Genomic DNA, 576,716 nt, shown 5'->3' on the forward strand with positions numbered 1-576,716 from the left:
AGACTAAACAAATTTAAACTAGCCATATAAAAAACTAAAAAACCTTAGACCATGCTTTAATAACGAACCCTTTGTCAATTTAAATTAGTCATAAATCGTAAGGGTGAGGAAAAGAAAAAGGACGTACTACCTTATTACCCCGGTCCGAGTAGTTCAGTAAAATCCCTTCAAGGTACAGGTAACACTGGGTGAGGGGCAGATCGTCTGTCCGAAAACAAGGAGTGGTCTGAAGCAAAATATCTTGGGGCACCCTACCACTCTGTTATGTTTGATTCAGACAACCAGTCACTTATTCAGCCCAGAAAAACTTTCCCTATGTTAGGATAGGAGTCACAGCATCAAAATGTTGACTCAAAAAGAAAGTCTCAGACCATGCAGAAATTTAAATATTAAAACTTACTTTATTTTGGTTAAGCCAGTGAGAGTTCAATAGTCTTTTTTCCAGAGTATCAATCAAGATATTCCTGGATGGACTAATGAGATATCTGATTTCTAGCAAAAAGGCAGTGTATTTTATAGTCCTTATGTGTGTAACAATTTCGTATGCTTCAGTTCCCACACAATGTAATGTTTCTATCTCTAGTTAAGTTCTCATAATTAAAATTAGATGATTTACACGGGTTATACTTGTAAGACAAATTATTGTTGCAAGATGGAGACTTAAAATGGAGGCTTTTAACTGTTGATTCCCAAAACTTTATCAGGATGACCCAGTGTATTTTATACTGAGTCGAGAGTGTGGTGCTGGAAAAGCACAGCAGGTCAGCCAGCCTCAGAGGAACAGGAGAATTGATGTTTTGGGCAAAAGCCTTTTATCAGGAAGGGCTGATGAAGGGTTTTGCCCAAAATGTCAATTCGCCTGCTCCCGGGATGCTGCCTGACCTGCTATGATTTTCCAGCACCACATTCTCGACTCTAATCTTCAGCATCTACAGTCCCAATTTTTGCCTATATTTTATACTGAGGCATGTAATCAGGCATGTAGGCATAAAATTTATAACAATATCTGAACTCAAGCCATTCCAGCAAAGCACTAGACTTAAAAGACAATGAATGACCAACTTCACTCTGAAACAGTTGCTGTTATTTCACAGTCAAAAGCTTTAAACAAAATACTGTCAAAGGAACAATATTTTTACAGTATGGCAATAAATGGAATTAACTTGTCCTCATTATTTAGGTCCAGCTGTGGAGTCTGAAGTTTGCTAATCTGACAAAAGTCCACTACTTCAGCCACCACATTTGGATGAATCAAGCATTTAGCCAATTGTGGTATGTTGACATTACCAACTGTATTTAAGCATTCTTCAATTATGTGAAGAATATCCACATAGAAATCGAAAAACATGCCAATACTATCAATTAACTTCAAACTAACCTGCAAACCTAAGCACCATGATCTTCACTCTGCGTGGATGATGCATCAAAATTGCCCTATTTACCCCCAAAAATTATAGCAACCATTGTGGTGCTCTGACATAATCAACAAACCTTTTATCAAATAACGCAAAAATTTTAGTGTTTAATTTTTGAAATATAAATGTTCCATATTGCATCATGCATAAGGTAGACTATTCATAAAATTCCAAGACAACAGAATTAACAAATATATATCATATTTTCAGTTAGCAGAAGTAAGTTCCAGAACTTAATATTTATAGTGCATATTCCCTTGGATTGTGGGAAAAGATTGCACAAAGATGTGCATGTGGTTCAAGAATATATTCTCAGTGCAATTACATGGTAAGTTAAACTTTACATTATTTGATGTTTTAAAAAATGTTACATTCCATTTTGATCTATAAACTGATTTCATAATATCTTCTAATCTTCAGTTTTCACCTAAATCATAACAATGCTATTAATTCATCATTCGTATAATTTAGCAAATCTCAACAGGCAACCTCATGCAGTTATAGTTAAATGCAGGATTCAGAGTGACCGAAGCATATTTCATTTTTTCTCAGTGTAACATCAATATGAATCAGAGAATTCTGAACTTCTGGCATTACATTATTATATTTGCCTATAATTCTATGCTTGAAAAGGTAAACATATAGGTCACTTTCTAAAAATCCATTTCACTAATCTGAAGAATTAACTGCTGAAGCAATTCCATGCAGTAAATGTAACATTCAAAACAAAAAAGCAAAATTATGAGCTATTCAAGACTGAGCACATTACAAGCAAAGCTAATGTACACTATATTTTCTTTCTGTGTTACTGTATTGATGACAATATCATAAATAATTGAAAAAACAGGCAAGTAAATGAAAAATGTTTTCATTGAAAGAAAAGCAATTTCTGCTACTTGTCATCTTTTTGGTAATTGTATTACAGCACAATCTAATATATTCAAAATGTGAAACTGTTTCTGAATATGTACAGATTATTCATTCTTGCATACTCACTCAAATAGCCAAATTTCATCCACACTTTTGTTTTTTGATAGTATACAATCCAAAAGGCTGAAACATTAATATAATTGCACAGTACATTATGGTAACTGATTCTTAAATTTCAACAGGAATTTTAATTTTTCCACCTCAAAGCTAATTAGTGCATTATGTATTTTTAAAAACAAATAGAAAGCAAGGAGGAAATTAAAGAAAAAACTGTCTTTGGAAAAGTTTGATTTGTTTAATATCTTGTAAAACAACTCCAGATATTCAAACATATACTTTGCTGTTCTGTGAAGCAGTTTGTGATATTGAATTTGCTCACTAGTAGCAGATATCCTTCCTGCTCCACCCTACGGCGCATGCCACAAAGGCTAACTTAATGGTTTTCTGCAGATACACAATACAATTTTGCCTCATAAATGAGACTGATGTCAATTTTTATCAGGCAAGTCTCTGAATAGATGAATTGCACTGCTATTTTTGTCTTATTATGCTTCCATGAAGTGCCTTGGGACTTTTTTTCTATGTTAAAAGCACAATATAAATGCAAGTTGTTTTCATAGGCACAGGAGTATGAACAGTGGGCAAAGGGCTTTATTCATGAATAAACTATGAGAAATTATTACACTGGAAGGCAAAGTGGAAACTGCAGAAAGGTGGCAAGTTAAATGCATAATCTACAGTGCTCAGAATATCCTCTGCCCACTAACTGAAATGTAGCATAATCAGCGGGCTTTAGTTGTCCCCACAGCCAGTAAATCATAGGGTTTACAACAAAAATAGGTATCTTTCATTATTGTACTATGTCAGTGCTAACAACTGAAGCTGCTTATTCTACCTGGATATAGTAAATTTTAATTGTATCTTCTTCGTAGAACATCAGCCCTACCAATCAAAACAGTACTTTATTTGTATTTTCTGTTGTTCTACAGCTGGATGATTACATTCCCTTTAGCAGTATGTTCTGTAATATTTGTAATTTGAAGTTTTTTGATGAGGTAATAAAGACGGTTGATTTGACTAATGCTGTTTACATGATGTACATGAACTTCCAAAAGGCACTTGATAAAATGCCACACAACAGAACAAAATTAGAGTGCACAGAATAAAATGAACAGTAGCAACATGATTAAAAAATTGACTGAGTGACAGTCAAACAAATTGACACTTAATGGATATTCTTTGGATTGGTAAGTTTGGAGTTCCCAGTGGTTGGTGTTAGGACCCCAATACTTCCACATATATGTATAACTAACTTAGATCTTGTTTTATAGGGCATAGTGATAGAGTTCAAGGAGGATATAAGCAAGTGGAATGGGTGGACAAATGGCAGAGGAAATTGAATGCAAAGAAATATTAAGTGATTCATCTTGGTAGAAAGAATAGCAAGACAATATGAGAGTACAGGGGCACTTGAACTTGGGTGTATTTGTGAATAAATAATTGGAAGATAGGGCAGGTTAAGAGAATATCTAATAAATTATCATGAGCAAGGAAGTTATATTAAACTTATATAAAACACTGGTTTAGCCTTAAATGGAATATTGCTTCCAGTTCAGGTGCACTTTAGGGAGAATGTGAAAACATTAAAAAAAACATTGCAGAGAAGATTCACAAGCATGGATCCAGGGATGGGGAATTTCAGTTGCATTGAAAGATCAGAGTAATCAGGATTTTTATCCTTGAAGGTAAGGATGAGAGGAGATTTGATAGAGGTATTCAAAATCTGGAGGGATCTGGACAGAGTGAAAGGGAGAAAATTCCCATCGCTGGAAGAGTTGAGAATTGAGGATACAGATTTAAGGAATTGGCTTAAAAAATAATGGCAACACAAAGGAAAAGCTTTTTCACACAGCCATTGGTCATGACCTAGAATGAACTGCCTAAGAGTGTGGTGGAGGCAGAATCAGTAGAGGCTTTCAAAAAGTAACTGGATCATTATCTAAAAAGGAAAAGGCACATGGGAGTGGTACAAGGTAAATTGCTCTCCTTCAGAGAGTGAGCACAGACATGACAGAATGTCTTCCCCAACCCCTGTCGTGTAACCAGTGTGATTCTGAAGCCGCTTAAAGATCATTTTTCTTTTTGTCTATTTCAGAGATACATAGGAAGAGCATCAGGGATTTAGCTCCTCACACCTGTTCTGTTATTTAATGAGGTCATGGATGATTAGCATCCACCACATCCCCTATTACTTTGCATTAACAAAATTTTAAATCTCAGGTTTACAGATTTAACAATTAAAATCAACTACATTTTGCAGAATACTAAATTTCAATCACCTTTTTCATGAAGTGTTTCCTAGTTTCAATCCTGAAGGATTTACCTCCAACTTACACTCTCCAAAACCAGCATGTTTTCAATCTCGTCTATTTGTTTCCCTTAAAATCTTTGATAATATTGTAAAAGTTTCACAAAACACAAGTTTGTGCAGTCTCTCCATGTAGTTTAACCCTTAACAGTCCAGGTATCATTCTGGTGATATCTACACTGCACTCCTTTGAAAGTCAATACACATTCCTAAGGTACCATGCCCAGAACTTCGATCAGTACTCCAGCCTTGTCTATGCCTTGTGTAGCTGCACCAAACAGTAACCCATCCAGGCCCATTCTCCTACCTTATATTTACCCCGACTAATGCACCTAATCTACACAGTGGGCAATTTAACATGGCCAAATCACCTAACCCGCACATCTTTGGATTGTTGGAGGAAACCCACACAGAGACAAGGAGAATGTGCAAACTTCACACAGGTAGTTGCCCGAGGCTGGGATCGAACCGGGTCCCTCACACTATGAGGCAACAGTGCTAACCACTGTGACGCCCTATTAGCCATTTTAATCATTTTTATATTTTAACTATGTACGATATTTTAACTATGTACCTGAATCACCAAGTCTCTTTGAACCTCCACTACTTTTCATACTTTAGCATTCAGTTGTGTGTTCCATTGCATTCATTTAATGCATCTTCTATTAATTGCTTTTACATACAAAAGTACGTAAAACCTCAAAGTGGGAGTTCAGTGCTTTGTTTCACAAAGAGAGTTTAGCATTGTACCTCAAATATGAACAATTAGTAATACCAAGAGCATTTACAATCCATTAGTTGTGACATCACCAAAAACATTGAGTGTATTAGCTATGAAACAGGTTTATGGATGAGCTGATACATCCTGGGTGGCATTGGTCTGGAATCTGTTGGCAACAGTATGAAAGCTACTTATGCAGCAGCTTTTAAACATATGGGAAATCACCCAAAGACTGCAGTATCTAACCATCTGGCAAAATCAATAAAAATACCAGGAAACATAGTTTGGATGTCTGCATGTGATCTCATGTATAAGTAGCTGCAATTATTAAGTTAGCACAGATTTTCATTGTTAAAAATTACACAACACCAGGTTATAGTCCAACTGGTTTAATTGGAAGCGACGCTCCGAAAGCTCGTGTGCTTCCAATTAAACCAATTGGACTATAACCTGGTGTTGTGTGATTTTTAACTTTGTACACCCCAGTCCAACACCAGCATCTTCGAATCAGATTTTCATTATCACCATTCTTACCTTTTAATTCACTTCTGCCTTCTTTCTATTCTTTTCTCCATTACAGAGACTTTAGAAAAAATACAGCACATACCAAGATTAAGTACCTGAGCTCAGTTCTCAATATGGACGTTAAACAATTCACTAAAGTATTGGAGCTTCTTGCTTCTATTCTTCTCGTCCAATTCTCCCCATCTGCAATTAAGTGTGGGGATTCATTCAAGTCCTCTTCTGCCCTCTTATTTCACAATCTTAGCTTATGATATTTTCCTACTTTGAGTTTTCATAATACAAAAGACTGGAAGGAGTAAATAGTCAAGAAGTGTGACACTGAAAAACCACAGCCTGTCAGGCAGCATCCGAGGAGCAGGAGAGTCGATGTTTCAAGCATAAGCTCTTCAACAAAAACATTCCTGATGAAGAGCTAATGCTCAAAACATCAACTCTCCAGTTCCTCGGAAGCTACCTGACCGGCTGTGGTTTTCCAGAGTCACACATTTTGACTCTGATTTCCAGCATTTGTAGTTTTCACTTTCTCCTGGAAGAAGTAAATACTCAACTTTATAATGTTACATAGCATTTACAGCAAATAAAGAGGGTGTTCAGTCCAGGTGATCCATGCTGCCATTTATGCATGGTTCTTTTCTTCCTGCCCCACTGACATCTCACTCTATTGACATATTCCTTTCTTCCTCATACATGTATCTTCCCCTAAAAGCATCTGAAATATTTGCTCAATCATTCCATGTTTAGTGGGTTTCATATTCCCACCATCTTCTAGGTGATGAATTACCTACTTGGTTTTTCAGAGATATATTTATAGCTCATAGGTTTGGATTCCCCAAAATTAAAGTTATAATGGGCTTCAACAGGCACAGAGAAGGTATTTTAAAAGAGCTCTACTCAGCCTTGTCTTCCCTAAAGAAAGAAACCCAGCCTTTTTTATTAGCCCTGAAAGGTTGAATCTCTCAGTTTTAGTACCATTCTGCTAAATATTTCTTGCATTTTTTACCAGTGTCTTCAGAGCCTTTTTAATAATAAGGATACCAGAACAACACACAGTACTCCCATGTTGACTAACCAAAGTTCAATTGGTTTAAATTATGCAAGTGATTCTGGAGCTGTAGAATGCCACACAATTTTAGGAAGTCATTTATAAACAACCTTCTAGTTTTCTGGTTCTTCTGGGAGGTCAGACTTTCTAACTACAGAGCTAAATACAAGTGATTGTTCTGTTGCTCCTTTCTAGAGACCTAGTGTCAGGTTTTATTGGTATCTACTTATTAGTCAAAATTATTGAACCAGACCACACATGACCCTAGATCTATTCTGGGAACTCACAACCTTGAGGAAGGCTAATCAATTTCAGGTTCAGTCTGTCCAGCTGAGTACGCAGGAATGAGACTTTTAAAGCCACTTAAAATTACATGATGATTCACAAATAGCCAGTTTTTGAAGAGTTGCAATCAGCTTTGAGAATGAAAAAATGCATACACCTCACTAAACAAAGCCAAATTTAGCATTTGATTCAGAATAATTCCACTGGGTAATGGTTGCTCCAGTTTCATTTTCTGGATTGTGTAAACTCTCTTTCCATTTGCTTCAAAATCTCTAGAGATCTATGCTTTTACAATGTACAGATTTTACTGTTTCATTTCAAACTGATCATCTGCGATTCAAAGTCAAGAGATCACTCGTGCCTCTGGTCTCACACTGGGTGAGAAGTCACAGTCCTCTGTTCTTCCTGCAAGTTATGGTCTCCATTCTGAGAATGTGAAGCATCATCTGTGTTTGTTGCATCTTTCTGATGGCTGGAAGTCGTGACATCCAGAGATGACCAGGCATCAGAGGTGCCCTGCAAAAAAACAAGAATAGAGATAATAATTTTCCACAAAGTATAGAAGCATACAGTGCAAAGAAGAGCAGTAGTTCCTTCAAAGAGCCATTGAATTAATCCCGATCTCCAAGCTTTCCCCATTTGGGCGACATGGTGGCTCAGTAGTTAGCACTACTGCTTTACAGCAGCAGGGACCCAGGTTTGATTCCAGCCTTGGGTGACTGCTTGTGTGGAGTTTGCACGCTCTCCCCGTGTCAGCACGGGTTTCCTCCGGATGCTTCGGTTTCCTCCCACTCTCCAAAGATGTGCAGGTCAGGTGGATTGGCAAGCTAAGTTGTGTTCAGAGATGTGTAGGTTAGAGGCGTTAGTCAGAAGTGCAACAGGGTAGGGTAATGAGTTTGGGTGGGATACCCTTCAAAGAGTCAGTGTGGACTTGTTGGGCCGAATTGCCTGTTTCCACACTGTAGGGATTCTATAACCTGCAGATATTTTTCCAAGTCTATCCTCCCATTCCATCTTCTCAAAAAAGCACAACGTGGCAGATCTTTGTTGCAAATAAAACTGCTATACACACAAATATACTGTATAGTTAAATGAGTGATAGTATAGAATTTAAATGTTACTAAAAGACTAGGAATTGAAAGTCCTTGCACCTTTTAGAACTAGGATACAAGGACCATTTGAAAAAAGATATGCCGTTTTATACAACATGAGAAGAGGGTGCTAATTGGTTGGGTCATTAACGACATGGGAATGCAGAAAGAACATTTAATGAATAAAACAAATCAATTTAAAAGTAATTATTGAATATGCTTCTACCACTGTTTCAGATAGTTCTTGTATTCTGGAGTGCACTAAGAAAACATTTATCCCCATCTCAAGAACACACCCTTCCTTCAATACCCCCCCCACCCCCCTTCTTTTGCCAATGATCTTAAAACTGTCTTCTCTGGTTCCCAGTTCTACTATGAGTGGAAATAGTTCACCCCATTCTCTTTATCAAAGTCCCTCTATTTCAAACATCTCCTTTAAATCTCTCTTTGACGTTCCTCTAAAAAGAACAATCCCAGATTATCTGCTCTCTCCACATAATTGATGACTCTCATCCACAAACATTTACACCTATTTCTCTTCTGCACATTCTCAAAGGTCTTAACATCCTTTTTAAGTATCTTCATCTTTAATAGCCAAGCTGGGGGAGACTTTTCATAGCTAGGAAGAAGTTCCATCTGAAACACAAATTTAGCTTGCATTTACCATAAAACACCATGTCCATAAGAATATTAAGAGGTTGATCATCACTTAGACTGCATGCTAGCATTCATTAGCAAGGCTGCACATCATTTAGTTACTGCAGCATTAAGCGAGATATTTTCAGATTATTACAGAGATATTATTTTCAATATATTACAGAGATATTATTAGATCCATGGAGCTAGTGTGACTTGAACCCAGGCCTCGTGGCTTAAAGATAAAGACACTACCACTGTACCACAACAGCCAAACAGGTAGAGTCATGGAGATGTTTTTTAAATGAAATGTATCTCATCCGCTGGAGCAGGTTGGACTTGAACCAAGCCTTCTGGCTCAGAGTAGGGCATTACCACTACCTAACATAGATATTTTCTAATCAACCTGTTCATATATTATTACACAACCTCTGGAGCAGGTCAGACTTGAACCCGGGCTTTCTGGCTCAGAGGTATGGACACTATTATTGCAGCACAAGAACCTGACAGCACTGAATTACTGTCATCTCCTAATAGTGGACATCTAATAAAAGATAATGTAGTTGTCAAAGAAGAATTAAGTGCTACTTAAAAGGTATGTGATCTTTCATTGTTCACTTGTTGCTGGTCAGCAAAAGAGGACTTTTGAAGAGAACATTAGGCTTTCTGCGAGACTTTTGTCAGATTTCACCTGCACTTGAATAATATTTATTTCAGAAATGTGCTCAAGACTTCACCAAGATAGAGTGCTGTACTATTTTGTCATATTGCACAATTTATACAAGTTACTGTGGAAGACAGTTCTTGATCATGGACGAGGGTCGGTGTGGACTTGTTGGGCCAAAGGGCCTGTTCCCATACTGTAGAGAATCTAATCTAATCTTGTTAGGGGATCCTTTGACCTGTAGGAGGAATCGGAAGACAACATGATGGCAGACAGAGTAGCATCATCTGCAGGAGAGAGGAGCAGAGAATAGAGGCAGACCCGCTATTCCCTTACGGATACAGATTCCTCCTCTGGTAGGTCCGCTGGTGTCACAGCTGAGAATCTGTGCACCATATCTTGGCCTCTTTGTCAACCTGCTGATAAAAATTGCATTTAATCAGCATTTGAAAGCTAATCCTGTAAGTGTTTATTTTTGTACAGATAAATTCAAATTATGCTAATTAGTTCTTGGAACCAAATTGCAGTCTGAAACCAATCTTTCAACAATTCTTATCATAGCTACATAGTATCCATTTAGAACTTATTTTCACCCTTTTCCCAAACTAACCCCAGTGACCTCCTTCAATGCTACTGCAGTTTTGGCCTTGTGTAGGAATCGGGAATAATGGAAAGAGGAGCAAACTCGAAGATAAATAGTCACATAGAATGGCAAACTATTTCCATACATAAACCATTTAATGTGGCAATCATGGACAGAATATAAATGCCACCACTCCCTGTATGAATTTTTCCTTTTCACTTTTTCTGGTAAGTTTCCTTTCATAATACCTTTTAGCAGCTTTTGTATGCTGGTTTTATGGCCTTTTGCTGGCCTTTATATCCTTCCCATTTAACAGCCTCTGTGCTGCTTTTTGCATTTTTGTAAGCCCTTTTTGGTATACTGTTCCTTATCTCTTTAGTTCATTGTGACTGTTTTTTTTGTGAAATGGAACATTTCCCTCTCAGGGGTATAAACTGGTTTTGTATTTTGTTAAATGCAGTCATAGATGTTTCTTCAAACATTCTCCATTGTTCTTCAGTTGTTTTACCCATTATCAGATTTTCCCAGTTCACTGCAGACAGTCGTTGTCTCATCTCATCAAAGGCGGCCTTATCTAAATCTAAAACACTAATAGCTCATTCATGCTTTTTGATTTCAAATGCTACATTGAAGTCAATCATGTTATGATCAATATTTGTTACATATTCACACAGAATTAGGATACTAATTAAATCCAGCTCATTAGTTAATACTAAATCCAATATTGCTTGTCCTGTTGTTGTGTCTGCAACATATTGTCCGCAGTAGGAAACTATACTGGACATACTCCAGAAATTCACTACCTTTTGGACAGATGCTTGTCTGCTTCTTCCAATCTGTATTAAAGTTGAAATCCCCCAGTAAAAATACTACACTGGCTTTGCTACAAACCCTGATTTTTGCATTTCTACAATCTAGCATTTCAGAGCTGCTACTGAACATAACAGCTATTACAGTTTTAGATCCTTTACTGTTACTCAGTTCCACCCGTACATTCTCTATTGAATGCTTTCCCCTCATTATATCCTCCCTCACCATTTCAGTAATTTTGTTTCTAATCAGTCAGGCTACTCCACTTCCTCTGCCAGTCTCCTTGTCCATCCTGTAAACTGAAAACCTGGTACATATAGTTACCATTCCCAGTCATCCTGCAGTCATATCTCAGTAATGGCTACTATATTATAATTTCCAATTTGAATTTGTGCCTACAGTTCAACTAATTCCTTTTACTCCACGTATTTGTAGACAGAACTCTTATTTTGACCATACACTGTAATTAATGCTTTATTCACCTGTTTATTATTTTTCACTTCCAGTTTAACCAGTACTTATTGTTTTGCCAGTACCTGCTGTAGGACTCCTGACTGTTTCACTACTCTCTAACTTGTTACTTCATTTCAACACTGTGTTGACTTCACCTTTGCCCTTCCTATTTACTACTTTAATGTCCTGGTTAATGAGCATGGGTTTCTGGATTACTGGTCCAAGAACATTATTACTCTGCCATCATCTTCACTGATGTTGCTTCTTTGTTGCTTACAGTCAATCAAACAACTGCTTGTTATGGCTTGATAACGCAGTCATCTGGGCTATCAAATGCTCTGGTGTTCCTCCGTGGTCAGCTGTAGTGTTCTCCCCCTGAAAGTTAGCAGCCTTCTATCACCATGCTACAGATCCAGGGGTGGTACTCAAACAGACTAAAGATAACCTGAAGACAGGCACTAAGATAATCCATAAGTATGTTAACATTTGAAATAAGTGTGCATGGTTTGATTTATAAACTTGGATTGTTTCATAGCAGACACTGAAATAGTCAGGAACAGAGGTAAGACTTTGGGTGAATGGGGAATTATTTACAGGTATCATTGTTGGGTGAGTCAATCACAAACAGTTTGGCCAGAAATGATCTGTGCTGGTTCACTCCTAGTTTCTGCCTTTTCCTCCCCTGCTAATTATCTGATGACTAGAGCCCGAGTCCTGATGAAAGTCAGTTTATGGTGTGTGCAGCAAATCATCATGAAACATGACACCCACACTGCTAAGGGTTGAAGGCTTCAGTCCAGCCAGTGAAAGCATTTTTTAAAAATCATTCTATTTTTGTGAGGCAGTATAATGCATGCACTACCAATCATGTGTGTCATGGAGCACCAGTCATATTGTCTAAAGATAGCATGTGTTACCCACTGTCTGGCGTGTCACAGTGATTCAAATACAGATGAAATAGAGGACTGCCACAGAATGAAGGCTATTATTACTATTTGAATACTGGTATTTGACCTGCATAATACAATGTATACAGCACACAACAACTGGATGTTGAAAGAATTGAATCCCTTTAGGCAGTTGTACATCTCAGAATGGGTCTTGCTAATCTATTAGTATGCAAATCAGTGGCACTATGGAGAAATGCATGACCTGAGTGAAGTCGCATGTTTGCTATCATTGTTTCTCCTTCACATAAGAGAATGAAATCTGGGACCACAAAGCTTCAGTGACCACCCTTATGTAACAGCTGATGGCAAGCTGGGGAAGATTGCGGAATTTATCTTTTCTAGCCTGGAATGAGCCTGACATATGGAAATTCAGGACCACAGTCACCATCACAACAACAGACAATGTCCTCAGCACACATACCACCAACACCTCTCCCACCCCACCCCCACCCCAACTGTCTCAGCCCAGCCAAGAGAATTGAGTTATTGATTTATTTATTGTCACATGTATTTTGCTGTATAGTGCCACCACTCTTCAATGCCATCTTAAAACACAGAAAAAGAAACCAAAAGAGAGAATATAAAGCAAAAAAATGAAGAAATAAAGAAAGAGAGTGTTCAACTTTACAGTCCTCTTGTTAAGTACTCTGACAATTGACCTGGTGGCCAGGCACAAATCCCCTTCACTGTGCTACCAATGGAACAAAGTCACCACTCTTTGCCACCATCTACTGTACCAGTTCAAACATGACTCTGCCACCACCGTGAGTCTGCTCTAGGGCCACCTGCAGCAGGTATTAGTGATGTCATCTGGAACAAAGTACTGAAGTCTGAGTATTTGCATCACTGAGGTAGGAAATGTGATCCCTGACAACAATGGGAAGTTATGGCCTCCAGCTGAGAAATCTTTCCCCTTCTTCCTCCCTATTGTTCTAGCAGCCTGTCATCTCTACTCATTCCCTTGCACTTTCCAAATACTATTGCAATCATGCCTGGGAGCTTCTGTCTTGTGCAGAATCTTTAAACTCAGTCCACTTTCCTTTAGAATATACCAGATGACTCCCTAAAGAGTTGTAGTCTCTGGTTTGTGTTGTAGTCTCTGGTTTGTGTTGTAGTCTCTGGTTTGTGTTGTAGTCTCTGGTTTAGTTGTAGTCTCTGGTTTGTTACCCGTGCCACGTGATAGAGAGTCGAGGAACAGGGAGAGAGAGCAGTTAAATGCGTGGCTACAGGGATGGTGCAGGAGGGAGGGATTCCGGTTTCTGGACAACTGGGGTCCTTTCTGGGGAAGGTGGGACCTCTATAAAAAGGATGGTCTACACTTGAACCTGAGGGGCACCAGTATCCTTGGGGGGAGGTTTGCTAGTGCTCTTTGGGAGGGTTTAAACTAACTCCGCGGGGGCATGGGAACCAGGACTGTAGCTTTAGGGTACAGGACCTTGAGTGTAGGGAGGTTAGGAATAATGCAGCGATCTCTAAGGAGGGTGCCTGTAACCAGAAAGGTGGATTGAAGTGTGTATACTTCAATGCCAGAAGTATAAGGAATAAGGTAGGTGAACTTGCAGCGTGGGTTGGTACCTGGGACTTCGATGTTGTGGCCATTACAGAGACGTGGGTAGAACAGGGACAAGAATGGCTGTTGCACGTTCCAGGGTTCAAATGTTTTAGTAGGATCAGACATGGGGGTAAAAAAGGGGGAGGCGTGGCATTACTTGTCAAAGACAGTATCACAGCAGTGGAATGGACGATTAGATTAGATTAGATTAGATTAGACTTACAGTGTGGAAACAGGCCCTTCGGCCCAACAAGTCCACACCGACCCGCCGAAGCGAAACCCACCCATACCCCTACATTACCCCTTACCTAACACTACGGGCAATTTAGCATGGCCAATTCACCTGACCCGCACATCTTTGGACTGTGGGAGGAAACCGGAGCACCCGGAGGAAACCCACGCAGACACGGGGAGAACGTGCAAACTCCACACAGTCAGTCGCCTGAGTCGGGAATTGAACCCGGGTCTTCAGGCGCTGTGAGGCAGCAGTGCTAACCACTGTGCCACCGTGCCGCCCCCTGCCACCGTGCCGTCTGCCATCTGAGGTAGTTTGGGCTGAGGTTAGAAATAGGAAAGGTGAGGTCACCCTGTTAGGTGTTTTCTACAGGCCCCCTAATAGTCCTAGAGAAGTAGAGGATAATATTGCGAGGATGATTCAGGAAAAGAGTGAAGGTAGCAGGGTGGTTGTTATGGGGGACTTTAACTTCCCAGATATTGACTGGGAGAGCTATAGCTCGAGTTCATTAGATGGGTCGGTGTTTGTACAATGTGTGCAGGAGGGTTTCCTGACACAATATGTCGACAGGCCAACAAGAGGGGAGGCTATATTGGATTTGGTTCTAGGTAATGAACCAGGCCAGGTGTTAGACTTGGAGGTAGGTGAGCACTTCGGGGACAGTGACCACAACTCGGTGACTTTTACTTTAGTGATGGAGAGGGATAATCGTGCGCCGCAGGGCAAGAGCTATAGCTGGGGGCAGGGAAATTATGATGCAGTGAGGCATGACTTAGGATGTGTGGATTGGAAAAACAGGCTTCAAGAGAAGAACAGTAATGAGATGTGGGGAGTGTTCAAGGAGCAGCTACTGCGTGTCCTCGATAGGTATGTACCAGTCAGGCATGGTGTAAAGGGCCTTGTGAGGCAGCCGTGGTTTAGTAAGGAATTGGAGTCCCTTGTGAAAGGGAAGAAGGCGGCATATGTAAAGATGAGGCGTGAAGGTTCAGTAGGGGCGATTGAGAGTTATAAGGTAGCCAGGAAGGAGCTAAAGAGGGAGCTAAGAGAAGCGAGAAGGGGACATGAAAAGTCTTTAGCTGGTAGGATTAGGGAAAACCCAAAGGCTTTCTATAGGTATGTCAAGAATAAAAGGATGACTAGGGTAGGTATCGGTCCAGTCAAGGATAGTAGTGGGAAGTTGTGTGTGGAGGCAGAGGAGATTGGAGAGACATTAAATCAGTACTTTTCATCAGTATTCACTCAGGAACAGGACACTGTTGCTGATGTGAATATGGAATCACAAATAATTAGAATGGATGCCCTGGAAATATGCAGGGAAGAGGTTTTGGGAATATTGGAAAGGATGAATATAGATAAGTCTCCTGGGCCTGATGGCATTTACCCCAGGATCCTATGGGAAGCTAGGGAGGAGATAGCAGAGCCATTGGCCTGGATTTTTATGTCGTCGTTGTCAACAGGAATAGTACCAGAGGACTGGAGGATAGCGAATGTGGTCCCATTGTTCAAGAAAGAGAGTAGGGATAGCCCTAGTAACTATAGGCCAGTGAGTCTGACTTCAGTGGTGGGCAAAGTCTTAGAGAGAATGGTAAGGGATAAGATTTATGAACATCTGGGTAGGAATAACGTGATCAGGGATAGCCAGCATGGTTTTGTGAAGGGCAGGTCGTGCCTCACAAACCTTATTGAGTTCTTTGAGAAGGTGACTAAGGAAGTGGATGAGGGTAAAGCTGTAGATGTTGTGTATATGGATTTTAGTAAGGCGTTCGATAAGGTTCCCCATGGTAGGCTAATGCTAAAACTTCGGAGGTATGGCATTGAGGATACATTAGAGGTTTGGATTAGGAATTGGCTGGCTGGAAGGAGACAGAGGGTAGTAGTTGATGGATTATGTTCATCTTGGAGCGCAGTTACTAGCGGTGTACCACAAGGATCTGTTTTGGGACCATTGCTTTTTGTTATCTTTATAAATGATCTAGAGGAAGGACTTGAAAGCTGGGTAAGCAAGTTTGCGGATGACACAAAAGTCGGTGGAGTTGTGGATAGTGAGGAAGGAAGTGGTAGGTTACAGCGGGATATAGATAAGTTGCAGAGCTGGGCGGAAATGTGGCAAATGGAATTCAATGTAGCTAAGTGCGAAGTCGTTCACTTTGGTAGGAATAACAAGATGATGGATTACTGGGCTAATGGTAGGCTACTTGGTAGTGTGGATGAGCAGAGGGATCTTGGTGTCTATGTACACAGATCTCTGAAAGTTGCCACCCAGGTAAATAGTGCTGTGAGGAAGGCATATGGTGTACTGGGCTTTATTGGCAGAGGAATTGAGTTCCGGAGTCCTGAGGTCATGTTGCAGTTGTATAAGACTCTGGTGAGGCCTCATCTGGAGTATTGTGTGCAGTTTTGGTCGCCATACTATAGGAAGGATGTGGAAGCTTTAGAACGAGTGCAGAGGAGGTTTACCAGGATGTTGCCTGGAATGGTAGGAAAATCTTATGAGGAAAGGCTGAGGCACTTGGGGCTGTTCTCATTGGAGAAGAGAAGGTTTAGGGGAGATCTGATAGAAGTGTATAAGATGATTAGGGGTTTAGATAGGGTAGATACTAAGAACCTTTTACCGCTAATGGAGTCAGGTGTTACTAGGGGACATAGCTTTAAATTAAGGGGTGGTAGGTATAGGACAGATGTTAGGGGTAGATTCTTCACACAGCGGGTTGTGAGTTCATGGAATGCCCTGCCCGTATCAGTGGTGAACTCTCCTTCTTTATGGTCATTTAAGCGGGCATTGGATAGGCATTTGGAAGTTATTGGGCTAGTATAGGTTAGGTAGGATTCGGTCGGCGCAACATCGAGGGCCGAAGGGCCTGTACTGCGCTGTATCCTTCTATGTTCTATGTAGACTTTAGCAACTTTAAATAATTTCAAAGAGAATTAATCCATTCCATAATCACAACAGCCAGTAGAAATCAATCAGGAAGTAACTTGTAAGTGTAAATTTTAGAGGTGTTAACTAGAGCCCTGAGCTCCAAAATGGCAAATCAATGACTGACAAAACAATCAGCCTTTCTCTGCAGACTTCTTGTGAACATTCTGCATCCATGTTTGTTAATTACCTAAACTTAGATTAAGAACATTCAGTAGAGAGCAATCATTAGGTAATTACTTGAGCATATTTTCAAGAAAGCAATTTTTGGGCTGAGAATGGTGGGAGAATCCCTCTCTGTGTGGGGACACCAAAGATTGGTTTTCTCTGTTCCACCTCTCCTTAAAGAAAGGAATATTATGGCTATGTTGTAGTGTCCCTATCACTGAAGGAAAAAGTATGTGCTGAAGTCCTACCTGCTACAAAGATGTCATAACAAGTTCGAACAGCCGATTAAATAATCACTACTTACCACCAGGATAGTGGTGGCCATGTCACTGGATAAATAGTACAAAGACTCAGGCTAATGTTTTATTGGGACTTGTGGTACATTGGTAGTGTCACTACATCTGGGCCTGAAGTTCTGATGCATCAGCTGCAGAGGTATGTCCTAATGTGTCTGAACAGGTTGATGTCTGGTTCCCTCTTCACCAACTTGCTGTCAGAAGTTTAACGGTGATAATGTCTTCTCCAAAATGGTGGCTACTGTACCCACACCGAAGTATGTTGCTCAACCTACCATTTGGAGGCCAAACTGAAATCCCAGCACTGAAAATGGAGGAGGTGCTAAGGAACTAAATTCCATGATCAACCCATTTTGAGACAAATTAAACAAAAATTCCAGGCTGCAATCTGGCTCAGATCCACTGTGGATTATTCTTGCAAATTAGAAAATGTCAGATTTTTGATAATTTTCAAGAGTATATTTTCAAAGTGATTTTAGTTTTAGTAATTTACTGATAAGATTAATATTTACCTTTACATCCATTTTTGTTATCAGGCTTACCCATGAAATATTAAAATATATTGCGTTTAGACACTGCAAAGCAATGAAATAAATGAGCAGTGTTCAAACCTTCAGGGCTGCCTGGTAAATTATAAAAAGTGCCAGAATCAGAATTAGCTCTCATCTTAATCAGAGTCTTTTGCTGCAGGCTGTCTGTTAAACACACATGATAGGAATATTGATCTTATTGAAGCACAATAAAAACTCCCCTAACTGCAAATCCCATAGGATTAACAAAATCATTTAGTAGACATCAGAAACAACAGCTGAAAGACTGACTAATCTCACAGAGATCCTCAATAATTAAATGTTGTTCAGCAAATACTGGGTTGATAAATTGTATTGATAATTACATTATGCTCACAAGATCTTAGCATCAGAGACGTGGTCCTGATGTTGAGAGAATTTAACTAGACTAATGTTGACGCCTCCAGTGGCTTCCTCTTCCAAAGCTGCAAGTCATAAGCTAAAATAGAAAGAGCTAGACATATAGCAGTCTGTCAGAGAAACTCAGTTTAGGTGTAAAACAAGCTGAAATGATCATAAATTATCAGAATGTAAAAGGAAGATAGCACTTGCATTTACAGAGCAGCTTTCATGACCTATTTTCAAAACACCTGACAGCCAAAGAAATGCTTTAAAAATATAGTCATTGTTGGAGTCTAGATAAGGCAGCAGCTGATTCTCCACAGCAAAGTCTCACAAACAATAATTCAGATAAATAATTAAATAATCTTCTTTCACTGTTGTTTGATAGATAAATGTTGTCCAGATACTGGAAAGAACTCCCTTTTCTTTGAAAAAATGCCACGGATTCTTTTACAACCATTTATTTGTACTTCTGGAGTGTAATCGTTGTTGCAATGCAGGAAGTAAGGCAGTCAATTTGAGAACAGCAAGGTCATTCAAACAGCAGGATGAAGATCAGACAATCTACATTAGTGATGGTGGCTGTAAGATCATTTTGACCTGGATATAACAAGAAGGAAGAGGACAAAGAAAAGATGGTTTTGGGGGGGGGAAGGGGGGAATGGTGGTGGTGGAGTGATATGGTGATGGTTAAAAAAAACTTTGTGCTTTACCCAAAACATTCTGTGTGATGGAAAAGGCACACATTAAGATGATATAATATAATCAGGAAATGGCTAAAGAGAAAAATGTCACTGGAGCATCCAGGAAACAGGAGCAGTATTGCCCACTCAGCCTTTCATGCCAATTCATTCAATATAGTTATAGCTGATCATCTACCTCAATTCCACTGCCTGAACTATCACCACATCCTTAATTCACTTTGTATTTAAAATCTATCAATCTCAAGTTCCAATATGATCAACTTCAGAACAATACCACAGAGCTCTAAGGTAGGGAATTCCAAAGATCCAGAATCCTCTAAATAACAAAATTGCTCTTCATTTCAGCCCTAAATCACTCACCTCAGTTCTAAATTCTCCAGCCAAAAAAACGTCTTCACAGTATTGGTTCTGTTCATTGCTATGAGCACTGTGCACTTAGAAACATACACCTAATGTATGGACTTATCCATTTTGCATCTCCCTGCTCATCAAAAAAAGGCAGGAAGGTTATCATGATTGCCAGTGGGCCTCTGTCAAGTCAAGGGGAAATAGCCTTCGCACAAGGAATCCTGACACAGTAAATCAAAAGCAGCCTCTGATACCAATCTATGGGTTTGAAAGCCACTTGAGGCATAGTCAGATGCTCTCCACTTACAGGGCGAGGAGCTACATGTCAGAAAGCCCACAATGCATCTAGACTCTTTCTGCCCTATGGGGGAGGAAAGAGGTGGGGAGGAGAGGGGAGAGCATTTTTGCTCTTGAAGTTAGAGAGATGTAGGTAATAAGAGACGAAAGTGGGTAACCTTGTTACTTTTGGTGCAGGTGTGAAGTTATCTTCAGTGTGTGATTAGGCAGTGCTGAGAGCATTTAGGGTTAGTGCTGCCAGGGTTTGGGTTGGGCGACAATGTGAAGATGTCGCCAGGCATTGATGAGAGTAGTAGAGCATGAGACCTAGTGGGAGGCGATTACAGTTGTAGAGATAGAGTGAGAGGTATCAGAGACAAGATGATGATACTTATGCTGGCACAGTGGAGAAGGTCATTGACTTTCTTCCTACATTGCTGGGCATTCCTCCAGACAACTCAGACTGGATGGCAGTCTGGATCAGGCTGGCATGGTCCAGGGTCATAGCTTTCAATGCTAATCCTTGGGGAAGAAGAAGTCCTGCCTGTACCAGCAGGAACACCACAAAGTCGGTGATGTTCCCTTGTCTGTCATATCCAGGCTAACTTTCAGGTGGTGTGCAGGTCAATTCTGGACAGTGTTTGTCCAGATGCATAACAGTCCTTTAAAAATACTTCAGGCAGTAGGGATGCCAGTGATATCTACTGAGTGGCAAGCTCTTTTGAGAATCACACACATGGTAAGATAGGCCAAGAACTGGACAAGAGAGACACCACTAGGATAGGGTAGGTAGTTATGAGGAGAGTTTGGTAAGTTGATACTGCAAGAAAACTCACCAGTCCTCCTGAAGAAAATCCTTCCAAACATTAACACAATTCAGACCTAGCCAAAACAAAGTTCAGCTTCATGTTCCAGGATCCCAGAATACCAATATCTATCCTTTCACAATTTACTGTCCAGAATCTATTGCCTATAGTCTACCCACAGAATCTATCTTCTAACCCTCAAATTCTAATGCCTCACAATTTGTCTACTCTCTCAGCAATGCACTGGAATGTTAGTCTAGGTTACATGTTACTTCTGAAATGAGCCTTGAATTCACAACTAAGACGTAATAGGGAATTTAGAACTTCCTACCACAACAAGTAATTGAGACGAAGAGCACAGATGCCTTAAAAGGTATGACAGACAAGCAAATAAGGAAATAGGGAAGTAAAGACATGTTAATGGATTTAGATGGTAGGGTAAGGGGAAGAATACCTGGATCAGGTGGTCTATTTATACCTTGTATATTCTTCTAAGTTCTTCCTATCATAATTTTCTTATGCATGAAAACCACACTAATAATATCTAGCAGGTGTCTGAATTTACACACAGCTGGTGAGCTGTAATGCATTGTAGATTGCCGTTTCTTCACGTTACAAATATGATTACATTTCAGAAACTACTTTATTGACTGTAAAATATTCAAATAGGGAAGCAAAGGGGAGTGTCTTAAGAGCAAAAAGAGAACCATAATTCCACCCTGCTTTAATTTGATTCACAGCAATTTGATGTGATTTATGTTTGCTCACAGATCTGTTATTATAGCTACAGGAATCTTATTATTATTGGCATTAAGCTCTATCTCAACTTATTTAATTTTGTTGTACTTTTCATTTCTCTCACTTTATTCACTCATCCCCATCCTCCTTCAGCTCAGAGGAGAAAGTTGAGCCACACTGAGGATCTGCCCACCATCCCTGTAAGTACTCAATGTGTCTGCCCAAGCTGTAATGCAGTTGTGAGCTGCAGAACAAATAAAATGATCCCAATCGCAAAAGAGTGACCTGAACTGATGGTAAAGCAAGCCACTTGATTGGCACCCCATCTTAAATATGGTGGGAAAGTGGTATTGCCACTGAACTCATACTCCAGAACTCCAGGCTATTCTGGGACATGGTATCTTATCATGGTAGATGGTGAAATCTGAATTCAATAAAATTCTGGAATAAAACGTTGGTTTAGTGGCAACAATGTGACTACTTTCGGTTGTCTTACAAAACCATTTTGTTTATTAATGCTGTTTAGCAAAGAAAATCTGCCATCCATATCTTATCTGGCATATATGTGACTCCAGACCCACAGTGATTCAGTTGACTCTTAAGTGCCCTCTAGGCAAATTAAGGGTGGACAATCAAAATTAGCAACACCAGTGTCACCCACATTCCATGATCAAGTAGCCTCAAAGAAAACTCACTCCCTTCTCCACAGCACTGTGGCTGCAAGATTAACAACAGCAACTCACCAAAGCTTCCTCAAAGTCCTTTCCAAACTCAGCGTGTACCATCTGGAAGGAAAAGGATAGCAGGGACAAGGGAATGCCACAATTTTCGAATTCTGTCACACACTATCTAGACTTGGAAATATAGACCATTCTTCATTTGCAGAGTCATAATCACAGAATTTCCTTCCTAACAGCACTCTAAACGTACCAATGCCAATAGATCAACACCACTACTTTTTCAAAGGGAAATTAGGAATAGGCAGTTGCCCTTACCAAGAACACTCACGTCGCAAAGATGAATAAAGGTAACTTGTGGGCATGAACGTTACAACAATCTTTTAGAGTGGAAGAGAAGAAATGTAGTGTTACCCTTGTCATCTGGCTCCCATGGCTGACTGATGGTCCAATTGCGATGTTGACACTGCTTGTTGACTGGGTGTCAGTAGTATTCCCTCCTTCTGCTGCTGAGAGCCCAGATATCACAAGTCCACTGGATAAACTTCTTTTCCCAAACAAGAGGCTAAGGGTAGAGCTCGTGGAGGAGGTGATGCTGCGCCTGTTCTGTGTGCCCAAATGGCCTTGGCTACTGAGCTGACTAGCAGTGGAGAGGTGAGGTACTTGAGATAACATAGAAGCAATTGAATTATTGAATGACAGCTGGCTGTTGGATAATCTTTGAACGAAACCTTGGACGGATGTTGATGCCTGTGAAGTTGGCTGCTCTGTTTCCAACAATGACCCTGACTGACTCATAGCAGCTGGTTGTTGGATCTCTGAATGAGACGAGCAAGCTTGCACTGAACAGCTCCTCTGTTCCCTCCGTCCTGCAAAGAAAAATAAAATGGATTGAACTGTAAGTCATTCATTGTAACCCCACATATACAATTAATATGCTTGGACACATGTTTAAACTAAATGTATTGGATCTTTTTGTATTGTTTGCACTGTCTAGATTTGGATGTTGCCTGCTAGATAAGTGCAAGTGTGCAATGGTTGACTATCAAATGAAGAAAATTTCACAAATATATCACTTAACTTTTCTCCCAAAACTGTGATCTCCACTAGCTAGAAGACAAGGACAGCAAATGAAAGTCAGACATCATCCTGTCCTGGAAACATACTCACTATTCCCTCATTTTCAGTGAGTCATCATGCTGAACTTCACTGTTCAATAGCACTGTGGGAGCACCTTCCTGTCCTGGAAACATACTCACTATTCCCTCATTTTCAGTGAATCATCATGCTGAAATTCTCTGTTCAATAGCAATGTGGGATGACCTTCATCCCAGTGGTTCAAGAAGGCCCACCATCACCTTCTTGAGGGGTACAAGGGAGGGACAGTAAGTGCCAACTTGCCAGTGACACCTATCTCCTGAGAAAGATATATTAACAAAAGATTATGGGCTTTCTTGATTATTTCAGTGATGTAAAAGCATTAGCATATCTGTGCAATTAATATTCTTGCAGATACTTAAAAAATCCAAACAAAGAATGTCTAAAGTGGGTATCACTCTGTAGATTAGAGTCCTGAATCTTCAAAATTATTCTTAGATAGGTTGGAAATGTGACTTCTAAAATAACTTACAGGATCACTGCCAGTATATCTGAAATATTTCGAAATTAGGTGAGAAAGGAGATCACATGTTTAGAAATGTAGATTTCTACCCGAGCAAACAAATGTAAAATATTTCCATACTTCTTGTTTTATAGCAGTTGCAATCTTAATGAACAAGAATATTTAATTCCTCTTGCTGAAACTGTTCACCAGATAAAAGTAAAATTTGTTAAAAACTTAAGTCTGTCAGCTTTGGCCAAGATAAATTTGTACAATTAGGTTGGATTATAAGTGAAACAATGTAATTCATAACAGATACACATAAATGAGGAGTGAAGATTTTATTAAGGTCTTTTCATGTTTCCAGCCTTTAGATTATGGGGCAATGTGTTTGAAGTGCTGAAGTTACAGATAGATAGGAGAAAACATTTCCAGTAGATGAGAAACATTGAATGAGTAGCCACATATACTTAAAATACATATTTTGAATTTAGAATGATATTTACAGGTTTAGAATAGAAACCAAATAAACATCTTTACACAGAGTTGTCAGGCTGCAGAATTCACTTCCAAGTTAGTAGCTGAAGAAGAAATTAGATCCACATTCAAGATTCAATTGAATGGATAGGTGGATATTGGAAATGTGTAGAACAAATATGGGAACAGCATATGTGAATAATATGATTCAGACTGGCTCAGTTGCAATGCCCAGCAATGAAGCCAATATTCCAGACGAAGTGTAACTGTATGGGTTAATCTCCAGGAAGTTCATGTTATGTTTCTATCAATCACTAGCTCATTAAATTAAAAGTCTCTGTTGCTTTTTACCCAATTACATACTCGCTAATAGAGCTAGATATTGTACAGGTTTCCAAACACTGATGTTGAACTGTATTAAGTTGATCTATAAAAAAAATTAAGTTAGTATTTGTTTGGATTTGTTTTCTGTTCTGAAAATTTGATTCAGTTAAGGTTGTTAATGTTAGTCCTCAGTGTAGAGCACTTGACTGTAGGTACTGTGACCAAGCTCCCACTGTGAAGCTTCCTGTCAATGTTATCATATTTCCTTAAAACATCTCCTGCCACACTGAATGACTGGGGTTGTTGTTTTCCTGAAGATGAATTGATTAAAATTTAAACTATGACAATCTATTAAATGGACACTGTCTTCTCTGATCAATAGTTAGTATTGGAATAATAAACACTATCAATCATCAATATCATTGGGACACCAAGTACACAGTTCCTTCATGTCCAGACCGTGATATATCCTCTATTACTTTAAACTTGTCTAATTATTAGGAAATAGAATACAAGAGAGAGCCACTTCAGTCTGCTCTACAATTCAACAATATCCTCACTAAACTCTGGCATCAATTTTACTTTGCAACCCTAATCCCAAAAACTTTAATTCCCAGTCTGTCCCAAATCTATATTCATTACAGTCTTAAATATACTCACAGACTAAAAATCCAAAACCCTCTAAAATCATAAATTCCAAAGATTCATAACTTTCCACAAGAAAAACTTCCTTTTCTTCTCAGTCATAAATGGTTAACATTTTACCCAAAGATTTTCTGACGACTCAATACTTGCTAAGGTCAAAATGTGCTCATAAAAACTAATGAGGAAGTGTAAATGATCTTATTAGCTCACAGATGGGAACACTATTTAAACTCAAGAGTAGGTAAAATATCCAAAAGGGACAGAGTGATTCAAGTCTGGAGTTTGAACCCATGATCATCTCCACTCATTGAACTTTGGGATTTACTGCCAGAGGTCATAGGTCATTGAATAAAACTTTATTTTAATATTAAACATTTTTTAAAAAAAGGCAGATCAGCGAGGACATTCTACTGAAATTAACTGTACACAGGTCTAAATAAATAGTGGAGGAGACTATGGGGCACTTTGTTTTATCACTCAATTCTGTTTTTAAAGCAATTGAGCTGAACATAAAACTAAGTCTGATCTACACTGGGTCCGCAATCCACTGCCAAATTAGTCTGAGTCGTTTCCTTAAAGGCTACCTAAAATATATACTTGATGTTGAAAATGAGGCTCTTGTGCTCATTTGCATTTTAAGGATATGTGTAAGCAAAATAGTGCCTTTATTATAATAAATCACTATGTTGCTTCATAGCATCATAAATCAGACATAATTCAATAATGGATCATGCAAGAAGATATTTGTATAGCTGGTAAAAGAGGTTGGTTTCAAGATGCATCTTTAAAGAGGGGAGTTAGAGAGCCATTGATGTTTATAGGGAGAAGGTTCCAGTACATTGTTTGAAAGTGCCTGAAAGCATAGCTGCCATGTGGGAGAAGCAGATAATTTCTGGATTCTACTCACACTGGAATTCTTAAAAAGGTAGCTACTATTTTTTTTGCAGGGATGTTGAATGAGTAGATGGGTATGGTCAATTTTGTATGGCACTTGCACTGTTAGATATCACGCAAGAGTCCATGACTCAATTTGCTTCGGCAATGTTTGTTGTTCTTATAAGTCACAGAATAAACAAGTAAATTGCACACGGTGCAGTGCTGAGCCTGATTCTCTTTTTGCTGTAAAACCAACGTTCCCATTAAAAGTATTTTGCATACTGGGTTATATATTGGGCAAAGATTGAGAATTGTTTGACAGATAGGAATGGAGAGCAGGAATAAATGGTCTCTTCCCAAGTGCAGCTACAGCAAGGATAAGTGCTTGGGCCCCCAACTATTCACGATATAAATAAATGACATTGATGAGAGAAACGAATGGAACATTTTCAAATTTGCTTACGCCACAAAATTGGCTGGAGAGGAGGATGTGAGAAGCCTTCAGGCTGATTTGGACAAGTTGAGTGAGTTGGTAAACACATGGGAGATACAGTACAATATGGCTAAATGTTAAATTATACAATCTGGTAAGAAAAACAGAAAGGAACAGTATTATTGAAAATGGTGATATGGTAGAAAGTGTGGATGTACAAAGGAATTTGGGAATTATTCTACACAATCAATGAAATTAGACAGAGAGGTACAGCCATCAGTTAGAGAAGCAAATGTGTATTGGCTGTCATTGCAAGAGGATTTGAGTTCAGAAGTAGGGATAACTCATTATACAGTACCTTGATGAAATTATACCTGAAGTTTAATGTGCAGTTTTGATCTCCCTACCTAAGTAAAGATCTACCTGCCATTGAAGGAGTGCAATGCAGCTTCACTAGGCTGATACTGGGGATGGCAGGACTGTCCCATGAAGGAAGATTGGTTTGCCTGGGCCTGTATTCACTAGAATTTCAAAGGATGAGAGAGAATATGATTGAAACATATAGACCTCTAACAAGGCTGGACAGTCTAGATGCAGGAAGGATGTTTTCCCTGATTGGGGAATCTAAAACCAGGAGACAGTTTCAGGGTATGGAGTAGACCCATTTAGGACTGAGATAAGGATAGTGAACCTATGGAATCCTCTACCATAGAAGGCTGAGGTGTTGATGTCATTGAATGTATTCAGGAAAAGAAATAGATAAACCTACAAATTTTAAAGGGGTGTGGGGAGAAAGCAGGAATATTGCATTAAGATACAGAATCAGTAAAAACCATAGTGATTGGTCAGGAGGCTCAAAAGGACTGAATGGATTGTTCCTGCTCCTAGTTTCTACGTTTTATATGTTTCCATGTAAACAATTGGTTATGGGCAGTTTAGCATTTCACATAATGAAGCGTAGCTGCTCTATCTGTCTAGTTTTATCATCTGCCCAGTCATGGAGAGCATTCAATAACCTTATAACATATGCAGTGCTTTACCCTCCTGCTACAAATTCCGTCACATGCTGAGAGACTAATGTACACAGACAGCAGCTCCCAAAAGACTGACAAGCTTTAAAACAACTTCTCCAGAAATACTCTGGTTCAAAAAATATCTGAGGAATTGTTTTTAAAATATTAATTGCCAGTTTGCTGCATATTTTCCTTTAGAATTTTTTTCAATGATATTTTGTTTCAGACTTCACAATTCCCACTTACACCTCCCTCCCCTTAACCCGTCTCCCCAGAATATCATCCCCCAACCCCTCTCCTCAGCATTCTTCCCCTTTCTATCTCTTTCCAGAATCCCCCTAATCTCCCAAGCTTTCAAACAGTTCAGTTGTTTAAAGTTTTGCTAATTTTCTCCCATTTGTTTGCCTCCCGTGTGTGCTCATTTCATTTTCTGAACAACTAGCACTGTGGTTTACCTTTGCAATCTGATAGGCACAGAATCATTACAACAAAGAAGGAAGCTATTTCACTAAGTGATTCCACATCAGCTCTCTGTATAGAGGAATCCAGACAATTCCATTCCTTTTCTTTGCCTCACAGTCCTGCAAGTTTATTTCCCTCAAGTGCTCAATTAACCAATTAATCTCCTTTCCAATTTTTAGCAACAGATTCCACTTCCAACCAGGGATAGGGACAGAAATCCCGGGACCAAGTGCTGCTTCCAAGCAGTCTTCCCAACCCAATCTCCAAGTGATGCCTCCAACCTGAGAACGGTGGCCCTAGAGTTCCAGGTTCGAGTTATTGGGCCCTGCATCTACCCACTTTGTGGGCAGGGAGTTCTGGCTCATTACCACCTGTGTGAAAATGTTTTCTCTCTCAGCTCCCTTGTACTTTTGCCTGGAATCATAAATCAGTGTCCTCCAGTCCTTGTCACATCAGCTAATGGGAACAGCTTTTCTTATTGAAGTCTGTCATGATCTTGTACATTAAATCTCCTTTTAAGCCTCCTTTACTCCAAAGTAAACAACCCAAGCTTTTCTAATTTAACCTTGCAGTTGAAATCTCTTATCCATGGAAACATTCTGATAAATCTCCTTTGCACAATCTCAAGGAGCCTCACATTCTTCCTAAAGCACGATGACCAGCACTGTTTCATTGAAAACTAATAAATGACAAAACTCGAACCGAGATCTAACATGTTGGCTAACAGCAATGGCTTGCACAAACGCAAACAAAAGAATTTCTCCTGCCTTTCAACAGGAAGCTTAACCCAACTTTTTTTTTGGAAATATATTTATTAACAATTTTTTTTAACTTTACAAACATGTAAAATAATTGAAAAATACAATCAATAACAAATATCAGTATGATAAAAAGAAAACAGAACACAGATTACAATACAACTACGATCTACTAACCTAGCTGAAAATGTGTTGCTGGAAAATCGCAGCAGGTCAGGCAGCATCCAAGGAACAGGAGAATCGACGTGCTGCGCTTTTCCAGCAACACATTTTCAGCTCTGATCTCCAGCATCTGCAGTCCTCACTTTCTCCTATCTATTAACCTACTCTGTAATACAAAACAAACCCTAACACTGTGCAAGGCAACACCAATAAATAAGTAAATAACAAATAGATCAAAAAAAAGAAAGAAAAGCAAAAAAAACCCACAGAATACAGAACAGCTATGCTTGGCGCGAAGCTCCCAAACAAAGGAACAGGAGCATTGTATATATACCTGTATTAACTCAGGAGACCCATCCAGGGCTTGACAAACCTAACCATCCTGATTAAACAAATGCCCTAGTTAAGATAGGTGACAAATCTATATCCAAATAACTCAAGTAGGGCTGCCATGTCTTATAAAAATGTTCTGTTGTGTGGTGCACTATGTTTGTAAAAAAAGTCCAAGGGAACGTGCTCCATAATTAATTTCTGCCATCCCAGCAAGCCCGGCGGGTTTTCAGACATTAACCCACCTTTTAAAAATTCTGAGAACTTAATTGCACTGTTCAGAATTTGATTTTTGGCTTCTAGTTCAATTAATTTTTTTTTCTGCCTGCCTTGCTTTCTTCTCCCAAGAGCAGCACAAGATTCCATACTTAGGGAGGGAGAATTAATGTAACAGTAATTATAACATAGCAACATCCTGGTGTTACCACCGACTGATATACCCCTGGCCTGGCGAGCAGTCAACGAAGCTACCGCGTGTGGCCTCCAGGCCCTTGTTTGCTTGGAGCTGATGCTTTGAGTTGTGTTCCCAGTGTAGTTGTTGCTGCTGGCTGAGGAAGCTCCTCCACAATCTGAATCATCAATGTTACCTCCAGTGCAGCCTTTGCGCAATCTGGAGGTGTGAAGACACGAATATCAGATGTCAAACCTGAACGTTTAGTTACATCTAGGCAACTGCAGCCACTCCTGAATGATTATCACAATTCATAAACTGATAGGCTTAGTTTTAAATACACTGCTGATCACAAATGTTGAAATTCATACTCAACTGAAGTATAATATGCAAGAAACAGATGCAAGTATAGACAGAAACAAAATAATGACAATAAGCTAAATATTAGCATGAGTAAAGTCAGAGTTGAAGCTATTTTAATGGTCAACAAAAGGTACTATCTAATGCAGCAACAAGTAAAACATTCAACACTTTCAGCTTCTATTATGAACTCAGGAGATTAAAGGACATTAGGTTAAGATAAACACTCAGATGAAATGTTTTCTTTTATGTAGCTCATGAAGTTTAAAAGTCTGACAGAATAACAATTATAGAATCACATAGCCCAGAAGGAGGTTTTATGACTCATTGTGCTTATGTCAGGTCTTTGAAAGAGCTATCCAATTAGTCTTGCTGCCCAGCTCTTACCAGCCCTGTGAATATTTCCCTTAAAGTATTTGTCCAATTCTCTTTTAAACAATTCTCCTGAATCTGCTTCCACCCCTCGTTAAGACAGTATATTCCAGATTGCATCATTCACAGTATAAAAATTGTATCACCATGTCACCTCTAGATTTATTGCCAGTCATTTTAAATGTGTCTTCTGATTACTGACTCTTCTGGTACTTGAAATTGTTTCTCTTTATTTACTCTATTACAGCTATTCAAGATTTTGGAGACTGCTATTTAATCTCCTCTTAATCTTCTTTGCTTCAAGGAGAATAATCTCAACGTTCACACCCTTTTCACATAACTGAAGTCTGTCATCCCTGGTATTATTTTAGCAAGTCTCTCTATATACCCTTTCTAAATCCTTGTTATCCTTCCTGAAGTGTAGTGGCAGAAGTGCCCACAATACCTCAGCGGATGTCTGACCAGTATTATTTTAAAGCTTAAAGCATAACTTTATCACCACTGTATTCTATTCCACTATTAATCAAGTCACGGAATCAGTAATGCTTTTTTGGACAGCCATTTCAACTGCCACCTCAAAGTTGTGTGCTTACACCTTCACATGTCCTGCACCTCCTTTAAAAGTATTCCACTTAGTTCGTATTGCCTCTCTCACATTTTGGAAGGAAGAGTATCACTTCACAATTCTCACTTTAAATTTCATCCAGCATGTGTTGGCTCATTTTACCAGACTATGTCACTAAGTCTGGTCTGTCCTCACTCTATACAATGTATCTGAGTTTTATATCATCTGAAAACTTTGACATTATGTACCATACCTGTCCAGGTCATTTACATACACCAAATGAAACAGGATCCAATTTGTGACTGATGAAAGAGGCCTAAATATATATCAACCACAAAAGCCTTTTCCATTCTTTCTATTACTTCATCAAAGAATTTGATCAAATTAGTTGAAAATCATATTCCTTTAACAAATTCAAACTAACTTTCACACACATACTTCTCCAAATGCCAGTTAATTTTGCGTGCGAGATTTCATCTCATAAAAACATATCTTCATCGATATTAAAATGAGTGGCCCATTGTTCATCTAACCTACTTTCCTATGATTCAGCTGTGCTTAGTAAACACCCCCCCCCCCCCCCCCCCCTCAAATCTACTAGAGGATTGGAAACTTTTCCCATAGCATCCACAATTTCCACTCTTACTATCTGGGTTACTAAAATCCAGACCTCTTACCCACTGAGGATTTTGAGCATTTTGAACCTTCTCTTCATCTATTTTTATCTGAGCCAATATCACTATTACCTCCTGTTTGTAGCTACATTTAGTTGCAACATTCTCCTCTCTACTGAAGATAGCTACAAAGTACCTATTTTGTACATAAACATTTTATTAAAAAGCTAATGTATGCACATACTTCCTTATCCCAAATATGCAACATCCTGTTGTGACAAATTCAGAGTAATGTCCTCCCAGTACCACCTCTGTTCCCCATTGCTGTTCATAGACTGTCTTGATCTCTATACAATAGGTGGCAGTATGGTGACTCTTCTAAGCAATTTGGTACTGGCATCGTTCTTGCCACAGCCCCTGCATCTCTACTTACAAACTCTCTGCACGTTCTAAACTTACACAATTATAAATCCTTAAGACTGTAGATATTTATTGAACCCAGTTGGTTGTGTTGTAAAAATAATCCACAAAATTTAGTTATAGAGATGTACAGCACAGAAACAGACCCTTTAGTCCAACTTATCCATGCTAAGCAGATATCCTAAATTAATCTTCCTATTCACATACCACCCAAACGCCTTTTAAATCGTATTTGTAAATGTAAAGTGATAAGTGTAATTGTATCAGCCTCCACTATTTCCTCTGGCAGTTCACTCCATACATTCAGCACTCTGTGAAAATGTTGCCCTCAGGTCCTTCTTAAATATTTCCTCTCTCACCTGAAACTTATGCCCTCCAGCTTTGGACTCCCCTACCCTGGCAGAAAGACCTTGACCATTCACCATATCCATGTCCCTCATGATTTTATAAACTTCTATAAGGTCACCCTTCAGCCTTCAACTCTTCAGAGAAAATAGCCCAGCCTATTCAGTCTCTCCCTGCAGTTCAAATCCTCCAACCCTGGTAACATTCATGTAAATCTTTTCTGAACCCTTTCAAGTTTCATAACATCCTTCCTATAGCAGGGAGACTAGAATTGAACATTCCAAAAGTGGCCTAACCAATGTCCAGTACAGCTGCAACATGACCTCCCAAATCCTATACTCAGTGCACTGACCAATAAAAGCAAGTATACTATTTGCTGCCTTTACTACCCTGTTGACCTAAGACTTTCAAGGAGCTATGAACCTGCACACCAAGTCTCTTTGTTCAGCAACAATCCCCAGGACTTTACCATTAAGTGTATAAGTCCTTCCCTGATTTGCCCTGCCAAAGTGTAACACCTCACATTTATCTACATTAAACTCTATCTGCCACTGTTTAGCCTCTTGGTCAAGGTCCTGTTGCCTCTGAGGTAACCACCTTCGCTATCCACTACACCTCCAATTTTGGTGTCATCTTCAAGCTTACGAACCATAACCTCCTATATTCACATTTAATGTAAAGTTCAAAAACTTTCCACCAACTTTTTAATTTCAAACCACCTCTAACTTCAATCCTTTAATTTTTTATGTTTAACTTTTCACTTTCACAGTAAGTCTCTGAATACTGAAGGTAAGGCACGGTATGTTGATTTTGGTTTTGAGATCGATATGTAGAACATGCATGCCATTCAAAAATCTGATGAGATTGTCTTAGGACTATTTTCCTTGGAGAGGGGGTTGGATAATGATATTCAAAATCATGAAGACTCTGCACAGAAGAGATTGGGAGAAACAGTTCTCATTTGTGAAAGGATCGAGAACAGCAGGATACACATTTAAAGTAATTAGTTAAAGAAGCAAAGGCAATATGAGGAACTTTTTTTTCAGTGTATTGGCTAAGGTCTGGAATGCACTGTCTGAGAGCATAATGGAAGTAGGTTCAATCTAAATGGAATTGTCTATAAAGAAAGAAAGTACAGGATTATGGGAGAAGGGAGGAAAATTACATAGGTTGTGTTACTTATTCAGAGAGCAGGTAGAGGAACAATGGGCCAAATGGGCTTTTTTTTTGCATTGTAACCACATTGCAATACTGAGGTTAACATGTTGATGGTCAAGAGTTTTGCTTTGGCAGTTAAGATTCCTGAAGAAAGGCTTATGCCCGAAATGTCGATTCTCCTGTTCCTTTGATGCTGCCTGACCTGCTGCGCTTTTCCAGCAACACATTTTTAAGCTCTGATCTCCAGCATCTGCAGTCCTCACTTTCTCCAAGGTTCCCTGTAATACCAGTAAACAATGCTCTAATGGGATTCCAAAAACTACTTTGATTACTGATCTTTTAATGTTCTCAGTCACTCCACAAAGAACTAGAAACACTAGTGAAGTGTTCCACAAAGATAGGAAGGTGGAGAAATAACAGACCTATTATGCCAGTGAAATAGTGAAGAAAATTGATATTAGCCCACACATTAATACACCTTCTCCTTTTACACCAATTGCTATTTGCCATTGGGAACTGCCTGGAAAATGGTGACTGGAGGGGTCTTGGGCCTACAAAACACCACCTCAGCTGTCACTCCACAGGCTGCAATGTTTCCTATGAGACCTAAGAACCAATTAGCATTTGCAGAGAAATCTGATTCCCACTATATGTCAAGAAATATGCGAACAAATGGTTAAATGAAAAAAACCCAAAAAAATTGTTTGAAGTCTGTAGCATGGATTCGCAGAAGATTACAGAGATAGGGATGGGCAAGACAAAGAGGAAACTGAACTTATAGATGAGAATCTTAAATTACTGGAGTCGAGAGACTGGGAAACAAGATAGACTAATAATTACTTCTGCCACCTAGAAGTGAACCACATGTTGAGATTCTCCAAACTGATTGGACCTCCCCAGATATTCTTGAGCTGCTTGTGTGATCCAGCGTAGGATGTTGTGAGAGGTGAGACATAAATCGGATAGCCAATTGGCTGATCACACGAGGAATTGATCATGTTTCTCAAGGCCTGCTTAGCATTTTGAATACTGCCTCGCTCCGGGTTGCGATTCTGGAGGAACACCAGCTCGTGTTGCTGTCCTGCCCACAGTCCTTTCACACATTCTTTATTTACCTATTGCCAGAGAAATGGAAAAACCTTCAATGTAAAATATTAGTATTGCTCTATGAATATTACAAACGCTTCAAGAAGTGTCCTCTCATCTTGGAAGCAAGATGACCCATAACTATAAAATAAAACAAGTAATAAATCCATTAGCAAGTTCAGAAGAAACTTCCTTACTGACAGAATGTGGAACTCTCACACAGACTAGTTAAGGCAAACACAGCAGATTTATTTCAGTAGAAATTAGATAATCATAGGGGAGAGAAAGAAATAGGAGTTCATCTTGAGAGGGTTAGATGAAGAAGGATGTTTCTCAACACATGAGGGGAAAAATTATTGTAAACTAGTTGGACCTTATTTATCACCCCTAGTTTTGTTTCCACTTGTGGTGAAGACGATATTCTCTACATCTGTCCTTCTTAATTTTGAAGATCTCTGAAAAAGATGCATTTTAAGAAGACAGCTCACCACTACCTTCTCATGGGTAACTAGGGATGGGCAATAAATGCTAGCAAGCCAGCAACGCCCACATGTCACAAATGAGTAAACAAAAAAAAATGCCCTCTTATCCAGATATCAATTAGTTCACTATCATTCTCCCTCTTTTCTTTAGAAATGAATCCTAGTCTTTATGGTATATTTGAATGAAAAGTATATGATAACAGTGACTACCTTCACCACTTTAAAGCTGATAAAACGTCGATGGAGCATAATTATCTTGTATTCATCAACTCCATCATCAACCACATGCCGCAGTGCAAGTAAAGCCTCTGCATTTGACAGGATGGATTGGCGCCATAGTGGGTCTCCTTCATGACAGATGACCATTGTCTGCTGATGGCTGCTGATGGCATTGTACAGAATCTCAGGATCCTCATACTCATCGGATGAAGTGAAGTGATCCTGGACACACAAAAAAAATCATCAAGGTTCCTCAGGTCAAGAGATTAAGAGTGGAACTAGCACCTACTCCTCTCAAGCAGCTGTTACACTCATTGGGTTTATTGCACTATATTTGATTTCCATCAGAAAAGACAGAGTGCATTTGCTTTACCTCAAGGCCTTCTCCCTTCATCAGCTCAATGTTTCCCTTCTGGGTCATCCCAGTATTTCTGTCTTTCTGATCTGTGACCTCAAGCTCTTTCAGTTTACGTGACTCCAGTTTCCTCTAAAACCATAGTTTCTCTACTCATGAGTCTGTAGTGTATTAGCCCTGCTAAGTGCGTAGTGAGTTGGACAAGGAATCTACCAGAACTAGCAACCGTATCCAGGTGACAATTGAAAGAATCCACGGAATCTTCATAGGACTTGCAAAATGTTATTCAATATAGAGTGAATCAGGGTGGATGGGTCTGGCAGCTGGTCCAATTTTAGTCTGAAGGGAGAATTGGGAGGTGGGAGGGATTGCAGCTGATGATGGCCAGATAATTGCACAGCCTTAATTCCATTTCTGACAACTGCCAGAATTGGGTTGAGGCTGCTCTCTGTTGAGCCTAAGAATTGTTTGGGACTTCCTCACAGGCTGCAGTGCTTCTGAGATGGAGGAAGTGTAGATGAGGAGAGTCATACCCAAGGATTAGTTCTCGCCAAAAGGTCATTCATTCCCAGACAAGGCACAAGCAGGAGTCAGTAGTTGACGCCTGGGCCTGGGGCAGCTGGGATAGTGTCAGGCTCTGCCACTTCCAACCTGGCTCAGACACCAATGGCAGCATCTAGGGGAGGAACAGTACAAGTAGGAGGTCATGTGATATTTCCCAGTGTATGTCTAGCCACAATTGGCAAGACTGTGTCAATTTTTAAAAATATTTCACTGTTATTAGATTTTTTTAAAAAAGGCATAAGGTGATCAAGAGCAATACAGTCTCTTGAAATTGATGATGACTACATTGTCAATGAAAATAAGTAAATGGTGGACATGTTGAAAATTAATTTGTTTTAGTCATGACATCAGAGGATGGGGTCAGCAAGCTGAAAATCACAAGAAAACTCAAATTATGGACAGGGTCTCATGAAAACTATAATAATCAAAACAACATAATGAAGAAAATAATGTCACTAAAGAGTAACAATTTTTCAGGGTCAAATGCAACTTATCCCAGAGGTTTAGTGGAGTAGGTGAGTACATTGAAAGACGATAGTTTGGACATCTGCAAAGTACATTTGGGTAGATTCTTTTAGATGGGGAAAGTAATCATGCCCCTTGGCTACATAAGAAACATGAGAAGAAATCTGGGAATTCTAGAGCAATCAGCCCATCTGTTGATGGGAAGCTACTACTGTGAAAAATCTTTCAGCTCATCAAGGAGAGCTAACACGGGTATATAAAAGGGTAGATCATGACTCACGAACAGGATGGCAAGAAGCTCGCAACAGTGGAGGTTCAAGAAGTCTTGAGTATCAATAGCTAAAACATTAAATTGTCTTAAACAAGAAAGATATATACTCAAAACGTCATTCGCAGGTTAGCCTATATACTTAGACCATACATTGTAGGAAGGAAAAAGTTGTGCAAAGCCCTGATTATATCACAACTGAAGTACAGTTAATATTTCTTGATACTTCACCTTAAGGACAATAAGAAATCCTTGGAGGAAGTGCAACTTGGTTTACCAGAATACCTGCATTTCAAGAGTTAAATTACAAGGAAAGGTTATACAATATAATGTTTTATTCCTTGAAATTTAGAAGAATGCAGTGTGAATTGATTTAATTTTCAAGATATTATGGGGAAGAGATAGGTAAATAAAGATAAACTATTTATCTTGGTTGGGGAATCCAAAACTGAGACACATAGACCTGAACCTTCCAAAAGCAGCAATCACTATTGGATCACCTATGCTCCTATCCTTTAACCATGTTCCAGGTTTCTAAGTCTGGAGGTTTCAGGTATGTGTGGTGTGGCTTCATTCACAGATCAATCCTTGCAGTGTCGGATCATTGGGGGAAACCATGCTGTACTCACTTTTTTCACAGCAGTAACTGTCATAACTGAAGAGTTTAGATGTTCTAAACCTCACTGAAATGCTACAAAGAGAAGGTTAATATATAGAATAACAAAAGATGTTCTGAAGAAGGGTCATTGGACCTAAACTGTTGACTATGCTTTCTCTCCACAGATGCTGCCATACCTGATGAGGTTCTCCACCACTTTTTTTTGTTAATGAGTAGGTTTTTTTTGTTGAAGGGCTAGGGTGTAAGGAATTGGGTAAAGGGGTAAGTATCCAGGGGTGAAAGGTCAGGATGGCAGGTGGGTGGGTAAGAAGTAGGTTTCTGGTGGGCAAGGAGTTATGGAGTGGCAGGTGGATGAGGGAATTAAGACAGAAGATCATTGGGTAAGGGGCTGAATGAGTAGGGTGCCAGGTAGTGGATGGGGGATAGGTGGCATGTAAGTGATTGAAGAGGTAGGTGACAGGTAAATGGATGAGGGGTAAAGTAAGTCAGTGGTAAGTTGAATGTTGAGGATGAGGTGTTGGGATGGATTGGATCAGGTCAGGTTAGGAGATGCTTTGGGCTGTTAGAGGGGAGATTCAGAGGGGGTCAGTTTTATCGTTAACTTTGAGCAGGTTTTAATCCCCTGACTTTTGCTGGATAAGTATCCAGGTAATTGATTTGGAACCCTCTGAGTTGTTGATCTTCAGAAGATTCCAGATAATGGGTGATTTGAAACCTCCCAGACTATTCAAGGGTATTTGGTGCATTGGGACTTTTGAAATGTCTGGTAGCGAATCTTTCAGGATACATTTTTGCAATGACTATCTTCCAATTCAAAGATCTAGGCCATAGCCTAAAAATTAAATCCAGACCCATCAGCAGTGCAATTGGCAAACACATGAAAATGAAAAAGTGTGTCAAAGCTCCAAACTTTGTACCTCTAAGGACAATTAATGCTTGATCAGCTGTTCATTTTAAATCAGAGATTGGTTTATTTTGTCCAAGGTATTGATGGATATGAGAAAAAGCTAAGGCTATGGATGTATATCACAGATCAGCTACTATCTCATTGAATGACAGAACAGAATTGAGGGGCTAAATGTTTTTGTTCCTGTGTGCGCCTTGTACAGTATGAGAGATTCACGTAGTACGCATTGCAGCAACAGATCATCCAATACCTTCCTGCTGCTTTGATTTGATAAATACTTTTCATAAGTGAATTACAGTCAGTTCTATAATGTGGTAGTTCCATTCTTGTGCAATCCTGTGTGATAAGAAAATCGAGTAATAGCAGCACCATTTAAACTAATGGGGCCAGAATTATAAAAACACACTTTGAAACTTTGTGCTTTAGAAACAGTGTCCCCATTTCCCAATCGTGTTTTAGTTAACAAAATATGCATTATAGCAGAACGACCTGGTAGGTGGCACAATGACCAACAACATGATTCTGATTCATGATAGGATGCTGAACTATGTTTGAATCTTAACAGTTACTTTGGGAAACATGGAACTTGTAGACGGGATCCTTTCTGCTGTAAAAGTCATAAATCTGTTGTAGGTAGTATAAATAACTTTAGAATGCAAACAGGAAATGCCTTCTTATTTCAATTAAATGTCATGCAGTGTCTGTAGCTGATGCCAGACCCAGAGTGAGTGAGTTTCCCAGCAAGAGGGAAGAAGTTGTACAAACAAATTGGGAAATTGCCAAATATCACCTTCACCTTAATCTTTAGAGTATGCTTTTATAATGTTTTATGTAATTGAACCAATTTAGAAAACGTGAGTTCCGTTTGACTATGGAAGTTTGATAGTTTGAACATAATTCTTTAAAAATCTGGCAGTAAAAAGCCTATCAATAAAAGTGACCATGAAGCTGTCCAATTGTCACAAAAACCATCATTCCACTCATGTCCCTTTGGGACAAAAATCTTATGTTCTTACCCAATCTGGTCTTTTTACGGCTTTGGTAGTTTACTAACTTGCCCGAGGAAGCAACCTAACAAACTAGGTGCTACTAGTAGTTCAAGATGATGTAGTGCCAACCTCTCAGGGAAACTAGGGATGAGCAATGGATGCCAACCTTGCCAGTAATGTGCACGATCTAAAAGTGAAATTCAATGAATATCAGAACAAAGTGACCTGGAGATCAAGGCTGATTTTTCACTCTTTGATCCCTTCCTGCAGAGTGTATTATGATGCCTCAGAAGAGGTTTCCAAGAATGATGGCAAGAATGAGAAACTTCAGTTATGAAGAAAGATTGGAGAAATTAGAGAGGAGAACACATAGGGTAAGCTTGATCAAAAATTGCAAAATAATGAGGAATCAGTATAGAGTAGGAGGTAGAACCTGTTCCCACTTGTAAAAAGACCGAGAGCCAGAAGGCACAATTTAAGTTTTGCAAAAGGAGTAAATGTGATACAAGTGAAATAGGTTTTTCACATATTTAGGAGTGACTGGCGACACTTTCTGTGCTCACTGACCTAGCAGGAAGTACAAACAGCATTGTCTGTACAACATAGGGCTCCAATTCTTTTGCAAGAAAGAAGACTGCAGGCTCAGGGATCACGTTGCTCTGGCCCCATACCCTCATAGTTGCCTTGGGATGGCTGAATGTGGTGTAGATGGTAAGTAATTTATCTTCATTTCCAGGTGTCAGTCCTGGGTATTTACTTCAAGGTGAGATTCATCCAGACTGTGCTGCAACAGATGGAGACTTCCTCAACAGTGATGAGTTAGAATGGCATCCTCCCTGTTATGGATTTGGGTCTGAAGTTCTGTCTCACTGAATGTGACCATTGAATGTAGCGTCTATGGGGCCTAGCGGGCAGGTCTATGAAATACCTTCACTAATGTTTCAAATACATTTTTCATGATCGTAGGAAAAGATCGGTGAGTGGAACTAACCAAACAGCGCTTGAAACAGAAGGGCATGATGAACGGAATGGCGTGTTTCTGTGTTATCAGCTTCTACGTTTATTGTCTAATAAGGCAGTTAGTGATGTTAAGCTTCACCCAACTCTTGTGAAGAGTTTATCATATTTCATTGCATCCCTGAAGCTTCTGATGTGCCTGATCAATATATCTCACCCTGATTCCAGAGCCTCTGAATGGTTAACGTACCTGGTGAAGCTTCAGGGACATTCGGATTCCTGGGACAACGGCCTTGTGAAGCAGGTCTATGTCTTCAAAGATCCATTCCTGTTTGGCGGTGATTCTAAAATCTCCTTTAAATAAGGCATGCAACCCATATAGAAATGATTCCAAGCTGTAAAGAATGTGCATAATTAAGTCCTGACTGCAGCAAGATTATTAATCCAAAGACAACAACATAATCATCTTCTCAACAATCTTTTCTCAAAAACTCCAGAAAAAATGTATCCAATAAATTGAATCAAATAAACAATGTAAAAAATGCAATCATTATTTATTATTACCAAGTATTAGAGTTAACTTAAAAATGAAGAGGAATAGATATTAGCCTCCCTATCGACAGGTTAAATTCAGAGCCAGGGCAAACACCAGTGAAATCAAGAAATGCTTACACATAAAATGTGGCGGACATCTGGAATTCCTGCATCTAAAAGGCTGTTAATGTTAGCAAAACAATTGAAAATTTCAAATTCAAGATTAATTGATTTTTGTTGAGTGAAGGTATTGAGAAACTGGAGCCGTGGCAGACAAACGATGCTGAGGTACAGAACAAAAATGGTCTAATTCGAAGCTAGAATAGGTTTCAGGGGCTAGATGGCTTCTCACAGTACCTCCAGTTCTAGAATCATCATTATAATTCTTCCTTTGCTATTAAAGCAGCACAAAACAGTTACCCATTCTGTCTTGAGCATTCACCTCCAATTCCTATAATTCAGGTATTTCATTTGTATTCATTCTTAAAAGTGTTCAGTGAAGACCCTCTCAGTCTAGCAACTTGTTCAAATGATGCACCACTGACACTGCAGCACTCCCGCTGTGAGACTGGGAGTGTCAGTCTGGATCATGGGATTCAGGTCACTGGACTCTGGACTTGAACCCATTGTATGTGCTGCCACAAATATTTTCCAGGTGTACGTTCCTCAAAGGGCCTCATGGTCTACTTTCCTGGTCATGCATCAGCATATAGTGTGCATTATTGCAGAGTTTATTGGGCGGCACTCAGAAATACTTGTGCTCTCTTCTGTTCCTCATGATATCTCAGAATGGATGATATGAATGTTATTCGGTCAAGTATAAATCCCTTCTGACTCTTTCATATGACACCTTACCCCGAGGCTTTCCTTTGTGTTACATTATTGTTAAATATTTAGTTATGTAGTTATATTTACCACTACTCTACCTCCCAAAAGTCTTTGACTTTACAAATTCAAACTATGTAGAGAGTTCACTTCTATCCCTGAACATGTCCTGTTTGCACTGGGAAGGATAGTAGTTTGTTGGGTAGATAATAATTGGCTTGAACCGACTTCCTGATGGTCTGAGGTCTGTCATTGCCTCTGAACTAGGGACCTCTTAAACTCTTGGATTTCTTTCATGGAGGGCATCATCCCTGCTAGAGCAGGGCAATTTTTATTCCTTCACTATATCCTGAAACCTGGGCCTTCGCTGGTTCCTTCTCAGTGGTGGCTCCCATGTGGTGCTGTATCACATCTTCATAGCAGTATCAGTGGATTTTTATTCTCAGTGCTGAAGTAGGTCAAGCTATAGTTCAACTTGTTGATTTGTTTGGACCTTCTCATTTGTATTTAGCATTTGGACTGTTGATAAAACAAACACATTCACATTCTCACTCAGACAGCTTCCATGGAGAGAGAGAAAGCTAATGTTTCAAATCTAGGTTACTTCCTCATTTCTTATTCCAAGTGAACTAATCTGATGCTATGAGTTTAAGGAAACTTGGTGTCCAGGTGTTCATAGACCTGTTGTAATTGAACCCTTTTCCCCTCCTGAATGACACTGAAGTTGATTCAGGATCAATAATTCCTGGTTGTGAAGTCGATTCAGGAGTAATAGTTCCTGGTTGTGAAGCATGTATAGGTTTTCAGTATTTGGTGTACCCTATGTTATAGAGTTGCTTGTAGCATACCTCAAACATTAAGTGCTATGCCCAGGACTATGTTGTGGCACTTCTATCTACTGTAGCCTGCATTTCTCAACCAAGGCTCATTATTTGATAATATTGTGACACTTGTTCCGTGTATAACTTGAAATTTGTGAGATTCCTACTGACATAAATATCAGCCACCAAAACATTGGTTTGGGTAATCTTTTCCTGTAGCAAATCTTTACGTTTATCTTCTACTAAAAATGCACCACCTCATTTATCACTTTGTGTGCATAGTTCTTTGGTCTGTTGCTTTTCTGTGGCGTGTCCTGCTTTGATATATTTTCTGCAAGTGATCTACTGATTTACAATAACAGTAGTTTTAATAACTGGACATTGTTCACACTTGAGGTTGCTTTGTTCCACTATGTTGGCTAGGGCTTTTAGTGTGTGATGCCTATCCTGTGGCTGCAGTGGCTTTTCAGTTCTTTTCATTGCTCTTATCTTAAGAATTAAATGGCTCTGATGATCTCCAGGTTTGATTTCTTAATGTTAACTTATTCACCATTTGAATGACATTCCCTAGAGTCAGACAGTCTTTAACTATAACAAATCTACAATAATTCAGTCGTCACAGTCACAGTTCCCCGTGAGTTTGGAGAGATCATGAATTAAATAACCGTAGACCCTGCTAGATGTTGAACCCTTTCATTGAACCTTGGTCTTGCAAGAACTGAATTAGTTCCGAGGTTGAAATAAGTATCAAAGCTTTCAGAACCTCTTCAAATGTATACGTTATTTCTTTTACCCCATGGCATGCTTTCACATCATCAGCTGAATTCCCAACTGTATACAGAGTATATTTACTTGTTCAGCTTCTGACAATATCACGTTTTGAAGCTATTCTATAAGTCGAGAACAAGTAATTTACTCCAGATGTCCACTTTTGTATTCTATTTGGCCCATCTCTAAAATTAAGCTTTTCTAGCAATACCCTAGCTTCCTAATATATTTTGATATTTTAAAGATATTTATTTTGCAGTAATGCTAGTTCTACTGTGATTGTTTTATTGATGTACTGGCATCATCACAGGGAATGATGCTTATGGCATTCAATTGGTATTAATCTTTTTATTTTAGGAACCTTCCAGCCCTATATACAACAGAACTCACAACCTTCAGACTCAGAGGCAAGAGCACTGCCTTCTTAGCCTTGGTTGATGCTGTACTTATTATCTTGGTTCAGCTCACTGCCTGTATTTGCCTTTCTCTTGACTCACTAAACTCATAAAAGAACTTGAGAAAGAGAAGTCTGGAACAAAAATAAACATCTATTAAATGGAAAGTCAAGAAAGAAAAAGAGCTAGGAAAGATTGTGCAATTGCAATGCATTATTTATCCTAGGAAATAAAAACAAATTGTCACAGGAATTTCAAGGAATTATTTCGTTTCATGCAGAAGACAGCAGTATGAACTGGATCTTTAAACTAAACAGCTGTCTTATTGTCATCTGGGAGCTACAGAAAATTACAAGGTCAACAAACAATCTGTCAGCATGCATACAGCTGCTGATGGACAACAGATTTTATGATAACTGGTCACATTCTCCAAAGAGGAAAAATAGCCAATTTGTTGATTGTTACTCTGATCAGTGGTCAGATTTGTTAACTCACAATATTATTTATCTTAACTCTTTCCTCCTGATGTTCAAATCCCTCCATACACACTCTTTGTAATCTCTTGCAACTCTACCCATGTCCTCCCCGCAATCCCTCATTTTTTCCTCTTCAGCAGCTCTGATTGTAATCACTTCCATCTCTGCTGGCTGTGCCTTCCAGCTGTCTGTGCACTAAATTCCACCTTAAACCTCTCCACCTCTCCTTCCTTTTTCAAAGATGTTCCTTAAAAAACATGCTTTTGTTTATATCTCCTGATGTGGTTCAGTGTTGAATATTGAGTGATCCTGATCCTGTGATGATTTCACCATGTTAAAGGCATGACATAAATATAAGATTTTGTTGCAATAAGTTTACTGCAGTTTTTGGATATGCCTCCATGGAAATTATCTTTTGGTTAAATAGTTTATTTGATCTGTCTGCTTGATATTGGTGCAGGGATCTCTTGCCCACATATATTCCTGACAACAAGCTGCACGTACTCAGTTAGACATGTGGAAGATCATTGTGTGTCTTGGGCTGGAAACTGAATGGTCAGACATGCTGGTCAGTGTTTAGTATCCCTGCAATGAGCTTAGCCACTGGCCCCAAGTATGGGGAAAGGGACATTTAATAGCATAGTATCTGATTGGAAGATGTCCTCATTTTACAGAAGAAAGCCACAAACTGAGGAGAATTTGACTTTGTTATATAATTATCATCTGTCTTGGATTGATGTGGATTAATTTTCCTGACACACTTGAAAAACAACTCTGGAGGAAATCATTGAGGCACTTTATCTTCCATCAGATAGCACTGTTGCAGTTCTAGGTGCAAAGTGACACCCATGTACTCAAACTGGTAAATTCCAGGTAATGGATGGATTATTCTGATACAAGGTCACAAACCTGAAACATTAATTTTGTTTCTCCCTCTGCAGATGCTGTCAGATCTATTGAGTATGTACAGATTTTACAGTTTGTATTTATGATAATAGGGCATTGCACAATGATGGAGCTGCCAATGTTGTATGAATATAGCCACAGCTGACACACCAGGCAACCAATAGAAGGAGGGAGGGGGCGGGTGAATCAGGGCAGAAGGTTGTGAGATGTAAACGCCCTGAATGCTGTTTAATTAGAAGTAAATTTAATCAGCTCAGAAACTAATGCATGCACAATGAAGTACTTTACCAGGATTCCACAGTCCCCAGTGCAGCTATCAAGGTGTTTTGAAGCAAGGCCTCTTTAAATTCTTTTGTTTTATTAGAAATTGGTGTGGCGTAACTGCTTGCTCTTGCAGGCCTGAACTCCGTCCTAAGAAACTAGGTTAAGCGTTTTACTTAAAATCCTTATGAACAAAACAGCTTTTCCTCCTACACTCAGATGGTTCTCATCTGAGAAACCCATCCTCCTAATCTTATAGGTTTGGGGTACTGGCAAGTCTCAAGCAGCAAGATGTGTTTATGATGGAAGAATGTTTGAGAAGCACTGGCCTGGACTTAACCATGTCTTGCTCAGCATTTTTCTACACTCAGTTGAGTTTTATGAACTTTATGCTGCACTAACCATTAGAATCATAGAATTCCTACGTGTGGAAGCAGGCTATTCAGCCCATCAAGTTCATACTGATCCTCCAAAGAGCAACCCAACCAGACCCATTCGCATTACCCTATCCCTAAACCTGGTATTTTCCTACGGCTAACCCACCTAGCTTGCATATTTCTGGACAGTATGGGCAATTTAGCATGGCCAATCCTCCTAATCCATATAGCTTTGGACTGTGGGAAGATACCAAAGGTTCAGATCATGCAGATACAGGGGGAATGTGCAAACTCAACACAGACAGATGGCTGAGGCTGGAATCAAAACCAGATCCCTGTCACTGTGAGACAGCAGTGCTAACTGCTGAGTCACTGCAGTATCCCTTATTGGAGTGAATAATCTATCATTATTATTAATGCCTCAAACTCAAAAAACCTGTATTACATGTGTTCTTAATCTTATTTTTTGGACAACCAACTTCAGCCTCTCTAAACAGCTTACAGCTAGAATGACTCTGCTCTGAACTTGAACAATAATCAGACATATATATGGTCTCATCCATGTTAAAATGGCCTGTTTCAACTAGGAACCAAACCTACTTTTGAGCACCATAATGGTTGATTCACTTCACTAATAGCTGATAAAATAAGTCAACACTCAGAACTCAACTGATTTCATATCCACTTCACGCACACACTCTGTGGTATATGTTTCATAGCTTCTGGAAATATATTTAAGGCAACTTTAATGTCCATCTGATATTCTTTTCACCACAATTTGTTCCAAATCTCTGATTGTTATCTTTGCACAAATAACTTTGTCTTGACAATCTTGGGTGTCATCAGCAAAGTTCATATTGTCGCAAGAACACCCCTTCATAATTTTTTAATTTGAGTACAAGCTACAGTATTTAAGTTCATACGGTGGGAACTATTTTGAGGTTGACACAGGGAAAAGAACAATTTAATTAGGCTGCTGTCTGATATGAGGAAATACACTTCAAAAAAAAACCTAAATTGCAGCTTCCTCCATTAGAACAATGTACAATAGAATATTGTAGAAGTATTTTAAATTAAGAAAGAATGGGAAAGGATAGATAGATAGAAAACCATTTCCTGCAAATCATGGGCCCAGAATAGAGAACAATGGAAACATCTTTACAAACAGAATTGAGGTTGTGGAATTAATTTCCAAGGTTAACAGTTCAGCAGAAACTTTTTGTCAACTTTCATGATTAGATTAAATGTGTAGTTAGACAAACTGACTACCATCCAAATAGTATATTTCAATTCCTGTCCTACTGTTACAAACCTAGCTGATGGTAATACTGGAAATGTTAGATCACATCATAGAGTCATTCAGCAAAGAAGCAGTCCATGCTGAACATAATCCCAAACTAAACTACTCTAACCTGTGTTTTCCTGATCCATATCCCTCCAAACCTTTCCTATTCATGTTCTTATCCAAATGTCTTTTAAAGATTGCAATTGTACTCACATCCACCACTTCCTCAGGAATTTCATTCCATACAAGAACCTCCCTCTGTGTAAAAGAAAAGCCCCTCATGTATTTTTATAATCTCTCTCCTCCCACTTTAAAAATGTGTTCCCTAGTCTTGAAATCCCCATTCCAGAGAAAAAGACAACGACCATTAACTCTATCTATACCCCTTGTTATTTAAAACTTCTGTCAGATCACAACAGGATCTTGACCAGATGGGCCAATGGGCTGAGAAGTGGGAGATGGAGTTTAATTAAGATAAATGTGAGATGCTGCATTTTGGGAAAGCAAATCTGAGGAGGACTTCTATACTTAATGGTAAGGTCCTAGGGAGTGTTGCTGAACAAGGAGACCTTGGACTGCAGGTTCATAGCTCCTTGAAAGTGGAGTCACAGGTAGATAGGATAGTGAAGAAGGCATTTGTTATGCTTTCCTTTATTGGTCAGAGTATTGAGTACAGGAGTTGGGAGGTCATGATGCGGTTGTACAGGACATTAGTTAGGCCACTGTTGGAATATTGTGTGCAATTCTGGTCTCCTTCCTATCGGAAAGATGTTGTGAAACTTGAAAGGGTTCAGAAAAGATTTACAAGGATGTTACTAGGGTTGGAGGATATGAGCTACAGGGTGAGGCTGAACAGGCTGGGGCTGTTTTCCCTGGAGCATTGGAGGCTGACGGGTGACATTATAGAGGTTTACAAAATTATGAAGGGCATGGATAGGATAAATAGGCAAAGTCTTTTCCCTGGGGTCAGGGAATCCAGAACTAGAGAACATAGGTTAAGGGTGAGAGGGGAAAGATATAAAAGAAACCTAAGGGGCAACTTTTTCACGCAGAGGGTGGTATGTGTATGGAATGAGCTGCCAGAGAATGTGATGGAGGCTGGTACAATTGCAAAATTTAAGAGGCATTTGGATGGGTATTTGAATAGGAAGGGTTTGGAGGGATATGGGCCGGGTGCTGGCAGGTGGGACTAGATTGGGTTGGATCGAACGGTCTGTTTCCATGCTGTACATCTCTATGACTCTCAATCTCCTATGCTCCAGTGAAAGAAGTCCCAGGCTATCCAGTCCTTCTTTCTAACTCAAACCTTTCACGCCTGGCAACATCCTGGAAAGTCTATTCTGAACCTTCTCCAAGCTTAATAATATCCTTCCTATAATTGGGCAACCAGAACTGGACGCAGTCATCCAGAAGAGGCCTCACCAATGTCCTTCCCAGGACTTCCCAAATCCTATACTCAAAGAACTGAGCAATGAAGGCAAGTGTGCTTAAAACCTTTTTCACCACCTTGTTGATTTGTGATGCAAACCTCAAAGAATTATGTACCTGCACCCCTAGGCACCTCTATTCTACAACACTACCCAAAGCCCTGTCCTTGTTTGTTGTACCAAAATGCAATCCCTCACCTTTATCCAGATTGAACACCATCTGCCATTTCTCAGCCCATTAACCCATTTGATCAAGATCCCTTTGTAAACTTAGAAAACTTTCTTCACTGCCCACTATGCCATCAATTTTGGTGTCATCCACAAACATACCAGCCATGCCTTCTATATTCTCATCCAAAGAGGACCCAGAACACTGCTGGTGACAGGCTGTGGAACACGGCTGGTGACAGGTCTCCAGTCTGAAAAGCAACCCTCCACCACCACTTTCTGCTTTTGCCATTAAGCCAATTATGGATCCAATTGACAAACTTGCCCTGAATTCCATGTGATCTAACTTTATTAATTAGTCTACCATACGGAACTTTGTCGAAGGCTTTACTAAAATCCAAGTAAACAATGTCTACTGCTTCCCTCATCAATCTTTTTGGTAACTTCCTCAAAAATAAATCAATCAAGCTAGTGAGACTCAAATTTCCTCTCACAAAACCATGCTGTCTATCCCTCATAAATGTTCAGAAATCCTATCTTTTATCATCACCTCCAACAATTTACCCACAACTGAAGTCAGACTCACAGGTTTACAGGTCCCCACTTAGTCAAACCTGTCTTAGAGTCATAGAGATGTTCAACAGCGAAACAGACCCTTCGGTCCAACTCGTCTATGCTGACCAGATATCCTAACCTAACCTAGTCCTTTGGCTACCACTTGGCCCATATCCCTCTAAACCCTTCCTATTCATATACCCATCCAGATGCCTTTTAAATTCTGTAATTGTATCAGCCTCCATCACTTCTTCAGGCTCATTCCTTACACATGCACTACCCTCTGCATGAAAAAGTTACTCCTTAGATCCCTTTTAAATCTTTCCCCTCTCGTCCTAAACCTATGCTCTCTAGTTCTGGACTCCCCCACCCCAGGGAAATGACCTTGTCTGTTTATCCTATCCATGCCCCCCAAGATTTTACAAACCTCTATAAGATCACTCCTAAACATCCAACGCTCCAGGGAAAACAGCCCCAGCCTATTCAGCCTCTCCCTTTAGCTCAAATCCTCCAACCCTAACAACATTCTTGAACTCTTTTCTGAACCTTTTCAAGACACTAGAATTGCACACAATATTCTAAAAGTGGCCTAATCAATGTCCTATACAGCCGCAACATGACCTCCCAACTCCTGTACTCAATACTCTGAGCAATAAAGGAAAGTATACCAAATGCTGTCTTCACTATCCTATCAACCTGCAACTCTACTTTCAAGGAACTATGAACCTGCACTCCAAAGTTTCTATGTTCAGCAACACCCCCTCGGACTTTACCATTAAGCGTATATGTCCTTCTCTGACTCGCATTTCCAAAATGCAGCACCTCACATTGATCTAAATTAAACTCCATCTGCCACACCTCAGCCCACTGACTCATCTGATCAAGATCCTGTTGTAATGTGAGGGTAACCTTCTTCGCTGTCCATTGCACCTCCAATTTGGTGTCATCTGCAAATTTACTAACTATACCTCCTACATTCACATCCAAATCATCTATATAAATGACGAATAGTGGACCCAACACCGATCCTTATGGCACACCACTGGTCACAGGCCTTCAGTCGGAAAAATAACGCTCTACTATCACCCTCTGTCTTCTACCTTCAAGCCAGTTCTGTATCCAAATGGCTCGTTCTCCCTGTATTCCATGAGATCTAACTTTGCGAACCAGTCTCCCATGAGGAACCTTGTCGAACGCCTTACTGAAGTCCATATAGATCACGTCCACCACTTTGCCCTCATCAATTCTCTTTGTTACTTCTTCAAAAAACTCAATCAAGTTTGTGAGACGTGGTTTCCCATGCACAAAGCCATGCTGACTATCCTTAATCCTTGCCTTTCCAAATACTTGTAAATCCTGTCCCTCAGGATTCCCTCCAACAACTTGCCCACCATCAATGTCAGGCTCACTGGTCTATAGTTCCCAGGCTTTTCCTTAGCACCATTTTTAAATAGTGGCACATGTTAGCCATTCTCTGCTCTTCTGGCACCTCACCTGTGACTATCAATGACACAAATATTTCAGCAAGAGGCCCAGCAATTACTCCCTTAGCTTACCACAGAGTTCTCAGGTACACCTGAGGTTTATCCACTTTTATCCATTTCAAGACATCCAGCACCATCTCCTTTGTAATATGAACATTTTTTTCACGATGTCACCATCTATTTTCCCACTTTCTATATCTTTCATGTCATTCTCCACAGTGAACACTGATGCAAAATACTTGTTGAGAATCTCCCCCATCTTCTGCAGTCCTACATATAGGCTGCCTTGCTGATCTTTGAGGGGCCCTATTCTCTCCCTAGTTAGCCTTTTGTCTTAATGTATTTATAAAAACCCTTGACAGACCTTGCGTTTTATTTTGCTATTTGTTTACCATGATGGTCACTCGCAGCACATATTCACAAGTGTCTGACTTTAAATATGAGAACAAAGGTTATTACACACAAATGGGAAAAAATTCTTATTTGCAATATATACAAAAATATTTGGAACGGTTTTATTACAAATAGCAGGAATAAAGATTCAACTCATAGTACCCTCGACAACAATCTTGCAGATACTTCAACCCAAGTGAAGGGTCAGTTTGATACCACTTTTAAAGTTTCTTCTTCAGCTGACATGGCCGTAATTGGTTTCTGAACCTTTCTTACCTACTTGTAAGTGCTTTCAGAGCAAACAAATAGGTTTGGGTTCTCCATATCTTCAATTTCTAGCAGTTTTCCTTTTTGGATCTTCTTAAAAACCACTCACAACACTTATCCTAGCTCTGACTTTTGGGAACTGCTGTATAATCATCTTTCAGTCTTGACTGAACTCCACACATTGCTTGATCTGTGGAAGGTTCAGCCTTCCAATCTCCTTGTGTCAAAGGACATATTGTTGCTAGGCAACAGCAACTGTTTTCCTCTTCCACAAGATACGTTAAAGTATAAACCACTTGCTCTAATGCAAAAATGTAAACACTGATTTTAAAAAAATCACAAAACTTCAGACACCCATGTACCACAAGAAGAAAGCTGAGTCTAATAGGGAGTGGATTTGAGGGAGATGGTTAAAATTCTGTTGGGTCAGGAGATAGCATCATGCATGTCATAGCTCACTGACCTGTGTTTATGAATAAGTCTGATGTGGACCGCCAGGAAATAGACTTCTTCCATTGTAATAACTACAATCAGGTTAACATTGCTACCTGGCACCATAGAACCTCACTGGTTGTAACACGTTCTTATCTGTGACGAAAATAAATTGCTCATTTGGACAGCTGGTATAAATACAATGTGCTGAATGGCTTACACTTGCTTTTAATAATTCTGTGATTTTGTGATTAAAGACTGTTTTAAAATTAAAGTCAGAGTCACAGAGATTTACAGCATGGAAACATATCCTTTGCTGCAACTCATCCATACCAACCAGATATCATAAAATCTAGTTCCATTTCCCAGCACTTGGCCCATATCCCTCTAAACTCTTCCTATTCATATGCCCATCCTGATGCCTCTTGAATATTGCCGTTGTACCAGCCTCCACCACTTCCTCTGGCAGTCCCACCCTCTGCATGAAAAAGCTGCACCCAAGGTCCCTTTTAAATCTTTCCCCTCTCAACCTAAACCTATGCCCTCTAGGTCCTGGACTCCCAGGGAAAAGACCTCGTCAATTTATCCTATTCATGCTCCTCATGATTTTATAAACCTCCATAAAGGTGACCCCACAGCCTCCAACGCTCTGGGGAAAACAGCCCCAGTCTATTCAGCCTCTTCCGTTAGCTCAAACCCTCTAACTCTAGCAGCATCCTTGTAAATCTTTTCTGAACCCTTTCAAGTTTCACAACATCCTTCCTTAAGGAGGAAGATCAGGACTGCACACAATATTCCAATAGCGGCCTAACCAATTTTTTGTACAACTGCAAAATGTCCTCCCAACTGCTATACTCAATGCTCTAACCAATAAAATAAATCATACCAAACACTGCCTTCATGATCCTATCTACATATGACTCCACTTTGAAGAAGCTATGAACCTGCACTCCAAGGTCTCTTTGTTTAGCAACACTCCCTCGGGCCTTACCATTAAGTGGAGAAGTCTGACTCTACATTGCCTTTCCAAAATGCAGCATCTCACATTTATTTAAATTAAACTCCATCTGCCACTCCTCAGCCCATAAGCCCATTTGATCAAGATCCTGTTGTACTCTGAGGTAACTGTCCACTACACCTCCAATTTTGGTGTCATCTGCAAACTTACTAACTATACCTCTTATGTTCACATCCACCTCATTTCCGTAAATGACGAAATGCAATGGACCTAGCACCAATCCTTGTGGCACACCACCGGTAACAGACCTCCAGTCTGAATAGCAATCCTCCACCTTCGAGCAAGTTCTGCATCTAAATGGTTAGTTCTCCCTGTATTCCATATGATCTAACCTTGCTAATCAGTCTACCATGAAGAACCTTGTCGAATGCATTACTGAAGTCCATATGGATCATGTCCACTGCTCTGCCCTCATCAATCCTCTTTGTTACTTCTTCAAAAAACTCAATCAGGTCCATGAGACATAATTTCCCAAGCACAAAGCCATGTTGACAATCACTAATCCTTGCCTATTTAAATACAGGTAAATCCTGACCGACAGGATTCCCTCCAACAACATGCCCATCACTGATGTCAGGCTCATCAGTTTATAGTTCCTTGAATTTTGCTTACCACCCTTCTTAAATAGTGGCACCATGTTAACCAACCTCCAGTCTTCCAGCACCTCACTTGTGACTATTGATGGTACAGATACAATTATCTCAGCAAGGGGGCCAGCAATCACTTCCCTAGCTTCCCACAGAGTTCTAGGAAATACCTGGTCAGGCCCCGGCGATATATTCACCTTTATGCATTTCAAGATATCCAGCACTACCTCCTCTGTAATATGGACATTTTTCAAGATGTCACCATCTATTTCCCTACATTCTGTATCTTCCATGACCTTCTCCACTGATGCAAAATACTTATTTAGTATCTTCCCACCACCCCCCATCAACCAATTCCCCCCACGGCCCCAACAGTTCCACACATTGGCTGCCTTGCTGATTTTTAAGGGTTCCTATTCTCTCCCCAGTTACCCTTTTGTCCTTAATGTACTTATAAAATCCCTTTGGATTCTCCTTAATCCTATTTTCCAAAGCTATCTCATGTCCCCATTTTGCCCTCCTGATTTCCCTCTTAAGTATATCCTACTGCCTTTATACTCTTCTAAGGATTCATTTGATCTCTGCTGTCTATACCTGACATACGCTTCTTCCTTCTTTTTCTTAATCAAAATCTCAATTTTTCTGGTCATCCAGGATTACCTACATCTACTAGCCTTGCCTTTCACCCGAACAGGAACATACTGTCTCTGTACTCTCATTATCTCATTTTTGAAGGCTTTCCATTTTCCAGCTGTCCTCCTACTTTGACATTTTCCCCCTCCCCCCCACCTCCCCCAATCAACTTTTCAAAGTTCTTGCTTAATAGTGTTAGAATTGGCCTTCCTTCCATTAAGAAGTTCAAAACTAATAGAATCATGGTCACTGGCCCCAAAGTGCTCCCCCACTGACACTGCAGTCACCTCCCCTGCTTTATTTCCCAAGAGTAGATCTAGGTTTGCACCTTCTCTAGTAGGTACATCCACATACTGAATCAGAAAATTTTCTTGTACACACTTAAATTCTTCTCCATCTAAACACTTAACACTATGCAGTCTCAGTCTATGTTTGGAAAGTTAAAATCCCCTACCAAAACCACTATTATTCTTACAGATAGTTAAGACTTCTTACAAATTTATTTCTGAATTTCCTGCTGACTACGGGGGCTCTATAGTACAATCCCAATAAAGTGATCATCCTGTTCTTATTTCTCAGTTCAACCCAAATCACGTCTTTGGATGTGTTCCCGGGAATATCCTCCCCAAGTACAGCTGTAATGCTATCCCTGATCAAAAATGCCACTCTCCTTCTCTCTTGTCCCCCCCCCCCCATTTTGTACCCTTCCTATAGCATTTCTCTCCTGGAACATTAAGCTGCCAGTTCTGTCCATCCCTGAGCCACATCTCTGTAATAGCTACGATATCCCAGTCCCATGTTCCTAACCATGTTCTGAGTTCATCTGTCTTAGTCCTCTTGCATTGAAATAAATGCATTTTAATTTACCAGTTGTACCTTGCTCTCTGTTCTGTTCCTGCTTGCCCAAATGTACCAGTCTCAGAATGATCTTTTTCCTCAATATTTCCCTGGGTCCCACTCCCCACCTTACTAGTTTAAATCCTCCCGAGCAGCTCAAGCAAATCTCCCTACCAGTATATTATTAGTCCCCTTCCAATTCAGGTGCAATCCATCCTTCCTGTACGGGTCACTTCTACCCCAGAAGAGATACCAATGATCCAAAAATGTGAACCTTTCTCCCTTGCACCAGTTCTTCAGCCATGCATTTATCTGCTCTGTCCTCCTCTTCCTATGCCCAACTAGCTCATAGCACCGTAATCCAGATATTACTACCCTTGAGGACCTCCTTTTTAAATTCCTGCCTCATTTTCTATATTCTCCCTTCAGAATCTCATCCTTTTTCTTTCCTATGTTGTTGTACCCAATGTGTACAATGACCTCCTCTGGTGTCATTTCCCTTTGAGAATATTCTGCACTGCCTCGAAGATAATTTTGATCCTGGCACCAGGGAAGCAACACACCATTCTGATTTCTCACTGTCAGGTGCAAAAAAAAATTTGCCTGTGCCTCTGATGAAAGAGTCCCCTATCACAATCAATCACTCAGAACCTGGCGTTCCCCTCATTACATTAGAGGCAGTTCGGTAACAGAAACTTGGCTGTTCATGCTTCATTCCCCCGAGAGTCGATCATATTTTTGAAAACTGCATACTTATTTGAGATGAGGATATCCACAGGAGACTCCTGCACTACCTGCCTCCCTCTCCTCCCTTTCTGGAGGTAACCCATTTCCCTGGCTGCACCTGCGGTTTTTCTCCCTTCCTCTAACTGCCACCCATCACACACCCTTGCTTCTGTAAATTCCTCATTGCCTCTAACTGCTGCTGCAACTGATCCATGCGATCTGATGGGATTCGCAACCAAACACACTTCCTTAATCATCAGCAACATGAAACTCTCCCTAATCACCCACATGGCCATATCTGCTCCATTACAATCTCCAGACCCAGAAAATAGCACAGTCATACTGCTCTAAAAAACACTGTTCCAGGCTGACCTATTACCTATGTTTTATATTTTTAAAGTTTCATCAAGAGACAGAACTCAGTAAGACATAACCGAAAAGAACTCACCCTACTCATTTCTGTAGATTTACAAACAGAAGATAGCAACATTAGCAAAGTTACACTTAAAAACTGTTCATTTATTTGCACCTGTGCTGTGATCTCCCCCACACAGGTTCCCCAAGGTCAGCTGTGATTTTCGCTGTTTGTTAATTTTTCTTTGGCACACTCCCATGTCCAGGAATACTTGCACTCAATAGCAAAGGTAGTGTTGTGCAGATCACTGCTGTCAGATAGTAGTGCAGGTTTTTTTTTCTCTCTCTCTTTCACTGATCATGTGGTCTCTGCCTTTGTGTTGCTTCCTCCTTTTTAAAGTGCCATTGTTTTGATTATTTTCCCCCAAAGTTCCAAAACAATGCAACAGTTTACAAAAATAATTACTGCTCCCAAAATTCAAGGAAACCAGCACCAACACCTAAAATACCTCAAAAAAGCAGTAGCTTTTACATCCAGAATTTTTTCCCGTCCTGGTGGATTACCTGATGGACATGTTGTGTGTTGCGGTTCCCAAAGCTCTTCTGCCAAAAATAGAAAGGCTGTAACAAAGGGTAACGAGTAGAGAATCTCCATCACTTCTCACAGGCTGTAACGCAACACAGAATGGGACAGCATTACTTGCAATTCATAACCTGTACATTTGACACCACAACTTAGACACATATGGTGCAGTCCTGCAGATACATTCCTCCATGAAAAAGCATAATCTTGCAGATTTTCCCTTTTTAAGCATATAAGTATCTTCTAAGTCGACAATAAGATTTACAATAACTGACAAAAGAACCAAGGTTTAGATGGGGGGAATCTTTTCCATACAATGAGTTGGTATTATCTAGAATGCATTGGCTTAAGGAAAACACGTGCAAGAAAATGTTTTGAAATGAAATTGGATATATACTTGAAAAAATGGAATTTGCAGGGTTGTAGGAAAAGTGTGAGGTAGTTAAACTAAATTGATAGCTTTTATAAAGGTAACATAATGCAGATGCTGGTAAATCTGAATCAAAACAGAAAATGCCAGAAACACTCAGGAAGTCTGACATTATCACAGAAAAGAAAGAGTTATCATTTCAAATCACAATGAAAACTTCCAATGAAATATCATAGAGATTTGAAACATTATCTCTACTTCTCTCTACAGATGCTTTCTGACCTGCTGAGTATTCCCAGCTTGTCTGCTATTCTGATCTGTATTTTTTTTTCCCATTTCTCTGCCTGAGTTCCCAACCTCTTGCTGCCCAAAAAATATCCATCAGCCTCCTTAGTGAAATTTTAGTCTATTTTTTCTGGGAAGTGGAATTCCAAAGTTCCCACTACGCGGAATGTGAAGTGCTTTTTGGCGTTATTCCAAATGGCCTAGATCTAATTTTAAGATTTCCCCAAGAGGGAATATAGTTCCCTTGCAATTTCCCTATCAAATCCCTGAATTATCTCCAGTATCTCAATTAGGTCATCTCCTAATTTTTTGCACTCTGGCGAATACACATCTAATCACTGCAATTATCATTAACCCTTTTAGCATTGCTATCATTAGAGTGACATTCAGGGTGTAGGTTTGCTCGCTGAGCTGTAGGTTTAATATCCAGACATTTCATTACAAACAGATAAATAGAAAGCAGGAGACAACAGCTTCGCTTCACTTGGAGGTCGCCACTGATGATATTACCTAGCCAGGTAAGGTAATGCCTAGATATCAAACCTACAGCTCACTAAGCAAACCTACACCCTAAACCTCAACCTGAGCTACAAACCTTCACAAACCTTGCAGAGTGACATTCAGCAAAGAGACCCTTCAGCCCATTGAGTTTGCACAAATCTATATAATAATAATCCCATCTTCTAACGCTGGCCCATGGCCATGAATGTGGGGAAAGAGAGAACTTTTATAATCAGATAGTAAATGTAACTCTCATAGGACCCCTACAGCACAAGACATTTTATTAATAACTATCAGGAAGCTCGGAAAAGCTGGGCTGTTGTGTCTAGAAGAGAGAAAGCTGAGGGTGACCTGGTAGGGGTCTTCAAAATTTTGACATGCAGACTTTGAAAAGATGTTTCCATTTGTGTGGGCATCCAAAACTTTAGGTCATAAATATATTCACAAATAAATTCAATCGGGATGAACATGTGGAACACACTAATGCTGAGGGAAAAATAAAGAGAAGAGCGAGATTGAGAAAGGTGAGAGGAAGCCACTGCACTGCCAAATACCATTTGAGCCATGTACATTCCATAGAAAACTATAGTGAAACAATGGGAAATGAACAGAATGACCAGGAATTAAATTGAGAAATATAATTTAACGTGTACCTTTGTCCTTTTACTGGTGCAGTGTTGAATCCACTCTAAATAAGTATTACAGAAGCTGGCTCTTGAGATTCCCTTGAGGCAATGATCATAGTCTTCATCAATGTTCACATTAAAAACCCCTGGGTCCCTATCAACATAATTCCATGTTGTGCACAGATGCAAGGCTTCCTGTATAGATTCATTGCGTAACCAGTCTTCCAGTTTTGGAGAACAAATCAAGTAATATATTATGCTCTGCCAAGAGAAATTCGTTAATACACAATCTCATCTCACTGTTGCAACAGATATGCACATTAATACCAACTGATTTCATTGATAATAATTCAAACAATACATTAAAAAATGACAAATGCCACATTTATTCATTGCTTAAAGCTGAAACATGAAATACGCTTCTTAAAAGATTTGTTTTAAGAAAGGAAATTACTTTAGTAAGGACCATTTGTCGAGAAATTTTAAAATAGAGCCACCCAAAAGTGCTTCACAGGGAAGGGAAAAAGGGAGTGCAAATCAAAAAAAAGGAGATGACAGAAAAGGAGAATGTAGGTTTTTAAGGGGAAGCATTATTGGAAATTTATTCAGGGTATGGGGCTTAGGTTCAAAAAGTGTGAAAGGTTCTCATTTATTTTTCTGTCTGATTTAATAACTGTTCAGGGCACAAATAACTCAAATGCAAAGTTGTCTATTCAAATGCATCACTTACATTATTTCATGACATAAAATTCAACTGCTCCCAAATCATTTTTAAAATCTGAGAGGCTCCTCTAGTTTATCTGATACTTCTGTCTTAATAATCAACCAGCTGTGCTTACTGTCATTGGTCACTTGCCTGTTATGCCCATAATTTGTTTTCTGTACCCGTTTCATTCTGATTATTGCCCTCCATGTAGCTTTTACCAAAATCACACCTTTCAGCTACAGTTTATCATTAACAAGATCTCATGTGACCCATGTTAATTAATCACTCCTACTCTGGGCATTAATGATGCTGAGCATGGCTACATGAATGGTTATATTGCACTCTGGGTCAAATAGTTATTGAGTTAAGCTCCATTCCAGACACCTGAGTGTAAAAGCTAAAGTGAAACTGGGGTACAGTATCGTGGGAGTTCTGTACTCTTGGAGGTGCCATTTTTCAGAAGAAATATCAGAAGGGGCTTTATCTGCCCTTTGGTCAGTATCATATTGCTGTTTATGGGATTTTTGAAGTGATTACACTTCAAAATAAAAGTATTCGTTGGAAGGCATTTTCGGTTGCCTAAGATTGTGCAAGGTTTTGTATATTTGCAAGTCTTTCTTTTTGCATTACTCACAATGCAAAATGCACTGACTGCATCACTATTTAGTATCAAGTACAAAAGCACCGCTTAAACTATATTGAAAGGACTTGATAATTTCAGGAGGTTCAGCAGGTTTTTGCATTTCCCTGAGAGTGTTTACTCTTTTGGGTCAGGCTATTTTGGATTTGGTGATGTGTAATTACGCAGGTTTAATAAATGACGTCTGAGTAAAAGATCCTCGAGGAAACAGTGACCATATGTGTCAAAGGAAGGATGTTGTTAAACTTGAGAGGAGGCAGAAAAGATTTTAAAAGATGTTGCCAGGATTGGAGTTAAAGGGACAGGCTAAATAGGCTGGGGTTTTTACCCTGAAGTGTCGTGAAGGACATGGATAAGGCGAATAGTCAAGACTTTTTCGATAGGGTAGAGAAGGCCAAACTGAAGGATGTAAGTTGAATGTGAGGGGAAAGATACAGAAGGGACCTAAGGGGTAACTTTTTAATGCAGAGGGTGGTGCATGTATGGACTGAGCTGCCAGAGTAAGTGGTAGAGGCTGGTACAATCACAACATTTAAAAGACATCTGGATTGGTACTTGAATAGGAAAACTTTAAAGGGATAAAGGGCAAATGCTGGCAAATAGGATTAGACTAATTTAAGATATCTGGTCAGCATGGACAAGTTGGACCAAAGGATGTTTCCATGCTGTATAACTCTACGCCTTTAAATGTAAAAAGGAGTTAAGCTAATGTTGGTTAACCAGGGAAGTTAAAGATAGCATCAAATTGAAAGATAAAACATACAATGTGGCAAAGATGAATAATAAGCTAGAGGATTGGAATAGTTTTAATACCCAACAAAAGAAAACCAAACAAGGGAGTAAATGAACTTTGAGGGTAAACTTGCAAGTAAAATCAAGGCAGACAGCTTCTTGAAGTATAATAAATAGGAAGAGAGATACCAAAGAGAACATAGATCCCTGAGTGAATGAGATTGGGGAAATGACAATGGAAACCAAAAGAGCTGAATAAATATTTTGGATCAATTTTCACAGTAGAAGACACTAATAGCATTCCAAAATTACTAAATAATCAAGGGCAAGAGGAGGAGAAGAAATAAATACAATAACTATCAAATACAAAAGCTAGAGTAAAAGTGCTCTGATAACTAATGGGTCAAATACCAATTAATCCCCTGAGCAGGATGGGATGCATCTTAGGACATTAAAGGAAGTAGTTATAGAAGTAATGGATGCACTGCTAGTAATCCTCCAAGAATACTTACAATATGGAAATGTCCCATGAGATTGGAAAACTCCTAATGTAACACTTTTATTTCAAAAAGGAAGGAGTCAAGAAAAATAGGTAACGACAAGCCAGTTAATTTAACATCTGTAATTGAGAAAATACTAGAGTCTATACAAAGGATGTAATAGCAGAGCATTTAGAAATGCAATATATGATAAGTAGAGTCGACATGGCTCATGAAGAGGATATCATGCTTGACAAATTTACTAGAATTTTTTAAGGAGATGACAGACATGACATTTAAGCAGAAGCTGTGGATGTCAGTTATTTGGATTTTCAGGAGGCATTTGTTAAGGTATAGCATATTAGATGACTTATTAAGAGCCAATAGTGTTGGAAGTAGCATTTCAGCATGGGTGGGGGTGGGTTTGTAGTGAATATCGGACACCAGCTTATCCCTAGAAACGATAACAGAGATGTCGAGGAAGGGAAAGGATGAGACAGAGATGGACCAGGTGAAGTAATAGACAGAGAGTTGGAATGAGGGGGCATATTCAAGATGGCAACCTCTAATTAGTGAAGCACCACAGGAATCATTGCTGGGATAAAAATTATAATGTATAAAATTACTTGAATCAGGAAAGTGAACATACATAGCCAAGTTTGCAGATGACACAAAATAAAGAGAAAGGTGAATGATGAGAATGACAGAGTCTGCAGAGGGACATAGCTAGTGGGCAAACAATCGGCAGATGGAATATCATATGGGAAAATCGGAGGTTACACATCTTGGTGAGAAGAATAGAAGAAATAAATTTTATTTAAATGGAGAAAGCTACAACAGTGAGTAATTTGGAAATTCTCGTGCATGAATCAAAAATAAAACTAACACACAAGTTCAGCAGGTAATAGGTAAGAAAAATGGACTGTTAGCCTCCATTTCAAAAGAAATAGTATATAAATGTAGGGAGATTTTGCTACACAGCTGAAATAACATGTCTCTTTGTAGGTTACGTGGAAAATTTCTTGTTTCAATCCCAGTTAGGTCTCTCCCCGCAGCTTCTCCTGATCCATCTCTATCTCATCCTTTCCCTTCCCTGACATCTTTGTTATCATTTCTAGGGATAAGCTGGTGTTTGATATCCACTACAAACCCACCGACACCCACACTTGTCCAAACTTCCTGTAAGGACTCAATTTCATTCTCCCAGTTTCTCAGTCTCTATCGCAACCATCTGGTGAAGCCGCCTTCTGCAGAGTTATATCAGAGGTGTCCACCTTTTTTCCTAAACTAAAGTTTCCCCTCTAAAATGGTTGTTAGTGCCTTCACGGTGTGCAGCCCAGTTTCAGCTCTCATTCCTTCTCCTCTTTGCTACATAACAATATGATCCTTTCCACCTATCGACCTCTGCACCAAAGGATCATAAACTGCCATTTCCGCTACTACCTGTGGGATGCCATGACCAGGCACATATTCCCCTCTCCTCCTTTGTTAGTATTTTGCCTGGACCGTTTCCTCCTGGACAACTCCTCCCCCATTCCCAACACTTCCCTACAACACCTTACTGTCCAACTGCAAAAGGTACAACACTTGCCCATTTGCTTCCTCCCTCTTCACTATCCAAGTGACAGTCACACTTTTTAGGTGAAGCAGCAATTTACCTGCACTTAATTCAATGCAGGAGAAAGTGAGGACTGCAGATGATGGAGATCAGAGCTGAAAATGTGTTGCTGGAAAAGCGCAGCAGGTCAGGCTGCATCCAAAGAGGAGGGGAATTGACGTTTCGGGCATGATTCCTGAAGAAGGGCTCATGCCCGAAACGTCGATTCTCCTTCATTCAATGCAGTGTACTGTATTAGCTGTTTGCAACGATCCCCTCGACATTGGGAAGACAAAACGAAGACATTGGGTGACTGCTTTGTGGAACACCTGCATTCTCTTTGTAAAAATGACTCTGAGCTTCCAGTTGTTTGTCACTTCAACACACCATCATTCTGACTGGCCAACATTTCGGTCTGAGGCCTGCTGTACTGTTCTAGTGAGTCTCAGTGCAAGCTGCAGGAATTGCATTACACTGCCTGCTTAGGTTCCTTATAACCTTCAGGACTCAATATCAAGTTCAATCACTTTAAAACCTGTACTTCTTTCCATGTCTTTTATCGATTCCCATACCCTAGGTTCTGTCAAAATATGGGGTGTTTCCAACTCATTTTCACCCATTCACAATCCCGATTATCACCTATCCAGCTTTTCCTCTTCCCTGGCTTGCTATCAAAAGTCTCTCTGTCTGTCTAACTTTTGTTTCTTTCTCTGTCTGGGCTCCATCTCCACCTATTCCCTCCTATTCCCAAATCTTCCCCAGCATGCTGCCAAACCTGGAGCAAGAGTAGGGCATCTGGCTAATTGAGCCTCCTCTGCCATTCAATAAGATCATGGTTGATCTTTTTGTGCACTCAGCTCCACTTACCCAACTGCTTACCATAGCCCTTAATTTCTTCATTGTTCAAATATCTGTCTAACTTTGCCTGAAAAACATTCAACAAGGTAGCCTCAACTGCTTCACTAGGCAGGGAATTCCACAGATGCACAATCTTTTGGGAGAAGTTGTTCCTCCTCAGCTCAATTCTAACTCTGCACCCTCTAATATTGGGGCTATGTTCCTAGTTCTAGTTTGACCCGCCAGTGGAAACAACCTCCGTGATTCTGTCTTATCTATTCCTATCATAATTTTATACACTCTTCACAAGTTACTTTCCTACCTTTCTTTGTGTCTTCATCAAATTTACTTACCATACCTTTGTTATAATTTATATAAACAACTTGAAGGATTAAAAGTTCAAGCTTTGCACTGATCCACTGGTCTCCCTCCCTTTTTGAATACACTTTTGGACATTAAACTTGCTGCTCACTAATGGCAATTGTGATAATGGTAAGTTGAAACTTTGTAATGAGAGATGGTAAAAGTAGAAGTCTTCAAGGACTGTAATCAGTGAGCAAATTTACTCACTGGCAGTGATGTCACAGACACTGTACTGCAAGGACTTTAAGTGCACCTTATGCAGTTGTGATAGCACCAAATGTAGCCTTTTAAATAAGGAATTATTTACACTATTTTCCAATCTAAATGAACCTTCCCTGAATCTAGGGGAGTTTGGAAAATTAACACACTAATTTCACTATCTCACTAGTCTTTTCTTTTAACATCCTAGGTTGAAATCTATCAAGACGCAGGGACGTGACAGCCTATAACGCTAACAATTTACCTAGTACCTTTTCTCTGGTCACTGTAATCTTCTTGCATTTCTCCCTCGCTTCCATTTCTGGATTTACAGCTGATTCCCGGATAATGTTTTGTAAATGCCTTTTCAATCCACCTGCTTTCTCGCCATTCCTCATTAATTCCTCAGACTCACTTTCCATAAAACCAAAACCCATTTTGTTGACTCTTCTCTTTTTTAAAACATTATCTAGAAACTCTAATCATGTTTCTACATTTCTAGTTTAGATTTCTCGATTACTTTGTTTTCCTTCTTATCAATCTGGTGGTCATCCTTTGCTTTTCTTCTGTCCAATGTTCTGACCTTGTGCAAGTGTATGTTTTTTCTTTCAGGTCGATACCCTCTTCAACTCATTTTAGTTAACCACAGATGGTTGGTCCTCCCTTCGGAATTTTTCTTTCTCAATGGAATGAAACTATGCCATGTACACTGAAATATCCTATTAAGTGTCTGCCACTATCACCATTTACCCTTAACCTGATTTGCCAGTTCACTTTAGCTGGCTCTGTTTCATGCCCTCATATTTGCCCTTAATTAAGTTTAAAATTCTTGTCTTGTACACACACTTCTCTCCCTCGGACTGATTGTAAAGTTCAATCAAATTATGCTCATTGCTACCTAGGGGCACCTTCATTATGAGTTCATTAATTAATCCTATCTCTTTGCAATAACATCAGGCCTAAATAGCCTGCTTTCTAGTTGGCTCCATAATGTGCTGTTGGAAGAAATTCTTCCACAAATAGTCTAACACCTAGGCTACGCACACTGGTTCTGAAGAAGAATCATTGGTTTCTCTCCACAGGTGCTGCCAGACCTGCTGAGACTTTCCAGGAGTCTCTGTTTGTTATTCAGTCTTAACATCTAGGCCACCTATGCCCATCTGTTTGTAGATTAAAATCTCCCATGATTATCACCCTGCTTCTGACAAGCTCCCATTATTTCTTTCTTCATTATCTATCTTATGATGTAGTAGCTGTTACGGGGATAAATTGAGTTCAAATGTCAACAGCTGTGTTGGTGACATTCGGATCCATGTCCCCAGAGCATAAACTTGGGCCTCTGGATTATTAATCTAACCACATTACCGTTATAAAACTGCCTCTCCAAACGTTCATTCTTTAGGTTCTCCTGCCATCCTCATACAATCCAGCAATGATTATCTAATACATCCATCCTCACAATATCCGTCTTCTAGTGATCAGTCAGAAAATTAACGGTCTTTTTATTACTCAATTGGATGCTTTTTAAGTGTCTAGTTGAACAGACTTCTTCTTCATTTCCAATATTTAATAACCATCAAACAAAAATGTTTGATTAGAATTATTTTTAAAAGCTCAGTTTTTAACATGGTGAAGTATCCTAATACCTTCACCTCTATATGGTGCAAGGAACAGAAAGAAAGCTGGGGACATTCTCATAGTACAACAAGCAGCCATGACACCCTCCTCTACTCATTCTGTGGACTTCCAATTTTAGCACAACCTTCCTGTCAAACCCCCGTGTAAAAATAAAGAGGCTGGCTTCCAGTGTAGGCTTCCATCCTGGTCCCAGAGGAGGCCTCTTCCCCCAACCCTGAGTACTGGCCTTTGTTACTTCTCGCACCAGGGAGCCAGTTTTCACCTCCCTGAACTCCTCGAGTACTGCCTATAATGTTACTGTGCACAGGATGCAATTAGCACAGGTACAAATGATTCTTGTGGCCTGTTGTGTCATAGTCTGTTGACATCATGGGCCAAACCTGTGCAAAGTGCATTAGCCAATCTCGTGTTATGTACTCAATTTTAACAATCCTATGAATTTATTCTTGGGCTTTGCTCATAGCTGTGTCCTGAAGGTTAATTCTAAATTCCTGAGACTTGGCAACACCATTGTCAGTATAGATACAGTTACCACAGGAATTTCTAGTCAGCTTTCAATGGGCTACCATTAAATATATATAAACCCAAATCCAACTTCATCCCACTTTCCCAGTCATTGTCCAAAAATTGGAGTCTGATTCTTGTTGCTTTATTAAAGCTGGCAGTTCTAACAGCCTGTAGGTGGAACACAGCTTAAGAAATGTAGGAGGTGGAGACAAATAGACCTATTTATGAAACAAAATAACATATTAGCAACTTACTGGCATACTACTACCTTTACGTAATAGGTGATAAGCATCTTTCTGAGGTCAAACATCTGCAACATACATGCTGCATTGTTGTCGCTGATACTGTAGCCTTCTAGTACGTATTTAGAGGATGTAACTTCCCAGGCCAGCCAACGCTGAATGAAAGCAGCGTTGAATGACAACATGTGAGGCAAATGTCCTGGTTCACAACAACAGCAGCAGCCCTCATCATCCTCAACACCCTCTGTTATTGCTTCAACTTCCCTCTGCTGGCAATATGTACCTGGAAGAAAATAGGTTTTGTTTTACACTCGGAAAGACAATTCACAAGAAATACCAATGTTGAAGAAAAACAACCATTTTATATGGCATGAGAACAAATGTTGGAAAATGAATTCTGATTGGTAGAGGCACTACCATAGTGATTACACCAATTAGTTGATGACTGACAGTGAACTGTCAAGAACAGAAGTCATTGAAAAAGCTCAACAGATCTGGCAGCATTTGTGAAGAGAAATCAGAGTTAACATTTTGGGTCCGGTGACCCTTCCTCAGAACCTCAGATACCTGAAACATTAACTCTGATTTCTCTTCACAGATGTTCCAAACCCGCTGAGCTTTTCCAGCAACTTTTGCTTTTGTTTCTGATTTACAGCATTCACTGTTCTTTTGGTTTTTAATTAACTGTCAAGCATCATTTAAATTTATATCAGGCATATTGAATAACAAATGAACCAGCGAATGGCCGTCACCTGTTTTGCTGAGCTGAAACAGGTGCAATGTGTTTTGTGTTCTTTCTGACTGCAGAGAACAAGACGATGTGTTTTAACATATGAAGTTTCCAGTAATCATACTGAAAATTAAATTGATAACCTTAAATTGGTTGTCAGCATAATTATTAGCACATTTAGAATTGTTCACAAAATGTCCAATCACAGAGTCACATCTACTGTGTTTTTATTTTTGCAAGGCTTGTTGTGAACATCCAGTCTTTATATATAGGCCTATATTTAAGCATCACATTGGCACTGAAATTCATTTACCACAAAATATATTTGTGTGATAGGCTGAATATCTTTTTGGCTGGAGATATCCTGTTAGCACTGATCATTACTTGTGTTGATACTGCATGCTGTGGAAGCTACATATACAAATGCACAGAAGATAGCATAAAATATATACCATTCCTTTATATTCTATGACTTGCACTATGAAATTTAAAAGAATGACTTAAGTTTGTTTTGCATTTTAATTTGTTTTGCATTTTAATGACCATTAGATATTCCAAACACTTTATAGTCAATTAAGTACTTTTAATCATTGTTGTAATTGTTACGACCCATCCCAGGCAAGGTTCCCCAATTTGTTATAGGTCCAAACAGGATACCTCAAAGCTTAAGCTCCCAAGTGAGGAGAGGTGGTTCCCCTTGGTTATTCATCCATCCAAGTTGTTGAAGAACAACATCTCATTTTCGACTTGGGGTTCTTGCAGCCTCCAGGAGTCAACATCAAATTCAATAACTTTAGAGTCTGATTTAATCTTTTCATGTTTTTCCCAATCCCAAACTCAGTCCTGTTATAACCTGGGTTACTTTTAGCACAGTTATCCATTCCCATGTATACCTAGGCCCATTATCATATTATATGGGTTGCATTCAGCACAACCAACCCATTTTCTCAGTCTCAACTCTTATTATCACTTGATAAAAGCAAATTACTGCGGATGCTGGAATCTGAAACCAAAAGACAAAATGCTGGAAATTCTCAGCAGGTTTGATAGCATCTGTAAGGAGAGAAAAGAGCTGAAGTTTCGAATCTAACTGACCCTTTGTCAAAGCTAAAAAAAAGGGAGAAATAGAGGGAGGTATTTATACAAGAAGGTGAGTCATGGCTCCAGAAGCTTGTGTACCATTCACTTATTCAGCTTTTCTTCTGTCCTGGCCTGATATCTATAATCTCATTGTTTACCCACCCACTTCAAATTTCTCTGTCTCTCTGGGCTCCTGTCTCCACCCACCCGATCATCTCTCTCTCTCTCCTCCAATGACCTGCCCCTAAATCTTTAGCTTCAGTATAAATACCACTTTTTTTAAGCTACTAAAAACAATTCTGATGAAGTCACCAGACTCAAAATGTTGATTCTACTTTCTTCCCAAGATGCTGCCAAATCTGCTGAGTTTGTCCAGCAATTTCTGTTTTTGTTCCAAAAACATTGAAGCTTAAAAATTACACACAGGTTTTTGAATTGCTTGTGAAGGCAATACGGTAAAATATTGCGATCGTTACAGTGAATGTTATCAGTTGCATTAACGTGTAGTTGAATAGTCGCTCTTGAGACCCTTGGATTTGTAGATTGATTGAAAAAATATTTGTCACAGAGTGAGTCAGTCTTTTCCCTTTTCTTTACTTCTGGTGCACAAGTATTAAAATGGGTGTTCTCAGAGTTGCGACCCTCACAACACATTAGTTCACACACCAGGATGTCAAACCACTAATGCACATTGAACAGGGTAGAAGCTCAACTTTAATCCCTGTATTCTATTTATTCTTGAAAGGGGGAAATTCAATTATATCTTTTGCCCAGAATGCTGTCTTTTTTTAAAACCATCATGTTTGAAGTCTAGGATATTCCATGGAGATCTCAAATTTAGTTGGAGTGCTTTGAAACTTCTTTGAAACCTTGTCAGGTGTAACATTCTAGATTCTCCCTCTCCAGGGAGCCACTGAATTTACATCTGTGGTCAAATTTTTACTGAACATTTTTTTAAAAATATTGCAATTAAAATTTAATATGTCCCTATGTAATAGATTTTTTGGTCAACGGTCTTTGGCAGTAATATACAAATATAAAGAATTGTAGAATGCCTACAGTGTGGAAAGAAGGCATTCAGTCCATCGAGTCTGCATCGGTCCTCCGAACAGCATCTCAGCCAAACCCAGTTCCTACCATAACTCTGAAGCTCCGCATTTTTATCATGGCTAATCCACCTACATATCCCATGACACTATGGACCATTTAGCATGGCCAATCCACATATCCTGCACATCTTTTGACTGTGGGAGCAGCACCCAGAGTAAACCCACGCAGACACAGGCTGACTGTCTATGTGGAGTTTGCACATTCACTCGAGGCTGAATTGAATCTAGGTCCCTAGCACGGTGAGGTAGCAGTGCTAACCACTTAGCCATTGTGTTGCCCATATTGTAAATTTGTTGGAAGTAAATTCAACAATATTTGTCAGAATATATGCACCACGTATTTTCAATTTGTTACTTATGTAATAATAATAATGTTAATAATAAAATATTTAATACCAGTGCACTAAGAAGACAGTGACAGGATTAGACAGAGTCAACATGGATTTGAAAAAGGGAAGTCATGCTTGACAAATTTACTGAAATTCTTCAAGGATGTAACTAGTAGTGTTGACAAAGGGAAATCAGTGGATGTGGCTTACTTGGACTTTTGGAAGGCATTCGATGAGGTCCCACTTAAGAGATTAGCAAATGAAATTAACTGCATGGAATCAGGGGTAGTGTACTGACATGCATAAGGTCTGGGTGGTGGACAGGAAACAAAACCCAGGAATAAACTGTTTATTTTCTAAGTGGCAGCCAGTGAGCACTAGGATACTACAAGAATCAGTGCTTGGATCACAGCCATTCACTGAGTGACTGGGCAAATACGTGGCAGATCAAGTATAATATGGATAAATATGACATTATCCACTTTGATAGCAAAATGACGAAGGCAGATTATTATCCAAATGATGACAGATTGAGAAAGGGAGAGGTGCATTGAGACTTGGGTTTACTTGTATACCAGTTGCTGAAAGGATGTGTACAGGCGCAGAAGACAAATGGTATGTCGGCCTTCATAACAAGAGAATTTGAGGACAAGAGCAGGGATGTCTGGCTGCAATCATACAGGCCTTGGTGAGACCACCACAGCTGGATTAGGGTGTGCAGTTTTGGCCTCTTTATCTCAGGAAAGATGCTCTAGCTATGCAGGGAGTATAACAAAGACTTACTAGACGGATTCCTGGGATAGTAGGACTGATATATAAAGAGATAATGGATCGAGTAAGACGATTTGCATTGGAGGTTAGAAAAAGAGGAGGGATCTCATAGAAGCCTATAAAATTCGAACAGGATTAGGTAGGGTAGAGGCAGGAAGGATTTTCCTGATGTGTGAGGAATCTAGAACCAGAGGTCACAGTCTTAAGGATGGACCATTTAGAACTGCGATGAGGAGAATTTTCTTCACCCAGAGCATGATGAGCCTGTGGAATTTTCTGCCACACAAAGCTATTGAGGGCAAAACATGGATTTTGTTTTTAAGAAAGTTACAGGTATGGTTCTCAGGGCTAAAGGGATCAAAGAGTAAGGGGGCAAAAGCTGGAACAAGGTACTGAGTAGGATGTTCAGCCATGATCATACTGAACGGCAGAATGGTCTAATCTTGTTCTTACTTTCTATGTTGGTATGTTACTTGTCACAGTGTAATTTGAAATTCTGGGTAATAGTGGAACACATTTCTTTGTAGAATCCCTACAATGTGGACACAGGCCATTTGGCCCAACAAGTCCACACCGCCCCTCCGAAGAGTCACCCATCCAGAACGTTCCCTACCCTATTATTCTATATTTACTCCTTACTATTGCACCTTACCTACACACCCCTGAATGCTATGGGCAATTTAGCATGGCCAATTCATTTAACCTGCACATCTTTGGATTATGGGAGGAAACCAGAGCACCCGGAGGAAACCCACGCAGACACAGGGAGAATGTGCAAACTCCACACAAACAGTTGCCTGATGCTGGAATTGAACCAGGGTCCCTGGCGCTATGGGGCAGCAATGTTAGCCGCAATTTCTTCTCCTAAAATTTATTGCAATCTAATATATAAAAATAACAATTAAATTGATATAGTACCTTATCGCCTTCTCAAAAAATCCAGAAGTGCTTACATTAATTAATTAATTGTGAGTCTCCAACCATTGGAATGCTGGTAAATACAATATCCACACAGCAAGATCCCACAAACTGCAAATGCGATGAATGACCATTAAGCTGAGTACACAAAATTCTCATGCCATGCCTTTGGTGTTTTATAATGGTCTCTTTAAATGTCACACATGATGCTTCTCAAACGATGACAACTCTATTTAGTGCAAATTACACATACAGGAGTAAGGCACTAATAATTTCTGTCAAGGTTTCCCAGATCCTCTCCCAAACAGTCGTCATTAAATTATTATCAATCCTATCACTTTCATTGCCCTAGGTTACTGCAAGTGTTTTTTGTAAATGCAATTTTTTTCTTTTATTTTTATATAATGGGTTTCTACAACAAAGACTGTTTGTCTGACTGAATCCAGATTGTTTTTTCAGTGTTTAAAAGCTTCTTGACCGATTAAACAGTTTTGATAGCTTACTCTTGTTTGCTCAATTTTGATGCTTCTATAGCTTTTGACATTGTCACTGTGAGCAATTTGAATACTATTGTGCCTGAATTCATATCCATATTCTTGTCTGTGTGTACAAATTTATGTTCATGCCAACTGCAACCAGTGAAAATTGAAATAACTACATTAATCAATCGCCACAAATTCAATTCACTTGTGGCGGTGCCTGTACATGTGTCATATCAAATACAGTTTTGGGGACATGATTCACTACCAATGCTTGCTAGAGCAGGTCAACCATCATCCCCCCAGTGAAGACTGGGGAGCATTCTCTCCCAGACAACCTAATCCCTATCACCAGCTATACATATGAGAGACGTGTTTAGATCGACTCCTAGTCTTTCCAACGCACATCATATTTTTTGCAGAAGGTAATGGTTCTGAAAGGGTTAGGGTTCATGGTATATCTGCTCCACCCATTCCATTGATGTCATACACACACTATGGATGGACACAAGGAGTTCTACTGTAGCTTTCAGAAGGAGCAGATGTATCTGTACCAGCTCCATAAGGTCCTAGTAGTTATGCCTGACCAAATGTAGTGGTACTAACTGCTGTTATGCAACAAAGCTTCTTGTTGTCTAAGAACAGTGACTCTTCTGTAGATAATCTGTAATGGTGTATTCTATATTACTAAATAGGTCCAAGGCAAAGTAAAGACAGGGGAATGGTTGCAGCGAACTACCTCAAACAACGTCATCTAGTACTACTTGCAGAAAGAGGTAGCATATACTTGTCTGAAGTGACTTGTCTGAAATTGCTAATTACAGATGCACTTAAATGCTAAAGAATTCACAAAACCACACATATCTGAATCAGAACCATTACATTATTATTTGTATCTTTGGATTAATTTTTATTCCTCATTTCCTGCCAAGTCATAAATAAATAAGATAACAAATATTCAACCTGCTAAAATCCAACATTAAGGACTATGTAATGTAGGTACCAAATTGGAACATTCAATCTAATTCTCTACTCATCTTATTGTTTACTAATCTGTATCACAAAAATATGATAAAAAATAATTAAATATGTAAACTCAGAATAAAATATGGCATAAAAATGTTTGGAAAGACATCCAATATTTACCTCTCAATTCAGCAGCAATGAAATCATGAAATTTACCATTAAAACACAATGTGATAATTAAACGGAAGGCAAGGCAGTCTCAGTGACAGCTTGAGGTTGGTAGCATGGGATTTTTTATGGCTACTAGTGCAGATGTCTGCAGAATATTAACATAATTCAAAATATAGACATCCATAAAAATAATTGAATGTTTATGTAAAGGCAATTAAAGAATTGCATTTAGATTGAGCCTGTCATAGCTTCAGGACATAGCAAAGTGCTTAATAATCAAGTCTAAATTCTAGTAAATTTTACTGTAATGTCACAATACTATAAACAATTTGTGCACAGCAAGGTGAAATACCAGATAGTGAATTATATCCGCAATATTCATGGCTGCTACAGATCCAGAAAATCCCTAACCAACAGGTTAAAACATGGTACCTCAAGAACACCCTAAAGACTTTAAAATGCATATTCTTTTATCTTCTCTTTGTATTGAATACTATCCTTTTTTAAGATTGTACTTGTATTTGCGTGTTTGATGTTATTATCTTATTATTTTTCTCAGGGTTAGCAAGTAATAAAATTGCTCCTTCTTTCGTGCAATCAAACTTCAAAATTATCTCCCGATTTGTTCTGGTGAGCTAATTAAATAAATTTTAATTTGAGTGATGCATAGCCTCATACTAAAATGAACATTTAATCTTTGCTGTGTCAGCCAAGAAGTTTGAAAAGTAGGGTACTAATTCATCCCTCCCCACCAGTTGTAAAAATCATATCAAAGCAACTGATCTCTAGTTAAATGTCTTTTCCTCCCAAATCTACTACATGTGTCAACAAGCCTCAATTTGCCTATACAATCCCACTCTGATTTTACGAAGACTGGAGCTTACCTCTGAACTCAAGTCCTCTGAGCTGAAAAGTTACAAGGCCGTTGCCAATTTCTACCAAATGAACAAGGGCATTGAGGTAATCTGAGGCCAAGATGAAGCAGTCACCCGTGCTGTAGCTTCCCCAGCGACCCAGGATCAAGTCACCACACAAGCTCTGCTGCAGCGACCTTGTTAAATGCTCGTAGAAGATGGAGTTTAAATTGTTATCATCAGCCCCTGGATGTGCAAACACCAAATGGAAGAATTAATTTTCAAGCCTGGGGTTGAAATAGAATAAATAATGTCACTGAACCATGTTGTAAACATATTGAACAATGCTTATTATTGGCTAATATTTGTGCACATACAACTTATCCGTTCAGTGCGTTGGCTGGCAACTGGACAGCAGGAATTCTGGAGGTGAATAGACTGTGTTATCTTTACCAACCTTTCACCTTAAAACCCACATAAGAAATTTACTTTATTTACTTAGGAACATACAGCTCAGAAATTAGACATTTAGCCCAACCTTTCCATGTTGGTGTTAATGTTATACATGAGCCTTCGTTCACCTAATTTCCTAAATTCTTATAATCATATCTTTTATTCTTCTCTCCCTCATATACTTTTCCCGCGTTCCATAAATATATTAATGCTTTTTACCTCAAAGACGTCAAAGCAAATTTCACATTTCTCTCATTCTCGTGGTAAAGGCATTTCTCATGAATCCCTATTGGATTTATTAGTGAGGACCTTATCACTATAGGCTCTAAGTTCAGTCTCCTGCAGAAGCAGAAACATTTTCTCTGTGTTTACCCTATCAGCTGGCTTCTCAACCTTCCTTTTTTGGGAGTAAATAGCTCGAATCTGTTCAGTCATTCCCGGTAGTATAACCTTTCAGTTCTGGAATCATTTTTGTAATTTTTTTTATCATATACTGTAGAGAAATACGATTATACATAATACTCTGAGATTAGAATATGGTCCCTCAACAACAGATTCATAGTACAAAACCTGCCTGCTGCTTACTCACTCTCCCTCACCTGTCTCCCCTTTCATAGGAAGCAATGGAAGCATTGTGCTCTGCACCCATTCTTGGGCCAACTGGGGTTCTTAAGTGGCAAATTAATCACAAGCTCATGGCCTCAATCTGCTACCATTGCAATTTTACCCATAGCAGGGGAGAATCCATGCCATGCGGGTAGCCCAGTTACTTCAGCTGAATAAGTTGTTGTTGAGCAAGAGAGTGGGGACCTCCTTTGTAGACAGTCATTTGTGTCCATCAGAGGGACCCCTCCAAAGTCACAGCCTCTAAAATCCAACTGCTCCAACCCCTCAGTCTTTCTTCTCATTGGTGTCTGCCAAGAGGCCTTGCCAATAGTTTGGATTTACTTTCAGTCCAGCCTCCACCAGCTCATTTCTTTGGGGACTCGCTGTAATCCCAGTAATGAATGAAGGTGGCAATGCTGGGACTATATATGTATTGATCAGATTGGTCAGCAAATTCCTAAAGCAGTACTTTGTCCCTAAATGGGGAAAAAGTGTCCCCTTTAGCAAATCAACATCCCATCTCTCAGAAGAATGGAAGTAATAGACACTGTCACTTTCACTAACAATCAGTCATGAAGCCCTGCTTCTGTCATGGCTACTGTATATAAAGTCTCACATTCTGAACTTATAGCTTTTCCATTTAACATGCTCGATTAAAAAAGAGGAAATCCCTATCTATATTTGTCATCCTATAATTAGAACCTGCAGCCAGCAGGACTGCAACTCCTCTAGTGGAGAGGAGTGACATTGTGACATTCTGGAAGTCTTTCTGGGAGAATGTGTATTAGGTATAAGCAGGTTGAAAAAGAGTAAGTTTTGAGTTTTGTGAAACAAGAGGTTCAGCTGAACATGGCTCAGATCAGATAAGAACTTGCATTTAACAATGGGGTGCTGGAGGCAAGGGTAACAGGTTATCAAAGTGGAAATGCATTCATTACGTAGAGCCATTTAACAATATTGGAAGCATTTAGTATGTAATGTCAGTTTAACAAGGTGAAAAGTATTCATATGTGAAGCCAGCTAAGGTTAAGAACATTCATTGTGTATTAGCAGATGGCTTAATCTTTACTATTGACACTGGCTGATTGATTGGGTGACCGTTACAATCTGTATTTGCCTTATCTGGATGCTCTTCCCTGTAAAATGACGATATAATTCATTAAGAAACTGCTGTTTGAGAGAGAAGACCAGGAACCCATGTCCTTGTGCACATGGGGGAATCCTTCTCCCTCCCTCCAGGGCTTGGAATAAAGATGAAGAAGGCAAAACTACTCTATCTCCGAGTGTTTTGCTTCAACTGAGGGGGGAATGAGGCAACATCCAAAGACCACAAGATAATTTGAGTGGGAAGTGAAACAGGTCACATTGGAAACATTCTTATAAAACACTGTTTGGCCTCAGTTGGACCTTTGTGTTCAATTTAAGCATCACACTTTTGAACGGATGGTAACGGTGATGGGGAGGGTGCAAAGGAGTTGTATAATGCCAGAACCAGGACTTCTAGGTGGCGTAGAGAAACTGGAGATGCTGGGCTTGCTTCCTTTACCTTGGAAAAAGGTTAAGAGGAGATTTAGTAGAGGTATTCAGAAATATTAAAGGTTTTGGTAGAATAGGTGGGAAGAAACTTTCCAACTGGCAGGAGGGTCATTAAGTAGCGGGTAGATATTAAAAGTAATTGGCAGGAAAATCCAACACAGCAGATTATCATGACCTGGAACTGATTGCTCGAAAGGGTAATAGAAGTAGATCCAACAGAATTTTCAATGGGGAATTTACTAAAAAAAAATCTTTTCAACAAATCTGCAAGGCTATGGACGAAGAGAGGTATGTAAACACAATTGGATAGCTCTCTCAAAGAATTAATATTTGCATAATGGCTGAATGGCCTCCTCAGAGCCACATCATTCTATGATGCAGAAAGTAGCCACTTTTGAATTAGGGCTGAGACTCATTATTGAAAGAGAACAGAAAGAGTTTTATCTGAAATTTATCTCAGAATGCGTTAAGATTGACACTTTCTGAAACAGCATCTCTCACCTCAAGGAGCACAGAATTCACAGGAACATTTCATTCTTGCTGTGATTATATTTTTAGGGGCTAGCCAAACCCATCATATCAAAGTCTGCACTACAATGCCAAGGGAAGCTAACTGCAGTTGTACTATCTTTTTCTACTTACCAGTACTTCTGTTTATCTGTGAATCCAGTCTCGTATTTGAATGATCCACCCGTTTGGTGCTGAAAAAAAGCCATAAACAATTGTATAAACTTTGAAAATTACCTGCTGACTGTACATTTTATTGACCACAGTGTGATAACTAAGTGTACAGACGAAGAGGGACAGCTCCAACAATAACTGGACCAATACAAAGAGACATAATTCAGGGATATTTTAAAACCATATATTTTGTCCTTTACACATTTTCATTTGTAATTCTGCTTTCATACCTATGATTGGAACTTCCTATCAAACCATTTAATGCTATAATTAGAACCTGCTGCACCGTCTCCATTGGCAGGAGAGTACAATTACAACATGACAGTTTGCATATGGAGTTCCCATTGTATACATGATCTCAGAAATGTATAAGCTAAAGTTTTAGAGAGGTGTTTGCAGATTATTAATAATTTATAGATGCATTGCTCACCACAAACTTTATTTCCAAGTTTTATTTGTCATTAAAACGCAGGCAAAGAGGGGATTATCAAACAATTTTAACTGACATTTCAAATTTGGTCGCTATCACACTGACAGTTTCCCCATACTTTTGTTTTCTCCTTCTCTCCTGCAGTTGTTGACTACTTGACGTGAGATGATTTCTATAGCCATTTCTGCAGTACGTCACATCCAGAACTCAATCTTCACGTTCAACAGCAAGAATTGGCATACTATTTATCACAGTCAAACCCAAACTTATTTTTTTCCTGAATTGTGTACATATGTGCATCTTCAATAATCACTGAAAAAAAAAGCATTTGGGAGCAGGAACCAATATTAATTTCCCACATCTAGCTTTAGTCACAAAGTCATTACCTAGTCCCACAGTCATTATCTAGGTTCAGGTTAGTCATCTCAATGTAAACTGAGAACGGAACCTGGGATTAATAGGTTTTACATGTTGTAATGCATTGGAGATATACAATGTAATATGTTAAATTTAAACAGATTTTCCTACTGTCTGCACAAGAGTGAAAGGGTTAAATCTTCCTTTAAAATTTCTAAAGTAATTGAGGAATTACAATGTCAACCATACCAAACATAATCACAACATATATTGTAATATTTTAGGAAAGTGAGAGTGTATGATAGAGCAAATAAAGATAAATTATTTTCCTTGGGTTGAAATCTAGAGAACATTTGATTTATTACTGTCACATGTATTAAGGAAGAGTGAAAAGTGTGGTCTTACATGCTTTACAGACAGCTCGTACTATACTCGTGCATCATGGTAACAGAGCAGACAGCTGCTGAGAAGGTGCAGAGAGAGATCAACATTAACATTAAAGTTGTCTATTCAAAAGTCTGATAACTGCAGGGAAGAAGCTGTTATTGAATCTATTTGTACATATATATAAACTTCTGCCCAACAGGAGAAGGTGGAAGAGAGTATGTGTGGGGTCTTCGATTATGTTGGCCACTTTTCTGATGCAGCAAAAAGTGTAGATGAAGTCAATGTACGGGAGGCTGGTTTATGTGATGGACTGGGCTGTGTGTGCAACTCTCTGTAGCTTATTTCAGTCTTGGGAAGAGCAGTTGCTATATCATGCTGTGACGCATCCAGATGGGAAGGTGAATCTATTAATTGGGCACATAGAAATTGGTCATTGGCAAAAGAACGAGAGGGAAGATGGGCAGAATTTCTTTGCACAGTGGGTTATGTTGATCTGTAATGTACTGCTTGAGTGTGTGGTAGAACCAAATGCAATAGTCACTATTAAAAGAAAATTTGATAATATTTAAACAAAAGGAAAGAGTAGGGGTATCTTATTTGGACAGTTTTTTCAAACAGGTGACATACATACAATGGACTAAGTGGCTTCCTTCAGTGCTGTAGGATTTTATGAAAGAATTCAGATGGTCTTAAACTAATTGTCCATTCGTAGTCTTCACTGCCAATCTCACTGCTCTTAATTCCAACTTTGCAGCCTGACCAGAGAAGTGGGTGAGGGGTGAAGTTGCCCAAATGATGACAAGGGGGAAGAGAGGAAGGACACTTTCTGCAACTGATCAAAGCAATCAAACAATCTTCAAAATGAAATCTTCTTACTTATAATTCCTCTCCCAGAACTTTACTGGTCTAGCGTAGGACATCATGAAAATGGCACTACCAAGGAATGGAGCAAGAGGAGTGGAAAAAAGTGACGATACAAGAGCTTGAATGAACAGCATAGCTGAATCTGAAGTCATGCAGTTAAGGAAATGATTTCATAGTTCCTGTGCAAGCGATGTAGATATTTAACTAAACGTGACACTGGTGATCTGACACATTGATTGATATACTAGTGACTGGCTACTAGTGAAACCTTAGACCCAAATTTAAAGTTTAAGGGCTTTTAAAGGTCAGCCGGCGGAGTGTTTTATTGTATAGATTTATATTATAAACTCTTACTTCCCTAATCAAAGTTATAGCTTCTACAACAAGTCAAGCCTGCCTCAGAATTAGAAGGCTATGTGCATAAGCTTCACTTCAGTTAATGGAGCACAGAATTCAGGGACACATCATTAATAATAGTACTGAAGAAGTGCTGCAATGATTGAGATGCTATCTTTTAAATAACACATTAAACCAAGGCCCCTCTCAGGTGAATGAACGATTTCGCATAGTACTATTTTGAAAAGCAATAGGGGAGTTCTCATATCTGGTCAATACTTGTTCTTATTGCTAAAACCGATTATCCAATCTTTATTACATTGCTGTTTGTGGAGCACTGCTTTGTGCAAATTAACCACTGTGTTTCCTACATTACAATAGTGATAATATTTCAAAAATAGCATGAGCTATTCCAAAGTTCTGAAAAGTGCTGTGTAAATGTTTCTTTCCTCCAGCAATTGATCTTTTATGTCTGTCACCATGAAGTTCTCCAAGGTTCTATCCTTAACCCTCTCCCTTTTTCACATTTACGTGTTGATCCTCGGTAATATAATTCAAAAAGGCATCAAATTCCTCTCCACCAACTCTCCTTGTCCCTCACTGTCTCTGATTTATCACACTGTCCAACATCCAGATTTGGAGAGTCACAATTTCCTCCCATTAAGCATTGGAAAATCATAGCCATTATTTTTGATCCCTTCTACAAACTATATCTCTTTGCTGTTGACTACATCTCTCTCCCTGGTCAGTGAATCAGGTTGAACAAGACTGTTCACAGCCTCAACATTCTATTTGATTCTGACCTGTACTTTAAAGTCGTAGGCAAATGCCAAAATTGTTCATTTCTATTTTTGTAACATTGCTTGCCTCCAAGCTGCCTCGAGTCACAAATTCCTCATCCATGTCTTTTGTAACTCTTGACCTGACTGTTCAATGATCTCCGGCTAAGGCCCCTTTTCTTCCACTCTCTATAAAGTATCACCCATCAAGTCTCTGCTGCCATAACCTATTTTAATTTGTAGAGTATTCTATACTTTATTGACCAGCAATATTAGCTGTCAGTACCTTGCAAAATGATTTGATTTATAATGGCAAAATTTTGCATTGAAATGTACAACATTGCATTCTTTAACAAAGTTGGGTTAGTGTTCCTTTAAGGTAGAAAATTCTAAATAGTCTATAAACAAAGCTTTGGTGTACTTAGAAATGCTGGTTGGAAAAAATACTCATGGCTCCTAGCTAAGAATCTCACAGCAGTTTAAGATTGACTTGCCTCTGTGATAATGTAGGACATCTGGAGTGTGATTGCACATTTATCACGGGACTGGGAATTGTGTCATCGTGTTAACAGATATCTCATCCCAATGTTAGCATAAGTTAGGTCAACTATAACCAAAAAAAAATGACTGAAGCTAATTAATATTTCTTTTTAGGAAAAAAGAATCCACATTTATGTTAAACCTAATTTGTGTTAGCCTAGTGTTTTAAAGTATACGATTGTGAAGGGCAATTACACAGCATGATCCAATGTAAAATGGTATGATGAATGATCAAATATACCATATTTTAATGTGTTGGATTGCAGCAGCAATTGTAGGAACTCCCTAATCATCTTCATATAGTGTAATGGAACAGCCAGGCAGGATCTCAATTTCACTTCTCTTTATAAAAATGGAATTTCTGAAAGAGTTTTTTCAGTACTGCCTCACAGACATTACAGTGCTATCGAAGTAGTGCCCCTCAGACACTAGTGCACACTCTCAGTACTCCACAGTGCACAGTGCAATGCTGTCTCAGTACTGCCATTTATGACATCAGAGCGCTCCCTCAGCATTGAGTCTCTGACACTGAAGTGCATGCTCAATACTAATCCTTCAGCATTGCAGTGCTTCATCAGTATTGCTGTGCTTCATTAGTATTGCTGCTCTAATAGTGATGGATGCATAGATACTGTTCCTCCGACAATGGGCATGGTAGTATTGAGAAAACATTATGCAGTGCAGCTGCCCTTCATTAGATTAGATTAGATTACTTACAGTGTGGAAACAGGCCCTTCGGCCCAACAAGTCCACACCGACCCGCCGAAGCGCAACCCACCCATACCCCTACATATACCCCTTACCTAACACTACGGGCAATTTAGCATGGCCAATTCACCTGACCCGCACATCTTTGGACTGTGGGAGGAAACCGGAGCACCCGGAGGAAACCCACGCAGACAAGGGGAGAACGTGCAAACTCCACACAGTCAGTCGCCTGAGGCGGGAATTGAACCCACGTCCCTGGCGCTGTGAGGGAGCAGTGCTAACCACTGTGCCACTGTGCCGCCCCACTGCAAGTTAGAGAAAGATCAGTGCTGCATTGGCAATCAAAACCCTTTGACTCAGAGGGCAGAATGCTATGTATGGAGCCAAACCGACAAGGATCAACTTTTATATATTTTTTGTTATAAAGGTGATTACAAAACTAATGCCCACAATGAATGGAATTGATCTACTGATGTGAATTAAGAAGGTAAAAGGTCTGTGGTGAAATCAATGCTTTACACACATGAACTCAGTCTCAGAAAGGCCATTCAGGCCTGAGATAAGGAGGAATTTCTTCAGGAGGTGGTTAATCCATGGAGTTTTCTCATGAATGATAAGTCATTCAGTATATTCAAGGCAAAGGTCAATAGATTTCTAGATATTAAATTAACCAAGGGAGATGGAGATTGTGCAAGAAAATTATGTTGAAGTAAAAGATTAACCATAGTATACTAGAATGGTAGATGAGGCGCAAGAGACAGAAGGGCCTATTCCTGCTCCTATTTCTGATCAACCTGGGTGTAGGTAATGAATGCAAAATTCCTCAAATACCTTCTGCTCTACGTAGGTTTCCTTGCCTTACCAAGTTGCCTTGTATTACCAAAGTAATTTGAATGCTAGCTTTTTACAATCCATGCTTAAGAAGCTCCAAACCCCTCTGTGCTGCAACCTTCTGCAATCTCTCTCCATTTAGTTAATTTTCAGGTACTTCTTTTTTTTAAATCAAAGTGCATAACCTCTCACTTTTGCCAAATTATATTCTATCTGCCAGAGTTTTGCCAAAATTCTTAACCTGTCTATATCCATCTGAAGGCTCCCTGTGTCATCTTAGCTGTTTGTCTTTCCACCGATTTTTGTGCATCTGCAAGTTGGTGATAGTACATGCATGTCCATCATTCCAGTCATTAACGTATATTTAAATAATTGTAGCTCCAGCACACAGCCATGTGGCACACCACTAGTTGCTGGATGAGAATGCACCTCCTTTATCCAAAGTTTGTATCTTTTATTGGTTAATAAATCCTCTATAAATATTAATAATCTACATCCAACACTTATCTTATTAAGTAGCCTTATGTAGGGTACCTTAGCAAACACCTTTTGGAAAACCAAAAATATTATATCTACTGGCTACATTTGATCTACCTTGCATCTTACTTTTTCGAAGAATTCTAAGAACATTATCAGTCATGATTTCCTCTCAAGCCAGTGCACAAAAGTTGTAATTTTTTAAATTAAAAAAACTTAGTTAGGCACAGAGTTCTAAACTCAGTGTTGCTGTCAGCATCCTACAACCCTACAATTCTTTGTCAGATGTAAAACTCATTTTTATGAAGAACTCCAGATTCATTTTAAATCCCTAGCACTGATAAGATTCCCAGCTCCATTACATCATCACCATTGGATATCATCCTGAAATGTAAGCTGTTTCTTTCTTACAGCACGGGATCATTTCTGTATACAAACCTGAACAGAAAATACTTTTGCAGAATTTCAGATAAAATGGTTTTGATTTCCTTCTTTTTGTTTCACGTGTGCACACATGCACGTGCCATTTAAAGCAGCAGTCTTGTCAGAACAGCATAATTAAGCACAGTAAATAAAGCATAGTTAGACAGCTATTTTTAGTGCTTTGTGTCAAATTCTGAAGATCATTAGCCTAGAATTTGCTGCAATTTGAATCTCATGACATCAGACATTTTCATGTACTCTTCATTCATGAGGTGTATTAAAATCAAATCAGATACAGAATTAAATATACAGAGGGAAAGGAAGATTGGATCGAGACCAAGAGAAAAGGCACAGAGACAGAAAAGGAAGAAAAAGCATTTACAATGTCCGATATCTAGAATCCTTTCTAAACAACAATTTAGCAGAAAAGTCATGACTTAATCTGTTCAATTCCATACAGGGAGGTCAAGTGACATTGCGGAAGTATAAATCTGCTCATTAAAAAGGTACTAGTGCTTTTAAATAGGAGGTAATTATTAGCAATTTCATGAAACTCAGGGTGAATTTGAGGGTGAACTTGCTTTTGTTTTGCAAAAGCTGCGAAAATCAACTTTCATCTCATGATGTAACCTCTTCTCATCACAGGTTTCTGGGTTTTCCCACACATTAACAAAAGCAAGCGCCATTGATGTCACCATCAATTCTCAGCTAAGTTTGAGTCACTGTTTGGTTTCTGACCAACTTTTTAAGATTGATTACTGTTGAAGTGTTACAGAGTTTAAAACCGCTACAAGCTACATTTTAACACCTTCCGGTAGTAGTAAAGTGGTAGCAATTTTTATCTGAATTGTTTTGCTTAATACTGATGTAAACAGCTCCTTTTCCGATATTCAGTTTTTTTGAGATAATCTTGCATCCATCCAGACACTTCAACTCAATTAAGCAGATTCAAAAGGATACGAGGTACAGAAAAGGGATGTGCAAAAGCATGGAAGGCTGAACCCCAAGCGATCTGCCAAGGGGCAATGTAGGTCATAATAAACTGAAGCTTGAGCAGCAAGTCCCACAGCTAGACATGAAAAGAAAGAATATTTATCAAGATTGCATCATAATCACTGACACAAGAAGGATTTCCATTTAAAATTCATTGCAGCACTCCATAAACTGCCTTGTGCTCCCTGTATCCACACTGAAATGTGATATTTAAAAATACAATAAGACAACATGGAGAATTTACATTTTTACCATTTTTTAAATAGTGAAGTATTTTGGCAATTAAAAGACAAGGGTTAAATAAGATAATTGATAGAATCAAATTAAAATATTGAGCACAATCGTAGAGAAATTGAGAAAATCTGGTACTTGTTCAATTTCAATGACAGAATATTCTGTAAGATTCACTTATCTATTGTGATTTCTTAGGTAATATCCAAACTGTTCAGTTTCTGCTTGGTTTGAATTTCATTATATGTTTCTTTTAGAAAGCTTACTCTCATTTTGTAACTTGTGTGGTTTTATTTTAAAAATAGTTAAGATTATAATTTTCTTGATAAGTACCTGTCAGACAGGGAGGAAGTTGTTGAGCGAGGGAGCCATGGTTTACTAAGGAAGTTGAAGCTTTTGTCAAGAGGAAGGAAGCTTATGTTAGAATGAGACGTGAAGGCTCAGTTAGAATGCTTGAGAGTTACAAGTTAGCCAGGAAACACCTAAAGAGAGAACTAAGACCCAGGATGGAACATGAAAACTCATTGGTGGATAGGATCAAGAAAACCCTAAGGCTTTCTATAGGTATGTCAGGAACAAAAGAATGACTAGAGTAAAATTAGGGCCGATCAAGGATCGCAGTGGGAAGTTGTGTGTGGAATCAGAGGAGATAGAGAAAATGCTAAATGAATATTTTTCATCAATATTCACACGAGAAAAAGACAATGTTGTCAAGGATAATACTAAGATACAGGCTACTAGACTAGATGAGATTGAGGTTCACAAGGAGGTGTTGTTAGCAATTCTGGAAAATATGAAAATAGATAATTCTGGATGGGATTTATCCTAGGATTCTCTGAGAAGCCAGGGACGAGATTGCAGAGCCTTTGGCTTTGATCTTTATGTCATCATTGTCTTCAGGAATACAGCCAGAAGACTGAAGGACAGCAAATGTTGTCCCCTTCTTCAAGAAGGAGAGTAGAGGCAGTGCTGGTAATTATAGACCAGTGAGCCTTACTTTGGTTATGGGTGAAGTGTTGCAAACGGTTATAAGAGATAGGATTTCTAATCATCTGGAAAGGAATAAGTTGATTAGGAATAGTCAACATGGTTTTGTGAAGAGTAGGTTGTGCCTCACAAACTTTATTGAGTGCTTTGAGAAGGTGACCAAACAGGTGGATGAGGGTAATGCAGTTGATGTGGTGTTTTTGGATTTCAGCAAGGCATTTGATAAGGTTCATCACGGTAGGCTATTGCAGAAAATACAGAGACCTGGGATTGAGAATCATTTAGCAGTTTGGATCAGAAATTGGCTAACTGAATGAGACAGAGGGTGATGGTTGATGGGAAATGTTCATTCTGGAGTTCAGTTACTAGTAGTGTACCGTAAGGATCTGTTTTGGGGCCACTGCTGTTTGTCATTTTTATAAATGACCTAGATGGGTTAGTAAATTTGCGGATGATGCCAAGGTTGGTAGAGTTGTGGATAGTGCCAATGTTGCAGGTTACAGAGGGACATAGATAATCTGCAGAGCTGGCCTAAAGGGTGGCAAATGGAGTTGAATATGAAAAAGTGTAAGGTGATTCATTTTGAAAGGAGTAACATGAATGCAGAGTCCTGGGCTAATGGTAAGATTCCTGGCAGTGTAGATGAATACAGAGATCTCTGTGTTCATGTCCATAGATTCCCTGAAAGTTACCACCCACGTTGATAGGGCTGTTAAGGCGGCATATGGTGTTAGCTTTTATTAGTAGATGGATTGAGTTTTGCAGTCATGAGGTCATGCTGCAGCTATACAAAATTCTGGTGCAGCCGCACTTGGAGTATTCCATACAGTTCTAGTCACTGCATTATAGGAGGGATGTGGAAGCTTTGGAAAGGGTTCAGTGACAACTTACTGGGATGTTGCCTTGTATGGAAGGAGGTCTTATGAGGAAAGGTTGAGGAACTTGAGGCTGTATTTGTGAGAGGGAAGAAGGTTGAGAGATGACTTAATTGAGACATATAAAATGATCACAGGGGTAGCTAAGGTGGACAGTGAGAGCCTTTTTCCTTTGATGGTGATGGCTAGAACAAGGGGGGTCCATAGCTTTAAATTGAGGGTGAAGATATAGGATAGTAGTGGGGGCATGGAATGGCCTGCCTGCAATAGTAGTAGACTCATCAATTTTAAAGGCATTTAAGTAGTCATTGGATAGACATATGGATGAAAAGGAATAGTGTAAGATGGATGGGCTTCAGATTGGTTTCGCAGGACAAAACAACACAGAGGGCTGAAGGGCCTGTACTGCGCTGTGATGTTCTAGTTCTAATTCTAATTCTACTTCACCCTATCAACTAACTGGAGGCATAGGAGCAATGTCCAACTTACTCTTTCTTAAAGGTTATTTGTTGTAGATCTTCTCAACTAATTTCCATAATATAACTAGTTCAGACAGTTAACTGAGTGTTGATTATTTGCAACTCATTCTGCAACATAATCAGAGCTTAATTTACGACAGGTTGCATACACTTGGTTTGTATTCCCTCGACTTTAGAAAACTGAAGGGTTAGCTAAATATACTCTTTAAAATGATTAAAAGACTCAATAAAGGTAAATAGGGACAAACTATTTCCTCTCGTGGAGGAAATCCAAAACATGGATGCATAATCTTAAAATTAGAACCAGAACACTTTGCTTTGAAATCAGGAAGCAGCACTTCTTCAAACAACTTCAGCACTTTTTCAAAAAGCTGTAGATGCTAGGGGTTAGTTTAAATTTTTAAGACGTACTTTAATAGATTTTTGTTACATAAGTATGCCAAGGGGATATAGAACAAAGATAAATTAAGCAGAGATATAAATCAACTGGGATCAAACTGAATGGCAAATCAGGTTGGAAGGGCTGAATGGCCTGCTCTTGTTCATATATTCCAGTATTTTTATTGGTTGCACACATTATTCTTTTCAATGTTGGGGTAAAAATTACTCAGAATTACGTGCAAAATACAAAACTGTACCGGGATGTTAATATGTTGGCTGTCCTAAATGCATTCTATCCTAATAGCTCCTGTCACCAGGAAACAATTATGCAGTTTTTGTCTAATTTTTGTCTACAGATATTTTTAGTTTCATTGCATAATCACAAACTAAATCTATGCTGTAGCCTTTTAAAATCTTAATCTCTGTATTGCATGTAAGGCAGATAAAGTAGTTGCTTAATCCCATTCTCTTGAAAAGTGACAGTTCTAATTTTCAAAGGCAGATCTTTTTTCTGTTCCTTTCATGAACATGTCACAGGTCAAAAATAAGGCTGTGTTTGTTGACATTGCAGCTGTAGAGGACTAACTCACTGCACATAGCATCATAGAAGGGCTTGATTACATATTTAGGGCAGGTTTGCTACACCTTAGTGTAAATGTCTAGGGTGAGCCCACTTTCGGGTGGCAGGCTCACTCTGCTTTAATTTTTCAATTAACTATTGTTTGATTATTATGAAGCAAAATTTACATCTTTCTTCAGGAGGATATAGAAGGCTCCAAAGGGATATAAATAGGTTAATGGATGGCTTTAGATCTGGCAAATGGCTTATGATGTGAGAAAATGCGCAATTGTCTATTTTGACAAGAACAATACGAAAGATGATATTATCTGAGATGCGGAAGGATCTGGATGTCCAAAAGGCTTGCACGCAGGTACAGCAAGTAGTTGAGAAAACTAATACAATGTAATAAATTATTGTGAGGGGAACTGCATACAGAAGTAGTGAGTTATGCTTTAGTTATGCAGGGCATTAGTGAGACATCTGAAGTACTGCATACAGTATTGGTCTCCTTATTTAATGAGGAGTGTAAATGTAATGGAAGCAGTTCAGAGACCAATGCCAAGTAATGGACAGGTTGTCTTATAAGGAAGGTTGGACAGGCTAGACATGTATCCATTGGAATGCATAAAAGTAAGAAGTGACTTGATTAAAACATACTATATTCTGAAAGGTCTTGAAAGTATGGGTGTGGAAAGGATGTTTCTTCCATAAGACAATCTAAATGAAGGGCCTCTCTTTAAAAACTAGTGGTCCCTATTTAAGGCAGAGATGGGATGAACTTTTTTTTCTCAGAAGGTCATGAGTCTTTGGAACACCCTTCCTCAAAAGGGTGGAAGCAAGTCCTTGAATATTTTAAAGGTAGAACTCAATATATTCTTAGCAAGCAAGCAGTTGAAAGGTTATCAGAGGTAGGTAGGAATGTGGAATTCAAATTACAATCTCAGCAGATGTTATTGAGTTATCAAGGAGACTCAAGAAGCCAGGTGGCCTTACCCCTGCTCTCACTCATATGTTTGTGTGTGGAAAATGAATTACTTAATGGATTTTCTCTAAATCTGTCTCTTATTTGTCCCATTACCATCAACATTTGCCTTATCTTACCACCCTTTTTATCGCTAACTCCCTTGTGCCTTCCATCCCATCACAGACCTTTCCTTTTAATTTTTACTTCCTCTCCCCTCTATTTGTACTTTCTTAAAAAATGTTACATCTTCAACATTTGCTTAATGATCTTCTCATGGAAAGTCATCAACCTAAGATGCTAACTATGTTTCCCTCTCCAAAAAATGATCTGCTGTGTATTTCCAGTATTTTCTGTTTCTATTTCAGACTGTATTAATTTTCTAAAACTTCAAAACCTGTCTCTACAAATTCACAAACAACCAGAAACTGCAACATATAGCACCTTCAAGATAGTGAAGCAGAACAAGATGCTTTGCATGAGTGGCAGGTTGTGAAGCTAGAGTATGGGAAAGGTTTGGGATGTGACTGGAGATGTAGCGAATAAGATACTTTGCAAGTGGGAGGGTGAAATAACAAGGTGAGGCAATTTTTTATAAAGGTTGTCATTCAATTGGCTTCTAGTAACCTCAGCTAGAGTAAATGGATAGGCATGGAAGTGAGTCTTGTTCCAGTTCCAAAGAAGAGTCGTTTGGACTTGAAATATTAACTGTCAGAATGGACTGTGCCTCTGGATACCCTGAAAGATAGTGCTCTTTTATTTTACACCATTTTTCATTTAAAATGGAAAATAACCCAGATTTATGGTCTTGGGTTATCTCAAAGATGTGTACAGGTAATCTTTTCACTGTTGCAATGTAGCAAAATGGGACAGGTAATGTACGCACAGGAGGATCCAATAATACTAATGTGATAATGACTCGGTAAACATGTTTTGATGTGGTTGATTGGGGAACAGATTTTGGCCAGCTCATGGTGAATCGCTCCCTTACTCTTTGAAATATTGGACCAGATCTCCCAGTGAAAATCTCATGCAGATTGCCACTCCAGCCCGTTCAGCCCATTGTGAGCCAAGAGAAGAGGTAGACCGTTCACTAAAATCTGGAATTAAGGGTCCAATGATGACGATGAAACTGTTGTCAATTGTCAGGGTAAAAAATACTTGGTCTGGCCTACATGTGACTCCATACCACAGCAATGTGGTTGACTCTTAACTTCCCTCTGGATAGTTAGGAATGGACAATAAATGCTGATCTAGACAGCAATGACCATATCTGAAAATGTGTTGCTGGAAAAGCGCAGCAGGTCAGGCAGCATCCAAAGAGCAGGAGAATCGACGTTTCGGGCATGAGCCCTTCTTCAGGAAAAAATCTTTGGATGCTGCCTGACCTGCTGCGCTTTTCCAGCAACACGTTTTCAGCTCTGATCTCCAGCATCTGCAGTCATCACTTTCTCTTCAGCAATGACCATATCCCATGAATTAATTGTAAAAAAAATCTGTTTAGCCATTCTTAAAAAATTAACCCCTTCAGCCCAGGAATCAGCTGAGTGAATCTTTTGAAAAGCGTCCAATGCCAGTTTATCCTTTTTTAAACAAATAGACCAAACCTGTACATAGTACTCCAAGTTACATCTTACCAACATCTTGTCCAATTGTGACAAGACCTTCCTGTTTTTAAACTCCAACCTTGTAGCAACAAAGGCCAAAATTGTATTTGTCTTCTTAATTACTTGCTACACCTCCATATTAACATTTTGTTTCATGCACATGAACACCAAATCCCTCTGCACTGCACATTTTTGGAGTCTCTCTCTAGCGTGCTTTTTGATTATTCCTAACAAAGTGATTCTTCCTCATACTTCCCTTAACTAAACTCTATCTGCCAAGTTTTTGCTACTCGTTTGTCTATAGCCCCTTGCAGATTCCTTAACATCCTCAACACAACATGCCCTTGCACCTATATTGTAGTGTCAGCTAATCTGGGAATATTACACTCCTCCTCCAAGGCATTAATACAGGATTATAAATAATTGAGGCCCTAGGACTGTTCCTTGTAGCACTCTGCTAGTTATAAATTTCCAACCTGAAAAACACTCATTTATCATATTCTCTGTATTTTAAGTGTTAACCATCTCTCAATCTACACTGATATATTATCCCAAATACTGTAAGCTCTTAACTTCTGCAAATACCTTTTAAGTGACACCTTATCAAATAAACAAGGAAGGATTAATTAATAACTGTCTTGTGTCGGGTTTGTTGGTGCAGGATGACAATATGATAATAGAACTGTTCAAATGACAGAGATGAAGAAGTTGAATCCAAAATTATGATCTCGAATCTAAATAAAAGGGAACTATGAGGGTATAAGACATGAATTGGCAATGATGGACTGGGGAATATAAACTAAAAGGGTTGGGAATAGATAGGCAATAGCTAATATTTTAAGAAACATATAGGTATGTAGTCGTAGGAGGAAATATTAGTTTCAATGGGCCTGTATTCATTAGGATTTGGAAGGATGAGAAGGGATCTGATTGAATTGCATCAAATCTAAACTGTGTCGGACAGAGTAGATGCATAGTACAAACAACTGATCCCACTGTTGGAGAGCCCAAAACCAGGGTCTCGTCTCAGATTATAGGCGAGGACTTTTAGGACTAAGACGATGACACATTTCTTCACTCAGAGGCTAGTCAATCTGTAGAAACTTAGCATCATAGCATCATACAGTTATACAGCACAAAATCAGATCCCTCATTCCAACTCATCAATGCTAACTAGACATCCTAAACTGATCTAGTCCCATTTGCCAGCATTTGGCCTATATCCCTGTAAACTCTTTCTATTCATGTACCCTTCTCGGTGTCTTTTTAGTGTTGTAAACATTTGACAGTAAGTCCATGCAACAAGCCATGGAGGGAGGGTGGGTTGGGTCATAAATTTCCAACTGCCTACCTCTCCTGTAGCTATGTTTGTGCCCCTTTGTCACTGGAGATGGAGCATTGAGGTTTATGAGAGACTTGGATTCCAGACGGGTTGGAATGCATTATTTTCTTTCTACCAACTCCATCTTTATTTAGTCTCAACCTCCTTTCCTATCCTTCCTTGACTTTTGTTATTGTTACTGCCCCAGTAGGCAGCACTTGTAATTTATGTTTAATTAGTTCATTGGGTGATTTAGTGGTGGGTGAACTGAGTTCTAAGAGTTCTTGTGGCACAGTGGTGATGTCCCTACCTCTGGGCCAGTGGGTCCAGGTTCAAATCCCATCTCCTCCAGAATTGTATCTTAATCTGCCTGATCAGGTTGATTAAAAATATTTACATTAAAAATTGTAAATAATACATTATTTTAAAAAGAGAGAGCAACGTTCTTTGGGTTCTTGTAGGCCAGTAGATCTGAGCTAAAGTCCCACCTGTTCCAGAAATGTATCATAACATATTTGAGCAAATTGATTTAAACCAAAAGAGGAGTTCTCCCCATTGGGATTTAGGTTTCTCAACATGGTAAGGGTTCAATCATGAAAGGTGATATTTAGGTTTGTAAATTTCAAAGTTTTCTTCAGCCTAATTCATCAAATAGATATTGATGTATAAAACAGGAAAAGGTTAGAGCAGAGCATTTACACAGGATGGACCAGTGTTAGTGGAAATGCTATAAATACTGCTGGAATCTACGTCTAACTCTAAATTTAGGCTAAGCTTATGACAGATAAGATATATAGCATCTGCAAACAGTTCTTCATGGGATGAACCACGTCTGCACGAACGGTTCAACATGGAATTTATTATGAGCAGGATTTGCTTGGTTAGATAAGTTCTGATTTGTATTGTACATAACGCAGTTGTATTGAGTAAACTGCAAATTATCTCAAACTAAACTGAGGATAATGAATCAATTCATAATAAATTCAGATCTACAAGCAATTGTTAGTTAACTTTGTGTTCAATACTTTGGAAATGTTGTGAACTGTGAAGGGGACAGTGTAGAACTTCAAAAGGACATTACAAATTTGTGAAGTTGGCAGAATATATTCAATGTGGAGAAGTTAAGTTGATACATTTTGGTAGAAAGCACATAAGGAGACTGTATGAAATAAAGAGTACGACCCTAAAGGAGGTACAGGAGCAGAGGGACTTGGGTGTATATACATACAAGTCATTAAAATGGACACAGGTGGACGGTGTTGGTAATAAAGCGTTCCAGGTTTTATTAATAGGGGCATAGAGTACAAGAGCTGGGAGGCTATGCTGATCTTGTATACATTACATGCTGCAGCATTGTGTCTAATTACGGGTGCCACAATTGTGTGAAAACAATGGAGACAGTACAGAAAAGGTTTGCAAGAATAATTCCAGGGAAGAGAAAAGTCATTTATGAAGATAGATTGGAGAATGTGGTACCATTATTCAAAAAGGGACAAGAAATAAACCAGGAAATTACAGGCCAGTCAGTCTATTCTACGTGGTAGACAAATTATTGGAGAGAGACAGAAATAACCTGCATTTGGAGAGACAAAGATTAATCAAAAACAGTCAGCATGATTTTATTAAAGGAAGGTCAGATCTGACCAACTTGATTGACCAGGTGTGTAGATGAGGACAATGCTTTTGATGTAGTCTCTTTAGATTTCAGCAAGGCTTTTGAGAAGGTCCCATATTAATAATAAGAGCCCATGGAATCCAAAAACAAATTGGTAAATTGGATCCACAATTGGCTGAATGCAAGAAGCAGGCTGTGAAAATTGAGGAGTGCTTTCCCTACTGGAAGTCTGTGTCTAGCAGGGTCCCACAGAGGTCAGTGTTGGACCTTGCTCTTTGTGGTTTATATTATGATTTAGACTTGAATATAGGAAAGTTGATCAGTACAGTTGCAGACAATACAAAAACTGGTGGAGTGGAAAGTAGTGTGGAAGATAGCCCCAGACTATAAGAGGATAGAGACAATCTAGTCAGTAGCAAATGGAATTTAATCCAGATAAATATGAAGTGATTCACTTGGGCAAGGCAAATAATGCAAAGGAATATGTGATGACTGGTAAGATCCTGGGAATCACTGAAGTTCAGAGAGACCTTGGTGTGCATACACTAGTCCCTTACGGCATCAGGACTTGTGGATGAAGTGGTTATGGTGGCATATGGTATACTTGCCTTTATTAGTTAAGGCAGAGAATTTTAAGAACGGGGATGTTATGCTGGAACTGTGTAAAACATTGGTTAGGCCATAACTATAGTATTGTGTACAGTTTTGGAATCCACATTGTATGAGGAATGTGAATGCACTGGAGAAGGTGGAGAGGTGATTTAACAGGATGTTACCTGGGGTGGAGAGTTTCAGTTATGACGAAAGATTCGACAGGCTGGATTTGATTTGCTAGATCGGAGGAGATTGAGATGTATAAAATGATGAGGGACATAGATATCATGGATAGGAAGAAACATTTCCCCTGATGGAGGGATCTATGACCAGGGTCATAGATTTATTATTAGGGGCATAAAGTTTAAAGGAATGTGAGGAAAAACCCAAAGGGTGGTGGGAATCTGGAACTCACTGCCCATCTGGGTGGTAAAGATAGAAACCTTCAAAACATTTAAGAAATATTTAGATGCGTACTTGGGAAACCAAGGCATACAAGGCCATGGGCCAAGTACATTAAAATGAGATTAGAATAGTTAGATGGTTGTTCTTCAATGATTTGGAGATGCCGGTGTTGGACTGGGGTGAACAAAGTTAAAAATCACATAACACCAAGTTACACTCCAACAGGTTTAATTGGAAGTGCTAGCTATCGGAGCACTGCTCCTTCATCAGGCGGTTGGTTCCATCTGATGAAGAAGCGATGCTCCGAAAGCTAGCACTTCCAATTAAACCTGTTGGGCTATAGTCTGGTGTTGTGTGATTCTTAACGTTTTTCAATAATGCAGATTCAATGGGACAAAGGGCCTATTTCTATTTTGTAGACCTCTATTACTCTCTAAGTCAGGATTATTTTTTTGAAAAAGGAGGTTATGAGGAAATCTGATAAAATGTTCTCAAAATCATGAGGGGACTGGACAGACCTGATAGGGAGAAATTGTTCCCTCTCATTAAAAGATAGAGAACCAGGGGCACAGATTTAAAGTGATTTGCAAAATAAATAAATGCAATGCGAGAAGAAGCATTTTCACACTCCAAGTGATTAAGGTTTGGGAATGTACTGCATGGAAGTATGGTGGAAGCAGGTTTAATTGAGCAGTTCAAAGGAGCAGTAGAAGATTACTTAAATAGAAACAATGTGCAGGGTTATAGCAAAGGATGGAAGAATGGTACGAAGTCATGATATTCATTTGCAGAGCTGGTGCAGACACAATGGGATGAACAACTTCCATCAATACCATAACAACTCTGTTTCTGATTTGGTGAATCACTGATTCCACACGTTTTGCAGTGTCACCAATTGATGATTTAAAGAGAATGTGTGCTTTGTGTAAGACGTGCAAATAGATACCAAATATTTTCTTTAAAATCACTCTCCAATATAATTCAGGTTTACATAAGCCCAAGCATTGAAACGTAATGGATTCCATTAATCAGTAGCTCTTATTTTGTCATTCATTTCTTGGTTTTGCTTTGTGATACCTCTCTTTTCACTATTTAAAAAAAGTTAAATATCACCCTTTCTTCTGCCAACTCCCACACCCATCGACAGTCACACGAGAACATTTGTGTACGCATGTTTCACTATCAATTGCTTGTCACGGCAACCAGATGTCGATGTTCACAGCTCCCTGCAGACCAGCTGAGGAATAAAAAATAAATTCCTTGGCAATTCAGTTACAGCAAAATGTATAAGGCTGGTCCTAATGCAGAATATTTCATTGTGATTTCTAACCTCCCATGAAAGCCTGGAATGGCCATTTCACGTTTATTGAGGATTTATTAAGTTGGAGGGGTGGAAAAATAAGTAACAAAAATATAAAGAATATATTGTCTTCCTCTTCCCACTTAATTCTTAGGAGTGGGAGTTCAAACAATGAGTTCTGTCACAGCATTAATCTTCAGAGCTATCATCTGCAAATTAACCTTTAATTAAGAGTTTTCAGAAGCCAGCACCATGTAGTTACCATAGCAACTGAAAGCGTTATCCCCCTCCCCACCCCAGTATGTCTCAGTAATTTAATAACTGCTAATTAGTTTCAGTAACACATGAATATGAGTCACTCCTGCCGCCAAAGAAATGTTTGTGAAAGTACCTTCACACACTGCTTAAACGAAAGCTTTTTACAGTAATGTACATGAGCAATTACCAAATCCAAACTTAAAAGCTCCACAAATTCTTCAAGCCTGATTTTTAGTTTTATTTTTAAAGTGGATGCAGATGTTTTAATTATGCCTTTATATGGTCAGGTTAATCTCTATAGCTTTATACTTGTGTATGACTGCAGATAGCAATTAGGCTAAAAATAAAATCCTTTAGAAATCTGGAACTGGTATGTATTGATCACTGTGCCAGATATCATGGAGAGACAGTATTTTGCTTTTTTGGGAGTCTGTCTTTCAGATATCATTAGGGACTTTAAAGGACATGGGAGTACATGATACCAACACACTGCCTGTATGTAGGAACCAAGAGGCCTTTTAGTCCCTCAAGCCTATTCTATTCTATTAGATGACAGCTGACAAATACCACAAATTTATTTATACACCTTTGTTCCACATGCCTTGATACCTTTACCCAACAAAAATCTATTGATCGGCCTTGAAATTTTCCATTCACCTCCAGCATCCACTGTAAGCACTGGGGCATAAAGTAAAGATACTGATTTGTGCTCATTACAAATCTGTCAATATTCATGTTGAATTCCAAAGTGGGTCATTTACAATTGCCAAATTCTCCCCATTAGGACAAGTGGAGACTCCTTGTTCAAGCAACTAAGTCTTTTTTGCTTATCCTTGGCAACTCTTGTCCTGTAGTGAGCTAATTGCCAGCTTTTCTTTATGTTAAACGTTCATATCAGGCCAAAAGGAACCTGGCTGAGGAGTAGATTAAGGTCTTAATATTTCATCATTGCTATTTGGCATTCAACTGTCTATGGTGTCTGTCCATCATATTCACCCAATGTCAACACTACAGAGACAAGGGAGCATTTGAGGATCTCCTCCCTGTACAGAGTTACTTACTGCTCATAGTTAGAAGTACAAAGTGGAATACACAAAATGTGCATCACGGAAACATGCTATTTGACCCAACTGCTCTGTGCTAGTGTTTATGCTCCACACAAACTTCCTCTCACTCTCTAGCAAATCAACACCTCTATTTTCTCACTCATTTCTTTTTTCTGGTTTCACCTTAAACAGATCTTGGCTATTGTCTCAGTTATTCCATGTTGAAACAAATTACATACTATAATAACTCTGAGTAAAGAAGTATCTGCCAAGTTCCTTATTGGACTTATTACATTTATGGCGCCCTAGTCCCGAACTCCCCACAGATACTGCCTTATCACACTGGTATTCTGTTTTTATTTCAGATTTCCAGCATCTGCAGTATTTTGCTTATGTGTTTATATTTCATTATTTTTGTTTTATTTTAATCAAATGTTAGACTTTCTGGAGATGTATGTTAATAGAAGTCTGAAACCATGTTGAATAACCAACTCTGTCACTTAACATCAAAGTACAGATCAGGACAGTGCCTGGTAATTAATTTAGAGCTGAGGACAATGTAGATACCAGAAGCTGTAGAATCAGTGTTGATAACAGATAGTGAAGGTGGGGACAGAGAAGTGGAACAAATGATTCTTTTGGTTTTTTCTTGTTTCATGCAGTCTGGTCCCCTGGGCATAAGGTTGGGTTCACTTTAAGTCATGTATCTCTTCATTAATTATCAAGTCGTCAACCTCCTTAACGTAGCTAATGAGTGTCCTCTACTGGATAATTCAGGAATACAAGAGTAAGAATTAATTTGAGAAAACGTGAAGGTTAGAGGCTTGTGTCCTTTCTGTCTGGACAGCTGAGATAACATTCTAATGGGGAGGACTGGACTGGTGTAAACAGTACTAATGGGTCATTTACAATTGCCAAATTCTCCCCATTAGGACAAGACCCAGGCCACGTTTGCTAGCCTGCTAAGAAGGATTTGAAAATACTACTGCTACTGCAAACAGATTAAACTCTTATTTTATAAAAAAAGCCTGCTTTTCTATAACTCCTTTCACAACTTCAAAATAATGCAGACTGAACATGTCCAAATGTCTGAAAATGGTCACCCCTGTCAAGTCCCAATTTCTCAACTCTCAAAGACTTAATGTCCCAGGGAGGATAAAGAAATAATTTCAAACACATTCTGGAGCTCTCTTATAAATGTGGTGGGATTGATCTGAATCTCAGGGGAGTTTGTGATGAATTGTTGAGAACAGTAGCAGCAGCTTATCCATTAAACTGATTCACACTTTGAGACACATGATGAGGCAGAGAAGGAAAGAAAAGGAAACAAATCCGCACTGATCCAGAACTAGAACACACGCTCTCTGTGTCCATCACATGTTCATCACAAAAGATCTGTGTCATGAATTGGCTCATTCACTTACATGAAGATACATGGCAAAAAATCATGACCTTGATGAGATATCATTCTAGAATTGAGGGACAGCCAAATAATAGCTTCTAAAATGTATTTCTTGCTTTAATATAGGAACCAAATTAGATAACTTAGGCACAGCAGAAATAATAACAACTTCAGTGAGATTCTGACCTTAAAACCTGTTATAATGATGTTCTGGGATAAATGATAATTCAAGACATTGGGAAGAACTCCCCTTTTCTTGCTGGAATAGTGTACAGGGTTCTAGCTTAATAAGTCCATTTATAAAAGGCAGTTCTTCCACCAGAGCAGCACTCCCTTGGTAATTTAGATTAGATTCCCTACAGTGTGGAAACAGGCCCTCCGGTCCAACAAGTTCACACTGATCCTCTGAAGAATAACCCACCCAGACTCATTTACCCTTGCACCTAACATTATGGGCAATTTAGCATGACCAGTTCACCGACCTGCACATCTTTTGGAATGTGGGAGCAAACTGGAAAACCCAGAGGAAACCCACGCAGTCACAGAGAGAATGTAGAAACTCCATACAGAAAATTACCTGAGGCCAGAATTGAACCCAGGTCCCTGGCCATGTGTGGCAGCAGTGCTAACTATTCAGCTACCTTGCCACCCATGGTACACTGGGTATGTTGGAGCTTAAATCCCATGTTCTAAGTCACAGGCTGACCAACAGGCAAGAGTGTTATCCCTTGAGCCGCATCTGAACTAACACAATTTTAGTGCTACAATGACATCAGCTAAGGACTGAAAATCAAAGCTGCTTCAGTTACCTCAAGCTAGGTCTTCTGGAATCCAGTGGCCTGAGATTATAGGTACTTGGAGGCTTTTCAATAAAATACTTTGAAACGAACAAACATAGAAAATGTCATTTGGCCTTTGAGCCTGCTCCACCATTTATTATGATCATGGCTGATCATCCAATCAATATCCTGTTCCTGCTTTCCCCCCATACTTTGATCCTTTCAGCTCGAAGTTTTGTATCCAACTTCTGATGATGATGTTCCTTTAACAAGGTTATGGTGTCCGTAGTTTTTTTTTCAGAGAGGTTGTAAAAGACACAGACTCTGAAAAGTCTGGGTTTGGACGGGTTTTAGAGGCAATTTAATTATAGCTAACAGATACTGCCTCAGACAAAGACTTTTAAGTTTTAGAAAAAACACTTGTACGATGAAAGGGGAGTGGCCAGGTCTTCCGGTTCAGCTTTTCTCTGGTTTGGATTGGTCTGGCTATTCACTGAAGTACCCTTGCACCGACACACTCATTTGTTTGGCCGAACTGGTCCTCACCCTTAACAATTTCTCCTTCAAATCCTCCCACTTCTTCCAGACCAAAGGGGTAGCCATGGGCACGAGCTATGCCTGTCTCTTTGTTGGCTACGTGGAACAGCCCATCTTCCGTATTTACACCGGCACCACTCTCCACCTCTTCCTCCGCTACATTGATGACTGCATTGGCGCCACCTCGTGCTCCCGCGAGGAGATTGAACAATTCATCAACTTCACCAATACAATCCACCCTGACCTTAAATTTACCTGGACCATCTCTGACACCTCCCTCCCCTTCCTGAACCTCTCCATCTCCATTAATAACGACTGACTTGACACTGACATTTTTTACAAAACCACTGACTCCCACAGCTAACTGGACTACACCCCTTCCCACTCTACCTCCTGCAAAAATGCCATCCCCTAGTCCCAATTCCTCCGCCGTATCTGCTCCCAGGAGGACCAGTTCCACGACAGAACACACCAGATGGCCTCCTTCTTTAGAGACCACAATTTTCCTTCCCACATGGTTAAAGATGCCCTCCAACGGATCTCGTCCACATCCCGCACCTCCGCCCTCAGACCCACCCCTCCAACCGTAACAAGGACAGAATGACCCTGGTGCTCACCTTCCACCCTACCAACCTTCACATAAACCAAATCATCCGCCGACATTTCTGTCACCTCCAAACGGACCCCACCACCAGGGATATATTTACCTCCCCACCCCTTTCCAACTTCCGCAAAGACCGTTCCCTTCACGACCACCTGGTCAGGTCCACAACCCACCCTCCCATCCTGGCACCTTCCCCTGCCACTGCAGGAATTGCAAAACCTGTGCCCACACTTCCTCCCTCACCTCCATCCAAGGCCCCAAAGGAGCCTTGCACATCCATCAATGTTTTACCTGCACATTCACCAATATCATTTATTGTATCCATTGCTCCTGATGCGGTCTCCTCTACACTGGGGAGACTTGACGCTTCCTAGCAGAGCGCTTTAGGGAACATCTTCGGGACACCTGCACCAATCAACCACACCGCTCTGTGGCCCAACATTTCAACTCCACCTTCCACTCAGCCGAGGACATGGAGGTCCTGGGCCTCCTTCACCACCGTTCCCTCAACACCCGACGCCTGGAGGAAAAATGCCTCATCTTCCGCCTCGGAACACTTCGACCCCAGGGCATCAATGTGGACTTCAACAGTTTCCTTATTTCCCCTTCCCCCACCTCACCCCAGCTCAGCACTGTCCCCATGACTTGTTTTACCTTTCCACCTATCCACTCCACCCTCCTCCCTGACCTATCACCTTCATCCCCTCTCCCACTCACCTACTGTACTCTATGCTACTTTCTCCCCAGCCCCACTCTCCTCTCATTTATCTTTCCACCCTTCAGGCACTCTGCCTGTATTCCTGATGAAGGGCTTTTGCCCAAAATGTCAATTTTACTGTTCCTCGGATGCTGCCTGAACTGCTGTGCTTTTCCAGCACTACTCTAATCTATTCACTGAAAGCAGTCAGGCAGTTGTTAAAGCTGCTGGACCCAAAGAAACAGGTCAAGGCTGATCCTCCTCTCTCTCTGACATCTCTCCTGTAAAACTCTGTGTTGGATTTTACTTTTCATGCCAAAGGTATTTTATGGGGATTGCTGCAAGTATTTGGAACAGCGTAATTAAGTTGGGATGATCTGTTGGGTTTTCGGATAGGTCAAGTTATGCAGTATTCTGTTCTTGTTTGTGTTTTATTTGGGGTAATCTAGTAAATAAATTGTGTTTTGTTTAAAACCAGGTCATTTGACCAACTGCATCCTTCCTGGAATATTCACATAACACCTACTTAAAACAACTAGCCAAATTAGGGTCTGGGCCACCTTTTTGAAATGTTTTGAAAAGGTCTGGCCTGATCCACAACAGATTGGGGGCTCACTGTGGAATTTGTTCTATAGTTCCAAATTGTGATTAGGGTTGGTAGACTCAAAAGCAGCGAGTGGTAGGTGTTAGTTTCTTTTGAGTATTGAATTCAGTTGGTTTAAACAGTGCTTGGGATAGTAATGGCTCTTTCAGTCACCAAGAATTTTCTGGGGGTGGAAGAAGTGACCTTTGGGGATTTGCAAAAGGTGTTTAAGGCCAAGCTGTAGGAATTAGCAGACAAGCTGGAGTTGGAGCTGCCTCCTTCCGTGAGGAAACGAGAGATAATTACAGCAATAGCTCAGCATTTACATTTGCTGGAAATGCCATCAGAATATTTAGAGCTGGATAACATTCAATTGAAAATGAAGCAGATTGAGTAAAGGCAAACGACAAGGAATTACGATTAAAAGCAGAGGAAAGAGAAAAAGGATGAATCGCTTTCGCAGAACAAAAAGAGAGAGAGAGAACAGCGAGAAAATGAGAGAGGAGAAAGCAAGAAAGAGAGGGAATTTGAACTTCAGAAATTGGCACTTAGACAGGAAGGTAAAAACAATGACTGCAGATGCTGGAAACCAGATTCTGGATTAGTGGTGCTGGAAGAGCACAGCAGTTCAGGCAGCATCCAACGAGCAGCGAAATCCAGGTCAGCTTAAAAGGATGGAGATGAAGGCTGAAGGTGAGCTTAGTGACTAAGAGAATGAGGATGAGCAAACCCATGGGAGCCAAAGGCCTGGTGAAAAACTGTTTAAATATATTCAAAGCCTAAATTTGATGACAAGGATGTGGAAGCCGTTTTCATATCATTTGAAAAGGTGGATAAACAAATGCAGTGACCAGTGACCATTGTGGATTTTGTTGATCCAAACAAAACATGTAGGGAGAGCTAGTGACGTATTTGCATCACTATCAGAGGAGGTATCTGGGGCAGATGAGGAGGTGAAAAAAGCCATCTGAAGTGCATACAAACTTGTGCCAGAAGCTTACAAACAACGTTTCAGGAATCTAAGGAGGGACCTTGATCAAACATACATTGAGTTTGAAAGGTTCAAACAAAGTAATTTTGATAGGTGGATAAGAGTATTAAAAATAGAGCAAACTTATGAGCCTCTTAGAGACAATTATTTTGGAGGGGTTCAACACTTCATTTCTTGAAGTAGTGAGAACTCATGTGAAAGAGCATTGACTTAAAATGGCAAGAGACTGACAGCTGAAATGGCTGATGATCATGAGTTGGTCCATAAATCAAAGTTTGGCTTCCAAAATCAGTTCCAATCTGTGAGGGATAGAAATTGTGGAATAGAAAAATCCTCATGTGGAAAGGGAAAGGTAGATCTTGGTGAAAATTATGAGGATAACTCAGAACAGGGTAAAAAGGAAACCCTTGAAAAGGAAAGAGAAGTTAAAAGGTTCTGGTGTTTTCACTGTAATAAAATAGGCCACATGAAATAAGTGTTGGTGGGTTAGGAAAAACACTGGGAAGCAAGATGTAGGAAAACAGGATAAGCCAGTGAGTTTTGGAGTGCTAATGGAAGGCATAGCGAGGCTAGAAACCTGCATCAGAATGTACAAGCTGGTCAGAGGCTGGTTAAAGAGGGTGCACCAGATCTTCTTAAACCATAGAGGTAAAGTTTACTCGGATAGGCCAGGAGCAGCAAATAAAGAGGTTACAATATTAAGAGATACAAGATCCTCTCAATCTCTGATGCTGAAAGAAGAAGAGGTATGTACTGAAGGACTATTGCCAAAAAAGGTGTTAGTAACAGGAATTCATGGTGAGACAAGAAACACTCAATTATGTAAAGTGAGGTTAGAGTGTCCAGTGAAGAGTGGAGAAGTCACAGTAGGAATACTGGACAAATTCTCAGCTCTAGGAATACAATTTGTCCTTGCTAATGATATAGCTGGTTCACAGGTAGGAGTGCTGCTTGCTGTGTTGAAAAGCCAGTGGAAACTCAGGCAGCTGAATTATAGCAGAGATTTTCCTGGGATTTTTCCTGACTATGTGGTAATGAGGTAACAAAGTCACCAGTTGAAACAGGAGACATCAAAAGAAAGAGAACAGATAGGAAGGTTGAAGTGGAATTAGCAGAGACCCTGTTTAAACAAATGGTTGAGACAAATCAGGAGCAGATAGATGACAAAGTAGACATCTTTCGCTCAGATAAATTAACAGAGTTACAGCAGAAAGATGAGAATTTAAAGCAACTGTATCAAAAGGCAGAAACAGAAAAATAATGCAAATTATCCCTGAATGTCATTATCTTAAAAATTATGTTTAATGAGGAAATAGAGACCATCGCATATTCAGGCAGATGAGAAATGGACAGATGTTCATCATGTTGTATTGCCAGTGGTTTATAGAAAGGTGGTGTTGCAGGTAGCACACAAGTTACCTCTAAGGGGTCAATTAGGAATGCGAAAACACAAGCTAAAATACAAAAATATTTTTACTGGTCTGGACTGTAGAAGGATGTAGTTGATGTTGATGTTGCCAGATGTGTCATACTTGTCAGGTAATTGGAAAACCACAGGCAGTAATAAAACCTACACCTTTAATACCTATTCCTGCATTTGAAGAACCTTTTACAAGAGTCTTAATTGATTGCGTAGGTCCCCTACCTAAAACAAAAAGTGGGAATCAGTATTTGTTAACAATTATGGATGTATTTACTAGATTTCCACAGGCCATTCCATTATGCAATTTCACAGCTAAAAGAATTGTAGAGGAATTACTCAAAGTTTTCACTAGATACAATCAGATCAAGAATCAAACTTCACATCAAAATTATTCAAGGACATTATGGACAGTTTAGGGATAAAACAATTCAAATCTATTGCGTACCATCCAGAGTTGCAGGGAGCACTAGAAAGGTGGCATCAGATATTAAAGACCATGTTGAGGGTCCAGATGATTGGGATATGGGAATTCCATTTGTACCTTTTGTGGTCAGAGATGCACCAAATGAATCAAACAAATTCAGTCCATTTGAATTAGTTTTTGGACATGAAGTGAGAAGACTACTAAAATTGATTAAGGAGAAATTGGTAAGCCAGAATTCAGGGACCATATATTTGAACTATGTGTCAAATTTTCAGGAATGATTAAATAGAGTGGAGGAGTTGGCTAAACGGCATTTAAAAGTATTACTGTGTACAATTTAACAGGAAGCAGACAAGAAATCAAAAATTCTCAATTTGCTATTGGAGATATTACTTTCAACGATAGGTGAAGCTTTAAAAGCAAAGTTTAGTGGATCTTATAAAGTCAAAAGGAAATTGAGTAAAGTGAGCTAATTGATAAGGACTCCAGATAGAAAGAAATCTCACAAGAGTGTGTCATTTTGACAGGAAAGGAAAGCAAGCGGAGACTGTATTAGTGGTTGCAACACAAGAGTGAAGAACCAAGTTCAGAGAATTCTGAATTGGACATTCCTCAAATTAAATTGGACAATGACAAAATTGTCAAAAATTTGGATAAACTTTTGAGTTACCTTCCAGAGGAAAATCAAAATGACCTGAAAGAGTTATTATTATCACATGGGGAAATATGTAGAAATAAGATGGGAAGTACTAACCTAATTATCAGAGATGCTATTCCAACTAAGCAACATCCTTTTAGGCACAACCCTCTAAAGTTGGCACAGGTTCAAAAGGAGACTGATCACATGCTCTAAGATGACATAATCAAAGTGAGGTACAGTGACTGGAGCTCACCTACAAGTAATGGTGCCAAAACCAGATGGTGCCCAACAGTTATGTGTGGACGATCACAAAGTCAATGCAGTGACAAAGACTGATGCATATCCAATTCCACGCTTGGAAAACTATGTTGAGAAGGTGTAACAAGCAACTTATATTTCTGAGTTGCACTTGCTCAGAGGATACCTTTGTTAGAAAGAGCGAAGACAATTTTGGCTTTTGTAATGCCTAATGAACTGTATCAGTTTAAAGGCATGCCATTTGGCATGAAAATGCCAATAAGGTCATTGCCAGATTACCCAATTGGGTCATACATACAGACGACTGGGTGATTTTTATCACACATAGAAGGAACATTTGCAATGTTTATCAGACCCATTCGATTGACTTTGGAATGCAGGCTTGGTGATATATCTGGCTAAAAAATCTTGCCAAAGCCCAAGTCACCTTCCTGGGCCATAGAACATAGAACATTACACTGCAGTACAGGCCCTTCGGCCCTCAATATTGCACTGACCTGTGGAACCATTCTGAAGCCTATCTATCCTACACTATTCCACTTTCATCCACATGTTTATCCAATAATCATTTAAATGCCCTTAAAGCTGGTGAGTCTACTACAGTTGCAGCCGGGCCCTTCCATGCTCCTATCACTCTCTGAGTAAAGGAACTACCTCTGACATCCATCCTATATCCATCAAGGATAAAGGGTCTCATTGTCAACCCTATCTAACCCTCTGATCATCTTATAGGTCTCAATTAAGTCACGTCTCAACTTGCTTCTCTCTAATGAAAACAACCTCAAGTCCCTCAGCCTTTCCTCATAAAACCTTCCCTCTATTCCAAACAACATCACCTCTGAACCCTTTCCGAAGCTTCCAAATCTTTCCTATAATGCGGTGACCAGAACTGTACGCAATACTCAAAGTGCGGCTGCACCAGAGTTTTGCACAGCTGCAACATGACCTCATGGCTCTGAAACTCAATCCCTCTACCAATAAAAACTAACACAATGTATACCTTCTTAACAATCCTATCAACAGGGATGGCAACTTTCAGGGATCTGTGTACATGGACACCGAGGTCTCTCTGCTCATCCACACTATCAAGAATCTTACCATTAGTCCAGTACTCTGCATTCCTGTTGTTCTTTCCAAAGTGAATGACCTCACACTTTTCCACATTAGACTCCATTTGCCACCGCTCAGCTCAGCTCTGCAGCTTATCTATGTCCCTCTGTAACCTGCAAAATCCTTCAAAACTCTACTGACTTCAATGTCATCCACAAATTTACTAACCCATCCTCTATACCCTCATCCTGGTCATTTAAAAAAATGACAAACAGCAGTGGACCCAAAACAGATTCTTGTGGTACACCACTAGTAACTGAATTCCAGGATGAATATTTCCCATCAACCACCACCCTCTGTCTTCTTTCTGTTAACCAATTTCTCATCCTAAATGTTAAATCACCCTCAATCCCATGCCTCTATATTTTTTTAAGATTAGATTACTTTACAGTGTGGAAACAGGCCCTTTGGCCCAACAAGTCCACACTGACCCACCGAAGCGCAATCCACCCATTCCCCGACATTTACCCCTTTACCTAACACTGCAGGCAATTTAGCATGGCCAATTCACCTGACCTGCACATTTTTGGATTGTGGGAGGAAACCGGAGCACCCGGAAGAAACCCACGCAGACACGGGGAGAATGTGCAAACTCCACACAGTCAGTCTCCTGAGTCGGGAATTGAACCCAGGTCTCTGGCGCTGTGAGGCAGCAGTGCTAACCACTGTGCCACCGTGCCACCCACCGTGCAGTAGCCTACCATGGGAAACCTTATCAAATGTCTTACTGAAATAGTGAATTTTGAGAAGATTTGCAGCTCAGGTTGAGGTTCTGGGTGTAGGTTTGCTCGCGAGCAAACCTACATCCAGAGCCTTTCCGAAATCCATATACATCACATCAACCGCTTTATCCTCATTCACCTGTTTGGTCACGTTCTCAAAGAACTCAATAAGGTTTATGAAGCATGACTTACCCTTCACAAAACCATGTTGACTATCCCTAATCAACGTATTCTTCTCTAAATGATTATAAATCCTATCTATTTCTTATAACCTTTTCCAACACTTTACTCACAACTGAAGTAAGGCTTACAAGTCTATAATTACCAGGGTTGTGGCTTCTCACCTCTTGAACAGGGGGACAACATTTGCTATTCTCCAGTCTTGTGGCACTATTCCTGTTGACAATGATAACATAAAGATCAAAGCCAAAGGCTCTACAATTTCCTCCCTGGTTTCCCAGAGAATCACGTGATTAGATTACTTACAGTGTGGAAACAGGCCCTTCGGCCCAACAAGTCCACACCGATCCGCCGAAGCGCAACCCACCCATACCCCTACATATACCCCTTACCTAACACTAGGGGCAATTTAGCATGGCCAATTCACCTGACCTGCACATCTTTGGACTGTGGGAGGAAACCGGAGCACCCGGAGGAAACCCACGCAGACACGGGGAGAACGTGCAAACTCCACACAGTCAGTCGCCTGAGGCGGGAATTGAACCCAGGTCTCTGGTGCTGTGAGGCAGCAGTGCTAACCACTGTGCCGCCCTAAATCCTCGGATGAATCCCATCTGGCCAAGGGACTAATCTATTTTCACACTTTTCAAAATTGCTAACACCTCCTTGTGAATCTCAATCCTATCTAGTCTAGTAGGCTGTATCTCAGTATTCTCCTCGACAGCGTTGTCTTTCACCAGTGTGAATACTGACAAAAAATATTCATTTAATTCTTCTCCTATCTCCTCTGACTCCACGCACAACTTCCCACTACTATCCTTGATTTACCCTAATCTTACTCTAGTCATTCTTTTATTCCTGACGTACCTATAGAAAGCTTTAGGGTTTTCCTTGATCCTATCTGCCAATGACTTCTCACGTCCCCCCCGACTCTTAGTTCTCTCTTTAGGTCTTTCCTGGCTAACTTATAACTCTCAAGCACCCTAGCTGAGCTTCACATCTCATCCTAACATAAGCCTTCTTCTTCCTCTTGACAAGAGATTCAACTTACTTAGTAAAACATGGCTCCCTCGCTCAACCATTTCGTCCCTGCCTGACAGGTATATATTTATCAAGGACATGCAGCAGCTACACCTTGAATAAGCTCCACATTTCAATTGTGCCCATCCCTGCAGTTTCCTTCCGCATCTTATGCATCCTAAATCTTGCCTAAATGTATCATAATTGCCTTTCCCCCAGTTATAACTCTTCTCCCCTGTATATACCTATCCTTTCCCATTGCTAAAGTTAGTATAATCGAACTGTGGTCACTATCACCAAAGTGCTCACTTACCTCCAAATTTAACACCTGGCTGGGTTTATTACCCAGTACCAAATCCGATGTGGCCTCGCCCCCTTGTTGGCCTGTCTGCATACTGTGGCAGGAAACCTTCCTGCACACATTGGACAAAAGCTGACCCATCTAAAGTACTTGAACTATAGTATTTCCAATCAATATTTGGAAAATTAAAGTGCCCATAACAACTACCCTGGGCCAGGTTATTAGACATGGACAAATGGCCCCATAGGATACAAAAACAGAGGTGATTGGGGAGTTTCCCATACCACTACCAAAAAGAGCAGTACTACGATTCCTGGGATTGAGTGGATTTATTGAAAATTCATACCAAATTTTAGCAGTGTGGCAGGTCTACTCACTGAACTGCTAAAGAAAGGCAAAAAGTTTCAGTGGACAGTGGACTGTCTGAAAGCATTTGACAGCCTGAAAGCTGTGTTAACCACTGCCCCAGTATTAGCCACACCTAATTATGCAAAACTATTCAAGGTGGTTATTAATGCAAGTGTTATGGGGGTGTCAGTGGTGTGCTCTTGCATGAAGACGATGAGAAGGTAGAAAGTTCTATCGGGCATTTCTCCAGGAAATGGAACATTCATCAGCAGAAATATTCGACAGTTGAGAAGACGACTTTGAGTTTGGTGCTGGTGTCACAACATTTCAACGTTTATGTTACCAGTAACGTATCTGAGACAATCATATACACTGATCATAACCCATTGAGGTTTGTGGCAAAATTTAAGGACAAAAATGCCAGGCTGTTTAAATGGAGCTTGTTGTTACAGTCATTCAATGTGAAAATTGTGCATGTGGCAGGATGAGAAAACGTGATTGCCGACACATTGTCGAGACTGGAACGAGAAATGGAGGCATTCGGTGGCAGGAGTAAAACAGACTGAAACAGAATGTAGTTGTGCATGCTTGTACGTTTATTGTCAATCTAGAGTATGTGTGGTGTAGAGTACTAATAGTTTAAGATTAAGGGGTTTAAAATGAAGCTATCTTTGGATATTGATGGTTCTGTTTTTCATGGGGGGAGGTGTAATGATGCTGCCTCTTTAACAAGGTTATGGTGTCCTTGGCTTTTTTTTAAGAGGGGTTGTAAAAGACTCACTCTGAAAAGTCTGGGCTTGCATGGGTTTGAGGGGCAATTTAATTATAGCTAACAGATACTGCCCCAGGCAAAAGGCTTTTAAGTTTTAGAAAAAAACACTTGTACAATGAAAAGGGAGTGGTCAGGTCTCCCACCCCAGCTTTTGTCTGGTTTGGTTTGGTCTGGCTATTCACTGAAAGTAGTCAGGCAATTGTAAAAACTACTGGACTCAAAGAAACAGGTCAAGGCTGATTCTCCTCTCTCTCTGACATTCTCTCCTGTAAAACTCTGTGTTGGATTTTACTTTTCATGCCAAGGGTATTTTATGGGGATTGTTGCAAGTAGTTGGAACAGCATAATTAAGTTGGGATGATCTGTTGGGTTTTTGGATAGATTAAATTTTTCAGTATTCTGTTGTCTTTTATTTGTATTTCATTCGGTAATCCTGTAAATAAATTGTTTGTTTAAAACTATGTGGTTTGACCAACTGCATTCCTCCATGTTACACTGCACCATCTGTGTTACACCAGCTTAAAACAACTAGCAAAGTTAGAGGCTGGGCCACTTTCTTGAAATGTTTTGAGGGGGTCTGGCCTGGTACATAACAAACTCCTTTTTGAAATAAAACAATGTTTAGCCTTGACTGCTTTCTGTGGCAGCAAAATTCTCCAGGCTCACTCATTGGGTGAAGGAATTTCTCATCATCTCAGTACTAGGTTTGACTTGTAGCCTTAGATTGTGACCCTTGGTTCTGGACTCCCACGTCACCATATCTTTCCTGCATCTGTCCCCTATCTAATCCTGTTAGAATTTTGTAGGTTTCTAGGATATCCCCCTCATTCTTCTGAACTCCAGTGAATACAATCCTAACTGATGCAACCTCACCTCAAATGTCAGTCTTGCAATCCCACCAATCAGTCTGGTAAACCTTTGCTGCATTCCCTCATAGTAAAAACATCCTTCCTCAGATAAGGAGCCCCAAACTGCACACACTAACCTAGGTGGGTCCTCACCAAGGCCAAAATATAATTACAATTTGAGGACATTCCTGCTTTTGTCCTCAAATCCTCTGACCATGAAGGCCAACCTACCATTTGCCTTCTTCACTGACTCATTGACTAGTGTACAAAGACGCCCAGGTCTCATTGCACATTCCCCTCTCTGACTTTATAGCCATTCACATAATATTCTATTTCCCTATTTTTGCTCCCAAGAATGGATAACAACACATTTATCCATATTATATTGCATCTATTATGCATTTGCCCCCTCATTCAGCTTGTCCAAATCACAATAAATCATCTCTGTATCCTCCTCATAGTTCACCCTCCCAGACAGCTTTGTGTCATTTGCAAATTTGGAGATGTTACTTTTGCTTCTTGCACTTATATCATTAATATGTATTGTGAATAGCTGGGGCTCTAGCATGTGCCCCACTAATCACTGCCTGCTATTTGGAAAAAGACTCATTTGTTCCCACTATTTGCTAACCAGCTTTCTAGACATCACAAATTGGGATGGCACGGTGGCTCAGTGATTAGCACTGCTGCCTCACAGCACCAGGGTCCCAGGTTCAATTCCAACCTTGGGCAACTGTCTGTGTGGAGTTTGCACATTCTCCCCGTGTCTGGGTGGGTTTCCTCCGAGTGCTCTGGTTTCTTCCCACAGTCCAAAGTGAATTGGCCAGGCTAAATTGTCCATACTGTTAGGTGCATTAGTCAGAGGGAAATAGGTCTGAGTGGGTTACTCTTTGGGGGGGTTGGTGTGGACTTGTTGGCCCAAAGGGCCTGTTTCCACACTGTAGGTAATCTAAAAATACATTACCCCAATCCCATGTGCTTCAATCATTCATGCTAATCTCTCATGTGGGACTTTACTGAAAGCCTTCTGGAAATCCAAGTAAACCACACCCATTAGCTCCCCCTCATCAACTCTTCAAGTTATATTCTTGAGGAATTCCAGTAAATTTGTCAAGCATTATTTCCCTTTCATAAATTCATGCTGACTGTTTGATTCGGTCACCGCTCAGCTATTAAATCTTCTTTCCTCATTCCTACATTTCTCAGTGTCCATGAGGGTTCAATTTCTGAGTGCCCCTTTAAAGATGAAATTCACAATGTTAAAAATAAATGATTAATATCAGTAAAAATATCATAGATATGCAACATTTTCATTGATGTTGATTTTTGTTGTTACTTTGTTTTAATAGATTGCAAATTCAGCTATTTGTGATTTTGTAGATACAGAAGATTTACTGTAATTTTCCCGAATACTGTCATCAGGCTGACGAGTCTATAATTCCTGGTTTTCTTTGTGCCTCCTCCTTAATAGAGGGGCTACATGAGCTACCCTCCAATTTGCAGAAACTGTACGAGAGTCTACAGAATCTTGGAAGATGACCACCAATGCTTTCACTATTTCACGGCCATTTACTCAGGGATTTTTTTAGATTAGATTAGATTAGATTTACAGTGTGGAAACAGGCCCTTCGGCCCAACAAGTCCACACCGACCCGCCGAAGCGAAACCCACCCATACCCCCACATTTACCCCTTACCTAACACTATGGGCAATTTAGCATGGCCAATTCACCTGACCCGCACATCTTTGGACTGTGGGAGGAAACCGGAGCACCCGGAGGAAACCCACGCTGACACGGGGAGAACGTGCAAACTCCACACAGTCAGTCGCCTGAGTCGGGAATTGAACCCAGGTCTTCAGGCGCTGTGAGGCAGCAGTGCTAACCACTGTGCCACCGTGCCGCCCACGGATATAGGTCATGAGACCCTGGAGATTTATCTGCCTTTAATCACATCAATTTACCCAACACCATATCCCTGCTGATACTGATTTCCTTCAGTTCCTCCCTCTCTGTAAACCCTGCGTCCCCAACATTTCTCATATGTTATTTGTGACCTCCTTTGTGAACATGGAACCAGTGTGCTTTTAGTTAATCAGGCATTTCTTCAAGTTACAACTTCCCCTGTTTCTGATTGAGAGACACCTACATTTGTCTTCACCAATCTGTTTCTCTTCACATTCCTACAGAAACTTTTGCTGTCGATTTTTATGTTCCCTGCAAGCTTACTCTAGTACTCTAATTTTCCGTTCTTCATCAATCACTTTGATCTCGTTTGCTGAATTCTAAACTGCTCCCAATTCTCAAGTCTATTGTTTTTTTTCTGGCCAACTTGTATATGCCTCTTCCTTGTCTCTAATTTCCCTTGTAAGCCATTAGATTAGATTAGATTTACAGTGTGGAAACAGGCCCTTCGGCCCAACAAGTCCACACCGACCCGCCGAAGCGAAACCCACCCATGCCCCTACATTTACCCCTTCACCTAACACTACGGGCAATTTAGCATGGCCAATTCACCTGACCCGCACATCTTTGGACTGTGGGAGGAAACCGGAGCACCCGGAGGAAACCCACGCTGACACGGGGAGAACGTGCAAACTCCACACAGTCAGTCGCCTGAGGCGGGAATTGAACCCGGGTCTTCAGGCGCTGTGAGGCAGCAGTGCTAACCACTGTGCCACCGTGCCGCCCATTGTTTGACCACCTCTCCAGTTTTACTCTTGTACCTGACAAGACTGAACAATTGTTACCTCGTACTCTTTTTGAATGTTTTCCATTGTCTTTCCACCATCATCCATTTAAGTAACATCTTCCAGTCTCTCATAGCCAACTCATGCCGTCATAATTTCCTCTATTTGGATTCAGGACCAGAATCAACTAGTCACAGAATCAAGTATGTCACTCTCCATCTTAACAAGGAATTCTATCACATTACGGTCATTCATCCCAAGCAGCCTTCCAAGAGTAGCTGTTTAATTATTCCTTTCTCATCACACAATACCCAGCCTGTTCTCTAGTTGGTTCCTCAATGTATTGCTCCAGAAAACCATCCAGTAAACACTCCAGGAATTTCCTCTCTACAATACCGTTACTAATTTGAATTGATCAATGTATAATCAGATTAAAGTTACCCATAATTAGAGATATTCCTTTATTGGGTATGTCTCTTATTTCCTGTTTAATGCCATTCTCAACATCACCCCTACAGTCTGTTAGGTCTACATACAAGTCCCACTAAAGTATTCCTGCTCCTTGGTGTTTCTCAACTCTACCCATACAGATTCTAGGAGAAAGTGAGGACTGCAGGTGCTGGCAATCAGTGTCAAGAGTGTGCTGCTGGAAAAGCACAGCAGGTCAGGCAGCATCCGAGGAGGAGAACTGACATTTCAGGCTTAAGCCCTTCATCAGGAATTCAACAGATGGATATAGATTCTACATTGGAGCTACTTTCTTTCCTCACTATTGTGCTAATTTCCTCTTTAACCATCGTTGCAACTCAACTGTCTTTGCCTTTTTGTCTGTCCTTCCTAAGTACTTACACCCCTGGGTATTCCAGGGAGAGCCTTTTTCCAAGTATGGTGATGATGAGCACGAGGGGGCATAGCTTTAAATTGAGGGGTGACAGATATAGGACAGATGTCAGAGGTAGTTTCTTTACTCAGAGTAGTAACGGTACAGAATGTTTTGCCTGCAACGGCAGTAGATTCGCCAACTTTAAGTACATTTAAGTCGTCATTGGTCAAGCATATGGACGTACATGGAATAGTGTAGGTTAGATGGGCTTCAGATGGGTATGACAGGTCAGCGCAACATCGAGGGCTGAAGGGCCTGTACTGCGCTGCAATGTTCTATGATATTCAGTTCCCATCCTTTTTCACCCTGCAGTGAAGGCTCCATAATCCTGATTACAAACACATGTTTGTAATCTATCTGCACAATTAACTTATGTACTTTATTGCAAATGCTCCACACACTAAGGCACAACATTCTAAAGCTTACCTTTTTAGCATTACATATTCTGTTCCCATTATGTTTCACAATGGTCCTGTTTAATCATGGCTCTTGATTTCTCTGTTTATCATTTTTCTTATTCCTCTTTCTGTTTCAACTGGATGTATCTGAGGCTTAACGTGAGGCTTTTCATTAGAAAAACACAGGGAGACTTGAAACTGTTTGAAAACTATTTAGTGTGTTTATGATTAAAGATCGCTTGTGTGCTTAACTGTTTCTAGCTATCCCACCTGACTTTCACCTGGTCAGGTGTGACTGATGGATGTTAAATGGTACAATGCTAAAAGGCACTGAACAATATTGGAATCGAACAGTTCAATTTGTCTGCTAATTGCTATTAATTTGTAAATATTACTGCTTTTCACAATCAACAACTCTGACCAACTAGAGTGTAGCTTTTGTGAAACAGCTGATTGAGGAGGGATTGTTTGTATTAAATAATTATGCATTTCAGTCTTTGTATAGTTGTCTGCATGCGAACTGTGCAAGGTGTGAAGTACAACAGGAACTGACAAACAACAATTCAATGTAATTAGAAGATTGGTGTCAAATGCCAACATTTGACTCCAGAACAATTGATACTGGCACAGGGTACAATTAAAATTAGTCTACTTCCCAGTTTATCTCTCTTTAGAAAAAAACACTCATCTCCTGCACAGAATATTCATCATCATATGCCAGAATGCAAATGATTCACCATGATATCAAGCAAGCACTATTCACCATCAAATCCCACACAGAAACAACAACTTGCATTACTTTAATGCTGTAACAAAATGACTGAAGATCCTTCGTGAAATGTTATATTTAAAAAATGGCTATGAACATTTAGCCAGATGACCAAAAACTTGGTCAGAGAAAGAAAACAACAAGCCTGCATTTAATTAGCATCCTTTTTCAACCACAGATTATCCAATGACAGCCAACGAAATGGTTTTGGAGCACTGTTACTACTAGAGTGTGATAAACACAGCCACCAATTTGTATAACAAGTTCCCACAACCAAAACCTTTTGTTAAACTAGTACTTAACTAGGATTTAAACTAGTAAGGAGGGGGTGGTGGGTGGGGCCCAGGGAGATAGTAAGGAAAGAGATCAATCTGAGATTGGTACAGTTGAAAACATAAGTGAGTCAAACAGTCAGGGCAGGCAGGGAAAAAGTAGGACTAATAAATTAAACTGCATTTATTTCAATGCAAGGGGCCTAACAGGGAAGCAAATGAATTCAGGGTATGATTAGGAACATGGGACTGGGATATCATAGCAATTACAGAAACATGGCTCAGGGATGGGCAGAACTGGCAGCTTAATGTTCCAGGATACAAATGCTACAGGAAGGATAGAAATGGAGGCAAGAGAGGAGGGGGAGTGACATTTTTGATAAGGGATAGCATTATTTGGGGGAACTGAGGAAAAGAAAGGGATGATCACCTTATTGGGATTATATTATAGACCCCCTAATAGTCAGATGAAAATTGAGAAAACAAACTTGTAAGGAGATCTCAGCTATTTGTAAAAATAATAGGGTAGTTATGGTAGGGGATTTTAACTTTCCAAACATCGACTGGGACTGCCATAGTGTTAAAGGCTTAGATGGAGAGGAATTTCTTAAGTGCACACAAGACAATTTTCTGATTCAGTATGTGGATGTACCTACTAGAGAAGGTAAAAAAACTTGACCTACTCTTGGGAACTAAGGCAGGGCAGGTGACTGAGGTGTCAATGGGAGAGCACTTTGGGGCCAGCGACCATAATTCTATTTGTTTTAAAATAGTGATGGAAAAGGTAGACCAGATCTAAAAGTTGAAGTTCTAAATTGGAGAAAGGCCAATTTTGACGGTATTAGGCAAGAGCTTTCAAAAGTTGAAAGGAGGCAGACGTTTGCAGGTAAAGGGATGGCTGGAAAATGGGAAGCCTTCAGAAATGAGATAACAAGAATCCAGAGAAAGTATATTCCTGTCAGGGTGAAAGGGAAGGCTGGTAGGTATAGGGAATGCTGGATGACTAAAGAAATTGAGGGCTTGGTTCAGAAAAAGAAGGAAGCATATGTCAGGTATAGACAGGATAGATCGAATGAATCCTTAGAAGAGTATAAAGGAAGTAGGAGTACACTTTAGAGGGAAGAAAGCATCCAAGGAACAGGAAATTCGACGTTTCGGGCCAGAGCCCTTCATCAGGAATGAGGAGAGTGTGCCAGGCAGGCTAAGATAAAAGGTAGGGAGGAGGGACTTGGGGGAGGGGCGATGGAGATGTGATAGGTGGAAGGAAGTCAAGGTGAGGGTGATAGGCTGGAGTGGGGTGGGGGCGGAGAGGTCAGGAAGGAGATTGCAGGTTAGGAGGGCAGTGCTGAGTTCGAGGGAATCGACTGAGACAAGGTGGGGGGAGGGGAAATGAGGAAACTGGAGAAATCTGAGTTCATCCCTTGTGGTTGGAGGGTTCCCAGGCGGAAGATGAGGCGCTCTTCCTCCAACCGTCGTGTTGTTATGTTCTGCCGATGGAGGAGTCCAAGGATCTGCATGTCCTCGGTGGAGTGGGAGGGAGAGTTAAAGTGTTGAGCCACGGGGTGGTTGGGTTGGTTGGTCCGGGTGTCCCAGAGGTGTTCCCTGAAGCGTTCTGCAAGTAGGCGACCCGTCTCCCCAATATAGAGGAGGCCACATCGGGTGCAGCGGATGCAATAGATGATGTGTGTGGAGGTGCAGGTGAATTTGTGGCGGATATGGAAGGATCCCTTGGGGCCTTGGAGAGAAGTAAGGAAGGAGGTGTGGGCGCAAGTTTTACGTTTCCTGCGGTTGCAGGGGAAGGTGCCGGGAGTGGAGGTTGGGTTGGTGGGGGGGTGTGAACCTGACAAGGGAGTGGTCTTTGCGGAACACTGATAGGGGAGGGGTGGGAAATATATCCTTGGTGGTGGGGTCCGTTTGGAGGTGGCGGAAATGACGACAGATGATACGCTGTATATGGAGGTTGGAGGGGTGATAGGTGAGAACCAGTGGGGTTCTGTCTTGGTGGCGGTTGGAGGGGTGAGAACCAGTGGGGTTCTGTCTTGGTGGTGAGAACCAGTGGGGTTCTGTCTTGGTTGGTGAGAACCAGTGGGGTTCTGTCTTGGTGGTGAGAACCATTTCCCTCCCCTCCCCTATCAGCGACCAGGGATATATTTCCCTCCCCTCCCCTATCTGCGTTCCGCAAAGACCGCTCCCTTCATGACTCCCTCGTCAGGTCCACACCCCCCCACCAACCCAACCTCCACTCCCGGCACCTTCCCCTGCAACCGCAGGAAACGTAAAACTTGCGCCCACACCTCCTTCCTTACTTCTCTCCAAGGCCCCAAGGGATCCTTCCATATCCGCCACAAATTCACCTGCACACACATCATCTATTGCGTCCACTGCACCCGATGTGGCCTCCTCTATATTGGGTAGACGGGCCGCCTACTTGCGGAACGCTTCAGGAAACACCTCTGGGACGCCCGGACCAACCAACCCAACCACCCCGTGGCTCAACACTTTAACTCTCCCTCCCACTCCACCGAGGACATGCAGGTCCTTGGACTCCTCCATCGGCAGAACATAACAACACAACGGTTGGAGGAAGAGCGCCTCATCTTCCGCCTGGGAACCCTCCAACCACAAGGGATGAACTCAGATTTCTCCAGTTTCCTCATTTCCCCTCTCCCCACCTTGTCTCAGTCGATTCCCTCGAACTCAGCACCGCCCTCCTAACCTGCAACTCCTTCCTGACCTCTCCGCCCCCACCCCACTCCAGCCTATCACCCTCACCTTGACCTCCTTCCACCTATCACATCTCCATCGCCCCTCCCCCAAGTCCCTCCTCTATACCTTTTATCTTAGCCTGTCTGGCACACTCTCCTCATTCCTGATGAAGAGCTCTGGTCTGAAACATCGAATTTCCTGTTCCTTGGATGCTGCCTGACCTGCTGTGCTTTAACCAGCAACACATTTTCAGCTCTGATCTCCAGCATCTGCAGACCTCACTTTTTACTCGAATACTTTAGAGGGAAATCAGGAGGGCAAAAAGGGGACATGAGAAAGCTTTGGCAAATAGAATTAAGGAGAATCCAAAGGGTTTTTACAAATATATTAAGGACAAAAGGGTAACTAGGGAGAAAATAGGGCCCCTCAAAGATCAGCAAGGTGGCCTTTGTGTGGAGCCACAGAAAATGGGGGGAGATACTAAATGAATATTTTGCATCAGTATTTATTGTGGAAAAGGATATGGAAGATATAGACTATAGGGAAATAGATGGTGATATCTTGCAAAATGTCCAGATTACAGAGGAGGAAGTGCTGGATGTTTTGAAATGGTTAAAGGTGGATAAATCCCCAGGACCTGATCAGGTGTACCTGAGAACTCTATGGGAAACTAGAGAAGTGATTGCTGAGCCTCTTGCTGAGATATTCGTATCATCGATAGTCACAGGTGAGGTGGAGGTTGGCAAACGTGGTGCCAATGTTTAAGAAGGGCGGTAAAGACAAGCCAGGGAACCATAGACCGGTGAGCCTGACATCAGTGGTGGGCAAGTTGTTGGAGGGAATCCTGAGGGACAGGATGTACATGTATTTGGAAAGGCAAGGACTGATTCGGGATAGTCAACATGGCTGTGTGCTTGGGAAATCATGTCTCACAAACTTGATTGAGTTTTTTGAAGAAATAACAAAGAAGATTGATGAGGGCAGAGTGGTAGATGTGATCTGTATGGACTTCAGTAAGGCATTCAACAAGGTTTCACATGGGAGACTGATTAGCAAGGTTGGATCTCATGGAATACAAGGAGAATTAGCCATTTGGATACAGAACTAGCTCAAAGGCAGAAGACAGAGGGTGGTGTTGGAGGGTTGTTTTTCAGACTGGAGGCCTGGGACCGCTGGAGTGCCACAAGGATCAGTACTGGATCCTCTACTTTTTTGTCATTTATATAAATGATTTGGATGCGAGCATAAGAGGTACAGTTAGTAAGTTTGCAGATGACACCAAAATTGGAGGTGTAGTGGACAGCAAAGAGGGTTACCTCAGATTACAACAGGATCTGGACCAGATGGGCCAATGGGCTGAGAAGTGGCAGATGAAGTTTAATTCAGACAAATGCAAGGTGCTGCATTTTGGGAAAGCAAATCTTAGCAGGACTTTTACACTTAATGGTAAGGTCCTAGGGAGTGTTGCTGAACAAAGAGACCTTGGAGTGCAGGTTCATAGCTCCTTGAAAGTGGAGTCGCGGATAGGTAGGATAGTGAAGAAGGTGTTTGGTATGCTTTCCTTTATTGGTCAGAGTATTGAGTACAGGAGTTGGGAGATCATGTTGCGGCTGTACAGGACATTGATTAGGCCACTGTTGGAATATTGCATGCAATTCTGGCCTCCTTCCTATCGGAAAGATGTTGTGAAACCTGAAAGGGTTCAGAAAAGATTTACAAGGATGTTGCCATGGTTGGAAGATTTGAGCTTTAGGGAGAGGCTGTACAGGCTGGGGCTGTTTTCCCTGGAGTGTCGGAGGCTGAAGGGTGACCTTATAGAGGTTTACAAAATTATGAGGGATATAGATAGGATAAATAGACAAGGTCTTTTCCCTGGGGTCAGGGAGTCCAGAACTAGAGGGCACCGGTTTAGGATGAGAGGGGAAAGGCATAAAAGGGGCATAAAAAGGCATAAAAGTTGCCTAAGGGGCAACTTTTTCATGCAGAGGGTGTTACGTGTATGGAATGAGCTGCCAGAGGATGTGGTGGAGGCTGGTACAATAGCAACATTTAAGAGGCATTTGGATGTGTATATGAATAGGAAGGGTTTGGAGGGAAATGGGCCTGGTGCTGGCAGGTGGGACTAGATTCGGTTGGGATATCTGGTCGGCATGGACAGGTTGGACTGAAGGTCTGTTTCCATGCTATACATCTCTCTAACTCTATGACTAAATGGTTCCAACAGAGGGTCACTCTTTGCTCGGCTGCCGAAGTAACTGAAACAGGAAATGAATTTGCTGGAGAAACTCAGCAGGTCTGGTTGGATATGGAGAAAGAAACAGAATCAATGTTTGCAGGTGTGGAGTGATATTGGTAGTGGAGGAGTGGACTAGGGTGTCCCCAATGGAAATGGTCCCTGCAGAATGCTGGCAAGGAAGTTGAGTGAAATGTATGCTTATCCAAGGCCCAGATCAAGAGAACATTTTATCCTGCAGCATCACTGATAATTGTTATCCTTCTTCATAACTGATAGCATCTAGGAAAATGTGGCATTTATCTTGATGTCAGGGGTGGGGTGGGGTGGAATGGGAGGGAGTTAAGGAGTGAGCAGATAGGTGGAGATGGAGCCCAGAGAAAGAGAGAGAGAGAGGAAAAGTTAGGCATACAAGGAATTTGATAGTAAATATGGGAAGAAGAAATGCCGGACAGGTGGTGATAGGAACTGAAAATATAAAAACACAGGTGAAAATATAGAAACACAGAGACATAGAAGCAAGAGTAGGCCATTTAAATCTTTAAGGCTGCTCCATCATTCAATATGATCATAGCTGATCATCAAGCTCAATACCCTAAACCCCTCCTCCATATTCCTATGATCACAATTTCTATACATCTACCTTCTTCCTGAGAACATAATAGTTATGAAGATGTGAGTGTACTGTACCTTTAAGAGAGTTAAAGGCTAGCAGAGCTACCTGACAGCACCAAGAGTTCTGAATAAGATACAATATAACATGTGATCCAGCTACTGGGATAGCTAGGCTAGCTCATTGCCTGGAGACAAAAACAGATTCAAATTAGGCCAATCAGTTTAAATTATGTCCCGAAAAATATCAAACTCCAATCAAGTTTGAATTGAGTACATTGACGATCTTAAAAGCCAATGGCACAATCCGATGCAGTGGAGATACAATGCGATTGAACATTTGGGAGGAGAACTGCCATTCCACCAGCATGTAGAGACTGCCAGAAAAATAACTCTCTTAAAGATACCTTTATCGATCCATGATCTGTAAAGCATAATCCCTAAGAATAAGAAAAGATGACATAGGAAGATCGAAATAGAAGATCTGACAGCTAGCAGGTCTTGAAAACTTGAACTTCTGGTAAATTTTAATCAGGGAGTTTTATTGGACTAGTATTATACAAGGGAAGATAACAGACAGGTTAGAGGAAGGAGTTGTAAATATTTGTTAGTTAATTATTCTCTGTTATACTTCAAGAAATAAAGTTGTTAATTTTTACTTTAAATGGTATTAGCCTCTCGAATTTTCAGAGATCACTGCACAGGATGAACCTTTTCTGTGTTGCTGGTTTAAATTAAGCAGGGGGGTTTACCCCCATTTCGTAACATAATGTTTTGACCTCAACTACTTTCTGTGGAAGTGAGTTCCACAGGCTCACCACTCTCTGGGTGAAGATATTTTTCTTCTAATTCCTAAAGGTTTACTCCTTATTACCCCCGGGTCTAGACTCTCTCACCATTGGGAACACTCTTTTTGCATCTTGCCAGTTACGTCCTGTTAGAATTTCATATGATTCTTCTGAACTGCAATGAGATAATCCTAACCTCATACATCACTGGGTTTGCTGTGCTGAAAGCAGCACATCTAATAATAGGATGAGAGATTAGGGGAGGGCTAAAGACAAGAAACAAGGTGTTCTGGCCCCAAAATTATTGAACTCAATATTGCGTCCTGAAGATTGCAAGTGGAAAATTAGATGCTACTCCTTCAGTTTGTGCTAAGTCTCACTGCAACATGACAGCAGGCTTGTGACAGAAATGTTGGCATTAGAACACAGTGGTGTGTTGAAGTAGAAGGCAACTGGAACTCGGGTTCATTTTTACAGACGGAGCATAGGTGTTCCGCAAAGCAGTCACCCAGTCGGCATTGTGTCTCTCCAATGTAGAGGAGGCCAAAATGTGAGCGCAAATTGGAGCAGCGTGGTGGTTCAGTGGTTAGCACTGCTGCCTCGCAGCAGCAGGGACCCAGGTACGATTCCAGCCTTGGGCGACTGTGCGGAGTTCGCATGTTCTCTCCATGCCTGTGTGGATTTCCTCCAAGTGCTTCAGTTTCCTCCCACAATCCAAAAATGTGCAAGTCAGGGATAAAATGTAATCGTTTGGGTGGGATATTCTTTGGAGGGTTGGTGTGGACTTGTCGGGCTGAAAGGCCTTTTTCCACTCTGTAGGGCTTCTACATTTAAAGAAATACAGCAGGCTAGATTGAGTGAAGTGCAGGTGGATCGCTGCTTCACCTGAAAAGTGTATTGGGGCTTTGAATAGCGAGGAGGGAGAAGATAAACAGGCAAGTGTTGCATCTTCTGCAATTACATGGGAAGGTACCTTTTGGGTGTAGGGATGCATTGAGAGTGGAGGTGGTGTCTCATAGGAAACAACACCTGCAGAATGCTCACAAGAGACTGGAGGGGATAATTGTTTGTCCAAGGCCCAGATCAAGAGATCAAGTTTTATCCTGCAGCATCACTGATGTCAGCAAGCAGATGCACAACCATTCTCAAAATACTTACAGAGCAAACCAGTGTGTTTGGCAGCAATTGTGAATTAGTATGCAGCTGAAAACCCAACTACACATTATTTTTTCAAATCTTCTTCAGCAGACACTGAATGCATTGAAGGAGAATTCTCATCATTTTAATTAATTTCTTATTGCAGAGGTGTGTATGGGTGTCTCAACAGAGCATGCTTTGGAGAAACAGAATTCCCATTACTCTGTACATGTGGTGTGCAGACATTCCTCTCAGGCTTCAGTGGAGAAAAACAAACAGTTTTACCATCATTACCATGATAGAGTCTAGCTCTGGTTTCCTCCCACAATCCAAGGATGTGCAGGTCAGGTGAGCTGGTCATGCTAAATTGTCCATTGTGTTGGGTGCGTTAGTCAGGGGTAAATATAGGGTGGGTGTGTGGGTGTGGGTGGGTTGCTCTTCGGAGGGTCAGTGTGGACTTGTTGGGCCGAAGAGCCTGTTTCCATTCTGTAGGGAATCTAATCTAATCAAAATAGCCACATGGATTATTCATAAGCATACCATACTCCACAGTCATATCATCACCATCCCACCATATGTTCAAATCATCATCCTCCTCTCAGACTATTCACCATCATTTCTTGCCACATAGACTATTTTCCAATATAGCCACCAATACATGCATGCAGAAGTAGCACTTGCCTTGCTGAATAGAACTGACATCAGGAAGAAATCCAACAAAAATGTCTCAGAGATACCACTGCAGTCAAACCGGAAGAAGAGAACGGTGAAACTCAAAGTTATGTATTGGTACGTTGGATTACAGAAGGATGAGCGCAGTAGCTTCATACTGGCCATGGTCATCATTAAAACATCACAGCTGCAACACAAAATAAGACAATAATTAATAAATGCAATCCATATTGGTTGCCCTCTCATGGACTGTAGTTCCTGCAGCTCCTGACTAAAAAAATCAGAGGGAGTCTATCATTGTGCTGGTGGTGGTCCTCAGCAACTTATTACTGGGAGCTGAGTTAATTGGTTTCAGACAGCTGCCAGTAATCTCAGGAGAAAGTCTCAGCTGTCTGCTAGGAATTATGGTCACTACTAATTTTACAGGCAATCCCACCACACTAAGGTAGGTCTGGGATTGGGATCTCTAGGAAGTGGGGTGGGCAGTCCTAAAGGGGGACATGCCCTTTTTGGGGTGGAGTTGCTCCTAAAGAACCAGACGGTCCACAAAGGAAGTTCCCTTGTCTAACACCAAATCATAAAGTTAAGGCTTCTAGGCCTCCCACATGGAATGTGCCCACCCCCACCATGTTTAAAACACAGTGGTGCCTGGATGAGGGCCTTAACTTGCAACTTAAAGATCTCAATTAGCGCAAGGGCAGGCAGGCAACCTAATGCCTACCAAACCCCATTAAATTTCAGATAGATTGAGGGCAAGTGGGAAGGCAGCAGGAAGGCTACCCACTTGATTTTAAAAGACAGTTCTGAAGAAGGGTCACTAGACAAGAAACATTAACCCTATTTTCTCTCTACAGATGCTGAGTTTCTGTAGCAAATTCTGCTTTTGTTTCAGATTTCCAGCATTTGTAGTCCTTTGCTTTATCATGTTACACTGCAGACATGTGATAGTATCTTTGTTACGTTATAAGCTATTCCCTAATAGAATGGTTGAGTAAAACTCCCTGTCTCTACTACTCTGTTTTACTGCTGAAGTGAACGAACACAACCAACACACCAACATTTTGGTAGTTATTGGTTAAGAGTTTGCTATAATAGCCTGCAATATAGTTCACCATTTCTATAAACTACAACACACAGACAGAACAGTTGACACAATCAATGTGCAGTGATGTTTATCCTCAAACCAAACAGCATTTTATTCCCAGACATACATACCCTCTTACCATATCTCATCATCCTTCATACATTTATCTCACCAATTTCAAAATACCTCTATTTTGAACACAAAACCCCAGTGGTACATTTCAAAGTCTCACAAGTCATGATGTATTTCAAGTTTTTCAATGTTTTTCAAGAGCTCCTCCTGTGAAACACTTTCCCAGAGGCAAGCGGGCCTTACTAATTATGCCTTATTAATTGAGTAAACATTTAAAAATGGTTTACAAATGTCCTCATTGAAAGTGATTAACCATTGCTATCAACAAAGACATATCTGACAATCTGCAAAGGCAGTCAATAAGTTTTCTAAAAATTAGAAATATAAATATGCAGCAGCTTACTGTATACCAAGCTTCTTCTGACTACTGAGAGAGAAAGCATCGTTGGTAAGTGCGTTGAGCACCACAGCTGGGTAGATAATGTACTTCTCTAAACAAAGAAGCCAAACGTACAATTGCTCAAACCACATGAGTTGGGCTGCATCTGGAACACAAAACAAATAATTATGGAGAAAATAGAGAGGAAACCGACATGTTGTAGTTGGTTATGGAACCAAGGCAAGTGGATGGAGTTAAGTTACAGAACAATCAGCATCTAACTCACAGATTGAAGGGCCTCTTCTTTTTCTGACAATTTCTTCAAGGGCTCAAATAATACCAGAAATGGGAGGCACTGTTAAAAATATCATTTAGGACAGTCAGCTGTGATCTTTTAGTTCTCTCCTAACTGCAGCATTTGTTGTACAGCTTTTAAGAGCTTGCATGTCATTTTGTTTCAGGTTATGGGCACTTGGAAGCTGAGGAAGTGAGAAATCAATATCCAACTCTGCACTATGATTTTTGACTTTATAATGTGGATTGCATTTGGCATCACATTTACCATCCACAAACCCCCAACTTTAACTGCAACACATTGGTGCAAACCCAACATAAACCAAAAGCCTTACATCTAAACCCTTTCAGTTAGCTCTAAAGACCCCATGTAGATTACCTTAATCTATTTCCTTATTAGATGATGGCCTCTGCAGTTATAGGTGCCATTGTTCAGATGAAATGTTGAACTGAAGCCCTCTCAATGCGAGGCTTTCTTTCTTAACATCAGTGAGTGGCAGCAACACTGACAAATGACCCTGATTGGTTACAACATTTCTGCTGAATCCCTTAATGTTCTGAACCATAAGGATACAGAGGATTTAGTTTCTAATGAACACTGACACTTAAAGGATTTTAAATATGTTTTTGTTGTGGATGCAAATCCAAATCAACAATTTAATTTACGGTCTGCTTCACAGCCTTTTTAGCATATTTTCTTAGATCTAAAGAACTCAGTTTAATTACAATCATGTTTTAGCTCCAGGTGATGTATTACTTTAATTTAACCTCCATTTCATATTCAGTGCAGTCACAAGGCATGAAGATTTTAATTCCCTACAATTGTCTCGATGCTCAAGCAAATTAGGTTCCACTCTAAATGATCCCTATGTAACCATATATGGTTATAACTGCAACAAATCAGAGGCCCTTGTCAAATCATTTTCACACATCATTTTCAGTGATCATTATCACTTGCAACAAGCAAATATGTGCATTAAATGTAGACACATTATAATAACCAAAAGAAAAGTTTGAAATAAAATTACCGTTTCTGCCAAGATGCTGCTTCATACAATGTATAAAATTGTGCAGTGGTACAAAATTGTGAAAAATAAATTCTCAGAACAGCATCTTTGAAACAACAAAAAGGTTGTGCAGTACTTGAATTTGCATCTCTATAACATAGCAAAATGTCACAGGGTATATTTTTAGAAATTTTAACACTGAATTTCAAAAGGAGATATTTAGGACAGACAGAAACTCAGGAAATAGGAGCAGGAGAAGGCAATTCAGCCCATTAGGCCTGCTTAGCCTGAGTAAATCAGGTCTGATCTTCTACCTCAATGCTATTTTTTGTCAGAACTTTTGATTTCTTTAACATACTTCCTGAACATACTAAATGTCTGAGTCCCAAAGTTCACTGGAGTAGAGAATTCCAAAGATTCACCACCTTCTGAGTAAAGAAACTCTTTTACATCTAAGTCCTAAATAAACTGCCTCTTATCCTGAGACTGTGTCCCCCGGTTTCAGACCAGTCAGCCAGGGAAACATCCTTCCTGTATCTCATCTGTTTTCAGCTTGGTAAGAATTTGCTTTGTTTCAATGTTTGTGGTTGACTCATTCAAAAGTTTTGTCAGAGGTAGGTTTTAAGGAATATCTTAAAGGAGGAAAGAGGGAGCAAAGGGTACAGAGGATTTCCCTAGAGCTCTGGATCTAGAGGTTAGGTACACAGCTGACAATGGCGGGGCATATGAAACTGGGGATATGTAAGATGCCAGAATTGAAGGACAGCAGATTTCAGAGTGCGATCAGGCTGAAGAAATTTACAGAGATAAGGAAGGATGAGGTTATGGAGAATTTGACAAAGGATAGAAAAATTTTAAAGATTAACACCAATAATCCCTCAGTATTTACAAATAATTGACAAGACCAAGTCTGATTATAATAGCTATGAATTGATCCAATTGCTAAATTGAATTGCAGCAAAATTACACACAAGGGATCAAACACATTTGGCGGGAAGTCTATAAATGAAACAACGAGCTGTATCAAATAACAAATTAAAAGAAAAATCATCCATTTATGAATTATTAATAGTATGTGTTTCCATGATGACATTAGTAAATTCTAATGGATGTACAGTACTCACAATGACCAACTTTCCTACAGAAATCTGAGATGATTAGTCACATACTGATTCAGCAATTTGGTCTCCCACCTCATTTGGGGGCAGCACAGTGGCTCAGTGGTTAGTACTGCTGTCTCTCAGCGTTAGGGACCCGGATTCAATTCCAGCCTTGGGCGACTGTCTGTGTGGAGTTTGCACATTCCCCCCCGTGTCTGCGTGGATTTCCTCCAGGTGCTCTAGTTTCCTCCCACAATCCAAAAATATGCAGGTGAGGTGGATTGGCTGTGCTAAATTGCCCATAGTGTTAGGGATGTGTAGCTTCGGTGCATTAATCAAGGTAAATATAGAGTAATAGGGTAGGGGAATGGGTTTGGGTGGGATACTCTTCGGAGGGCCAGTGTGGACTTGCTGGGCCGAAGGGCCTGTTTCCATTCTGTAGGGATTCTATGTCCCTGTTCATGCCTACAAATTCCCTCAGAGTAAATTAAAAGAAAACTGAAAAAAAATGGAAGGGGGAGGGAAATAATCAGCTTCCAAAGCAACATGGTCAGCTTTCTACCGCAGTGAGTGTTTAACCAGGATTCTTAAAAATCTGTCCAAGAGAATATGAAATTCCATCACCATTTTTTTTGTTCATTCATGGAATGTGAAGGGAGGGGAGAGTGGGTGACAATGCCAGGGCACAGCAATGAGTCTGCAGGCCAACATTTAGGGATGTGTGTTACATGGCTACCAATTAAGGCAAATTGTACACTTACCCTATTTTTGACATAAATTAGATTTCTTTAATAAACAAAAAGTTATTGATTTATTGTGAAACAAAACTTAATCAGATGAGTTGTAAACTGATTAACACATTTAGCATATAATGCAAGAATATAATTGTTTATCCTTCTAAATAACCCATAGCATGCATACATATTATAATGATGCCAAATATTGACATAGATACGTGTAGACATACACACTTTGAGGAAGATTTCTCTCTGCACAGGATCACTTTGGGTAAAAAATACTTTTGGCTAGTACGTCTTAGTTCTTGAAGGTAAAAAGGGGAAGGTGCGGAACGTTCAGATGGTTGTCAGTTTGGGGTTCTAGCATGTGTAGATGGTTGTCACCACACAAAGGCAGTTGTCTTTGAGATCTTTAAAAACATACCCAGGATACAGTATCAAGGATTCTTCTGGTCACTCTTTGATATGACAATCAGATTTCATATTGAATTCACAATAAGGAATTTTCTTGAAACAGGAGAGCTGAGATTGGAAGCTTCTCGCTAACTGAAAATTCTAACATTGCTTAAAGGAAACAATGTCATAGCTTTTTTTCTTGCATGCATGAGAAATAGGATAAATGAAACAGACTTGAAAAGAGGAGACACATTTTTGCAGCATGAGATCAGAGTGCTGATTGGTTGAGCTATGGGAACAGTTAACTGCCAATCTTAGTTCTCAGACCAAGTAGGTGAATGCTGATTAGTCAAGGTGTTGCTATGGCAATGCAGCAGAGATTGACAGATTCCATGAATACTGTGCTTTCTAATGAAAAAGGTGCAATATGTTAACAAACTATTTTGACTACGTAAAACAGGAGCCTGTAAGTAGCTGCTAGCACTCACAAATGCATTAGATTGAGCACCTGACTGATTATCTTAAACTGCTTTCTAGTGTATTTATTAGTACAGTCTGAATTATCTAATTAATGTTATCCAATGGCAGAATCACATTTAATGGTGGCCATAATGTTTTAACACTTGCAAACATGGGCTGCTTTGTTGCACAATTAAGGATGCCACTAAACTCAGTTTCTCTAAAAATGTGTTTTTTCTCAGTCATGGTTTCAACTTTGGTTATATACTCAACCCACATTAAACAGGAAGAGGTCATTACTGAGTTCAAACGTTTCTCAGCATATAACGGTATCGAACAAGAATGCTGAGGCTCTGAAAGAACAGCTAGCAGACATTTAGATGTTTGGATATTACACCTCATGACTTAACAGATTTTCAACTGACATCTGAATGGCTGCTGGCACTGCATAAGAACATCTAGAAGTAGTGTACCTTTCACAGGAAGCTGCTCAATGTATCCCTCTCAGAAAGCTGCTATCTGTACAGTACCTCTCACAGAAAGCTGCTCTGTCAACAGCTGAAATTGGCGTATACACAGGGCGGCACAAAAACCGGCGCTGACAGCATGGAGACTTCGGCACAGATATCGGTGCAGGTGTAGAAGACAATGCGTGAAATGATCATTGCTGGAATTGTGCTATTGTGAACAGAGGTAAACATTCTTGAAAATATTGTTCCTTAATTCCTCTGCGACATTATAATCAAATCGTGCTTCCAGAACACGCATTATCCGAGACCTACTTGTATTGTCAATCAGTGCGTTCTAGTTCTAACCAGAGCTGTATGAAACAAGCTTTTCCTCGTGTTGCTGTTGCTTTGCTCGACAATTACCTTAAATCTTTTGTTTTCTTTAGTTCATATTAATCCATCAATTTGAACAGTTTCTCATTACCTATTCTGTTCAGACCCCTCATAATTTGAATGTTTCTATTATATCTCCTCTCAATCTTTTCTTCTCCAAGAAAATAGTCCCAACTTCTTGCATCTTTCAACACAACTGAAGTTCATTGTCCCTGGAACCATTCCTTTGAATCTTTTCTGCAGTATCTTTAATGTTGTCACAATCTTGCTAAAGTAGAGCATCAAAACTAGAAGTAATACTCCACCAAAACTGAAATACTGTTTTACATAAATTCCACACAGCTACCTTGCTTTTGTGCTCTGTGTCCCTATTAATAAATCATAGGATGTAGACTGTTTTATTAACTCATCTCAACCTGCCCTGCCAAATTCAATGTTTCTTGTAAATATTGAATACACAGATGTTCCTCTGCCTTTGCACTGCCTTTAGAAACATACTCTTTGCTTTATATTTAATTGCTTTGTACTAAAATAAATCATTTCTAACATCTTTGCATTCAATTTCACCTGCAGTTGTCCACCCGTTCCATTTGTAGTGGGAACTCCAGTTTTAACAATCAGTTTAAAAAACCATTAATCGTTGTTCTTTAAAGTTCCTCATGCCTTAATAAACTTCCAACAGTGTGGTTAACCAAATTCACTAACTGATCTACGAAGATTTGACATAACTTTTGGCAAAGAAAAAAAATTTCAGATACATTGCAGGCATGAAAACATTTAAACGATAATGAACACTTTTAAAGTGATCTAATTTTGCAGGTCTAAGGTCAAGCAGTTTCAATGGAGTAATTATTTTGTTCACTCTATTGCCTTTTCAACAATCTGATGAGAGGTAGCAGATATTAAATAAAATTAATAGTGAGGAGATAATAAACAAATCTGATTATTTCATAGATTTAAAATGAAATACTATTATGTTATGTTGTGCAGCAGTTTGTCTGTTACTAACCTCGGACTTCAAACTGTCGATATTCCTTTGTTTTAAGTAAAGGGTGCGCAAAGCAAAACCATGGAACTTGTGTTCGCAGCCGGGGGAGCAGATAATGTGCCAAGAATCCGACTGTCGCAGCTAAAACACACAATACAATACCAAGGAAGGGCTGGAATCAAGAAAATTGATTAATTAGAAGTTGTTATTCATTGTTAAAATAATTCAAAAGCAATTCAGAGTCTGCAGCCTAACTCAAATGCCCTGTCAGCTTTAATGAACACGAGCTGTGGCTTTTGTTTTACATTTCTTTGACTATTTGGAGTGATTCCTAATGATGATTATGGAAGAGGGCAGCAGACCTAAAACAGAAGGACAAAAAAACAAAATGCACCCATGACCTACAATAGCTTTCAGTTCAGTAAAGTATCTATCCTCTTGGTCTGTTGCATCTCCCATCCCATGGTAGAGGATATCATCAAGCATGTGCAGGATATTCTAGAAGAGGAAAGTTAATAGCCAGAATTGTAGTCTGTTTTGGCTAAAATGGTATAGGTGGTTAAAGAATTCATGCCCATCTGGCAGATATTCTGGAAGTAGGCAAAAGACAAGAAAGGACCTCAAAGATAGTAATATCAAGGCTACTCCCACATGCTAGTGAGTACAAAACAGGTGGCTGATGCAGCTGAATGTATAGCTGGAGTAGTGATGCAGGAGTAGGTTTCAGATTCTTGAAGAACTGGAACCAGTTCTGAGGGAGATGGATAGATTGCACATGAACAAAGATGGGAGTAATGTTCTCACTGTGGGGTTTACCAGTGTTGATGTGGCGGGTTAAATCTAATTTGTTAAAGGTGAAATGGAAAATAATAGGGAGGATTGCATATGAAAATGAGGAACAGGAATAAGCCATTCAGCTCCTCCATCCTGGCTCAGCCATTCTACTATATTGTAATTGATCTGATTGTAACCTCAAATCCACATTCCCACCTAGCCCCGTTAACCTTTCACCCCATAGCTTGAGAAGAATCAATCCACCTCTGCCTCAAAAAAAGTCAAAGGACTCTGATTGAAGTCTTCAGGAAGACAGCTCCAAAGACACATGACCCTCGGGGAGAAAACACTTAATCAAATCTGTTTAAAATGGACAACCCCTGATTTTTAAATACAGTGATGCCAAATTCTAGATTCTCACATAAGAGGAAATATCCTCTCCACATCTACTCTGTCATCACCCCTTAGGATTTTATATGCTCCAATTAGGTCATCTCTTACTCTTCTCAACTCCAGCAGATACAAGCCTAATCTCTCATAAAACAATCTGCCCATTCCATATATTAGTTTAGTAAACATTCTCTGAATGGCCTCAAATATATTTATATCATTCCTTAAATAAGGTGAAGAGTGATCCCTGCACCAGAACACTCAAATATCCTGTATCTCAGAGCTCTACAACCTCTCACCATTTAGACTATAAGCTTTGCTTTTGTTCTTTCTGCCAAAATAGACACTTTCACACATTGTATTCCATTTGCCTACTCCATTTCCGACTCACTTAACCTATTTATATCCCTTTGCAGACTCCTTATGTCCTCTCCACAATTCATTTTCCCACCTATCTTTGTGTCATCAGCAAATGTAGCTGCTGTACTATTGACCCCTTCATCCAAATCTTTGACATAAACTGTAAAGAGTTGCGGCCTAAGCATTGACCCCTGTTGCACACCACTCATGACATCCTGCCAGCCTTCTCTCTGCTTCCTGCTAGACAGCCTACCTTCTGTCCATGCAAATATGCCAACACCACAAACTTTTATTTTTAGCAATAACCTTTGATGGGGCACCTTATCAAAAAACTTCGAGAAACCTAAATATAATACATCCACTGGTTCCCATATATCCAAAGTACAAGTTTCTTCTTCAAACAACTCCAATAAATGAGCTCAACATGATTTCCCTTTGACAAAACCATGTTGACTTTGCCTGATTACTCTGAACTTATCCAAGTGCCTTGTTATAACATCTTTAATAAAATATTTTCCTTCTGACAGATATTAAACTAATTAGCCTGTAGTTTCCTGTTTTCTGCCTTGCTCCCTTCTTGAATAAGCCTTACCTGAATCTAAGGAGTTTTGGAAAATTAAAACTAATGCATTGATTATCTCACTAACCACTCTTTTAAGATCCTGGGATAAAATCAATCATCACCTACTCTCTGCTTCATGTTAGCCAACCAATCACTATCGATGTGCTATTGACTACATCGGGGGTTTTTAAGTTTCCACAATAATCTTTGATGTGGTGGCTATTAAATGCCTTCTGGCCAGACATCCACTGGCTCCACTTTGTCCTCAAAGCACTGCAATAACTTTCCCTTTCACAAAGTCACGTTGACTCTGCCAGATTCAGAAACTTATCCAAGTGTCCTGCTACAACCTCCTTGATAATCACTTAGTCATAGAGTCATAGAAATGGAAAGCATGGAAACAGACTCTTTGGCTCAACCCTTTCATACCGACCAGATATCACAACCCAATCTCGTCCCACCTGCCAGCACCTGGCCCATATCCCTCCAAACCCTTCCTATTTATATACCCATCCAAATGTCTTTTAAATATTGCAATTGTACCAGTCTCCACCACTTCCTTTGGCATCCCATTCCACAAAAACACCACCCTCTGTGTGAAAAGGTTGCCACTTAGGTCTCTTTTATATCTTTCCCCTCTCACCCTAAACCTATGCCCTCTAGTTCTGGACTCCCCCACACCAGGGAAAATACCTTGTCTATTTATCCTATCCATGCCCCTCATGATTTTATAAACCTCGCTAAGGTCACTCCTCAGCCTCTGATGCTTCAGGGAAAACAGCCCTAGCCTATTCAACCTCTCCCAATAATTCAAATCCTCCAACCCAGGCAACATCCTTGCAAATCTTTTGTGAACCCTTTCAAGATTCACAACATCCTTCCAATAGGAAGGAGGCCAGAATTGCACTCAATATTCCAACAGTGGCCTAATCAATGTCCTGTACAGCCGTAATATGACCTCCCAACTCCTGTACTCAATACTCTGACCAATAAAGTAAAGCATACCAAAAGCCTTCTTCACTATCCTATCTACCTTCGACTCTACTTTCAAGGAATTTTGAACCTGCACTCCAAGGTATCTTTGTTCAGCAACACTCCTTAGGACCTTACCATTAAATGTATACATCCTGCTAAGATTTACTTTCCCAAAATGCAGCACCTCGCATTTATCTAAAGTAAACGTCATCTGCCACTCCTCAGCCCATTGGTTCATCTGATCAAGATCCCGCTGTAATCTGTGGTAACCTTCTTCGCTGTCCACTATACCTCCAATTTTGGTGTCATCTGCAAACTTACTACTATACTTCTTAAGCTTACATCCAAATCATTTATGTAAATGATAAAAAGTAGTGAACCCAGCACCAATCCTTGTGGCACTCCACTGGTCACGGGCCTCCCCTCTGAAAAACAACCTTCCACCACCACCCTCTGTCTTCTACCTTTGAGCCAGTTCTGTATCCAAATGGCTAGTTCTCCCTGTATTCAATGAGACCTAACCATGTAAACAAGTCTCCCATGGGGAACCTTGTTGAATGCCTTATTGAAGTCCATATAGATCACATCTAACGCTCTGCCCTCATCAATCCTCTTCGTTACTTCTTTAAAAAACTCAATCAAGTTTGTGAGACATGATTTCCCACACACACAGCCATGTCGACTCTCCCTGATTAGTCCTTGCCTTTCCAAATACATGTAGATCCTGTTCCTCAGGATTCCCTCCAACAATTTGCCCACCACCGTCAGACTCACTGGTCTATAGTTCCCTGGCTTGTCCTTATCACCCTTCTTAAACACTGGGACCATGTTAGCCAACCTCCGGTCTTCCAGCACCTCACCTGTGACTATTGATAATACAAATATCTTAGCAAGAGGCCCATCAATCACTTCCCTAGCTTCCCGCAGAGTTTTAGGGTACACCTGATCAGGTCCACTTTTATGCGTTTCAAGACATCCAGCACTTCCTCCTCTGTAATATGGACATTTTTCAAGATGTCACCATCTATTTCCCCACATTCTATATCTTCCATGTCCTTTTCCATAGTAAACACTGATGCAAAATACACATTTAGAATCTCCCCCACCTCCTGCAGCTCCACACAGAGGCCGTCTTGTTTTGTTCTTTGTTGTTCTTCTATTCTCTCCCTAGTTACCTTTTTGTCCTTAAAGTTTTTGTAAAAACCCTTTGGCAAATAGTGATAAGGACAATTCAAAGTTATTTCATGTCCCCTTTTTGCCCTCCTGATTTCCCTCTTAAGAATACTCCTACTGCCTTTATACTGTTCTAAGGATTCACTCGACCTATCCTGTCTATACCTGACATATGCTTCCTTCTTTTTCCTAACCAACCCTCAATTTCTTTAGTCATCTAGCATTCCCTTTATCTATCAGCCTTTCCTTTCACCTTAACAGGAACACACTGTCACTGGACTCTCGTTATCTCGTTTCTGAAGGTTTCCCACTTTACCTGCAAACACCTGCTCCCAATTAGCTTCTGAAAGTTCTTGCCTAATACCATTAAAATTGGCCTTTCTCTAATTTAGAACATCAACTTTTAGATCTGGTCTATCTTTTCAATCACAATTTTAAAACTATCAAAATTATGGTCGCTGGCCCCAAAGTGCTCCCCCACTGACACCTCAGTCACCTACCCTGCCTTATTTCCCAAGAGTAGGTCAGGTTTTGCACCTTCTCCAGTAGGTGCATCCACATACTGAATCAGAAAAAAATATTGTACATACTTAACAAATTCCTCTCCATCTAAACCCTAAACACTACAGCAGTCCCAATCTATGATTGGAAAGTTAAAATCCTTTACCAATACCACCGTATTATTTTTACAGAAAACTGAGTTCTCCTTGCAAATTTGTTTCTCAATTTCCCTCTGACTATGAGGCAGTCTATAATGCAATCCCAATAAGGTGATCACCCCTTTCTTATTTCTCAGTTCCACTCAAATAACCTCCCTGGGTGTATTTCCAGGAATATCCTCCCTCAGTACAGCTGTAATGCTATCCCTTATCAAAAATGCCACTCCCCTTCCTCTCTTGTCTCCATTTCTATCCTTCCTGTAGCATTTGTACCCTGGAACATTAAGCTGCCAGTCTTGTCCTGAGCCATGTTTTTGTAATTGCTATGATATCGCAGTCCCATGTTCCTAACATGCCGAGTTCATCTGACTTCCATGTTAGGCCTCTTGCATTGAAATAAATGCAGTTTAATTCATCAGTCCTACCTTGTTCTCTGCTTTGTCCCTGCTTGCCCTGACTGTTTGACTTGCTTCTTTTCTCAATTGCACCAGTCTCAGATTGATCTATTTCCTCACTAGCTTTCTGGGTCCCACCTCCACCCGACTCCTCACTTTACTAGTTTAAATCTTCCCTAGCAGCTCTAGCAAATCTCCCTGCCAGTATATTAGTCCCCTTCCAATTTAGATGCAATCCAACTTCTATGATATAGGAGATATAACCTGCAGGAAAATTAGAAAAGCCACAAAAAATTGGAGGAACCAGATTGAGGAAAACAGCAAAAATGATAAAGGGAGTCTGGAATTTTATGTACATCAATGTCTTTAATATAGCCGTTAATATTTGTGATCTTGTAAACAAAATTGTTGAATCCATTTGGCTTGAATTCAGGAACAGAAAAGGAGATACACGAAAAACCCCTACAGTGTGGAAACAGGCCCTTTGGCCCAACAAGTTCACACGGACACTCTGAAGAGTAACCCATGCAGACCCATTCCCCTCCTCTATTATCCTATATTTATCCCTGACTAATTCACCTAACCTACACATCCATGAAAACTCTGGGAAATTTAGCATGGCCAATTCGCTAAACTTGCACATCTCTGAACTGTGGGAGGAAACCGGAGCACCTGAAGGAAACCCACGCAGACACGGGGAGTATGTGCAAACTCCACACAGACAGTCACCTGAGGTGAGAAGCAAACCACTGAGCCAATGTGACCACAGGGGCAAGACATGCGTGCTTCAAAAATGTACGCTAATACACACACTGAACATATTAATCTTGTAAGGATCATACACCTCAAAGTTACTTTACCTGATAGCCATCCGATTCGATCACTGGGGTGTTGCCATGATAGTGTGACATGCAGACAAATCAATGGGAAAATATAGAAAACTGGCTAAACATCTAAGATGAGGGACAAGAAGTGAGAGCCTTGGATTAGCAGCAGAGGGTATGAGAGTGGAGAACTAGAAAATTCAGTTCCAGTACTGATTCAATAGAAGCATTTAGGAGGAAAAGGCCACATATATTAGGTAGGCTTTCTTGCAGACATCCCGATAGGAAAAAAGGCTGCAGCTAGACAAGGTGACCAGGTATCATTAGTAATGGAGAGCCTTTTTGGATAACAGATGAAAGTGGAAGTTCCGGGTTCAGGAGGTGTTTGTGGCAACTAATAGAATAGAAGAAAGGTTGATGAAAGAGGCTAAACCAAGAGGTGCAAAACTGGAAAGAATTCCGAATATATTCATATGTGCACGATAGAGGTCAATCTGCTTAGTAACGCAGGCGAATCTGAATTGAAAAGATCCTACTAGATAGGACATATGAGACCAAGGCTAAGTTGATAGCTGGAGGCTTTGAGGAATTTTTGAGGTTAAGAGCAAATAGGGAAGAATCTCCACGGACTGGGAAGGTAATATTGAAAATTGTTTTGATCATTTTAACAAACTTGTCTTGGAAACTTTGCTTCACAAATATTAAAATGGCATTCCTTCAGGGTGAAAAACAAAAGAACTGCAGATGGTAATTCAGAAACAAAGTTAGAAAGTGCTGGAAAAGCTCAGCAGGTCTGGCAACATCTGTGGAGAGAGATCAGAACTAACATTTCAGGTTGAGTGACCCTTCCTCAAAATCTGATTTCTCTCCGCAGAAGCTGCCAAACTTGCTGAGCTTTTCCAGCACTTTCTGTTTTTATTCCTGCAGGGTGTACTGTTTGAGATGGAAGTATTCTTACAATCCTCAAAGGAACCATCAAGAATTGAGGGGAAACCCTATAAATTACATGAATGCCATTTTAGGTTAAATGACACTTCTCAGGTGGGTTTTTTTTATTAAGATAATGCTAGGGTGTTCACAACTAAAGGCAGGACATGGCTTTGTCCCATGGTAACATAATGGAAAGCTTCTGGCCAGCTTCATGATGCATATTGGTGGTTTATTTATGAGTGGAGGACCAATAACCTTGAACAAAAGATCATTAATTGAATTTGGAAGGAATTCAAAATTATCAGTCAAACATTGGGAGCTTTCAAATATGTGGGTTCGAAAATTAACCCATATTGTTCAAATGTAATTGTACACTAAGAATGTTTCTTGGAAAATGTTATTTCAATTATAATTGGTTTCACCAAATCTGGATAGAAATATGAGGCTGCTACTGAAGGTGAGATGGAAACAGTTGAGGAGTCTTTTTGGATAGGCTCAACTGGTTAGACAGTGACCAAATCAGATGTAAGTTTGATGTGCTGCAACTTAGCCGAGCCAAAACAAAAAGCGACATGGAGGACAATTTGAGAGTGAATAGAACTTTTAAAAAATTGAAAATAGAGAAGTGTAAGTTGAAGTTATCAGTTTTGGGACATTCCATTAATTTGATAATCGTCATTTAGTAATACCTTGCATGCAAATCTTGCCGATGGATTTTCCAATGCAGGAGGATTTGCAATACCTTTTGTGGAAAAAAAACTGGGGAAGGTTGCAACTTGGTTTAAGATGCAAAGAAATTAAAAAGAGGTGAACAGCACATTAGCCACCCAGCTCTGACTCTTGTTAATGTTGTGACATGGCGTTCTATTGTCTAAAACTTGGGGGAAGTTCTTTATATGAAAGGGACTGAAAGGACAAGAACTAACAGAATATTACATCAATAATCAATTTGTAAGATAACATACATTCTATAAGAGACATTGGTTTGGTCACTTATGGAATACTGCATGCAATTCTGGTCTCCCTTCTATAGGAAGGATGTTGTGAAACTTGAAAGGGTTCAGAGAAGATTTACAAACATGTTGAGGGGTTGAAGGGTGTGAGCTATAGGAAGAGATTGAATAGGCTGGGGCAGTTTCCCTGGAACATCAGAGACTGAAGGGTGACCTAATAGAGGTTTATAAAATCAAGAGGGGAATGGATAGGTGAATAGACAAGGATGGAGGAGTCTAAAATCAGAGAGCATATTTTTAAGGTGAGAAGGGAAAGTTTTAAAAGTGACCTAAGGAACAACATTTTCACACAGAGGGTGGTGCATGTTTGGATTGTGCTGTCAGAGAAAGTGGTGCAGGTGGGTACAACTGCAGCATTTAAAAGGCATCTGGATGGTTATGTGAATAGGAAGGGTTTAGACGATTATGGTCCAAATGCTGGCAAAAGGGACCAGATTAACTTAGGATATCTAGTTGGCATGGATAAGTTGGAATGAAGCGTCTGTTTCCATGGTGTACAGTTCTATGACTCTAGTATTAACTGAGAAAAGGCTTAGGATAGACATCGCCAATTTACAGCAGATGCTAAAGGGGAAAGAAATCTCTAAGCTTAGGGGGTTAGATATTAGTCATTAACTGTCAGATTGATTTTATTCCTGTTGTGAAACAAAGAAAAATTATTGGAGGTTCTAGAAGAGGGATATCTCACTATTTAACATTGTGAACTCTGAAACTGTCATTTTTAAAATCTAAACATGCCTGTATGAACACTTTTTTTTTATTTTGAAGGAGACCTGTCAGCATGAGAAGGGTAAAGTAGGATAGCACCAGAGTCATAAAGATGTACACCACAGAAATAGACTCTTTGATCCAACTCTTCCATGCTGACCAGATACTCGAACCTAATCTAATCCCATTTGTTAGCACTTATCTCATACCCCTCTAAACCCTTCCTATTCAAACACCCATCCAGATGCCTTTTAAATGCTGCAACTGTACCAGCCTCCACAACTTCCTCTGGCAGCTCATTCCATACATGCACCACCCTCTGCATGAAAAAGCTGCCCCTAAGGTCCCTTTTATATCATTCCCTTCTTGCCCTAAATCTATACCGTCTAGTTCTGGACTCCCCACCCCAGGGAAAAGACTTTGTCCATTTATCCTATTCATGCCCTGCATGATTTTATAAACCTCGGTAAGGTCGCCCCTCAACACCCTAGGGAAAACAACTCCAGCCTATTCAGCCTCTCCCTATAGCTCAAATCCTCCAACCCCAGCAACATCCTTGTAAATCTTTTCTGAACCCTTTCAAGTTTCACAACATCTTTCCAAGAGGTTGTTTGAGAGCATGTGATGTTCATTGGACTTTGTATTTAAAAGTTGGGTTCTAGGGCTTTTGTGGTGCAGTGATAATGTTCCTTACCGCTGGACCAGGAGATCTGGTTCAAATCACACTGCTCTAGAGGTGGGTCATAACATCTCTGAACAAGTTCACTGAAAGCTTCTAGAGTTCTTGTGGTATGGTGGTACTGGTTTGACCTGTGAGCCAGGAGGCCCAGATTCAAGTTCCACCACCTCAAGAGATGTGTCATAACATCTGCAAACAGTTTGATTAATTTAAAAAAAACTGGTTCTTACAGATGGAAAAAATACTGCAGGTGATTTGGTCATGGATTCGAAATCTTTGGAAGCTACCTATAGGGGAAATAGGAGGAATACCTTTAGAGTTGTCAGGATACGAAACTCTGCCTGAAGCTGATTCCAAAAATAATTTTAAATAGGAATTGGAAGGATATTTGGAATGAGGAAATTACAAGGTTATAGATAAAAGGCAGGCTTAATAGGAAAGTGTCACTACAAATGCAAAATGGACTTGTAACAGAAGGTGGTGATGGCTACTTTCCAAATTTGGTGACGACTAGCAGTGATATTCCACAAGGGTCAGGTTTTAGTCTGTTATAGTTAGCAATTCATATAAATGACTTAATGATCAACTACAGTCACATTGTGTCACATGGCCTTGTTTCATCGTTTAAGTTTCTTACTCAAATCCCTTCATGTATCAACCCCACTTGAACCCTCTGTTCTCCGTTCAGATCCCTGTATTATACTTCAGCCTTACACTTCTATGATTCCACAATCTTTAACGATGTTGCCATTCCTACAACATTGGTCCCTTGTACAACCTGTATTTTCATCAGTCTACCACAGGTAGCCATGCTTTCTGTGTGATAGGCCCTAAACTCTGTAATTATTTTTCTAAATGTCTTTACCTCATTGTACTTCTACCCACATGTAAGGGTTCCTTTGAAAAAAATCATAACTGAACATTTAGTCAGCTATCCTAACATTTCATTATGTGGCTTGGTTTCAAAATTATTCAATAGTGCAACTGTGATGTCTGTATGGACATTTAACTACATTAAATATGTCATATAAATGTAAGTTATTGTTTTTCCACTGCACTGTCCAATACAATAGCCATTAATTAATGAATATAATTGGTGCTAGTTTGATTTCTGACTAATAAATAAAGTCAATGTCATTGAAAATATAATCTCAATACTCATATTTGTATTTGATGTAAATATGAAATTTAACCTCGATGTTTGTTGATAAAATAATAAGATGGAAAGCAGATTACAAACATTCCTTGTTCATGCTTTATTTGCTTGTTATAGAAAAATGATAAGTGATTACATAAATATACATACGAAGTACCGGTCTTATTTGTAAGATACCTTCTTCTAAAATTAGTGAAAATGGCTAAAATGTTGTCACAGTAACCATAACTGTGACTAATTAACAATTTCTTTCCTAGTATCTCAAAAAAATTAAGCTTCTGATATTTCTGGGAGCAAACTAAGATGAAAGATCAGTTATTTGAAAATAAAATTCCTGATTTTTCATCTTTAAACACAAATGATGGATTGATTGACAGTCATGACTCGTCCAGCTGAATAAAAGGACAGTCTATTTGCTTTTCAGTTTTTTTTGCGTGGAGGCAAGAGTTGTGAGGATTGAGCAACCAAAGGCAGGAGTATTGGGGTTGGAGTAGAGCACAACGAGATGGATATGTCAAGTGACCAATTGGAGGAGTGTGGAGGTGGAATACCATAAGATGGATATGTTTGTTAATCAATGACAGCAATTGGAGATGGAGCACCACAAGATGGATGTTTTGTTTGATCGAGGGAAGGAGTGCAGGGATAGAAAGTTGATATAATAAAACCTCCTGGAATGTGTCTGGTCGCTCTTCTATAGGAGAGATATTGCTAAACTTGAAAGGATGCAGAAACAATTTACAAAGATGTTACTGGGACTGGAGGAATTGAGTTATCGGGAGAGGCTGAATAGGGGTAGGGCTTTTCTCCCTGGAGCATTGGAGGCTGAGGGGTGACCTTGTAGAGGTTTATAAAATCATGAGGAGTGTGGATCGGATGAACAACCAAAGTCTTTTTCTTTGGGTGGGGGAGTCAAAAACTCAAGGGCATATGTTTAAGGTGGTAGGGGAAAGATTTAAATGAAAGGTTTTTCATGCAGAGGGAGGTGCGTGTATGGAATGAGCTGCCAGAGGAAGTGGTGGAGGCTAGTACAATTACAACATTTAAAAGGCATCTGGATGAATAAAGGAAAGGTTTACAGGGAAATGGGCCAAATGCTGGCAAATGGGACAAGATCAGATTGGGATTGTTGGTTGGCACGGACAACTTGGACTGAAGGGTCAGGTATGACTCTATGTGCAAATAGACTTGGTGACTTGATTGTTGGTGCAGTGTTGCTGGGTCACAAGACACAGCAGCAAGGAGTGGGACTTGTGCCCATGCTAGTAATTCCCCTTCAAAGTTTATGTTCTAAGCTCAAGGCAACAATCATATAAAAGTGTGCCAACATCCAAAACTTTGCTATAGGCAGCAAGCAGAAATTGGAGAGTAAGTCATTTGCACAACACCTCTGAAGCAAAGTCCTATGACCAAGTTATCAGTGATCAATTTCTCAGAAAACGGTTAGTGCTTCTAAACAAGCTATAAGTCATGCCAAAAAAGAAGAAAAGCAAATCAAAATTAACCTTAGAAATTACATTTAAAAATCGTTGATGTATTCGAGAATCAAATAAAAGTCTTCCTTTCCTCATACAATAATTGATCAACTAATGATGCTCCAAACCAAAAGGGAGAACTAGCTTCTGATAAAAATTACAAAACACAAATTGTTGACATCAACCACTAAGAGATTCGGGCTATCAAATTTCTCTGCTATTAGAAGTCTTTCAGAAAGTAAAAAAACGAAGAATCAATTCAGCCATTGGAGTCTATTCCATGATTCATCTGGAAATCTTCCCATCTACCCATTCAGGGATCATACGGCACAGTGGCAGTGTCCCTATCTCTGGATCAGAGGGTCAATGTTCAACTTCCACCTGTTATGGAGGTGCATCATAGCATGTCCAAACATTTTGGTGTAATTAAAAATCTATCCATCTTGGATCCATAACTTTTACTCACTGTACCTACACCAAATGGATTGCAACAATTCAAAACGATAGCTCAATACTACTTTCTCAAGGCCAATTGGAAATGAACAATAACTACTGGCCCAATTGCTGAATGAATGGGGAAAAAAGCCTCTCTCAATTAAAAGAAAACAGTATAGGTGCTCAGGATCTGAAATAAAACAAGAAGTGCTGCAGAAACTGAGCAGGGAAGGCAATGTCTGTGGAAAGAGAAAGACAGTTAATGTTTCAAGTTAATTGGTTCTTCTTCAGATCACAGAGAAGTTTCAAATTTCCACTGTTCATTGTGTGAAGAAATGTTTCCTGGCATCACCAGCCTAGCTCTAATTTTCTTGCACTCCAACTAGAAGAAATGGTTTCTCTGTATCTAGCTTATTCAATCCTTTATATTCATTAGAATGTCATTTTTTAAAAACTCCTAGGTGATAATAGGGTACAGAAGTCAGTATAAAGCATTCTTAGATGCCAAGTAAAACACCTCCATTCTACAAATCCACTTGCTTCATTCATTCTCAAAAAAACAGCTTCTATCAACTTTCAACATCTGACAGTGACGTTTGTAAAAACAACTTAACTGGTCACATTAAGTTTTGTGCCATAACTCTCACCTGTAAGAAATGCATTAAGAGTAGCTTATTCATTCAAGACACTTGAGGTGACACTTCAGGTTAATAAAATGGGTCACATTTTAACTTAGGGAAACTGGGAAAAGGGAGCCAGGTTCTGAGCAGTCGAACCATTCAGCTCAAAAAGGTTTTTTAAAAATATGTTTTTTAGATTAGATTACTTACAGTGTGGAAACAGGCCCTTCGGCCCAACAAGTCCACACCGACCCGCCGAAGCGCAACCCAACCATTCCCCTACATTTACCCCTTACCTAACACTATGGGCAATTTAGCATGGCCAATTCACCTGACCCGCACATCTTTGGACTGTGGGAGGAAACCGGAGCACCCGGAGGAAACCCACGCAGACACGGGGAGAATGTGCAAACTCCACACAGTCAGTCGCCTGAGTCTGGAATTGAACCCGGGTTTCAGGCGCTGTGAGGCAGCAGTGCTAACCAATGGTATGCCGTCAATTCTCAAGATAAATGTTCAGGAACTTTTTGTTTAATATTAATGTTTAATCTTGTATGAGCAAGTTTCAAAATTATGCTATTGAATTCTGAAGTCCTCTGATAAATGATATAAAATGTCAAACTCAATTTAGGCATTTTCCTTCAGTCTATATAGTTTTGCAGGTCCTTCAAATTCGCAAGTATTATTTTCACCCCAGGTGCTTTCAGCCTAAATGGCTCAGATATGTCCAGATGGTGAAAAAGTACATGTTCAAGTGCTGACTTCAATAGAATCCAACTGAAGCTAATACTTTTTAAACTATTAAGTTGTAAGACATTTTGTCAATAAAACTGATTGCTAACATGGATGAATAATGATCAATAGGAGTATAGTACCTTCAGTGAAAGGAAAACAGTAGTTGCACTGACTGCGAAAGTTAGAAGAGTAATTACTGCACACATAACAAGATCGGACTTCAAGACTTCTCTCTGCAAAACACAAACATATATTGCCATTATTCAAATGGACAATTAAAATATTTCCAAATGTTACTTTTTAAAACCTATTCAAACTATTTCACCAAAGCTACTTACACAGCATCTTCCAAACCCATACCACTACCATCTAGAAGATACATGAGCACATCACTATCTGCAAATTCCTCTCCATACCACTTGATTTTGAATATCAATGTCGCTGCATCAAAAAAACTGGAAGTCCATCCCTCACACCACTGTGGGTGTAGTTACACCAAATGGACTATAACAGTTCAAGAAGGCAGCTTAGTACTACCTTCTCAAAGGCAACTAGAGATGGGCAATCAATGCTGGTCCAAGCAGCAAAGCCCACATCCATTAAAAAAATGAATGAAAGAAATAGGATCAGGAGTAAATCATATGACCCCATAAGCCTGAACCACTATTCAATAAGATCTGGCTGATCATCTTTTGCAGTCCATTTTCTTGCCTGCTGTCTAGTTTCTCTCAAACATTGGGAGACCAAATATTTCACCAATATCAGCATTAACTATTCTCAAGGTAGCTAATTCTAATGGCAATGCTCTGAAAGAAGACATTTCTCATTTTAGTTGTAAATGATCAACACTTATCCTAATACTGAGACCATGGTTCTAGATTCTCCAGCCACTACCATGTATCTATCCTATCAAACTCCTTCAGAACTTTAAATGTTTCAATTAGAACATCTCTAATCTTCTCAGTTTAAGCCCAGTTTATACAGTGTCTCATCACAGTATACCTTCACTGTACCATCATTAGGGCAAGTGTATCCTTCCTTAAATACAGAGACCAAAACTGTGCACAGTGGACACACCAAAGCTTTGCATAACTGAAAGACTTCTTTATTTCTGCAATCCAATCCCTTGCAAAGACCTACATGGTACTTGTCTTTCTGATTGCTTGCTGCATCTGCATGCTTTTTTTTGTGTTCCTTATATGATCTTACCCAAAGGTCTGAAAGTATCAATGTTTAGAAGTTTCATTGTTTCTGTTTTCATCACTAATAATAGTTGGTAAATAGCTGAAGCTCCAGCACTTATCCTTACAGCATTCAACTAAGTATATGCTATCAATTTGAAAACTGCGTTTTATCCCTCCTCTCTGGTTCCTGTTCATTAACCAGTCTCCTATTTTCGTTAATACATTTTACACCACTTCCATAAGACTTTATTTTTGCTTCTCAATATTTTTTGTGCGATCTGATTGAATGTTTACTACAACTGTGAGTTACATCCTTAAAAAAATTAATACATTTGTAAAATGTGACTTCCATTTTCCTATGTTAACTTTGTGCTTTTTATGGGTATTTTTAAGACTTCCTTAATAATAGATTTCAGCATTTTTGTGATGATTGATGCCAGGCTAACTGGTTAATTCCCTTCGATCTCTCTTAAGCGGCCATGTTACGTTTACTAACTTCTAAACTGAAGGTACTGTTTCAGGATCCATATAATTTTAGAAAATTATAAGCAGTGCATGCACCGTCTCCATGCTTTGGAATCCTAGGATAGCTTATATCAGTCCTTAGGGGTTTCTGTAGTTCCTTACGTTTCTGTTTTTTTAAAATTTTCTGATCAACCTGATCAAAAATGTTATCACACACCTTTGGAGCAGATGGGACTTGAATCTAAGCCTCCTGGTCCAGAGGTAGGGACACAATTACCAAGTTATAACAGCCTTTTCCTTAAATTCTTGCAGAATATTTCCCTGCTAATCGTAATTATATTCAACACCTCACTCTTACTGACCCCTTGGTTCCTCTCTAATAATGGTATGTAATTTGTGTCTTCCACTGTCAAGACAGACAAAATATTTATTCAAACTGTCTACAAATTCCTCATTGCCCCATGATAATTTCTCCTGCTTTGCCTCTATTCATTTTTAAAGTTTTTTTAATATTCCTGGGTAGCTTAATCTTGTATTCTGTTTTTTTCTCCTTATATGAATTCTTTGATTGTTCGCTGGTTTCTAAAACAGTCAGAGTCCTCAGGGTTAGTATTATTCCATGAGCCTTCTCTGTTAATCTAATATTATTCCCTAGTAAGCCACAGTTTGGTCTTTGTTCCTGAGATTTTGATAAATAGAATGTATTCTTGATAAACATTTTGAATTGTGTCTATAATATTTTTCATTATTTATTTACAACCAATTTAGTCTATTTACCCAATCGATTTTAGACAGCTCTCCCCTCAGACCAATGTTATTGACTTATTTACTTTTAAGGTGCTGGTTTAGGGCTGAAGCACATCACTTTTAAACTTAATGTGGAATTCAATCATTTTCCCCAGCATATCTTTTACGAGGAGATTACTAATTAAACATATCTCATTACAATAACTATATCAGAATTAGCTTATTCTTTGGTTTGAGAGATTTGCAGTTTTTCCTAAACTGTATTCTTTCTGTGTAAGACATCACCCCAAATAGCCTAGCTCTCATTTTAAAGTTATAGCCTCTTGTTCTAACTTTCCCCTAAACTGTTCTAAGCTATTTCAGAGGAAATAGTTTTTCCCTATTTACTCTTCTAAAAACTCCTTATTCAGTTTAAACACTTCAGCTAAGTCATTGACCTTTAATCATGTTTGTTTATGTGATTAGGAGCCAAGTCAATGCAATTGCCATGTAATGTAATACAATGCAATTTAATTTAGCCCTTTGAGCCCCTGTACCATTCTGTTTTGGACTGTGGAATAAAACTGCAGTCTTGTTGTGAAAGTGAGTGAGGAGATTCAACTCTACAATGTAACTGAAATATATATTATCTTAAAGCATCAAAACAGCACTGTTGTCAAATCATTATATTGATTATTGACAGTGAGAAGGAGCATATACCACAGAATTCCTCAGCTTTTCAGGAAGAACATCTTTGCTTTCTGACAGAGGATGCTCAGGATTCTGGACGTCCAACTCATTGAACAATTTAGAGCGAATTAGGGACCTGTAGCAAAATAAAGCATCCAATCACATAGCAGCATGGAAAAGCAAACTTATTTACATAATCCAATTGAATCAGTTACTTGAGGCTTTTGTATAATAATTTCACCAGATTTAGAATCTAAAAGAAAAAGAAGATTTCACCAGATATGTTCCATGTCCTTGATACCGAACAAAAAGAAATTCCAAGAGCTCCAACTGACTCACAGCATTCATTGCCTTTTAGAAAAGGAGACTGTGTTCTAGATTTCCATGACCTTTTTTATTGTGTTGACAGGTTATTGACCAAAAACATTAAATCTGTTTGTCATTCCATACGTGCCACCAGGCCAGCTAAGTATTTCCAGCATTTTCTGTTTTTAGTTACCTTCCTTCATTACAGAATTACTCCTGCATCAATGCATCCATTAGCAAATTAACTTGGGGAATCAATCTGATATGAAACCAAAATTTCGTTTGGACAGATAGTTGCCTGAATCTCTTATTACCTCTCAATGAGTAATGATTGTTAAAATTCTTATCAAAATAACTTACACCAAGGCAGCTGGTTCACTGCTTTGTCTGCTGAGGTGATAGGAACAAGCAACCAGCAGTCCACAGTAAGCTGAAAATAACACTGGAATATGCTGAGCATCCCATGGTACCTGCAATACAAGAGAGATAGATTACAGTGCCACTTCTTTCATCAAATGTCCAATAGCACTCTTCCCACTTTACATCTTAAGTGGAATCTTCAACTTGAAAGCACCTCAATTATATAAATGAGTCATTTGGAGCACTATAAACTTAAAGGTGACCAAATCATGTCAATTAAAGGGATGAATAAATCTCTATTGATAAATTATTGGTTACAGTGTGGTACTAATAATGCCAAAGTCATGGCTTCAATCTCTGTAAGCTAGATAATTATGGGGTGACTTTAATCTGCATATAGATCGGACAAATCAATTCAGTAACAATACTGTAGAGGATGAATTCCTGGAGTATTAAGAGATGGTTTTCTGCATCAATACATTGAGGATCCAAGTAGAGAACAGGCGATCCTAGACTGGGTATAGTTAATGAGAAAGGAATAAATGGCACTCTAGCTGGGGGAGGCCCCTTGTGGGAAGAGTAACCATTGTATAATAGAATTTTTCATTAATGTAGAGAGTTATATTGTTGATTCTGAGACAAGGTCCTGAATTTAAATAGAGAAAACTATGATGGTATAAGGGTGTGAACTGGCTAAGTTAGGGAATATTACTTAAAGAGATGGCAGTGGATAGACGATGACAAACAGTTAAAGGATGCATGAACTGCAACAATTGTTCCTTCCTATCTAGCAGAAATATAAAACAGGGAAAATGGCCTGGCTAACAAGGGAAATGACGGATAGTACTAGACAGATAGGGGAAGGAATATACAAGTTAGCTAGAAAGAGCAGAAATCATGAGAACGGGGAGCAGTTTAGATTTTGATAAAGGAGGACAAAGGGATTGATTAAGAGGACAAAAGTAGAGTACGGGAGTATGCTTGCAGGAACATACAAACTAACGGTGAAAGTACCTTTAGGAATGTGAAGAGTAAAGTTTAGTGAAGTCAAATGGAGGTCCCTTACAATCAGAAGCAGGGGACCTTATAATGGGAAACAAAGAGGTGGCACACCATATTTTATGCACATATTAAAAATATATTTTGTTTCTGTATTCCCAAAGTAGGACACAAATACTGTTCCAAAAATTGCAAATCATGGTGCAGTGAGAAAAAGAAACGGAAGGAAATCAGTATTATTGGGAAAATGGTGGGATTACAGGCTGCAAGTGAGACAAAGTCTTTTCCCTGGGGTCAGGGAGTCCAGAACTAGATGGCATAGGTTTAGGGTGCGAGGGGAAAGATATAAAAGAGACCTAAGGGGCAAGGTTTTCATGCAGAGGGTAGTACGTGCATGGAATGAACTGCCAGAGTATGTGGTGTAGAGTATAATTGCAACATTTAAGAGGCATTTGGATGGGTATATGAATAGGAAGAGTTGGGAGGAATATGGGCCGGGTGCTGACAGGGGGACTAGATTGGGTTGGGATGCTTCCATGGTGTACATCTCTAGGACTCTATGCTCAAGATCTAATAATCTACAGTCCAGAGTACTTAAGGAAGTGGCCCTCGAAGTAGTGGATGCATTACTGGCCAACTTCCAAGATTCTATGGACTCTGGAACATTTGCCATGGATTAGATGGTAGCTAATGTAACCCCTCTATTTAAAAACAAAGGAGCTACAAAGACTTGCCTGACGTTGGTAGTAAGGAAAGGTGCATGACCAAGTGCATTAGTCAGGGGTAAATGTGGGGAATGGGTTTGGAGGGATACTCTTCAGAGGATCGGTGTGGACTTGTTGGGCTGAAGAGCCTGTTTCCAAACTTGCAGTTTCTAAGATGCTAAGTGCTAAAGTCCACCAAAAACAATAGCAGAACTCTTAGAAATCAGTGACAATATCAGATGGAGTCAGCATGAACTTACAGAAGGAAAATCCTGCTTGACAAATTTACTGGGATTTTTTGAGGATGTAATTAATAGAATTGCTAAGATGGAACCAGTGGATCTGGTTTCTGTGGATATTCAGAAGGTGTTTGATAAGGTTCCAGAATTGAGATTTGTATGTAAAATTAAAGTGCATGTGATTGGTGTAATGTACTGACATGGAGAGAGAACTGGTTGGCAGACAGAAAACAAAAGTAGGAATAAATAGGTCATTTTTTGAGTGGCAGCCAATTTTTACCGAGGACCCCAGCTATTCATGAAACAAATCAATGATTTAAATGAGGGAACCAAATGCAATATCTTCAAGTTTGCAGATGACAAAAAAGCTGGGTGAGAGGATGAACTGTGAGAAAGGTGCTATCACACTTAGTAGGAAGTTAATCTCATCCAAGATGGATAGGAAAAAATTGTGACTGTAAGTGCTGCTCCTTTTTTGAGGTATTTTAGATGTTGGAGCTGATTTCTTCAAATTTCATGAGCAATAATTACTGTTTTATAAGCTGTTGCATTGTTTTGGAACTTTGGGGGAGCAAGATCAAAACAACAGCACTTTAAAAAGGAGGAAGAGAGACAAAACCTACACTGCTCTCTGACACAGCAGTGAATCTGCACAGCTACTGCCTTTGTTGTTTGAGTTCAAATATCTCTAGACATCAGAGTGTATCTAAGAAAAGTTAATGAACAGTGAAATTCACAGCTGACCTTGGAGGAACCTGTGTGGGAGAGCTCACAGCACTGGAAAAGCTAAGTACATAGTTTTTAAGTGTAACTTTGCTGTAAATTTACAATAGTGAGCAGAGTGGGTTATTTTTTGATCGTATATTTTATTGAGATCTGTCTTTGATTAAATTTTAAATATATAAAACATAGGTAATAAGTTAGCCTGTAGCAGTGTTTTTTAGAGCAGTAAGATCGTGCTATTTTCTGAATCTGTAGATTGTTAAGGTGCAAATATGGCCTTTAGTTGAGTGATGTTTTCATCCTGTCAGATGTGGGAGATTGAGGAGAGTTTCCATGTTACTGATGATTATGTCAGCAGTAAGTGTCTTCGGTTGTGAATCCTATCATATCGTATGGATCAGTTGGAGTGGCAGTTAGACACAATGAGGAATTTACAGGAGCTGGGAGTGTGATAGATCGTAGTTATAGGAAGGGAGAAAAACTGCAGATACAGTCAGGTAGGTGGGTTACCTCCAAGAAAGGTAGGAAAGGGAGGCAGGTTATACAGGAGTCTCCTGTGGCTAACCCCATCTCAAACACGTGTGCGGTTTTGGATAATGGAGAGGGGGTGATGAACTCTCAGGGGAATGTAGCACGAACAGCCACGTTTCTGGTACTAAGATTGGCTATAATGTAACAAGGCGCATGTTAGGTTCCAAGCGATCGATTGTGATAGGGATCTCTCTAGTTAGAGGCACAGACAAATATTTGTGCGGCCAGCAGCAAGAAATCAAAATGGTGTGCTGCCTCCCTGGTGCCAGGATCAAGGATATTTCCAAGACAGTGCAGAATATTCTCAAAGGGGAGTGGGACTATCAGAAGGTTGTTCTACACATTGGAACTAATGACATGGAAAGGAAAAAGGATGAGATTCTGAAGGGAGAATATAGGAAGTTAGGAAAGAATTTAAAAAGGAAGCCCTCGAGAGTAGTAACATCTGGATTTTGCCTGATGCTACAAGCTGATGAGGGTAGGATTAGAAGGATAGGGCAGCTGAGAAACTGCTGCAGGAGAGAAGGGTTCACATTTTTGGATTATTGGAATCTCTTCTGGGGTAGAAGTGACCTGTACAAGAAGGATGGATTGCACCTGAACTGGAAGGGTCTGTTATACTGGCAGGGAGATTTGCTGGAGCTGTTCGGGAGGATTTAAATGAGTCAGGTGTGGAGGGGTGGGTGGAGGGACCCAGGGAGATAATGAGAAAAGAGATCAGTCTGAGACTGACACAGTTGGGAAAGGGAGCCAGTCAAACAGTCAGGGCAGGCAGGAACAAAGCAGAGAATGACATAGGACTGATAAATTAAACTGCATTTATTTCAATGTAAAAGGCCAAAACAGAGAAGGCAGATGAACTCAGGACATGGTTAGGAACACGGAACTGGGGAATCATAGCAATTCCCGATACATGGTTCAGGGATGAACATGACTGGCAGCTTAATATTCCAGGGTGCAAATGATATAAGGAGGATAGGAAGGGGGGCAAGAGAGGACAGGAGAGGAGAGGGAGTGGTGTTTTTGAAGAGATAACATTACAGCTGTACTTGGGGAAGATATTCCTGTGAGTACATCAAGTACGTTATTTGGGTGGAACTGAGAAGAAAGAAAAGGATGATCACCTTTTGGGATTGTACTACAGACCACCAATATTCAGCAGGAAATTGAGAAACAGATTTGTAAAGAGATATCGATTATCTGTAAGAATAATGGGGTGGTTATGGTAGTTTAACTTTCCAAACATAGACTGGGACTGCCATAGTGTTAAGGATTTCGATAGAGAGGAATTTGTTAGGTGTGTACAATAAAATTTTCTGATTCAGTATGTGGATGTACCTATCAGAGAAGGCACAAAATATGACCTACTCTTGAGAAATAAGGCAGGGCAAGTGACTGAGGCGTCAGTGGGGGAGCACTTTGGGGCAAGTGACCAGTATTCTATTGGTTTTAAAATAATGATGGAAAAGAATAGACCAGGTCTAAAAGTTAAGGTTCTAAATTGGAGGAAGGCCAATTTTGATGGCATGAGGCAAGAACTTTCAAAAGTTGATCATGGAGGGATAATCACAGATAAAAGGATGGCTGGTAATGGGAGCCTTCAAAAGTGAGATAATGAGAGTTCAAAGATTGTACGTTCTTGTTAGAGTGAAAGGCAAGGCTGGTAGGTGTAGGGGATGCTGAATGATGAAAGAAATTGAGGTTTTGGTCAAGGAAAACAAGGAAGCATATGTCCGGTATGGACAGCAGAGATCGAGTGGATCCTTAGGAGAATATAAAGGAATAGGAGTTTACTTAAGGAGGAAATCAGGAGGTCAAAAAGGTGATATGACATAGCTTTGGCAAATTGGGCTAAGGAGAATCCAAAGGGATTCTATAAATACATTAAGGACAAAAGGGTAATTAGGGAGAGAATAGAAATCCTCAAGGAAGGCAGCCTATTTATGGAACTGCAGGGGATGCAGGAGATACTAAGCAAGTATTTTGCATCAGTGTTTACTATAGAAAAGAACATGGAAGATATAGAATGTGGGGAAATAGATAGTGACATCTTAAGAAATGTCGATATTACAGAGGAGATGGTGCTGGGTGTCTTAAAACTCAAAGGTGGATAAATCCCCAGGACCTGATCAAGTGTACCCTAGTATTCTGTGGCAAGCTAGGGAAGAGATTGATGGGCCCCTTGCTGAGAGATTTGTATATCAATAATCATAGATGAGGTGCTAGAAGACTGGAGGATGGATAACATGGTGCCACTATTCAAGAAAAGTTGTAAGGAAAGCCAGCAGCTATAGACCAGTGAGTTTAACATCAGTGGTGGACAAGTTGTTGGAGAGAATCCTGAAGGACAGGATTTAGATGTATTTGAAAAGATAAGGACTGATTACGGATAGTGCGTGGGAAATCATGTCTCATTAACATGATTGAGTTTTTTGAAGTAACAAAGATGATTGATAAGGGAAGAGCGGTGGACACGTTCCATATAGACTTCAGTAAGGCTTTCAACAAGGGTCCTCATGGTAGACTGGTTACCAAGGTTAGATGGAATACTGGGAGAACTAGCCATTTAGACAGAACTGGCTCAATGGTAGAAGACAGATGGTGGTGGTGGACAGTTTCTTCAAACTGGAGGCCTGTGACCAGTGGTGTGCCACAAGAATTGGTGCTGGGTCCACTGCTTTTTGTCACTGCTTTGGAGGAGAACATAGCAGGTATAGTTAGTAAGTTTACAGATGACACCAAAATTGGAGGTGCAGTAGAAGAAGGTTATCTCAGAGTACAATGGGATCTTGATCAGATGGACCAATGGGCCAAAGAGTTTAAATTAGATAAATGTGAGATGCTGCATTTTGGAAAGGCAAATCAGAGCAGGACTTACACACTTAATGATAAAGTCCTAGGGAGTGTTGCTGAACAAAGAGACTTTGGAGTGCAGGTTCATAGCTCCTTGAAAGTAGAGTTGAGGGTAGATAGGATAGTGAAGGTGTTTGGTACGCTTTCCTTTATTGGTCAGAGTATTGAGTATAGGAGTTGGGAGGACACGTTGTGTCTATATAGGACATTGGTTAGGCCATTTTTGGAATATGGTGTGCAATCTGGTCTCCCTCCTATTGGAAGGATGTTGTTAAATTTGAATGGGTTCAGAAAAGATTTACATGGATGTTGCCAGGCTTGGAGGATTTTAGCTCTGGGGTGAGGCTGAATAGGCTGGGGCTGTTTTCCCTGGAGCGTCGGAGGCTGAGGGATGACCTTATAGAGGTTTACAAAGTCATGAGGGGCATGAATAGGGTAAATAGACAAGGTCTTTTCCCTGGGGTGGGGGAGTCCAGAACTATTTGGCATAGGTTTAGGGTGAGAGGGGAAAGATTTAAAAGGGACCTAAGGGGCAACGTTTTCACAGAGAGCATGGTGCATGTTTGGAATGAGCTGCCAGAGGAAGTAGTGGAGACTGGTATAATTACAACATTTAAAAGGCATCTGGATGGGTATATGAATAGGAAGTGTTTAGAGAGATATGGGTCAAGTGCTGGCAAATGGGACTAGATTAGTTTAGGCTATCTGGTCGGCATCGATGAATTGCTTCCGTGTTGCACTTCTCTATGACTGTTTGACTCTATTACTAGAGACTGATGATCGATCAAATTCCTGAAGGACAACGAACTCACTGAAAACAAACTGTAAAACGTGGTATTTCCTGGGTACTCTACTGTGACAACACCACAACAGAACTTATTTCATTCAGAGACACCACCAAGAGCTGGATGCACAGTGTCCTGTTGTGCAGAAAAGGACTTGATTTAAGAGGCATTAATGGAGACAGGAAATAAAATAATTAACAGCACAATATGGTTGATGAGCCAAATTCCAGTGGCAGGAAAGGAAGGGAGATATAAAACAAGCTTACGGCTGTTCAAGGCAGAAGAACCCAATGAAAGAGACTGAGATCAATTCTTCGGAAGGCTGCCTAAAGCTGAGACTTCAAGAAGGACTATCCTTGCACCAGGCTTGATCAACTGGAGGACAAATGGGGAATACTGCATGCACACACACTAGAATCGTTTAGTTTATGTAACTATGATATTTTGTTATTAGATTGTTCTTAGTGTAATAAAGCATTGTGATTGTTCAAACGGAAATTGGTGTGTCGAGGTTGTTACTCGATATCATTCCAAGTACTTGGGACACCCTTCCACACAGCAGTGTGATTTGGACAAGTTGAGTGAGGGGGCAAATACATGGTAGATAAAGTATAATGTGGATAGATGTGATAGATGTCCACTTTGATAGCAAAAACAGTAAAGAGGATTATTTTTTGAATGTGATAGATTGGGAAAGGGGGAAGTGCAACGGGATCTGGGTGTTGCGTACCAGTCACTGAAAGTTGCAGCAGGCTGTGAAGATGGGAAATGGTATGTTGGCCTTCATAGCGAGTGGATTTGAGTACATAAGCAGGATGTCTTGCTGCAATTCTACAGGGTCTTGGTAAGATGTGGAGTATCGTGTGTAGTTTTTTCACTCCTTATCTGAGGATCGATTTCCTAGCTATGGAGGGAGTCTAATAAATGTTTACCAGACTGATTCCTGGGGTGTCAGGATTGACCCATGAAGGACTGGATCAGTTAGGCGTTTAAAAAAATGAAGCGGGGAAAGGGGGAAATCTCATAAAATTATAACAGGTATAGACAGAGTAAACACTGGAAGGATGTTTCCGATGACCACGAGCCTGGGCCCAGTCCATAACTAGGGTCATCAGTCTAAGGATAAAAGGTAGGCCTTTTAGGACTAAAATAAAGAGAAATTTGTTCACCCAGACAATGGTAGGCCTATGGAATTCTCTGCCATGGAAACCATTAATGTTTTCAAGAAGGGGATAGATATAGTTCTTTAGGTTAAAGGAAACAAAGAGTATGAGGCAAAAGTGCAAACTGGGTACTGAGTAAGAATATCAGCCATCATCATACTGAATGGCAGAGCAGGCTTGAAACGCCAAATAGCCTTATCCTTTTCCTACTTTCTAAGCTCCTATGTTTCTCATTGTTGGTGTCCAAGTCAGCTCTTAACTCCTCTACCTTTAGGTCAAAATAGCTTGAGTCCCACTTTCTCCAGAGATATGGCATAACATGTTCAGACAGGTTAATTACAAGCATAAAACAGACTGGAACAGACTAGAGGATGGAAGATAAACTTTCTAGGAGTGACAGATTAGATATTGAAATGTTCTCTTCCCCAGAAAGTGTAATGCATTACTGATTAATGTTGTAGGTGCTGATTCTCCGTAGGTCTTCAAGAGACCTACAAGAGGGATGTAGACCGGTTCTTAATTGGGGCAGAGATTACATCATATAGAAAGTTCAGTTTTATAGACAACATCTACATCTTGCAATCTCTTGGGCTGAATTCAAATACTTGAGGATCATCACTGCTTTCTGGATAAGAGCTTTCTTCCAAATCCCTTATTTGATTTTTTATTGAACTCCTTATCTTGAATGGCATTAGTTTTGTTCTCCTTCACAATTGCAAACACTTGATCTGTGTCTATTCAAAATCTTCCATAATTTTAAAGACCTCAATGAGATTACCCCTCAATCTTGTCTTTTTAGGTAGAAAGACACCCAGCCTGTTCTTTATCTCCTGATATCTCCTCATTTCTGATATCATCCCTGCAAATATTTTTGCATCTCAATTGGTGCCTTCATTTTTATTTTGCAATTTATCGATTTACACCCCTCCCAATTAAACTCCAACTCATACTCTGACTGATTGATAAGCCTCCCAGTTTATAAGCACAATGATATGTACTTGACATCGGATTTCCAGCTCCTCCTACATTCCCTGATTTAAACCCCTCCCAGTGTACACCCCTTGTGTTAACATCTCCCAATTTACACAACATACTTTAAGTTCATTCCAGTGCTTCCCATGCCTTACTTTTGAGCAGAATGGTGGTTCAGGCACTGCTGCCACTCAGCATTTATGACCTGGGTTTGATACCAGTCTCAAGCAATTGCTTGTGTGGAGTTTGCACATTCTGCCCTGAAGAATTCCTGAAGGGCTTATGCCCGAAACGTCGATTCTCCTTCTCCTTTGATACTGCCTGACTGGCTGCGCTTTTCCAGCAACACATTTTTAAGCTTACATTCTGCCCATGAGTTTCTGCAAGAGTTTCCTCCAGGTGCTCCAGTTTCCTCCCTCTGTCCAAAGATGTGCATGTCAGGTGGATTGGCTGTGGGACATGCAGAGTTACAGGGATAGGACCGGTGTGTGTGGGATGCTCTTTGGAGGGACGGTGTGGACCCGATGAGCTAAATGGCCTGTTTCCACACTATAGGGATTATAGGATTCATTGGACAGAAAAGGGTGTAAAACCGGTTGCCAATATTCTAACTCATTTCCTGCTCCAAACCAAGACTTATTCACCCCTCCCACCCCACTCCACCCCCTCCCCCCACAACCCCCGTGCTGGAGTTTTCAGAAAGGTATCAGAGAAGGCTAATGAGGGCAATGCTGTTGACGTGATCCTAAAGGAATTTATCATAGTGCCGCACAACAAACTGGCGGGTAAAGTTAGAGCTCAAGAATAAAATGAATATTAGAAAGATGGAATCAAAGTGCGTGAATGACAAGAAACAGAATGAACTAATTAATGATATTTTTCAGATTGGAGGCTGAGGATAAAGGCTGAGTTCCCAGGAGTTGACATTAGAATCCTTGCTCTTTCTGAGCAAGGCCATATTAATGACCTAGACCTTGATCTACAAAGGCAGAATTTCAACAGTGGCAGATGATATGAAACTTGGAAGTATTGTGAACTGTGAGGAGATAAACATGTTGGTGAAATGGGCAGAAATTTGACAGAGAAAATTCAATGCAGTGAAATGTGAAATGATTCATTTTAATGGAAACAGTGCAGAGTGGAATACAAAACAAAGTGTACAATTCTAAAGGGGATACTGGGAAGAGAAACCGGGGTGTAGGTGTGCAAAAATCAATGAAGGTGATCAGGCAGGTTCAGAAACCAACTAATAAACCATACTGCATGCTAGACTTTATTAATAGAAACACAGATTACATAAGGAAGAAAGTTATCGCAAACTTGTGTAGAATTATTTTGGCCTCATCTGCTGAATAAGGTCCAATTGTGGGCACCTCACTAAAGGAAGGAATTAAAGGCACAAGAAAGGTTGTAGAAAAGATTCACAAGCATGGTTCTAGGGAGTGGAACTTCAGTATGCAGATGGTTTGGAAAGTTGGGAGTGTTTTCCTTGGAGAAGAGATGGTTAGGAGGAGGTATGATAAAAATATTCAAAGTCATGACAGCTTGCATAGAGTAAATAAGGAATATTATTTCTATTGGAGGAAGAAAACATAGATTTAGGGTTAATTAGCAGAGAAGCAAAGGCAACTTATGAAAGAACTTTTGTGTGCAGTAAATGGTTAGGATGTGGAATGCATTGCTGGAGACAGTGATAGATTCAATTGAAGCATTCAAAGGATATTGAATTATTATTTGAAATGAAAAATATGCAGGGCTATAGGAAGAAGGTGAGGGAGTAAGAGTAGACGAATTGCTTCTTTGGAGAGTTGCACAGGCTGAATGGCCTTCTGCTGTACTGTAACCATCCTGTAATTTATATAAGCTTCAACAACGTTACTGTTTCAGTTTTTTTCTATTTGCTGATTTTAATTCCATGTTTCCATATTAGCCTTAGCTCAAACATACAATTAAGAGCTTACCTTTATAGTGCCAATACATAAAGCATACAGCAGCGTTACAGCAAGTAAACTGCGAGAAAAGCCATACAGTGATGAGATTAGCCCTGTTGTAGCTGAAAGACACAGGTATGGATGTTATGTTATTGTTAAATGTCACAAAATTCTCCACAGCCAATAATCATCACCGCATTCCCTCTAGAGAAGCATCAACTGTGTTAGCTACAACCACATTTCCCCAGGCCCTTGTGGAACAGAGGTGCACAAAGGAAATCCAAATACACTTGCATAAAGCAAATTCATTGCAATAAAGTAAGTGTGAGGTAGTTAACTTCAACAGGAAGAATAAATATATCACATAATTGTTTGGATAATAAATGTCTAAATAGGGCAGAGAAGCCGGAGGATCTGAAAGTATTAGTACACAAGTTACTAAAAGTAGTAATGCAGGTTAAGGCCATTAAAAAAGTGAATCAAACAGTGGAGTATTAGGATAGATTTGGAAAGGACAGGATCAATGCTAAATTCATACAAGAACCATTATTAGGTCACACTTGGCATACTGTGCACAATTCTGATCTTCCTTTTATCATCAGGATATAGAAATATTTGAGGAAGTGCAAAACATTTAGAAGAATGACATTAGAACTGGGAATTTAAGACTATTAGAATGGACTGAGCAGGCTAAGACTCTTTTCTCTAGAAAGAAGAAAACCGTGGGGTGGGTTGAAAAATCCTGAAATGCTTAATATGGTAAAATACAGAAGATGTGCAGGGAGATCAAAACTTAGTGTCATGAATTTAAAATGGTCATTAATAAATCCAAAAGAAAATTCAGGAGAAAAGTCTTTACTTTGAATTTTCTACCACAACAATTAATTGAGGTGAATAACATATATGAATTTAAGAGGAACCTAGATAAGTACATGAATGATTAAAAATATCCATCTATTCTTTTATCAATCTGTTTGGATATGTCACAACACACCTTTAGAGACTTAAACCAGAATCTTTTGGCTCAGAATTAGGGCCTATTTCACCACAGGAGTCCCAAGACCTGAACACAATTGCTGGATTCAAAATCCACCACAGAACCTTCCATTGGAATAGGGTGGTTGCTCGGGTGGGACAGGGCTCATGTGGAGCACAAATACCAGTATGCACCTACTAGTCTGACTGAATTGATTTTATGCTATGTATTTGTGGAGGTAATGGCTAATGATATATCTTTAGAATATTAATCCAGAGACCCATGTAATGTTCTGGGGACCTGGGTTCAAATTCCTGCTATTTGAATTTTAATTCAATAAAAATCTGGAATTAAGGGTCTAACAATGACCATGAAACCATTGCTGATTGTTTGGGGAAAAACACTTCTAATTTATTAATATCCTTCAGGGAAGGAAACTGTCGTCCTTATTCGGTCTGGCCTACATCTAACTCCAGACCGCACAGCAAAGTGGTTAACTCTCAAATGCTTCTGGGTGATTAGGGATGGGCATTAAATACTGGCCTGTCCAGCAATACTCACATCCCATGAACAAATTTAACAACAAATTCTATTTTATTTTGAGAACATTATGTCAATACTGCAGTACGTTCACAATTGAAAAGCACACAGTCAATACAGAAAAGATTGCCATTTAATGACAGAAACAAACTTTAAATTGATTAAAGATTCCAATTGGACTGATTGGAAACCTGCAGTCCCCATTACTCATTATCCAGTTTATTACTTGCTTAATAATGGAGAAAAAGATATCAACTAGTTTCAATAGTAGTAACAATCCTGATCAAATGAGATATTATCATGCTGACTCGTTGTAGTTTGGAAGTGGCTCTGACTAATCTGACAGCAATTAGAAAAAGCAATTAGGGAGGGGATGCTTGCCTGGGAATTAGGCTGAGAAAGAATGGCCTAGGCACTAGTTATAGCTTTACAATGGGGCAAATGAGAATACAACAGTGACAGTTCTCTAGATTGCAACACTAGTACAGGATGCTGAAATGTAACATAACCTGAAGTCTACATGAAGCCTTCAGAGCAAATAATTGTCTTCTTACTTTAGAAGATGTGCATTTGGGGTTGATTTGATATACTTCAGTAAAATAGTGAAGGATGTAGATAATGCTTATGTGGGTCATTTATTTTGACTGAATATGCTTGGAAGATGCAAAGATTGATGCTCATGATAACATAAAGGCAGATATGAATTGTATGTTTGGCATCTGTTCTTTTTCCATAGTAATACACTGCCAGCCTGTGCAATGAACACCAATTCAGTGGATTCCTTGAAATAAGAACCAGGTCTGTTTCTGGCCGGAGTTGAGCTCACTTGCACATGGTACCTCATTATTTAAATCAGGACCAAAGTATTCTCAACAAATAGTTTCCACTAGTTAAGGGGCTCAGTGAGATATTTTTCAGTAATTGTCTAAGATTTTAATTGTTCTCTAGTCCTTCCCAGAGATAGTGAAGTGGTGGGTGTCTGTATTGTGAAGCTGAAAGTATCACAACTGAATGGGATAGGTCAGATGAACTGAGGGTTTTTCTATCTTTTCCATTATTCTTAAACATGCATCAATGTGAGATTGCAAAGTTGCACAATACTTTGAACAATAAGCATAGGCTGCAATCATCTTACAATTTCCATATAACAATGACCGCAGCTTTGCAAATGCAATATTCGTACAACAGAAGACAAAATGTACCTTGCTAAATTATTGAGACAGTTTGCTTTCCTTTGTATCAAGAGATGACTCTATGGTAACCCAGGCCTTTTCACACCTCTCAATTACACCTACTTTACATCTCTATCCCTCCTTTACTACCATTAGCATTCCATTTGTCTTTCCCTCTGAACACTCTCACAATCTGTTCCATTCACTCCTCCATCCCTTCTGTTGCATATAAACCAGTTTTCCAGCCCCCATCAGTTCTGAAGAAGAGTCATACCACATTAAATCCATTTCTCTCTCCACAGATGCTGCTCGACCTGCTGAGGTCCTCCAGCATTTTATGCGTTTTTTGTCAGATTTCTAGCATTTGTAGTATTTTGCTTATAAACATGTATTCTAAATTAGACACAATCCAGGGAACATACATTTTAAAGTAGGTTTTTATTTGGTTTATTCAGAAAAAAAACTTGTGTGATACATACCAGATCCACCAAAGATGTGCATATCTATTTGTTCCAACAAGTATGTGAGAAAGGTATTTATTTGTGGAAGAAGACCCAGTAGGAAAATGATAGGGAAACACTGTGTGAACCCTATAACAGAAGATAGAACAAGGTGAAAGCAGCAGGGTAGAGAGTACAAAGAAGGCAAAAGAGTTGAAAAAAAAGCAAGGACAACAGGAATATAACATCTGGTGAGGTAAACAAGAATGGCAATCAAAGTAAGGCAACAGGAATTGAATCATTGAACCTTACAACACAGAAAGAGGCCACATTGACTATTGGTGCTTGAATTGACCCTTTGAAAGAGCTGTCAAATTATGTCCTGAATATCAGATTTTCCCCCCAAAAGCTCTGCAAATTAGAACTCTATGTGTACATATAAAATTGTCTTTTGAAATTCCTATGTAATCTTCCTCAGCGCATTTTTCTACAGCATTCATTGCACAGTAATCAGGTAAAGGGTCTGTGGCTGCTTGTTCTCCATACCCTTAGGGTCAGCACACACAATTCAAACATCTTCTTTCTTAGCTGAGATCATTAAATTCAGTCCCAGTACAGAATTCAAACCAAGGCTTTTCTGGACTGCTTGGGCCAGTATCATGCCAAACAATACAGTTAAATACAATATATGTCATTTTAATTCATTGATCCAACTGAGAAAATATAGATGTGTTTAGTTGAAATCTTTCAGCTTTTTCTGAATTACTCACGAAGGATATGTCACAACATTATTGTTGCTCAGCAGGTGTTAAAAGCCCCAGGACATTCCTTTGTTCTAGAATATCAGCCTTGTCATTTTATATCTATAACACGGTGGTTGCCATGGGTATGTGCAACAGTGTATAACTAAAAGAAATTATTATTGTATGTTCACCGGGAGAAAAGTTAATGCATAATTTGTAAAGCCTTTAGAGGAAGACAGACAGGTAAAACGAATTGCAATCATGTGAGATCATCCTCTCTACAGTTAAGAACTGAGAACTTGAGCTGAGCTATTAGGATGTAGGGAATAAACATCAAGAATTTTCTCTAACCCATCCAAGCCATAGCTGTATTATGGGATATTATGGAGAATAAAGGACAAGTAGGAATAATGGCAATAGAAGTCACAGTGAGGGCAGCAGAATAGTGGACATGGTATGGATAATAGAGGATGCAACAAGGCATCAGGGACAGAAAGCACAGGGAGTATCAACAAGTTTTGCTTCACTGTTCTATGAAAAACTAAGGGAATATGTACTGTCAGAGGGGAAGTACTGTAGAAATACTGCAGTACTGGAAGGGCAGTACCAAGGAACTGCTGCACCATTAAAAAATTGGAGCAGGAGCAGCTGTTCAGTCCAGCAAGCTTGCTCTACCATTCAATATAATCATGGCTGATCCGATTGTGGCTTGAATTCCACTTTCCATACCTATCCCCAAATACCTTTTAGCTCCTTTGTAAGTCAAAAATCTGTCTAACTTGGCCTTAAATATATTCGGTGATAGTTCTCTCTCTCGGGTAGTACATTTCAAAGATTAACAATCTTCTGAGAGAAGAAATTCATCCTCATTTATAGCTTATAAACCAGACCCGTTAATTTGAAACTGTGCCCCCTAATTCTAGATTCACACATGAGTGGAAACATCTTTTCTGAATCAGCTGTGTCAATTCACTCCCCCTCACTCCAGAATCTCATGTGAGTCAATAAGATCATCTTTCATTCTTCTAAACTCCAAAGAGTATAGGTACAGCTTGTTCAATCTTTCATCATAAGGCAAACCTTTCAACTCAAGAATCAACCTAGTGAATCTGCTTTAAGTTTTCTCTCATGCAAATATAAGTCTCATAAAATAAGGAAATCAAAACAGTATGCATTACTTAGGTGTGTTTCATCAATAGCCTTTAGAGATATGCACCCGCTGAAGTTATCATAAAGGATCCACCTCATCAACCTCACCCCTCGCCTCAGGTTAAACTCACCATCAGTCATCACTCTTTAATGAGAGAGCCTATGAATCTCTGGCAACCATACATTTTCCAGATAAGTTTCTTTTATATATTATCCCCAACTTCTACCTTGTAACATTGAGGTAGAACAATCTACTCTCAAACATCAGCAAAAGATGGAAGGTATTGTCAACAGCACAATCAAATGGATACTGAAGCAACTTGTATTCAGACAATATTCAGGTTTGGGCTGATAAGAAACAAATAACATTTGTACCACACAAATGCCAGGCAATGTTCATTCGCATTTGGAGCGAATCCAATCATCACGCATTGACATTCAACTGCACAACCATTGCTGAATTCTCCACTATCACATCCTGAGGGTTAACGCTGACCAGAAATTGAAGCAAACCAGTAATATGTGGCGACATGAACAGGTGAAAGGCTGGAAGTTCCATAGCAAATAACTCATCTCCTGTCTCTCCAGTGACTGCCCATAATCTACATGTCACAATGTGATAGAATATTCCTCACTTGTCTGGATGAATGCAGCTCCAAAAACAATTAATGCTCTAGACAATCCAGAATAAATAACCCACTTGATTGGCGCCCCATCTAATATCTTTAACAATTGCTCCTTCCACCACTGATGCACAGTGGCAATAGTATATATAATTTGTAAATAAGATTTACCACATCAATTCTTCTTGGACAATACCTTCCAAAACTGCAACTTCTACCACACAGATGGACAAGGGTAACAGATACATGGGAACACCACCACTTGAAAGAAACCCCTCAAGTCATTCACCATCATAACTCAGAACTACATCATCATTGCTTTACTGTCTCTAGATCAAATTTTGGGCCAAACTCCATCTCTAATTGCATTGTGGGTGTACCTATACTGCGTGGACTGCAGAGATTCAAAAGGGCAGCTCACCAACATCTTCTCAAGAGCAATTAGGGATGGGCAATAAATGCTGATTAAGTTAGTGGCGCGCACATCCTGTGAATGAATAGAAAAAATATTTCAATGACCTGAAACTTATTGTCACCAAGAGCAGATGCTGACACTTTTGCAACAATATATTCAGATCCACACCACAATCTCTGAAAATTACTCGAAACACACAAAAATGAAATTCTGGACAAGATACTTAATCTGGTTTGGCTACATTTTCTGTGCATAATTTCTGTCGACTCCAGGCACAAACACCTCTCTACACTTCCCTAAAGGATGTCAGTTCATATCTTTTCTGGCAAAGGAAGCAAAATTCTTAATCTCTTCGAGAAAAATATTTTTCATGTGCATCTGTGAATCCTGACTCTGCTTACATTAGATGGCAATATTACTGAGTTCACAACAAAAATGAAACTCTTAATCTGATACATCACATAACTGTTTAAAAATATTATCTAGTTTATGTGAAGACTCAAAATGACATCAGATTCTCCTCTTACCTAAAGGTACAGATAACTGTAAATGCAACATAATTACATATATAGAATTGGCAGCAATGATACATATAGCTCATGGCAATGAATAAAGAATGACAGGCACTAGTTCCCAATAATAGCATATTTCTCCCTTTTAGGCATGTCTGGTGAATTATTGTCTGAGACATCTATAGCTGCATCTTGGCATTTCCCCCATATTCTTTCTGTACTGGATTTTAATAATCTCAAAATCTAACCTCAGTGGTGGAGAAGTTACTAGAGAGAATTCTGAGGGACAGAAATATATCTACACTTGGAGAGACAAGGATTAATCAGGGATAAAAGCTGAAGATGTGTTGCTGGAAAAGCGCAGCAGGTCAGGCAGCATCCAAGGAACAGGAGTATCGTCGTTTCGGGCATAAGCCCTTCTTCAGGAAAGAGGAAAGTGTGTCCAGCAGGCTAAGATAAAAGGTAGGGAGGAGGGACTTGGGGGAGGGGCGTTGGAAATGCGATAGGTGGAAGGAGGTCAAGGTGAGGGTGATAGGCCGGAGTGGGGTGGGGGCGGAGAGGTCAGGAAGAAGATTGCAGGTTAATCAGGGATAGTCAGTATGGATTCTTTAAAGAAAGGTTGCGTTAAAAAACTGGAATTTTTTTCTCAGAAGGTGGCCAGGTGTTTTGATGCATGTAATTCATTTGACGTGCTGTACATAGATCCTATCATATGCTAAGATAGAAGGCCAAGTGGCACATTGGATCCAAAACTGACAGAGTAGGGAAGCAGAGGGTAATAGTTGAGGGATATTTCTGTGACTGTAAGTCTTTATCCAGTGGGGTTCTGCAAGGTTTAGAACCCCACAGGGGTCCTTTCTGTACATTAATCAGTTAGACTGAAAGGTATGATTGAGAGATTCAGGATGCCACAAAAATTGGCAGAGTAGTAAATAGTGAGGGAGGTAGCCATAAGCTGCAAGGAGATGTCAACAGACTGGTCAGCTGGGCAGAGCAGTGGCAAATGGAACTCAATCTGGAAAAGTGTGAGGTAATACACTTGGGAGGACTAATAAAGCAAGGAATTACACTATGAATGGCAGGACTCTGTAAAGAACTGAAGATCAAAGGAATCTTGGTGTGCATATCTACAAATCCTTGAAAACAACAGTGCAGGTATTGAATGTAAGAGCATGGAATTGTATAAAATGCTGGTTAGCCACAACCAGAGCGCTGTGCAGTTCTGGTCACTACATTACAGGAAGGAGGTTATTGCAATAGAGAAGGTGCAGAGGAGATTTACAAGCATGCGATTTGGCTGACGGGTCAGAACTGTGAGGACTCATGAGAACTATTGGATAAACTAGGATTTCGTTTTAGAGCAGCCAAGGTTGAGATAGGACCTGATAGAATAAGATTGTGACATGCACAAATACAGCAGCTAGGCATTTTTCCATTATAGTGAGGTCAATATTTGGGGGCATAGATTTAAGGTAAGCAGAGAGTTGAGGAGAATATTTTTCACTCAGAGGGTGGTAGGAATCTGGATCTTACTGGCTGAAAGAGCTGTTGAACCAAAAACTCTTGTAACATTAACCAATACTTAGAATCAGAATTAACCTTATTGTCACATATACCTACATGAGTACAGTGAAAGTTTACAAGTTGCCATTTACAATGTCATACCAAGGTTTCGAGGTGCAGATTCTTAAGTATAAATTCTTAAGGAAAATTTAGAAAATAAAGTCCAGTAGTAAATTAGAAAAATAGAGAATTAAGAATTCAAAATAACAGTCTTCCAACCCAATCAACACCAGGCTTCATCTCAAAGAGATGCTGGGACTTGAGACTTACTTTGCCAGAGTCTCAAGGGCAATGGTTCAAAAGCTAGAACATGGGATTCATGAAGTCATATGTTTGTTGACCATTGTGAACACAATGGGACATATGGCCTCCTTCTGCAACATAAAAATCTATGATCTGAGCAATCTGAATTAGATTAGAGTCCTGTGCCTTGCTTCTACATTAGACAACTATAGCGTCAAGGTTCGCTGAAGAAACTTGAGCCCAAATAAAGACTCTATACAGTAACAAAGTACTAAGGGTGTGCTGCACTGCTGGAAGTATCATCTTTAAAATCAGGCATTAACCTGACTACCTCTCAGATACAGATAAGAGGTCTCACAACCATTATTCAAAGAATTTAGTAGTGCTCTTCCTGGTGTCCTAGCTAATTTGCCTCTCAACTAACAGATTATTTGCTGATTATACGCTCAATTTGTTGAAGCTTCCTGTGCCCAGACAGGTTTCCCCGTTTCTGACGTTGCATAAGTCCCCGCACTTCAAAACAGTATGTAATTAGCTGTACAACATTTTGGGATGTTTGAAGGGAGGAAATATATTACATAAATGCAAGTCTTTCTTTGTCCCCCAAGGTTGAAGCAATATATTTGCATGCAGTTAATCAATGAAAATGTGAGCAGAGACCAGAGCTTTTTATGATTACCACAGTGAGCATGACAACCACATATTTAATGACTAACTGGCAACTATGTGCATTGACTCACCAATAATAAAATCTCTGGCAAGAGCAAAGTTTTCTGGAGATATTAATCTGATTCCGTACAGAGTAGAAATTGGAAGTTGAGTGGACTTACTCCCAAGATCGAAAACCCACACAAGGCTACAGCAGATTGAAAAATAAATAGATCTACTGTATGCAACAATTCTGTTGTGACCCTGGAAGAAACACAGATAAAAAATAAAGTCCGTTATAAATGTATGCATGTGTAGGGACTTTATTAACACAAAAGGAGAGTACGCAAACAAGTAAATTAGGCAAAACCTATATAAAGCACTCATTGCATAAATATTATATTCAATTCTGGACATTCCACATTAAGGATGTCAAAGCCTTGGAGAGGATGAAGAAAGAATTATTAGAACAATAACAGGGATAATTTTATGGAAAGACTGAAGAAGCTGATTTCTTTTATCTTAAGTAGAGAACATTAAGGGAAAATTTGAAAAAGGTATTTAAAATGTTTGAAGAGTCGATAAGAGTTCAGGAGCAGTACATTCCCGTGAAAATGAATGATAGGCATGGTAAGTTATGTGAACCTTTGAATTTTTTTAATGTTGACCAGGGGCGATACAACTTTGGTCAAAAAGGAAAAGGAAGCATACATAAGATCGAGGAAGATGGGAACTAACAAAGCCCTTGAAGTGTGTAAGGAAATTAGGAAAGAACTTAAGAAAGGATTTAGAAGGGCTAAAAAGGGTTATGAAAAGTTATTAGCAAACAGGATTAAGGAGAATCCCAAGGTTTTTTTTAATACATATATAAAAAGCAAGAGGATAGCCAGGGAAAGGGTTGGCCACTCAAGGACTCAGAAAAGAATGTATGTGTGGATCCAGAAGAGGTAGGTGAGAACTTAAATGAATACTTTATATCAGTATTCACCAAAGAGAAGGAATTAGTGGAGAATTATCTCAGGAAAGGAAATGTCACATTTCTAAGTCAGGTTGCGATTAAAAAGAAGTCTTGTGTGTCTCAAGAAGTATTAAGATGGATTATTCCCTGGGCCCTGACAGGATCTATCCCAGAATATTGAAGGTGACAAGAGAACAAATTGCTGCAGCATTGACAGATATTTTTGTATCATCTTTGGCCACAGGTGAGGTCCAAAATAGCTAATGGAGAATAGCTAATGTTGTCCCATTGTTTAAAAAGGGTAGCAGGGATAATCCAGGAAATTACAGGCCTGAGAGCCACACATCAGTGGTAGGAAAATTATTGGAAAAGATTCTCAGGGACAAGATCTATAAGTAATAATTCAAAATTAATTAAAATAAAACAAGGCTGGGGGGTGGAGGGGTGGGGGGTGGGGGGGGGGGGTCAGGTGATGTGTTGTTTCTGCATGATGTGGTTGCTGCTGGATCACATTGTAGTTCCCAGTGACCATGTTTGTAATAAATGTTGGTTGCTGGAAGAACTCCAGCTCAGAGCTGATGAGCTGGAGTCTGAGCATCAAATATTGTGACACATCAGGGAGGGGGAAGAGTTACCAGGAGACGGTCACACCCTTTAGACTAACTAACTCGAATTCAGCCAGTGGTCAGGGACAGGAGAGTTTGGCTGTGAGTGAGGCAGGTGGAGGGATTCTGGGGGTAGAGTTGCAGGAGCCTGAGCCCCTGTCCTTGTCCAACAGGTTCAAGAGTTTTGCTACCTGTGTGGATGGTAATGGGGACTGTAGCACCTTGACGCAGGGAGCCATTTAAGTGGGAGGAGAGAAGAGGAATGTTGTTGTAATTGGAGATAGTATAGTTAGATGCATAGATACTGTTCTCTGTGACCAGTAAGAGTCCTGAAGATTGCATTGTCTGCCTTGTGCTCAGGTTCTGGATATCACATCTGGGCTACAGAGGAACTTGAAGAGGGAGGTAAAAGTCCAGTGGTCGTAGTCCACGTAGATACCAATGACATAGATAAAACTAGAGTAGAAGTTCTGCGAAGGGCGTATGGGCGGCACGGTGGCACAGTGGTTAGCACTGCTGCCTCACAGCGCCTGTAGACCCGGGTTCAATTCCCGACTCAGGCGACTGACTGTGTGGAGTTTGCACGTTCTCCCCGTGTCTGCGTGGGTTTCCTCCGGGTGCTCCGGTTTCCTCCCACAGTCCAAAGATGTGCGGGTCAGGTGAATTGGCCAAGCTAAATTGCCCGTGGTGTTAGGTAAGGGGTAAATGTAGGGGTATGGGTGGGTTGCGCTTCGGCGGGTCGGTGTGGACTTGTTGGGCCAAAGGGCCTGTTTCCACACTGTAAGTCTAATCTAATCTAAATCTAATCTAAACAGCAAGGAGGTAAATTAAAAGGCAGAACCAAAAAGGTAATAATCTCTGGATTACTAGTGAGCCACGGGCTAATTGGCAAAGGGTCAATAAGATTAAGTTGGTAAACACTTGACTCAAAGATTGATGTGGGACAAACGGGTTTGAATACATGGGGCATTGGCACCAGTACTGGGGAAGAAGGGGCCTATTCCAATGGGACTGTCTTCATCTGAACTGTGCTGGGAACATATTCCTAGCAAATCGCATAACTAGGGCTGTAGACAGAGCTTTAAAAGGGGCGGCACGGTGGCACAGTGGTTAGCACTGCTGCCTCACAGCGCCAGGGACCTGGGTTCAATTCCCGCCTCAGGCGACTGACTGTGTGGAGTTTGCACATTCTCCCCGTGTCTGCGTGGGTTTCCTCCGGGTGCTCCGGTTTCCTCCCACAGTCACAAAGATGTGCGGGTCAGGTGAATTGGCCAAGCTAAATTGCCCGTAGTGTTAGGTAAGGGGTAAATGTAGGGGTATGGGTGGGTTGCGCTTCGGCGGGTCGGTGTGGACTTGTTGGGCCGAAGGGCCTGTTTCCATACTGTAAGTAATCTAATCTAAACCCTTAGGGGACAGTGATCATAATATGTTGAATTTACTCTGCAGTTTGAGGGGGAGAAGATAGAATCAGAGGTAACAGTATGACAGCTGAATAAAGGCAACTATAGAAGCATGAGGGAGGAGCTGGGTAGAATTGATTGGGAGAGGAGCCTAGCAGAAAAGACAGTACAACATCAATGGCAGGAGTTTCTGGGAGTAATTCAGGAGACACAGCAGAGATTCATCCCAAGGAAAAAGCAGCATTGGACAGGAAAGATGAGGCAACTAAGGTTGATGAGAGAAGTCAGGGATAGCATAAAAGCAAAAGAGAAAGCATGTAATGTGGCAAAGGGCAGTGGGATACCAGAGGATTGGGAAGCTTACAAAGACCAACAGAGGGCAACAAAAAAATGAAATAAGGAGGAAGAAGATTAAATATGAGGGTAAGCTAGCTAGTAATATAAAGAGAACAGTAAAAGTTTCTTTAGATACATAAGAAGCAAAAGACAAGCAAAAATGGACATTGGACTGTTGGAAAATGATGCTGACGAGATAGCAGTGGGAAACAAGGAAATGGTTGAAGAACTTTGCGTCAGTCTTTATGATGGAAGACACGAGTAATATCTCAAAAATTCAGGAGGCAGAGCTGAATATGGTGGCCATCACCAAGGAGAAGGTGCTAGAAAAACTGAATGGCCTGAAGGTGGATAAATCACCAGGACCAGATGGACTACACCCCAGAGTTCTAAGCTGAAGAGAAAGTGCTGGTATTAGTGGTGATCTTTCAGGAATCCCTAGAATCAGGAAGGGTCCCAGAGATCTGGAAAATCACTCTGTTTAAAAAGGGAGTACAGCAAAAAACAGAAAATTATAAACCAATTAGCCTAACCTTGGTCATGGGTAAGATCCTGGAATCCATTGCGAAGGATGAAATTTCTAAATAATTGGAAGTGCATGGTAAAATAGGGCAAAGTCAGCATGGTTTCATCAAGGGGAGGTCATGCCTGACAAATCTGCTAGAGTTCTTTGAGGAAGTAATGAACAGGTTAGACCAAGGACAGCCAATGGATGTTATCTATCTGGACTTCAAGAAGGCCTTTGACAAAGTGCCACACAGGAGGCTGAGTAAGGTAAGGGCCCATGGTATTAGAGGCAAGGTGCTGCCATGGATAGAAGCTCAGCTGTCTGGCAGAAAGCAGAGATTGGGGATAAAAGGGTCCTTCTCAAGATAGCAGCCAATGATAAGTGGTGTTCCACAAGGCTCAGTGTTGGGACCACCACTTTTCACTTTATACATTAACTATCTAGATGAAGGAACTGAGGGCATTCTGACTAGCTTTGAGGATAATACAAAGAGAGGTAGGGGGCAGGTAGCATTGAGGAGGCAGGGAGGCTATAGAAGGATTTGGACAGGTCAGGAGAGTGGGCCAAGAATGGCAAAATGGAATACAATGTGGGAAAGTGTGAGGTCATGCACTTTGGTAGGAAGAATAGAGGGATGGACTATTTTCTAAATGGGGAGAAAATTCAGAAGTCTGAAGTGCAAAGAGACTTGGGAGTTCTAGTCCAGGATTTTCTCAAGGTAAACTTGCAGGTTGAGTCAGTAGTTAAAAAGGCAAATGCAAGGGATGCACTTCTGAGGCTCCATAAGGCTCTTGTCAGTCCACATTTGGAATATTGTGCGCAGTTTTGGGCCCCATATCTCAGGAAGGATGTAACAGCCCTGGAGAGTGTTCAGAGGAGGTTCACAAAAATGGTCCCAGAAATGAAAAGTTTAACATATGAGGAACGTTTGAGGACTTTGGGTGTATACTCGATAGAGTTTAGAAGGATGAGGGGAGATCTAATTGAGCATGCAGAACACTGAATGGCCTGGACAGAGTAGATGTTGAGAAGATGTTTCCATTGGCAGGAGAGAGGAGGACCCGAGGAAACAGTCTTAGAGTAAAGGGAAGACCTTTTAGAACGGAGATAAGGAGAGACTTCTTCAGTCAGAGAGTGGTGAATCTATGGAATTCATTGCCACAGAAGGCTGTGTAGGCCAGATTATTGAGCATATTTCAGACCGATAAATATAAGTACATTTAAGGTAGGTTTTTGAGTATCAAGGGGATCAATGATTATGGGGTTCAGAAACTTATCAGTCATGATTGAATGGTGGAACAGACTTGATGGGCTGAATGGTCTAATTTCTGCTGTTATCTCTTATGGTCAAACTATTTAGAAGCAAATGGATTGATTAGTGATAAAAGCACGGTTTTGTGCGGGGGAGATTGGTGCTTCACTAACTTGATTGAGCTTTTTGAGGAGGTGATGAAGATGTATGATGAAGAAAAAGCAATTGATGTTGTCAATATGGACTTCAGTAAAGCCTTTCACAAGGTCCATCATGCCAAATTGGCACAAAAGGTGAAGTCACACATTAGCGAGTGAGCTGGCAAGATGGATACAGCATTGGTTTATTAATAGGAGGCAGAGATTAGCATTGGAAGGATGCTCTTCAGAATGGAGGGCTGTAACTTGTGGTGGTCTACAGTGATCAGTATTGGAACTCTGCTGTTTGTGATCTACATAAATGACTTGGAGGAAAATGTAGTTGGTCTAATTAGTAAGTTTGCAGATGATACAAAGATTGGTGGAGTTGTAGATAGTGAGGATGATTGCCAGAGGATACAGCAGAATACAGATCAGTTGGAGGCATAGGCAGAAAAATGGCAGATGGAGTTTAATCGGACAAATGTAAGCAGATGCATTTTGGAAGGTCAAGTACAAGTGGGAATTATACAGCGAATGTCAAAACCCTTTGGAGTATTGATATGCAGAGACGTCTGGGTGCACAGGTCCACAGATCACTGAAGGTAGTGGCAAAGGTAGATAAGGTAGGTAAAATAAAGGCCTATGGCATGCTTACCTTCATTGGAAGGCGCACTGAATATAAGGATAGACAAGTGATGTACAGCTTTATAGAACTTCAGTTCGGCTATGCTTGGAATATTGCACACAGTTCTGGTCATCACACTACCAGAAGGATGTGGATGCTTTGGAGAGGTTACATAAAAGGTTTACCGGGATGTTGCCTGGTATGGAGGATTTTAGCTATGAAGAAAGATTAGATCAACTGGATTTGTTTTCACTGGAATGCAGGGGGTTGAAGGGCAACCTGAAAAATGTTTATAAGCTTGTAAATGGCATGGCGAGAGTGGAAAATATGAGGCTTTTTTCCCAGGGTGGAGGGGTCAATTACTAGGAGACACAGGTTCAAGATGCAAGGGGGGAAATCTAAAAGAGATATGCGAGGCACATTTTTCACACAAAGGGTGGTGAGTGCCTGGTACATATTGCCAGAGGTGGTGATGGAAGCAGACACAATAATAGCATTCAAGAAGCACTTGGATGAATACCTGAATATGAAGTGAAGACAGTTTTAATACAGAAGGGCAAAATATGTTGGTGCAGGCTTGGAAGGCCAAAGGGCCTGTTCCAGTGTTGTATTGTTCTTTGTTATTTTTGATAAAGCTTGTTGGGTCCATGTTAACTCCTTGGAGGAGTTGTTCAATTAATCCCAACCTTTTCTATAGTCCAGCAGTGTCCCCTACTTCAAGAATTTACCAAATTCTTTTTTGTAAGTTACTATTACATATGTTTCTTGCCGCCTTTTGGGAAATATATTTCGGATTATAGCAATTCAGGGGCGGTGACAGAATGTAGTGAATCTATCAGTTAGACCTTTCACATGATGAAACAAAGGGATCGGTTAAAGTGTTGTCTGCTTTAACGCAAGAAGTGTCAGAAATAAGAGTGCTGAACTTAGAGCATGGACCAGTACTTGGGACTATGATGCTGTGGCCATAACGGAGATGTGGGTTTCACAGGGACAGAAATAGTTGCTAGATGTTACAGGGTTTAGAATGTTTAAAAAGAACAAGGAGGGTGGAAAGAGAGGAGGGAGTGTAGCATTACTAATTAGAGAGTGCATCATAGCTACAGAAACGAAGGTTGTTGAGAAAGGTTTAACTACTGAGTCAGTATGGGTGGAAGTTAGGAACAGCAAGGGAGCAGCCACCTCATTGGGGGTTTTCTACAGACCATCTAATAACAGTAGGGAGTTTGAAAAACTCATATGCTGGCAGATTTTGGAAAAACGCAGGTGTAGCAGGGTTGTTGTTATGGGTGACTTCAACTTTCCTAATATTTACTGAAACCTCTTTAGTGCAAATGGTTTGAATGGAGCAGTTTTTGTCAGGGGTTTTCAGGAAGATTTCTTACACAGGACGTAGATAGGCCAACGAGGGGAAAGGCCATTTTGGATTTGGTGCTCGTCAATGAGCCAGGACAGGCATTAGACCTTGCGGTGGGAGAACACTTCGGTGACAGTAACCAGAACTGTGTCACATTTACCATCCTCTTGGAGAGGGAATGGAGCAGTGACTAAGAGAAGATATTTAATTGGGAAAAAAAGAAGTTATGATGCTATCAGACAGGAGTTAGGAAGTACAAATTGGGAGCAATTGTTACACAGAAAGGGTACAACTGACATGTGGAGACTGTTTAAGGAGCAGTGGTTCTGAGTGACGCACAAATTTGTTCCTCTGAGACAGGCAAGAAGGGGTAAGATTAAGGAGCCTTGGATGATGAGAACAGAGGAGCTTCTCGTCAAAAGGAAGCAGGCAGCTTATGTAAGGCGGAGGAAGCAAAGATCTAGCACGGCTTTAGAGGATTACAGGCTTACTAGAAAGGAGCTCAGAAATGGACTGAGGAGAGCCAGGAGGGGCACGAAAAAGGTTTGGCAGGAAGGATTAGGGAGAACCCAAAGGCATTTTACTCATGCGTGAGGAATAAAAGAATGATCAGGAAGAAGTAGGGCCGGTCAGGGTTGGCGTAGGGAACTTGTGTGTGGAGTCTCAGCAGATAGAGGAAACCTTAAATGAGTTTTTTGCTTCAGTTTTCACTAAGGAAAGGGACCTTGTTCTGAATGAGAACTTTGAGGAGCTGGGATACAGGCTTGAACAGATCAAGATTGATGAAGTTGATGTGCTGGAAATTTTGGCAAACATTAAGATTAATAATTCCCCAGAGCCAGACCAGATTTATCCCAGGTTGCTCCAGGAAGTGAGAAAGGAGTTTGCTAAGCCACTGGCAAAGATCTTTGTTTCCTCACTCTCCATGGGAGTCGTACCAGAGGATTGGAGGGAGGCAAATGTTGTTCCTCTTTTCAAGAAGAAAAATAGGGAAATCCCTGGCAATTACACACCATCAATCTTATGTCTGTGGTCAGCAAGGTTTTGGAAAGAATTCTGAAGGATAGGATTTATGACTATTTGGAAAAGCATAGTATGATTAAAGGCAGTCAGCATGGCTTTGTGAGGGGCAGGTCATGCCTCACAAATCTTATTAATTTCTTTGGAGGAGGTAACGAGACAGGTCAACGAAGGCCGAGCAGTGGATGTAGTGTATATGGACTTCAGCAAGGCACTTATTAAGATTCCCCAAAGTAGGTTCATTCATAAAGTCAGGAGGTATGGGATACAGGGAAATTTGGCTGTCTGGATTCAGAATTGAATGGCTGACAGAAGGCAGAGAGTAGTTATAGATGGCAATATCCTGCCTGGAGGTCAGTGGTGAGGGGTGTCCAGCTGGGCTCTGCTCTTGGGCCTCTGCGCTTTGTAGTTTTATAAATGACTTGGATGAGGAGGTTGAGGGTTGGATTAGTAAATTTGCCGATGACACAAAGGTTAGAGGTGCTGTTGATAGTATCGAGGGCTATTACAGGCTGCAGCACAACATAGACAGGATGCAGAGCTGGGTTGAGAAATGGCAGCTGGAGTTCAACCTGGATAAATGCAAAGTGATGCATTTTGGAAGGTCAAATTTGAATGATGAATATAGGATTAAAGACAGGATTCTTGATAGTGTGGAGGAACACTTGGTGTTCAACTGCTTAGATCCCTCAAAGTGGCCACCCAAGTGGATAGGGTTGTTAAGAAAGCATATGGTGTTTTGGCTTTCATTAACACAGGATCATGTTTAAGAGCTGCAAGGTTTTGCTGCAGCTCTACAAGACCCTGGTGAGACCACACTTGGAATATTGTGTCCAGTTCTGGTTCCCTATTATAGGAAAGATGTGGAGGCTTTGGAGAGGGTGCAAAGAAGGTTTATCAGGATGCTGCCTGGATTTGAGGGCTTGTCTTATGAAAAGAAGTTGACTAAGCTCGGACCTTTCTCTCTGGAGAGAAGGAGAAAGAGAGGTGACCTGATCGAGGTATACAAGGTAATGAGAGGCATGAATAGAGACAATAGCCAGAGACTTTTTCCCAGGGCAGGATTGACTGGCATGAGGGGTCATAGTTTTAAGATATTAGGTGGAAGGTATAGAGGAGATGTCAGAGGTAGGTTCTTTTCACAGAGTTGTGAATGCATGGAATGCAGTGCCAGCAGTGGTGATGGAAGCAGAGTCATTAGGAACATTTAAGCGAGTGCTGGACATGCACACGGACAGCAGTGAATTGAAGGGTATGTAGGTTAGGTTATTTTATTTTAGATTAAGAAAAATCTGCGGCACAACATCGTGGGCTGAAGGGCCTGTTCTGTGCTATACTTTTCTATGTTCTAATTCACCATGTTAGAAATAAATTCTCATCTCTCCCTAATTCCTTAGTCAATTATTTTAAATCTGTGCCCTTTGCTTATGACCCACATATCACTTGAAACAATTTCCAGTTCTCTCTTGTCAATGCCTCTCAACATTTTGAAGATCTCTATGAGATTCCCTTAATCTTCTCCTCTCCAGGTCAACAATCTCAGCTCATTTCATTTCTCCACTTTGATTCATGTGCTTGTTTTAAGTTGCACAGTGGAATGCTTTGTTGTTCTTGAATCCAGATACAGTCAAAATAGTAGAAGCAGTTATCCATGTCATCAGGTACACTGAGACTAGTGTAGTATATCCAACATCTCCATATCTAAGATCAGTTTGGATCAGAGACCAAACCAGGACCTGCTTAGTTATAATTCAACTTTTACTTACTAAGATAGCATGACATCTCTGCATCCTGTAACATCCAAACTGAAATAGGGCATTCAGCCCCTCAAAATTGAATAGTCAGACATGAATAAACACCATTGAACCTCTCAACTTGAGCAGCAGGCTATCCATTCCTCTAACCTGTCACACATGGACAGAAGGAGGTCAAAAACCTTTCAATCTTGTCACAAAGGAACAGAGGAATGCCAATGAGTTTCTCAATTCTATTAAACAGGAAAAGGAAAGGCCATTCCGCACTTTGAGCACAGTTACACAGGAACAGGAGAATGTCCATCAAACTCATCAATCTGTTACACAGGAGCGAGAGAAGGCCAATCAACTTCTCAAGTCAATTATGCATAATAGGAGATGCACTTCAACCCCTTGAGCCTAGTACACATTAATAGCAAGAGGCCATTGAGCTAGTTCTGTCATTCAATTAGATGAAAGCTTATCTCCAACTAACTCCATCTAACCATCTTGGCTCTTGTGGCAGAGCAACATAGTGTCCAAAGCTCTGGGCCAGGAAGTCTGAGTTCAAGTTCCACCTGCTCCAGAGGTGCATACTAACATCTTTAAACAGGTTGATTAAAACAAAACCACTTCTATTCTGTAATTCTTAATATGCTTACCAAACAAAATAGTCCTTTTCACAAATGCAGGACATGCTTCGAAACAAATGGTCAGTATTAGATGTAATATAGGAAACATAGTAGCCAACATGTACATCGCAAGATCCCGAAAACCGCAATAATCCGTTTTTTAAGCACTTAATGGAGGAATAAATATTGACCAGCAAGACACCCAGGTGAACTTTTGTCTGCTTCTTCAAAATATTGTTATCGAACTTTTTGCGTTGACCTTAGAGATTAGATAAGCTTTGCCTTCTCGTCTCATCCAAAAATCACACTTCCTGCAGTGCAGAACTCCCTCTGTAATGTATAGTCAGCCAAGATTTTGTGGTCAAGTTTGTGGATTGGGACTTGAACCCACACACTGTATTCTGACTCAAAGGCAAGATCACTGATCCATGTCAGAGGCAGATAATAACTAAATAAAGGACATTAAACTGTAGTAACACTATCCTAGGATCCAACAGCTGCTGACTGTCAGCAATTGCTGAAAAGATTTACCAAATAGGGTTTTACTGAAATTTGTCTCTTTTAAAGGTTGCGACAGTAAGAATGTCTGTTACAAAGCAAAAATGTCACACTTGATCTAATCATTTTTAAGTAAGCTGCCTTAGGAAGTGCAGGAATCTCACAAACTCTCTATCTTACTAAGATTACAGTGGCTTACAGCAATGTCTCTGTCCAATACAATATTGCAATATTGTAAATACTGATGTTGAGACAATGCTTATTATATTCTATAGTCTCTCTGAATGAACATGTATTGCCTATTGTGACAAGCAATGCTGCTACATGGAAATGGTCAAAATTTATAAGAATAGGAGTTTTTCCAACTTTCTCTTGTTGCTGGTGTTATTCTATCTTATGCATTCAGGCAGATACTGAGCTGTTCTTAACAGTTCTGAACACAACATTCTGCACTGTGATATTGAAATAGGTTTAACATCCAAACCTAAACTGCTGATATCCTAGTTGTATCCCTCAACCATCATCTTGCTAACCTACACGAGTTCACAATACAGCAAAATATTGATACATCCTTGTTTTCAATCAGCTCCATGGTCTTACTTCTCCTCCAAGATATCCACAATCATCTGGGCTCTTGGACATTCTTGATTTTAATTGCTCCATCATTGGTAGCCAGGCCTTCATTGCAAAGGCACTCAGCTCTGGAACTCCTTCCATAATCCTGTCTGCTACTCAACCTCTTGCTTTACTTTTATGACTTGGACATGCCGGTGTTGGGCTGGGGTGTACAAAGTTAAAAATCACACAACACCAGGTTATAATCCAACAGATTTATTTGGAAGTGCTGCTCCTGCATCAGGTGGTTGTGGAGAAAGGAGCAGCACTCCAAAAGTTAGTGCTTCCAAATAAACGTGTTGGACTATAACCTGGTTTTGTGTCATTTTTAGCTTTATTTTAAGATGCGTTTTTTTTTGTGGCTTCATACCAAATTTTGATAACACTCTTGTGAAGTATCTTAGATCTGTTTAAAATGTTAAAGATAGTATATAAATGCAAGTTGTTGTTGATCGCAAGCCATTAGTCCAGCTTCTATTGTGGCCTCTTATTCCTCCGTCAACTGTTACACAGTGAAAATTTTGCATTGTGGGGTCTGAACTGACAATTATCTGTCCAGTTTAGGAACATCAGGAACCTTGGACATCATGACAGCTTTAGAGTTGAAACAATATACATTAAAAAAATCCTTTCTAAAATTATGGAGTAGATTTCCACTTTGCCAAGATCAGATCATCTAGTTATCTATCTAGTGCCATAATACAAGCACTTCCATTGTATAGCCCTCCCATTATACAATCCCATATACAGCCGCTCTATTACCCTCATATGCTGTCTTACCAGTTATCCCTGTCAGTGCTGCCAGTTACAAATCCAATTGCTATATGCCCCTATTTTACACACCCACTCATTATACATCCCTGTCCATTATAAACACTGCCATTTACATTCCTCTTTTAGAACTGCACAATGTATACTCCATGTTATTAAAGCCTAATTTTAATTCTGTCCACTATATAAACATACAAACGAGGGACTGTTTATGCTTAAACAATGACTCCTTAATCTAGATTCTTCCACAACAGCCAACATCCCTTCGACATAAAATCTTGAGGCATCTTGATAGATTGTATGTTTCAATCAAGTCATCTCTTATTCTATCAAACTCCAGCAATACAAGCCCACCTTGTCCAAACTTTTGTCATCAGACAATCTATCCATATTAGGCTAGTAAATGATCTCTAAATTGCTTCTAATACACTAGAATACCCAGATTGCTCAACATCTTTCAGCTCTATAATCTTCCATAAGATAGATAATTATGCTCGTTTTTATTTTTCCTGCCAAAATGAACAATTTCACATTTATCCACATCATACTCCATTTGCTACAACTTTGCCTACTCATTTAACCTATCCATATCCCTTTCGATCTACCTACATCTTCTTCACAACTGACTTTCCTACTTATCCTTATGTCACCAGCAAATTCAGTTATCGTACCTTTGGTCCCTTCATGCAAATCATTCACATAGATTATAAAAGGTTGAGGCCACAACACCGATCTCTGTGACACATCACTTACTGCACCTTTTCAAGTAGAAAATGACACATTTATGTCTCTTCTCTGCATCCTGTTAGGTATAAATCTACTGTCCATGGCAATACGCTACCTACTACACCATAAATTTTCATTTCTGCCATAATCTTTGATGTGACATCTTATCAAATGCCTTCTGAAAATCTGAGTAGAGTACATTTACTGGTTGCCCTTTATCTACAACATATGTTACTTCCCCAAAGAACTTCAATAAATTGGATGAAGATGCTTGTCTATTATACTTCCACCTTAATTACACCTACCTATTATTAGATTAGATTAGATTAGACTTACAGTGTGGAAACAGGCCCTTCGGCCCAACAAGTCCACACCGACCCGCCGAAGCGCAACCCACCCATACCTCTACATTTACCCCTTACCTAACACTACGGGCAATTTAGCATGGCCAATTCACCTGACCCGCACATCTTTGGACTGTGGGAGGAAACCGGAGCACCCGGAGGAAACCCACGCAGACACGGGGAGAACGTGCAAACTCCACACAGTCAGTCGCCTGAGTCGGGAATTGAACCCGGGTCTACAGGCGCTGTGAGGCAGCAGTGCTAACCACTGTGCCACCGTGCATTATGCAATCCTTTATCAATATACACCCCCAACCTGTTATTCTTTTTCCTTCAAATTAAAAAACTACCTCTGCATATATCACATTAGGAATAGTTATAGTATAGTTTAATTACTACCACACTCAGCTCCAAAAATATAAGCCCTTCCACATCCCTATGGGCCGGCATGGTGGCTCAGTGGTTAGCACTAGGTGTGCAGACTAGGTGAATTGGCCATGCTAAACTGCCCATAGTGTTAGGTGCAAATGTAGGGAAATAGGTCTGGGTGGGTTACTCTTCAGAGGGTCAGTGTGGACTTGTTGGGACGAAGGGCCTGTTTCCATACTGAAGGGAATCAAATCTTATAAAACACTAGCAAAGGTTTATTTCTCTATTCTCCTCTCTGATTTCAACACAATGCAAACAGCAATGTGGCAAACATTTTCAGTTAAAATGTCCTGCCATCCTATATACTGTACTACCAAAATACTAAAGATGATCACAGTACAATGTAGTTACTCAATGTAAATTTAACGACATAAGACAGCACGAGAAGAGGGAAAATCGAGATTGTGGTGGTCTAAATCAAGGCATTTTGACGATTATTAATGGCACTGGACTCAGAGATTGAGAGTTCAAACCCCAGCATAGCATGTTTTGAAACTGAATTCTGTAAATCTGTTAATTTGTGAGGTAATAGCAAATCAAATTTCTCAGACTATTGTCAAAAACCCACCTGGCTCATTAATTTCCTTCAGGAAAGGGTACTTGTTCTCCAGATCTAATTAGAGTCTCCATGTGGCTCCAGTTCTAATCTCCATGATTGGTTCTGGATCACTAAGAGTAATGTGGGAAGGGAAATAAATGCAGCCTAGTCAATCACCTCTATTGAGGGTTGCCAGTGCTCCATGATTGCACTGCAGTCCCCAGGAGTTGAAATGTAATGTGTCTAAACGCTAAAAACCAAGGGAAAAATCAAGGGTTGGAGAGGGGATGTAGGATTAAAACAAATTGCAGTTTTCAAAAAGAAACTGTGAACCTATTGGTTATTGGCAATAGAACTATGATGGAAAGTCAGTACTGACATTAAAAAATCAAACAATTCCATACACTTCCAAATGACTGGAAACAGGATGGACATATTGGGTGCACAATTCCAATAGTGTTGGAAGTGAGGCACTGAAGACCGAATGCTAAATTAGGAGTGAGAGGCTGAACTGGTTGGAAGCACATAACCAGGTAAGGAAGCCTGTAAAAATACATCTAACCTAAAATGTTAACCCCACCCTAGACCTGGCAAGTCTACCTCAGTCATCATGTTGGGTAAACGGCCATTATCTAACAGAGACTGTAGGGCCATTACATCAGCTGGAAAATGATCAACTGAAATAGGATAAGTGGCTGAGACCAAAGAGACGTCAGGTGGTGTTGTGGGAATACAGTAAGATTGCCATTCTGGAAGGGTGAAAATCACATGGAATGGCCTTCAATCAGATCATGCAATTGAGATGAATTTCAGATATTTGCCCTTCAAGTCTGGAGATCATTACTCACGTGTACAGGTGATGCTGGATCAGGCTGAGCACTCTGAAACAGGAGAAAAAACAAGTCAAGTATGGTGACACATTATTGCCATTCACACTAAAAACAATAACATATTTACACTTACTTTTAACAAGGAATATTGACAGCTTGCAATAACCAGACAGAAGTGCAGGACTGAAAGGTCCTTGAAAAACCCTTGGTTAAGGAGACTGAATCCAAGAAGGGCAACAAGAACAGCCAAGCAAACAGCTAACACATTTTCTCCAATCTCCTGATTCCTGTGAAAATATAGTAAATGTTAATTTGAATGTTGTTCCTATGTTATTATAATACAAGTTTCAGTCTAGTTAAAATACACTAAGAAAACACAGAGCAATTTGCAGTAAGGCAGGGAGAAACTCTTCCGTTGTTCTCTTGATCAATAATTATAAGTCTAAAGGAAACTCTTTGTAACATTGTCTAACACCAGATGCACTGTCATAGAGTCACCAAGATAGGCCCTTCAGCCAAACTCATCCATGTTAAGCAGGTGTCCTAAACTAAACTAGTCCTATCTGCCTGTGTTTATCACATACACATCTAAACCTCTCCTGACCATGTACCTGTCAAAATTACTTTTAATGGTATAATTGTATCCACCTCTACCAGCTCGTTCTATATATGTACCACCCTCTGTGTGAAAAAGTTTCCCCTCAGGTCACTTTTAAATCTTTTCCCCTCTCACCTTAAACCTATGCCTGGGAAAAAAAAACCATGGCTATTCATCTTATCTATGCCCCTCATGATTTTATAAACCTCTAAACTGTAACCCCTCAGCCTCTGACATTCCAGGGGAGAAAATTCCAGCCTATTGAGCTTCTCCTGATAATTCAAAACTTCCAGTTTCGGTAACATCCTTGTAAATCTTTTTTGCACCCTTCCGGTTTAATTACATTCTTTCTATAGCAGGGTGACCAGAACTGTACACAGTACTCCAAATGTGGCCTTACCGCTGTAAAATGATGTTCCGGCCCATGTACTCAATGCTCTGACTGATGAAGGCAAGCATGCTAAACACCTTTTTCACCACTCTTGTGCAATTGTGATGCCACTTTAAAGAAAATATGCATTTGCACCCCTAGGTCTTTGTTCAACAACATTCCCAAGGAACCTACCATTAAGTCCTGTCCTGATTTGTCCTACCAAAATGCATTTATCTGCATTAAACTCCATTTTGGCAGATCGAGAGAGCCACAGAGAAAGTTCCTGGTGGAATTGTCACATGGATTGTGTAATTGCTTCATGGCTCAATGCATTACAAAATCTGCAAAAGGCATTGCTCATCTTGACCTGACAGCCGAAAAAGACCCAAACCACACACAGGATATGGAAGTCAAAGCAGACCCAGGAGGCAATGATCGCTGAATGATTTGGTTTGGAATTTAATGATGCCAAAGATACAGCAGTCAAGTACATAAGATGATATATTAATGACCTAGAACCTGGTGTGCAAGAATAAATTTTCAAGTTTGCAAACCATACAAAACATGCAAACATTATAAACAGTGAGGTGTTCAGCTTGAAACTAAAAGACATTGACAAGTTAATGGGATGGGCAGATAAATAGCAGGTGAAATTCAATCTGGAAAAGTCGGAGGTCATATATTTTGGAAGAAAGAACTTTGAGATACAGTATGAAATAAAAAGCACTTATCGTAAAGGGCATACAAAACAGAAAGACAGGCATATTATTGCACATCTCACTAAAGGTGGTGAGGGAGGCAGAATGAACAGGTTGATAAAATGTACAGTATCCTAGGCTTTATTAATATAGGCTGAGAGTATAGGAACAAAGAGGTTATGCTGAACTTCTATAAGACAGTACCTAGATTTCATACTGTTCTGGGTGCCACACTTTAGGAAGATGTGAAAGCAATGGAGAGATGGTTTATGCAAATGATTCCATGAATGAGAAACTCGAAGTATGAAGTTAGATTGGAGAAGTTTGGATTGTTTTCCTTGGAGAAGGACATGCTCAGAGAATATTTGGTAAAGTTTTCAAAATGAAAAGGGGGGAGCTGGACAGACTAGATAGGGAGAAATTATTCTTTCACAGAAAAACATCGGAGAACAGGCAGGTGTAGACATAAGGTAATTTGCAAAAGCAGCAAATGTGATATAAGAAGAAATGCATTCACACAGTGAGTGTTCAGGTCTGGAATGCACTACCTGGAAGTGTAATGGGGCTGGTTCAAGTCAGGCAATCAAGAGGGCATTAGATGACTATTTAAATAGGTGCAATATTCAGGGTTATGGGAAAAGGTATTGAGTCACATTGGTCATTCAAGAGCAAGGGCAGGCACGATGGGCCAAACAGCCTCCTACTGCTCTGTAACAATTCTGTGGTTCTATGATTTTGTCATTTTAAATGGGTTTAGTTCAAAAAGAAATGAAATGAACAACCTCAAAAAATTGCCCATGGGAGATTATTCTTCAACAGCATGTCAAGACAGAACAAATGGAACACCTTTAAATATATAATGCTGCTCATGTAGAATGTCAGAGTTAAGAAAAATAAAATGAGCTGAGAAACAGTAAACAACAAGTAGTTGTTACAGTAATTATGTTGCAGGGGAGGGGTTGCCTACTAAGTGGGTAGAACTGAGTAAGGGAACTGAGTGGAGAACTCACTAGGGTATGGGAGGGGGCGGGTTGGGCAAATGACTGTGTGGGGATGAAGTCAGTTGGAGGTACTGCATGGAGGATAGAGATGATTAACAGAAAAATACTGCAGAAATATGGATCTTCAAAGAAAATATCGATAAGATGACTGAACTGAACTTTACAAGAAACCTAACTCCATTATATTCAGTTTTACTGATCAAATTAAGTCATTCAACTCTCCAAGCTATGTCTCGACTCCTATTTTCTGCATCATGTTAACCATTTGTAATTATCAGGTTTACTTAAGCAATACCTCTCAGAGATTTCATGATACTGGGTCATGAAACAATCACATGATTCAAGTTTCCTCTTGTTGGGAGCTTTCTTCTTGTTTACCTCACTGAACTTCCATATGTCTGGCAAAGCATGGAAAAGTTAATCTAGAAACTTACTTACTCTAAATGAGACAAGAGACCAGAAGTCTAAATAATAAATTCAAGACACATATCAGAAATTTATTATCACAATTTTTATACTTTATTCCAGGCAGAATAATGGAAGAGAAATATAAAGGAACATTGAGGAGCCAATGCTGAAATTTCATTCTCAAGTTGGAAATTTCTTTTTATTATTCATACATGGGATATGGACATCACTGGCACTTATTGCCTGTTCCTAACTGCCTGAGAACTGAGTGGCCATTTCACAGAGCAGTTAAGAGTCAACCACATTGCTGCAGGTTTGAAATTACAAATAGACTATGCCAGGTAAGGATGGCAGAGTTCCTTCCTTAAAGGATATTAGACACATTAGATGAATGGCCTCCCTCATCTATTATTAACAGGTGATCTTGCTGCAGTAGCATATGCCCATACTTATCTGGTTCCATATTTTGTTTAGTTGTGATTACTTCATTAAAGCAATTTCCATCATAAGGAAATAACATCTACAACATGACTATTTTATGGGGGGTGTAATAATAGAGTTGCAACAAATGTTATATCGGTAAAAGCAAAGAACAGAACCATATACCTGTCAAGTAAAGTCAATAAAGCCAAGCGATCATAACGAATTTCCACCCATTTGCCGGGTAAAATCCAAAATCTGTAGGACTGTCTCCATTTGGACTTTTCCTCTATTACTTTAACAGCTGATACACGATTACCAACCCTATCCTTCAGAGTAAAAGGAAAGGTGGATTAATTTAAAATGAGAACAACCAACCAAAATACAGAAAGAAATGAAAGAACTGTGAATGCTGGAAATGAGAAACAAAATCAGAAATTACTGGAAAAAAATTAGTAGATCTGGGAGAATCTGTGGAGAGAAAGCAGAGTTAATGTTTCGGGTCCAATCACCCTTCTTCAGAACTGATGGCAGCTATGAAAAGTTTGGTACATATTTCAGAAAAGGGTTGGGGGGGTAGGGGGGAGAACAGGATAAACAAAAGGCAGAGATGGAGCCTATACTAGATTGAGTGAGGTGTATCCAAGGCCCTTGACACACCTTTCTGGTGAAGCAGTGATTTACTTGTACTTCACTCAATCTAGAGTTCAAAGTGTAGTGCTGGAAAAGCACAGCAGGTCAGGTAGCATCCAAGGAGTAGCCCTTCATCAGAAATTACGCTTATGGGACGGGGCTAAGAGATAAATGGGAGGGGGGTGGGGTTCGGGGGGGTGAAGCAGGGGAAGCAACTGGTGGAATAAGGTGAGGGAGAAGGTGATAGGTTGGGGGGAGTGATGGACGGGTCCGGAGGGCAGTGCCGTGTTGGAGGCTTGGGACTGGGATAATGTGGGGCGAGGGGAAATGAGGAAGCTGTTGAAATCCACATTTATCCTGTGTGGATGCAGGGTCCCAAGGTGGAAAATGAGGCATGTTCCTCCTCCAGGTGTCAGGTGGTAATGATTTGGCGATGGAGTAGGCCCAGCACCTGCATGTCCTTGACAGAGTGGGAGGGGGAGTTGAAGTGTTTAGCCACGGGGTGGTGGGGTTGGTGGGTGCAGGTGTCCCAGAGATGTTCTCTGAAATGATCCACAAGAAGACATCCTGTCTTCCTGATGAAGAGGAGATCACAACGGTTGCAACAGATGCAGTAGATGACACTAGGAGAGGCGCAGGTAAATTTCTGGTGAATGTGGAAGGATCCCTTGGGGCCTTGGACGGAGGTGAGGGGAGTGGTGTGAGCGCAGGCTTTGCGCCTCCACGGTGGTGGGAAAAGGTGCCAGGAATGGGGTGTGGACCTGACGAGGGAGTTGTGGAGGGAGTCCTTCACCTCTCCTGCACCTTCATCCACCTATCGCTTTCCCAGCTACCTTCCCCCCCAAACCCCATCCCCCTCCCATTTATCTCTCAGACCTGACCCACAAGCCTCATTCCTGATGAAGGGCTTGTGCCCAAAACATCAATTCTCCCGTTCCTCTGATACTGCCTGACCTGCTGTGCTTTTCCAGCAGTACACTTTCCCCTCTGAGTTCCAGCATCTGCAATCCTCACTTTCTCCTTCACTCAATCTCGTTTAATGTATTCTCTGTTCTTCATGTGATCTCGTCCATCGCTACTGGTTGCTTGCCACTTCAACACATCATTGTGTCCCCAGGCCAACATTTCTGTCTCATACTTGCAACAGTGCTCCAGTGAGGCTCAGCACAAGCTGGAAGAACAGCTCCTCACTTTCCGCTTGGAAACTCTGCAATCTTCTGGATTCAATACTGAGTTCAATAATTTTAGTGCCTGAGCACCTTCTCCCATCTCCTTACCCAACTTCCACACACCTGGCCTTGTCATCACATGGACATTAACAACCTGTTACGATGCTCATTAGCAGCTATTCATTCTCCTAGCCTGACCTTTACTCATTCTTTTGTCTACCCAATTGGTCTTCTCTCTACCATGGCTCCATCTCTATCTATTGCTTACTTTTTCCCTCTCCACCCTCCCCTTCTCTAGTATATAGTTAAAATCCAAGGTAGTGACAGAGCAGGGCTCCTAAGCCCAGGCCTCACTGCTCTATCCACCTTTCTTTACTTTTTATTCTCTTCTCTCATCTTTTTCTTCTTTTTACTTATATCTTGTGAAGAGCTTGGCCATGGCGATGGTATCGGTGAGGTGAGGTGAGGTGAGCCCAGCATGGAATCAAGGCGGAGGCATCAGAGACGGGTTTGGATTCCTGACAACTTCTGCATCGATGAGGTGGGCCCAGACATGACTTATGACTGCTGAGGCAGAGGCTAGTTTGGATATCTGCATCCGGTACAGACGCATGGGCCCAGGGGAATCAGTGGCTGCTGCATCAGTGCAGTAGGCCCAGAGTGGAATTTTGGTGGCAACAGAGTCAAATCTGGGCTGGTGGTGGACCCGGTGGCTGTGGTTGCTGTGTTGGTGAGGTCTAGCAAGGACTCACAGTGGGATCAACGTTGGTGGAGACAAGATGGTGCTTGAATGCGGTGACTTTTGTTCCAGCGGTACAGCAAGGAGACTCATGGCTGCAGCTCCAGCCCATGGCTGAGCACTTAACAAGAAGGACTGTAAAGTTGAACTTTTTCTCTTCATTATTATGCCTTTATATTCTTTTTTGGTTTATTTGTCTGTTTTGCAGCAAAATACACATGACAATAAATAAATCAAATCAAATATATACCAACTTCCTAGTTGCCATCACTCTTGCTTTCGCTTTGCAGATGCTGCTAGACTTGCTGAGGTTTTCCAGCAAATTCTGAGTTTAGGTTACTCCCGCTCTAAGTGACTCACTGCGTTTTTTTTACCATATTACCTTGAAATTAAATTGTTCTTCACCAGCCTTAGAGTGGTCCGTTCCCAAAGAGTCACAGATTCAGGATAAGAAATCAGCCATTTGGGACTAAGATGGGAAGAAACCTCCTCAATCAGAACGGAGGAGATAGGAACTACTTCGCATTTTCTTTTAAATTACAGGAGATTAGATGAAATGTTTGTATGGGTGTGTCCAGGGTTGAGTTCCTGTTGTGTTGGAACTGAAGAGAGTAAAATATCTACTGCTGAAGTTTTACCAACCCAGCAAAATTTGAGGGGATACCATTGCCACTCCTGTCTTATTCTGTTCACCCAGATCTAATATTCAGTTTGTTCTTGTACTCCTATGAGCAGGTAAGAGGGTGTAAAGGGTCTACGTGCTCAGCACCTACCTGATGTGTTTCTGAATATCTTCTAATTCGCATTCTCTGCAATATGACTGGCTGTCTTTGCTGGGGTAGCTCATCTGTTCTCCCCCCTGCAGCATTGTGTCCATCTGAAGGGGAACTGCGAGAGTTGGACTGATGATCCCTGCAGTGATAAACATGTGAAAAATGATGCTGCCTGAGGTTTCTCTGCTGGCTACATTTTCAAAACCCTTTGTCATTTAAAGTCACATTCCTTTTTAATGGGTTTTTGCATATTACATTTAATTGCAAACCACAAAAATAAGGAACTACATCATCAAGGTAATCATTATCAGGATGTAAATTTATGGAGCTTGCAATTCCCCAGTGTCCTATTGGGATCATTAGGCACATTGTTGATCCTTCTGTGAAGATATCACACTGCATAATGCTGCACCAAACAGCAGAATGGTTAAAAGAAAAAGAAAGTGAAGTTAGTAAAAGTAACAGATCAGCTCTCTGTAGAAAAGAACAGATTCTATTTTTTTAAAATCATAAGCTATAATAATAGAGCATTAGGAGGACATTTGGTCCAATGCGTAAGTGTCACTTCTTTGAAACAGCTACCTGATTACTCTCGCTTCCAGCAAATTCCCCATAGACCCGTTATTTTCAAATCGAATATTTAAGCAGTTCTAGTTTGCAAGTTATTATTGAATTTGCATCCAACACCCTTTGAAACAGTGGCTTCTGGACTATAAAAACTCATTGAATTAAAAACAATCCTCATGTTACATCTAGTTCTTTACCAACAAGTTCAAGTCCTCCAGTTATTGATCCTTGTACCAGTGGAAGCAGTCTCTCTCCCTATCTCCTCTACCAAACCTCCTCATGATTTTGATATCTTCACATTTGTCTTGCTGTTTAGGAGAACTCTGATCACACCTCTTCTTGCAATGTGTCCTTCACTCCAATCAAGCGCTCGTGACAGTCATATCCTGACAGTACTTAGTATTAAGGGAAGGAGAGTCACATTTTTACAGCATGTCTTCTCAAACTGTGGGTCAATGGCCAAATGTTGGTTGTGGACTCCAATGTAGCAACGGCTGCCCAGGAGCCCTGACCAAGTGGTAGCAGCTGCAAAGTCTCTTTAAATGTGTTTCTTTTCAATGTGGATGCGGTCTAACTGCCCAATCTTGTAGCCGGAATCATGTCCTAAAAAATTTAGTAGGAAGGAAGAACGATAGGATTCTGACAGTCTGGAAGCAGGCCATTTGGTCCATCAAGCTCACACTGACCCTCCAAAAAGCTTCCTACATCGATTCACTTTACTATCCTATCCCTGTAACCCTGCATTTCCCATGGCAAATCCACCTTGCCTGCACATCCCTGGACACTATGGGCAATTTAGCATGGCCAATCCATCTAACATAAACATCTCTGGACCATGGGAGAAAAACAGACACAGGGAGAATGTGCAAACTCCACACAGACAGTGCACGAAGGTGGAATCAAACCCAGGTCCCTGGTGCTGTGAGGCGGTAGTGCTAACCACTGAGCCACCCTGCCATCATTGGTAGGCGCTCTTTCCTTAGGAGTTTCCCTGCTGCCACTCTCACAGGTCCCTCCCATAAACCCTTGCTCTCACAAACATCCACATTCCTTCCTGCAGGTCTGAGATCTCAGCAATTTCGACTACTAAACTGGGGTCACGATGAGAAAAAGATTGAGAAGCATTGTCTTAAGAGTAACATATCCAGTACATTTCAAAGAGATAACCAGTTCGACTGTGACTGTTAGGAATGACAGAAGCTATTTGCTTCCCACACATGACATGATGGATCACTCCCCTGTGAGCAGCATACAAGAAACTATCTTTTCATTCGAAGACATTTTCCATTTTTAAAATAATCTTTCGGAACTGAGAATTCTGGCTATCATTAAAACAGATGACCTGGTCAGCTGATATTTGTGGGAGATTTGTGAGTGCAAATTGATGGTCATGTTTCCTGTACTACAGCTGTGGCTATTAAAAAAATAATTAGCTGTAAAATACTTTAGGACAGCTTGTGGTCTAGATTTTCTGGACTTTCCCAACAAAGAAAATAATTGCTCTCTATCTATCCTGATGAAGGGCTTATGCTCGAAACGTCGAATTCTCTATTCCTGAGATGCTGCCTGGCCTGCTGTGCTTTGACCAGCAACACATTTGCAGCATTCATCTGAAATATCAATTAAATTGCCTCTTAAGCCTCTATACTGATGATATAGAAATACCTAAATTTGGTGGAGAAAAATTAGAAACTCATCAACACCAATTGAGATTTCCAATGAACCACAACATCACATCTTACACTGAGAGAGATATGGAGGAAGGTTTGTGGGAGAAGAAATAGAAGACATTCGATATTTTAAAATAAATTTAGTTCTGAACATTTGCATTATTATTTCTCTTGAATTCCTGGGTCTTTATTCAGTGTTCACAGTTGAAATGATGGGGATACAGCACCATCTAGTGGGTGTGGTAAGCATAGAAACATCCTTGAGCAATGATTTGGAGATGCCGGGGTGCACAAAGTTAAAAATCACACAACACCAGGTTATAGTCCAACAGGTTTAATTGGAAGCACACTAGCTTTCGGAGCGTCGCTCCTTCATCAGGTGATCCTTAAGCAATTTCATGATGCTTATCACAATTGGAGAAAAAGAAATATGCACTTGTGTAGCAATTTTTCCACTCAAAGGATTTCTCAAAGGGCTTTAAAGAAAGGGTGTACAGCTATTCACCGAAGTATTTTTGAAATGCAGTTGATGCCATAAATGTAGTTACTGCTGTAATTTAGGAGACATAGCAACTAATTTGCACACAGCAAAGCAATTTTTAAAGCTGATGAGATAATTTGTCTTTAGTGTCAGTATTGGTAAGAACATTTCGAGAATCTCTCATTGAAATGGTGCCATGGAATTTTTTTTTTCATGTGCATGACAGAATGGGGCCTTAGTTTCACAAAATCTACCAATATCAGATTTTAAATTAGTGAATGATTTAGCATTGTTGTGTCTGGAAATGAGTTCCAAATGTCTATCACTTTCATTTGTGTAGAAGTGTTTCCTATTTCACCTTTGAAAGCTTCGGTTCTAATACTTAGACTATGCCCCTATTCCTTAACTCTAAAGTCAGTGGAAATGGTTTATGTCTCCCTTATTCATTCCCATTAATATCTTGAAAATATCAATCATATCATTCCCGAATCTTCTAAATTCCTGAAACTATAAGTCTTGCGTGTGTAATCTCCACTCATGACCCCACTCATAATTCTGGAAAACCCATACTGCATTTTCTCCAAAGTCATAATATCATTGCCATGGTGTGGTGCCTGGAACTGCTGAAAGTACTCCAAATGTAATCTAATTTAGGCTTGTACAGCTGCAGGATGGTTTCTAGTCCGTTGTGGGAGGGTCCTCCATAAGTAAAGTACAGCATTCCATTTGTATGTCAAACCACTCTGAAGCATCAATAAACGGTATCAGCTATGGTGATTCAGTGGTAATCTTATCTCCACTCATAAATAATGATGCTGGGAGTGCAAAGGAAGAGTCAAAAATCATCTTGTGAGATCCAACAGCCAATGAAAAAAGGTAACTGGTAACTTCCTAAAAAGAACTGAGCATTGACACATACCATTTGTGCCAAGCCAAAGTGAACTGATATATTCTGATACCTATTTCTCTTTTCTTGTTTTATATATCTTTGTGTGTAGAGGATAACCTCTAAGTGTGCAGACTGTGCAAAACTAATAAGAATTGGAAACTGTGAGGTGTTCAGCTTGAAATTACAAAAGGACATTAACAAGTTGTTGTAAGTGGGAAAATAGGTGGCAGATGAAGTTCAGTGGGGAGAAATGGTAAGTTTGGCAGAAAGAAAACAGAGATACAGTATTAAATATTAAATAAAGGGAGCACTGAGAACTGGGTGTACATGCATTTAAGTTAGTAAAGGTGACAGGACAGGTAATGTGAATATTTTAAAGCATACAATATTCTCTGCTTGATTAATAAGGGAATAGAGTACAGGAGCAAGGAGGGTTAATTCTGAACTTGTATAAAACAATAGTTAGACCTGGATGCCACATTTTAGGAAGTATGTGAAATATATAGAAGAGAATGCAGAAGAGGTTTACAAGAACGGTTCTACAGATGAGAAATTTCAGTAAAGATTGGAGAATTTGGAACTGTGTTCTTTGAAGAGAAGACTAAAAAGAGATCTCTTAGAAGTTTTCAAAATCATGTGAGGGCTATGTTGAATAGATAAAGATAAACCTCTTAAAAGATTGAAAAAAAGGCCACAGTTTTAAGATCATTTACAAAAAAAAGAAATATGATGAGAGATTTTTCTAACAGTGAGTAGTTAGAGTCTAGAATGCACTGCTTGGAAGAATGGTGAAGGCTGGTTCAATTGAGGCATTCAAGAGATAATTAGATGATTATTTAAATAGAAACAATGTTTAGAGTTACAGGGAAAAATGCAGGAGAATGATGCCAAGTCAGAAACTCATTCAGAAAGCAGGTGCTGACATGATGGACTGAATGGCCTCTATCTGAATCATTATTATTCTATTGTCCTTTTTCTAAGAACCGGATAAGAATAATTAAGGTGCTGTGATTAACTTATTACTTTCTCCTGATTCAATATACAACTCTTTGTTTTCAGAGAAATACCTTGAATTGTTCCAACACAGGACTGCATCTTATTTGTGGAACTATTGTGAAAATCAGATGCACTCACCATGAACTATGAATATGTTCTGAACTTGGAGGATGATCCAAAGAATTTTCAAAACCTCTGCTTTCATGTCCAAATGTGTATGATCTTACTGCCCCTAGGAATTAATAATAACAGTATTTAACCATGCCCTTCATCTCATACCAAATGCTCTATAGAAATATCTCAATTATATCATTGACATCTTTCTTTAAATTCCTTCTGAACTCATTCCTCCCTATATCTGAAATCTACTCCATCCTTACATCACTCCAAAATCTCTGCAAATAGCTAATCTGGCCTTTTGAACATTCCAGATTTTACTATTCTGCCATTGGTGGCCATACCATCAGCCCTGGAACTTGGTTCTTAAATCGTTTCATTAATTTACGTCTTGCCCTTCCTTTGAAACTCTTTTTCGACCAAGCTTTTGTTGACCTGTCCTATTATCCTCCTTGTGGGACTTGATCTCAAGTTTAGTGGGATAGTGCTATTGTGGAACATTTTGGAATGTTTTACAATGTTTATGATAATACACAAATGCAAGTGTAGTATGCTAGATCATAGAATTGCCCCGCTAGTAGTAAAGAGGATCTTCCTACAGCACATGGACCGCAGTGGCTCAAGAAAGCAGCTCACCACATTCTCAACGGTAACTAGGGACAGACAATAAATGCTGGCCAGTCCTAGAAGTGAATAACGCATCCCAAGTACTTTTTCATTTTATGTATCCACCAGTGAATCCTTTCCCATAATACAACAGTATTGGAGCAAGGATTTTACATTGATAAATTTGCAGCACAAAACTGTAGCTCATTCATACTCCATTGTCCATTTCAAATCCTGATTATGAATCCCAGCAGACACATCTATCTAAGGAATGTCCCCACTAAAAGGGGTGCAAGGAAATCAGAAGGCAAGCCCTGTTGGGATACTTCACAGTGTCCTTCAAGTCCAGTTAAAACTTCACCTCATTTTTAACTGGGAAATGTTGTCACAAAAAAACAAATAGAGGAAAAAACTTAGGAAAAGTATCAGCATATCATTATCTGTGCCTGGCCTTTCATTCAATCTAACATTTGTAACCAATATGCCATCAGTTTCCATCCTATGAACAGCACTTGTATTTAATTACCTCCAAAAAACTTACCAAGCTCATCTACAAAGAAGTGTGTGGCTCCAGTAGAGGTATCATGATGTGATGAAGCTTCATATCTTAGACTATCATTTGGACACATGGAGATATCCCAGTGTAATGAACAAGCATGGTTCTGTTCTCCTCGGTTACCTCGTGACCTGTAAATTGTTTCACAAGAATTTAAGTGGTCAGAACTGAGCACCTCTACCTAAACTTAGGATATCTAAGGCAAAAACAGAATATGCTAGAGAAACTCAGCAGGTCTGGCAGCATCTGTAGAGTGAAACACAGAATTAATTAGTGGGCGGCACGGTGGCACAGTCGTTAGCACTGCTGCCTCACAGCGCCAGAGACCAGGGTTCAATTCCCGCCTCAGGCGACTGACTGTGTGGAGTTTGCACGTTCTCCCCGTGTCTGCGTGGGTTTCCTCCGGGTGCTCCGGTTTCCTCCCACAGTCCAAAGATGTGTGGGTCAGGTGAATTGGCCATGCTAAATTGCCCGAGTGTTAGGTAAGGGGTAAATGTAGGGGACTGGGTGGGTTGCACTTCGGCGGGTTGATGTGGACTTGTTGGGCCGAAGGGCCTGTTTCCACACTGTAAGTAATCTAATCTAATGTTTCGAGTCCAGAGAGAGAAAGAGGAAATAAAAAAAGATAAGCAAAAAAGTTGCTGGTGATAAGGTTAGATTAGATTAGATTACTTACAGTGTGGAAACAGGCCCTTCAGCCCAACAACTCTAACCGACCTGCCGAAGTACAACCCACCCATTCCCCTACATTTACCCCTTACCTAACACTATGGGCAATTTAGCATGGCCAGTTCACCTGACCCGCACATCTTTGGACTGTGGGAGGAAACCGGAGCACCCGGAGGAAATCCACGCAGACACGGGGAGAACGTGCAAACTCCACCCAGTCAGTCGCCTGAGCGGGAATTGAACCCGGGTGTCTGGCGCTGTGCCACCGTGCCACCCACAATCTAAGTTGAGAGAGATAAATGTTGGGTGGGGTGCTAGCAAGCAGCGTAGGTCATTGAAAATGGGTTGTGTCTGCAGTAGCAACTTATTCAAAAGAGGACTTTGGGTTGTTATAAAGATGTGGATGTACTATACCTTAAAGAGAGTTAAAAGCTAGCAAAAACTACCTGACAGAACCAAGTGTTCTGAAAAAAAATCATGTAACATTTGGTCAAACAATTTGATTAGCTGGTTGCCTGGAAATGACAAAACAGATTTGAATTATGCCAATCAGTTTAAATTACACCCCCAAAATACCAAACTCCAATCCAGTTTGAATTTAGTATATTGACAATCTTAAAGCCAATGACACAATCCGATGCTTTGGGGCATAAGACCGGGGGAAATTGAATAATCAAGAGGAGAACTGCCAAGCCAATGACATCTTCACACTTCCCAGAAAATAGCTCTCTTAAAAGATACCTTTATCAATCAGTAACCTGTGAAGCAGACTCCCCAAGAAGAAAAAAAGAAGACAGGAATTCAAAGAAAACTGAAAGCTGCCTCATTTTGAGATAGGAAGTGTTGTTTTGTAAATCTTAATTGGGAGTTTTATCAGACTGGTATTATAGAAGGGAAGGTAAAAGATGGGTTAGAGGAAGGAATTGTAAATAGTTGTTAATTAATATTCTCTTATACTTTAAGAAATAAACTTGCTAATTTTTACATTAAATAGTTCTTGGCTTATTGATGTTTTACAGATTAGTGCACGGGATAAATCTTTTCTGTGTTGCTGATTTTAAAGTTAAGCAGGACAGTTTACCCCGTGTCGTAACATGGTGTAGGTAACGAATATCGAGGAGGATGTTCACATTCTGATATTGTTGAGTTCTGAAGCCTGTAAGGTACCAAGGCTGAAGGTGAGCTGCTGTTCTTCATTCTTACATTTAGCCTCACTGGAACACTGCAGCAGACCTAAGATAGAAGTGTTGACATGGAAACATAATAATAGGTTGATATGGCAGACAAATGGAAGCTTGGGGTCATTGTAACAGCCAGACCTGAGGGGTTTGACAAAGAAGTCATTGAGTCCGTGTTTCATCTCCGCAATGTAGAGGAGACCACATTGTGAACAGCAAATACAGTATTCTAGATTGAATAAGGTGGATGTAAATCACTGTTTCACCTGGAAGATGGGACTTGCGCCTTGGATAACGAGAAGGCAGAAGGTAAACAGGCGCGAATTGCACCTTCTGTGATTGCAGGGAAAGGTGCCATGGAGAGGTGTTGGGAGTGAAGGAGAAATGGACCAGCGTGTCACGGAAGCAATAGTCCCTGCTGAATGCTGACTAGGGCAGAGACAGGAATGCGTGTTTGGTGGTAGCATCCCGCTAGAGATTATACTTTGGATACGGAAACTAGTGGGGTGGAAAGTGAGGACCAGAGCAACTCTATTGTTGAGGGAGGAAAGGGAAGGGGTGACCGCAGAAATGTGGGAAATGGGTCAGATATGGCATAGGGCCTTGTCAACCATGGAGGTGGGGAATCTTGGGTTGAAGAAAAAGGTAGACATTTCTGAGACCCCTGTCACCTCCCCCCACCAACACCACAGAAGGTGGCATCATTAGATTATATGCAACAGATGGAGAAACTGGGAGAATGGAATGGAATTTTTACAGGATACAGGGTGTGAGGATGTATAGTCAAGATAATTGCGGGAGTCGGTGGGTTTAATATCGGTGGTCAGGCTATCCTGAAGAATAGAGACAGATGTTGAGGAAGGAAAGGAAGGAGTCGGAGACAGACGAGGTGAAGGCAGCAGAAGAGTTAGAAGTTGGAAACAAAACTGAGTAGGGCTAGAACACGGAATGTTACACATAACCTACAAAGAGACAGGCATAACAGTGTGGGTACACACAGCTTTGATCTACAGAAAGTGAGGAGTTAAAGCTATGTTGTTCATAGTGAGGACCATCTCAGTCGGGCAGAGGAGGGTGACGGTGGATGGAGACGGCTCCGGATTTCTCTCAAGAAAGAAGAGGTGAACTCTCAGATCATCTCGGTGAGGGATGGGCATGTGAAGGCACTGCACATTCATGGTGAAGAGGAAAGAACTGGGATCAGCAAACTGGAAATATTGAAATCTTTGAAAAGCATCAGAAAAATCACATGTTAACATGGGAAGGGACTGGATGGGAGAGAGAAAATCAAGTAAAAGGTACGAAGAAATAAGTTCCGTGGGGTGGGTACAGACCAGGTCTGCCTGTGCAGTCCTGTCTGGATTTTGGGTAAAAGATAGAAGTGGGGGGCTGTACATGGCAGCTGCCAGACCTGTTGAGTTTCACCTGCATTTATTGCTTTTGATTCAGATTTCCAGCATTGACAGTTTTTTTTATAGATATTTTTATTAGAAATTTAACATTTTTACAAGTTTACAAAAATAAACAAAACTCTCAAGTACAAACATTGATATACAATTAAATCTTAAATATATAATAACCAAAATTTAACAAAAGAAAACTACCGAGAGGAAAAAAAAAGCAAAACTCAACTAACTACTAATCTAACCTACAACTAACCAGAGTGTATAATTGAGTCTCTTACATTATTCAGATAAGAGAAAGGAAAAAAAACAATGGATAACATAGAGGCAGTTCTTTATTTTTATTTGAAGCTATTTGAGGACTGGTTCACCTGGCTTGCAACACTTTAGATGCTATTGTTAACACACAGAAATAAAAATGAGTTGAAGCTGGAACTGGTGATCCAAAGCCCCTTAGGATGTGAATAGCTCAATAGGTGTTTTGTTATATCAACCTGTGCTTAAAGTGTAAGATGTTATTTAGGGGGACTGCCAGCACCAGCAGCAAGCACTCTCAGTCAAGCACAGTATAGCTAACATATACAATTATACAGTACATACACTACAAAAACAGGCCATTTTATTCCTGTGTTTGTGGTTTGGCATGAGCAGCCTCCCACTCCACTTCATCTAACACAATAAACATATCCTATTCTCTTCTCTCTAATAACGTATCTATTCTGCTGTCCTCAAAATAGTAGTGAATTTCATATTCTAACCACTCTTTGGATAATGACAGTTCTGCTGAATTCTCTATTACATTTATAATTTACTATTTCCAACACCAGGTGATGGTTATATACAGCTAAATATTCAATTTTAGCTCAAAAGCTGTCATGCAGATACTGAATCAGCAATGTAATTACTATTTCACATGAGAAAAACTGAAGTGAATTTCAGTAGTGAAAATAAATCCCAGTCCAGATAAAAAAAAAACAAAAGAGAAGTCAAAATCCATTACAAAATTGTTTGCAAGTTCTAAAGAAGTGTCATCAAGGTGTTAACCCTGTTTCTCTCTCCAAAGATGCTGCAAAATCTTCTGAATCTTTCCAGAACATTGTGTTTTTTTATATAAAGAAAAGAGATGTGGACCAATGCTAAGAGTCCAAGAATAAGGGCATTCAATTGATCAAGCTGACATAATAGGGTAGATTCTGAAAGCAATGAAGTGAATATAGCACAGCACACCTGGGATTTTTCACCCTACATCTCACTGGTGAGGGACCTTGCTAAGGCGAAGAACTCAGTATATCTAACCTAATTGATCAAAACTGCAGATATTTCAAGAAGCTTAGGCTGAATCTTTTTCAATGCCTTTAATTTCATTCCTGTCCATAGCACTGTTTCATGCTGGCCCAGCCTATTTTTGTAACACTATCCATTTCTGTTGATACTTCAGTTCACCTATTGCTAAAATCTGAATGTATTGTCAGGTGAAAGATGGACAATGAGCTGTCAGAGAACATACAATGATTTGGAGCAGCAAAGAGTGGGAAATATAAAGAGCAGGAGGGACAAGAAGTGTGAAAGACAAGGTGGAAAGGGACAAAGATTGGAAAGGACAATATGTGGGAAGGATAATGAGTGTGAGAGACAAGAAAAACCCCTGCATGCTAACACTCAGCTCCAACAGTACGACTTTAACGTATGTAGAATTGTAAATTTGTAGAGTTTATAATTTATCAGCACAAGACAACGATAGCTTACCTCTGTGGCGTTCCAGCAAAGATTGCAGAAACTGTGGTATTGTTCTCTACGTTTTGCTGTTGACGTATTGCTGGTCCTCTTGGATGGTTGTTACAGTCATGCCACTGAGTACTTTGTGTTCTGGTCTCTGATAGGGGCATAACTATATCAGGGAAAAGGAAGGAGAGAATTTCCAATAAAAGAACGTTTACTTTTGGTGGAATTAACTAAAAGGTAAGTAGACCAATGGAACAGATAGCTAAGCATGGCATTTTACCCTCTTTTCCTGAAGTAAGGTTTCAAAACTCTCAGCTACAAGCCTGTCCAGTGGCAGATAATAAAAGAACTGGTGTAATGAAGCACCATGGTAGCACCCTGAATGTCATTCGCTCTGCAGCTCCTGAGGAAGTGTTGATACTTTCTCTTTATGGTGGAGATAGACATGATCTTACTTCATCTTCAATTTCACCTAATCCTTAGTCTCAGCTCATCGCCTTTTATGCTCATTGCTGACTTTCATCATCCCTGATTTCACCTCATCTCTAAGTTTTGCTTCTGATTGCCTCAATGCATTGCCAATTCCGGCTTCTCATTGCTTCACCTAATCACCGTTCCAAGCACCTTACTGATTCAGTTTATCACCACTGATCTGAAATCATCATCCAACTTTGTCTGGATGAAATCATCATCCATACCTCACCTAGTCTTTACTTATCCCTGATCTTCACTCATCCCTAATTTCAAATCATCCCTGATCCTAAACTCATTCCTGATCCTAGCTCAGCTCATCCTCTATCTTTGCTCATCACTGCCTCACCTCATCCCTGATCCCAATTCCTCATCAATTTCAGTTTATCATCACCTAACCTCATTGATTTAAATCAATTTCTGCTCACATCTAATCTCTCCTCATCACTGATGTTTGCTCATTGTACATATCAGTTCATTACTGATCTCAGCTCATTCCTGAACTTTGGGTACAGATTCCATATCTGGTGCAAATTGTATGTATAAAAGAAATGGTTGCTGATTTTTGAATGTTTGGACCAGTGGCTTGCTTACTCAGCTGCACGTCATCCAAACAGTCAGAGATACAAAGATTTCTACTCAAAGTTAGGCATCTTTAACAAAAATATAAATGCAAAACTTAAACATTATTTGAATCAATTTCTCCATTAGACTCTTCTTTTAAGTAGAAGTTAGGTGGACAGTACCAGTTACTGAGCAGAAGCAGGAAGATCCCAAACTCCTCAAGAAAATTGGGAGAGATGGGATAATGAACAGGAAAGATCAGACTACTGGAGACCTGTGAGCCACTAATTGGTTGGCAGAGGGTTGAGGTTTGAGGAATACATGAGATAAGAAGAAAGAACTTGAATTTATAGTACACCTTTCATGAACTCAGGAATCTCAAATTCTTCACAAGTGATGAAGCACAATTTGAAGTGTAGGCATTGCTAGAATGTAGAAAATGTGAACCATTTCCCAATAGCAAGCTGCTACAAACAACAGACTGATAATGAGCAGACAAACTACTTTTATATATGTAGGTTGAGAAATAAAAATTGGCCGGGATCCCAGGAAAACCATAAGATCAAAAGACATAGGAGTAGCATTAGGCCATTAAGCCCATTTAGTGTACTCCATCATTTGATCATGGCTGATATGTTTTACAACCCTATTCCCCTGTCTTCTCCCCATAACACTTGATCGCTTTACCATTCAAAAATCTATCTCTGTCTTAAATACACTCAATAACTTTGCTGCAGAGGGCTGTGGAAGTTATGAGTTCCACAGATTCACCACCATCTGGCTGAAGAAATTACTCCTCATCTCAGTTCTAAAGGGTCATCACTTCAATCTCAGGCTGTGCCTTTGGGTCCTAGTCTCTCCTACTAATGGCAATATCTTCTCCACATCCACTCAATCCAGGATCTCAGTATTCCATTTGTTTTAATTGGATCCCCCTCATCCTTCTAAACTCCATCAAGTACACACCCAGTGTCCTCAATCATTCATCATATAGCAAGCCTTCCATCCCTAGGATCATTCTTGTAAACCTCCTCTAGATCCACTCCAATACCAGCACATCCTTCCTCAGATACAGGACCGAAACATGCTCATAGTATCCCAAATGTAGTCTGACCAGAGTTTATTACAGCTTCAGCAGTATATTTCAGCTTTTGTATTCTAGCCTCCTGAAATGAATGCTAACATTGAATTTAATTTCTTAACTGCCAACTGGACCTGCATGTTAACCTTAAGAGAACCCTGAACTAGGACTCCCTAGTTCCTTTGTGCTTCGGATTGCTGAAGCCTTTCCCAATTAGTTCATAATAGCCGGCATGATAAGATTAAACAATACATAACTCGCTGGAGAGTACATGTAAGCCTACCATATTCTCTTATCATCTCCAATAACACACTGCTGAACTATTGTTTGCAAGTTAGACCATTTAGTGAACTTTGTTTAGGAATGAAGCCTTTGGAAACAAAAGACAGAAGAAGATATTAAAACGCAACACTTAAAATTGATGGCATCATGATCAGTCCAAAAGAAATCCAAGTGTCATGGGGCTTGTCTAAATCCAGTTTATCAAAAAAATTCCTCAAATTAAATATCTGGGCAATGAAAGCCAATGTTTGTGGTTCCCACAAAATCTGGTTCCCAAGACTATCTATTCTATGCCTGCTACAACGCCTAATACTGCCATTGGCTAAGCTCATCTTCTGTAGAAATCATTATCCATGCCTTTGCTATCTTTAGACTTGAGTATTCTAACATACTAATGCCCTCTCTCCCACTGCAAACTTGAGGTTATTCACTTGTCCTAAGCCACACTTGTTCACTCACCACCCTTTTGCTCGGTGAACTACATGGGCTCCCATTTAAATACCAGCTCAAATTTTAAAATCATCATCCTTGTTTCCACATCATTCCCTGAGCCAATTTGTGAATTGTTCCTCATCAAGCTAGAGGGAGATCAGAAGAGATTTACCAGGATGTTGACTGGTATGGAAGGTTTGAGTTATAAGGAGAGGCTGGATAGCTTGGGGCTTTTTTCACTGAATCATAGAAGTTGACAGGTGAATTTATAGAAGTTTATAAAATCATGCGGGATAGAGATGGGGCTAATAGTAGGTGGTTTTTTTCCCCCAATAGATTTGGGGATTTCAAGACTAGAGGAGAGAGATTTTAAAAAGACTTGAGGGGCAAATTTTGTACACAGAAAGTGGTTCGTGTATGGAATGAACTTCCTAACGAAGTGATGAATGTGGGCACAGTTGCAACATTTAAAATACATTTGGATGACTACATGATTAAGAAAGGTTTGGAGGGATATGGGCCAGGAGCAGGACTGGTTTAGTTTGAGATTGTGTGCAGCATGGACTGGTTGGACCCAAGTATCTGTTTTTGTGCTGTATGACTCTAAAGCTATACAACTTTAATTCTGGCCTTATAAGCATTCCTGACTTTTATTTGTTTCATCATTGGCAGCTTCAGTTGGTGGGACTGTAAACTCTGGACCTCAACATCTGTCCTATTGATTTTCTTTTTCTTTCTTTCCTCCTTTAAGATGTTTATTAAAAACCCATCGCATTGACCAAGCTTATGGTTGTCTACCTTAATATTTCTCTAGGTGCTTCAACGTTAAATTTTGCTTTACACCTCTTTTGTGAAGTACCTTGGTTTAATTTAATACAGTAAAGGCGCTGTGTGTACATAAAATTTATTGTTGTTGGTGAATAGTAAGGGTAGGAGATAGTGAGGACTGCAGATGCTGGAGACGTCAGAGTCGCTAAAGTATGGTGCTGGATAAAGCACAGGTCAGGCAGCATCTGACGAGCAAGAGAGTCAACATTTCATGCTTAATCCGTCATCAGGACTGGGAAGGGGGAAGAGGGCTGAGAAATAAATAAGGGGAGGCAGGGATGGGGCTGGGGGAAAGGTAGTGGAAATGGTAATAGGTGGACAAAGATAGGAGATACTCGCTCTAGGTCAGTGGAAAGTGTAGAGCTGATAGGTGGGAAGGAAAATGGACAGGCAGTTCAGGTCAAGAGGGTAGAGTTGAGTTGGAGGGTTAGATCTTGAATGGGGTGGGGGAAGGGGAGATTTGGAAATTGGTGAATTCAATGTTGAGGTCATATGGTTGTAACCTCCCAAGAGGGAAGATGACATGTTCCTCCTGCAGTTTGCAGATGGCCTTGTTTAAGCAGTGGAGAATGCCCAGAATGGACATGTAATGATAGGAGTGGAAGGGGGAGTTGAAATGGATGGCTATCCTGGAAGGTGGGGTTCGTTGGTGCGTATGGACCAGAGACGTTCCCTGAACCATTCCGCGAATTTGTGCTTGGTCTCTCCAATGCAGAAGAGACCATATCGAGAGTAATGGATGCAGTAAATGAGGTTCGAGGATATGCAAGTAAGTATCTGCTAAATTTGGAATGATCCTTTGGGGCCTTGGATGGAGGTGAGGGGTGAGGTGTGGGTGCAAGTTTTGCATCTCTTATGGCAGCAAGGGAAGGTGCCAGGTGTGGAGAGAAGGTTGGTGGGGACTGTGGGCCTAACAAGGGAGTCACGGAGGAAATGGTCCCTACAGAATGCAGATAGGAGTGAGGAAGGAAATATATTTTTGGTGTAGGGGTCTGACTGTAGGTGGCAAAATTGTCATAGGATGATATGCTGAATTTGGAGATTAGTGGCATAGAATGTGAGGACTAGGGGGATTCTATCCTTACTGCGGTTGGTGAGGTGGGGTTCGAGGATGAAGGTGAAGGAAATGGAGGAGATGCAATTACGATCCTGGAAGTCGGAGAATATCTGGGCTATCCTGGAGTGGAATCGCTCATCCTGGGATCAGACACAGAAGGGGGTGAAGAAACTGGGAGTAAGGGATTACATTTTTACAGGAGTGGGGGTGAGAGGAGGTGTAATCAAGGTGGTTGTGGGAGTCAGTGGGTTTGAAGTAAATGTCAGTGTTAAGTTGGTTGGCGGAGACAGAGAGGTCCAGGAAGGAGGCAGAAGTGTCGAAGGGCCAGGTGAATTTGATGTCAAGATGGAAGGTGTCAGTGTAGTGGGTTAAGTGTTCAAGCTCCTCATGGGAGCACAAGGCAGAGCTGATACAGTCATCAATGTAGCAGAGGAAAAGGTGGGGTTGACATCTCTCCCACGCAGAGGCAGACATAGCTGGGACCCATGCAGGTACCCATAGCCATCCCTCTGCAGGAAGTGGGAGGGTTGAAAGAAGTTATTAAGGGTGAGGACCAGTTCTGCCAATCAAATGAGAGTGTCAATGGAGGGGGACTCGGTGGATTGGTAGGAGAGGAAGAAGCAAAGGGCTTTGAGGCCTTCCTGATGGGGTACAAGTGTAAAAAGACTGGATGTCCATGGTGAAGATGAGGTGTTGGGGCCGGGAAATCGGAAGTCATGGAGGAGGTAGAGGGCGTGAGTGATGTCTTGAACATATGTGCGGAGTTCCTGGACCAAGGGGGACAGGACAGAGTCGAGATAAGCGGAGGGATAGTGAGGATAGACATCCTTTATTTTAACATATGAAAAAAAAGGCATACATTTCCCATCTGCCACAACTGGATTTTAGTTATCCTCATTCCTAAAAGATATTTCTCTAATCAACCTTCAGAGGTTAACCTGAACATATACTTAGCTCTACTCCCTTTTCATTATTAAGCCTGCTGTCCTGCCAACCTTAAGTTTAAGCTCAAAGAAAGCAAAGAAAAAGACCTTTAAATGAAAGATGCCTTTCTGAATAATTAAGCCCACATTGATACTGGAGCTGGAACTGGATGGCTGACATTCCACATATCAGTCTGAAAAAACAGGAGAGATGTGACAATCCACAAATTGGCTCATCTCACTTTAACGTACAACTTCAAAACTCCTACTTTTACTTTTGTTTGAAAACTACACAAATTCTGTTTTAAAATAGGATATTTAAATATGACTACTTCCCAGATTCTGTGAGGAAAAAAAGTGACCAAGACCTCCAGAAGGTGGCATGCATTTGAGATGAGTCTTCTTAACATTCTGATTATAACCCTAATAAAGTTCTGATCACATTGTAAGTAACAAGGGAGTTTGACATAGAATCATTGAATCAGATCAAAGTACTTTTTACAAGAGTTTTGGGCTTCTATCAGCCCCACTAAGTCATGCAGCAAATTCCAGACACACTACCGTCTACATTGAAAATCTTTCCTCACATCCCTGCTAATCCTTCCACAACTTAGCTTGAATCTGTGACCCCTGGATTTTGAACCCTCTGCCAAGGTAAACAGATTCCTCCTGTCTACTCTATTTCTACCCCTCACAATTTTATACACCACAATCATGTCACCCCTCAACTTTCTCTGTTCCAAGGAAAACAACTCCAACCTTTCCCTGTAGCTACAATTCTCCAGCCCTGGCAATATTCTAGTAAATTGTCTCTGCACTCTCTGCAGAGCAATTACATCCTTCCTGTAATATGGTGACCAGAACTGTGCACAATACTCCAATTGTGACCTTACCAATGTCTTATACAGTTTCATCGTTATATCCCTAATTTTGTATTCTATACCTTTGCCAATAAAGGAGAGCATTCCATATGCCTTCTTTACAACCTTATCCACCTTTAGGTACCTGTGCACTTGTATGCCAATATCTCCCACTTCATCTATCCTTCTCCGCGTATTCCTATTTATTGTGTCTTTCCTTTTACTCCCTAATTGCATTATTTCACACTTAGAGTTGAATTCCATCTGCCACTTTCCTGCCCACTCTACTAATCTAACAATATCATTTTGGAATTTACACCTGTCCTCTAAGCTATCCGCTATACTGCCATTGTCATCTGCAAATTTCTCAATTGTGTCCCCATGTTCAAAACATTAATGTATAAACAAATAGCAGGAGTCCCAATACCAAACCCTACAAACACCACCTGAAACAGTTTTCCATTCTCAAGGACAGAATTGACAATGACCTTTGATTCCTGTTACTCAGCCAACTTTGGATCCAATTCAACACATTGCCCTGTATCCCACAGGCTTTTACATTTCTTATCAATCTGCCACGTGGGACCTTGTCAAATGCCTTACTAAAATCCATATAGTCAACATTCACTGCGCTACACTCCTCCTTGTCACTTCCTCAAAAAATTCAATCAAATTTGTAAGGCACAACCTTCCTTTAACAAAGTCATTCTGACTTCCTGACTAGTCCATGCCTTTCAAAGTGACAGTTTACTTGATCTCTCAGGATTGATTCTAACAATTTGCCCACCACCAAAGAAAGACTAACTGGCCTATAATTGTTTGGCATTTCCTTTGTACCCTTTTAAAACACCAGAACCACATTTGTATTCCGTTAGCCCTTCGGTACTTCACCTATGTCTAGTGAAGTTTGGAAAATAATCCTTAGAGCATTTGCTTATTCCTGGCTGACCACCTTCAACATCCCAGGGAATAATCCATCCAGCCCTGGCAACTTATCCATTTTCAAGGATTCCAACACCTCTTTCACTTCCTCTCTCATTGTGAATATTTGTCCAATATTTCACACTGCTCCTCTTGGATTACTAATATCCATATCATCCCTTTCCTTTGTGAATGTGAAGATATAAAAAATTTAAAATTGTTTTCATGTTTTTTGCATCTTCACACAAGTTTCCTTCTTCACTCTAATAGGTGCTAGTTTTTTCCTTAAACTATCCTTTTACTCTTTAAATACTGGTAAAACATGTTTTAGTCTTTCTTTATCTTGCTTGCTAATATTCTTTCATGCTCTCTCTTTCATTTCCTTTTGTTTTGCTTGATTGCTGTACTTTTTTAGTACTGTCCTGGTGCCTGCTACACCATTTTTTCATTTGGTCTATCCTCTTCTTTCTGCTCTCACCAGCATGTGGCACTGGCAGTAATCAAAGATGACAACACTTAACGACATTTTAATTTATTGCTTAACTTCCTATATTCAGCTTTCAGGTCCTCATCCTGCTGTTTACCAATGTCATTGATCCTGTGTGTACCATCTCCATTGGTTTTCACCCTCCCACTCCAGGATGTCTTGCAGCCGATCTGTGACATCTCTGACCCTGGCACCAGAGAAAGCATCACATCATCCTGGATCCATGTCTGCAGCCATGGAAGCGCTCGTCTGTACCCCTTAATATTGAATCCCCTACCACTACAGCCCTCAGTCTCCTTCCCACCTGTGCAGCAGAGCACAAATGGTGCCATGAACTTCACTGATGTTGCTTTCCCCTGAAAGATCTTTCCCTCCCCCAAAAGTATCCAAAGCAGTATAATTTTTTGAGAAGAGAATGTCCACAGAGGTCTTCTGCACTTCCTGAGTCTTGTACTTTATCTGATGGTCACCAATTCCCTTTCTGCCTGTGTAATCCTCACCTGTGGTTTGACCATTTTGCTAAATGTGCTGTCCACGACATTCTCGTGGATGCCCCACAGTGAGTCCACACACAGCTCCAAAGTAGTTAACCAGTAGCTGTAGCTGGACATACTTCTTGCATACATAGTTGGCAGGGACACTGAAAGTGTCCCTTATTTCCCATATTGCGCCAATGGGCCTGAGGTCTTCTGTCATGACTTCTCTCTCAATTAAGCCAGTTACTCTCTTCAAGAGAATTAGTTAAGCTACGGATCTTCCTTCACTTCAAGCACTTCTATTATAATCGAAAGTCCCTACCTTCATTTAAGCAAATATATTATGCTTTAAAAACTGTAAGAAAATACTCTGCAGGTATTATTTGCTAATTGCTCTTTCTGCTGGGACTGTATCACTTTCTAAACTGCCCATACTGAGGCTGAGCACCAAACTCATTCTTTCATCTTTGCTTACTACCTGTTTTCACCCAACTCCAAAGCACTCTCATTTGGCCCATGACAAAGTTACCTCCATAGGCCCCCAAAACAATGCTTCTGAACTGGATCAAACCAGTTGTTAAGTTAACCAGCTTCACCTGAGAATGACTCAACTGACTCCTATTTCAGAAATGTAACTATAACTACAAAAGAACAAACAGAACATGAACTAATTCACTTCGAGGCACACAGGTGAAACTGTGTTTTGGCTGTCAAAAAAGTCAGCCATGACTCTTTGGCAGTGCAGTCCCCACTGAGTCAGAAGGCCAAAGCATTGACTCCCATTCCAGAGATGTGAGCCCAAAACCTAATCTGACATTCCCAGTGTAATAGCACATAAAAGCTGCATTGTCAGAGGTTCGACCTTTCAAATGAGATTAGATTAGATTACCTACAGTGTGGAAACAGGCCTTTCGGCCCAACAAGTCCACACCGACCCTCCGAAGAGCAACCCACCCAGACCCATTCCCCTCATTTACCACTGACTAATCCACCTAACACTACAGGCAATTTAGCATGGCCAATTCACCTAACCTGCACATCTTTGCACTGTGGGAGGAAACTGGAGCATCCAGAGGAAACCCACGCAGACACGGGGAGAACGTGCAAACTCCGCATTCCCAGGAATGGAAACCGGGTCTCTGGCACTGTAAGGCAGCAGTGCTAACACTGAGCCACCATACCACCTCAAATGTTTAACAAAAGCCTCATCTACCTTCTTGAATGAACGTGGTACCATTTTGAAAACAAGTAAGAGTTTGCTTTGATGAATACATCTCTATGCAGCATTTTTCTACATTAAAGATGATTTTTAGAGTCATAGAATCATTGAGTAATCCAACATGGAAACAGGCCCTTCAGCCCAAACTGGTCCATGCTGACCATGGTTCTCACTCAGCCAGTTCCAATTGCCCTCATTTGATCCATACCCCTTTAAACTGTTCCTATCCATGTATCTATCCAAATGTTTTTTTAAATGTTGCTATTGTATCTCCCTCAACCACTTTCTATGGCAGGCCATTCTATACACATACCACTCTCTACATGAAGAAGTTGCCCCTCAGGTCTTTCTTAACTCTTTCCCTTCTTACCTTAAACCAATTCCCCATCCTTGGGAAAAAAAGGCATTATGCATTCAGGAGAAGGTGAAGACTGCAGATGCTGGAGATCAGAGTCAAAAGAGTGATGTTGGGAAAGCACAGCTGGACAGGCAGCATCCGATGAGCAGAGAATCGACATTTCGGGCATAAGCAAGGGCTTATGTATGCATTCAACTATATGCATTCATCCTATCTATGTCCCTCATAATTTTCTGCACCTCAATAAGGTCAGTCTTCATTCTCCTACATTTCAAGGAATAAAGTCCTACCCTGGCTAACATTTCCACTTTCCTGGCAACATCCTTGTAAATCTTCTTTATACTCTTTCCAGTTTAACTGTGTCATTCCTAAAACACTCCAAGTGTACCAATATTCCAAACAACTTATACAACTGTAACAAATCATCCCAACTCCAATATTCAATGCTTCGACTGATGAAGGCCAGCATGCTAAATGCCTTCTTCACCACCCTGTCAACCTGTGACATCACTTACAAGGAACTATGTACTTGTACTCCCAGGTCCCTCTGTTCAACAACACTCCTTAGGACCTTACCATTTGCTGTGTAAGTCCTACCTTGATTTGACTTTGCAAAGTGCAACACCTCACACTTAGTTGTATTGAATTGCACTTGCCAATCCTCAGCCCATTTCCCCATCTGATTAAATCTCTAATTTTTGATAACCTTCTTGGCTATCAACGATACCTCCTAACTTTGTATCAACCGCAAACATACCTTGTACATTTTTAAGTGCAAGCTGGTGCAGTTGATTTTACACTAAAGAAAAGACGCCTTCTGAACAGTTCATTCACGTCACACAAGATGACTCCATAACTTAGCACCAAAGATCGTTTTTCCAAGAAGATATCGAAAGAAACAGCAAACAGAATTAGATTTTGACATTTATTTTACTTTCAATCAGACAGCTCAAATTTTAGGTAACTTGCGCTATCTTATATCTTTTTGCCTCTGTATATTCCATATCAGCAGCTTATTTGCAAGGTGTCCTTGCACCCTCTGTAAACATCAAAAACACTGCTGCTTATATTCAAACTTGCATCAGTCCTGACCTCCTTGACACAGATCAGCACCCAGTGCATCAACATTTCAACTTTAAAATCCCTTCATGATCTCTCCCTTTCATTTTCTCTCTACTTTCCACCAGAGCTACAATGCCCCAAGTATATCAGTGTTCCTCAGTTCTTTTTTTTTGGAGCTCTTCCTGGGGTATTTTAACACTGGGTCAGGTTCCTCCAAATCTGCCTCTGATATGGGTGGCATGTAACACACAGTAGCTCGTTTCTTGCAACTAGAGCATCTCAGAAGAAATGCATTCTGTTCTTCAGGTAGCAATGGCATTCAAGGTGTCAACATCCACCTTGTGCATCGCAGATTTCAAGGGTTTGTCAACACTTGATAGAAAGGGAGAACACAGGGGTTCTGGAACTGTTGCTCCCGTATCATTTAGGAGTCTGCAGCTTTCATATGGTCCACGTGCTTGTTCAGGGCCATTGTACCTAGCTGAACTTAATACATCACTGGACATGGCCTCATGTCATCATGTCAACCATGCCTCTTACCCATGCAGGGCTATTCCTGTGGTTCATACACCGAATTTCAATCCCTGAAGTAAACTCTCTTGTGAGGCTAAGTCTTGTGTCCAACATTGACATTGCTCATTCTATTCCAACCACCCTCCTGGTCCAGGAAGATCAGATTTAACTTACTGCAGAATCTTCTCCCTATTAGCCACTGTGCAGGAGCTATCCTTGTAGTGGCATGAGGGGGTCCTGTAATCCAATAGGAACTGGGTCAGTTTGATGTCTAGTGAAGCTGTAGTTGGCTTCTTTAAGCCTGCCTTCAAACCTTGGATTGCTCTTTCTGGATTGTATGACATTGGATGATGGCTGGTATGGAGCTGCCCTTACATGTCGAATACTATTCAACTTTAGGAAATATTCAGATTCTCTGCGGGTAAAATAATTGCCTATTATCTGTGACAAACACCTCTAGGAGTCTGTGTATTGCTAAAGGTGCTTGCAATTTTTCAATCATCTTCCCAGTGTTTGACAAATGAACTCCACACATGTCTATCCACTTTGAGTGGGCATCCACAATTACTAAGAACATTGAGCCCACAAAAAAATTAGCGTAGTCAACATGTATTCAAGTCCAAGGTTTACTCAGCCATTTCCATTAATATGGGGGAGCTACCAGCAGTAATTTTTCTCCTTGTTGGCACTCTGTTTGCATCCAATCATGGCCATCAGACCAAATTTCGCACCAATATTTTCATTATGGAAAATCCTGGATGACCCTGGGGGTGTTCAGCCAGTAAGTGGTGGTGACCTTTGCTTGGGACAATCACTTGTGCTCCTCTACTGTGATCTGGTCTCTCAGAGTCCAAAAAGGTTTCAATTCTGTGACTGCACTTTAGTTTCTATCATTGCCACCAGCACTTTCAGTTTTGCCAGGCCTGGATCTTCCTAAGTCCAAAGTCTGATATTGTCAGCTGTCATTGGAAGTGTGTCTAGGAAATTTAAACCAATACAGACTCTTCCACTGGTTGTGTGCCTACCAGCAGGAGGCAGCTCAATGCATATGCATTTGCTATTTGGCCTCCCAGATGTTGTTCCAACTTGTAATTATATACACTTAGTATGAGAGCCCAATGATGAACTCAGCTTGAAGCTCTGGGTGGTATTGCCTTGTCCTCTTTTAGTAAACCTAGCAGGAGTTTGTGGTCCATTATTACTACAAATTTACATTCTTAAAAGGTATTTGTGGAACCTCCTGGCTCCAAATATGACTGCTAAATCTTCCTTCGCTAACTGGGTATATTTATATTCTCCAATAACCAAACTCCTAGATGCATACGCTGCTGAGCATTCTTCTCCATTAAGCCATCTATGAATTAATACTAACCCAATGTCGTATGGTGCAGTATCTCGTTTAGTATCATAGTGTGCCAACACCTTACAGGGTAATAACTGTCCCTTCATTTTCCTGAAAGCCATGGCTTGGCTATGCAACCATTTCCAAGGCTGATCCTTTTTAAGCGTTGATGTAAAGGTGTCAGGATGGAGCTGAAAAATGTGTTGCTGGAAAAGTGCAGCAGGTCAGGCAGCATCCAAGGAGCAGGAGAATCAACGTTTCGGGCATAAGCCCTCCTTCAGGAATGAGGAAGATGTGCCAAGCAGGCTAAGATAAAGGATAGGGAGGAGGGATTGGGGGAGGGGCTTTGGGAACCCGATAGGTGGCAGGAGGTTAAGGTGAGGGTGAGAGGCCGGGTGGGGGCGGAGAGGTCGGGAAGAAGATTGCAGGTCAAGAAGGTGGTGCTGAGTCCGAGGGTTGGGACTGAGATAAGTTGAGTGGAGGGGAAATGAGGAAGCTGGAGAAATCTGCATTCATCCCTTGTGGTTGGAGTGTTCCTAGGCGGAAGATGAGGCACCCTTCCTCTAGGCGTTGTGTTGCCATGGTCTGGTGATGGAGGAGGCCAAGGATCTGCATGTCCTTGGTGGAGTGGGAGGGGGAGTTAAAGTGTTCAGCCATGGGGCGGTTGGTTTGGTTGGTGCAGGTGTCCCAGAGGTGTTCTCTGAAACATTCCGCAAGTAGGCGGCCTGTCACCCCAATGTAGAGGAGGCCACATCAGGTGCAGCGGATGCAGTAAATGATGTGTGTGGAGGTGCAGGTAATTTGTGACAGATATGGAAGGATCTCTTGGGGCCTTGGAGGGAAGTGAGGGGGGGGGGGCGGGGGGTGGGTGCAAGTTTTGCATCTTTTGCGGTTGCAGGGTAAGGTGCCAGGAGTGGAGGTTGGGTTGATGGGGAAGGGTGTGGTGAGGACACGACGAGGGAGTCGCGGAGAGAGTGGTCTTTCCGGAACGCTGATAGGGGAAGGGAGGGAAATATACCCTTGGTGGTGGGGTCTGTTTGGAGGTGGCGGAAATGACAAAGGATGATGCGATGTATCTGGAGGTTGGTGAGGTGGTAGGTGAGGACCAGTGGGGTTCTGTTCTGGTGGCGACTGGAGGGGCGGAGGAGCAGGAAGTGGAGGAGATGCGGTGGAGAGCATCGTCAACCACGTCTGAGGGGAAATTGCGGTCTTTGAAGAAGGAGGCCATCTGGGTTGTTCAGTATTGGAATTGGTCCTCCTGGGAGCAGATTCGGCAGAGGCGAAGGAATTGGGAATATGGGATGACGTTTTTACAGGGGGCAGGGTGGGAGGTGGTGTAATCTAGGTAGCTGTGGGAGTCAATCAGTTTATAGTAAATGTCCGTGTTGAGTCGTCAGGATGGAGATATGGTTATTTATGAAATTTCCATAATACTTTACAAAGGCAAACTGACCCATCAGGCTTCACAGTCAGTGCCATCTGTGCTGCCCACTCCACAACCTGGACTGCTTTGACCATTCCTTTGCCTTCTACCTTCTTGTTTCTGCTTCTACTTTTGTCAGTAAGGCAAATGGCACTGAAACAGCCTTGCAGAATTGCTTCCTGCTCAATATGCAAGGTGGCCTTGGCTCTTTTGATAGTCTCTAGACCATTCTGAAAACCTTTGAGCTGTACAATTAGAACTGTGCTCCAGCAGCCATCTTTTAGTGGATATTCTGCCATTCCCTCCCCATAAATAACTTGGCTAGGGTAGAACCTACTGAAAATCAAATAGGCAGATTTCACATTGGGTATAAAGAACAGGCCTTTGCAGGCTTACTGAGTGAGAGACCCAGGAGAGAGTGAGAGCGCGAGCGAGAGCGCAAGAGAAAGAGAGTGAGAGAGAAATCAATTGTTGGGGACATCAAAAGAAAGAAACATTTTCTGTATTCACCAGGTGAGGTGCTGGTGGAAACTTGGGAATGTTAGTGAGTTTTGAGAAGATTTGGGAACATATTCTCTGATGAATGAAATGAGACTCAAAGATTGAAGAATACTGGATGATTGACCCAAGGAGTTGTCGAAGTGAGTCCTTTTGCTGCAAGTCAGTTCAGTGCATTTTCAGAAGGCTGAGAGAAACAACTTTCAATGGATGGTGGATGTTAGGACTAAGCAAACTGGGGAGAAGCCAGCCTGTTATAAAATTAGGAGCAACTTTGGATTAGTTTCTGTAAAAACTCCAATTCTGTTGTGTGAGGTGTAACATATAAACAGGAAGTACAGCTTTCAGGCATGTTAGGAAGTTAAGAAGGTATATCTTTTTCTGTAGTTTAGTGCATTAATGACTTAAGTCATATTTAGTTAATTTGGTTGTTACAAAGAAGTTGTGATACATAAAATCTTGTCATCTTCTCAGACTTCAAAATTATAAATACTAGAGGCCCAATCTGCTCAACCTTTCATAAAAAGACAACCCCTACATCCCAGGAATCAATCTAGTCAATCTTCTCTGAACAGCCTCTAGACTAAGTACATCCTTCCTCAAATAAGGAGACTAAAACCATAAGTCTGCATTTAAAGTTGTTCCATTGAACACAGTTTTGATTTAACATTTTTAAGAGCCTTTTCCCCAATTAAGATTGCACTCCACATTTTAACATTGGCTTTAATTTGTGAAATGCTGTCCCTTTCTGATTGTACGCAGGTCATTCGGACCGATGGCAATGTCGTGCCCCATTATTATATTGGCAATGTTGAGCCCTATGATTCAACTGGCACCACTACGTCTGCACCTTGTAGATGAGAAATGTAGCTTTTTAAAAATCTGTAAGTAAGAAGCCTGCCTTGTTGACTCACCTTTCAGCACTGTGTTTAATTGTGGGGTGCTTCTTTTATTGCACTCTGGTGAAATGAAACTGTGTTCCTTGTCTCAGGGCTCATTTGGTGAAAAATACTGCATAGTACCTGCTTGTAAGAAGTGAGGCACAAGAACTATTTTAAAGCCAGCAGTTGAGCAGGCAAGACATTGTCTTTGCTCTCTAACAGAGGTACTTACCAGTAGCCTCTGAGCAAGTACTACTTAGAAATGTAAGTTGCTTGTCCCACTTTTTCGACACAGTTCTCCAACCATAGAATTGGATATGCATCAGTCTTTGTAACGGCGTTGACTTTGCAATCGTCCACACATAACCATTGGGTACCATCTGGCTTTGGCACCATGACTATCCAGTCACTGTAACTCACTTCAATTATGCCATCTTAGAGCATGCGCCCTATCTCCTTCTGAACCTGTGCCAACTTTAGAGGGCTATGCCTATAAGGATGTTGCTTAATCAGAACAGCAGCTCCTATATCTACATCATGCACAATTAGGTTAGCACTTCCCAGTTTATTTCCGCATGTCTCCTCATGTGATAGTAATAATTCTTTCAGGTCATTTCGATTTTCTTGTGGAAGGTAACTCAATACTTCATCCCAATTTTTGACAACTTCCTCATTGTCCAATTTGATTTGAGGAATATCCAATTCAGAATCCTCAGAAATCGGTTTGCCCTTCTGTGCTGTAATCATTAAAACCTCCTTTTGCTTTCCTTCCCTATCAAAATACCTTTTGAGCATATTCACATGACATACTGTGAGCTTTCTTCCTGTCTGGATTCTTTATCAAATAGCTCACCTCACTTGATTTCTTTTCAATTTGATATGGTCCACTAAACCTTGCTTTTAAAGACTCACCTGTTACTGGATATAACACCAATACCTTATCCCCGGTTGCAAAATTGCGAATTTGTGATTTCTTATCCGCTTTCTGTTTTATTGTCTGCCGTGATACTTTTCAATGTTGTCTAGCCAACTCTCCAGCTCTATTTAATCGTTCTCTAAAATTTGATGCATAATCCAAGTGGGTGGTCTTTAAATTCTGACTTATTAATATCTCCTTAATCAGTTTGGTCAATTCATTTGGTGCATCTCTGATCGCAAAAAGTACAAAACAAACTCCCTTATCCCAATCATCTTAATAATCCTGACCATAAGTCCTTAACATGGTCTTCAGTATTTGCTACCATCTCTTGTGCTCCCAGAGATTCCAGATGGTACAGAGTAGTTTTGAACTGCTTTATTCCCAAGTTATACATAACCTCCTTGAATAATTTGGATGTGAAGTTTGATCCTTAATCTGACTGGATTCCTATTGGTAGTCCATATCTAGTTAAAAACAAATTAAGTAATTCTTCTACAACCCTTTTAGCTGTGATGTTGCGGAATGGGATTAGAATCCCTACAGTATGGAAACAACCTTCAGCCCAGCAAGTCCACACCAAACCTCTGAAGAGTAACCCACCCAGACCCATTCCCCTACATCTGCGCCTGACTAATGTCACTTACACACCCCTGAGCACTATGGGTAATTTAGCATGGCCAACTCACCTGACCTATACATCTTTGGAATTTGGGAGGAAACTAGAGCACCTGGAGGAAATACACATAGACACGGGGAGAATGTGCAAACTCCATGTTTACCTATTTGCTCCTTCTCTGTTCCACTTCTCTGATCAGTGTGTGTTTTGGATAACTCTATGTCAGCTTCCTTATCTCTGCCTCTGTGATCTTGTGATCACACAATCAGGAAATCTTCCTGGATAAAGGTCTTTCATTTCTACAGTTATCTGCATCACCACTGGCTTTTCAACCAAAGTAGGCAGCACACCTTCTGGTGAATCAGCTACATAATTTGCTAGGATAAATTGTATTCCTGGAGCTGAGAGTTGTTCAGCACTCCTACCACAAATTCTCCACTTCGCTGGACTCTCTAGCTTCACCATACATAATTGAGCAAGTTTTGTTTCACTATGTATTCCTGTTTCTATGCACTCCTCATCCTTCAGCATTACAGACCGAGAGGATCCTGAGTCCCTTAATATTGTAACACCTTACCTATTACTCTTGATCTATGTGAACAAACTTTATCTTTGCATGTATATTTTTTAAGCAGATCTGGCACTTTCTCAATCAACCTCTGACCATCTTGTACACTCATCTAACTGCCCTTCTGCTTTTTGTTACTAGTCCAACAAAACTTGCAGGTTTGTCCGGTTTTCCTACAACTGGCTTTCTCCTAGCCCACCAATACTGTCACTTTGTGTGGCCCATTTGATTACAAATGAAAACAGCAGAGCTTTTTAAACTACTTTGTCCCCCTCAAGGGTTTCTTTTTTACCCTGTGGTAAATTATCGTTATGATCTTCACTGAGATCTACCTTCCCCTTTCCACGTGAGGATTTCTCTTTGCCCCAATTTCCATCCTTTGTGAACTGATGGACTGAAATTGACTCTGGAAGCCAAACAGTGTTTTATGGACCAGCTCATAACCATCAGCCACTTCAGCTGCTAACCTTGCTGTTTTAACTCTGCTTTTCCACATGAGTTCACACTGCTTCGTGCAGTGAACTCCGCCAGAACAAATTACCTAAGGGCATCACAGGTTTGCTCAATTTTTAAAGCTCTTCTCCATCTATTGAAATTACTCTGTTTGATCCTTTCAAACTCAATATAGGTTTGACCAGGGTCCCTCCTTAGATTCCTGAAATGTTGTCTATAGCAGAGGTGGGGAACCTTTTCATGTTGGAAGGCTGCACTATGTTAGTTGTAATCTAATAAGGCCGCATCCAAGAAACTTCAATTACATATTCTTCAAAATTCACATTATTTTGTGAAAATCTAACTACTATGTACTAACTAACTAAAAAAAATGAAAAATATGTTAATTCTAAAGTTAACTAACCGTTTAGTGACTTTGTTATGATTGCTTTTTGTAGGAAAGCATTTGAATATTTGGTTGCAGCATGGAGGTCTGCAATTTTAGCTGATCCTCTAAATGGGTATCCATCATTTGTGACCTTAAGAGCGTCTTGATTTTGGTTAAGTAGGAGAATGTAGATTCGCAGCAATAAGGGGTTGAAAAGCAAGAAAGCATTTTTCGTGCATGTTGCCAAAGGCATAGGGATTCTATTGCATTTTTCCATATTTCAATCGGATCTTTCTTAGCGTCAAATAAGGACTTTAAAATGTCATCTTCTGAGAGCTCAATCAATTCCATCTGTAGTTCTTTAGGAGCCTTGGAGACATCAGCTAGGTGAGGTTGAAATGCTAATTTGAGTGTGATGTCATGATTCTCAAAGTCAGAGAACCTTTCATTGTATTCTCCAATTAATAAGTCTATAACAGCTGCGTATTCTTCAAATGATTCGCGAGAATCCTCCTGTTCAGTAATGACCTTTGCTAACTGGGGAAATGTTCATCCAAAATTTCCTTTTGAAGAAGAAGAATTTGAAAAAAGATAGCTTTTTTCAAAATGCTTGGACTTTTTGCCACATATCGTATATAGACCTTGCAAAGAAATATTCAAGTCATTCTGCTTTGACATGATATCACACAGAAATGCATCATTTCTATAGGAATCTTCTTTCATTAATTCACATTGCTGACTCTGTTCTTTATAAAATTTAATTATCTATTCTCACAAAGATAAAATTTGTGCTAACACCTGTCCCTGCAATAGCCAACGCATTTTAGAATGATACGGCAAATCCACAATGAATACCTTATCATCCAACTTTAGTATGTTATGAAACTGACAATGCCGTGTTGCATTTGCACGAATATAGTTAATAATACTTATAACTTGTTGCAAGATGTCACTTAAAATAGTAGATTTAGCACAGAGATTTTGCTGATCTAAGATACAATGAAAAGAAATGAGAGCATCTAGATCAGATAATACTATTTTTTAAGCTGTGCAATAAACCCTTCATGTTTTCCTGTCATGGAAAATGCACCGTCTGTACATACACTCACTAAATAAACCAAATTCAGTTTAAATTCAAAGCAGTTGTTTTTACTTTGGAACATTATTGGGGTTTAAACACTCTACTATCTCCACATCGTCGAAAGGCTTCCCCCTTTACCCGAGTATATAAGCTACTGTACATGTTGCTTCAGTGGCAATTTTTCCGGGTCTTAATACTGCTCGAAATAACTGTCTTTGCTGTTGCTTTTCATCTTTTAATTTCTGCAATGCAACCTTTCGCACCTTTCCCTCTGATTTGAAATATTGTGGTCCTTATGAGTGGCATAATGCTGATAAGCATTATATTTCTTCAATGTTGATATTGCGGTATCACAAAGCAAGCAAATCATCCTATCTTTAGCAGACAAAATAATATTGCAGTCCCCAATCCTCATTAAAAGCTCTGTTTTCTTCCTTCAGCGTTCTCTTGGTCTTCTTTGACATGATGGGCTGTTCAGTGACAAAACTTAAAAAATAAATAAAATAAATGTTGATATGGTTAGACTGTGTAACTATTCTCAAATTTCACTTCAAATGGAAAGCCACATGCACTGTTGTCATAACTTGATAAACACTGGCGTACTGGATACCCACAAGCTCTCGCCAACCAGCCTCAGGCGGTAGTGACGCCGGTCAGGCAGGGAGGATAACGTACATTCTAGAGTCGCATTATAACTAAATCATGAGCATAGCAGGTGTCGAAATAGCCCTTGTGACTTTCCAATTTTTTAAATTGTGGCAGTCAGTCTGTGAGGATTATTTTGTTGAATTTTCTTTTAATCTCTGGTATTTTAAATACATTCATTTTAAGATTAAAATAAAAATAATAAAGGATGAAAAAAACATTAATAAAAGATAAAAGATTTGTTCTGCAAAATTTGGATCCATTCAAAAGGCCACACACAATGGCCCCGAAGGCCACAGGTTCCCCACCCCTGGTCTATAGGCTTCCTGTACAAGCTCGTATGCACTTTTTTTTCACCTCCTCATACTCCTCAGATACCTCCTCTGATAGGGGTATGAATATCTCACTAGCCCTATCTACAAGTTTCATTTGGATCAACAAAACCCACATTGCTAGTGGCCACTGCATTTGTTTAGCCATCTTTTCAAATGAGATGAAAAAGGCTTCCACATCCTTCTCATCAAACTTAGGTAATGCTTGAACATACTTAAACAGTTTCTCACTAGGCTTCTGAATACCAGAGGCTTGCTCCTCACTCTCTTCCTCTTCCTACCCCCAGCCTTTATCTCCAGCCTTTTAAGCTGATTTTCCTTCTTAAGTGTCAGGTTTTGAAGTTCAAACACTTTCTTTTTCTCTCTCTGCTCTCTTTTTCACTCTCTTCTGCATTTAATCATAACTCAAACTATCTCATTTCTGCTGCCCTTTCCTTATCTCTCGCCTCTAACTCAAGCTGCTTCATTTGCAATTGAATTCTTGCCATCTCTATAGATTCTGATTGTTCCTCCAGCAAGTTTAAATGCTGAGGCACTGCTGTAATGATCTCTCCCTTCCTCACAGAAGCAGGCAGTTCCAATTCCATGTTCTCTGCTAATTTTTGCAACTTGGTCTTATTCACTTTTTTGCTAAATTTCCAAAGTCACCGCATCCACATCCAGAAAGCTTTTGGCAACTGGAAGAGTCATTATTATCCTAAGCTTTGTCTACTCAACGAAACCAACACCCGAAATAAAAATACTCGCACTTATGACTCGCTGTTTAAAATCCCACAAAAAGAGCCCCCAATCTACTATGAACCAGGCCAGACCATTCAAAACATTCTTAAGCAGATTGACCCAGACCATAACTTTGCAATTTGTTTCACTAAGCGTACAGTGAAAATTACCCGAATTAAGGTGGCTAGGTTGACTATGAAATTTTAACAGACAAAAATGTATTCACAAAGTTACACAATGAAACACAAAGAACAGAATACAGAACCCAGGTAAAAACAATGACTGCAGATGCTGGAAACCAGATTCTGGATTAGTGGTGCTGGAAGAGCACAGCAGTTCAGGCAGCATCCAAAATGCAGCGAAAAAGCCCTTCATCAGGAATAAAGGCAGTGAGCCTGAAGCATGGAGAGATAAGCTAGAGAAGGGTGGGGGTGGGGAGAAAGTAGCACAGAATAGCTTCAGGGCAGAGGAAATGACTGGGAGTTTCAGTGGGAGGGGGACTCCCTGAGATTCTTGTAGAGAGAGGAGGAAAACTTCTTCAAGGCAGGCATCCTTGCAAGAGGATTTGCAGTAGGGTTAAAATCAACGAGTTAAAAACAATGACTGCAGATGCTGGAAACCAGATTCTGGATTAGTGGTGCTGGAAGAGCACAGCAGTTCAGGCAGCATCCAAAGTGCAGCGAAATGGGAAACTACTGCAGTGATGTTCTCTGACTGAGCTAAATTACTTCAAACAACCATAACCGCAATTCTTTGTGCTACGTATGACTCTCAACAACAGAAAGCTTTCTCTTAATTCCAATTTTGCTTGAGCCCCTTGATGCTATACTTGATCAAATATTGCCTTGATACCAGGGGTGACTATCCTTAGTTCTGGAATTTGGTTCTTCTTTCCACATTTGTACAAAGGCTGTAATGAGGTCAGGAGCTGTGTGGTCTGGCAACATTTAAGCTGAACATCAGTGAGCAGATTATTTCTGAGTAAGAGCTACCTGACAACCCTGTCAATGACTCTTCCATCATTTTGCTAGTGATCAAGAATAAACTGACAAGGTGATTGGGTTGGATTTGTGAACTGAATAAATTTGGACAAATAGATGCTCATTTATGTGACAGGACAAAGCTGGGCAATTTTCCACAATGCCAGGTAGATGTCAGCATTGTAGCTATGCTGAAACAGTTTGGCCAAACATACAGCTGGTTCTGGAGAACAGGTCTTCAGGACTATTGCCAGAATGTTGTCTGATCCATAGCCTTTGCACTATACAGTGCCTTTAACTACTTAATATGATGTGAAGGGAATCAAATTCATTGAAATTAGCAACTGTGATGCTGGTGACTGGAGGAGTCAGCTACTAAACATCCACTCTGCAACTTTAGCTGACAATAGATGCATATTAATTTTATATTTTGCAATGATGTGCTGGGCTTGATCAATGAGGATGATAATACTTATGGAGAGTCCAGTTCTTGATTGTTATTTAATTCTCCAATACCATTCACAACTTGACGTGACAGGTCCGCAGAACTGTAGATTCAAATAATTGGTTGTAGGATGATTTAGCCAGTCTGTTGTAAGCTGCTCCCACTGTGTGGTGTATCTTTATCAGGGTGAGACCTTATTTTAGATGTACTACTCCTGACACTAGATGTACTATTCCAGCCCTCCTCACACTACATTGAAGCAGGGTTGATTCGACAACTTGATGGTAATAGTGGAGTGGGGTATATGCCAGATCATGAGATTACAGATTGTGGTTAAATACAATTCTGCTGTTGCTGAAACCATGCTTCAGTGACGCCCAGTCTTGAATTTCTAGATCTGTTTGAAGTCTGTCCTATTTAGCATGGTTGCAGTGAAACCCAACATGATGGAAGATATCCCAAGTGTGAAGGTAGGATTTCTTTTCCACAACTGTGCTGTGATCACTTCTACCATTATGTTATGGCATACATGGCTAAGGAAATTGGGATTTAATTCGATATAAGACCATAAGACATAGGAGTGGAAGGCCATTTGGCCCATCAAGTCCACTCCGCCATTCAATCATGGCTGATGGGCATTTCAACTCCACTTACCCGCATTCTCCCCGTAGCCCTTAATTCCTTGTGACATCAAGAATTTATTATCTGCCTTGAAGACATTTAACATCCCGGCCTCCACTGCACTCTGCGGCAATGAATTCCACAGGCCCACCACTCTCTGGCTGAAAAAATGTCTCCGCATTTCTGTTCTGCATTGACCCCCTCTAATTCTAAGGCTGTGTCCACGGGTCCTAGTCTCCTCGCCTAACGGAAACAATTTCATCGCGTCCACTCTTTCCAAGCCATGTATTATCTTATAAGTTTCTATTAAATCTCCCCTTAATCTTCTAAACTCCAATGAATACAATCCCAGGATCCTCAGCCGTTCCTCGTATGTTAGATCTACCATTCCAGGGATCATCTGTGTGAATCTCCAGTGCCAGTATGTCCTTCCTGAAGTGTGGGGACCAAAACTGGACACAGTACTCCAAATGGGGCCTAACCAGAGCTTTATACAGGCTCAGTAGCACGACAGTGCTTTTATATTCCAACCCTCTTGAGATAAATGACAACATTGCATTCGCTTTCTTAGTCACGGACCCAACCTGAATGTTTACCTTTAGAGAATCCTCGACTAGCACTCCCAAATCCCTTTGGCTTTATGAATTTTCTCACCGTTTAGAAAGTAATTTACGCTTTTATTCTTTTTTCCAAAGTGCAAGACCTCGCATTTGCTCACGTTGAATTCCATCAGCCATTTCCTGGACCACTCTCCCAAACTGTCTAGATCCTTCTGCAGCCTTCCCACTTCCTCAGTACGACCTGCCTGTCCACCTAACTTCGTATCATCGGCAAACTTCGGTAGAATGCCCCCAGTCCCTTCATCCAGATCATTTATACATAATGTGAACGGCTGCGGCCCCAACACTGAACCCTGCGGGACACTGCTTGTCACCGGCTGCCATTCCAAAAAAGAACCTTTTATCCCAACTCTCTACCTTCTGTCAGACAGCCAATCCTCAATCCATACCAGTAGCTCACCTCGAACACCATGGGCCCTCACCTTGCTCAGCAGCCTCCCCTGTGGCACCTTATCAAAGGCCTTTTGGAAGTCTAGATAGACCACATCCACTGGGTTTCCCTGGTCTAATCTCTTCAAAGAATTCCAATAGGTTTGTCAGACACAACCTTCCCTTATTAAATCCATGTTGACTTGTTCTAATCAGACTCTGCTCTTCCAAGAATTTAGAAATCTTAGCCTTAACGATGGATTCTAGAATTTTACCAACAACCAATTATAACTGGCCTATAATTTTCCATCTTTTGTCTTGATCCTTTCTTGAACAAGGGGGTTACAACAGCGATCTTCCAATCATCCGGGACTTTCCCTGACTCCAGTGACTTTTGAAAGATCTCAACCAATGCCTCCGCTATTCCCTCAGCCACCTCTCTCAGAACTCTAGGATGTATCCCATCGGGGCCAGGAGATCTATCAATTTTAAGACCTTTTAGCTTTTCTAGCACTTTCTCTTTTATAATGGCAACCATTCACAACTCAGCCCCATGACTCCCTTTAAGTTGGGATATTACTCATGTTTTCCACTGTGAAGACTGACACAAAGTACTTGTTAAGTTCTCCTGCTATTTCCTTATCTCCCATCACTAGCCTTCCAGCATCGGTTTGAAGTGGCCCAATGTTTACTTTTGCCTGTTGTTTGTTTCTTATGTATTGAAAGAAACTTTTACTATCATTTCTAATATTACTGGCTAGCCTACCTTCATATTTGATCCTCTCCTTCCTTATTTCTCTCTTTGTTATCCTCTGTTTGTTTTTGTAGCCTTCCCAATCTTCTGATTTCCCACTATTCTTGGCCACTTTATAGGATCTCTCTTTTTCTTTAATACATTTCCTGACTTTCTTTGTCAGCTATGGCTGTCTAATCCCTCCCCGGATAATCTTTCTTTTCTTGGGGATGAACCTCTGTACAGTATCCTCAATTATACCCACAAACTCCTGCCATTTTTGCTCTTCTGTCTTCCCCGCTAGGCTCTGCTTTCAGTCTATTTTTGTCAGTTCCTCGCTCATGCCCTCATAATTACCTTTAACTGTAACACCATTACATCCGATTTTGCCTTCTCTCTTTCAAACTGCAGACTGAACTCTACCACATTATGATCGCTGCTTCCTAAGTGTTCCCTTACTTTAAGATCTTTTATAAAGTCTGGCTCATTACAAAGCACTAGGTCCAGAATAGCCTGCTCCCTTGTGGGCTCCATGACAAGCTGTTCCAAAAAGCCATCCTGTAAGCATTCCATGAATTCCCTTTCTTTGGATCCACTGGCAATATTATTTACCCAGTCCACCTGCATGTTGAAGTCTCCCATGATCACCGTGACCTTGCCTTTCTGACATGCCTTCTCTATTTCCCGGTACATGTTGCGCCCCTGGTCCTGACCACTGTTAGGGGGTCTGTACATAACTCCCATTATGGTTTTTTTGCCTTTGTGGTTCCTCAATTCCACCCACAAAGACTCCACATCATCCGACGCTATGTCATTCAGTGCCATAGATTTAATTTTGTTCTTAACTAACAAGGCAATCCCATCCCCTCTGCCCACCTTCCTGTCTTTTCAATAAGTTGAAAATCCTTGGAGGTTTAACTGCCAGTCCTGACCCCCCTGTAACCATGACTCTGTGATGCCTACGACATCATAATCATTCACTATGATCTGTGCCATTAGTTCATCTGCTTTGTTACGAATGCTACGAGCATTCAGGTAAAGTGCCTTAATGCTAACTTTATCATTAGAGATATTGGAAGTCATAAGATGTCCTAAGTTATCCATTCCTTTTTGCTGCATTCCCAGCCTGCCTCGAGTTTAAATCCGCCTGCACATATGCTATCCTGTTGCTTATCTTTCCATTTAACTCCATACTCCCTGTCGCTTTCACTTTCCCATCCCCCAACTCAGAAGTTTAAAGTCCTACTGACCACCCTATTTATCCTCTTCGCTAGAACATTGGTACCTGATCGGTTCAGGTGGAGACTGTCTAAACAGTACAGATCCTCCCGGTTCCAAAACTGACGCCAATGCCCCATGAAGTGGAATCCCTCTTTCCCACACCAATCCCTTAGCCACGTGTTTACTTCCCTAATTTTCTTATCCCTATGCCAATTGGCACGTGGCTCAGACAGTAATCCGGAGATTATGACCCTTGAGGACCTGTACTTCAATTTCCTTCCTAGTGCTTCGTAATCCCCAAACAGGTCCTCCACCCTAGCTTTGCTTATGTTGTTAGCACCAACGTGGACCACAACAACTGGATCCTCCCCCTCCCACTCCAATATCCTTTCAAGCCGGTCGGAGATGTCCTGCACCCTGGCACCGGGCAGGGTTTTTGACCAGCACAAGGTTGACAGGCCATTGCACCTTTTATCTGTGCTACAGATCTCTATGACTCATGATATAGTCATGTATAGATACATCTGGCACATTTTCATTTGAGACACTAAGGTCAAATATGATTTCTTTCATGTTGGTCCCAGCACCACCTGCCAAAAGTCTTTTAGGATTTGGCCAATTTGAGTAGTGCTGCTACCAAGTAACTCTTGGCGAAGGACAGCAAATCTTTCCCTCAGAGTATACTTATGACCCTCAGTGCTTCTTCCATTTTGTGTTCAACATGGAGTATTGGGTCATCAGCCAGGGGATTGGTGGTAATCTACATGGTATCCTTGTTCATATTTAACCTGATGCTATGGACACTTCATGGTATGGTGGCAATGATGAGGTCTCCTTGTGCTTACATGCTGCTCAAACATATCATAGTATAGCGATAATATCACTAAGCAACACCTCCCATCCCTTTGTTGCTTCCTGACTTCACAATCCCAATGCACTCCTGGTGACTTCACATCCTCCATAGACATCCAAAACACTTTTGCCTGAATCCAAACTAGCACCAAGTCTCATTCCCCCATCGGTTCAGACGTCCTAGACACAGATTAGCTCCCAGTGCAGCAAAATTTCCACTGTAAAATTTGTTCATAGCCTCACCCCCTCACTTTCTCTCCAGACCTAGAATCTCCAAGTACATCAGTGTTCCTCCAATTCTCATACATGCCAGTTTAAATGCTCTACTACTGGGGGCCTGCATTCAGTGCTTAAAATCTGGAATTCCCCTCTAACTTTTTCCAACATTCCTTCGAACCTAATTCCTGGACCAAACATTTGATCAGAGGCTTTTGGTCATCAGCTATAATATCGCCACATGTGGCTTGGTGTCAAATTTCACATAATCATGCTTCTGTGAAGTGCTTTGGGACCAACATTTTTACTGCATTAAAGGAGCTACACATTGTCTAATTGAATCCTTTGGTCTGACAAAGTATTAATCTAAAGTTGTATCAGCACTCTAACTGAAAAGTGAACAGATTTAAAAATATTAGATATAAAAGTGAAAAGTCACTGAAAAAGATGCTAGTAGGTGTAATCAAATAATCTTGCCGCTTATTTTTGAATGCATTCATATTTGCTTCTAAAAAAACCTCAATTCGGCATTCAAATACATTTTTTTGGTAACCTCCATTTCCAAATTCATGTCAGGACAAATGGATTACAATGATTACTTTGCTTGTGGCTAGAATGTTGTCATTTAAAAGCTGACCGTGAAGTAGATAATGTTAAATCAAATTGACTACATTCCTTGTGAATTAACAAATTCAGCTTGAAGGAGTATGGATTCATCAGCCTTGGTAACAATCAAAATGGCGCCCCTGTTCATGTTTAACCTGATGCCATGGATACTTAATGGTGTGTGGAGTCAATGGCGAGGTCTCCAAGTGCAATAACCATACCCAATTGGAGAACAATGTGCCACCATTCCACCACCTCTGCTGGGTCAGTTCTGAGAGTGGAAAAGGCATACCTAAGGTTGGTGATGGTGACATCTGTAAGGTATGATTCTATGAGTATGACAATGTAATGCTTGGGGTAGCTCTCCTAACTGTGGCACAAACCCCAGATATCATTAAAGTGCACTTCAATACAGGGTTTGCCATTGATACTTCCAGTGCCAGATGGTTTGTTTTGTTTGTCAGTCATTTCAGCAGTCACTTAAGTGTCAACTAATTTGGAGGCACATGTAGGCCAGATCAGGTGTGCAGAGATTTCCTTCCATAAAAGATATTCATGAAAAAAAATGTCCTAGAACAACCTTCATCCCCTGAAATCAGAGACATTGTCAATGCCCTTGATGTTATAACCACTCATTCTCACCATTTGTTGCCTTGATGAATTGGGGTGGAGCACTTAGACCTTGAATGTTGTTATTTTTTTCCTGACCAGTGAACTATGTCAAATAGATGGGTATATGAATAGGAAGGGTTTGGAGGGATATGAACCGGGTGCTGGCAGGTGGGACTAGATTGGGTTGGGATATCTGGTCGGCATGGACAGGTTGGACCGAAGGTCTGTTTTCAGCTGGACATCTCTATGACTCTAAGTAATGTCAGACAGCAGGAAAAGCATCTTCACATTTTTAGAGACTTCATCAAGGCTGATGGGATGACCTGGACAATTATCTAACAGGAAACTATTGGGAAGGGAAGATGTGTTTCGAATGCCATTGATGACTGGAGGGCGTATTGTGCCAGAGAGAACCATTCCTAAAATGACAAGGGGACCTTTCAGTCACCTTCAATTTAAAACAAGCAGTGCCTTCAAAAGATCCTCCAAATCCAGTGATAAGAAAGAGGGTTAATCAGCAATGGCTTTCTCAGGCCAACTGCCCAGCTCAGAACTCATTCAAAGTCTCCTCCACTGAAGTGCTTTTGAAATATCAAATTGTAAACATTTTCAGCAACTCATGGTGACCATCTAAGTGTTGAAGGCTCATTTAGGAAGGCACCAATGTAGAGAAGCACTAAACTTCAGAGCAACGTCTGCTTGAATCTGGAGATTGCACACTGGATTTTTTTAGCTCACTTATAACCTACCAAGCCAGAGCACAATCAAATCATCCCATGGAAGAACTGCTGAAGATAGACTGGTGGGAGCTGTCTAATTGGAATTTACACAATATTTGTTACATTCAGTAATTATTTTACTTTCCAAGTTATTTCAGCTAGGAATGCACAGTGCAGTATCTAAAATTTTACACTGACCTTTCCCATCAAGATATGTCCACAGGAACCAAACTCTGGCTTTTTATTGATTCTTATGGGAAATTGTGATTCGCTTGGAGTCATTTTACTGAAAGTTACAATTTTCAGGAAAGCATCCACAAGCAAGGATTTACTCTGTGCAGTACTCCAGTTTTGATCTCACTAATACCCTGCAGTTATTAAACCTGATTTTCTACAAGGATACAGAACAGAATACAAATGTAAAAAACAAAATGCTGGAAGGCCAACTGACAACAGAAATCTTAGAAACTTAAGTCAAGTAGCATCTGTAGAGAGAAACAGAGTAAATATATCAGATCAACGATCCTCGAGTCCTGGGCCTGAAATGTAAACTATTTCTTTCCACAGATGCTAACTGACGTGATAAGTATTCCCAAAATATTGCAATAGTTCACTTCTAAAGGGATGTGGCAAACTTACAATTGTTGCAGACTAACCTGTAAATGAAAATGCTATTGTAAAACCACTCAAAACACATTCACATCCACCTTGCTGACAATGTTTAAAATCTTATCACATAATACATCAAGAGAGAAGAAAAACCACAACTTCCAAAAAGGAGTATCCCACACCTTGCAAAACTATCAAGCCTCAGGCACACTGTCTTTCTGTCAAACTACCAGTTAGAATTTGTAGAAAATCACTGACTTCAAAATTATATTTCCCAGCACCCATAATATAACCAGTTCTCCTGTTCCCTTGTGCAGTGTCTAATTCGAAACAAAGGATAGTAGAATGAAGAGATAATGAGCAGGAATGAGAAAGGAAGATGCAACAGTGTAATGAGAACTGGAAGAGTACGACACATTGTTTCTCTTCCTCCATTCTGCTAAGAGACATTGGGACGACAGCTCAAATAATTTTAACCCGACTTGTCAGCAGGAAGTTAGTGGGATCAGATTGTATGCCAGTGTTACACCTTAACCTACTTTTCCTAATTTCTATCAATACATCATATGTCACACTCAGTAATTTCAAACAGGTTGCATCAAACTTCCATTAATTATTTTAGAACAAGGAAAGATAATCTTTCTCAACCTCTCAGTTTAATGCACTTCCAGGAACTCTGAACTGCAGTGATTGTGTAGCAAATATGCTTTTCTTTTCACAGACATACACAATATCCAAAGGTTGACATTTTTTAAAGAAAGAGGTTAACTGAATAAATTGAAATCTGCCTCTGCTACTCTTCAAATGTGCGGATCAAAGACAAAGCAAAGGTTTTGATAAGCAGAAGAAAAACATTAGATCAGTAGTCCAGCTAACTGGTATTGATACAGGTTGGGAAATACAGTAAGTGGCACATGCTTAAATTGCAACACCTGAATTCAGCTAAAAGTAACCCAGCTTTGTACAAAAATAATAACTGCAAACACAGGGTTTTGGAAATTGCTGAGTCGTCGAACAAATAAGTAAACAAATTAAAATATCATTCAATGGATGCGTTTAATCAACATTATCATGGAAAGTGTTATTAGAATTTCGTTCAAATTCTTAATTGAAACTTTAGAAATTTCAGTCATTTGACATTTCTGTCAAGCACATTGAACGATTTTTGCAAAAGTCACAGCACCAGCCTGTGGCCTGATTAGAAGGGGATGGGCAGTTTCCATTGCAAATGCAGATATAGGAATTCACAATGGAAACGTTAACATAAAAGTGTGACAAAAAGGCAGAAAGTAAGATTTTGTAGACAAATGTAAACCTTGCAATAAAATACAATTGAATTTGCCACAATGCCAATATGGAAACAACATAAAAAAGCATATTAGCAAGTAGTTTTAATTTACAAAACCAGTCAAACACATCCTAACATGGTAAAAATCATACCTCCACCCATGGCACCCTCCTCTCGACAATCACCTGTCCAGCTTGCTGCATTAATTCTTGAACTATTAATTGATTCCAACAAGGAAATGAACTCTATAAAGTTTGACTCATTTGGGATCTGCCCTTCTTTGGCCTCTAGATCTGACTTTGAAGTGGTTAATGTTCTTCCCTGATTGTTAGTGCTTCCTCTGGATGTCCTGCTCAAGACCACATCTGCTCCTCCATTTGCACTAAGCACCGTGATATGCGTTTGCAGGGAGCAATTGGTCACAGCTTGCTCTTCATGTTGCCTCTGGTTTTCTATTAGACAATGCACAACTTTCAAGAAAGAGTCTGACACAGCTCTGGAATTGGATGATCGGTGTGAATTTTGGTGGTTGTGATGAGTGTGATCTGGGGAACAATAAGTCTGCGAATTAGTACTGGAAGAGGTTTCTATTGAAAGATTATGATGAGATTGCAGACTTGAAGTGCTGCCGAGACTAGTATGATCACTTATGTCCTCATCTTCACCTTTATTGTCCTTGGAGGCCACTGTAGTGGACCAAGACTCATTGCCAACACAAACAGTGGAGTCAGTACCAACACTTACTTGTTTCCTTGGCTTCTGCTTATCACACTGGTGACTAGACAGAGCCCTTTTAAGAAAACTGGAAGACTTTGGTCTGACAGCAAGATCTGCCTTTGATATGAACTTATCAGAACCTGTCATCTGCGTCCCTTTATTCACATTAACATACAAAAATGGCGAGGGTATTAAATCAGCATTATTAATAGTGTCAGTGCTCTTTCTCATAATTTCTTGCAGCCCCAGTGAATTAACTGTAATGTCTGTCAAGTCTGAATCTTGCATATTTGGCAAACTTGGTGTTCGATTAGGACACTGAACTAAATTATTTTGATTAGTTCTAGGTTCCAAACTGTGAATTAAGTGCTTGCTGGAATTCTTATCACAGCAGAGTTCTACTTCTTTGCTTTCTGTAGGCTGCACCAAAGAAAAGTTGTTAGCTGGAACCCTTTCATCATCGGGATCATTCAAATCATCCTCTTTTGCTCTCAGATCGGTTATTTTGATCACTGCAGGGTTGGTACCTGGTTCACTTGGTGGCTTCTGGTTCCCACAATCAGCATGACCAGCAATATTCCCACGGGTTTCCTTTGTTTGACTGAAACATTTCTTGAAAGATTTATTTTCATCAGTAACAAGATTCCCATTGCACATTGGTCCCGGCTTAGCATTACCTGCTTTGATCATTAACACATCACACTTACTCTCTGATACATCAGTACACTGATGGTCTGGGTTTAATTCATCTATGCATTGTTCAGTAGACACCAGTTGCTCTGACAAATTGAATGTATCCATCATCTCATTTGGGGTCCCATCGAAATTGGCCGATTTGGCAAATGATGCCACAGTACAAATCTGACCTAAAACACAATGCTTAGTATTTTCAGAACCATCTAATTGTCCTGTAGCATTAATAGTTGATTGGCACGGCACTGTAGATGGGGAAAGGAATGATGGCTGTTCTTTCAAGGTATCATACTCTCCTTTGGGTTGTTTGTTGGATTCTGCATCTTGAGAAACTGTCTGATGGAAACACACTGTGGAATTAGACAGTATCAAGGGTGCTGCACTGTTCTGGATAAGGTCTGCAATGAAAACAATTTGTACATTTTACCAAAATGAAACGTAATGATAATTAATCAAAACCATGTGAATGGATGTATTGATCGAGTAAACAAAGTATAAACTCTTTTTAAACTCAAATACTGACAGATTAACTACATTTCAAATAATACACTGATTTCCATTTCCTTACAAATTAATTTGGTGAAGATATCACAATCATTGAATTTTATTTAATATTAGTCTGGCACAAAAACAGGATGGAATTTTTATTACAACGGGGACATGATGCAGAAACATAGAAATCTACAAAATAGAAAGACTGTTGATCCAATTATGCTTGTAGTGGCTCTTTGAAAGAATAGTTACGTTTAGTCCTGCACTTCTGCTTTAAGTCCATGACCCTGCAAATTCCTCACGCTCAAGTACTTGTCTAATTATTATTTAATAATTCCTTTTATAATTATTCAGTTAGCTACTATCACCTTTCCAGGTGCACCATTCAAAATTCCAATGACTGAATGAATGATTTAGGGCCATCTTTCATTTTAACTTTATGGTACCTGGTTATTTACCCTCTTGCCAGAAGGAATAATTATTCCAATTTATTCTATCAAAACCCCTCACTATCTTGAAAACCTTTCTTTAAGTCACCTCTTAACCTTTTCTAGCCTAAGTAGGTCAGTTCTCACATTTCCAACTTTCTCATAATTGAAGTCCCGGATCCCTGGTGATATTCCTACAAAATGTCTATGACCTCAACATCTTCCCTGAGATCTAGTGTCCAGATCTATCCACATACACCAAAGCGGAGACCTAAACCGTGATTTATAAAGTTCCAAAAAGATTATTTTGCTTTTATATATCTCCATTTATAAGTATAATTAACTTGCCCTTTTAACTTTGATGATTTAGTACGTGACCGCTCAAGTTCTCCCTGCTCATTTACCTTTCTTGAAATTGTTCCATTTATAGTAGGTTGTCCGTCTACTTTCGTCCACCAAAAGTTACTCATGTCACACTTATTTGCATGGAACTCTTCACTGTTACACTTCTGACCATTTCATTATTCTATGCCATCCTGAAGTCTACAACTATCCTGAAGATCTGTAATTTTGCCAAATTTTAAAACATTTGCACATTTGTTTATGCCATAGTCTAAACCAAAGTCCAAGTCATTTATGAAAAATTGCTAAGATAATGGATTAAAAATGGCAAATTCTGGAACATCATAGCAAGGTACTTCATAATTGTGAAAGAAAATCTTTCCACATCAGCTTTGGTTCTTTGTCTTTCAGCCAATTTTATTTCCATACTTTCTCTTAATTCCATCCATCTTCTTAACTAGCCTCCTTCATAATTGCTGAATGCCTTTCGGTTGATCACACAACCTTTGCTATTCACAACCAAGATGGGTCTTAAAGGAAATGGCAACAGAGATAGTGGATGCAATGATTATAATATTCTAGAATTCCCCGAATTCTAAAAAGGTACCAGTAGATTGGAGAAATGTTAATATAATGCCCATATTCAAAGAGGGAAGGAAGCAGAAAGTAGGAAACTGTAGTTTAATGTCTGTCTTTGGAAATTATTGGAATCAACTAAGGGCGGAGTAATGGGACATTTGGAAAATTAAAATGCTATCTAGAGTTTTATGAAGGATAAATAGTGTTTGACTAGTTGCTTGCGCTTTTCAAAAATGAAGCATATACTAGATTCAAAGGTTCTGTAGATGTAGTGTATTTGGACTTCCAGCAGATATTTGATGAGATGCCACATAAAAGGACCCTCTCCACTGAAGCATTTTGGTAAGATCACATATGGTTATGGCAGCATGGTGACACAATGGTTAGCACTGTTGCCTCAGGGACCTGGATTCGATTCCAGCCTTGGGTGACTGTACATGTGGAGTCTGCACAAAGTGTCTTCACTGGTTTCTGCCAGATGCTCCGGTTTCCTTTCATGGTTCAAAGAGAGGTTAGGCCATGCTAAATTGCCCTGTAGTGTGCAGGGTAGGTAGATTAGCTATGGTAAATGTAGGGTTATGGCGATGGGATTGGGTGCTATATCTGGGTGGGAAGCTCTTCAGAGGGTAGATGCAGACTCAGGTAAACTGAATAGCCCCTCTCTGCATTGTAGGGATTCTATGATTCTGATAGATTTGTTTGGATGGAGGATTGTTAACAAAAGGAAAAAGAGAGTTGGGTTAAATAGGTCTTTTTCTGATGGGTAAGATGTAACTAATGAAGTACTAGGATTTGGTCCTTGGGCCCAAACTATGCAATAACTTGGGTGCAGGGATAGAAATGTACTACAGCCAAATTTATAGATGACACTAAAATACTTGGGAAAGTAAGCAACAACGAAGAAACAAGCAATTTACAAATGGATAAGGATAGGTTTGGTGAATGAGCCAAAATTTGGCAGATGGTATTTAATGTAGATAAGTACAAAGTAATCCATTTTGGTTAAAAGAATAGAAAGGCAAATTATTAAAATAGAGAGGGGAACTTCAAAATACTTCAGTGGAGGGGGATCTGGGTTCTCCTTGTGCACGAGTCACAGAAAGTTAGTATCAAGGTAATAAGAATGCAAATAAAATTTTTGCATTTATTTCTAAAGAAATGGAGTATAAAAGTAGGAAAGTGGTGTTGCGATTGTATAAAACATTGGTAAGACTGCATCTGGAGTACTGCATACAGTTTTGGTCCGCTTAATTGAAGGATGTAATTGTAAGGGAGACAGTTCAAAGAAGGTTCATTGGATTAATCCCAGAGATGAAAAGCTTTTTTGAGGAGAGATTGAGCAATTTAGGTCTACATTTGCTAGAGTTTAGGAGGAGAGGAAATCTAATTTACACAAATAATATGATTCATGAAATCGATGAAGTAGATGTAAAGCAGATATTTGCCCTCATAAGGAAATCTAGAATTAGACATCATAGTTTTAAGCTAAGGGATGCCAGATTTAGAACAGAGTCTTGATTAAAGTGGTGCTGGAAAAGCACCACTTTTATGCAAAACGTCGATTTTCCTGCTCCTCGGATGTTGCCTGACCTGCTGTGCTTTTCTAGCATCACTCTAATCTAAACTCTGGTTTCCAGCATCTGCAGTCCTCACTTTTGCCCCTAGATTTAGAACAGAGATGAGGAGGAATTACTTCTGTTAAAGGGTCATGAATTTGTGGAATTCACTACCCCCGAGTGCAGTAGATGCCAGGACAGTGAATAAGTTCAAGGAAGAGAGAGAGAGATTTTTAATTAGTAATGGGTTCAAGGGTGATGGAAGCAAGCAGAAAAGTTGAGTTGAAGCAGAGATGAGATCAGCCATGATCTTTTAAAATGGCAGAACAGATTCGAGCGGCTGAACTGCCTTCTCCCATTCCTTGTTCTTCTGTTCTTATGAATGTTCTGGATATAGGTATGAAGGGAGGATTCAAGTGGATTTAGACAGGTTAAGTGAATTTGTAATTATTGGCAGACAAAATATAATGGGAAAAAGTGAGCTATCCACTTTGGTAGAAAAAATCCCCAAGATAGAATATTTCTTAATTTAAGTGTGTTTGGAAAATGTTCAAATCTAAAGGAACCTGAGTGTCTTTGTTTATGAGTCACTAACTAGCATACAGGTGCAACAATCAAGAAGGAAGACAAATGGTATGCTGGCGTTCATCACAAGGAGATTGGAATACAGAAGTGAAAATGTCTTGCTATATTGAACCTTGGTGAAACCATTCATGGAATATTTCTTATTGAAGTAGAGATAAAGTTTCCAAGAGTGCAATGGAGACTCAGCAAAATAATCCATTCGATGACAGGATTGTCTAATCAGGAGAGATTGAGAAAATTGGACCTTGTATTCTCAAGAGTTTCAAAGAGTGCGAGATGATCTCATTAAATATACAAATTCTTACAGAATGTGCTACAATGGATGTAGATAGGAAGTTTCTCTTGGCTAAGCTTAGAACCAAGGTCGAATCTTAAAACATGAATAGGCCATTCCTCAGAATTTGGGTTAAGTCAGTTAAAACTGAGATACAAGGAATTTCATTATCCAGAGGGTAGTGGATTGTTGTAATTCCACACCATAGGGAGCTGTGGAAGCTCAATAATTTCAGCATTCTCAGGACAAAAATTTTGGTTTTTTTGAAAACTAATGGCATCAAGAGATTGAGATCGTGAGATTAAGTGGCATTGAGGTTGACAATCAGCCTTGAGTTAAATGACTGGTGGAGCAGGTTAGACAGGCTACATGGTTCATTCCCTGTTTATATCAATCTTCTCTTTCGCCTCAAAGAATTTAATTAAGTCAGTCATATTTATTCTTTAACAAATCCATGTTGGTTTTTATTGATTAATCCATGATTTTCAAACATACAGTTTGTTCAATATATTTTTCCAATAACGTTTTTGCCGTTTATGTTAAGATAGCTGGCCTATAGCTCTATAACTCATTCTCCCTTCTTGTATAATTATGTATTATTAACAACTCTTCAACATCCAGTGCATTTCCAGTATCTAAAGACTAAAAGATTGTGATCAATGTCTTGACTCTAAGGATAAACCAATGAGATCATTAGGGATACAGTAATAGAGGGAGATAAGGGAAATACCTTTATTGGGGATAACATGAGAACACACAAATTTCAAAAGATAGGAAATGCAACTGGTCAGACATACCTGATTTTCTGCCCTTTTAAAATGCATTTATCTTCAGGGGAGACAAGAGTGCAAGACTGAAAATATTTACCTTCTCCTTCCCTCTTTAACATTAAACGAGCTCTGTAAGTTGGCTCAAGTGAGAGGACATTACTTTCATGAGCTGCAGTAAGTCTTCTGAAGTCTTTATCTGAAATTTACAAAATCACCAGTATTAATAACATATTGAGGGTATTTTATTCAACATCCAATCCGCTCTAAACATTAAATCAAAGTGTTATTTGAAGAACTGCATGTTTTGGCCGAATTGTCTTCAGATATTTACAGCATATTATTCAACATTTCAATAATCAATACCAGAAACTCTGACTCTTAGTCACATTGCCTTCATAAGAGTTTAGTCTGTGTTCTCCACTCTTAGACTTGAAGCTGTAGGTTTCTCCATAGGATTTTTGGTAAGCCCTATGGTCATTGTGTGGTTTAGATGTTGTTATTAATTTTCTGCATGTGGTATATTGGCAAGGCCAGCATTTATTGCCCAATTCTAGGTGACTTTGAAAAAGGTGGGGGTGAGACACTGCCTTAAATCACTGCAGTCTGTATGGTAAAGATGCTCCCACAATGCTTTTGGAAAAGGTGGTCCAGAATGACAATAAAAGAAGTGACAAATTCCAAGTCAGAATGATTGCATCTTGAACAGGAAATTAGAGGTGGTTGTGTTCCAATGCACCTGCTGCCCATGTCCTTCTGTCTCAAGGAAATCATGAGTTCGGGAATTATTATTGGAAAAAAGCATTGGACGGTGGTTGCAGTGCTTCATGAGATAATAGTATGGTTACTGTATATCAGTTACAGACAGGAATTAATATTAAATTATGGCCAATTCATCCATTTAACTTCAATAAAGATTAGGCATTGATCAGGCATTGTGGGCCATCAGCTGCAGAACTGTATTCAACCACAATCTGTAACCTCATGACCCCACATATCTCCTTTTCTACTTTCACCAGCCAACCAGGGTATTAACCCTGGTTCAATAAAGGGTACAGGGGGTCATACCAGGAGTAATACCAGTAGAAATGATGTCTCAACCTAGTGAAGTTATAATACAGCACTACTTGGATCCAAAGGGCAGAGCTAAGTGATCCACAACCAGACCTAAGCCCTACAGCATTGCAACATCATCTACTCCTCACACCAAACGCTCTACTGCCATTGGTTCGCCAAATCTGACTTAGTTACACAGCACAGAAACAAACCCTTTGGTTGAACTCGTCAATGCCAAAAGTTTCTCAGAGTGAACTAGTCTCACTTGCCTGCATTTGGCCCATATCTCTCTAAACCTTTCATATTTATGTACCTGATCAAATTTCTTTGAAATGTCACAACTGTACCTGTATCTACCACTTCCACTAGCAGTTCATTCCACATACGAACCATCCTGTGTGTGAAAAAGTTGCCTCTCAGTTCCCTTTGAAATCTTTCTGCTCTCACCTTAAAAATATGCCCCCTAGTTTTGAACACCCCCACCATGAGGAAAAGATCTTTGCTCTTCACCTTATCCATACCCCTCATGATTTTATAAACCTCTAAGATCACCCCTCAACCTCCTATGCTCCAGTGAAGAAAGTCCCAGCCTATCCAGCCTCTCCTTATAACTTAAACCCTCCAGTCCAGGCAACCTCCTGGTAAATCTTTTCTGAACTCTCTCCAATTTAATAATATCTTTAATTTAGAAGGGTGACCCCAACTGTACACACTACTGCAAAAGTGGCTTCACCACCATTCTGTACAAACTCAATGTGACACCCAACTCCTATACTCAATGGTCTGTGCAATGAAGCGCACCATGCTAAATGCCTTTATAAAAACCGTCTACCTGTGACACAACTTTCAAGGAACTATGTCCCCATAGCTTTGTGCCATTCAATTTTGGGCATTATACCAAACATTTCTCCATTCTTCTGTCTGCACTCATTTCCTGCAGGCAGCCAATTTGTTAGTCTATTGGATCAGGCTTCCAAAACAGTTCTGAGCTGCACTGTACTCACAGTACTCTTCTTCACAATAAATTCACAGAGTTTGCCTGGGCTTGATTCAAACCTGCCCTTGCTGGTTACCTAACCATCAACTGATGACCATCTTCCTCAGAGATAATCTGAAATAGACTGCTGGGCAAGAAATAAGTGGAAATTTCTTTGGAATCAAGTGTCTTATGATAATTAGCACAAAGTCAATATTTCAGAGGAGACTCCAAATCCTCACTAGATTTAACAGGTCTATGGAAGCACATGGGGCAGGATACAGAAGGTTACTAACCTCATTAACTCAGTACAAAAAAGACAAGTGGGATGAAAACACAGTAGAAGGATATGTTTAAATACCTTTCAGCGCTTCCGCATCTTTAGGATTTGTCGGCAAATCCTACTTGGAAGAAGCAAAGATTTCAGTCCATCATTTGGGAGAGGATTAAAAAAGGCAACTTCATAGCATACTTAAATACCTGCTAATATTTCAAAAACAAAAATCCAAATCTTACTACAAAATTAAATCAAGCTATCAACTTAAACTCTGTTCTAGTTCTCGATTAAGTACAAGGAAATACAATGCTTCTAATTTGCAGTATTTGTTTGGGTGTGAAATTGACCAATTTCTTTTTACACGAGTCTGAAAAGGTTGCTCCATTATAAGACTGGCAATTATACAGGCACAGAACCAGTTGTACAGTATGGAAACAAACTTCGCCAAATCCATCTCAAAACACTTATTGGATGAAAGAGTACATCTAAACTGAATACTTTGGCTTTTAAAAACCAATCAGTTCACTATCTTTGTCTACTTAAATTAAAAATTCAAGTACCAATATTAACATGCTATTTTTTTTTCTTTCTACTTCTCTATTTGAATGAATATTGAGTGAACATTGATGATATTCAATGTTGAGAACAATTAACTAGCTCTAAGATGAAGAGAAGATACAATTATGAAACCACTGCTTTCAAACAATGTCATTTCTCCAAACAAAATTAAATAACCATCTGCATGTCAAATTCTTTCAGCTAGTTTCTTGGATGACATTACAAACAAATACTGTTCAAACAAAAAAATGGATCTTTTTCCAGACATAGGGGAAAAAAGAAAATCAAGGTATTTTAAAATAATGCTTCTATCTTAATACCTTCCACTTTTAACAAGATTTTTCAAAAGTTAATCAGCAAATTATTCCAACTCTGAATGTGAATCCCCATACATTTTCCAATATGTAAGTAGGTATGGGCCCTGCGTTTTCATTCTGAATTTGAATTAAGTAGAAACATTTACAAATTACATAGTCAAGACTTTTCATTAAAGCAGTATGCTAAGTCAGACACACGCGCTTGCACACACATACCTGATTTGTAAATAAAAAATATATATTTTTGAAAAACAACTCACTCTACTGCATTGATAGGAAACTCTGAAAAGAGTCATCAACATTGATTTCAATAGGTGAATGCTGACAGGCAAGCCTCAAAACCAAAGCCCCAAACTATCTGACTAGCTAGGGTCTAAGCTGCAAATTAGGCTTGGATTGTCATGGTAAACTAAAATATATATTGAAATTTGATATTTTCCTAACCACTTCATTTTTCCAGCAGATACAGAACCTTTCACAATAGATGGTGAGCTATTATTGCACATTGGAAATCATTCTCTTGGTGACTTCTAAACAAACTGAATACTGTTAAAGGATCCATATGTATTTTATCAATTGTAAAATTAATGAAGGAAAGTCTTCACCTGAAATTATTTTCTCTCCCAATTTTATTTTACTTTCTCTTCTTGTTTAGAATTGCATCAATTAGCACTCTTTAATCTTTTCACCTCTCCAGTAAGAACTTACCTCACCTCCACACAACACTAGCACAGGCCTGGTTAGTTCTCAAAACATTCCCACATGGACCAGTTTACACATCTCTCAACACTTCAGTACTGACCAGAATACATCTCAATCATCCCAGTACAGAACAAGATACCTTTTATAACTCCCAGTACATGCTTCTTACCACACATGCATAAGTATAAAGCTGGCTATTCCAGGCCTCTCAAAAGACCTCAACGCAGAATATTAGTAAAGTCTCCGCAGACAAGGGTGAAATGTGAAAGAGCTGGGGGAGGGTTAGTCAATTAATTATCTGATCTTTTACTGTATATATATTTGCAGAGTAACATACTCCTATTCTTGCTGAAGTATTTCCTTCCTGCGTCCGTGAAAGTGGATAGCAAAGACATATAACACTGACAAAACTATCAGAAAACGCTTTAAGAGGAAACAGCAGTAGACACAAATGAGCCAAAGATCTACCTTCAGAGACAGCATTCATGGAATGGAATGGAATATAATATTGTCATTCAGTATCTCCACAATGCTCCCATAGTTTCCTAGGCTGGAAAATTCTTGGATTAGATGAGAGTTTAACTTGCATAAAGAGTTGTCCAAATTTGGTGTCAGGTCTAACCCGACCTCCAACTTCTTAGCATTAGCCATTGAGCAATACTTAACACAGAGAACAGCATGTGCAAATGGCAAGTGTTTGTGTTAAAAGTAGTTGGGTGACACGTATGCTGACAGCAAATATGCATGAAAAAGAATCAGCAGAAAAATTACCTCAAACACTCTTCTGAAAAAATTTATTAATTCATTATACAAACTGCACTGTGCCATCACGATACTTACAGAGTCATCACTGACCACAGGGTCCAGCATGGATTGGCAAGAGTTGCGGTGGGCTGGTGGTTTTGAACTATCCCTTTTAAGAACAGTCAGATGGATATCTTGCGTGCCATTCCTGCAACATCAACAAGACAAAGTCATTTAGAAAATACAAGTTGCATTAACAGTAACACAAAAAATATTCAGCAGCAAGATTCATGACACCATAAGCCAGGATCTTGGCAAGGTTTTACATCTACAACATATGTTATCAACACTTCACAACTTTAAGATAGACTTGAGTGATTAAGGATAATTGATTTAACCAATGCACTGCATATCATGTCATGATCTGGAATGCACTGTCTGAAGCAGTAGTGGAAGCAAATTCAGCAGTAACTTTAAAAAAGGAATTGGATAAATAACTGATAACTTTCAGGGTTGTGTGAAGGAACATTGTACACCCAAGACACTAAAATAGGATTGTCTATTTGTCCATACAAAATGTGCATGCAAATCAATTTGCACACTTCCATGTTTTATTTGGTCCATTCCTAAAGGACATTTTAATGAACCTAGCTACAGAAGGGATACATTACTTACGTAAATTGCAAGTCTACACATTCTACACTAAAGGTTTCTGTACTTTTACCTCAACGACTCTTTATGGCAATGAATCCCTCATTTTCATTACTCTTCGTAAAGAAATTCCTCTGGATTCACTATTGCCTATCTTATTTTTATGGCCCTTAGTTTTGGCTTCTCTGACAAATTGAAACATCTCTGACAAATCTATTAAAGCCTTTCATAATTTAAATATCTTTATTAGGTCATCCTTCAGTTTTTCTTTCCAAAAAATGTACTATTTTCAGATAGGTACACTGTCAGCTCTGGTATCATTTTAACAAATTCCCTTTTTCATCTTTAGTGTTATGATGTCTACCTCATAATGGAGACCTGCACCTTTAATAGTGTTCCAACAGTGGTCCTAACCAAGGCTCCTTAAAAGTTAACATAACTTTCCTGCTTTTGATTTCTATCCTTCTAGATATAAAATCATCATTCTTGGCTTGCTTTTATAGCAAGGAGGATGCTCTTCAAAGATTAGTGTGGACTCAGTGGGACAAATGGCCTGCTTCCACACTGTAGGGATTCTATGTTTATATAACAAAGGCAAGAGTCACTTGTACATGTCCTCCAACAGTAACTACATGATAAGTGAAGTAAAAAGGATGAAACAGTGGGAGCTTGTCAGAAAGGTATCACAATCATCATGGAGGTTCTTTAATTTATTTGAATTTTACAATTCATCTGAGCGAGAGAAGGTATCCTAGTCCAAGACAAGTATTTTAAACTTAAATGATGGAAGTAATGAGGGCACGGAAGCAGAGGCAGCTAAGGTGAACTGGTAAACTTTGATCAGGGATGAGCCAATAGAGATGTAGTGGTAGACATTTAAAGGAATGTTTATAGAATTCACAGAACTCCAATGAGATAGAACATTTCCAAGGGAGGACCCACCATCCCTGGTTAATCAAAATATAAAAGATCAGACCAAACCAAAACAAAAAACAAATAATTACAGAAAGATCAAGGCCAGGTCAGAAGATTGGACTCCACATAACAAACAGCTAAGAATAACTAGAAGATTAATAAACTTACTAGCTAGAAATATAAAAAAAGATAATAAGTTATTATAGGTAGTTTCAAAAGTGAACAAAATATGTGTTGGTTTCTGGGAAATGTATCTGAGGAATTAATAATGGAAAATAAGGAGGTTGCAGATGAATTGAACAGGTATTTTGCACTAGTTTTCACTGGAGAAGCATGGATTGAGGATTTGCTAACATACACAAGACTGAGTCAAAATTAATGGGAATTTTTCAGCTTGAAAAGGCATAAGGATGAAGGGAGCAGACACATGGGAAACCACAACATGAAAATTTCCCGCCAAGCTACTGACCATCCTAACTTGCAAACGTATCACCAATCCTTCAGCATCACTGAGTCAAAATCCTGGAACCAGTGGAAATTTTATTCCTCTACATTTTTCTATCACTTTCCCTGTCCTGAGACAAGGAATTAATACAGCAGCTGTATGTTTACCCTTATTTTGCAGTATTTTCCCATGAAGCCAATGAACAGTGAGACAGGTTAGTCAATATATATCAAAGGACAGAATGCCTTGCTCGGAAGGCCTACATTAACAATTAATTCATTGAAGGTTTACAATCTGAATACCACAAAAATCCCATGAATGTTTAGTGTCAAATTGGTTGACTGTAACAAAAAGGAGACAGTGTAATGGTAGTCACTGGACTTAAAAAAATTTTCAATTATTCTTTTGTGAACGCAAGGCCTTTGTCTGAGAGGGGCCCTCTTATAAATGATGTGGCCTGCTGTGCATTCACTAAATGAGGATATCACCTGGCAGTTAACGAGTTTTTTCTGGATGAAGCTGGGCTCTTTGTTGGGCATAGCTTGCATGAGTTGAAAAAGTGAGTGGCATGCATTTTTAAATATGATCATTATACTGCATAATAACAGTAATTATCAGGAAATAGCTGTATCATAGACTACATAACTAACAAAAATGTTGGTGCCAGAGGGAGGAGTGTTTAAAAAGCTGACATGAATATGAATACATTGCATGAGTTGCTGGAATCATAAAGTGCCAGAATCCACCATAAATAAACTGTCAATATTCAATCCACACACAATGAAGAAATAACAGTTACATTTCACCTCAAAATGAATTGTGCCCCAAGGGTGTTACGCTGGATCTTTGAGTGGAGGTACGTATTACAGCTAAGTCAGCTCTCATGTATTGTCCTCAGAAGCTCTCTCTCTCCCCGAGGTCTCGTCCATCTCAAATCTTCCCTATTTTACAAGCTCATTACCAGACAAACAAGCTGTCACCCATTTGAATATTATTTTGCTTAATAGCTCCCCTTCTGCCCTCTGTGTTGCGACTTGATTTGTTGGCCTGTTCTGCTTTCTATTTGTTTTTCTCTGGAACACACTTCCAAAAGATCATTAATAAAATTGGGGATAAAGTGATGCACACTGAACTGATTTTATTTCGAAGACTTTCCCCAGTGACCATCTGGCAGAATCCAATATAACTCTAGCGTGAGGGTGATTTTCCGAAAGTGGAAAACTGGCCCTTTTTTTTATTTAAGCTGTCTGTATTTCCTTTCCACTTAAGTCAATTGCTGGGCCTAAAATAAGTCAGGTACACACGGGCTCTGTGATTTGATTTGGCTAGACGAACATCATGACACTATTTGCATGGCCAACACAGACCAAGCAACAACAGTAGAGTCACTTAGGTCTCTTAAGCTGGATGAAGGAGGGTTTCAAAAAGATAAGGAAGTGAGAATTGCACAATACATGAACTCCAAGAATGTTGTTGATTTAGAGAGTTAGAAGTCTTAGTAGATTAACATGCATGATACTGGAATGGAGTGCTTATCATCAGGAAAGAATATGTGGCTCTATTCTCCAGAAAGAAGCAAACTGATGATAATGTTTCACTGAAACACAACCATGCAGTGACTCAAAAGTTCCAGCAGACTGCACGCTCTTTACGTTACTGAGATTGGATTATGATTATTTTAAGTACATATTATTTCTTCATATTTATCAATTAAGTTATTTATAATTGTTTTAACCATAAACTATGGAAGATTTTTTATAGGGTTTGAAATTTTTCATGTTTATTGAATGTAAATGAGGATGGCAGAGTGATTGAGCTAAATGACCATAGTTCCATGATGCAGGAAGCCATTCAAGTGGAGGAAACAGAACAGAAGTACAGGTCATTCTGCTACAAGGCGCTTTTAATCGGTTAAAAGGTGATTGATGAATTGTGGACATTGTCCAGATAACACAAACTTTCTAATGAACGAAATTCGTGATTTTCTATTAGCGATCTCCTACTGTGTAATTTTCTTTAGTACAAGGTTGCAGAGGAACACAAACGTCGAGTTATGGCAAAATGACCAAAGTGGCAGCAGTGACAGTATAGTGAGGGGATTAACACTGTCGTCTACACCAAAAGAATGAGAATCCAGAATGCCGTACTACCTGCCTGGTCTCAGGCTTGGGACGTGCTCAGAGTTGGAAATACTCAGAGGAAGCATCCAGTTGGCATGGTCCCAATGAGATACATTGACATAGGGAGGACAAGGAAAGAGGTTCTGCATGGTAGAATGAACAGCAATGCATCAAATTAAACAGGACCTCAGAGGTATAAAGGACAATTAAGATTAGAGAGAGGATTGTTTTTGAGACTGGAGGACTGTGACCAGTGGAGTGCCACAAGGATCGGTGCTGGGTCCACTATTTTTTGTCATTTATATAAATGATTTGGATGTGAGCATAAGAGGTATAAGTTAGTAAGTTTGCAGATGACACCAAAATTGGAGGAGCAATGGACAACAAAGAAGGTTACCTCAGATTACAAAAGGATCTTGATCAGATGGGCCAACGGGCTGAGAAGTGGCAGATGAAGTTTAATTCCGATAAATGAGAGGTGCTGCATTTTGGGAAAGCAAATCTTAGCAGGACTTTTACACTTAATGGTAAGGTCCTAGGGAGTGGTGCTGAACAAAGAGACCTTGGAGTGCAGGTTCATAGCAGGTTGATAGTGAAGGTGGCATTTGGTATGCTTTCCTTTATTGATCAGAGTATTGAGTACAGGAGTTGGGAAGTCATGTTGCGGCTGTACAGGACATTGGTTAGGCCACTGTTGGAATATTGTGTGCAATTCTGGTCTCCTTCCTATTGGAAAGATGTTGTGAAACTTGAAAGGGTTCAGAAGAAATCACAATGATGTTGTCAGGGTTGGTGAATTTGAGCTCTGGGAGAAGCTTAATAGGCTGGGGCTGTTTTTCCTGGAATGTCGGAGGTTGAGGGGTGACCTTACAGAGGTTTATAAAATTATGAGGGACATGGATAGGATAAATAGACAAAGCTTCTTCCCTGGGGTCGAGGAGTCCAGAACTAGAGGGCATGGGTTTAGGGTGAGAGGGGAAAGATATAAAAGAGATCTAAGGGGCAATGTTTTCATATAGAGGGTGGTACGTGTATGGAATGAGCTGCCAGAGGAAGTGGAAGCCAATACAATGGCAACATTTAAAAGGCATTTGGATGAGTACACAAATAGGAAGGGTTTGGAGGGATATGGGCTGGGTGCTGGCAGGTGGGACTAGATTGGGTTGGGATATCTGGTCAGCCTGGAAGGGTTGGACCAAAGGATCTACTTCCGTTTTGTACATCTCTACAACTCTTATAAATGAATGCAAGCCCAAAAGACTGGTGTGGCAGAAGTAGATTTTGCCTCATAGGCACAGACTCCGCTATAGGGTAGGTGAGGGCCGTACTATGTGATTACCTACCGCTTGGAAAGTGCTGAGACCAGTTTTACAGTGACCCACACAACTAGGGAAACAGAGAGGATTTTAAACTAAATAACGTTTTCTCCCATCATTCATGTTGTGTGGGCATCACAGGCAAAGACCAGCATCATTGTCCATTTCTAGTTGCCCTTGAGAAGGTGGTAGTGGCCTTCTAGAATTGTTACAGTTCATTTGATGCAATTAGGCCCACGTTGTCATTAAGAAGGAAATTCCAGCATTTTGACACAGCAACACCGAAGGAATACCAAAACTATTTCAAAGTCAGAATGAATGGTGATGAATGGTGCCTTGGAAGGGAACTTGCAGCAGGTGGTCTTCCCATGTCTGGTGCCCTTGTGCGTATCCATGACAATGGTTATAGGTTTGGAAGGTACAGTCTAAGGAGCCTTGGTGAATTTCTGTAGTGCATCCTGTAGATGCTACACACTGCTGCTAATTTGCATTGATGTGGTGGGGACATGGTGTCTATCAAGTGGCTGCTTTATTCTAAATGACATCAAGCTTAAATGCTGTTGGAGCTGTATTAATGCATGCAAGTGAGGGCATTCCATCACACTCCTGACTATGTTCTGTAGATAGTGAGCAGGCTTTGAGGAGTCAGGATGAGAGTTACTTACTGAAGGATTCCTAATTTTTGCAGCCACAGCATTTGTATGGTTAGTCCAGTTCAGTTTCTTGTCAGCTACAAACTTCAGGATATTAATAGCACAAGATTCAGTGATGGTAACGCCACTGAATCTCACAAGGTGATGGTTGTCTCTTGTAGGAAATTGTCATTGCCTGGCATGTATATACCAAGAATGTTACCACTTGTCAGCCCAAACCTGGATATTGTCTAGAGCCTGTTGCATTTAGTCATAAACTGCTTCAGGACCTGAGGAATTGTAAATTGTGAACATTGTGCAATCACCGGGGAACATCCCCACTTTTGCCTTAATGACAGAGGGAAGGTCATTGATGAAGCAGCTGATGATTAAGCCTAGGACACTACCCTGAGGAACTCCTGCACAGATGTCCTGGAGCTGAAATGACTGACCTCAAGCATCTTCCTCTGTGCCAGGTACAGCTCCAACCAGTGGAGAGTTTCCCCCCATTCCCCATTGACTCTAGTTTTGCTTGATGCCACACTCAGTCAAATGCAGCCTTGATGTCAAGGGCAGTCCCTCTCACCTCACCTCTTTACTTCATGCTTGCACCAAAGTTATAATGAGGTCTGGGGCTCAATGACTCTTGTAAAAGCAAAACAAAGCCTCAGTGAGCAGCTAATTGCTAAGTGCATGCTGCTTGATAGCACTGTTGATAAAATTTTCAAATCACTTTACTGATGGTCAAGTAGACTGATCGATCGGGAATGGACAGTGTTTGATTTGACCTGCCTTTTGCATGAATAGGACATGCGTAAGAAATGTCCCATTGCTGGTAGATGCCAGTGTGTAGTTGGGAGAAAACGAGGACTGCAGATGCTGGAAATCAGAGTCAACTGTGTGGTGCAGGAAAAGCACAGCAGGTCAGGCAGTATCCAAGGATCAGTAGAATCGATGTTGCGGACATAAGCCCTTCATCAAGGATAGTTGTACTGGAACAGCTTGTTTCGAGATGGCAAATTTTGGAATACATGTCCTCAGTGCTATTGCCAGAATATTGTTCAGGCTGAAAGCATCTTCAGTACCCCGTTCCTCCAGTCAATTTTTGATATCAGTATCAAGTATTCTGAATTGTTTGATAACTGGCATCTGTGATGCTGGGGACCATTGGAGGTAGTCAAGATGGATCATTCACTTTTGCAAATGTTTCAGCCTCTCTTTTCCACTAATGAGCTGGACTTCTCCCATCATTGAAGATGGGGATATTTGTGGAACCTTCTTCTCTAGTTAGCGATTTTATTGTCCACCACACTCATGACTGGATGAGGCAAGACGGCAGAGCCCAGATCTGATATGTTAGATGTGGAATCACTTGTCGATCACATGCTGCTGATATCATTTGGAATGCAAGAAGTTCAGTTTTGTTTTTACTTACATCAGGTTGAAACCTCATTTTTATATTATGTCTGGGTATTGCTCTTGGCTTGCCCACCGGCACGCTTCACTGAACTAGGGTCGAGCCCCTGGCTAGATGGGAATGGTAAAATGGGGGCTATGCCAGGACTTCAGACTGGTGACAGTGGATGCAAGGGTCAAATCTAGGAAGATCTTTAAACCAAACAGCAGAGCCAAGGCTGAAGAGAAATATATTGATTTAGAAATTGACAAACAAACTATGAAAGGAAGGAAGAGAAATATAAATCTAAGAGTAAATCAACATGTCAGTCTAGAGATTACAAAATAAAAGTCTAAAAGAAAACCATTAAAAAAGGTTCTGTATCCGAATGCACATGGCATTTCAATCAAACCAAATGACTTGACAGCACAAATAGAAATTAATAATTAGCATCCAATGGCCAGTGCAGAGACATGGTAGCAGGATGACAGAGATTGGGACCTGAACACTGAAGGGTACATGATATTGAAGAGACAGGAAACTAGGAAAAGGATGGCTCTCTTAATTAGTAAGAGTGTTAGCACAATTGGCATTACAGGTATAAATAAAACTAAAAGACATGAAATTATTAAAGCGGCAGACGAGCAGCACTGTGACTCAGTCATAGCACTGCTGCCTCACAGCGACAGGGACCCGGGTTTGATTCTAGCCTCAGGAGACTGTGCAGAGTTGCATGTTCTCCCGGGTCTGCATGGGTTTCCTCTCACAGTCGAAAGATGTGCAGATTAGGTGAATTGGTTGTCATATAGGTTAGGTGCATTAACCAGGTGTAAATGTAGAGTAATAGGGTAGGGGAATGGGTCTGGGTGGGTTACTCTTCGGAAGGTCTGTGTGGATATATTGGGCCAAATGGTCTGTTTCCACACTGTAGGGATTCTAAGGGATTCTATGAAGAAGATGACCTAAGGTCAGCAAACCAGAATGCAGAAGCTGTCTGATTAAAGGTAAGGTAACTTAGGTGGATTGGCCATGCTAAAGTGCCCATTGTTGTAAGCTAGGTGGATTAGCTATGGGAAATGCAGGGTTTTAGAGACAGGGTGAAGGGGATGCTCTTCAAAGGTTAGTGTGGACTCAGTGGGACAAATGGCCTGCTTCCACACTGTAGGGATTCTATGATTATATAACAAAGGCAAGAGTCACTTGTACATGTCCCCCAACAGTAACTACATGATAGGTGAAGTACAAAGGATGAAACAGTGGGAGCTTGTCAGAAAGGTATCGCAATCATCATGGAGGTTCTTTAATTTATTTGAATTTTACAATTCATCTGAGCGAGAGAAGGTATCCTAGTCCAAGACAAGTATTTTAAACTTAAATGATGGAAGTAATGAGGGCACGAAAGCAGAGGCAGCTAAAGTGAACTGGTAAACTTTGATAAGGGACGAGCCAATAGAGATGTAGTAGAAGACATTTAAAGGAATGTTATAGAATTCACAGAACTCCAATGAGATAGAACATTTCCAAGGGAGGACCCACCATCCCTGGTTAATCAAAATATAAAAGATCAGACCAAACCAAAACAAAAAACAAATAATTACAGAAAGATCAAGGCCAGGTCAGAAGATTGGACTCCACATAACAAACAGCTCAGAATAACTAGAAGATTAATAAACTTACTAGCTAGAAATACAAAAAAGATAATAAGTTATTATAGGTAGTTTCAAAAGTGAACAAAATGTGTGTTGGTTTCTGGGAAATGTATCTGAGGAATTAATAATGGAAAATAAGGAGGTTGCAGATGAATTGAACAGTATTTTGCACTAGTTTTCACTGGAGAAGATTCTAACACCTTAGATGTAATGTACCGAGATAATAAATACTACATAACAAACTTTTAGTATTTAGGATGATCGAGCATTATTTCTGCTGAAGATTTTGTGTAGACATCTTTCCCCACTTGGCCTAAATTGATTTGACAAATACCAATAGAACATAGAACAGTACAACACAGTACAGGCCCTTGACGCTGTGCTGACCTTTTATCTTACTCTAAGATCAAGTTAAGCTTCTCACTTTTCATTTTACTATCATCCATGTGCCTATCCAAGAGTCGCTTAAATGTCCCTGATGTATCTGACTCTACCAGCAGTGCATCCCATGTACCCATCACTCTCTGTGTAAAGAGCCAGCCTCTGACAATATCTCCCCCAAACTTTCCTCCAAGCACCTTAAAATTATGCCCCTTTGTGATAGTCACTTCTACCCTGGGGAAAAGTCTCTGATTATTCACTCTATCTATGCCTTTCATCATCTTGTACACCTCTATCAAGTCACCTCCCACCCTTCTTCGCTCCAATGAGAAAAGTCTTAGCTCCCTCAACCTTTCTTCATAAAACATGCCCTCCAGTCCAGTCAGCATCCTAGCAAATCTCCTCTGCACCCTCTCTAAAGCTTCCACATCCTTCCTATAATGAGGTGACCAGAATTGAATACAATATTCAATTCTGTGGTCTAACCAGGGTTTTAGAGCTGCAACATAACCTTGCTGCTCTTAAACTCAATCCCCATGCTAATGAAAGCCAACACACCATATGCCTTCTTAACAACTCTATCAACTTTTAGAATAGATTAGACCCCCTACAGTGTGGGAATAGGCCCTTCGGCCCAACCAGTCCACACCGACCCTCCGAAGAGTAACCCACCCAGACCCATTTCCCTCTGACTAATGCACCTAACACTAGGGGCAATTTAGCATGACCAATTCAGCTGACTTGCACATCTTTGGATTGTGGGAGGAAACGGAGCACCAACTTCCTAGAAATCTCCTATTGCAACCTTGACGTTTTTTTTGTTTCAAACAGAACTGCAGAGAAAATAAAATTCCATATTTGGTTTGTGAAATCCCAGAAAATCACACAGGCAAATCTGTTCAAACAGAAGAAAACATTTTTCCCCTTAGAATTGATTTATCTGAAAGGCTTTTGCTGTGGGTTTATTTCAAAGGCTGGACCTTTGACCATGACCCCACCTCCCTCCACCAAACCATCATCTCCCAGACCATCCATAACCTCATCACCTCAGGGGATCTCCCATCCACCGCCTCCAACCTCATAGTCCCACAACCCCGCACCGCCCGTTTCTACCTCCTGGCCAAAATCCACATATCCGCCACAAATTCACCTGCACCTCCACACACATCATCTATTGCATCCGCTGCACCCGATGTGGCCTCCTCTATATTGGGGAGACAGGCCGCCTACTTGTGGAACGCTTCAGGGAACACCTCTGGGACGCCCGGACCAACCAACCCAACAACCCCGTGGCTCAACACTTTAACTCTCCCTCCCACTCCACCGAGGACATGCAGGTCCTTGGACTCCTCCATCGCCAGAACATAACAACACAACGGTTGGAGGAAGAGCGCCTCATCTTCCGCCTGGGAACTCTCCAACCACAAGGGATGAACTCAGATTTCTCCAGTTTCCTCATTTCCCCTCCCCCCACCTTGTCTCAGTCGATTCCCTCGAACTCAGCACCGCCCTCCTAACCTGCAATCTTCTTCCTGACCTCTCAGCCCCCACCCCACTCCAGCCTATCACCCTCACCTTGACCTCCTTCCACCTATCACATCTCCATCGCCCCTCCCCCAAGTCCCTCCTCCCTACCTTTTATCTTAGCCTGCCTGGCACACTCTCCTCATTCCTGATGAAGGGCTCTGGCCCGAAACATCAAATTTCCTGTTCCTTGGATGCTGCCTAACCTGCTGTGCTTTAAGCAGCAACATATTTTCAGCTCTGATCTCCAGCATCTGCAGACCTCACTTTTTACTGGAAGCCAAAAACCAATGATGGGGAACGGCTTTCCAACCAGGGAAAATAACATGGGAGTAAACAGGGGAAAGGAGTAAATTATGTATTCTTGATAGAGTTTGTGGCAACTTGGAAAGATTTATGGGCATGGATCCCAAGATCCCTCCGTTCCTCCACACTGCCAAGAATCCTGCCTTTAACCCTGTATTCACATTGAAATTCGATCTTCCAAAATGAATCACTTCGCACTTTTCCAGATTGAACTTCATCTACCACTTATCAGCCCAGCTCTGCATCTTGTCAATGTCCCATTGCACTTACAACAGCCCTCCACACTATCCACAACTCCACCAACCTTGGTGTCATCGGTAAAATTACTAACCCATCCTTCCATTTCCTCATCAAAGTCATTTATAAAAATCACAGAGCAGAGGTCTCAGAACAGACCCCCACAGAACACCACTGATCACCAAAGTTCAGGCGGAATACTTTCCATCGACTACTACCCTGTCTTTTATGAGCCAGCCAATTCTGCATCCAGAGAGCCAAGTTTCCCTGTAACCCGTGCCTCCTTATTTTCTGAATGAGCCTACCATTGGGAACCTTATCAAACGCCTTGCTAAAATCCATATACACAACATTCACTGCTCTACCTTCAACGCGTTTTGTCATATCCTCAAAGATTCAATAAGGCTAGTGAATCATGACCTGTCCCTCTCAAAGCCAAATCAAACTACCTCTAATCAAACTACGGTTTTTCAAGTAATCACAAATCCAGCCTCTCAGAATCCTCTCCAATAATTTGCCCACCACAGACCCAAGACTGACTGGTCTGTAGTTCTTAGGATTGTGCCTATTCCCTTTCTTGAACAAGGGAATAACATGTGTCACCCTCTAATCGTCTGGCACTCCTCCAGTAGACAGTGAGGATGCAAAGACCGTTGCCAAAAGCGCAGCAATCTCTGCTCTCACTTCCTGTGGTAACCTTGGGTATATCTAGTCTGGTCCAGACTGTTCTTACATTTTTAAAAATTTTCAGTACGTCCTCCTTCCAATCATCAACCTTTTCAATCATATCAGCCTATTCCACGCTGTCCTCACAAATGACAAGGCCCTTCTCAGTAGAGAATACTGAAGCAAAGTATTTATTAACTACCTCCCCTACTTCCTCTGACTCCAGGCACAAATTCCTTCCACGATCCCTGATCAGCGCTACCTTCACTCTGGCCATTCTCTTGTTCCTCAAGTGTAGAATGCCTTACAGTTTTCCTTAATACTACCTGCTAAAGCTTTTTCATGCCCCTTTCTAGCTCTCTCAAGTCCATTCTTCAGTTCCTCCCTGGCTACCTTGTACAGCCCTGTCTGATCCTTGCCTCCTCAACCTCGATAAAGGAGGACTGATGGCAGTGAAATTACATTTTGGGAGCCTCAAAATGAGGGGGTGCTGGCTTTCCAACTGTTGGGCAAATCTCCAAACACTTTATCAAGATTCTTCTCAAAAGTTAGATTTAGATATTGTAGAAACAATTCATTTATTATTTTACAAGATGTGAGCATCACTGGCTAGACTAGCATTTACTGTTGTGACTAGCTACCTGACGAAGGAACAGTGCTCCAAAAGCTTGTATTTTCAAATAAACCTATTGGAGTATAAGCCGGTGTATTGTGATTTTCAACTTAGCATTTGTTCCTCAGATGAGCAGTGTAGACAGAGATGTTGGCATACCCACAATGCTGTTAGGAAGAGGAAACAATTGATAGGATAGATGGAGGCAAATATCAGTACCACCCTCCTAATAGTAAAGCATGCTCGCAGTACTGCTACTCCTCTCCAATACTGCTCAAACTCCCTTTTCCCGCCTACTAGCGCATCAATCCCTCAGTACCTATTCTCTAACACAGCAAAGTGGTACTTCCCTTAGTACCATCCCCACAGTGGTACTTTCCCCTCAACTCCACTCAGTGTCGACCTGAATTACATATTCAAATCTCTAGATTGGACTTCAGAAGTGACTACTCACAGAGTCATGTCTGACATGAAACATAAGGAATTGATGCACTCCAGTGTAAGAACATATTCAACTCTAGTTAGCAATATAACTGGAGGAGTTACAGGAGGAGGAGTTGGATATTTGAGTCTGTTCTGCCACTTAGTATGATCATAGCTAATCATTAAACTCAGTACAGGTAGATAATCCTTTAGCTATAATTCTGAAATCCGAAAAGCTCCAAAATGTGAAGACTTTTCCCCTAAAGCTTTTTTCTCATTAACAAGGTTGTTTGGCATGCAAACAACTCCACACCCAATTGACCCGTGACACTCAGGTGTGACATAGCGGCGTGGTCCAGCATTGTCTCAGTGCTAGTAGTAACCACAGATGGGTCTATTGTTCAGTAGTTCTTTTAAAATTTTACTATAACAGTGTCACTTAATCCTTTATCCAAAAAATTCCAAAATCTAAAAGACAGCTAGTTTCGACAGTTTCGGATAAAGGATCATCTACCTGTACCCTGTTCCCACTTTCACCTCATATTCTTTGATCCCTTTAATCCTAAGGACTATCCACATCTCCTTCTTGAAAACATTCAATATTTTGGTATCTACAGCTTTCTGTGGCAGAGAACTCCACAGGCTCTATGCGCTATTTTTCTCATCTCAGTCCTAAATGGCCTACCTCATATTCTTAGGATTCCTGGTTCTGAACTCCCTAGTGATCAAAAACATCCTTCCTGTGTTAACATTTCTTAATCCTGCTAGAACTTTGGAATCAATCTGGTAAATTTTGTTGTACTCTCTCCAAAGTCAGAATATTTACTCTCAGATAAGGATAAAAACTACATATCCCAGGTGTGTTCTCACCAAGGCTCTGTACAATTGCAGCAAGTCATCCCTATTCCTGTACTCAAATCTTCTTCTTATGAATGGTAACATATATCATTTGTATTCTTCATGTCTGCTACATCTACATGAATACTTTCAGCAACTGATATACAAGGACTCCCTGGTCTCGTTTCCAAACTATTGCCATTCAGAAAATAATTCATTATCCACTCTTTGCTGTCAAAATGGATAACTTCACATTTACGAACATTATACTTCACCTATCATGCATTTGCCACTCACATCGGATTAGATTAGATTACCTACAGTATGGAAACAGGCCTTTCGGCCCAGCCAGTCCACACTGACCCTCCGAAGAGTAACCCACCTAGACCCATTTCCCTCTGACTAATGCACCAAATACTATGGGCAATTTAACACAGCCAATTCACCTGACCTGCACATCTTTGGATTGTGGGAGGAACTGGAGGAGAATGCACAAACTCCACACTGACAGTCGCCTGAGGCTGGAATCGAACCTGGGACCCTGGCGCCGTTAGGCAGCAGAGCTAACCACTGTGCCATCATGCCGCCCTTTTATCTTGTCCAAATCATGCTGAAGCATCTCCACACCCTCACCACAGTTCATCTTCCCAGCCAGCTTTGTATTATATTCAAACTTGGGGATATTACATTTAATTCCTTTATCTAAACCACTGATAGTTGTAAATAGTTGGGATTCAAGAACGGAACCCTGTGTACCCCCCCTAATCACTACCTGCAATTTGGAAAAAGACCTGTTTATTCCCATTTTTTATTTCTGGTCTGGCAGTTACTTTTGTATTGATGTCACTATCCCCACTGCATTGTGCTTTAACTTTACACGCTAATCTCTTATGTGGCACCTTATCAAACATCTTCTGAAAGTCTGAATAAACTACACAGACTGCCTCCTCCTTTTCATTTCTACCAGTTACATTCTTGAAAAATTCCTGTAGATTTGTCAGGCACGATTTCATTTTCATATGTCCATGCTGATTCTGTCTAACCCTGTCACTAATCTTGATATCAGGCATACCTCAAGAGGACAAGTGTCCAACTGAACCCACATCAAGCCTTTCTTTAAACTCCACTTTGAAAGGCAGCCTATCCAACAGTTCAGCACTTTTTCAGTATTGCACGTGCACAGACAACTTGGACAATACTTTCAATTTTGTTTTGATTGGGGCTTGAACCCATAGCCTTCCTAAAATAGAAGCAAGAGTGCTAATCACTGAATTATGATTAACACCACAAATAAAATGAATCACATTATAAAAACCTAGATGTAATATATAAATCCTTCTTAATAACTGACAGAGGGGGAATTTTTTTGTACTTTCTTACCCAGGACTAAAAGACGGCATCAGTTCTGGTTCACAATTATTCCTTGCTCCAGATCCGGTTCTATTCTTTGTGGAAGCAACACCCTGAACATTGTGATGAATAATTTCTTCTTCTTCAAACATAAGGTGAAGCCGGTAGTTAATAGTCTTTATCACAGTAAAAAGGAGAGCTATCATACCACAATAAATCCCAAGAGCAACTTTGCTGGGAGATGCAGCCTGCAAAACAAATCAGAAAAACAGGTTTTAAGAAATTATTTATCACTTAAAATTCATTGATTTTCTTGCGACTTCATACAGTCAATTCACATTTTAAAATACACTACCTTCAGTGTATTTCAGAGTGTAGGATCAGAGACCTTCCCAGCCCTTAACCTGCTCTGCAAAAAAAAGCTGAAAGAACTGTATCTGGAAATCCAAAACAAAAACAAATTGCTGGAAAAACTCAGCAGGTCTGGCAGAATTGAGGAAGGGTTACTGGACCGGAAACGTTAACCTTGATTTCTCTCCACAGATTCTGCCAAACCTGAGTTTTTCCAGCAATTTCTGTTCTTGTTTCACTTTGTAGTTGGTTTGTCTTTTAAATATATTTACCCACACTGGTTATACAGTCCTTAATAACCCTACCTAACGAAAATCTATCAAATTTTGGTGTGAAATTAAAGTATTAAGAACTAACATTTGAACTAGATTTGAATTTCATTACGTCAAATTGAATGCTGAATTGCTGAGGTATGTTTGGCTTATTGAGATCTAGTTTTAACGTAATTTTGCTCTGCTTTTTCACACATGGCAAAAGGAGGCCCATGTCATGCAAATAACCTAGCAACATTTACTTTGTGAGCTGGTATAGGGCAAGAAGGGGAGTCCTCCTCTGAGGGTTCTGTAGAGACAAACTTCACCAAGGTCATACCTCCCCATCATTAAACCAGTGAAATTGTTGAAGGAGGAAATTATATCAGTGAATTGGCAGGCAGCAAATGACAGCAGTGTAGTTGGTGGAGAAGAAAATTAAACCACTAAAATTCGTGAAGGAAGAAATTACACGAGTGAAATTGCTGACAAGAATTTTATATGGAAATGGAAATTACACAAGTAAAATTTGTGGAGGAGGAAATTATGCCAACAAAATTGGTAGTAGCAAGTTACACTAGTGAAATTGGTGGAGAAAAAAGTTGCATCAATGAAATTAGAGAAATAAAATTATACCAATGAATATGGCAGTGAAGTACACTGATCCTGATTTATGGCCTCGAGTTTGGATTCTCCCCAAAATGGAAAGTGTCTTTAGGTCTTATCTAATAGATATTATACATCAGTTCTAGTATATGACGAAAGAACAATGGATTATTGTACAAGGTTCCTTGTGAATATTTTTTCCAGTAGATTTGTCTAAGTGATAATAATTTAGACAGAAGTGGTACAAGGATCATTTGACCCAAACAGTCCACATTGGTGTTTACCCTACATGGAAGCAAAGAAGTGTAATCACATTTACCATCTTTTCCTATATTCCTTCAAACCTTTTTCCTTCATTGACCTTTCCATCCAATCTAATCATGAACTGTAATAGTTAATGTGGAAAGCTATTGTTACACAAGGTTTTGTAGTACATAATAGACTATCCTCAGATGTTGGAACAACCTGTATATGTCCAGTGTTTTAGTTTGAATTGTACTCTAAGGATAATAGCTCAGTGGGTGCAATGTCCCATTTTCCTCTGCACATGTAAATCTATTTTCCCATGTGAGTGTGCAAATGTTGACTCATTGTATTTTTTCCACTTGTAAGCATCTCTAACCATACTCTATTCTATGATAAGTCATATCTATAACGACCTTCACTATCTCATACATGCTTTAAAACCAGTCTATACTTTCCTTTTTGCATGTGTAAACCAGATGTTTAGTGTCTCCTATCACATGTCTTATACACTTAAGGTAGATTGTTGTGTGTTTTGATACCTGATATAATGGACCAAATCTTTCAAGGAGAGGTGTTCACCATTTGCTTCTACTTTTTTGTACTATGATCAAGTTCAACATTTCTGTCAGCTTCTTCAGAAATGTGAACTGTATCTTATAGCCGCCTAATTCTTTGCAGAACAGACTCGTCAAAAGATGATAAGCCATGGCCTCTTTCTAAGAGGCTTTCAATCACAGTCTGCTAAGAGTTTAAGTGACCCAAGCTTGTCTTATTTGGGATATTTCCAATTGTTTCACAGTAAAAGCTGCAATTGTCAGAAATTGTATTTGCAATCACTAATTATTCCATAACTGGCATGTCTAAATCAACTTCCAATTCTAAGATCAGCAGGTAATAAAGCATGCAAGTGATATGTTGGTCTCAGAGTGAGAGCATTCAAGTACAGATGCAGGGATGCATACCTGCATTGTAAAGAGGTTTGCTGAGACAACACCTGGGGTATTGTATGCATATTGGTAACCTTACCTGGCTATGGGGAGAGTGCATTGACCATATGCCATTTCATTCCTGGAAGGACAGGACTGATGTATGAAGACAAATGATCAGTTAGAGCTACATTGTCTTAAACTCCAGTAAGTAAATGAAATGGGAGGTATCTCATTGAAAAGTACAAAATTCTAACAGGACTGGACACAGTAAATGCAGGAAAGATGTTCTGTTAACTGGACAGTCCAGAACCAGGCATTACAGCCTCTGGATATGGGGTATGCAACTTCAGACTGAGATGAAGAGAAATTTCGCCAAACAGAGAGGAGTGAGCTGGTGGAATTCTCTGGCATACAAAGTGGTTGAGGCCAAAACATTGAATATTTTGAAGGAGGAATTAGATATAGTTCTTGGGGCTAAAATGATCAAAGGGTATGGGGAGAAAGCAGAAACAGGATGATTAGTCACGAACATATTGAACGGCGAGCAGGTTCAAAGGACCAAATGATCTACTCCTGCTCCTATGTTTATCCTATATTTATCATCCCATTAAAGGAGTCCTGACTGATCTATTCTATTGTTGCTTGGTCTGTGTTGGCAATGCAAACAGTGTCGAAAATGTGTTGCTGGAGAAGCGCAGCAGGTCAGACAGCATCCAAGGAACAGGAGATTCGACGTTTTGGGCATAAGTCCTTCTTCAGGAAAGGGCTTATGCCTGAAACGCCGAATCTCCTGTTCCTTGAATGCTGCCTGACCTGCTGCGCTTTTCCAGCAACACATTTTCAGCTCTGATCTCCAGCATCTGCAGACCTCACTTTCTCCTTTGCAAACAATGTCATGTTGTTTGTCTGGATAAATCAAATCATAGAACCCACGTGGACCAGACAAATGGTCAGCATTCTCAGCAACAAACCCAAACAAGCAGACAAAACATGTCCAGAAACCCTAGCCACTCTCCCCTACATCAAAGACATCTCGGAAATGACTGCCAGACTACTCAGACCCCTTGTCATCATGGTAGCTCACAAACCCACCATCACACTAAAACAGCAGCTAATGAACTTGAAAGACCCTATACAGACAACAAGCAAAACTAATGTCATTTACAAAATACAGTGCAAGGACTGTAACAAACACGACATTGGACAAACAGGCAGAAAGTTAGCCACCAGGATACATGAACACCAACTAGCCACAAAAAGACAAGACCTTCGCTCATTAGTATCCTCACATATGGACGAGGAAGGACACCATTGACTGGGACAACACATCCATCCTACGACAAGCCAAACAAAGACATGCACAAGAATTCTGAGAAGCATCGCTTCCAACCGGAACTTTATCAACAAACACATCGAGTTAGACCCCATCTATCACCCCCTGAAAAAAGGAACAGGAAGTGACTTTACCAGAGGAAATGACATCACTAACCCAAAGAAACCCAAACAGAAAGCAGGAATTTTCAGTATTGCTTCGCCTGAGGCCCACTGAAGATGTTACCTAGTAGGGTAATGAAACATCTGGACATGAACCTTCCAGCTCAGGTGAGCAAACCTATATCCAAAACTTCAACTTGAGCTACAAATCTTCTCAAAACTCACTAAGTATTTGCTTGAAAAAAGAATAGTAAACTCACCCTCAGATTAAGACAGGCAAGAAGCCAATGATCACCTAACATGGCCATTGGCCAAAAGCGTTTAGATATATGATTGATATAGTGTAACTTACGTGTCCCAAGAAATATTATATAATAATAAAAGCCCTGCAAGACAGGTGGGTCACTTACAACTCATAGCCAGCACAGTAAGCCTGAGAACAATCTGGCCAATTATCAAACGAATCTGAAAGTAGTATCATATACTTGGGTAACAGTCGATATTATGTAAAAGTCAACCCCTTATTTTTGGCCAAATAGTCTGGAATTTTTCCATACATCTCATGTAAATGTCGACTAGTTCTACACAGATAACAGATCAACATTTCTGAGTCAGTGCCACCTGCTGTCACATCCTGCTCCAGCTTTCCAGTCTGCAGGTTGTTCCGCTCTGCTCCCAGTCTTTCAGTCCACTGGCTGTTGTGTTCCGCTCTGGGTTTTCAGAGTTACCATAATTCTTTTTCTTTTCATTTATTCGTTTAGACAACAATTGGACTTCGGCTCATGATACAGCACGAATTTTGACGGGCATGAATTTCAGCCCCTCAAAAATAGTATCCGTGTAGTAGTCGGTCCCATAAATTTAATCTTAAAAAGTAATTAAAAAATTGACTATTACTCAAGTATGCATGGTATTTGCTGTATACGCTGGGACTCTTTTCACTGAGCGCATGAGGTTGACGGGTGTCCTTATAGAGGTTTATAACATCGGTCTGTTTCCATGCTATACATCTCTATGTATATGAGGGGCATAGATAAGGTGAATATCAAAAGTCTTTTCCCTCTGATGGGGGAGTTCAAAACTACGGGGTGTATGTTTAAGGTGAGACAAGAAAGATTTAAAAGGGATCTGAGCAGCAACATTTTTCAGAGGGTGGTGCATATATGGAATGAACTTCCAGAGAAAGTGATAGATGCAGGTACAGTTACAACATTTAAAAGACATTTGGTCAGGAACATGAATAAGAAAGGTTTACAGGATTATGGGCCAAATGCAGGCAAATGGGACTAGTTTGGGAACCCTGGTCAGTATGGATGAGTTAGACCCATGGGTCTGTATCCATGCTGTATGGCTAGGACTCTACTCATGACAGGAGGCACCAGGAGAAGCCCACAGGGGCTAGGCCAATTCCGCACTCGCGCCAAGGACGTTGGGAAGCCAAAATTGCACTAGAAAAGCAGTGCAGGGGCCAAAGGATTTCTGAAGCCAGATTCTACACTGGAGTAACTGGATTTCCCCTAGCCGCAGTGCACAGTGGAGGATCTGTGCAGGGATGAAAAATAGATTAGGCCACATCTTCACTGGAGTAACCACATGAGAGAAGAGAAGAGTTCTCTCAGAGGACAGTCCCCAAAAATCAGTCTTCATTGAGCAGCCCTTACCAGAAAGGCACAAGACAGACCAGAAAGAGAGGAGGAAGATTAAGGGAAGAGTTCCCCAATACCTCAGCTGGAGAGTAGGACATTGTCTCCCTAACACTAACAATACCAACACATTCCATGCCCACAGCCTGTTTGTCCTCTGATATCAGTATGTCACTGTCAGTTCAGCTTTTGGTGCTCATCCCAACTGTTCTTGAACTGAATGGATTTCTAGACAATTTCAGACAGCAATTAAAAGTCCACCATAATTTTTTGGATGTGGAGTCAAATATAGGCCAAACAAGAATAGAATACAAAAATACAAATGTGTTGAAAATCAAGATTCACAGAGACTTTTTACAATGACATTAAACGAGTAGGTATGAGTAATGTGGACTCCTTAAAAGTTAAATGTGTGTAATAATGAAAGTTAAAATAATAAGAAAGTAAAATAAGTGGTGGTCTAGTTGAACAAATACTTTGTATTAGTTTTCTCAATGGAAAAAAAGGATTATGCACCCAAAGAAGGTAAAAATGAAACAAGGACTGCATTAACTGTCAAATCTTAGATCTCCACTAAAATCGTTAAGTGGATTCTCTGGATGAAGAAAAGAGATATATTAAAAACTGTGATCAATCTCCATAATTGAGTCAACAACAAAAGGAATATTACAGAATGGGAAACTTTCTGCAGTTGTTCATATTAAACAAGATTTGAACAAGGTTCAAAATAAACATACCTAGGACAGGTGGGCAGTACGGTGGCTCAATGGTTAGCATTGCTGCCTCATAGCACGGAGGGCCTGGGTTCAATTCCACCCATCTCGGGGCACCCGTATGGGATTTGCACATTCTCCCCGTATTTATGTGGGTTTCCTCTGGGTGTTCTGGTTTCCTCCCACAGTTCAAAGATGTGCAGGTTAGATGGATTGGCCATGCTAAATTTCCCAGGATGTGCAGCCTAAGTGGATTAGCTATGGGAAATACATGGTTACAGGGATAGGGGGAGTCTGGGTAGGATGCTTTTTCGAGCGACAGGATGGACGTGATGGGCCAAATGGCCTGCTTTCACACTGTAGGGATTCTATAATCTATAGACTGAAAAAGTTCACAACCTAAATGATTCTGGTCCTTTATTATATTCAAAAAGAATAGGCCCATAGCAAACAGCACAGTGACGGTTTCATAAGAGAAGGACTGAATAATCACCATAGATCAGCAGTCATCAAGAATGACACAACTACACTTCACCCCAACACCCACCATCCAAAGCACAAGGTTTTGCTGTCACATGAAAACTGCTAAAAGGATTAGATTACTTAAGTGTCAGGTTTTCTGATTTATGACAACTGTAGTCAATTCGTCAGATCTCAACATAGTATAATTGCTCAAAGATGGTGGCATAGGAATGTCTTTTAACTACTTTATGTGGGCTTCCAGAAGACATTCGTTTGGGTTACATATAAGAGGCTGTTTGTGAAAAGAGTCATGAAATCAAAAATACCTTTTTGGATTAAGAGACTGATTGGACAGTGGAAGACAGGGATAATGGAGATATTCAAAATAGAAGGATATGACTAGTGATGCCCCACAAGGATGTGTGTTGGGGCTGCAACTCATTAGGAATTCGTTTATTAATCTTTGTGAATAGTTTTGATGTCGGGACACAAAGCCTTATTTCAAGTCTGCCAATGGCAAAGATTGGTAGCATTGTAAACAGTGTATACACAAGCAAAATTACGAAAGAGACATTGATAAAGTGTGGTGGTGGAACTGTGGCAGATGGAATTCAAAGCAATTAAGTATGAGGTCATACAATTTTGAATAAATTTAAATAACTAGAAGGCAATAACAAAGACAACAGAGCTACAGCTAAACAAAGCACTGGACAGACCACTTCTGGAGTACTGTATAAACCTGTAGGTATTGCACACGAGAAGCAGTGCAGATTCAACAAATTACAGCACATGCAAAGACTTCACAAGAGCATTATAAAGTATAACACTGAGCTACATAAGGAGATTAATTAGATCATCGAAAAGTTGGTCACAGTTTCAAAAAATTAGGTGGAAAAATAAAAAGAGGGAAGAGTTTGGAACTAAACTGCAGAAGCTAAGGTTAATAAATGGTAGAGTGATCAAAATTGGAAATGCACAAGAGGCCTGAACTGTTAATGAACTGAGACCTGGGAAGTTTGCAGTAATGAGTGATTAGAGATGTGGATAGTGGCACGATCACAGAGGGATTTGAAAACAAGGATGAGAACTTTAAAGTATGATGTCACATGAGTAGGAGTTAAGAGAGGTCAGTGAACACAGGTGTGACTCAGGTGAATGAGATTTGAGGGGAGTTAAGACACATTCAATAGAGTTTTGGATGCTAAGTTTAATGAGTGTAGAAAGTGGGTGATCAGAGTGAAATACATTGAAATAATTAAGTCAGAGTTCAGAAAAGATTTACAAGGATGTTGCCAGAGTTGGAGGATTTGAGCTAAAAAGAGAGGCTGAATAGGCTGGGGCTGTTTTCCCTGGAGCATCGGAGGTGGAGGGGTGACCTTATAAAAGGTTTATATAATCACGAGAGGCCTCGAATAGGATAAACAGACAAGGTATTTTTCCCTGGGGTGGGGGAGTCTAGAACTAGAGGGCATAGGTTTAGGGTGAAAGGGGAAAGATATAAAAGGGACTTAAGGGGCAACTTTTTCATGCAGAGGATAGTGTTTGATTGGAATGAGCTGCCAGAAGTAGTGGTGGAAGCTGGTACAATTGTAGCATTTAAAAGGCATTGGTATGGTTATAGGAATAGAAAGGGTTTAGAGGGGTATGGGCCAAGTGCTGGCAAATGGGACTAGATTAGGTTAGGATATCTGGTCGGCACGGACGAATTGGACTGAAGGGTCTGTTTCCATGCTGTACATCTCTATGACTCCATGACTCTAAGTCAAGCAGTAACAAAGGCATGAGGGTTTCAACAGGTAAAGAACTGAGGCAAAGGCAAATCTGGGAGATATAAGTGAGATAAAAATAGGCAATCTTAGCAATGGCATAGATAGAAGATTGGAAACTCATCAAATACAACACAAAAGTTGTATACAGGTTGACTTAATCTCAGATGATTGCCAGGTAGAAAGTGAAGGACTGGAATTTGGAGCAGGGATCAAAAACAATGGCTTCAATCTTCCCAATATTTAATTGGAGAAAATGTTTGTTCCTCCAGTACTGAATATCACAAAGCAGTCTGATAACTTAGAGTCATAGAGTCAAAGAGATGTACAGCATGGAAACAGACCCTTCAGTCCAATTCGTCCGTGCCGACCAGATATCCTAACCTAATCTAGTCCCATTTGCCAGCACTTGGCCCATACCCCTCTAAACCCTTCCTATTCATATACCCATCCAAATGCCTCTTAAATGTTGCAATTGTACCAGCCTCCACCACATCCTCTGGCAGCTCATTCCATACACGTACCACCCTCTGGGTGAAAAGGTTGCCCCTTAGGTCTCTTTTATATCTTTCCCCTCTCAACCTAAACTTATACCCTCTAGTTCTGGACTCGCCGACACCAGGGAAAAGACTTTGCCTATTTATCCTATCCATGCCCCTCAATTTTGTAAAGGTCACCTGTCAGCCTCCAACACTCCAGGGAAAAACAGTCTCAGCCTGTTCAGCCTCTCCCTATAGCTCAAATCCTCCAACCCTGGCAACATCCTTAGAAATCTTTTCTGAACCCTTTTGAAGTTTCACAACATCTTTCTGATAGGAAGGAGACCAGAAATGCACACAATATTCCAACAGTGGCCTAACCAATGTCCTGTACAGCTGCAACATGACCTCCCAACTCCTGTACTCAATACTCTGATCAATAAAGGAAAGCATACCAAACACCTTCTTCACTCTCCTATCTACCTGCAACTCCACTTTCAAGGCGCACTCCAAGGTCTCTTTTTTTTCAGCACCATTCCAGAGGACCTTACCATTTAGTGTATAAGACCTGCTAAGATTTGCTTTCCCAAAATGCAGCACCTCACATTTACCTGAATTAAACTCCATCTGCTGCTCCTCAGCACATTGGCTCATCTGATCAAGATCCTGTTGTAATCTGAGGTAACCTTCTTCACTGTCCACTACACCTCCAAGTTTGGTGTCATCTGCAAACTTACTAACTATGCCTCTTATGCTCACATCCAAATCATTTATGTAAATGACAAAAAGTAGAGGACCCATCCTTGTGGCAAAGACTCCATTCCGAAAAACAACGCTCCCCCACCACCCTCTGTCTTCTACCTTTGAGCCAATTCTGAATCCAAATGGCTAGTTCTCCCTGTATTCCATGAGGTCTAACCTTGCTAACCAGTCTCCCATGGGGAGCTTTGTCGAACGCCTTACTGAAGTCCATATAGATCACATCTACCGCTCTGGCCTCATCAATCCTCTTTATTACTTCTTCAAAAAAACTCAATCAAGCTTGTGAGACATGATTTCCCACACACACAGCCATGTTGACTATCCCTAATCAGTCCTGCCTTTCCAAATACATTTACTTCCTGTCTCTCAGGATTCCCTCCAACAACTTGCCCACCACCGACGTCAGGCACATTGGTTTATAGTTCCCTGGCTTGACCTTACCACCTCTCTTAAACTGGCACCACATATGCCAACCTCCAGTCTCCGTCACCTCACATGTGACTATCGATGATACAAATATCTCAGCAAGAGGCCCAGCAATCACTTCTCTAGCTTCCCACAGAGTTCTCGGGTACACCTGATCAGGTCTTGGGGATTTATCCACCTTTAACAGTTTCAAGACATCCAGCACTTCCTCCTCTGTAATCTGGACATTTTGCAAGATGTCAACATCTATTTCTCTACAGTCTATACTTTCCATATCCTTTTCCACAGTAAATACTGATGCAAAATATTCATTTAGTATCTCCCCCATTTTCTGTGGCTCCACACAAAGGCCGCTTTGCTGATCTTTGAGGGGCCCTATTCTGTCCCTAGTTACCCTTTTGTCCTTAATATATTTGTAAAAACCCTTTGGATTCTCCTTAATTCTATTTGCCAAAACTATCTTCGGTCCCCTTTGTGCCCTCCTGATTTCTCTCTTAAGTATACTCCTACTTTCTTTATACTCTTCTAAGGATTCACTCGATCTCTCCTGTCTATTTGTCTTAACCAAACCCTCAATTTCTTTAGTCATCCAGCATTCCCAATAACTACCAGCCTTCACTATACCTACCAGCCTTCCCTTTCACTCTGACAGGAATATATGTTCTCTGGATTCTTGTTATCTCATTTCTGAAGGCTTCCCATTTTCCAGCTGTCCCTTTACCTGCGAACATCTGCCTCCAATCAGCTTTTGAAAGTTTGATTAGATTAGATTAGATTAGATTACTTACAGTGCGGAAACAGGCCCTTCGGCCCAACAAGTCCACACGGACCCGCCGAAGCGCAACCCACCCATACCCCTAAATTTACCCCTTACCTAACACTACGGGCTACGGGCAATTTAGCATGACCAATTCACCTGACCCGCACATCTTTGGACTGTGGGAGGAAACCGGAGCACCCGGAGGAAACCCACGCAGACACGGGGAGAATGTGCAAACTCCACACAGTCAGTCGCCTGAGTCGGGAATTGAACCCGGGTCTCAGGCACTGTGAGGCAGCAGTGCTAACCACTGTGCCACCGTGCCGCCCACTTCTTGCCTAATACTGTCAAAATTGGCCTTTCTCTAATTTAGAATTTCAACTTTTAGATCTGGTCTATCCTTTTCCATCACTATTTTAAAATAAATAGAATTAAGGTTGCTGGCCCCAAAGTGCTCCCCCACCGACACCTCAGTCACCTGCCCTGTCTTATTTCCCAAGAGTAGGTCAGGTTTTGCACCTTCTCTAGTAGGTACATCTACATACTGAATCAGAAAATTGTCTAGTACACACTTAAGAAATTCCTCTCCATCTAAACTTTTAACACTATGGCAGTCCCAGTCTATGTTTGGAAAGTTAAAATCCCCTACCATAACTACCCTACCATTCTTACAGATAGCTGAGATCTCCTTACAAGTTTGTTTCTCAATTTCCCTCTTCTTGTCAGATGTGGGAGGTTAAGGAGAGTTTACTGGTTACTGCAGATTATATCTGCAATAAGTGCTCTTGGTTGCTAATCCTATCCTATCCTATCAAATGGATCGGTTGGAGAGACAGAGGCAATGAAGAATTTGCGACAGCAATAGTGTGTGATGGATGGCAGTTATAGGAAGGGGAGAAAGACTCAGGTATAGTCACATAGAGGGGTTAACTCCAAGAAAGGTAAGAGAGGTAGGCAGGTAATGCAGGAGTCTTCTGTGGCTATCCCCATTTCAGACAGGTATGCTGTTTTGGAAAATGCAGGTGGTGATCGATTCACAGGGGAACAGCAAAGTTTCTGGTATTGCGACTGGCTCTAATGCAATGAGGGGTACGTCGGGTTGCAAGCAATCAATTGTGTTAGGGACTCTAGTCTGAGGCACAGACAGGTGATTCTGTGGCCAGCAGCAAGAAAGCAGAATGGTGTGTTGCTTCCCTGGTGCCAAGATCAAGGATGTCTCAGAGAGCGTGCAGAATGTTATCAAGCGAGAGAGGGGCCAGCAAGAGGTCATTGCCCACATTGGAACCAATGCCATAGGAAGGGAAAAGTTTGAGACTCTGAAGGGAGGTGACAGAGAGTTAGGCAGGAATTAAAAAAGGAGGTCCCCGAGAGCAGTAATATCTCGATTACTCCCCAGTGCTACGAGCTTGTGAGGGTTGGAATGGGAAGATAGAGCAGATGAATGCATGGCTGAGGAGTTGGTGTATGGGAGAAGAATTCACATTTCTGGATCATTGAAATAATTTTTGGGGCAGATGTGACCTTTACAAGAAGGACGGATTGAACCCTAAATTGAAAGGGGACTAATACATTGGCAGGGAGATTTGCTAGAGTTGCTCAGGAGGATTTAAACTCGTAAGGTCGGGGGTGGGACCCAGGGAAAGAGTGAGGAAAGAGATCAATCTGAGACTAGTACAGTTGAGACCAGAAGCGAGTCAAACAGGGCAGGCAGGAACTAATAAATTAAAGTGCATTTATTTTAATGCTTGGGGCCTAACAGGGAAGGCAGATGAACTCAGGACATGGTTAGGAACATGGGACAGGGATTTTAATTTTCCAAACATAGTGGAATGCCACAAGGATCGTTGCTGGGCCCTCTACTTTTTGTCATTTACATAAATGATTTGGATGCGAGCATAAGAGGTACAGTTAGTAAGTTTACAGATTACACCACAATTGGTGGTGTAGAGGACAGCAAAGAGGGTTACCTCAGATTACAACAGGATCTTGGCCAGATGGGCCAATGGACTGAGAAGTGGCAGATGGAGTTTAATTCCGACAAATGCAAGGTGCTGCATTTTGGGAAAGCAAATCTTAGCAGGACTTATACACTTAATGGTAAGGTCCTAGGGAGTGTTGCTGAACAAAGACACCTTGGAGTGCAGGTTCATAGCTCATTCAAAGTGGAGTCGCAGGTAGATAGGATAGTGAAGAAGGCGTTTGGTATGCTTTCCTTTATTGGTCGAAGTATTGAGTACAGGAGTTGGGAGGTCATGTTGCGGCTGTACAGGACATTGGTTAGGCCAATGTTGGAATACTGCGTGCAATTCTGGTCTCCTTCCTATCAGAAAGATGTTGTGAAACTTGAAAGGGTTCAGAAAAGATTTACAAGGATGTTGCCAGGGTTGGTGAATCTGAGCTACAGGGAGAGGCTGAACAGGCTGGGGCTGTTTTCCCTGGAGCGTTGGAGGCTGAGGGGTGACCTTACAGAGGTTTACAAAATTATGAGGGGCATGGATAGGATAAATAGACAAAGTCTTTTCCCTGGGGTCGGGAGTCCAGAACTGGAGGACATAGATTTAGGGCGAGAGGGGAAAGGTATGAGAGAGACCTCAGGGGCAACTTTTTCACGCAGAGGGTGGTACGAGTATGGAATGAGTTGCCAGAGGATGTGGTGGAGGCTGGTACAATTGCAACATTTAAGAGGCATTTGGATGGGGATATGAATAGGGAGGGTTTGGAGGGATATGGGCCAGGTGCTGGCAGGTGGGACTAGAATGGGTTCGTATATCTGGTCAGCATGGACGGGTTGTACCAAAGGGTCTGTTTCCATGCTGTACATCTCTGCAGATCCAGAAAATAATACTGTCTTATTCCTCTACAAAACATTGCCCCTGGTTAAGTTACTAGGTTTGGTTTATATTTTAAGTTTAATCAAGAGACATATCTCAAAAAATATAATCAAGGAAGAACCCACTCCACTCATTACTACAGACTTTCTCTAGGCCACACTTAAAATAATTTACTAATCTGTTTCTGTGCTGTGACTTCGCCCAAACAGTTCCTCCGAGATCAGTTGTGAATTTCACTGTTTGTTAATTTTCTGAGACGCACTCCGATGTCCAGCGATACATGAATTCAAACAGCAAAGACAGTAACTGTGCAGGTTCACTGTGGCATCTGTTTCTTTCTTTCTCTATCTCTCCTGCACTGACCTCACCATGTGCTTCCTTTGTCTGATCTTCTCCCTTTAAAAACTGCTGTTGTTTTGACTTTTTCCCCCCCAAAATTCCAAAACAATGCAACAGCATATAAAACAGTAATTGCTGCTCCTGGAATTTGAAGAAATCACCTCCAACCCCAAAAATACCTCAAAAAAAAAAGGAGCAGCTGTTACAGCCAGAAATTGCTCCTGTCCTCCATCTTGGATTATGCAGGATTCATTCACCAGATATCCAGGAAAAGTCAGTGATATGATCTGGTGAAAATAGGATCTGAGAGGTACCACAGGGACGTAATAAGCAACCAATTATGTGAGCTTGGATTAAGTGTTGGGGGATGATTCCATCCATCAACCAACCAATAAGGTACCTCTTATTGGTGCCTTTCTGCGTGTACTGGACAACATGACAAAGAGACTACAGAACTATAACATGGCACCCTGCTGCCTCATTGACTGGTTGTAGCTTGCAGGTCCAAGGATCTCATATGTGCATGGACCTGCACTCCACACATGCTCAACACCAAAGGTATAGTAACAGAGGGACGAGGGACATTAAGCTGACCTCAGGTGCCTGGTCCTCACAACGAGACATGGCGTTGGTGGACATCCAGCGTAATGGAACCAGAGACAGGGCACTCCAGAAGTTTCCCTTCAGGAAAAGTCAGAACAGGCCAAACCATCTACTTCCACCCAATCTGCACCTTACTTCTGTGAGAGTTCAAGGTGATGAGGGAACTGCCTCTGGAAAGGACATGTTAAACACAAATGCTAATTGAGTCACCTGACCAAAACCACAAAGCCAATGGTGTCCACTGCACAGCAGGCTCTTTCGCTTCATTTCATCATGGGTTAGGAAAGATGAGCTGGAGAGCACACAGATGGCACAAATGACACTACTGTAAATGTTACGATATTTCTAAATAGACATTTAGCTTTATCAGCTGTGTCTAAATGTCTGTGCAGCAAGAATTAGGGCATTGAAGGTACAGAGCTTAGCCCTCCTTAGCTGTGCCATGATGAGCCATGATATGAAATGAGCAGGTGGCAGATAAGAGACAGATTTGATTGCTACTTCAGTAACTGAGAAATCTTTCCAGGTAGCAAAACAGTGCTCAAAAAAATCCCAAATAACTGTGCATGCAGGAAATAAAAAAAAATTGCTGGAAAAACTCAGCAGGTCTGGCAGCATCTGTGGAGAAAGCAGACTTAACATTTCAGGTCCAGTGACAGTTCTAAAGCAGGGTTTAATGAGTACAAAAATAGATTAGAGGCTGGCAATTTCATGGCAGATAACTTAATTCCTGATTCCCCAAACTTGTTCGTCATTTACACGATCCATGTCAGAAAGTAACAATACTGTTCACTTGCCCAAAAGACTGCAGCTGCAACATCACCCAAGGAACTCAACAACATTTTTGATAAAGTAATTATTTTGATCAGCTACCAATCCATCACCTTCATCATTCACTCCCTCCACCACTGATGCAAGGTAGCAGCAGTGTATGTAAGCTACAAGATGTACTGCAGCAACTCACTAAGCTTTATTCAACCCCACCTTCCAAACATGCAACCTCTACTATTTCGAGTAACAGCAGAAGATCCAAGGGAACACTACCACCTGCAAGTTCCCCTCTAAGCCAAATGGTAACCCAAATTGGAACTATATTGCCATCCAAAACTGCCTTTTTTTACAGAGGATACCTGCATTAGATGTATAGATAAATGATCCTTTATCCGAACATCCAAAATGCTCCGAAATCCAATGGTTTTTTGGTGAAGTGTTTTTTCTCATTAATAAACTTGTTTGGCGTGCAAACAGTTAACCTAAGTTGACACCCACTTAAATGTGACTGGGCGGCGGGGGGTGCATGGCCCAGCACTAGCTGGCCTGGATCCTCTCTCAAGGCCTGTTTTTACTTAGAAGCCTGCTCCTCCAGTAAGATTTTTAAAATGTCACCATTAAACTGTCACTTACTCTGAAATTCAAAAAATTCTGAATTCCAAAAAACAGCTGGTCCCGAGCATTTCTGATAAAGGATTGTCTACCTGTACTAAAGCAGTTCAAGAATATGGCTCACCACCTTCTCGGGGTCAATCAGAATGGGCAACAAATGCTGGCCTCTGGACCCACACAACAGGAATAACATTTTCACACTATTTGGTAAATTAATGAAGGCTGAAATAATATATATTAAAATTACCCTAGTTTGAGTGAGAATTCAGAATCAAGAACCATGTCCATGGGGGTACACTAATTTGACTGCTTTCGCCCCAACAATGAAGGAGTGCTGGTGAGGTTCAACTAGATGTTGTCAATACACATTGAAAAACTAATGCTATGATTTTAGATGATGGAGTCCAAGGACAGAATGTAGATTGAAAAAAAACAGAACATCATTGGGGGGGGCACCAGACGTAATGCTGTGGAACTGGAAGTGAAGCTAAAGTAAGTGATACTCTGGCTATGAGGAGATCAATAATGGAAGAAGGTGAAAACAACCCCACCAAATTGGATGACAGCGCAGAAGCACTGAGTATAATGGTGTGGTCAACCAGGTCAAAGGCAAGATAGATCAGGTGGGAAAGTTTGTCACAAACATATGAAATGTCATAGGTGACTTTAATGAGAACAATTTCAGTCCCACTGCAGAGGCAGTAACCTGATTGGACATCTTCACGCGTGAAGTTTGGGGAAAAGTTGGGAATGGATTTGGGATAACAATGAGAATTGTAAAATTGAGGCTTTGCTTGACTGTGAGCTAATATAGATCAGCAAGCAAAAGAGAGATGGATAAATGGTGAGATATTAATGAGTTCATTTGCTCTGCTGACCTGCAAGAAATTGAATGCCCTGGGGGTAAAATTAGGTTAGATTCCCTACAGTGTGGAAACAGGCCCTTCGGCCCAACCAGTCCACACTGACCCTTCGAAGAGTAACCCACCCAGATCCATTGCCCTCTGACTAATGCTCCAAACACTACGGGCAATTTTCCATGACCAATTCACCTGACCCTGCACACCTTTGGACAGTGGGAGGAAACTGGAGCACCCAGAGGAAACCCACGCAGACATGGGGAGAATGTGCAAACTCCACACAGACAGTCTCCAGAGGCTGGAGTCGAACATGGGACCCAGGTGCTGAGAGACAGCAGTGCTAACCACTGACCACCGTAAGGTAAGGTGGTGTGTCTTTGTCTTATATGTGGAATGTAAGAGGTTTACATGGCCATTTCCTTGCCATTCAGGGATGATTTACATTTTCATCCAGAAATCAATAAGAACATTACAGTTGGAATTTGACTACTCCCCTATAATTACAAAAAAAATGATTTGCAACAGATTTGACCATTAAGGGATGATTTGCATCACATTGTTTCTGGAGATGGGGTGGTCACTGCATTGTATCATGAGTGGCATGGGACTATGAGGGGATGGCTGGAGGTTGTCTTGTGGGCATTACCAATTGTGATGTAAAGAAAAGACTGTTTCCTTTGTTCAGAGTCACCTGGGGCATGATTCACAAGCATGCGAAGTGTGTTTAGGGTTTCTCCAAAGCTTGCACTGTACTGTGCTTAATAAAGTTGGTTGCTTGTTCACAAAAGTTGTCATTTGCAGTTGCATCAAGTGTGTAAGAACCTCAGGAAAAAGAACTTAACAATGGGACCTCATGGGAGTTACTTCAAAACCAACCGATAAGAGTCCTGAATGATATCAAGTTTGCAGAAGATGGTTCACCATGAGTAAGTGGAGTAATCAAGACTGGAGGTAACAAAGGCATGGATGAGAAATTCAGCAACAGATAAACTGACACGGGGCAGAATTGGGTATAATTCAGAAGTGGAAACAGACAAAATTAGCGACAGTGTGGATATGATATAGGAAGCTCACCTGAGACTCAAACCAAACATCAGACTGTGAACAGCCCATGGTGGCTAAGGAAAACCAAAAAACCTTACAAAAACCAGTACTCATTAGCTCAATTAATAATGTCAAACTTAATAAAGACTTTTTGGATGCTAGAGGATCTGCAGTCAAGGAGGCTTGACGGAATTATGATACATTAGAGCATCAAGCTGATCTGCTACTTAACTACGTATACATGCCTTTGACACATGCCTTCATATTTTTGCACGACAACATCAATTTCAGATTTGAAATTTACAATTAGTCTAACATTAATTGTCATACGTGGGGAGGAATTTTAAATTTCTACCACTATTTGCATTTAGAAATGTTTCCTAAATTCCTTTCTGAAAGATCTAGCTCTAATTTTTTGTTTTACTATGCCCCTAACCAGATTTCTCAAACAATGGAAATAGGCTTTCCTTTATTACCCATACTTTAATATCTTGAAATATCAATCAAATAATCCATTAAATTTACAACGGCAAGGGATACAGTCTTGGTTGGTATTGTGCTTCCTCATAGATTACCCCTTGAGGTCCAGTTAAATCTATTTGGCACCCCATCCAGGGTCAATATATCCTTTTTAAAGTGTGATCAGAATTATTCACAGTACTTCAAGCTGTGGTTTAACTGGAACTTCAAAATTTTTAGATTTTCAACCAACAATGAACTCAAGGGTTATGAGATGCAGGCAAGAAAGTGGAGTTAACATTACAATCAGATCAATTACAATCTTATTGAACAGTCAATAAAACTTGAAGGTCACAATGGCCTACTCTGCTTCAAATTTCAATGCTCTTTTGTATAGCTGTCAGAAGTGGTTTAACCCCCAGACATGTGGTATGCAGATGTATGGGGTGTGAAATGTCATGACCCTCATGAACCAAACTCTGACGTATAAGCAAATAGCTCCACTGCTTTGTGGACATCTTGGGAGAGTATGGGAATGCACTCTGACAAAAAAGCCTGAAATGGATCTTCAACGCAGACTACTGTTTAAATGATATTTTTCTGACAACCCTTGCAACCAAACAGCTGCCAAATGTAGTAATTTGCATTCAAATCTTTGGATTCAACTGGGGAGGTAAAGAGAGGGATCCTAATGGATGGAGCCCAGAATCTTCATAAATTTTGTCTATGCTTCCAGCCTGGAGAGAACACTCAAGTCTCAGTGCATAGCATTAACATGGCACAGGAAGCAGTAGTTGCAAGAGATCCTGTGGCACACAGAATTGGTGATCCAGATGGTCTCTCATGGTGGAAGGGACCCAATGTCCCAATACTCAGGCATAGCTCACATCAAATGAAGTAACCCTAATTAGTAAAGAATCTTCCACAGTACATTAGTTTCATTGGATGTTTGGAGATTACAGTCTCTGCTCAACAAGTGGATGCAATCCACCCACCCAGGCAAGCAAATAAGAAAGTTGGAAGCCACCACCTCTTCTTTTGGTAAGCTGGACAATCAAGGTCTTGCATGCAAAATTTACAGATGACTTACAGCTGTTTGGTAACGCATTCAAGACAGCCACAACCTACATTGAATTTGATAGGCTGAACAATTATATACATGGCACAGGAAAGAGTAGTTGCAAGAGATCCTGTAGCACACAGATTTGGTGATCCAGATGGTCTCTCATGGTGGAAGGGACCCAATGTCCCAATACTCATTCCTGAAGAAGAGCTCATGCCCGAAACGTCGATTCTCCTGCTCTTTGATGCTGCCTGACCTGCTGCGCTTTTCCAGTGACACATTTCCAGCTCTGATCTCCAGCATCTGCAGTCCTCACTTTCTCCTTGAACAATTATATAGTTTCGCTACAGAAGACCAGGTTCGTAAGTGTATCATTGTGACAGAATTATTGCATGCTCATCTGACAAGATTTCAGGAAAACATGTGAGCAAGGTATTGACTTTTCTGCAAGGCACATCTACTCTTGATAAGACAGCACCAAATAGTTCAAGAATGGTCTCCCCAACCACATTTCAAATCCACAAATATCTGCGTTCCATTGTAGGAGTTCCACTACAAAGGTGAAAGACCATTTTTATGAGGAACTTAACACTGCTTTCAGCAACATATCTTTATCTCCTGGGGGGATTTCAATGCAAGAGTATGAGGTCATGCCCTCCTGCCTTGGACATCATGGCCTGGGAATGGACACAGACTACTGAAGCTTTTCTGATACCACAAGCGTTGTGAAACTGGCATCTTCTTCCAGATAGAAAATGCCACAAGATGTCCTGAAGTTATCTAAGATCAGGACATTGGCACCAACTGGGTCTGATCAACACTGACACGACACTCTTGAACAGCATTCTCAATGATTTTTTCATTCAAAGCTAATGATATTATCTTCTCAGATAAATATCAACAGTTTTGCAAGCATGCTGGCAGGTAGAGGTCTCGAACCTCAATCAAACCAACCCCAGGGGATTCTACCCCATTATTGCGCAGAGGACTCAAAGCTCAATCACACCCCAGGGGATTTAAACCCCAGTACCACGCAGAGGAGTCGAACCTCAACCCAAACCCACCCCAGGGGACTCAAAACCCAGTATCTCACAGAGGACTCGAACCTCAATCACACCCCCTTCTCCCTAATGCAGCACAGAGGACTCGAACCTTCGCCTGCCAGCGTGCTTGCAAAACTGTCTCTCTCAACAGAACTAATTATCATTCGAGGAATCTGTAGAATAGAGTGTGATTGAGCGAGAGGACTGTTTCCGACCGACGGGAATATTGAGAGGGACCAAGGTTTAAAATTTTACCTTGTGAGCCCGTCCGTCTTGAGACACCAATGTTCTGGCGGCCGCTGAACCGTCCGATCATAACTGTCTGTTTGGATCCTGCTGACTATGTAGTATTGTCATCCTGTTCCCACCCCCCTCCCCCCCAGTCAAAGCAAAACACTCAAAGACAGCGTAGTTTTACCTCCTTCATCTTTATTTCAGGACCTGGAGGGAGAAGACATGAGCTCACTGTCTTCTCTGGAACAGCAGTTTTGCAATGAACTATATAGTCATTTTACAGGAAGGAACATACAGATAAGGCAATATACATATTGATTGGGTGACCGTTACAATTAGCAAGTATCAATAGTAAAGATGAAGCAATCTGCTGTTACACAATGAATAATTGACTTCACATAATGAATACTTTTCACCTTGTCAACTGATGTTACCTACGGAATATTACCTCATCTTATTAAATGGCTCTACATAATGAATGCTTTTCCACCTTGTTAACCCATTACCCTTACCTCCAGCACCCCATTGTTAACTGTAAGTTCTTATCTGATCTGAGTCAGTTGCACAGTTGAACCTCATTTCACAAAACTCAGAACTTAACTCTTCCCCTGTCTGCTTATACCCTATTTACATTCTCAACGGGAAATATATTCTCGTGTTGCCTCTGTCAAACTGCAGATCCTGGTTGAACGCATCTACCCAAACCAAGAAAGTTTTCAGAACTGGGAGATTTACAGTTGACACGATGTTTTATGCCAGTAACTCCAAGAGAAGTGCCATGACAAAGGAGATCACTACATAATCCCTTCATCAATCTCACCAAGGCATTCAACCATGTGAGCAGTGGAGGACTGTTGTGCTGTAGAAGAAAACTGCCTGTTAAAGCTGATCAACATGATCTCTTTCTGTGACAACGTGATGGGTAAAGCCAGCTATGAAGAGGCAGCAGCAGAATCCTGAGATCTGCTGTAGCCTCAAACTGGCACTGATAGTCTTTGCTATAATTTTCTCTATGTTGCTCTCATATGCTGACTGTTTGAAAGAGTATTGGAAAGGAGCGCAGAACTAAAAACTCAGCTGGCTCAGAAGGCCAGAGAAAACAGAGGCCAGTGAATGTGACCATAATTAAAGTAAAATTTAAAGTAATAACAGATAAAGACAAAGATACACCAGAAATAAAAGTTCTGAATTGGGGAAAACAAATTTTAATAAGACAGGGCCTAGCTAAAGTTGATTGAGAAAGAGCAGTGGGAGACATCTAAAACGATAAAAGTGAGAGCATCAGGCCATTATGTTCTTGTAAAGATGGATCAACTGGAGAACCTGAATGACAAGAGATGTACGGAATTCAACAGGAAATAACAAGCAGAAGGCTCAATATAGTGGATGCCATAGAGAAGTATAGAAAGTGCAGGGGTCTGTTTAAAAAAATTAAGACAATGAAGAGGGGGAAATGAAAAACACTGGAAGGTAAATTTAACAAAAATTCAAAGATGTTTTAGAGGTCATTTAGGGGCAAGAGAATAACCAGTGAGTAGGGCCCATTTGGGGACCAAAGTGACAACATGTACTGGAACTGAAAAACAAAACAAGGTTATAAAGAAGTACTTTCCATCTGTATTCACTGCAGAGAAGGACAAGGTAGTCTAGAAATCAGGGAGAGGGACTGGAAAATCGGATTAGAATAGTTCGGCAGTTGTTTTAGACTGGTGCAGATGCAACGAGTTGAAAGGTTTTTTTCTGTGCTTTGATCTTGATGAATTAGAATTTGACAGAGGAGGTATTAACTGACTTGAAAGTGGATAAATTCCTAGGCCTCCATGAGCTGTATCTCAGGTTGCTATGGGAGTCAAGGGAGGAATTTGCAGGGGCCCTCACATTAATTTTCCAATCCTCTCTGGCCACAGGAAAAATACCAGAGGACTGGAGGACATTAAAATGTGGTAACATTATTCAAGAAGAATGGCATCTGTAGAATGGGGTAGTGCAGTTGACAGCTTAGTTTGGACTTTAAGGTTATTGACAAGGTCTCGCATGGCAGGCAGCCTAAGGAGCTGAGAGATCATGGAATCCAAGGCAATTTGACAAACTGGATCCAAAATTAGCTTAGTGACAAGAAGCAGAAGGTGATTGTTGACGGTATTATTGTGACTGAGTCCTGTTCAGTGATGTACCACAGTTCAGTGTTGGGTCTCTTCCTGTTTGTTGTGTACATTAATAATATAGGCATGAAAGAAGGAGGCATGATCAATAAGTTCATAGATGACACAAAATTGATGACGTAGTAAATATTGAAGAGGAAAGCCTTCGCCTACAGGATGATATAGACGGGTTGGTCAGTTAGTATGAATAGTGCGTTATGGACAAGACCAAACCACCTCAAAATATATTAAGATATCCTAGACTCTAACATTTTCTTGTTTCAGATGCAATTTGATTGGTCAAACGATTCAGCTTTAATGGAAACACTTTACACTACAGTTAAAATACAGACAAAATAAAAACAAAAGAATTGGCTTAACCATAACTACTGAAACGTTTAACAAAATAATAATATATATTAACTACTAATTAACTATTTCAATATAGCAATATCCCATAAATACAACCTTGACAAAGGCAAATTCAGTAAAATAGATTGTTTCACATGCAATTCTCATATAGCTGGAAGAGACCCCAGCTTTTAGCTGCAACAGAGAGAGAAAATTAAGAGTTTCAAAATCCAGCTTCATGACACCAGCAACTGTAGAAAGCTAAAACTTACAATCTTGGTTCTGCGGAAGGTTGATCCCAGCCATTCAAGCTGCTTCTATTGTTCCAATTTTTTTTTAAAAACCCAAAGCCTCACAAGCTGTTTATTGGCTTTGAGCAGACTGCTCAGAATCTGTCTCAATCTTTACTAATAAAAATGGTCAAAATACACTTCTTAAATCCATAGTATAATCATAAGTGACAAACAATTTATTTCTGAAAGAAGTGAGGTAATGGACTTTGGGAGGAGTATAAAAGCAGAGTACATATTGAATTGTACAATCTTAGGAAGTAAAGAGGCTCAAAAGGTACCTCAGTATGCACATCCATGATCATTGAAGGTCGCAGAATGGGTAAATAATGTAGTTAAGGCACATGGAATACTTGTACATTTTAGTCAAGGCACTAAATACAAAAGCAAGGAAACTGTAATATAACATTAATTAGACTACAGCTGGAGTATTGTGCACAGTTCTGATAATCCGACAATAGGATGAACGCGATTGCACGAGAGATGGTGCAGAAGAGATTCACCATATATTGCAAGGGCTGGAGCGATGAAGAAAGATTAGATAGACTGGCGTTGTTTTTCTTAGAGCAGAGAAGGCTATGGTGAATCTGATTAAGATGTACAAAGTTCTGATGGCCTTAAATTGGGTAGATAGGGAGAAATATTTCCCCATAGTAAAGGAGCCAATAACCAGGGGACACTGTTTTAGGGAAAAGAGAACATTTAGAGAGGTTTGAAGAAAATGCTGTTACCCAGGTGGTCGTAGCTATCTGAAATCCCTGCCTAACAGTCTGGGAGAGGCAAAAAAACTTCAAGACATTTAGAATTATGGAGATTAATATAAGTAAACTTACAATGCTACAAGCCAAGTATTGGAAATGGAATTAGAACAGACGAATATTTGAAGGTCAGCACAGACAATACACCAAAGGGCCATGATCCATGCTTTAAAAACTTCTTACATCTTCAGTCCATGGTCTTCCTCTGGAGTAAATGTTGCAGAAACAGTTTTAGAGTGAAGCTCAGGAGTCACATCGGGAGATGCTCAAGTTATGGTTTCTGAGGAAGAGTACCTCAGGCGACTGACTGTGTGGAGTTTGCACGTTCTCCCTGTGTCTGCGTGGGTTTCCTCCGGGTGCTCCGGTTTCCTCCCACAGTCCAAAGATGTGCGGGCCAGGTGAATTGGCCATGCTAAATTGCCCGTGGTGTTAGGTAAGGGGTAAACGTAGGGGTATGGGTGGGTTGCACTTTAGTGGGTCAGTGTGGATTTGTTGGGCCGAAGGGCCTGTTTTCACACTGTAAATAATCTAATCTAAGTAATCTAATCTACCTTGACCCAAAACATTAACTCTGCTTTCTCTCCACAGATGCTGCCAGACGTGCTGAGGTTTTCCAGCAATCTATGTTTTGATTCTCAAGTTAGTTGTCCATCTCCATGCAAGCCACTGTCTACGGAAGTGGAATGTTGCATTGGTAATAATAACAACTATAGGATAACTTCCACTCTTTCGTATTCTGCTTTACATATAAATGATAACCTCCACGAGATAGGCATTGAATAACACAACACGATAGAGAGGCTGAACACCCTAACATACCCTATCCACCATCCCCGATAGGTGACCTCCATATACCAAACCCACTTCGATCAAATATTGACCACATCCAGATGTAACCCTGCCTCACCTCTGGACCTACACCCTCTACATCAGCACTCACGATCCCCCCCACACCCCACTGTGGCCCGTCCCCTGGCAGGTAGTCTCTCCTCTGCACCATTGCTTCGCCCTATGCCTCGCCTCCTCAGTCACTAACTCACCAGATGCAGCACAAACGGAGCTCCGAGGAGTGTTATCCACAGATACAGGTGAAAGGCATTGGAGAAGCCGCTCTGTTGGGGTTCTAGGTAGCAACCGCCCGTTAGCACTGCCCATGCCCCTCGCCGGAGGAGGCTGACTAGATGCCAGCCCATAGCGGACACAGCCGTTAGCCCCGACCCGGCTGCAGCATCCGTTAACCGGCCGCCATGCTGTTCATGCGCACTTCGTCCTTCCCGTCATCCTCTCGGCTGCGGAGGGGCGGGGTTATTCCAGGTCATTGCGCAGCCACGCCCCCGCCCCCTCCCCCTCCCCCTAACATGGCGAAAGTGAGTACTGCAGATCAGAGTCAAGAGAGTTGTGCTGGGAAAGCACAGCAGGCCAGGCAGCATCCGAGGAGCAGGAGAATCGACGGCTCTGGCAGCATCCTTCATCAGGGATGAGGCTGTGAGCCGAAAGGTCACCCCCCACCCAGAGGCATTCCCTAATATCCCTGCTCCCACCTAGAGGCCCTCCCCCCATCATCCCTGCTCCTACCCAGAGACCTTGCCCCCAACATCCCTGACCTGCTCCCACCAAGAGACCTTCCCCATCATCCCCGTCCGGTCCCCACATAGAGCCTTCCCCCCCCCCCCCCAACATCCCTGCCCCCACTGAGACCTTCCCCCATCACCCCTGACCCACCTCCACCCAGAGGCCTTCTCCCCCCCCACCCCGCAACAACATCCCTGCTCCCACCCAGAGACCTTGCCCCCATCATCCCCGTCCCGCCCCCAAGAGACCTTCCCCATCATCCCCGTCCCGTCCCCACAGAGAGCCTTCCCCCCCCCCAACATCCCTGCCCCCACTGAGACCTTCCCCCATCACCCCTGACCCACCTCCACCCAGAGGCCTTCCACACCCCCCCGCCCCGCAATAACATCCCTGTCCCCATCCAGAAGCCTCTCCCCACCTTCTCCACTGTGGCCTGATAACATCCCTACACCCACTGACAGACATAGAATGATTCTGGCTTAGTGGTGCTGGAAAAGCACAGTGGTTCAGGCAGCATCCAAGGAGCAGAGGCAGCCCAGTAACCCCACATCTACTAGGGTGGCCTCCCAACATCCTCATACCCCCCCTCCGAGAGACAAGCTCCAACCCCACATCCACTGGAGTGACCTTCCCATCCTTGTCAGAGGGCCACCATACTGAAAGATCTCCCCAAAGGAGGGCATCCCCCACTCAATGAATTCCATAGTCCCATCCTCTTCTGTCTCAATCCAAAACTGATACCACTAACAGCTATTTATCTCAACCCCCAAAAAACAGCTCTACCCCAATCCCAATATCATCCCACTGCTCTGGTACTTTTTCAGAAGTGTATTTTTAATCAACCTTTTCAAACACGTGATGCATCTCTGGAGCAGATGGGGCTTGAATCCAGATTTCTTCTTTAAAGTTTGGGATACTAATGCTGCACCATTTCTTATAACACTGTTATCTGGATCAACCCCAGCCAAATTCCATTGTTCTGCTCTTTCTCTATAGTTCTGTACCAATTCCAAACAAATTCCACTTTTGTGTGCTAATCACTTAGCCATGTCTCAGTTGAATACCAATCCCTGCATCTGTCAATTACTCCCACTCCTTTATTACCCTGTGTCAATCTAGGACTGATCCTGTAGCACCATTCTCACCACTCTTGGTCCTATAATCAATCCTAAACTAAACCTTTCTATCCAAGGCTTTACAACCTTAATTATTGATGTACAGGAACTTGCTTTAAAAAAAAACACATACTATCCCCAGTGAAAAGTGTTATCTGTTGCAACCACAGTATTAATCCTGAGGTTTAATTATCAGTTTATGTTTGTTTTGTCATGGTTACTGTGGTGGAGAAAGTATGTCGTAATGTACAAATGTCTGGGAAGCTGCGCCATCACAGTGCCCCCATGAGAGGGCAGTAGGCAGTTGTATTAGAATTTGTGCAGCAGGCAGACAATTTTACAGACTGAAAATGTGTTGCTGGTTAAAGCACAGCAGGTTAGGCAGCATCCAAAGAATAGGAAATTCGACGTTTCGGGCATAAGCCCTTCAGCAGGACTGAACAAGTCTAGCAGTGAAAAGCAGTGATTAAGGAGAACTTCACACCGCAAGGAAATGTAAAGCTGAGCATTGCTAACCAAAACACATCTTTTCCAGTCAGGGGACGTGCCAGCTGGAGCTGTGAGAACAGGTCCAAATTGGAGACAGAAGGATGCAGAGAAGTCGCGTTGACAAGACTGTTTAAGTCGAACTTGTTCCCATAATGAAATTGATTCCACTCATTGTACGATCTGTCCTTATCAAGATTTAGTTTAACTAGAGGATTGAACCATTCTACATGATCCACAAGCCCATGGTGTCACTTAAGTCTTGGTTCTGTGGCTAACCAAGTGTGAGTTGCTGCAAAAGCCAATGTAGGGCATGTAAATGGCACCCAGTGAAAACATTTCTGCTCCCCCTTTATCTTCGTGTTTTCCCATGAGTGACGCACACCTGTACTTCACCCTGGATGTTCAAAAACTGCAGATGGACTGATGTGTGAATATCAATGACAGGAATCAACTGGTGTAGGCAAGATGGTGGATGGTCTCACCACACTGAATAAAGCTGGTGTGCATGCTACCCAAGTGTTGTATATACAAATAAAATGAGCCTGCACAAGTGCAGCGCATTTGTATTAAAGTGTACTCATGCATGTCATGAACCCACCTGGTCTATATATGCATGTCATATACAGGTTAACAGAAAGCATAGATCAGATTTCTGTACTTAAGAATAATTACTATTACAAATAAACAGACTTTAACAAAGGAAAACAACAGAGCCAACAGCATATAACTCTATTAGTTAAAACTCCAGTCCCTTTATAAATTCCCCCTCTGCACCCAAGTACAGGTAGACAAAAAAGTCTGTGGTGTTATGGTCAGAGGGAAAGCAGGGAAGGCAGTTCAGTGGTCACTGCTCACAGGGTTTTTTGCAATGATTCTTATAATAATCAGTGTTGCTTCTCAATCTTCCTTCTCGATGTTTTTAGTTATTTTACAGGAGGCACAGGGTAACTGGTTCATACCTGTAACATGTCTCTGACTTATTAAAAGTCACCACTTATAACAACTATTGAAGGAAAAGTTAACACAAAAAAACAAGAAATGAAGTTTGTGTTTTATTTATACAGAGAAAGCTTTTGTGCTTGCAGCCATCTAATGGCTTCTCCCAATTTCAATCACAGCCCCAAACTGTTCAGCTTCTTGAGAACCGATCACATAGTTGCTAGCAAGCAGAAGGCCTTTAGCTAATTGTTAATCCACAGATTAAATCAGCCACTTGTGTATAATGAAGATTCAGCCAGCAACAACTCCTTGACACTAGCTCATCTGCAAACCGTCCACTTTGCTTGAACCAGAGTTATGTAAACAATACTCAAGTGTCAGGTTACTAGCTTTTACAAAGTTCAGCAATTCTTCACCAGCATTTTGTTTTTAAAATATTTCCCATTTTAGTCCACAATAAAAAAAATAGAAAAATAAAAAATGAAGTCTTTACAGCGGACATAATACGTGTGTGTGTAAACTGTCCAATAATTTAAAATGACACGTATTGCCCATTTTTTAATATGGTGGTGCTCCTACAACCTATTCTAAATCACACTTGTTTGTGCTGACGAAGCATTGTGAAGAACATGCAATGGAACTAAATTTAACTGGTTCTTATTTCCAATCAACAATTGTTATTTTTAAATCGTTCTACCCCTTGCTTAGTTGCATCAACTTCTGGTCCACTATGCCTCCAACTGAAAACTCTCATTTATAATCAAATCCTTCCCACCTTTACAGCCTTCTCCAGTCACTTGCTCTGGATTCTTGTGTGTTCCAATTATCACTTTCAAGACCATCAATAATGTAAGTCTCTTTATCTCTAATATACCAATTCAGTCCCTTCCACCCAATTCTTCTTTAAGATCCTTCCTCCCTAAAAACATTCATATAGTTCCCAAATTTGCTAAACTATGCAATGGTTTTGAAACTGTCGTTGATAAGAACTCCAGCTGCTTAAAGCAGAACTTATTTGTATTTGGGTGGTTTAGCTAAAATTTCAGACTATGGAAATACAACATTTTCAACTTAATTATTGATATATACTGCTGATGTATAAAACAAGTCACTACATCACAAGTGTATTTGTGGCAATTAAGGAATCCAATTACAGTTACATATCAGTGAAAAGAAGGAATGATATTTGAGAAGACGGTGGTTCATGAAGGACTCGGAGACACATCAAAGGTTGACGGTAGTAGGACCAACCTAAAGGTCTGTATTATAGAAGTAGCCTGGTGCACAAAGCAATGTGAGGTGGAATGAAACAAACAGCTTGAAGCATTCTTACCATCCTGTTTCCCAATCAGTCTGTCAACTCATCTCTCTTGTTTAGTCTGGCTCCTGGGTTTTGAAAACTGTCAATAAAATCGGTATTTCACATCAAAGGAAACCCAGCATGTGTTATGTGTGGAATTCTAATCTTGAGATCTGTTTACTGCCAGTGGAACACTTTCTTTTATGCCTAAAGGATGGGAGGATAGCAATAGAAAATTCAGATATTCTGCCTTGATCTCAATCTGTCTGCCGACTCAGGTGAATGTAAAATTTCTCCTGACACTATTTCAAATGAGAGCATGGAGCTGGCTAGGACTTGGACCTTGAGCAGCAGAGTAACACGATTAGATCATGATCTGGCCCGCTTATAGGAACTTGCTTTGTGCAAATTTTCTACATTACAACAGTGATTGGATACTGGTTGTAGTGTATTTTGGGATGTCCTGGAATCATGAAAAACACTAAGTTAATGGAAGACTCCTTGTCAACATTTGGAATGAAATAATAGGGCACTGGGGAAAGCAGCGTTAATTGGACTGAACCACACAGACATGTTTTTTTCCCCCCCGTAGCATTCTGTAAACAAGAGTATTTTCAGGCCTCATTGTGTGACACTGGTGACTGATAAGTAAACAAGAGTTTGAGGCAATTGTTCTTACACTGACACCCATTCCTTCTTCACCCCCTCCACTGAATGAACACCTTATCATGGGCTACTCACACCTTACTTGCATCCAATTGACACTGCGTCCCTTCTAACGTCTGCAAAAACCAGCCATAAATGTATCGAAGACTTATTTCAAAAAATGTGTAAGAGGTTTTGCTCCTGACCATTCTGCTCAATTGGGCTGGACAGAAATAGACAAAGTAAAGTATGTTTAAAGGAAAACTATGTTTGATACATGTAGTGACTGATGTATATTTTGAGATTGTAACCAGCAGGTAAATACGAGGAACCAGTGGATGCAGTTTTTAGATTTTCAAAAGACATTCCATAAGCAGTTACGATGGTGATTGCACTAAATTATGGTTCATGGGATTGTGTAGAGATTGAGGCTTCTAATCTTGTCAGAGAGCCCTGCCTGACAGATAAAAAGAGGTGTGTCAGACATTCTGACACTCAGAGCAGTCTTTAAGGGAGCTGGACTAGTGTCAACGACTTAGCATGTGTAAATAAGGAGTGACTTAGTGTAGCCTCTATGGAGTTCTTTCAGTGGTGACGAGAGTAAGGCACGTTCCCAAAGAAACTCACTTGCAACAATTGTCTTTGAGCTGGGGTAAGCATTTCCAGGATCATGCCATTACTTAGGAAGCTTGACTCATTTGACCCTGCTGTCGTGGGCCCAGTGTGTGGAAAGAATGGATTATTTTTGTCAGAGACATAACAGTGGGGCAGATGAAAATTAACAAATAAATCTCCTGACAACTTTTGTACTGAAGCTTTATTGGTTATTGGGCACCTAACTTTCCCTGAGGCACCAGATATTTTCAAGAGTTGACAGATTTAATTAAGGAATATTAGAATTGGACCAAGCTTGACATTGTAAGACTGTCATTTTTACTTGGCAATTTGAGAACCAGGGAAATCTGTATCAGGATTTTTGAGGTTAAGACAACTGGCAATCATGTAACAAAGCTTAATAAAATGCTGAGACACTAGTTGGTATGTGGGATTAATGATGTATCCATGCAAAAATGCCGACTAGCTAAAGCCTAACTGGACTTCAAACAAGAATTACAACTGGCTTTTATCATTTATCAGTAAATGCAACATATGAGTAATAGGGAATTCCAATGAAAGACATCCTTGCCTGCCCAACTGAGCTTGGGGAACACAACGTGAGTGAAGGCAATTGCATAGCCATACTCAGGACACACCCTGAACAGAGGCAGTCCAAGTCAGTCTACAGCAAAACCCAAAAAACCAAGCCAAGCTTCAGGCAAAAGGTTAAAATTTTCTTAAGGCAAACTATTGTTGTTGCTGCCAGTATGTGGACTTGAGCCAGCAAAAGAGTCCTACTACATCTAAACTGAATAAGAGTACTCCTTGGCTAGTATCCAGGAGAACATACACCCTGCAAAGTCCACCTGCATCTGGTCTGGAACAGTCAAATTGTTTAGCAACATCCAAATCAGAACCAATGTCCGATTAAGTGGTCATCCTATTCTAAACTAGGTCAATACTGGCACAGTTGTTTCAACAATCACAAAACTAATTTTTAACAAAATTTGGTCTGGGCACCAACCCTTAAGTTTGCACAAGACCTTGGCTAGATGAAAACCTCTACGGATTTAAGGGTACAGCGAGTTTTGAGTAGATTTGTAGCTCAGGTTGGGGTTTTGGATGTAGGTTTGCTTGCTGAGCTGAAAGGTTCATTTCCAGACATTTCGTTACCTTACTAGGTAACATTTTCAGTGGACCTCATGCGAAGCAATGCTGAAAATTCCTGCTTTCTGTTTATATGTTTGGGTTTCTTTAGGTTGGTGATATCATTTCCTGTGGTGATGTTATTTCCTGTGGTGAAGTCATTCCAACCAGAACTCTATCAACAAACACATCAAGTTAGACCCCATCTACCACCCCCTGAGAAAAGGAACAGAAAGTGACTTCACCACATGAAATAACATCACCAACTTAAAGAAACCCAAACATATAAATAGAAAGCCGGAATTGTCAGCATTGCTTCGCATGAGGTCCACTGAAGATGTTACCTAGTAAGATAACGAAACGTCTGGAAATGAACCTTTCAGCTCAGCATGCAAACCTACATTTAAAGGTACAACTTCAGTTCTGGTCTCTTATGAAAAGCAGCTGTTTCAGTTACCAGTGATTGTAGTAAAAGACTTGGGCGCAACGTTGATAGAGTGAAATTGGCTGCAAGAGATTCACCTAGATTAGCTCAACATTTTTCAGTTAGAAAATGGCTGCTTGATTGACGTTCTACTTAAATACAGAGGAACCTCGATTATCCAAATATTGGATTATCTGGAGGAGATCTCAAGGTCCCGATAGAAACATTACGTCAAAGAGCTGTTTCTACCCTCATCGCATCTTCTGTTTACAGGTACAATGATTAAAAACAAACTCAGCTCACTGAAACGCTGCTGAGAACAGTCCTGGACAGTACAGGCACCATCTCCAAATGACTGACCACCCACCCCCTCTCTCCCCCCACACACTTTCCCCTGGAGTTCTAGACAGGGGTGTACTCTAAACCCCGTTCCCCAATAATCTTTCCAACATTGCCCTGTACAGGGCAGAGGTAGAACCTGTCAACAAGTTGCAGTAAAAAGTGTGTGCATGCGCTATTTGGAGACTTATCCCACAAAAGGCAGCAGCAGTATTACTGTTGGTGTACTCCCCAGGGTGGGGGCGGATGGGGTCAGGGCGGACAGAGTTTGGGGGGTGGTGGACAGGGTCATGGGATGGAGTCTGGCAGCAGGGACTCATGCACAGATTGCTGCTGTATAGTCTCCTGAACGGGGAGCAGACTTCACAGAAAACTCCGAGCATCAGATGAAATCAATTAACCAAATAATCAATTATCCAAGTGAAATAGTGCCCACCCATCTTGTTCGGATAATTGAGGTTCCTCTGTACCTGGAAGTCTTTCAGGAAGGTTTGGGGACTATCAGAGGAACCAAGGCCATCTTGCATGTTGACCAGGAAGCAATACCACAATTCTGCAAGACCCACCCCATGCCACTTGTCTAATGAGCAAAATTAATGCAGAAATCAAAAGGCTGGGAAGCAAAGGAATTCATCAAATTGGTCCAGTTTGATGGCATGTGCAGTACTGATTCTGAAGCCAGATAGGTTGGTTTTACTTTGTGAGGATTTTAAACAAACATCAAATTCATTTTGGAGCGGATAAATACCCACTACATCATGAGCTATGCATAGTTGTGGCTAGATAACGCTTCCTGGAAGTGTACTACAGTTAATATCTATAAGGATTTATACCAATATACAAGACTGCCATTTGGGTAAACTGTACAATTTTTCAGTGACAATGGATAACTTTTTGCAAGGTCTACTTCACGTCACCATTCATCTAGATGATGTGCTAATAACAGGGAAGCCAAATGAGTAAGACTTAGAAAACTTGGACACAGACCTTACATGTTTCTCACAGGCGGGTGTCTAGGAAGGCACAAGGTGTGTTCCAGACACACTAAGCCACCTACTTAGGCTACAGAGTCGACTAGACCAGGTTAAGCCATTGTGAGATGAAGTGAGGGCAATCAAAGGTGCCCGGATTCCACATCAGTACCGGAGTTTAGGTCTCCCTGGGCTGGTGAATTATTTACATAAAGTTTACACATAACTTGGCCTCTATCCTGACACGTTTACATCAATTCCTAAAGAAAGGAAGCTAAGCCATTGCTTTAGTGAAGTGAAGAAATGGTTATTGTCCTCTCAGGTGTTGGCACACTATGACCCCAAGCAACAGGTGATATTCACATGCAATGCTACCCGGTATGGCAGTGTAGTTGTAGCTCAGAGGTAGCTTAATGGAAACAAATGCCCAATAGTGTACACATCCAGGACTTTGGCTAATGCAGAGTTAAATATGCGCAGATAGAGAAGGAAGGTTTGGTGTTCATATTTGGAGTCCGGAAGTTCCGCCAATACCTTATGGATGTAAAATTGTGATGATAAGGGACCACAAACTGCTAGTAGACCTACTTAAATAGGACATGGCAGTGCTATCTATAGCTTCAGGTCAAATTCAGCAGTGGGCTCTATACTAAGTGCTAAATTCCTGAAATGTTGACTATCCTGCTCCCCAGATGTTGCCTCACCAGCTGTGCTTTTCCAGCACCACACTTTTTAAACTTTATACTAAGTGAGGATAATTACAAGTTGGAATCCCACCCAAAAGGAGGAAAAGAGCTTCTTCAAGGAAGGCATCCTTGCAAGAGGATTCGCGCTAGGTTAAAATTGACTAGGAGAAAGTGAGGACTGCAGATGCTGCAGATCAGAGCTGAAAAGTGTGTTGCTGGGAAAACGCAGCAAGTCAGGCAGCATCCAAGAAGCAGGAAAATCGATGTTTCGGGCATAAGCCCTTCTTCAGGTTCCTGAAATGTCGATTCTCCTGCTCCTTGGATGCTGCCTGGCCTGCTGCGCTTTTCCAGCAACACATTTTTCAGCTCTGACCTCCAGCATCTGCAGTCCTCACTTACACCATCCAGCAGGCCAAACAGCAAATGCAGATTCTCTCTAGCAGATACACGACCAGTGACATTGCCACTGGAAGAGTCCATAATGGTTTTAAATTATCTGAAAATACTTCCTGTCACAGCCAACAATATCAGATTTTGGACACAAAGATCCAGTCTAAGCAAAATTGAAAAAGATGGCAGTGATTTTTTTTTGGTGGGGGGGGGGGGGGTGGGTTGGGGAGCATAAGGACTGTCACAACCAGAACTGAAACATTTTTGGACTCCCAGAGACCGGATCACAGTAGCGGACAGCAAATTATTGAGGAGCAACAGAGACTTTCCTGAACAAAGATCACCACCAAATACTGGCTGAACTCCACCTGGGTCATCCAAGGGTCTCCAAAATAAAGTGTGATGTCTGATAGCCATATTGGTGGTGCTGTGTCCAGAGTGCCAATAAAGATCAAAATTACCACCAGGACTCCTCCTTATCCGTTAGAATGGCCAGATATATCCTGTTCTCAGTTATACGTCGACCGCGCGGGTCCTTTCATGGGCCGGATGTTCTCGGTCATTGTAATGCCCACTCAAAGTGGTTGGATGTGTATAAAGTTCATTCAAGAAACACAGGCACGACTATGGAAAAACTGCAAACATCCTTTGCATTACATGGACTCCAGGAAGTGTTGGTCACAGATAATGGGCCATCAAGGAATCTGAGTATTTCTTACATCAAATGGTATTCATCAAATAAGGATATTTGCATACCAACCATCATCTAATGGTTTGGCAGAGTTTGAAGAAACAGCCTACAGCTTTGCTAGATACCAAACTGTCCCAGTTCCTATTTGATTACAGGACCATTCCTCATGCAACTACAGGGATAGTTCCAACACAGTTGCTAAATGGGGAGAAGAGTCTGCACCAAATCTGATCTTCCCAGCTCTGGGTTAATGGATAATGTTATCTTTCTTACATCTTTCGACATCTTTCTTACTTTTCTGTATTTTTGCTTGATTCAAATGGAAAAGTAAATGTTTAAAAAGCAATGGATTAGTGTACTTTGAAAATGAGTTGGCTAAAACAAAATGGTAAATTCTGTTTACACGGCTGTTTGTTCAAGCAGTGGAGAATCCCAATTGCAGTCAAGATGGAGCCAGACGGCTGTGGACAAACAGAGGTTTGGTCAGTAACAAGTAGCTGATTTGTCTGTGAAATGATGACATAGGCCTTCTGCCTGCCAACAAGTGTGATTGGCTGCCAGGTAACTAAACAGGTTGGGGTTGTGATGTTTGGGTAAGAAGTCACTGGACCTCTGCAAAGGGGCTGCTTTCATCCCAGTGAAAACAACTCACCAGTAGATAGCCAGTTTATTTCCCCGACATCAGTTGATGTAAGGTGTAACTTCTAGTTAGTAAGTCAGAAATCTTTCGAAGTGTTAACAAGTTACCTTCTGCCTCCTGCAAATAAGTGAAAGCACCTGGAGAAAGAAGATCAAAAAGCAGCATTTCAATCAGCAAATGGATCATTTCAGTAAACCCTGTGGCAAGGGATCACCGAACGGTCTTCCTAGTCTTTCACTCTACTCTTAAAACCCATTTTGTTCTGTCTGTCTGTATTTGTATGAAGCTGGAATTTTAGTTTTAACACTTAGAAATCATAACAGTTATAGAGTCATAGAGATGTACAACATGGAAACAAACCCTTTGGTCCAGCCCATCCATGCCGACCAGACATCCCAACTCAATCTAGTCCCACCTGCCAGCACCTGGCCCATATCCCTCCAAACCCTTCCTATTCATATACCCATCCAAATGCCTCTTAAATGTTGTGACTGTACCAGCTTCCACCACTTTCTCTGACAGCTCATTCCATACACGTTCCCCATTCTGTGTGAAAAAGTTGCCCCTTAGGTCTCTTTTATATCTTTCCCCCTTACCCTAAATCTATGCCCTTTGGTTCTGCACTCCCCGACCCCAGGGAAAAGACTTTGTCTATTTATCCTATCCATGCCTCTCATAATTTTGTAAACCTCCATAAGATCACACCTCAACTTCCGACGCTCCAGGGAAAACAGCCCCGGCCTGTTCAGCCTCTCCCTGTAGCTCAGATCCACCAACCCTAGCAACATTCTTGTAAATCTTTTCTGAACCCTTTCAAGTTTCACAACATCTTTCTGATAGGAAGGAGACCAAAATTGCACACAATATCCTTACAGTGGCCTAACCAATGTCCTGCACAGCCGCAACATGACCTCCCAACTCCTGTACTCAATCCTCTGACCAATAAAAGAAATCATACCAAACGCTTTCTTCACTATCCTATCTACTTGTGACTCCATTTTCAAGGAGCTATGAAGCTGCATTCCAAGGTCTCTTTGTTCAGCAACACTCCCTAGGACCTTACCATTAAGTGTATAACTCCTAAGATTGGCTTTCCCAAAATGCAGCACCTCACATTTATCTGAATTAACCTCCATCTGCCACTTCTCAGTCCATTGGCCCATATGGTCCTGATCCTGTTGTAATCGGAGGTAACCCTCTTTGCCGTTCACTACACCTCCAATTTTGGTGTCATCTGCAAACTTACTAACTGTACCTCTTATGCTCGCATCCAAATCAATTATGTAAATGACAGTTCATAATTATTATTTATAGTTAGTTCTATTTATAATGAATAGTAATTTTTGTTAAGCACCGAAACCTGGTCTATGCTTTGTCAACCTGCATACCTGGGTGATTCTGCATATCTTTTAAAATATTTAACACTTTATGACAACTCCAGGAGTAGCAGTGCTCGATTTCTACTATGTCACTTGGTGAGGTGCAACAAGATAAAAACAAAATAATAAAATTATTTTCTTTCTTTTCTGAGATGTAAGCATCACTGACAAAGCTGATACTTTTTGGGTTAGCACAACAAGGCATCACTAGAGTACTTGAGCCTCAGATATGTACAGCGAGCATTAATGACTTAGATGAGGGGACCAAGCGTACTTATTATTCAAAGCTTGAAAGTAAGGTTTGAGTAGAATATAGAGATTGCAATTGAATATAAACAGAAGAGACGAGTGGGCGATAACATGGCAGTTAAAATACAATGTAAAATGTGAAGTTATTTCAAATTGAAAACATTACTTTTTAAACATTGCAATACGAGAAAATGTTGGCATTCAGAAGGAATTCAATGGGAATTACAAAGTTAACATTCAATGACTGAAAGCAATTAAAGCAGCAAATTGTGTATCAGTATTTATTACGAAAGGTTTCATCTTACTAAGAGTTTACACAGAGCTTAATGAAATCGCATCTGGAGTGCTGCGTGCAGTTGTGCCTTTCCTTACCCAAGGGGGATAGGTATTTTCTAATCAACCTGTCACAGAAATGTTATTGCATACCTCTGGAACAATTGAGACTTGAACACAGGCCTCCTTTTTCAGAGATAGAGATACTACAACTGTGCCATAACAGCCCTTCCAAGGAGGGATCTTATTGCCTCTGGGAATGCAACAAAGGCAAATTAAACTTTTTACAGGGATGAAAGGATTGTCCTGCGGAGAGGTTAAGTTGACTAGGCCTTTATTTCCGACAGTTTAGGAGTTGAAAAGTAACCAAATTGAAACATACAAAATTCTTCAAGGGCTTGGCAGGATTGATATTTGCAGACTCTAATCGAGATGTCAAACTTAGAACTATGTATACAAAGGCCCAGCATTGGTTGTCAGCCATTTAGGATTTAAACATGTCTTCACTCAGAATTCCAAAGCTTTGTCATATTGTCTACTCCAGAAACTCTGGATACTCAGTCACTGAGTGAATTCAAATGAAGAATAGATTTCTGGGACAATAAGGGAATTACGGATAAACAATAGTACAGAATTAGTTATGGCCATATCAAACCAGAAGTTCAGTATCTTATAAAGAACAACCACCCATTGTTGTCTACTTTTACTTAAAGTTGTTTTGTTATCCCCATCAAACTGCTGAATTTGAATAATACATCAAATGAGGTCATCAAGCTCTTTAAATGGTTTTCAGATCTCTGATTTGATTTCTAAGACGACTGAATTCCAAATGGACCAAGGTTGTTTAGCCTATTGGTGAGGCTGAAGTTAAAAGTTCTTAGCCTCAATACTACTTTTGTAGCCATAGTACTTACATGGCTAATCCAGATTAGTTTCTGGTCAAAGATAACTCCCAAGATGTTGAAAGTAAGGCTGTGATAGTAATGCCATTGAATGTCAAGGGGCTGTGATTAAAATCTCTTTTGTCAGAAATGGTCATTGCCTAGCATTTGGGTGGCACAAATGCTACTTGTCACTTGTCAGCCCCAACTTGGATATTATCCAGATATTGCTGCATTTGAATGTAGACAGCTTTTGTATCTGAAGAACCGTGAATGTTGTTGAGCATTGTGTAGTCATTAAGTCAGAAATGGGAATGTTGGCTAATAATGGAGGGAAAGTCATTGATGAACAGCTGAAGATGGTCAGGTCCAGGATACTATTCTGAGGAAGTCCTGCAGAGAGGTCTTGGAGCCGAGATGACTGATGTCTAACGATCACAGCTATCTTCATATGTGCCAGGCATGATTTCAAACAGTGAAGAGTTTCACTGATTCCTATTGACTCCAATTTTGCTTCTTGATGTCAAACTTTGTGAAATGCAGCCTTGATGTCAAGGGCACCCACTCTCATCTCACCTCTGGAATTCAGCTCTTTTGTCCATATGTAAACAAAGGCGACAAAGAGGTTAGGAGCTCAATGGTTCTGGAAGAATTAGATGTCAGGGAAAAGGTTATTAATAAGCACATGCAGCTTGATGGCACTATTGATTACGCTTTCCATCACTTTACTGATCAAGAGTAGAATGATGGGATGGAATAAAGAGAGAGAACATGCCAGTATAACTGTACTGGAATAGCCTGATTTTGGTTGCATCAAGATCTGGAGCGCAAGTCTTCAGTCTTATTAAAGTTGGCAGGGCCCACAGCCTTTGCAGTGTCTCCAGCTGCTCCTTAATATCACCTTGAAGCAAACGGAATTGACTAACAACTGACAGTTGTGATGCTGGGTTTTTTTTCATCATTGAGGTTGGGAATATTTGTGGAGTCTCTTCCACGTCCAGTGAGTTGTTTAATTGTCCTCCACCATTCATGACTGGATGTTGCAGGACTCAACTGGTTAAAGAACTGCTCAGCCTTATCCATCACTGGCTGCTTAGAATGGCATGGAAGTAGTCTTGTTAGATAACTTTAAGTTGATAACTCATTTTTAGGTATGCCTGGTATTGCTATCTTCTGCACTCATCATTGAACCAGGATTGATCCCTTGGCTTGATGATAATGGTGGGCTTTGTTGAGCCATAAGATTACAGATTGCACTGGGAGGGACACAATTCTACTGACCAACAGCTTACAGCACCTCAACGATCCCAACTTGTGAAGTGTTGAATCTATTAGAAGTCTATCTTAAGCATCAGTACTACCAACACAACACAGGGTATCAGTGTGAAAGCGGAACTTCATCTGCACATGAACTGAAGGCTGGTTAATTTTTCTCTTTTCAATCAGAGGATTAGGGTTTCACAGCTGGACCACCATTTATTGCCTATCCCTAAACACCCAGAGGGCAGTTAAAAGTCAACCACATTGCTGGGGTTCTGGAGTCACATATAGGTCAGACCAGATAAGGATGTGCACCTTTAAAGGATGTAAATGAACCAGATGGGGTGCAAGATGGAAGAGGGTGTTGACGTTCACCTCAGATTCTGCCAGGCTCAGACTATAGCAACTGATTACATATTATACGGTTGGTCTCTGTAATGGCAAATTCATCCATACACCAAGACTAAGTTTCAGCTGGAACTGGAAATAAACAGTAAAAAGAAATGTTCGCCACAATCACCCTTACATCACTTGGCAACAATCCCTTCTTGGTTCAAATTGATGTATGTTCAAGGCTCACGTTATGTTGGCTGACTCTGATGAAGCTTTGTAAATAATGAATGGGTTAAATGTGCTTATGCAGGAAAAAATATTTTGACATTTTTAGAAGGGCCAGGAGTGGTAGTTACAAATCATATAGATGTAGAACATGACTGATTGATTGTTAGGCATTTGGTTTTCTCCAAGTGGGTTGTTGACCTCTGGAATAGAAATCTTGTGCACTAAAGATGGGTTGGGTTCCTTCAATAAAGAGCTAGGCGCATTTGCGGTTGAAGTGCAGATCAACTTGTACAATAGGTTAATATCTGGTAACATAAATCAGAGCCAGAAATCTCTGGGACTAGTTTCATTACCTTTTCACCCCAATCAGCCACAGTTCAGATTTCTTTTCCCTACTTCATCCAACAGATTTCACAGCTTCAAATGGAATGAGTAGTGAAGGATGATGGATCACAATCATGTGGGACAGACTGGGAAGACAAGATGCTGTTTCTTGTGTGTCGCTTATTTTAATTACATTTTTGATTGTGTAGTTAATTAGACGAACTCAATACTTGGTGACTGATTCTGTTACATGCACCACTTCAAAAATTAATCCTCATATTTGGTGTAATCAAAAAACTAGCAGCTTTTCAAAACCTTTATCACCTCTTTATAGGATTCTTGATTGAACAAATCCCTGGTTTTGCTTAGAATTCCGCACATCGACAGGTCAAAAATATTCTTGGCTATACACGTGTTAAAATATTCAAAGCTCTGGTAGGAAATCTAAACAATTTATATTCATCCTTCGACCAGTGATATCAGAGCAAGCAGGATTTTTTCCAATCTTAATTTTCTGACCCTTCTCAATTTCACTTCAGATTTTGTTCCATTATATTCAACTGATTATATATTCATCCAGTACATAAATTATGATGCAGATTAAATATTCAGAGTGCCGTCTGGTTTTAATTTAGTTAGATGTAAATCTTCCTTTGAAATTTCATAGATCTGGAACTGAATTCTGATGCAGAATGGTTGGCCCAGACGAGGTTCAATTGCTGAGTACTAAGGTTCTGAAGATTTTAATTTAAGCAGCTATCATTAAGGGTACAGAAATCACCTTATAATTAATGGGATAATCAGCAGCTCAACCTGAAGCTGAACACGACATGTCAAAGGTCTTTGATGCAAAGTGAACAAAGTGCAACCCACACATCTTCCAATTTCCAAAATGCATAGAAAAACAGAAATCAAGAAACACAAGTCTTGAAACAATACAGAAAGAAATGGCTTGAAAGCCTTCAAGCCTACTCCACCATTCAATATGGTCATAGCTGATCTGTTTGTGGTCTCAACTCCACTTTTCCTGTCTGCCCCTATAACTCTTAACACTCAATTCCATCTTCAGTAAATTCAATGACCCAGCCTCCACTGCTTCCTGAGGAAGAGAATTTCACATACAAACAACTGAAAAGACTCCTCATCTCCATCTTAAAAGGGAGATAACTTATTCTCAAATTGTCTCCCCTCGTTCTAATCTCCCCACAAGAGGAAACTTGCTCTTGCTTTCAACCCTACCAAGGGCCATTGAGATCTTAAGTGTTTCACGGAGTCATCTTGCATTTTTCTAAACTCCAATGGGCATCCTGTTGAACAATTTTTCATAAGCCTCTCATTTAAGGAATGAATTCGGAGGGATTTAAAAGTCCTGTTGCATTAGTCAAAAATAAAGTCAAAACAATCAGAGCCAGTTCATAAAAGGGGAACAGACCTGACAGAATTTGGGGGAAGGTGTGGGGAGAGAAAATCTTTGAGCAGGAAGACAGAGATCCTCTTTATCTTGAGGGTTTGGAAACAATCCTGTTGAGTAATGGAGATCTGCTGATGTGAGTATGCTGAATCATTGAAACTTTATCTATTGCTGTATCCCAACAAAAGAAACAGACATTCCTGTATTGTGATGAGGAGCATTATTTCACCTTCCAATAACCAACTTTTGCACATCACTATTGTTTTGTAACAGGACTTAAAACACAGAAAGACAATTAGCTCCCAGAGTGGATCTGTTAAGTATTTTTTTGGGATGGAGATTGGTGTGTACACAGAATCTAAGTAATTCAGATGTGATTAGACTAGATACAAGGACCTTTATTATAAAGATATATACATGGATGTTGGGTATCCTGAAGTGATTGCAATATTATAAACTCACCACAGGGTTCCAATATCATGAGCTGAGCTCCATGTTCTTTGCAGCAGCTAAACAGAGGAAAAATGCTCTGACATTTTTTGAGGCAGCATGGTTTCAAAACTATCCATACTTCTCCTAAAGGAGGCTTCTATAGATCAATATCCAAGTAATATCCAGAGCAGGAATCCCCACTGCTCAGATGTTCAGTGATTTCATAGAATGCAAGTCAACATGTGCCCTGGGGAGGCATTCTTTGTCAAATGTTTCATCGGATCAAATCTGCTCCATATCTCATTTCCGCTTTGCAAGATGCTGACTTGACTGTTCCAGATATTAAGGGAATCTGTAACACTCTGGTGATTTGCTGATAGATGAGGGAAGAACAGGTCATTCCAAACCTCCCAAATTCGACAGGGATTTGGCAACAAGTTCTGTCATTCTATTAGATGGTGATTGATCTATTGCACACCCCCGCCAGCCTATATCTTTGGATGAATCCCAACGTTTACCATCACCAGTCACGACTCAAAGCATCAGCTGGTCACTTTTCACAGGCTAATTTCAAAATACAAACTGAGCAATTCCAAAAAAGAACCCTGAGACGTAAACAAAATGGCAAAAATACTAAAAACAATGTTGTAAATAAAACCCAATTTTTAATACTTTGAGAAGAAACAGTGTTATGTTTGTGTGGCAGTGAACTGACACAACCATCATACCAGTGAGGATATGGGCTATACCTACGATTGACTGATGTCCCAAGGACAGGGATGGGGGTGGAAAGGAGGGGGGCAGTAAAGTTGGGGGAGGAAGTGATGGAAATGACAGTACAATTTATACATCTCCTTCTCTCCTCAAGGTACCTCAGTCTATTCCTAATGAAGGCAGTCCCATGTGTTAAACAGAACAAAAAACTCCAGAAAGAAAGGTGCACTGAGAACAGGAGAGTTCTGAGTTGAGGGTGATGAAGTTGAAACATTTCTGAGCCAACCAGCAATCTCCACCAATCTCTGTCCATGATCCACATTCACTCCTCCACCTCAAAAAAACAAACAATCTCTATACATCTTTCTGGGATTTGGAATCATGTTACACTTTCCAAAAGGCAAATCTTTGCTCATTATCCTCTCTTCAGTCTTTCATGATGAAGATTATTTAGAATCAAACCAACCCTACGATTACTAGTTAACAGTAAAATGCAGCAAGAGAATTTGATGATTTTTCTTTGAAGTAATGTCCAACTTCTTTCCTGTTAGGTGTTCATGGTAAAATGGATCTTTAATGGTATGGAATGACTGTTGGTGTCCCTTCCCCCTCAAAGTGGAGTTCAGAAAGTCCCTCAGATAAATTTGAAACACTTGGTCTTGTCGTGTGGCAGCCGTGTTTTGAAGAGGACGGAGTCCACACGGAACTGGGTGTAGAGCAGCGGCATGTACCCGTAGACCTTCACAAAGAAGTTGATGCATTTATGTCTTTCATGGAAGTGGGAGTCATCATGTGACAGAGCCTGGGGACATCCTGGGCAGCGGAAAGTCCAGCGTGATGTGACCTGGTGGGTGGAGAATGTGGAGAAGGTTAGAGCAGTCTTTCCCAAACTTCACCCCCATTGTGACTTCATCTCAAGGCTTGGAAATGAGCATGACCTCAGTAATAATAGGGTGGGTGGAGGCAGGTTTGGCAAGTGGACAGGGGAGAGAAAAGTTGTGAGAGCACTGGGGAATATTTGAGACTGTACAGAAGGATATAGTGTGGTTGCAGTGTTCTATATTTTACAAGTTCTCTGAGAGGCAATTAGCCTCAGACCTCATTTCATTCAACCATGTGGTTGACCCAGACAAGAAAACAATTACACATGTACAGGACGAGGATGTTGAAGCTGATCCCAACACTATCCCACCGAAGCATCTATTCCAGTGTCCATTGATACAATGGTTGAGAGCACATTTGCTCTCAACCCTAGGTTAAAGGCCTCAACTCTCAATGAGGCAAGGGGAAAATAAAAATGATTGAAAACTCTGCTTTTGCTACTAAGAAAAGAAACAAAGTTTTAAGAAAGACAAAGGAAACAAATAGCTTATGGAGGGAATTTCAAAGCTTAGCAGCTGAAAGCATGGATGCCAATGATGGAGTGATTAAAGTTAAGGATATTCAAGAGGGAGAATTGGACAGATGCAGGTATCTCAAGATGGTATAGAGATGGAGGAGCACATAGAGATAGGATGAGGTTAGGCCATGGAGGAATTTGAACACAGAAATATTTAAAATTTAAAATTAAGGCACCACTGGATTGACAACCTATACAGATCAGTGAACATAGGGATGGATGAATGAATAGGGCTCAGTACGTGTTAGAATATAGACAGAAGTTTTGGACAAACTCTGGTTTATGGAGAATACAAGATAGGAGGTTTGTTATAAAATCACTGAAGTAATACAATAATACCTGGTAAGCTGAGTAAGGGACAAAAATAACATTGATGTGTAAATCAAAGTACTTTTCAATCAATGAAATGCTTTTGAAACAGCAATTTTTCACATCAGAAATGTAACTGAATTTGTATACAGTAATGGACCAAATATATTCCTGTGAAGTTGGTTGAAGGGTAAATATTAATCCCAGGATGCCAAGCAGCCCCACTGTATTTCTTTGAGTGGTCCCTGGGATCCTTTACATCCATCTGAGAGGAGTGAGATCATTTTAACATTTTATTCGAATGTCGACCACTCCAACAGCACAGGAACACACTGTTCTGGCATTGTAAAGTGTTAGCCTGGATTACTTTGCGGTGAAATTTGGAAGTACATTAAGAGAAAATATACACCATATCATCATAACTGTAAACCAATTGTCCTTCAGTCAATTCAGAACTCCCATCATAAAGCAGCTAACTACATTCCCATTGTACACACTCATACAGCACCTCCATATATTAAAATGTTTAGTAAAATTCCTTGCTCTGGGCATTCGTTCATCATGAAATAATTAAAATATTGTTCAATTATAACAGACATTACTGAAGCATTTTATTTATGTCCATCTCATTGACAGTCTTGTTGAGTCTAACAAATAGACATATCAATCTTGGTTGCACTAACCTTAATCGGTGGTTTCCTGGTGATGTGGGAGACAAGGAAGTTCATGGCAATATCTTCACAATTAATATATTCATCCACCATGTCGCGAATGGCCTGTGGCATGATATAGGAGTAGAGGTACGCATAGTACTGGAAGACAAGAATAAAACCTTCAGGGAGGACGCATAAAAATCTGTGGCAGGTGGTGAGGGAACCAACAAGAGGGAAAAAACATTTTGACCTCATTTTTACCAATCTGTAGGCTGCAGGTGTAACGAGGCAAAAAAGTGAGGACTGCAGATGCTAGAAATCAGAGTCTAGATTAGAGGGAAAAGCACATCAGGTCAGGCAGCATCTGAGGAGCAGGAAAATTGATGTTTTGGGCAAAGGCCCTTCATCAGGAATGAAGGCAGGGACCCTCCAGGGTAGAGAGATAAATGGGAGGGGGATGGGGCTGGGGAGAAGGTTGCAAAGAGTACAATAGGCGGATGGAGGTGGGGATGAAGGTGATAGATCAGAGAGGAGGGTGGGAGAAGGTAGCAAAGAGTCATGGTTGAAGAGCTTCAGGGCAGAGGAGATGACGTGGGGGCTGCAGTGAGAGAGAGACTCAGATTCTTGTGGAGAGAGGAGGAGAACTTCTTCAAGGTAGGCATCTTACAAGAAGATTCGCAGTAAGGATAAAATCAACTAGGCAAAAGTGAGGACTGCAGAGTCTATATGAGAGTGGTGTTTGGAAAGCACAACTGTCCATGACAGTATTGGTAAGAGTAACCACCGCACAAGTCCACTTCAGACTGAGAATACCGTCCCTCATGAATGGTAGTATCATTATGCTAAATGGGACAGACTTCAAACAGATCTAACAACTCAAGACTGGGCATCCATGAGGTGCTTTGTCCATCAACATAGCAGAATTGCACTCCAATACAATCTGCAACCTCAAGGTCTGGCATATCTTCTACTTAACCACTGCCACCAAGCCAGGGGATCAACCCTAGTTTCATGGAGAATGCAGGAGGACATGTCAGAAGCAGCACCAGGCATATCTAAAAGTGAGGTGTCAATCTGGCGAAAACTACCAGTCAGGATTGCTTGCATGCCAAACAGACAACCACCTCCACAATCGCCAGGAAGACCGTCGCTGACAGATTCGCGGCCTCCGCGGGGTCCACAGCCACCAGGAGCAACACCGTTTCTGCCATCACCGCAACTTCCGCCCCCAGAGTTGCCGTCGCCGCAGCAACTTCCGCCCCCAGTGACGTCACTCACCTGCACAACGACCGCACCGCATGCGTCTCTGCCCGCGTGCCGATCTCTGCCTCCATGCCCCAACCCCACCCCCTCGCCAGGTCCTAGCTCCCAGCCCTGCCGTATTTTCACCATCCCTCCAGACCTCCCCCTCTCTGAGGATGAAAGACCAGTCCTCAGCAGAGGCCTCACCTTCATTCCCCCTATATTCCTGGATTAATGAGTTCAACACGCGGCGAGACATCGAACAATTTTTCCGCCGCCTTCACCTCCGTGCCTACTTCTTCAGCTAGGATTCTTGCCCACCCTCTGACGACCCCTTCTCCCGCCTCTAACACACCCCATCCACCTGGACACCCTGTACTGGCCTCTTACCTGCCCTCGATCTCTTCATAGCCAACTGCCACCGCGACATTAACCGCCTCAACCTGTCCACCCCTCTCACCCACTCCAACCTCTCACCCTCGCATCATACTGTCCTCCACTCCCTCCGCTCCAACCCCAACCTCACTATCAAACTGGCAGACAAGGGAGGCACAGTGGTAACTCGGAGCACCGATCTTTACGTTGCTGAGGCTATACGCCAGCTCGCGGACACCTCCTCCTACTGCCCCCTTGACCATGACCGCCTCTCCCACCACCAAACCATCATCTCCCAGACCATCCATAACATCACCACCTCAGGGGCTCTCCCATCCACCGCCTCCAACCTCATCGTCCCACAACCCCTATCCACAAACCTGACTGTCCCGGCCAACCCATTGTCTCAGCCTGCTCCTGCCCCACCGAACTGATCTCTGCATACCTCAACACAATCCTGTCCCCCTTAGTTCAAGAACTCCACACCTACGTTTAAGATACCTCCCTCGCCCTCCACCTCCTCCATGATCTTCATTTCCCCGGCCCCCAATGCCTTATCTTCACCATGGACATCCAGTCCCTATACAGCTCCATCCCCCATCATGAAGGCCTCAAAGCCCTCTGCTTCTTCCTTTCCCGCGACCCAACCAGTACCCTTCCACTGACACCTTCCTTCGACGGACTGAACTGGTCCTCACCCTGAACAACTTCTCTTTCCAATCCTATCACTTCCCCCAAACCAAAGGAGTAGCCATGCGCATTCGCATGGGCCCCAACTATGCCTGCCTCTTCATCAGATATGTGGAACAGTCCATCTTCCGCAGCCACACTGGCACCACCCCCCACCTTTTCCCCCGCAACATCGATAACTGTATCGGCGCTACCTCGTGCTCCCACGAGGAGGTTGAACAGTTCATCCACTTTACTTTTACCTTCCACCCCGACCTCAAATTTATCTGGACCATCTCAGACTCCTCCCTCCCCATTTCTATCTCGGGCGACTGATTCAACACGGACATTCACTATAAACCGACCGACTCCCACAGCTATCTAGATGACACCTCCTCCCACCCTGCCCCCTGTAAAAATGCCATCCCATATTCCCAATTCCTTCGCCTCCGCAGCATCTGCTCCCAGGAGGTCCAATTCCAATACCGAACAACCCAGATGGCCTCCTTCTTCAAAGACCGCAACTTCCCCTCAGACGTGGTTGACGATACTCTCCACTGCATCTCCTCCACTTCCTGCTCCTCCGCCCTTGAACCCCACCCCTCCAGTCACCACCAGGACAGAACCCCACTGGTCCTCACCTACCACCCCACCAACCTCCAGATATATCGTATCATCCTTCGTCATTTCTGCCACCTCCAAACAGACCCCACCACCAAGGATATATTTCCATCCCCTCCCCTATTAGCATTCCGGAAAGACCACTCCCTCTGCGACTCCCTCGTCAGGTCCACACCCCCCACCAACCCAACCTCCACTCCCGGCACCTTCCCCTGCAACCGCAAGAGATGCAAAACTTGTGCCCACACCTCCCCCTCACTTCCCTCCAAGGCCCCAAGGAATCCTTCCATATCCATCACAAATTCACCTGAACTTCACACACCACATTTACTACACCTGATGTGGCCTCCTCTACACTGGGGAGACAGGCCACCTACTTGCGGAACGTTTCAGAGAACACCTCTGGGACACCTGCACCAACCAACCCAACCGCGTGTGGCTGAACACTTTAACTCCCCCTCCCACTCCCCCAAGGACATGCAGGTCCTTGGCCTCCTCCATCGCCAGGCCATGGCGATACAACGCCTGGAGGAAGAACGACTCATCTTCCGCCTAGGAACCCTCTAACCACAAGGAGTGAATGCAGATTTCTCCAGTTCCTCATTTCCCCTCCCCCACCTTATCTCAGCCCCAACCCTCGGACTCAGCACCACCTTCTTGACCTGCAATCTTCTTCCCGACCTCTCCGCCCCCACCCCACTCCGGCCTATCACCCTCACCTAAACCTCCTTCCACCTATCGCATTTCCAACGCCCCTCCCCCAAGTCCCTCCTCTCTACTCTTTATCTTAGCCTGCTTGGCACATCCTCCTCATTCCTGAAGAAGGGCTTATGCCCGAAACGTTGATTCTTCTGCTCATTGGATGCTGCCTGACCTGCTGCGCTTTTCCAGCAACACATTTTTCAGCTCTGATCTCCAGCATCTGCAGTCCTCACTTTCTCCAAACAGCATAAGCAGCAAGTCTTAAATAGAGCTAAGCCATCCCACAACCAACAGGTCGGATTTAAGCTAGGTAGCCCTACCACATCCAGTCATGAATAGTGGTAGAAATTAAATGAGTCACTAGAGGAGATGGTTCCACAAATATCCCTATCCTCATTGATGGGAGACCAACACATCAGTGCAAAAGATTAGACTGAAGCATTTACAGCAATCTTCAACCAAAAGTGCCAAGTGTACGATCCATCTCGGCCACCCCAGATAGACCTCAGCACCACAGATACAGTCTTCAGCAGATTTAATTCACTCCATATGATATCAAGAGAATGACTGGAGGCACGACAAAGGCTATGGGCCCTGACAACATACTGGAGACTTGTGCTCCAGAACTTGTCACTCCCCTAGCCAAGCTGTTGGAGTAGTTAAAACACTGGCATCAACCTATCAATATGGAAATGTTGCCCAGGTATGTTCTTTACTCAAGAAGCAGAATAAACCCAACCCAGCCAATCACTGCCCCACCAGTCTACTTTTGATCATCAATAAAGTGATGGAATGTGTCATTAGCAGTTGCGAATGACACTGAACATTTGCATAATTGCTGTTTACTCTCTCTCTCTCTCTCTGGGCTCCATCTCCACCCAACCTTCTGAATATATATCAACCCTCTTAGCTACAAATCAGTTCTGAAGAAGGGACATTGGACCCAAGACGTTAACTCTGCTTTCTCTCCACACCTGCTGAATTTTTCCAGCAATTTCTGTTTTTGTTCATGTGGAAGACTAGCACTGGCTGTGAATCAATTCTCCACAATCATTGTCATGAGGATCAGGAAATAAAATGGGTGAACATTAAACCTATGCAGTCTACTCTCCCCTAATTTCCTCCTATAACTAGCCACTGGAACTGCACTATTGCTTTATCTTTCCACATGCCAATACAGATGTACAGCACGGGAACAGATCCTTTGGTCCAACTCGTCCATGCCGACCAGATATCCCAACTCAGTCTAGTCCCACCTGCCAGCACCCAGCCCATGTCCCTCCAAACCCTTCCTATTCATATACCCACCCAGATGCCTTTTAAATGTAGCAATTGTACTAGCCTCCACCACATCCTCTGGCAGCTCATTCCATACATGTACCACCCTCTGTGTGAAAAAGCTGCCCCTTAGGTCTTTTTTATATCTTTCCCCTCTCACCCTAAACCTATGCCCTCTAGTTCTGGACTCTTTCCCCACCCTCTTCCCACCCCAAGGAAAAGACTTTGTCTATTTATCCTATCCATGCCCCTTATGATTTTATAAACCTCTATAAGGTCACCCCTCAGCCTCCAACATTCCAGTGAAAACAGCCCTAGCCTATTCATCCTCTCCCTACAGCTCAAATCCTCCAGCCCTGGCAACATCCTTGTAAATCTTTTCTGAACCCTTTCAAGGAACAGTACCTCAAACTAGGCTGTTTAGAAATCCGAATGGTTTTAAAAACTGCATATTTTTCTCTTTTGGTACAGCCCAAAATTTATAACATCTACATAATTTGCCTTGTCCATTTGTATTCATTGTTTACATTTTACAACTATTCTAGACTGCACTTTTCATAATTCAGCTCACTCACAGAGTAATGGATTGGACTTTTCACAGAGCATGTGCAATTGAAATACAGACCAGGAATCTATTGTGTGCTTGCACGTTAAGTAACAGGTATTTCAAAATCTGGTAAAGTCCAAAATCTGGCATGGCTCCATTCCTGGAGGTGCCAGATTTAAGATAGCGTACCTGGAATAGATTTAAAGTTACTCATTCCAAACACTCAGCACTTCAGTAATAGTCACATTTTCAGTCTGTTTCTTTTTAAAGGACTACAAGCAAATCCCCAGTTCCTAGCTGCCACCTGTTCACAATCATAAACTACAATTACAATTAACAATCTCGACAGAACATGCACAGACCTTGTGAAAGAAGGCAGCGCCAGTCAGCACCATGGATAGTTCACAGGAATAATTGGAGTTGTAGAGCCAGGACTGGTGGGTCATGTCCCAAGCATGGTACCTGCCAGGAAAACCCACAATCCGATCTCTGGCCTCTCGCCAAACCCTGTGGAGAAAGTATAACAATCTCAGGGCCAATGAGGAAGTAGAGAAAGCCAGCGCAAGTCATTCATTCAGAACAGAGTGAACAAACCTATTCAGCTTTCTTCTTGCTCTGCATGCTCACTAACCAGCCGACTGTAAACTGCCATGTACTCACCGAAAGCCAAACATAATTTCATCATGGCGAAGGTGGGCATCATCATCAATTGAAAGAATTGCCTCCGTTTCAATAGTATCCCAGGGTAAGAAACGATTATTTAAGCTATTCTTCTCTGTACGAACAACCTAAAAAAGGATAGTAATGATTTTACTGGCATACTCTAGTCCAGGAATCACAACCCAACTGAATGACTAGCATCAGAGTAACTCACCTGATTGAACAATTCGAACCATAAGGATCTCAACCAGCAAGTTTAATTAATCAAGATTGACATACAACGCCTCACTCTGCAAACTTGGAGCATCTTTCCATTATCTTGATATTCCCCTTTTTTTTTAAAAACTTTCCTGCTGATATATCAGCTGCAAATGTGTTGCTGGTCAAAGCACAGCAGGTTAGGCAGCATCTCAGGAATAGAGAATTCGACGTTTCGAGCATAAGCCCTTCATCAGGAATAAGAGAGAGAGAGCCAAGCCGGCTAAGATAAAAGGTAGGGAGGAGGGACTAGGGGGAGGGGCGATGGAGGTGGGATAGGTGGAAGGAGGTCAAGGTGAGGGTGATAGGCCGGAGTGGGGTGGGGGCGGAGAGGTCAGGAAGAGGATTGCAGGTTAGGAGGGCGGTGCTGAGTTGAGGGAACCGACTGAGACAAGGTGGGGGGAGGGGAAATGAGGAAGCTGGAGAAATCTGAATTCATACCTTGTGGTTGGAGGGTTCCCAGGCGGAAGATGAGGCGCTCCTCCTCCAGCCGTCGTGTAGTTGTGTTCTGCCGGTGGAGGAGTCCAAGGACCTGCATGTCCTCGGTGGAGTGGGAGGGGGAGTTAAAGTGTTGAGCCACGGGGTGATTGGGTTGGTTGGTTCGGGCGGCCCAGAGGTGTTCTCTGAAGCGTTCCGCAAGTAAGCGGCCTGTCTCACCAATATAGAGGAGGCCACATCGGGTGCAGCGGATGCAATAGATGATGTGTGTGGAGGTACAGGTGAACTTGTGGCGGATATGGAAGGATCCCTTGGGGCCTTGGAGGGAAGTGAGTGTGGAGGTGTGGGCGCAAGTTTTACATTTCCTGCGGTTGCAGGGGAAGGTGCCGGGGGTGGAGGTTGGGTTGGTGGGGGGTGTGGATCTGACAAGGGAGTCACGAAGGGAGTGGTCCTTGCGGAACGCTGATAGGGGAGGGGAGGGAAATATATCCTTGGTGGTGGGGTCCGTTTGGAGGTGGCGGAAATGGCGGCGGATAATACGTTGTATGCGCAGGTTGGTGGGGTGGTAGGTGAGAACCAGTGGGGTTCTGTCTTGGTGGCGGTTGGAGGAGCGGGGCTCAAGGGCGGAGGAGCGGGAAGTGGAGGAGATGCGGTGGAGGGCATCGTCGATCACGTCTGGGGGGAATCTGCGGTCCTTGAAGAAGGAGGCCATCTGGGTTGTGCGGTGTTGGAATTGGTCCTCCTGGGAGCAGATGCGGCGGAGACGAAGGAATTGGGAATATGGGATGGCGTTTTTACAGGGGGCAGGGTGGGAGGAGGTGTAGTCCAGGTAGCTGTGGGAGTCAGTCGGTTTATAATAGATGTCTGTGTTGAGTCGGTCGCCCGAGATAGAAATGGAAAGGTCTAGGAAGGGGAGGGAGGAGTCTGAGACAGTCCAGGTGAATTTCAGGTCGGGATGGAAGGTGTTAGTAAAGTTGATGAACTGTTCAACCTCCTCGTGGGAGCACGAGGCAGCGCCGATACAGTCATCGATGTAGCGGAGGAAAAGGTGGGGGGTGGTGCCAGTGTAGTTGCGGAAGATGGACTGTTCCACATATCCTACGAAGAGGCAGGCATAGCTGGGGCCCATGCGGGTGCCCATGGCAACTCCTTTAGTTTGGAGGAAGTGGGAGGATTGAAAAGAGAAGTTATTCAGGGTGAGGACCAGTTCAGTCAGTCGAAGGAGGGTGTCAGTGGAAGGGTACTGGTTAGTGCGGCGGGAAAGGAAGAAGCGGAGGGCTTTGAGTCCTTCGTGATGGGGGATGGAGGTGTACAGGGACTGGATGTCCATAGTGAAAATAAGGCGTTGGGGACCGGGGAAGCGAAAATCCGGGCGACCGACTCAACACAGACTCCCCTTCCTAGACCTTTCCATTTCTATCTCGGGCGACCGACTCAACACAGACATCTATTATAAACCGACTGACTCCCACAGCTACCTGGACTACACCTCCTCCCACCCTGCCCCCTGTAAAAACGCCATCCCATATTCCCAATTCCTTCGTCTCCGCCGCATCTGCTCCCAGGAGGACCAATTCCAACACCGCACAACCCAGATGGCCTCCTTCTTCAAGGACCGCAGATTCCCCCCAGACGTGATCGACGATGCCCTCCACCGCATCTCCTCCACTTCCCGCTCCTCCGCCCTTGAGCCCCGCTCCTCCAACCGCCACCAAGACAGAACCCCACTGGTTCTCACCTACCACCCCACCAACCTGCGCATACAACGTATTATCCGCCGCCATTTCCGCCACCTCCAAACGGACCCCACCACCAAGGATATATTTCCCTCCCCTCCCCTATCAGCGTTCCGCAAGGACCACTCCCTTCGTGACTCCCTTGTCAGATCCACACCCCCCACCAACCCAACCTCCACCCCCGGCACCTTCCCCTGCAACCGCAGGAAATGTAAAACTTGCGCCCACACCTCCACACTCACTTCCCTCCAAGGCCCCAAGGGATCCTTCCATATCCGCCACAAGTTCACCTGTACCTCCACACACATCATCTATTGCATCCGCTGCACCCGATGTGGCCTCCTCTATATTGGTGAGACAGGCCGCTTACTTGCGGAACGCTTCAGAGAACACCTCTGGGCCGCCCGAACCAACCAACCCAATCACCCCGTGGCTCAACACTTTAACTCCCCCTCCCACTCCACCGAGGACATGCAGGTCCTTGGACTCCTCCACCGGCAGAACACAACTACACGACGGCTGGAGGAGGAGCGCCTCATCTTCCGCCTGGGAACCCTCCAACCACAAGGTATGAATTCAGATTTCTCCAGCTTCCTCATTTCCCCTCCCCCCACCTTGTCTCAGTCGGTTCCCTCAACTCAGCACCGCCCTCCTAACCTGCAATCCTCTTCCTGACCTCTCCGCCCCCACCCCACTCCGGCCTATCACCCTCACCTTGACCTCCTTCCACCTATCCCACCTCCATCGCCCCTCCCCCTAGTCCCTCCTCCCTACCTTTTATCTTAGCCGGCTTGGCTCTCTCTCTCTTATTCCTGATGAAGGGCTTATGCTCGAAACGTCGAATTCTCTATTCCTGAGATGCTGCCTAACCTGCTGTGCTTTGACCAGCAACACATTTGCAGCTGTGATCTCCAGCATCTGCAGACCTCATTTTTTACTCACTGCTGATATATCAAAAAGGTATACCTTGCCTCTCTAAAGTACTTTTACTCTCCAAGGTAATGTACAAAATTCAGACCTGCTCTTATCAGAACACTTCAGCTTTCATACCTCTGGGCTACCAAAACTGTCTCAGGCAGAGACGGCTGATGATTTAAATGGAGGGTTACCAATGGGAAAACATGTAGTCAAATACGATCAATCAATCCTGGAATGTGGTCAATTATCAAACCTGTACTAACTCATGGTGCAGATCGCAAATTCAGTGGAGGCAAAAAGTAACCAAAAAACATTCAAAAAATCTCCAAGGAGCTTTGGAAGTCAATAGATGATTTATCTGCACAATTCCAAAAGGACTCCTCCTGGACCTGGGAAGCTCGGTCTTTTGTCATGTTTTAACATTCTATACCAAAAGTATTAAACTGAAACACAGATGTAAACCAGAGTGAAAAAAACATCCTTACCACAATGGGCACTCCAATATCAGGCCATATAAGGTCCTCAGATGGTGGTTTAGGAGAATTCCACACTACAACAACTTTATTCAAGTAGGGGAGGCCATTCAATCTCTCCAAAGAGTTCATCAGGACTTCTTCTCGTTCATAGGTTAACATTACGACTGTAAACTGTTCCCGAGGAACATTCCCACCCAGCGCAGCTTGGAACTCTTTCCCAGAGCCCCCAGCTCCTGCGCCTATAGGCCGAAATCCAGTCCCAGACCCAAGGAACTTGGCTTCTGAGGGTAATGTGGGGTCCAGCGGGGTATGTGGAAAAAGATGGAAAGGTCCCGGGGCAGTATTCCAAGCTCTGTAAGTGTCTCGAACAGTCACCGTGAAGTTCCGCAAGTACTTTGGTGAGGCGTACGGTGGCTCAGTCTCAACGGGTCCTAAGTCTAGGTCTCCAGTGTCCGCCATGTTGGGATCAGTGCCTGCAGTTTTTCCTGTTTTGTGAGGGATCTCCTTGGAGGGCTCTTCTGGAATGGGAGCAGCAGGAATTTGTAGTCGGGTTCGCACGGTGGACAGGATTGCGCTCAGCACATTATCGGAGGTGGAAAAGTAAGTCTCCCATAGGAATCGACCTTGATGTCTCATGTTGAGGAGATCGCTATCAGAAATGCTCCTCAGGAGGAAGTGAACTTCCGTTATGCGAGGCTTTGGCACCACTAGAGCTGCCTCACTCCAATGTATCGTGTCATGATACGGCAACTGCACGTGTTCCCCAAGGATTACTGGGATGGCTCCAACTTCCAATGCTTCAAAAAGCCTCATAGAGCAGCCAGTGGAAGCAATGAGATGGCTATTCCCTGGTGTTATAATTAATACAAAAGTGGACAGTTTCAGCAATTCTAACCTGTCTGCCCTCTCTCCACAAAGTGCCCACTCTGTAGGCAAGGCAGGCCGAGGTTGGTTTTTGCAGGTGAACTCCACAAGAACCAAGTCCAACTTACTGTCCTGGACAGCCTTCAAGGTAGCAATGATCCTATCATCATAATCGGCTGGAGCATTTCCCTCAATCTCCTCCTCGAAGGAACGGGCTTCCTGCAAGCTGGACATGAGTGACTCAATCTTCTCGCCCTGGAAGCTGAAGAGATACTTCCTTTTGACAGGAACCTGGGGAGGTATCTCCAGGAAGTTAGGTTCTGACATGGCGTGAATGAATGGGGAGGGGATAAGATCGAAGCCAGGACGATATTGCATATCGTAGAATGTAGACTGGGCCACCATGGCCCTGCCTGTGCTAACATTGTAAAGCAAGTTCTGTGTCTGGGACTTCCTGGAAAGGTTGATGAGGAGATGATTGTGCCCATCTGACCGCCAATAAGAGAGGGAGTGCAACTGTTTTTCAAGATCAATGGATTTCAGTACTGTAGAGCCCTGTAGCTCCCCAATCAAAACCACATAGACACAGGCAATATGAGGATTGTTTGTAACGTAGATGTTAGTTCGAGCAGTTTCCAGGAATGCCTGCTTGATTAATGGATCAATTAAAGCACTGAATTGGTATTGATCCAGCGGGTAGATGTAAACAGGAAATCCAGATGTAAGTGGACACCGGGAGTAATCGAAGCAAGAGTGCAAGCGGCAACTGTTGGGAGACTTTGGCAATGGAAAGTTGGTCTCATCTTTCTCTGGCAACAAGCGAATTGGCAGCGAGAGCTTTGGCTGGTTCTGTGCCACCAGTTCCTTGTAGGAGTGCTCAGTTTGGCTGATGACATTTTTGAGCTGCAGCAGGTCCTGCTTGGCATTCTCAATGCTCTTCTTGCAGGATTCGATCTTCAGGTTGAGTTTGGCAATTTCGCTGTTGAGCTCCTGCCGCTTGGCCTCCAGCTGCAGCAGCTCCTCACTGACCGATTCCCGAATGCGACACAGATCTTGCACGTGCTTAACCTCACACAGGGCGTTGCCCGAGCGCGGCTCGAAAATGCGAGGGCCCGAGTCATCGAGGTTGTCGATGGTGGTCAGGTAGTAATGGGCAATCAGTGGGAAGAACACCAGTATGATGAAGAGGGTGAAACTGAGCCAGGTTAATCGGATGCGATTGGACCATCGTAGCATGCATGGCTGGCCTACATTCCCAACAACTCCGTTCCGGAGCATGATATAAACTGGCTGGAGTTGGGGGAAACAAGTTTATAAATTTTAAAAAAAAGGTGGGAGAGGGGAATAAACCCTCTCACAAACAATCACGTTTGATCAGAAGCCATGACGAGCAAATTTAATCTCATCCACTGCCCCAAGGCTCACTGTGTATTTTGCTTTAGATGTTTCCCATAAGCTATTCACAACTCAACACCAATAGAATGGAAATTTCATTTTCTCGCGCCTTCCTTCCACAAAATTTGAGAATGCGTCTCTCTCCTCTTGAGGTTGCTGAGCAAACAGAATCATTCAGCATACGCCTTCAGCTTGCTGTACCCACTGCAGGTTACCACTGTTATGATGATGAGAGTTCTCAGCCAACCACAGCAAATGCCTGTTAACAGTGGCCGTCAGCATCCTGAACCAGCAGTCGTCAATATACCATTCACCTTCATACGATATTCATGAACCACAGCCACAGCAACAAACAGGTGGCGACAGGTAAGCTGGTCTTCTCCCGCCCTCTCTTCTCACATGACTTCAACATCCAAAGGCAACATCACCACCTGCAGTGCAAGAGGATTGAGGTTAGCAGTTTCATATAAAATCACTAAGAATAGAAGCATCTCATTTGTTTTAAAACACTAGGGCTGAGAGCTTCTGAACTGTAGTCCTCATCCATCTGTACATTTAAATTCCTCAATGGCCACTCCCCACCCCACACCTTTACCAGCCCCATCCTTTACACTGTGGCAGCACGGTAGCTCAGTGGTTAGCACCACAGCCTCACAGCACCAGAGATCCGGGTTCAATTCCCAACTCAACTGGGATTTGCACATTCTCCCCATATCTGCATGGGTTTCCTCCAGGTGCTCCCGTTTCCTCCCACAATCCAAAAGATGTGTAAGTTAGGTGAATTGGCCATACTAAATTGCCCACAGTGTCAGGTGCTTTAGTAAATGTAGGAGAATGGGTCTGTTTGGGTTACTCTTCGGAGGGTCGGTGTGGACTTATTGGGCCGAAGGGTCCGTTTCCATACTGTAGGGAATCTAATCATGCTGGTCAGTCCCAAATTTCCTTGCCCCATCACTGCAATCCGATGCCTTCAGTTGCCAAGGCCCTAAAGCCCAATTCCCTCCCTAAACCACCCCACTCCCTTTCTTACCTCTTTTAGAATTAGTTTCATCAGAATTATAAAACACACAGGTACTCCCTTAATGTGCTCCTTAAAATCCCTCTTTGACCAAACCTCTGTTCATCTGTCTTAATATCTCACATGTGTGTCAAAACTTACTCTGTTGAACACCCTATGTGGATTCACATTGTTATTAGTCTAAAATTAAAGCAGCACAGAATTAATTAAATAGAAGTTATAGACATTCAGTTGATGATGAATACTGAGATGTCCAGGTATTGTCTATTTTGACTGTGCACAGTTTAAAAAGGGATAGCAGCAGGTTAAGTGTGTAGGGAAAATGGGAAAGTGGGCAGACGGAATATAGTGGGAGAAAATGGGAGGTTATGCACTTTGGCAGGAATAGAGGAGCTGAATGTTATTTAAGTGTGGAAAGATTGCAGAAAGCTGCAACACAGAGATTTGGCAGTCCTCATACATCAATCACAAAAAGCTGGCACGGAGGTTTAGCAGGTAACAGAGAAGGCAAATGTATTGCTGGCCCTAATTTTAAAAGTGAACGGAGTATAAAATATTGTTAACAGTTTCAGGTCACTTATTTGGCAATGAAGGCAACTTAGATAAGGTTTACTCAGCTGATCCTGGGTATGGAGTGATTTTCTGAAGGTGAGAGGTTGAGTAGTATTGGCTTGGTATTCATTGGAGTATTGAAGAATGCAAGGAGGCCTTATTGAAATGAGTAAGATCCTGAGGGACCTGGACAGGGTAGATGCAGAGAGGTTGTTCCCCCTTGTGGGATAGTCTAGAACCAGAAGAGAGAATAGTATCAGAGTATAAGGTAGTCAGTTAGAGACAGAGATGAAGAGGGTTTTCTTCCCCCTGAGAGGGTAGTGTTTCTGTGGAATTGATTACCGCAAAGGGCTGCAATGCCGTATAATCAAGGACATTCATAGCTGAGACAGAGAGATTTTTAATCAGTGAGGAATCAAGGGTTATGGAGATAAGGCAAGAAAGTGGAGTTGAGGATTATCAGATCAGAAATTCTCACTGGGTGATAGAGTAGGCTCAATGGGCCAAATGGCCTACTTCTGCTCCAACATCTAATGAAAATACGAGGGCAAACAACCATAAACCTGATCAAAGTTTTTTTTTAAAAAAAAGACATTCTTAAAGGTGGACAGAGAGTGAGACAGAAGAAATTTGAGCGCTTAGGACTTTCAGCAACAGAAGGCACAGCAACTATTGGAGTAATTGCAATCAGAGATGCATCGAACACCTTAATTAGAGGAACATCATTTATTGGAAGGTTACAGGGTTTGAAATAATTCAGGGATAGGCAGGGTTTCTAGCTCAGTGAGAATAGGATTAATGAAGCAAGAGGTATGTCTCACAAACAAGATTAGCTCAGAAGGGACATGAGGTGAGTTATAGAGAAACTAGAGAAAGCAGAGAAATAAATTTTGATGTTTTAAAAACAGTTCACTTTATAGAAGAGGAAATTTGGGAGGTCTTGGAGAATGTAAAGGTGGATAAATCTCCAGAATCAGATCCAAGGTATCCTAGAACATCATGGGAAGTAAGGGAGGAAATTGCAAGACACCTTGCTGAAATAATTGCAACACCCATAATTACGGGCGAGGTACCTGATGACTGAAAAGGTAGATATTGTTGTACCTTTGTTTAGGAGAGGTTGTGATGAGAAACCAGGGAACTATAGACCTGACAGTCTGACTTCGGTCTGGGTAAATTGTTGGAGGCAATTTTAAAAGATAGAGATTTATGGACATTGAGGCAAAAATTGATAAGGAATAGTCAGCATGGTTTTGTGTGACAAAAGTAGTGCCTCACAAACTTAATTGCGTTTTTTGAGCAAGTGGCCAAACAAGATTGAGGCCAGTGCAATAGATGTTGTTTACTTGGACTTTAGTAAAGTCTCTGACAAGGTTCTGCAATTAGTAAAGTTTAATTAATGTGATTCAGAGTAAGCTTGCAAATCGATTACACAATTGGCCTAATGGCAGGAGACAGACAGTGGTGGTGGAGTGTTGCTTTTCAGACTGGAGACCTGTCACCAGCAATGTTTCACAGGGTCCTCTTTTGTTTGTCATTTATAGAATGACTTAGATGAGAATATAGAAGGCGTGGTTAGTAGGTTTGCAGACGACACCACAATTGGTACCATAGTAGACAGTGAAGAAGGTTTTCTGAGATTACAAAGGGATCTTGATCAAATGGATCAACGGGCTGAAAAATAGCAGATGGACTTCAATCTGGACAAATGCAAGGTAGTGCACTGAGGTACAACAAACAAGCTTATACAATTCATGGTAGGGCCTTGGGTAGTGTTGTGGAACAGATGGACCTGGGGTTCAGGTACATAATTCTTTGACATTTGTGTCACATTTATACAGGAAGGTTAAAAAGATGTTTAGCACACTTGCCTTCATTGCTCAGTTCTTCGAATAAAGACTTGGGAAGTCATGTTGAGGTTATACAAAATATTGGTGAGGCCTCTTCTAGGACACACTGTCCAGTTCTGGTGACCCAGTTATATGAAGGATATTATTAAGTCAGAGAGGGTTCAGAAGAGATTTACTAGAACGTTGCCGGGTGTGGAATGTTTGCGTTATAAAGGCTGGCTGGATAAGCTGGAACTTTTTACATTGGAGTGCAGGATATTGAGTGGTGACTTTATAGAAGTTTATAAAATAATGAGAAGTATAGATAAAAGTTGATGGTAGTTTTCTTTTCCCTAGAGTGGGGGACTTCAAGACTTGAGGGCACATTTTTAAGATGAAAGGAGGGATTTAAAAAAGACACGAGAGGCAAATCTTTTACAGAGAGTAGTTGTTCCTGTGTGGAATGAACTTCCTGAGGAAGTGGTGGATGTGGGTACGATTACAACATTTGAACGACACGTGGATAAGCACATGAATAGGAAAGGTTGAGAGGGATATGGGTCAGAGCAGGTAGATGAAATTAGTTTAGCTTGGGATTATGTTCGGCATGGACTGATTGGACCAAAGGTTCTGTTTCCATGCTGTATGACTCTGACTCTAACTTTTCAAATGTAGACTGGGACTGCCATAGTATTAAAAGTATAGATGGAGAGGAATTTGTTAAGTACGTACAAGAAAATTTTCTGATTCAGTATATGGATGTACCTACTAGAGAAGGTGCAAACTTGATCTACTCTTGGGAAATAAGGCAGGGCAGGTGACTGAGGTGTCAGTGGGGGGAGCACTTTGGGGCCAGCAACCGTAATTCTATTAGATTTGAAACAGTGATGGAAAAGGATAGACCAGCTCTAAAAGGTGAAGTTCTAAATTGAAGAAAGGCCAATTTTGACGGTATTAGGCAAGAACTTTCAAAAGCTGATTGGGGGCAGATGTTCGCAGGTAAAGGGGCAGCTAGAAAATGGAAAGTCTTCAGAAATGAGATAACGAGAATCCAGAGAGAATATATTCCTGTTAGGGTGAAAGGAAAGGCTGGTAGGTATAGGGAATGCTGGATGACTAAAGAAATTGAGGGTTTGGTTAAGAAAATGAAGGAAGCATATGTCAGGTATAGACAGGATAGATCGAGTAAATCCTTAGAATCCTACTCCTACTGCCTTTATACTCAAGAGGGAAATCAGGAGGGCAAAAAAGGGGGCATGAGATAGCTTTGGCAAATAGAATTAAGGAGAATCCATAGGGTTTTTACAAATACATTAAGGACAAGAGGATAACTAAGGAGAGAATAGGGCCCCTCAAAAGATCTGCAGGGTGGCCTTTGTGTGGAGCCGCAGAAAATTGGGGGAGATACTAAATGAGTATTTTGCATCAGCATTTACTGTGGAAAAGGACATGGAAGAAATAGAAGGAAGGCGAGGATCCCCATGGGACACTGTTTAGCAAGTTTAGATCTCACGGAATACAAGGAGAACTAGCCACTGGCTCAAAAGGCAGAAGACAGTGTGGTGGTGCAGGATTGTTTTTCAGATTGGAGGTCTGTGACCAGTGGAGTACCACAAGGATCAGTGCTGGGTCCACTACTTTTATGATTAGATTAGATTATTTACAGTGTGGAAACAGGCCCTTCGGCCCAACAAGTCCACACCGACCCGCCGAAGCGCAACCCACCCATGCCCCTACATTTACCCCTTACCTAACACTATGGACAATTTAGCATGGCCAATTCACCCGACCCGCACATCTTTGGACTGTGGAAGGAAACCGGAGCACCCGGAGGAAACACACGCAGACACAGGGAGAACGTGCAAACTCCACACAGTCAGTCGCCTGAGTCGGGAATTGAACCCAGGTCTCAGGCGCTGTGAGACAGCAGTGCTAACCACTGTGCCACCGTGCCGCCACTTTTCATCATTTATATAAATGTTTTGGATGGGAGCACAAGAAGTACTGTTAGTAAGTTTGTGGATGACACCAAAACTGGAGGTATAGTGGACAGCAAAGAAGGTTACCTCAGATTACAACAGAATCTTGATCAAATGGGCCAAAGGGCTGAGAAGCGGCAGATGGAGTTTAACACAGATAAATGTGAGGTGCTGCATTTTGGGAAAGCAAATCTTAGCAGGACTTATACACTTAACGGTAATGGCTTGGGGAATGTTGCTGAACAAAGAGACCTTGGAGTGCAGGTTTACAGCTCCTTGAAAGTGGAGTCGCAGGTAGATAAGATAGTGAAGGTGACATTTGGTATACTTTCCTTTAGCAGTCAGAGTACTGAGTACAGGAGTTGGGAGGTCATGTTATGGCTGTACAGGATATTGGTTAGACCACTGTTGGAATATTGTGTGCAATTCTGGTCTCCCTCCAATCAGAAAGATGTTGTGAAACTTGAAAGGCTGGTTTCCCTGGAGCGTTGGAGGCTGAGATGTGACCTTATAGAGGTTTATAAGATCATGAGGAGTATGGATAGGATAAATAGACAAAGTTTTTTTTCCCTGAGATGGAGGAGTCCAGAACTAGAGGGCATAGATTTAGGGTGAGAGGGAAGAGAGACCTAAGGGGCAATTGTTTCACACAGAGGGTGGCATGTGTATGGAATGAGCTACCACAGGAATTGGTGGAGGCTAGTACAATTGCAACATTTAAAAAGCATTTGAATAGCAAGGGTTGAGAGGGCCAAGTGCTGGCAGGTGGGACTAGATTTGGTCGGGATAGCTGGTCCAATCACCAATCAGTCCATGTCAACCAAAGGGTCTGTTTCTGTGGTGTACATCTCTATGAGGGTTCAGAGTGAGGGCATAGGGAGAACCTTCAAAGAATCATACAATCCCTACAGTATCTAAGCAGGCTATTTAGCCCACCAACTTTATGAAAAGCATCTAGACCCACCATCCCCACCCTTGTCCTGTAACCCTGCAATTCCCATAGCTAATCCAGCTAACTTGGACAATGTAGTATGGCCAATCCACACAACCTGCATTTCTTCGGATCGTGGAAGGAAAACTGAGTACCCAGAGGAAACCTACACAGACATGCCAAGAATGTTCAAATGGGGTGGGTGGGGGGGGGGGGGGGGGGCTATGTGGACAGAGAATTAAATCCGACTCTCCGGGGCTGTGCTGATCCAGTTCACTAGGTGAAAGGGATGGCTGATCAGGCAATCTCTTCACAGTTGTTTGAATTAAAGATGAAAACACAGGGGTTTAAAAATATTGCTCACAGTACAGAACAGCCAGAAGCTATCTTTGCACTTATTATTATCAGTGAGTAGCTTTGGCAGACAAAAGTGCTTTATGTGGTCCAATTAAATGTGACATGAAAAGGCTAAACTACTTGTTTCCAATATCCATTCCTGCCTGCATTTCCTGGACTTAAAGAATAATGAGGCAAGTATTGGAGGAGGAGCCAAATCAAAGAATGGATTTAATGAGGATCAGGACAAAAGCAGGAAATACAGGAATGGTTCAGCAAATCGGGATCTGCAGAAATATTGCAGTTGAATGGAGGACAAAGCCCAAAGACCGGGATTTTGCAAGTCTGTTGGGAGTTTGTTTTCAGGAGTGAGCACAGCAGTAAGGAGAATTGGGAAGGGGAGGTGGAATGTGGGTGGAGAGCAAATACAAGGAAAATGACAGTTTGCAGCAGAGAGAAAAAAAGGCTTATTTTTCTACTTCAGGGTGATCTTGGAATCATCAGCATAAAAGATTTGCATTTCTCCGGACTTGTGTAAGCTCTGGTCACACGGAATCTGATTCCATGCATACTTCTCTAGGCCATTTTCACAAGGGAATACGCTTCACACAGCAACCCTGAATTTATTTTAATTAAAATAGAGCAAGTCTGCAACATTAAGCACGATAGTGGGAAGAGCTAACAAATGGCTGATTTCCAACGTATGATGCAATGTTTTCACTTTTTGCTCCAAGTTAAATTTTCCACTGATTAGATACACAGAGTGCGAGAGGGAGCACGCGTGAGAAAGAGCGAAAGAGAGCGAGTGAGAAAGAGCACACGTGAGTGAGAAAGAGCGCGAGAGTGAGAAAGCGCGCACGAGAAAGAGCGAGGGACTGCACGTGAGAAAGAGCAGGAAAGCAAGAGTGCGAGAAAGAGCTCACATGATAGACAGCGAGTGCAAATGTGTGCGAGACTGAACAAACAACAGTGAGAGATCAAGAGAAAGAGCGACAGAGAGAGTGAGAAAGAGCCACAGAGAGCGCGGGAGGGCGCGAGAGAGAGAGGGAGAGAGCGCGTGCACGAGAAAGAGCGAGAGAGAGGTTGGCCTGAAACATTGCGAGAAATTCAAATATAGCTGTAAAATGTAAAGGAAGAATTTGCAGGCTATGAGGTAATATCAGGCAGCCCGGACTAACTGGATAGCTATTTTAAAGAGGTTGGCAGAGACAAGATTGGCTGAATGGTCCACTTTTGTGCTGAATCTTCTTTCATTCTAAAAGAGCTTAATCATTTCCAATATCTCTAATTCTTTACTTGCTTTCCACTCAACATCCCATATCTTAGTGCCTTTCATTTATCCCCTCACCAACATCCACTAACCTCCCATTCCCAGCAGGTTGATTTCATTTATTTGTACTTGGCATATAATATATATCCCTCAGTTTTGGCTGTTCCCTCCCAAACCCTCCTCTCATCTTGTTGCACAATATCAAAAGTGCTACAGAAATTGAGAGAGTCAGATAGAAACAATATTTGGAGAACAAAAGGTTGCCTAACCACAAACAGATCCACTCGATATATGAGAGGAGGGATCCCACAGCAAATTTCTCCTGAACATTCAAACAAAAGCAGAGATTATCTGAGAGCATGGACTGATAGACAAACCATTTCCCTGCCTGCTGCAATGTTACTTTAGTTAATGCCCCAGAATGAACTGTTATTTTAACAGTTCAAGGCTATGGCAGTGTCACTGATCTGGATGTGGTTTGCTTGCTGAGCTGGAAGGTTTGTTTTCAGATGTTTCATCACCATACTATATAACATCTTCAGTGAGCCTCCTGGCGAAGCATTGTCGATGATTCCTGCCTTTCTATTTATATGTTTGGGTTCTTTGGCTTGGTGATGTAATTTCCCTTTCTTTTTCTCAGGGGGTGGTAGATGGGGGTCTAACTCGATGTGTTTGCTGATAGAGTTCCGGTTGGAATGCTTCTAGGAATTCTCGTGCGTGTCTCTGTTTGGCTTGTCCTAGGGTGGAGATGTGTCCCAGTCAAAGTGGTGTCCCTCCTCATCTGTATGTCGGGACACTAGTGAGAGAGAGTTATGACATTTTGTAGCTAGTTAATGTTCATGCATCCTGGTGGCTAGTTTTCTGCCTGTTTGTCCAAATTAGTGTTTGTTACAGTCCTTGCACAGTATTTTGTAAATGGCATTAGTTTTGCTTGTTGTCTGTACAGGGACTTTCAAGTTCATTATCTACTGTTTTAGTGTGTTGGTGGGTTTATGGGTTACCATGATGCCAAGGGGTCGGAGTAGTCTGGCAGTCATTTCTGAGATGTCTTTGATGTACGGGAAAGTGGCTAGGATATCTGGACGTGTTTTGAGCGCTTGTTTGGCTTTGTTGCTGAGAAATCTGTGAACTGTGTTCATTGGGTACCCGTTCTTTTTGAAAACACTGTGTAGGTGATTTTCTTCTGCTCTGCATAGTTCCTCTGTGCTGCAGTGTGCAGTGGCTCGTTGGAATAATGTTCTAATGCAGCTTTGTTTGTGGATGCTGGGATGATTGTTTCTGTAGTTCATATTTGGTCCGTATGTGTTGTTTTCCTGTAGACGCTGGTTTGAAGTTCCCCATAGGCTGTTTGCTCAGTGACATCTAGGATTGGCAGTTTGTTGTTGTTTTCCTCCTCTATAGTGAATATTATGCCAGTAAGGGTATTATTGATGGTCTTGAAGGTTTCCTAGGACAAGCCAAACAGAGACATGCATGCATTCATTGCATTCCAACCAGAACTCCATCAACAAACACATTGACTTGGACCCGATTTACCACCCCCTGAGAAAAAGAATAGGAAATGACATCACTGCAGGAAATGACATCACCAACCCAAAGACACCCAAACATAAAAACAAAAAGCAAAAATCATCAGCAATGCTTCGTCCAGAGGGTCACTGAAGATGTTACTAGTATGGTGACAAAATGTCTGGAAATGAACCTTCCAGATCAGCAAGCAAACCTACATCCAAAACCTCAACCTGAGCTACAAATCTTCTCAAAACTCAGTAAATGTTACTGATACAGGGACCACATTTCCACATTCTCACTAAGTGCAACTGAACATTACATAGGACATGAATTTATCGGGAAAGTGAACAATAAAGAAAAGACGATCTATAGTGTGCCTTTCACAACCTCGAGATGTTCCAAGCTTTCCATCCAATTAATTATTTTTGAGGAATCGACATTACTGTAATGTGAAAAACAGGATGTCTCTTTTAAGCACAAGATTCCACAAACAGCAATGTTCATATAATTTGCTTTTAGTGATTTTGGTGGGCTTCAATCTTTCCAACTTACCTTTCAAACATCTCCACCTATCTTCAACCCAGCTTTTGATTAAACCTTGCAGGGCGGCACGGTGGCACAGTGGTTAGCATTGCAGCCTCAGTGCCAGGGACCCAGGTTCAATTCCAGCATCAGACGACTGTCTGTGTGGAGTGTGCACATTCTCCCAATGTCTGTGTGGGTTTCCTCCGGGTGCTCCGATTTCCTCCCACAATCCAAAAATGTGCAGGTCAGGTAGACTGGCCACGCTAAAGTGTCCATAGAGTTAGGTGCATTAATCAGAGGAAGATGGGTCTCGGTGGGTTGACCTTCAGAGGCTCTGTGTGGACTTGTTGGGTTGAAGGACATGTTTCCACACTGTAGTGAATCTAATCTAATCTATGAATCACCTTTTCCTATCTCTTGGCCTACTTTCTCAAGTTTTTTTTATTAATGCAAAACTTATGTTGTTGTTTACACTTACTGTTCCACACTGTACTTTCCAGCTATGGACTGAAGGCCCACTCAACATAAAAAAAACATACCTACCACAAAGATAATCAGCAAGCACTTGTTTTGCACTTCAAGTCTTGTATTCTGCAGTTCCATAGAATCTTATAAATCTACCTGAGAACAGTGGTGCCTTGGGTTTACATCACAGTCAAGAGAGGTTTTTAAAATTATGTAAGTATGTCATAGGGTATTTCTCAAGAGGATGCTTCTACTTGCAGAACTGAACACGACTAGTAGCATATATGTGAGAGAGTGACTACTACAGGCATTTCAAGGGAGACAGGAATGGGTGAAACAAACAGCACAGGTGCATTTAAGGGAAAGTTAGACAAACACAAGTGAGAAAGGAGTATTAGGATTTTCTGATGGAGTGAGATAAGTAAATGAGGTTCCTGTGGAATATAACTGCCAACATAGACCTACTGGGTCAAATAGTTTATCTGTGTTTAGGTTTCAAAAAAAAAGAACAGGATGCCCCAAGAGTAGGAATTTAAAATCTCATACCCCACTTGTTCAACATGCAATAATTTCCTATTATTGACCTGTCTCCTGAAATTCTTAAAGTTATTCATCAGGGGGACACACTGTTCTATGACAAGGTCAGCAGCATAGATCTTGTTTAATTTTCTTATCACGCATGTACAATACAATGTACAAAATTGTTGTCTTCTTTGGATATGCTGTCCAATTTTTATCGCAAAATATCTGTGATAGGAACAGAAAGAGTTTAAATCCCACTCTACAAACTTGCCATCAAGTCTGAATTATAGCAGGAGAAAACCCAAATAAGATCCCATTGTTCAAAGACAAGGATTTCTTCTGTGCATGATTTGAGGAGCTTCAAACTACAGTGATCTGTATCCATTTATTTAATAATAAAATGTAATTAATTTTTAAAACCTATACCTACAAACTTCAATATCTCATTAAGACAGCCTGCACTCACCTCTCTAACATTGATCAACTGTACCTAACTGTTGCAGAAACTCTCACTTAAGCATTTATCATCAAGATTTAACGCAGGCTTCCCACATCCCTCCTTTCTTAAACTTGAACTCATCCAAACAATTTGCTGCCTGTATTCTAACTTACACCAAGTTCCACTCACTTAACAACCCTTTATGACTGTCCAATATCGGCTCCTGGCCCACCATCACCAAGATTTAAAACTCTTGTATGTGCAAATTCCTCCTGGGTCTCACCCCTCCCTACTCTGTCTCTAATTTCCTCTGGTACTAATTTTTTCTGGTACATTCCTAATTTGCATCACTAACTGCTGGCAACTGTGCCTTTGACTGGAATTCCATCTGTGGAATAAACAGGAGATTATGCTGCTTAGATGAAATGAAATGAGAGAAGGCTCATGCAGAACAAATACCAGCACAGACTGTTGGGCCAAATGGCCTGTTTCAGGTGTTTTAATAATCTGTGTAATGTTGCAGTTACAACACCATGCCAAAAATCACTCATATAATGCACCCCAAAATATCATTTTTGGAAATAAATCTATTATGACTTTCTCACCATGTCCTTTGGCAGGCCTGTTTCACAGATTGACACTTGATTACTAAAATATTGTTTTCACAGAGCAGTTTTGAATTTCCCCAATTGAGTGCAGGCTTTGTTCTGTGGTTCGACTGTTCTGGACAAACTTATACGATTGATACTATCAAAATTCTCAGTCTCTAAGTCACAAAACAAGGTGGTTCATGAGCAGACCATCATCTGCAGGTTTCTGCCAGAGTCTTTCACCGTCCCTATTTGGATCAATATTACTGTTCCTTTATTGTGGCTGGGACTAAATCCTGGAACTCCCTCTAATACCATTGTGGAGTACTTTAGTGACATGGACTAATGGGTGAAGAGGGAGGCTCAGTTTTCAAGGTCAATTAGGTATAGAAAATAAATGCAGCCTTTGTCCGCCATGCCTATTTTCCAAGACTGAAATTTTCAAAAAGCAGCATAACAATATTCAATGGTTAAACATATCCCCTTAATTTTGATTATGTCAGGGATTCAGAAGGAGTAATAAATAGTAGGAGCAGGACAGGACTAAGAGAAAGGTTGAAATGAAAAATATTACAAGATTTTACACATTTGCTTTAAACAAGTTAAATAGTAGGAACAAACAAAGGAGGAAATCTGTGAAAATCATTATTTAAGAAGTGACTGGTGAATCTGGAAACAAGGCGATTTAATCTCTCCTTTAAGGATACATGTCCAGAGTTTGTTTCTTAAAATATTATGAGCCACTAAGAAAGTTAATGATTTTCAAGACGCAGCTCATGTTCTGAATTCACAGCATGTGGCCCAACAGCTGTTGCGAAGGCGAAGCACAGCAGCTATTTATTTCTCACGCTCTTTACTCTGGAAGGAAATCTAGCCTTCTCTCCCCTGTTACAAAGATGGAAAGGACAAAGCAGGGGAGAAACTTGCACAATGGCAATCACATAAGTCTAGCTAGGAATGATCAAAGCAATTGTCAAGATGGTAACTAAACTCCCCAGTCACCTCACAGATACTGCTTTATATAAAATGATCCTCTTCGTTCATCTGCTCCTTACGTTTTGTCACCTTGAGGTAAAATATCTAATCTGAATATTCTGGGTTCAAGTCCCATTCCAGAGACATGAGCTCATAGTCCAAGTTAACATCCCAACGGCATTACAGATGAAGGAAGTCATTCGGCTCATCACAATTCATTGCTTTGGCAAAATTCTAAACATTTTGCTCTTCTGTTGTTGGTTCACGAGATGATATTTGAATGACCTTTATTGTTTCCATTCTTACGTTTAGAATTCCACTTGTGTTGATCGCTGTGTGTTTATGAAAAACTTCAGTCTTAAATTTGCTTTTTATTAGTTTGGACCAATGACCTCTTAGTACACAAAATGAGAATTTGGAGTAATATACTAACATGAATGAAGATTAGTTAACAGACAGAAAACAGGCAGCTTTGAATGGGCAATACTGGATTTAGCGTTGTGCAATGAGGCAGATTTCATTAGGGAGTTCGAGGTGAAGGAACCCTTAGGAGGCAGTGATCATAATATACTCTGCAATTTGAGAGGGAGTAGATAGAATCAGAGATAATGGTACTACAGCTGAATAAAGGCAAGTATAGAGGTATGAAGGAGGAGTTGGGTAGAACTGACTGGGAGAGGAGCCTAGCAGAAAAGACAGTGGAACAGCAATGGCAGAAGTTTCTGGGAGTAATTCAGGAGACTTAGCAGAGATTCGTCCCAAGGAAAAAGAAGCATGGTACAGGGAGGATGAGGCAAACATGGCTGACTAGAGGGGTCAGGGATAGCATAAAAGCAAAAGAGAAATAATAATGTGACGAAGGGCAGTGGGAAACCAGAGGATTGGGAAGCTTACAAAGACCAACGGAGGTCAACAAAAAAAAGGGAGAAGATTAAATATGAGGGTAAGCTAGCCAGTAATATAAAGAAAGACAGTAAGAGAGTTTCTTATAAAGGGCAAAAGACAGGCAAAAGTGGACATTAGGCTGCTGGAGACATAGTAGTAGGGAACAAGGAAATGGCTGAGGAACTGAATAATTACTTTGCTTCACAGTGGAAGACACAAGTAATATCTCAAGAATTCAAGATAGTGAGGAAGCAGAGCAGAGTATGGTGGCCATCACCAAGGAGACAGTGTTAGAAAACTGAATGGCCTGAAGGTGGATAAATCACCTGGACCAGATGGACTACACCCCAGAGTTCTAAGGGAGAAAGCTGAAGAGATAGTGGTGATTTTTCAGGAATCACTAGAATCAGGGAGGGTCCCAAACTGAAAAATCACTAATGTGATATCCCTGTTTAGAAAGGGAGCAAGGCAAAAGGTAGAAAATTACAAACCAATTAGCCTAACCTCAGTGATGGGTAAGATCCTGGAATCCATTGTGAAGAATGAGATTTCTGAATGCTTGGAAGTACATGATAAAACACAGCAGAGTCAGCATGGTTTCATCAAGAAGGTGTCAAGCCTGACAAATCTGCTAGAATTCTTTGAGGAAGTAACAAGCAGGTTAGACCAAGGAGAGCCAACGGATGTTATCTATGTGGACTTCAAGAAGGCCTTTGATAAGGTGCTGCACAGGAGGAGACTGAGTAAGATAAGGTTAGAGGCAAGGTGCTGGCATGGATAGAAGTTTGACTGTCTGACAGAAAGCAGAGAGTGGTGACAAAAGGGTCCTTCGCTGGATGGCAGCCAGTGACAAGTTGTGTCCCGCAAGTCCAATATTGGGACCAATACATTAACGATCTAGACAAAGGAACTGAGGGCATTCTGGTTAAGTTTGCAGATAATACACAGATAGGTATTCAGGTAGCATTGAGATGATGGGAAGGCTGCAGAAGGATTTGGATAGGTTAGGAGAGTGGGCAAAGAAGTGGCAGATGGAGTATAATGTGAGAAAGTGTGAGGTCATGCACTTTGGGAGGAAGAATTGAGGCATGGACTACTTTGTAAATGGGGAGAAAATTCTGAAGTGCAAAGAGATTTGGGAATTCTAGTCCAGGATTCTCTCAAGGTAAACTTGCAGGTTGAGTCAGTAGTTGGGAAGGCAAATGCAATAATGGCATTTATTTTGAGAAGACTTAAATATAAAAGTAGGGATGTACTTCTCGGCCTCTACAAGGCTCTGGTCAGACCACGTTTGGAATATTGTGCGCAATTATGAGCCCCATATCTCAGAAAGGAGTGTGGCTCTGGAGTATTCAGAGGAGGTTCACGAGAATGGTCCCAGGAATAAAAAAGCTTAACGTATGAAGAATGTTTAAGGACTCTGGGTCTGTACTCAATTGGGTTTAAAAGAATGAGGGAGATCTAATTGAACATACAGAACACTGAACGGCCTGAACAAAATAGATGTGGTGAAGATGTTTCCATTGGTAGGAGAGACTAGAACCCAAGGACATAGCCTTAGCGTAAAGGGAAGGGAAGATCTTTTAGAATAGAGATAAGGAGAAACTTCTTCAGCCAGAGAATGATGAATCTATGGAATTCATTGCCACAGAAGGCTGTGGGGGCCAGGTCATTGAGTATATTTAAGACTGAGATAGATAGGTTCTTGAGCATCAAGGGGATAAAGGTTTATGGGGAGAAAGCGAGAGAATGGGGTTGAAAAACTTATTAGCCATAATTAAATGGCGGAGCAGATTCGATGGGCTGAATGGCCTAATTTCTGCTCCTAGGTCTTATGGTCTTAGGACTTGGGTCTTAACTGTATGGGAATTGCAAAAAGGCCACACAGGAATACAGACAGACTGAAGAGGGACAAGAACATGGCAGATGGAATACAATATCAAGTGCAAAGCTATTCACTTTGGTAAAAGAAGTAAAATAAAATCTGAGGGGCAACATTTTCTCACAGAGGGTGGAGCGTGTATGGGACAAGCTGCCAGAGGAAGTGTTTCAGGCAGGTAAAATGATAAAATTTAAAAGATATTTGGGCAGGTACATGAATAGGAAAGATTTAGAGGGAAAAGGGACAAATGCAAAGAGAATAGTTTAGTTTAGTAAACTTGGTTGGCATGGACAGGTTGGCCCAAAGGATTTGTTTCCATGCTGTACGACAAAGATTGTTTTGAATGGTGAGAGACTGGGAAATATCCGAATGTCCCTGTATATGATCACAAAGTTAACATGCAGGTACAGCAAACTATTAGGAAGACAAATAGTCTGTTAGCTTTTGTTAAAAAGTATTAGAGTAAAAGAATAAAGAAGTGTTACTCAAACTGGCAAGCAGTGTACGAGTGTACGCATTTTTGATCTCTATACCAAAAGGACTATGTACATTCCCTAGAGGTAATGTAACCGATTGTCTAGATGGAAGTGTTGACTAGGCTTTTATTTCCAGGGTTTCAAATCAATGACAGATGATTGAACTAAAGCATAAAATTCAGATCTAACAATAGATATGGAGAAAATATGTTGCCTCGAGCTGAGTGATATACGTTGTCAAAGTCTGAGACTAAGGGTTCAGCCTTTTACAACTGAGCCAAGAAGGAAGTCCTGCCTTAAAAGGATTGAATGTCCCGGAATTATCTGCCCTGGAAAGTTCTGGTATAGCAATATTACAAATGAGATTTACCAGAATAGTACCAGTGAGGTGGGATTTCAGTTACATGGAGAGATAGGGAATGGTGGGATTATTCTCTTTAAAGGAAGATATGAGAGAAAATTCAATAGTTGTGTTCAAAGCCAAAAAGAGTTTTCGTAGAAAAAATAAGGAAAAATTGTCCAGAGGATTGGTAATCAGAGAACAGATCATGCACTAATATTTGACAGGAAGAGGAGAGGTGATAATATTTTCGCTGAGCAGCCATGAGTCATGACAATCTGCAAGAGCAATGGATATAGATTCAGTACTAATTTTCAAAAGAGAATTAGCTATATAAATAAAATAAAGAGCCAGTAGAGGAATGGTAGGCCAAACAGCCTCCTTTTATCCTACAAGATCTAGTCGTCATTTTGTTCAAAGCCAGTTTCCAAATGAAAATATATTCAGTCCTTCTAGATCACCCTTCATTCTTTTTCACAACTTGGGAAATCCACATCATTGAGGTCTTAACTCACAACTCCGAACCTTGCGATCAGCTTGTAACTTTGTGATCTAAGTTGACAATTCCACTGTTTTAATGAAGGTTGTGCTGTAATGTCACTTCCCGGACAACCCAGATAGAAAATATAATACCAAAAATAGCTTGTTATAATCAATCATGCCAAACTTTGAGTAAGATTCTCATGTATTATGCTGCAATGAGTAATCTGAACCTGAGGGATAAGGTGAAACGCTTTACAGGCATATGGTGACATGTCTGTTTTGAAGTCAGCAGCTTATAAGCAAGTGCTTGCATGTACAGTTTGGAGGTGGCGTGTTACTAAATGGTGAAGGAAGGAGCAGGATGAACTTCAATCAAATCTTATCTTTTCTACAGAAAGAGTCAAAGAGGAGAGCTGAGATAGACTATAATGCATTTGATAAGGTAAATGTGGAGAAGTAATTCCACATATAACTGCATCCAGAACAAAAGGGCATAAACAAAGACTCGTTGTGGTCCAGTTAGTCACATTCTCATAACTGTGAAAGAATGTTGTTGATTTTAAGTTCCACCCCAAATCAGAGTTCAAGGTTGACACTACAATGCGGCTCTGAGAAAATGTTTTTTTAAAATTTGATTTTTGTGGGCAGCATGGTAGCTCAGTAGTTGAAACTGTGGCCTCAACGCCACAGACCAAGGTTCAATTGTAAAGTCTGGAATTTACACATTCTCCACTGTTTCCTCCTGTGTGGGTTTCCTCCCACAGTCCAAAGATGCGCAGGTTAAATAGACTGGCCATGTTAAATTGTCTGTAGTGTTCAGGGATGTGCAGGATGAATGGAGTAGCCATGGTTAATGAGAGGTTATGGGGATAGGGTCGGGGGCTGGATGGGATCAGACAGAGAAACACGGGGTGGGGGGGGGGGTCAGAGAACAGAGTGAGAGACCACAAGGCTACAAATGTGTGGGGGTGGGGGCACAAGGGGGTTGGTTGTGATGGTGGTTCTACAGATCAGCACTTCATCAATGACCTTACCATTATTAAGAGATCAGAATTGGGGATCCTCAATGCACAGTGTTTGACATGACTGGTGATTCCTTAGAGATTGAAATGGCCTATGCCCATGTGCAGCAAAAGAAAACTAGACAACATCCAGTCATACCCACATAAATGGCAAGCAATGTTCACACAAAACAGACGCACAATGTCCACATACAATGAAAGAATTCAACCATCTCTCCTTGGCATTTAATTGCATTACCACTGCTGAATCTCCCACTATCATCTGGGGGCTATTATTAACCAGAAACAGAACTAGCCAAACCATTTAAATACAGTATCTACGAGAGCAAATCCGATGCTAGGAATTCTGCAGTGAGTAACACTTCTGTCTCCCTAATGTCTGATCCACCAACTACAAGGCACCAGTCAAGGGTATGACGAAATACTCTCCATTTGCTTGAACTGGCACAAGTCCAAGAACAGTCAAGTTCAACATTATTCAGGACAAAACAGCCCACTTGATACTACATCCACCATTTTCACTGTTTATGCTCTTCGCCATCAATGCAAAATGCCAGCCATGTGCACCATCCAGAAGATGCACTGCAGCAATTTGCCAAGGCCCTTTTGACAGTACCTTCCAAACCCATGACCTCTCCCACTTACAAAGGACAAAGGCAGCAAGTGCATGGGAATATCAGCACCTGCAATGCACCATCGTGTCTTTGAAATACATGTGGTTCCTTCACTTTCACAGTGTCAAAATCTTGTTAGGTAGTGGACAAAAAAGGCAGCTCATCATCAATTTCTCAGGGACAAATAAGGATGGACAATAATTGCTGGCCTACTCAGTGACACCCAGAATTTGTGAATAAAAGAAGTCCCTCAAGCATAGCAGATTAGGCAGGTATCTAATTGAGATTAGCAAGATAATAAAAAGATTTGAGAGTTTCTCTCCATATATCCAATTTTTTGCAATGAAGGAAAATAGGTTGTTGGTAGTGATGGCAGAAAGGACTTCATATGAAGGATAATGGAAATCTGAAATGGTTGAAGCTCTATGGTATCAAGTGAAATTTCAAAAGCAAGATTATTAAACTTTTGTTATATAAGGATATTAAGATTAAGCAACAAATTTGAGTAGCATGTTTTAAGGTACAATAAACTTTGATCTCATTAATCAGATGAGCTAAACAGCCTCTTGTTTCTAATTATGGGGGAGGTTGCACAGGGTTATTTTTGTTGTACTGAGTTTAGACAGTAATTATTGGAACTCCAACTTTGTTATCAATTTCACTTTTTAAGAATGAATAACAAGAAAAACCCATAAATGCAAAGGTCTACCCAGTCTACTGTGCATTTTCAGCTGTTTCTAGAAAACCAGCTTACTTCTACCCCAATCTAACAAACATGAACAGAATATTAGAAAGAGTAATCTGACCTGTAGAATGTGGGGAATATTAAAGAACCACAATTCACCAATGTGTAAGATTTGAAATTCAAAAGCTGTAACCAAAAAAAGTAAATTTAAGCATAAACAGCTATTTTTGACTTCATTCTTGCACATTGATCAAGGTCAAAGAATTTAAATTTCTGGTATCAAAGCAGAGTAATTTAATAGCAAACCCGATATTGTAAAAATAGCAAGAACAGCAGTATTTTCCCTCTCCAAAGTGTCAGGAGCTTCCACAGATGATATCCTGCATAAGAAAATACGAACTGGGAGGAGCAGTAAGCCATTCAGCCCTTCAAGCCTGTTCTATCATTCAAGAAGATCATTTGCCTGATTTGTTTGTTTCGAATTCCCTTCTATCCCGATAATCGTTAATTCTTCTGACTAACCTGAATCTTCCTACCTTCACCTTAAAATTATTCAATGACCTCGCCTCCACCTCCTTCTGAGGCATGGTTGCAAAGTCACAACTCTGTATTCTGCAATTCTGTATTGGAATGATCTTAATCCCTAGCCTTTATCAACAGAATTGTGCATTTACTTAGTGCACTTAATAAAGCAAAGTATCCCAAGGTATTTTAGAGGAGGTGGTTTTAGAACAAAATTGGAGTCAGTCATATATATAGCTATAAAGATAGGTGACCAAGAGGTAGGTTTTAAGAAGCATCGTAATGCTTAAGGATGAAATTAAGAACATAAGAACTAGGAGCAAGAGTAGGCCATTTGGCCCTTCGAGTCCACCCCACCATTCAATAAGATCCTGGCTGATGTTTTTGTGGCTTCAGATCTGCTCATCTGCAGTCTCACCATAACCCTTAATTCCTTTACCATTCAAAAAAATCTTAGCTTTAAGAGCGTTCAATGAGGAAGCTTCTACTAGTTCACTAGGCAGAAAACTCCACAGATTCACAACCCTCTGGGTGAAGAAGTCCCTTCTCCATTCAGTCCTAAATCTGCTCCCCCTGATTTTGAGGCTATGCCCTCTTGTTTTAGGTTCACCCGCCAATGGAAAAATCCTCTCTACTTCTATCTTATCTATTCTCTTCATAATTTTATGTTTCTATAACATCTGCTTGGGAATTGGTTAGCTCAGTTGGCAGAGCAGTGTGATGACAGCAGCATGGGTTCAATTCCCATCACCGGTTTGAGGTTACCAAGAAGGAGCCTCCTTCTCAACCTCTTCCCTCAGGTTAAATCACTATTAGGTGCTTCTCTCCAATAAGAGAGCAGCCCCTGTGGTCTGGTAAGACTATGGTGACACAACAACAACCTAAGATCTCCCCCCATTCTTCTAAATTCCAATGAATATAATCCCAGTCTACTCAGTTTCTCTTCATAAGCCAAGCCTCTCAACTCCAGAATCAACCTAGTAAACCTCCTCCTAACCACTAGTGCCAGTACATCCTTTCTCAAGTAAAAGACCAAAACCAAACACAGGTGTGGCCTCACCAGCACCCTAGACAGCTCCCTGTTTTTAAGCTCAATCCCTTTAACAATGCAGGGCAAAATTCCATTTGCCTTCTTAATTACCTGTTGCACTTGCAGACCAACCTTCTACAATTCGTACACAAGGACGCCCAGATCCCTCTGCACATCTGCATGCTGCATTCTTTTCACTGTTCAAATAAGCATTGATCAGGGCTGCAGCAGTCGATTAGTTGGCATCAAGTCAAAATCTTTGTTCTACTCTCAAACTTGCACACACAGTTCAGGAACAATTTTATTATTTCAATCTCAGTTTCTTTTCACATTTTTTGCAATATTCAGCTTCCCTTCCCTCAAGGATCCAAACTCCAGAGGGACAGAAAGTTTAGCCAAAGACAACTTGCAAGTTGTCTATTTAAAAATATTTTAAAAATTCAAAGCAAGGTCAAGTTTTTTAGCTACTGACAATTATGAAATGATGTTTCGCATGACGACCTCAGGACAAAATTCTTCTCCAGCAGAGAAAGTTCAGAGTATGGAATGTACTTTAGACTTGGGGTCAAAAAACTATTTATGACTTCAGGGTTATTCATGTTTTAGATGCTGACTCTTTGACAAAGCTTCCAATTCTGATAAAGTTGGTGCTCCATGTGTAAACTTGTCTATTCTTTTCCCAGTATGGAGAGACTCGCCGTGTATTTCCAGCACTTTTCAGTTTTGTTTTTGGCTAGATATACCCTTGGCTGAAGGACAGTAGTAAAAGGAAACTGTTTTTAAGGCATGTAGAACGCAGCTGATGTTCCAGAACACAGACTCCAACATCAGTTTTTCTCGCTACCCACAATCTTTAAGTATCCAGTGGGGAGACAGTCTTTAACATTTCTATTTGAAAATGGTAAAAAAAAACTTATCTTTATTCTGAGGAGAGCAGGTGAATCAATCAGTTTAACTTGTTCAATGATGTTTGAGATCTCATACAAAGGATTAAGCCTACGTTTCAAACTTTGCAAGTAATCAGCAACGAGTTCCAGAAATATTGTGGATGAACAGTATGCAAGTAAATTACTGCCATTTCACTGAATGGCTTGGGTTCAGTGAGAGAGTTACAGAGTCATACAGCACAGAAACAGACCCTTTGGTCCAACCAGGTCATGCCAAACATAATCCCAAACTAAACTCATCTCACCTGCCTGCTCCTGACCCACATCCCACCAAACCTTTCCTATTCACATATCCATCCAAATGTTTTTTATTGGGGCGGCACGGTGGCTCAGTGGTTAGCACTGTTGCCTCACAGCACCAGGGTCCCAGGTTTGATTCCAGCCTCAGGTTAACTATCTGTGTGGTGTTTGCACATTCTCCCCATGATTTCCTCCGGGTGCTCCGATTTTCTCCCCCAGTCCAAAGATGTGCAGGTCAGGTGAATTGGCCATGCTAAATTGCCTATAGTGTAAGGTGCATTAGTAAGGAAGTGGGTCTGTGTGGGTTACTCTTTGGAGGGTCGGTGTGGACTGGTTTGTCCGAAGGGCCTGTTTCCACACTGTAGGGAATCTAATCTAGTTATTGTACCTGCGTCCATCACTTCCTCAGGAAGTTCACTCTACACGCGAACTACCCAATGTGTAAAAAATTGCCTCATGTCTTTTTTGAAATCTCTCTCCATTCACCTTTAAAATGTGCCCGTAGTTTTGAAATTTCCCATCTTAGGGAAAGGACAACCACCATCAACTTTATCTAAACCTCTCATTATTTGATAAACTTCTATCAGGTCACCACTCAATCTCCTACGCTCCAGTGAAAAAAGTCCCAGCCTTTCTTTCCAACTCTTATGTTCCACACCCAGTAACATCCTTGTAAATCTCTTCTGAACCTTCTCCAGCTCGATAATATCCTTCTTATAACTGGGTGACCAGAACTGGACCATCTTCCCCCAGCCCCTAGAGTTAATTTGCAACAAATTTTCCTTGGTGCAAACTTACTGACAAACTCTCTCAAACAGACTGACCAACTCCGTGAAATCACTAAGCAGCTCCCAGTCAATGAAATCATTAACCAACGTTTTGAGTGGGAGAGTTAGTTAGTGATTTCACCAAAACAATGATGCTGGTTGAGAGAGTTGGTCAATGATTTTACCAACTGGGTCAGGTTTTATGCAGGAGCGGCTTCGTGATTTCCTTAACTGACAGTTAATTAATGATTCCATTAAGCTGTTGTTCCAAATATTTACAGCATGGAGAAATTATTAGTATTTTCTTTAAAAAGTAAATTTCAACAAATTTACAAGTGGCTAACTTGCATTTTATTTTTAAGCACTAAACACATTATAAACACTAGCATGAAAGACCTTGGCTGTCACTCTCACCATACTGCACTGCATCCATTTACCCACCTGATATAAACATCGAAGAGTAATGACAACTCTGAGGAATATAATTGCCATTCCAACTTCTGCAACATGTTTTTTTGGTGATTTTTTTTACCATTCTGTCTACCTGTGATGCAACTTTCAAAGGACTATGTACCTGAACCCCTAGGTCACTCTGTTTGACAAGACTCTCCAGGGTCTGACCATTTCAATCCTATCTTTGTTCTCGTTATCAAAATGCAACTCTTTGCATTTATCCAAATTAAAACTCCATCCACCATTCCCCAGAGATCTCAGTTATCTGTAAGAATAATAGGATGATTATAGTAACTTTCCAAACAAAAACAGGGACTGCCATAGTGTTAAGGATTTAGATGGAGAGGTATTTGTCAAGTCTGTACAAGAAAATTTTCTAATTCAACATGTGGATGTACCTACAAGAGAAGGTGCAAAACATGACCTACTCTTGGGCAGGTGACTAAGGTGTCAGTGGGGAAGTACTTTGGGAGGCAGTGACCATTAGTTTTAAAATAGTGATAGAAAAGCATAGACCGGATCTAAAAGTTGAAGTTCTAAATTGGAGGAATGCCAATTTTGACAGTATTAGGCAAGAACTTTCAAAAGATGATTGGGAGTGGATGTTCGCATGTAAAGGGATGGCTGGAAAATGGGGAGATACTGTACAAGTATTCACTGTGGAGAATGTGGGGAATCAAATAGCGTCATCTTGAAAAATGTACAGAGGTGGTGGTGCTGGACATCTTAAAACCCATAAAGCTGGATAAATCCCCAGGACCTGATCAGGTGTGTGCTAGAACTCTGTAGGAAGCTAGGGAAGTGATTGCTGGACCCGTTGCTGAGATATTTGTATCGATAGTCACAGGTGAGGTGCCCGATTGGCTAACATAGTGGCACTACCTAAGAAATATGGTAAGGAAAAGCCAGGGAACTACAGACTTGTGACCTGACATCAGTGGTTGTTGAAGACAAGTTGTTGGAGGGAATCCTGAGGGACAGGATTGAAATATATTTGGACAAAGCAAGGACTGATTAGAGATTATCAATATGGCATTGTGCTTGGGAAGTCATGTCTCATGAACTTGATTCAGTCATTTGTAGTAATAACTAAGGGGATCAATGAGGGCAGAGCAGTGGACGTGATCTATATGGACTTCAGTAAGGCATTCAACAGGGTTCCTCGTGGTAAACTGGTTTGCAAGGTTAAAGCACATGGAATACTGGGAGATCCAGCCATTTGGATAAACAACTGGTTCAAAGGTAGAAGACAGAGATGGTGGTGAAGGATTGCTTTTCAGACTGGAGGCCTATGACCAGTGGAGTGCCACAAGGATTGGTGCTGGGTTTACTACTTTTTTGTCACTTACATAAATGATTTGGATGCAAACATAGAATATATGGTCAGTAGGTTTGCAGATGATACCAAAATTGGAGGTGGACAGCGAAGATGGTGACCAGCGAAGATGGTGACCTTAGCATACAACAGAATCTTGACCAAATGGGCCAAATGGGCTGCGGAGTGGCAGATAGAGTTTAATTTAGATCAATGTTAGGTGCTGCATTTTAGAAAAGCAAAGCATTATATACTTAATGGTAAGGTCCTGGGGACTGTTGGTGAACAAAGAGATCCTGGAGTGCTGGTTCATAGTTCACTGGAAGTGGAGTCACAGGGAGATAGGATAGTGAAAGTGGCATTTGGTATGCTTTCCTTTACTGTTCAATGCATTTAGAATCGGAGTTAGGAGGTCATGTTGCAGCTGAACAGGACACTGGTTCAGCCACTTTTGGAATACTGTGTGCAATTCTGGTCTCCCTCCTAGAAAGGGTTCAGAAAATATTTACAAGGATGTTGCCAAGGTTTGAGCTATAGGGAAGAGGCTGACTAGGCTTGGGCTAATTTCCCTGGAGCATCAGAGGCAGAGGGGTGACTTTGTAGAGGTTTATTAGATCATGAGGGGTATAGGTAGGGTAAATAGAGAGGTCTTTTCCATAACTAGAGGGCATAGGTTTAAGGTGAAAGGGGCAACTTTCCACAAAGACCATGATGCGTGCATTGAATGAGCTACCACAGGAAGTTGTGGAGACTGGTACAATTACATAAAAATAATTTAAAACAACATGAGCATGCTATTTTTCAGGCAATTTAATTTGATATCAAAAAGTCAGCAATTCTGTCTGTGAAGTATTCCCTCAATGCAATGAAGCATCAGCCTAGATTCCATGTTCAAGTGTCGGCGATGGGGCATACAAACATGTAAATATTTATTTACTATCTATGGTTCAACTGATAAGCACATTGCCTGGTAAGGAAGGATCCTAGGCTTAATGACTACTTTGAGTTAGCTGATACCATGTTGCTTTCAACAATTTCTGGACTGAAGGGAGCTACGCGAGAGGGATCGAGCAAGATAGGGAAGGTGATTAATTGCTGGAGTGGGGAACATACAGAACAGCCTGGTGTTTCCGATAAGCTGCTTTCACAGTTTCAACACCACCCGCACAGCCAAGAGTGAAAAATCTAACTAGGCCAGAAGATGACCAGTGCTCAGGGAATGTCTAGTAATGCTCAAAACAGAGAGGGACAGAATTTGGGAGTAGCAAAGTAGAGATGGATAAATTCTACATTAACTGTTTCTGGTCTGTGATTGCAGAGATCTACCATTCATTTCCTTGTTGCATAACTGGCAGAATTCATGTAATTTGATCTATTGATGCTTTACTTTCCCATATTATCTACAGCATTTACATTACATAATCTCTGATTTGCAAAGCATAATGTTACAGAGTGTCAAAAATCTGGATTAATAAGACAGAACATGCAATTAAATACCATCATAGCAGTTTAGGAATTTCAGTTCAATATCTTTAAAATCGCATGTTCTTGAGCAAACTCCAGACCAACAGTATACTTGACTCCTGCCTATCCTCTGTAACAACCTAGCAGGCCACTCAGTAGATGTGAGCAGGAGGTTGGTTTACCATCGTTTCCTTAAGGGATAAGAATAAACCCTAACCTTGACAGATACACCTAAATAATGAGAATTACTTAAATTTAAAAATGGAAGTAGGCTCATTTAAAATTTCTGATCACTTCTTTTGTGGCTTTTGATTTCAAAATATAGACACTGAAATTATGGATGACATTTCACGAGATTTGTTGGAAGCATTTATTGGTTTTCCCAGAGAATTGATATTATATTTTAAATAATTGTGCAAATTTACATTGGTTTTTGGAGAACAAGCCATGTAAATTATAAAGGTGTACATGGGCAGATAAAGCGAATATGAACACTCACTATAATAGGAAGGTGCAAGTTATTTTATAGGAAGCTAACTATGCAGTATTAATCCATAATTATAAACATCTTTATCAGGTCACCTGATCAGCCTTTTCGACTGAGGGAAGAGGCACATCCTTGACAGCCTTCATATCCTTATTATAAATATGGAGATCAGAACTCCTGAACGTATGGTCTAACTATGCTCTCTAAATTTCAACACGGTTGGCCTGTTGTACAACTCTCTTCATGCAGAAATGAGTCAAATAGATCATAAACACATGAAAATGTCATACAGGAAAAGACCAGCTGATCGATCAAGCCCCAGATCACAATGTTCAAACTGTCATGATCAGATGCTATCATATCTTCTGGAGAGGCAACAGACAAGAAAATAAACCAGGGCCACACCTGGCAGCGAGAGCAGAAACAGGAACAAGGCCACTGCAGGAACCCTGCTCCCGCTACTGGTGGCGCCGCAGGAACCCTGATCAGTTATTCAAACAAAATATTCCCCGCCCGTCTCGGTCGGACAATCGAGGTTGTTCTCTATTACTATTATTTTTGTTCTTCTCTGAAATTTGCCTACATACCTGCCCTTCCATCTCTCACTGATCATTTTTTTTTTGTTTCTAAGTTCTACACATGTGACCTGTTTTTCAATCTATCTAGCTCCCCAGATTCTTGTTGCAGGAGCTCATCTCTTTTTCCACCAATGTCCTTGGTACCAACCTGAACCACAACCTCTGCTCACCTTCCCCTTTTAGAATGCCCTGCAACTAGTGACATGACTCGGCCCTGGGAGGCAAGACATCATCCTGGAGTCACGTCTGAGGCCGCAGAAAGGCTTTCTGTACCCTTCACTATCGAGTCTCCCACCACTATTGCTCTTCCATTCTTTCTCCTCCCCCTCTTGTGCAGCTGGCTCAACTCTCCAGAGGGACCATCATTCTCACAGTTTTCCAACACAGAAAATGTGTTCTCAACTGAAATGCTATCTAGGACTTTCCTGAAGGAACAATGGGCTTCAACATACAAGAACTGGACATTTTTTGCCACTGAAGCTTACAGTTCAATTATTTTTGAACAGGCCACTCAAAACACAGTTGGGTAGTACTCTTACACCTGAAATGGTCACTGAAGAGAAGTCAGATGATGTACAATATTGGCACACAATCATTCAGAAAGCTCCAAAAAGATACAGAACAAATAACTTTAGTTCGCTTTTGACTGCTCCAAATTGACAAATCAGGAGTGGAATTGATAGAGAACTTAAGGAGTTAAATTCACACTCTCCAAGTAGTGAACTATTGAAAAAATATTTCAACTATTAGCAATTTTATTTTAGCCCAATTCTCAATTTCTTCAGCTATGTTATTGTCTAATGCTTGTTAGATATAGTGGATATCTGCCAGATCAGTGTTTTAAACAAATCTGAGATAGATAAATTTTTGTTAAGCAAAAGTATTAACGGGTATGGGCTAAAGGCAGGTATTTGGAGTTAGACCACAAGTCAGCCATGAATGTTGGAACAGGGTTGAGGGGCTGAACAGCCTACTCCTGTTTGTACATTCCTATGAACTTGCTGAAGTAATTCTGCTTCATGTGATGAGCCTGGTGGGTAACGGACCATTGAATTGTTCTGTCTGGATAGCGGTTTGTTATCTCCCAACATTACAATGTGTATGATGCTGCATACATACTTAAAATTTCAACTGTTGTTCAAGTTAGGTCAGAAATATTGAACTATTTCTGTTAGAATTTCTTCAGGCCTAAAATAAAAGTATATTCCAAACCCACAATCTCTAACAACATATAGGACATCACCACCATTTTCTCTTCAAGCCTGTCTGGCTGGTTCGTGATGCACAGTATAATGGCAAAAGCATGGGTTCAGTTCTCATCACCTAATGTTACCATAAAGGACATTCCTTCTCAACCTCTCTCCCCACTTTAGGCATGGCGACCCTCAGTTTAAACCATCACCAGCCATTTCTCTCTTCAGATCGGGAACCTGTGGTCCAGTAGGTCTATGGCACCTTTACCTTTTAATATGTAGCCTGACACAAGTGCATTACTAAGGGAGTGCTGTACAACTGGAATAGTGACTACAGGGAGAAAGTGAAGTCTGCAGATGCTGGAGATTAGTCAAAAAGTATGGTGCTAGAAAAGCACAGCTGGTCAGGCAGCATCAGAGGAGCAGGAGAATTGATGTTAGTGCATAAGACTCCTGACGAAGAGCTTATGCCTGAAACATTGATTTTCATGCTCCTCGGATGCTGCCTGATCGGCTGTGCTTTTCCAGCACCACACTTCTTGACTCTGAATAATGACTACAGTTCATTGACTGTAAAGTGTTTTGGGACATAAAGTTGTGTAAGATGTGGTAGAAATAAGAAACAAATCTTTCATTCATCCTAGCCATATTCTACTTCAAAACAAATTGCTTCCCCCACCCCCCCAACTGTTTACTGAATTCTTGCAATATCTTTCATTTCCTATATAAATTAATCTGTATCATCTTGGCATGAGATAAAATGTCATAAGTTAGCAATCTACGAGTAGGCCAGAGTTCTCTTGTCTTTTGTAAAGGAGTCATATCAGAGGTCTGGGAGAAACTCATTTCATAAGGAAACCTTCAACTGCAAACAGTCTGCAGGGAAAATAATTCAAAGACAAGTTTCCAAGTTCGTGAAGTGAAATTATTGGCATTGTATTGTCACATTAAAGTATTGGTGAAACTAACCAGAGATTGCAGCAAGCACAGTGAGGCCTTTCTGTACTTTTGCTCTAGCTCTGAAATTGTTTGCTACAAAAATTAACATTTGCTATGTATGCTAAGTATTTGTGGTGGATCAGAATGTACTTGCCCTCACTTCTTCTAGTTACTTCATCACTCTCAGGACCAACTCCCTCTGCACTCCTTTGATTCCAGCCTCTGGTAAACTCCCAAATTTAAACTGGGATGTCCAAACTCTTCGCTGCCTAGAGTGAATGTTCTGAAAATTTTTCCATAAACCCCTCCACTTCATTTTCCTCCTTTAAAATGCTCTTTAACTCTGATCAAACTTTTGACCAACTGATTTTATATTTCTTGATGGGTCAGTCCAATTGTTTGTAATTTCACACATTTACTAGCTTACCGGAAAGAAACGGAAAAAGGCAAGGATATAGAAACATCAGAAGAATGGGATCAGAGTGGGACGAGGGAAATGGAAGGGTGGAATGAGACAGAAAAATGATAGAGATAAAGAGATCCCAGTCTAGGACAGGTGGCTGGATTTTTCAAAGCATTCTGTCATGGAATGGGGCATGGATGACAAGGCTAATGTTTTTTGCTCATTCCCAACTGTCCTTCGGCCACTGCACAGCTAGGCCACTTCATTAAACTGCATTTATTTCAATACAAGAGGCCTAACAGGGAAAGCAGATTAACGTAGGACATGGGACTGGGAGATCATAGCAAATACTGAGATGTGGCTCAGGGATGACAGAACTTGCAGCTTTCTGTTCCAGGATACAAATGCTGCAGAAAGGATAGAAAGGAGGAGGGAGTGGCATTTTGGCAGAGGATGGTGCATGTACGGAATGAGCTGCCAATGGAAGTGGTGGTGGCTGGTACAAATAAAACATTTAAAAGACATCTGATGGGTATATGAATAGGAATGGTTTAGAGGGATATGGGCCAAGTGCTGGCAAATGGGATTAGATTAATTTAGGATATCTGGTCAGCATGGAGAATTGGACCAAAGGGTCTGTTCCAGTCCTGTTTATTTCTACGATTCTATGTAGGCCAGACTAATTCAAATGAAGGAGGTTAGTGAACCAGATTTTTTTAAAAACAACAATAGATGGTAGTTCCATTGCTACCACTACCAAATCAAGATTCCAATTCAGACGGATTAACTAGATTTAAATCCTACAAAGTGCCATAGAAGGATAAGAAACCATGTACTCAGACGATTAATCTGCACCTATGACTTACCAGTCCAGTGATATTACCACTCCACCCCTTTGCCTCTTGTGAATGTTTCTTACACTTGATTGCTTTAAACAACAATAGTTACTACAACAAAAACAAGCCCCTGTACTTATCTGACCATGAAGCAGATCACAGTAGTTATTGCTTCATAGTCTGTACTATGACAAGAGTCATAAAACACCACTTGCATTAAACCTGAAGGGATACATTAAGCGAACAGATCAGCAAATGCTGAACTTCAAGAAAGAATGCAATGATCAAGCTTAGCAGCACTTTTCCCAGCACTCCTGGGTGCAGGAGTTGGAGGGAGTGGGGGCAGAAGGCAGGCTGAAGAGTGAACAAAAAGTTAAAGAAAAAGTGGGAACAAGAACCAGAGATTGAGACCACAAATCAGATATCAGAAAAAAAAATAAACGTTATCACTCATTGAATAAAGAAGGGGATGGCAAATAATGAGGTAAACCCAAAGAATGATAAAAATCGAGAAGAAAATACTTTTAAAAAAATTGTCAGAAATACTGATGATCACCTGAATAGACTGATTTTTCTTATTCACTGTTGACTCTACATTTACTCTATGGGCTTGTACGTTGAAATGTATTTCAGGATTGCTGTCATTTCATTGAACAGTTCATTTGTAAAGGAGAGTGGAAGTAGTCTATGAACACAGTTGGGTCAGATATAAACCACAAAACAATAAGATGTAGGTGCAGAGATAAACTATTCAGCCCACTGAGTCTGCACCATCATTATGGCTGACCTGAGAATTCTCAGCTCCACTTTCCTACCTTTACTAATTCCCTTATGATTAAATGGGGGAACTCTTACTCTAAGATTATGCTCTCTGGCTGTAGAGTCTCCCACAGGGGGAAATGACCTCTCTGCATTTACCCTGTCAAGCTCCCGAAATTCACTGAGGTCTGCTCTCACTCTACTAAACTCCAATGTATACAAGCCAACCTGAACTATTATAGGCACTTGAAATCTAAAATAAAAACAAAGTGCTGGAGAAGCTCAGGAGGTTTGCCAACATCTGTGAAGAGAGAAACAGAGTTAAAATTCAGTACAGCTCTTCTTTGGAAGTAGAAGAATTCTATAAAATGACTTCTCCTGATAAAGGAAACCCTCTAGGCCCAAACTGCATCTATTGCCAGTGTTCCTTAGATAAGAGGAACTAAACTGATCACACTATTCCAGGCGTGGTTTGACTACAGCCTTATATCATTTTAACAAGACCTCTTTTTTTAAAAACTCTATTCAGTTTGAAATAAAGGCCATTTGCATTCTCATTCCTGGAATTTGGTGCTTCATGTACAAGGTCCAACAAGTTCCTCTTTGCTGTCATATTCTGCACTCCTTCCCTTTTTGAATAATACTCAGTTTTTCTAGCCTTCCTGCCAAAATTACATAACGCCACATTTTCCCACAAAAAGATTTTTGATCATCATTTTTTATTGTTTTTTTTAAACTATCCTGACCATTTGGTTAATTGCTAATTTTTGACAGTGGTTTTCTTTTTCTTTGAATTGGATACTTCCTTGGTTAACCATAGAACCATTAGAATCCTTCTTCCTCACTTTGATATGACCATGAACTACTTCCTTAGATTTCTGCCATTGTTCCTCAACCACCTTTTCTGCTAAAACTGCTTTCCTAATCTACTCCAGCCAATTCTGTGTTCATCCCTATATAATTACCTTTATTTAAATTTTGCACAGGTCTTCCTAATCCAAGTTTTTTACTCTCAAACTGTCACATACAATTGACAGGTAGCAGAAATGGACTAATTTATTAATACCACAGTGGTCAGTTGTCCAGTAGGAGCAATAGTTATGAGACTAGTTAAGAGCTACAATTGAGCATCCTGGGATCTTCAGTCAAGCTAGCTGAAATTCTGACCTCAGTCAAAACTGCAGTCAGGACATGTTGTGACCTGTCCTGTAAGCTGTGACCTGCAGTTTCCTGTGTTGACTAAAGGGATGCTTTAGTGGTCTGCTAGACATACCCTGGGACCATACTACCTTATGTGGAGCATGATACATGCCGGTTTACAATGTAGTATAAACGTATGGGAGTAGTTTACCAATAAACGCCATTGGCTGGGATCAAACATTGTGATTAGGTTTGGTCAATTCATTGCCTGAGTGCCAGAGAAGTTTCTGGAAAGTGAGCACACTTTGGGCTTAAAGGTTACCAGAACAAAGGATTTTGCAGGAGTAAGCCCTTGAAACCAACACTTGAGAAGTTATCTTCAGAGAGCAAAGAAACACGAGGCAAGACCTATACGGAGAGCAAAATTGACCACTTTATTCAAATTGGGGCAGTATATATTTCAAGACAAACTTAGATTTAGAGTTGGAGTTAAGTTGAAGTTAGATGAAGTAAGAAGTAAATGTTTCAATGAATGTATATTTTATATTGGTACTTAAAGAGTTAGAGGAAGGTTTGATTAATTAAATTCTGAGACGCCTCCCTGAGTTTTGTCTGTCATACAAGGGAAGAATAATGGAGTAAAATATTTAAGTACTCCTTTTGGGTGGCACGAAACCCAACTCCTTTGGGTTACCAAAAAGGAAAAATCCTAAAAATTTACAATGTAATACAACATAAATCACACACAACACCTATAATGCAAACCACTTCACAAAATTTGATTCAAGATTCAAAACACTTGTGCTATCTCAAAAACCTCTTAAACCCATTAGCATCTAGAAGGCGTTATGCCCTTCCATTACAACTTCTAAATCCTCTTCATACTCTTTCATTCTTCAGTTTGCTTCAAAACCTCCTTTTGCAATTTGGGTTCTAAACTCATTCCATAATCTTCAATGCAAAGTCCTTGCTGATATGAAGGGGCTGCTGCATGGTTGGAGGTAGCATTACCATGACTACTTAAATACAGGTCTCAACTGCCTTTATAGGGCAGGGGAATTTCTTCCTGGTATCTTTGCCAATACTTACTTCTACAACATCATGAAACAAAGCAATGACTAAACTTCAAAAGCATTTTTTCATTAGTATAACTAGCTGCATATTCATTGACGCATCCTTAGATGGTGAAATCCTTTTAATGAACACATACTCTGATTACTAATTATATGCTGATTACTTTCATTTAAATTATCACAAGACACTTCTAATTGAACACGTTTTCATTGGACATTTTCTTAGTTGTATAGACAATTCACTTACTCGATCACGACACACAGTTAAAACCGGGACTGTCAGGATCTCGAACTAAAGGCACAGACCTGCCAAAATGACACCACTCACGCAAACTCAAAGCTATTGTTAGCACATAACAAACTTATTGAAATTAACACCATATCAACACAAAGCCTGCCCAAGAAGCCTATTATGTATTACTCAGTGCAGAAAAATGACTTGTGTATCAATGCACTGATTATATAAATAAACCAGTCATATTCTTACCTTTACACCCAGAATAGGATGGGTACAGGTAGGGAAAATTAATGAGATGAGACCATTTGTAACAATATAACCTGCATTTATATACCAAGTTTAGCACTGAAATGTCCCCAGGTTCTTCACAGGAATACAAGTTTAGATACAGTGACACAAAAGGAGATATTAAGACAGATGACAACATCATAGTGAAAAAGGTCGGCTTCCAAGGAGTGTCTTGAAGAAAGAAGAGATGACCATGTGGAGAAGTTAACAGAAGATATTCCAGATTTTAAGGCTTAATGAGCAAGAGATACAACCACTAATGAAGCGAGAATGTGTGGAGATATACAAACATCCAGAATTGGAGCAGGGAGACATTTTAGAAGCTCCAGTACTAAGAAAAGTATCCTATCAATGTTGGTGACCCAACTGAGATAATTGGAAAACATTAGCATTTCATTGATCTTTATTGTACCACCATAAACAAGTTGAGTCCTACCCAATAATATGGATTCAGCTCCATGATTCTAGATTTAAAGCGGTGATAGTGGAGTGAGTAATCTTATAACAAGCAAGATGCACAGGTATAGTAGTGAAGTGATTATGTTACTGAACTAATAATCCTCAATTCTTTAATCACTCGTGATATGACTTGCCTAATATTAATTGCCTCACCCTAAGATCAATTAAGAGCAATATTGCTGTGGATCTGGAGTCACATGTAAGCCAGACCAGGTAAGAATAGCAAATTTCCTTCCATAAAACACATCAGCAAACTAGATGGATTTTAAAAGACAAATTAAAGGACTATATCCTTGCTATTAGACCAGCTTTTTATTTAGTTCAAATTTCACCACCTGCTGTGGTGGGTTTCAAATCCATATCCTCAGAACATTAGTATGGCATTGCGCAGTGACACTCCAGCAACATTACGACCACTGCCTCCTTACGAGACTTCCAAATCCAAGTTGAGCAGTTTCAAACAAATTTGTAAATAAACAAAACCTGGTGTTAATCAAGGCAAAGAAGAAATTGTCAAATTGCTACTAAAAACCAACTGACTCATTAACATCCTTATCAGGAAGAAAACCAGTTGCTCTTACCTGGTTTGGGCCTATTTGTAATGTTAATCCCACCCCACCCTTAACTATCCTTAAACGATGGACTGACAAGTCGCTCAGTTGTAACAACCCACTTCTGGAGTTCAAGCCAGCCCACTACCATCATCTCAAAAGATATAAGGTCAGATCATTAATATCGACCTTGCTTGCAACATCACAATAATGATGTTCTTTTTAAACAACTATATAATGGACCATGCAGAGTTGGGAATCAGGTCATCCTACCAACACATCTTTCAAACTAGGCCCTCTTGTACTCTTGTAGTTTACCCCATGTTATCTATTCTCCCATATCTTTAAAGACCACGTCATTTTATTTTTGATTAGGGACTGAAATAAGAAAAATACTGTCTTAATACCAAGGACTGTGGAAGGAATAACTGCACTTTTTAAAAACAAATTGCTAGACTCATTGAGAGTTGTGTTTATACTGTTGCTTTGCAAGCAGTAATGGGGAGAAGCACAAGATGACACAGCACTAGGATGCATATGTAGGGAGATTCAAACAGCAACAGATTTCTGATTTGTCTGTACAATTAAAAATAGTTGTGGGTGCTGGAAGTCAGCTCTTCTGGGCAAGTGAACAGGTTGGGTGCTTACAATAGTGGGTGAGAAGCCTCCAGATTGCTGGAAGAAGAGGTTCTGTCTCTTAGTCTCTGCAATAGAAGTACCTGAGGCAGGCTAGCTATTTTCTCCCACTAGTTGCAATATGTTATTGCCTTTAACCAGTAACTACCAGAGTTTGTAATTGGTATACCAATTATCCTCAGCCTCCTGTGACATTGTGAAAGAACCCAGAGAAGGAAAAAGCAGAACCAAGGTCTTGGGGAAGAAAAGTGAACACCTTATTGAAGCTGTTGCAGTGTTTTCCAGTAATTTGTTTTCCCTCCATCCATAACACCCACATGTCTTTTGTTTGTCTGGGTGTGTCTGTCTATATATGTATGTAACACCAATCAAAGTGTTAGCGTTATCAGTTAACGGTTCATAGTTGTGTTTACTTATGGCTAGACTTTATTTATTTGTAATACATAGTAGTTCTCATTAAGTAAAGGATTGTAGTCAGTGCTTTCTGTCAACCTGAATTCATATGATAGGTAAGTTGGGGATTTTGTGTAGTTTAATTAAATCACTGGTGTTTTGTGGCAACCTCAGTGCAATTATTCAAGTGCATCATAGAACATCTTACACTCCATCCTCAAAATTAAGCAGTTAACAGCAGCTGCAATCACTTGTCTCAAGTTTGTTGCAAAACAGAAAACAGGACCTTGACCTGTTGCTATTTCTCCACTGTGAGGAGAGCATTCTACCACAAAATAAGATAGAGAACATCCACCCTGGACCCTTAAGGACATGAGGTAGAGTATGAGCCCTTTCTCACCCAATGTTATGACTCTCTGGAGTTGAGGGCTGTTACTCTTAACAGGAAGGAAATGTAGATAGTTCCAATTTTTCAAAAGGGAACATGGCAGAGCTATGTTATTACATGTTTGTAATTGTATACCATTAGAAATACCTCAAATAACAACAGATGGAGATCTTATGAACACTTCACACCTTCTGACAAAAGATTGATTTACCAAAATAAATTGCTTGAAAATGCTGCTGTTAAGTCTGGAATGTAATTAGTCATTGTTTACTAAGTCTTACAACTATTCTTTGGTAAAGTGCATCAGAAGAGACATAGTGAGTGACTAGCAGCAATCTGCTGCAGTAGATTGGGAATTGGTTGAAATATCTCAGGCAGAAAACTAGCCAATAGATTGGTATCTGGAGATATTTGCAGAAAAAGAAAGCTTAAAAGAGTCAGAAAATGTGTAGCATTAAAATGCTTAGTTTTTCATCATCCTTGTACTCTCTGTAGTCCTAAGTTAAGACCAAGAGGATAGCAAAGGAATGGATAGTGTGTATGAGATACACACAAGGTTATTTGTATTCTGATCAGAGAAGCTGGAGGTAATGTTCTTGGTAAGTACTTCACCTTGAGAGGACAGGGATAACACAGGTGCTTTAGTTAAAGAGATGTGTGAAATATCAAATACAATCAGCATAATGTGAGAAGAACCATGGAGAAACTGACATCCTCAATGGTGAATAAATCACCGAGCCAAATGGATTGTATTCCAGGTTGTTAAAGGAAGCGAGAGGGGAAAGGTCAGATCCTTCTAGGGTGACTTTCCAAATATCGCTAGATTCAGATGAAGTACTACAGGATTGGAGGTCTGCAAATGTTTTTAAGAGTTGCTTGAAGAGCTGAGTGATAGGCTAAATAATTATAGGCTGGCTGGTCTTACTTTGGTGGTGGACAAATTATTAGATTCGATTCAGAGAGGTGAATAAACTACCAGATTAATCAGGGACAGTCAGCATGATTTTAAGGTAAGGTAATGCCTTATAATTGGTTTAAGCTTTTTTGGTGGTAGTAACAAAGAGGATTGATGTGGGAGTACAGTGGATATTAGTAAAACAGTTAACAAGATTCCACATGGGAGACTGGTTAGAAAAGTAAAAGCCCATGGGAGAAGGGAAATGTAGCGAGATGGATCCAATTGACTCAATGACAGGAAACAGAGGGTAATGGTTGACTGATACTTCGGAATTGGACAGCAATTTTCACTACTGCTTCACTGGGCTCATGTGTTGGTACACTTGAGAAGATTAGATTACTTACAGTGTGGAAACAGGCCCTTCGGCCCAACAAGTCCACACCGACCCGCCGAAGTGCAACCCACCCACACCCCTACATTTACCCCTTACCTAACACTACGGGCAATTTAGCATGGCCAATTCACCTGACCCACGTATCTTTGGACTGTGGGAGGAAACCGGAGCACCTGGAGGAAACCCACACAGACACGGGGAGAACGTGCAAACTCCATACAGTCAGTCACCTGAGGCGGGAATTGAACCCGGGTCTCCGGCGCTGTGAGGCAGTAGTACTAACCACTGTGCCGCCCACTTGTTTGTTGCATAACAATGATGTAGACTTAAATATGGGAATCATGATGTGCTAAGTCAACACAAAAATTAACCATATAATTGGTAGTGATGAGGATAGTTGTCAACTTCAGAATGATATCAATTATTTGGTTAAGTGGGCAGAGAAGTGTTAAATGGAAATCAACAGAGAGAAGGACAAATAAAGCTAGGGAATACATAATTGAGAGGGGTAGAAGTAGTGAGAGACCATGTTTAACTTTTAAAAAAGGTAACATTGTACACGTGGGCAGGTCAAATGTTAAACATATATGGCAGGAAAATGTAATTGAAGGCAGCAATGGAGGAGATCTCTCTAGGTCCATGGTCAATGCCGTGAAGTGATGATACAATAGAGTTTTAGGACTATTCTCTAGAAAATGTATGGATGTAGTGAAAAGGAGAACGTAATTAGCCTTTTTTAAAAAAGGGAAGCAACAAAAAAACAAGAAAAAAGTGGTTACTTAGTAACCTTGGGTACTGGTTTTGAAGCTTGTGTATCAGTAACCTTGCACAAATTTTGATACAGTCCAAGGAACCCATTGGGACACCCAAAAGGCAAACTGCTGCTCCTCAAATGAACACAATGTTACTATTACACAAAAAGTTTATATTAAATCAAACATTTTCAGCAACAGACATAAACAAGCCCTCAAATACATGAACCGAATGATGGCCAAAGAGAAATTTGATGGCCTTAACAAGTTCTGGATTGATAGGAAGAGAAATGGGCTATTTAGCCCCATGAATCTGTTCTTCTATTGATGAATACAACCCATTTACCTGCCTTTGCTCCATATCCTTTGATGTCCTTCCCCAAAAATCTATCAACCTCATCACTGAAAGTGTCAACCAGCAGCCTTATTTGTCAGGTGAGAGCTCAGCATGAAGAGTTTCAGATTTCCATCCTATGTCGGGGGAAATGTCTCCATGCAGCACACCTGAACAGCAAACCTGTAACTTTAAGGGATTACGAACCAAGTTTAGGCATATTTTCCTCTCTGTTTAATCCTCTTAAGTTCTGGTATCTTCCTGGTGAAGCTGCATTAACCAGATGACCAATAGGCCCTTTCTGAGGCATACTGCTGAGAAGCACTGTTCTCAGGTGGGGTCCAATGAAGGCTCTGCATAACTGCAACACTGCTTCCCTATTTCTTTATTCCAACTCCCTCAACAAAGTCTGAAGTTCTATTGTTGTTCCTAATCAACCTGTTCAGAGATGGTTTTACACACCTCTGGAGTAGGTGGGACTTGAACCTGGGCCTCTCAGTGCAGGGGTAGGGACACTTCCACTGTGCCACAAGACAGCCCAAGGTTCCACAAACCTTTTGATGACTGCTTGCATCTGTGCACTGATATTTAACCATTTCTGTACCTGGACACACATTCCTTTGTTCCTCCAAAGCTTCACGTTTGTCACCATCAAGAAAACACTCCAAATTAATTTAAACCAAAGTACCTCGAGTGAAAATCTTTAGCAAATATACAATGTTTAATTATCAGTAATGAAACTAACCTTTTTCATTTATTACATGAAGTGCAGAAATTTTCATGAAGTAGATTTTTAAAGGCTGGCATAGAGGCTGGACTACCTTTGCCATTAGGTGAAGCATTTAATGATTCATGACAATTAAATAAGCACTGAAGCTGTATTAACTAAATTAAGAACAATCAGGTCACACAGGCTGTGTCCTTCAACATGCTAAACATTCAGGGATTCCCTCAAACAGTGCAGGCAGCATTCACTATCATAGATGAATCACATTAAACTTGTGTTTTAAGCCACTGGCTATTTTATTGCAAGGTTTCCATAGACATGAAATATCGAACAGATCCAGGAAATGTCCCTTTATTGCTCACAGTGGTGAATGGAACCACTTGCAACAATTCCAGACAATTAACATATAAACAGACAGAAGTGTATTAATGATTTTATGTTTCTGTGCACTATTAGCTTTTCAAATTACCCTGTACACATTTCTATGGCCATATCTGTAGTGGAAATTATGTAAATTTGTCACCCCCTGTAATTATAATCCCTGCTAGTGGTGGTTCTGTAGCAACTGTTTGCTCCTCGGAGCTTGTCCGTTTTCTTCTTCCAGCAACATAGTTTCTCTGTTTTGCAAGGTGCTGTACATTTTGTTACTTAATTACAACTCTTTATAATATAACTCTCAAAGATCTCTGCATTCCTCCAGTTCTAGGTTCTTGTGCAGCCTGATTTTAAATGCATTATTCCTCATTGTGCCTTTAACTGCCTGAGCTTAAGCTATGGAACTCCCTTCTCAAATCAGTCTGTTCATCCTTTGAGCAGCACTATTATTCTGTCATAGGAAATGCCATGAGATTATTTTTAATAAATATTTTTATTAAAAACTTTTTCAAATCTTTTACAAAGCAACTATATATATTTAAAAAACCAAAATACAAGATAAAGGTAGTGCAACAATGTCATACCACAATACTATTAATAATAAACACCTATTATTCTTCCAGAACAAACGTATCTACTTAAACTAAACTATAATTAAATTAATTAAAAATTAAATTAAGTTGAATTCAAATTATGGTAAATTAAATTATATCACATTACTTTATTCTGTTTCACTACCACACCTCCACTGAAGCTCCCACCCCTGGGAGCAGCAGTTATTGTACCCGTATTCTTCCCCCCACACCCAGCTTCCCCCTCCCAGGGCCCCACGGGCACCCAAACTGATTCCCACGGCTATATCACGGCCCTAATTAATATTGCCGATAAGTCTGTGTCAATATAATTGAGAAAGGGCTGCCACGTCTTATAAAACTGCTCCGTTTTGTGGTGCACCACATTTGAGAGGTCGTCGTGGGGGGAGATGCTCCATCACCAGCCTGCGCCGCGCCAGAAGACCTGGGGCTTTCCCAACATCCAAATCATTAAAATGTTCTCCTCACACAGTGAGAGAATGTTACACAGTCTCTTCCCATTTTCCCTCCAGAGAGGGCAGATTTGGTAACCCCAGAAGAAATACCAGATCCACTTTGACTTAAATTCCCAAGATTTCCTTCAGTTCCTTTACTATGGCACTCCAGTATCTCTGGATCCTGCAACATAACCAGTATCAGCATGTAAGAGTGCATGTACTAATTTTACATTTGGGATATCCTGGAGACGCTCATCTCTTAAACTTAGCTAGCCTCTCTGGCGCCAAATGAGCCCTGTGTAAAATCTTCAACTGTGTGGCCTTTGTTACATATGGAGATTTTCTTTACATTTTCCCATCTATCTTTCCATGTTTCCAATGAAATATCCTCTCCTAGTTCCCAATTCCAAGTCCTACAGAGTCTCTCCACATCTCCTAAGGCACGTCCTTTCTGTAAACGATACAAAGTACCAACTGAAAGAGCACCTGTGCACCGGAGCACTCGTCTCCACGTCTGACTTGTAAGGCTGGGCCAGCAGCGTGGTCTTCCTCTGTACATAATCCCTTTTTGAAAGTACCAGAAAAGGTCCCTATTAGAAATCCATATTTCTGACTTAGTTGGCTATATGACATCAAGACCGCCCCCTCAAATAAATCTCCTAAACAAGAGATTCCCTTACTTTCCCATAACAGAAAGCCGGAGTCCATTGCCCAGGTTTAAATCCTTGGGCTCTTGCTAACGGGGTAAACAGCAAGGTCTTAAGCCAATTGCCTTGGTCTTGCCTCATTATTCACCAAGCTTTTACCATATTTAAAATGGTTGGATTCTTATATTGCTTGATCACAGATTTCATCTTATCCATGAATAATAATTAACTAGGGGGCATCTCAACTGCGAAGCCTAAGCATCAAGCCAAATCAGCTCCGAAATCCCCTGTACCTAGTCACCCACATAGGCTAACAGGGCGCTTATTTGAGTCTGGAAGTCCATCCCCCGACATCCACTCCCTTACCCTGTGGGACCCTCAATCAAGTAAGTTTAATTAGGGTGCACCTGCGATACCAAATGAAGGACCCTAACCAACCACTGAGCCTCCATAATACTTGTCTGGGTAGCAACAACGGGAGCACTCTCATGGAGTACAACAGGTGAGGAAAATTATTCATTTTAATCAGAGCTATTCGGCCAAACCATGATAATGATAATCCCTCCCACTGCTGCAAATCCTGTTTTATTCCCTCCAATAATTGGGCATAGTTAGCTTTATATAGCTGGTGGAAGGCAGGGATAATAAAAAATTCCCAAATACAAAAATCCTTTTGACGACCATCTAAATGGGAACTGCTTCCCATCCTTCAGATCAAGGACCTCTACTAATCTCCCCAATGGTATGGCTTCTGATTTTGTGAAGTTGATCCTATATCCTGCAAACTGCCAAATAAATTAGTTTTTTTGAATCAATCGAGGAACAGACTCCTCCGGATTGGTCAAAAACAGAAAGACATCATCAGTGTATAGGGTGATCTTATGCTCCTCCATTCTCACCCTTGGCGTCACTATTTCAGGATCCTTCCTGATGGCAATTGAGCCGTTAGCTGAGGCTAAGGTAAATAACAGCGGTGAAAGAGGACATCCCTGTGGACTATCTCTCCCAATACTAAAGTTATCTGACTTAGTGCTGCCTTAGGATCATTATATAATACTGCCACCCACCTAGCAAAGGCTCCACCGAGACCAAAGGGCTCTAGGACCCCAAACAGGTACAGCCATTCTATCCGGTCAAATGCCTTTTCCACAAGTAGGGAGATCACCAAACCCGGGATCAATCTTTGCTGGCATACCTGCACTATGTTCGGTACCCTCCTTATATTGTTGGAGGAGCTACGGCCCTTGACAAAACCAGTCTGATCTTCTTTCATAATATAGGGCAATCTTTTCTAACCTCAGGGCCAGCATCTTCGACAGAATTTTCAAGTCTCTAATCAACAATGAAATTGGACTGTATGAAGCACGTTCTTCAGGGTCTTTCTCCTTCTTTAAAATGAGGGTGATATTAGCCTTCCTACGAGAGGGAGGAAGACCGTTCTGTGGTATGAGTAGCTATACATCCCCAAATGTGGCTCCACCAACACATTTATGAATTCCTTATAAAACTCACTTGGGAATCCATCTGGCCCTGGTGCTCTGCCACCCTGGAGATGCTTTATTGTTTCCGGCACCACTTGTATCGCCATAGGTACATTTAACAGGGAGACCTGTTCTGCGTCCAGGTTCTCAAAAAAGAACTGCATTCTCACTGCACTGTCTTTGCCGCCCTCCAACTGGTATAACTCTGTAAAGTATTCCCTAAATCTAACATTGATTTTTTTCAATTCACGGGTGACTGTGTCAGCCTTCTCTCTAACAGACATTATGGATTGGCAAGCATTTTCTTTCTAGCCTGATTATCTCCAAATTCAAACAAACAATCTTTGTTTAGCAAAGGAGACCTCTTTTTTTGCCACCTGTGTGTACAATGAGTTGACATCAGCCCAGAGAGCAGTGACTTGCTACAGCTGGACCAATGAAGGCCTATTATGATATGCTTCCTCAGCTACCTTCAGCCATGTCTCCAGCATCCGTTGCTGCTCCTCCCTCTGCCTCCTTCTAAATGATCAGGCCTCATAAATATGTCTTAGTGGCCTCCCATAGTATTGCTGGATAACTGGTTGTACCTGAGTTGATATCCCAGAAGGCCCTGAAATCTCTTGTAATGTACTCAACAAATCTGCTATCCCTTAACAGGAATGGGTCCATGCATCAGTGTCGTGTAACTATTCTGTCATCCTTAATTTTAACATCTAAATATACTGGTACATGGTCGTAATTTTGCAAATCAATGTTCTGTCCAAACAAACCGACAGCATAAGGAACATGTCAATTTGCGTGTGGCACTCGTGCAGGATGGAATAAAAAATAAAGTCTCTTTGATTATTAGGGTGGAGATGCCGCCACACATCCACTAATCCCAACTCCTCACACAAGTTCAACTGTCTAGATTGCGTGGGGGTACCTGCTGGGCCCCTTGGCATTCTGTCTATGCTGGGATCCATCAGGCGGTTAAAATCCCCTCCTATGATCGTGCGGTACAGCCCAAGATTCATTAATTTAGCAACTGCATCAATTAGAAATTTAAGACGGTGTGCCGGGGGACAATAAACATGTATTAGAGCTTTAAGAATGATGAGCTGAAAATGTGTTGCTAGAAAAGCGCAGCAGGTCAGGCAGCATCTAAGGAGCAGGAGAATCGATGTTTCAGGCATGAGCCCTTCTTCAGGAATAAGGAAAGTGTGTCCAGCAGGCTAAGATAAAAGGTAGGGAGGAGGGACTTGGGGGAGGGGTGTTGGAAATGCGATAGGTGGAAGGAAGTTAAGGTGAGGGTGATAGGCTGGAGTGGGGTTGGGGGCGGAGAGGTCAGGAAGATGATTGCAGGTTAGGAAGGCGGTGCTGAGTTCGAGGGTTGGGACTGAGACAAGGTGGGGGGAGGGGAAATGAGGCAAACTGGTGAAGTCTGAGTTCATCCCTTGTGGTTGGAAGGTTCCTAGGCGGAAGATGAGGGGCTTTTAGAATGAACTGTCCATGTTCGTCCTTAATTTGCTCAGTTACCTGGAATGGGAGGTTTCTTCTTACCAGTATAGCCACTCCTCTACTCTTGGAGCTAAAGGGAGAGAAGAATACCCTGTCATATACCCCCTGCTGCAGCTTCAGATATTCCTTATCAGTTAAATGTGTCTCTTGCAGCAGGGCGATGTCAACCCTTTCCTTCCTAAGGCCTGACAGCACCTTCTTTCTTTAAATGGGGGGATGGCTCCCTTTTATATTCCAGGTGCACCACCTGAACAAATCACTAACCATGGTCATCCATAGCAGCTTGGCTTCCCAAGAAGACAAAGCTTTTCTAAGATGCAGTGAGCGAAAAAGACATTAACTCTAAAGTCTAAAACCTACTCCTATAAAAACTTACTATAACTAAAAAAAACCACTACATTTAACTTAAATAAACACCCAAATAAACCCCAATTCACTAGAGATCGTTCTCCCCATCCCCCCTCCTTGCCCATAGGGGGCAATCCTCTCAATCCTTGCTACCATCCTGGCTCCTTCCAGCTGAGGCTGCGCCCCAGTCCCAGGCAATGCACAGATAAGGGAAACATGTTATTTACATTGAGAGTTAACAATGGATACCCACCATCTCCCCCCCCTCCACAGTTCTTCTCCATACATCTTAACCTTTCAGTCCTGAAGAAGGGATTTTGCCCAAAACGTTGGTTTTCCTGCTCCTCAAATGCTGCCTGACCAACTGTGCTTTTCCAGCACCACTCTAATCTAAAGGTCCACCTTGCCGGGGATATGGCACAGAGCCCAGCACAGTAGACCACTCAGACTGCCGCCATCTTGGATCTCCGCCATGAGATCTTTTAACATAGTAAAAGGCACTATATCAATGGAAATTGTTGCTGAATTAAGTAAGGCTTTGGTTTTGTTTAAGAGTTTCAATTTGAGTTTAACTCAGAGTAAAGATAGCTAGGATGATTTATACGATGATACTGTAAACTGCACAGGCTTTATAGAGAGACAACTGAACCACAATATTAGATTACAAGCCCCAAATCGCTTCAACTGATCACACTATCTTTTAAGTAATACTTAACATAGCTGGATGAAGGATTTGAATTAGTTTTAGATATGTATTGTTGTGCCAGTGATTAACATAAGTCTAAATGCATCATATAAATAAAGAACAGAACATATGACTTCAAAACAAGCAGCTGAACAAACAATCTGAAGCTACTTACCACTTCTCTTTAAGTGCATTTCACTCGAACCTCTCAGGGTTAGTGACTCCCCATGCAAAATTGGCTCGAACCAATTCATTAGAAATAATATTTTCTATGAAGTATTTTGTGCAATACCAACAAAAGTAACTTGCTTTTATCTAGCATCTTTCATATTGTAAAACATCACAAGATGCTCCACAGGAGTGTTGTCAGACAAAAGTTGACACCAACTCTTCTAAATAGGTATTAGGACAGGAGACAAAAAGCTTAGGAAACTGCCAGGTTTTAAGCAGCCATTTACCGGAGGAAAGAGACAGACAGACGTTGACAGAGGGGTTTAGGATGAATTCTGGTGCTTCAGGGCCCAGACATCAGAGAGTATAGCTGCAAATGGTGAAATGCTTTACTTCAGGAATGCTCAAGAGACCAGGATGAGAGGTGGACTCAGGGCTGTAGGAGCTTACAAACAATTGAGAAGGGTAGTGAGACCACAGTGGGATTTGTGAACAAGGATTTTAAATTCAAGTGTGTTGAGATATCAGGAATCGATGAAGTGTAATAAGTGATGAATGAATGACACTTTCAAGTTTGCTTTCTTCTGATTCAGTTTGATTATGGGTGACAAAGTGCCACCAAATAAATATAAGTGGGGTAGCAAAGAAGTTGACCTGAGGAGGTATTTACCCTGCAGTCTGCTGAAGAACAGAATGGCTGATACTCCCTCTGGCCATTGACGAGTGAGAATGCCACCCAATTAACTATTTGCAAAGGTTGGTAGCTCAACAAACTCCTTCAAAGTACCTTTAATGTTTGCAAAAGTAGTAATGCAAAAGCATGACAGCTAAAAGGAGAATGTGATGGTGAAGGGGAATGAGAAAATGAAAGCAGTTAAGTGGATTAAGGAAAAGAACAGAGGACACAAACGTACAAGGTTAGAAAACGTTCCAGGTGTCAAACCAAGTAACACTAGGAAGGTGAAGGAGGTGGCACAGTAGTAATGTTACTGAATCAGTAATCCAGAACCCAGGCTAAAGGTCTGAGGATATGGGTTCAAATCTGACCACACAGATGGTGAAATCTGAATTCACTAGAATTTGCAAATAAAAACTATTCTAATGTCAACTATATAAAAACCCAATTGGTTCAGTGATGTCCTTTAAAGGAGGATAATATGCCATTCTACCTGATTTGGCCCCAGACTAAGCACAGTGGACTCTTAACTGCCATCTAAAATGTCCTAGAATGCCAACTCACGTTTTATCATATCACTGCAAAGTATAAAAGAATTGATGAACCACACCATATTTACCTCAGCACTTGAAACATCAATGACAAACCCATCTCTAAACCTGCAAAATCCTCTTTATGTATGTAAACTTACTTTACAGTCAATGTCACAGACACTCCCACCCTGTCCACCTGCAGGACAGACCCAAGTGATGTCACAGTGGGTGAGATTAAGCTGCGTTCATCGAATAGTCCAGGAAAACATGTCTGTAGCAACACCAGGCATATCAAAAAGTAGATGTCAGCCTGATGAAGCTACAATACAGGACTACTTTTGTGCCAACCAATGAAAGCTACATGTGATAGGCCTAGACAATCCCATAACCAGTGATCAGGTCACGCTCTGCAGACCAGTCACATCCAGTTGTGACTGGTAATGGACAATTAAACAATTGAACATTAATAATTGTCTCTCCATCTTAGGATCAGAAGTGGGAATGTTCATCATGCAATCAATGTTCAGCATCTTTTGTGACTCTTCATATACTAAAAGAACAAACCAGAATGCACAAGCAAAGATGCAGACAATATCCAGATTTGGGTTAACTAGCAACAAAGACTTGAGCCACTAGAAACTGAATGAGACCAGCCATACAAATATTGTAGCTACAAGAGCAGTTCAGAGGCTAAAAGTTAACCACTTCCCATCTCCCCAAAGCCTGTCCACCATCTATAAGGCAGCAGTCAGGAAGGTGTTATCATACTCCCCAATTGCCTGGATTAGTGTAACCTATCAGTTCCAACAACACTAAGAAACTCAACACCATCTGGACAAAGCAGTCTACTTGATTGGCACCACATACACAAGCATCCACTCCCTCCACCATTAAAGCTCAGATCAACAGTGTGTCCTACTATCTACAAGATGTACTGCAGAAATTCACCAAGGCTCCTTAGACAGCACTTTGCTAACATCGATTACTTCTGCCTGGAAGGACAAGGAGCAGCAGATACATGGGTAAACCACTATCAGCACATTCCCCTCCAAACCACTCACCATCCTGACTTGGAAACATATTGTTGTTCCTTTTTGGGACAAAAAGTCCTGGAACTCATTTCCTAATAGCATTATGCAAGCATCTACAGTACATAAAGTGTAGTAGTTCAAAAAGCAGCTCATCATCACTTTCACCAAGGCAACTGGGGACAAGCACTAAATATTGTCTTACCAGCAATGCCCACATTCGTGAACAAACAAAAAAGTTACATGAATATTTTAAAGTCATTAAAGGCACCTTTACACTTCAGTAATCTACTTTAACCTCAGTGTGACTTAAAACAATTATCAGACAATGATGCATTACAACAGTGATTACAACTCAGTAATTAGGAAACACAGCATACAATTTGCCTACAGCAAGTTAGCAAAAAACCAGAATGCAATGATAATAATCAGTTAAACTGTGTTCATGCTGTTGAAAGGTTTAGAATCAGTCACAATTCTAGGAACATCTCCTCTGCTCTTCTACAAAACTGTCCTTGTGGGATCTTTTAGCTCTATCTGATGGGACAGAGGGGCGTATCAATTTAACTTCTTATCTTAAAGGCACATCTCCAACAATACAGCACACCTATAATACTTCACTGAAAGTCAGGGTCGGATTTTCACATTGCTGGAAGTTTCCGCATAATGGTACTGGAGCCCTGCATTTTAACCTCCAAACAAAGCTTCCAACATGTTTGCTAAGGGAACAGGTTTAGTTTGCAACTGTGTTTTAAGAAGGCAACTGCCACATTACTTCCAATGATCTTTCATTGCTTTGCTTACCAAGAAAATATCCACCTCTAGCTCACAAATATTCAAAAACCATGCATCCATCACCTTTTGAGGAAGAGATCAAAAGACATCCAATCCCCAGAAAGAGAAAAAAAATCACCTCACCTGTGTGTTAAATTTCAAGTTTAGATTCTCCTCACGTCGAAAGTCTCACCAAGTCTACCCTCTCAAGATCTTCCAGGATCTCTCAGACACTTTTACTATTGTCTAGAAACTGATAGGTTATGGCACATCTCTGGAGCAGTTAAGACTTGAACCTGAGCCTTTTGGATTCAACCACTGGCACTACCACTACCACTACCATGGTGGCACAGTGGTTAGCACTGCTGCCTCACAGCGCCAGAGACCCGGGTTCAATTCCCGCCTCAGGCGACTGACTGTGTGGAGTTTGCACGTTCTCCCCGTGTCTGCGTGTGTTTCCTCTGGGTGCTCCGGTTTCCTCCCACAGTCCAAAGATGTGTAGGTTCAGGTGAATTGGCCATGCTAAATTGCCCGTAGTGTTAGGTAAGGGGTAAGTATAGGGGTATGGGTGGATTACGCTTCGGCGGGTCGGTGTGGACTTGTTGGGCCGAAGGGCCTGTTTCCACACTGTAATCTAATCTAATCTACCACTACACTACAAAAGCCCTCATCGGGATCTTCTATGCTTATACAGCCAAAACTGCCAGGTTAATTTGGAGAGTTAGGGTACCCTTTGAGAGAAGTCTAAGCATCCTTTTTGAATGGGTCAGGTCAGTGTTAAATGCAGACATTAATGCATATAAAAATTAATTTAATAGAACTGTCAAGGCATTTAAATCCCCAAGCTCTTGGATTAAAAAAAACACTGCAGTTGAAAATGATCGATGCTTGCAATTTATAGGATTAATGTTGCGTGACTAATTCCACCTCGCATCACCATACGATATTGGGGAGAGGGTGCACTTCTATGTCCCCAATTTAAATACTACCTCCAAGTCTTTTATGGATACAAATTTATGCTTTCATTAGAAGTTAAATGTATTAAGTAATTTTGCATATTTAAATTATTTTATCAAAATAGTTTTATGGGGAGTCATTAAAAAAATCCTAGAATTTTATTTTATTCCAATTCAGCATGGTTCAAAGTTAGCCCATGATGCATGCTTGATGAGTTTGCATGGAAGATGTAAGGGCAAAGGTGGTAAGTGGAATGTCATAGGTTGGCATGAGATGGCACTAAGTTGGCATAGGACATAAAGTGGGCTATAAGCATTTGTAAAGGGGCATAGGTTAGAATGGGTGATATCAGGGACCATGAATATTAAATAGATGGACAGGGTTGGCCTGGTGATATGAGCAACAATGGACCACAGGACATAATGTGGTCTGAGTTGGTATGGTCAAAGCATGAAGACTTTGCGGTAGATAAGGATGTTTGAGGTCTGAGGACCGGAGGGCAGCTTTTTGATTTAGTGCTTTCTTTTACCACCAGAATGATGTCACGGATCACCAAGATAGGTCTTTCACAAGTCTATTTTCAGCAGCCCATGTGGTTACCTCCACAATATTTTCAGTGGCACCAGACCTGATACCCACAACTGCCTGCCAACACCCCCAACTACCTAAAACAAAATGTAGAACTTTCTGCCAAGCCAGGTCAACCCCTTCAGGAATGTTCTGAAGTAAGTGTTCCCAACTTAGGAGGGAAAATTCAGCCCCAGTCATAGTTTTGTGTTTAATCCCCTGGAACTAGACTTACCCAAAACCTCTTAACAGGTTATTGAAAGTGGCAATCATGCAATGCAATGAGAAACCTCTTTTGCTCAGGAATAAAGTGTAATTTTGGCATTAAAACATTTGTGAAGTACACAGCTAAACATGCAGCAAAATTAAAAATAGCACAGGTTATACAAATCAGTTTAAACATGCTAGAATAGCAAACAGCGTACTCATGAGGAAGTGGTACATAAAATTTCCCTCATCTTAAGACACACTGCTCTCCTGTTTCAATATTAAAGCAGGAAACAGCCAGTGGTTAACTACGTGCAACAGTCTGGAGGTGATTCAGCTACTCTGACACAACCATGAAACCACACAGTTTGTGGGAAGTTCTGTTAAATGAGAGTGTTGTGGCTATCAAGAACCAGAGGAGAATGATGACATTTTCTGGTATTTTATGATTTATGTGATGTTGCATCATAATCAGGATTCTTGCAACATAGCAGTAATGTCCCTGACTCTGAGCCAGAAGCTCCACAAATTGATGGTCAACCATTATAGTTGGAACAATCAATCTGCAAATCCTTCTATTACAGATCAATGGCAGGCAGTAAGATTTGGAAAGATTTCTGGTCAAAGTCATATAGTCATAGTGTCATAAAGATGTACAGCATGGAAACAGACCCTTCAGTTCAACCCATCCATACTGACCAGATATCCCAACCCAATCTAGTCCCACCTGCCAACACCCGGCCCATATCCCTCCAAACTCTTCCTATTCATATACCCATCCAAATGCCTCTTAAATGTTGCAATTGTACCAGCCTCCCACCACTTCCTCTGGCAGCTCATTCCATACTCGTACCACCCTCTATGTGAAAACGTTGCACCGTAGGTCTCTTTTATATCTTTCCACTCTCACCCTAAACCTATGCCCTCTAGTTTTGGACTCCCCGACCCCAGGGAAAAGAGTTTGTCTATTTATCTTATCCATGTCCCCCATAATTTTGTAAACCTCTATAAGGTCACCCCTCAGCCTCCGACGCTCCAGGGAAAACAGCCCCAGCTTGTTCAGCCTCTCCCTATAGCTCAAAGCCTCCAACCCTGGCAATATCCTTGTAAATCTTTTCTGAACCCTTTCAAGTTTCACAACATCTTTCTGATCGGAAGGAGGCCAGAATTGCACGCAATATTCCAACAGTGGTCTAACTAATATCCTGTACAGCCACATCATGACCTCCCTACTCCTGTACTCAGTACTCTGACCAATAAAGGAAAGCATACCAAACGCCGCCTTCACTATCCTATCTACCTATGACTCCACTTTCAAGGAGCTATGAACCTGCACTCTAAGGCCTCTTTGTTCAGCAACACTCCCTAGGACCTTACCATTAAGTGTATAAGTCCTGCTAAGATTTGCTTTCCCAAATTTCAGCACCTCGCATTTATCTGAATTAAACTCCATCTGCCACTTCCCAGCCCATTGGCCCATCTGGTCAAGATCCTGTTGTAATCTAAGGTAACCCTCTTCGCTATCCACTACATCTCCAATTTTGGTGTCATCTTCAAATTTATTAACTGTACCCTTCATGCCCGCATCCAAATCATTTATGTAAATGACAAAACGTAGAGGACCCAGCACAGATCCTTGTGGCACTCCAGTGGTCACAGACCTCCAGTCTGAAAAACAACCCTCCACCACCATCCTCTGTCTTCTACCTTTGAGTTAGTTCTGTATCCAAATGGCTAGTTCTCCCTGTATTCCGTGAGATCTAACCTTGCTAATCAGTCTCCCATGGGGAACCTTGTCGAACACCTTACTGAAGTCCATATAGATCACATCTATTGCTCTGTCCTCATCAATTCTCTTTGTTACTTCCTCAAAAAACTCAAATCAAGTTTGTGAGACATGATTTCTCACACACAAAGCCATGTTGACTAATCCTAATCAATCTGTGCCTTTTCAAATACATGTACATCCTGTCCCTCAGGATTCCCTCCAACAACTTGCCCACCACCGATGTCAGGCTCACTGGTCTATAGTTCCCTGGCTTGTCCTTACGACCCTTCTTAAACAGTGGCACCACGTTTGCCAACCTCTAGTCTTCCAGCACCTCACCTATGACTATCGATGATACAAATATCTCAGCAAGAGGCCCAGCAATCACTTCTCTAGCTTCCCACAGAGTTCTAGGGTACACCTGATCAGGTCCAGGAGATTTATCCACCTTTACCCGTTTCAAGACATCCAACACTTCCTCCTTTGTAGTCTGGACACTTTGCAAGATATGATGGAAAGGAAGTTGTAACCTCTGCAGTCTGTAGCTATGAATAGTGATGCCAGAGCGTGCATTTGCCACAAACTTGCCTATCCATATGATCCAAAACACACCACTGCCATATCATAATAAAAAAAAGAACAGCATAATATGGCATCTAACAAACAGATTGCCCAAACCCACAATCTCCGCCACCTAAAGCAGCTGTAGAATCGGAATTTCACAACTTCCAAATACTCAATAAATCACTCACCATATTGACTTGGAAACATTTCACTGTTCCTCCATCACCAAAGTCCCTCAACCTCTGAATTGTGGATGCACCTTTATCATATTGACAATGGGAGTCCATGGAATAAGAGTGGGCAATATATTGACAGGATATCACACAATATTAATATGGTGATATAAGATGTGTGATTTATACAAATATTTTATCATTTATCTTACAGTTTGAATTTGAATTAGTAGCATATGTATTTTGGTCTGAATCTGAAGTGGTTTATGAATAACTTGTGTTTCTGTAATCAGGGGGATTTCTTTTGGAAACAGTATAAGATACAGTTCCGAGTGCGATTTTTCTTCAGTGGGAGAGTTTATGACTGAACAAAACAAACAATGTTGTGCATTAGGCTTTTGGTTTATAGGGTTCTACAAATTGTTTGATTGGGAAAAACACCACTGCTTTGGGAAAGCTTTTGGGTTTCAATTTGATGGTTTACAGAAGTTTTGGCTGAAGCTGGATGTGTAATACTGTTGCGCCTGAGAAAGGGAGGTAGTTTACGACGGTTAAAAAAAAAGGTCACTTCCATGTAAAGCACTGAGTTTTAAAATTCAAGACCAGCAGTGTTTGGTGAAGAGTTATCTGAAGTTGAGAAAATCTAAACTTTTTATATGCAGTCTCAAGGAAGAGGCCATCAGATTATTAAGATTGGAACTGAGGACAGTTAACTAAGATTTAAGTTGTGGTAAGAAAATGGAATTCTCTCTTGTGCAAGTATTAAAAAGTAGTGGCTGAGATTAATAGGATTGTATTTTACTGTATGCTCTGAAATTGTGTTATATGTAAATCATTTGATTTATGCTGTATTATCTTCATTTATTTTGCATAATAAACTTGTTTTGTTAAACCCAAATCTGCAGTGTTTCAGTGAAAGACTGCCTCATTAAAACCAACAAAAAAAAAGATCTATCAAGCCAAAATGCAGTCTCATACTTATCCAATAATATTCATTGGAATCATAGTTCCCCCAAAATTAATATTTTACAAGTCTACCTTACCCTAAAAAAGAGGAAGGAAATTCAAAATTACATTATACTGTTGAATTTTAGTTTAAATCCATGTCATCAATTTTCAATCACCAATCCTGATCAGGAGTAAGCAATAATACTTGCTAATGCTAGAAAGAAAAACAACATAAAAACTGAGTATTTCTGATGAAGGGGTATCTCTGGCGCAGGTCAGCATTTGTATCATCACCGAAACAGTTATGGAGGATAGGCTATGTGTATTGCGGTTGGTCACTGGACATATGCAAACATCAAAGCCACATACAATTATAAACCACTTGGAAAGGTTATAGGATCAGTCAGAACCTCTTGTAAACAACCCCACGGCATCAATGTGAATTTCATTTCAGTTTCCTCATTTCCCCTTATCCCAGTTCCAACCTTCCAACTCGGCACCGTCCTCATGACCTGTCCATCTTCCTTTCCACTTATCCGCTCCACCCTCCTCTTTGACCTATCACCATTACCCCCACCTTCGTCTACCCCCTAACGTACTCTCAGCTACCTTCCCCCCAACTCCACTCCCGTTCCCATTTATCTCACCACCCCCTCGGCTCACAGCCTCATTCCTGATGAAGGGCATTTACTCAAAACGTCAATTCTCCTCTTCCTCAGAAGCTCCCTGACCTGCTGTGCTTTTCCAGGACCACACTCTCGACTCTAATCTCCAGCATCTGCAGTCCTCACAATGTCAATCGTGCCTCAGTGGTAACATTCTCAACTGTCAATAAGTTGTGGGTACATGTCCCATTCCAGAGATTTTAGCACACAAGTCTGGTCTGGCACACAAGCCAGTAATGAAGGAGTGCTGTATTGTTGGAGTCGTCATCATTCTGATGACCCATCTGTTCTCCGTTGGATATAAAAGATCCCAAGGCATTATTTCAAAGAGCAGCAAGAGAGCTCTTCCTCCTGGCATGGTCAATATTTATCCCTCAACTAACATCAGTCAAAACAGATTATCTGATGTTAAAATATTGGTATTTCTGCAAGCTTGCTATACTCAAATTGGCTGCAACATTTCCTAACTACACTTCACTGAGACAGAGATGTCAATGAATGGACTCTCTAACTTCAAATAATGTTGATCTTATTAATGTTGATCTTGCTTCGCACACCTCCTGTGTAGTGTAACCTATATGCCTCACTCTGTCTAAAAACCCTATGATCGGTATGTCCTTGCTTATGATCTGTCTGTACTGCTCACAAAAAAAGCTTTTCACTGTACTTAGGTGCATGTGACTACAATAAATCAAATTAAATATCAAATTCCAAGCTGACACACCAAATAAGGGAGGAGTTGTCCTGCCCGAAGTGCCACTTTCTGAAGACCAGGCTGAGCCCTGTTCAGTCCTCTCACGTGGATGTGTGAGATCCTATCTCACCATTTTAAAAAGCAACATGGATACAAAGTTGGCAAACTGGCAGGAAACAGACAGTAGCGGTGAAGTGATGTTTGTCAGGATAGAAGAAGGTTTTTAGTGGAACTTCCCCATTCACACCTGCTTTTCATAAATATTAGTGATCTAAACTCAGTCGTACAGATTACAATTCCAAAATTTGCAGATAATATAAAATGTGAATACATTTTAAACCATAAAAAGACAGTTGCAGACTTCAAGGGATATTGAAAAGCTGGTAGAATTGGTAAATGAAATTTGATAGAGAACTGAGAAATGATTTTATTTCTTGTCAAAATGTAAGTCAAGGTGCGGGAAAGGCAGAGGAGACCAATACTAAGTTGAAATGCTCAGAAGACCAATACAGACACAGTGGGCCAAGTGGCCTCCCTCTGAACGGTAATGATTCTTCAACAACATAAAGAATATAATTCTAAAGGGGATTCAGGATGTTGCATGCTTCAATATGGTAGGCGATTTCAACTTTCCAAATATAGATTGGGACTGCCATAGTGTTAAGGGTTTAGATGGAGAGGAATTTGTAAGGTGTGTACAAGAAAATTTTCAGATTCAGTACGTGGATATACCTAATAGAGAAGGTGCAAAACTTGACCTACTCCTGGGAAATAAGGCAGGTAAGTGATTGAAGTGTCAGTGGGGGAGCACTTTGGAGCAAGCAACCATAATTCTAATAGCTTTAAAATAACAATGGAAAACAATAGACCAGATCTAAAAGTTAAAATTCTAAATTGGAGGAAGGCCAATTTTGATGGTATTAAGAAAGAACTTTCAAAGGTTGATCATGGATGCATGTTCGCAGGTAAAGGGACGTCTGGAAAATGGGAAGCCTTCAGAAATGAGATAACAAGAGTCCAAAGACAGTATATTTCTGCTTGGGTGAAAGGCAAGGCTGGTAGGTGGAGGGAATGCTGAATGACTAGAGAAATTGAAGTTTTGGCCAAGAAAAAGGAAGCATATGTCAGGTATGGAGAGTAGAGACTGAGTAAATCTTTAGAAGAGTATAAAGGCAGAGTATACTTAAGGAGTTAAATCAGAAGGGCAAAAAGGGGATATAAGATAACTTTAGCAAATAGGGTTAAGAATCTGAAGGGATTTTAAAAATACATTAAGGTCAAAAGGGTAATGAGAGAGAGAATAGGGCCCCTCAAAGATCAGCAAGGCAGCTTATGTGTGGAATTGCAGGAGATGGGGAGAGATACAAAATAAGTATTTTGCATCAGTGTTCACAGTGGAGAAGAATATGAAAGATATAGAATGTGGAGAAATAGATGGTGACATCTTGAAAAAATGTCCATATTACACAGATGGTGCTGCTAGATGTCTTAAATACATAAAGGTGGATAAATCCCCAGGACCTGATTAATCGTACCCTGGAACTCTGTGGGAAGTGATTGCTGGACCCCTTACTGAGTTATTTGGGTCAACAAAAGTAACAGGGGTGAGGTGCTATAAGACTGGAGGTTGGCTAACATGGTGCCACTATTTAAGAAAGGTGGTAAGGAAATGCCAGTGGACTATAGACCGACGAGCCTGACATCAGTAGTGGGCAGTAGTAAAAAGTGAGGTCTGCAGATGCTGGAGATCAGAGCTGAAAATGTGTTGCTGGTTAAAGCACAGCACGTCAGGCAGCATCCAAGGAACAGGAAATTCGACGTTTCGGGCCAGAGCCCTTCATCAGGCTTCATAAGTTTCCTGATGAAGGGCTCTGGCCCGAAACGTCGAATTTCCTGTTCCTTGGATGCTGCCTGACCTGCTGTGCTTTAACCAGCAACACATTTTCAGATCAGTAGTGGGCAAGTTGTTGAAAGTAAATCCTGTCCCTCAGGATTTCATGTATTTGGAAAGGCAAGGACTGTTTAGGGATAGTCAACATAGTTTTGTACGTGGGAAATCATGTCTCACCAAATTGAGTTTTTTGAAAAAGTAATGAAGAGGGTTGATGAGGGGTGAGCAGTGGACACATCCATATGGAGATTTCAATAAGGTGTTTGAAAAGGTTCCTTGTGGGAGACTGGTTAGCAAGTGTAGATCTTATGGAATACAGGGAGAACTAGCTATATGGATGCAGAAGTGGCTCGAAGGTAGAAGACAGAGAATGGTGGTGGAGGGTTGCTTTTCAGATTGGAGGCCTGTGACCAGTTGTGTGTCACAAGGATCGGTGCTGGGTCCACTGTGTCTCATCATTTAAGTAAGTGATTTGGATACGCACATAGGAGATATAGTTGGTAAGTTTGCAGATGACACAAAAATTGGAGGTGTAGTGGACAGCAAAGATGGTTACCTCAGACTACAACAGGATCTTGATCAGATGGGTCAATGGGCTGAGGAGTGGCAGATGGAGTTTAATTTAAATAAATGTGAGATGCTGCATTTTGGAAAGGCAAATCAGGACTGGACTTATACACTTAACGGTAAGGTTATGGGGAGTGTCGTTGAACAAAGAGACCTTGGAGTGCAGGTTCATAGTTCCTTAAAAGTGGAGCCGCAGGTAGATGGAATAGTGAAGGCGGCATTTGTTATGCTTTCGTTTATTGGTCAAAATATCAAGATTTGGGAGGTCATGTTGCGGCTGTACAGGACATTGGTTAGGCCACTTTTGGAATACTGTGTGCAATTCTGATCTCCCACTTACTGGAAGGATGATGTGAAACTTGAAAGGATTCAGAAAAGATTTACAAGGATGTTGCCAGGGTTAGAGGTTTGAGCTATGGAGAGGCCAAATACACTGGGGCGGTTTTCCATGCAGTGATGGAGGCTGAGGGAGCGACTTTATAGAGGTTTATAAAACCATGAAGGTGTTGGATAGGGTAAATTGACAAGGTCTTTTCCTTGGGGTAGGGGAGTACAAGTGCTGGCAAATGGGATTGACCAGTTTAAGATATATGGTCAGCATAGATGAGTCAGACCGAAGAGTGTTTCCATAATGTACATCTCCATGACTCTAAGTTACCAATTATTATTGTAAACTCCAGTGGATATAAACCAAGGCTGTCTAAATTTTTCCACCCAGATAACCTGCCCATTCCAGATATTATTTAGTACATCATGTCTGAATTGCTTCAAACGTATTTATATCCTTCCTTAAGTTAGGAGATCAATACTGTGTATGTACTCCGGATGTGGTCTCACCATTGCCATGTATAAACAGAAGTATAATCCTGTTACCTTACATAGAATTCCTATAGTAACAAACAATATGTCCTATTAGCTTTTCTAGTTACTCAGTGGATCTGCATACTAACCTTTGGTGACGTATGCACTACAACATGTAGATCCCTCTGTACTTCAGCGCTCTGCAATCTCACCATGAGACTATAAACATTTTCATTTTTCCTTCCAATTGGCCAGTTTCACATTATAGTCTATTTTTCAAATGTGTCAAATTATTTAAACTAATTATTTGCTATTGTAGCCTCTTCATGGCCTCTCACAACTTATCTATGTTATCAGTAAATTTAGCTACAATACTTCCTTCCCTTCATCCTTGTCACTTACATAAATTATGAAAACTTGAGGCTCAAGTGCTTCCCTGTGGCTTACTCTTCATTAAATCTTTCCAACCAGAAAATGACTCATTTGTGCCTATTTTCCATTTCCTGCTAGTCAGTTAATCTTCTATCCATGCCATGTTACCCTGTCTATTATCTTTAACTTCTCTAAGTGCCCTGTTATAAATTCTTTAATAAGGAAATTCTGCATAAAGGATTTTAACATCTTTCCAATGATAGATGTTAAGCAAACTGACCTGGAGTTTTCAGCTTTCCATTTCTCCCCCTTTTGGAATAAAGAAGTTACATTCACTATTCTCCAATCTAATGGACATTCCACAAATGTAGGAATTTCTGGAAAATTAAAAACAATGCAACAACGACCCTACTAGCCATTTCTTTTAAGACCCTAAGCTGGTGTCCATCACTGGACCTGGGGCTGACAAGATCCCAGCTAATCTACTCAGTAACAATCTCTGATGATTGTGATTTTTTTGAGTTCCTACATCCCTTCCATTACCTGGTATCCAGCTTTCTTCTATAGTAAAGATCAATGCAACTACAACATGAGGAACACAGTTTTTACGCAGTGAGTGGTTAGAATGTGGAATGTTGTCTCTCACCTCACTCTATCAGCATCCTTCTATTCCTTCCTCCATTATGCTTATCTAAATAAGAAAAGAAATTGATGCAGGAATAGGCCATTCACCCCTTCAAGCCTGCCCACCATTTTAAGATCATGGCTGATCCGCCTCACCAACTCCTTGATATCTCAAAACCTCTTCTTTAAATACTTTCAGTGATTTAGCCTCCACAATTCTTTGGGATAGAAAACCCTAGACATTCACTACTAGTAGAATAAATTCCTATTCATGTCAGTGTCCCCTTATTCCATAATTATATTCCCTAGCTTGAGATTGCCTCATTAGTGGAAATATCTCAAGATATACTCCGTAAAGTCCTCTCAGAATCTTGTTTGTTTCCATCAGATTATGCATCATTTTTCTAAACTCTAGTGAATGAAGACCTGTTTTGCCATTCTTCCTCAGTCAACCCCCTTCATCTCAGAAATCAGGCTCGTGAATCTCTGCCTCCAGTGCCAATATATCCTTTTTTAAAATACTGGGATCAAACAGCACACACTACTCAGGTGAGACCTCAATAATACCCTGGATTCTTATAAAGTGTCTTTCCTGTGTGTAAACTCTAGTCCTTTGCATTTAAAGCCAGAATTCCCTTTCATTTATTAATTACATGCTGCATTTGCATGCTGACCTTTTTCTGTTCATGTACACAAACACCCAGGTCTCAGAATGCTTCACTTTTGTTTTGGAAGTCCCTCACAGTTTAAATGGAAGCCTGCTTGGTGACTCTTTCTACCAAATGAGGTAACTCACTTTCCAGTATTACACACCAGGTTTTGGCCCATTTTCTGAATCTATCCATATCTCCTTATAGATTTCTTAGGTCTGCAACACAACATCCCCACTCACCTATTTTCACAACAATTTTACTCCTCAACACATTAGTAAACAATGGAGACACTTGGAATGTTCTTTGGGGCACTCCACTAGTTACATCTTTCTCATGTGAAAAATATCCATTAATTCTAATTCTGTCTTAGAATGTCTACAGTGCAAATAAAGGCCATTCAGCACATTTTTAGATTAGATTAGATTCTCGACAGTAGGGAAACAGGCCCTTCGGCCTAACAAGTCTACACCGACCCTCAGAAGTGCAACCCACCCAGATCTGTACCCTGTATTTACCCCTGACTAATGCACCTAACACTATGGGCAATTTAGCATGGCCCATTCACCTGACCTGCACATCTTTGAATTGTGGGAGGAAACCAGAGCACGTAGAGGAAACCCACGCAGACATGGGGAAAATGTGCAAACTCCACACAGACAGTTGCCCAAGGTGTGAATCAAACCCAGGTCCTTGGCGGTGTGAGGCAACATTACTAACTGCTGTGCTGCCCATTGAGTCTGCTCTAACCCTCCAAAAAGTATCTCACCCAGATCCACCCTATCACATTTATACTGGTTAATCCACCCAGCCTACGCATCCCTGGACACAACAGGGCAATTCAACATAGCCAATCCACTTAACCTGCACATCTCTTGGACTGTGGTAGGAAGCTGAAAAATGTGTTGCTGGAAAAGCGCAGCAGGTCAGACAGCATCCAAGGAGCAGAAGAATCGACGTTTCGGGCATAAGCCCTTCTGCTGAAGCCCATGCTGAAGAAGGGCTTATGACCGAAATGTCGATTCTCCTGCTCCTTGGATGCTGCCTGACCTGCTGCGCTTTTCCAGCAACACATCTTTCAGCTCTGATCTCCAGCATCTGCAGTCCTCACTTTCTCCTATGGTAGGAAGCCAGAGCATCTAACGGAAACCCACGTAGACACAGGGAGAACAGAAAATTCCACAGTCACCCAAGGCTGGAATTAAATCTGTGGGGCAACAATGCTAACCATTGCACCATCATGCCTGTCTTCTGTATGTTAACCAATCCACAATCCATGCTAACACATTACTCCCTCCAGCAGAGTTTGCTTAATAACATTGTCTGAGACATGTTATCAATTTCACTGTCAGACTTGTATATGACCTGCCTCAACCACATCCTGCGCAGATTTCACATTCTAGGCTAATTAACAAATTTCTCCTGAATTCCTTCGTTGGTTTAAAGACTACCTTATATTGAACGTTCCTGTTTTGGGTCTTACACAGAAGTACAATGGTCTTCTCAAAATCTACAGTAAATTAAACTCGTCCAAGATTCTAAAGACGTCTGCCAGATCACCTATAAATCTGATCAGTTGTTTCAATTTGCCACCAAAACTAGGAGGTTTTAACTTTCTTGCATCCTCTCCTATACCCCACTTTTTTTAAAAAAAATGCAAACCTGGGAATGAGAAGTTTTCACTCTGCAGTGTGGCGTGTTCTGACAAAAACACACTTAAGCATTATCCACTACGCTGTCACTGATGGGTGCAAGAAATCCCGTTCGTTCAATTCGCTGATCCAAGATCTGACATTTGAGCAAATTATTTATTTTCCACTCGATCGGCTGCATGGGGTGTTCAGCAATGACCTCAGCAGCCAAACAAAACAAAAGCTAGCAAGTTCCTAGTAACTTCTGGCCGAGGCTAGTTAGTGTTTTCTTGAAAGGATGGGTGGGGGTTAAGGTAAACTGAGCAATACACTTTCAGTTGGCTGCATCGACTCTATCACCACAGGAAACTCCAATCCTGAAGGGGATCATATACACAGCCAGAGCAAACCAACAGTCGATGAATCGGGTGTCGCCTACGGTCTGAAACTTCCAACTTGCATTTTGAAAAAAAAAATGCACTAACGCGAAGTGATTCTGGAAAACAATCCAAGAACTGAATTCCCCTGAATTGATGTTGCAGTATAAACCTATACGGGGAGGGGGAAACGGACTGTAAGCTTACTGGAGCCGAGAACTGTCCAGGCCCCTAGCCGCTAGGGCAAGACAAGAGCAGAAGGGGGCATTTTCCAGGCAATGGAGAAACGACGAGTCTCGGTGCAACACTGTATCAGACATGTTGCCGTAAAAGGAATCCAAAATAGCGACTTCCAGCCGCTGTGCTCGCAGCAGCTACACAGGCCCGTGTATGCTCTATATCTCTCCAACACACAGCCTGGCTTCAGCAACACAAAAAATAAATCTCTTAGATACAGAAAACCAAAATGACTTACATGATCCGGGGTGCGCTCTCTGCCTTTGTGGTTTTTTTTTAAACAAAGATATAATCTTCTGCAAATGCAAAATTGAAGCCGCGTCTCTTTTTTAAAAACATTCATTTAAGAAAAAAACCCACTACCTGCAGGACTCGCTTTCAGCCCCGCCGCATAGTACAAGCTGCTCTCCAAACAGGGCGCAGCAGCATTGTGGGAACCGGCCCCCATCCGACTCACAGCAGCCGCCCGCCTCCTGCTGGCAACATTCACAATAGCAAGCTTACCGTAATTCAAAATACACCGCTCGCCGGCGTTACATTTGGCTTCAATTCATGGGCTATCCGTTGTTTCAGGACATTACGGATTACAGAGAACAAGCAGACCATTCATCGAGTGAATGAGCACGGGAACAGACCTTGGGTCCTACTTGTCTATGCCAACCAAGTTTTTTTTAATTTTAAAAATATACTTTATTCATCGAATTATTTTCATATCTATAGAACTGGTGATGCCATACATACGTATATATTCCATTTCTTTACATACAGGGATCGGAGTTAATCATTTGTATGTACAAATCTATACATTGACTATCCAGATGTTCTGCTGAGGCGTCAGCGGAGCCCAATTACTGCGTGAGCCCCCTGTTCTTCTTAGGCAGCAGACCTTACACGGTGGTCTTTCCCACCGCATCTTGGTGGCAAGATGGTGCTCCAAGCTTCAGCGTATCCCTCAACACGTAGTCCTGGACCTTGGAATGTGCCAGTCTGCAACACTCAGTCGGGGTCAGCTCCTTCACCTGGAAGATCAACAGGTTTCAGACAGACCAAAGGATGTCTTTCACCGAGTTGATGATCCTCCAGGCACAGTTGATGTTCGACTTGGTGTGTGTCCCGGGAACTGACAGGAGAGCACAGAGTCCCACATCATGGAGCTGCTCGGGGTGAACTTTGACATACACCACTGCATTCCTCTCCAGACTTCCTTCACATAGGCACATTCCAGAAGGAGGAATGTGACAGTCTCGACCCTTCCACAGCTGCTTCGTGGGCAGCGTGTGGTGGGGCAGAGAGTCCAGGTGTGCATAAAGGATCTCACCGGCAGAGCCCTTCTCACCACCAGCCAAGCCATGTCATGGTGCTTGTTGAGAAGTTCTGGTGATGAGGCATTCTGCCAAATGACTTTGACAGTCTGCCCAGGCAACCGCTCAAAAGGATCCACCCTCTCCTTTTCCTGAAGGGTCTCAAGGACAGTATGTGGTGACCACTTCCTGATGGACTTGTGGTCAAAGGTGTTTTTCTTCATAAATTTCTCCATAAAGGACAGGTCATAGAGTCATAGAGATGTACAGCATGGAAACAGACCCTTCGGTCCAACCTGTCCATGCCAACCAGATATTCCAACCCAATCTAGTCCCACCTGCCAGCACTTGGCCCATATCCCTCCAAACCCTTCCTATTCATATACCCATCCAAATGCCTCTTAAATGTTGTAATTGTACCAGCCTCCACCACATCCTCTGGCAGCTCATTCCATACACGTACCACCCTCTGCGTGAAAAAGTTGCCCCTTAGGTCTCTTCTATATCTTTCCCCTCTCACCCTAAACCATTGCCCTCTAGTTCTGGACTCCCCGACCCCAGGGAAAAGACTTTGTCTATTTATCCTATCCAAGCCCCTCATACTTTTGTAAACCTCTATAAGGTCACCCACCAGCCTCTGACGCTCCAGGGAAAACAGCCCCAGCCTATTCAGCCTCTCGCTACAGCTCAAATTCTCCAACCCTGGCAACGTCCTTGTAAATCTTTTCTGAACCCTTTCAAGTTTCACAACATCTTTCTGATAGGAAGGAGACCAGAATCGCACGCAATATTCCAACAGTGGCCGAACCAATGTCCTGTACGGCCGCAACGTGACCTCCCAACTCCTGTACTCAATATTCTGACCAATAAAAGAAAGCATATCAAACGCCTTCTTCACTATCCTATTTATCTGCGACTCCACTTTCAAGGAGCATTCCACGACTGCGAGGCCAGGCTCATCCTTCGCAACACCGGGGACAGGTAGCACCTCAGTACGTAGTGACACTTGGTGTTTGCGTACCGGGGATTCATGCACAGCTTGATGCAGCCACACACAAAGGTGGCCATCAGGGTGAGGGTGGCATTGGGCGTGTCTTTCCCCCCGTTGCCCAGATCTTTATACATGGTGTCCCTTCGGACCCGATCCATCTTTGATTTCCACATAAAGTGGAAGATGGCCCGGGGGAATGCGGCGGCACAGGTTCTGGGAATAGGCCAGATCTGTGCCACATATAACAACACTGACAGTATCTCACACCTGATGACCAGGTTTTAACTCCGATGGAGAGGTTTGCTCCCATCTGCCTAGTTTCTGCCTCACTTTCCTGATCTGTTCCTCCAAGTCTTTGTGCACGGCCCAGCCCCACCAAACCAACTACCCAGCACCTTCAGGCGGTCAGTCCTGACGATGAAGGGCATGGAGGATTGGTCAGCCCAGTTCCCGAAGAGCATGGTCTCGCTCTTGCCTTGGTTTACCTTGGCCCCTGTGGCCAGTTCGAACTGGTCATGTATGCACATGAGTCTGTACACGGACAGTGGATCCAAGCAGAAAACGGCAACGTCGTCATGTACAGGGAGGCCTTAATCTGTAGGCCCCCACTGCCAGGAATAGTCACCCCTCTCAGGCTCGCATCCTTTATGATGGACTCAGCAAATGGCTTTATGCAGCACACAAACAAGGAGGGGGAGAGAGAGGGCAGCCCTGCTTGACTTCAGATCTGACTGGGAAGCTATCTGATTCCCACCCATTGATTGAGACTGCACTGACAATGTTGGTGTAGAGCAGTCTGATCCAATTGCAGATCCCTTCCCAAAGCCCATTTTGGAGAGGACATCGCTCACATATGTATGGGATATCCTGTCAAAGGCTTTCTCCTGGTCCAGGCTGATGAGACAGTGTGCACCCCCCTGTCCTGCACGTAGGTGATCATATCCCTGAGGAGTGCGAGATTCTCAGCGATCTTCCTGCCCAGTACAGCACAGGTTTGGTCAGGGTGAATCACCAATCCCAGAACAGACTTGACCCGGTTGGCGATGACCTTTGACAAGATTTTGTAATCTGCGTTTAATAGTGAGATTGGTTTCCAATATCTAATTTCCTCCCTCTCCCCCTTCCGCTTGTAGATGAGGGTGATGATGCCTTTCCTCATGGATTTGCTCATGGTAACTGCCAGAAGCATACTGACATACACCTCCAGCAGGTCCTGGCCAATCGAATCCCTAGAGCAGAAAGAGCTCGACCTCTAAGCTGTTGCTTTTCGAAGGACTCGAGGGCCTTGGTCAGCTCATCCAGAGATAATGTCTGGTCCAGCCTCTCCCGTGTCCCGTCGTCTAAGACCTCCGTGTTAGAGGAGAGGAATGACTGGGAAGCCGCGCTGTCAGTTGGCTTCCAATCATTCTCATGATGTCAGCCTGAGAAGACGTTACCAAGCCATCTTCTTCCTTCAGGCTGTGAGCACAGAGCTCCCTTTGTGCACCTTCTGGAAGAAGAAAAGTGAGCACATCTCGTCCTGCTCCACGGAGCGGACCCTGGACTGGAAGTTTATCTTGAGACCTCCGAGGCAAAGAGCGAGGCTTGCTGGCCCTTCACCTCCTGGAGGACCTCCGTGATATCGACCCCCACAATCTGCAGCAGGAGCAGGGTCTGCATACTTTCCTGGAGTTGGGACAGTTTTGCCCACATCTCTCTCACCTCCTGAACACCTTTGAGGATGAAGAATCTGTTGATGTTCTCTTTTACTGTTTCCCACCAGTCCGCTGGAGACTCAAAGAAGGGCTCCACGGTTCTCCAAACTGTGTAATCCCTCTTGAGCTCCTCAATGTTTCCCGGGGTCAACAGCTTTGTGTTCAGCTTCTACGTTCCCTTACCGGCCCGCTGCTCGTCCTGTAGGTGACAGTCAGCCAGCAGGAGGCAGTGGTCAGAGAAGAGCACCGGTTTGACGTCGGTGGATCTGATCGAGAACGTTCAGGACACAAACAGGTAATCTATCCTTGAGCAGATAGACCCGTCTGCCCGTGACCAGGTGTATCTACGCTGCACTCTGTCTGCAGGGGTGCTGAAGACATCGTGCAGCTTGGCATTTTTGACCATTTCCATCAGGGCTCTGAACATGGCGTCCAGTTTACTGTCCCTCCCGCTGGATCGTCCATCTGCATCAATGGCACAGTTGAAGTCTCCGGCCAGAATGACCGGCCTGGACGTAGCCAGCAACACTGGAAGCTGCTGCAGGAAGGCCAACCGTTCACTCTTACCCACTGGGGCGTACACGTAATTAGTCTCAGGGGAGCGTTTCTGTACGTGACGTCAGTGACAAGGAGGCGCCCGCCCACCACATCCTTAACCTCGAAGATGGTGAAGTTGCCCTCTTGCAACAGGATACCCAGGCCTGAGGAGCGGTTATTGTTGTCCCCTGACCAAACTGATAGCTCATGGGCCCACAAGCTCAACCATCTCCTGTAGCTGCTGAGGTGTGGTATCCCACACTGCTGCAGAAACAGGACATTGGCTTTAAAGTTGGCAAGGAAGGCCAATGTAGAAACACATCATGTAGTGGATTTAATGCTATGCGCATTGATACTCAAAGTTTTTAATCACCATTTTAACAGTTTATGAGGTTACCAGTGTCCATTTGCTGCTGGTCCTGCCTCTCTGGGGTAGCTGTCTGCATCCCTGTGGTGTAGGTGAACAGCTGGACCCTTGTAGGGCTGAGGTAACTGTCTGGCTCCACACTGGAGCCATTTCCCTGCTTTGGTTCCATCGGGCCGGGACCAGGATTCGCACAGTCCAGTTCTATGTCTAACAGCGGGGCTGTCAGAGGGTCGCTACTCCCAGTTACCTGGAGCTGTGGGGCAGTGGGTATCCCCTGCTTTTCACCTGGTGGGGGTGGTCTTTACCAGCCTCCTGAGAGGGTTTGTCATTTCCTGTTTGGGAGGTGCTGCCCTCCTTTCTCCCTGCGGCACTCTGTCTCTTCTTCTGGTGACGACTCTCCTTGCGTCTGTCTTCACCATCCGAAGAGCTGCCTGTATCTTCACCATGCAGCTGCCATTTCCCCCTTTGCTGGGAGGTTTTGAGGACTTGCCGGGTTTTCCTCTTCCTATTTTTAACAGGAATCCATTCCTCTGCCTCCTTGGTTCCGTCCTCCTCCTTTGCCTCCGTCTGTCCTGTAGGAGCTTGGATCAGCTGCTGTAACTCCCCACTGGCTGCTGTCTGCTCCACTCCAGCCTGTCGTTCCTTGACACCGTTCCCTTGCTGGTTTGAGGTACCTTGCTGGTCTTTTGCGGTCCACCTCCACCATCTGTGAGTATGTGGCGGCCCCTTGTCTGGGCAGGCCTTGTACATGTAGCCCGCCTCTCTGCACAGATAACAGTTCTTGGCCTCTTTGCATTCCTTGGTCGGGTGACCCTCCTGCTTGCAGTTCTGACAGATAGTGACCTTACAGTCCGCCGCCATGTGGTCTGTCTATGCCAACCAAGTTTCCCAAACTGAACCGGTTCCTTTTGCCTGCATTTGGCACATCTCCCTCGAAGGCTTTCCTATCCATACATCTCTCCAAACTGTCTTTTAAATGTTGTAACTGTACCTGCACCTAACACTACCTCTCGCAGTTCATTCCACATAAGTTACCCTCGGGTCTCTTTTTAAATCTTTCTCCTTTCACCTTAAACCTATGCTCTCTAGTTTTGAACTCCCCTACTCTAGGGAAAATACTTTTGCTGTTCACATTATCTATGCCCCTAGTGATTTTATAAGCCAAAAAGGAGAAAAAAAAACAATATTGGCAAAAAACACTGGTCATGAGATGAATAGGTTTACTTTGGTTCTTTCTTGTGTGGCTGGTGGTAGTAAGTTAAAATCAATAGCTGTTTTTAAGAGAAAACTTTGCCAAAGGAGATATTTCCAAAATAAATTGTCATCTATATGCATCCACAGGCCGGATGAATGAAGGTGGATGTAGAAAATGAATAAAGGAAATTTGGAATTTACGACCTGGTGGACTACGCAAGAAAAGAGTCTGGGACCAGTTTAGATCATGGCTAGTTAAGAACGTTGTTGCTAACACTTGATCACATAACACTGAAGTAGCTGTAATTCCCAGCAGACTTACAAGTGTTTTGCAATCAATAGATGGTATCAATAAGCCATTTAAGGACATGATGAGAATGAAGTGGAATAACTGGATGCGTGATGGAGAAAACACATACGTGAAAGGAGGCAATATGTGGGCTCCATCACTGCCACTGATCTGTGAATGAATCGTTGATTCATGGAAGGAAATAAAAGCTGACAGTATTTTTAAATCATTCAAGAAATGTGGAATTTTGAATGTATTAGACAATACACTGGACAATTATCTATGGGATGACATAGATGAAGAGGAAGAAGCGGATGATGTGCTACTCTAACTACAGACAGTGAAGATAAAGAGGATCCATACAATGATATCATTCATCCTGCTGATTATGAAGTTTTATTCACTGCTGAAAGTGTTGACCAGCTTGATTTTGCAGGATTTTAATGAACTTTTGTATTTGACATGTTTAACTTAAGATATACCATGTAATTGTAGTTAAAGCCATATTATATTTCTACTTCACTTTTTGTATGTGTACATAAAAGCTTACTAATTCATTTTTGTCTCTATTGTCTTCATCCAATAATTATCATAATTCATTGGGATTTTTCTTCATTTCTTTAGAGATCAATTAGGCTTCTGCTAACGATATGATATTTTAGACTGTAGCATAAATTTCAGCCTCTCAAAAGTAATTTAATGTAATAGTCAACCCCAAAAACCTAACCTTAAGAAATAGTCTAAAAAATTTGACATTTACACGAGTATCTATGGTATATGGAATTTGTTTGGTGATCGGCCATGATTTGATTGAGTAGTGACAGAACAGGCTGGAGGGTTTAAATGGCCCACTCTTATTTTTTTGTTCTGATCTGATGTATCTATTGAATTTTGTGTCTTTGCTTCTGCTTTACTGTGTCACCGATGGGAACTGATTGCTATTTTCTGCCACCATTTGTATGGTCAGTGTTAACTAAATCAAGCATGACCTATTGAAATGGTAAACCTGATAATTCATTTTTTTAATGTGAAAATAATTCAAAGATAAGACTTAAAGATTTCAAGTGACTATTTCCTTTGGCAGCTTGTTCTACTGTGGGATTGTCCTTGAGAAGAGGGATTGTTGATATACTTGCTTGAAGAGAAATTGTCTTTGCAGTTGTGTGGATGACTACCCTGTGTTTTGTCTTTGCTGGAGGGCATCAGTTACTTGTTTCAGTCAATTCCCACCAATTCATTCATATTTTATAAACACAGTCCATCTTTTTTCTCTCTCCTTTGCTGTAATAATTGCTGTTGCTGGATTAAATTCCCAAAACTCATTTCCTACACTACAGCAGTTCAAAAAAAAACAGTTTATTTTCTTAAGAGAAAATAGGGATGGGCAACAGATGTTGGCCTAGCCAGTGATACCCACATCCAGAAAATGAATATAGAAGTAAATCCAAATCTTTCATGTGATCAAATATTACACATATAAAAATAATTCTGAAGATATTTCCTGATACAGTCTTGTAGAAATTTATCTTCTTCCAATGGATGTCAAATTGACTTCGGGATCTTTAATCATTTTACTTACAGGAGTACAGCAAATATTGGTTCTGAAAAAGGGGCATGCTTGGCCTCAAAACTTCCTACCTAAATCAAGCATGACCTCTTCAAACAGCAAACCTGATAATTAATCACTTTAAGTGAAAGTAATCCAAAAATGGGTCTTAAACATTTTAAGTGACAATGCTGAGACAATTTCCTTTGGCAACTTGTTCCACTGTGGGATTGTCCTCGGGAAGAAGGATTGTTGATACACATTTTTGAAGAGAAATGGTCTTTGTGGTTTGTGTGGCTGACTACCTTGTGTTCTGTCTTTGCCAGAGGGAATCAAGTAGTCATTTCAGTCAATTCCCATATCTTGCGCTGGATGTTAGTTTCTTACAATGGAGCCATGCAGGATGCAGGCTTGGAAACTTTGACAATCGTTGACAGGCAAATGGGCATTTTTTTAATAGGATTACCATCAGTTGGATCTGTTCTGATGACAATCAGAAAATCTGGGCCTCAGGATATAACAATGAAAACAAAACACATACTTGCATTTGTGTAGCATCTTCCATGATTGCAGGATGTGCCGAAAAGCTTGATAGGCAAGTACATATAATATTGAAGTATAATCACATTTTATAATGCAGAATATGTTGCAGCTCATTTACATTCTGCAAGTTGCCACAAACACCATTGTGATAATGATGGGACAATCTTTTATTCTTAAGTCAAGTTAGTTTGATTTGATTTATTTGTTGTAATAAGTATTAATAAAAATACAGTGAAAAGTGTTGCTTAGTGTCACTACTCTCTGGTGCCATTTTAAAACACAGAAAGTAAATCAAAACACAGAATATAAAGCGAGAAAATAAAACAATAAAGTTCAATTTATAGTCTTATCTCAATAAAGAGATAAAGGTCTTTGGAACAGTTCCCACTTCTAGCTCAGCCATGGGCCTGGATCCAGGCTCCTCCAATCCAATGCTTCAACTCCCTGCTGGTAAACTGACAACACTCTTGCAACCACATTTCACAGTGCTTCCGCCACTGAAACAAAGAGCCACCACTCTCCAGTGCCATCTTGTCTCTACAATCACTGCCATTATGAGTTCATGCAGATTCAGTCACTGGTGCTGCAGATTCCTGTGCTGGGACCAAATTCATCACCGCTGCTGCCTTCACTGAGAGGCACCCAGGCCTAGCACACCTGGCGCTTCAGCTCAGCCTGTGAGTCTAGAATGTGAGATTAAGCCAGGGACCTGCTTCTCGCTCCCTGGGAGACTGTGGGTTGGGGTGGAGCCACGACTGCCTCGTCCTGGAATTGCTGTTACCACTGCTGGATGCCTCCTCCTTCAACATTTACTCAGTCTTGCTGGTCTCTGGGTCCGCGCTGCCATCTTTGTCTGTCATGCCACACAGGGCCCGCTCTTATAGGTGCCACTGCAACTGAGCGAAAAAAACTTTAAAGAGAAAACAAATAAAAAGCAAAAGTAAGAAGAAAAAACAGACAGAAGTGGATGCCCCAGACTCAGTAGCCTGCTACTTTGCTGTGCCATCTTGGAGAGTTGAGGAATATAAAGAACCCTAATATTGGAGAGATCTGAGTGATTTTTTAATATCCATCTCAGAGGACAGACAGGTCCCCAGTTTAACACTTCATCTGAAAGTTGGGACTTCTGGCAATTCAGCATTGCTTCAGTGCTGCATTGGGACTGTCGGCCCAGGCTTTGAATTCAGGTCACTTGTGTAAGTTATCCTTTATAGGAAGAGAGGGACAGAGAGAAACAGTTAATCTCTAATGATTGAATGAAGATCAATGTCTGGAAACCAAGCACTAACTCGTCCAACGCACTACACCAAAATTCTGTTCTTCATGTGTTACAGTCTCTGCAAATTATCACTGAGACAGAATTTCTTGACATTCAATCCTGTAGCATTGTTTCCATAATTAATTATTTGATGCTCTATTAACATTACTTGTGCATGTTTAACGCAGAGAACTAATGGATTTTTACTATGCTATTTTACAGCATTATGATCAAGCTATCAAATTATTCAGTCCTTGACAATTTGTTTTTGAGATACTGTCCAAATAAAGACACTGAAAAGTGTGAATGAATAGGGGTCCCCAGGATTCAAGAACATAGTTTCCTGAAAGTATGAACATTGATAAATAAAATGACAATAAAGGCACTGGCATTTGTAGTTGGATAAATAAGTTACCAGAATACAAAGACAAATTTGGAGGTGAAATGATGATCATAAGATGAAAATGTTTGAATACTGAAGCTTCCTAAATGAGTAATGTGGACTGTGTGAAAGGAGGAGACCAAATCAGTACAACTCATATCAATTCAAAACAGCCACACAGACAGGTAGAGTATGAATGACATCACAAGGCCAAAACACTTGATAAAGCCTTCACTTGGCTTCTTATCTAGTATATACTTTTTGGATCAGCAACTGAATGTCATGGGACCACACTTCTGGAAAAGGCATGATATTCACAACTCAGCAGTTGCACCAGTGATTTAGATTCCTGAGTTACAAAAACCACATCCTCACCAGCTGCATTGTTTTATCATAATTATGCACACAAGTCAAAAGACAACCACTCAAGAGAATGTGAAGCAGAAAAGCTGCCATTGGGTGAACCATTGACTGTTAGTGAACAAGGGCCCACTAATGAAAAAGATGGAAAAAAATTGCAATCCCCCTTTGACCAAAAAGCTGAGAAAAACAGATTCTGTATCTCCAGACCTCAAGACAGCAAAAATTATGAAACATCAGTAGGGGGAGAGGAGCTGATTGTTATGTATAAGACTGAATACTACTTTCTTCCTCATTACATAATAGAAAAACTCCTATTCCAAGCAGTCCATGTTCTCAGTGCAATGTGGGACATTGAGCAGGAATGGCTGTTAATGTAATTTACCCGTTAGCAGTCCAAAATCAAACAACTAAGCAACCTGAGGCATTTGAACAATAGAAATTTTCCACTGAGGAACTGTCAGTCCTAATAGTTAACAATCGCATCCAGATTGATATCAATCACCTGTCATAGTTTACCTAGGTGCAAAAGAGGCCATCTGGTAGTGTCCCTACCCCTGGACCTAAGGGCCTAGGTTCAAGACCTACTTGCTCCAGAGGTGTGTAATGACACCCCTGAACAGGTTGATTAGAAAAATAGGTTAAGTTGCCTGACAGCATGCCTAAGTTAACAGTATGCCTGAATAGATTGATTGAAAATATCTAACTAGATGCAAACAACTGATCAAACTGTTTGAAGATCCAATATTGCTTTTTAAATCAATAAATACAATAAGTTCTGTATCAAAACTTTCAGCAGCAGTATCTGTGCTTATTTCATTATACATAAATCTGTCGTAATTAATTCCTGCAGCAAAAGGAAGATGATCATAGGGTTTTACAGCACAGGCAAGGCCATCAGCCTATTAAGTCTGCAATGAGCTAACTATAATAATCCCATTTTATAGCACTTGGCTAATAGTCTTGAATGTTATGACATTGTAAGTGTTCATTCAAGTACTTTTTAAAGAGGATTCCTGCCCCTACAACTTCTCAGGTAGTGCATATCAGATTCCCTCCACTGTCCGAGTGAAGAAACTTTCCTCAAGTCCCCTCTAACACCTGCCCTTCACTTTAAAATTATGCCTCTTCATTATTGACCTTATACACTTCATTGCTGAATAAGAGGAATAGCTGATTCCTATCCACCCTATCCATGCCCCTCATAGTTTTTTGTACCTCAATCAGGTCCCCCTCAGCATTCTTTGCTCCGTACAAAACAATCCAAACCCAATCCACAGCTAAAATCCTCTATTCCTGTCAACATTCCAATGAATGTCCTCTGCACTACCTCCAGTATAATCACATTCTTCTTGTAGTTTGGTGAACAGAACTACACATAGTACTCCAGCTGTGGCCTAACCAAAGTTCTGTACAGCTCCAGCATAACTTCCCTGCTCTTAAAGTCTATGCCATAGCTGAAAAAGGCAAGTTCCCATTTGCTTTTGTAGCTAATCTTGCCATCTTCTGGGATCTCTGGACAAGCACCTCTAGATCTATCTGTTCCTCTGAGCTTCCCAATGTCCTACCATGCATTGAGTAATCACTTGTCTTGGTCAATATTATTTTGCTAATCTAAACATCTTCTCCATGATAAACCTTGATGGTGTATTTGATGGATGCTCTATGACACAGTCCTGAGGTACTAAAGGAAGTGATATATAAGTGAAGTATCAGCTGTGATTTAATGGGGAGCATTCTTGTTTCTGATTCAAAAGGTTGTAGCTTTGAATACCACACCAAATCTAGGTAACTAGCTGTTGGAATTGTACAGGACTTTGGAATACAGTATGTAGTTCTGCTCACCACAATATAGGAAGGCTGTTATTGCACTGAAGAACGTGCAAAGGAGATTCACCAGGATGTTGCCTGGGATGGAGCACTTCAATGATGAAGAGAGATTGGATTAGCTCAGATTTTTTTTGCAGCAGAGAAGGTTGGTGGGGGTGGGGGGGGGGGGAGCGGATCTGATAAGATGTATAAGATTATGAGGGGAATGGACAGGGTGAATAGAAAACAACTGTTCTCCTTACTTGAAGGATGAAGAACAAAGAGGTATAATTTTAAAGAGAAAGACAGGAGGTTTGGAGAGGATTTGAAGAAAAATGTTTTCACCCAGAGGATGATAGGGATCTTGAATGCACTGCCTGGAAGAGCAGTTGAGGCAGGAGACCTTACAATCTTTAAAAAGTACTCAGGAGCACTTGAATTGTCATAATATTGAAGGTGATGGGTCTACTGAAGGACAGTAGGAAGAGTGCAGATAGTAGTATATTTTTGATGGTACAGACTTAACATAGAAGATAGAATCAGGAGTAGGCTATTTGATGGCAAGAGCCTGCTCCATCATTCATTATGATCATGGTGTATCATCGAATGCAATACTTTAATCCTGCCCTTCCCCATATCTCAAGATCACTTTAGCTACATGAGTAAGATTTTCCTCCTTCTTGAAAACACAATATTTTTGCCTCATCCACTTTCTGTGGTAGTGAACCTACAGGCTCACCATTCTCTGGGTAAAGAAATTTCTTCTCATCTCAATCCTAAAAGGTTTACACTTACCATGATCCTTGCTTCTGGACTCCCCACCATTGAGTGCATCCTTCCTGCATATAACTTATCCAGTCCTATTAGAATGTGATAGTTTGTTTTACATAGGTTGGTGGACTGAAGGCCTTTTTCTGCACTGTATGAGTTTATGATTCTGTTACACTTGTACCTGAAAGCTCTGTGTATTTTTGAAGGGAACATAATGACAGCACAAGGCAGGTAAGCAATACTAAAGAAGGTTGCAGCTAACCTTGAACTACTGCTCTCCCTCAGTGCAGAGATCTAATATAGAAATGTGTGGGTCATCTCAGGACCAAAAGCAAAACACAGCACAACAGCGAAGGGAGTAACAGAGAGAATCACACGATAATCAAGATCATAAACATGTTGTAATCACAGAAAAACTGGAAGACCAAATCACAGGTCAAACAAGACATGAAGAAAGCATCAAACAGCAGGAGGCTCAGGAGCACAATGCAACACTGAACACAGCAACACAAAAGCTGAAAGGGCAACACCAAAAACTAGTACAGAGTGTGCAGCCCAAGAAATCACTGTTTCAATATTTAGAAAACCATTAAAAGAACTAGTGACACAAAAGGAATCAAAATTGTATTAAACATAATATGATATACAAACATATGAAATAAAGGAATGGATTTGGAATGAAAATCATACTGAGGTAAAAACACAAAAATAGTGCAACAGGCACATAAGGATATCCAAAAACTATGTAGATTTATAAAGGGCAGGAGTGAGAAGAAGAATTTAAATTTGTTGCCTGCGTGCCATGCAATTGCTGTGCCATGTGGATATTTCAGGATGCTCAATGTCCAAGTGGCCGTGTTTGTATTATTCATTCTTGGCATGTGGCCACTGTTGATGGGTCAGCATTTTTGTTCATTCCTAATTATCCTTGAGAAAGTATAGATTAGACCAGTTCATCTGTTTACTACATCCATAATGCTGTAAGGCCTGGAGTTCCAAGATTTTGAACTAGTAACACTGAAAGAAAAGTGATGTAATTCTAAGTCAGTATGGAATGTGATTTAGTGTGTTATTTGGAAGAGATGGTCTTCTTGTAAGATCAGAAATAGGAACAGGAGTCGGCTGTTCAGTCCCTTAAGCCTGCTCCATAATTTAATAGGATCATGGCTGATCTGACATTCCTTACATCCATTTTCTTGTCTTTTTCTGTAACCACTGATTCCCCTACTGATCAAGAATCTATCTATCTATCTCAGCCTCATGAGTCTGATGCCCTTGTTTTTATAGGTTGTAGAAGTTTTAGGTTTGGAAAATGCTGATGAAGAATCCCGGATGAGTTGTTGCAGTGAAAAGTGTAGATAATACACATAGCTGCCACTGTGAGCCTATAGTGGAGGTACTGAATGTTTTTAAGGTAATGGATGAATACTAATTGGCAAGTTGCTTTGTCTTGAATGGTGTTGAACTGTTAATGTTCATTCAAGTGTGATGAAAGGTGTCTGATTTATATCATTTTTAGAGTTTGAATTTTAAAATAGTGGCACAAGGAGTTGGTTACTTTTATGAAGGTGTTTAACGCAGAAACTAGGTCAAACTATTCTTCCAAAATATAATCTCTTATGTGCCAGAGAGCAGAGAAGATGGAAGATTGTTTGTACTGTGTAGATTTACGATAGGAAGTGTAAACATTGAAAGTCTTTAGTTAATTCTTTGCTAAGGACAATCAAGGATTGATTTTTGACTAGAAAACCAGGACACATGAAAGATTTTAGGCAGTTTGGAACAGACGTGGGTAAGAAGCAAATGTGGTTTCTCTCTTGAAAAAAAGTATAGAACAAATTTGCGGAAAGTATAATTACCTCAGAAGAAAAAATTAACATGTGCAAATTCCAGAACAGGAGTGTTTGGTTAGAAATCTGCAGGTACTTAAAAAGCTGATAAAGTCTACATTTTTAGTTTTGTGAGTATTAATGTAAAAAGACTTTGCAGCTTATAAGAAAATACTAGGGAGAATCAGTTACATTGAACTTAAAAAAATGATAATGTGGGATAATATCTCTGGATTTGAATCAATGTAATGTGATGGTATTGAGAAGTAGATTGAGACTTTGTTTTTGTGGGTGTTTAAAGATCTTTTTCTAATTATGTTCCATAGCTAGATAACTTATTTTTTGTTTGTTTTTATCTTTTGTATAACAAACTTCTGTTCTGCTGTTAAATAAACTCTGCAGTCTTGTTTGATTTTGATCTTTGTATACGACTAGGACATTAAAATTAAGGAAAAAGGATCTGTCAGGCCTGACTTCATTCTGGGATCTGATTTAGCCAGTAATACAATAAATTCAGATCATGGCATAAGCAAAGAGTACTGTTGCACCACACACCTTATTTGTATTTTAAAAATATTGTCAAGGGTTAGGAAATCAGGGATTAATTACACATTGCAAAATAATCATTTTATAATCTGCTCTTTTGGTCATTGTATTTATACGTCTGGTCTAGTTCAACACATACTCACCAAGATCATGAGCAATGGTGATGCCATTGAATGTCAAGGGAAGATTGGTAGATTCTTGTTTATTGAAGATGGTCATTGCCTGGCACTTGTATGGCATGAATGTTACTTTCTCCCTTCTAGTCCAAGTCTGAATATAGACCAGATCCTGACACATGTGAGCATGGATTATAACATTATTTGAACAGTTCTGAAAGCAGTACAATCATCAACAAACATCCACACATCTGTCCTTATGGTGGAGTGAAGTTTATTTATGAAGCAAAAGTTTTCCTCCTCTCTCTACAAGAATCTCAGGCAGTCCCTCTCCCACTGCAACTCCCAGGTCACTTCCTCTGCCCTGAAGCTCTTATGCTACTTTCTCCCACCCCCACTCTCCTCTAACTTATCTCTCCACCCTTCAGGCTCTCTGCCTGTATTTCTGATGAAGGGCTTTTACCTGAAACGTCGATTTTACTGCTCCTCGGATGCTGCCTGAACTGCTGTGCTCTTCCAGCACCACTAATCTAGAATCTGGTTTCCAGCATCTGCAGTCATTGTTTTTATCTTAAAATGGCTGAGCCTAGGTCAATGACCTGAGGAACACCTAGGACAGTAAGCTGAGAAAGGGTGTCAAGATGTCTCAGTGGTTAGCACTGCTGCCACACAGCACTAGGGACCTGAGTTTGATTCCGGCCTTGGGTGACTGTGTGGAATTTGCATGTTCTCCCTCTGTCTGTGTGGATTTCCTCTGGGTGCTCTGGTTTCCTCCCACAGTCCAAAGATGTGCAGGTTAAGTGTATTAGCCATGCTAAATTGCCCAAAGTATCCAGGGATGTGAAGTTAGGTACAATAACTGTGGTAAATATGGGGTTACAGGAATTGGGTGGGATGCTCTTCGGAGGATTTGTGCAGACTCAATGAGCCAAATGGCCTCTTTCCATACTGTAGGGATTTTACAATTCAATGTCTGCAGACAACCACCCAGCCTCCTCTATTTGTGTATTTTTTTGATTTCAGCAGTGGAGTGTTTTCCACCTGAGTCCATTGACTTCAATTTTACTAGTGTTCCCTGATGCCACACACAGTTAAAGATAGTCACATTCAACAGACCTCAAAAATTCAACTCTTTTGTCCATGCTTGGTTCAAGGCTATAGTGAATTCTGGAACTAAGTGGGTACTGGAAAACTCAGTATTGGTGGTTAGATTAATGCTGAGTAAAGACTACTTGAAAGCACTGTTGCCAATATCTTTCATCATTTTGCTGATGATTAAGAATAGATTGATGGGACAATAAGTGGATTGGATTTGTCCTGCTTTTGATAGGTAATTTTCCAAATTCTTGATCCCACTGCAGTAGATTTAGTGGAATAGCTTGACTCAAGGTGTGAGGTTCCTAGTTGACTGTGAGTATTTTGGGATTTAGAAAACAAAACTGCAGAGAAAAATAGTATAAAACAATGGCTACTATTAGTGCCAGTTAGTCCCATGCTTTTGGCTGCTTCGTCGTACAGCACCATCTACTGGTGTTTTTTTTATGACAGCTGCAAATGAACACTTCACAAATTGATATTTAAAAATAGCACACCACAAGAAATATGGATACATTTAAATCACAAAGATTCCGTACCATAGCTAGGAAATTATTAGAGTTCCTGGACTTTTGTATTAACAGAGTGCTCAGTCATTTCTTGATGTCAGTTGTAGTGAATCAAGTTGAATGAAGTTTGGCATTTTTGATGCTGGGCATTTCAGGATGGGGTCAAAATGGGGTACTCACTTGGCATTTCTGTCTGAAAATGGTCACAAATACTTTTTTACATTGACACAGTGGGCTCTGCGAGGATATTCATGAAGTCTCCTCTTCCTCTCATTAGTTAATTAATTGTTCACCATTCAAGAGTGGATGTACCAGACAGCAAAAGCTTGATTTCGTACTTTTGTTGTGAGATGTTTACCTCTGTTATGAGGGATTAGATAAGGAAAAACCTTTCCACTGGCAGAAGGCCCTGTCATCAGAGAACACAGATTTACATGTTTGGAAAAAGAGATGATAGAGAACTTGAGAGAAGGAAAATTATGCAGAGTTGTAATCTGTAATACTGTGCCTGAAATTATGGTAGGAACAGATTGAGGAGTAACTTTCAAAAAATATTTGGATTAATATATGAACACACAAAAGTGTGTTCCTCACATAAGAGTAGAGTATCTTAGGGTTTTCCATAATCCGCTAAAGCTTTTTCATGCCCCCTTCTAGCTTTCCTACATTCATTCTTCAGTTCCTTTCTGGCCACATTGAAATCCTCTAGAGCCCTGTCTGATCCTTGCTTTTTCAGCCTTAAGTAAGCTTCCTTCTTCCTCTTATCCCTTGTCACCCTACCATCCTTTCCTTACCTCAGTGGGACAAATCCATCCAGCAGTATCAGCAAGCACTCCCTAAACAACCTCCACATTTCTGTTGGTCATTTTTCTGAAAACATCTGCTCCCAATTTAGATGCCCCGGTTCCTGCCTAATAATATTGTAATTCCCCCTCCCCTAATTAAATACTTTCGCATGCTATCTGCTCCTATCCCTCTCCATGACTATGGTAGAGGTCAGGGAGTTGTGATCACTATCACCAAAATGCTCTCCCAATGAGTGGTCTGACACCTGGCCTGGTTTGTTGCCAAGCACCAAATCCAGTATGGTCTCCCCTTTAGTTAGCCTATCTACATATAGAGTCAAGAATCCTTCCTGGACAGACTTGACAAAAACTGCTCCAGTCAAACAATTTGAACTAAAGAAGTTCCAATCAACATTAGGGAAGTTAAAATCATCCAAGACAACAACCCTGTTACTTCTGCATCTTTCCAAATTCTGCTTCCCAATCTGCTCCTCTGCGCTTCTGCAGCTATTGGGAGGGGGGGGGGGGGGTCTGTAACTCCAAATAAAGTGACTGCACCTTTCCTGTTTCTGACTTTCACCCATACTAATTCTGTAAACAAACCCTCCTCGATGACCTCCCTTTTTGTAGCTGTGATACTATCCCTGATTAGCAATGCCACTCCCCCACCTCTTTTACCTCCCTCCCCCCCATACCTTTTGAACCATCTAAACCCTGGAAGAAATAAGAGCACAGATAAACTTGCCCTCAGGTCTTCTCTGCCATTCAATAAAATCATGGCGGATCTTTTGTATTTCGAATTCCACATTCCCATCTACCTCTGACAACAATCACTGATTCCTTTGCCAAATGAGGATCTATTCATCTCTGTTTCAAACATAATTAATGACCCACCTCCACTGCCTTCGTAGGCAGAGAGCTCCAAAATTGCACAACCCACCGTGAGAAAAACATTCTCTCTATCCTGAAAGGGCAACTGTTCATTTTAAAACAGTGCTTCCTAGTTGTGAACAGACCCACAAGTGGAAGCACCTCTTTCATGTCCATGTTTTCATTATCATTCAGGATCGCATGCAGTTTAATGAAGCTACACCTCACTCTTGTAAAAGTCCAATGCAAATATGCCCAGCGTGCCCAATCTATTCCCACAAAACAATCTACTCAGTCCAGATATCTATCTAGCAAACATTCTCTGAACCACTTCCTGTGCATTTACATCTTTCCTTAAATAAGAAGATATAAACTGTGCACAGCATTCAAGATGGTGTCACCAATGTCTGTATAAACGAAATATAACATTCTTACTTTATGTTCAATTGCTCTCATTAAAGATAGTAGATTACGTGCTGTAGTTGTATACAAACTTTTTGTGGCTAATTGACCAGAACACCCAAATTCCACTGCACCTCGAAATTCTGTAATCTGCAAAGTTAGATTCCATGCCTTCACTCCCCTCATCTAAATCATTGATGTAAATTGTAAAAAGACTTCAGATTCTTGTCAGACTGTACTCATCAATCCTACCCGCCAGTCAGACAAGCACCCTTTGATGTGTACTCTCTGGTTTTTGTCAGCCAGCAAAACTTCTATTCATGTTAATGTTTTACTTTGTACACCATGAATATATTTTCTGAAATAAATTTATTCATGGCATCTCACTAAATTCTGCAAATCCAAGTACAGTACATCCACAGGTTCCTCTTTTCCACAGTACATGTTATTCCTTCAGATATTTTTAATCAATCTGTTCAGAGATATTGTGATACCCTACAGGAACAGGTGGACTTGAATCTTGGACTCCTGGTCCACAGGTAAGCGCACATCCACTGTACTACAAGAACCATCATGTTACTCCTTCTGATATTTCCAAATCAGCCTGTTCAAAGATGTTGTTACATTTTTTCTGGTGCAGGTGGGGCTTGAACATGGGTCTCCTGCCTCAGAGGTAAGGATAGTGTACCAAAAGATTCTTATGTAGTTACTTTTATTTTTCAAAATATTTTAACTTTTTAAATTATAACTATGTTATTACACACCTCTGGAGCAAATGGGACTTGAACTCAGGCCTCTCAGTGCAGGGGCAGGGCACTACACTGAGCCAAAAGATCCCAATGTTATTCCATAAAGGACTCCACTAATTTCTTGAACATGATTTCCCTTTGATTATACCATAGAGATTTTTTCCAATTACCGAAGAGTTTCCCAAGACAAACATCAAGCTCCCTGGTCTATAGGCTCCAGGTTTCTGCCTCTTCTGTAAAAGGATCATTTAGATTACTTACAGTGTGGAAACAGGCCCTTCGGCCCAACAAGTCCACACCGACCCGCCGAAGCACAATCCACCCATACCCCTACATTTACCCCTTATCTAACACGAGGGCAATTTAACATGGCCAATTCACCCGGCCCGCACATCTTTGGACTGTGGGAGGAAACCGAAGGAAACCCACGCAGACACGGGGAGAACGTGCAAACTCCACACAGTACGTCGCCTGAGTCAGGGATTGAACCCAGGTCTCTGGCGCTGTGAGGCAGCAGTGCTAACCACTGTGCCACTGTGCCGCCCACCTTATTTACAGCTTTTCAGTCTCACAGGACCTTTCTAAAATCCAGCTTTTAAAAACATGGAGCATTAACCATAATACATTTACCAGCTTATAAGCAGCATTTAGTTAAGACCCAAGGATGAAATCCATCTGGGCTTTGAAACTTGTCACCTTGAAGCTGATTAGTTTGCTTGGTACCATTTCCTTGTAAATGTAATTTTGCTACATTTCTCTCTCCCTTCCACCTCCTGATTTACAGCTTCACTGGAATTTTATTAGGACCTTTACAGTGAATGTAGGAGCAAACTGTTAATTTCATAAGCCATTTCCCTATTATATACTACTAGCTCCCCATTCTCACTCTCTAGAGAAACAACACTCACTTTACTTATTTGTTTCCTTTGTAGGTATTTGTAAAATTCTTGTTACCTGTTTTCACATTTCTAGCTAGCATCTTCTCATAGTTTAAATGCTTCTGATTAATCATCTAGTCCTTATGTTCTAACCAATCATCTTTGTGCAGTTTTAGTTATCTCAATTGACCTGTTCGGACATGTTATAACACTCCTCCAGAGCAAGTGGGAGTTGAAGCTGGAAGTTCTGCCCTAGAGATAGGAAGTCTACCACTACATCATGAGAAACCTAAATTTGAATGCATAAATGTTCTCTCCAGAAGTTTGATGTTTTCCCTAACTTCCTTTGTTAAATGTGAATGGTGGGTCCTCCTTTCAGAATGCATTCTTTGGAGTGGAAATATGCTTATTCTCGGTATTCTGAAATATCCCCTTAAAATATTTGACTTTAATCTACCCTCTAGCCCAGTATGCCAGTTTACCTTAACTCAGCTTCCGTGTCCACGTAGCCACACTTATTTAGGTCTAAAATACTAATCTTTGTCAAACTTTCTCCCTTTCAAACCAGATGTAAAACTTAATCATAAGTTATTACCACTATCTAGGGGTGTCTTAACTCTGAGGTCATTAATTAATCCTGTCACATTACCTAATTTTAGTCCTAACATACAGTCGGTTCTGACCTAATGCGATAGTCATGACCTAGTGCAACCTTGCATCAAAATCGTGCAACAGATGCACCATTTAAACTAGTAGGACCAGAATTGCATTATTAATGCAGGCAAGGAAAGTTCATGTTCTATATATAATGGTCTAAATTCTTCAAACACATTAAAGCCAATTCACGTTGAATAAACATGTTACAGCAGAAGTGACTGTAAACTGCTTTTTGGTCAGTTTCAAAAAGGGCTGCTCTAAGAACCTGTCTCAAATGCATTCTATTTGCTCCTTACACAGGCTATTACTGCCCATCTGATTGTTCCTGTTTATATGCAGGTCAAATTCACCCATGATAATTATCTTCTCTTTATCATAAATGCCCAATAGTTCTTGTATATTTTGTCCAATATTGTAGTTACTGTTGTGGGGGGTTGCAGATCACTCCCACTGAAGACTTGTTTTCCCTATTTTTCTTATCTCCCCTCAAAACAATTCAACATCCTGATCTCCAAAACCAAAGCCATCTCTAACAATTACACAAATGCCATCACTAATTAACAATACTACCTTTTCACCTTCACCTCTCTTCCTATTTTCCTTGAATGTCATATACACCTCAAAATTAAGAATCCAATCCTTGTCATCCTAAGTGGCCTACTCTTGTTCCTTGTTCATACATGCATACCCTGAACTATCAGAGCAGAGCTATGTACTTTAAAATGTTCTATCAATTCATTCCTCTTGTTATGAATGCTATGTTAATTCAAATACAGATCCTTTCGTTTTCTCCTTTTGTTATCTTTGATATCTAGTCTTGATTGTTGGTGTATTCCTAGGTTTTTTTCCCTCTGTCTTCTTCTGGCATATCCTTATTTCCCATCTTCCTTTCTTCCCTTGTCCATACTCTTTGACATTTAATATTTCTCCACATTTGATCCCTTGCCTACACTCTTTAGTTTAAAACCCTGTCTACTCCTCTAGTTATGTGGTTCACAAGCTCACTGGTCCCTGCATTGTTTAGGTATAGACTTATACCAAAGGTACTGTCACCACTTTCTTCAGTACTAGTGCCAATGGCTCATAAACTAGGTCCGCTTGCCCCAAACTGTTCTTTGAGCCACGTATTCATATCATCATTTTATGTACCCTATGCCAAATTGCACATGGCTTAGGTAATAATTCAGAGATTATAATATTTGAAATTCTGCTTTTTGATTTCATACGAATCACTTCATACTGTCAATGCAGAACCTCTTTCCTCATTCTCCTTGTTTTGTTGTACCTATATGGACCACAATCCTGGGTCATTCCCCTCTTGCTGCAAGTTCCTTTTCAGCTCTAAACTATTGTCCCAAACTCTTGCAGCTGGTAGGGAAACCTTTGCTTCTGAGAATGGTGTCAATCCTTCCATTATCACCCACTATTACTATCCACATTGTTGCTTCCCTGAATTTGAATAGCTTTCTATATACTGGTGTCATGTTCAGTTTATACACCCATCTTACAGCTCCCTGTTTTCTTTCAAACAGGTTGAAAAAAACCTCAAACCTATGACTGGAAGAGCACACCAAACCAGGCAGCATCAGCAGGTGGAGAAGTTGACATTTTGGGTTATGTTCTGCTGCCCGGCTTGCTGCGATCTTCCAGCCTCCTGATTGTCAACTCTGCATCTCCTTATCTGTCTCATTCAGTGTCACATCCTCCTGTACCTGACCACGGACTGACCAAATCAAAAGACATATCCTAACTGGCATGACTGCCTCCTGGTACAAAGAATCTAGCTTTCTTTGTTCCCCTCCAGCGCTGCCTCTGATGAATCACAGTGTCTATATTCAGCCTTCACCTCATAAATATTGAAGTAAACCTGACTGGACTTCAAACACATACTACAGATGTTTTTGGCCCAGATCACAATGGTATCCAGGAGCTCTTACATGTTGCAGCCGTGATACATCACATGAATTACCATCCTAATGAATTTTAAATATATTGTTCACTTATTTATATCACCTTTTATATTTTAATAATTTTAACATCAATAGTGTATTATTTAAGAAAGAAAATATCTTCACCACTTAACAAGAGATTCACCAAATGGCCACATCTATAGTAGAGCAAGAATCAATTTCATTTTTGTCCCCGCATTTAATCTATCTATATCCCCCTGTAGACGTTTTGTGTCATCCTCACCATTTGCCTTTGCACTTATTTCTGTGTCTTCTGCTAACCTGGCTAGAGTACATTCATTTTCCTCATTCAAATTATTAATATATATTGTAAATAATGTGGCCCTGGTGCTGATCCCTGTGACACACCACTAGTTACACATTGCCAACCTGAAAATGTCCCCCTTATTCCAACTCTTTGTCTCTTTGTTGGCCAGAACTCTGTCCATGCTAATGTACTATCTACATGAGCTTTTCTCTTATTAAGTAGCCTAAAGTGTGGCATCTCATCAAATGTTTTCTGAAAATCTAAATATGCAGCATCCTTTGCTTCCCCTTTACCTGTCTCTTTTGTTATCTCCTCAAAGAATTCAAATAAATTTGCCAGGGAGGATTTCCCATTCATGAAGCTGAGTCTGCTTGACTAGATGATAAATTTCAAAATGTACTGCTATTGCATCCTTTACAATAGTCTAACATTTTCCCAATAACATTCTAAGATACTGGTAAGATACTAGCTTATAGGTAACTTTTTCTTGTCTCTTTCCATTTTATAATAACTATATTACATTGGCAGTTTTTATATTCAGTTGGACATTTACAGAATTTAAGGATTCTTGGAAGACACATCCATTATCTCTGTAGCTACTTCATGTAATATCCCATGATGTATCCTATCAGATTCCAACGAGTAAAAAGTGAGTCTGCAGATGCTGGAGATCAGAGCTGAAAATGTGTTGCTGGTCAAAGCACAGCAGGTCAGGCAGCATCCAAGGAACAGGAAATTCGACGTTTCGGGCCAGAGCCCCTTATCAGATTCCAACTAACTGTTCCTGAAATCACTGATGTTATCTTCAAGAGAGTTGGGAAGTATATGAATTGAGTCCAATGCAGATTGATGAAAGTTTATTTTGTTCCACCTTGTTGCTGGTTTTTCCAAAATTCTGGGGGCAGAATGTAGGGTCTACCTTGCACATTATACCCTGCATATTAAACCCCTGCAATTAACATATTGAATTTTCTCAACAGAAAGAGATTCCACTCATTGAATGTTCAAGTTATAAAAAACAAAATTAATTCTTCAAGTGAATGCCTGATGTATTAAGAATGATCATGGCAAAGACATAACCCTGCAAAGTGAAGTCAGGACGGATTCTTGCAGTCAAGGCTCAATTTTCAAGTACCTTCTGCGCTAGTTAAACCTTTGATAAACTTCTGCTGATGAACTCCATCAACTGGAATGATTATTGACAGGACTATTGGAGCTGTTTTCTCAGGAGCATTCTTCAATACACTCTTGTTTGCGATACTCAGCACAATTTTATTATTCAGAAAGGATCAAAAAATAAATTGCTATAGTCATGAGGTAACTCAAAACTTTGCACTATGAGAACTCTAATTCTGAAAGCATCCCCTGCAATTGTCATGGGTATTTGTAGATAGACTGTTCATGAGTAGCACATGGTCTATATTACAGCATTTCTATGACTCCTCAATTACATATCACCTTAGTGCCTCCTCCAACTCATCTATAAAAATATATTTATTTTGTGTTGTATTAAGCAAATATGCATAATCAGACCTTATAAGACTAATGGGCTCATTAAACAACATTGTTATGTAATATATCAATGTTTGATTATTATTTTTGTTTACAGTTACATTTCAACATTAGGTTTTATTTTATAACCACTTTACTTCTTCTGGGTGCTTAAGCTGTGTGTTCCTATGGCCAGCTGGAACTTGCTACTGTTGAACAAGAACTAGTTGGCATTAGCACAATTGTGACTCTGGCAAGAACCTGATGAGTGTGGAATATCCGGATACATGGCAAATGCTGCTATCCTGTTGTTTGACTTTGAACCTACTGGTTATTATAGAGTCATGGAGATGTCAGCATGGAAATAGACTGTTTGGTCCAACCCATCCATGCTGACCAGATATCCCAACCCAATCTAGCCAGATATCCCAACCCAATATACCTGCCAGCACCTGGCCCATATCCCTCCAAACTCTTCCTATTCATATACCCATCCACTATCTTTTAAATGTCACCCCTCAGCCTCTGACGCTCCAGGGAAAACAGCCCCAGCCTGTTCAGCCTCTCTCTATAGCTCAAATCCTCCAACCCTGGCAACATCCTTGTAAATCTTTTCTGAACCCTTTCAAGTTTCACAACATCTTTCCAATAGGAAGGAGACCAGAATATTCCAACAGTGGTCTAACCAATGACCTGTACAGCCGCAACATGACCTCCCAACTCTTGTACTCAAAACTCTGATGGATAAAGGAAAGCATACCAAACTCCTTCTTCATTATCCTATCAAGGAGCTATGAACCTGTACTCCAAGGCCTCTTTGTTCAGCAACACTCCCTAGGACCTTATCATTAAGTGTATAGATTAGTCATCTTTTTTTTATTAGATCAAGTAACATCCTTGTCCTGTCTTGTTCTATAAGCTAAGCCATGTTTGAAAAGATTTGTGTGTTGGGCTTCTGATGCCTGGGCAGCTTTGGGTGCTACATTTGATTCTGAAAACTTTTACATCTGATGTGAAAGTAATTAGGATGTATTGAAATAGTTTTAACAATTCAGGGCAGATGTGCCACCAAAAGCTGGAGGTGAATCAATTACCCACTTGGCCATTCAGTAAGCTCATGCCATATTCAGATTGCTGCAGACTTTTACTAAAATGAATCCTTTCACATCAACTAAGTTGCTGAGAGCTTCTGTCAGAGCAAAGAAGAATAACAGACACAAATCTAAGTGGACAGTAGATGCTTTATTTTCATACATGGGAACAAAGTAGCAATTTTGAATAAACAATGCAAAGGTCATCGTCCAGTGCTTTAAGTATGGCAAAAAGAGAACTGCTAGATTGCTATTCACTATTATTTTCCAACCATGCAAAATTTTAAAAATAAGCCAAAAGCAATGAAGTCTCCTACTTACAAGTGTTGTGCGCATTTGTTCAAATAAAACTGTCTTTATACTTATCGATTACTTTGTTTGACAACAATGAATGCTGTGATATTGTACCACAAATTGCAGTCAGGTAAATAGTTCGATTTTGATTGTTGTATTGTGCACTAAGTTTAAGTAATCATTCAATTTTTTTGGATCTTTTCCAGCTTTCAAAGACATCTGCTAAGACAAAATAGTAAAATAAAATAAGAGGAAATGTTGATAGGAAGACACCCTAACATGTTAGTGCATCTACAGCAACAATGCTTAACTAGACTAACCTTGTCAGCTCAGTACAGACTTCAATCAAAAGAACACCATGAACATAATTTTTTAGGTCTGACACTGGCTATCATTTCTTTTTTTGTTGTTACTGTTGAGTTACATAAAAAGTCAGCTGTGAACACCTGCACAGTTCGCAATTAAGTCCAATAAGCTAGTTACAGACTCATTGGGAATTAGTTGCAGGTCAAGTGAAACTTTGATGGAGATACAAGTGCTATCCAAGGGGCAGATTAGGTGCATGGAGGTGGCAACACAACAGGGTGCAGTTATGGCTGCCGAAAGAATTAGGTTGAGCTATGAGAAGGAAGACAGTTAAGATGAGAACTCAGCCATTGGCCCAAAGAGGCCATCATGTGTGTGCTCAGGTTTTGGTCAAAAATGAATGTGGTATGTACAAGGAATCAATACCCATCTGGTTTTGTGATGTATAAGAGGAAGGGACAAGAGTTCTACACAGAATAATTCGTTCATCATTTCTTAAAAATTTGAATATTGCTACAAGGTCAATATTTATTGCTCACCCCTAATTCCTTTAAGAAGTTGATGGTGGACTACCTTCTTGAACCATGGCAATTCATTTGCTGTCAGTATACCCACAATGTTGTTAGGGAGGGAGTTCCAGGATTTTGACCCAGTGACATGGCAGGAACATCCAAGTTAGCATAGTGAGTAACTTGGATGGGAATTTACAGGTGGTGGTGTTCCATGTATCTTGTCCTTCTAGATGCTAGAGATTGTGGCTTGGTGCTATCGAAACAGCCTTGGTGAATTTCTGCACTGCATCTTGTAGACGGTACAAAATTCTGTTACTGTACCTTGGTGGTGGAGGGTGTGAATATTTGAGGATATTATGCCGATCAAGCAGATTGCTTTGTCCTGCATGGTATCAAGCTTCTTGTGTGTTGGAGCCGCACTCATCCAGGCAAGTAGGGAATATTCCAACACATTGATGAATTGTATGTTGTACTTCATGGATAGGCTTTGAGGATACACAAAATTAATTACTTGCTTCAGGATTCCTAGCCTCTGATATGCTTTTGTAGCTACAGTGTTTGCATGATTAGTAAATCAGTTTCTGGTCAATGGTAACCCCTAGGATATTGATAATGGGGGAACTTGGAATTGAATGATAAGAGTTAATGGTTAGATATTTTCTTGTCAGAGCTTGTCATTACCTGGTACTTTCGTGATGAAAATGTTACTGGCACTTGTTGGCCTAAACCTGCATGTCTTGCTGCATTTGGACATAGATTACTTTGTTATCTGAACACTATAAATGGTTCTGAATTTTATAAAATCATCAGTGAACATCTCTACATTTGACCTTCTGATTGAGGAAAAGTCACTGATGAAGAAACTGAAGATGGTTGGGTCTGGGGCATTACTCTGAGGAACTTCTGTACAGCTGTCCTGGAGCTGAGATTACAAACCTTCAACAACCTCAAATACATTTGTTTTAGGTATGACTCCAGAGTGGAGGGTTTTCTCCTTGATTCCCAATTACCCTAGTTTTGCTAAGATTCCTTCAAGCCACTCCTGGTCAAAGGTGGCCCTCTCAAAATCACCACTAAAATTCAGCTCTTTTGTCCATGTTGTAACCAAGGCTGTAATGAATTTGGGAGCTGAGTGACCCTGGCAAACCAAACTGAAGGGCAGGGCTATTACTAAGCAACTGCTGCTTAGTAGCACATTTGGTGACCATTTTCATCACTTCATTCATGATTGAGAGTGGTGGCAATTGTTGGATTTGTCCTTCTTGTTATGTATAAGACATACCTGTGTAATTTTTCACATTTTCAAGTAGATGGCAGTGTTGCAGCTGCACTGGAACACCTTGGCTAAGGGCATGGCAAGCTTTGCAGCACACATCCTCAACACTACTGTTGGAATACTTTCATGACCATAGATTTTGCTGTATCAAGTACCTTCAGTGCTTTTTTGATATCATGTGGAGTAGAATGAATAAGACTGGCATATATGAAGTTGGAGATATTTAAAGGAAAACAAAATGGATCATCCATATGGTACTTCTGGCTGACAATTGTTGCAAATGTTTCAGCTTCATCATTTTGAACCACTTTAGTCCATGTTGGGGTTAGGGATAGCCCACAATGCTATTATTAGGAAGGGAGCTCCAGGACTTTGAGCTGAGGACAGTAATGGGACAGCAATATAGTCACAAGTCAGCATGGTCTGTGGCTTGGAGAGGAACCTGTAAGTGGTGGTGTTCCCATACATCTGCTGCCCTTGCCCTACGAGGTGTAGGGGGTCAAAGGTTTGGAAGTTATTGCAAAAGGATTCTGTGTGAGTTATTGCAGTAAGGTTTTTAAATCATACATACTATTGAACACTTTATATTGGTTGTAGACAGAACAAATGTTGAAAGTTGTGGATCATGTGCTAGTCAAGTGGGTACTTTGTTCTGGATGGCATTGAGCTTTCTGAACATTGTTGGAGCTACATCCATATTCAATTACATTCCTGAATTGTGTCTTGTAGATGGTGAACAGTGTTGGGGAGTTAGGAGTGGCATACATGGTCCAAATTTCAAATCTCTGATCTGTGGTGGTTGCCATGCACATATATAGCATATAGTTGGACCAATTCAATTACTGGACAATGATAACTTCCAATATGTCGGTAATGGGGGCATCACCATGGTAATTGCAATGAATTAAGGGTGTGGTGCTGGAAACGCACATCAGATCAGGCAGCATCTGAGGAGCAGGAGAATCACCGCTTCGGGCATAAGCCCTTCATCATGCTCAACTGTGATCTCCAACATCTGCAGTCCTCACTTTCTCCTAATTACAATGAATGTCAAGGTGAGATGGTTAATTTTTATCTTTTTGGGGGTAGTCTTCACCAGGCACTAGAGTGGCCCAAATATTACTTGCCACTTATCAGCCCAAGTTTTAATGTTGTTCAGGTCTTACCTGCAAATGGATTTAAATGACTTCTGAATCTGAAGATTGCAAACAGTACTGAAAATTGTGCAATCATGAGTGAACATTCTCATTTCTGACCTTATAACCTGCAGGAAGGTCATTGATGAAGCAGCTGAAAATAGTTGGGCCTAGGACACTATCCTGAGGAACACTAGCAGTGATGTCCTGGAACTGAGATGATTTTCTTCCAACAAAAACAACTTCCTTTGTGCTGGGTATGACACAAAAATAGTGTAATTTTCCCCTGATTCCCCCTTGATACTGCACTTGATCAAATGCTACATAGTTAGGTGCCAGTGTGGCTAATGTGGAACAAATCTTCAGGTCAAAGTATGTTGATGGTTTGAAAGTGATCTCTCACTCTTTGCTCCTGTAATTCTTGGTACCTCCCCCATAATCCTCCTTCATTCTTTGAATATGTCACTATGAGTTGCTGAATACACCTTGGTTGATTTTGCTACATGTACTGAGGGGAAAGCGTCTGATATTTGCTGTGTTTTATAAAGAGGTATCTTTTCAAAATATTTGTCTTTTAAAATGCATTTCCTTCATTCTGCCACTGCCTGGATTAGTTTTGTTGAATGATACAGTTCAGCTTCCTGAAGGCGTTTTTGATAATTCAAAACAGAAGAATATTATTTACATGGTATCCTAGTCCATGAATCACAAAAGGCTAGCATGCAGGCATGTCAAATAATTAGAACAGCTGTTTTGCTTACTATAAGGGGAATTGAATACAAGAGTGGGGAGGTAATGCTTCAGTTATACAGGGCACTGATTAGACCACATCTGAAGTACCATGCTCAGTACTGGTCACCTTATTTAAGGAAGGATGTCAATATGCTGGAAGCAATTCAGAGAATGTTTACTAAGCCAATACTCGGAATGGATGAATTGTCTTATGAAAAAAGATCAGACAGGCTAGGCTTATATGGAGTTTAGAAGAAGAGGCAACTTTATTGAAACATACAAAATTCTTCGGGGACTTGAAGGGGTTGATACAGAAAAGCTCTTTCCCCTTGTGAGGGCTTAGGACCAGAGGGCATAACTTCAGAATAAGGGATTGCACATTTAAGACAGAGGTGAGGAGGAATTTCTTCTTTCAGAGTCTATGGAATTCTTTACTATCGAGGGCTGTTGAGGCTCGGCTGAGATAGATAGATTTTTAATCAGTAAGGGAATCAAGCTTTATGAGGAAAAGGCAGGAAAGTGGAATTGAGGATTATCCGTTCATTCATGACCTTTTTGAATGGTGGTTCAGGCTCAATCAGCCGAATGGTTTGCTCCTACTCCTAATTTGAGTTTGCTATCAAGGACAGTAATGATCTCTAATCTTTTTTCAGCTGTGACAATCTGGCAGGTCCATGCTAACAGTGATTTTTATAAGTGGAAGCCAAACTTCCCACTGGCTGTGCGGCCACGCAACTTAGAGAGAATGTTGAAGCTTGACCTTCTAGAGGTCAACCCTTTTGCTCATGTTTTGATCAAGTCTGTAAGGGGTCAGGAGCCGAGTAGATCTGGTGGGACCCAAACACTGAGCAAATTTCACTTGATACTACATTCAAAGAACTCTTTCATAACTCCGCTGAAGGTCAAAAAGTACCAATGTTGGGATTCATCTCCGCATGCACAATATTTTGTGTAAATAACCAAAGACTTCTCAAAGCTACTTGCTTGGCTCACATTTTCAACAATTCATTTTTAACATGCTTGTGTATGTTACATGTTGGCATAGATGCTGCAATGGTGAAAACATATAGTAAGTTCTCTTCATTATTAATGCAGCTTGAAAACCTTAAAGAATTTGTAGACTTAGGAATGTGATTAGCTCATCAAACATGCAGTAACATGCTGGTTATCATTAGTTGAAAGTGTGGTCAGCTTTGTTTTCATACTTGAGCAGCATGAATTGTTCAAAGCATGTGCATAAACTCCTTATAGAGTGATAGAGACGCACAGCACAGAAACAGATCATTCAGTCCAATCCGTCCATGCCAACCGGATACCCAACCCAATCTAGTCCCACCCAGCCCATATCCCCCAAACCCTTCCTATTCATATACCCATCCAGATGCCTTTTAAATGTTGTAATTGTACTAACCTCCAACATTTCCTCTGGCAGCTCATTCCATCCACGTACCACCCTCTGCGTGAAAAAGTTGCCCCTTAGGTCTCTTTTATAACTTTCCCCTCTCACTCTAAACCTATGCCCTCATTGAGATTGATCTCCTGATGATACAGTAATAACAGTGAGGAGAAAATCTTAGGCTCTGAGGTAATGTTTTATTTTAGGTTGTAGATTGTGTTGGAATATAATTTTGTTACTGATAATCACATACAGTGTCTCATGGGTGCCCCATTTAGAGTCACGAGATCCATTTGAAGACTATCTCATTCAGCACATTGACAGTAGCACACAACATGATGGAGGATATCCTTAATGTGAACATGGGACTTCATCTCCACAGGAATAGAAGCATTTATGACAGACTGACTGATGAGGGTGAAATCAAACATGTGTCTTGGTTTCCTCATCACTTTTTACAGACCAATTTTATAGAATCATAGAGTCATAGAGATGTACAACATGGAAACAGACCCTTTGGTCCAACCCGTCCATGCCAACCAGATATCCCAACCCAATCTAGTCTCACCTGCTAGCATCCGGCCCATATCCCTCCAAACCCTTCTTATTCATATAATCATCCCAATGCCTGTTAAATGTTGCTATTGTACCAGCCTCCACCACTTCCTCTGGCATCTCATTCCAGACACATACCACCCTCTGTGTGAAAAAGTTGCCCCTCAGGTCTCTTTTATACCTTCCCCTTCTCATCCTAAAGTTCTGCCCACTACTTCTGGACTCCACCACCACAGGGAAAAGACTTTGTCTATTTCTCCTATCCATGCCCCTCATAATTTTGTAAACCTCTATAAGGTCACCTCTCAGCCTCCGCGCTTCAGGGAGAACAGCCCCAGCCTGTTCAGCCTCTCCCTATAGCTCCAATTCTCCAACTCTGGCAACATCTTTGTAAATTGTTTCTGAACCCTTTCAAGTTTCACAACATCTTTCCATTAGGAAGGAGACCAGAATATTCCAACAGTGGTCTAACCAATGTCCTGTACAGCCGCAACATGACCTCCCAACTCCTGTACTCAATACTCTGACCGAGAAAGGAAAGCATACCAAATGCCTTCTTCACTGTCCTATCTACCTGCACTCCAATTTCAAGGAGCTATGAACCTGCACTCCAAAGTCTCTTTGTTCAGCAACACTCCCTCGGAACTTACCATTAAGTGTTTAAGTCCTGCTAAGATTTGCTTTCCCAAAATGCAACACCTCACATTTATCAAAATTAAACTCCACCTTCTCATCCCATTGGCCCATCTGGTCCAGATCCTGTTGTAATCTGAGGTAACCTTCTTCACTGTCCACTACACCTCCAGTATTGGTGTCATCTGCAAACTTACTAACTATATCTCTTGTGCTTATATAAATGACAAAAAGTAGTGGACCTATTTAGCTTCTCTGCCATTTCTCTGTTCTACACTATAAATTCTCCTTACTATGCCTTTAACAGACTCACATTCACTGGGAGTTATGTACAGACCTCCCACCAATGGTCAGAAGCAAGGACGCAAGATGTACTGGAAAATAGATAGGGCATGTCAAAAAGGCAAGGTCACAGTGATCATGGGGGTACTTCAATATGCAGGTGGACTTGGTGAATAATGTTGCCAGTGGATTCAAAGAAAGGGAATTCATGGATTGCTTAAAGGATAGCTTTTTGGAACAGCTAGTGATGGAGCCCACAAAGGAGTAGGCTGTTCTGGACTTAGTGCTGTAATGAGCCAGACTTTATAAAAGATCTTATTGTAAGGGAACACTTAGGAGGCAGTGATCATATTATGGTAGAGCTCAGTCTTCAGTTGAAAAGAGAGAAGACAAAATTGGGTGTAATGGTGTTACAGTTAAATAAAGGTAATTACAGGGGCATGAGAGAGGAACTGACGAAAATCAACTGGAAGAAGAGCCTAGCAGGGAAGACAGTAGAGCAACAATGGCAGGAGTTTCTGGGTGTAATTGAGGACGCAGTACAGAGGCTCATCCCAAATAAAAGAAAGATTATCCAGGAGAGGGGATTAGACAGCCATGGCTGTCAAAGGAAGAGAGGAAATGATTCAAAGAAAAAGACAGAGCCCATAAAGTGGTCAAGAGCACTGAAATCAGAAGATTGAGAGGGCTACAAAAACAAACACAGGATAACAGAGAGAGAAATAAGGAAGGAGAGGAACAAATATGAAGGTAGGCTAGCCAGTAATATTAGAACTGATAGTAAAAGTTTATTTCAATACATAAGAAACAAATGAGGGGCAAAAGTAAACATTGGGCTGCTCCAAATTGATGCTGGAAGGCTAGTGATGGGATATATGGAAGACATGAGTAATATCCCAACAATTAAGGAGAGTCGGGGGCAGAGTTGAGTATGGTAGCCATTACAAAAGAGAAAGTGCTAGAAAAGCTAAAAGGTCTAAAAATTGATAAATCTCCTGGCCCCGATGGGCTACATCCTAGATTTCTGAGGGAGGTGGCTGAGGAAATAGCGGAGGCATTGGTTTTGATCTTTCAAAAGTCATTGGAGTCAGGGAAAGTCCCAGATGATTGGAAAATCGCTGTTGTAATCTCCTTGTTCAAGAAACAATCAAGACAAAAGATGAAAAATTATAAGCTGATTAGCTTAACCTCGGTTGTTGGTAAATTCTAAAATCCATCGTTAAGGACGAGATTTCTAAATTCTTGTAAGTGCAGGGTTAGATTAGTCAGCATGACTTAGTAAGGGGAGGTCGTACCTGACAAACCTGTTAGAATTCTTTGAAGAGGTAACAAGTAGGTTAGACTAGGAAAACCCAGTAGATGTTATCTATCTAGACTTCCAAAAGGCCTTCAATTAGGTGCCTCACGGGAGGCTGCTAAGTAAGGTGAGGGCCCATGGTGTTCGAGATGAGCTACTGGCATGGATTGAGGATGGGCTGTCTTACAAAAGGCAGAGAGTTTGGATAAAAGGTTCTTTTTCGGAATGTCAGTTGGTGACACGCAGTGCCCCACAGGGTTCAGTGTTGGGGACCGCAGCTGTTCACTTTATATATTAATGATCTGGATGAAGGAACTGGGGGCATTCTGGCGAAGTTTGCCAATGAAATGAATTCAGATGGGTAGGCAGGTAATACTGAGGAGGTGGGGAGGCTGCAGGAAGACTTAGACAGTTTAGGAGAGTAGTCCAGGAAATGGTTGATGACATTCAACGTGAGCAAATGTGAGGTCTTGCACTTTGGAAAAAAGAATACAGGCATGCACTATTTTCTAAATCTTGAGAAAATTCATAAAGCCAAAGTACAAAGGGATCTGGGAGTGCTAGTCCAGGATTCTCTTAAGGTCACCTTGCAGGTTGAGTACGTGATTAAGAAAGTGAATGCAATGTTGTCATTTATCTCTAGAGGTTTGGAATATAAAAGCAGCAATGTGTTTCTGAGACTTTATAAAAGCACTAGTTAGGCCCCATTTAGAATATTGGGCCCCACACTTCAGGAAGGACGTACTGGCACAGGAGCATGTCCAATGGAGATTCACACGGATGATCCCTGGAATGATAGGCATAACATACGATGAATGGCTGAGGAGCCTAGGATTGTATTCATTAGAGTTTAGAAGGTTGAGGAGAGATCTAATAGAAACTTACAAGATAATGCATGGCTTGGAAAGGGTGGACACTGGGAAGTTGTTTCTGTTAGGTGGGAAGACTAGGACCCGTGGGCACAGCCTTAGAATAGAGGGGGTAAATTTAGAACGGAAATGAGGAGACATTTCTTCAGCCAGAGAGTGGTGGGTCTGCGGAATTCGTTGCCACGGACCACAGTGGAGGCCGGGTCATTAAATGTCTTCAAGGCAGAGATTGATAAATTCTTGATCTCGCAAGGAATTAAGGGCTATGGAGAGAGTGCAGGTAAGTTGCGTTGAAATACCCATCAGCCATGATTAAATGGCAGAGTGGACTGGATGGGCTGGATGGCCTTACTTCCACTCTTCCATCTTATGCTCTTATTATTTCTAAATTGAGGTAAACAAAGTACACTAGACCAGGATGAATTAATATTTTATATAAGATAACATATTTTTCGTCCTCGTTGCTCTATTCTGTGCTTCTCACCCTCCCCTCATGCTCCTCCCTGATTTCTCACCTCCCCACAACCCTGCTTGTTCTCTCCTCACCCTTGCCACCTCCCAACACCTATCCCTCTCTCCAACCTCCCTCCTCCTTTCCTCTCTCCTCCCACCTCTCAACATCTATTGCTCTCTAACCTTCCTCCTCAAGCTCCCCATTCCTCTCTTCCACCTTTCCCGACTCAGCTTCTCTCCCTTTCCCTCTTTCACTTCCCCTTCCTGTCTCCATTTTCCTCTCGCATCCCCCCCTCACCTTTCTACACCACCGTCCTATTTCCGCCCCAACCCTCCCCTCTTCTCTTTACCAGTCTCTGTCCCCCACCCCACCACTCTCCTTCTGTGCCTGCCCCATACCTCTATTCCATTTTCCCCCTTTTACTTCCCTTCCCTGCCTCCTTTCCCCGCCATACTCCTGTACCCCCCTGTCCTTTCTGCCCGCCTCCCCGCCGACAAGGCGGGACTTGAGCAAACCGACGACTTCAGCCGCAATTTTACCAAAGGAAGTGCTTTGTTTCTCGATTCAATGTGGGATCTAGCTATTTGCGTTGAAAGATAAACTCCGCCAATTTGTTTGCAGAAAGAAGACTCGCGCGCTCAACGGTCGACGATGAACGCGGGATGGCCTCGCGCTCACATTCACCCCCTTCAGTGGCATTTGGCTTTTTGAAAAAGTAGCGGTTATTAATCAGTTTGAGGAAAATTAAGCGATGACTGACAGCTTAATGCAATCTACCATTTCACATGGCGTCGTTTGAACCTGTTGGATCTTAGGTTAGGACAAGAAATTATTACTTGCCTTTCTATCCATTGACTTCTAACACATAACTGAATGGTACCGCGCCCCGGCAAGGGATTAAGAATTGGGAATTAGTGTCAACGTTTCAGGGTTAGATGTGGTGGTTACGGTTAGGTTGGATTTGGGTTTAGAGAGTAAGGGCCAGCGGAAAGGGATAAGATGTTAAGAATATGGAAAATATTATTTGGAGGAGCCGGTGTTGGACAGGGATGGACAAAGTTATAAATCACAGAACACCAGGTTATAGTCCAACAGGTTTAATTGGAGGCGCTCGCTTTCGAAGCAGCAGCTCTTCGAAAGCTCGTGTCTTCAAATAGACCTGTTGGACTATATCCTGGTATTGTGTGATTTTTAAGTTTGGAAAAGGGTTGAGTTCTGAGGTGGTTAAGATTGGGCTAAGGTTTAGGTGTTATGTTTACAAAAAGATGGAGGATTCCGAGATAGAATAGGGATATAAGGTGTTAAGTTCAGGTGCTCCGGTTTCCTCCCACAGTCCAAAAATGTGCAGGTTAGGTGAATTGGCCATGCTAAATTGCCCATAGTGATGGGTAAAAGGGGTAAATGTAGGGGACTGGGTCTGGGTGGGTTGCGCTTTGATGGGTCGGAGTGGACTTGTTGGGCCGAAGGGCCTGTTTCCATACTGTAAGTAATCTAATCTTAAAAAGTTTGGTGTTAAGGATTAGGGGCTCTTATTGGGATAAGATTTGGGTTTTTTAACTGATTTATTAGACTTTTATCCAGAGTATTAATACTGTGTGAGAAACAAATAATTTCAGTCTGAGACAAGATCTGAATCAGTAGTGCCCTTTATTTCACACTTGCAGGCGGGTGTGATGTCCACGAGGCAGGGACAAAACACAGATACTCGATATTTATATAATTTGGTTCCTACAAATTTTTTTCTTATTTCATTGTTTCCTCCCCTGTTTACACCCTCCATTTCCCTAAGACCGGTACCCATTACTCCTGTTTATCTCGTGTCTTATCCGATCTTGTCTGTGAAAAAAAATGCTCATTCCTGTTCCCAAGGCCATTTGACCTCATCCTGCTGTGGGCACATCCTTGCCTAACCATTATTTACTCCTTCCATCTGTGCCGCCCCTCTCAGCATCTTATCATTAAGCCTCGTTTAATTGGGGTTTGTTCCTGTGTTTCTGTAAAAGTGGGAAACAGATGTTTATACCTATTGTTTATACAGGCATATTGAGTTTAACTGTCTGTCTTCACAGCATCTTATCACAAAGCCCTTTTAATTGGGGTTACCATTGTTGTGTAGTCCCATTTCTTTCTTGCATACATTTTTAGCTAATATAAACAAAACAATTATGCATTTCCTCCACAGAGTTCCCATTCTTGTTGACTCAGCTCCTGGCTGCAACAATTACACACTGATGTGAGTTCAGTTATTTTTTATATAATGAATTAGAATTACAGAAGCAACATAAATTTCCTATATCCCACAACTGTATCTACATAACGGTTGTTAACATTAGCAGGAACAGATCGAAATGAACATGGTTCAATTTTGGATCTGATGGAAAATTTCAATCATTGTATTTACCTGAGAACTTCTTGGTGGCTCAGTAAATCCCTCCCCACATTCATAGGTGGAGAATTGCCCCTCCACAGTGTGAACACGTTAGTATGCTGCGAGGTGAGATGACTATTTAACTTAGTCCCGTAGTGAGAGCATCTGAACAGTCTTTGATCAGAATGAATATATTGATAGCACGTCAGTTCCTCAGACATTTAAAATGCTCCTTATTAGTGTGAACTCATTGGTGTACCAGCAGGTGGAGTAACCAGATAAAGCCTTTGCCATGATCACATCAGGGGAATGGTTTGCTCCAGCATGAATTTGCAGGTGTACAGTGAGATTGGATAATTACTTTTCTTGTAAAGTTTTGATAAATATGTGGCATTGGAACAAGCACAGCAGGTCAGGCAGCATCCGAGGCGCAAGAGAGTTGACATTTCGGGCATGGCCCTTCTGTCCTGAAGAAGGGTTATGCTTGAAATGTTGATTCTCTTGCCCCTCGGATGCTGCCTGATCTGCAATGCTTGTTCCAGTGCCATGCTTTATCAACTCTGACTTTCCAGCAGCTGCAGTCCTCACTTTCTCCTCTCTTGTGAAGTCTCAGTGTGAACACATGGAAAGGATATAAGTTCCACAGAACCTTATAGCAAGTCCGCAGTCTCATAATTCAAAACATCTCTTATCAGTGTGAAGTTGGTGATGTTACAGTAGGTGGGATAACTGAAAGAACCTCTTCCCACACACTGAACAGGAGAATGGCCTTTCAGGCTGAGATGAAGAAATGAATCTATTCCCACAGTCCCAACATTTCTACGATTTCTCCTCAATGTGACTGCAAGTCTTGATAGATCAGATGATTGGGTGAAATCTTGTCCGCTGTGGACGATGCTTTGTCCTTCCATGTTCAAAACCAATGAAGTCCAAGTTATGATAAACTGGGCCACTCCATCAAATCTTGGATGTGATGGTTGCTTTTAGTTTTGTGAGAAACGAAGCTCTCTCACTTCAATAATTTCAGTCCGAGACAAGATCTGAAGCAGTAGTATCGTTTATTACATTCTTGCAAGAGGGGTGTGGTGTCTACTGTTTACAAAGGCAGTCACACACACACCAAGTTTAATGAGTAACACAATATTTATGTAATTCGTTTCTCTTCCCTCCTCCCATTGCTCCTCCCCTGTTTAAATTTCCCACTACTGTAAGCCTGACGTCCACTACTCTTGTTTGTCTCTGAACTCATCCGGCCTTGTCCGTGACAAAATTAGATTAGATTAGATTAGATTACTTACAGTGTGGAAACAGGCCCTTCGGCCCAACAAGTCCACACCGACCCGCCGAAGCGCAACCCACCCATACCCCTACATTTACCCCTTACCTAACACTACGGGCAATTTAGCATGGCCAATTCACCTGACCCCCACATCTTTGGACTGTGGGAGGAAACCGGAGCACCCGGAGGAAACCCACGCAGACATGGGGAGAACGTGCAAACTCCACACAGTCAGTCGCCTGAGTCGGGAATTGAACCCGGGTCTCAGGCGCTGTGAGACAGCAGTGCTAACCACTGTGCCACCGTGCCGCCCACTGTGCCACTGTGGCTTCACAAGGCCGTTTGACCACATACCTCTGTGGTCTTATTGTTATATATCCTTCTTCACCACCATCTGTTTCCCTTGCTTGTCAAAGCAACATTTCCTTTTATTCTTAATTGTGTTTTGTCTTTGTTTTTGCAGAAGCGGGAAACAGATGCTTATAACTACTGTTTGTACAGGCATATCTAACTTAACCCCCTCCCCTCACAGCACCTTATCTATTTGTCTGTAACATCTATTATTGTTTGCAGGCTCATTTCATTCTTGTATGCATATTTTAGCTAATACAAATACAATCATATATTTTCTTCACATAGTTTTCATTCTTGTTAACTCAGCTCTTGGCTGAAATAATTATACACTGGTGTGAGTTCATTTACCTTGCATACGCAATTATGATAGCAGAAGTAACACTGCTTTACCTATATCCCACAGTTTCCCAACTGCAAATTTTCCCCTGTATTATTCAATGTGCAATAATATCCAAGGTTAACCAGGTTTCACTGTCAGATTGTGATGTACTGTTTGATTTGAATTTCCTACATGCAAAGCATCCATTTGCAATATTTCTGTTTGAGATCTTTGTTGCTGTCCGTGGCCCTAACACCATCTGCCTGACCTTTCCCAGGCTGGTCTTGAACATATCTTTCTTCATTAGATATTTTCTAATCAATCAGTTCAGGGATGTTATTACACACTTTGGAGTAAGGTACGATTTGAAACTGGGTTTCCGGACATGACCATTGCACCACAAAAGCACCAAGGTTTGGGTCTAAGTGTTTTATAATTGACACATTGTTACTATTTGCTTAAGTGTTGAGGGCTCAAATTGAGGCACTTATGCAGGGGAGGTGGACACGATTTAGATTGAGGTAGGAATTGGGTTGATGTAAAGCTTGGGGATGGTGTAAAGAATCTTAAAATTTGGGTTTGGGATGTTAGGTAAAGATTGGAAATTCAGGTTGAGTCATGGATTTACTTGGTGATTAAGATGCTATGGTGAGGTAAGCATTGAACACTAAGAAGGAACAAATCAGCTGTTAGGTTAGGTTAGCTGTTAGTGATTCGAGTTAGAGCCTGCTGCTGTTACACTCTTTTGCTATTTGGGTCCATGAAGGTTTACTTGGCACTTTCACAACTTCGGCTGGCCTTGAGTCTGAAACAAAGTAATGATTTTATAAAACTGTTTGTTGAAGTGACATATTCACTAAGCTCTTCAAATATTTGTTATTAATGTTTTCAGGTTATACCACTTTGAGAAGGTTGCAGAGTTTTAGGAAGATGTTTCATTGGTTGTCAAGTTCACTTTTCAAGCGGAATGTGAGTAGAAGTGGCATGGTTAAGAGGTTTCTAATTCAAACCCTTCACCCAAAAAGTCTGATCCTTATCCAACTCACATCATAATGCTAACCAGCTATAAAATTGGTCCAGTAGGATCGTGGGACAGTGCTTTGTCAGGAGATGGACCGTAATGGAAAACTTCAACATTGATTCTGGACCTAAAGAACCTCTGCTGAATTTAGACTCCTGCCCTCCCATAATTGATGAATGAGTACTCCTCTGTTTTGAACCAGTTGCAAGCAGTTAGGGTTCATCAAACACAGAATGTACTGTGGTTGTTTGTGAGTGGGGTTCACTTCCATCACCCAGAGTAGCTCACATATACCCTTACTGGCTGAGCCTGGGCTCACTTAGTGGCCAGATTATGCTTGTGAGAGGTAGCGAGAGAATCAACACATAGGGAAAAACCCAAGTGACCTTGTCTCTCCCAATTTGGCTGTCAAAGATGCATCAATTCAAAGTTTTGGTAGAACTGACCACTAGACAGTCCTTGTGCAGAAAGGACCTTGGTTGCAATCTGAGGACATTCTGTATGATGTACATAGAACATAGAACATAGAAGGATACAGCGCAGTACAGGCCCTTCGGCCCTCGATGTTGCGCCGACCGAGTCCTACCTAACCTATACTAGCCCAATAACTTCCAAATGCCTATCCAATGCCCGCTTAAATGAACATAAAGAAGGAGAGTTCACCACTGCTCCTGGCAGGGCATTCCATGAACTCACAACCCGCTGTGTGAAGAATCTACCCCTAACATCTGTCCTATACCTACCACCCCTTAATTTAAAGCTATGTCCCCTAGTAACACCTGACTCCATTAGCGGTAAAAGGTTCTTAGTATCTACCCTATCTAAACCCCTAATCATCTTATACACTTCTATCAGATCTCCCCTAAACCTTCTCTTCTCCAATGAGAACAGCCCCAAGTGCCTCAGCCTTTCCTCATAAGATTTTCCTACCATTCCAGGCAACATCCTGGTAAACCTCCTCTGCACTCGTTCTAAAGCTTCCACATCCTTCCTATAGTATGGCGACCAAAACTGCACACAATACTCCAGATGAGGCCTCACCAGAGTCTTATACAACTGCAACATGACCTCAGGACTCCGGAACTCAATTCCTCTGCCAATAAAGCCCAGTACACCATATGCCTTCCTCACAGCACTATTTACCTGGGTGGCAACTTTCAGAGATCTGTGTACATAGACACCAAGATCCCTCTGCTCATCCACACTACCAAGTAGCCTACCATTAGCCCAGTAATCCATCATCTTGTTATTCCTACCAAAGTGAACGACTTCGCACTTAGCTACATTGAATTCCATTTGCCACATTTCCGCCCAGCTCTGCAACTTATCTATATCCCGCTGTAACCTACCACTTCCTTCCTCACTATCCACAACTCCACCGACTTTCGTGTCATCCGCAAACTTGCTTACCCAGCTTTCAAGTCCTTCCTCTAGATCATTTATAAAGATAACAAAAAGCAATGGTCCCAAAACAGATCCTTGTAGAGTAGCACTATCACGGCTAAATTGGTTGGATCAAGAACAAACCCAGAGGTTTGAAGCTTGGCATTTATGAGTAGCAGAATTGTATTCTGTTACAACCTCAGCTCAGTATATCTCTCAGTGTACTTATTATCACTAAACTATTGTACCTGGTTCAATGAGAGGACAGAAGGGCATGCAAGGGGCATAAGATATAGCCAAGAAAATGAGGTACAAAACAATGGAGCTATAATGCAGGACTATAATGTATGGTAAAATTCTGAAGCTTTAGATTTTAGACTGAACTAATTGATCCCACAACTAATGGCTCAGATTAAAACTTTGCAGTTCTGTTATAGTGGTCATATGTTGGGAAAGAATGAAATAACTATCAGGAAGAGGCTGTACCATAATCATAACCACCCTCAGTGAAGATGGAATCCAGCACATGAATTCAAAATACAGAGCTGAAATACTTTCAACAATCTCAACCAGAAATGCTGAGTGGTCAATCCATCTCAGGTTCCTCCTAAAGTTTACAGCATTGCAGATTGATCACAATGAATACAACAAACCTGGACAATGTCAGAGCTGTAGATTGTGTTCTGGATCCACCTGCAACCTGCCAAGCTATAGGAGTAGAACTGCAGTTATCATGTCTACAGGACATTTTGGTATATTTTCCATGTGTGACCTGTTCAAAAAGTGCAGGACAATCTAGACAGCCCTCTCTTAATTATTGGCAAAGTGATGGAAGGTGATGTAATCAGCACTATTAAACTATATTTTCTCACCACCAATAACCTTTTTATCAATGCTCAGTTTGGATTACATTAGAATTACCTTCCTTCTGAATTCATTGCACCATTGGTCTAAATCATAAGACCATAAGACACAGGAGCAGAAATTAGGCCATTCAGCCCATCAATCACTTTTCCATTGGCTCATGGCTGATAGGTTTTCAAGCCCATTTTCCTGCTTTCTTCCCAAAAGCTTTGATGAAATTGGCAGTCAAGAATTTACCAATCTCTGTTTTAAATATTCTGAATAACCTGGCCTCCACTGCCTTCTGTAACAATGAATTCTACAAATTCACCACTCAGTGGCTAAAGAAATTTCTCCTTATCTCCGTTCTAAAGAGTCTGCTTTACTGTAAGCTTGTGCCATCCGGCCCTTGTCGCTCCTGCCAATGGAAACATCGTCCCAACGTCCAGACTGTTCAATATTCTGTAAATTTTAATCAGACCCCCTCATTCTTCTAAACTCCATTGGGTATAGTCCCAGAGTCCTCAAACGTTCCTCATATGTTAAACCTTTCATTGCTGGGATCATTCTCGTGAACTCCTCTGGACTTGCTTCAGGGCCAGTACATCATTCCTGAAGTATGGGGCCCAAAATTGCTCACAATACTCAAAATGTGGTCTGACCAGAGCCTTTTAAAGCTTAAAGTCTGGTTGAAGACTTTTAAAGCCTCAGAAGTACATACCCCTCTTGAGATGAATGACAACATTTGTATTTGCTTTCCTAACTACTGACTCAACCTGCAAGTTTATCATAAGAGAAACCTGGACTAAGACACGCAAGTCCCTTTGCACTTCAGATTACTGAATTTTCTCCCATTTAGAAAATAGTCCATGCCTCTGTTCTTCCTACCAAAGTGTATGACCTTACGCTTTCGCACATTGTATTTCATCTACCACTTCTTTGCCCACTCTCTTAACCTTTCTAAATCTTTCTGCAGCTTTCCTGCCCCTAAATACTACCTGTCCCTTCACCTATCTTTGTATCATTTGCAAACTTAGCCAGAATGCTCTTAGTTCCTTCATCCAGATCATTAAAGTATAAAGTGAAAACTTGTGGTCCCGACTCAGACCCTTGTAGAATACTACGAGTCACTGGCTTCCATCCTGAGAAGGACCGTTTTATTCCCACTCTTTGCTGAAGGGCTTATACCCGAAACGTTGACTCTCCTGATCCTTGAATGCTTCCTGACCTGCTGTGCTTTTCCAGTGCCACACTTTTTGATTCTGACAGACAGCCAATTTTCTATTCACAGTAGTACCTTACCTCTAAAACCATGTACCCTTATCTTATTCAGCAGCCTCCTGTGCAGAACCTTATCAGAGGCATTCTGGTAGTCCAGAGAGATCATATCCATTGGCTGTCCTTGGTCTAACCTATTTGTTACCTCCTCAAAGAATTATAACAGATTTGTCAGGCATGACCTCCCATTGATGAAGCCATACTGATGTTGCCGTATTTTACCATGCACTTCTGAGTATTCATAAATCTCATTCTTCACAATGGACTCCAAATTCTTACCAACAACAGAGATTGGCAAATTGGCCTATAATTTCCTGTCTTTTGCCCTGCCCCCTTTTTAAACAGAGCAGTTACATTAGTGATTGTCCAGTCTTCTGGGACTCTTCCCGACTCCAGTGATACCTGAAAAATCACGACTAAAGCCTCCACTATCTCTTCAACTATCTCCTACAGAACTCTAGGGTATAACCCATCTGGTCAAGGTGATTTATTTACTTTCAGACCTTTCAGTTTTTCTAGCACCTTCTCCTTGATGATGGCCACTGCACTCATCTCTGCCACCTGACTCTCTTGAATTTTTGGATATTATCTATGTCTTCCACTGTGAAGACTGACGCGAAGTACTTATTCAGGTCTTCAGCCATTTTTTTCCCCATTAATACTTTTCCCGCATCATTTTCTAGCAGCCGTATGTCCACTTTTGTCTCTTTTGCTCTTTATATACCTAAAGAGCTCTTGCAATCTTTCCTACTATTACCAGCTAACTTACTGTCGTATTTAATCTTCTCCCCTCTTATTTATTTCTTTATTGTCCCCAGTTGATCTTTGTAGGCTTCTCAATCCTCTGCCCTTTGCCACATTATATGCTTTCTCTTTTGCTTTTATGCTGTCTCTGACTTCCCTGGTCAGTCATGGTTGCCTCATCCTCCCATTACTCTGCTTTTTTTTCCCTTGAGATGAAGTTTTGCTTTGTCTCTCAAGTTACTTCCAGAAACTCATGCCATTGCTGATCCACTGTCTTTCCTGCTGGGCTCCTGTCCCAGGCAATTCTTGTCAGCTCCTCCCTAATGGCTCTGTAGTTCCCGTTATTCAGCTGTAATACATTTGATTCCACCTTTTCCTTCTCAAATTGCAGAGTAAATTCTATCATATTATGGTCACTGCCTCCTCAGAAATAAACAGTAATAATGTAGCTGCAGCATTTGGTTATGTGCAGGATAAAGGAGATCCGAAAAAATTGAAGGCAGAATGATCATGAGGAAAGCTCTGCACTGCTGAAATCATGCTGGAGCACAAAGAACAGTGGTTGTTGTCAGAGAACATTTTAAAGCCCCTCTCCCCCCCCCCCCCAACAGAGCTCAAGACGTTAGCAGGAACAGTGTCTTAGGTATAATCACCTTTAGCAACTTCATCAATTTCTTTCTTTTAAACATAAGGTCAGTAGCAGCTTCTTTGCTGATGATTACACATTATTCAATTACACTTACAGTTGCTGAGTTTGTTCCCATATTCATCAAGAGCTGGTCAACATTCAGATATGAATTGGCAATTAATATTCAGATCATAGAGGTGCCAGATAATCACCATCATATCATATTCAATGGCATTATCATCATCAAATATCCTGCATAAATCTCTCAGGTTTTGTGGCTACATATATGCAAGTTCTAGAGCTCAAGTCTTCAGTACTATTGCTGGAATATTGTCAGGGCCCATAGGCTTTGCTATAAACAATGCTTCCAAGCATGTCCTGATATCACATAGAGTGAATTGACTTGGCTAAAGACTGGTATTCATGATGCTGGGGACCATTGGAGTAGGCCGAGATAGAACACTTGGCACTTTTGGCTGAAGATTGCTGAGAATGCTTCAACCTTATCTTTTGCACTCATGTGTTGGGCTCTTCTGTCATTGAGGATGGTGATATTTGTGGAGTGAGTTGTTTAATTGTCCACCATTATTCATGACTGGATATGGCAGGACTGCATAGCTTAGATCTGATCTGTTGTTTGTGGAATTGCTTAGGTCATCCACAAGTTGAAATTCTAGATTTTTAGACGTATTAGAGATATGAGCAAATTGTATTTGATATTTTTGCAATCTATTCTAGAAAAAAATATATTTTCATATTTTCAAAATCGCATTTTTTGACATTCAATCTGTGCACAATTTGTAGATAAGCGACAATGTTAGTCATGACCGAATTGTAATTGATAAGTATGGACAAAGTGAACTTCATAAGGTAAGATTTATAATATGTTATTTTATTCTAGTTAAACTGGATTGTTAATCTGACTTTAGTTTCTACTTGTTATCAGTAAATAGTTTCTCTCTTAGAAGAAATTGAAATAGTTGGATAAGCACGTGTCATGTTTTTAAGACAGATATCAGTTTTTAAATTTCAAATTTTGAATGCTTTAACCAACCTAGAATCATCTTACAAGAGCAGAAAGCTGAACAGGATATCTTGCAAACAGTTCTTTATATTCCTTTGGGAATTCTGGGGATTTCCCCAAAGACGTGGTCCTGTGTTTGTCTGTATCTACAAAATGTAGGACACAGTAGTAGTGGAAATTGTGTGCAAGTGGTTATTCTTGGCATTGACCTCCTTATCCTTTGTTGGCAATGAAAATGTTTTATGCAGACACTGATAGTAGACTGTGTGGTTATGCCGTTCAATTTGAAGATTTTGGGAGATAAGGAAAAGGGAGATCTTAATAGATGGGTGTGAAATTAGGCTCAGTAACCCTGCTGGTTCTGGATTAGGGAAGTGCCAAGGCAAGAAATGGCATCATCTACAATTGTAGATAGTCCTGGCATAGCAGAGGTGAGAAGACTTGTTCTCATGATGTTAAGCAACCTTTAATTTTGTTAACTGATTCATGGGATACGGGTATCACTGGCTGAACCAGCACTTATTTCCCATCCTAATTGCCCTTAAGATGCCTTCTTTTAGGTTTGGGCTAGTTTAGATTACTTACAGTGTGGAAACAGGCCCTTCAGCTCAACAAGTCCACACTGACCTGCCGAAGCGCAACCCACCCAGACCCATTCCCCTACATTTACGCCTTCACCTAACACTACGGGCAATTTAGCATGGCCAATTCGCCTCACCTGCACATTTTTGGACTGTGGGAGGAAACTGGAACACCCGGAGGAAACCCACGCAGACACAGGGAGAATGTGCAAACTCCACACAATCAGTCACCAGAGGAGGGAATTGAACCCAGGTGCTGTGAGGCAGCAGTGCTAACCACTGTGCCACCATAGTCCATTTCGTAAAGATAGCTCCATGATGCATTCCAGGGTTTTGGCCCAATGACACTGAAGGAATAGTTATATATTTTTATATCAGGATGTGAGTGATTTGGAAGGGGACTTACAGCTGGTGATGTTCTCAAGTGTCTGCCTCCCTTGACTTTCTAGATGTTAGTGGTAATGAGCTTGGAAGATGCAATCTAAGAAGCTTTGGTGAATTTCTGCATTGTACCTTGTAGATGGTATGCACTGCTGCCACTGAGCTTCTGACAAGTGGTGTGGAGAGAATAAGTGTCTGCCAGTCATGTGGATTTTCTTTTCCCCTGGAATGTGTTATGCTTCTTGAATATTGTTGGAGCTGTAATTAGGCAAGTTGGGAATATTTCATCATATTCAAACTTCTGTCATCTATTAGTTATGGAACATTTAGACCAGTCTAACACTTGCTAATGCTGCTTAACATCCAAACTTTGTAGCCTCACCAGATTGTCATCTCATTTTTAGGTACAAATCGGAGAAAGTGAGGACTGCAAATGCTGGAGAGTGTGATGCTGGAAAAGCGCAGCAGGTCAGGCAGCATCTGAGGAGCAGGAGAATCAATGTTTTGGGCATAAACCCTTCATCAGGAATGAGGCTTCTAAGCCAAGGGGGTAGAGAGATAAATGGGAGGGGGGTGGGAGTGGGGGGAAGGTAGCTGAGACTGTGATAGGTAGATGAAGGTGGGGGTGAATGATAGGTCGGAGATGAGGATGGAGCGGATAGATGGGAAAGAAGATGGACAGATAGGACAGGCCAAGAGGGCAGTGCTGAGCTAGAAGGTTGGATCTCGGATAAGGTGCGGGGAGGGTAAATGAGGAAACTGGTGAAATTCACATTAATCCTGTGTGGTTAGAGAGTCCCAAGGTGGAAGACGAGGCATTCTTCCTACAGGCATCTAGTGGTTAGGGTTTGGTAATGGAGGAAGCCCAGCACCTGCATGTTCTTGGTGGAGTGGGAGGGGGAGTTAAAGTGTTCGACCACGGGTGGTGGAGTTTCTTCGTGCGTGTGTCCTGGATTTGTTCTGTGAAGTGTTCTGCAAGTAGGCGTCCTGTCTCCCCAATGTAGAGGAGACTGCATCAGGAGCAACGGATACAGTAAATGACATGTGGAAGTGCAAGTAAATCTCTGAAGGACGTGGAAGGCTCCCTTGGGGCCTTGGGCGGAGGTGAGGAGGGAGGTGTTGGTGCAGGTTTTGCAATTCTTGCATTGGCAGGGGAAGGTGCCAGTAGGGGAGGGTGGGTTTGTGGGGGGGAATGGATCTGACGAGAGGTAATGGTCTTTACAGAATACAGACCGAGGTGAGGAGGGAAATATATCTCTAGTGGTGGTGCTTTACGGAATGCAGGTGGAGGTGGGGAGGAAATATATCTCTGGTGGTGGGGCTTTACAGAATGCAGATATGGATGGGGCAGGTTTTAAGGAATGCAGATTGGAGTGGGGCGTGATTTACGGAAAGCTGATAGGGGTCAGGAAGGTTACAAAATGCAGAAGGGGTGGGGAGCTCATCCTCCGCTATTTCCGCCACCTACAAATTGACCCCACCACCAGAGATATTCACCCATCTGCATCCGTAAAGCTTATTCCCAATTCCTCCGCCTCCATCGCATCTGCTCCCAGAAGGACCAGTTCCACCACAGAACATATCAGATGGCCTCCTTCTTCAAAGACTGCAATTTCCCTTCCCATGTGGTCAGTGATGCCCTGTAGTGCATATTACCCACTTACCACACCTCCGCCCTCGAACCCAACCCCTCCAACCTTAACAAGGAGAGAAACCCCCTCGTCCTCACCATCCACTCCACCAACTTCCGGATACATCGCATCATCCTCAGTCATTTTTGCCACCACCAGAACTATATTTCCCTTCCCACCCCTATCTGCAGTCCATAAAGACCATTCCTTGCGCAACTCTCGTCAGATCTACGTCTCCCCCGCCCCACCAACCCACCCTCCCCTTACAGCACCTTCCCCTGCCACCACAAGGATTGCAAAACCTGTGCCCACACCTCTCCCGCCTCTCCTCCGCCCAAGGCCCTAAAGGAGCCTTCCACATCCATCAGAGATTTACCTGCACTTCCGCACATGTCATTTACTGTATCTGTTGAACCTTATGTGGTCTCCTCCTCATTGGGGAGACAGGATGCTTACTTGCAGAATACTTCGAAGAACATCTCCAGGACACACGTACGAAGCAACCCCACCACCCTGTGGTCGAACACTTCATCTACCCCTCCTACTCCACCAAAAACATGCAGGTGCTGGGCTTCCTCCATTGCCAACCCTAACCACCTGACACCTAGAGGAAGAATACATAATCTTCTGCCTTGGGACCCTCTAACCACATGGGATTAATGTGAATTTCACCAGTTTCCTCATTTCCCCTCCTCCCACCTTATCCGAGATCCAACCTTCTAGCTCAGCACTGCCCTCTTGACCTGTTCTATCTGTCCATCTTCCTTCCCATCTATCCGCTCCATCCTCATCTCCGACCTATCATTCACCCCCATCTTCATCTACCTATCACAGATTCAGCTACCTTCCCCCCCAGCCCCACTGCCCTCCCATTTATTTCTCTACCCCCTTAGCTCACAAGCATCATTCCTGATGAAGGGCTTATGCCCGAAACGTCGATTCTCCCGCTTCTCAGATGCTGCCTGACCTGTTGTGCTTTTCCAACACCACACTCTTTACTCATTTTTAGGTACATCTGCAGCTGCTCCATGCCCTTCTATATTTTTCATTGAGGTTGATCTCCTGATTATATAGTAATAATAGTGAGGAGAAAATCTTAGGGCCCTGAGGTAATGTTTTATTTTAGGTTGTAGATTGTGTTGGAATATAATTTTGCTACTGTTAATCACATACAGTGCCTCATGGATGCGTTTAGAGTCACGAGATCCATTTGAAGACTATCTCATTCAGCACATTGATAGTAGTACACAGCATGATGGAGGATATCCTTAATGTGAACGTGGGACTTCATCTCCACAGGAATAGAAGCATTTATGGCAGACTGACTGATGAGGGTGAAATCAAACATGTGTCTTGGTTTCCTCACCACTTTTCACAGACCAATTTTATAGAATCATAGAGTCATAGAGATGTACAGCATGGAAATAGACCCTTTGGTCCAACCCGTTCATATATCCCTGCCCAATCTAGTCCCACCTGCCAGCATCTGGCCCAAATCCCTCCAAACCCTTCTTATTCATATACTCATCCAAATGTCTTATAAATATTGCTATTGTACCAGCCTCCTCCACCTCCTCTGGTATCTCATTCCATACACATACCACCCTATGTGTGAAAATGTTGCCCCTTAGGTCTCTTTTATATCTTTCCCCTCTCACCCTAAACTTCTGCTCTCTAGTTCTGGACTCCACCACATCAGGGAAAAGACCTTGTCTATTTACCCTGTCCATGCCCCTCATGATTTTATAAACCTCTATAAAGTCACCCCTCAGCCTCTGACGCTCCAGGGAAACTAGCCCTAGCCTATTCAACTTCTCCCTATAACTCAAATCCTCCAACCCTGGCAACGTCCTTGTAAATATTTTCTGAACCCTTTCAAGTTTCACAACATCTTTCCGATAGGAAGGAGACCAGGATTGCATGCAATATCCAACAGTGGCCTAACCAATGGCCTGACGAGCCGCAACATGACCTCCGTATTCCTGTACTCAATACTCTGACCAATTAAAGAAAGCATACCAAACGCCTTCTTCACTATCCTATTTACCTCTGACTCCACTTTCAAAGAGCTATGAACCTGCACTCCAAGGTCTCTTTGTTCAGCAACACTCCCTAGGACCTTACCATTAAGTGTATGAGTACTGCTAAGATTTGCTTTCCCAAAATGCAGCACCTCGCATTTATCTAAATTAGACTCCATCTGTCACTTCGCAGCCAATTGGCCCATCTGGTCAAGATCCTGTTGTAATCTGAGGTAACCTTCTTCGCTGTCCACCACACGTCCAATTTTGATGTCACCTGCAAACTTACTAACCATACCTCTTATGCTCGCATTCAAATCATTTATATAAATGACAAAAAGTGGTGGACCCAGCACTGATCCTTGTAGCACTCCACTGATCACAGACCTCCAGTCTGAAAAACACCGTCCACCACCATCCTCTGTCTTCTACCTTTGAGCCGGTTCTGTGTCCAAATGGCTAGTTCTCCCTGTATTCCGTGAGATCTAACCTTGTTTACCAGTCTCCCATGGGAACCTTGTCGAACGCCTTACTGAAGTCCATATAGATCACATCTACCACTCAGCCCTTATCAATCCCCTTTGTCACTTCTTCAAAAAAACTCAATGGAATGATTTCCCACGCACAAAGCCATGTTGACTATCCCTAATCAGTCCTTGCCTTTCCAAATACATGTACATCCTGTCCCTCAGGATTCCCTCCAACAACTTGCCCACCACCGACATCAGGCTCAACGATCTATAGTTCCCTGTCTTGTGCTTATCACCCTTCTTAAACAGTGGCACCACATTAGTCAACTTCCAGTCTTCCGGCATGTCACCTGTGACTTTTGATGATATGACTATCTCAACAAGAGGCCCAGCAATCACTTCTCTAGCTTCCCACAGTGTTCTTGGGTACGCTTGATCAGGTCCTGGGGATTTATCCTCCTTTATGCATTTCAAGACATCCAGCACTTTCTCCTCTGTAATCTGGACATTTTTCAAGGTGTCACCATGTATTTACCTACATTCTATATCTTCCATATCCTTTTCCGCAGTAAATACTGACGCAAAATACTTGTTTAGTATCTCCCCCATTTTCTGCAGCTCCACACAAAGGCCACTTTGCTGATCTTTGAAGGACCCTATTCTCTCCCTAGTTACTCTTTTGATTGTAATGTATTTGAAAAAAACCCTTTGGATTCTCCTTAATTCTATTTGCCAAAGCTATCTCCTGTCCCCTTTTTGCCCTCTTGATTTCCCTCTTAAGTATACTCCTACTGCCTTTATACTCTTCAAAGGTTTCACTCGATCTATCCTGTCTTTTTCTTAAACAAACCCTTGATTTCTTTAGTCATCCAGCATTCTCTGTGCCTACCAACCTTTCCTTTCAGTAAAAAGTGAGGTCTGCAGATGCTGGAGATCAGAGCTGAAAATCTGTTGCTGGTTAAAGCACAGCAGGTCAGGCAGCATCCAAGGAACAGGAAACTCGATGTTTCGCAGCTGATGAAGGGCTTTTGCCCGAAACGTCGAGTTTCCTGTTCCTTGGATGCTGCCTGACCTGCTGTGCTTTAACCAGCAACACATTTACAACCTTTCCTTTCACCCTAACAGTAATATACTTTCTTTGGATTCTCGTCATCTCATTTCTGAAGGCTTCCCATTTTCCAGCCGTCTCTTTACCTGCGAACATCTGCCCCCAATCAGCTTTTGAAAGTTCTTGCCTAATACCATCGAAATTGGCCTTTCTTCAGTTTAGAACTTCAACTTTTACATCTGTTCTATCCTTTTCCATCACTATTTTAAATCTAATAGAATTATGGTCGCTGGCCCCAAAGCGCTCCCCCACTGACACCTCAGTCACCTGCCCTGCCTTATTTCCCAAGATTAGGTCAAGTTTTGCACCTTCTCTAGTAGGTACATCCACATACTGAATCAGAAGATTGTCTTGTACACTCTTAACAAATTCCTCTCCATCTAAACTTTTAACAGTATGGCAGTCCCAGTCTATATTTGGAAAGTTAAAATCCCCTACCATAACCACTCTATTATTCTTACTGATAGCTGAGATCTCCTTACAAGTTTATTTCTCAATTTCCCTCTGTTAGAGGGTCTATAATACAATCCCAATAAGGTCATCATCCATTCCTTATTTTCCAGTTCCACCCAACTAACTTCTCTGGATGTATTTCCGGGAATATCCTCCCTCAGTAGAGCTGTAATGCTATCCCTTATCAAAAACACCACTCCCCCTCCTGTTTTGCCTCCCTTTCTATCCTTCATGTAGCATTTGTATCCTGGAACATTTAAGCTGCCAGTCCTGCCCATCCGTGAGCCATGTTGCTGTAATTGCCACGATATCCCAGTCCCTTGTTTGTAACCATGCCCTGAGTTCTTCTGCCTTCCCTGTTAGGCCCCTTGCTTTGAAATGAATACAGTTTAATTTATTAGGCCTACTTTGTCCCTGCCTGCTCTGACTGTTTGACTCTCATCTGTTCTCAACTGTACCAGTCTCAGATTGTTTCCCTTCCTCACTATCTCCCTGGGTCTACCCCACCCCACCCCAACTTACTAGTTTAAATTCTCCTGAGCAGCTCGAGCAAATCTCCCAGATCTCCCTGTCAGTCTACTAGTCCCCTTCCAATTTAGGTGCAATCCGTCCTTCTTGTGCAGGTTACTTCTACCCCAGAAGAGATTCCAATGATCCAAAAATGTGAATCCTTCTCCCATACACCAGCTCCTAAGCCATGCATTAGTCTGCTCTATCCTCCAATTCCTGCCCTCATTAGCTCGTATTAACAGCTATGCCTTTTCAATCTTGACCAGTTGTGTCAGTAGTAGTGCTGTTGAGTTTCTCTTGGTGATGGACATTGAAATCAAGCACCCAGAGGACATTCTTTGTCTTTGTCAACCTTAGTGCTTCCTGCAAGAGAAATATCTTTCACCAGAAACATTGTTGAATAATCTTGTATACTACTGGAATTAAGTTATTTTACATTAAAGTAAGTCTGTTTTCAGTAGTAGCGTCAATGAGAAAGGCATTCATAAATTTATACAAAACAATGTATTGGAAAAGGCAACTCTGCATAGAAACATTTTTAGTTCTCTTTGTTTATGATATTCTGAATAAGTATGACAGTGTTGAGTTAGCATTTTATAACTTGCAGTTCCTGATTAGAATTTCAACATTTATGAATAGTGCTCCAGAGATGTAATATTGTATGTATGCTCTGTTTTACAATTCTGCTATGATTGTGAAATTCAATTTGCATGACAAAAGCAACATGCATAACTGTTTAAAATTTGGACCTTTGTGAAATGTATTTGATGTGAGAATTGTGCATGAAATCAGGAAGGAATGTGGAAAGATGACCTTTTTCAACACAAAATTGACTTTAACTTCACATGGTGCCATTCTATTCAAATTAATTGTACTTTTCAATTATACTTTTCTTTCAGGCTGCCTATATGGGCATAAATGAATTGACAACTTTACTAAACACAAAGAAATTTGATGTCAACCAGGGTGACCATCAAGGAAGGACTGCACTCCATATTGCAGCTGCAGTGGATAACTTGGAAGGCATTGAGTTGTTATTGAAGGAAAACGGTAAACAAAATATCTGTAGCTCACGTGGGTAGTATCATTTTGTTGTAAAAGAAAGACCATTCTTATTGAATTTATAATTTTTGGTATCTTGCTGTGTTCAAAATAGATGATACTGCATTTTTTTGGCACCCACTGAGAGCCAGACACTCCCAGGGAGTGAATTAACTAGATAATAGTTGTTTTAGTCTGGAAGTAATGCTTTATCCCCAGTTTCAGAAGTGCACTGTTTATTTGAGGAATTTCTCCATACCAGTCTTCCTACTTTACCAAAAGCCAAGATTTCAGAGGGACGCAGACTTTATTATACTTGTTATACAAACCAGTTTAAGATTCAGATCTATTAAAATTAATTTTTTGATTTTAAAAAATGTAAGGAAGCAATTAAGCATAAATTTTGCATTTTTCGTTCATCCATAGGTATTGCTATCTGGGTAAGTGTTTATTGCCCATCCCTGTTTGAACTTGAGAAGTTGATGGTGAGCTGCAGCCTTGTATTGCTGCAGGTTGTTTGATGTAAGTTAACAAACAATGTTGTTAAGGGAGGATTTTCACCAGTAATAGTGGATTCAGAAGGTACTATGTAGGGTATCTTGGTAAGCTTCTTTGAATGTTGTATATGTTGGACAGGATTTGGTGAATCCATATGTCATAGGAGCAGAAGTAAGCCACTCCATCATTGAATTTGCTCCACCATTCAATGTGATCATGGCTAATCTGATAATCCTTGAGTCCACTTTTTCCACTTTTTCCCTATGACACTTGATTCACTTTCCGATTAATACTCTATCTATCTCAGCCTTATGTTACTTACATGATGCAGCTTTGACAGCCCTCGGCAGCAAAGAATTCCACAGATTTGCTATCCTCTGAGAGAAGCAGTTCCTCCTCATCTCTGTCTTATATTTACAATCCTTAATTTGCAGCAGATTATGTTCTGTGATCGTGGACTCTCCCATTACAAAATAGGGAGGGCTTGCCAATTGGATACAAAATTGGCTTGACCGTAGGAGACAGTGGGTAGTGGTGAAGGGATGTGGTGAAGTGGCCAGCAGTATTCCTCAGGGATTGGTGCTGGGTCCCTTGTTATTTGACATTTATATAAACTATTCGGAGAATTTAGGGGGCATGGTTAGTAAGTTTGCAGGTGACACCAAAATTGGAGGTTTAGTGGACAGTGACAAAGGTTACCTCAGTGCAACGGGATCTAGATCAGATGGGCCAAAGGGCCGAGGAGTGGCAGATGGTGTTTAATTTAGATAAATGTGGAGTGCTGTATTTTGGAAAGGCAAGTCAGAGCAGGATTTATACACTTAATGGAAAGGTCCTGGGGAGAGTGGCTGAAATAAAAAGACCTTGGAGTGCGGGTTCATAGTTCCTTGAAAGTGGAGTTGCAGATAGATAGGATAGTGAAGAAGGTGTTTGGTATGCTTTCCCTTTTTGGTCAGGGCATAGGGTATAGGAGTTGGGAGTTCATGTTGTGGCTGTACAGGACATTGGTTAGGCTACTTTTGGAACACTGCGTGCAATTCTAGTCTCCCTCCTACAGGAAGGATGTTGTGAAACTTGAAAAGATTCAGAAGAGATTTACAGGATGTTGCCAGGGTTGGAGGATTTGAGCTGTAGGGACTGCCTGAATAAACTGGGGCTGTTTTCTCTGGAGCATGGAGGTTGAGAGGTGACCTTATAGAGGTTTATAAAATCACGAGGGCCATGGATAGGGTAAGTTGGCAAGGTCTTTTCCCTGGGGTGGGGGAGTCCAGAACTAGCGGGTCTAGGTTTAAGGTGATGGGGAAAGATTTAAAAGGGACATAAGGGGCAACCTTTTCACACAGAGGGTGGTAGGTTTATGGATTGAACTGCCAGAAGAAATGATGAATGCTGGTACAATTACAGCATTTAAAAGGCATTTGAATGGGTATATGAATAGGAAGGGTTTAGAGGGATTTGCACAAATGCTGGCAAATGGGACTAGATAAATTTAGGATATCTGGTCAGCATTAATGTGTTGAACTGAAGGGTCTGATTCCGTGTTGCACATCACAATGAGTCTATGACTCTATAAGTGCTACAGCTAGCTCTATCATTGGAAAATGCAGCAAGCAGAGCACATGAGTTGCAGGGTATTCTGACAAAAGTGTACGCCCTCACCTGTCTGACTAAGTTTAGGGAACATTATTTGTGTGAAGGCAATTGCATGACCTCACGCAGGATATAGTCTGATCGGACGGACTCTAGGTCGGTCCCAGCAAAATCCTAAAACAAAGCCAAGCCTTGGCCAAATGGTTAAAATTTTCAACAGGATCCGGGTCGGCAAGCCATTGTAGTTGCTGCTGGTCTGGGGATTGAGACAGCAGAAAAGCCCTACTCGGCCTACATTAAGTAGGATAACTCAAAGGCTGGTATCTAAGAGAGTGCACACTTGGAAAATCCACCTGCATCAGGGTTGGAAAAGTTAGATTGCTTAACAATATCCAAATCAGAGCTAATCAAAATAAATGTCTGGTTAAATAGTCATTTCAGTTTTAATGGATGTCAACACTGGCGCAGCCGTATCTATGATCTCAGAAGCAGCTTTTAACAAAATTTAGTCTGAACTCTAACCCTCAAGTTTGCATAAGACCTTGGCTAAGCTTGAGAACCTATGTCGGGGAATATTAAGGGTACCACTTTGGTTCTGGTATCTTATGAAAAGCAGTTGTCTCAGTTACCAGTAATTGTAGTAAAAGGCTTGGGCCCAGGTTTAATGGGCAAAATTGGTTGAGAGATGTTCACCTCGATTAGCTCAACATTGTTAAGTAAGGGAATGGCTGCCTGAATGAAGTTCTGATGAGATAACTGGAAGTCTTCTAGGAATGTCTAGGGACTATCAGAGGAGTCAAGGCCATCTTATATGTTGACGGAGAAGAATTCTACGATTATGCAACCCCTGCTCAGTGCCATTTGTCATGGGGCAAAAGTAGAGGGCTGAAAAGTGAAGGAATCGTCAAATCAGTCCAATTTGAGGAATGAGCTGCATTTGGCAAGATGGTGGTGGGGTAGGAAATTCCAGTTGGTGCTTGTCCACTCTGCCCACTCTTCTTTCTCTTCTAGTTTTCTTCTTCCTCGTGCTGTTCTTTCTTCTTCTTCTTCTTCTTTCCTTCCCTTTGAATCCCAGTCTTTTGACCACTACTCCTGACGAGGAGCGATGTCCCTGGCTTCTGGTGGACAATGATTCCCGAACTCTGGCGATGATTCCTGGCCTAGTGCTGCAGCTTCCCGGTTTGGTGTGGCATCCTCCTGGCCTGGCGCAATAGCCTTCTGGTACAGCACAGCAACCTCCCGGATTTGGCATGGAGACATCCCGGTGTGGCAAGCTTCCAGTCTCCTGCAGTGACCTCGGCATGGCATGTCATCAGTGTGGTGTGGAGCCAGGGCCTGGTGTGATCTGGAAGCTAAATGCCACTGTGGTCTGCTATATTGAAATACTTATTGAGTATACGTGATAATAAAGGCTGTTCTATTCTGTTCTACTGGTATTACCGATTTTGAAGCCAGATGGGTTCTGTTGCCTTTATGAGGATTTTAGATAAACAGTAAACTGCTTTTCTCAGCTGGATAAGTACCCACTCCTTTGGATAAAGGAATTATATGCAAAGCAGGCAGGGCTGCTCTCCTTCACGAAGCTAAACATGAGCCATGCTTACTTGTAATTGTGTTTAGACGAGGATTCCCAGAAGTATGCTACAATTAATACCAATAATGTTTTGTATCAACGTACAGGACTGCCACTTGGGTAAGTCAGCTGTTCAATTTTTCAGTGGATGATGGAGAACATTTTGCAAGGTCGCCATTTATTTAAATAATGTGATAGTTGTAGGGGAGCTGCATCTGAGGAGCAGGAGAAATGATGTTTCAGACAAAAGCCCTCCTGATGAAGGGCTTTTGCCCGAAACGTTGATTCTCCTGCTCCTTAGATGCTGCTTTTTCTAGCATCACACTCTCGACTCTGATCTCCAGCATCTGCAGTCCTCACATTCGCATAGTTCTAGGGGATTCTGTAATTAGGAGAATGGTTAGTATCCTTTGTAAATAGGATCGAAAGACCTACATGGTAAGTTGCCTGCCAGTTATCAGGATGTGGGACATCTCTGACTGGTTTGAAATTATATTGGAGGTTGGGGGTGTGGCAGGGGAGGATCCGGCTGTTGTGGTCCATGTCGGGATACACAACATAAGCAAGACGAGGAAAAATGACCTGTTTAGGGATTATCCAGAACTAGGAGTCAAATTAAAGAACAGGTCCTCAAGGGTCAGAATGTCCGGATTACTGCCCGAGCCACGTGCAAATTGGCATAGGGATGTGAGAATAAGGAAAGTTAACACATGGCTAAAAGAGTAGTGTTGGAAAGAGAGGTTCCTTTTCATGGGGCACTTGTATCAGTATTTGAACAAGAAGGATCTGTACCAATGGAAGGTCTCCACCTGAACTGAACTGGGGATAGTATTCTAGTGAAAAGGGTAAATAGGGTGGTCTACAGGATTTTAAACTGGGGACGGGGGAGGAGGAGGAGGAGGCAGAGGCAAGGGTAAAACTCCAAGAAGTGTAATGACCAATGGGAAGCAAAGCTGCAGGTTAACATCTGTTGTGTTGGATTTAATTGTATTGAAAAATACGAAAAAAATATAATAAGACAGGAGAAGTCAGGAGAGATTATTAAAGTCTCCAACTCACAAAATAGGATAGAGTGTTTGGAAAAAGTTGGAATCAAACTTCAAAGACATTGGATAAAGGAATAATAATGAAAAGAAGGACTGTCAATACAGGACAGAAGGTGTGTAAATGAATGCGTGCAGTCTACGAAATAAGGTAAATGAGTGTGGCATAGATCAAAATTGGCAGGTATGATGTGATGGGCATCATGGAGAGGTGGCTGTAAGGAGATCAGGACTGGGAGCTAAATACTCAAGGATATGCATCCTATCAAAACGACAGGCATGAGAGCAGAGGGGGTGGGATTGTCTTATTAGTAAAAAATGAAAATAAATTAGTAGCAATAAATGAAGTAGGCCCAGATGATGTAGAATCTGTGTGGGTAGAGTTGAGGAACCACGAAGGTAAAAAAAAATGTAATGGGCGTTATCTACAGGCTTTGAAACAGTAGTCAGGATTTGGGGCATAAAAAAACACCAGGAGATAGAAAAGGTATGTAAGAAAGGCAAGGTTATAGTGATCATGGAGGATTTCAGTATGCAGGTGAACTGGGAAAATCAGGTTTGTAGTGGATCGCAAGAAAAGGAGTTTGTGGAATGTCTACAAGATGGCTTTTGGAATGACTTGTCGTGGAGCCTATTAGGGAACAGGCAGTTCTAGATTTAGTGTTATGCAATGAGGCATACTTGTTGAGGGAGCTTAAGGTGCAGGAACCCTTAGGAAACAGTGACCATAATATGATAGAATTTACTCTTCAATTTCAGGATGAGGAGGTGGATTCCCAGGTAATGTATTACAGTTGAATAAAGACAACAACAGAACCATGAGGGAGAAACTGACCAGATTGACTGAGAGAAGAGCCAAGCAGGAAAGACAGTGGAATAGACACAGCAAAAATTCATCCCAAGGAAAAAGAAGCATACTAAAAGGAGGATGATACAACCCTGGCCAAGGAAGTCCAGGACAGCTTAAAATCAAAAGAGAAAGCATATAATGTGGCGAAGGGCAGTTGGAACCCAGAGGATTGGGAAGCTTACAAAGACCAACAGAGGGCAATGAAGAAAGAAATAGGAGGGAGAAGACTAAATATGAGGGTATGCTAGCTAGTAATATTAGGAAAGATTGCAAGAGTTTCCTTTTGATACTTAAAGAGCAAAAGAGAAGCCAAAGTAGACTTTCGGCCGCTGGAAAATGATGCTGGGTACATAGTAGCGAGGTTCAAAAAGAAATTGCTGAGGAACTGTTTCCCGGTCTTCTATTTTCCGTATGACTTCATAGTGGAAAACATGAGTAATATCCCAAAAATTCAAGAGAGTCAGGAAGCAGAGTTGAGCATGGTGGGCATCACCAAGAAGAAGGTGTTATAAAAACTGAAAGGTCTGAAAGTGGATAAATCGTCTGGACCAGAAGGGCTACATTCTAGAGTTCTGAAGGACATAGCTGAAGAGATAGTGGAGGCTTTAATAGTGATCTTTCAATTATCAGCTGGGCAGGTGAGTCAGGAAGAGTCCAGAGGAGTTCGCAAGGATGATCCCAGTTTAACATATGAGGAACGTTTGTGGACTCTGGGACTACACTCAATGGAGTTTAGAAGGATGAGGAGGGATCTGATTGAAACTTAGAGAATTTTGAACAGCTTGGACATTGTGGATGTTGGTAACATAGAGTAAAGGGAAGACCCTTCTGAACGGAGAGAAGGAGAAACCTCTTTAGCCACAGAGTGGTGAATTTGAGGAAGTTATTGCCACAGAAGGCTGTGGAGGCCAGGTCATCCAGAATATTTAAAACAGAGATAGATAAGTTGGAGATTGCCAAGGGGATTACAGACTACAGGGAGAAAAAGTAAAATGGGTTTGAAGAATCCATCAGTCATGATTGAATGGCGGAGCAGTCCCGATGGGCTGAATAGTCTGATTTATGCTCCTATTTCTTATGGTCTTGTGCTAATAACAGGGAAGACTAATAATGTACACTTAAAGAACTTGAATGTAATCTTAGATGTTTTTTCTGTTGTGGCCAAATGCCTAAGAATGGAAAAATGTGTGTTCCAGTCCCTCTAAGTGCCCTATTTGGGCTACACAGTCAATAGGACCGGGTTATAACTGTTGGAAAATAAAGTGAAGGAGATCAAAGATGCCCTGGCTCCCACATCTGACCTGGAGCTTACTTCATTTCTTGGGCTGATAGATTATTACGGAAAGTCCATACGTAACCTAGCTTCCATTCTGGCAGCTTTGCATTGATTCCTAAGAAAAGAGTCAGCCTTGAAAAAGGTCTTGTAACCAAGCCAAAGGTTTCAGTGAAGTAAGGAAACAGCTATCATTCTCAGAGGTGACAATGATCCCAAATGAGATCTGATATTGACATGCAATGCCTCCCCAAATGGCATCGAGATGGTATAGCTCATAGGTGGCCCAATGGAGAGGAATGCCCATCCAGACTTTGGCTAATGCAGAGTGTAAACATGCTAGGTAGAGGAAAAAAGGATTGATGATCATATTTTGAGACAGGTAGTTCCTCTAACATCCTTATGATTGTAAATTTGTGAAAATGATGGACCACAGATCCCCTACTGGGTCTGCTTAAAGAGAACAAGGCAGTGTCACCCATAGCTTCAGGTCAACTTCAGTGGTGGGCTCCAGTACTCAGTGCCTGCAATTACAAGTTGGATCACCATGAGAGGAGATCTTGCAAATGTGGATGCATTGAGCTGCCTCCCATTGACAGATATGCCATCTATGGTACTACCATTGGAAGAACTTTAAATGGTTTTAAATTTTCTGGACACACTTCCAACCACAGCTGAGAATATCAGACTTTGGAAGCAAAAGGATCCAGTCCTGTCAAAACTGAAACCTCTGGTGGTGACGGGGAAAACCAAAGCACTGTCACAACTGGAATTAAAACCACTTTGAACTTGGAGAGACTAGCTCACAGTAGATGATATCATATTGTTATGGGGAGCAAGAGTGATTGCCCTGAGCAAATGTCGCTACCAGCTACTAGCCGAATTCAACCAGGGCCATCCAGGGGTTTCCAAAATAAAGATGCTGATGAGAAGTTTTGCCTGGCGGCCAGGATTGGATGCAGACACAGCTGCAAAGGTTGGGCAGTGTCCAGAGTGCCAACAAGGACAAAACTTATTACCCCACATCCCTGGAAATGGCCAGGTAATCCCTAGACTTGATTACATGTTGACAATGTAGATCCTTTCATGGGCTGAATGTTCTTTGTCATTCTAGATGCCCACTCAAAGTGGTTGGACATGTATAGAATCTATTTGTCAAACACTGGACAAATATAAAAACTGTGTGTATCTTTTTCAATATATGGTGTCCTGAAAGTGTTGGTCACAAGTAACAGACCATTGTTTAGCAGCAGGAAGTTTGGATATTTTCTAAAGTCGAATGTGATTTGACATATCAGGATTGCTTCGTATCATCCATCATCCAATAGCCTGGCAGAAAGAACAGTCCAAACCTTAAAGAAACAGCCAACAGCCTTGGTAGATACCATGCTGTTATAGTTCTTATTTGATTACGGGACCACCCCACATGCAATGGCAGGGATAGCACTGGTAGAGTTACTAATGGTTTGAATGTTCCACACCGTTAAATCTCATCTTTCCAGACCTGGTGGAGGAGGGTGAAATGGAAATAGGACACCTGTGCTGGACCAAGACTTTGCCAGGCAAGAGAGACAGACTACTACTGGAATGAAGTTTCATGGTGAGAACCGAGGAAAGGGCCCTGCATGGGTAAGAGGCATAGTCGATGCGAGGTCAGAGCCAGTGATGTATAAAGATCAGGTTGGTGCAGTGGTCCTGAACAAGCACGTGGACCATATGAAACACGAGAAATTGCAAACTGTGGGACCAAAGCATGTCCTGCTCTTCGGAATAGTTGGAAAATTGCTGGAGCCTTTGGGTTCACCCTCTCTGTCAAGTGTTGACGAGACATTTAAATCAGAAATAGATAAGATGGCAGTCGCTGAATCGATGCCTTTGCTGGTGGATGAAGAAAGGGAATTTCTACTGAGATATTCCTAGCGCAAGAGGCAAGCTCCTATGCGTTGGCCATATTGGACGCTGAGTCAGTGGCACCTGATCCAGTGCTAACACACCCCAGAAAGGTCTCCAAGAAAAAGAACTGGCTGATGTCACTGGACTCAGAGGAGTGTAGTGAATGTAATGAGGTTGGTCATCTGGACCTCATAGAATTTGCATTCCATGATTGGGGCATTTAATCTGGTCCAATCAGGGAGCCCTGGCTGACACATAAAAAGAGGAGTGTTAGAGATTCTGACACTCTGTACTGACCCTGATGAGGCTAAGTGTCAGAGTCAAGGACTTTCCACATGTACATAAAGGGTGACTTGGTGACGGGATACCAGCCTATTATTTCTGCTGCAATGACAGCAGAACTTTTAATTCCACCAACAAAACGTAACAGACATCATTTGTGACACCACAAATCTTGATCAGTTGACAAAGAGTTAACCATATTGCTGACTGTTCAGCCATTCAGCAAAGGCCTAGATCAATGAAGGAAGGAATTTAGGCCTTCTTGAACTTCTTGATTCAAGTTGGCTCCTCTTTTAATGGATGGTGTATTCTGGATGCTGTAAATCCTGGGAGTGGTTGCATAAGAGTTTCAGATTTGGAAAGAAACTGCAACAATGGAACAACAGGCCAGAAGGAATGCTCCTAGACTGTCAAATGACATTAGGAAGCCTTAGTGTAGGAAATGGAAACGATGATGGAAATGATCCTTCTTAAGCGGCCAGGAGCTCCTTCACACATACTCATCGAAGGAACGAAAGCACATAGCCATGGAGATCAATCTCAAAGGTCTGACCCTGAGAACCTGGCTATAGTGCCAAAAGGTCCAGTAACTTTATAAGAATCGTTCAATGAACGCATCTTCATGTTTCCTCCCAACTCATCAACCTCAGACAACGTACAGTGCATAACATTCTCATTACTCACCTGTCAGAAATCTCTAGTATTTGGGTCTCATGCCAAGTATTAAAATGTTTCATGGTTTTCTGATACAGCTGCCACCGCTACATGTTTCACCGTAAAATCTCATTGTTTCTGATTATTTAGAGTAATTCGGTATGACAGATATAGCCTCCAAATACCATGCATCTCTCTCACTCTCTCGCCATTGTTTGCAGAACAAAAGAGAAATAATAAGACTGCAGTAAAAACAAACTGATGGAATGGCAGGCATGGCTCCATATTCTTGCGTTTTTGGAGGACATTGCTACAGTTATGAGGTTTATAAAATTGTCAGTTTGGGTTTGTACCTTCAGATTCAATGCAAAAATAATGTTCGGGGGTGAGGTGTACTGTGACTTGTTCTGCAGCCTGCCTGTGAGGAAGTTTGGGTCATTTGACTGTTGGAGATCAATGAAGGAAGGAATTTAGATCTTTACTAAGAAGAAGGTGTATGGTATCTAATCTTGAAGACAGTGGCATCATGGTACAAAATGTGCAGATTCAGTGTGGTTCAGCATCTAATGACATAGTAACTCAGTTGCTGTTTTAGCTCAGGTTGAAGCTACCAAATTTGAGCAGTCAGTTGACTCAGATCATTAGACAATGATAATACCTTGGAAGCTGATATTGCAGCTGTCTTGGCTCCTGATGCCAGTGCTAAAAGGGCCATGTGAAATTTTGTATTTTACCAGCAAACTGTGATCCACCAGATTGCTGAGATGCTACCTCTGGGTTCTGGAATTGGCTCTGAACTTGCTGCCTTTTCTCCTGATAATAGTGTTCATGCTTCCACCACTGTCACTCTGCCAGTATCCCTGCTGTTGCCTGTTATCCAGCCCAAACTGCTATCATCGATGAAAGATGGTGCTTTCTGAAGTTGAGAGGCATCCTGCAAGGCCATTTGAAATTACTGACATTGGAAGTTCTTCTAATCATACTGTAACTGGTAGGCAATTGCTCGCTAATGAGAATGATTGCCAACGTTTGGGGGAATTTCATGTTACTGGTCATGGGTTCTAGGCATCTTTGCAGAGTTGATGAGCCTGACCTTAGAGCCGCATCTTCAACCATACATTGGTGTTTCAAACAATTGAAATTAGTTCTTGGCCTTGAGATTGTCTGCATTCCTTTTCCAAACTTCCTCTAGCTAACTAACTAGTTTTATGTTCCATCATATAGGAGGTTTCTTCAAGTCGATTTTTTTCTGAACGAATGTTTTTCGTGCGTTAAGATGATATCTATGACATTTACGTGGCATCTCTTGAAGGGAACTTTTAGTCTTTAAAACATTTCCTTTGTCCTGTTTTTGCTGGAGTGCCTCTGTTGAGCTGAGCAAAGAAGATTTGCTTTGCTAATTGGAACTTAGACATACTAAGCACATGATCTTCCAAGTAGAATTGCTTTAAATAATTGTGCTATGAGCTCCATTAAGCAGACTGTTAACTAAGGTAGAGGTTAACCAGGATGCAGCCTGCATTAGAGGGTTTGGACTATAAGGAGAGGCTGGAAAAACTCAGGTTGTTTTCTCTGGAGCTGTCGAAGCTGAGAGGAGAGATAGATGTTGATAAAAGTTTATAAAATTATGAGATGCATAGATAGGGTTGAAGTTCAGAATCTTTATCCCAGAGCTGAAATGTCTAAACCTAGGGGACATGCTTTTAAGGTGAGCTGGGGACAGCTCAGTGGAGATATGAGGGACAAGTTTTTTGCTTAGAGGTAGGAGCCTGGAACACAATGCCAGGGATGGTGGTAGAGGCAGATATGATAATGGCATTTAAGAGACTTTTAGATAAACACGTAAACATGCAAGGAATGGAGGGATATGAACCAAGGGTAAGGCAGAATGGATTAGTTTAATTTGGTGTCATGTTTGGCATAATAATGCGGGCCGAAGGACCAGTTCCTGTGCGGTATAGTTCTGTGTTCAAATAAATGAAACTTCAGTTTAGTAAGCTAAAATTCCTTATTCTGGACGATCGTTTTGTTGTCATCCATGAAAGTTTCTGAAGAAGGGTTTATGCCCGAAACGTCGAGTCTCCTGTTCCTTGGATGCTGCCTGACCTGCTGTGCTTTTCCAGCAACACATTTTCAGCATCCATGAAAGTTTGTATATTTCAGCTTCTGAAGTTGAGTTTGAATTTGATTTTCAGACCACAACTTGAAAAGTCCACTGGATGCAGTTTTCTAGTCAGGTTAGTGATGAACAAACTATTTTTAAGATACCTTTTCTAGCCTTTTCTCTGTCTGAGATGAGCAGAGTGGATCCTGAAGAAGGCTACTTAGATGCAAAAATAGCTACCAAAATGCACTCGCTAAAAGTGAAAGGACTGAGTCAAACTCCATCGCTTAAGTCCTGGTCTGAAGCTAGACACTTTGTGACGATACTGTGACTTCAGGAGGTGTATTTTGTCTTTTTTCTTTAATGAAGAGAGTTAACAGAGGTGACAAGCGAGTTCTGGTGCTGGAAGAGCACCGCAAGCGATCTGTTCTTAGCCAAAAAGGTAAACAGCATGTGAGGCCTTGAGTTTGATCTTAAAGTTGGAAAAATAGAAGCAGCATGAAGGGGTGGAGTCAAGCTCCCACAGAAATGGGATTTTAGTTTAACTTTCAGTAGTCGCTGAGATTTTGAAGCCGCATGTGGAAGCTGTTTTTCTTCTTTCTGTTACAGCTAACAACTTGGATTTTCTTCCTGCTGCTAGTCAGGCAAGGAAGAATTTTTCGAGCATGGGAGCCATGGTTTACTAAGGAAGTTGAATCTCTTGTCAAAGGGAAGAAGAAATCTTATGTTAGAATGAGATGTGATGGCTCAGTTAAGGTGCTTGAGAGTTACAGGTTAGCCAGGAAAGACTTAAAAGGAGAGCTAAGAAGAACCAGGAGGGAACATGAGAAGTCATTGGCGGATAAGATCAAGGAAAACCCTAAGGCTTTCTATAGCTATATTAGGAATAAAAGAACGACTAGAATAAGATTAGGGCCAATCAAGTATAGTAGTAGGAAGTTGTGCGTGGAGTCAGAGGAGATAGGGGAAGCGCTAAATGAATACTTTTTGTCAATTTTCACATGAGAAAAAGACAATGTGGTCAAGGACAGTACTGAGATACAGGCTACTAACTAAATTGGATTGAGGTGCATAAGGAAGAGATGTTAGCAATTCTGGAAAGTGTGAAAATAGTAAATCCCCTTGGCTGGATGGGATTTATCCTAGTGTTGTCTGGGAAGCCAGGGAGGAGATTGCCAAGCTTTTGGCTTTGAGCTTTCTGTGGTCATTGTCTGCAGGAGTAGTGCCATAAGTCTGGAAGATAGCAAATGTTGTTCCCTTGTTCAAGAAGGGGAGTAGAGACAACCCTGGTAATTATAGACCTGTGAGCCTTACTTCGGTGTGGGTAAAGTGTTGGAAAGGGTTATAAGAGATAGGATTTAAAATCATCTAGAGAGAGGAATAAGTGATTAGGGATAATCAACATGGTTGTGTGAAGGGTAGGTCGTGCCTCACAAACCTTATTGAGTTCTTTGAGAAGGTGACCAAACAGGTGGATGAGGGTAAAGTGCTTGATGTGGTGTATCTGGATTTCAGTAAGGCATTTGATAAGGTTCCCATGGTAGGCTATTGCACAAAATATGGAGGCATGGGATTGAGGGTGATTTAGCAGTTTGGATCAGAAATTGGCTGGTTGAAAGAAGACAGAGGTGGTGATTGATGGGAAATATTCATACTGGACTTCAGTTACTAGTGGGGTACTGCATGGATCTGTTTTGGGTCCACTGTTGTTTGTCATTTATATAAATGACCTGGATGAGGGCACAGAAGGATGGATTAGTAAATTTGCAGATGATTAAGGTCAGTAGAATTGTGGAGAGCGTTAAAGGATGTTGAAGGTTACAGATAAACATAGATAAGCTGCAGAGCTGGGCTGAGAGGTGGCAAATGGAATTTAATATGGAAAATTGTGAGGTGATTCACTTTGGAAGGAGTATCAGGGATGTAGAGCACTGCGCTAATGGTCAGATTCTTGGTAGTGTAGATGAGCAGAGAGATCCCTGTGTCCAGGCACATAGATCCTTGAAAGTTGCTACCCAGGTTGATAAGGTTGTCAAGAAGGCATATGTGTGTTAGCTTTTATTGCTAGAGGGATTGAGTTTCGGAACCATGAGATCATGTTGCAGCTGTACAAACTCTGGTGCAGCAACATTTGGAGTATTGCGTACAGTTCTGGTCACTGCATTATATGCAGGATGTGGAAGTTTTGGAAGTGGTTCAGAGGAGATTAACTAGGATGTTGCCTGATATGGAGAGAAGGTCTTATGAGGAAATGCTGAGGGACTTGAAGCTGTTTTCGTTTGAGAGGAGAAGGTTGAGAGGTGACTTAGTTGAGACATATGAGATAATCAGAGAGTAAGATAACTTGGAACAGTGAAAAACATTTTCCTCGATGGCACAGGCTAGCATGAGGGAACATAGCTTTATATTGAGGGTTGCTAAATATAGGACAGATATCAGAGGTAGTTTCTTTATGCAGAGAGTAGTAGGAGCGTGGAATGCACTGCTTGCAACAGTATTATACTCGCCAACTTAAAGGACATTTCCACGGTCATTGCATAGGCATATGGACAAGAATGGAATAGTGTAGCTTAAATGGACTTCAGATTGGTTCTACAGGTTGGCGCAACATCAAGGACCGAAGGGCCTGGACAGCGCCGTTATGTTCTAAGTGCATGTGAGACAGTCTATTTTACTGAATTTGCTGTTGCCAAGGGTGTGTTTTTGGGATGTTCTTATATTGAAGCAATTGCTGCTTTGTTGTTAAATAATCTCTCATATTGGAATAGTTGCTGCTTTGTTGTTAAGTAATCTATTATTCTGTATAGATCTCCGATGCTTCTTTTGTTGTATTTTAACTGTAGTGTAAGAATAAAGTATGGGATCCAAGATGGCGGTGATTTGAGAGTTGAGCTTTCCTGATCTCTTAATCTCAACTCAGGCAAAATAGCACTCTAACCTCCCCACTGAAGTTATTTCTGTGAAAATGTGCCATTTGAAGAGTTGTAGAACGTATATAAATTTCTTAAAGTCTGTTCTATTAAAGAAATATGACAAAAGGTAAAGGTTCCAACAAGTCCCAACACATGGGATACCCACTGGAGACGTCGGACAATTCCCTGGCCGCAGCTGCAGTTGCAGCTCCCTCCACTAGTCCATTGGAGTCGCTCACCGACCAGACCCTGGCTACAGAATTTGCATAACTGGGAGATGTGTTCGAGTCATTGATTGAGGAGTAGTTCCATGATAGGCTGGACCCAATCGCGACCATGGTCCACAAGCACGAGGAGAAGCTGGAAGGCCTTGGACGCCGAATGCAAGAAGTTGAAAGAAGGACCACAGCTTTGGAGACCACGATCGACTCTTCAAAGGAACAAGTTCAAGTTCTTGAGAAACAGGTCCTTACTTTTCTGGAACAAGTTGATGACCTCGAGGACAGAGGTGGGCGGAAGAATGTTCGCGTTGTGGGGCAGCTGGAGAGAGTAGAAGGCGACCAACCAGCAAGCTTCTTTGAAAGTTGGCTGCCACAAATTCTTGACTTGGAGGCCGCATCAGATCGCTTGAAAGTTGAGAGGGCCTGTCGGATTGCAGTGCCCAGGCCCGGCTCAGACCAGCGTCCTCGCGCGGTCCTAGTGCAGGACAACATTAAAGTTATGGAGGCCTCCAGAATAAAGGGAAAGGATTCACAGACGTTAACTTACGAAGATTCAAATGTAATTTTTTTTCAGGACTTCTCTGCAGCTGTTATTCATAAAAGGAAGTGCTTTGATGAAACCAAGAGAAGACTGAGAGACGTTGGTATCCAATATTCTTTGTGGTAGCCGGTGTTGCTTCGGCACACTTATGATGGGTCTGTGTGCTCATTTGACTCCACAGAAAAAGTGAAAAATTTTTTGAACATGTTAAAATAGATTGGATAATCTAATGGATGTGGACAATAGTGTTTCTTTTTCTCTCTCTCCTGTTGATGTCTGCTATGTTCCACAAATCCGGACGACACAAGTTTTCTGTACAACTGCAATAACTTTATTATTAAACAGCCGGTGAGAGATTCAAAGTGTCTCTAAATTAGCCATGTGTCTATTTGTAGTGACTCTTCTTCATGAATCTGTGCCTTACACACAGAGACAGTATATTTTATAGGAATTAAACAAAGGTATATCAGTCACATGGGCGATTGTCATTGCATAGTTTAAGATAGGTAATTATGAATTTACAAAGCTCGATGATTGTCAATGTCCTGTGAAAATGTATGAATGGATTACAGAAACTGATGATCATATTCTTATTGATTATGTTGATGAGAAGAGATTAAGGGTTCTGCCTTCAGTGAATGAGGGATTCACATACCTATGCTAATATGGAGGGGAAGTAAGACAATGGGAGAGGGAGGCATTTTAACAGGGCCAGGGCTATCCGTCTTGTCTGGAAAGGGCAAATTCCTCGCTCTGGGGCTACGGGGGATTCCACATGGGTGGTTCCAGTAGGCTGTATTTCTAAGATACAGTCAGCACCTCCCCAGTTGAGGTGTTCTGTCTGTATTGTAAGAGTACAGGCAGTTGATACTGCAGTAAGACCTTTGGCAGGGAAATGTCTAACCCTTGAGTCCCCAGGGTGTCCTGAAAGAGAAGCAAAGCATGGAACTGACCTCTCTGTGGCATTTTAACATTCTTTTCTTAAAGAAGATGTAGCTGAATTTTTTTTCTGATATTAATGGGTGTTAATTTATATTTGGGAATGGGTAGAGTGTCTACTTTTAATTTCCTTGTTGATTTTTTTTTCCTCTCCTTTTTTGGCCTGGGCCTGGAATGCAGCTGAAGCTGGAAAGAGTGATGAAGGAGTTTTTGTGAGATGTAAGTGTCCCCTGTGGGCAGGGAGTCGAGCCCCTCATTAAGTGCCTTGTATTTGATTTACTTTGTTGATTTCTTTATATACGTAGTTAGTAGAATGTTAGTTGTAGTAGTTTTAGTTTATGTATTGTTTTAAGATTTCATGAGTCTTTCTTTGTTTATGCTTAGCACTTGGTAAGTCGAATTCTTCCTTTTTGGTGTTCAAATGATGTTATCGAGTGCCATGGCCAATTGTGTCCTCAAATGGTGTACCTGGAATATTAGAGGGAGCCATTTGTAAGTTCAGAGGAAAAGGGTGCATTCTAGCCTTAGAAAGGAGAGGGTGGACAATGCTATTTTGCAGGAGACTCATCTTGATGATGAGGAACACTCGAAACTGCAGCAGAATGGGTTTGATTGGGTGTACTTCTCCTCCTTTGATACTAGGAGCAGGGGATTGGCCATGCTTATAGGAAAAATCTTTCATTTAAGTTACTAAATCAAATTAAAGATGAGTATGGGTAGTTTGTCATTCTTAAAACCTCAATACATGGAGAAGGATGTGGTATTTTGACTGTTTATTGCCTCACAGTGCACCCCCTTAAATTTTTGATAGATGCATTCTCCAAATTGATGGCTTTTGAATCAGTTTATTATAGGGGGAGAGTTTAATTGCCTCATGGATCCCGCGGTGGATAGAATGCCTCGAGGTCCCTCAACAATCTCAGCAACTAATGGACTTATATGCTAAACTGAGATTGGTGAATGTCTGGAGGCGCCCCACTCATTGGGTAGGGAGTTTACGTTCTTTTCTAATCTGCACAAGTGTTATACTAAGATTGATCTTTTCCTAACCCCTCCATTATCCTTGGATCTGGTAACATCTTGTACAATTGGAAATATTACTATTTCTGATCACACCACAGAATATTTAGAGACTGAGGTTCAAGGCAATGTTGCAGGCTCTCGGCACTGGTGAATGGATCCCTTTATTCTTAAAGACAGTAAGTTCATAAAATATTTCTTCAATAAATTTAAGGTATTTTTAGACACCAATTTGGATACAGCCTATAACCTGTCTATTCTTTGGGAGACTGCTAAAGCTTATGCCGGGGAATAATTACTCCTTACTCTGCCGGTCGGAAGCAATAGAAGGGGGAGCAGCAATGCCTGCTTGAGTTGCGACTAAAGACAGAGGTGTATTTTGATAAAATCAGTGGCTAAACTGCAGTGGGTTATAGCTCTTTGGTCCACCTTGAATTCCATGCTTATGTGGACAGCAAGGAAGGAACAGTCCTTGGTAAAACAAAGACTGTTTGAACATGGTAACAAGCTGGACAGGTATGTGGCATATCTTGCCAGGAGAACGAATGCCCTCCAATCCATTACCTCAGTTAGGGATGGGAGTGGGATGGTCACTTGCGATTCTTAAACGATCAATACTGCATTTCGGAAATTTTATTTTGAACTGTACTAGTTTGAACGTTGTGAGAATGGATGGGCTAAGATGGAGTCTTTCTTTAAGAACCTGGATCTTCCAGGCGTTACCTTCAAACAGGCGTCTTTCCTTGATGCCCCTTTAACAGTGCAAGAGGTACAAGAGGCTGTGAAGCAGATGCAGACTGGGAAGGCATCTGGCCCTGATGGTCTTCCTAGTGTGTTTTTCAAAGAATTTATAAATATATTGTCAGGGCTGATGTTAGACATGTATAATTACTTGTACAACCACAATCACCTCTTGCCATCCTTAAGAGAGGCTAATATTTCTCTCATTCTTAAGAAAGGGAAGGCCCTGGAGGAATGTGCCTCCTATAGGCCAATCTCACTTGTAAATTCTGATTTGAAAATATTGTCTGAGATCCTTGCGTTAAGATTGGAAACTGCGCTGCCTTCCATTGTTTATAATGACTAGGCTGGTTTTATAAAAGGCTAGAGATCCTCTAATTATGTCAGGAGGTTACTGTATATGATTCAAGCTTGTCAGCAGCAGTTGGTTCAGGGATTAGTGGTCTCCTCGGATGCAGAAAAGGCATTTGATCAGGTCGAGTGGCCACATCTTTTTTATATCCTTGAACGATTTAAGTTGGGGGAGGTTTTTATTAGGTGTGTGAGAGTCCTCTGTGGTGATCCTCTGGCAGCGGTTCTCACAAATCGTGTGAGATCTATTAATTTTAATAACTGTAGGGGCAGTTGGCAAGGCTGGTCCCCTCTAACCATTACTTTTTACATTGGTGGTTGAGTTGCTGGCAAGAGGCTATCCGTTGGGATCCTAATATAGCTGCCCTAGAAGTTAGATCAAAATTGCATAAAAGATCACATTATACTCTGATGATATTCTTGTTTTCTGTTGAATCCAGTGGCCTTGGTACCCCGTTTGATACAATGTATTAATTAATTTGGCTCTTTTTTGGGTTATAAGATTAATTGCTCAAAATCAGAGGTCATGCTTATGGCAGGAGGGGCTATCTTAGGCGAATATTTGATATGGAGGGTGAATCATGGTTCCCCTTTAAATGCTCACAGGAGGGTTTTCTTTATTTAGGCATCTTTGTTGCTCCTGTCTTTGATCAGTTGTTTAAGGCCAGTTTTGTTCATCTACTCGACAGGATTAAGCACGATCTTCACCGGTGGGAGGCACTTCCAATACCCTGGCTAGGCCGAGTAGCTCTTATTAAAATAAATGTCCTTCCCCGTTTCCTATACCGTATACGAATGCTCCCCTTAATTTTTCCAAGGCAAACACTCCGGAGACTCATTGGATGATTTACCTCCTCTAATTGGCACCGTAGGCGACCTCTTATCACGCTGGCTAAACTGCGGTTGGGGGAGTGGACCTCCCGGATACCAATTACGTTCCCTTCTATCCTTTGTTAGTGACTGGACTTGTGAGATCCCAGCGTCAATATGGCTAGATATTGAGACCTCCCAGGCAAGATGTCCCCTCATTAGCCTGTTGTTCTTGGGTAATATGAAGACAATATTGGAATATTGCCGTAATCCGATAATTATTAATACTGTTAAGGCATGAAGGGCAATGTGGCAGAGTGAGGATAATACATCCAAAACATCCTTTCTTACCCCTATAGCTGGTATGCCGGGTTTTCAGCCGGGGATAATCTGAAACCTGAATACAGGCTGAGGTAACTTGTTGTTGTCAGGAACAACTGCTTAAACAGATGTTCTTAATAACTCAGGTGGCAGTAAAATGGCTTCTCAATACAAATAATACAACAAAATAGCTTCTAGGCTGCAAGTTGACAATTCTGCTAAAAGCTACATAAAATGGCTTTTAATTCTGCTATGGCTGAATAATTGACTAACCACAGTCCACTTCAATAGAGATTAGCAGACAATTATCCCTTTCCAGCATAGAAATAACTAGACTAGATAAAACATTACTGGCCATCCTAACTAACCTTCAAATGCAGGTGTAATGGCTTGGTTAGTGAGATAAGGGTGCCCTGAGTGTTGGAAAGCAAAGTTAGTTCCCAGGAAATATCATTGGACCAAATAACTACCAAATAAAGCAATATCGTGTATTGATTGGTAATTGTCTGAATATACTATGCGATCATAGCCTGTACCTTTCTTTAAGAAAAGTATAAAAATGTCTTTGTTTTCAGCCACCTCAGTGTTGTACATTTACTGATCATGGAACAGAGCCCACCACCTCCCCCTCCCCCCTCCCCCCGACCCCCCGCAGGGGATCCAGACCATTCTGGATCTAGGCTTTTGGCAGCTAGGGGAATCTCATGTTTGGGTGATTTATTTAAAGGTGAAAGAATGATGTCTTTTGACCAAATAATCCATAAGTGCTTCATGCTAAAAATACTCTTTCTATTAGTACTCTATTATCTTAGGGGGTGATCTTTCAGAAGACCTTGAGTGGCTTTGTGGGGTCTGGGAGAGAGAACTTTATGGGGACATGGAGGCATTTGTGAAAATGCGAGCAAAATTTTGATTGTAATCTGTAATAGGACCCATGCCATGTGGCTAAAGATTCTGCATAGGGTCCATTTGGCCCCTGACTGTCTCGCAAAATTTAAGGTGGGAGTAGCTTCATTATGTCCTAAGTGAAAAATAACTATCGGTACTCTCACTCATTGGCTGTGGTCTTGCAGATTGCGGTAGTTCACAGACTCCCAACCCAACTGCTTGTTCTGTGCCGCTGTGGAGTCCATGGACCATGTACTCCATACATATTGTAGTGCTATGGCAGGAAGTTTAGAGAGGGTCTTGGGGACCGAGGTTAAGATGGATCCTATCTCTTTTCTCCTGGGCCTTCCCAGTATATCTTCTCTAGACACTCACGGGAAAAAAACTTCTTAATATTCTCACTTTCTGTGCAAGGAAAAATATTCTAATGTGTTGTGTCTCTCAACGTCCCCCGTGTCTGTTAGGTTGACATAGGCTAATCATGGAACATATTCCTTTGGACTTTTTTACGAATATGGTACACCGGAAAACACAAAATTTTTATAGGCTATGGCAGCCCTTTTTGGATGTAGATTTATGTGCCATCTTAATTTATCTGGATGTAGATTTATGTGCCATCTTAACTAGGACCATGATAATCCGATTTAGTGAACTTGATTCCTTGTAAGAAGAATTTCAAATAAACTCGTGCGTATTACTCAATGATCTCGGAGGTCGACAGCTAATGTTTGTTGTATTGAGCTGTTTTATTTACTTATTTATTTATTAATTGCTTTTATTGGTTTGCTTATTTTGCACATGAGTATAGTTGTGTTTTGTTTGTATTGTTGTTTTCTGTCTTTTTTGTTTTATATATAATGTTTTTCATTTGCTTATTGTTATAATTTTTGTAATTTTATAAAATATCTTTTCTTTCAATAAACATATCTATTAAAAAAAAAGTATTTTGCTTCAAGCCTGGTAATTTGACCATGCCTTTCACTTGTCTTTAAAAATAAGTTGTCTATGTTGTTTTCTTAATATATTTCGAGGGGGTTTAGTCTGATCCATAACAACATCTAGATCTCACAATCCTGTCCCTATCATCTTTCTCCACTCTCCACAGGGCTTTAGGAGGTTGAATTTCTCCACGTGGAAGCCATGTGTGGAGCAATTTTTAACGTGGGACAGGTGTTGCATAGCAGCACAGTCCTTGACAGCAGGTAAATCCAATTCCTGGGCAAGGAAACCTTGACAACTGCGGAGGGGGGGGATCTCCCTATTGCTGTGGCCTTCATCTGCCATTGAAGCTGTTTAGACCTTGTTTTGGATTGAGTTTTGTTTGCTTTCTTCCCTGTGACCTTACTGTCACAGGCAGTCCTGCTAGGAATTGAGAACTCTTGATAGCATCACTTTCGGAATGAACAGAACACTCATGTCTCTCCACTGCAGGAGGATGGCAATCAATGGAAGGTGCAAGCCAGATACTATAAGAGTAAACATACCAATGAAAAGTTGAGCATTATACATGTTAAATGAAAATTATATTTGCCACTGGGCGGTGGAGATCCCCAGTGGAGGGCTCTCTACGCAAGAGTCCTGCCCCTTTTTCTTGGGGATCTGGGGTGGAGGGTGCTGCACGCAGCAGTCCCCTGCAACTGCAGATTGCGGTAGTTCACAGACTCCCAACCCAACTGCTTGTTCTGTGCCGCTGTGGAGTCCATGGACCATGTATATATTGGATGTGGGCGTTCACACTCCATTTTTGATTTTCTCAAAAACCTCCTCCTCTGCTTTTGGTTGCACTTCAGTCCCACACTCCTGATCTTCGGGCACCCGGTATGGAGGAGGGAGGGCAGGCCTGAAGACCTCCTCATGGGTCTGCCCCTGGACCTGGCCAAACTGGTCATAAATAGGTCCAGGTAGCGGAATGTGGAGGGGGTCGTTAGGGCCGACTGCCTACCCCTCTTCCGCGGTTACGTTAGAGCCCGGTGTCTCTGGAAAAGGAGCACGCGGTGCTCACCAGCATTCTAGAGTTGTCCAGGGAGAGGTGGGCTCTGCAGGGAGTGGAGTGCATTATTTTCCCCTCCAACTCTATTTTGATTTAATCCCTGCCCTTCCCTTCACTGTTTGATCACACAGCATTGACCTTTGATGTGAAGGGCACTGCTTGTTACTGGCCACTCAGGTATTTCCTTTCTTCCTGGTGGCGGAATTTGAATAAAGATTCGTGCACATTGTGTCTTTCACTGTGTCTCACACCTGCACACACATAACATGGGTGTGGGGGAAAAAAAATTTAAAAAAATAGAAATGTCAAAACAAAATGAAAATTTTCTTCAATAAACTTAACCTGAAATGATTGGTTAATTTTTTTTTATTTCTGGTTGTTGACCAAGAGATGCTATGTTGGTCCATGCAGCATAGATCTGGGGAATTTTACAGACAAACCAAGAAGCTGCTGAGATGCTCGTGGACAGACCATCAGAAGCAAAGATTAACAAGAGGCTTCCAAACTCCTTAGCTTCACTTCAATCGCAGCCATAATTTCTACATTGTGGAATATACAGTCTAAATTTGCAATATGTGTTGGTTAGCATGGAAAACTCCCTCTGAGCAATCCAGACATAAGAACCCTTATTTCACCATGCCAAATAGCTCCTTCACAACATTTCTGTTTGGAGCGTGGCTGTTATGGTAAGAATGCTGTTCCTGTATAGCTATAAGTTTGAGGAGTATCATTAACTATGTGTCAAGTGGTTAGCCCTCATCACTGAACAGCCACCATCTGGTTTTGTGTGATAACTTAATGTTGACAAATAAGACTGATGAATAAAGAATTAAAATACCATGACTGTAGCAAGGATAGCAGGAACTCACTACTTGATAGTTTTTTTACGTTTACACATTCATGGTGTGGAACTCTTTGTAGCTGCACATATTTCCCCACTAAGGCTGCCAAGGTACATCTGTACATTGATGACACTAACAGTTTAGGTAAGCTTGTTGTCCTGGCAAAGTTTCGTACCTGCTATTCCTGCATTTCTATGTTCAAGAGAAAATCATCAACTCCCCTTTCCTTACGTGCAGCACTCTATGACCTTCTAAGTGCAGTGTTACAGGTGAACTGAGAATGTTGGCAAAGTTACTGTTCCAGTTTAGAAAATCACTGCTTTTTCATTTAAGGAATGTGGGCTTCACTGGCAGGGCCAACATTTATCACCGTCATTAGCTGCCCTTGAGAAGGTGGCAGTGTGCCACAGTTCATTTTTAAATAATTGTTCATGGAATGTGAACATTACTGACTAGACCAGAACTTATTGCCTGTTCATATTTACCCAATGGGCAGTGAAGAGTCAACCATATTGCTGAGGGTCTGGAGTCATATTGTAGGCCAGATGGGATATGGATGGCTGATTTCCTTCCCTAAAGGACATTTGTAAACTGGATGAGTTTTTTCAACAATTGTATGTGGTTTCGTGGTTGATATTAGTCTACATATTTATTCCAGATTTTTATTAATTTCAAATTTCACCATCTGTCAAACTTCATGGTTAGAACACTAGAATGCAGTTATGGATTAATAATTCAGTGACATTACATCATTGTGTACTATGGAGCTACACCCATAGTGCAGTTAAGGGGGGGTGGGGGATAGTTCTAGGATTTTGACCTAGAGATTATGAAGGAATTGTAGTATATTTCTAAACCAGGATGATGAATGGCTCTTGGGAAACTTGCAGCTGATGTTGTTCCCATATATCTGTTTCTACTGTCCTTCTCGATGGTAAAGGTTGTGTGTTTGGAAGGTGTTGTCTAAGGAGCCTTGATGAATTTCAGTAACAGATACATGGGAGCAATGCCCATGTCCCACAAATGAATATATTTAAAAAGAAGTTTCAGTAATTAGGGACTGAATAGGGCCCCTCAGAGATCAGCAAAGTAGCCTTTGTGTGGAGGCACAGGGGATTGGGAGATACTAAATGAGTATTTTGCATCAATATTTACAGTGGAGAAGGATATGGAGGATGAGGGGAATAGATGGTGACATCTTGAAAAATGTCCATATTACAGAGGAAGAAGTGCTGATGTCTTGAAATGCATAAAGGGGGATAAGGTGTACCCTAGAACTCTGTGGGAAGCTAGAAAAGTGATTGCTAGGCCCCTTGCTGAGATATTTGTATCATCCATAGACACAGGTGAGGTTTCAGAAGAGTGGAGGTTGGCTAACGTGGTACCATTATTCAAGAAAGGTGGTAAGGACAAACTAGGGAACTGTAGACTGGTGAACCTGACGTTGTGGTGGTTAAGTTGTTGAAGAGAATCCTGAGGGAATCCTTTCCGTATTAGGAAAGGCAAGGACTGATTAGGGTTAGTCAACATGGCTTTGTGCATGGGAAATCATGTCTCACAAACTTGAGTGAGTTTTTTGAAGAAGTAACAAAGAGGATTGATGAGGGCAGAGTGATGAATGTGATCTAAATGGACTTCAGTAAGGCATTCAACAAGGTTCTCATGGGAGATTGGTTAGCAAGGTTAGATCTCATGGAATGCAGGGAGAGCTAGCCATTTGGATACAGAACTGGCTTGAAGGTAGAAGACAGAGGGTGATGTTGGAGGGTTGCTTTTCAGACTGGGGACCAGTGACCAGTGGAGTGCCATAAGGATTGGTGCTGCGTCCACTACTTTTCGTCATTTACATAAATGATTTGGATGCAAGCATAAGAGATATAGTTAGTAAATTTGCAGATGACATCAAAATTGGAGGTGTAGTGGACAGTGAAGAAGATTACTTCAGCTTACAATGGGATCTTGATCAGATGGGCCAATGGGCTGAGGAGTGGCAGATGGAGTTTAATTTCGACAAGTGTGAGGAGCTGCATTTGGGAATCAAATCTTAGCAGGACTTATACACTTGATGGTAAGGTCCTAGGGACTGTTGCTGAAAAAGAGAGCTTGGAGTGCAGGTTCATAGTTCCTTGAAAGTAGAGTCGCAGGTAGATAGAATAGTGAAAAAAGAGTTTGGTATGCTTTCCTTTATTGGTAAGACCATTGAGTATAGGAGTTGAGAGTCATGTTGTGGCTATACAGGACATTGGTTAGGCCACTTTTGGAATATTGCATGCAGTTCTGGTCTCCCTCCTATCAGAAGGGTGTTGTGAAACTTGAAAGGATTGAGAAAAGATTTACAAGGATGTTGCCAGGGTTAAAAAGACAAAGACTGGGAAGACAGGTCACTAGTCTCTATCCACAGGGTTTGCTGAAATGGTTTGTTTGGCTTGTCGGGCGCCGCTCCTTGATCTTCTTTCATCAGGTATTTTCACTTTCTTGCAGGAGGCACGAGGACACTGTTTCAAACTTATGACATCTCTGACTTACTGGTTAACAGCCATAGCTTTATTCAGACTAAGCCATCTTTTACTGCGGAGAGAAGGACAGCTCCTTTCTCACTGTAATCTAATGGCTTTTGAGCAAGCATTCACACCTGCAAGCTTTTCAGTGACATGGGAGCCAATCACACTGTTAGCAAGCAGAAGGCCTTTGACATCGACAACTGGTACCTCTTCCTCAAGCCAATCAGCTTCATGCTGCCAACCAGATCTCCATTCATATACACCCTTGGCTCCAGCTCATCTCAACAAGACTCTGTTTTCACTTCACCCCCCTCCCCACCACCACCACCAAAAACGATTGACAAGGACAATGTTCCCAGCACTTATAGTGATTGTCAGGCAACTTGCTTTTAAAAAGCACAGGAATCCCTTTCACGATCCTTGCTTTTTAAAACAGTCCTCTTCCCATTTCAGGTACGACCAAACATAAAGTGAAAAAAAAAGATTTGGTATGTGCCGGGTGCTGTAACGTAGTCTGAGCAGGATATACTTTTAATTAAAATCATTAGTTTTAGAATGTGTTTCCATTATTGAAAATGTTGGAAATCATTTTATGAAGCTGTTTCTCAATGATATTTATCATATATTGCAGCTGATATTGATGCAAAGACTTTAGAAAATCAGCAGACGCCTATACATCTTGCTGCAAAGCACAATGCAATCATGACTCTGTCATATTTGTGCCAACATGGTGCTAATATTCAAGCTAGAGATCATACATTTAGGACACCACTTTTTCTAGCTGTTGAGTACGGTAAGATTTTCTATCTATTTGAGAAGCATAAGCAGTTTAACCCTTAGCAATCTACATTACTTATTTCATGGAACTTTTGGTGAAATCCACAAAGGTGTAACTGTTGAGTCACTAAATCTGATTTCATTGCTTCTAATGTGATGTTAAACTGAAGCCACCTGATCTTCTGGACATTATGCTATTTAAAGTGTGATTATGTGCACAAAATAGCTGTTGTGTTTGAAAATAAGAATTTCAGCATAATTCATTGCATCTGAAAACCTTTTAAGAGGTTACTGAGAAAAGGGCAGTATTTTTATTTTGGTAATAAGAGTGCTAAAACATTTACTATAAAAAGTGATTTCTCTTCTTAATATATACAAACTTTAATGCAAATTCCTTGTTAAGTGGCAACCCTGAGAAGAAAACTGATGTGTGATCCACTGGAGTTTCTGGGTTCACCCTATTCATTGCGTACCTATCATTTTGGCTGCAAAGGTTGCATGACTCTGAAGGAATTAAATATATGTAATAAATTAAAATGGCAGCATATCAGAAATCTGAATATTCAGCATTTCTGAAAGCTTTCTGGAGGAATATTCTGTTGAATTTGCAAAGAAACTGGGAAAAACCAGAATTAAAGCAAAATACTTTTCATACTTAAAAGTGTGAAATAAAGCAAAAAAAAATCTGAAATAGCCTGTTTCTATTATCTTAAGTATGTAATTCTCTGACACAAGTGCAGCTCGATCTCAAGGTAGCTTGTTTTGACACAATCAGTTTCCGTGTTCTGCCATATTGATGGTATCTAAGAAACATGCGAGATTAAGGGTTAAGTTTCATAGTTGAAAAACAAACAGCTGTCTATCTGTAGTTAAATAGCAATTGATACAAAAATTCCCTGTGACTTGTTAACTGTCCTGTTGGCTGGTTGGAAGTTCTGAGTGGATAGTGAACAGACTAGAGACATCAGGAATTGTTAGTCGCTGCACAATTCCCTTGGCCGTAGTCCAAGAAACCTATAGCACAGAACAGAACAGCCTTTTGGCCCATCATGTTCAGCCCTTTGACCCAGTCAGAAACGACCACCTACTTATTCTAATCCCATTTTTCAGAACTAGGCATCCACCCTTGTATGCCTTGGCATTGCAAGTGCACATCTAAATACTTCTTAAATGTTATGAGGGTTTCTGTCTCTACCACCTAAACGGCCAGTGATTTCCAGATTCCCACCAACTTCTGAGTGAAAAGGTTTTTCCTCATATCTCTTAAATCTGTACACCACCCTGGTCACTGATCCCTCAATCAAGGGAAACATTTTTTCCTATATACCCTGTCTCTGCCTGACTCTATTCCTGATGAATTTGCCCGAAACTTCGGTTTTCCTGCTCCTCGGATGACCTGCTGTGCTTTTCCAGCACCACTCTAATCTAGACTCTGGTTTCCAGCATCTGCAGTCCTTGTTTTTACCTAGTTCATTTTAACCCTACTGTGAATCCTCTTGCAAGGATGCCTGCCTTGAAGAAGTTTTCCTCCTCTCCCTACGAGAATCTCAGTGAGTCTCTCTCTCTCTCACTGCAACCCCCAGGTCATTTCCTCTGCCCTGAAGCTCTTCAACCATATCCTGAAACAGACTCGCTACCAGAGCCACACTTGCTTCCTCAGTGCCTGCCTCTGTAACCAACTCATCCCACACAGACTCCGGACTACCTTTACACCAGCAGAGTTCAGAACCGAACAGGACAAACAGTACAGACTACAGATTCAAAAACACCAGCAACAGTTCTCCTTCAGGATCCTCTGCTCCACACTCGCAGCAATGCGCCGGCACTTAACCTCTCTACAGTCAGCCCTGCCTCAGCTGAGGGCCACACTCTCTACAATTGCAAAGGACCCATTCTGTACTATATTCTAAGGAGAATTCATACTCTCAACAAACAGTATTTCAAACATCAAAAACTGTAACTATAACAAACTTTTAAACACTCACCTTCATAACCAGCACTCCTCAAACATTCCAGGAGATTCCTCCGGCCTCTGGAACTGCTCGGACGCCATCCCCACAGTTATCGATGATATCACTTCTACCCCCATCATGGCCGCTTCCGCAGCCACTTCCACCCCTCACAATTCCTCATGCACCTCACGTGACATCACTTCCACCCTTCACATTGTTTAGTGACTTCCGTTCCCTCCCCACTGCTGTGTTCACCACTACTTTCGTCCCCACCAACACCACTCACCTGCATTCTGCTGACATGTCCCCACACGTCTCACTGTCACCATCCCTGCCCCCCAGAACCCTGAGGTGAACATCACCCCTGCTCATGACTCCTCCCCCATTCCCCCTACCACCACGTCCACTCCAGTTACAGGCTCCGCCCCCACTCCCAGCTCCACACCCACACCAGGTCCTAGCTCCCAGCCCTGCCGAGTTTTCACCATTCTCCCTGACCTCCCCCTCACTGAGGATGAACGATCAGTCCTCAGCCAAGGCCTTACCTTTATCCACCTCCGGCCATGCATCAGTATTTAATTTAATGCACGCCGTGACATTGAACGCTTCTTCCGCCGCCTCCATCTCTGAGCTTACTTTTACAATCAGGACTCCTGCCCACCTTCTGAGGACCCATTTGCCCACCTCCAACACACTCCATCCACCTGGACACCCTGTGCTGGCCTATTACCCACCCTCAATCTCTTCATTTCCAACTGCCGCCAAGACATTAACCGTCTCAACCTGTCTACCCACCTCACCCACTCCAACCTCTCACCCTCACAACCCGCAGCCCTCCACTCCCTCTGCTCCAATCCCAACCTCACCATCAAACCAGCAGATAAAGGGGATGCAGTGGTAGTTTGGCGCACTGACCTCTACACCACTGAAGCCAGACACCAACTCGAAGACACCTCCTCCTACTGCCCTCTCGGCCATGATCCCATCTCCCCATCACCAAACTGTCATTTCCCAGACCATACAGAACCTCATCACCTCAGGAGATCTCCCATCCACAGCTCCTAACCTCGTAGTCCGGGAACCCCACACCGCCCAATTCTGCCTTCTTCCCAAGATCCACAAGCCTGACCACCCTGGCCGACCCATTGTCTCAGCATGCTCCTGCCCCACCGAACTCATCTCTACCTACCTCGACACTGTCCCATCCCCCCTAGTCCAGAAGCTCCCCACATACGTTTGAGACACCACCCATGCACTCCACCTCCTCCAAGACTTCTATTTCCCCGGCCCTCAACGCGTCATCTTCACCATGGATATCCAGTCTCTCTACACCTCCATCCGCCATGATCAGGGCCATCAGTTTTTGTGTCATCTGCAAACTTTTGATCAACTTCTGAATTTAAGTCTAAATCATTTATTTAAATCACAAGGGCCCCAGCACTGGCTCCTGTGGTACCGCACTGGACACAAACTTCCAGTCAGAAAAACATTGCCCAACCATTACCCTCCGCATCTTGCTTGTCAGTCAATTGTGGAACCAATTTACCAAATTTCCTTGGATTCCATGGAATTCCCAACCTCTAATCTGTTCATATACTCACAGTATTAATATTGCTGGTTCAATTAAGTTTCTGGTTAGGGGTAATTGTCAGCGTGTTGATAGTGGGGATAAGTGTTGATAATGAAAGGGTGATGATTAGATTTCTCTTGAAGGTAATAATTGCCTGGCGCCTGGTGTCCAAATTTTACTTGCCACATACATTTTATCCTGTTCTTGTTGCATGTGGATACTGACTGTCTCAATGTTTGAAGAGTTGGGAATGTTATTTGGTACGGTGCAAACATCAGCGAACAGTCTAACTTCTGATATGATGAAGGAAAGGTCTTCATTGAAGCAGTTGAAGATGATTGGGCCTAAGACACTGACTTAAGGAATTCCTGCACTGATGTCCAGGCACTGAAATTATTCAACAGTCACATCCGTGGTACTTTGAGTTAGGCATGTCTCTGATCGGTGGTACAGTGGTTAGCACTGTTGCCTCATAGCACTAGAGACCTGGGTTCAATTCCCACCTCAGGCAACTGCCTATGTTGATTTTGCACATTCTCCCTGTGTCTGTGGGTTTCCTCTGCGCGCTCCTGTTTCCACCCACTGTCCAAAAATGTGCAGGTTAGGTGAATTGGCCATGCTAAATTGCCTGTAGCGTTAGGTGTAGGGGAATGGGTCTGGGTGGGTTGCTCTTTGGAGGGTCGGTGTGGACTTGTTGGGTCGAAGTGCCTATTTCCACACTGTGAGTAATCTAATCTAAGAATATTTCCCATAATTCCATTGACTTCACTTTCGCTATGGCTCTTTCATGCCATATTCGGCCAAATACTGCCTTGATGTCAAGGACTATAACTCTCATTTCATCTTTGGAGTTCAGCTCCTTTGTCTATACTTGGATCAAGACTATTAAGGACTGAAGCTAAGTAGCCCTTCCAGATTCAAAAATGAGGATGGGTTCATAGATTCATAGAAATGTGCAGCATGGAAACAGACCCTTTGATCCAACCCGTCCATGCCGACCAGATATCCCAACCCAATCTAGTCCCACCTGCCAGCACCCGGCCCATACCCCTCCAAACCCTTCTTATTCATATACTCATCCAAATGCCTTTTAAATGTTGCAATCGTACCAGCCTCCACCACTTCCTCTGGCAGCTCATTCCACATATGTACCACCCTTTGCATGAAAACGTTGCCCCTTAGGTCTCTTTTACTCTCTCACCCTAAACCTATGCCCTCTAGTTCTGGACTCGCTGACCTCAGGAAAAAGACTTTGTCTGTTTATCTTATTCATGCCCCATATGATTTTGTAAACCTCTATAAAATCACCCCTCAGCATCTGATGCTTCAGCCTGTTCAGCGTCTCCCTATAGCTCAAATCCTCCAACCCTGCCAACATCCTTGTAAATCTTTTCTGAACCTTTTCAAGTTTCACATCATCTTCCCGATAGGAAGGAGACCAGAATTGCATGTAGTATTCCAACAGTGGCCTAACCAATGTCCTGTACAGCTGCAACATGACCAGTACTCAATACTCTGACCAATAATGGAAAGCATACCAAATGCCTTCTTCACTAACCTATCTACCTGCGACTCCACTTTCAAGGAGCTATGAATCTGCACTCCAAGGTCTCTTTATTCAGCAACTCTCCCTAGGACCTTACCATTACCTGCTAAGATTTGCTTTCCCAAAATGCAGCACCTCACATTTATCTGAATTAAACTCCATCTGCCACTTCTCAGCCCATTGGCCCATATAGTCCAATCCTGTTGTAATCTGAGGTAACCCTCTTCTCTGTCCACTACACCTCCAATTTTGGTGTCATCTGCAAACTTATTAACTGTACCTCTTATGCTCTTATGCTCACTTCCAAATCATTTGTGTAAATGACAAAAAGTAGAGGACCCAGCACCGATCCTTGTGGCACTCTACTGGTCACAGGCCTCCAGTCTAAAAAACAACTCTCCACCACTACCCTCTGTCTTCTACCAAGATTCAACTAACTTAGTCAGACAGGATCTCCCTCTAACAAATCTGTGCTGATTATGCCTGATCATACTTGGGCTGAATGGTGACTCAGTGGTTAGCACTGCTGCCTCTTAGCACCAGGGACCCAGGTTTAATTCCACCCTTTGGCAATTTTCTGTGTGGAGTTTGCACATTCTCCCTGTGTCTGAGCGGTTTTCCTCTTGGTGCTCTGGTTTCCAAAAATGTGCAAGTTAGGTGGTTTGGCTAAGTTGAATTGTCCAGGGATGTGCAGGCTAGGTGGATTAGCCATGCAAAATGCGAAGTTATAGAGTAGGGGGTGAGTCTGGGTGGGATGCTCTTTGAAGGGTTGCTGAACTTGATGGGACTAATAGCCCACATCCACACTGTAGTGATTCTGTGATTAATCCCTACCTTTCCAAATGATTATCCCTGTCCTCAGATTTTTTTCCCAATAATTTCCTTCCCAATAACATCAGAAAAATTGGTCTGTAATTAGCTGGCCTTTCTATGCTGCTCTTCTTGAACAAAGAGACTATATTAGCTATCCTCTAGTCATTTGTCATTTCACCTGTGGCTAGCGAAATATTAAATATGTCTGCCAGAGCCCCAGCAATCTACTCCCTTGCTTCCCATAGCATCCTGGACACATTTCATCAGGCCCTGGGGATTTATGTACCTTTATGTCTGTTAAAACATTTAAAAATCCTCCTTATTAATTCTAATGTGCTTTAGAACCTGACCATCCCAAATCAAATCTCTGGTTACAATGTCTTTCTGGTTGGCCATCAGTGACTAGTGGTGTGCATCAAGGATCAGTGTTGGGACCGCAATTATTCACAATTTATATAGATGATTTGGAGTTGGGGATCATGAGTATTGTATCAAAGTTTGCGGATGACACCAAGACGAGTGATAGAGCAAGGTGTGTCGAGGACTGTGAAATTTTGCAAAGGGACATAGATAGTTTAAATGAGTGGGCAAAAGTCTGGCTGATCGTGTACAATGTAAATAAACGTGAAGTCATTCATTTCGGTAGGTATAACTGTAAAAAGTAAAAAATGAGGTCTGCAGATGCTGGAGATCACAGCTGCAAATGTGTTGCTGGTTAAAGCACAGCAGGTCAGGCAACATTTCAGGAATAGAGAATTCGACGTTTCGAGCATAAGCCCTTCATCAGGAATAATGTAAAATCAGGATAACTGTAAAAAGCACTATTACTTGGATGGTAAGAAATTGGAGCACACTACTGTACAGAGGGACCCGGGTGTTCTTATGCATGAATCACAGAAGGTTGGTCTGCAAGTGCAACAGGTAATTAAGAAGGCAAATGGAATTTTGTTCTTCATTGCTAAAGGGATTGAGTTTAAAAGCAGAGAGGTTATGTTGCAACTGTATAGGGTGCTGATAAGGCCACACCTGGAATACTCTGCAGTCTTGGTGTTCTTACTTAAAAAAGGATGTACTGGCACGAGAGGGGGTGCAGAGGATGTTCACTAGGTTGATTCCGGAGTTGAGGGTCTTGGCTTATGAGGACAGACTGAGTAGACTGAGATTATATTCATTGGAATTTAGAAGAATGAGGGGGGATATTATAGAAATATAAAATTATGAAGGGAGTAGAGGACGTTTCCACTGGTGGGTGAAACTAGAACTACTGGACATAGCCTCAAAATCAAGGGGAGCAGGTTTAGGACTGAGTTGAGAAGAAACTTCTTCACCCAGGAGGTTGTGAATCAATGGAAATCCTTCCCAGAGCAGTGGTTGAGGTTTTCTCCATAAATGTTTTTAAAGCTAAATAGATTTTTGTTTGAACAATAAAGGAATTAAGGGTTACGGTAGAAAGGTGGTTAAGTGGAGGTGAAGCCACAAAAAGATCAGCCATGATCTTATTGAATGGCAGAGCAGGCTCGAAGGACCAGATGCCCTATTCCTGCTTCTGGTTCTTATATTCTTAGTGAAACTTATGAGAAATACTCAATTAAGACCTCACCTTGACCTCTGGCTTAACATTCAGATTGCCCCTTTGGTCAATAATATGCCGCACTCTTTCCTTGGTAATCTTCTTGCTCTTAAAATGTCTTGAAATTTTCCTTATTTGTATTTTCCCATTGTATTACAAGTATGTGATTGTTTTCATTATCAATAAGTTCTTTAATCCTTTTGAATGCTCGCAATATCATTTGCCACATTACAGTATCAGACTGTACATTCTTATGTTTAAGCTGATATGGAAGTTTGGTAAATCTTTGTCGTGGATTTTTAGGTAATCTGTAAGCAGTGTCACGGCAGTTGACTTTTAATCATTATCTGTAAACTTCATTGTTCATTCTCTGCAGGGAAAGATATTGCATTTAGGCATGTTGGCTTTGTACTTGCTCTCTCATTTTATATGTAGAATCTGGACTGGTAGTCATGGAGGGAAATGAAATACAAAACTTCTGAGGTCAATTAAAATTGGTTTTTAAAAACTTTTAAGATTGTAGTAATTCTTTAATGATGACAATTCTATTTTCATCAGGTCACGAGGAGTCAGCTAGAATACTCTTGGATTATGGGGCTGATGTTAAATCACTTGACGATTCAGGTCAATCTGTTATTTCTCTCATGATTATGAACATGCCTTCTGTGGTGAGAACACAATATTTTACGGATGTTTATTTAGATAGTTCATTTTACAACTTTTGAACATCTTGATGTGCTTCTCTACTTATGATGTATTTTTCAAATGTAGTGACTGTAGTGATTGTAATGAGATCAGCCGGGTGGGCATCATAGATTATGAGTTCCCTGATTGAGGCTGTTAATCTGGTCCAATCAGGGAACCCTAGCTAACAAATAAGAACAGGAGTGTCCATAATCAGGTCCAGGCAGTGGGTGGGGGAGAGGGTCGTTAGGACCGAATGCCTTCTCCTCTTCTGTGGTTACGTTCGAGCCCGGGTGTCTCTGGAGAAAGACCACGTGGTGTCCACCAATGCCTTGAGCTGTTCAGGGAGAGGTGGGCGCCGCAGGGAGTGGAGTGCATTATTTCCCCCTCCAACTCTATTTTGATTTAGTCCCTGCCCTCTTCTTCACTGTTTGATCACATAGCATTGCCCTTTGTGAATGGCACTGCTTGTCTTTGGCCACTCGGGTGTTTCCTTTCTTCCTGGTGGTGGAAATTGAATAAAGATTCGTACACCTTGTACGAAAAGAAAAAAAAGAACAGGAGTGTCCATAAGCAGGTCCAGGCAGTGGGTGGGGGAAAGGGTTGTTAGGGCCGGATGCCTTCCCCTCTTCCGTGGTTACGTTCGAGTCCGGGTGTCTCTGGAGAAAGAGCACGTGATGTCCACTAATGCCTTGAGCTGTTTAGGGAGAGGTGGGCACCGCAGGCCATGGAGTGTATTATTTCCCCCTCCGACTCTGCTTTGATTTAATTCCTGCCCTCCCCTTCACTGTTTGATCACGCTGCATTGCCTTCTAAGAAGGGCACTGCTTGTCACTGGCAACTTGGGTGTTTTCTTTTCTTCCTGGTGGTGGAAGTTGAATAAAGATTTGTACACCTTGTGTCTTTCACTGTGTCCCATACCTGCACACACACAACATAGGTGCTGGGGAAAATACAAGCACTACCACATTTAGGCAGTAGTCTGGGGAAAGGAAAAAAAAAGAACAGGAGTGTTCATAAACAGGTCCAGGCAGAGGGCCGTAGAGTGAGTCATTAGGGCCAGTTGCCTTCCCCTCTTCTGTGGTTACGTTCGAGCCCGGGTGTCTCTGGAGAAGGTGTACACGGTGTCCACCAAAACCCTTGATCTGTTCACGGAGAGGTGGGCATTGCAGTGAGTGGAGCGTATTACTTCTCCTTCCAACTCTATTTTGATTTAATCCCTGCCCTCTTCTTCACTGTTTGATCACGCAGCATTGCCTTTTGATGAGAAGGGCACTGCTTGTGACTGGCCACTTGGGTGTTTCCTTTCTTCCTGGTGGTGGAATATAAATATTTGCACATTTGTTATTCCTTGCTGCGTCCGACACCTACACACACAAGACATGGGTGCTGGGGAGAAAAAAAGAAAGAGAAAACAAGAAAAAAAGAACCGTGTCAAACATCATGTTTAACCTAACAGCTGGCTCTGAGGGCGCTACATCAGTGTCTAGGGCTCTCCACATGTAAATAAAGGGTGACTTGGTGACGGGATGCTGACCTCTGTGGAGTTATTTTGGTCTCTGTTGTATCAGATAGGAACAGCTGTCGGTTATTTACTCCCTTAAGCCTGTTCCAGCATTCACTGAAATCATTGTTTCTCTGTGGCATATTAAAAAGAAAGTTGTTCATTGGATGGACATTGTTAGCTAGGCCAGCAGCTACTGCCTATCCTTAATTGCCCATAGGGCAGCTAAGTGTCAGCAACTTTGCTGTGAATCTGTAGTCACATGCAGGCCAGACCAGATCAGGATGGCTGATTTCTTTCCCTGTTAGTGAACCATTTGGGATTTTACAACAAGCAACAGTGGTTACAGTGACCTTTGAACTTGCCTTTTTTTCCTGATCTTATTCAATTCAAGCTTCACTATTTGCTTTGGTGCAATTCAAACCCATGCCTTCAGAACATTAGATTGATGTTCTGGATTACTAGTCCAGTGACATAACCACTATGCCATCACCTCCTCTTTACCTTCCATTGCCCAATATTTCTTAATATATGCAACAGTATTTCCTAATTTCACTCTTTCATTTGGTGAACATGGTACAGATGGGGGAAAAAGTATTTGTAGCCTTGCATATTCTCAGAATGTGGCCATCGTAAAGTTGTAGAGATCTATAGCATAGAAAAAGGCCCTTTGGCCCATCGAGTCTGCACCAGTCAAAAACAAGTAGCTAACCGTCAATGGCAATGCCATTGATGCCCATTTCAAATCTCCTTTGGAAGGTAATGTTAAACCAACCTTCTTGAACCTCTGTAGTCTGACTTAGGCACACCCACAATGCAGGTAGGGAAGACAATCCAAGTCTGTGACCCAATGGCAGTGAAAGAACAACAATATGGTTTCAAGTCAGGATGATAAATGACTTGGAGGGAAACACATAGGTAGTTCTCAAAGGTACTGACCCTTAACTGCCCTATGGGCAATTCAGGATAGGCAGTAAATGCTGGCCTAGCTAGCAACGCCCACATCCAATGAACAACTTTTATTTTAATATGTCACAGTAAAAAACAGGATCTCAGTGAATGCTGGAACAAGCTTAAGGGAGTAAATAACCTACAGCTGTTCCTATGTTCTGAGGTAATTGGTGTCCTTTTTTGTATTGTGATGGAGATTGTGAGTTTTGAAGAAACTGCCTAAAGAAACTTGGTCAGTTGCTGCAGTGCATCTCGTATATGATATACATGGCTTTCATTGTGTTCTAGTGGTATCTTAAATCCACTGAGTAAATTTCTAGTCAAGGACCCCCATTGTTTGATTAGAGTACTGCCTGCCAATCCATGGTCCAGTTTATGCAGATTCAGATCTGTTTGAAACCAACTTAAATTGGTGCTCTCCTATTTAAATATTTTTTACTTAGGATACCCCTTATCATTTGCAATAGTTAATTTAAACATTATAGTACTATGATCAATGTTCACTCAATGTTCTCTTTCTGACAATTTGCTGCACTTGACCCATCTCTAAGAGAGCCAGCAATGCCTTGTTCCTCGTTGGGTGAAGAATGCATTGGTCAAAGCAACTCTCCTGAAACTACTTCTAAAATTCTTACCCTCCTCTGCTCTTTACAATATTATAATTCCAATCTCTATTGGGATAATTGAAGTCCCTCCTTTATCATTATTCTATAATTTTTGTACCTATTCGCAATATACCTGCAATTTATTTTTCCAAATCATATTGGTTGGTATTCAATGGAATGCATCCAATAGTGTAACTACATTACACTTAAATCTGACCATTAATCACAGTATTCTATAAATTTATAATTTAAGGAAGGAAATCTACTATTCTTATCTACCTCACTTATTGTGACACTAGACTGCAACGCAGTTACCACTTAACTGCCCTCTAATAGCTCAGCAAGCCACTCACCTGTTGGGCAATTAGATATGCAGATCTGTACACATCTTGTGAATTAATGAATCAAATGTACCTCTTTTCCCTCATTAATAATACAGTATCCACTCTCATATGTGACTGGATGTGACAGGCCTACAAATCCTTGTCCTGACCTATTGATTTCTTGTATGAAATGGTAAAAGATGGCTGTCTTGAAAGGGTGAGAAGGCAAATGATGAAATCAATATAAAATAATTGACTATATGGTTCATAAAACCTGCCTCTTCAAAATATTTCTGCAAACTCACATGAAATCAATTTTATATTGTGTTCTGTTAATTTTATTACAGGCTGAAGAAGGCTTGAATCAACTGTACGTACATGATCCTGATACACAGCAATCACAATATCAGTTCAGATCCTTGGAGCCAATTTACAACAACAGTAAGTAACAAATTGAAATGTTTCATGTATGTATTATTTTTCTTGTGAAAATCTGAGCTGCTGGAATATAATAACATTGACAAATCGCTTGCTTGATTGACATTCCTGAGGTCAAAGAGGGATCTGAAGTTCAAAAATAATAATGTATAATAATAATAATATTGTTTTCAGATCATATAAGCCAGTACAGACATGATTGCTGAGATGAGAGCAAGATTTTAGTTTTCCTAGTAGGCTGAGTATTATTTTGCTGACAGGTTTAAAACTATTACCAACTTTTGCATTTTGCTGTCCCACTGACTTTACAACCTGCCACTTGACCAATCTCTTACAGCACCTGAGTCTTCACCTATTTGCATTGGAGCAAATCTACAACCCCTTGCAGCCTCCCTGGTTCTCCATACCCTTTTCACCCTTGCTTCCCCCCTCTTGCCCTGTCCTTCTTCCCAAGTCCATCTTGCAAGAGGGAAGCAGCCTATGATTGAACAAGCAGCTCTTACCAATTCTGTTGATTTTGTTTGTCTGTTTGCCTGGTCCATTGATTGCCCATGAATGAATTTTCGCTGTAATTTTGAGGGCAAGTTTGTCTGATGCCTCCATGTATTTTGACTTTTGATAGAGATCTAAGAAGCAGGGAACATTTTTCAACAAGGTTTCAACAAGATGAAGAAGTTGGACTGTAACTAATTTTGAGTTTTTCTCACTGGCAAGTGAACCTTACTTGCTGGCAGTTTTAATTGGACAATTATTGTGGAAAATAATTTTAATAAAAGGTCAATTTTGGATATCAGTCAAAAATTCTTTGGTTTGCACAGCTGCTAATTCAGGTTGCTTGTTCATTGTACAGATTTGAAAAATCTCTGAAGGTTATTTTTGACTCCTGCAATTAAATGATATGTCAGGCCACATTTTAGACAATACATTTAAGCAACTGAAGTATGATCGAGCAGAGATTTTGGTGGAAAAAGTAAAACAGAAAGTACCTCCCCAAAATGCACCAAAGAAACATCCAACAATGGGAATCATCAGGTATGGATATTTTACCAGAAATTGGCAGGCATCTAATTTGACATGGTAGTGAGTTGGATGAAGTGTTTCTTTAAGCTATGTGGCTTTGGAGCAGTTCAAGAAAATCATGAACAGGCCACATATAGATTGGCTCATTCAAATTATTAAGTGTTGTAGCCACCCAAAAGAATTTAAGAGGCCTTCAACAAATGCTCCAAGGACTACAAGAAAAGTAGCAGCGGGAGCGTGCTGGGCCCATAACTCAGAGCCCAATGGCTCGGAACCATCCTTGGGGTGGCATGGTGGCTCAATGGTTAACACTGCTGCCTCACAGCACCAGGATCCAGGTTCGATTCCAGTCTTGGGTGACTGTGTGGAGTTTGCACATTCTTCCCGTGTCTGCGTGGGTTTCCTCTGGGTGCTCTGGTTTCCTCCAGATGTGCAGGTCAGGTGAATGGGCCATTCAAAATTTTTTTTTCATTAGATTACTTACAGTGGGCGGCATGGTGGCACAGTGGTTAGCACTGCTGCCTCACAGCGCCTGAGACCCGGGTTCAATTCCCGACTCAGGCGACTGACTGTGTGGAGTTTGCACGCTCTCCCTGTGTCTGCGTGGGTTTCCTCCGGGTGCTCCAGTTTCCTCCCACAGTCCAAAGATGTGCAGGTCAGGTGAATTGGCCATGCTAAATTGCCCGTAGTGTTAGGTAGGGGTAAATGTAGGGGTACGGGTGAGTTGCGCTTCGGCGGGTCGGTGTGGACTTGTTGGGCCGAAGGGCCTGTTTCCACACTGTAAGTCTAGTCTAGTCTAATCTAAATTGCCCATAGCGTTATGTGCATTAGTCAGAGGGAAATAGGTCGGTGTGGACTTGTTAGGCTGAATGGCCTGTTTCCACACTGTAGGGAATCTAATCAAAACTAGAGGGTACTTTGAGTGGAACTGGTTTAATTTACATATTTGCTGGAGCCCTTTATTTCTTACTTTTGCTGTTTAAGGTAGGTACCAGGCTTCCATAGCTTCATTTTTGAGCACAAAGTCATCTATATGGACAGTTTGGGGGTTTCAATTTTATTTTTTATATTTTTTTCTCTGTACATTCCCGAGTATCTACGTGTATCATAAAATCATCTGTGAATTTTCAGACATTTTCCAAAACACTGTCATTCATATCAATCATTGATAAATATTAATAACAGTGATCCTAAAGTAATCCATGTTGGATTCTACCAGTAGCCAGTTTCCATGCAGAACTATCAGCCTCTATCTACAAGCATGCAACTGATTCTTTAATCAATTCAGAACCTTTGCCTTAATGCCATAAGACCTGACCTTATTAAGGAATCTATATGTGACACCTTGTTGAAAATGAAGATAAAAATTGAGACAGCTAAATCCATAAACCTAGTTTGTTTCTATTGTGTTGTACTCCTGGCAAGATCTTTATTCAAATCTGTCATGTGATGAAGATGGCCTGCTCTCTACTTGGTTCCTCCACATATTGGTCAAGAAAACCATACTGTATACACTCCAAGAATTCCTCCTCTACAGCATTGTGGTAATTTGATTTGCCCTGTCTGTATGCAGATTAAAATCACCCATGATCACTGAATATTGGAGTAGCATTAGCTATCCTCCAATCTGCAGGCTTCTTCCAGAGTTTGTAGAATCCTTGAAGATGACAAGTGACGATAACATGATGGAAGCTTTTATCAAGATGGAGAGTGAGATAGTTGATTCAGAGACTGGGGGTCTGAATCTTAATAAAGGAAGATACAAAGATATGAGGTGTGTGTTGGCCTTGACAGATTGGGGACAGTTATTTAAAGGGATTAGAGTGGGTAGGTAATGGCAAACATTCAAGGAACGCATGGGGAACTGGAACAACTGTTTATTCCTGTCTAGCACAAAAGCAAAGTGGATAAGAGGGCTAATCCATGGATCACAAAAGAAATTAAAGATAGTATCCTATCCAAGGAAGAAGCATACAGATTGGCCAAGAAAGCAATAGGTCTGAGGATTGGGAGCAGTTTAAAATTCAACAAAGAAGGACCAAGGGATTGATTAAGAAGGGGAAAATTCAATATAAAAGTAAGCTTTCAGGGAACATAAAGACTGACACTAAGAGTTTCTGTAGGTATCTGAAGAGAAAGAGATTATTGAAGACAAATGTCGGTCCCCTACAGGCAGAAACAGGGGAATGTATAACAGGGGACAAAGAAATGGCTGAGCAACTGAATAACTGAGCAACTGGCTGTGTTTCTACAAAAAATGACACAGATGAGATACCAAAAATGTTGGAGAAAGCAAGATTTAGTGAGAGAGAAGAACTGTGGAAGATCAATATTAGTAGAGAAATGGTGCTGGGAAAATTGAGGGGATTGATGAAGGCGGATAAATCCTCAGGGTATAATAATCTGCTTCCTAGAGTACTTAAGGAACTGGCTCTAGAAATAGTGGATCCATTGATGGTTATCTTAGAGGAATCTATAGACTCTGGAGGAGTCCCTGTCGATTGGAGGGTAGTTACCTATTACTCCAATAATCAAAAAGGGTGGTAGAGAGAAACCTGGGAATTAAAGATCAGTAAGCCTAATATTGGCAGTGGGAAAATTCTCAAATCTATTATCAAGGAATTTATAGCAGCGCATTAGAAAGCAGTAGCAGACTCAGACAGAGTCAGCGTGGATTTATGAAGGGGAAATCATGCTTGATAAATCTGTTGAAATTTTATGAATATGTAACTGATAAGAGTTGACAAGGGGGAGCAGGTTGATATAGTATGTTTGGACTTTCAGAAAGCATTTGACAAAGAGATTATTGTACAAGATTAAAGCACATGGGATTGGGGGAAGTATATTGAGATGGATAGAAAACTGGTTGGCAGAGAGGAAACAAAGAGTAGGATGGGTCCTTTTCAAATTGTCAGGCAGTACCGAGTGGGGTGCCACAGGGAATCCTGATGAAGGGCTCCTGCTTGAAATGTCGATTCTCCTGCTCCTCAGATGCTGCATGACCTGCTGTGCCTTTCCAGTACCACACACTCTTGACTCTGATCTCCAGCATCTGCAGTCCTCACTTTCTCCTGCCACAGGGATCAGTGCTAGGACCCCAGCTATTCACAATATATATTAATGATTTGGATGAGAGAACAAAGTGTAACATCTCAAAGTTTGCAGATGATAAGAAGTTGGATGGGAAGGTGAAATGTGACTGGTTTGCAGAGATGCTTCCACTGATTTGGACAGGTTGGGTAAGGGGCAAGTCAAAGCCAGATGCAGTATAATTTCGATAAATGTGAGTTTATTCACTTTGGAAGCAAAAACAAGAGGCAGATTGCTACCTGAATGGCTGTAAATTGGGAGAGGAGAATGTGCAGTGAGCCCTGGTTGTTCTTGTGCACCTATCACTGAAGGTGGGTATGCAGGTGCAGAAGATATGTTAGCCATCATTGTGAGAGATTTCAAGCACAGGAACAGGGATGTGTTGTTGCAGTTGTACAGGGCCTTGGTGAGGCCACACTTAGAATATTGTGTGCACTTTTGACCTCATTTTCTGGGGAAGGATGCTCTTGATCTCAAGGGAGTGCTACGTAGGTTTACCAGGCTGATTCTGAGGATGGCTGGATTGACATATGAGGAGAGATTGACTGGGTTCAGATGAGTGAGAGGGGATCTCATGGAGACTTATAAAATTCTAGCAGGACTATACAGGATAGATGCTGGTGGGAAAATGTTTGCAATGGTGCGTGTGTCCAGAAACAGGGGTCACTATCTAAGGATTCAAGGTGGACCAGTCAGGACAGAGATGAGGAGACATTCCTTCATTCAAAGAGTGGTGGGCCTGTGGAATTCATTTCCACAGGAAGAAGTTGATGCCAAATCATTGAATGTATTCAAGGGGTGACTTTGGAACAAATGGCACCAAAGGTCACGGAGAGAAAGTAGGATTAGGCTATTGGAGTCATAGAGATGTACAGCATGGAAACAGACCCTTTGATCCAACCCATCCATGCCGACCAGATATCCCAACCTGCCAGCACCCGTCCATATCCCTCCAAACCCTTCCTATTCATATACCCATCCAAATGCCTCTTAAATGAAGCAATTGTACCAGTCTCCACCACTTCCTCTGGCAGTTTATTCCATACACGTACCACCCGCTGAGTGAAAAAGTTGCCCCTTACATCTTTTTGATATCATTCCCCTCTCACCCTAAACCTATGCCCTCTAGCTCTGGGCTCCCCGACCCCAGGGAAAAGACTTTGTCCTTTTTTCCTATCCATGCCCCTCATAATTTTATAAACCTCCATAAGGTCACCCCTCAGCCTCTGACGCTCCAGGGAAAACAGTCCCAGCCTGTTCAGTTTCTCCCTATAGCTCACATCCTCCAACCCTGGCAACATCCTTGTAAATCTTTTCTGAACCCTTTCAAGTTTCACAACATCTTTCTGATAGGAAGGAGACCAGAATTGCATGCAATATTCCAACAGTGCCTAATCAATGTCCTGTACAGCCACAATATGACCTCCCAACTGCTGTACTCAATACTCTGACCAATAAAGGAAAGCATACCAAATGCCTTCTTCATAAGACCATAAGACATAAGAGTGGAAGTAAGGCCATTCGGCCCATCGAGTCTACTCTGCCATTCAATTATGGCTGATGGGCATTTCAACTTCACTTACTAGCATTCTCCCCGTAGCCCTTAATTCCTCGAGACATCAAGAATCTATCAATCTCTGCCTTGAAGACATTTAGCGTCCCGGCCTCCAGTGCACTCTGCGGCAATGAATTCCACAGGCCCACCACTCTCTGTCTGAAGAAATGTCTCCACACTTCTGTTCTGAATTGATCCCCTCTAATTTTAAGGCTGTGTCCACGGGTCCTAGCCTCCTCGCCTAACGGAAAAAATTTCCTAGTGTCCACCCTTTCCAAGCCATGTATTATCTTGTAAGTTTCTATTAAGTCTCCCCTTAATCTTCTAAATTCCAATGAATGCAATCCCAGGATCCTCAGCCGTTCCTCGTATGTTAGACCAACTATTCCAGGGATCATCCGTGTGAATCTCCGCTGGACACGCTCCAGTGCCAGTATGTCCTTCCTGAGGTGTGGGGACCAAAACTGGACCCAGTATTCCAAATGGGGGCCTAACCAGAGCTTTATAAAGTCTCAGTAGCACAACGGTGCTTTTATATTCCAACCCTCTTGAGATTGGTGACAACATTGCATTCGCTTTCTTAATCACGGACTCAACCTGCATGTTTACCTTTAGAGAATCATCGACTAACACTCCCAGATCCCTTTGTACTTTGGCTTTACGAATTTTCTCACCATTTAGAAAGTAGTCTATGCTTTTATTCTTTTTCCCAAAGTGCAAGACCTCGCATTTGCTCACGTTGAATTCCATCAGCCATTTCCTGGACCACTCTCCCAAACTGTCTAGATCCTTCTGCAGCCTCCCTACTTCCTCAGTACTACCCGCCTGTCCACCTAACTTTGTATCATCAGCAAACTTCGCTAGAATGCCACCAGTCCCTTCATCCAGACTTTTAATATATAATGTGAACAGCTGCGGCCCCAACACTGAACCCTGCGGGACACCGCTTGTCACCGGCTGCCATTCCGAAAAAGAACCTTTTATCCCAAATCTCTGCCTTCTGTCAGACAGCCAATCCTCAATCCATACCAGTAGCTCACCTCGAACACCAAGGGCCCTCACCTTGCTCAGCAGTCTCCCCTGTGGCACCTTATCAAAGGCCTTTTGGAAGTCTAGATAGACCACATCCACTGGGTTTCCTGGTCTAACCTACTTGTCACCTCTTCAAAGAATTCCAACAGGTTTGTCAGGCACAACCTCCCCTTACTAACTCCATATTGACTTGTTCTAATCAGACTCTGCTCTTCCAAGAATTTAGAAACCTCATCTTTAATGATGGATTCTAGAATTTTACCAACAACCGAGGTTAGGCTAATTGGCCTATAATTTTCCATCTTTCGTCTTGATCGTTTCTTGATCAAGGGGGTTACAACAGCGATCTTCCAATCATCCGGGATTTTCCCTGACTCCAGTGACTTTTGAAAGATCTCAACCAATGCCTCCGCTATTTCCTCAGCCATCTCTCTCAGAATTCTAGGATGTATCCCATCGGGGCCAGGAGATTTATCAATTTTAAGACCTTTTAGCTTTTCTAGCACTTTCTCTTTTGTAATGGCAACCATACTCAACTCAGCCCCCTGACTCCCTTTAATTGTTGGGATATTACTCATGTCTTCCACTGTGAAAACTGACACAAAGTACTTGTTAAGTTCTCCTGCTATTTCCTTATCTTCCATCACTAGCCTTCCAGCATCAGTTTGAAGTGGCCCAGTGTCTACTTTTGCCTGTCGTTTGTTTCTTACCTATTGAAATAAACTTTTACTATCATTTCTAATATTTACTGGCTGGCCTATCTTCATATTTGATCCTCTCCTTCCTTATTACTCTCTTTGTTATCCTCTGTTCGTTTTTGTAGCCTTCCCAATCTTCTGATTTCCCACTGCTCTTGGCCACTTTATAGGATCTCTCGTTTTCTTTAATACATTTCCTGACTTCCTTTGTCAGCCATGGCTATCTAATCCCTCCCCGGATAATCTTTCTTTTCTTGGGGATGAACCTCTGTACAGTGTCCTCAATTATACCCACAAACTCCTGCCAGTTTTGCTCTTCTGTCTTCCCCGCAAGGCTCTGCTTCCAGTCTATTTTTGTCAGTTCCTCTCTCATGCCCTCATAATTACCTTTGTTTAACTGTAACACCATTACATCCGATTTTGCCTTCTCTCTTTCAAACTGCAGACTGAACTCTACCATATTATGATCGCTGCTTCCTAAGGGTTCCCTTACTTTAAGATCTTTTATAAAGTCTGGTTCATTACAAAGCACTAGGTCCAGAATAGCCTGCTCCCTTGTGGGCTCCATGACAAGCTGTTCCAAAAAGCCATCCTGTAAGCATTCCATGAATTCTCTTTCTTTGGATCCACTGGCAACATTATTTACCCAGTCCATCTGCATATTGAAGTCTCCCATGATCACCGTGACCTTGCCTTTCTGACATACCTTCTCTATTTCCCGGTACATGTTGCGTCCCTGGTCCTGACCACTGTTAGGAGGTCTGTACACAACTCCAATTATGCTTTTTTTGCCTTTGTGGTTCCTCAAATCCACCCACACAGACTCCACATCATCCAACGCTATGTCATTCAGTGCCATAAATTTAATTTTGTTCTTAACTAACAAGGCAATCCCACCCCTCTGCCCACCTCCCTGTCTTTTCGATAAGTTGAAAATCCTTGGAGGTTTAACTGCCAGTCCTGACCCCCCCCCCCATAACCATGTCTCTGTGATGCCTACCACATCATAATCATTCACTCTGATCTGTGCCATTAGTTCATCTGCTTTGTTATGAATGCTACCAGCATTCAGGTAAATTGCCTTAATGCTAACTTTGTTATTAGAGATATTGGAAGTCATAAGATGTCCTAAGTTATCCTTTTTGCTGCATTCCCAGCCTGCCTCGAGTTTAGATCCGCCTGCACATATGCTATCCTGTTGCTTATCTTTCCATTTAACTCCATATTCCCTGTCACTTTCACTTTCCCTTCCCCCAACTCAGAAGTTTAAAGTCCTACTGACCACCCTATTTATGCTCTTTGCTAGAACATTGGTACCTGATCGGTTCAGGTGGAGACCGTCCCAACGGTACAGATCCCCCCTGTTTCAAAACTGATGCCAATGCCCCATGAAGTGGAATCCCTCTTTCCCACACCAACCCCTTAGCCACGTGTTTACTTGCCTAATTTTCTTATCCCTATGCCAATTGGCACATGGCTCGGGCAGTAATCCGGAGATTATGACCCTTGAGGACCTGTACTTCAATTTCCTTCCTAGTGCTTCGTAATCCCCAAAAAGGTCCTCCACCCTAGTCTTGCCTATGTTGTTAGTACCAACGTGGACCACAACAACTGGATCCTCCCTCTCCCGCTCCAATATCCTTTCAAGCCGGTTGGAGATGTCCCGCACCCTGGCACCGGGCAGGCAACACACCATGCGAGACTCCCGATCCGGCTTGCAAAGGATACTATCTGTCCCCCTAATTATAGAATCCCCTGTAACCACTACTTGTCTATTTGCTCCCCCCTCTTGAATGGCCTTCTGCACCATGGTGCCGTGGTCAGCTGGCTCATCCTGTCCAGAGCCCTTTTCCTCATCTGTACAGGGAGCAAGAGTCTCATACCTGTTGGACAAGGTTAAGGGCTGAGGCTCCTCCACTCCTGAACTCAGGTTCCCCCTACCTGCTTCACTTACAATCACACTCTGATGTGCCTGATCACTAGCTGAATGTGAATTACTTAATCTCCCAGGGGTGACTGCCTCCTGAAACAAAGCATCCAGGTAACTCTCCCCCTCCCGGATGTGCCACAGTGTTTGAAGCTCAGATTCCAGATCATCAACTCTGATCCGGAGTTCTTCCAGCAACCAACACTTGCTGCAGATGTGATCACTGCCATTCACAATGGGATCAGCCAGCTCCCACATCATAAAGCTACAGCACATCACCTGCCCAGCCATCTCTGCTTAGTTAATTACTTTGTTACTGTGTACAGGTTTGAGTTAAAATACTTTCTGATACCTCTCTGCTATAGTATTTTCCTAAAAAAGAATTAAATATATATATACACACACACAAAAACAAAGTAAATTTTTAACCAGTCACTGGTAAAGAAATAGAAAATCCTTACCTTAAAAAAAACCCAGAATAGTTAAGGAGGTTAGAGGAGGAGGGTGGGTGGGAGATACTACAGTTGTAGAATCTCGGGTTTAGCCACCTTCCTGATTTATATATTCACTGATTTCCTTCCTGGCTGCCCCTCTGGTCGTTGTCACTTACCCTGCTGCTCCCGCTCTTTCTGTGAAGAGAGAGAGAAAAAAAACACTGCTGCCCGCTACCGGTAAGTAATTTTAAAACAAACTGTCTTACCTTAGCTGTAGTCTTTCGGGTTCGTTTATACTCAGCCTATTTACCTGTGACTCCACTTTCAAGGAGCTATGAACCTGCACTCCAAGGTCTCTTTGTTCAGCAACACTCCCTCGGACCTAACCATTAAATGTATAAATCCTACTAAGATTTGCTTTCCCAAAATGCAGCACTTCGCATTTATCTGAATTAAACTCCATCTGCCACTTCTCAGCCCATTGGCCCATCTGGTCAAGATCCTATTGTAATCTGAGGTAACCCTCTTGGCTGTCCACTACACCTCCAATTTTGGTGTCATCTGCAAACTTAGTAACTGTACCTCTTATGCTCACTTCCAAATCATTTATGTAAATGACATAAACGTGGAGGACCCTTGTGGCATATCAGCCATGATCGAGATGAATGGCAGAGCAGGCTTGAAAGGCCAAATGGCCTCCTCCTGCTCCTAATTTTTATGTTTCTATGCAGGTAGGGAATAAATTGTTGGGCCCCTGGAAGAGATATTTATATCACCTACAGTCGCGGGTGAGGTGCCTGAAGACGGGAGGAGCTTATTGTGCCTTTATTTAAGAAAGGCTGCACGGAGAAGCCTGTGAGTTGTAGACAAGTGACTCTGATGTCAGTGGATAAATTTTTGGAGGAGATTCTGAGAGACAGGGTTTATATGCATTTGGAGAGGCAAGAACTGATTAGGGATAGTCAGCATGGGAAATGTATGTGGGAAATCATGTCTCACAGACTTGATTGAATTTTTTGAGGATGTGCCCAAGAATGGAGATGAGGATAAAGCAGTAGACAATTTCTCTGTGGACTTTAGTAAAACTTTTGGCAAGTTCCGCATGGTAGACTATTAGTAAAGTTAAATTACTTGGGATTCAGGAAGACCTTGCCAATTGAATATAAAATTGGCTTGATGGTAGGACAGTAGTGGTAGAATGTTGTGTTTTATACTGGTGACCTTTGACCAGTGGTGTTCCCCAGGGATCGATGCTGGGTCCACCATTGTTTGTTATTTATATAAATGATTTGGATAAGAATTTAGGAAGCATGATTATTGCATTTGCGGATGACACCAAAATTGGTGGTGTAGTGAACAGTGAAGAAGGTTATCTAAGATTATAAAGATATCTTGATTAATTGGACCAATGGACTGAGGAGTAAAACATGATGTTTATGTTGGATAAATGTGAGGTATTAGATTTTGGTTAGACAAACAAGGGTAGGACTTACATAGTTAATGATAGGTCCCTGCGGAGTGTTGTTAAACAGACAGACCTCAGCATTCAGGAAACTTGTGTCATAGGTACACAGGGTAGTGAAGAAGGCATTTGGCATGCTTGCCTTCTTTGATCAGACCATTGAGTGAAGGAGTAGGGGGCATCATGTTGCCATTGTACAGGATGTTGGTGAAGCCACTTTTGGAGTACTGTGTGCAATTCTGGTTGCTGTGCTAAAGGAGAGGTATTATTAAATTGGAGAGGAGACAGAAAATATGTACAAGGATGTTACCAGGTCTGAAGGGTTTGGATTATAAGGAGAAGCTGGATAGGTTGTAACATGTTTTCACTGGAGCATAGGAGGTTGAGGGGTGGCATTATTGAGGTTAATAAAATCATGAGAGGCATAGATAAGGTGAATGAGCTGCCAGCGGGAGTGGTGGATATTGGTACAATTTCAACATTTAAAAGGCATTTGGATGGACATTTGAATAGGAAGGGTTTAGACGGATATGGGCCAAGTGCTGGCAAATGGGACTACATTAGGTTGGGATACCTGTTCGGCATGGATGAGTTGGACAGAAGGGTCTATTTTGGTGCTATACATCTCTATGGCTCTATGACTGTGACTATATTAATAGCGAAGGTATTTTCCCTAGGGTAGGGGAGTTCAAAATGAGAAGGCACATTTTTAAGGTGAGAGAAGAAAGATTTAACAGGGGCCTAAGGCGCAACGTTTTTACATAGAGGTTTGTTTGTTCATGGAATAAACTGCCAGAGGAAGTGGTAGAAGGAGGTATAATTACAACATTTAAAAATTATTTGTACAGGTATATGAATAGGAAAGATTTCAAGGGATATGGGCCAAATGCAGGCAAGTGGGACTAGTTTAGTTTGGGAAACTTAGTTAGCATGGGCGAGTTGGACCAAAGAGTTTGTTTCCATGCTGTATATTCCTATGACTCTATGTCTCGGCTGGAAATTTTGTAGCAGGTTTAGGCCTCATTTATATTAACCAGTGAACTGCAAACAGTGGTGTACATAAAAGCAGCTTAACTTTTTTAAAAGACAGTTCACAAAAGCTTTAATGTTTTGTTTTTGATTTTAAACAGCATTAAGAGCACACTACTCAAGAAGACCTGTAAGTAACATGCAACAGTGTTATACTATGAATGTGTATTGCAGTAATCATTTAGCTTTCTGTTATCCCAGCACAACTAATATATTTCATTTGTAATTGTATTTATCTGATCAATGAGAAACTGATTTATTTAACTATAATGTTATATAATCAAAGCCCTTCAGACAGAAATTTCAAATTTTGAGTGTTTCTATTATGGAACAACTTTAAGTAATATGGAAACTATCCACAAGGACATTGTAATAAGAATAGGCCATTTAGTCCCTTGAACTGGTCCACTGTTCAGTGAGATGATGTCTGATCTGTGACCTAGCTCCATATAACTACCTTTGCCCTACATCCCTTAATATTGTTGGATAATAATCTTATCAATCTCAGTTTTAAATTTAGCTATCGATCTACATTTACTTGCCATCTGGGAAGAAAATTTAGATTTAGATGGGTTTCCTAATTTTGCTCCTGAAGGTTCAGGGTCTAATTAGTAGGCTATGTCCTTCTAGACAGCCCAACTCTCTAAAGTTTACATGATGGGTTAGATTTCACAATAATGACTGCTTCAAACAACTGCATTTATGTGCTTCATTGAAACTGATAGTCGATCATTTTATTTTGTGATCACTGGATTTTACAAATGGAACAGGCAGCTCTAAAGCTGTTGCTTTTCTTCATTACATGTTTCCACTTTAATAAGGTTCTAGAGAAAACTATTTTAAGAGAGATTGTTTCGTTTTTGCATTCATAAATTGAAGTCTATTGGTGGTACTTAAGTTTCCGGCTTTTTAGGTACAGGTCATTCTCCTATAACGCATGTATTGTTAGTGAGATTTGGCTGTAATGCGATTGGTGAATTGGGGAACAATTTGTTTTAAAGCACAAACTCACACTGGCTTTTATGCGATTCTATCCCTGGCACTAGGTATGATGGTGTGCTGAGGGCTGGACTCGTGTTGATATCACTTGGTTAGTTGGCTCAAGTGCTTTGTGGTGAGGTGCTTCCTGAAAGGCATAGGAATGTATTCAGTCATTTTCAGTCCTGTTTTTTGCAAATCTCACTGTGTTTTCCATGAATATGGAAGGACCAAGTTGCAAGAATGTCAACAGGAAGTATCCAGGTGAAAAAATTGCAGGTGGTGACTGTAGAAGGCAAAAACACTTGAACAGAAACTCGATATTATAAAGCGTAATGAAAGAGCATGTTTGTGCAATAGGAATAAAGGAGTAGACGTTACATACCGTTAAAGACAATACAGAAAGAATTGACATCACTGTGAGGGCCTGGGGTATGTCAGTAAGGACTGCTTGCATGCAGTTTGGCAGAAGCTTCTCGCAGATTTTCTTCATAATTTTAAAGGCATTGAACTGTCAGAGGAGCTTCCAGCAATCAAAGAACATTGTGTTGCTCTTGCAAAGTAAATTGGATTTGAAGTGGAGACTGAAGATGTCGAGGAGCTGCTTGGGTTCCAATGTGAAGACGTCTCCACAGCTGATCTACAACAACTTGTTGCTGTGGGAGAAATTGAAACTGGAGATGAAGATGTTGTAATCCAGGATGCAGCACTATGAGAACTTTCCACTGCACTTTTGTCTTCTATCCTGAGGGAAGTTGAGAAGCAGCTCTTAGAAGAGAATAACAACAGTGCAGGATGCAACAAGATAGCAATTTGTGCCATAAAATCTTATCTGGCACTGTATTAACAGATTCTTCATGAAAGAAGGAAGTTGGCTAAGCAGCAAAAACTAGATGCCTTTTTAAAGCCAATCCCAAAAAACATATGATGACAATGAACCACAGCCATCCACTTCTGGACTAAATATTTCTTTTCATCATAACCCCGCACCCAGAACGGCACGTGAAAGTGATGATGATACTCATGATAACCATCAGCCTCTGTCTTAATACAGTTTTGTAATTCAGTAAACTCAGAAACCCCTTCAAGTTACCTTCCAGTTTTTCAGAGTAAAATGTTAAATTTATTGTATTATCTTATTAAACTATATATTTCAACATTTACTGAGACTGTGTTATCATTTGTGTTAGGCTAACTGCTATTTTTGTTTCGATTTTTACTGAAATTTTTGGTACTCCACCCCAACCCTGTTTTTCCCATAGGCCCCATTTCTATTGCACAATTTTCTATAACACAAAGTTGCACGAGAATGCAACTATCGCATTATTGAAGAACAGATCGTACTCTACTGGAAAATGCACACAAAGAAATATTGAAAGTGGAAGTCTGTGTTGATTTTTGAAAACTTTGAAGTTAAACAGACATTGAGAGAAATCAGGGTCTTGGACCATACTAGGAAGTTAGCAATAAGTTACATTGTATGATTTGAAGGCATCTCTCACATTATGTACCACCCACCTGACTTTTCTCAATCCATTGCAAAGATTTTTACAGGTGAAATCGGGTAAAGAAGTTTGGATTCTGCATGAATCCAGCACAGACTAAGTGTATTTCAATCCCAAGTGAGATAGAACTAGTTTGCTGCAGGGATATAATTCAGAAGTTAGCAGTGGAACATAAATTATATTTGCTGCTGTTTCTAGATTGTGAATACCTAAAGTTACCAAACAGAAAGGTAAATTTAGTTTTGTGAAAGCAGCCTATAACAAATAATTAGCAAATGAAAACATTTGTCAGGAATGTTACCTTGCTATCATGAATGTTACTATTCAATGTTTTGCCATTTTTTCTGACTTTGAATTACATGTTTTTGCTTTATCCAGATACAGTTCATTGTTTATCGCAATTTACTTAATTTGGCAAATCATCCCATCATTCAGAAATTTGTGGATATCAAGTGGAAATTCTATGGACAGTAGGTATTTGTTAATTATTGTTTTGACAGTTTTTTAAATAATGTTCCACTCGAGTTTTTCTTTTAGTTTTAATTGCATTTTTCTGCATTCCACCATCAATATCACGCAGGTTGGAAAAATCCAAATGTCCTCATAACACTACATAGTTAAAAGTTAGAATATGTAAAAGTTTTCATTAGTATTGGCCTTGATATCATTGCCTCTCCATACTATGACAACAAACATGAAAGTGTCAGGTACTTAAATTAAATGTGATGAACAGCTCCCAGTGTTCTGCACTCACCTGACAGCTTTTTTTTATTATAGCGGCTGTTAAGTCATTCTAGTGTTCCCCTTGGAAAGAGAGTACAATAAACTGACATATTTATAAACAACTTCTGCAATTGAATTTCTTTTTTCATAGTTCACTGTTGCTGCTTGAATTTCTTGGAGTTGGGAACAATATTTTTGCCACAGTGCATGAGGATTTTGACTTTATTGATGCATCTGAGCAAACATAGTAACTTGAAGGGGCTGATTTGCATGCCCCTTCAAGTTATAGGTGGCTGTTCAGCTTAGAGACATTGGTGTTGAAGAGGTCCATAAAATATAGCTCAGGAGGAACAGGAGTGTAAGAAACTGTTAATCTACCTGAGTCATAGAGTCGCAGAGATGTACAGCATGGAAACAGACCTTCCGGTCCAATTCATCCATGCCAACCAGATATCCTAAATTAATCTAGTCCTATTTCCAGCACTTGGACCATATCCCCCTAAATCCTTCCTATTCGTATACCTATCCAGATGTCTTTTAAATATTGTAATTATACCAGCCTCTGCCATTTCTTCTGACAGCTCATTCCATATATGTAACATCCTCTACGTGGAAAAGTTGCCCCTTAGGTCCCTTTTAAGTCTTTCTCCTCTCATCCTAAACCTATGCCCTCTAGTTCAGACTCCCACATCCCAGGGAAAAGACCTTGCCTATTTACCCTATCTATGATCTTCATGATTTTACAAACTTCTATAAGGTCACCCATCAGCCTCTGATGCTCCAGGGAAAATAGTCTATTCAGCCTCTCCCTATAGCTAATCCTCCAACCCTGGCAACATCCTTGTGCATTTTTTCTGATCTCTTTCAAGTTTCACAACATCCTTCTGATAGGAGATCAGAATCGCACACAATATTCCAAAAGTGCCCTGACTGCTAGATTTCTCACCTTGGTCCCAAATGCAATCCACTCCTCTCATGCCTGATTACTAGTCTGCTTTTCCCTATCATCCACTGCTGGCTTCTATTTTCTGACCCTCCCCAGCCACATCCCCTTTCTTCCTCCTCCTGATTATGTATTCTGTGTTCCCATCTAAATTCCTTCCTTTTTTGATTTGGTGATGTCGGTATTGGACTGGGGTGTACAAGGTTAAAAATCACTCAACACCAAGTTATAGTCCCAACAGGTTTAATTGGAAGCACTAATTTTCGGAGATGAAGGAGCGGTGCTCTGAAAGCTAGTGTTTCCAGTTAAACCTGTTGGACTATAACTTGGTGTTGTGTGATTTTTAACTTTCTTTTTTGTCTTGTTTCCTGACTGCTGTTACTCTTTTCCACATCTCTTCATCACTGGTTTTCTTTGTCTTGCCCCATCTCCCTCTCATTTCACTCCTTCCTCTTGATCGTTGCTTCTCTTTGCCCTCATCTCTGATTTTCCTCCCCTGTATTGTATAATTCCCCTTTCATTCTCAGATTACAGTCTAACAGAGATTGTGGCTTTTCCTTTCCTTCCCTACTTCAATGATAGACCCTTACCACCTTTCCATTATAGTGCCAGTCTTATTTTCTTTTGCTTTCCCAGACTTAGACATTAATTCTACATCAATGCTCTTTGATGAATGCAAGTGATGAACATTAACTGGGGTTCACTTATGATCCTGTAAATGATCACAGACAAAACAATGGTTTGGTCTAGGAGGTACATGCTTATAATGTGTAACTTTGTAGATAACTGAAATAAAATTGTGTAAAGATTGGTTTCAATACTGTGCTTCACTAATTGGCTTTCTGATGTATGATATGGTACCATAGATTGCCTAAAAGGAGGTTGAAAATTAAGACAAAGGCTTTTCAGGCAAAAAATAAAATCCCAGTGGACATTGTGGAAAATGTCAGAAAACAAATACATTGTTGGGATGTGATGATTCTCTGATGTTCTTGACTATCTGAATTATTACTGCTGATAAGCCAGCAGAACTGAATGAGATGCATCCATTGAAACTAGGGCATGCGTGGGTATGAATTGCAAGAGGCAGTGGCCTTAGTTTTTCAATCATTCTTGGACAAATTGTTGTGCCAGAAGAATGGGGAATTACAAGTGTTATGACACAGTTGGATCCTATGGAATAAAAGGAAATAAGACAGCATGGATATTAAGTTAGCTAAGTAGTAGAAAAGAGTAGCAATGAATGATTATTTCTCACTTTAGACTATTGACTATGGAATGGTATTAGAATTAAGATCAATTCTTTACTTGATCTATATTAATGACCTACAAGTCGATTTGCAGGACTTGATTTAAAACTTTGAAAGTGGCAGAAAATTACAAGTATTGTAATATAAGTAGGATTGTGATAGACTTCATGAGGACACTGATACATGGCAAGTATAAGTTAATGAGTGTGAAGTGTTACATTTTCATAGACATAAAAAGGAAAGGCAAGATAAATTCGATGATACAATTCTAAAGGAATGCTGGAATTGTAGAAATTGGGGGTGTATATGCGCAAGTCATTGACAGTGGCAGGCTGTAGAAAGTGCTAAATAACACATAAGGGATCTTGAATATTGATGAAGAGAGAGACATGTTGTCGAAGCTTTTCATCTTGCACTCATCAGGACAAATCCAACATTGCTAAATTTCAAACTCTATCTGCAATTGCTACTGCAGGAGGAAAGAATACTGATTTGTTGGAAAGTTGACTTTAGCTGAAGCATTGTCATGGCAAAGCAACAGGAACCATCAGCTCCCCATACTCTTAGCTAATTCAAAAACGTGTACAAGGCTTGAACATATTCCTTTCATTTGCAGAGAATGAGTACACCAATTGAGCACTAAAGCTGTGAAGGCCAACTGGGTTCCTGGAATGTTAGGAATGGTTTACTGGAATATACTTAGGAGCCAACTAGGGACATGTTATTTTAGATCTGGTATGCTATAATGAAATAAGCTATTTTATAACCTTGCTGTAAAAGAACCTTTAGGGATGAGTGACCACGATGTTATAGAATTTTAAATGGTGTTTGAAATTGCGATAGTTCAATCTGAAGAAGCAATGCAAAATTTGAATAAGGGAAATCTTGAAGCATGAGCCACACTTTGGCTAAAATTGATTGGAAAAATACTTTAAAAGGCATGACTGTACATAGGCAATGGACAGTCATTACAGAATTATTGCCATAACTTATAGCACCTATACATTCCTTCAAGATGCAAAATTTCAATAAAACTCAGTGAGCCATGGCTAACAAAGGAAGTTCACGATAATATAAGATCAAAATAGAAACTCAGAAGTTGCCAGAAATAGCAGTAATTCTTAGGATTGGGAGGTTTTCAGCATGCAGCAAAGGATGACCTAGAAACAGATAAGAAAAAGGAGATTAGAACATGATTGCAATCTAGCAAAAAAACAAAAAAAAGATTTTCTATAGATATGTTCAAAGGAAATGTTTGGCTAAAGTGAATGTGATTCCTGAAGAAGGGCTCATGCCCGAAACGTCGACTCTCCTGCTCCTTGGATGCTGCCTGACCTGCTGCGCTTTTCCAGCAACACATTTTCAGCTCTAAAGTGAATGTGAGTCTATTAAAGGCATAGTGAGGAGAATTTATAGTGTAGAACAGAGAAATGGCAGAGAAGCTAAATGGGTCCACTACTTTTCGTCGTTTATATAAATGATTTCGATGTGAGCATAAGAGGTACGGTTAGTAAGTTTGCAGGTGACACCAAAATTGGAGGTGTAGTGAATAGCGAAGAAAATTACCTCAGATTACAACAGGATCTTGACCAGATGGGCCAATGGACTGAGAAGTGGCAGATGGGGTTTAATTCAGATAAATGCGAAGTGCTGCATTGTGGGAAAGCAAATCTTAGCAGGATTTATACACTTAATGGTTACGTCCTAGGGAGTGCTGCTGAACAAAGAGACCTTGGAGTGCAGGTTCATAGCTTCTTGAAAGTGGAGTTGCAGGTAGATAGGATAGTGAAGAAGGTGTTTGGTATGTTTTCCTTTATCAGTCAGAGAATTGAGTACAGGATTTGGGAGGTCATGTTGTGGCTGTACAGGACATTGGTTAGACCACTTGGAGGATTTGAGCTATAGGGAGAGGCTGAAAAGGCTGGGGCTGTTTTCCCTGGAGAGTCGGAGGCTGAGGGGTGACCTTATAGAGGTTTGCAAATTTATTAGGGGCGTGGATAGGATAAATAGACAAAGTCTTTTCCCTGGGATAGGAGAGTCCAGAACTAGAGGGCATAGGTTTAGGGTGAGAGGGGAAAGATATAAAAGAGACCTAAGGGGCAACGTTTTCATGCAGAGAGTGGTACGTGTACGGAATGAGTTGCCAGAGGAAGTGGTAGAGGCTAGTACAATTGCAACATTTTAAAGGCATCTGGATGGGTATGTGAATAGGAAGGGTTTGGAGGGATTTGGGCTGGGTGCTGGCAGGTCGGACTGGATGGGGTTGGGATATCTGGTTGGCGTGGATGGGTTGGACCAAAGTGTCTGTTTCCGTGCTGTACATCCCTATGACTCTATGATTACTTTGTATTTGTTTTCACTGAGGAAAATACAAAGAAATCTCTGAGAAGTAGAGAACCAAGTATCGAGGGAGAATGAGGAGTTAAAAGCAATTAGTACTAGTAAGAATATTGTACTGTAGAAATTAATGGGGCTGAAAGTTGTTAAATCTCCAGGACTTGATATTCTATGTCGCAGTGTGTTGAAGGAGGTGGCGATCAAGATGGTCGATGCTTGGATGATCATCTTCCAAAGTTCTATATGTTCTGGAATGATTCCTGTGGATTGATAAGGAGCAAATGTCAATCCATTATTTAAGAAAGGTGTGAGAGAGAAAGCCAGGAACTATAGCCCTATATCAATATGGAAATGTTTGAATCTATTACAAAGGATGTGATAGACAGACACTTGGATAATTGGGCATATTTAGCATGGATTTGCAAATGGAAAATTATATTTGGTTAAATACTTGGAGTTATTTGGAAGATGCTTCAAACAAATTGATGAAGTAAAGCTGATGTACACAGTACATTTAGATTTTCAGAAAACTCTTAGATAAGTACCCCACAGAAGTCTGATTAGGAAAATTAATGTATGTGGGTAAGAGGTGATATTTGACATGAATTAAGGATTGGCTAAAAGATAGAAAACAAAAAGTAGGAATACATGGGTCTTTTTAATGTTGGTGGCTGTGGCTAGTGGGATAATGCAACAATCAGTATTTAGTCTACAGCTGCTCACAATACATGTCAATTATTTGGAGGTGGGCACCAAATGTATTATTTCCAATTTTGCAGATGATACAAAGTAAATAGGAATGTATGTTGTGAGGATGATGTAAATTGGCTTCAAGGTTTGCTAGAATGATCCCTGGGAGGGACTATCTATGAGCAAAGGTGGGCCACTACTCATTGCAATTTAGAAGAATGAGAGGTGATCTTGTTGAACTTGACTGGGTAAAAGCTGAGAGATTGTTTCCCCCCATGGGAGATTCTAGGACTAATGGTCTCACAATTAAAGGGCACCATTTTAAGACTGAGATGAGGAGGAATTTCTTCTTTGAGGGTTGTGAGTGAAATATAGGAAGGCTAATAGAATGTAGTGAAGTCTTATTTCAATTGTGTTGGTGCTTAGTTAGACTACACCTAGGGTAGTGCCTGCAATTTTGATCTCCTTATCTCAGGAAAGATATTATTGCCATAGTGAGTGCAATGAAGGTTTACCAGATTTGTTCCCACAACTGGTGAGTACAGAGATTACATACACTTGGCCTCTATTTTGTAGAGTTTTGAAGTATAAGAGATGATCTCATTAAAAGTTACAAAATACTTAAAAGCACAGACAGAGTAGCTGCAGGTAAGTTTTTTTTTCATGTGGCTGCGGAAATTTAGACCTCAGGGGGTTTAGGGAATCTCTGTTTTAAAATAAAGGGGATATACTTCAGATCTAAAATAAGGATTTTTTTTACTTGGTGTGTTATGAACCTTTGGAATTCATTACCACAGAGGGCTATGGAAGCTCAGATTTCAAAAAAGTTTAAATTATAAATTGATAGACTTCTGATTACCAGTCATATACAGGGTTATGGAGATGGGATGGTGAAAGGCACTGCAGTTTTTGATCAGCCATGGTTGTACTGAATGGCAGGGCAGGTTCATTGAGCTGAATCACCCAGTCTGTTACTTATGTATGTCTGTTCCATCACCAAACCACCAACTCCCAGACCGTATACAACCTCATCACCTAAGGGGATCTCCCACCCATAGCTTCAATCCTCATAGTTCTGAAACTTTGCACCACCCAGCTCTACTTCCTACTCAAAATCCACACGCCTGACTATCCTGGCCAACCCAGTGTCTTAGCCTGGTCCTGCCCAACCGAACTCATCTCCACAAACCTTGATAATACTGTCCTATTTCCCCTTCCCACCAGGAACCACCCATGCCCTCCACCTCCTCCAAGACTTCCATTTCCCTGGCAACCACAGCCTCATCTTCACCATGGACATCTGATCCCAAAACACTTCCATCTGCCATGACAAGGGCCTCCAAGCCCTATGTTTCTTCCTCTCCCGACATCCTTACAGGTACCCTTCCACTGACACTGTAATTCGTTTGGCTGAACTGGTCCTCACCCTCAATAACTTCACCTTTGAACCCTCCCACTTCCTCCAGATGAAGGGGGTAGCCCTGGGCACATGCATGGACCAGATATGCATGTCTGCTTGTCGGTTACATAGAACAGTCCATCTTCCACAATTACACCAGCATCATTGCCCACCTTTTCCTCCACTACATTGATGACTGTATCTGTGCCACCTTGTGCTTCCACAAGAAGGTTGAACAGTTCATCAACTTCACCAACCATTCCACCCTGAAATTAACTTCACCTAGATCATCTTAGACAGCTCCCTCCCCTTCCTGGAACTCTCCATCTCCATCAATGGTGATTGACTCAACATTGACATCTTCGGCAAACCCACCGACTCCCATGGCTATCTGGAGCACCTTCTCCCACCTTCCCTCCTGTAAAAATGCAATCCCTTGTTCCTAATTCCTCCGCCTATGCCACATCTGCTCCCAGGAGAACCAATTCCACTCCAGAATACACCAGATGGCCTCCTTCTTCAAAGACTGCAATTCCCCTCCCAAATGGTTGATAATACCCTCCAGGGCATTTCATCCACTTCTTACATCTCTGCCCTCGAACCCCACCCATCCAACTGCAACAAGGACAGAACTCCCCTGGTCCTCACCTTCAACCCCACCAAACTCCGTATCCATCCCATCATCTTCCACCATTTCCGCCACCTACAAACAGACCCCACCATCAGAGATATATTTCTCTTTCACCCCTATTCACGTTTTGTAAAGACCATTCCCTCCACGACTCCCTCATAGGTCCACGGCCGCCCTCCCACCAACTGACCCTCCCCTCCTGGCACCTTCCCCTCCCACTGCAGGAATTGCAAAACCTGTGCCCACACCTCCCCCCTCAACTCCATCTAAGGCTCCAAAGGAGCGGCACGGTGGCACAGTGGTTAGCACTATTGCCTCACAGCGTCTGAGACCCGGGTTCAATTCCCGACTCAGGCGACTGACTGTGTGGAATTTGCACGTTCTCCCCGTGTCTGCGTGGGTTTCCTCCGGGTGCTCCGGTTTCCTCCCACAGTCCAAAGATGTGCGGGTCAGGTGAATTGGCCATGCTAAATTGCCCGTAGTGTTAGGTAAGGGGTAAATGTAGGGGTATGGGTGGGTTGCGCTTCGGCGGGTCGGTGTGGACTTGTTGGGCCGAAGGGCCTGTTTCCACACTGTAAGTAATCTAATCTAATCTAATCCAGAAAGGACTCTTTCACATCCATAAAAGTTTTACCTGCACTTACACATATGTCATTTACTGTATCTGTTCCTCCCGATGTGGTCTCCTCTACAATGGGGAGACAGGACGCCTACTCGTAGAATGCTTCAGAGAATATCTCTGGGACACCTGCGCCATCCAATCCCACCGCCCCATATTCGAACACTTCAGCTCCCCCTCCCACTCCTCCATTGCCACTCCCTAACCACCTGACACTCGGAGGAAGAATGTCTCAGCTTCCGCTTCGGGACCCTCTAACACCATGGCATCAATGTAGATTTCACCAGATTCCTCATTTCCCCTCCCCCCACTTTATCCCAGTTCCAACCTTCCAACTCAACACCGCCCTCATGACCTGCCCCACCTGTCCATTTTCCTTCCCACCTATCCGCTCGACCCTTTTCTCCGACCTATCACCATTACCCCACCTCCATCTACCCATCGCACTCTCAGCTACCTTACCTCAGGCCCATCCCCTCCCATTTATCTCACCACACCCTTGGCTCACAGCCTCATTCCTGATGAGGGGCTTTTGCCTGAAATGTTGATTCTCCTGCTCCTCGGAAGCTGCCTGACCTGCTGTGCTTTTTCAGCACCATACTCTTGACTCTAATCTCCAGCATCTGCAGTCCTCACTTTCACCTGTTCCTTATGCATCTTTATTCTTTTGTATGAATGCACCTCATTTCTAGCTAGTGTAAGAGACACATCGAGTTCAGTTGAATATCTGTAATTGGTTGTTATTTTAGCTAATAGCATGCTCAGCATTGTTCATTAGGTGGTCAGAATCATGTAACTGTCAATGTTATATTTTCAGTTTGGCAACTGCTAGTTGGTTGCAATGTGTATTCAGCTCATAATTAACAATTGAATGAAATTGTTTTGTAATTAGTTGTTGAGATACGTGGATTACGTACAGTCAGTTCTTTTATGATGTGATGGTTGTGTTCTTGTGCAATCCTGCACTATAGAAAAATTGCACTTTAGAAATAGTGTTTAGTATTGGCACTATAATCAATGTACAGCCAACACACGTTTTAAAAGTTTGTGCTTTAGAAACAGTGTTACCAATTTGTCAATCACATTACAGCGAATTTGCGTTGGTGAAACACATGTGATAACAGAACAACCTGCATTTGTCTTCGTAATGGCAATGAAATTTGAACATATCATTGTTCAAATTTGTTGTATTCTGAACATTCTTTAGATCTGTTAGTGAAAAGTAACTCCTGTGTAGCCACTGCATAGTCTGTTATTCAAACCTTTCAGGGAATTGACCTTTCCAGGGTAAATTGAGGTAGTTTGAACACTTTTCGGCTCACTTTAAAGATTGCATGATACACAGTGAATGTTGATCTCACATATATAAACACTGTCCACAGTTTTATTGAACTGCATTGTTGTGTCAAGTTGCAAGATGACAAAATGGCTGTGGCTCTATTTTGAAGATTGCTTGTAAGACTAAATTTGTAGTGCATAGCACTATCCAAACCCCAGTGTGTCCATTGACCATTAAAGGTAGGTTTCTGATACTCTGTAGTGGAGAACCCATGAGCAGATTTCTTAATTAGAACATCAGCGAAAGGCAACATGTTCGACTGTACCACCTCAAAAAGGTAAATTTGACTGTGGGATGGAAGCATATGTGTAAGGAATATTGTTTCAGAGTTAAAGGTTGGGAATGTAGTTTCCATGTATCAGAAATATGCATGGCTACAATTGATTCCTCGATCATTTCTGCCCATCATTTAGCCAAGTCTCAATTGTGGCTATGATGTCATAATCCCACATGCCTATCTGTGCCCTCAGGCAAAAGTGAGGACTGCAGATGCTGGGAATCAGAATCAAGATTAGAGTGGTGCTGGAAAAGCAGCATCTGAGGACAGGAAAATCGACGTTTTGGGCAGGAGCCTTTCATCAGAAATCTGTGCCCTCAGCTCATCTATCTTATTCCTCAGGTTCCTTGTATTCAAATATATTCCACTTAGTTTTGCTAAACTCAGTTTTTTCATATCTATGTTACTCTGCCTTTCAGACTCAACTTCTAATTCTATCTCAGCTTCTTTTTCTCTGAACTACTTGTTGGGATCCTATCCTCCTACCAATCTAGTTTAAATCACCCTCAAACGCATCAACAAACCTCCAAATGAGGATGTTGATCTCATTCCAAATATAACCCATCCAACTTGAGCAGGTCTCACCTTCTACAGAAACGATTGCCATGCTTCAGGGATTTTCCCTCCCTCCTGCACTATTGTTACAGCTATACTTTTGTCTGCTGTATCCCTCTGTTCTCATACTTAGTATGATATAACACTGGGAATGATTGGAGATTACTGCCTTTGAAGTCCTGCTTTTCAGTTACCTTCTTAACTCCCTAAAGTCTGTTTGCAGGACCTAACTTTTCTTTCTTTATATATCATTGGTTCGAGCAAGGACAATTCCCTCTCACTATTCACCTTTGCCCTTCAGATTGCCCTGTAATTATTCCGTGGCACCCTTGACCCTGTCATTTAGCAAGGTATCATTCCGGAGTGGTAGCCTTGCCCCCTTGCTAGTGAATCACTACCATAATTGCCTTTCCAAACTTCTTGCCCCCTCCTCAAGTTGCTGGACTGCCAACAATGCAGTAATGCGTGGCTTTAAGAGGTTATTTTGACCTGTGTTGTTGAAGAGAAGTTGTAGGGCGGAGGTGCAGAGCCGACTACCAAGACCACTAGAGTGAATAGCTTAGGAGGCCTGAGGGTCTTTTTAGAAGCCTGAGTGGATGTGGCCAGCTCTCATAGGTCAGAATTTCTGAGTAGCATCATAAGCTATTGAGGTCTCGACGAGTTGGGAGCTTCAGTGAATGTCTCCTGGCTGCTATTCTTTCAGAATTTTCTCTTGATGATTTTTCCTCCTGGATTGGAGAACTGAATGTGAGAATCTGTGTCTGAATTTTCCTTTTTATCAAGGGGTTGTTTATGGGATGTTACTATATTGCAATAGATAATTAATAATATTTACTGTATCTATTATTCGGTTAAGTTTTCCAATAGAGTTAAGTCATTTTAAATCCATCTTTCTTTGGTTGTATTTTTCATTGCAGTGTTTAAATAAATTGTAATTTACTTAACTTTGAGTAGTTTGACCAGTCACATTGCATCTGGAAGAGGCATTTCACATTTGGCTTTTAAAATAAGATAAAAGTTAGGGTCCAGCCTGCCTTCTTAAAATACTTTGGTGGGGTCTGGTCTGTCTATAAGAAATTGGCGTCTCTTGTTGGGATCAAAATCCCTAATTCCATATTGGGTTTAGAATTGTTGGACTCAAAGGCAATGAGTGGTAGGTGTTAGTGTCTTTCGTTTCGGGTGTTGAATTTGGTTGATTTAAACAGGATAAGCCTTCTGTAGTAATGACTCTTGCAGGCACCAAGAGTTTTGTGGGGTTGGAAGAAGTCCCTGCAGGAGCTTTACAGAAAGTGCAAAGGCAAAGCTGTTGGAATTGGCAGACGAGCTGGAGTTGGGGTTGCTTCAAGTGTGTGAAAAAGGGAGATAATTGCAACAATAGTTCAACATTTATGATTGTTGGAAATGACTAAAATTCAATTGCAAATGAAGCAACCTGAATATGAAGAGGCAATGATAAGGGTTTGACTTATGACTAAAAGCAGAGGCAAAAGAAAAGGAAAGAATAGCCCTAGTGGAGGAAAAAGAAAGAAGAGGATGACAGTACCAAAAGAAAGAGAGAAGAAAAGCTGAAAGAAAGAGAGTTTGAACTTTGGAAGTTGTCAGTTGGAGGGGAAAGTCAACTTGAAAGGAGGTGAAGGTAGAAGGTAGGCTTAGTGAGGAGGATAATGATGACGAGCAAATCCATCATAGCCAGAGGCTTGGTAAGACGTATTTAAATATGTTTAAGTGTTGCCTAAATTCAACGAGAAGGATATAGAAGCCTTTTCCATTTGAGAAAGTGGCTAAACAAATGAAATGGCTAGTGACCATGTGGGTATTGTTGATCCAAACAAAATTGGTAGGCAGAGTTGGTGAGGTATTTGCATCACTATCAAAGGCGATATCTGGGGAATTTAATGAGGTGAAAAATACCATCTTAAGTGCATATGAGCTAGTGCCAGAAGCCTACAGACAACATTTCAGGGATCTAAGGAGGTACCCTGATCCAAAATATATTGAGTTTAAAAAGATCAAACAAAGTCACTTTGACAAGTGGATAAGGGCACGAAAAATAATTCAAATGTTTCACGCTCTTAGGAAGACGATTATTTTGGAAGAATTTTTTAAAAATCACTTAGTGAAATAGTGAGAACTCGTGGAAGAGCAGAGAGTTAAAACTGCAAGATTATCAGCGGAAATGGCCAATGATTATGAGTTGGTTTGTAAATCCACATTTGGTTTCCAACATCAATTTCACCTGGTGAGGGATAGAAATTGGGGAAAAGAGAAATCCTCAGGCAGTAGGGAAAGAGCAAATCTCATTGAAGAGAATAAATATAGTTTACCATAAGATGTAAAGGAAATCCATGAGGGAGAAAGAGAAGTAAGAAAGCTCAGGTGTTTTCACTGTAATAAAGTAGGCCACATGAGTTGCAGTGCTGGAAATTTAGATAAAGCATGGTGAAGACTGATATGGGAAACAGGATAAGCCAGTGACTTTTGTTGAAGTGATAAAGGAAAGCACAGTGGAAGCTAAAAAGCTGTACCAAAATCTACAACTTGGTCAGGGGCTGGTTGGGAAGAACGTGCCAAATCTCCTTAAAGATTTACTTGCGAGTGTAAGGTTTACTCTTATATGCCAAGAGGAACAGGTAAAGAAATTACAATTTTAAGAGATACTGGAGCATGTCAGTCTTTAATGATGAGAAATACGTAATTCAGAAGTATTGCCAGAAAATAAAAACAATATGTGGAATTCATGGTGAGACAAGAGGTGTTCCATTATATAAAGTGAAGTTGGAGTGTTCAGTGAAAAGTGGAGAAGTGGTGGTACAAGTACTGGCCAAACTCTTAGCTTCAGGAACACAATTTGTCTTTGGTAACAATATAGCTGGATCACGGGTGGGAGTGACGCCTACTGAGGTTAAAACGCCAGTGGAAAATTGAGAAACGGAGGTATTACAAGAAGTGTATCCTGGGAGCTTTTCTGTCTGTACGATAACAAGGTCACAAAGCCACAGGTTGAAGCAGAAGAAGAAATCAAAGAATAAAGATAAGGAAGTTCAAGTTCAAAGATCAGAGACCATGTTGATCAAATGATTCAGAAAAAATAAGAACAGATGGAGAACAAAATGAATATTTTTAGTTCAGAGAAATTAACTGACTTCAACAGAAAGATGAAAGCTTGAAGCAGTTGTATCAAGAAGAAGAAAAATTTGAGTGTATCCCAGAATGTTACTACCTTAAAAATGATGTCTTGATGAGAAGATGAAGGCCATCACATGCTGAAGCGAATGAGAAGTGGGCAGACATTCATCAACATTGTATTACCTCTGAGTTATAGAAAGGAGGTGTTGTGGTAGCACATGAATTATCAGTAGGAGGTCATTTGAGAGTAAGGAAGACTCAAGCCAAAATACAAAAATATTTTTCTGGCCTGAACTCCATAAGGATGTAGTTGAATTTTGCCAGACAGGTCATACATGTCAGGTAATTGGAAAACGTCATGCAACAATAAAACCATCACCTTTAATACCTATTCCTGTATTTGAGGAACCTTTCTCAATGATCTTAATTGATTGTGTAGGATCCCTACCTAAAACAAAAAGTGGAAATCAATATTTGCTCACCATCATGATTAATCTACAATATTTCCTAATGCCATTCCATTGTGCAGTATCACAGCTAAAAGGATTGTAGAAGAGTTAGTCAAATTTTTCACCAGATATGGGCTACCCACAGAGATGCAATCAGATCAAGAGTTAGATTTTACATCAAAATTATTCAAAGAAATTATGGATAGTTTAGGCATAAAACAATTCAGATCCACTGCACACCATCCAGAATTGCAGGGAGCATTAAAATGGTGGCATCAAACTTTAAAAACTATGTTAAGGGCTATAGTCAAGACTATCTAGAAGATTGGGATAATGGAATTCCATTTGTACTTTTTGCAGTTAGGAAAGCACCAAATTAATTTACCAAATTCAGTCCATTTGAATCAGTTTTCAGGCATAAGGTGAGAGGACCACTAATTAATTATGGAAAAATTGGTGAGTCAGAGTTCAGAGATCGCATATTTGGACTACATGTCAAATTTTAGGGCAAGATTAAATAGAGTGGGTGAGTTGACTAGACAGCATTTACAAGTTGCACAGTATGTGATTAAACAGGAAGCAGGCAAGAAATAAAAAAAATCATGATTTTGCTAATGGAGATAAAGTGTCAGTGTTACTTACAGTGGTAGATGAACCATTAAAAGCAAGGTTTAGCATGTCTTATCAAATCAAAAGGATATTGATTGAGCTGATTTATTTGATATGAACGCCGCATAGAAAGAAGTCTTCAGACTGTGTCATGTGAATATGTTCAAAACGTATTTTGATAGGGAAGGAAAGTATAAGGAGGACGTGTTACTGGTTACAATGTAGAATGAAGAACCAAGTTCAGAGGATTCTGAATTGGATATTCCTCAAATTAAATCGGACAATGAGAACGTTCTCAAAACTTGAGATAAATTATTGAGTTACTTTCCAGAGGAATATCAAAATGAGCTGAAAGAATTATTACAATCACGTGGGGAGATATGTAGGAATTATGAATGATGTAAACGTAGGAAGTGCTGTTTGAATTATGCAACATCTTTATAGACTTGACCGTCTAAAGTTGGCACAGGTTCAAATGAGATTGAATGCATGCTGAAAGACAACATAATCGAAGTGAGTTTGAGTGACTGGAGCTCACCTATAGTAATGTACCAAAACCAGATGGTACCCAACAATTATGTGTGGACTATTATGAAAAGTCACTGTATTTGCAAAGTCTAATTCTATCCTGTTCCACGCTTGGAAGACTGTATTGAGAAGGTGGGACAAGCAACTTATATTTCAGAGTTGGACGTATTCGCTTTATCCAAAAAAGCAAAGACAAATTTGGCTTTTGTGACTCTCAGTGGACTACACCAATTTAAAATCATGTCATTGATATGAAACATGTGCCAGCCACATTTCAAAGACTAACAAGAAAGTCATTTCTGGATTACCCAATTGTGCGATGTACATGATGACCTGGTGATTTTTAGTTACATTTGTAGCATCTATCAGATTTGTTCGATTGACTTCGGGAGGCAGACTTGCTGATTAATCTGGCTAAGAGTGAGTTTGCAAAAGCCCAGGTCACATTCCTGGGCCATGTTATTGCACATGGATGGATGGCCCCCCAGAATGTCATTGGGGAGTTTCCCAAACCATCGATGAAGAGTGTAGCACTATGATTTCTGAGATTGATTGGGTTTTATTGGGCATATGTTTCAAATTTTAGCATTGTGGTTGTTCCACTAACTGACTAACTGAAGAAGGGCAGAAAATGTTAGTGGATGGCGGACTTTGAGAAGCCTTTTGATAGCCTGAAAACTGTGTTAACCACTGTCTCAGTGTTAGCCACACCTAAGTACGCAAAGCCATTCAAGGTGGCTATTAATGTGAATGATATTGGTGTCAGTGTTGAGAAGATAGAAAGACCTATTGGGTTTTTTCCAGCAAACGGAATGATCATCAACAGAAATATTCAACAATTGAGAAGGAAACCTTGAGTTTGATTTTGCTGTGAGAATATTTCAACATTTATATTGCCACGAGTGTGTCTGAGATAATTGCACATACTGAGCAGCACCCATTAAAGTTTTCGGTGAAATTTAAAGACAAAAATTATAGAATATATATGAAGGCCGTTCTTGCAGCCATTCGATTTGATAATTACGTATGTGGTAGGATGAGAGAATGTGATAGTGTGGAAGTTACTCTGGCAGTTATGTAGTTAACTTAGTATTGAACTGCATGCCCGGGATCATATTGCAGGCTCCAGTAACAGATAATAGTAGTGCATTGCGATAGGTTAGCTGAGTCACTGGTAGATGAGCTAATGCTGAAGAGTAAGTTTGCTGATGACACCAAAATTGGAGGTGTAGTGGACAGCGAAAAAGGTTACCTCAGTTTACAACAGGATCTTGATCAGATGGGCCAATGGGCTGAGAAGTGGCAGATAGAGTTTAATTTAGATAATGCGAGGTGCTGCATTTTGGGAAAGCAAATCTTAGCAGGACTTATACACTTAATGGTATGGTACGAGGGAGTGTTGCTGAACAAAGAGACTTGGAGTGCAGGTTCAAAGCTCCTTGAAAGTGGAGTCACAGGTAGATAGGATAGTGAAAAAGCCATTTGGTATGCTTTCCTTTATTGGTCATAGTATTGCGTACAGAAGTTGGGAGGTCATGTTGCGACTGTACCGGACATTGGTTAAGTAAAAACAATGACTGCAGATGCTGGAAACCAGATTCTGGATCAGTGGTGTTGGAAGAGCATGGCAGTTCAGGCAGCATCCAACGAGCAGCGAAATCGACGTTTCAGGCAAAAGCCCTTCATCAGGAATAAAGGCAGTGAGCTGGAAGCATGGAGAGATAAGCTAGAGGAGGGTGGGGTGGGGAGAGAGTAGCATAGAGTACAATGGGTGAGTGGGGGAGGAGATGAAGGTGATAGGTCAGGGAGGAGAGGGTGGAGTGGATAGGTGGAAAAGAAGATAGGCAGGTTGGACAAGTCATTGGGAGAGTGTTGAACTGGAAGTTTGAAACTAGGATGAGGTGGGGGAAGGAGAAATGAGGAAGCTGTTGAAGTCCACATTGATGCCCTGGGGTTGCAGTGTTCCGAGGCGGAAGATGAGGCGTTCTTCCTCCAGGCGTCTGGTGGTGAGGGAGCGGCGGTGAAGGAGGCCCAAGACCTCCATGTCCTCGGCAGAGTGGGAGGGGGAGTTGAAATGTTGGGTCAAGGGGCGGTGTGGTTGATTGGTGCGGGTATCTCGGAGATGTTCCCTAAAGTGCTCTGTTAGGAGGTGCCCAGTCTCCCAATGTAGAGGAGACCGCATTGGGAGCAACGGATACAATAAATGATATTAGTGGATGTGCAGGTAAAACTTTGATGATGTGGAAGGCTCCTTTAGAGCCTTGGATAGAGGTGAGGGAGGAGGTATGGGCACAAGTTTTACAGTTCCTGCGGTAGCAGAGGAAAGTGCCAGGATGGGAGGGTGGGTTGTAGGGGGTCGTGGACCTGACCAGGTAGTCACGGAGGGGACGATCTTTGCGGAAGGCGGAAAGGGGTGGGGAGGGAAATATATCCCTGGTGGTGGGGTCTTTTTGGAGGTGGCGGAAATGTCGGCGGATGATTTGGTTTATGCAAACGTTGGTATGGTGGAAGGCAAGCACCAGGGGCGTTCTGTCCTTGTTACGGTTGGAGGGGTGTGATCTGAGGGCGGAGGTGCAGGATGTGGACGAGATGCGTTGAAGGGCATCTTTAACCACGTGGGAAGGGAAATTGCGGTCTCTAAAGAAGGAGGCCATCTGGTGTGTTCTATGGTGGAACTGGTCCTCCTGGGAGCAGATACGGTGGAGGCGGAGGAATTGGGAAAACGGGATGGCATTTTTGCAAGAGATAGGGTAGGAAGAGGTGTAATCCAGGTAGCTGTTGAAGTGATAGGTTTGTAAAAAATGTCAGTGTCAAGTTGGTTATCATTAATGGAGATGGAGAGGTCCAGGAAGGGGAGAGAGGTGTCAGAGATGGTCCAGGTAAATTTAAGATCAGGGTGGAATGTGTTGGTGAAGTTGATGAATTGCTCAACCTCCTCACGGGAGCATGAGGTGGCGCCAATGCAATCATCAATGTAGAGGAGGAAGAGGTGGGGAGTGGTGCCGGTGTAATTACGGAAGATCAACTGTTCTACGTAGCCAACAAAGAGACAGGCATAGCTGGGGCCCATACGTGTGCCCATGGCTACCCCTTTGGTATGGAGGAAGTGGGAGGATTCAAAGGAGAAATTGTTAAGGGTGAGGACCAGTTCGGCCAAACGAATGAGAGTGTCGGTGGAAGGGTACTGTTGGGGACGTCTGGAGAGGAAAAAATGGAGGGCTTGGAGGCCCTGGTCATGGCAGATGGAGGTGTAGAGGGATTGGATATCCATGGTGAAGATGAGGCGTTGTGGGCCGGGGAAACGGAAGTCTTGGAGGAGGTGGAGGGCGTGGGTGGTGTCTCGAACGTATGTGGGGAGTTCCTGGACTAGGGGGGATAGGACAGTGTCGGGGTAGGTAGAGATGAGTTCAGTGGGGCAGGAGCATGTTGAGACAATGGGTCGGCCAGGGTGGTCAGGCTTGTGGATCTTGGGAAGGAGGTAGAACCGGGCAGTGTGGGGTTCCCGGACTATGAGGTTGGAAGCTGTGGGTGGGAGATCTCCTGAGGTGATGAGATTCTGTATGGTCTGGGAGATGATGGTTTGGTGATGGGGGATGGGGTCATGGTCTAGGAGGCAGTAGGAAGAGGTGTCGTCGAGTTGGCGTTTAGCTTCAGTGGTGTAAAGGTCAGTGTGCCAGACTACCACTGCACCCCCTTTATCCGCTGGCTTAATGGTGAGGTTGGGATTGGAGCAGAGGGATTGGAGGACTGCGCGTTGTGAGGGTGAGAGGTTAGAGTGGGGGAGGGAGGTAGACAGGTTGAGGCGATTAATGTCCCGGCGGCAGTTGGAAATGAAGAGGTCGAGGGCAGGTAATAGGCCAGCGTGGGGTGTCCAGGTGGATGCAGTGTGTTGGAGGTGGGCGAAGGGGTCCTCGGAAGGTGGGCGGGAATCCTGATTGTGAAAGTAAGCTTGGAGGCGGAGGCAATGGAAGAATTGTTCGACGTCACGGCGTGTATTAAATTCATTGATCCGTGGACGGAGGGGGATGAAGGTGAGTCCTCAGTGAGGGGGAGGTCTGGAGGGATGGTGAAAACTCAGCAGTGCTGGGAGCTGGGATCTGGTGTGGGTGTGGAGCTGGGAGTGGGGCCGGAGCCAGTACCTGGAGTGGGTGTGATGGTGGGGGGAATGGGGGTGGAGTCATGAGCAGGGGTAATGTGCCCCTCAGGGTTCTGGGTGGGTGGGGATAGTGACAGTGGGGTCTGTGGGGGACATGTCAGCAGACTGCAGGTGAGTGGCGCTGGTGGGGGCGCAAGTGGTGGCAGACACGGCAGTAGGGGTGGCGGAAGTCACTGAGCATGTGGCATCAGCTATGATGTGAGGGCCGGAAGTGGCTTTGGGAGTGGCCATGATGGGGGCAGAAGTGACATCATCAATCAGCGTGGGGGGTGGAAGCTGCATCAGCCGCATGGCTAATGGCGTTTCCGAGGCCGGAGGAATCTTCTGGAATGTTTGAGGAGCGCTGGTTATGGAGGTGGGTGGATAAAAGTTTGTTGTACTTACAGTTTTTGATGTTTGAGATGGAGTTGAAATACTGTTTGTTGAGAGTATGAATTCTCCTGAGGATGTAGTACAGAGTGGGTCCTTTGCAATTCTGAGAGAGTGTGGCCCTCAGCTGAGGCAGGGCTGACTGTAGAGAGGTTAGGTGCCGGCGCATTGCTGCAAGCGTGGAGCGAAGGATCCTGAGAGAGAACTGTTGCTGGTGTTTTTGAATCTGTAGTCTGTACTGTTTGTCCTGTTCGGGTCCGAACTCTGCTGGTTTAAAGGTGATTCGGAGTCCGTGTGGGGTGAGTTGGTTACGGAGGTAGGCACTGAGGAAGCAAATGTGGCTGTGGTACTGAGTTTGTTTCACGACATGGTTGAAGAGCTGCAGGGCAGAGGAAATGACCTGGGAATTGCAGTGAGAGAGGGACTCCCTGAGATTCTTGTAGAGAGAGGAGGAAAACTTCTTCAAGGCAGGCATCCTTGCAAGAGGATTCGCAGATTGGTTAGGCCACTGTTGGAATATTGCGTGCAATTCTGGTCTCCTTCCTATCGGAAAGATGTTATGAAATTTGAAAGGGTTCAGAAAAGATTTACAAGGATGTTGCCAGAGCTGGAGGATTTGAGCTATAGGGAGAGGTTGAATAGGCTAGGGCTCTTTTGTCAACCCTAGAGTGTCAGAGGCTGAGGGGTGACCTTATAGAGGTTTATAAAATCATGAGGGGCATGGATAGGATAAATAGACAAAGTCTTTTCCCTGGGATGGGGGAGTCCAGAACTAGGGGACATAGGTTTCGGATGAGAGGGGAGAGATATAAAAGAGACCTAAGGGGCAACTTTTTCACACAGAGGGTGGTGCGTGTATGGAATGAGCTGCTAGAGGATGTAGTGGAGGTTAGTACAATTGCAACATTTAAGAGGCATCTGGATGGGTATATGAATAGGAAGGGTTTGGAGTGATATGGGCCAGGTGCTGGAAGGTGGGACTAGATTGGACTGGGAGATCTGACCGGCATGAACGACTGAAGGGTGTGTATTCATGCTGTACTTCTCTCTGACTCTATGGCTGTATGATGGTTTGTAATATGATAGGGTTAAGTGTGATGGAGGGAACCAGTGTGGCAGATTAGTTTATAAAGATAAAGCAAGTCATCATGATTGGCAATGCTAATGTTATCTAATAAGCCCAGGACCAACAAATTGTATAAACTGGAGAAGAACAAATAAATTGTGGGAGCCAGGAAGGACATTTTGCTGGCTCTCGTAGCTTTGATTTTGCAAGATTACAGTTTAATTTCGTGAAGGATTTTCAGTGTCTCCTGGTAATATCTTTACAGAACATGGAGTGATTCTTCCACATAGCCAACATGTTGTAGCAACTTTGATGAACAAAGAAGAAAGCGTTTGGTGGTGGGAATAAATGAACTGAAATAAATTATTGTAGTGAATGTTTACATGCTTAGAGTCAATGTAATGTATATGTATTGTAGTGCACTAATAGAGTAAGACCAAAGGCTTTTTAAAAATTGAAGCCATGGTTGATTTTTTTAAAGGGGAAAGGTGTGACATTGTGTGGCTTTAAGAGGGTATTTTGTCCTTTTCTTTTGAAGAGAGGGTTGTAAGGCAGAGGTGCCAAGCTGTTGACAAAGACCATTTGAGTAAACAATTTAGGAGGCCTTGGATTGTTTTTTTAACAGCCTGAACGGGTGTGGCCAGCTCCTACAGATCAGGATTTCTGATTAGCCTCAGAAGCTGTGGGGTCTCAACAGAGTTGTAAGCTAACTCATTCGCCACCTGCTGTACCATTATAAAAAACATTGTTCTTCGATATGTGCAACACAGCATTTGTTGCCTTCACTAGTTCATGCTTGAACTGTCTGCCTTGCTAGGGCCATTTCAGAATGCTGTTAAAAATCAAACATATTGCTGTGTGTCTGAAGTCACAAGTAGGCCAAAAAAGTAAGGATGATAGTTTTCCTTCCCTAAAGGACATTAGTGAACCAGATAGATTTTTACAACAATTGACAGTGGTTACATGTTCACCATTATGCTAGTTTTTTTTAAGTCCAGATTTTCATTGATTTAAGTTTCACAATCTGCCCCATTGAATCTCAAATCATATCCCAGACCATTAGCCTGAATCACTGGATTACTAGACCAGTGACAAGACCACTGCACCACCATGTGCTATAGAAGAGATATTATAAAATTGGAGAGCAGATTGTCAAGATGTACAAGGATGTTATGGGGTCTGGAGGGTTTGGATTATAAGAAGCTGAAGAAGGTATTTGGTATGCTTTCCTTTATTGGTCATAGTATTGACTACAGGAGTTGGGACATCATGTTGTGGCTGTACAGGAAACTGGTTAGGCCACTGTTGGAATATTGTGTACAATTCTGGTCTCCTTCCTATAGGAAAGATGTTGCGAAAGTTGAAAGGATAGGCTGGGACATTTTTTTACTGGAGCATAGGAGGTTGAGGGGTGACCTAATTGAGGTTCATAAAATCATGAGAGGCATAGATAAGGTGAATGAGCTGCTAGAGGAAGTGGTGGATGCTGGTACAATTTCAATATTTAAAAGGCATCTGGCTGGGTATATGAATAGGAAGGGTTTAGAGGGATATGGGCCAAGTGCTGGCAATTGGGACTAGATTAGGTTGGGATACCTGGTCGGCATGGATGAGTTGGACCGAAGGGTCTGTTTTGGTGCTGTTTGACTCTATCTCCCTTGCTGGATGCCAAACAGAGACTCTGGTTCATAATTGGTGCCTTCTAAAAGATTGAACTGGAAATCCAAATTTTTGTAGCATTCCGATCTGGAAGTGGCAGATATGTACTGCCCAGTGTACTTTTGTCTTTTATATTGAAAATATCTATGTGTTTTGTTTTTGTTTTAAAAATGAAGTGTGTGTTGAAATGTTTCACATCATTTCAAAATAGCAAGAAATATGTTTATGGCTGCACTTGCTGACAGCCAAGAGTATAAACACTAGTAATAAAATTTTCAATACTTTTAAGTAAAATGTGATGATACCATAATGGAAATAACTCCATGGAAGCTGGTATCCTGTCACCAAGTCATTCTTTATTTATATGTGCACAGCGCATGGACTCTGACCAGCTAGGTCAGAACTAGTTGCTGGAATGAGGGTCCTCTTTATTTCTATCAGCTAGGACCCCCTGAATGGCCCAGGTTAACAATCCCAATCAGGGTACTCATACTGAGTGAGATCCACCTGCCCAACTTTGTTCCAATCATGACAGTTACAAACCCTGAAAGTGAAATAAAAAAATTACATTGTATATCGGTAAAGAAAAAGGTATATTTTTTGAAACCTTTCAAAATCTGCTTTGTGTTGCATGTGCAGGCTGAAAAATCTGGAGGTGAGCATGCATAGTCAGCATTCATAATAGGGTCATTGTTGAATGCAGACATGTTTAAATAAGAACAGGTAGCATCAGAATTTTGTATTTTAATAATATCGATCATTTGTATTTTTCAGAATGGAAGCATGGACCCTTTTTATCGCAAATACTGTATTCCATCTATCCTGGTCCTTTTTTTTATGTCTGTTATCCAATGAGAGACACCAAAGCAACGAATTCAGAATGGCAAGTAACATTAATAATTGATATAATTATCCTTAACATTTTAAAAAAATTAAAGAATTTGAACTAGCAAACATCATAACCTTGTAAACATTCTCACAAGGTCCCTGCATCATCTTTCATATATGCAGACAATGCTACATTCAGGCCTAACATAATAATGTTGCTCATCCTATTCCACACTGAAAATGTTCAAATATCACACAATCTAATGCAAATATGAATCCTGGTCAAAGTGTTTTTAAAAAATCAGTTTGGTAACTGGTAATACATATTTTTCTATACTCCAATGTTGGAACTTCTGCAATTTAGAAAGTAGCATTTTGCCTATTTTTCCATAGTTTGTCTGCAATTCACTTTATCATTGTCTCTAATTGCCTATACTGGGATAAACTTAGGAACACCGGAAAAAAGAATTAACACTTAAAATGTATGTCCTTTCATCAGAACAGGAATAAGTTGGGGATGTCATAGGTTCTGAGCAAGAAGTGAACAAGAACAAAAGGAATGTCTGTGATTGGGTGAAGTTCAAGAATAATTGAGTGACAGAAGAGTTAGCATTCCAACTAGACTGAAGTGAACAGTGCTGAGGCAAGAAAAGGAACAATACCACCTCCAAGAACCGCCTCCTTGCATTTGCTGCCAACATCCCCATTTCTAATGATCCCTCTCCTATCTTCACACAGCTGGAGGTCTTTTACCTCCTTTGGAGAAATCCTGAGGCATGATCTGGCAACTTGCTGTGCAGTTGAATCAAATGTATCTCTTTTCTAAGTAGAATCTCTTTAGAATCATGAAAGTGAAGGAACTTGTGGAAAATAATTTTTGTTCGGTGTACACCTATTTTAAAAAGGACACTAGTATCTTCAGGATAATTCTGATAGACATTTTGGATCAATTTTCTTTTTCATATGGAGACCCTTTAGTTAGGCCTTGCCTGCCTATTAAATCTCACCTGTTGCTGACAAGATCTGTTTCATGCAGGAGAGTAATATCATAAGTTGGAAATCATAGGCTGAATTATACAAGACTATGCAGTCTCTCCATTCTGGCCATTATTAGCATGGAAACTGGACTTCAATCTTGAAGAACAAGTGTTGGGATGGGGATTTTAGGGAGTCACCTACTGAAGTGAAGGTGATGCCTTGGTCTTCCAGCGATTCTAGGAGGCCTGTTATGAAGAAAAACACCCTCCCCACCTCCCCGCCACAACCATCCGACATCGGCCTGGCACAGGGAAACCTTCATACTGGCTGTTTGGTATGGGCCTCTCAAAAGAACTGTTTGAAGTTTGAATTTTATATCTTCTTTTCACTTACGACTGCTGTGTGGAACAAAACCAGAAGATGGAGCTGTAAGAAGGAGAAAGCATGGTAGTAACTGTTAATAAGAACAGCCAGTGCTGTATTCTGGTTTGTCTGCAGCTGATTTTAAGTAGCCAGAATGTCATGCTTGGCTAAGAACTTCCCATTGACAGGTGGTGATGCAGAATAAAAAATGCATTAATCACTTTTGAGGGGTTTGCTCATTCTCTGCAATAAATACAATGTGGAGAATTCTATCCCATTAACAATGTGGGTAATAGTGAGTCTTCCACTGATCTCTATCTGTTCCTGAAGTAAAAGCAGCAGAAACATTGTTGCTGCTGAAACTGCCGCCTCGCTAATCTAACCCAACCCCCCGTGCCTTGGAAACGTGCCCAAGCTGAGCTGAGGTACTGCCATGAGCCACCAAAGACTAGTTGATATACTTTCAGACATGTCGCCAAGAGACCAGGTCAGTATCTGAGAGACCAGGCTGGGACCTGCCACCCCATTGAGAGACCAGTCTGGGACCTGCCACTCCGCCAAGATACCAGGCCAGGACCTCGCACGCCAGTGAGAAGCCAAGCCGGGACCTTGCACGCTGCCGAGATACTAGGCTGGGACCTGCCATGCCACTGAGAGACCAGGCTGGGACCAGGCTCGGACCCACCATCCTGCCGAGATACCAAGCCAGGACTTGCCATGCCACTGGGACACCAGGCTGGGATCCACGACCCCACTGAGAGACTAGGCTGGGATCCACCACCATGCTGAAAGACCAAGCAGAACCTGTCAAGATGCTGAGAAACCAGGCTGAGAGCAGCCACGTTGCTGAGAGACTAGGCTGAGAGCAACCAAACCACCAAGGGACCCGGCCAGGACTTACCATGAGCCACCATGAGAATAGGCTGAGACCCACCGAGAGACCAAAGGAGGAAGAAAAGAAAAAGAGAAGGAAACAGAAGGAGCAAAAGAGCTCTGTTTGGAGCGTCCTGCTCCACCACCATCTTGATGAGGAGGATCTTTACTTCATCTTGAAGACACTAACTGTGCTGTATCTGGCTTCCACAGAATGACCAAGCCCCCACTGGATTTAACGCACTCCTGTCTTCCATTATGCCTGCCTGCCTTCAAACCCAAACGGGGGGCAGCATAAAATCTAGTCCTGTAACTTAGGCGCAGAGTCTGCACTCCTTATCAGTAAAGTCAATGGAATATCCTAGCAGCAGTTGCCATGAAAACTGATTCAATAAAATAAACTCAAACTTCATTTTGAAGAGGAGTCATACTGGATTTGATACATTCTTTCTTTCTTCACAGATGCTGTCAGACCAAAGTTCTCCGCATTCTTTGTGTTGTTTCAGATTTCCAGCATTGCAGTATTTTGCTTTTAAATAATAAAAAGCTTTGTTCTTCCTGTCAGCTTTGAATTTGAATTAAGAGATTATCACATTTATGAATTGTCATATTAAATTCTGAGCAAACAAATGACCTTTATGGCGATTTTACATGGTGTAATGAGTTAACAATTAAAACCTTCAGTGTATTCAATCTGATAAGATTTTCTTTTTGTACAGGATATGTGGTTATTTTTGTTTGGATTTTTCTGCATTTGTGAACTATTATACTTGATTAGCCTTGAGATTTCTGAATATTTTGAGATGAGAAGGATTTTTCGGCTATGGCAACAGCAGCAGCGGGCATCTCTAAAAGCTGACTTAAAATACTGCAGTCCAGCTCAGCCACAGGTACAGAGACTTCACTTTATGATATTGTGCCTATTGTTTCTCATTTGTTCAGCCTTCAAATGGAAATTGTCTGCACTAGGATTCTGTTCCTCTAAGAAGTTTCCTCTTATGGAGGTTAGACAATATTCATCATTCTTTACATCCCATACCCCACTGACCAAATAGAACCTAACTCATCATCTTGGCATCTTACATTCTTATTCAGCCATTTGTGAAACTTCTTCTCCCAGCCTTTAGTTTTAGCCATCATTAATTATTCACTTCACCCTCAGTTGTCATGGTATTTTGTAGAATTTTAAATTATTAAGTCTCAGGTTGTTGGTAGAGATTTTTGAAATTCATTACTTCGTACCAGTCTGAATATCCTTTTAAAGTCTGTTATTTCCTGCTGTTTCAAGGGTCCAGCTGATTCCTCTCCTTTTTGCTGAGCTTCAGCAAAAACAGAATCAAAGAGCCGACCAACGTTTTCTATGTCACAGTGTCTGCAAACTCACTGCAGAATTCACCATAATTGATCACACTGGTCTCCTTCAGAGTATTTTGTCCACTGTCCAGCTTCATTGGACTGCACTGTATGGTTTCACTCTAGTTTGTATGATTTGTCATAGTACTGTAACTCTTGAAGCCCAGCTACTATGGTTGCTTTATCCTGCAATCTCTCCAAGAGCCAGTATAACCTTTAAAGTTTGGTGCCCTGAATTGCTCACAGTAATCAATTCATTTCCGTAGATTTATGACCTGTATGCCATTAGATTTTTGATTTATTTGAATACTTTTGTACATGAGATTTTAATAGTCTATGTACATGGACACTCTAGTTTCTTTGGACCTCCACCAATTCTAGTTTATTATTTGGAAAGTTGAGATCGATCTTTGTGTCAAAGATTAATTTATATATTTGATAGGATAGCAAGCCACGTAAGTTATTAACACATTTGACGATTAGTCAATGTTCTAACATCTTTAGGGCATCCAAACTACCAATTAAAGTACCTTTACTTTATTCCTAATTCATTCCTGTAACTCAGCTAATTCCTAAGTCAATAATTTAGTTGCATTTTCATGAGCGTCACTGTTAGCTAGTAGTCTTTTGTGGGACTTTAAATGAACTTTAGAGGTTACATTAAGAATATTTGGAAATGTTCCCTATACACAATTTTAACATCTTCAAATAAAGTTCAATCAGGTTTGATAGGCATGACCTACACTTCACAAATCCATAATAAAAAGTAGAAAATATTGGAATAACTCAAGTCTGATAGCATTTGAAAAGAGAGAAATGGAGTTGACTTTTCACCAGAACACCTTGCACTGATGTGTCTTTTGTGACTAATATAATGTGATTTATGTCTCTTAACCCATAAAAGTAGATTTGCTTGGTTTCTGGTGGATAAGACTTCATTGTATTGATGTCAGCCTTACCTAAATCTCCAATGGTAGTATTTGTTTTGCATTTTTTCTCTCCTTTCAGATAGTATATTGGATCAATTGTATCATTTTTATTCGTAGATAAGCATTTATTTGCTTTTAGGCTGTTAACTAAATCTGGTTCACCAGAATGGGTTTCTGTTTAAGAGTTTACAAATGAATAATGTAGGGGTAAAGAGAATCTGTAGAATACCTAAATAGATAATTGATCATGAAACATAGACTGATTACCAATGTATAGACTTGTCAGTGAGTGTATTGCAGAGGATTGATTGTGGAAGACCACCATGAAAGCAATTCCACTCTCCATGTTTATCTTCACATGCATTCTCTGCACAGGGTACTATCCAGTTTTGCAGTTTTCTTATCTGACTTCTGTTTCTCCATTAAGTGTTGTCATCTGAATGGTTCTAGGCTCTCTGCACACTCTGAATATTTCTGGGATGTCCTGGTTCCCTGGGTGGGATATATAACTCAGTGCTTCTGTGCTGTGTGCAGACTACACAATGGTATGTGCTGTCTTTGTTCCCCTTTATTTTCAAGAAGGCTTTCCTGTAGGTGGCATGGTGGCTCAGCGGTTAGCAGTGCTGCTTCACGGCGCCAGGGACCATGTTTGATTCCACTCTTGAGTAACTGTCTGTGTGGAGTTGGCATATTTTGTCTGTGTTTGCACGGTTTCCTCTGGGTGTTCTGGTTTCCTCCCACAGTTCAAAGATGTGCAGATTAGGTGAATTGGCTATACTAAATTGCCCATAGTGTCCAGGGATGTGCAGGCTAGGTGGATTATCCATGGGAAATTTACAGTTACAGGAATGGGATGAATTTGGGTGGTATGTTCTTCAGAGGGGCAGTGTGGAATTGATGGGCTGAATGGCCTGCTTCACTTCTCTACAAATTCCATGATTCTGTAATTCTAAAGGCTTGTGTTTTAAAAGTCTGAGGGACAGGATTTACATGAACTGATTAGGCATGGTTAACATGGCTTTGTGTCAGGGAAATTGTGTAACACTAATTTGATTGAGAGACAAAGATGATTGATGAAAGCAGAGAAGTGGACTTTGTCTATATGGACTTCAGCAAGGCGTTCGACAGGTTAGACTGGTTAGCAAAGTTAGATCACATGGAATCCAGAGAGAGCTAGCCATTTGGATACAAAATTGGCTTGAAGGTAGTAGGCAAAGGGTGGTGGTGGTGGAGTGTTGTTTGTCAGTCTGGAGGCCTGTGACCAATGACATAAATGATTTGGATGCGAGTGTAAGATATCTCAGATTACAACAGGATCTTGACCAGATGGGCCAATGGGCTGAGATGTGGCCGATGGAGTTTAATTCAGATAAATGCGAAGAGCTGCATTTTGGGAAAGCAAATCTTAGCAGGACTTATACACTTAATGGTAAGGTCCTAGAGAGTGTTGCTGAACAAAGAGACCTTGGAGTGCAGGTTCATAGCTCCTTGAAAGTGGAGTTGCAGGTAGATAGGATAGTGAAGGCGGTGTTTGGTATGCTTTCCTTTATTGGTCAGAGTAGTGATTACAGGAGTTGGGAGGTCATGTTGCGGCTGTACAGGACATTGGTTAGGCCACTGTTGGAATATTGCGTGCAATTCTGGTCTCCTTCCTATCAGAAAGATGTTGTGAAACTTGAAAGGGTTCAGAAAAGATTTACAAGGATGTTGCCAGTGTTGGAGGATCTGAGCTACAGGGAGAGGCTGAACAGGCTGGGGCTGTTTTTCTCTGGAGCATCGGAGGCTGAGAGGTGACCTTATGGAGGTTTACAAAATTATGAGGGACACGGATAGGGTAAATAGGCAAAGTCTTTTCCCCTGGGGTTGGGGAGTCCAGAACTAGAGGGCATAGGTTAAGGGTGACAAGGGAAAGATATAAAAGAGATCTAAGGGGCAACGTTTTCACGCAGAGGGTGGTGCGTGTATGGAATGAGCTGCCGGAGGATGTGGTGGAGGCTGGTACAATTGTAACATTTAAGAGGCATTTGGATGGGTATATGAATAGGAAGGGTTTGGAGGGAAAGGGGCCGTGTGCTGGCAGGTGGGACTAGATTGAGTTGGGATATCTGGTAGTCTATTTGGAATTTGGTATCCTGTTCTGTGTGTCTGAAGTGATCATTTTATAATGTGGTCTGTGACAGACAAACATCGAAGTCCCATCTTTATGTTGTTACCATAAATCATTGTTTAGGGCATGCACCAAATCATTTCCCGTGTTTTGAGATAAATTTGTACAAATGAATCTTTACTGAATAGTCTCATGTAGAATCTTGCAATACTTAACACCAGAGCAATTGTCTCATACCTTATTGGAATATTGGATAGGCTTTTAGAGCCAAATGTGATTGGTTTTCCATCTTGTGTGAACCAATTCTTATCACTTTTTGAGATGTGTCAATTTCCAAGCTAGTCTCTTCCTTTGAGTTGGAGTCTACATCTCTTCAAAACGTGTCTGTTTAAAATGACTTGAACTTAAAGTCAGACCACCTACCAAAAACACAGCATTTCGCAACTCCTTTGTTCTGAAGGGTTGACATGTCATAGATGTTGTACATTTTCAAGTTTGCCTGGGTCAGTTTGAAGACTGCAACTTGAAGGGATAGAATTGAAAAGGTTCATCTGAGGCTAATTCACTTAACATTTCTTGCTATTGAGGACAGGCCCTCCACAACAAATTACTACCCGAGCCTAAATTTTGGTTATGCTCTTATTTGGTTTTGCTCATCATGGCATTAATCATTAGCAGTACTTAGCTATCCAAGAATGTGTTTGTACTTCTGTCCAAATACTGTGCAACAGATCCTAATTAATGAATAAACCAAAGGATAGTCTTTGTTGCTAGTATGTTCTGAATAGTGTCCTGAAAATAATGAGTTCTTGAAATCCTCTAACAAATGAAGTAAATCAACCAATGTATGTGTTTGTTGTCCAACTAGAAAAGGTCTTAGCATGTGTAAGTCTGGGAATCTGTTTCTATAATGTTGGAATTTATTTAGACATTTCTTTACAATGAGATTTATATGTCTTGCATCCAAGCGTATCCAGATTCTACACTTTTTAACTGTTCTCTGCTCCCCCCACTCAAGCACATGTGATTGAACTGCAGCAGTCGGTATTCTGATGCGTGGGATGAACAATGTTGTATTAAGCTCCATATTATTTCAATTGTTCTCAAACTTCTCTGGTGTTGCGCACTACATTTAAGGAAGATTAATCAATGGAATTGTATTGAGGTGCAGTGTAGCATCACCACTGAAGTTGACTTTGACGTCGAATCTGGAGATATCTGTTGTAGGCAATACACTGATTCAGTGTAATTATTCTTCACCTCATCTGCTGCAATTGTGACCATTCCTGAAGTCACCAAGGTACCAATGTCGCAATGTTTGAGTTCCATAAACTAACTGCTGCTGGTCCATTTATGTTCACAAGGTTGAATACTTGGTTTCCATGCAAATTTGCTGCATTTCAAGTGTAAGAAATGGCTGATCCCATTAATTTTGTATCATTGACTTTAGTGATCCATAAACATATCCTTCTGATTGGCAAGATATTTGCACTCACCCACATGTTCAGAGTTTATGAATGCCTCTTTTCTTCACATATTATACTGATGGTAACAGAAGCTTCTAAGTTTGATTTCATCCACACAATGTGGAATGCTAGTTCAACTTCCAGTCGGGGATGTTTCCACTTTACATTTTCATCTTGGCCTCATCAACTGCAGACTGTGTGTATGGGTTTGCACATGTAGGTTTTTGGTCAGCTTCCTGTTATTGCTGCCAGCATAATGCATGTACTTTTTAGTTCATTGCATATTAGTGTTACTTTATTTCATAACTCCAGGACCAGATTTCCTAATAGTCTTCTTAACCTGTGGCATAACTTTGAATGTTTGGTCTTCTTTTCCTCCCTTTGTTGTTCGCCTGTGAGAACATAGCTTGTGATTATAGGAGGATATAGATGGGCTGGTCTGGTGGGTTGATCAGTGGAAAATGGAATTCAATCTGAATGAGGGGGAGATGATGTACTTGAGCAGGACAAACAAGGCAAAGGAATACATGATAAATGGTAGGACCTGGGAAGCACCCAGAATCAGTGAGCTCTTGATGTGTACACACACTGGTTCCTTAAGGTGGCGGGACATTTAGATAAAGGGCTAAGAATGCCTGTGGGATACTTGCCTTTATTAGCTGAGGTATAGAATTTAAGAGCAGGGAAATGATGCTAGAACTGAAAAAAAAGTTGGTCAGGCCATATCTGGAGTATTGTGTACAGTTCTGGAATCCACATTATAGGAGGGATGTTTTAGCATTAGAGATTATGCCAGGGAGATTTACAAGGATGTTGCTCACATTCACTTCAACTTTGTCCCACATACACACATGCTCTCTCTTGTATGCATGCACTCTCACTCTCTCCTGCTCACATTTTTTTACTCTTCCTACTCCCCACTCACTTGCATACAAACTGTCTCCCACATGCACAATCTGTGCAACATACATATTTTCTCTGACTCTCATACACATGCTAAACGGGCTTGGGAGGCTGGTTCTGTCATCTTTATTGCAATTCTTCAGAGGCCAATGCCATAATTTTTAGTTACGAAGGGAGATTTGATAGACTGGTGTTATTTCATTTGAGTAGAGGAGGCTAAGTGGTACATGATTGAGATGTATAAAATTATGGAGGACATGGACAGGAGAGGACATGAAACATGGTGGAGAGATCAGTGACTGGGGACATTGATTTAAATTAGGGGACAGGAGATTTAGAGGGAACATAAGGAAAGATTTTTTTTCAACCAGAGGGTGGTGGGAATCTGAAACTCACTTGCCTGTAAGAGTGGCAGAAGATGGTACACACTCTACAGGCTCAAGGGCTTTTTTCTGTGATGTACAGATGTATAACTCTATGACTTGCACCTGCTTAGTAATGATTGACTTCCCTGCTTCTTATCCAATTGTACTACCTTATGTTTCTCAATGTTCAACTTAATTTGCTAATTTTGTGCCCATTCTGCAAGTATGTTAATGCCTATTGTAATTTCTACATTTTTGATCTTATTCTTTTGTCTGTCATGTGGCACCTTATTGAAAGCATTTTGACATCCAAATAAATTACATTACTGCAAAATCATGGCTTATTATCTTTGTCACATCTTCAGATAATTGAATTAGGTTGCTCAAAACCTAATTTTCTTTTTGAAACCTACCAGCTATTCATTATTATACTTTTCATTTCCAGATGTACTATTTTTTCTGTATTCAGAATTCTACTATAATGTCAAACTGACTGCTTAAAAATCCCCTGTTTCTTTTCTTAAAAACAGGAAGTACATTAGATAACCACCAGGTTTTCGGCATAGTGTATTTTTCTGATCAATTTGGAAACAAACATAGTAATAGCACTGCCATCTTTTTTCTAGATTATTTTAAAATACAGGATGAAATCTATTGGACCAGGAGGTTTTTTTTTATTTCAATAAGATCATTCAGTACAATCTTTTGCATTTTCATTGTACTTTCTCATTATCAAAGTGGTGGAAGGTGTAATCAACAGTGCTATCAAGCAGCACCTGTTAAGTAATAATCTGCTCAGTGACACCCAGTTTAAATTCCATCAGGGCCACTCAGCTCCTGACCTCATTACAGTCTTGGTTCGAACATGGACAAATGAGCTCACATCTCAAGGTGTGGTGAGAATGATGGCCCTTGACATCAAGGCTGCATCTGACCATAACAGCATCAGTAAGAGTTACCATCATACAGTCCTGTGAAGACAAAGTGCCGCCTTCACAATGAGAATAACCTCTATTGTGTTGTGTAGCACTGTCACCACGTTAAATGGGACAGACTTTGAACAGATCTAGTAACTCAAGACTGGTCATCCGTGAGGTGCTGTAGACCATCAATGCAGCAGAATTGCATTCCAACACAACCTGCAACCTCTTGGCCTTGCGTATTCCCTACTCAACCATTACCATCAAGTCTAGTTCAAAAATGAAGTGTCAACCTGGTAAATCGGCCAAACATGACGACTTCCATGCCAAATAGAATAAAAAGCAACAAATGATAGACAGAACTATGTGATCCCAAAATCAATGGGTCAGATCTAATGTCTGCAAATTCAGCCACATCCAGCAATGAATGATGGTGGGCAACAAAACAACTCACTGGAGGAGACTTCACACATATCCCCATCCTCAAAGATGGAAGAGCCCAGCACTCTAGAAAAGCCTGAAGCATTCACAGCAATCTTCAGCCAGAGGTGTTGGGAGGATGATCCACTTCAATGTCTTCCAGTAGTCCCCAGCATCACAGATACCAATCTTCTGCCAATTCAATTCACTCTCTGTGATATCAAGAAATAGTTGGAGGCATTGGATACTGTAAATGCCATGGATCCCAACAACATTCCAGCAATAGTATTGAAGACATTTGCTCCAGAACTTGCCCCACTCATGTACAGTAGAGCCAAAGAACTGGAATCTATCCACAATATGGAAATTTGTTCACATATCTCCCATACACAAGAAACAAGATAAATCCAACCCGGCCAATTACTGTCCCTTCAGTCTTCTCTACTAAAGAGATGGAAAACGTCATCAGCAATGCTATTTAGCAGCACTTGCTTAGCAACAACCTATTCATTGATGTCCAGTTTGTGATCTCATTACAGTCTCACTTCAAACATGGATAAAAGAGCTAAATTTCAGAGGTGAGGTGAGATGATAGTGATAGCCCTTGACGTTAAGGGCACATTTGACCAAATCTGGCATCAAAGAGCCCCAGCATCAATCCAGGACATCTCTACAGGAGTTCCTCAGGATAGTGTCCTAGACACAACTATCTTCAGTTGTTTCATCAATTACCTTCCATCGTATGTTCGCTGATGATTGCGCAATGTTCAGCAGCATTTGGAATTCTTCAGGTACTGATGTAGCTCATGTTTAAGTGCAACAAAACCTATACAATGTCCAGGCTTGGGCTGACAAGTGGTAAGTAACATTCTTGCCACATGAATGCCAGGCAATGATCATCTAACTACCAGCCTTTGCCATTCAGTGGTGTTACCATCACTGAATCCCTCAGTATTAACATCCTTGGGGTTACCATTAACCAGAAATTCAACTAGAATAGCCATAAAAATAAAAATACAGTGACTACAAGAGCAGGTCAGAGGCTAGAGTTACTGCAGTAAGTAACTCACCTCCTGATTACTCAAAGCCTGTCCATCATCGACAAGGCACAAGCCATGAGTGTAAAGGAATTCTCCCATGTGCCTGGATGTGCACAGCTCCAATAATATGGAGTTTGACACTTTATAGGACAAAGCAACTGGCTTGATTGACACCACATCCATAACCATCCGCTGTCTTCAACACTGATGCTCATAGTGGTGAATACTATCTACTAAATGCAGAAATTCAACAAGATCTTTAGATAACACCTTCGAAACCTGTAACCATTTCCATCTAGAAAGACAAGAGCAGCAGATACATGAGAACACTACCATCTGCAAATTTCCCTCCAAGCCACTCATCATCATGATTTGGAAATATATTGCTATTCCTTTACTGTTGCTGGTTCAAAATCTGGGAATTCTCTCCCTGAGGGCATTGTGGATGTACCTACAGCACATGGATTACAATAGTTCAAGTGACAGCTCATCACCACCTTCTCAAGGGCAACTAAGAATGGGCAATAAATGATGGCCCAACCAGTGACGCCCACATCCCACAAATGATTAGTAATAAAAATAATCTTCTTAAATTTCTTCTTAGACACTCTTGGAGATGAGCTGTTGCAATATGGCCTTTCATTTCACTCTTAAGGCAAGATAACATATTACTAGTAGAGAAAACAAATACATACCATTTGACTGCTTTACAGAAAGTGGCCTTTTTTTTCCTGCTCACCCAGAGTTAAAGATGAAGCACTTCAACCACATCTTTCTTGTTATTGCCCTGGGCCTCTTTTCTGAAACTTTTTCAAAATTGTGAGAATAACAAATGTGACTTCTGGTGAGCTCTAAGTCAAGAGACTAGTAAAAATCATATTTGCTGATGTTAGACCATAAGATATAGAAGCAGAATGAGGCCATGAGGTCTGGAATTATAATTATTTTATGAAAGATGATGCTAAATATTAATAGTAAAGTCAGTATTCATCCATTCATGGCACCTGAAGCCTGGGGCAACTATCTTGGGGTCATCTATGAAGATGGTTTCCAATTTTGTAAAAATTTTTCTGCACACCTCTTCATTTCATCTTTGCTTTTTTCAGTGCATCTGTTAGTGGGGTGGCTAGCAGGCTAAAGTTTGAGACAAAAATCAATAAAACCACACCTTCTAGGCATGATATGTTTACTTGTTGGTTTTGGAACTGACAAATTTGTCTAGGATATATAATTTGGCTCTGCTGGGACATAATAGAGAGGCCCCTGAATTTGGCTCAAAAGGGCTATTTAGGTAGGAGTAATTGAACTCGCTCTTAATTAGTCTCCTGGTTGAAGTATTTGTGCTTGGACATGATTTTTCATGATTTTCTAAAGAGGTTTTTAAATGCTTTTTGGCAGGCATACTGACATTGGAAAGATATTCCAGAGTGTGGAATCTTATTCCATCAAGGAGGTGACCTCCTGTTGTTCCAGGAATTTCTCTTTCAGGAGCTGAAAGGTGCTGAAGCCTGTGGACTCAACCAGGAATCCCGGTGGAAAACAGCAGGAACCCTAAACCTTTGTCCTGGTTATTTGGATACACAGAGCAATAGGTCTTTCTCACAGTTTTCAGAGTTTAGCCAAACTGCTTTAGGACCCTCACATCTCAGAGTGATATGCTGAGAACTTCACATGAGTGATCCCTAAGCCATGTAAAAACTTCCTGAAGCACAAGGGATACGAAGATGGATCCATTGCCTAATTGGATGTCCCTTGGCAGACTATATTGAATGAAGAGCGAGATTCATAGTTTGATCATGGTTTGTGATTTTCTTGGAAGATATGACTTCAGAGATTCACATGGCTAAATCCATTATGGAGAGGAGGCATTGACATAAGACCTTGGTTTTGGGTAGCAGCCCCATAAAGTCTATCAATACTGGATCAAACAGTTTGCTGAATATAAAGATAGGTTGGAGGGCACCTGATTTAGTTCTGGCCTAAGGATTTCCTCCAACTTTGCAAGAATGGTAGGTTTTGCAATATGTACCCACATTTTTGCAGTGGAAGCATACTGGTTTCCACAGTCTCTTTTTGAAGGCTTGGGTGGACTTTTTGTTCTCTCTTTTGTACTCTTTTTCATGTATAGCTCCCTCTTATTTTCTGTCACCTCACTGATTCAGGGTAGCTTTGAAAGGAAAGACCTGAGTTGGCAGACCAATGGGTGAAGTCATAGCTATAAGCAATGACTGCTACTTTTTAGTTGTGAGGACCTTCTGCTCCTCAAAGTGCCTTCTCAGATTGGAGGGAAGGCAATATTGGCTCATGTAATTCATCATATGGGGCTCTGTATTTTAAAAGATCAGACCCACCAGTCGAAAGCCGTTAACTTTTATCCTTCCAACTCTAGATAGCTCAGCATAGCTTACTTTTAGCAATTCTGAATAGCTAGATATATACTTATGGGACCAACTCATATGCACTAAGGATAGCAGCTTTTGGTCTGCTTATAATTGGTACACATACTTTTGCTGGGTGATTTGGAAATGTGAAGTCTGTATTAAATGAGCCTTCCATGTTAATTGACCCTAAGACACGAAGTGCCACATCTCTTAGCTGTCCTGCTATCTTCTCAAAAGTGGTGATTCCACCTCTTCCCCTTCAAATTTTCAGATGAACTTAGTTTACCTAAGAGCCAGAAGCTCTGGTTCTGGGTTAGGGTGTTTGCTCCTATCTCTTTCCATAACTACAGTAAAGGTCAGGGAGTTGTGAACACTCTCACCAAATTGCTCCCCCACTGAGAGATCTGACACCTGGCATGGTTCGTAAAACTGTCTAGTAAGTTTTAAAGTGAAATCCTTAAAATGCTGGCTGAGCATCTAGTATAATCTCTTTCCATAAGAGGCAGATGAAAAAATTCACTCCCAAGACTGACTCATCTCCCATGGCCAGAAATGAACTGACAAAATTCAGGATGCACCTCAAATTTCAGGAGACAGAAAGAGAAGAAAGAAAGGAGAAAAGAGAGAGACAGAGTGAGGAAGCTAATTTTCCAGTCAAGATGAATTATAAATGGATGTGAAGGTTCAAAGCACGTAGAAATATGTGAGACCAATGAAGCCTATTAGGGAAACTCTTTAGCTAAACTAGGAACAGATGTTCTCAGAGAAATGCATCTTAGAAATGTGGAAGTTGTTTAGGGAGCACTTGCTGATAGTGCTGGACAGTTTATCCCACTAAGGCAAGGAAGGGATGGTAGGGTGACAAGAGATATGGAACATCTAGGCAAGAGGAAGAAAGAAGCTTACTTAGGAAGCAAGGGATCAGACATGGCTCTTGAGGGTTACAAGGTGCCAAGAAGGAACTGAAGAATGGACTTAGGAGAGCTAGAAGGGGGCATAAGAAAGTTTTAGCAGGAAGGATTAAGGAAATCCCTAAGGCATTCTACATTTATGTGAGGAATAAGAGGATGGTCAGTGTGAGGGTAGGGCCAATCAGGGATAGTGGAGGCAATGTGTGCCTGGAATTGGAGGTCATTAATGAATACTTTATTTAAGTTTTTAAGAAGACAGAGGGTGCTAGTAGATGGAAAATATTCAGCCTGGAGCTCGGTTGCCAGTGGTGTTCCACAGGGATCAGTTCTAAGATGTCTGCTCTTTGGGATTTTTACAAATGACTTGGATAAAGAAGTGGAAGGATGGGTTAGTAAGTTTGCGGATGACACAACGGTTGGTAGAGTGGTGGCTAGTGTGGAGGGACGTTGATGGTTGCAATGGGATATTGACAGGAAGCAGGTAAGTAACAGATGAAGTTCAACCTGGAATAGTGTGAAATGAGTTTAGGCCTTTGATAAGGTGCCACACGGGAGGCTGCTGAGCAAGGTGAGGGCCCATGGTGTTCGAGGTGAGCTGCTGGGATGGATTGAGGATTGGCTGTCTAACAGAAGGCAGAGAGTTGTAATAAAAGGTTCTTTTTCAGAATGGCAGCCGGTGACGAGCGGTGTCTCGCAGGGTTCGGTGTTGGGGCCACAGCTATTCGCATTATATATTAATGATTTGGATGAGGGGACTGGGGGCATTCTAGCAAAGTTTGCCGATGATACGAAGTTAGGTGGACAGGCAGGTAGTACTGAGGAAGTGGGGAGGCTACAGAAGGATCTAGACAGGTTGGGAGAGTAGTCCAGGAAATGGCTGATGGAATTTAACGTGAGCAAGTGCGAGGTCTTGCATTTTGGCAAAAAAAATAAAAGCATAGACTACTTTCTAAATGGTGAGAAAATTAGTAAAGCCAAAGCACAAAGGGATCTGGGAGTGCTAGTCGAGGATTCTCTAAAGGTAAACATGCAGGTTGAGTCCGTGATTAAGAAAGCGAATGCAATGTTGTCTCTTATCTCAAGAGGGTTGGAATATAAAAGCAGAGATGTGCTACTGAGACTCTATAAAGCTCTGGTTAGGCCCCATTTGGAGTACTGTGTCCAGTTTTGGTCCCCACACCTCAGGAAGGACATACTGGCACTGGAACATGTCCAGCGGAGATTCACGCGGATGATCCCTGGAATGGCAGGCGTAACATATGAGGAACAGCTGAGGATACTGGGATTGTATTCGTTGGAGTTTAGAAGATTGAGGGGAGACTTAATAGAGACGTACAAGATAATACATGGCTTGGAAAAGGTGGACACTATGAAATTGTTTCCGTTAGGTGAGGAGACTAGGACCCATGGACACAGTCTTAGAATTAGAGGGGGTCAATTCAGAACGGAAATGTGGAGACATTTCTTCAGCCAGAGAGTGGTGGGCCTGTGGAATTCATTGCCACGGAGTGCAGTGGAGGCCGGGACGCTAAATGTCTTCAAGGCAGAGATTGATAGATTCTTGTTGTCTCGAGGAATTAAGGGCTATGGGGAGAATGCTGGTAAGTGGAGTTGAAATGCCAATCAGCCATGATTGAATGGCGGAGTGGACTCGATGGGCCGAATGGCCTTACTTCCACTCCTATGTCTTATGGTCTTATGATTAATTTTGGAATGTCAAATTGAATGCAAAATACAGGATTAAAAGCAGGAGTCTTGGCAGTGTGGAGAAATAGAGGGATCTTGGGGCCCATGTCCATAGATCCCTCAAAGTTACCACCAAATAGCTGAAATCGATAAGAAGAAAGAAGATGAATAGTGTGTTGGCTTTCATTAACAGGAGATTAAGTTTAAGAACTGCAAGGTTATGCTGCAGCTCTGCAGAGCCCTGGTTAGACCACACTTGGATTATTATGTTCAGTTCTGGTTGCCTCACTATAGGAATGATGTGGAAGCTTTAGAGAGGGTGCAGAGGAGATTTACCAGGATGCTGCTTGGACTAGAGGGTATGTCTTATGAAGAAAGGTTGCAGGACCTAGGGCTTTTGTCATTGGAGCAAAGAAGGAAAAGAGGTGACTTGATAGAGGTGTACAAAATGATGAAAGGCATAGACAGAGTGGATAGCCAGAGACTTTTTTTCCCAGGGTGAAAATGGCTATCACGAGGGGCATAATTGTAAGGTGATTGGAGGAATGTTTAGGGGAGATGTCAGAGGTAGGTTCTTTACACAGAGTGTGGCAGATACGTGGAATGCACTGCCAGTGGTGGTGATAGAGTCAGATACATCAGGGACATTTAAGCTATTCTTGGATAGACACTTGGAAGATAGTACAATGTAAGATATGTAGGTTAGTTTTATCTTAGAGTAGGATAAAAGGTTGGCGCAACATCAAGGGCTGAAGGGCCTGTACTGTGCTGTACTTGTTCTATGTTGTATGTTGACTTTTAACTCCCTAATTACAACTTTTAATTATTGTCATGTTAGTTTCACTGGTATTTCACTAGTTCATTCAATAGATAATTGATCTTACTCCTGAAACATCTTTAAGTCAGAATGTGCCATTTTGTAATCTTAGAATAAAAGGGTGTTACTGTTGTTTTACAAATCATTTTGGTTATCAGATTATCTTTTGGTTTTCAGTCAGTCTGTTTTAGTTTCTCATTCAGCCCATTTCTCAAATTTGGACTCTGTTCTCACTTTGAGATTGGAAATATCATGGGTATATCCTGGATGTGATGCCCCAAATGTGTAATGGTACAAAGTGAATTTTGAAAACAAATTTCCTTGTATTCTCAACAAATAAGCAAATTTTAAAAAAAATTCTTTTCTTCCACAGTTGTGACATGTTTCCCTAATTCCTTGCGTTGTAAAGTCTGATGTGTGAATGATCATAACATATGTATTTTTAACATTATATGAAGAAATGAAGTAGGGTATATTCACACGCACTCTTAAACACGGCATGATGAATGTTAATTTTGCAACTCCCCCATGATCACAAACATACAGATTAGGTAAAGACAACGAAAAAGCAAAGTTCATCAGTTAGATGGAACTTAAATACGAATTGTAGGGTGGGGTCTGAATTTAAATCAGAATCTGTTATTTTAACTAAAGTCAGCAAACTGGAAACCTGTCATGAGAGAGGGTTGTTGTTCATTGTGGCTAAATGAGTGGAGTGGGAGTCAAAGGCAATCTCCATTTGAATTTTCTCTTAGCACTCAAAGATAAGTTTTGGTTTTTGAACTGGATACTGGTAGAGAAAACATAAAATTAATTTTTGGCTACTTTACACATACTGGCCTTTTTATCTCTGCTCACCTGGAGTTAGGGGTGCAGTGCTTCAAGCCAGTTGTTTTTTGTTATCAGTTGTTTCTTTTAACTGATACTCTCTCAGAGTTGTGAGGTTAACAAAGAATGTCTGCTGGCAACTTCTAGATCATGTCACCAGTGGAAGTCATCTTTGCTGAGCTCTGGAATCTTAACTCTTTTTATCGTCACAATATATGTATTAATCCATTCATGAAAACTTGGGTACAGTTTTTAAATATTTGCAATAAAATAAGTAAGGGATTTGATTGTAGTGATTTTACTCAATCATCAACAACCATGTGTTTTTCAATATATATTCAGTGTGTTATGGGCAAGTCATTTTTGAAACATTATGAATTTCTGACGCACAGTGGCTCAGTAGTTAGCACTGCTGCCTCACAGCATCAGCAATCCAGACTTGATTCCTGCCTTGTGTAGAATTTGCACATTCTGCCCATGACTGGGTGGGTTTCCTCCGTCCTCCGGTTTCTTCCTGCAGTATACAGAAGTGTATATTTGGTGGATCAGGCAAGCTAAATTGCCCATAATGTCCAGAGATGTGCAGGGTAGATGGATTGGCCATGGGAAATGCAGATTTATAGGGATGGGGTAGGGGTGGGTCTGGATGGGATACTCTTCGGAGGTCAGTTCAGACCCGATGGGAAAAACGGCCTGCTTTCATACTGTAGGGATTCTATGATATCTCACGTACTCTGTGACTCTATGTTAAAAAGGCAGAATTTATCCTCTCCATAATTCATCAGAACAACATGGAATAATCTTTGTACATCCTTGTACTGAAATCCTTTTTCCTGTGATAAACCATAAAACTGCATAATCTCCTCACTATTTTTAATGAAATGTAATAACAAGCACACCAGGTTGGAGATCTGGTACAGGATGGAAGAACTGAATTTCCTAACCTTGTACTTGCTCGAGTTCTCCAACAGTTCGAAAGTTTCCAGGCAGACCTTCTCACACTGTGCCCAAAGAATCACTATATACTGGTGGGGATTGAATTCAAAAAGGGTTGGATTGTGTTTGCTGATGACTGAATGATGTTCTTATGTTGGTAGGACAAAAGGCAGCACCACATGTATAAACTCATCTGTGATCTCCTCAATCTCCAACAGGTTAATCAGTATGTCTGTCACATTCCAAGAATTGTGTTTACTCTTAATATTTTCAAGTGATCAGAAACAAAACAACTAGAACAAATGCCTCACCAAGCTGTTCACCAGTGTGTGTGAACTGTACCACTGAAACATACAGAGCCAGTATAAATTTAGCAAAAATGGTGAACTTGGTGCCTACATGATGCACTGAACTGTAAAGATCTGATAAACCAATTGATTAACATAAACCATGGACATTATTTTCTTTGTGAAAAAAATTTTAATCCTTGTTAGGATATATGAATGTCAATATTGGGCAATGCTGGAATCTTTAATTAGGAATGTGGTATTATTAAGAATCATAGTAATTGTTGAAAATGGATTCAAATGAGATTGGTAAATTCTGAACAAACTGTTTTGTATCTAGGGAGGTCCAGATAACTCCAGTTGGGTTACTTCAGGTATTACTCCATCAATGAATAGGCTATGGCAGATCCAATGACTGGGTTAAACAACTGCAGGCTGGGTGATCTCACTATTTTTACACCAGATTAACAACAAGCATATCAGGTTAGAATGGCTCTGCTACCAGGATTCAACTGTTAGTTGTGCATTTTTACATGTTTTCCAATATTTTAATAACGACTATTCAGTCTTTCTTATTCTGTGTCCAAAAGAGTAGCTGAATTCAGATGAGAATTGAAATCAGAAAAGGCTGGATTATGTGACTGACTGATGCTGTTGCACAGGCAGAACAGCACTCTAATTGTAAGGTCACCTGTTTTCCCCTTATTCCAAAAGTTTATTCAGTGTCGGTCATACCCCAAGACCAACATTTAGCTCCAAATTTAATACTTTCCAGTTATTTGAAAAATAAAGTCATGGTATTATGACAAATACCTTATAAAGCTATTCACCACAGAATGAACTACTGCACTGAAACCCATAGAGCTTTTTGAAGTTCGCTCAAAAAAGTGAACATGGTAAGTGCCTGATAGCCTTGGGCTGTAATAATTTGATTAAGCCAATTGGTGAACAATATCGTGTGGATGGTAGGCAGTATATTCTGGCATTGGCATTGCTATTGCCTGCAAATAATGCTCTTATCAAATTTGACAACCCTGACTTGTTGCTATTCTGTTTCTTTCATGTTGTCTCTGTGTCCTGACTGAGTGTCCTTTAGTGTCCTAATACAGATGTCACACTGAAACATTCTTTAAAAATATTTTAAACTTACCGCATATACTCATGTATAGGTCGAGTTTTGAAATTTTTTTTAAAGCTGGAATTGGGGGTGGTTGACTAATTCACCGGCACATGTTTTGAGGGGCTGCAATTAAAATGATTAACTTTTTAACGATATTAACTTTTGGATGCATATTGAACAAAGTACAATAAATACCGGTCTGAATGAATGAATGAATGAATGAATGAAAACGTGCTGTAGTAAACCAAGTGCAGTAAATAGAGTTATGAATGAATAGAGATGTGATATAGTAAACAAAGAATTATGAGTAGAGTTACCAGTTTGAATGAATGGATGAATCAAAATGTGCTGTAAACCAAGTGCAGTAAGTAAAGTTATGAATGAATGGAGATGCAATTTAGTAAACAAAGAGCAATGAATAGAGTTACCGGTATGAATAAATGAATGCGATTTAATGTGATATAGTAGGGTCGACTTATACACGAACTATATGGAAAATACAAAATTAATTTGGCCAAAAATAAGGGTTGATCTTTCCCTGAGATTGACATATATATAAATATATATGGTAACTGTGATTCCTCTCTGCCGTGATTCAATGTCAGATGCAGAATTATTCAACAGAGAGTTTAATATAGCTGATTAATGAGTTTTGAGAAGATTTGTGGCTCAGGTTGAGGCTCTGGATGTAGGTTTGCTTGGTGAGCTGGAAGGTTCATTTTCAGACTTTCATCACCATACTAGATAACATCTTCAGTGAGCCTCGGGACAAAGCACTGCTGGTGTTTCCTGCTTTCTATTGGGTTTCCTTGGATTGGTGATGTCATTTCCTATAGTGATGTCATTTCTTATGGTGATGTCATTTCCTGTTCTTTTTCTCAGGGGGTGGTAAATGGGATCCAAGTCAATGTGTTTGTTGATAGAGTTCCGTTTGGAATGCTGTGCTTCTAGGAATTCTCATGTATGTCTGTGTTTGGCTTATCCTAGGATGGATGAGTTGTTCCAGTCGTAGTGGTGTCCTTCCTTATCTGTATGTAAGGATACTAGTAAGAGATGGTCATATTGTTTTGTAGCTAGTTGATGTTCATGTACTCTGGTGGCTAGTTTTCTGCCTGTTTGTCCAATGTAGTGTTTATTACAGTAACAAATTCAAAGGTGTATTTGTCAGATCAAGTGCAAATGTTATTATGATGCTAGTTTTTGGAAATGAAGACATAGTAAATGATGTACGAATTCACTATGTTGGGGAAATCCTGAACCATGAAATGCATTTAAGAAGACCCAGATAATTCCAATTGGGGAAACATGTTGGAAGACTGTGTTAAACTGTTAGACTGTGCAATGTCCTCACTCTTTCACTCTTTCCTCCCAGTTATAATAACAAATGCATTAATTATGGATCTGCTACTAGAAGAGAGGGCTGAACTCCTTGCAGTCCTGCTGCTGCTTAAGTTCTCCACCAATTTGAGAGCTTTTGCTTATGTTTTCTTGCTCTGTGCCCAAGTGATTCTCTTCTGGTAATGATTGAATTTAGATTGTGATCGCTGCTGGCTTATGATGTTCTTAAGCATGCACAGGACAACACCACAAGCATGGGTTCCTCTGTGTTCTTGTGTTCAATAAACTATTCAATGCAACTGTCGCACTGCTAGGACATTTTTTAGCTCCAGTTAATATTTTCTAGTGCTCTGAAATACAACAGGTGGATAACAAGAAAGAGGCTTTACAAGAAAAAAGCCTCACTAAGCTGTTGACCAGTGTTATGGTTACTGCCTAATTGTCTTGAGCCATAAGAGTCTTTAAAGTTTGTCAATGAAGATTATCACACAAATGGTATCCATCATATTCTCAAGTGGTATGTCAGGGAGAACAGTCCTCTTGTTATGTTAGTCAGCCTTACCTTCTGGTGCTCACCTCCTTTTATCATCAATTCTTTCATGTCATTTCTATGTCCTGGACTATCATACAGTGACTTTAATGACCTCACACAGTTCCCACACAAAGACCTACTTGTATATTTTCAAATTCAGCTATGAATTCTCTCTGCTGCAATCTAGTATCAGACGTAGAAATGTTCAAAAGAGAGGGATTAATAGCGCTGGTTAATGAAAGAAGTTGCCCACAGAATATCAGAAGGAATAATGTATTCACTATGCCCGTCTGGGTTTAGTGACAATCTTTTCCATCCCGTGGATGGCAAATCAGAGCATGTCTTTTTCCTAGGTGAGCATGTTATTGTTTTTAAAAAATTGTACTCACGCTGCAGTCTATGCTTTCTGTCACTGCTGTCCACACATCCCTAATGAATTGATCCTAAAGAATGTGGTAAGTGAGATAGGACACAAGTGTTGCTGAATTATGTGAGGCTAAATTGGTAGTACCTTGTAGAACCAGACATGGGTGGCACAGTGGTTAGCACTGCTGTCTTGCAATGCCAGGCATCTGGGTTTGATTCTATCCTTGGGTGAATGTCTGCGTAGAGTTTGCATGTTCTCACAGTGGTGTGCATGGGGTTTCCATAATAACCTGGTTTCCTCCCACAATACAAAGACTTGCAGGTTAGGTAGATTGGCCTGCTAAATTGCCCTATAGTATCCAGGGATATGTAGTCTAGATGGATTAACCATGGTTAATACGTGGATATGAAGATAGATGGGGTAGTTAGTTTGGATGGGATGATATTTGGAGGCTTGATGCAGACTTGATAGGCCGGATGGCCCCTGCCTGCACTGTTGGGATTCTCTTGATTCAGTTTCAACTGCTGATAAGAAAATGAATCCAACCGAGTTCATGAGAGCTATCTCTTGAGACTTTGTCTCAAAATTTTCAAAGATGATTTTCAGGAGCAAAGCAGCTGCCTACAATCAGGTGAGGTATTGCATTGTTAGGTCTGAAGACCAAAAGGAGCAGAAAGTGTAGCTGGTCATGGGGCCTTAGCAATCTGTTAGCACTTTTGAAAGAACATTGTAATGTCAGGGCTTATAGATTTTTCAGCACATCTGACTCTTCCTGTTGTTGATCCAGATTGATGCTTATATGTGATAATTAAATAGGCAGGATGGTTGGAGTGTTCAGGCCATTTGTCACACAGGTTTACCACCCCAAAGGAAATGGGAGCAGTGCATGGGAACATGAACACTGACAAATTCTTTCCCAAGTCACACATCATCTAGACTTGGAACTATATTGCTGTTCCTTCATTGTTGGATCATAATACTGGAACTAGCTTCCTAACAACACTATGTTGTTGATTTTAGGAGGTAATCTTTGTCCTTGTTGGCACGCTACCCCACCAACATGGCTATGTCTTCATCTAAACCTGGCGGCCAGGCATAACTTCTCACCACCATCATCATTTTGGAAACCCCTGAATGGCCCTAATGGAGTTCAGCCAGTGTCTGGCAGTAACCTTTGCTCAGGACAATGACTGTTGCTCCCCAAAATAATATTTCACCCTCTCTTGTGATCTGATCTCTCCGAGTCTAAAAACATTTCATTTTTGGTTGTGACACCAGCTGTTTCGGTTTTGTCAGAAACAGATATTTCTGCATCAAAAGTCTGATATTGTCAGCTTATACTGGAAGTGCATCCAGAAAATGTAAAACCTTACTGACTGTTTCTGTGGCAGTACCACCAGTGATATATCTGGCAGAGGGAGGTGGCTCAACTCATCTGTATTTGCTACTTGGCCTCCCAACGTTGTTCCAAATTGTCATTATAATTCACCACTGAATTCAGCCTGAAGCTATGGGCAGCACTGCCTCGTCCCCTTCTGGTAGACCCAGCAGGTTTTGTGCTCTGTTGTTATTATAAATTTATATCCATAAAGTTATTGATTGAATTTTCTGACTCCACATATGACTGCCAAACCTTCCTTCTCTATTTGGGTGTACTTATGCTCTGCTTTGGTCAAAGTCTTGGATGCATTTACTATTGGGTGTTCCACTCAAATGGCCACCTGTGAGCTAATACTCCTCCATTGCTGTACGGTACAGCATCACATGTCAATAACTGATCTCGCTTTGGAATATAGTGTGCCAACACTTTAAAGGATACTATTTGTTTTTCACTTTCCTTGGCTTGGCTATGTGACCATCTCCAAGGCTGACCCTTAGAATTGATGCAAAGATGTCAGGCTGGAGGCCAGGTTATATACGAACTTTCTGTAATAATTCAGCAGCCAAAGGAAAGATGTAAGCTCCAGTATAGACATGGGAACTGGGGCACCTTTGACTGCTCTCACTTTATCTTCCAAGGTGTGTAACCTGGTCTTGTCGACTCTAGTCCTTTGAGGGCCTGGAACACACATTTTGCCCTTCAAAAATGTACGCCTGCCTAGGAGAAACATCTAAGATCTATGTCCAAGTTCTGTTATGAGCAAATCATCTGGATAAATGGGGTAGTCCTGGAGTAGACCTTGTAAAAGGTTCTCCATCAGCCACTGAAAAATTGCACAGGCTGACAATACCCCAAATGACAGTCTCATATATTGGTACAAACCCTATGGGTATTAATTGCAGCATACTTCTGGGAATCCTCATCTAACCACAATTGCAAGTATGCATGGTTTATGTTCAGCTTCATGAAGGACAGCCTCTGCACCAGCTTTGTGTATAAATCCTCTGTGTGAGGGTGCGAAAGCAGTTTACCGTTTGTTTAAAATTTCCACAAAGGTGAACCGATCAGTACAACTGCTACTGCCCATTCTGTAATCTATACCGGTTTGATGATTCCTTCACTTCCCAGCCTCCTCTTTTCTGCCTGTACTTTTACATGTAAGGCAAATGGCACAGGGCGGGCCTTGGAGAATCGTAGGTTGCTACTTAGTCATCATGTAAGGTGGCCATGGCCCTTTGATAGTTCCTAGACCTTCCTGAAAACCTTCCATGTATTTAATTTGGACTTCAGGCAGCCATTTTCTAATGGAAAAATGTTGAGCCAATCAAGTTTAATCTTTCTCAACCAACTTTACCCCATCAAGCTTTGCCGTGAGGCTTTGCTACAATCAGTGATAACTGAAACCAACTGCTTCCCATCAGTGACAGACCGAAGTTGTGCTCTTAATCTTTAGGAGTTCCCCAGTTTAGGTTCACAGCCTGGCCGAGGTCTTAGGCAAACATAAGGGTTGGAGTCCCGAGTGAACTTTCGTAAGGACTGGTTCTGCAATCACTGATACAGCCACACTTATGGACCTTTATTCGAACTGGGTGACCATTTACCCAGATGTTTATTTTGATTGGTTCTGAGTTGAATGTTGCTAAGCAATTTAACTTTTCCAAATCATCTGTAGGTGGACTTTCCAGGATATACACTCTCCTGGATACTGGGCTATGAGTTCCTTTACTAAACTCAGGCTTAGTGGGACTCTTTTGCTGTCTCGCAACTATATATTGGCAGCAACTACTATGGCCTGCAGGCCCGGATCCTCAAGAATATTTCAACCATTTGTCCAAGGTTTGGCTTTGTTTTGCGTTTTGCTGTGGGCTGTTCTAGAGTCTCCCTGTTCAGACTGTGCAATTGCTTTCACTTAAGTGTGTTCTCCAAGCTCAGTCGGCAATACAAGGGCATCCACTTCCATTGGCATACCCTGGAACTCATAAGCTGCAGTTATATTTTCTGATGACAAAGCCCATTGTAATCCATGTTTGAAGACCAGTTGGGCTTCAGTTAGTAGGTGCTTTTGCATTGTCATATCATTAATCCCACTCTCATTGCCACTAAAATAACTCTATGAAGGCTGATATCTCATCTCCAAGTCACTTTATGTACACATGCATAGTACATGACCCAGCTAGGTCAGACCCAGCTCCTAGAGTGAGCTGAGCCCCTGACACTCCTGTTTATTTCTCAGCCAGGATTCCCTGATTGCACCAGGTTAACAACCTCAATCAGGGAACTCATATTCAATGAGACACAAAAACAGAACTCACTGGAAAAACTCAGCAGGTCTGGCAGCATGTGTGAGGAGAAATCAGTGTTAAATTTTCGGTTTCGGTTGCCCTTCCTCAGAACCTTGGCCTATACTGAACATTATTTAATTATCAGCAAACAGAATTCACTGTTTTGCGAAATCAATCCTCATCAGAATTCTGTCACTCTTTGGTGTAGGGAACGAAAATGTTTGGGTGGAAACCTCTAATGTGGGATTTGGAAAGTCTCAAATCTGCTACTCCTAGACACACATCACACACCTCATGCATCAGCATCTTAATTAAATTTTGGGTAAGGTTGAAGCTAGCAACGTTTAAGTTTTCTTGTTGTTCTACACAGCCTTAGGATTCTAATTCTACCTAGGACAAAAAGAAGATCTCAGCCTCCAGGCCTTTCCTTGCCAGCCCCTCAAACCACACCTCTGAGGAAGAACAGGGATGAACTTCGGATGATGCGTCATTAAAGCCTTCCTTCCCATCTTTCATCAGTGCAGAAACATTTGCCTATGTAGTCTCAGGTTCACAGTCTGATTAGCATAGCATTGGCACTTGATTATAGCTAAAGAAACAGGAACAGCTGAGTCCAACAACAAGCTAACAGAGTTGCATAGACAAGCAGAGGAATATCTGGCAGAGGTGTCAGATATCATGTTCAAACTAATTGAAAGGCAAAAGAGTCTGTTCATGTTCTGTCTGATGTGGCTGTACTGTGTCATCACATGGCAGTCTCCATGAAATGGATGGCAGAGGCGTGTAATGCCATGTCAGCAGAATCGGTAGTATAAGCACAGGGATCTTTACTCCATTGCTGAACATGGGTGCATTCATTCATTTATTGGCCAAATGAGAGCAGGCCAAAGGATCTTGCCTTCTCTCCAGGTGTTGCAACCTCTTGATGGGTAAGAAAAGTGCCATTTCACACTGACAAACAGAGGACAAACAGGCAGGCATCGAGGAATTGACATCCCGGGACATTCCAAACCTGTCCTGTCATATCAACTTTCTTCTGCCAAGGACTCAAATTTCCATCATATCAGACAGATGAGTTTACATCTATACCTGTGGAGGAGATCCCCATCGATATGGAGGGCTCTATGCTCCAGAATGCCAGATAACTAAAGTAAGCCAGCAAAGCAGTCAGCAGACTTCAAGCTGAACTGCAACTGTCAAAGTGCCACCGAAGACTTAGTGGCAAGAAAAGAAAGATTAAAGTACATTCAAGTCACTTCGGATCCATTTGTTTCGACTTCCTGTACATTTGACACAAATATTGCCATCCTGTAGCCTCTTTCAATCTGTTAAGCATTTAAACTTTATGTTTTCCATTAGACTATGTTGAGCGGTCACTGATCACTTTACATGCTCACATGTGCATTATGTGGAGCACTGAGGCTGTCATTCTGTAGTTTCTTCTGGGATGAACATAATATTCAGAAAATGGAAACCTAAGCTGGATGTTTGCATTTCACGAGTCAATTAGCATAGTTTAGCTGTGTTTTGTCTCTGTGAAAGATGAATTTCTTTGCTGAAGATTGACTTGTATATTGCTGCATAACTCCATAGTGATGGTTTAGGAAATTGAGCTGCAAGTTATTTATCCAAAAGAAAAGAAGTTAGCTTACAAATAATGGCAAACAAAGTATCTTTAAGTTTTAAAGTCATAAAGCAACCATTCCCTTGAGGGAATGCTTCTGCATCATAATCAGCTCGTGGTTCTGATGGCCCACATATGTTAACACAAAGTAATTTGCTGTCAAGTTTTGCCTCTACCAGGTTCTCTTGGGTCTATCAATATTCTTGCAGTCTTCTCTGTGATATTCATCACTTTTGCCTCCCATGTTGTGTGGCTTCAGATCTGCCAGCAGGAGTGGCAGAGGTAGGGGATTGTATCATTAGTCAAGTGAAGAATTCTCCTGCCATACCTTTCAATAATCTGCAAATAGCTGCAGGGCCTTTGGCGCCATGCTGTCTTTGCACACTGCTCAATATCACCGGTTGTTAATCCATAAGAGCCTTGAGCCTCATGTATAAGTTCTGTTGGCACTGGCATTTCTTCTCCTCATTCTTAATCTTAGCAATACTAATACAGCTGCTGGGAAAAGTTGGTCAGAGATCTAGCACAAAAATACTAATCTATGAAGAATTATCAGAAATTAAATGTTTGTTTTCCATTTGAGGTCTCAATGTATTCAAGCTAATGTTTGGATCCTTATCAGGCTGTGCATGGGTGAACTGAAAGCTGCACTATCATGACCTCTGTATGATGAGATGTACCGTCCATGAATCAAGACTAGTTTTCCTCTTCCTTGTTTTGATGTGTGCAAATCATTGTAACCCCAATGCACATTAGCTTTCCATGTACATGGCAATTAATAAATCTGACTCTATGGTTTTCATCACCCATTATGCACCCCTACAATTTGGAATCTACAGTGTACATCACAGTTTCATCCCCATGTTCTTCCTTTTCAAATACATGGGACTGAGAATGATCTTCCATAGCTCTTTAGCCACCTCCACCAAATTTCTCATACTTAAATAAATGATTGGTTTTAGGAGTTCAGAAAGTTATTTGCCTGTGTTTTGCCATGAGTGCTTCCCTTCAGGGTTAAATCCTTAACTGGATGCTCATGCATTTTTCAGTATTTTTCAGTTTCTGTCTTTCAGTTAAGTGTATTTGCAGGAACACATGAAGGCAGATATAAGGCTCTTCCCATGTACATTTTCTGCAAGGCCTTCTTTTGCAAAACAATTTAGGAGAGAGTTGGGAGGTTGTAATTTTTAAATTAATTTGTTTATCCTCCACCCTCCCACTCAACATTACTCTGTCCCCCACCCTACATTCTTTTCTCCGGTGTCCCCTCTGACATTTTTCTGTTTCCCTGTGGCTCTTTTTCATTTATGCATGGGTATTGCTAACTTGGCCAGCATGTATTGCCCATCCCTAATTACCCTTGTGAGCTGCCATTCTGAACTGCTGCAGTCCATGTGCAGTAGGTAGAAGCACAATTCCTTTAAGGTGGAATTTCAGGCATTTGGCCCAACGATACAAAGAATTGGTGATATATTTCCAAGTCAGGATAGGAAATAATTTGCAGAGGAACTTGCAGGTGCTGCTGTTCCGATGTATGACCTTGTTCTTTGACATGGAATAGGTCATTGGTTTGAAAGGTGTAGTCTAAGGGTCTTCAGTGAATTTCTGCAGTGCACCTTGTAGATGGTGCACACTACTGATAATGAGTGTCAACGGTGGAGGGAGTGATGTTTGTAGGTGTGGTGCCAATCAGGCAGGCTGTTTTGTTTTGGATAGTATCAAGTTTCTAAAGTGTTGTTGGACCTGCACTCAATCAAGCAAGTAGAGGGTATTCTATCAGACTCGAGGCTTGTGGCTTGAAGATGGTGATCAGATTTTGGAGAGTCAGGAGATGAATTACTCACTGCAGGATTCCTAGCCTCTGACCTGCCCATGTAGCCACTGTACTTATAAGAATAGTTCAACTCAATTTCTACTTAATGGTAACCCCCAGGATGTCAACAATAGGGGATTGAACAATGATAATGCCATTGATTATCAAGGGGTAATTGTTACATTGTTTCTTATTGGAGATGGTGATTACCTTGTATTTGTGCTGCCCAAATGTTTATTGCCACCTTTCAGCTCAAGCTTGGATTTGTCCAGATCTTGCTGCATCTGGACATGGAGTGCTTCAATAGCTAATGAATCCCATATGGTGCTGCACATCATGCAGTCATCAAGAAGGAGAAAGTGAGGACTGCAGATGGTGGAGATTAGAGTCGAAGAGTGCAGTGCTGGAAAAGCACAGCCAGTCAGGCAGCATCTGAAGAGCAGGAGAATTAACGTTCTTGATGAAGGGCTTATGCCTGAAAGATCGATTCTCCTGCTCCTCAGATGCTGCCTGACCTGCTGTGCTTTTCCAGCACCACAATGTTCGACAGTTCATCAATGAACATCCCACCTCTGTCCTTATAATGAATCCCATTATTGAGGATAGTGATATTTGTTGTGCCTTCTCCTCCAATGAGTTAATTATCCACCACTAGTCACAAATGGATGTAGCAGAATTCAGAGCTTTGACCTGACTTGTTGTTAGTGGAATCACTGAGCTCTGTCTGTCATTTGTTGCTTATGTTGTTTAGCATGTAAGCAGTTTTTTGTATTTTCACCAGCTTGACACCTCATTTTTAAGTTATGTCTGCTGCTGCTCCTGAATACTCGCTTGTATTCTTCATTGAAACAGGGATTGATCCTCTGGCTTGTGGTTGGGTGGTGATCTGCAAGATCATAAGGTTGTAAACTTTGTAGGAGTTTGATTCTGCTGCTGGCCTACATCATCTCATGAATGCCCAGTCTTGCATTGCTTGATCTATTTGCAGTCTGTCCTATTTAGCTTGGTGATAGTGTCACACAACACACTGTAAGGCATTCTCAATGTGTACTTGGATTTCATCTCCACAGGGATTGTTTGGTGGCCACTCTTTCCTGTACTGGGTCATAACAGATGCAGCTGCAGAGGGTGGTTGTTGAGGATCAAGCAAGTTCTTCGCTCTTTTTGGTTTCCTCACCACCTGTCGCAGACCCAGTCTAGCAGCAATGTCTTTCAGGACTCGATCAGTTAGATTTAATTGTTAATAAAATGCAAATACATGGAAATAGGCTGGTCCCAATTCATTGTTGCAATTTAAAACTTTCATGTTAAGGAGAAAATTGGAAACATTTTTCCTTGGTGATAAGGAACGTTCTTCCTGTGTTTACGTGGGTTTCCACCCAATGTTCTGGTTTCCTCCCACAGTCCAGAGATGTGCAGGTTAAGTGGATTGACCATGATAAGTTGTGCACATTGTCCATAGATGTGTAGGCTAGGTGGATTAACCATGGCAAATGTGGATTACATGGATAGGGTAGAGGGTTTGTGTGGGATGCTCTTCAGAAGTTTAGTACAGACTTGATGGACCAAATGGCCTCTTTCTGGACTGTAGAAATTCTGTGATTGCAAGAATCTGATATTTTCAGTCTTGCTGCATTTTCCCAACTACATTGCACATGCTACTTAACACCTGGGAAAATTCCATCATGATCTCCATTAGCTAATTTTTAAATTCTAGATCTTTATTGAATTTAGATTTCATCAGTTGCTGTGATAGTATTCGAATCCATGTCCCAAGAACCCCTCTGGGATTATGAATTAGTAATTCAGTGACATTACCACCGCATCATCACCACCCCCAAATATCATTTGTGTAGCTCAGTATCAAATTCTATCCAGTGATGCTGTTATGAAATGTCTTGGGATGTTTTATTGCATTAAATAGAACATGAAAAATAGGAGAATGACATGTGGTGCTGTCTAAATGATTGTTGTTTTTAATGGAATCAATTATTATGGTGCAGAAATAATGTATGTGGCCCATTATACCTTCACCAACTATCCAAATGAGCATTACGATTTAGTGCCATTCTCCTGCTTTTACTCCAAAACCAATCCTGAATGTCTTAATTGACTCCACCAGACTTTCAGTCAGTGCATTTCAGACTCTAACTCATAGTCTTATCGGACTGATAAAGAGAGATGATTGGTGATGGCTTAACCTGAGGGTCACCCTGCCTCAGGCAAAAGGAGAGGTTGAGAAAGAGAGTCCTTCATGGTAACCTCAGTTGTTGTGGGAATTGAACTTACAGCACTGACCAGAACATCTGGGGCAGTGACCAACTGCAATTTGATTAGTGTCTGCAAGTTGCCTTATTGTGTAAAAATTATGTGATCACATTAATTTCTTTCTGCTATACTGACCTTGAAAAGTCATTGTTTTCTAACATTTACATAGAAAATAAATATTTGCATTTATGTAGCTCTATTCTTAATATTGGGACATCCAAAGGTCCGTTACATCCTATTAAGTATTTTTTGAAGTGTATTCACTATTGCAACATATGAAATTAATTATGGTATTTTATACAAATAGACATTTAAAATGAGCTCATACTGAATTGTTAAAATATACTCTACATATAGAATTAACTGGTAAGCCAAAGAATGGGCATAAGCACAATGTGCCAAATGGTTTTTCTTCAGTATCATTCTATGATCAATGAATCCATTTCCACACTGCTGAATAACTAATGGAAAGGAAATATCAATTAAAAAAAACTAACGATCTGTATGCTCAATTTTTCATATTAAAAACCAGTAAATAAAATAATAATGAATTCCGAAAGAGTCGTACCAGAATCAAAATATTAACTCTTTCTTTCTTAACAGTTGTAGTCAGACCTACTGGGTTTCTCCATCATTCTCTGTGTTTGCTTCAGATTTCCAGCATTGGCAATATTTTGCTTTTAATAGTTTAAGGTAGTCAAGCAGGAGGCTGGAAGAACACAAAGCCAGGCAGCATCAGGAGGTGGAGAAGTCAACATTTTGGGTGTAACCCTTATGAACAAATGCTTCACACTGTTGAGATTATTGAACAAAATATTCAAAATTTCACAGGCTATGGGAAAGAAGTTTGGAGTGGATGCCAAAACAATGGCTTCTGTCTTTCCAATCTTCCATTAAACAACATTTCTGCTCATCCAGTATTGAAGGTCAGATCCAAAAGCAAAACACTGCAGATGCTGAAAAATAAAATGCACACTGAAAATTTTAGAAATACTTAGCAAGTCAGACAGTATCTATAGAAAGAAATACAAGTTAATATTTCACGTCACAGATATGAATCTATAATATGTTTTTCTCTCAACAGATGTTAACCTAACACATTGAATGTTGGATAGTTTAACTACTGTGGAGGAGACATGAGAAGTGGTGGTGTGGTAGATCTGAGTATCGTTGGCATATATGTGAAAACTAATATTGTGCTATCCAATGGTGTATCACAGCATAGCACGTAGATGAGAAATATAGGGGGCCAAGGATAGATCCTTGGAGAACATCAGAGGTAATGGTGCAGAAGATTGAAGAGAAGCCAGTGCAATTCACTCTCTGGCTTAGATTGTTAAGAATAGATCTAGCTGAGTGCATTTGCATCCAACTGGAGGGCAGTAGAGAAGTTTTGGATGAGGATGTTGTGGTTGACTGTGTCAGAATCAGGTAGAGAAGAAGGAGAAAAGAAATCTTTGCCACAGTCACGTAAGGTGTAAATTGTGACTTTGAGAAAAGCTGTTTTGATATTGTGGCAAGGCCAAGTAAGTAACATACCAGACTTGTAAAACTAGCAAGTTGAAATTGATTGATTGTTTCTAATGATGCATAATGTGGTATTTTCTTTCAGGTAATTGCATTAGTCTATGGGTGGTTCAGGGGTGATCCTGCATTATATATATTCAATTGTAGTAATTTTCGTAGCTTTAAGTGACAAAAGCAAATGACTCTCAAAAGATCTCACAACTTTGTATTCTGTCAGAGTTCAAAGGATTTGCTTAGCAAGTTTTATTATTTCATGTAGTTATTATTTGGAGTAGTTATAACTTTTTTCTATATAGGAGAGAGCTTTTCTGAAGAACAAGTTGAATGAACTGAATAAAATGAAATCCTTCAATTACCTAACTTATTGGTGAGTCATCACGTTTGTGTGATTTAATAGTCAATTTATTATGAATGCTGGAAGTCAGATTGCAGTCAGAATTGATGCAGTCCTTTGTTGGCGTGGCTTGTTTGGGCAAGCTTTGAAGATGCACCCTTGACATAATGAGGAATGGAGTTGTTGGAGGTTGATTTAGCAGAAGTGCATCACTCTTGTCAAAGCGATCAATTTATATAGCCCTTGCAAATCTCCACTTATTTGTTTAAATGGGGTGCCAGATCCATGGTTATATGCCATCATTTTGTTTTTAGAACGGCAGGTGACAGAGAGGCATTTTAAAAATTAGCTATAAAAAAGTTTTATTATTTTTCTGTTTTTGTGGTAGTTCAAAGAATGTTTATTATACTAATACCTGTGATGGGCAGGTTATCTTATGAGGAAAGGTATAAAGTGTAAAATCTAACATAATCTCTTCACTCCTTATTTTACCAGACATGGTAGACTTGTATCCACTACAGTTTAAAAGAGTAAGAAACTTGATTAAAATATAAACTCCAAGTGAACTTGAAAGGGTAGATGTGGAGGTGATGGTTTCTCTTTTAGGAAAATCTAGAATGTGCATCACCATTTAAAGTTTCAGGAGTTTCCCTTTTAAAACAGAGATTAGGCAAAATATTTTCTTAGAGGATCATCAGTCTTTGAAACTGCTCCTGAAAAAGTGGGGAGTGTGGAGTATTTGAATATTTTTAGGGCACAGGTAGATGATTGTTGTTAAACAGAGGGTTTCAACAGTTATTAGGGTAGACAGGAAGTATGGATTTGAAGTTTCAATCAGATCAGTCATGATCTAGCCTAATGGTGGGATAGGTCTGAGGGACTGAATGAGGGCCTATTCCTGCTCCTGCTTCATAGATTTGTATGTGTAATGTGAAGTTTAATGGCTGGTCTTCTGTGAAGATATTAAACTTCTTAATAATTTTATAATAGTTGTTTACTTTATGCTGCTATAACATTATTTGATTAAATTTTGCCTAAAAATGTGACTAAAAAATAGTATTAACTGAAAGTTGATTTCAGTGACTAGCAATGACTGCCTCCTGTTTGTTCCTGTGCTTTGGCTACTCTCCCCCACAACTATCCATCTGACGTAAACTCTTCACTCCTTATTTTATCAAACTGCTTGCTGACATCTGTATATGGAAAAGCAATAATTTCTTCCATGTAAACATTAAGAATGAGGCCATTGTCTCAAGTTCTTATCACACCCTGGCCACTATCTGAAATCTAGTGCTTGTAATTTTGCTGATGTTCTTGACAATGAGCTGTACCCCATATTTTCACTATTACCAAGAGTACATAATTCCACTTCATGATTTTTACCTGCTGCTGGAACTCTAATTGTTGTCTTTTTACCTCCATATTCAACAAATCCAGTGCTTTTCTGGCTTGCCTCCCATCTTCCACATTTGGTAAATTTCAGTTTATCCAAACATCTGTAACTTGTATCCTATCCCACACGAGTCTCAATTACTCATCACACTTGCACTCTCTGACCCATATTGGTTCCCAGTATAATGCCTTAAAGTTAAAATGCTCATTCTCCAGTTAAAATCAGTGTATGGTTTGCCATTCCTTATCTCTGTAAGTCTGTTCAACTCTTTGTGAAGACTGGAATCATGAAATTCCAACTTTTGGTGCATCAACTGGTTTCTTTGGTCTGCCATTGGCAGCAATGACGTCAGCTTCCTGAGCCCCAATTTTTGAATTTTATCTGTAAACCTCTTCACCTCCATGTTCTCTCTTAAGGTCTTCCCTAAGAACAACATCTTTATTCAATATTTTATTTATCCTTTTAATGCCTTCATAATTGACTCAATGTCATTTCTTATATGATTATACCTCAGAATCACTTTGGGATATTTTCCATGTTAAAGGCACTTGTTTTTAGTTGCAGTTATGTTTCAAAGCATCAGATAATACTAGTATGACAGTGTGATGCTGTGAAAGAGATGGATAAATGTTACGAAGCTAGAGTTTTGAGATAGAGTTTTTTCATTGTAGATACAAGTTAGTTAATCATTGTGAAATGTTGTACCCAAAGGGCTTTCAATTCCAGTCATATTTTAGTGTCTGAAAAATGGTGATAATGCCTCCTGGTCCAGTTCTCCCATTTGCACTCAAAATCATGGCACCTTGCTTAACAAAGTTTGTCCCTTCCAGCCTACAAGTGAGTGCTCAAAGTTTTACTGGGTGAAAGGTTATATCCATTTAAATGATTTAACACACATGCTAAAATGGTGTACAGAAAGTTGTGTTCATGCGCTAGTATTGGCAACATTATTTTCTAGGCTAAGTTTCATTACTAGTTTTAAGTTTCATTTTTTCTTCCTTTTGCAAGTTGTAATTTATGTTTTCTTTTGTGTGCATTCAGGAGATTGTACAACTGGATTATGTATGCTATCCTACTGCTTATTACCTGTATCCTAACTGTCGATATTGTGTTGAGGAGGACGGAATTTAAATATCAAATGAAACGAATTATCGCAATTATCCTCATTCCCCTTTGGCTGCGTAACTTGAAGTATCTCCAAGCATTTGGGTATTTATTTTAAAATGTTCCTGGAATTTCCATGTGGCCAGGAAAGGCTCTAAGGGACTGATTTTTCCAGCCACATGGTCAGTAAGGGTTAGGAGATTATGCATGAATGAGACATAGGCTGGAGCATAGAATGAACAGCTAATTAAGTTCAGATGGGAATTTGGTGCATGAGGAAAATAAATGTCTTGAGTAAGAATCATTGTGACTAGTAAAATGTGTTAGTTATTCTTCGGACTTCGCAGTACAGGTAACGATTATCAGTAATTGTAAGGTTTATTAAGCTAAGGCCAAGTAAAATAAAGTTGTCAGAAAACCAGAGCAAAATTAAATCAATGTTAAGTGACATAAACACATTGTAAGGCAGTTCAGTTGTGTGGTATACTTATCCTGTAATATTTGAGAAGTTGAGTTCATAACTGGTGACTTAGAATCACATTTGCAGAAGTGTTGCCAGTTGCAATGAGGTGAAATATTCGATAACATTTAAAAAGACCTACTGAAGAAGCATCCATCCTTGTGTTACAGAGCAGACCAAAACCCCTCAAAACATATCAAGGAGATAGCTGAGACCCTAACTTTTATCTTATATAAACGCAGGTGCAAGACACTGCATTCCAGATGTGGTTACATTGGTCAAACTACTGAACTTTAAGCAAAACACTCTTTATTCTTACACCATAGTTAAAATGCAAAGAAAACATCAATTCTATTGAAATACTTAACAAAACTCTCTCTCTCTCTCTCTCTTTCTATATATATATATATATATATATATATTAACTATTACTCATTAACTGTTCCAATATAGCAATAAACACACCCTTGGCAAAGTCAAATTCAGCAAATTGTTATCTCCTCCAGTACAGGAAAAGGAATGAATCCAGCAGGAGAGAAAGAACTCAAGCAGCGGCAGCAGTAGCAGCAAGAGATCTGTATCTAGGCACTTCTTCAACTCCAAAAACCCCACTTCAACAACAGAAAGCAAAAAAAACCTACGTTTGTGTGAGCCTAACTCCACTCACTCATGTTTCTTTTGTCTACTTTTAAAGAAAAACCAACGCTATTTACTTTGCTTTCCATGGAGTAGACATCTTAGCACCAGATTTACAATACCCCTCTTCAAGAGAAACAGGACAAAACAAATCCTTCTTAAAGGCAAATATTGTCACACTCAAAGTGGATAACTCACCAGGACCAGGTGCATTGTGTTCCAGACTGTTAAATAGAGCCAGTGAAGAAATAGCGGATGCTCAAAGAATAAGGCGTCTCCCATTTTATTCAGAAATGAGTGGAATTTTCCTCAGAGGCTTGTTAATCTTTGGAATTCTCTTCCTTAGAGAGTGCTGGAGGCGAAGTCATTGAATATATTCAGTGCTGAGTTGGGCAAATTTTAGATTTACAGGGGAGTCAAGGGTTATGGCAACAGGCAGGAACAGGAATTGAGGCCATTAGCCGATCAGCCTCAATCTTATTGAACAGTAGAACAGTCTCAAGTTGCCAAATGGCCAACTCCTGTTCCTATTTTAAATGTATGATGTTTCATAACAAATTTTAAATTTTGCAACATGAGAAGCACATATTTTCAAAGAAGCCACTCTGACCAGGTATTGAGTGACCCGAGTAACCAGTCCGAGGGAACATATGTCTTCTCTTGTACGGTAATTGGAAAAGAACTATATGAGTGATTTTGTCTTTACTGACAAGTCTATGAAAAATCCAGGGCAGAAATGGGTACTGCAGATGCTGGAGCTTAGAATCAAGATTAGAGTGGTGCTGGAAAAGCACAACAGGTCAGGCAGCATCCGAGGAGCAAGAAAATCGACGTTTCAGGCAAAACTCTTTACTCGCAATGTCAGATTTATTTAGTATCCACAGAATCTTTTATTTGTATTTCAAATTTCTAGCACCCCATGCATGTTAATCTTGTATTAGATTTATTATGGAGTTAGTTATTGGGCATAACTAATTAAAATGAAAGCATGGAAATTAAAAAATTCTGTTCCATGTACTATAATGTGATTTGATAATTTAGATATATAGATATAAAATTATAGATATTTTTCTTGTTACAGTTATATTGGACCATTTGTTCTTGTGCTTCATAAAATTGCCATCCTCATATTGAAATACTTATTTGTATTTAGTGAAATGGCTATTGCATTTACATTTGCTTTCTGGATTATTTTCATGGGTAAGTAATTACAGCAGTAGGTTAATCATTTTGTGATGATCCTGTTCAAAAGTACAAATCAGAATGATCTTGCAGATTGAATTAAAGACCAGATTACAATATGTGATTATCAAGTAAATCAAATTGTGGTGACCCTGTCACCTTTTTGCATTAGCATTGTTGTCATTATGAGCTGCTTATATAATACCCTTATTTACATCTTACAACCAGGTAATTTTACCAATTAATATCAATAACAGTTATTGATAACTATATACATATATATGCCAATAACAGTTTTTTGATAGTTTAACATTTTGTCTAATTACCATCTTGTTTCATTGTTCTGCAAATTAAAAATCAACAGTTTAGATGGGAATTAATTAATTAATTGTGGGTGAGAGGGTGACATCAAGGCTGGATTTAACTAAGTGTGGCATCAAGGAGCCCTTGCAAAACTGTGGTCAGTGGGAATCAGAGGGAAATGCTCCATTAATTAGAGTTATATTGTGGGCGGCACGGTGGCACAGTGGTTAGCACTGCTGCCTCACAGCGCCTGAGACCCGGGTTCAATTCCCGACTCAGGCAACTGACTGTAATTACAGCAGTAGGTTAATCATTTTGTGATGATCCTGTTCAAAAGTACAAATCAGAATGATCTTGCAGATTGAATTAAAGACCAGATTACAATATGTGATTATCAAGTAAATCAAATTGTGGTGACCCTGTCATAGGTGGTGACTGACATAGATTGCAACGACTTGGGAAGGCAGCCTGTACCACCTTCTCAACTAGGATGCCCAATAAATGCTGGCCCAATCAGTGACACCCACATCTTATGAATGAATAAAAAAGAAATCCAGTACCACCATCTGTCAGAAAGATTTGACAAAGTCAAAAGCTAACTTCATAAAGGCAGCTTTATGTCTCCTGCACCCCAAAAACATGTGGCAAGTATTACAATGGGAGAACAAATTTCACAATCTTTAAAATTTCTTCTGTGGGATTTGGGTATCATTGGCAGATCTGATGCGCTGCTGGCTGAGGGAGTAAATATTTATGATGGCGGACAGGGTACCAGTCAAGCATATTGCTGTGTCTTGTAACTGTGTTTGTTGATTGTTGTTGGAGCTGCACTCATGTAGGCAAGGGGAGGGTATTCCAACACATTCCTGACTTATGTCTTGAAGATGGAGAAAGTGAGGTCTGCAGATGCTGGAGATCAGAGCTGAAAATGTGTTGCTGGAAAAGCGCAGCAGGTCAGGCAGCATCCAAGGAACAGGAGATTCGATGTTTCGGGCATAAGCCCTTCTTCAGGAATGAGGAAAGTGTGTCCAGCAGGCTAAGGTAAAAGGTAGGGAGGAGGGACTTGTGTGAGGGGCATTGGAGATGCGATAGGTGGAAGGAGGTCAAGGTGAGGGTGATAGGCCGGAGTGGGGTGCGGGCGGAGAGGTCAGGAAGAAGATTGCAGGTTGGGAAGGCGGTGCTGAGTTTGAGGGATTTGACTGAGACAAGGTGGGGGGAGGGGAAATGAGGAAACTGGAGAAATCTGAGTTCATCCCTTGTGTTTGGAGGGTTTCTAGGCGGAAGATGAGGCGCTCTTCCTCCAACCGTCGTGTTGGTATGGTCTGGTGATGGAGGAGTCCAAGGATCTGTATGTCCTTGGTGGAGTGGGAGATGCGGTGGAGGGCATCGGGCAGTTGGAGGGGCGGGGCTCAAGGGCAGAGGAGCGGGAAGTGGAGGTAATGCGGTAGAGGGCATCGAGCGGGAAGTGGAGGAGATGCGGTAGAGGGCATTGAGTGGGAAGTGGAGGAGATGTGGTGAAGGGCATCGAGCGGGAAGTGGAGGAGATGGCCTCCACCGCATCTCCTCCACTTCCCGCTCCTCCGCCCTTGAGCCCCGCCCCTTCAACTGCCACCAGGACAGAACTCCACTGGTTCTCACCTACCACCCCACCAACCTCCATATGCAGCGTATCATCTGCCGTCATTTCCGCCACCTCCAAACGGACCCCACCACCAGGGATATATTTCCCTCCCCTCCCTTATCAGCGTTCCAAAAAGACCACTCCCTCCGTGACTCCCTCGTCAAGTCCATACCCCCCACCAACCCAACCTCCACTCCGGCACCTTCCCCTGCGACCGCAAGAAATGCAAAACTTGCGCCCACACCTCCTCCCTTACTTCTCTCCAAGGCCCTAAGGGATCCTTCCAGATCCGCCACAAATTCACCTGCACCTCCACACACATCATCTATTGCATCCGCTGCACCCGATGTGGCCTCCTCTATATTGGGGAGACAGGCCGCCTACTTGCGGAATGTTTCAGAGAATACCTCTGGGACACCCGGATCAACCAACCCAACCACCCCGTGGCTCATCACTTTAACTCCCCCTCCCACTCCACCAAGGACATGCAGGTCCTTGGACTCCTCCATCGCCAGAACACAACAACACGACGGTTGGAGGAAGAGCGCCTCGTCTTCCGCCTAGGAACCCTCCAACCACAAGGGATGAACTCAGATTTCTCCAGTTTCATTTCCCCTCCCCCCACCTTGTCTCAGTCAAATCCCTCGAACTCAGCACCGCCTTCCTAACCTGCAATCTTTCCTGACCTCTCCGCCCCCACCCCACTCCGGCCTATCACCCTCACCTTGACCTCCTTCCACCTATCGCATCTCCAATGCCCCTCCCACAAGTCCCTCTTCCCTACCTTTTATCTTAGCCTGCTGGACACACTTTCCTCATTCCTGAAGAAGGGCTTATGCCCGAAACGTCGAATCTCCTATTCCTTGGATGCTGCCTGACCTGCTGCGCTTTTCCAGCAACACATTTTCAGCTTATGTCTTGAAGATGGTTGGCAGCCTTTGGGGGGGCCAGAAGGAAAGCTACTATCCTCAGAATTCCTAGATTCTGACCTGATCTTGTAGCCACAGTATTTATGCGGCCAGGCCAGACCAGTTCAATTCCTGAGCAATGATATCTACAGAGTATTGATAATGGAAGATTTAATGATGGTGATACCATTGACTGTCAAGGGAAGATGTTTATATATTTACTTGTTGGAGATTGTAATTGCCTGCCATTTATGTGGCACAAATGATACTTGTCATTTATCAGACCAAATTGTCCTGGTTTTGTTGCATGGACATGGACTACTCCAGTATCTGAGGAGTTGTGAATGATATTGAATGTTATGTAATCATCAGCAAAAATCCCAACTTCTGGTCTTAAGATGGAAATGGTAGACTAAGGGCATTCCTCTGAGTACTGTGGTCTGAGATGATTGGCCTTCCTTTGAGTGAGGTATAATCTTAGATTACTTAAGGCTAGATTTGGTCAAATACTGCCTTCATGTTAAGGATAGTCACTCTCAACTCACCTCTTGAGTTAAGCTGTTTGAACCAAGGCTGCAATGAGGACTGGGGCTTTGTGCCCTTGCACAACCCAAAATAAGCATTAGTAGTCATTGCTTTGTAGGTTTCAATTGATAATACTGTTAATGATACCTTTCTGAGAGAAGGCTAATGGAACAGCAATTACCAGCTTTGATTTCCCTTGTTTTTGTGGATGGGACACATCTGGATGATTGGAAAGATCCAGAGTTACAGCTATCCTGGAACAACTTGGTTAGAGGTGTAGCTGTTTCTAGAGCACAAGTCTTCTACATGAATTAGGAGCAATTTGGCCCTTCAGGCCTATCCCACCATTTAATAAAATCATACCTAATTTATTTGTATTCTGAATCCCACATTCCCTGATAACCTTTAATTCCCTGGCCTAACAAGAATCTACCTAACTCTACCTTAAAATATTCAATAACTACCACCTTTGCTGTTTGAATTCGTGTATCGCTGGACATTGGAGTGCATCTGGGAAAATTAACAAACAATGAAATTCACAACTGATCTTGGAGAACTGTTGAGCGAAGTTCACAGCACAGAATCAGATAAGTTAATCGTTATTTTAAATCTGTCCAAGAGAGGCTGCAGTAGTGAGTATAGTGGATTCTTTCTTGATTATATGTTTTTGGAGATAAGTCTCTTGATTAAACTTAAAATGTAAGCCATAGGTATTAATTTAACCTGGGGCAGTGTTTGTAGAGGAATAAGATGTTGTTATTTTCTGGGCCTGTAGATTGTGAAGGAGCAAAAATGGCCTTTGCAGTGATATGTACTTCTTGTCAGATGTGGGAGTTTAAAGAGAATTTAAGGGTTACTGCGGATTATATCTGCCATAAATGCCGTTGGATGCAAATCTTATCAGATCGAGTGGATCAGTTGGAGAGACAGATAGAAGCGATGAGGAATTTGCAACAGCAACAGTATGTGATGGATGGCAGTTATAGGAAGGGGGGAAAGTCACAGTTACAGTCACACAGATGGGTTAACTCCAGAAAGGGTGAGAGAGGTCGGCACCTAGGGCAGGAGTCTTTTGTGGATATGAAAATGTGTTGCTGGTTAAAGCACAGCAGGTTTAACCTGCTGTGCTTTAACCAGCAACATATTTTCAGCTCTGATCTCCAGCATCTGCAGACTAACCTGCTGTGCTTTAACCAGCAACACATTTTCAGCTCTGATCTCCAGCATCTGCAGACCTCACTTTTTAGTCTTTTGTGGATATACCCATTTCAAACAGGTATGCTGTTTTGGAAAATGTAGAGGGTGATGGATTCTCAGGGGAATGTTTCTGGTATTGAGACTGGCTGTAATACAATGAGGGGTATGTCATCTTCCAAGAGAATCAATTGTGTTAAGGGATTCTGTATCAGAGGTACAGATAGATGTTTCTGTGGCCAGCAGAAAAAAAGCAAAATGGTATGTTGTTTCCCTGGTGCCAGGATCAAGGATGTCTCAGAGAGGGTGCAGAATGTTCTCACGGGGGAGAGGGATCAGCAAGAGGTCATTGTCCACATTGGAACCAATGATATAGAAAGGGAAAAGGTTGAGATTCTGGAGGGAGATTACAGAGAGTTAGGCAGAAATTTAAAAAGGAGGTCCTCAAGGGTAGTAATACCTGGATTACACCCAGTGCTCCGAGCTAGTGAGGGCTGATGTTTCCCTCCCCTCCCCTATCAGCGTTCCGCAAAGACCACTCCCTTCGTGACTCCCTCGTCAGGTCCACACCCCCCACCAACCCAACCTCCACTCCCGGCACCTTCCCCTGCAACCGCAGGAAATGTAAAACTTGCGCCCACACCTCCTCCCTCACTTCCCTCCAAGGCCCCAAGGGATTCTTCCATATCCGCCACAAGTTCACCTGTACCTCCACACACATCATCTATTGCATCCGCTGCACCCGATGTGGCCTCCTCTATATTGGGGAGACGGGCCGCTTACTTGCAGAATGCTTCAGAGAACACCTCTGGGATGCCCGGACCAACCAACCTAACCACTCCGTGGCTCAACACTTTAACTCTCCCTCCCACTCCACCGAGGACATGCAGGTCCTTGGACTCCTCCACCGGCAGAACATAACAACACAACGGCTGGAGGAGGAGCACCTCATCTTCCGCCTGGGAACCCTCCAACCACAAGGAATGAACTCAGATTTCTCCAGTTTCCTCATTTCCCCTCCCCCCACCTTGTCTCAGTCGGTTCCCTCAACTCAGCACCACCCTCCTAACCTGCAATCTTCTTCCTGACCTCTCCGCCCCCACCCCACTCCGGCCTATCACCCTCACCTTGACCTCCTTCCACCTATCACATCTCCATCAGCCTTCCCCCAAGTCCCTCCTCCCTACCTTTTATCTTAGCCTGCCTGGCACACTCTCCTCATTCCTGATGAAGGGCTTATGCCTGAAACGTCGAATTTCCTGTTCCTTGGATGCTGCCTGACCTGCTGTGCTTTAACCAGCAACACATTTTCAGCTGTGATCTCCAGCATCTGCAGACCTCATTTTTTACCCTCAGGGATGGGCAGGACTGGCAGCTTAATGTTCCAGGATACAAATGCTACAGGAAGGATAGAAAGGGAGGCAAGAGAGGAGGGGGAGTGGCATTTTTGATAAGGGATAGCATTACAGCTATGCTGAGGGAAGATATTCCCAGAAGTACATCCAGGGAAGTTATTTGGGTGGAACTGAGAAATAAGAAAGGGATGACCACCTTATTGGGATTGTATAATAGACCCCCAATAGTCAGAGGGGAATTGAGAAACAAACTTGTAAGGAGATCTCAGCTATCTGTAAGAATAATAGGGTAGTTATGGTAGGGGATTTTAACTTTCCAAACATAGACTGGGACTGCCATAGTGTTAAAGGTTCAGATGGAGAGGAATTTCTTAAGTGTGTACAAGACAATTTTCTGATTCAGTATGTGGATGTACCTACTAGGGAAGGTGCAAAACTTGACCTACTCTTGGGAAATAAGGCAGGGCAAGTGACTGAGGTGTTAGTAGGGGAGCACTTTGGGGCCAGTGACCATAATTCTATTAGATTTAAAATAGTGATGGAAAAGGATAGACCAGATCTAAAAGTTGAAGTTCTAAATTGGAGAAAGGCCAATTTTGACGGTATTAGGCAAGAACTTTTGAAAGCTAATTGGAGGCAGATATTCGCAGGTACAGGGATGGCTGGAAAATGGGAAGCCTTCAGAAATGAGATAGCAAGAATCCAGAGAAAGTATATTCCTGTCAGGGTGAAAGGGAAGGCTGGTAGGTATAGGGAATGCTGGATAACTAAAGAAATTGAGGGTTTGGTTAAGAAAAAGAAGGAAGCATATGTCAGGTATAGACAGGATAGATCGAGTTAATCCTTAGAAGAGTATAAAGAAAGTAGGAGTATACTTAAGAGGGAAATCAGGAGGGCAAAATGGGGACATGAGATAGCTTTGCCAAATAGAATTAAGGAGAATCCAAAGGGTTTTTACAAATATATTAAGGACAAAAGCATAACTAGGGAGAGAATAGGGCCCCTCAAAGATCAGCAAGGTGGCTTTTGTGTGGAGCCACAGAAAATGGGGGAGATACTAAATGAATATTTTGCATCAGTATTTACTGTGGAAAAGGATATGGAAGATATAGACTGTAGGGAAATAGATGGTGACATCTTGCAAAATGTCCAGATGACAGAGGGGGAAGTGCTGGATGTCTTGAAATGGTTAAAAGTGGATAAATCCCCAGGACCTGATCAGGTGTACCCGAGAACTCTGTGGGAAGCTAGAGAAGTGATTGCTGGGCCTCTTGCTGAGATATTTGTATCATCGATAGTCACAGGTGAGGTGCCGGAAGACTGGAGGTTGGCAAACGTGGTGCTGCTGTTTAAGAAGGATGGTAAAGACAAGCCAGGGAACTATAGACCGGTGAGCCTGACCATGGTGGTGGGCAAGTTGTTGGAGGGAATCCTGAGGGACAAGATGTACATGTATTTGGAAAGGCAAGGAGTGATTCGGGAGAGTCAACATGGCTTTGTGCGTGGGAAATCATGTCTCACAAACTTGATTGAGTTTTTTGAAGAAGTAACAAAGAAGATTGATGAGGGCAGAGCAGTAGATATGATCTGTATGGGCTTCAGTAAGGCGTTCGACAAGGTTCCCCATGGGAGACTGATTAGCAAGGTTAGATCTCATGGAATGCAGGGAGAACTAGGCATTTGGATACAGAACTGGCTCAAAGGTAGAAGACAGAGGATGATGGTGGAGGGTTGTTTTTCAGATTGGAGGCCTGTGACCAATGGAATGCCACAAGGATCGGTGCTGAGTCCTCTACTTTTTGTCATTTACATAAATGATTTGGATGCGAGCATAAGAGGTACAGTTAGTAAGTTTGCAGATGACACCAAAATTGGAGGTGTAGTGGACAGCGATGAGGGTTACCTCAGATTACAACAGGATCTGGACCAGATGGGCCAATGGGCTGAGAAGTGGCAGATGGAGTTTAATTCAGATAAATGCGAGGTGCTGCATATTGGGAAAGTAAATCTTAGCAGGACTTATACACTTAATGGTAAGGTCCTAGGGAGTGTTGCTGAATAAAGAGACCTTGGAGTGCAGGTTCATAGCTCCTTGAAAGTGGAGTCGCAGGTAGATAGGATGGTGAAGAAGGCGTTTGGAATGTTTTCCTTTATTGGTCAGAGTATTGAGTACAGGAGTAGGGAGGTCATGTTGCGGCTGTACAGGACATTGGTTAGGCCACTGTTGGAATATTGCGTGCAATTCTGGTCTCCTTCCTATCAGAAAGATGTTGTGAAACTTGAAAGGGTTCAGAAAAGATTTACAAGGATGTTGCCAGGGTTGGAGGATGTGAGCTATAGGGAGAGGCTGAACAGGCTGGGGCTGTTTTCCCTGGAGCGTCGGAAGCTGAGGGGTGACCTCATAGAGGTTTACAAAATTATGAGGGGCATGGATAGGATAAATAGACAAAGTCTTTTCCCTAGGATAGGGGAGTCCAGAACTAGAGGGCATAGGTTTAGGGTGAGGGGTGGGCAACATATAAAAGAGACATAAGGGGCAACTTTTTCACACAGAGGATAGTACGTGTATGGAATGAGCTGCCAGAGGATGTGGTGGAGGCTGGTACAATTGCAACATTTAAGAGGCATTTGCATGTATATATGAATAGAAAGTGTTTGCAGGGATATGGGCCTGGTGATGGCAGGTGGGACTAGATTGGGTTGGGATATCTGGTTGGCGTGGACGGGTTGGACCGAAGGGTCTGTTTCCATGCTGTACATCTCTATGACTCTAACTGCATCTCCACTGACTTCTAAATCAGAGAGTTCCAAAATTGCAAAATGCTCTCAGAGAAAAACAATTCTCCTCACGTCTGTCCTAAGACTGAGATCTCCAATTTTCAAAGTTCCCTAGTTCTGGATTCACACACAAGTCTAAACATCTTTTCCACATCTACCTTGCAAAGGCTATTCAGAATCTTACAAAGTTCAATCAATTCACCGTTTGCTGTTCTGAACTGGAGTTAAAACAAACCCAGGAGAAAGTGAGGACTGCAGATGCTGGAGTAACAGAGTTGAAAATGCGGTACTGGAAAAACACAGCAGGCCAGGCAGCATCCGAGGAGCAGGAGAATCAACATTTCGGGCATAAGCCCTTCTTCAAGAATACTGAAGAAGGGCTTATGCCCAAAACGTTGATTCTCCTGCTCCTCGGATGCTGCCTGGCCTGCTGTGTTTTTCCAGCACCACATTAAAACAAGCCCAGCCTGTTCAGTCTATGCATATCAAGCAATCCACCTATTCTAGGTATCAATCTAGTAAACGTCTTATGAACTGCCTCGAAATGCATTTACATCTTTTCTTAGGTAAGGAGAATAATGCTTCACACAGTATTCAAGGTATTGGCTCATCAGTGTGCTGCATAACTGAAGCATAACATCCTAACTTTTATGTTCAATTCCTGTCATACAAAATGGCTAGCATCCCATTAGCCTTCCAGATTACGTAGTTAGCTATAAACTAAGTTTTTATAACTTATGCATTAGGAGATTTAGATCCCTCATCACATTGATATTTTGCAATTCTCTTTTAAAATAAACTCCATATTTTATTCTTTCTGCCAAGTCACATTTTCTGACTTCTATCTGCCAGATTTTTGTCTACTCACTTAACCTATCCGTAACCATCTGTGCCTTATTTCATGTCATGTTCACAACATACTTTTTGACTATCCTTGTGTCATCTGAAAATTTAGCTACCTTTGATACCTTCTTCTAAGTCAATGATATAAATTTTAGGAAGTTGGGGTCCCAGCACAGATACAACTGGAACCCCACTTGTTAGATCCAGCCCATCTGAAAAAGATCCATTTCTGCATTCTCTTTGTTTTCTGCTAGGCAGCCAATCTTCTACCCATGCTTATATGTCACCCTATATATCATGAGCTCCTACTTTGCGCAGTAACTTTATAAGTGAAACCTTGTCGAATACCTCTGTAAATGCAAATATAGCACATCAACAGGTTTAACCAAAACACATTTTTTCCTGGAATTCCAATAAATTGGTTAAACAGGATTTGCCTTTCACAGAATCATGCTTATTTTTCCTAATTACTTTGCATTTTTCCAAGTGGCCAGTTATAAAGTCCTGAATGATTGATTCTAACACCATCCATGGTAGACATCAAACTGATTTGCTTATAGTTTCCTGTATATTGCCTCCCTCCCTTCTGAAACAGAAGACATTTGCTGCTTTCCTGTCTGAATAGGCTTCGGCTGTTTTCTTTGGAGTGTTGGAGGCTGAGGGGGCGACCTTGTAGGGGCTTATAAAATCATGAGAACCATGGTTAGGGTAGACAGACAGTGTTTTTCCTAGGGTGATGGAGTCCAGAACTAGAGGGCATAGGTTTAAGGTGAGAGGGGAAAGATTTGAGAGGGACCTAAGGTGCAACTTTTTCATTCAGAGGGTGGTGAGCTGCCAGAAGAAGTGATGGAAGCTGGTACAATTACAATATTTAAAAGGCATCAGGATGGGTATATGAATAGGAACGGTTTAGAGGGATATGGGCCAAGTGCTGGCAAATGGGACTAGATTAACTTTGGATATCTGGTCAGCATGGGCGAGTTGGACCAAGTGGTCTGCTTCCATGCTGTACATCTCTCTGACTTTGTGATGGAACTTTTCCAGAATCTAATAAATTTTGGAAAATTGACCTCAGTGCATCTATTGACTCATTAGCCATTTCTTTTAAGACCCTCTTCCACGAAACATTCAGTCACCACTGACACTCAGTTGAAATGTGTAACATCAACAAAATGCACTGCAGAAGTTCATGAAGGCTTCTGAGGCAGCACTTTCCAAACACAGGCACTTCCATCTAGAAAGACTAGGGCACTAGATGTATGGGAACGCCACCATTTGTAAGCTCCCCTCTGAAATAATTGCATAGAGGCCCGTCACCAAGTCACCCTTTATTTACATGTGCACAGTACATGAGCTCCAATATCAGCCTAATAAAACTGATAGCATCTCAGAATTAATGGGGCTTGGGATCGTAATATTCTTACTAAATCCATCAACTCTTGAAAGGTTTTAGTATTTGGTGCCTCAGAAAAAGTTAGGCTCCTAATAATTGAAAATACTGGGGATCCACAAGCAGTCAAAAGGTTTGCTCATTGCTTTTCATCTGCCCCAAAGTCATTTGCCAGAAAAAAAGAATGCATTCTTTCCACATTCCGGGCCTAGTCTTTGACAGCAGGATTAAATGAGTCAAGCTCCTCAAATACAGGCATGAAATCAGAAATGCTTACCCTAATTTTAAGATGACTGTTGTAAGCAAATTTTCTTTAGAAGCGACTGATTTTTCTTATCACTACTTAAAGGGCTACAGAGGGACAGTATCCCATCACCAAGTCACCCTTTATTTACATGTGCACATGACCAGCCAGTCCATAGAATGAGGAGACTGTCTGAATGTCCTATATGTATCTGTTAGCTAGGGCTCCCTTTTTGGCCCAAGTTACCAACCTCAATCAAGGATCTCATAGTCAATTAAATCCACCTGGTCCTCGTTCCAATCACTACATCCTTCAAGCCACTCACCATCCTGACTTGGAAACCTATCGCTGTTCCTTCAGTGTGGCTGGGTCAAAATCCTGGAATTCCATCCCCGTCGGCATTACAGATCCACCTGCAGAAAATGATGTGCAGCAGTTCAAGAAGGCTGCTTACCATCATCTTCTTAATGGCAACAAAGGACAGGCAATAAATGATAGCCCAACCAGCAATATCCATGTCCCATGACTGAATTTAAAAAATGGATAATATCCATCAGAATCCAGAGGCTTATCCACTCACAGAATCTTCAGTTTTGCTCAGTACCAATTTTCTGGTGATTACAATTTCATCAAGTTTCTTTCTTCCTTCAACCTTCTGATGTTCAGCTTTTACTGGGATGTTTTTGTATCTTCTATAGTGAAAACTGTCTTCAGTACAGTTGTCAGGATGTTGTCAAAACTATTAGCTTTTGTAGTGCCTTGTCCCTTCAACTGTTTTTGATATCACATAGAGTGAACCAAATTGGCTTAAAATCGACATCTACAATTCTGGGGGACCTATAGACACTGTTAAAATAGATCATCCACTCAGAACATCTGGGTTAAGGTGATGCAAAATACTTCAGTTTCGCCTTTCACACTTAAGATTTGACTCCCCTACATTGAGAAAGCAGTTATTGATGGAACCTCCTCCTTCAATTCGTTATTCGGTTGTCAGTTACCATTGGCTGAATGGGGTAGGACTGCTGAGCAAATTGGAGGAATCTGAAAGAATTGGGATAATAAATAATTTATCTAATATTCCAAGGTACAGGAATGGTTTGGGAGTCGGAGTTTTAATAGGATCATATCTGCTGGAGACCACTCATCAATGTTTATGTGACTATTGAGATATTACCAATTGCTACCTGTTAGAAGGGATATGTCTTGGATCTCTGACTGCACTTAATGGGATGTTGCAAAATATGATGTTAAGTCGCCTGTACAAGATGCAGTACATCTTTCTGTTACCATTTCTGAGATGTGAATCTCTGTCCCTTCTGGATGCAATGGCCAACAGTTCTCTAGTTGCATTCGCTGTGGTGGTGGGGTTATTTCAAGGGTTTAAGAAACTCTTGGAGAAGATCAGAACCTGGTAACTCATGTCCTGGACAACTCACTACACTGGACAAACTGCATTGTGGGCTGTTCAATCCAATATACTTAAATCTGTAATAAACACAATGCTAATTCAGATTCTGTTTGAGTTATATCCTTGTCTTGAAACATATAGTGAAAATAAGGTCAAAACAGTTTAGGCATTTGGACTGATTTAGTGACATGTTTTGTAGGATTTTACCATTTTTCAGTACTTTTACCACGATAGGTCTAACGTATGAGGAACGGCTGAGGATCCTGGGATTGTATTCATTGGAGTTTAGAAGATTAAGGGGAGACTTAATGGAGACGTACAAGATAATACATGGCTTGGAAAGGGTGGATGCTAGGAAATTGTTTCCATTAGGCGAGGAGACTAGGACCCATGGACACAGCCTTAGGATTAGAGGGGGTCAATTCAGAACAGAAATGCGGAGACATTTCTTCAGCCAGAGGGTGGTGGGCCTGTGGAATTCATTGCCTCGGAGTGCGGTGGAGGCCGGGACGCTAAATGTCTTCAAGGCAGAGATTGATAGATTCTTGTTGTCTCGAGGAATTAAGGGCTACGGGGAGAACACTGGTAAGTGGAGTTGAAATGCCCATCAGCCATGATTGAATGGCGGAGTGGACTCGATGGGCCGAATGGCCTTACTTCCACTCCTATGTCTTATGGTCTTATGGTCTTATGATAGGGTGTTTTGTTTTTATTGTGTTATACAAAATTTGGTGATCCTCTAAAGTTTTTGCTGCGTCCATTTTGTTGGACCAGAAAGATTAAGAATTGCAACAAATTGTCAAAAGGATAGATACTTTGTAGCATGTGAAGCCTACAGAGAAAATTGAAATGATAGGAAGAAACATTGTGTACATTGGTGTAATCCATAGAGAAAGAGAGACTAGAAACAATGACAAGTGAAAAAAGTACATTCTCTTTGGTTCATAAATGAGAGTGTGTGTGTGTGTGCTTTTTAATATTTGTTCTTGAGATGAGGGGGTCACTGACAAAGTCATTATTTGTTACTTACCCCAGGAAGGTCATGGTAAACCACTTTCCAAACTGCTGCAATTCATGTCATATAAATACACCCACAGTGCTATTAGTGAAGGAATTCTAAGATTTTGACCCAGAGATATTGAAAATAATAACAAAGCCCCAAGTGAGGATGGTGTGTGACTTAGAGAGGTGGTGGTTTTTCATTCTCAGTAGAGATCATCAGCTTAAAAGTTGCTATCAAAATGATATTGATTAGTAATTACAGATCATCTTAGTGATTGCACATGCTACTTCCACTGTGTGCCCAGAGAGGAAGAAGTCACTAAGATAAAGTACAGTTAATCAAGTGGAGACATTCAACAGTGAAATGTTTGGGAAAAATTTCAGGGATTATAAGTTGCAAGTGAATGCATCAAACTCTCCGGGATGTTGAATTGTGATAGTATGTTAAGAAGAGGATTTTCAAATATCTGTACTTCTTTTACAGGAAAGTCCGACCATTTCAAGAGCTTTGACTCATTGATCTTCACTATTTTCCAAGTTACTATTGTTCATCAATACGGATATCACAACCTGCATGATATTGATCCTATTATGACGTACATCCTGGTTTGTCTGTTGATATTTGGGAGTATTATCTGTAACAACCTGCTTGTTGCTATGCTGACCAAAACATTTGCTAGGTAAGAGTTTCAAAAAGCTAAAAGAAATATAGTTGTGTGGATTTATTTTAAAACTAAGAGTGTTACAATTCAATAGCCAGAAGTGGTATTCAGTAACTGATGAAATTATTGCTTTATTCTGAATAATTCCTTTAGCCAAAAGCTTTTTTTCAAAAAATAGGTAACATGAAAATGATTAAATGTCACAGCAGATCAGTGATAACAACTAAAAGACAGAATGCTGGACTGTAGTTGCAGTTGTTAACTGAGCTGTCTAGTCAGAGGTGCAAGTTTCACATAGGTATTGTTAAGAAGATATGTTACATAAATATTAATTTTTAAAGTAAATTATTAACTATATATATGTATCTTGGACTTTTGAAAAGAACAATTTTATAACAAAGGTCATTGGCATACAGAAGTTAAAATGTTGAATTTGTGAAGGATAAAACCTTTGGTATGGTGACCAGATTCCACAGAGCTCTCAGAGTTCACATAACACACATTTTTTTTTAAACCAACTGTTAAAGAGAATGCTATAAGACATAATGGGCAATAGGCAAAAGACAGAGAAGGCACCCTTCTCTCTTTGAAACTCTCATCAAAGCTGAGATATTTTTGATTTGAAGGGCACCAGAAGACTTCATTAATGCAAACCACGAGTTCTTAATGAAGAATTCCAAACCAAACCTACTGTTTACAAGAGAATAATAGAATCACCCACAGCCATGATTGCAAGAGGAGTATTTCAGTAAGAAACCCAGTACTAGAAGATACTTAAAGTTGCCCTTGAACTGGATGAGGCCTCTAGACAATCTGTGAATTATTTTCTGACTTTGCTTTTACTTGGCCAGTGTTTAGGAATTGATATTCTCCAGAGTCATATTATGATTTTTTTTCATGATTGGGGAATGGTATTTATATTGTTTTTGTATCAGTGGGTACCCGAATATATTTGTATATTTTAAGTATTTTGTTAATAATTTCTGCATATTTTTAAAATGAACTTAGGAAATAAAACTGTTTATGTGTTAATTTAAGGATCCTCACCTACTTATTTCTTACATCAAGCTATACATAGAAAATTTCTTATGTTTTGATTTGGCAATGTCACTTGTCTTTTAAACTCAAACTCTGTTGAAACCAATTCAGGAATGAAACAAAAAGAGCGACTTCATCCCTCCTGACTTTATCTTAATATATTAAGTTTCTGAGTTGGAGTGGATGTGGGATAATATATTTGAGATCAGTGGCTGAAATTTTCAGAAGTGTCAATACCACTGCAAGAAGTGGACACCAATTAGATAATGCATAGAAATTCTACTGGTTCTACACTAAAGTTAGATCATAGCCTGTCCAGATAGGAGAGATGATGCTGTTTGTTATGTAATCAGCGACTTCTTTAAATACATAACAGTAAAACCCTTTTGGATTGGTCTACTCTAATCCATGCCAACTCAGCCATTAACATGATTTTAAAATTTGCAAAAGAAAAGCATCTCTGAGCTCTGTGACATTGGCCAGGATTGCATTCTGGCATGTGAAAACTACATGGAAAGCACAACCAACCAACCATGAAACATGGTCATATTTCTGAGCATTCTCAGGTCCCATCTCCTTCAGAGGAGCGGAATAACTTCTATGAACAGATTGCTTAGGAAATGAGGGGCTAGGAGCGATTAGGTATCAAACTGCCTCCTGTAGCGTAGGTCACAAATTTACTGCTCTTAGTGGGTGATGAACCAGTATTACATTGAGAGAGTGGGTGGAAATTTACCAACCCTTGAAATAAAAGTTTGGAGAGGTGCAGTTAAATCAGTGATTACTGATCTCATGATGTTGCTACCAGATCTTGCAGTGGCAAGACCAATAAAGGTTGGATTGTGACATAGAGTCAATATAGCATGGAAAAAGAACCTACAGTCTAACTCATCTATGCCGACAAGGTATCCTAACCCGAGCTATTTCCATTTGTCTGCATATGGCCTAAATCCCTCTGAACCTTTCCTATTCATGTACCTGTCCAAATGTATTTTGAACGTAATTTTACCTGCCTCTCTTACTTCCTCTTTTCTCTGGCAGCTCATTCCATACATGTACCATCCTCTGTGTGAAAACATTGCCCCTCAGGTCCCTTTTAAATCTTTTCCCTCTCACCTTAAACTTATATCATCTAGTTTTGGACTCCCCTACCCTTGGAAAAATAACTTGCCTATTCCCCTAATCTATGCTCCTCATGGTTTTATAAACTTCTGTAATATTATCCCACAACCTTCGATACTCTGGGAAAGAAAGTCCCAGCCTATTCAGCCTCTCCTTATAAATCAGACCCTCCAGTCTCGGCAAAATCCTTGTGAATTTTCTCTGTAACTTTCCTAGTTTAACAACATCCTTTCTATAACAGGTCAACCAGAACTGTATGCAGTATTCTAAAACTGAATTGTACACAATTGTTCAAAACGTGGCGCCACAACATGATGTCCCAACTCTATCTTTAGTGCTCCGATCAATGAATGCAAGTGTGCTAAATGCCTCCTTCATCACGCTGTCTACTTGAGATGCCACTTTCAATGAACTATGAACTTGCACACCTACTAAGTTCAACAACACTCCTCAGGTCTGTAACAAAGGGCAAAATGAAATGCCAATCAAAAACAATTCTCAGTAAACAAAGTAGATTGACCACCAGAACATTGTCATGTTAATTTTATATCAAATAAAAGCACAGGTGAAATCAGTTCTAACATATCATAACTAGCTGTTTTGCTGCTTTCGTTGAATAGCTAAGAACCAGATGTAGTTTAAACATTTTAAAAATAAGAATTCTCAATATGATATTTTTACTAGGGAGGTTTTTTAAAAAGACACTGTGGTAAACTGGAAACAAGGAAGTATCTGCTTGGAATAGAAGTGCATTACTCTATAACTGTGCCATCTGTCATGTCATAGTCATGTGACCTCAGGTTTCCTGCAGTCAGTTTAATAAAACACACAGTATGGACAACACGATACTGGACTGAACTCCTGACATGGTGTTAGAGATGCAGCTGAGATTAGGTGTTGAAGTACTGCTTTACTGACAGAAATGCAGAAATGTTCAAAACTGCCATTGAAGATACTGAAAGTTACAAAGAAGTAGGACATAGCTGAAACACTAGATAAGACAACAACTGCAACATTTCCTGTCCAAGGTCAAGTTGAAATGATAGGTGATATGAAACACAATTAGTAGTTTTTCCATGCAGAGTGGCAAAATTACTGAATTGTGACAGATCTATCTGACAGAACAGCTGGAGTAGTGACAACTCTTATCATTGTTAGGAAGAGACTGTCTCAAAATGTATCCCATTCTTAAATCTCTCTGATGCACAGGGAAAAAAAAATATTGCAGAAATCTTGAAGGCCTCTGAACCCAAATTAGTATAATTTATGATCAATTATTAAAGTAGTATTCAATATTAGGGCCCAAGATAAAAAAGAGACCAATGATCAATGCATGACTACATTAATACAGCTCACAGAATCCTTTGAATTTGCAGAACTGAAAGATTACTTAAATAAAGACATGATTGTATTACACATAACAGGTCTATCAGTGGGAGCATTTCTACTTAGAGAGGCGAAACTTACATTCAGGAAAGGAATGCTGAGATTACAAATCAGCGTTCAGAGTATATTCATGGTAGGATAGACCTGGCCTTGCATTATGCCAATAGATTGTTCAGCCTGAAATTTTAAAGAAGCACAAATACTGAGAGGACATCAAAAAGGCAAATGCAACACACCACCATGTTCCCTACCAACTACTTTTGTCTTAGGTTTGCTACTGTTTTCCAACAAAGCTCAGCATAGCTGGAAGAACAACATCTCATTTTTCACTGGGGACCCTGCAGTCATCAGGACTGAATATTGAGTTCCAGGCCTGAAAACCTTTTCTCATGTCCTTTTTCCAACTCTCATAACACCAAGCCTTTTGATCAAATGGACTGCTATCATAACCAACCCATTTTCAGTCTCTAATTGTCTCACTAGCAGCCATTGTTTCTTCCAGGCTGACCTTTACTTACTCTTTTGTCTGCCTAACAGTCACACACTCTCTCGCTTTTTCTAACAGCTTGGAAGACAGCATCTGGGATATATAGATTGTTGCACATGCTGTTTGTCATTTCCATACATCCAAAAGAATATCCACACAGACAACATGTGACAGTGACTAATCATTCATTGATGCGACATATTACCAACTGAGCTATTTTAAGAGAATTAACTGAGATTTCATGTCGATTTTAATTTTGTCAGTGCAAGTAGTTCTTGGAGCCCTGTCTGAAACAGCAGTGAGAGAGGGATGGCAAGGAATTGAACTAAGTACTGGCTCTCTGAGCAAACTAATGGTGGAAAGGGTGTTGTGTAAATAGTACTGGCAAATGATGGTACCAAAGCAGAAAAAAGTGCCAGGTGTGTAGGGACCTAAGGCCAGAGTTACGTAAAGAAGGTGGCTCTTACCCAAGTACAGAACTCGGGAAATGTTTGAAGGCCTAGGATTCAGAAGGAAACCAACTGCTATAGATATGATACATGAAGAAAGTGAGGACTGCAGATGTTGGAGTTCAGAGTCAAAAATTATGGCACTGGAAAATCACAGCAGGCACGCAGCATCCAAGGAGGAGAATTGATGTTTTGGGCATGAGCCTTTCATCAGGAATGTTTCTAATGAAGGGCTTGTGCCCAAAACATCAAGTCTCCTGTTCCTCAGATGCTGCCTGACCTGCAGTGCTTTTCCAACTTTGGGTCTGATACATCCTCATCTCATGCCCTGTACCCTCTTCCCTTCTAAAGAAGAAGGGAAGCTTGGAAGGATGCAGGGCTAGGCATCAGCAATGCCACATTAACAAACTCCTGACCACCATGACCACCCTTTCAAGATAGTCATGGTGCAGAAGGACACATATGGATATGCCAAAAACCGTAAATCCACAGAAAAGCCTATTCTAAGTGAAAGTTTATGAGCAAAAAAACTTATTGCATATGTCAGAGTGTTAATGTCAGTAAGAACTATGGTTCTCCAGGAAGGTTGACAAGTCGTAGGACAAGTTGAGACCCACTGAATTTATGGGCATTCAATGCCATTGGCACTGAAGAAGACCATGGCTATCAATTTATATGTCTAGATCATTCCAGGGATCTACAGGAGCATTTGAGAGATTACCCAGACTGAAGCCCATTGAAGATTTGACCATGGTCATGTTCATGTATGTTACTGTACTGATCCAGACAATCAGGCAGAGAGGTCCATTGCGTTAGGAGTCGCTGTGAAATTTCCAGCAATTGCAAGGTATTATCAATTGTTTGTGATTAATCATCATGGGCCAGCCAGTGATCTGCATTGACCAGAAGAGATTCCACTCCATCGATACGCAATTGGTCTGTAACCACCAAATGCAGATCCTGCAGGTGTGTACACATTTCCTGAGAAGCCACCATGACATCTATATACTGAAACCGTCCCAGGCATCACAGCGTTCCATTTCTTTGTCTGCTTTCAGGGATGGATACTTGGAATTAAGGCTACACAATAAAGGCATGACTACTCATGCCTGTAAGGACCCCAAATATAAATAGAGGATAAATATAACTTAAGCCACAGGTCATCTTCTTCCCAAGATGGCAGCAGAGCTCCTGAGCTCAGGGCGCATACGATCGGTCCTGCTTTTCTTTCATTTTCTTTTTTCTTTGTTTTTTTTCACTTATCTTTTATTTTACTTACTTACGGTGAAGAGTTCAGATGGCATCGGCGACAGGGAATTATCCCGGCACAGATTTGTGGCAGAGGAGAGCGAGCCCAGCACAGGGGAGAGTGAGCCCAGTATGGAGAAAGTTAGTCCAGTGCAGGAAGAGCAGGTGCAGCATGGGGAAAAAACGAGCCCAGCGTATGGAACAGTGAGCCTTGAGTCGACATTGGTGAGGTAAGCCCAGTGAGAAAAGATGGTTTCTGAGGATTAACAACTTTACCATCGGTTGGGTCTGGTGCTGGCATGGCGAAGCGATGGTAGAAGAGCATCATAGTAAAATCAAAGACATGGGCTCAGCAGCAAGAAGTTCTGATGTTGGGAGGTGTTGCGGAGGTAGAGGTGAATCGGCCTAGTGAAAGATGGCGCCTGAGGATCGGTGACTTGGACATTAGTTCAGTCTGACGTAGATGGCAGTGAGGTGGTGGTTCTGAGTATCTCAGAACTTGAATGTAAATGGACTTCTCTTTGAGCTACATCTTTATACATTTACGATCAAGTTGAAAGAACTGAGGACATTCTGGCTAGGTTTGCAGATGACACAAAGATAGGTTGAGGGACAGGTAGCATTGCGGAGGCAGGGAGGCTGCGGAAGGATTTGGACACATTAGGAGAGTGGGCAAAGAAGTTGCAGATGGAGTGCAATGTGGGAAAGTGTGAGGTCATGCACTTAGGTAAGAAAAATAGAGGCATTGACTATTTTCTAAATGGGGAGAAAAATTCAGAAGTCTGAAGTACAAAGTGATTTGGAGTTCTTGTCCAGGATTCTTTTAAGGTAAACTTGCAGATTGAATCAGTAGCTAGGAAGTCAAATGTAACGATGGTATTTATTTTGAGAGGACTTGAATATAAAAGCAAGGATGTTCTTCAGAGGCTGTATAAGGCTCTAATCAGACCACGTTTGGAGTACTGTGTGCAGTTTAGAGCCCCATATCTCAGGAAGGATGTACTGGCCCTGGAGTATGTTCAGAGGAGGTTCACAAGAATGGTCCCAGGAATGAAAAGCTTAATATATGGAGGCTAGTTCATTGAGTATATGTAAGACTGGGATAGATAGGTTCTTGATTGTCAAGGGGTTGAAGGGTTATGGGGAGAAGGCGGGAGAATGGGGATAAGAAACTTATCAGCCATGATTGAATGGTGGAGCAGACTTGATGGTCTGAATGGCCTAACTCCTGCTCCCATGTCTTATGGCCTTTTCATTTCTTTCAAAATGGCAGCATATTGTGGTGATGTATGAAAGCATTTCACTGGATGCTGTTGTATTTCTCACCCTAAAATACACATGACAATAAAATAATTCATAATTCATCTAATTGAGCATTTGGGAGGTTACTTGACTTTTGAAGATATGATTCAGGTGTATTGATAAACCTGATGGAGTCTTGCAGTATGCGAAAGCACAAGTCTCATGTTTCACAGTGATCTGCTGTGTACTGCACAAGGCAAGGCATCGAACGATTCAGACATTGCTGTCCGTGATGTCTCTTTTGATGAAAAGAATGAGAAGTAGCCAGATGATTAGGTGAAGAAAGATGAGAACTCTCATAAACAACAGGCGTTAAGATGCATGCAATAGAAGCTCAGGGTGCATTGATATATAGCTGTTTCTTGTTATCATTGCGCCATACCTTGAAGCAGCTCTTCTGGGGACTGAATGAACAGAATTCAACCTGTCACTTCTAACTTAAGTGAGGAAAGATGTAGAAAAGATCCTACTTGGTGTTAAGAATTGAAATAAGAAGGAAAAAGATTTGAGTGGAAGATGAATTTAGTCACATTGCACAATGGTAATCTTTTATATAATTATATAAATCACTCTTCCCCCCATTCTCTTTTCAGCTAGATCCTCCTCTGAACTTTATGGGTGCTTTCATAAGGTTCAGTCCTGTGTTTGCTGCATGCATACCATTGTTTGGCCATGAGCTCAAAGCAGCAGTGACAAGGAGAAAGGGTGTCTGGATTCTTAGTTTTCATCCTCCTTCTTAGGTCAACATAGACATACAAGTGTGCCTTTCAAGGGATGAGGAATCTCTTTCTGGAATCTGAAATGTCTTGTTGGGACATTTCTGGAACATTCAGTCACTCCTCAGACCTCTATCACTGTCTCCACTGACTTAAAAAGCTGCAATGAGAGAAGGATCTAACTCTAGTCATTTGCAGCTGAGATAGAAGGAGGCTGTTGATTATCTATCCCTTGGTTTGGGTCACCATGGTAGTCACGTTCTGATTGCCTGAGGCTTGAGGACATGACATACTGTGGGGCTCCTGCACAGGTTCCATCATGGCTTCTTGCCTTTATCATACATCTACTATTCAGAACTAGTTTCAGCTATCAGCGTCTTTGAATCTTTCCTTATTAAAGCTATTGTTCAGCTTCTCCTGGATGTCTAACTTAAGCTGTAAAATCTAAGGCAGTGAATCCAAAGACCCAAAGGAAATTCAAAGAAAAAGACAACAAATTTTAAATAAAAAGAGACTGAACTTTAGATAGAAGTTCTATAACTTATAATGTGCAATAAAGCAAATTAATTTGAACATACAGATTTTAAGGTAGCTTGCCTCAGGAGCTGTACCTTTTACCTTTTCTCATGAAAAATCTCTCGTGAAGCTTATGAATTATAAATCCACTGGAAGATCTCATTATTGCAATAGAGCATTCTTACAGGAGGATTAAAAATCTAGAATATTGTACCAGACAAAGGTGAATTTTTTTCAGCCATAACTGACCCATGGCAGATAGAGAAATTTGAATTCAATAAATACAGAAGACGTGGTGGATGCTGGTACAGTTGCAACATTTAAAAGTCATCTGGATGGGTATATGAATAGGAAGGGTTTAAGAGGGATTTGGGCCAAGTGCTGGCAAATGGGATTAGAATTAAGTTGGGCTACCTGATAGGCATGGACAAGTTGGACCGAAGAGTCTGTTTCGATGCTGTACATCTGTGACCGTCCCCACTCTTGGAAAAAAGACCTTGGCTCATCACTCTCCCCATTCCCCTCATTATTTTATAAGCCTCTATAATGTCACCTCTCAGCCTCTGATGCTCTAGGGAAAAAAGTCCCAGTTCAGTCAGCCTCTCCCTCTAACCCAAACCCACTCGTCCTGATAACATCCGCATAAATGTTTTATGCACCTCTCAAGTTTAACTACCTTCCTTTAGAAGAATGATCAGCATTATATGCAGTATTCCAAAACCAGCCTAACCAATGTTTTGTACACTCGCAACATGACATCCCAATTCCTGAACTCAATTTTCTCGAAAAATGAAGGCAAGTGTGCCAAACGCTTTCTTCACCACCTTGCCCACCTGTGACTCCACTTTCAAGGAACTATACACCTGCACCCCTAGGTGTCTTTATTCTGCAACACTCTGCAGTGCCCTACCATTAACTGTATAAGTTCTGGGCCTTCCCAAAATGCAACACCTCACATTTATCAAAATTAGACTCCATTAGCCATTTCTTGGCACATTGGCACATCTGATCAAGGTCCCATTGTATTCTGAGATAATCTTTCTCACTGTCCACTACACCGCCAATTTCAGTGTCAACTGCAAACGTACTAACCATATCTCTATATTTATATCCAAATCATTTATATAAATGATGAAAAGCAGTGGGCCCAGCACCAAATCTTATGGCACACTCCGAGTCACAACCATCGCCCACTCTCTGTTTCCTACCTTCAAGCCAATTTTGTATCCAATTGGCTAGCTACCCCTGGATCCCACGTGATCTAATCTCACTAACTAATCTGCCATGTGAAATCTTGTCGAATGCTTTGCTGAAGTCCATGTAGACAGTTTCTACTGTTTTTCAACAATCTCCTTTGTCAACTTTTCAAAAAACTCAATCAAGTTAGTGGTGGAGGGATTGCAGAGGAGATTCATTAAGATGTTGCCTGGCTTGGAGCATTTTAGCTATGAAGAAAGGCTGTCTATGTTAGGAATGTTTTCTTAAGAGCAGAGAAGGATGAGGGGGTTCTTATTGAGATGTATTAAGTTATGACAGGCATAGACAGGACAGATGGGATACAGCTGTTCCTCTTAATTAAAAGACCAATAAGAATGGAGCATAGTTTAAAGGGACATTGGAACAGGAGTAGGCCATTCATCCCCTGGGGGACTATGACCCCTCATTCTAGAATCCCTAGCCAGTGGAAATAGTTTATCTACCCTTTCTTTTCTTGTTAATATCTTGAAGACTATGATCAGATCACTCTTAATGTTCCAATTTCTAGAGAAAATAGGTCTACTTTGTGTAATCATTCCTAACCTAACTCCTGAGGTCCAGTTATCATTCTTGTAAACCTATGTGTACTTCTCCAAAGCCAATACATCCTTCCTTAGAAGTGGTGTCTAGATCTGCTCACAGTACTCCAAGTGAGGACTAATCAGGATTTTATATAACTGTAGCATAATTTCTGCACCCTCATATTCCAAGCCTCTAGATATAAAGGCTAGCATTCCATTTGTTTTCTTGATCAGGATCTGTACCAGATGGGCCAATGGGCTGAGAAGTGGCAGATGGAGTTTAATTCAGATAAATGCGAGGTGCTGCATTTTTGGAAAGCAAATCTTAGCAGGACTTATACACTTAATGGTAAGTCCTAGGGAGTGTTGCTGAATAAAGAAACCTTGGAGTGCAGGTTCATAGCTCCTTGAAAGTAGAGTCGCAGGCAGATAGGATAGTGAAGAAGGCGTTTGGAATGCTTTTCTTTATTGGTCAGAGTATTGAGCACAGGAGTTGGGAGGTCATGTTGCGGCTGTACAGGACATTTGTTAGGCCACCGTTGGAATATTGCGTGCAATTCTGGTCTCCTTCCTATCGGAAAGATGTTGCGAAACTTGAAAGGGTTCAGATAAGATTTACAAGAATGTTGCCAGGGTTGGAGGATCTGAGCTACAGGGAGAGGCTGAACAGACTGGGGCTGTTTTCCCTGGAGCGTCGGAGGCTGAGGGGTGACCTTATAGAGGTTTACAAAATTATAGAGGGGCACGGATAGGATAAATAGACAAAGTCTTTTCCCTGGGATAGGGGAGTCCAGAACTAGAGGGCATAGATTTAGGGTGAGAGGGAAAAGATATAAAAGAGACCTAAGGGGCAACGTTTTCACGCAGAGGATGGTATGTGTATGGAATGAGCTGCCAGAGGATGTGGTGGAGGCTGATACAATTGCAACATTTGAGGCATTTGGATGTGCATATGAATAGGAAGGGTTTGAAGGGATATGGGCCAGTGCTGGCAGGTGGGACTAGATTGGGTTGGGATATCTGGTCGGCATGGACAGGTTGGATCGAAGGGTCTGATTCCATGCTGTACATCTCTATTACTCTATTATTTTCCGCAACTATTTATGACATTTTAAAGATCTAGGTAGATGAACTCCCAAGTCTCTTTAGATATCCACTGTATTTAACTTCATACTATCTAGGAAGTACCTTGATCTAGACTTTCTTGATCCAAACTGCCACAGTTTTGACTATTCACTTAGTCTACCAATATCCCTTTGAAATTTTATTCTACCATCTTTACTATCTACAATGCACTTAACTTTGTTCACTACCAAATTTGGGTATGACTTTTTTATGCCTTTATCTAAGTTGTTAATAAATAATATTATTAACTGAGGACCTAACACACATCTTTGTGGGACACCATTGGTTGCATCCTGACAATTTGAGTAACTACTCATTATTCTTACTTTCTGTGACCTACCATCAACCAATTTCTCAGCCGTGCCAGTAATCTAGCCTCA

The 576,716-nt window shown here is 41.1% G+C and overlaps 2 protein-coding genes across 4 annotated transcripts; both read right to left on the reverse strand.

Annotated features, from left to right (window-relative positions):
• Positions 1-7,655: 7,655 nt before the first annotated feature.
• Positions 7,656-284,507, reverse strand: LOC132835855 (pecanex-like protein 1). Its single transcript, XM_060854954.1, has 35 exons — positions 284,298-284,507; positions 259,061-259,278; positions 243,666-243,777; positions 241,333-241,372; positions 239,040-239,138; positions 232,629-234,314; positions 201,261-201,402; positions 196,250-196,395; positions 195,124-195,217; positions 190,383-190,521; positions 187,255-187,397; positions 183,704-183,857; positions 183,589-183,621; positions 168,346-168,517; positions 162,397-162,507; positions 159,260-159,351; positions 148,330-148,439; positions 147,694-147,799; positions 144,739-144,831; positions 130,757-130,907; positions 124,937-125,078; positions 123,387-123,564; positions 83,926-84,034; positions 78,884-79,013; positions 76,795-76,853; positions 73,588-73,803; positions 66,177-66,433; positions 58,239-58,472; positions 56,411-56,514; positions 40,568-40,712; positions 35,185-35,415; positions 34,247-34,521; positions 29,427-29,791; positions 22,516-22,970; positions 7,656-7,802 (listed from the first exon to the last, which is right to left on the reverse strand). The coding sequence occupies exons 1-35, from the start codon at positions 284,448-284,450 to the stop codon at positions 7,656-7,658; spliced, it is 7,041 nt and encodes a 2,346-aa protein (XP_060710937.1). The 5' UTR covers positions 284,451-284,507.
• Positions 284,508-302,616: 18,109 nt separating this feature from the next.
• Positions 302,617-380,116, reverse strand: extl3 (exostosin-like glycosyltransferase 3). Of its 3 annotated transcripts, none has more exons than XM_060852752.1 (6): positions 380,064-380,116; positions 314,976-317,656; positions 311,141-311,268; positions 310,843-310,987; positions 305,077-305,205; positions 302,617-303,529 (listed from the first exon to the last, which is right to left on the reverse strand). In XM_060852752.1, exons 2-6 carry the CDS (start codon positions 317,106-317,108, stop codon positions 303,320-303,322), a joined length of 2,745 nt encoding a protein of 914 aa, XP_060708735.1. In that variant the 5' UTR covers positions 317,109-317,656; positions 380,064-380,116; the 3' UTR covers positions 302,617-303,319. The 3 variants fall into 3 exon arrangements, with proteins under 3 accessions (XP_060708735.1, XP_060708734.1, XP_060708736.1); XM_060852751.1 differs by having other exon boundaries at positions 379,939-380,109; XM_060852753.1 differs by lacking the exon at positions 380,064-380,116 and adding an exon at positions 379,118-379,276.
• Positions 380,117-576,716: the final 196,600 nt, after the last annotated feature.

Source organism: Hemiscyllium ocellatum, chromosome 3, assembly GCF_020745735.1.
Source record: "Hemiscyllium ocellatum isolate sHemOce1 chromosome 3, sHemOce1.pat.X.cur, whole genome shotgun sequence".
NCBI classification, from domain to species: domain Eukaryota; kingdom Metazoa; phylum Chordata; class Chondrichthyes; order Orectolobiformes; family Hemiscylliidae; genus Hemiscyllium; species Hemiscyllium ocellatum.

Coding starts and splice junctions, on each gene's coding strand:
- LOC132835855 (XM_060854954.1), bottom strand. CDS start 284,450: ATGGGCTGGCATCTAGTCAGCCTCCTCCGGCGAGGGGCATGGGCAGTG. Junction 183,622..183,703: donor GTCAATATTCCTTGTTAAAA/GTAAGTGTAAAT, acceptor CTCCTGTTTCAG/AGTGCTCAGCCTGATCCAGC. Junction 162,508..168,345: donor TGCCAGAGATTTTATTATTG/GTGAGTCAATGC, acceptor CTTCTGTTATAG/GGTTCACACAGTGTTTCCCT.
- extl3 (XM_060852752.1), bottom strand. CDS start 317,108: ATGCTCCGGAACGGAGTTGTTGGGAATGTAGGCCAGCCATGCATGCTA. Junction 310,988..311,140: donor GAAATTATGTTTGGCTTTCG/GTGAGTACATGG, acceptor CTTTCTCCACAG/GGTTTGGCGAGAGGCCAGAG. Junction 305,206..310,842: donor GCGCTGCCTTCTTTCACAAG/GTCTGTGCATGT, acceptor CTTGTCTTCCAG/TACTATGCGTACCTCTACTC.